The sequence below is a fragment of the Apus apus genome, chromosome 4 (assembly GCF_020740795.1).
Source record: "Apus apus isolate bApuApu2 chromosome 4, bApuApu2.pri.cur, whole genome shotgun sequence".
Lineage (NCBI taxonomy): Eukaryota > Metazoa > Chordata > Aves > Apodiformes > Apodidae > Apus > Apus apus.
The window spans coordinates 32,509,515-33,081,833 of NC_067285.1; the positions used below are offsets into that span (position 1 = coordinate 32,509,515).

At 39.2% G+C, this 572,319-nt stretch overlaps 5 protein-coding genes and 1 non-coding gene across 33 annotated transcripts; 3 read left to right on the forward strand and 3 right to left on the reverse strand.

The window, feature by feature from the left end:
- Nucleotides 1-33,781: 33,781 nt before the first annotated feature.
- CTNNA3 (catenin alpha 3) lies at nucleotides 33,782-458,615 on the reverse strand. 8 transcript variants are annotated; one of them, XM_051618544.1, is made up of 20 exons: nucleotides 458,512-458,607; nucleotides 456,504-456,703; nucleotides 452,675-452,781; nucleotides 446,095-446,287; nucleotides 438,592-438,758; nucleotides 430,839-430,958; nucleotides 372,878-373,141; nucleotides 368,114-368,317; nucleotides 268,327-268,359; nucleotides 203,828-203,908; nucleotides 198,427-198,579; nucleotides 175,971-176,063; nucleotides 155,389-155,545; nucleotides 131,013-131,213; nucleotides 113,694-113,845; nucleotides 90,127-90,219; nucleotides 79,566-79,747; nucleotides 50,272-50,377; nucleotides 45,015-45,149; nucleotides 33,782-34,736 (listed from the first exon to the last, which is right to left on the reverse strand). In XM_051618544.1, the coding sequence occupies exons 2-20, from the start codon at nucleotides 456,511-456,513 to the stop codon at nucleotides 34,449-34,451; spliced, it is 2,739 nt and encodes a 912-aa protein (XP_051474504.1). In that variant the 5' UTR covers nucleotides 456,514-456,703; nucleotides 458,512-458,607; the 3' UTR covers nucleotides 33,782-34,448. The 8 variants fall into 8 exon arrangements, with proteins under 8 accessions (XP_051474504.1, XP_051474503.1, XP_051474505.1 ...); XM_051618543.1 differs by lacking the exon at nucleotides 456,504-456,703 and having other exon boundaries at nucleotides 458,512-458,615; XM_051618548.1 differs by lacking the exons at nucleotides 33,782-34,736; nucleotides 456,504-456,703 and adding an exon at nucleotides 44,688-44,869 and having other exon boundaries at nucleotides 458,512-458,615.
- LRRTM3 (leucine rich repeat transmembrane neuronal 3) lies at nucleotides 261,240-342,442 on the forward strand. 4 transcript variants are annotated; one of them, XM_051618559.1, is made up of 3 exons: nucleotides 261,240-261,763; nucleotides 262,097-263,628; nucleotides 341,119-342,442. In XM_051618559.1, exons 1-3 carry the CDS (start codon nucleotides 261,760-261,762, stop codon nucleotides 341,326-341,328), a joined length of 1,746 nt encoding a protein of 581 aa, XP_051474519.1. In that variant the 5' UTR covers nucleotides 261,240-261,759; the 3' UTR covers nucleotides 341,329-342,442. The 4 variants fall into 4 exon arrangements, with proteins under 4 accessions (XP_051474519.1, XP_051474521.1, XP_051474520.1 ...); XM_051618561.1 differs by having other exon boundaries at nucleotides 261,255-261,763; nucleotides 262,370-263,628; XM_051618560.1 differs by lacking the exon at nucleotides 261,240-261,763 and adding an exon at nucleotides 292,836-292,886 and having other exon boundaries at nucleotides 261,774-263,628; nucleotides 341,119-341,158.
- Nucleotides 458,616-472,459: 13,844 nt separating the features above from the next.
- TRNAS-UGA (transfer RNA serine (anticodon UGA)) lies at nucleotides 472,460-472,541 on the forward strand. Its single transcript has one exon. It is a non-coding gene; the product is annotated as a tRNA-Ser (tRNA).
- Nucleotides 472,542-478,567: 6,026 nt separating this feature from the next.
- Nucleotides 478,568-492,204, reverse strand: DNAJC12 (DnaJ heat shock protein family (Hsp40) member C12). 10 transcript variants are annotated; one of them, XM_051618570.1, is made up of 7 exons: nucleotides 491,937-492,204; nucleotides 489,386-489,447; nucleotides 487,995-488,270; nucleotides 485,420-485,498; nucleotides 483,400-483,539; nucleotides 482,053-482,254; nucleotides 478,568-479,844 (listed from the first exon to the last, which is right to left on the reverse strand). In XM_051618570.1, the coding sequence occupies exons 3-7, from the start codon at nucleotides 488,070-488,072 to the stop codon at nucleotides 479,750-479,752; spliced, it is 594 nt and encodes a 197-aa protein (XP_051474530.1). In that variant the 5' UTR covers nucleotides 488,073-488,270; nucleotides 489,386-489,447; nucleotides 491,937-492,204; the 3' UTR covers nucleotides 478,568-479,749. The 10 variants fall into 10 exon arrangements, with proteins under 10 accessions (XP_051474530.1, XP_051474529.1, XP_051474531.1 ...); XM_051618569.1 differs by lacking the exon at nucleotides 491,937-492,204 and adding an exon at nucleotides 491,110-491,838 and having other exon boundaries at nucleotides 487,995-489,305; XM_051618571.1 differs by lacking the exon at nucleotides 489,386-489,447.
- A 346-nt stretch (nucleotides 492,205-492,550) lies between these two features.
- SIRT1 (sirtuin 1) lies at nucleotides 492,551-512,115 on the forward strand. Of its 6 annotated transcripts, none has more exons than XM_051618552.1 (10): nucleotides 492,551-493,004; nucleotides 493,731-493,838; nucleotides 495,454-495,570; nucleotides 496,930-497,171; nucleotides 498,520-498,672; nucleotides 501,349-501,496; nucleotides 502,838-502,917; nucleotides 506,981-507,167; nucleotides 508,559-509,119; nucleotides 510,033-512,115. In XM_051618552.1, the coding sequence occupies exons 1-10, from the start codon at nucleotides 492,566-492,568 to the stop codon at nucleotides 510,353-510,355; spliced, it is 2,358 nt and encodes a 785-aa protein (XP_051474512.1). In that variant the 5' UTR covers nucleotides 492,551-492,565; the 3' UTR covers nucleotides 510,356-512,115. The 6 variants fall into 6 exon arrangements, with proteins under 6 accessions (XP_051474512.1, XP_051474513.1, XP_051474514.1 ...); XM_051618553.1 differs by having other exon boundaries at nucleotides 493,761-493,838; XM_051618554.1 differs by having other exon boundaries at nucleotides 493,764-493,838.
- Nucleotides 512,116-518,128: 6,013 nt separating this feature from the next.
- On the reverse strand, nucleotides 518,129-552,672 carry HERC4 (HECT and RLD domain containing E3 ubiquitin protein ligase 4). Of its 4 annotated transcripts, XM_051618538.1 has the most exons (26): nucleotides 552,559-552,672; nucleotides 551,645-551,750; nucleotides 549,963-550,254; nucleotides 547,101-547,260; nucleotides 545,705-545,781; nucleotides 543,491-543,712; nucleotides 541,993-542,084; nucleotides 539,741-539,871; nucleotides 538,573-538,733; nucleotides 538,122-538,198; nucleotides 535,937-536,061; nucleotides 535,382-535,441; nucleotides 534,739-534,850; nucleotides 534,221-534,410; nucleotides 532,975-533,147; nucleotides 531,021-531,137; nucleotides 528,491-528,514; nucleotides 527,916-528,014; nucleotides 525,975-526,142; nucleotides 525,709-525,852; nucleotides 524,703-524,869; nucleotides 523,812-523,878; nucleotides 523,488-523,570; nucleotides 521,061-521,244; nucleotides 520,383-520,485; nucleotides 518,129-519,491 (listed from the first exon to the last, which is right to left on the reverse strand). In XM_051618538.1, exons 3-26 carry the CDS (start codon nucleotides 550,186-550,188, stop codon nucleotides 519,283-519,285), a joined length of 3,171 nt encoding a protein of 1,056 aa, XP_051474498.1. In that variant the 5' UTR covers nucleotides 550,189-550,254; nucleotides 551,645-551,750; nucleotides 552,559-552,672; the 3' UTR covers nucleotides 518,129-519,282. The 4 variants fall into 4 exon arrangements, with proteins under 4 accessions (XP_051474498.1, XP_051474502.1, XP_051474500.1 ...); XM_051618542.1 differs by lacking the exon at nucleotides 549,963-550,254; XM_051618540.1 differs by lacking the exon at nucleotides 528,491-528,514.
- Between the last annotated feature and the right edge of the window lie 19,647 nt (nucleotides 552,673-572,319).

Here is a 572,319-nt window from a genome sequence, read left to right on the forward strand (position 1 = left end):
GTTCAAAATCAAATCCTCTGGGGAAAAGATAGATGTTTATAGCTTTCCTTAGTAACTAAAAAATTCATGTGAATAAGAGGTCTAGCCTTTGGGAATCAAGCTTTCATCATTTTGTTATTGTTGCTTCCACTGCCAAAAAAAATGCCTTTGCAGAGATGGGTTTGTATGGGAATTAATTCTGTTTGCAAAATGCGATCAGCTGAAGGAATTAAGGTGGAGAAGAAATAAGTGTGTTGCCTCATTATGGGCCCCCTGTTCCAGAAGGTGTGATTCTGGTACCTGGAGAATCTATACTAATGCCAACTTATTGGGACTTGAGGCAGCAACACCACAAGTGGTACCTGAGCAACTGTTCTAGGGATTTACATTTCAGATTAAAGCACCTAAGTAATAATTAAGCTGTATTGGAATGCCATAATTCTCTACCAGATGGACAAAATATGTGATGTGATTAAGGGCAGCTTAACATTGAGTAGCAAAGAAAAATATTTAAGAACTCGACTCAACCCGGATGGACCCATAGAGCAGACAACTTTGTGGAGATGTTTTAAACAGCTAATGAGAGTTAGCTGAAGCCCAAACCATCACAAGTACTGAACTTGCCTGGGCAGAAGTGAGGAAGATGAACATTTTTGTGGGCAGGATTTAGATGTTTGTGGATGTCTAAGTCAATCAGAGAGCAGGGGTAAGTTTGGTTTGTGTCATGGGAAGATGTGGGCTGGTTTTCTTTGCTTTCTTGCCTAACAGCTACAGCTCTTTCAGAGTTCAGTGAAGCTTTCTAGCCCTAAAGGAATTGCTGCTTGGTGCTGATATCTCTTGTAAGAAAGTCTGAGTCTCATGGTGCTCTTCCTCTTTTATGCTATGATGCATGTGCCTTGTTTTGGTGGCTGTTGAACCTCTAACTCAGCTTGCAGAGTCAAGTTGTAACTCAGCTTCTTCACCTGTTCTGTCTAGTATGCCCAGTTCATTTCCCAAACTATCTCTCAATTCAATTTAAGTCAGCTCTTTAGCTCACTGTATCTGTATCTTGTAATATTGAGTTTCAGAAAAATAAGTTACCCTTGTATGTTTGGTGGTGCTTTCCATTTCCATCTCTAGGAGAAGGCCATTTTAGGAGAGGATTAACCTCTTTTTCATTGGCAGAAAGGCTGTCAAGTTATCTAGACTCAGACTGAGCTTTTTTTGCAGTGGTCAAGCTTTATCCTTCCTGAATGTTCTTTAGGAGAATACAGGCAACCTTAGATAATCTCTGGTGGATGTCTTTGATCCCAAGACTTGTCTGAAATTTTGTACACACCTTTGCCAAAATAGCATGCTTTATGGAAACTACCAGGACTCTGAAAGGTGGCTTTCCAGTTAGTGTTCTCTTCTAGGAAGTCTTCATGTTTGTAATCTGTGCAGGTTAGGTTTATACTGGTAAGTCACCCAGATCTGCATGTGAACAATCACTTCAAAAAAAGGTTACTTTGAATTATCCTGAGATTTTTGGAGAGTGTCTATCCCTACATGCTTTTTTTAAGTCCTGGTGTTGTTCTGTGTTGACTTACAGTTCTTCCAGAATACAGTTCAGGGTCTGGCATTGAGCTCCACTTACGAGACTGCACTTGTGATAATTAGACATACTGTTCAGACACTGCTAGGGTGAAAATGTCTCTAGTTTGTTTTGCTTGTGCCCACCTGTGGTGTGAATGTACTGACAAACTATGCATCCCAAAGAATCTCATATTTTTGATTGCTATGAAACTCTTGGCTGGCATTTTTATTTTCATTCTAGCAACTGACACTTAGAAAACATACGTCTACTGGATCCTGGAGGGATTGCTACATGGAAATATGTAAATATTAAAATAAGGGTCATTGGTCTCATTAGAATAACTTTTCTCTAAACTTTCTGATTTCTCAAAAGCAGAGATGTTTTGGGAAGAGAGATGAAGGCAAACTTGTTTTCATATAGGTAAATGTATCAGCAGTTCATACCACTTGTTTCTATCACATTTCCCCCCTCATTCATTCTAAAACTGAATCAGTCATCCTTCTCTCTTTAATCAGCTTTGTTCCTTTTTCATTTATCAAACCTTTTTTAATACTCTGGATGTTTGCTCTTTTGTTCACATCTGCCTTGTCACATTTGCTCATTTGAATTTTAGAGGATGAGGAAGATTTTTTATGGTCTGCTTTCTTACCAGATCAGCTTCTTAGACTATTGCTGCCAGGATAGTTAAGGAATGTGGCTTTCATCTGAAATAATTGGCAGAATGCATCAGTTTCTGTTTGAGGGAGAAGAGAATTTGGATGTGCAAATAGCATATAAATTGCTTGTAGTGTTAAATCTGTTTGCCTGTATACTTCTTGTAGATATTTGGTGTTATTACTTTGATACAGCTGTTCTTCCAAGACCATAATCAGGATCTGCTAGAGCTTTGCTCCCCATCCATGATTCACTTAACATTTTGAATGTCCTGCATTCAACAGATAATAAAAACATTCTTTAAGAGTGTTGAAATTCCATATTATTCTGAGCTTCTTTACTTATCTACTTGTCTCTGTTCCCAAATACAAGACTGTGTAAAATTATTACTGGGAGAGGAGGTCCACGGAGTTTAATGAGGCTATTAAATTTGAATCTAGGTACTATCTTAAATACACTCCTGAATGCAGAACTAACAAACTAAAAGGACTGTATTAATAGATCATGAAGCCATTAACCTGTTTTCTTTTGTTCTGACCTTGAGACCTCTGGGATAGCATGTGTTATTTCCTTGTAGCTTAGCTTGAGACTCTTCCTATATGTACTATTTTCATAGGATTTCACTAAAAAATGATATGGAAGGTATGCTGAAAAATGTATGATATGCATAGTATAATTCATAAGAAACTGTAATGCCAGGAGAGGTCACTAACTGTGGCTTAGTTTATGGGCGAATTCCTGGCCTATATCCTGCTTTGTTACACTGGTCTATAAAAATGAGTAAATAGTTGTACTTCCCTGGAGCTGTTCCAGAAACTGGTGGAAATGAGGTTAGAACTTATTTTCCCAGTTGTAAGGAAATGGAATGGCCATGCTAAGTGCAAAGGATGGTTTCAACTCAGCCAAATTAGTGCTCTGATAGAAAGTTGTCCATAAACATTAACAAGAATTCCTTCAATATGTCCATAATACAGTTGGGACTGGGCTTGCTCCATATAACTGTCACAATTCTGATACAGCTGAACATAATGAAGCAAAAACAACCTTGAAGGTACCACTTGTTATGGTAGAAACATGAACTGTTTTGGACTCACTTATGATGACTATAAAACACTATTGATTTAATTAAGTTAATGTTTTTTATTTTGGTGGGTGAGTCATGGAAACAGATTTCCTTTAATGCAGTTGTAAATGTATGTATCATAACTATACATTATACATGTGTACATTCTATATGCATATATATACATTAATGAATATTTTGTAAGAGACATATCATAGAATGGTTTGGGTTGGAAGGAACCTTTTAAAGGTCATCTAGCCTAACCCCTTGCATGGGCAGGGACACCTCCCACACGACCAGGCTGCTCCAAGTTCCATCCAGCCTGCCCTTGAACACTGCCAGGGATGGGGCAGCCACAGCTTCCCTGGGCAACCTGGGCTGGTGCCTCACCACCCTCACATGAAAGAGTTTTCTCCTCATGTCTAATCTAAATCTCCCTGCTTCCAGTTTTGATCCTTTACCTCTTGTCCTCTCAATACAAGCCCTTGAAAAAGTGTCCCTTCCCAGCTTTCCTCTGGGCCCCCTTCAGCTACTGGAAGGCCACTATATGGGCCCCCCCAGAGGCTTCTCTCCTCCAGGATGAAGAACCCCAGCTCTCTTAGCCTGTCCTCATAGGAGAGGTGCTCCAGCCCTTTGATCATCTTTATGGCTCTCTTCTGGATTTTCATCAGGAGCTCCATGTCCTTCTTATATCCAGAACTGGACAAAGTATATATCCATAATCAAAGAGAAAACTAATCTGTTCTGTGGGTTTGAAAGAACCTGTGCTTTGCTGGTTTTGGTTGGTTTATTTTTACTAAGATTTGCAACTTTGTCTTCCATATTTACAATCCTGTGGAAAGTTCTTGTTTTGTTCCAACTTAAGTGTGAGACAGAATGGCTGTCTAGACCTGTCACTGGAGAGAAGGAAACTTAATTGTATTATTTGATTGAGCTTTATAGTTTAAGGCAAAGGATAGCATGTGAAACATCAGAAAAACTCATCTTTTCAATGAAATAATGCTGGTCAATTAATCATTCTTTGACAGCTTGTGGGATGCTTAAAAATTTCAAGGATCATAAAATCCTGAAATGTAAAAACTCAGATGATGATCAACACAAGCTGTAAGAGTGAGATTAGTTGAAGCTGAGCAGCAGGCTTCAGGATTTAATTTCTCTCAGAAAACTCCCAGTATCATCCTGCTGTTTCATTGCATATACTATTTTCTGTATTTTAAATCTGGTCTGTATTGGTGTCAAGTTTACCAATATAATGAAGAACCAACAGGGGAAAAACAAGCTCAAAGCCAAAAGCAGTGTCTGTAGAAGACTGTCAACAGAAAACTGGCAAAGAATTCTTCTGTTCACCCTGGCTTACTGGGTCTGCCAGGAAGCAAACTGCATGAACTCATCAGGCCTCCCTGCTGGCTTAGCTTTCCTGCTAGGAGTGTCCATTAGGGCACATATCTCTGCACAGCATTGGAGCTGTGTCATCAGGCCGACTGGATGACCAAGTTATGTAGGTTTTTATCTGTGATTTAGAAGATTAAACAAGAAGTTTCTTATTAAATACCTCTGAATTTTATGAGGCTTCTGTGTGCACTTCTGTTTGAGGAATTTTCTTATCCATATGGATTCTCCTTAGCTTTATGTTGCCTGGAAACAACTGGTTTATGACTGGTTTCTTTTTGTCAGTTTTTTTGCTTGCTTGATTTGCAGTTAAATCCAGCAGTCTATAGCTTTAATCTGTGCTGCTTAGTCCTTCTCTCTTCTTCCTCTTTTGAGTACATTCTTGAATGGTTATCTTGTTTGGGCTGTTGCTTTTTTCTTCCTCTGATCACATTACTGTATTTTTTAATTTCCTCTGTTAATCATATTGACAGGGTCTTTTGTTATACCACTCTTTTTTTAATACCCAGTTATAAGATTGTTGCTGAAACTGTAGTTAGAGCACCTCTGAGATCTGGGGTGGTTGTGTTTGATCAAACTAACATTTCTACACCACCACCACCCCTCCTCCCAAAAAAATCTGTCTGCTGACATGTTTCTTTTTTGGTTCTGTAGTACTTAATTTCCAAGTACTATTTTTGTGGAAAGCATTTTGTGCAGTACTTGAGCCTAGATAGAAAAACTCTTCATCCCACTGATGTTCTTTCTCCTCCATCAGAACCATAGAACAATCTCTTCTTAAAGACATGAACTGAGAGTGTATACTCCTACTATATATACACCATGTTGACATAGTCTGTGGATCCTCAGACCAGCTGGTAATCAATGTTATACAGGCTGCATGCTTAGTGTCATAGACCTCCTTTCAAACTTTTAATGCTTTGCTCTGTGCCATGTCTGCTAGGTTGTTGGATAGGATGCTACAACTCACCTGTTCCCATACACCTTTATTGTTTCAGAGGCACTCTTAGATTATTCTCATTTCTCATACAGCACATCTAGGCTTGTGTTGAGTCTTACACAGCAGCACATGTAAGTGGGATAGAAAACCCATTTCAAGCATCATCAGCCAAAACTGTTACTTTCCCACTGAGTCAAAATACTTTAGTGAAGTCAACAAATGAGAGATAATAACTAAAATATTTGATCAAGACTGATCTGTGGTCTTGAGGTTTGCCTGTTGGGCCTACTCCAAGTGTATGTCATACCAATATTCTGAGTTGTTGTTAAATCTCTGAATCCTTTCCAGAATAATGACCTTGCTTCCATGCAGTATCAATTAGATTGATTTGTAGTTGTATGTTTCTTCCAGTACTCCTTCTTGAGTGCTGGAATGTACACCTATCTTTTTCCAAGAATCTGACTGCTCTCCAGTTCCCCATAGCTTCATGAGTAGAGGAAGCAACTTTCCGACTGCCACTGTTCAAGAAGATGTACTGGTCCATCATCCTGTCTTTGAACTTTTCCATTCTTCATTCTTTTAGCAGCATGTGTTGCTTTTAACTGTTAATGGTGCTGGTTCTGCTTTACCTGCTCAGTCAGTATCATTCATCTGTTCCTTATCCTTATGTAGTTTCTAATAGTGTTCTTTCTGTCTACAGTTACTTGCTTTTCTACCTGGACTGTCACCTCTGAGTACCTCTGAGCTTTTTAGCAACGCTGTAATGACAGTGCCACACATTCTTATTTGAGTCAACTGATGTGCTGTCCTTTGATTTGTATGGTACACCTTTTCATCTCCTCTCTGTAGTTTTAAAATTGTTATTGAATTTGTATAAATTACACTCTGCTTACTTTTTTCTCTACTAAATAACCATTAGTAGCCTGTCTAGGAACCCTCTTGTTATTCTGTTCTTATGTATTTCAAGGACATTATTTGTTTTACTAAAACTTGATCTGTTGCTTTTTGTTTGTATCTTGCCCTTTGTTTTCAACCATGCTTACAAACAGGGTTCAGTATCTGCAGCATGTGTCTTCTGTTACATGCACAACATTGAAACTCAACAAGTCAAGGCCTTTCTCTTCCTTTTACATTCTAACTCACAAGTACAGCTAATGAACCACAAATGGTACCAGAATCAATTCTCCTTTGGTGCTGTAGTTGTCTCCATCTGACTGTTTGCAGGTGTCCTCCTGACTTCCTGGCTGTAGGTTTGGCAAGGTGAGGGTGTGCATGCTTTGTTTGGGCAGACTTTGAGGACAGACTTCTAGCTGCTAGCCCTTCCTTTGACACTTCTTCTTGCCTGTTTTTCTTCCTTCATCCCAACTTTGGCATTCATCGTGATAAAATCTTAAGTACCTCTCTCTTTGAAAACATAACTGTTTAACTCTTGCATTTGTTCATAATCCAGGACTAGTGAAATAGGTTAAGATTTCCCTCCAGTTGTATAAAAATACCACTGGTCTTTACTGATGTTTGAATTAGTTTGACCTTGCTCGCAGCCACAGTTCCTGGCATATCTGCTGTCTGTGATTCTGTTACAATTAATGCAGGTAATGTAGTGCAAGATGTTTAGAAGTGCCACACCAATTTTTCTTGAAATTGATTGATTTGAATTTTGGTACTCAATAGCCAGAACAGCTGGATTTGACCAAGTTACATCATGAAAATGCCTTCTTGAAGTTTAACCCTTCTCTTCCATTGCCAGCCTGCTGAGGTAAAGTAGATCAGTCTGCCACAATGGGAAATGAATTTCCTTTGCACTGAGGCTTTCAGTGGGAGAAGCTAAGAACCCACTCTTGGTTCCATTATGAAATCAGAGCTTGTTCCTCCTAGTTGTTTCTTTTTTTATTTGCAGCATGTATTTCATATACATCTAAACAGGATTTCCTCCTCAAGAGGATGTAGCCAGAACTGTTATACTACAGAACAGGGCTACTTTTTTCAGATTTTATAAGTAAGCTGTGTTGCAAATAGTTAAAATGTGCAATTCCATCCATGACATAAGTCAAACTATGGGGCTAATGGTCTCAGCAAAACTTACTGCATGTGATTAGCACGGTACTACTTTCAATTTTTTCTAGCTTGTATTTTCTCAGTTCAAGCCAGGATACTCTAGAAGTAGGTTACACAAACTGAAGTTTTAAACAGTAACTTTATAATAGCAGTGATGACAAAATTATGCCCTGAGTATGTGAAAATGTAAAATACATACTGAACAGCTCAGATGTCCAAAAGCCATCTGAATGAAATCTCAGATCTGCTGAGAAGAAATATTTTGCTTTGGGGCTGTGTATATGGAAGATTACATTCCAAAGAAAATATTTTCATGCTGTCTTGACACAGAAGAGATGATAGAAAATGTTTTAAAACTATATTGATAGCTCTGCTGGAATTAGTATATGTATGCGAATAGGTGTATGTAGATCTTAATCTCGTTTTTCTCAGATACTTAATGGGTGCAATGATTTCCTCTTGAAACACTTAGCCTCTGATTGTGAGGCATGAAAGGTTTTAAGTACCAGACAGCTGGTCTGATTTTGATAGGCAATTTTTTGAATTACTGCTCCTCTACATGAGACTTTATCTAGCCTTCTGAGCAATAGGTAAGTGTGTGAAGCAGAGGAGCAACATCTGATCTAGCTTTCTCCGGGTACAAAAGGGACATACATGAGGAGAAAAAAACACAGAAGAGTAGAGCCTTTGTCACTGGGGTTAGCATCACAGATTACAGCAGGTCAAATGAAAAGTGAAATTCTGTCCTCAATGAGTAACTGCCATCTGGCTGACTTTGGATCCAGATGTCACATTTCTTTTTAGCCTGAGAAGGCAACAACTGTTTCAGGATTTACTTGGGGGAAATACTGCCTGTTTGGAGGAGACAGATGTGAGGTAGACATGAAGATTTTGAAAATTAATTAGAAAAGATGGGGTATTTTGTTTTATAGTCTTCAGAGATTTGTTCCACCTGGATTACTGTTATTACAAATGTTGAGGATATCCTTGAATTGTCAAGGCAAAAATGTAGGAAGAAGGCATAAACACAAGCAAGTGTTTGGATAAAAGCCCTTGAATGCTATTTTTTTAATGCAGCAGTCTTTGTATAAAACAGAAAAAGCAATAATTACTAAACTACTTATTCCAACAGCATCCTTTAATTTTAAGGAGTATTTACAACATAAATGTTCACTGGACTGTTGATATTAATATAATACTTAATGTGAGTAGCATCTAACAACTGACATCAGTATTACTCGAATTCACCAAAAAACCTTACTTGGTAGAAATATCCAGGAAATGATGTGATTTCATTGCCTGTCAGACTGTATTCTTCCTGCAACAGAAAATGCCACTACAATGACTTGAAATGGGGTTTATACTGGGTTTTTCTCTGCTTCCTTGGAGAAGAGGCTACTGGTGATGATCTATACATAAAGGGACAACCCAGACTTTGAAAAAGGATCCTGCCTAGTGTGATAGCTGCTTCTTTCCCAAGCACATGTACTGGTCTGTTATTTCCAGACCTTTATGCTAAAGAGGCTGGTGGCAGCAGCTACCTGAAAGAAGGAAGATTTCCTTCTAAAGAAGGCTCTGAGACCTGCAGACTAGATCACTAGCTCCAGATGGCATTTAACTTGGAGGGTTTTGAAACTTGAACCTGATTGCAGCTTCTGTCAGTTTGAGTCCTTAATCAGGTGGAAGGATGAAGAAATGCTAGTTCAATATTTACACAGTGAATATTTAAGTATCACTAACTGATGCTTCTTATCTACCCCATGGCTCTGCTTCTCTTACAGGAATCAAATTGGTACAGGGGTGCCATACCAGCTTTAAATTCCAGAATGAATTACTACCAGCAGTGGAGAGATCATAATGGCAATTTAGTAGTAACATTGCTGTCAAGAGGGAGAGGCATGTATTCTCCTTTAGTCAGCCTCAGGCTAAACCTGGAGGTGGTATCCCACCATCACTGGGATTGTTTTCATAATTCTAAGTTTTTGTTTGTATGTATGTCACAGTTTGGGAACATCTATGAAAGAGCTGTTGAGAGCAGAATTTTTTACTTCACCTGGACAGACAGCACTGCTTTCTGAGCCTCCTCATGTGCAGCACTGGTCATTAAATGAGCAGAAAACATCACACAATTTTATTTCAGTTGCTGGCTGAGGTAGAGGTTCATTTTCTTGCTCACTGCTGTTGAAGTCCAATTGCTGAGTTTTGCTTTCAACTTTTATTGCTTTTAAGTCTTCTATCAGTATCTTCCAGAGCCTGTATTAGTGGGCTTTATTCCTTTATGGAGCTCAGGCCTTGGTTTCTTTTTAGCATGTATGCTCTTGTGTGATGGCAGGTGCTTCTACTGGTTCAGAGATCTGTGTCTTCAAAGTAGATTATGGGCATACCTCCTGCTTGTCCTCTCCAGAGGGAGACACTAGCTTTGGGATTTCTGTCTTTGGCCTTCAAACATAGGGTATCTCAGCACTATGACAAAATTTGGAGATAAATCACAGTTAAAAAAATAAACAACAAACTCTATTTTTATTTGTTGCTGTTCAGAAATGGGCTGCTATTTCTTTAATCATATTCATCAGCCTACCATTTAAAGAGAATATGGATTTTGCATACTTATCACAAACTTTATACTTGTTTTATTCAAACTGTAGTGCTCTCAGCTCTCTTCCACTGCCCCTTAAGCCTTCCCTTCTCCTTTTTAGAGATTGCTCTTGTGAGATTCTCTTGTAGGAGGTTCAGTAATAAAACACTGAAGTCCTAAAACATGAAAGGGACTTCTAGAGGCTATCTGCATTCTAGCAAGAACAGATAAGGGACAGCAATGTGGACTGAAACATTTGAGTAATTTTTGTGTGAAAACTGAAGTTTGGGTTAGCAGCTTTTGTCCATGATCCCTTTTTTTGAAAGGGAAATTGATTTGTCTCTCTTAGCCTCTAGGGTGTTTACAGCTACACCTTTCTCATCTCTTTATATAATATCTTTATCTTGAGATAAATTGGGATCATTACTAATTCAGGGTCCTGCCTTCTGGTATGTTTGTTACTTCACTTGGCTCCAGTTCTTATATGCCTAAGAGGACAGGGCTTAAAGATATTTTCTTACGTACATAGCCAGCTCCTGTAATTGTTAACTTATTCCCAGGAGACAATGTTAAGGTAATTGTAGAGCTTGTATTGATGTAGAATTGATGTAATTGTAACTGATAGAAAAAAGGGGGTCTGTGTTTATAATTGTATCACTTTTTATGTTCTTCTATTTTTAAGCTGACCTAAACCAAAAATCTTGCCTCCTTGATCTGCTTGGCCAGTCACTTCTATTTCATGCTTCACTGTCCTGTATCCATCCACAGTTTTACTTCTATTATCACTTCCACATATGGTTGTAGATCTGACTTTGTTTTTCAGTTTTAGCATCTATTGTCTATTCAGATTGTGGAAACTCCTCACCATGTTTTATTTTTCTTCCTGTAAAAATTTTTCATAGCATTTTTATCTTCTGGAACTTACCAGTCAATGATCTATAGTATGGTAACTACAGTCACCCATCTGTCAGGAGAACACTGAGCTAGGACAGAAGACCCCAGTAACTGTTTCAGAATCCAGTTCTATTTTGGGAGCATTGAAGTTGTGTCATGGAATCCACTGAGGAATTTCTGAGTTAGAATCTTAATTCTTAGTGTTTGTTACATGAAGTATATCAGATGAAAGAATTGTTTCATGGCCACTTAATATTGGTTGCTAACTTCAGTATTGCCTCTTCTGTTCTTTTCCCCTCCTCACTGCTATCTCTGTATTTTTACAGAGATAGAAAAACCCACAATCATCTTTTTGGCTTGCCTGGGCCTCAGTGACCAGTTTGCACTTTTATAAAGTTAATGTTGAGGTTCCCACTTCCTTTCTGGGTGAGTAGGGAGGTAGATAATTATTCAGATATTAGACCATTGGTGGTTTTGTTTATATGAATTGTGCACTGCAACAGTGTTTTAGGGCTTCAGAAAAGAAAGTCAAGGTGGTTTTTGTATTCACACAGCTGCCAACCTCATACCTCTAGTGAGTACTGCTTTAATTACTTGGTGTTTTCTTTTTCTTTACGTGGTGTGACATAAAGCAAAATAGCTCCAACTACATAAATTAATGGGTGAGGGATTTTTAAAAGCCTTACAATGCACCATCTGTGTGTTCTCCTACAGCTGAATGCAGTTACTCCTAAGCAGTCTTCCATAGTCTCACTCATGACTCTAATCCAGAAGGCCTTGAATATACAGTCTGCAGATAAGTGATACATTATAAAAGGAAACCACTTTTTTACTGATAGTGATGGCCTGCAGTGGAAGTCTTGGACTTATTGTAGCCTGTGGGTTTTCTTACAGCTGTGATTTTAACCCTTTTTACCAGTGTAAAGTGCTGGAAACTCCCAACTTGAGCAGTGCTATTATAACATAGACCATTGCACAAGATGATTTGTACTAATGTCTCAAGTATAATATAATAGGAATAATATTTAATGTTAGGGCTTGAAATACTGACAGAGTGAGTTTGCATTGAGTAGAGCTTTTAGTAAGCTAGTTGAAATATTTTTGCTGTGTTTTTTTTTAAATGGCAATGAGTAAAATCTTTAGCCATTAGAGATATAATTAAGAATTAGAGGTTCTAAGATGGAACTTGCACCTGAGCTTGCATGAATTGACCTGTGAAAATAAGGTTACTTTTTTCCTAGCTTGGTTATTTTTGTGTCAATCAAACATACTGTTTCAGTGAAAGATCTACTGTCAGGACTTAGCAGGGAAAGGAAGAATGAAGTGGTTTTATGTGTATTGTCCGTGTTCTTTCTGTTTTGATAGTTTTTTGAACAGGTAGTTGAACAAGCACTTAGGCTATTCCCCCTCCTATGTGTGACTCTGCCAAAGATGTAACTGTAAAAAAGAGGCACTCATCAATCTAGTTGGTCTAAAGACAGCTCAGAAGTAGGCTAACCCATCATGCACTAAGAAATATTTCCTATATAAGATTTGATTGTACCAAGGTCTGTGGCTCCAGAGTAATGTACCAGATTTCCCTGAAGTCCTTGGCATTGTTGTGAGGAAGCTTAACTTTGACAACAGAAACATTTACTTGTTGCCTTTTGGAGTTGTGAAAAACCTTAAGGAAAACTAAAACTTCATAATCTATTGAAACACAACAGCCTTAGGTGGAAGTAGTTATAACATAAAATTTTCTGAAGTATTTGACCTGTGTCCCTGCTTCTGGAAAGAAAACAAACCTTTAATCAGAAAGCTCTGTGCCAGGAGAATGTTTGGTAATGGTAGTTTGTGCTCCCAGGTAAGAAGCCTAAGAGGTCAGTGGTTCAAGAAAAAGTTTCATACTGTTTCCATTTCATAGCTATTTTACTGAACTTCTTAAAAAACAGTGAGTTGAACCTTTTTGTTGTCACACAGCTTGGCTGTGTAAATCCACAGCTGTGCACACGTGAGCCCTAGTGCTTGAATACAGGGAACAGAGGGAAAGCTGCTGTTACATGTGTGTCATAAAAGTTCTCATTAGGGTATGTCCTGTTGTGAAGAGTCAGGAAGGTTATCACAATTATTTTTAGGAACTCCTTTTAATACTTTTTTGCTCCTGGTGGGGAGAAAGAATGTGGAGCCAGAGAGAAAAGACAGCTGCATGAGAGGAACTGCTTTTGACATTGTGATTTAGACTTTGGTTCCAGTTTTGAGTTAGTAAGCTCATGAGCTGAATCATGACCAACACAAGTGAAATTCTTTAGCTGAGTTTATAATGAACTATGCTAGCATCTTGTTGCCTTTAGTGTTTAAAAAGATTTATCTAATTTAGTTTAATTCAACCTAAACTGAGGCCAACCTATTGATTTTTATTTAAATGTCAAATTGTTCTTCATTGCAGTGTGTTAGCATTACTCAGGTGGCTCTGTTTGGATGCTTTATTTTAGTTTGCTTTATTTTTCATTCAAATTTTAAAAAAACAGAAGCCAAAGCCACTAACCTGTTGCTCTGCTTTGGAAAGCGTAGTGGGTCCAGATCCTTTGAAAACCTGTTAGAAACATCTGCCTCCTGGCAATTAGCCTTTGTGTTTTACCACAACAACTCTACTTTTTATAAACTTGGAAGAGATGAGGAATCAAAAAATGTTACTGTCTGTGCATGAAAAAGTATTGTGAGCAGCAAGTTTTAACAATAAACTGAAAATTTTTCTCTGAGGAGATAACATATTAAGGTTTTTAAGTGTTGAGAATAATTAACATTTATGTACCTTGCTTTCATGTGTAGTTGTGAATAACCATGGTTGGTACTGTGTATTAGAATAAATCCTCCGCTAGGGAAGAAAGACCAAGGACTCCGTGTAACTGCATAGAAAAATGTCTATTACCCAATTAATTATTGAACTTAATCTCACAGCTGCAGTTTTTGAAAGCTAACATTAGCCCTTACTGAACTTCTGGAGGGTTAGGCAGTGCCCTGGGTGACAAGCTGCCAGTTTGTGGCATGGGCTCAGGATGAAGGTGTCACTTCAGTGTTGCCACAAACAAAGCACAGGTAAATACAAAGAGGTGTTACTACTAAGAAGGTGAAATGTTACTCCTGATTATCAGAACTTTTTCGGCTGCTTCAATTCCTTGTTCTGCAAGAACAGCTTAGCCTTACTGTAGTAGCTAGAAGTTACTGTTTAATCATAACTTCCATATTTAGTGAGACATGGAGGGTCATCTGGCTCACAGCTTGTGAAACTAGCAAATTCAAAAGGAATTTGTGTAGGAGCAGAACATGTGTAACGGGGCTCTTTGCTGGAAAGTGGGAAGGTATCTCCGAAACAGCTTAATTCTGAGCTAGAGATTTGTTCATGCATTAAGTTAATGTCTACGAAGCAGTCTATTCTTCTTTAAGGCTTCCCCTTTTTAACTCACTTATTTTTAATTTCCACAATAGTTTGTGGCAGTAAATTCCAACAAGTATATGCCCTCCCTTTTTTCCTTTTATGAAGCTGTTCCTTGGCAAGGTTAAAATATTTTAATAAATAGGTATAATGTTACAATAAATGCAAGTCAAGATTATCAAATGGAGATGTCTGAAGTCACATAGCTAAATTCATCCTTGAAACCCCTTACATATCACTTTATTTCTTTCAGAAGTATCTCCATTTATTTTGAAAAGCCGTAGGTCAAGTGTTCATCTCCATTTCTAAAATTACATGTAACAAAACAAATGTAATGGAATTTTATTCACTGGAAAACTCATTTTCACTTATCACCAAAAAAACTATTTTTGAAGCTGGGTATGCTAGTTTCCTATGCATTAATTTTTATAGGAAAAATAATTAAGCATTTAATTTAAATGATGCTTTATCTGTTAATGGTGTTTCTGCTGATTTTTTTTCAATAGCTGATGCTCATGTTAATGTAACTTGATTTCAGAGTAATTAAGCAACACATTTCATACTGGCAAAATGATTAATTGTGATCTGTTGTTGGGAAACAAGTTTAGTGGCTGACATGGTTTATGTCTAAAATTCCAAGGAAGTACTATAGTTTTCTTGAATTCTCAGACTGGACTCTGGGTAGCTCAGGCAATTGATTATGTGCCTTTCACCTTTGGGTAAAAGATGTCATTGTAGTGAGTGCTAAAAGCTGGTGATGGTGATCACTAGGGAGAGAGCCCAAGAACCTCTCTGGATATGAAGGTAAAAGAACAGTTACCTCATCCAGCAGCAGTGGTTGCAGGCAGAGCAGGAGCACGCTGGAAAGGAGGGACACATGCTTTTGTTGCTTTTGTTTTGTTATGTAGACTCCAGACTGTAAGGAATATTGAGTTTGCTGTGAAGTTGAATAGTAAAATTATTGCTGCCTTGAAACCATGTCACTCCAAATCTGCAGCTTTTTTTGGTGTTAAATGGCATCCATACATCAGTCTCTTTGGAATGCAGTAGCCCATCTGATTATCTAAATGTGGTTTGGAAATCAAGTCAAGTATGCTCAAATTATTTGTCAAGGCTTGACAAATAATGACTGTTGCTGTCTGTAGTATTAAGAGATTGACTGGCTATTGACCTTGGAACTCATTAAAATATGCTGGATTTGAGGTTTGTGGAGTACATAGGGGGTAACACTTGCAAACCTTAGCCTCCAGGCTTGTCTCATTGGAGTAAGAGGATTAAAAGAGTCTGGGAAAATTCATCTGAGAAGGGAAAATAAGTAACATCTGAGAAAAAACAGAAGTCCAGGAAACAACCTGTTGCTGGTCAGAGGGGGTGATTAGACAGGGAAAGGAAAGCAAGGGGAAAGAAAATGAGGAAAATAGTAAAAGAGAAGCACTAAAAGCAAAGGTGAGGAAAATAGCTGATCTCTATCAGCTGAAAAATGAGCATGGTACAAAGGCCATTTCTCAAACTACATCTGCTGTTGTCTTTTACTGCAAATATTCTTTGGGGTGGTGCTTTTTGGCTGTAATCCTCTGCTCCTTTATATTCTTGTGAATAGAAATCTTGTCATGAGACAGCAGGAATGACCATGACTCTTCCTGAAGAGAAGGGAAAGCTTCCATTAAAGGAGGTAAAGGAAGGAACAGTATCCCAAGATGCATATCAGTACCTGCTATTTACAGATACTAGTCTTGGATCAAAGTACTAATGTGGATTTAAATAGACTTGGGATGGTGGAGGTGTAAGAAGCAGTCAGGCTTGAGAGAGGTAGCCCCGTTACAGATGTTTAGCATGTGTATCAAAAGCCTACAAGCTGAAAGCTTATATTGGCTATCTGCTCATGGCAAACACTAGACTTACTGTTCCTTCTTGTTCCAGATGCTAATTATTTTTTCTTTTCAATTATTCATATTATTCTTCCTTAGAAGTGCTGTTTTCCCTAAGTGGAAGAAGAACAAATGGAATTATTTTCCTGAATCATCTCCTTAATATTCCTCCTCAGCTACTCATTCCCTACTTAGGTCTCTAATCAGTGGCCCAGAAGCCTGTCTGCTTCCTTCCTGAAGTGAATGCCTAATCTTCCACTTCCTTTCCACTGTCCTCTCACTGCAGCTCCATGGCCTAATATCTTCTGCATGCCTTCCTTGGCAGCTTCCCAGTGCTCCCCTTCAGGCCTTCCTTACATCATTGTGTGGCTTTGCTCTTGAAGCTTTTGGTTGTCAAGGAGGGGGCTGTTTTGGCTTTTTGTATGTTTTATTTCCCTTTCAAAAACAAGTCTCAACAGTATGCATTATCAAGTTAATCAATGTGTTTCAATACAGTTTGTCTAGCAATGACCAAACAGCCAGTAGGTTTGCTCAGACACCATGTTAGCTGTCTCAAGGTAGTGGTAGCTATTGTTCCTCCTTAGGAATGATACAGGTACTTCCTTGTGTTTCTCTTAATGGTAAGAGAAGAGATTGCCATTTGAGGTGTATTTGCTGATCTTGACAGTAGGGAGACAAACATTCAGTTACTTGCTGGCAGACTTCACTGGGATTCAGTAAATCCAGTGGAGCAATAACTAACTGGTCAAGTTGTTAACCAGTAGTTCCTTAGGTTAGTACAAGTGAGTGAAACAAAGGCAGCTTTTCTTGTGTGTGAGTTGTTCTGGAGCAAAATTCCCTTTGTACATCCCCTACTGCCCCTTTCATCCTCACTGTAGTTCACACTTTAGTCAATGTCTTCTGCACACAGAAACCCATGTGCATTCTGTGCTCAAATGTGGTCAGTTTTGTGAGGACTCTTTACACCTAAGTTGCTCTTGAAGTTTTGTGAGTTCCGGCTTTCACATCATATACTTGATTTCCATTTCTATTTCTAGTTAGTTAAAGGATCTGAGGTACATGGAATGCACTGTGTTCAGCAGGTGGTGCTTCCAGAATCTGTTGACCTGAAATGCATAGCAGTGCATAAGCTATACAGACTGTGCATTATTTCTAGCTTTCTGGAAATACATTTCTCCCTTTCTGCTTTGCTCTGTGGCACCAGTTATTTAATATACCATGAAATGTTGCAGGAAAACCTGATGCAAGTGTTCTGTGACTTCATTGCTAATGTATTCATTCAGAGCTGTATTCATCTGTTCTTCTGTGAGCACTACAAGCCTTCAGACATAGTGGCTTTTAGGCTTCTTTAAACTTGGAACATTTAAAATAGGAAACTTTCCCAAATTTAGTTGATTTGAATCTACTGTAAGAAACTGATGTACTGCTTTTACTGCTTTGAGAGAAAAGTAAGTTACACCTGTGGTTATGAAACTTTATTCTTTTACTTAAAATTGGGCGAACTCTTAAGTATCTGCTTGTATGTGTTACAAAGAACCTAAAAATCTCTCAATTTCTTAGTTTATCTGGCCATTTCGATTTATAATTACATAAGGTCATAGTAGAACATCAGAAGTGCTGAAATATTCCACTGTGTACTGGTGAAGTTGCTCTGCTAAGACTTGCTTTGCTAAGTAAATAGTATATATAAGGATCCATAATCATGGAAGTAACCAGAAGCAAATTCCTTCTGTTTCCATTCTTCAATGAAGTCAGAGACATGAGGTTGAAACCTGGCATTTCACAAGCTGCATTAATTTCGATTAAATCTAATGGGTACTTGATCAGGAAGATAGCAAAAATCTGGTTTTCTTTGGGCTATTTCTGAAGAGATAGTGATGAGTTAGGAGTCAGCTCAGCAAGCCATCCTAAACACTCATCCACAGGGAACATTGCAGGGCTGGATGAGGGTTATGCTTTCCACTGGATGCCAGGATACCTTAGAGTTAGGCCTCTTCCTTTTTTCCCAATTCTGAATGTTAACTTCCTTGGATTGATCACCTTCTGTTATGGATAACTGCACTTGTGCCATTTGCTATGTTCAGTCTTGATTTCAATAAATAGTATGAAACTACTTTGAGTAGGGCATGCTTTTTAGCAGAAGGGGAGTTGCAGAATAGTAATATCTTTCTCCTTTAAAAATCTCCTAAGCACTCTCCATTTACAAGCATTGCAAAAGTCAGTATTTTATAATCCACACAACTTATGCTTTCGTTGTCTGAGCTCTGTCTGATAAGCTTACCTGTTGAAGCTGTTCCACTTTGCAAAGTAGAAGGTGTATGTTCACTGGCTCAGAATTTGAATAAGAGCACACCCCAGAGATCTAAAGAATCCAAGTCTTGCTGTTATAGTATTCAGTTTTAGTTGTTTATTTTAACGTGATATGGAAGAGCTTTGAGAAAGCAGAGTAGTGTGGCTATTGGTCCAAATGAAGCTGAAAAGAGACCTGTGTCCCTGGTTTGGGAGCAGTGTTGGAACTGGCTGAGCTGCTTAGCTCACTGTGTGACATGTTTGTTTTGTTTTGGTGGGCAACAGAACTCGTGAAGCCAGTGGAAAATTACAAAAGGCCCACTATGAAGAAGCCCCACTACAACAAAAAAAATGAGCCTTGAATCATCTTAAGGCTGAAGTACTGAATACTTGAATGCAGTCGTGTTGGAGGTGACAACCCGTTCCTCAGAGCAGTTACTTAGTCATCTAGGGAACTTTGACTTCCAGAAAACAGGGCTTTTAGGAAATCTGTCTGTACAGTAGGGAGACAAAAGTGACGTGCAGTTGGGAGTACCTGAAGTATGAGTTTACATGTGTCAAATCATGTGTCCAGCTCTAAACTATTTAGTACTTCCAGTAATATGACTAATAGCGTGGGCTTCGGCAGAAATTGTATTGCTTTGACAGTAGGAGGGATGCTCTTACTGTTTACATAGGTTATGCCAGGTGACAAGGAGTTTAAGACTTTTGCATAGTCAAGGAGAGAGAACCAATTCCAATGATGGTTTGTAGTCCTTGACAGAGATGACTAATAGCTAGATGCAGTGAAGACCCATGTTACCCACATCACAGAATGTTAGGGATTAGAAGGGACCTCTGAAGATCATCCAGTCCAACCCCCCTGCTGGAGCAAGACCAAAAAACACTAGGGCAGGTCACTTAAAGGCATCCAGGTGGGTCTTGAAAGTCTCCAGAGGAGACTCCACAACCTCTCTGGGCAGCCTGTCCCAGTGCTCTGTAACTAGGTAAAATCTAGAAAAGATCAGCCTGTTATGATTCATACCTATCTCTTATAATTCACACTATGATAAAAAGAACAGATTTTTCTTTTTTCTAAGACCAACATGAGCAGAATATGTGGTGCCTGTTTCTATGCTTGTTTAGATGATTGGTTGACATCAGGTTGATCTTTAAAATTCCATGCTTATAAAGACAGTTTGAAATTGTCGTGTGGTCTCATGTCGGAAGTAGGGTAAGAAAAAAATTCAGTTTCATAATACTTGAAAAGCATGCATATAAAGTTGCAATAATCTGTTTTCTTTAACCATAGCTTAAACATACAAATTGTCATATTAAGTGTTTGTTATAGTCAGGCATAAAGCTTTGAAGGATTCTCTCCTGCAACTGCTGTGTCAGTGCAGGACAGCATCAATACATACATATTTCTGCAAAAATAACACTAGTGTTTTAGAAGAGTGAGTCTACCTTCTGTACTTGAACTTCCCTCATGTGCACCAGCAAAAGTCAGCTTGGTAGGATCTCATGGCATATGAGTTTTCCTTTCAAGACTGTTTCAGTGCTTTCTCTCCATACAGGAGACTGATATTTGATGACCTTCTGAACTACCAATTCTGTTTTCTGAAGCAGAAAATTAAGTTTTCTCCTCTTTACTGTGAATAAGCCAACGTGTGTCTTGAATTCAAGCTAGATTGTCCTGACATATGAGCGGCTGAAAATGTGAAAACAGTGTCCAACAGCTAGGACAGCAGAACACTTTTCCAGCAGAATCTGTATCAGAAATGTCTTAGAGGTTCTAGTGCTTATTCATACTAATTTACCTCTAAATTGCTCTGGGAGTGCAAAGAGCTTTCCCAAGGATTAAGGTGTAACATACTGTTTGCACTGCCAAGAGACCATAGTGTAAATAAGAACCAGATGCCACATCTGTTCTCTCAAAACTGTAGCTTCAGCAAGGCATCTGAATTTTCAAGAACAAGGAAATGTCTAACGTACTTCAGGTAATAAAAGAAAATTGGGTGCTGATCCTGGATATTACAAGCACAGGTTCTTTAGGAAAGTCTTAAAAGGGAGGCATGGACAAAATTTGTTCCGAAATGTCAGGTTTTGTATGATAAATTAAACTGGTGAAAAAATGTCTTCACTTGCATGGAGTTCAGATGTTCAGCAGGGCAGTAGCTTCCAGAGGTGTCCTGGCAGAAGCACTCAGCCCTTTGCACTGGGATTCCATCTCAGAAAAAACACTTTAATTTTCAGAATTCTGGCAGTTGGGTTTTTCATGTTATGCTGCCCTGAATGATCAGCCTGACCTTTTGTCTCAGTGCTAGTGTTGCTTTTTTCCTTTATTTTTAAATAGGATAAAATACTAGATCAACTCGCAGTGATGTTCTTGCAGAACAGCTTTTCCTGGTGTCCTTCCTATAGCTGTACTGTAAACCCTCCCAGAAATGTCATCTGTTTCTTCTGCTGGAAGTGATTCAGTTCTTCCTGTAATATAGGTTGGAAAAGCAGGCAGAGAATAGGGTATTGGGCCCTGGAATATGGGCTTTCTGGGTACAGGTTGTACACCAGCCATGTGTCTCAAGTGGAAGACAGGATTACCCATAAAACTTAGCCAAATGCCCAGAGTTCCAGTTTGCTTCTCAGCAGGTGGCCTAGGCTTTCTTGTGTCTTAGTTATCTAAGTGTAATCTTATATTTACTTAGTTTAGGCTGACTGAAGTAATGTATTATGTTTGTACTTGCAGAAGATAGGAAAGTGAAAATATTAACTGTTTTCCTGTCCTGAACAGAATAGGATGGAAAGCTAATCAAATGAGTGGAAACAACCCAGAAGAGCACTACATTCACATTGGAGGTGGAATCTTGTTATTCATGCTCTGTTGTTGGCCCAATGTATTAAAATGACAGGAGAGCATTGCAGGCAGCACAGCATCATATCTGTACAACTGGAGACCATTCAGGCAGTACCTCATTACAGTTTGGGGAGTGACTGACAGAAGAACCTAACACTGTCACAGTCTAATTAGAAAAGCAGCCATACAATGCAGAGCCCAGTGTCTGTCCCTGCAGATCCAGCTTGGGATACCTTGCATGGTTCAGGCAGTACCTTTCAGCTCCTTAGCTTACTGACTGCACAGGTGATACCAGCTTTTACTAATCTCACAGCCATAAAGGGAAAACAGCTCTTTAAGCGAGAAAAGTTCTGTCAAAGGGAGGAAGGCCCTGAAACTGGATGTTTGCCTTCTCTTCCTTCCTTCTTTGATAGAGGTCTGACTGCTGCTCTCACCACCAGGATTTCTGTTTTAGAGCTGAAACGAAAGATTTCTTCATTTTTGCATAACTGAATAGCAGAGCACCCTCCTTTCAGAAGAGTTCTGCTGCTTTTCGGTGCAAGCAGCATTTTTAGACTCATAGCTGCTAGGAAGAACAAGGGACTTGTTTTGTCCTTCCTTAAGTACCAAAAAGTAACTTCTCTTGGCTGTAAGCTTTGATCATATTCAGCAGTGATTTCCTTGTCTTTAGAGATCAAGTTAAGTAATAGGTTTGTGCTGTCAGGAGCATTCTTTCAGGTATCTAAGGTGCTGTGATTACATGAATGGATTTTCAGTGTGCTGTGGTCAGTTTTTGGTTCATGCTCAGCATGAAGTAACTTTGAGCCAGCTAGTGATTCCCAGCAGATGAATTCCCTTGCTCGGGCATTTTTGTTGCATATAAAGCATGAGTGAGCATGGCGTGGTCCCCTCCTGCACCCTTTGTCCAGCCATACCCCATTGCAGGCAGGCTACCAGTGCAGCCAAGGGCAGCACTAGGCCAAGACATGCAGAGCCAAGCTCTGCTGCAGTCACCAGCAGGTCCCAGCTCTGCAATGTGTGCACTTAGTAGAGGGAGATGAACCTCTCCCAGGTCTGAGGCCTCAGCTGGCTAGTCTGGCTATGTGGTTAATGTCCCTAGGCCTGCTTTATGGGCAGTGGAAAGAGATGAGTGCTGCCACAGGGTAATTCAAAGCATGTCACCATTGCAGGTGCTCTGATTTGTCCACTGGACTATAAATCACAAGTGGAGATTTAGTTAGTGTAGTTAGCTGATCTAGGTGCCTAAAGCAGCAGCAATGTGAATACTTGGGAAGTCTCCATGTGCTCTCCAATACCCAACCAAATCTTGAGGGGTTGACTTCTGATCAATCTTGGTGACCCCTGGATTCTGTAAGGTGTGGCTTCAGTTGGCCTGCAGCACTTGTGGTGGCAGGGCAGTACCTTATGCTCAGCACTCTGCTGGAAATGAGTCCTCCAGGCTGCACTTTGTCCTCCTGCAGCAGTGGCTCATGTATCTTGTAGCAAAGGCTTGAAACTTAGAGCTTTATTTTAAAGGTCTTGTTGACTAGTTTTATAAGATTGGAAAACCTTTTTAAGCCCAGAAGACTCTGATCACTAGTACAGTTTGTCTGACTTCAGGAATTCTCCTTTGTTCTTCAGAAGTAGATCAGTGTTAGTTGTCCATTTCCCCCTCTGCTGTCTGCCCAGTTTGTTCCTGTTCCAGTGTTCTACCAGCTGCTCCAGTTCAGTCTCCCAGGAAGCTCCAGGCTGGCTCTCTACTGCTTTCTTTTTTTAAAGAGAATAAAAAATATAGTAGTTAATGTTGTTCTGTACAGCTGCTACCAAGATATGAAGTTGGAGTTGCTTTAGGATTAATACAAAAGTCCTTGTTTCTTTCTGTAGTTGTTTACCGAGTTGTATGTATGAGAATATAAAGGATCCAGAAGGAGGAGCCAGGCTTTAACTAGAAGACTTCTTCCAGAAGTGTTATTTCCAGTGTCACTCGTTGTTTGGTCTCCTCAATACCTAAGACAGGACAAAGTTCTTCCAAGCGGTTGGACCAGCTCACAACTGGCAGTGTTTTTCATGGGGCACAGTGGCATTGAAAACATTGGCACAATGAGTTTTTTGAAGGTAACCTGAGTTTTTTCAGTTGGCTTTCTGATTGTCATGCAGTATGTTACATTGCTGGCCCATGGAAGAGACCTTAGCTGTCCCTAGCATCTAGGATACCTGGTTCTTCTTTACTGGCTTCACTTAACAGCCTTCACATGCTGTCATGTGTATATTAGCATTCTTCTACTGTAGAGGATCCAACCATTCCATTATAAATCATCATGCACATGTTTAAGTAACAGAGGATAAATAATGTACTCTTCCTGTGCTTCATGCTGCAGCAAAACTCCAGGTGCTTTCACTAGGAACTTAAGTGGAATGAAGCAAATCATCAGTAGCCCAAACATGTTCCTAGGGAAGCTTCTTATATGCATCTACCTCTGTTTGACTTGCCAAGTCTTTTTTCTTTTTTAATTAATTTCTTCATGATATTAAGAAACCTGCTTTTTCTTATCTGAATTTACTTATTTCTACGTTTTGGTACCTTTTCAATTCTAGCTTTGGCATTGCTGAGTATTTCGTTAGCTGACTAGAGTGGTGAAGGTATGGAAAAGTGAACAAACAGGGCATTTCCTCAGTATGTTTAACATGTAAATTCACATCACTTTCTAAACAGTAATTACTTTGAATCCTTGCCACCTCCCTCTGCTTCTACCTTCTTAACAGGCAGAGTTTCATTGTTCTGTTGCAGTCTGTTCTGTATTGCTCAGAGTTAAGTCTTCACTTTGAGGAGCATTTCACTTGTCCTCCTGTCATCACAGAATCATCAGTGTGCAGGCCTTACCTATTACATTAAGCTTACCAGTCATTGTTTGCATCTTACTTTCTGTCATCTTATGAAGGACTATTTAGATGGAAGTTTTGGTCTATATGTGGCTGTTCCTAGGCTGAAATAAGTTGGGGGGGTTTGTGGCTTTCTTTTTGTGTGTGAAGCCCTGTGTATTGAATTAAGTATGGGGAGAGGGTAAAATGAGCTGGATGGTGACATGATTTCATAGTGCTCAGTTGGAGTAGCCAATACTTAAGGCATCACAGAAATGGTGGTGTGAATACTGGCTGTAGTGGAGATGTACAGTGAGCAGAACAGTGTCTTACAGGCAGGAAAAAAATATGCTTTTTAAGGTGCTGACATGAGGTACAAACACCCAGTAAAAACTGGTTGCCATGTCAAAATCAATTCAGTTGCACTTCATATTTGATTTGGATTGGTTTACAGAAGTTGATTACATACATCTTAGAATTGCATCATTTGTTACTTGATAATGATTTTCAGAAATGCCAAGTGACTTTCCTGAGTAAGAAACAGACAAAAGTCTCAAGTTATATATTGTATTCTGGACACAAAATAAGGAACTTAACTGCAAAACATGGCTAAAGAATAAAATGTATCTAAACTATGTGCATATGAAACATTACCCACACAGGGTGAATAACAAGTGCAGTTGTACTGCTGTACTTCCAATGCTAGTCCAAAAATAATCCCATTTGCTTTGGAGATCCCAGGTGTCTTCCAAATATGGTACTTAGTGAGAAAAATGAGATGTCAAGAGAATGCATCTTTAGAAGAAAAATCAGTGTTTTTCATTGATTGGAATTTCTCACTCTGAATTTCATTACATCCAATTCTGTTGTAAAAATCCACTCTCAATATGGCAAACTATTGGAAGGAAGTTCAGCTGGTTGAAATAATATATCTTAGCCGTCAAAGCTGCAGTGTTCTTCAATAGAATATAACAAAATAATGGAAGATATTATCAGTCCAGATTAAGTCTTGTGCACAAGTGATTTATCCAAATAATTCATTCTTGTCTGCACTGTGTATAAATTCATGCTAAACTAAAATTCATCTCCCCCTAAGCACAGCAAGTCAGTTAGAATTACTTAGTCTAGCTGTTCCTCTTCAGTTCCCCTGTTTGAAGAACCCATGCTATGCTACAGACAGTGCTCAGTACTCCTGAAGCAAGATGTGACCTGCAGCTTAGGTGGCCTGGCAAAAGATGAAGGAAAATGGTCCTGATTTTGAAGTAGAGCACATAAATACTGGCTTTGGTTAGTTGTGTGCATTTCATATGAATCCTTATAATGGTCTGCGTTTTGCTCTCAGGGAATGAAATGGCCACAGTTGGCTCATTCACATGTAACTACTCTGTTCCTGGGAAACCGTACAAAGTTGTTTTGGAGTGCGTGTGGGCCTGAAAGCTGGGGATACAGTCCCCTCGGGTGGCTGCTCTGTGCTGGCTCATTCAGTGCCCTCCTGCTCCTGGAAACCGGAGCTGCCTGGCGTTGATGGTGCAGATGTGGGAGGCTGGAGGGAAGCGGTCCTGTCCAAATTCTGTCTGACACATCCAGCCATCTCTCCTCCTGCTCAGTTCAGGTGGTCAGTAGTATTTTTAAAGCTCCTCTCAAATGAGAACCGTCCTAAGCATGCATTAGAGAAACATGGTAAGTCTATAACGTATCTGATTCTGCTGGGGGAACAGCTTTTGCTGTCACAAAACAAAACGTCTGCTGAGAGGAGGTTGCTGGGCACAAGAGATCTGGGGAAGATCGCCTGCTAACTATCCACGTTCTGGTGGAGAGCAATAGGCAATGGCCCTCTGTTCATGCCAGGTGTTTCCTGGAATTGCCCTGCAGTGCTGCATGCCTGTTACATTCTTGACTGATGTGGTTGAGAGCAATGAAATGGCTCCCTCTGAGGTTTCAGTAAGTGGGGACAGAAATTAAAAACTGTTGGTCACTGTGGTTCTAGGAAGAGTCAGACTTAAGTGAGCACAGAATAGTGAAACCGGTGTCCCTAAAATGCAGACAGCTACAGAGAAGCAGCTGATGACAGAGGTGGCAGAGACCTTTTTGGTACTTCATATTATCCCCTTTTAAATGTAACTCTCAGGAGATAGCTGAGCTATTTGAGACTCTGCTGGAGTAGCTAACTTAAGGGATTGCTGTGCAGTGGCCTCAGGGGTCTGAGCCAAGTCTTTTGGTCGTTCTTGTTAACGTGACTGCAATTTGACTTCAAATTATATTGGCTTGTGTAACCTTTGCAGCTAGACAGAGGTGGTTTCAGTGAGAAGCGAGCTCATTGCTAGCCCAAAGGTGGTCTTGTTGCACTACTTTAATTTTTACCAAATATGACTACCCAAACTTTTCAGAGGTCTTTAATGTACTTATGTCTTCTATTTTTAATGGCTGGGGTTTCAGGGTCCAGTTTGCTTTCTGACTGACTAAATGCAGTTGCTATATTTTTGCCATAAGCTGCAGGTGATTTTTAATGTTAGTCAGATTTCAAAAGCAGAAAATGGAGGCTGAATATGGAAATGCTTTACTAATGTTAAACATTCCTGTACTTTTGATAGTATTGGGTATGAATTCTGACAGTTATAGTTTATCAATAGCTAAATGTTACGTACTTAAATACATGACTATAAATATACATTTAATAATGTGTAAATATCTGCATTACAGCTTACTAACAGTTTACTCTATCATGACTTATCATTACTAATTGTTTTTTTTTGCCAGGGCAAGGATCAGCTAAGCATTAAGGCAACCAGGTTAGGGTCAAATGCTTGGCAGTGTGTCTGTGTGATCTTCCTCTATTGTAATCACTTCTGTATGTGATCTGTGACAGGTATAGTCAATATGTAAATTGGCAGAGCTTCCCTGTAAGGTGAAGTGTGCCATTGGAGCTGTTGGCCAGGAGTGAAATCTCATTGTCAAGCCACCACTGTTTTCACATGTACACTTCCTGTAATGATACACATAATTGTAGGGTAATAACTGTTTCGCATAGGAAGCATGCCTTACTGTTTCCTGGGACGGGCTGTTACCTGGAGCTGCCTGCAGCATGCCTTTGGTTCAGCACAGCACTTGCATAGCATCCTGAGACCAGGATCACTGGAGCACAGGCTCCCTTACATTGTTTGCAATACTGGCAAATCCATGATTTTTTTTCTATGGGAATCATTGCTTATGCTCCCTGTGATAAAATGTGGTGAGGGATGTTTATCAGCATGTGTTGGAAGGTAAAGCCTGTTGCCAGTAGACCAGATCCTAGTTGCTGTTGATTCAGTAGCTATGCCAAAGGTTACCTTGCTATTGAAGTATTCCAGCTGAGGTTCCCACACAGACTCAGTATTGCACACAATATTTGCATGTTACAGGGAATACTGCATCTGAAATAATTGTTTTGCATTACAACAAACTGCATGAATCTGTCAAAAAATACCAAACCAACAAAAAAGTGACAAGTCTACCATATGCTAGCTATCTAGTAACTTGGTATGATGCCTGGTTTAAATAAGTCTGTATCCATTGCCTAGGTAGCATATTGAATGTTCCTCCAAATTTTTATGGTCTGGTTATGTAACAGTTGAATATCAATGTTAGTAAGATTTAATTAGTTTTCAAAAGAAATACTGAATGGTAGTCTTTAGGATAGTTTTTCTAGTCTGGAACCTTCAAATACTTGGTGGCAAATGCTGTTCCAGAATGTGGGTCTCCTAGCTAGATGTAGTCAGGTAACTGTTGCCTGGTCAAAGGAAAAGGAGGTTGCAGTACCAGGGCACAAAGTTTCTGGACAAGGAATTAAGATGGGCCAGAAAAGGGGCTTTTAAAAAAAAACCAATTAATATTGTTCTGTTGAAAATACAGCTGAATATGCTTTTGTTGTCAAAAAAGACAATGTTTTATCTGAGTAGCCAACCAAAATTAATTACCAGAAGTCCCTCCCTAGAATAACACACATCTCTTAACACGCAAGTCACTGGTGGGGGATGCACTCTGTGCTATATAGACCTTCAGCAAAAGCATGGGAAAAGCTGCTCCCTTTCTTGCCTTGGATACCTTGAAAAAGTATTCAAAGTACATCAACTTATTTTGGCACATTCAGACCCTCAGAATTCACTTGATAGTGAAAAAAATGAATGCATGACTGCTTGGGAGTGTTTCTGCAGAACACTATTGTAAGGGCTCTTAGCAATTTTCTTGGCAGTCCTTCTTCTGCCATGTATTTGTTATCTACTCTGCTGTTATTTTTCAAGGTGACTGGGAAGGTTTGTGCATGTTTTGCTTACACTGGACTCAGGTATTGCTGGCTGTCAGCTTTGGTCCTCAGCTGTTGGTGATGCAGAAAACCAAAGGAGCCTTCAGCCCAGGCATGATGATAACAGTGGTGGGGGATAAACCATCACCATGGCCATGACTCAAGAGCTCAAGCTACCAGTGAGCTCTTTGCCCTTTGGATTGCTGTTAATAGCATTCATGTTCTGTATTTAGGTCCTTCAAAGTTGGCCCCAGTGTGCCTAAATAAAAAAAAAGCTGTTTGAAATGCATTGAGGAAAGGGCAAGGAAGACGTTTTCTTTTGGTGAGCATATCTCTCTACTGGTGGTGTGCTTCCTTCCTGTTCAAAAGCCAAAGTCAAGATGACTGATAGGTCTTGGTCAACCTGAATGAGGGATAACATTTGTAGAGAGCTGCTACAGAGGAAGGACAGTACTATTGGGGGGATATTTTATCACTGAAGTCAAAACAGCTGTGCTGATTTAGCCTGCTTGCTGAGCTGGCTGTTTCTCCTTATCTTTGGCTGTACGCTGTCCTTTTCTTTCAAGAAGTCACTGTGTCCAGGACAGAAGACAGGAAGAGCTGAGGGAGAGCACAGATACCAAAATGATGTGGTAATTAGATGGGAATTAAAAGGTGGATCAAAAGTGAAGGTGGATTACTTGATCCCTGCATACAAGTGATGCTAGGAGGTTGTGGTAAAGGGATTCAGTGGTTACTTTCCTCCTTTCTTGGTTAACTTTGCAGGTGTTAGTCCAGGAAAACCCATCTTGACATCTGATAGTGAAAGGCAAAATACAGAAAGCTGTGAAAGCAACCACATCCCAAATATGCCAGACCTCAGCTGCTGGTGCTTAAAGAGGGAGTCTACCATGACAGCTTGAATTTGACATGTGACTTTGTACCATCTGTGTACAGTGTTCCAACTATGGTGCTCCTTTTCCTCTTGAAGGGGGCTTAGTTATCCCCATGTAGCAGTCACTGCTGAGCAGCACAAACCACATACCACTCTAGCCTATGGGATAAATTACATGGGCAGTGGTAAGAATGGTTTGCTGACTATCCTAGCTCTGAAAGACATGACTGAGGGTTTGGGCTTGCTGGGTGAGGTTTTTAGTACCTCAGATGAAAATAAGAGTAACATAAAAAGTCGAATCAGTGCAACTTGCTGTTAGGAAGGCTTCCAGTATGTGCATCAGTTGCTGTAAAATAAAAGCTTGGTGAATAATGCAAAAGATGTGCGATTAGGAGCAAGTTCAGGACAGGAAACAATCACTTAGATTGGGTTAATAGATGGCATAAGAGCTTCTTGCTGTTTTTTTCTTGATCCTTGTAAAGCCTTCACTTCAGGGAAATTCTGCTTTCCTGGGGAAGTAGTTCCTTTGAATGTTGGTCTTCCTCTGGCAGAGAAGCTGAAAAAACCCACAAATGGTAACTTCTGCCATTTTCCTGTCCCCTCAGCTGTGCAGAGTAGTTGGGCAAACAGCACATGATTCAGTGTTTTGAAAATGTGGGAACAATTTCCTATCATGTTTCTATCTCATCAGGGAGCTCTGGGAACTAAGCAGAGATAATACCCACCAGCAGGCCTGCTGGAGCCATTAGCACCAGCTCCCTTAACATCCTGCCCCCCTGCCTCCATGAAGGAGCAGTGCCAAAAAAGCACAGTTTCCCCCACAGCTAATGAGCTACATGACTGTTTTCAGCTGCTGTTAAATCATTTGCTAGCTTCTGTAAAAATAATAGAGAACTACAGCAGAAAAGTCAGGCTCTAAAATGGCCAGGCCAGTACAAAACAGAGTTCAGAGGGAACATCATTCTGCATGACAGGGTATCTCTGTTTCCAGCCTGCCTAAATGCAGTTGTTTTCACCATCAGGAAGTAGAAAACAAGTATTTTCTATCCTGTAAGAAGCTTTTTACAAGTAAAATTGCTAGATCCATCTCTTGCTCTGCAAGCTTCCATCTTAACTATTTTTTGTATTCTGGAATAGAAAGTTAGCCCCTCAGCTTTCAGTTCCTTTAACCTTAGCAGAAACAAGTTTATTCAAGTTCATCAAAGGGGCTTTGAAGCCTTTTCCTGGGTTGTTTTTACAGAACTCCTAAGCCATTTTTGTTTTGCGTCTGTTTTGTTTCGTTTTATCCCAAGAAGGTTTCCAGAGTTGAAGTCTATGAAGCGGAAGGTGTTACTCTTCATTGCAGCATTGACCATGCTCAGTGCACAACACAATCAGACTTTTTTTCACCAGCAGTGCTAGTGCATTTCTTCACTTCAAGAAGTAGTTCTGCAAAGAATCAAACCCATTAACCATCTTAGGAAAAAAAGAGTAAAGCCTGTTCTAATGTTCTCATAGGGAAAAGAAAAATGAAGTGTATAGTGTCATCTGCTTGATCTTTATTTGATTACTAATATGCTTTTAAATTGCACTCTGGACAATTTCAGATGGCTGCTTTTATTATGTGAACCTTTTGTTCCCAGTACCCCTGTGGTTTTAGTGGGTTAGACAGGAAGTGGGTCATGAACAGTTGTGTGTAGCCAGAGCCTCCTTAGACTTACAGAAGAATCAGTGGGGTACAGAGGAGATGGCAGAATAAGAAAGGAGGTGGGAGCCCAGAAGAGGACTTCTGAGTCAAGTGACCACCAAGAGCTGTTGGCAAGGACCAGGAGGATGAGGGAGGTGACTAATGCTTTTCAAGGCTGTTGGGGTTCAGGGGGTTGCAAGGCTGAGGTGGAGAACAGGCACCATTAACTTGATGAATCTGAAGCGCTGGTTTTGGGTGCAAGATTCAAGATGCCCAGCAGCATTTTAACAAGCCCTTCTATTCCCGAAGTTCCAACAACTTCCAAGTCCTCTGCCAAATTATCACTCTCACTTATCTCCTCATTGCAGGGCCCAAGACTTGTTTCCTCTCTGGCACACACAAGGTGTACCAGTCCCTCTGTCTCTTCCAGTGCAGGGCATTTGTTTTGTTTTTCAATCCAGCCTGAGTGAATAGGAGTTTCATTTGCCTCCTTACTTCCTGAGCTGAACATACAGGCAAGCCCCCAGTGTCTAACCAACAGCAGTATACACAAGAGATAAGCAGCTCTTGGAAACAAAAATGGCAGGTATGACCACACTGAATTTTACTGTCTGCTGCTGGTAAATTTTGCTCTCAAAACTAGAACTATGAAGGAATTGGAGTGGTTTGCAATTGTAGATTGCAAGATGATTGGAGTAGCTGCTTTTCATAAAAAAAACCTACTGAGCAGCAGGTCCCCCTTCAGCATTATTAACAGTGGCATAGAAGTGGTGTTTCCCTGCTTTGCAGGCCTGCTGACTGGGGTCATGAGCTGATGAATTAATACACTGGGCTTTTTATATTTCCAGGACTTTCTCAACCCTTTGCCTCCTTGGTCAGGAACAGACTTATGTTACCACTTAGCTTTGAACTTGAGCCAAGAAAAATAAGTCTAGCTAGGACATGCTCTTCATTCTTCTAGCTCTTCTCAAAAAAACAGCAGTGGGTTTTGATTTTCTTGTTCATTGAGAGGGTTGTTTTTTGTCTGAATTCCTATGAAATAGGAATACTATTGGAAGTTGACATCAAACTGGCAATGGAGTATGGCCAGGATAAGAGCATAGTGGCTAGGATTGCAGGAAGGAGCATGAAATTAAGCAATGAACTGTTTGAGTGATGCTAATGGTAGAAAAAACTCACTTCAACCAGATGAATAGAGTGCACTTCCTGTGCTGTAAGGCTGGCAGTCCTATAAGCAAACCTGGCTGGCTGTTCACTAGTGTTAGAGAGCAGTAAGGAGACATATGAAAAAGCCCACAATACTGAAAGCCACCTCCTTAGTGGTGCATGTGCTTTTTATTAATCATGTGGTAACATCACTTGCAAACATTAGAGGTCTAGGTAACCTGTATCAAAGGTGCAACCTGGAGGCATGAGGACTTATGAAGAGAGTAAGACCCCCACCAAATTAAGGTCAGGTCACCTCACCTGCTGGCTTCTGGACTTAAACCTTGCTGGGGGAGTAGGTAGCCTAAGGGGGTGGGCCAGAGCATGAAATAATAGATGGAGGTTGTGGCTTTAGGGTGTGACAATAATGGACACTCTACTGATCTCTGAACCACACAATCTTCCTTGACTTTGCTTAGCCTGCCAGCAGACCTACTGAAAACAGGTTGCATGACCTGCTCTGTGTGAGCTCTGGCTGCTCCACTTGACTGTTAACTGCTTCTCACTCTAGAGCTCTAGGAGGACTAGCAGGGAGCCATACATGGTACTGAGATCTGGATGCAAACACTTGAATTTGAGTTAAAAGTGATTTTTCTTCCAAGCTTCTCCTTATGTTTCATTTGGAATAGTCATCTGTGACTTTTGTAATCCATTATCACCACAGATTGTAAGGAGGTTCTTAACCAAGAGCATAAAAAGTAAACTGCATTACTGTCCTGAGTCTGGAAACAGAATGACCTCCAAGAGGTAAAACCTGTTTTATAGTTAGTTTGCTGCCCACACTGTGCTAGGTAGGTGCACTGCTGTGCAAAACAAGTTGATAAATGACACGGAGCAGCAGCCTGTGGTCTTAGAAAATGCAAACATTGTACCAAAGGATTTACTCACTTGACAGGTAAAGACATCTCATGTTAATTGTGGAATCTGGTAAGGAAGTGACAAGTTAGACAAGTTAGTGATGTGGCAGGGAGGGCAAGGTAAGATTTTTAAAAGATCTTTGGTCCAAATGGATTTTGGATTTAAACAGCTTTAGAAAAACTTCCTTTCACTAAGTATTATACAGAGGCCCAGTGCTGATCACAGACCAACACATATTACCCTCATTGTACTGCAGCCATCCAGGAAGGGGCTTGCTGGCACAGTCCCACATGGAGGACTCTGCTGTCATAAGGAAAGGAATTTAAATCAGTACAGCTACCTTGGAAAATCTTGTAGTTCCTAAGATTCAAGATACATGTCTCTGTATTTCTCATGCTCATCTCAGCATAATGACGTATTTCCTGTTTGTTCTTCCATGCAGTGATTAGAAAAGTTTATTGTCAGTATCTGATTTATCTGTACTTACAAATGGACCAGTCAGCAGAGTTAGTAGGGCTCACAGAAAGGAATAGGAAACAGAATACAGATAAATGTTAGTTTAAAAAGGCTTTTAAAGACCTATTACTACTGCTGTGTTGCAGCTAATGCTTGTTATTACATTAAGTCCATGTTGTTAAAACATTTTGTGCTTGATCAAACACATAGAAACTTGCATTTCCAAAGCTGTGCTCTTCAGATTTTACACTCTAGGTGCAAGTTAGGGGCTCAGGCTGTTGGCCACCATCAAGCACTCCTGCTGATTTCATCAGGGTGTAAGGCTGGTAATGGATCTGACCCAATAAACACAAAGCTTAAAAAGCTGCATGTCATAAAACACAGTTCAGTCCTGGCCACATAAATCCCCTTTGCAGGAAGGCATAAGCCTAGAGACAGCAGTACCACTTGGGGCAGGCTGGCAAACTGCATCCTCCTCTCCAACTGCAGCTCAGTCCTGTGATGTATCAGTTCAGAGTGCTCTGCTGAGAAGGTTCTAGTAGAAAGATGTGATATATTTTCACTGCAAGAGAACATTAGTTGTTTTTTGTGTTTGGTTTTTTCAATTGTGCTGCTAATTAAGCCAATGGCATTTAAAAAAAAAACAGTGTTAATCTTACAGATTTAGAGAAAAGCAAAGCAAGCATATACTTGTTAAATTACAAGTGGGATAGAAGACAAAAATAACTAGAAATTCAAGATAGGAATACAAGAAACGGCAGAATATTAGATGACTTCTCTGCCTTTAAATTCACTCATGACTTGAACAGGATGGATTCTCTTCTTTGCAGACCCTTTTCTGACAGCTGCATAGATTTCTTCTGGCTTCTCTCTTTTAATTAGGGGCTTCTTCTCTGGAGCCTTCATTCTCCACATCACAACAGGATGTCGTGGGCCAGTGGGACTCTGAATCTTGATAATCTTTGTGGATGCGATGTAGGACATCTTCACTGTCTGCACCACGGCATTCATTAAGTTTTTGGCAGCCTGAATTAGGGAGGTGACGCTATCCAGCTGAAACAAGAGACAAATGTTAGCCCAGGAAGCTGCTCTGCTGGTAAAGATGGTAAGCCAAGAAATGAGCAGTGGTTCAAAAGTAAACCCCAAATGCCAATTTGTTTCCTTGGTGTGTTTGATCCTTTCAGTCATGTTCTACTGCTCAGACTGAAGGGGATACACAAGAATTTGTCAGTGGAATGTAAGTGCCTATTGAGAGAAGGTTGAGAGTTTTCTTCCTTAACACATGGGAAGGCATGAGGCTTGTCTGCAAGGTGTTATTGCAGTTAGTGCTGACAGGTCATGAAACCACCTCAGAAGAGCTATGAAACAGTGACCTATTATTTCCTTTGTATCAGCGATAGGCAAATTCTCCACCTGCTCCTGTCACACTTGACGTGTGTGTCTGAGCAAGGCAATAGGGCTCTTAATTTGAATGAGCAGTCTGGTACCTGGTACAGAATGGGCAGCTTTGGCAAGAGAGTTGGCTCTGCCATACTGCTCTGTTGAGCAGCACAAGCAAACTCTGACTGTGCTGCTCCCCTCGTACATTTGAGGCCCTGTGGGCTGCAGTGTCTGTTTGTCTTCTAACTTTTTCTGTTACCTTCAAAAAGTAATAGGGACAACAAACAGGCGAAAGGGGAGGAACTGGGAGGGGACAGTGGGGGTGTAAACAGGAGCATCTTTCTGTGTTTTGTGGTCTTAAAATCCAGGAGCAAAGAATTGAGTTGGTGTTTGCTACAGCTGTGTCTGATGTTAGGCATGTTCAGAAGGTATCCCCACATGCTCTGCCCTCCAACAGGGGAAAAAACTATAGCAGTTCAGGTGACAGGCTTAAAATTGCATTTTCGGGCTTGTAGGAAACTTGTTTTTGACAGGGTCAGGTAAGAGCTGAATCAGGACTTAGTTCTTTGAGTGCAGTGTTTATTGTACTGTTACATGTATTCTGTGTGTGTTTACTTAAAATAAGGCTGTACATTTGCTGTTGTCACAGTGCAGTGAAAGCTGCTAGGGACATGTAAAGGGCATGTACTCATCTCAGTGTCCTAAAATAGTTTCCTTTTTTGGTCGTACAAGACAACACAATACTCCCACTTAAGTAGAAGGCTGACAATATCAATTCTGAAAGGAAGCTCCCTATTTATTACTTAATTTAATACTACTTAATATTTTCTATTCATAAACACATACTTGAAAAGATAATTTATCATCCATAATACTTGAATAGATGAATACCTCCTGAGCCTCCTGCCATTTTAAAACATGCTCCCCAAAACCCTCCAGATAATATAACAATTACTGCTTCTCTTGGGAAGTGCCAGAAACCCCTTGCCAATTACCCCTGCTGCCTGCCCCTCCCCCCAAAAAACCCCACAACAAATCAGGAAAAGAAAAACAACCACAGCAAACTTTTGAAAGCTTGGAGGACTGGTTGAACACACATCTGATGGCAAAGTGAAAAATGTGTCTACATTCCAGGAAAAGGTGTAAAAACTACCAGATGGCCTCTGAAGTTAATTCCTTGCTGCAGCATGTGAGCTGTTGAGAGAGGTTTTTCAGTTTAAAATTATAGGCCCCAAACTTAAGTTTGTAAATCACAGGCCTTAAATCCACCTACCATCTGCACTTCAATACTGCCATGCAAAGATTACATTACTATTATAAACTCAAGTTGAGAGAAGCAGCTTGCCAAGCCAGTATAATATAGTTTTTGTGATACTATTGGATGTGAGGTTCAAAGCATGTGGTGACCTCCAAGCCTAAAAGCTTAGTTCCAATGCTGCTTTTAATCCAAACATGTTGTAAACTTCCAGGCTGTCACTTAGGTGTTCTGCTCAGTAGGTGATCTGCTCAGAGGCCCTGTCACTTAACCCCTGATATGTTTTCAGTTCCCAGCATGTCCCTTTTTCTAGGGAGGGTGACTAGTGTTTTAGCATTAGCTCACTGGCAGATGAACTGACATCCTGGCTGTCTGTATTTCTAACTGCTGTCACAATACCTATTTGGTTAGAAGGACTGAAAAGGAAAGAAAGTTGCATGTCACCTTTTTTCATGGTAACTGGAGGAAGAATTATACCTGGACAGAGTCACATGGGTGGACACACAGACAAGTTTAATTATCAGTTATTCTCTAGGAGGACTGACACCATCACAGTGGTAGGGGGAGAGGTGGGTAGATGGTGTATGTTGGGACAGGCAGCAGTAACCATTAATGTCACCTTACTATACTTTGTGGTCTATACAGACATGCCAAGAGAGATAGTGACTTGCTGCTGGCCTTGAGGCTATCTGTGTTATTTGCAGTCTCTTAGCTGCAGTGTGCCCTCAGTTTTTGGGATGCATCTCATGTTAGTCTTGCTTCCCTATAGAAAAAGTGGATTTGTAGTGTGGGGGGATGTATTTCTTAGCTGCATTCAAAATGTAAAACACATTTTAGATGCTGTTCCTGGACATCTGCTATAGATGGTAAGAATGTAGCCATACATGGATTTGTTTTGTCTCCAGGTAACAGCTGCTTTTACACTTGAATGCCAGTAATGCTATAGAGCTTGGTGTAAATCTGTTGGTCTTGCATAAATCTGATGTACTCAAGGACTGTCATCACTAGGGTGCTTTTATCCCAGATATTCAGCAGGCTTTTCAAGGTCTCCTAATCTGTCAAGAGCTGATGAAATGCAACTTAGCATAAACAAAAGATAAAACATTTATGGAGCATAGAAATACATTTCATTTAGGGAGACATAGCTACAAACTCGTCCATGTGCAGCAAGTGGTATATACAGATGGGCTGTTGAAACTTGAACCAAGCAATCCTAAATTTAAAGCTGTTGTATTTTTGCATAATGCCTACTTGGCTCTTGTGGCATTTTGTATAGTGTTCCAGACTCCACATGTCACAGGTCTGACTGGGTTAGTCAAGACAGAAATTCAGAAAAGGTCTTGGGAAAAGCATCCAATACCCTGTCTTTCCTTAGTGAAGTAGGTCATCTGTCCTGTGAGTGTGTTAGTATATTGTTTCTATTGCAAAAGGAAAATTGATGCTGTGACTAATGTAACTGCATATTGTGGTGAAACACAGAAGCTACAGACTTGAAGACAGTAGTTAAAAAAAACCACAAAGCCAAGCACAAAAGGAATTGTGCAAACACCACCCACCACCAAGAAAACCCAGACTGGCACCAGCCATGCAGAAATAAAAAGTAGTTTCCAGCACTTGCCTTCTTCTGCTGTAAGGAGTTCTATGTGCAAGTGGGCAAATGGCATTGAAAACAAAGCTGAAGGAAAGAGTTCTGAAAAACTGCATTTTGAAACGTTGTTTTCAGTTTCTTTTAGATGTGTTGTATTTTTTTTAAATGGTTGTAAGATGATGTCATGTCCTGGCAGTAGTACCAATCCATTACTGTAGTAAGTTTCACAGTACATACAAGTTATATGGTCAGTTACTTTGATTCAATATTTGCAATCATGAGAACCATAACTTGGAATATAAAAAAGCTTTTTCTCTGGCAAAGTATTTTCTGTTCAGCAGCAGAAGTGTCTTGTCACATGTCAGTAGGAGTTGTCACTGTAGCTGTTAAAGAGAGAAATTCCTTATTCTCCAAGCATGAAAACAAGCCAGTCCTGCTCCCATTCTTTTTACAGACTTGCAGATGTGTCCCTTGGATGTGGAAAAGTGGCAGACAGTTGCCTTTGGGATTAAAGCTCTAAGAGGCAACACAAAACATTTCTTGATGTGTAATGTGCAAGGCTGCTAGAACCCCAGTTCTGATAGCTGGATTGGTTCTGCTGGGGGAGTTGTCGAGTTCTGTGGGGGTTTTTTTTGCAGGAAATGTGTTACTACTTCAGCACATAGCTGTAATTTGGCTGTCTGCAATCTTTTGAGTCCTATTTACAGTTCTATCAAACTTGGATTTTCCATACAACTTAATTAATGTAATATCAACTACAAAGTTCGTTAGTTTGAAGGCTGAATGTAGTTGAAATTTCGTTGTAAACAATGTCAGTTAAAAAATTGAGCTCAAACTGCTAGCATGAATTCATGCTCAGAAAGATGGTTTCCCCATACTGAGAGACTAAGACTATTTTTGTCTTTGACAGCTACTTCGGAAGACAACTTGAACTCTGCATTTCAGTGAAGAGATAGGAGCTTCACATAAGGAGTACTTAGCACACTGTGCTTCTCGCTGTCTTCCCACTTGTTTATTATGTGTAACAGTATGCTGTTGTGAATTAGTCCCTCCACTAAGGTTGCTAAAGTAGTCACTTAATTCCTTAAAATGAGAAGAGTCAAAACAGTCATTAAGAGGGAAATGCAGACTGTTAAAGATAGCAGTGTGTTCCTTGGACTTAAACCTTGTTTCCTGAACTGAGGATGTTGATATACCCACAGCTTATTCTCTGATTTTGAAAGAGCTGAGTTTCCCTGGAAATGTGGCCATACTGTTGGTTATTTACGTCTATCTAGTTTTTAATTGGATTGGTTCTGCATTTGACCCATTTTCCAGGTGGAAGAATAGAATCTAATGAAATAAGTAAGTATTGCCACAATCTGCTTCAAGCTAGGTAAAGATTCAAACAAAAATGAAACCAACCCTGTGTCCAAGTTAGAAGATAATTGAGGTGAGGGCTGTAAAACCACTTCCCTGAAATGCTACAATAGGTTTAGACATAGAGGTAGTTGAGTCCCTCCCAGGTCCTGCTGTGTGTACTTTGCAGGTGGTTTTCTTTGAAAAAACAGTAAAGTCCTTTTAAAAAAAGCAAGTCCTTGAGAGAGACTACCAGTTGAATACAAAGACTTGCTATGCTGTTTACAGTTGATTCTGTTAGGGTTTGCTGAGAAAATCTTAAGTGCAGAGATGCTAAGAAAAAGAAAATCAATGGTGATTTTGCTAATTGGCAAGGTAATAATTATGAGGGAAAGTTACTTGTTGTAGCACACAGGCCCAGTGATACTTGCTGCTGTTGAAAACAGCTGGGATAGGTGCCATTGAGAGAGGACTGAGTTGTAGGTAAGCTTCCCTTCGAAGGGCCACAGTTTCTGATGGAGACGGCTAGCAGGATACACTAGAGAAAAGGAGTGATACTGTCTTCTGTTGGCCTCTATGATACATTTTACTTGCTTTGATGGTTGTTTTTACAGGCAAACCACTTGGTTTTACAGATACTTGGTTCTGTTTTATCCTGAAAAGGTGAAAGCCCTGCCTAGGAGTATCAGGGTAATGACTTGGGGTAAGTCAGGGAAAGGGGGTTAAATAGAGGCTAGGAGGGTGAAGACAGACACATATGGCAGGGTGGGCTGAGTAGGGCTTAGAGGGAGTAGGGTGGGTGGGATAGAACAGAGAGAGGGGGGGAGGGTGCAGAAGGAGGGAGGTGGGTGGGGCTTAGAGGGAGTGGGGTGGGGCTAATTATAGTAGAAAACGGAGGGTGAGAAATGAATTTGGCGGGAAATATGGGATAAAGCGTGGTTCTGGCAGTGCGGTTTTGGCGCCCCTCCCGTCCCTCTCTCCTCCTCCTTCCTCCCTCCCTTCCCTCGGCCATTCCTTCGTGGCTGGGCCCCTCCTCCTCCTCCTTCCTCCCTCCCTTCCCTCGGCCATTCCTTCGTGGCTGGGCCCCTCCCGTCCCTCGGCCATTCCTTCGTGGCTGGGCCCCTCCCGTCCCTCTCTCCTCCTCCTTCCTCCCTCCCTTCCCTCGGCCATTCCTTCGTGGCTGGGCCCCTCCCGTCCCTCTCTCCTCCTCCTTCCTCCCTCCCTTCCCTCGGCCATTCCTTCGTGGCTGGGCCCCTCCCGTCCCTCTCTCCTCCTCCTTCCTCCCTCCCTTCCCTCGGCCATTCCTTCGTGGCTGGGCCCCTCCCGTCCCTCTCTCCTCCTCCTTCCTCCCTCCCTTCCCTCGGCCATTCCTTCGTGGCTGCGCCCCTCCCGTCCCTCTCTCCTCCTCCTTCCTCCCTCCCTTCCCTCGGCCATTCCTTCGTGGCTGCGCCCCTCCCGTCCCTCTCTCCTCCTCCTTCCTCCCTCCCTTCCCTCGGCCATTCCTTCGTGGCTGGGCCCCTCCCGTCCCTCTCTCCTCCTCCTTCCTCCCTCCCTTCCCTCGGCCATTCCTTCTTGGCTGCGCCCCTCCCTCTCTCCTCCTTCCTCCCCTCCCTCCCTTCCCTCGGCCATTCCTTCTTGGCTGCGCCCGTCCCTCTCTCCTCCTTCCTCCCCTCCCTCCCTTCCCTCGGCCATTCCTTCGTGGCTGGGCCCCTCCCGTCCCTCTCTCCTCCTTCCTCCCCTCCCTCCCTTCCCTCGGCCATTCCTTCGTGGCTGGGCCCCTCCCGTCCCTCTCTCCTCCTCCTTCCTCCCTCCCTTCCCTCGGCCATTCCTTCGTGGCTGGGCCCCTCCCGTCCCTCTCTCCTCCTCCTTCCTCCCTCCCTTCCCTCGGCCATTCCTTCGTGGCTGGGCCCCTCCCGTCCCTCTCTCCTCCTCCTTCCTCCCTCCCTTCCCTCGGCCATTCCTTCGTGGCTGGGCCCCTCCCGTCCCTCTCTCCTCCTCCTTCCTCCCTCCCTTCCCTCGGCCATTCCTTCGTGGCTGGGCCCCTCCCGTCCCTCTCTCCTCCTCCTTCCTCCCTCCCTTCCCTCGGCCATTCCTTCGTGGCTGGGCCCCTCCCGTCCCTCTCTCCTCCTCCTTCCTCCCTCCCTTCCCTCGGCCATTCCTTCGTGGCTGGGCCCCTCCCGTCCCTCTCTCCTCCTCCTTCCTCCCTCCCTTCCCTCGGCCATTCCTTCGTGGCTGGGCCCCTCCCGTCCCTCTCTCCTCCTCCTTCCTCCCTCCCTTCCCTCGGCCATTCCTTCGTGGCTGGGCCCCTCCCGTCCCTCTCTCCTCCTCCTTCCTCCCTCCCTTCCCTCGGCCATTCCTTCGTGGCTGGGCCCCTCCCGTCCCTCTCTCCTCCTCCTTCCTCCCTCCCTTCCCTCGGCCATTCCTTCGTGGCTGGGCCCCTCCCGTCCCTCTCTCCTCCTCCTTCCTCCCTCCCTTCCCTCGGCCATTCCTTCGTGGCTGGGCCCCTCCCGTCCCTCTCTCCTCCTCCTTCCTCCCTCCCTTCCCTCGGCCATTCCTTCGTGGCTGGGCCCCTCCCGTCCCTCTCTCCTCCTCCTTCCTCCCTCCCTTCCCTCGGCCATTCCTTCGTGGCTGGGCCCCTCCCGTCCCTCTCTCCTCCTCCTTCCTCCCTCCCTTCCCTCGGCCATTCCTTCGTGGCTGGGCCCCTCCCGTCCCTCTCTCCTCCTCCTCCCTCCCTCCCTTCCCTCGGCCATTCCTTCGTGGCTGGGCCCCTCCCGTCCCTCTCTCCTCCTCCTTCCTCCCTCCCTTCCCTCGGCCATTCCTTCGTGGCTGGGCCCCTCCCGTCCCTCTCTCCTCCTCCTTCCTCCCTCCCTTCCCTCGGCCATTCCTTCGTGGCTGGGCCCCTCCCGTCCCTCTCTCCTCCTCCTTCCTCCCTCCCTTCCCTCGGCCATTCCTTCGTGGCTGGGCCCCTCCCGTCCCTCTCTCCTCCTCCTTCCTCCCTCCCTTCCCTCGGCCATTCCTTCGTGGCTGGGCCCCTCCCGTCCCTCTCTCCTCCTTCCTCCCCTCCCTCCCTTCCCTCGGCCATTCCTTCGTGGCTGGGCCCCTCCCGTCCCTCTCTCCTCCTTCCTCCCCTCCCTCCCTTCCCTCGGCCATTCCTTCTTGGCTGCGCCCCTCCCGTCCCTCTCTCCTCCTCCTTCCTCCCTCCCTTCCCTCGGCCATTCCTTCGTGGCTGGGCCCCTCCCGTCCCTCTCTCCTCCTCCTTCCTCCCTCCCTTCCCTCGGCCATTCCTTCGTGGCTGGGCCCCTCCCGTCCCTCTCTCCTCCTCCTTCCTCCCTCCCTTCCCTCGGCCATTCCTTCGTGGCTGGGCCCCTCCCGTCCCTCTCTCCTCCTCCTTCCTCCCTCCCTTCCCTCGGCCATTCCTTCGTGGCTGGGCCCCTCCCGTCCCTCTCTCCTCCTCCTTCCTCCCTCCCTTCCCTCGGCCATTCCTTCGTGGCTGGGCCCCTCCCGTCCCTCTCTCCTCCTCCTTCCTCCCTCCCTTCCCTCGGCCATTCCTTCGTGGCTGGGCCCCTCCCGTCCCTCTCTCCTCCTCCTTCCTCCCTCCCTTCCCTCGGCCATTCCTTCGTGGCTGGGCCCCTCCCGTCCCTCTCCCCTCCTCCTTCCTCCCTCCCTTCCCTCGGCCATTCCTTCGTGGCTGGGCCCCTCCCGTCCCTCTCTCCTCCTCCTTCCTCCCTCCCTTCCCTCGGCCATTCCTTCGTGGCTGGGCCCCTCCCGTCCCTCTCTCCTCCTCCTTCCTCCCTCCCTTCCCTCGGCCATTCCTTCGTGGCTGGGCCCCTCCCGTCCCTCTCTCCTCCTCCTTCCTCCCTCCCTTCCCTCGGCCATTCCTTCGTGGCTGGGCCCCTCCCGTCCCTCTCTCCTCCTCCTTCCTCCCTCCCTTCCCTCGGCCATTCCTTCGTGGCTGGGCCCCTCCCGTCCCTCTCTCCTCCTCCTTCCTCCCTCCCTTCCCTCGGCCATTCCTTCGTGGCTGGGCCCCTCCCGTCCCTCTCTCCTCCTCCTTCCTCCCTCCCTTCCCTCCGCCATTCCGTCGTGGCTGGGCCCCTCCCGTCCCTCTCTCCTCCTCCTTCCTCCCTCCCTTCCCTCGGCCATTCCTTCGTGGCTGGGCCCCTCCCGTCCCTCTCTCCTCCTCCTTCCTCCCTCCCTTCCCTCGGCCATTCCTTCGTGGCTGCGCCCCTCCCGTCCCTCTCTCCTCCTCCTTCCTCCCTCCCTTCCCTCGGCCATTCCTTCGTGGCTGCGCCCCTCCCGTCCCTCTCTCCTCCTCCTTCCTCCCTCCCTTCCCTCGGCCATTCCTTCGTGGCTGGGCCCCTCCCGTCCCTCTCTCCTCCTCCTTCCTCCCTCCCTTCCCTCGGCCATTCCTTCGTGGCTGGGCCCCTCCCGTCCCTCTCTCCTCCTCCTTCCTCCCTCCCTTCCCTCGGCCATTCCTTCGTGGCTGCGCCCCTCCCGTCCCTCTCTCCTCCTCCTTCCTCCCTCCCTTCCCTCGGCCATTCCTTCGTGGCTGGGCCCCTCCCGTCCCTCTCTCCTCCTCCTTCCTCCCTCCCTTCCCTCGGCCATTCCTTCGTGGCTGGGCCCCTCCCGTCCCTCTCTCCTCCTCCTTCCTCCCTCCCTTCCCTCGGCCATTCCTTCGTGGCTGCGCCCCTCCCGTCCCTCTCTCCTCCTCCTTCCTCCCTCCCTTCCCTCGGCCATTCCTTCGTGGCTGCGCCCCTCCCGTCCCTCTCCCCTCCTCCTTCCTCCCTCCCTTCCCTCGGCCATTCCTTCTTGGCTGCGCCCCTCCCGTCCCTCTCCTCTCCTCCTTCCTCCCTCCCTTCCCTCGGCCATTCCTTCTTGGCTGCGCCCCTCCCTCCTTCTTCCTATTCCTCATCTCCTGCCTTCTTCCTATCTTCCCTCCCTCTGCATCCTCCCTCTTCTTCCTCCCTTTACCTGTCTCCTCCTGCCTTCTTCCTGTATTCCCACCTTCTTCCTATCCCTGCTGCTTCCTTCCTCCCTTCTCCCTTTGCCTCCTCCAGTCCTTGTGTCATCCCTGCCTGTCTTACTCCCTCCCTTCCTCCTTCTCCGTCTCCCTCCATCTCTCCCTTCTCCTCCCTCCCCTTTCTTCCCCCTTTTCTCCCTCCTCCTGTCCTATCCTATCTCCTCTGCTCCTTGTCTTCTCCCCTTTCTCCTCCCCTCCCTTCTTCTCCCCTCTCCTCAAACACACACAACAAATCCATCTTTATTTCAGACAACGTGAAAAGGAGACTACTTAAAAAGAAGTATGACTTTGTGGGCATAGGAAACTTGTTAGAGCAGACAAGTGTTTAAACATTCTACAAAGTTACAAAGAGTAGCTTCTCCAGAGGTAATGACTCTTCAAGTACTGCAATATCAAGACATTTACTCAACAAGCAAGTTCTCGTCATTCATATTTTTTATCAAATTTTATTTCTTTTGGGATGGACAGTGTCCATTTTTTCCTCCAGAACTCTTAAGTACATCTCTGCAAATTTCTTCTTGTAAAGAGAGCCATGTATGTGCACACTCCATGGGTGTTAGTGATTGCTGTTGTTCCTCAGTCACCAGTCTTAAGCTTCTCTATCTTAGCTGCTTTGTGATGAGTGTAAAGAAAACCAAAACAAGGTGAAGGATTACACTGGAATATCTTACAAGCACAAGACATTATCAATTAAGTTCTAAGTTTTATTTTTTTTATGCTAGAGGGAATACTTTACACCATTCTTCTACTTACAGCAGACATGATGAGCTCTCCACCTAGGTTCTGGATTTCTGCTTTAACTTGACTGCAGATTTTGAGCTGATGGGAGTACAGCTTGATCTGTTCTAGGTAAGCCAGCAAATCCTGTCTGCATGATTGGTCTGGACACTGAAGATGAAGAAAGGAACAGTTAGGAAATGGTTTCAGTAGCTGCCCTCAGCTATCCAGTTCATACTTCACTGAGGAGCATTCCCACTCTATGTGAGCAGAGCCTTGTTTTCCACTGCAGCTCTATCAGGTTGTGTAATATTTTCCTTTCTTGAAGCTTTTTAACACAGTAACAGGAGGAGCTCAGAACAATCCTACGCTATGCCTACATTTACAGTTAACATGTGTGGGGGATATGCAAACATAAATGCAGAACAGGATTAACATTTACATGAAATTATGCTCTATCTTACAAAGAATCTATGTTGTGTTTCATGCAGAGTCTGTTCAACTTGATCCACAGATCCTCCCCTTGACTATCTATACTTTTGTACAGTTATGAAACCTTTGGTCTTACAGAGCTGTGGTCACTGCTGCAGCCATTTAAATCCAAAGCCTGTTTCAAGTCAGAAAAAACATGGGTTCTGCTCAACTCATTAAATACTTGACCTGATCTGCTCCCTGTTCTGAGGAAATCGAAGACCTCTTAAAATGGGTGTGTGATGTTTCTGCTCTTTCTGACTAAGCAGTAGAATAGAAATGTCTGATTAAGCAAAGGAGTTTGTTTTAGACTTGGGAAAAAGCTAACAAGGAACAATGAAGGAATTTAAGTGAACCGCTTAAAATAAAATTAATTACATGTCAGTCGTTGCCCTGTGTCCTGCTAGATTCATTACTGTTCTCTGTTCTTGGGTGTAGTTTAGAAGAAAAAATGAGTTCCTTTCTCTTATAATATCAGTTTCTCTAATAGCACTTGGACATAATAAAAGCAGTGATGAGTACTGTATTAAGAACTACACAAATCAGCATTGAAATACCGGTGTCTCGGTAACTGTTTAGCAAACTGCAGTACTCTTTGTTTAATTAATTAATTCAAATCTGTCCTTCCAGTCAAGTGCAACTGTAGTCTGCTTGAGCATCAGAACTAACTGTATCAGGATGGGGCGTATCCTGGAATAAGATGCTCACTCCTCATTTTTTCCTTTTCCAATTAACTGGGATTATTGGGTTCTTTTGCCACTACAGGACAAATTCAAGAGGGGCAGAGATGGTGCCAACATAGCACCTCATCCACTGCAGATAGTGACACTGTCAGTTACGGAAGCTTAGATACAAGAATATTTTAGCCTTAAATCCAGAATACACTTTCCAATAATAATATTGGCAGGCAAGTCATGTTTACTATTTATCTTCTGTATCTATACTGTTAAAGAAGAAACATGTTAACATTTTAGGAATGCTAAAAGTGTTATGCATCAGAGACGGGGAAATGACCACTGAAGAACAAGACCTTGAGCCTAAAACAGTTCTGTGAAGACACTGGTTCAATGCTCAGTAGCATTCAGAAAAAGCAAATGCTGGGCAGTATTGGGAAGAGACTGCTGACAAGTGATGAGGAAAGTGTACAGCTCTCTGGCACACACACAGCTTTACTACCCCAGCTAGGTATGGTGCATCTTTTTTCCTTCGCTTGCCCACAAGGCACATAAGAAAAAGGAAACTGACACATCTTATAGCATAACCAAATCAATCAAAAACAGATGTTAGAATGAACTGTACTCCCTAGAGAGTGTATTCTCTAAGAAATCCTCTATGTATTGCTCAGAAGCATCTGGTACAAGCAACAGTTGCTTACTGGTGAAACAAAACACTAGCCTGCAACAGAAGAAGCATTAAATTCTGATTTTCATCATCCCACAGGCAATTGATGGTTACCAGTTTAATGCCTCACTCTTAGCTAGAGATTCTGGCAAATTATGAGAGGTTCTTCCCCATACACAGTGAAGGCAGTGGGCTGTTAAAAAGCACTTTCCATAGGAACAGAATGAAAACTGACCTGCATCCAAAAGATGCAGTGGTGCTTTACCTAACGGAGATAATATCCCCAGAAACCTCAGTGTGGTTTGGTAAATTATGCAGTGATTAAAAACCAAGTGAAACCAACACTTGCAATCCAGGTGAGAGAGCCACGGGCCCAACTGTAGCACAAAAGATCAAGACAATTCTGCAGAAAATGAGGACAGTTCACAATACTGTTCCTGATTTACCTCTTTACAGTACTAGCTCTAACAACAGCATTCTAAATGACACCCTACTTGGTCTGAGTGCCTTTCTTACTGGGATTGTAACAAACCAGCCCCTCCTGGTTCAAAACAACTTCAAAACAACAAAGAGCCTGTTAATAAAGACCTTATCTACAGCACATGCCATTATAAACATAAAAAAAGAAAGAACAGAAAAAGAAAAAAGGATATCCTCAATTTAAAACAGGCTATTCTAAATGCCTTAATTATCTTGGGACTTTCAGGTCACAGGTTTGGTAATGGCTTTGTAACAGTCCTAGTTCAAACTAAATTTATGATCAATGTACTTGTGTTTTATTAGCCTAAGTTTATGTTGCTGCTGTGATTATTTTCACTGTTGTTAACTCTGAGTCATCCTCAAGTGCTGCGAGTACAGACTGAAATAAACTGAGTTCTGCTAATTGTACTACCTTGTGTCCCTTTCCTTCAAACATTCTGAAATGAAGTGTATCAGACATACGTTCTTGTGGCTGATAAGTGATAAAATACTGCAGTAGTTTCAGGGTGGTCTTTTTTCCCTCCTAACAGCAAAAACCTTACCAACAATGTAGTTCCTCAGTTCTTAGCTTTGAATCTCTGAAATCGCAGAGTGTGAACAAAAGCAAGAGGTTTGAAAATGTTCTATGAACAGAAAAAGATCAAAGAGATACAACAATGATTCTTCATTATGCAGGGATCGCTCGTTTTGAAGCAAGATGGAGGAAACAGCAACGTTTTTGCTTTTCTTCCTTGCATGCAGCTTTGAAAATGCTATCGTGCCTTGCCGGAGTCCTGTTCACTCCTAAGGCAGAGTCCTGATTGAGTCACGGGACAACTATGAACAGTCAAGGTTTGAGTCCTAATATACAACAGTATTGTGAGGGATAACAAGGATTTACAGGGTTGCCCGAGTTCCTAGCAAGTGATTTAAAAGTGTCAATAAAAGTATGCACAGGAACAATGCAAGGCCCTGTATCTTAGAAGTTACGTGACAACTGTATGATGTAGAGCAAGCTATTTTCACTGTTGAAGCAGAGAATAGAAATGAGGGGATCATATTATACATCTTTGTAATACAGGAAGCAGAGGCAAGATTTTTTTTTTACTAAGTTTGACACATCTTTAGCGATGACTCTGGCTGTGTTCACCACACAGGTACTGGAAGGGATGTTGGTTTGTTGGCGTTTTTTTACATTGTAAATGCTCATTTGCTTCCAGTGCTCATACCATGAAACTACATCTAAAATACAAGCACCACCTATACCTGACAAACGTATTTCAGATACACACAAGATGGAATAACTACCAGGGGTCAAGGGGATCACCTGTGTGCAAGCTTTGACCTAGGAAAAATGCAAGTAATTTGAATGAGTCCAGTAAAAAAGCTACAATGACTTGAATGAAGTCAGAGTTCCCAGCAGCTATGAGGGTACACACCAGTTATTAGCACTAATGGTCCATGGCTACATTTTCATCACACTGCTTTGTTCACAGTTGTAGCCTGGAGTCACTGCAATCATAGAAAAACAAGTTTTAGGGAAGAACTAATTTTCTGCAATAACTTTCAGCGAGACTGGATTCCATATTCTAAATGCAGCAAAAGAACATGACCCTGACTCATCTTTGGCTTCGATACCGTATAGTTTTCTGCAAGCTACCAGTGACAGTGATAGTTTTGAATTTTAATTTGTAATTGATAAAATCTTCAAAGGAGCTATTCTGCTATGCTCTCAAAAATAAAAATGTGCTGGAAGAACACCTGCCAGGGTCAGAAATAGGGACTCAAGATATTTCCCTTAGTTTTTCCAAAGACTGGATCACAACTGTATAGGTTGAGAATATAAATTCTTTGATTTGCCATTAGGAATTCAGAGACAAGTGACAGAAAACACTACCAGATTGTTGCTGCTTCACAGATACTAGACTAGGAAAATCAGAAATGAGTGGAAAAGAGATTAAGGGAGAGTGTGGAAGACTGTGACTAAACCATGCTACCCTGTGCCTAAAAGGCAGTCACCAAGACTAGGAACATAAATGCTTTAGATTGACAGCTGCACCCTGACATTTCACAATACTCTGCTTTTGGCACTGCCTGGCCCCAAAACAACCAGCCTTACTTAGTAAAGAGGGCTGTGATGAGTTGCTTGGTGCACTTGTTTACCAAGCTCCTGTGCGGGAAAAGATGAGACCATGCCTACTGATTCATGCTGCTCGTAGCTCTAACCCTGTGCAATTTGTGATGAGACCTCTTTCTATCACATGCTAGAAAAGCCACCTTGAGACTGCAGGTGTGCCAAGGCCAGAACTGACCCTCCAGAAGGGTATTTACATAGAAAACTAATGGAATTCAATGCTTCAAAGAAATGGCCAGTGTTGGGGGGAAAGAGATAGGAAAGCTAACCTAGATAAAGCAAAAACGGAGCTTCTAGCAAATACAGAGGTTAGGGTGGAAAGCAAGTCATTTAAAAGAGAGACAGAACCCTTACTGAGCATGGAGCTGAGACCCAGCATCTGCCCAGAACTGGGAGCCTCTGCCCACACAACAATCCTACAGCTACGCTGGCTCTCCTGAAAGTGGGTTCTGGGTAACACACCCAAGGAAGTACAGAGTGCTCTATCTACGCATGTAAAATGTTGCATCCATAGCCTAGAGGAGTTACGAAGAGATATTTATATACACATCCATATTCATATACACCCTATCTCTGAACGATGCACCGATAGCTTAAAGGAGCTCACAAATACACTACATATACATCTGTGATTCAAGTACACATACATCTATGTGTGTCTGTAAGTGCACGTGAGCAGATGCTTTGATACGTTTGAAAAAGAGAATGCACACATAAAATGAAGACAGGATGGATCTATGTATCTATCAGAAAGAAGCAAAAACAGGCAGACAGGTAGATCTAAAAATGTCACAAGTGCTACTGTGAGTGACCTTCTGAGGCGTTGGAGGTTCTCTGGACAGATTAGTCTGTGACAAAGTTGAATGCATTGCTGCATCAATAACCTACCTGGTCAGCAATCAGCCGTGCTAGGACATCCATCCTTGATCCTGATTCTGAAATCATTTTTGCTGCATTAATGACATCAGACGTGTTCTTCAGTGGTCCTCTACCCCTTCAAATGAAACAAAGTGCCCTATTAATACATGATGCAAAAACTGAGATTAAATCCATGCGAATCAGGCACATACAAACTACATAAAACGTCTAATCCATGCAGAAGCGACATTAATTAAATCCCTGCCTCACCCGACTGTTTTCAGGTCCCACAAATTTGTATTGCTTGGCATCAACTGGATAACAAAAATGTGTCCTACTGAAAGCACAACTCACACCAGATCCTGAGGATATGGAGTTCAGGACAATACTTGTGCCTCAACAGGGCCAAGTGTCAGGTCCTGCACTCGGGCCACAACTATGTTAACTGGAAGGTATGTCGTTAGATTGCGTACAACAAAATCAGTTTAGATTTGCCATAAAGTACTTTACAAATAATTGTCTGAACTGAAAACAATTCTTAGTTTAGAAGACTAATCTTCTCGTGAACAGCTTGTTAAGACACCAAGTTTTTTTGTATGAGCATCCCCCAAGAACTTCCATTACATGAGGTTTCTAGAACAACCAACATGAGATGTAAAATAAGACTACTTAAGCATTCTTCAGTATTATTGACAACCATTATCTTCACATTCTCTTATGCTTCAGCTTCTTCTATGCTGAAATACTTCAGCTAACCCAAAATACCCACTTAATTATACTTCACACACAGATGAAGTGAGCAACCCTGCTAAGCTCAACTTTTGCATTCAACATATTTGACAAATACTTTTACTAAATAAACATTTAATTCCTGAAGGCTTCATGGCAAGCTGCAAGTTCTGCAATATACAAAGCAAGCAGAAAACAAGGAAAAAAACCACTACACTCTTTTGTTCAAAGGAGAAGACTCTTCAAGCCTTGAAGCCAGTATGGTTTCAAGTCTAAAGCAGGTAAGCCATTCCAGGAAAAAACTCAGCCAGAAAATATCGTGCAGTTATACATTCATTCAGTAAAAAGATAGTGATGATACAACATGGCCGGTAATGTTTAATCTCTTCTTTTCTTGATTAATTATATTGCTTAGCTAAGAACTACTGTTGATCCTTGGGGATTAAAAAAGCATACTTTATAAAGTGCAGTTCCTTATTATCATCTTTTGAATCCCACATTGGGAATTGCCGAGAATTGGGTATTTTACATGTTATGTTTCTTCAGAAAGGTATCTTCTTGTTATGGAAAACCTTTTCTGCAAAATGATCAGAGTTTACAGAAGAAAAATAGTGTGAGGAATTCATCTGCAAATGCAGTCCCATGTGTCCAAGATTAAATACTTCAAACTTCACCATACCCTTCATGTGACTTTACCAGTATTTTCCCTGCTAACCCTTCGACACGCAACCAAATTCCTACCTTGGCACACTGACCCTTCCCACTGTTTCACACCACTGAGTAGTTTTGCACTGCTTCCTGCACTGCAACAAGTTCCAAAGGCCACAGGTATGTTGGCTGTTCACAGCAAGTCCTTCAGATTCTTTACAAACTCTTAAGTAGTCCAGTACCCTCATGGAGAGTTACGGCCCTGTCTACCCGTCAAACAACAGAAAAGCTGAGCCAACATTCCCAGAATTACAGCAGCAGGAAAGGAGAGATAGTGTTACAGTGCATGACATTTCTGGGTTAGGCAGTTCTTGTGAGTATCAGCCAGCAGCTTTTTTTGATACCTGAAGACACACTAGCTGAGTCCTTTGAAGGGGAAGCTGTTTAATTAAAATAGCAATTTTCTTGTACCTATGCCAGTCCCTCAAAGGATCTGGCTAACAAGAATGCAGCAACTGTACCCCAGCAAAGGTATTTCAAACAATTGAAAAGAAAGTCTTCATTTCCACCACAAATACGGCCACTGTGAGGGCCATTAGAGGACCACTCAGCAATGAGCACTGACAAGACTTCTGCTCCATCTGCCATGTAATTCCACCAGTGGTTCAAGTTCTTCTGTACTCCATTCTCTAAGAATGGTGGGGCAGGATCCTTATGAGCTATAAACCACAGCTAAGTCTTGAAGTAATTGCTTAGAAACAAGAGTTTCAGAATTACTCGGGCTGGTATTATAAAGACATACAAAGAAGGCTCCTTTTCTACACAACCAAGAACCGTCTGTGCTCCTTTTTTTACCTTCATGTAAAATCGAGACCCTTGTGAATACAAATTTCATGCCATAATGAACCATTAGTCCCAAGTAATGTTTGGTAATCCTATACACTAAATACTTTTAAAAGAATACCTGTGAGAGTACACCCAATCTGCTCAATCACCAGCCAAACAGAAGAAACAACCAACCAAACAAAACCACCAAGATGGAATTTCTATGGGGACAACTGCAAACTCTAAATAAATCAACTGCGCAGAGTGAGACTTAGCCTGTATAAGTGGGTTTTAAAAAAGATAACAGGGGCTATTACAGTGAGTCAGTCTGACCAGGAGTCCAGAAGCTGAAAATAGCAGTGTATTTTGTGCGTTCCCACTTTTCCTGATTTAGCACCAGACCAGCAGATTCAGAATGCCACTAGCTCAGATTAACTTCCTGAATCCAGATGTTAGAGACACAAGAAGTATATTCCATCATCTAGATTGTTTTCTCCAGCCAGCAGAAGTCTTCCTAACAGTTTTATATTTACTCACATTTTTTTCTGGAAACTGTGACGTATGAAAAACCACTTCTCTTGGGCTATCCATCTCACCATCTGGATTTTTTTTCCCCCCCAGAATTTCACTTACTTCTCTCTCCCTATCATTAAAGCAACATCCCTTTCACTCTACAAGTGTAGACCATGATTCTCCTCCATCAGATGTTGAAGCATCCCTGCGACTGCTGTTGTACTGGTCTAGTTGTTAACAGTAACCAGATCACTGTAGATAATGCAGAGCTGCATGCAGAAGCTTAGGAAGATCATCCTTAGCTCATGCACCTACAGCAGATGCTTAAAGACATAAAAAAATCCTTCCACCATGTACCCGATCAGCAGCATAACAAAATTTATCCTTCATGGAGTTTTCCATCTTTTTTCCTCTTCTGTGAGAGAAATTTAAGATTTCTTTGCTACAGCAGCCATGACCATAAGTCAGCCTTATCTTTTCCCCTGCATCCAGTCTCTGTAATTTTGAAAGCCAAACTTCAGCTCACACAGGTATTGCATTTACTGAAATTCTTTCTCAATGATTTCATTGGGTTCACAGCCTACAGAGCAGACTCTGAATGCTCCATCTTAATTCACTGCATGGAAAATCTAATGTATTTTTTTTTCCTCACACTTCACTATTTCCAAGCATGAAGCCCTACTAGCCAAGTAAGCTGACAAAACATTCAAGGCTATGAAAACAAAGATGAGACAGAAAATATTAAACTCATGAGCAATTCCATGCTACCTGCTCTATCCAATGTGGAAGCTGGGAATCCATCATAAGTACTTTGAGAGAAACATCCTACTATGTCTAACTAGAAGGTAGGTAGTTGGATTGTGTGCAACAGTATCAGTTTAGAGTACCTCAACACATTTGTAGAAGAAAAAAAAAAGCTTCACAGAAATGTTTCTTGGAAAGTACAATCAGAAGAAGAAAAAGCTGGACCATTTATCCATACAACACCAAAGGGTTTGGAAAATAATGAGACCTAAGCCTCTCAGTCATATCATTCCTGTTCCAAGCCATGATAACAATGGAGCTGCAGGATAAGGCCTGCCTAGACTTAACAACGACTACTAGGCATCTGTACTGGGCATTGCTTGCTTTTCTCCTTCACACTGGAATTTCACACTGAAAAGTAACCATCAGAAATACTCTGTTCTTACATGAACAGAAACTGGTACTCTTACCTCAAATGGCCTTTGCCCTCACATTGTCCAGGCAGAGTGTTCTGTCTCTGAGCAAAGCTGAGTGGGGGTTACACCTACTCACTGTACTGACCTCAGCCAATGTTTTGTACTTCCCCTGCATCAAAAACAGCAACAGGGACCTCTACAGAGTAGTCAGTCTCAAAAAATAAATTCCTACCTAACCTAAATTTAACACCATAAACTACCAGCAAACTTAATAATGAAACAAGTTGGAAGCCTGCAGAATATAACAAGATGAGTAACTGCCAGCATAATTTTTCAAGGCTAAGTATTGTGAGACCAGTTTAAAATAAGCTTTTGTGGCTTCTGGAAATATTAGAAGCTCTAAATACCAGCTGTCTTCAGATGGGCTTCTGAAACTGTCTCTGGTTGCACCTTCATAAATTAACTAAATATTATGTGTTCTAGATAACATAATTGCAACTGAGATGCAAAACTGTAGGAAGAGCATACTCCGATATTGACTGGTTATCAAAGGGCCACTGTCACAATGATGGGAAAAAGACAAGGAACCTGGTTTTCTTGGGATCTGCCTGCTCAGTTCTTGACTTACAACTTAAATGAAGGAAAACAAGAGCATGGTTAATGAACTTAAACCTGATACTGGTGCCAAAAGGGGGAGAAACTAGTCTGGCAGGCCAGCCTTGGAATTAAGAATTACCTTGAGAAAAGTATGGAAGAATAAGTGATGCAATTAAAAAAGGATATGTGCCCCCAGGTAGGAAAATGAAATGCACAGATCTAAGAAGAGAGTCAGTGCCTACACAACAGGCCAGTTTGAAGTCTCAGTGGATCACAAATCCATCAGCAATCAATACCAGCACGCCACAGAAGTAAAAGGCAATGGGAAAATGGTAAATACAGTAACAGTTCTGCTTTGTTTTATGGAGACAAGGTCTCTATAGGAGCATTTCTAGAAAGACGCAAGACTTAGTTTAGGAAAGAAAAGCCCAAGTGCCAATAGAATGGATTAGGTTTGGGTTCACTTCCTAAAGCTTCAGCTTATTATTACTGGAATAAGCAGTAAGGCTCTATGAAAAACCTTGATGTGGGAACTCCTCTTCAACTGCAGTCACTGGATTATGTGGCACAAGAGGAATACAAGGCAATTACACAGCCCTATGGCTACAGGGTCTATCAACAACGACATCTCACCTAACATCATGCATGTCTTCTCTCGAAGACATCTGTTTTGTCAAAGTAGCAACCTTCTCTTCCAAGGAACAGCAGGAAGTGATAGAGTTTCTGGATGAACGTGCAATAATTAGCTTAATCAATTCTACAGCACAAGCTTTGAAGAAACTGAAGTAGTGGGGAAAATAATAAACACAGTTGAGACTTTGAGTTAAATTGGCAGGAGGCCAACTATACTTCCCTGTTCTACCAGACCTTTACACCATGACAATGCAACTGTGGCTAAAGAAATAACAAATGTGAAGGTCACTGTAATGATGCACAGGAGTAATTAAATCATTTAGACCACTGTGGTTGTTAAATGGGAACTGGAAAGTATTGTTATTTACAGCAATTTCTTTTACGTCAGTACAAGTTTATATCAGTCCTATGATTTCTCAGCTTTTCTGCACTGGGGCAGATTCTACTATCTGGATGCTTCACTCTTGTTCTGATGATGTTCATTTTCTTATCTAGGTCTCTCCCCATATCCCTTTTGCTTTCAACAACTTTAGAAAATAAATAAAGCTATTATTCAAAAAGTTTTACCCTACAAGGAACCCAGTCCTTTATTTCTGTTTTCTGCTCTTAGTTCCTGTGTTTTGCCACCCAAGACTGACTCTGATGTGCATCAACCAAACTCAGAAGTGCCGATATAAAATACACTTACAGACATTAAAAGCTAAGAATTGTGACATCTTCCTGTGGTGACACTTGTGCACACAGACACCCATTCCCTTCACCTGTAAATCCTAAAGTCTAAATCTTCATCTCAAAGACATCTGGACTTCTCTTGCCACACCTGATGAAATGCATGAATGAAAATGTCTGATTTCTACCCAGCTGGCACCAGTGGACTCAAAAAAAAAGGGAAAAAGAAATGGAAAGGAGAGAGGAGAGAGGAGAGAGGAGAGAGGAGAGAGGAGAGAGGAGAGAGGAGAGAGGAGAGAGGAGAGAGGAGAGAGGAGAGAGGAGAGAGGAGAGAGGAGAGAGGAGAGAGGAGAGAGGAGAGAGGAGAGAGGAGAGAGGAGAGAGGAGAGAGGAGAGAGGAGAGAGGAGAGAGGAGAGAGGAGAGAGGAGAGAGGAGAGAGGAGAGGAAAGCCAAAGGCCTGTACTGATAAAACTAGCAGAAAGAAAAGAAGCTGCCCTCTTGCAGCAGGTCTCAGCTGGGTATAAACTGGACACTTTGATGCATTTCATCAAAGACTAAGAAAAATCCAACGGTCTAAGGATGTCTGTGTGCACAACTCGACATACAGAAAGTGCTGGCAATTCTTAGACTTTCAGCTACCTAAGTGCATGTAAACATAGAAACACTTCTGTTTGGTTGTGCTTTATTAAAACTAGAGATGAAATTCTAGCAAAGGCTACAATATAGCACACCAGAATAAAACTGATGATGCCATTACTGAGCAGATGATGTGGGTTTTGTTTACTTAGAGAGGAAACAATTTAGAGATGTAGAAACTGATTCCTCCTGTCAGCTATTTCATAGCAACTTTCTCTTGTGCCACCAGAAATCTCTCCCCAAATCTCCCGCTGTTTATCCAAACACAAGCATTACTGGTACAACACAGGAGAATACCACAGTATCACAAGTGAGTGACTTCTGGTATCTAAATCAGGCATCAATTATTTGTTTCTCACTTCTTTTTCCTCTCATCTCTCAGATGTTTCTCCATCTCTTTCTGCTTTGAAATCCAACTTGTCAAAGGACACACTGATTTATTTTTTTAGTTGCTAAGAATGTCACTAGATCTTAGCAATCATGGGCTTGAATTTCGCTATAATTTGTAATGGCTATGTTACATGTCTGAAGTTACTGTTTTGATAATTACACGAAGTGTCCCAGCTATTTGCTCCATCCATCTCCCTTCTCCTATTTTCCACGTCGTGAACAGAAATTATCCCAAGACTTTAACATCTCCAATATCAGAAACCATTCAACAGACTTGAAGACTATTTTCGGTATTTTTAAAAATCCAAGCCTTCCCATGAGTAGAAATTATTTTGTCTTAACCAAGTATTATTACAATTGTCTGCATACATATTGAAAAATATGCAAAGCTTCCCTGTAGTCTGACCTGGACTGTGCAATGAAGTGGCCAATGCAAAAGGACACGTCGTATCGTGTCCTTTACAAAGACAGCCTGTCTGCAGAGATACTGAGGGTTGTCTCCCATGAGAAATGGAAGAGCTAACATGGAGGTGTCTGGCAATGTGGAATATTAACAGCACCTCAGCTCCACATCTGCACTTCCTCAAAGCACTGAGGTGAGTTACAGCCGAGGCAGAATCAGCCTTATCTCTGAGGTCTCCCACCACAGAGTGGCCCATCTGCTTCCCACTCTTGTGGACCATGTGTTGAATTTTCAACAGGAGCTATTAATATGGTCTAGAAAAAGCAAGACTTAACAGCTTAGAAGCAGGGCAAAGCCATCAGACAGTTACTAATGAAGCAAAATATGAAAGCAGCACAGTGCAAATATACCGCAATGCCACTTAAATAAGCAAAATTTTTAGGGTAGAAAAAAGAGGTAAAGTCATCTTGCTATGCTGTAACCTTTAAAAAAATGATGCTGATGTATTATATACCCAAACTGCTGTAATCATGCAATTATATGTACCTACATGTCCCATCCCTCATTCTTGAGCTTACACTTTTGATCTGTTTCCCCCCTAATCTAATTGACCACAATCCCACTAATCAGGTGACAGTAGAAGTTGCATAGGAAGATAGATCAATGATTTCAGTTCGCTCTCATGTACGTCATAGTTCACATCATTAACCACCACATTTTTTTGCCAAGACAATCAGACACCCTGTGGAGTAACTGCCTCTACACAGAAACTACCTTCCAGTAAAGACAGCGTATCCACAATACCAACCAACTGGCAAAACTGGTCTCACACACACACACACACACTAAGACTGACCTGCTTTCTCAACAGGTTTCTGGCTTTCATCACACCTCCCCAGTTAACTCAGCACACAGTAGATCAATGTACGAAATGTGGGATCCTTTTCTTCTATCTGCCACCCGACTTCCTTGGAAATAATCTGGATCAAACAGCCAATGGATCAAACAGAGGTATTTTATGCAGCTGGGCAAGATAAATCACAGTAGCCTCACACTGCCATAAACTCCAGGTATTAAATAGGGGGGAGGGCAAGCAATGAGGGCTGGAGGATGTTTCTCCATGCAATTCTGTCTACTCTAGCAAAGCATTATTATTATTAACCTGCCACCAGCTCACCTGGCAACTCCCTCCAGTGCTTCCCAAAACCTGCTGATTGGGTGTTTAACTGGCTGCATCTCTTGCTGCATGCAGCCATCCTGCCCCAAGGCCTGCCCCTGCACAGTACCCATGCTGTGACTACCCTGCAGGCAACTATGGTCTGCTGCCACTAAATAGTGCCCACTGCCATTCACACAAGTAATTCCACCTTGGGCCTTTTCCATTTTTAGACAACATGACTCCTCGCTGCATGATGGGAGACAACTAAGCACCTTCAGAAATTTAATTTTCTGTACTCTGACTGTCATGAGACCTGTAAGATACATGCTTGCTGCTGAGGGTATGTCAGAGACCACCTGAAAACAGAGAAGCAAGCCAGAACCTAGCCGTGCAGTCCGTGCAGGTGTGAACATGGCTGCCGAGATGTTTTCTAACTCAATTAAGCTGTAAGAGCTGGATCAACAACACACACTTTTAATTCTGAACCCTTCTTATCTCCATTTTTCTCATTCCCCTTGGCTTTATCTTCAATCACAGTAATTAGAAAACCTCATCTAGATCTCAAAAATCGCAAGGCTGGCCAAAAAATATGCCACTTAAAGCTAATTTTATTTCTAAAGCTCAAGGCTGCACACTGCTCACGTCTTTAAACTTGTAATATATAATAATGAAAGCCCAAACTATTCTACCTTAAAATGAAAGTTGAGGCTCTGTCCAATTCAAAACAAGGGCTTCCCCTTAGCAAGGACAGCAGTGAGTGGCCACTCTTTACCAGGCCATCCTCTCCAGTGTGTTCCTACCCTGCCGGGCAGCAGCAACAGGACACCCTGATGTCCTGTAGCTCCGTGCCAGAACTGCAGTCACTGACTGAAAGAACCAGGCAAGAGATGACGGTTGGAAGAACAAAAAATATCACATGTGAAGCACAGCCCTGAAACACTCATTTACCCACAGGTCTCCAGAAGCAGTTACTTTAAGGAAAAAGAAAAATAAACTTCTGCAGAAGAAAATAGTGCAAACTGGCCAAAGTGACTGACAGCAGCAGTATCAGATAGAAAGCAGCAATATCATGGCTAGAAAGGAGGCCATGCTACAGTCAGGTCTGATGGCATTACTTTACACAGTCTCTGCAAATCTCTTATTCGCTTTCCCTCTAACAGCTTTCAAAATCTTTTAAGTTAATTCACAGCACAAACATTATACCACTGAAATGTTGACTCCAAAATGACTCTTTCAGAATGCCTTATTGTAAGTAGCATCATCTTGCTCATCACCAGTCATGCCATTTTCAGAGTTTACATGTGCTATCCTACTTCTGGTGTTACCATGTGCTATTAATATTTTTCCACACTTCTGCCCACAAGCTATCATTAACAGCTTTAAAAGCTACTTGAAAGAACAAGACCTCTCGGTCGTACAATTAAAATTTTAACTACCCAGTATGTCACAGCAAAGGAATCAGTCTGAAAAATCTCCATATAAGTACTAATTAATACCAAAGCTTGATTTAAAAATGCACCTGGGCTATCAGTAACGAGCTAACATTTTTGCTCAAAAAGACGTATTTGACAACTGATATACAAAAATACTGCAAAATTGTTTTTCAGAGTCCTTATCTAACATTTTGCAAAGAAAAAAAAACAACAAAGACTTTGCAAATATGACAAATGGATTTTAAGTTGAAGGAAGTTCAGGGGACAGAACATGGGAAAGATAAAACTTTTGCAGTTAGGAAGTGAGTTTTCTGGAAAACTACTAAACCTTGTAATTGTATTCATCAAGCTTTCAAGTTCTGTGTTGAGAAAATAATGGCAATTTTTGCCTGATTGTGACACCTGATATTTAGACAAGGGAGTCATGAAGTTGTACTTTCTACATGCCATGTATTATACATTCAACAGCAATTAGAATTAAAGATGCTACTGAGTCTAGAGAGGTACCAAAGTTAGGACTGGCAGAACCAAAATGCTGCAACAAGTCTGCTAGGCTGTACGTCAGTAATGGAAAACAAAATTCACTGCTTATAATTAGTTCTTTCAATTAGCAGAGTAATACTTCAGAATTTATCAGAAAACTGTCCTCACAGATTCAGTCTTTTTAGAAAAACACACTTGCAGTTTTACAAAATGAAGCAAATGGCATGATATACGTAATTAAAACATTTTACACTAAAAAATAAGAATGTACTCATAAAAAATTTACATTTTGTGCTCTATATGCACCTAGCACATCTGCTATGCCACTGTGACAGATGTTTATTAATATGGATATGTAATTATAGTGCTAGATTGGTAATGGCTCGGTAATCCATCTTCTAAATACCACACAAGTTTCTGGTTGTATGTTGAACCAATGCTCAAAATATTTCCAAGGAATTACTTTTTTACTGACATGGCCTCTGAATAGCACCATTAACTTGCAGTTTTGTTTCAAGAACTGCATGCAATTCTATCATAGCAATACTTACAACATCATGTGTTTATAATATGTATGTTGGATAAAATACTTCAACTTTGACACTCCCTTTAACATGATAACTAGTACGAAAATCAGGTGAAAGAAACAGAAATGTGGTTTGATATGAGAGATCTCTTGAAAGAGATGGTGACCATGACACAGGTGACTCAGCTGGACTACTCCTTTTCACTACTCCTTCCCCACATCAAAATAGGATACTGATTTCCAAATTTATTTTTCTTGTTCAGCTTCAAAACCGGAGTAGAAAATCTTACATCTTCCTGCCACAGTACTACAGATCATGCACTTATAACTGAAATTATGGCATTTAGTTACAGAGTTCATTAGCTAGACAATTAGATCATTCAGTAATTATTGAAATATTTGGTTAGAGCTGTACATCAGTGTTTTAAGATTCCTCATACTAGGGAAATAATAGTGGTATGTTAAATTAAACATCATAGTATCCTTTTCTAATATCTAGTCATTAACTATTGATGTCCACTACACATTTGTACTCTCCTTTACTGTGAAGAAACTCTCTTACAACTCATAATTCCTAAGTCCTTATGAAGGTACAGCTAACGCTTTCTTTCACAGAAGATGAACAAGTTGGATGTGTTGGACCTAAACTTTTGAGTTCCCTTGGTTCTTCTGAGATACACTGGCCCCATTTCTATTAGACCCTGTCTAGCTCGCTGACGAGCTGCTGTTTCATGTCAGACAAAAAGGCAACAGCAGCTCTTTGAAGTGCTGCCTTGGACACCAGATAAGATCATAATCCTTCAGTCACAACACTTAAGAGCTAAAACACCACCTAGTGTCATCCTCTTTGTTGCATTCTAAGAGTTGGGGGCTTTAGGTTTGTTTCTGGTTTGGTCTTTTTAGAGTAAATCAATTTTTTTTACTTTTACTTCCTCCTTATTACAATTGCCATAAGGACATGAACAGAAGAAGCCATTTTAGTCCTAGGTAGTCTTCATTAGTACCTGACTCTTACTGAAGAAGTACCTAGCTTTAAAATGGTATACACCAAGAGGAAACTAATTTCAGAATTTTGGAGTAAAAATATGTACTTCACAAAATGAAAAAAAAAAACAACAAAAAAAAAAAACACAGAAAAAAACCCAACCAAACAAAACAAAACAAAAAACCAAACCAACAGTTTTGGAAACATTGTACTTTTGGAAACACTTTGTACTTTTATCTATTTGATACATGTGTTGCTCATGCTTTGAAAAAAGATCTCTTTTGTTGACAACTCAGTTACAAACAGTTCTACAGCACTAAAGAAAAGGGTCATTATGTTCCCACGCTCCCAGATCACCCACACTTTTCAGGGTGGGTTCTCATCACCACCCTTAACTACTTACATAAAAAAAAAGTATAACAGAGTGTGTGTGAATGAAATCTTTATATTGCAATTCTCCAGCATTCAAAATCATGAGTCAGGCTCAAAAATGTCACAGAACTGGAATAAATATCATGAAACTTGAAATAATAAATCTGAGTTTGTTCATAATTATTTTCTGTTTTCCAAGCCCTATGGGGTCACACTTTGCTCAACAGATCAATGCTGGGCTAAGTTTCACGTACAAGAACATATCTCAAGTGCCAAGACATGAAGTGATATACATATAAAGACTTAGAATGTTTCGAGTCATCAGCACTGACTATGAATCTAAGAAAAAAGCAGGTAAAACATGGAAGGTCTTAATTCCTGTTCTACTCATCAGGCATCAGTAAGGAAGTCCTCTTGCAGCCACATGGTGATGAGAGTAAACGGTAGTGTCAGGGGAAAAAACAAAAAGAGAGACAAGATGTGGGAAAATTAACACGGGTCCTGTTAGATTGTGTGCCCTCTGGCAGAGAGTTATGTCTGCTTACGGTGTGGTACAAAGCCCTTAGCTCACTTCACTTATTTCCCCTCATCTTACAAATAGGGAAATTGCTGCCGACCGGCAACAGACTGTGTTCATCATTCCTGCTGCAGAATGCCGGGGGTGAGGAAGGGATTTCCTTCCCCACACTGAGGCAGAAACTCACCTGCTGAAATGCCTGGCTGCAGGGACTGCAAACTGCTTGAATTTGGATCTAGCTCACTCCTTACTATTTTGAGCTACCTACCGTAAATTTAGCAAGCCAGGCCACTCCTGGTTATATTTATTAGGTTTTTCAAACGTTTTCCTAACTACCAAGAAGGCTAGAAACTTTTCTTAATGGACACACAGCTTCTGCAGAAAATTATATTCAACACGATTCAATAGGTTCAGTTCTTGGCACTGGCAAGCGTCACTGTTACTATGCTATGCCAAGGTGAAAGCACTGGAAAAGATGTTTGGTCCAGGCTCTCTGGTGTATGAGACTTAAGTTATTCACACTATTTGAAATTTCCTAGGACCGAAAGGGGGAAGTATCCTCTGAGAGTATTTCAGTTAAAAACATGTCCAAAAAATGCCAAGATAGGCTTGAATTAAAATGACACAGTGTATTTTTTTCATCAGACTTAAACGTTATTCTAAGGCCTAGAACTACAGCTGCACCTTCTTTCCTCAGCCTACAGGACTTTACTTAAAGAAAACTTTGGGCCTATGTTACTGCCTTGGCAGGCAATGCTGTACAGACAGCTGCTTGTTCACAGAAATCCTGACAAAATCCTGAGGGATTCTGCTCTGAGACTTGTTTGCTGTCCCACACCATGAGAAGGTCCCTTACTATACTAATAACTCTGCTTTACTGATGAAAAAAACCTGCTTTTATCCCAAGCTATGTAACCCATTAAACAGGCATGTTTACTTCTAGATTTACATTTATGAGTCCTTGCACTGCATGAGCAGAATTCTGATGCTGTATGGCTTTTTAGCATGGCTTGTATTAGGATTGATTGGAAAGACAACTCTTGCAAATGTTGTTGAAGTACTAGTAATATTCACTCAGTCAAACACTGCACAGCCTGACTCTGAAAAGGAAACAAAAGATGCAGGCTCTACACTGCAGCAAAGATGCCAAGAAGAATGGCACTGTGATTGAGAAACTCAGTGGGGACTTGTTTCTGCAGTATTTCCATGATAGTTCTTCCTTCCACCCACCTTCTGTTTGCTTTGCCTACTGTCCAAAGCCAAGGGGAGTGAGACCTTATCTGAGTGGTTCTCAGATGGGAACATGGGAGAGCAAGGAGGTGATGTGCACTCCCAATCCCACCAGCTACTTGTCACATAAGGTCTGCTGAGAGAGCTTTATGATGATGGCGGGGTCTCAAGGGCCTGACATATTATAGACAAGAACTGCTCTTGGAAAGAATTAGGTGGACAGCTCAGGACATGTCCTTTGAACAAAAACGCAAACACATCTCACAGTCAGTTAGTTAAAAAAGGTGTAAGAAAAGAAAGATAACATTCTCCAAGTAATTGACTCTGTCAGTCTAGCTTGAACCACAAGCTCCAAAAGCAAAATTCTGGTTTGTGTAAAGGAAAGCTGCAAAAAGACCTACATGAAAACACAATGCTCTTGACACAGATAGGCTGCTATGTTAGGCAAAAAAGGAAAATCAGAGGAAATACTAAGTGAACACTTGGAATATCCCTTCCAACAGCAGCAATTTCTTTGGCAACAACTTTTTCCTGCCATATCCTATGTTGCCCACACCATGATAGCAAAAACCCTTGATGTAACAGCACCAAGCTCTCACAGTTGCTAGTAATAGACGTCCAGCATCTGGTGCTTATGGCTCATGTCATCCGTACAAACACTTCTTAAAGTCTTCAAGGAAATCACTTTTAGAATATTCATATTATCCTCATCTGTTACTGCTGACTTGCCCAATTAAAAAGCCATACAGACACGAGACCAGACAGCACTAACGAAGACATTCAAGAGAGACAAATGGAATCAAGTATATTCCAGCATAAAAAAATCTTGAAGTACTAAATTAACTGGGAACTATAATCTGTTTTATAACCATTTAGCCCAAAAAAACCCAACACAACAAAAACCAAAACAGTAAAGCTTTTTAAGAGCAGAGCATTACAGTATGTCTAGCAATTACCACAGGCCCATACCTACAGAAAAGTCTTCTCATCCACTACTCCCTGAAAAATACGCTGCTCTGCATAGATGATTCAGACAACAGGAAAATTATGTTTAAACCAAGGAACAAAACCTGAACAACAAACCACTGCCTAATGCTAAATATAAACCAAAGTTACTCGTGTCAATGGCCACATACTTTCGTTTTAGTCCTAGTGCATTAGTTAACCTGCAGCTCTTGAAAGAGACAGACCCACCACGGGACAGCAAGAAAACTAGTGATCAAGTCGTCCAGGTGGAAGTGGGAAGCTGACCTGAATGGTGAAAACAACTTACAGAAATGCGGCAGAAACTACATTCCTTTGCTTCCTCTTTCTCTGACACAACACTAAGCAGAAGTACTCTTATCTCCAGATTATTGTGCATTCTGGACACGTGGAACCAACTGTCCTCAAAACCCCCTTCCCCTCCTATACAGTTCTGGTTGTATTTATTTTGCTTCTCAGTATGTTGAGGACATGTGGCTTTTCCATAAATCTAAAGGTGACATCAATGATAAGGTCAGTTACTTCTTTTAAGGGAATAATAGAGGTCCATACATGGGGATGATCTCATGGGTCTGCGAAACAAGGATGACTACAGCTTTTCAGCAAGTTTACCATGAAATGAAGATACTCTGCTGAGCTCTGAGACTCTTACCATTAACTCTCAGCCACCCAGTGCATACTGAACAGTGTCACTCCTTCCCTCTGCCAGCACAGAGCACACGGAACTAGTGGAATTGCTTGATCCACTACCTGCTGACCAATAGGACAGATCTCAGGCAACTTTAACAATTCAGGAGTGAGACACGCATGGAAAAATACTGTGAAAGGAAATCTTGCTTAAATCTGATACAGCTCCTTCTATATTTCTACCTTTTGCCATCTTCTACCAGCTCAGGCAACAGCCATGATGCAATCTTTCAGTGAAGAAATCATGGTATTGCTGCTGTTGGGCATATGCTGCATTAACACTGTATTTGGTGACGTGGATATTTCCGAATACCCTGATCACGCTTGCTCACATTAAGGTCACACCCCCTCCATATCCCCAGATACTGACCTCTAAGTGGTCAAGTGGCTGTGGTCATTCTACAAATCAGCCTTGAAGCAGCAATAATACCCCTGACCACATAATGGCAGACAGAAGGGCATCTACTCTGCTTATACTTGAACCTAGCTGAAGAACTCAAGCCCCGTGCTGGGAGGCAGGGCTGTGCTCTGAGCAGGAACTGGTGTGAACATGCCTTGCTGCCCTCCCAGCAAAGGCAGCACTAAGAGCCAGACCCACCAAACACAAGCTTTGTCCCTCGTTTCTCATCTGACCTTCTTTCCAGCAAACCAGAGGTATGTCTCTACACAGAACACACGCCACGACAAGGAAATGCCACCTTTACACTAAGAAAGCTGGAAACTGCTCTCAGTTGTCGTCAGGACAGTCAGGAGCTTGGGCCAGAGGCTGGATATGGGCTTACCTCTTTCTGCCCTAGAGTAAAGGTATCAAGAATGTAATAAGATGGAGAGGCAAAACTATTTGCTAACCTTTACAAACAGTAGTACTACATCAAGACAGAGACATACTAGGAGAAGCTGAATGCCACTGCCAGTGCCATTTTAAGGAGAAAGACAGTGATTTAATTCCCAAGGGTGCCAAAACAGCAGCCACCAGAGGCACCAAACAAAAAAATGTGTGTTAAAAAAGGCTGCAGTGTTGAATAAAAAGTGTAAAAACCATTGCAAGGCTTTGTGAACCCTGAAAGGTTCTGGATCAATTTAAAAAGGTTGGAACAGAGTCCGGTTAGTTTTTAGCAAAAAACACAGCAGTTCAGCACTATTTCTGTTGTTCATTATGCTCTGAAGGTGAGCGAGCATTTTTGTTTTGTTTTTCTCAGAAATATGCATATTAAAAAAAACCCAACAAAATTAAACTAGAAGGATACTAAGTAAAATGCATCAAATAGGAAATACCATAAGGGTGCTTGTAGCCTTGCAGCTTCTGGGAATAATTGTAGTAGATGGCAACTCCATACTACTTTGACTCCTGTCCATAAAGAAACCAAAGGTTCAGTGGAAATTATTTCCTGTTGATTAGTCACTCAGACAGAAGTCAGACATTTGGTGAGGTGAACAGAGGGAGGAGAAACAATACAGGTGAATTCACTGTTTGAAGATGAAGGCTTTATCCCTCTGAAATAACCAGGGCTTCACCTGAACAGAGGAGGGTAACTACAGCAAGTGCTACAGTGCTGCCAAACAACTTGTCTGTAACCAGTTTAGGGGAGAGGGGAAAAACAATAATAAAATAATCCTGCAGTCATATACTGAAAAGAGAATCCATGCTTTCTCTCCTCACCCTCTAATGCACTTGGAACATACCAACCCAAAGCCAGGCACACGATGTGGAGAGCCTTGAGCTGATTTGGATATGGCTGGGTAACACCATAAAACCTGCTCTTCAGGTTGTGCTGTGCCTCCACCTCACCTACAGAATACGGGATATGTCCAGAACATGGAAGGTGCAAAATCTCATTTTTCTCCAGTGCTCGTGACTTACTGTACATGTGTATGTAAAATAATTTCCTTAAAGTAACTGATTATTATAAAAATATTACAAAATTTCTGTGCTTTGCAAAATATGACATACAGCCTCAATTTTTTTGTTGTTGTTTTATACTCTGATAGAGAAGCCTTGAAATACAAAATTCAGAGCCTTGCTTCTAAGGTTTAAGAAGAGGGAAGAAGATGGCAGACTGACTACAAGCCTTCCTCATTCCCCTTTCTCCAGACTGCCCACTTGCCTCCTAAGATCCAAGCAGCAGCCCAGAAAACAACATCCCTTTACTACATTCCCCTCATCGGGGTAACCACGAGCAAACCACCCAGGAGCATCTGCAAACTGAGGTGACCTGCACTGCCTGCAAAGCTTCAACAGCATCAGAAGCACTTCCTTTCACTTTTTAAAACAACACCCCACTGATCTGTTTCCCTTCTGTTTTCCTATCTGCAATTACTATTACATCTTTATTTAAGAGTTAGTACTCTGTTTCATGTACCCACCTTGGGTACTATCTGTATTATCAACTTCACAAACTGTCTTGATAATTAAAATACAGACTTCTATTTCACAAACTGTTGTAAATCTTTGGTTTTTTTCACCCTTGAACAATAAAAAGTCAAGAGAAATGCAGGTGTATCATACTCTGAATGTGACTGATCTCTCATAGGAGAAACTAAAGCTTTCAGTTGAATCATAGTTAAATTCAGAGAAAAAAAAAGCAACAAGTATTTTGTCAAATTTCTCATAATTAATTCGCTTATGTGCCTAGACTTCCAACCAAGGGGCTGATACCTGCACAAGTTTTCAGTTTTTATTTCTTGGAAACACTCCAAATGGGCTTAAGCTTCTATTTTCTCCTAATTAAGTCTGGAAGAACCTGAACATATGGCGTTATAGCAAAAAAAAAATATATAGGATGTACCAAATATAGCAAATAAATTTCATAAAAATAGACCTATATTTTAAAGAGGAAAAAAGCTGGGAGAGGTGCTTTGCCTTTTTAATGACTACTACTTTATTGCTGTAGGAGACATTCCTGGGCATTCTTACCCAACAACAGCTTCAACAAAAAAAAACAAAAACAGATATCAAGCCATTGAAATTCAAAATACAGGCTCACCAGTGTGCCAGCTGGAGAATGCTACAGAGCTGTCACTTCCCTGAACATTATCCTAAGAACAGCAAATTGTAATATGTCATTGACCCATATCCAGTTTGGACACTGTCTTCTTGACTCCCCCTTCTGGGTAGGCCTGAGCCATCAGAATGGACTGAGAAAAGGGACAGAGGAGAAAAGACTCTGCTCTTCTGTGGCTGCCATAGGCCTGAGGGCACCAATAATCCTCAATGGTCCTGACCAGTCCCACTCAGGAAGGTTATTCCCACAGCCTTTGCCCAGGAGCCCAAAAGCTCCATTTAAGCTCTGGCCTGCACACCCCTGAAGCCCCAACCCAAAACACAGACAGACCTGTCTCCAGCTCTGTTTCTAGCCCTATTCTCTGGATGGAATTTGGATGTACCTTGTCAGTAGCTTGTCTCCTGGATGGATCTCTCCTGCACGTGCTGGAGTCTGGCATGGCCCCTTCTCTCCTTGTGCTCCTGGACAGACCCTACAGATGCTTCACTACTTAACTTGTCTGAACTGCTGATGGATCTTGTTACCCACCCTGTCCTCCTTGTTGCATTCAGATGCTGCTGGACTGAGCTGTGTGCTCAGGGGAAGCTCTTTCTGCACTGGAATTATGCTTGGATCCTAGCTTGCCTCCCTTAGGGTTCAGCTGACACTAGCTGCTCCCTGACACTGGCCTATATTCCCACAGCCTCAAGATCTCAAGGAGAAGGAGGAAGATGACTATGGAGAGACATTGAGCAGTCCCAGTCAGAGCAGTGGTGCTGGCTGACCCTGCAGAAACATGCAACTGAGGAGACAGCTGTAACCTCTGGGGTGCTCAGGTTCCCCTGGTCAGGGAGCTGACACCCCCTCTGCCCATCCCCACCACATGGTGCTTGTCTGCAGAGCACAGCCTCAGCTTCTGCGAGGTGTCAGCACCTCTGGCTTTATGCTGGGCCTAACGCTGCTCATTCAGGTACAGTCCTTCCTGGCCTGTCATGTCCAAAGGAGACTGCTCTGCCACAGACTTCCAAGTTGCCTGTGAAAACTGGCCTGGAAGCTATTAAATTACTGCCTGAATGTCTCTTGCTTTATGTTCCTTGTCTTGTTGGCAGGAGTTAATACCTGGGAGTCTTGAACTCACTTTGTTCTCTCAGAATAGTAATCCCCGAAGATGAAAGGCACAAGATGGCTCTTTCTGGCACAAGAGATACCTATTTTCTATAATGGTTTTCCCTCAACTTTTACCCTCAGGGTTGTCATACTGGTATCAGGATGTACTTGGGTACTCTGAAATAACTTTTGGGCTACTTGTAAGAGTGCTAAAAACGCAAGGGATTCATTGAAATCTTGCAGAAGAGTAGGGGAAAAATAGTAGTAAAAAAAATAGGGGAAAAAAAGTAGCAACACCTGTTACTTCTCTGATTTTTCAAGGACCCATTGTTTTCAAGAAAATACTAGGAACACTTAGAAATATTAAGCCAGATTTTGTGTTCCTATTATTGTTTTGTCCTATAAACACAATTTGTTTACCTGTGTATATACATGAGGTGTAACTACCGTGTCAGCACAAAGGATCTATACAGAAACAGCGGAATTAAGAGACTTGCTGTTTAAAATAGAATGTATTTTCTTCACCTTAAATTTATAAAGTTCCTTTAGAACGTGGAGTACGTAATTGCTCTAATCAGAGGAATTAATCTTTACAGCTTCCATGACTACAAGGCACTCTACAGCATGAAAGAAATGTATCAGAAATGGCACTGTACAGTCCAGCACTAAGTCACCTAGAAACATCCCAACAGTAAACCATCACCAGAATTTTTAAGCTAAAAAGTTTTACAGGGACTTTTAACCAGGTGACTAGCAGAATTCTCTTTGTGAGAGATTACGTCTGAATTTCTGCCTGTAGATATGACATTTAAGAGTTAGGTTTTATCACAGCTGGCAAGTGACCAATTCATGTCTACATGAAAATGTTACATTTTTCTGAGCCCTGCTACTTGTATCAATACCTGGTTTTCCTGCAGGAAAACTAAGAATTAAAAAAATTACATTGCAAGCATTGTCAATAAAGTTTAGATTAGGAAGGTCAAGTGTCAAGCTAAAACAGTATTTTGCCACTTTTCTATCAAAAATCTAACTGCAACTATTAAGCTTGATAATAAAAAAGCACGTCCATTTTCCATGATCCAAAGAAATGGAAGTTGCACAAACACAAGTAAAGTGTTTAAAATAAAAGAAGTTGTTAAATGAAAAGCCAAACTGTGAATGCCTTACCCTTTTAAGGGAAGAGGCAATTAGAAAAAAAGTGAAATCATGACACTTACAGTGTAGAAATATATCCAATATGTAGTTATATCACTGAGAGAAGGAAAAAAATAGTAACAGAACTTCATTCTGTCCTGATCTCTTACTGAAGAGCTTGCGTTTTCCCAGTATGACTGCTTTCTCAGTAAGCCATTTCAGGGACTTTTAAGTCCATCTTTGTCCCCATATAGCAGGGAGAAAACATCAGCTCACACAGATCCAACAGTGATTCAGTAATAAAATAGTTCCTGCAAATTTTGTGAAATTAGTTTACCCCAAACCAACACTTTCCATTATAGCCTTACTCTGAAATCGTAACTTAACTCACAGATCAGCATTTTTCTTTATTTCTGTAACTGGAAGCATAACTACCTGAAGGGAAGGTCAGGATTCAGGGAAGACATGCAACTGCCTATGCAGCAGCTCAATAGCCAAGAGTTACTAGAGAAATTCTACCCTATCTGAACTATTTGAAAGTTAATGGGATTTATGGGGGGGAACTTAAACACCTGCTATATTCCAGAAGCTTTTCAGTTTGAGTAACACATTTGTAACTTAAAACTTTACAACGAACTTGAGAGACTGAGAAGGACTAGTGAAAATAAGGTGATTAAATGTTCCAAAAAGCAGAGGCTACTCATCAGACATCATAGTAATTACTACTTTGAACCTGACACCGTCCAGGACCCACTGGAGCACATACTAGGCACCTGCTGCCAAAGAGCTTACAAGCTAACACAGAAGAAACAACATACAGCTCCAAGCTAATCTTCAGGTTAATGTTAACAAATTTAGGAGGATCTGCAGACCTACAGGCTAAGCCTTTACCTCAGTCCTGGGGAAAACTATGGAGCAAGTCCTCATGGAAGGCATTTTGAGGAAAATAATTAGGAAGGGCAAAGGGGAAACTGAGGGTCTGCCAAACCAACTGCCTTTGGTGATGAAATGGCTAGTTCTGTGGATGCTGATGACCTTAACAAAGCTTTTGAGTCTCCTACAGTATGCCTGCAGCATCTCTCACAATATCTTTGCAGACAAACTGAAGAGACATGGCTAGATAGGTGGACTACAAAGTGGGAGAAAAGCTGGCTGGACTGTCAGTCTCACAGTATAATGGTCAGTGGTCAAAAGTGTAACTGAGTGCTTTACAAGCCATGTTCTTCAGTGGCTCCTCAGTGGGGCCAAACCTATTCAACACCTTCATGAAAGTGACTTGGATGATGGGACAGAACACACCCTCAGAAACCTGAAGATGATACCAACTGGAGCCAGTGGTTGATAATGGAATGGTTGGGCTACCATTCAGAAGGATCTCAACAAGCTGGAAGAATGAGCTAACAAACATTTTGAAAAAGACATCTTTCCTGTACCTGGAGTGAAAACAACTTCATGTATCAATGCAGAGGGAGAAGTAACTGGTTATGTCGTAACTTTGAATAAAATGACCTAACGTGAGTTATCAGTGTGCCCTTGCACAGTGAAAGCAAACCACATCATGGGCTGCCTTACTAAAAATGCAGCCAAGGGGCTGTGAGAAGAGGTGGCCCTGTGCTTGGCCCTTGCAAGGCTGCATCTTGAGTCCTCTGTCTAATACTGGGCCTTCGGTGCTACGCTGAAAAGCGTCCAGACATTTGGAGCTGGAGCATATGACATGGAGCAAAGGCTGAGGGAACAAAGCTTCAGCATCAGGAAGGTAAAGAAGGGGTCTAACCTGCATTCTTCCACTTCCTGAAGGGAAGGACATAGAGGACCACCAACCTTTTCCCCTCAGAGATGCAGAGTAAAAATAGGGTGTGTGGGACACAAACCACAGCTACATGTTTTTCTTAGACGAAGATGGAAAAATTCTTTATTGTGGGTGGTGAAACTTAGTTGCCCAGAGAGGATGGACATGCTGGAATCTCCAATCTTAAGTAAAGCTTTAGTGGACAAGCCCCTGAGGAAGTTCATCTAATCAAGAAATTATTGTGCTTTGAAGCGGCTGGACTAGATGACCTCCAAAGATCCCTTCTAACCTTATTTCTTCTATGATTTGGTAGGAACAAACTGATAAGCACTGAGATTAGACTTGACTTCTGGATAGCAAGTGACCCTAACTAACATGCCTGCTAGAGTACACTTCTCAACCTGTAGTGTTTCTGTGATGTAAATATAAACTATGAGCTTCTACAGTACAGCACTGGAAGGAGCCACTTGAAGAAGAAACCTGGTAGGTGTTAAAGGGAGGTATTATGACTGTTATGAGCTGACTGGAGACAGAAGCAGTACTGAGTGAGAGAAAAGAGGCGTGCTTAAGGGTTCTGACAGTGAAGACAGGTGGTCTGGTTGATGCAGCAGAGGTGCTAATAGAAGCATTGAAAAATGTTGTGGTTAAAGGAACAACAGAAATGATGCAAAAGAAACAGATGGCTGCAAAAATGGAGATTCAAAACAAAGCCAGTGCATCTTGCATTATGCTCTTCCTAATGTGATACCAACATGTAGCTTTAGTTTATCCATTCCCTTTAGTATCTCTAGCCCAGTTGTGAGCAATTAAAAAAACAAAAGTTCACTGACAGTGGTTGTACACGGTTTAGCTGTATTTTGTCACAGTAATGTTGCAGAGGAACAAGAGCAATGCTGTGTCATCAGCTGTTCACTAGATTGGTTTACAAGTGTTGAAGATGCTTTGCTACCCTACAAAACAGCAAGCATGCTAACATTTTATCAGTTACTCCTCTCGTATCATCTGTTTAGCTGCATACTGTTTATCTATTTAGAACCTGTTTGTGTCTGTAAATTCTGACATTATAATTGCTAAAAATATATACATTGAAAAGACTATGCATCCATGATTTACCATGTTTGTTGAATGACAGCACTATGATGCTAATTATCCATCCTCTCAACTTGCAGGCAAACTAGGTATCGAAATATGTATCTAAATCTGAGTACTACTCTGAGGAGTATGAGCTAAACTGTTTTAAATATTTTTGCTTGAAACATGTCTCGTTTGGTTCTAAGATTTCATTTCATAAGGTGATTATCACTTCAAAATATATGGCTGTATAAAACAACTCATATGTCTCTTTTTTTTTTTTTTTTTGAGAAATTTTACCATCAGAGAATAAATGTTTAGCACTAACATTTTAGAATTATATTCTAAGCCACCAGAGTAGCAAATGCCATTTCTGGTTAAATAATTGCTTGTATTTGTCTTCAGAAATCAGATGAAACTATTTTCACTATAGAAGTGGTAAAAGAGCACTCACATTAGCATTGTACGAACTATCATATTCTATGTAATTATCATGAATAAAGATACAGCAGTATCATGCATGATGTTCAGACTCAAAGTCTGATAGGCAGGAGGAAAGATAGGCAGGATTTTTACCTTCAAAATCCTCACATTTGTGAAAGCTGAATTTGTGCACATTTTAGCAGCCCTGTGACATTCAGAAACGAGCAATATCAGCTGATTCTGTGTTACATTATATGATGTAACTTGACACATCTCAACAATTCATCAAAAATTGGAGAGATCATGTATCTGCTTGAGGGTAACGACTGCCAGAGGCTACTACCTGTAGTTCTGGTAGGACAGTCAGCCTCCTGCACGGACTGCAAAATCCGAAATTACACTTACACTACTCCAGCCCATGCAATTCTGCTGCTCATTTTAACAAGAACATTTTACCTGCTTGATCTACTATGTTGCAAGAAGTAAATCCTGGTGGTTCTGTTAATCAAATGTGTACAATAAAACGTGCAAACAAGCACACACAACTGAATTGTACTTGCTTTAGAAATAAATTTATCCTAAAGAACATCTTTATATAATTAAGTCCAGTACAGCTGCTTTTGTGACACAGCCCGAAGGAGGGTTCACCTACTTTGCCAAAAGTAATTTTACTTTCAATCTGCGAGATTTTTGATAAAATAACTGTAAAGTGTATCCTGTTTCTCCTCATATGTATTTTATGATACGTGCCCTTTTTGCATCTTGTGATGCAAACACTGAGTAGCTATGGACTCTCAAAGGCTCCCCCACTGCTCAAGGAAATAATGCTGACCTATGAATTCTGGTATGAGCAACGAGGGAAGGGAAAGTGCAATTTTTTTATGTGTATCTGAAGTCCAACTGTAAACAATAATGGCCCTTAGTCAGCTCAGGGTTTTTCCTAATAAAGGCACTGTTATCTTCTGTGGCAGTGACAGACTGGGTTGATGACCAGGGAGCAGAGTAGCAGAGCTGGGACATGTGAATTATTTCCATGTGAGTGAAATGACACGGATGGAACTGATAGAAATCTAAGGGCTAAGAGGGGCCAGAAAAACACAAGAAAGTCAGTGGATTTTAGCATGCAACAGAAAAGCTCCATATTATTCCAGAAGCATTTGGCTGAAGGGAACCTACCAGAATCATGGACAACTTGAATTGGAAAGGGACACCAAAAAGTGTTAAGTTATGGTGAGGAGCTTCATGGATAAACTTCAGTAGGAATAGAATCCCTCTTCTCTCCTCATCCTATGGTCTTTTCAAACCCTAGTAACTACAGAATTGCCATCTTGATCCCCCATTTTCTTTTTAGATGCTACCTCCTGCCTTCCCAAAGAGAAGACCAGGGAGACCAGACTGTGGCTGTTATCAGGTGAGGAGACTTGCTAGATTGGGCAGCTGCACTTGGTCTTAACCAAGAGTACTAAAGAGAGAAAACTGGAGGCTAAGCTGCATTCCTTGAAAGTGGTAGAAGTATAAGCAGATTTATCTTTAGGCTTACTATAAGGATAAAGAGGGAGAGCTTTTGGGGAATGACTTTATTAGACTTACTTTTCCAAGTCTTGTTAATTTGGTTTGCTATTTTAACTATTTTTCTAATAGTAACTCTGATACTGAAGTTGTTTTAGAAACAAATGTCAAGTATCAAAATCAAGCATGAGACACTTTCTGAACAGTTTGCTAAGAGCTGAACTCTTTAAAAAAAAAAAAAACAATAAGAAAAAAAATTTAAAAAGTTTAAAAAAACCCTGTTCATATGGCTCCACATAGAATCTCAACAAACCTACAAAATAGACAGGGTTAAAGGCCCAGTGATTGTCATTGACTGTTTATACCACAGAAAACTGACGGGGACTGTCATAGAGATTTCAACCAGGCACAGAATTCTGAGTCCACGCAGTGACTGCCATGAGGACACACTGCAGAACAGCCCAGAGAAGTCAGTTACCAGAGCTGGTCTCTTCCTGGCAGATCTTTAAAATCACCTCAGACATGGCAGCAAGCTCTGCTTCCTATGTCTGAATCTCATCTGAGGATCTGCTAGTATCATTCCTATCAGCAAAGTACAAAATGCAAGATTAAACAGTCAGACTGTCCACTAAAACTGTTCTGAACAGGTTCTTGGCAGACTTCCCTTTCTGCTTAAATCACTGCCCCTTGTTTGCTACATTGTCAATATAAATTTAAAACTGCAGTATTCTGATCCCAAGCACTAACTGAATTAGACATTTCTTTATATGAGCAAAAGGGGATTTATGTCTGTTTATTGGTAAATACCTTCCTAATTACAAACCTGCTGTGGCAACAGAAAAAAAAAAAAATTCTTGTGGCATTTACACATAAAGCTTTGGAACACAACCCCACAACTCCAGTATTGTTCTTGTACATTTTTAGTCAATAAGCAGAGAAATTAGAGTATTTTTACCAGAAAATTACTAAAACTATTACCAGATGAGGCAATCACTTGGTATTTACAGAAAACACAGCAGAAGGACAGAACATTGATGTGTGATGGACCTGTATGATTCAATACATTTCCCCCCCAAAACTAAAAGCTCTAAGTTCCTTTTAAACTTAGACATTTTCAATCAGTGAATACTCATGCTTTTGCACCAGGAAAATGTAATGTGACAGTACAGAAGGAAGAAAATAGTTCAAATTATATAAGCAAATATATATGTTTATGCATACCCGGTATCTCTTTTGTTTGGGGTGAACAAGTGTTTCACAGGTCAAGATTCAAAACTTAAATACATTGCACAATATCTGCCTCCCATATAGATCCTACAACCCAATTCCAAACTAGCTTCTCTCATTCCTCTACAAAACCTGCCTATTCAGATCCCAGTTCTGTTCTAACACTTCATTTAGATGCCACCCATCCATACAATGAAACAATGTTACAAATACTGAACTCTAAGCAGTGAGTTACATTAATGGACTGGTCTATGTTTATAAGGATTCATTCACAGAATTATGTTCACTTAAAAGCCCAATTTAAAGACAGAAAACTCAATAATTGCCAAGACAGAAGATATTATTTTAAAATAATATATTCCCACAAAGCAGGACAGACCTGTTGCTGCTGGAAAAGTGGAAGCTCAAAACCAGAATAAACTACTTGTATTTTGAAACCAGTAAGGTTAAGTTTTGGACTGAATTTTCAATTCAGTAATGCTCCTTGTACAGATAGGGCATTTCAGGACTTAGTTGCACCTGAGTGAACATCACAGTACTTAAATACATCTTCAGCCATTGTCACATCACTGTGAGACAGTGGGACACCCTGTAAATTAGAGTACAGTAATTCAAAATGGGAGCTACACACAAAAAAATGCTCATCATGAAGTCATCTAAACACAGCCAATATGGACAAAGGAACCCTTCTACCTTATCCTCACCCAGGAAACAGAAGCCTTTCACAAGCTGAAGGAAGAACTGAAATCCTGCTTTCCCTTCTCCGTAACCTAACTGATGAACATTCACCACGGTGACAGAAGCTGAGCCAAGTCTGACGTCAGTGCACAGAAATCCATGTCTATTGCCACATCTCATTAAGGAATATCATAATTGCTAGGCTATGGCATACACCATGTGGGAGGACTACAGAAATGATGGCTTTGTGGAAAAGAGGAACAATACTCATCTTCCTGTCCCCAGACTATCCAATGAATATTTAACAGACAAATTCAAATGCAGCTTTTGGAACAGCAACTGAAATCCCTAAATCCTAGCCAAGTAAACTCCTCTTTTGCACAGGGAAGCATCCATGGGATGGTTATCTCCCACAATTCCTGGTAATTCTTAGTCTAACAATGTGGAACATGAAAAGTAAGTTTAAAAACCCTCTTTAGACAAAGAAACCAAAAGATCTGCTTTCTCAAGTGAATTCCTAAGCTAACAGAAAATCAAACAAACCCTATCCTGTACAATTCTGCACAGCAGGCATTCAAAGCAGACACAGACACATACTTCGGATATCTTTGGATCTCCTCCTTTGCTGGAGGCCTGTTACCCACTGCCTCTAGCTCAGCCTGTCAGTGCCAAAGCTTCCTCCTGCAAGTATGATGGTCTTTTTACAGAATTTTAACAGACACCAATAATCAATATGAGGAGTTTTGCATGAACAGACCTGATTATCATGTTCATACCACTGATCAGCAGCTGCTCCTACAAAGTCCAACAATAGATCTCTGCTCTTGCTCACTTTTCCATCTGTCAAGTTTTCTATGGCAATGATACACAGAATGGTTCATCACATCAAGGTTCATCAAGTCTCCGTAAGCTTATGTAGCACACACAAAGTTTAAAGCAAGCTGGGAAATACAAGTTACTTAAAATGTTCAGTAGGATAAGAACTGTTTCAAATAAGGTTCTGCAGGTCCCTTCTGCCAAGACTCAAAAAACGTCAGGGGCATCTGCCTCTATAACTAAAGGAAGCTAAGCCATAATAAGCTACTTCAGATGGTTCTCTTTACATTAACTGCAGTATTTGTGTTAATGATGTGAGGCATACACATGAGTACTTCATGCCATCCTCATTCCCATTACCTTCTATCTGAATAATGAGTTACTTTGATACCAATGTTAACTTGGTTTTAGTTGAATATGTAACTGTTGCATAAATCTTCAGGATAACACACACCTGCAAACAGACTAAGATACCAAGATGACCTTGAAAAACTAAAGCTTTAGTAAGCACTCCTTGAGATTAAAGAAAAATGAATGCAAGGTAATATCTTTGAAGGGAAACAGAAATCAGCTTAGACAACAAGTGACTCAAATACAGAAATTTGCCTGAGTAGCTTCCGATGTAACAAATACAAAATACCAGCATGGTATGGTAAAAGTAAAAAGAACAACAGATGAGACCAAGCTAGAGCTTAAAATCAAGATTATTTTGTCACTTCTCCCCTTTAATTAAAAGCAGAAATAAAGAGCTGAAAATGTGCAAAACCTCCAATGAGCCAGATGAATAAAAGAGGACAAAGAAAAATATAAATCAAGGGAAACTTCAGCCTCCCTCTCAGTGGTTCATTACTACTAGCTAGTGTGGTAAAGCCAACTACATTTTCTTAGCCACTCAACTTTGTAAAGACACTTTAACCTGACATTCAGAATTCAGTCTTTTTTGCAATACCAACATGACAATGCTCTCCAACATTTATAAATACTGAAGACCCTTTTTTTGCTTAATTACCTTGTGAAGTCAGTCATCTCCATCATGATCACACACATCCTCTTGGCCAAAACAATGATGTCATTGCTGGTATCGTCCCATATTTCAATCTCTGCATCAAGCTTACTCTTGACTTTTTTGAAGTCAGCCACTTGCTCAGCTATCTTTTCCTTTTCAGCCTCTGGCAGCTGAGTCATCTTGGCCTGAAAACAAGAAATAATTTTATTTGCAAAACGTCTATGTCAGAGCATTTTTCCTTTTTCTGGCAATAAAATCATGGGGTATTACAAAATATATAGTTTGTACACACTGTGGCCTGAGGCAACTCTTCCAGCCTGAGCACTTGTGAATTTCAAAATCTGAACACTATCATTGGGTTGGGCCAAAGAACTTACCTTAGTATAAGGGGCACAATGGTGTCCATGAAACCACCAGTACTAAAGCACTGAGAAAAAGACAAATTTTTCCAAAGGCCCTTAATGAAATGCAACTGACAGATTTTCCTTTTTTCTTAGGGGTGAAGGAGCCAAAGTGTTTTTAACTATGCAAGTTAAAAAAATGCAATATTCTTTCAGGTAGGAAAGAATAAATGAAAAGGTTTAATTGTCCTAAAACTTGCAGGTATGCTTGCCCTCTCTCCTGAGAGAGTTCTACAGAATCATTTTTAGAACTGAGAAATATGCATCTTCTGTCTTTGAAGAAGATAAATAAACAGACGAACATGTCAGAGATCAGTATGTGTGAATAAGGTTACCAAAAAATATCTTGAATGCCAATAAGAAAACATTCAATATTCAAATCAAGCCACAGCCAAACTGGGCTCAGGCAGGACACAGCCCTACACTTGGCTGGGACTCCAGACTGCAAACACCTCACCAGCTAAAACTGTTTCACATGAAGGTTTAATATAGCTAGGAAAGTGGTGTGAAGTGTTTTGTGCAAGTTTAGACTGTGGAATCGGAACATTCAATCTATACTGAATGCATTCATTTTTCCTACATGTAAGCATTACTGAAGTACTTAATATATAAAGAGTGAAATAACTCCCACAAATGCAGCTCAGTGAAAGAAATATTTTACTTATTCTTCATCACAAGCAAGATCATAGGTCTGCTCCAGACTACGGTCAGATATCCTTCCTGTGTCAGAAACCGGCCAGGTGACAATCAGGGGCTAAGATATTATGTGGCCATACGGCAGCCCTGGCCCTTCCCAACATCTCCTACCACAGGAAGCAAAGAGACCTTTTGGCTCTATTGCCACAGTTGTTTTTATCTAGCATCTCCTCTGTGAAGTGGTCCACCTCTTGCACTGCAGGCCATCAGGAACTGACAATTACAGACAGCAACTGTTAACACACTACAAACACGCTGCCATTAAACAATAAATAATTTGTGACTTATTCTTGTTTAGAAAACACATGCCATCCAGAAAACCTAACGTTAAGACACTGGCTGAATTACTTACCCTGAGCATAGCATGCATATAAGCAGTTTAATACGTAATGTTTATGTTTTTCAAGCCATGCCATTTCAAAGATTTTATTTATGCTTTAATCACTGTCACAAGGTTAATTTCCCCATTTACATGACTTAGTGAAAATAACAAGTCTCCCAGATTATAGGTACAATTGCAGTCACAGAATTAGGAAGTGTAACTCTTAAGGAGTACTTTTTCTGCTTTGTTAAAAGAAAAATCCAAACCAAAACCAAACAAAAACCCAAAACAAACCCACAAACTAAAACAGACCAGAGAATACCAAGACACAATTTTCTCTTTGTTGTTGGATAAGCTTGCTGGGAAAGGTGTGAAACAGACACAAGTATTACTTGGGCTACACAGTCAAGAGAACTGAGTACTCCTTTTTAAAATTCCATAGGTATCTGCTGACTGGTGGACACAGGGTATTTCCTAGCCTCCAGCTTCAATATAGTTTTCCATTTAAGAACACAGGCCTAGATATCCACTGGAACAAAGGGGCAAAGGAAACAATAATTCTGACCTTGGTTTTTCTTTCATCTCCCTCATACTGCTTTAAAACCACGTACAGCAATGAAATAAAAGTAGTGTATATACAGCCTTTTAAATGCAGGTATTATTTTCTTTCAAAATAGACAACATAATGGTAAATGAGAAATAAAGACCTAAATTGAATGACTGCTATTACACAAGTGCAGGTTTATTCTGTCCACCAGGAGAAAATTTTTTTTTCATTACTCTAAGATATTTTTTTTTTATTGCAGTAGCAGATAACAGAGTTAAAACCAGGTGAGAGAAGAAGTTATATTTTTGATATTTTTCTTTTTTCTATCACAAAAAAATCCCCAGCATATACTTTTTTCAGTTTCCTTGAACTAACTCTTCAGAAGGCTATTTATCCCTGGTAGCTGGGAGTCTCTTCAACACTGGGATTATTTAGTACTGTCCCACCTGCAATGTAAGTTGCCATGTAAGACTGGTGTTTCTTTTCATTTCAGCCCCTTCCATGTTGCAGTCAATTCACTATCACAGACACTGGAGTTTGAAGGTCAGAAGAAATTGTCCACATAATGATAAAAACAGAGGATGCACAAGGAGCAACTACTTGGAGAAGATTTTTACTTTTCTCTCACTGGTGTATTACTCTCCAATGAGATCCCAACCCAAACTACTGGGTTTCTGCCTACCTTTGTCCATGGCTATGCTCTAAGGAATTGACTTCCACATCAACTTACGATTATTCTTTCCAAGTCTTAGAGTGACACGCAATTTTTTCTTCCCTGATCCCCTGAAACAAATGACTGTTCAGATCCACACCACTAAAATTCTTACCACTTACAGGGAGGGAGAAAGAAAAGAAAAGCCAAAAGAAGCCCAATGCACTCAAGCAATTGTTTGTGTTACTGAAAACTCCTCCTGTCTGAGACAGGTAAGCCAGATATCCTTTCAAAGAGAAGATCCCTTTGAAAACTATTTAACACTTCCTGCTTTGTAGGTTTCAGTGTGTCACATAACTGCAGAGAAGAAAGAGGCAAACTCTGTTTTTCTACAGTTTTCTATGTTACAAAGAAAACAAACCCCACTCTCCTGATGGAATACATGAAAAGCTTCTCAGAGCTTTTACAAACAAGAATACAAAATAACATGATCTTCACATACTGTAGTTTTAAGATAATGGCATAAATTCGAAGAGACCTGATTCATGTTCCTGCTTTGCTTTACCTGAGAGCTTCATTTCCATCATAAGACTCAGCAGGGACAAGAAGCCACCTCACCTATGTTCTTGTTCCTCTGCTGCAGAGTTAGCTGAACATTTGGTGAAAGTGAAAAAGATCTCACCAAATCTCTCGAAGGACAGGAATATATTTCAATGACATCTTACTGTTTTTCTTGAACAAACTTCCTTGATCACCATTATAAAATACATGTGCATCAGCTGAGCCTATTTTATGAACGTGAGACCACCTTGTAAGACCACATCTGGAGAACTGTGTCCAGTTCTGGGCTCCCCAGTTCAAGTGGGACAGGGAACTACTGGAAAGAGTCCAACAGAGGCTACGAAGATTAAGGGACTGGAACATCTGTCACATGAAGAAAGGCTGAGAGACTGTGGCTGTTTAGTCTAGAGAAGACTAAGAGGGGACCTTAATAATGTCTACAAATATCTGAAGGGTGGATGTCAAGAATGGGCTAATCTCTTTTCAGTGGTGCCCTGTGATAGGACAAGGGGAAATGGCACCAAGTTACAACACAGGAAGTTCCACCTCAACATGAGAAAAAACTTATTTACTGTGAGAGTAAAAGAGCACTGGAACAGGCTGCCCAGGGAGGTTGTTGAGTCTCTGGTGACTTTCAAGACCCACCTCGATGCATTCCTGTGTGATCCTCCCTAGGTGTTCCTGCTGCAGCAGGGGGGCTGGACTTGATGATCTTCAAAGGTGCCTTACAACCACTACAATTCTATGTTTTTCAATTCCAATACAGAAGTACTTACAGCAAGAGTAAGTAGTGATTCTGTTCAAATGAGTAAAACGTGTCCTCTGCCTTTTACAAAACATCCTATTTTTTCTACTGAGAGAGCAATTGTTCAAGTTTAGATAAAAAGGAAAAAGAGAGAAGCATGGCTATTCATCAGTTCATGGCAAAATGCATACACAGGATGCTCCCTAGAGATGAACTGTGTGGGTGCGTGATACTGACAGCTAGAAGGTAGTAAACTTGACAAAAGAAATCTATCTGCTGTCACCAGTTGTCTTCTTCCAGTTTTAACAACTTCAGTATGCCTGCCAAAGTTCAGCATTCTCTGAACCATTTCAGAGTGTGCCTCACTTGTGCTGCCAAGCTGGAGGGAACTATCAGGTGAAATTCTGAAGAGACATGCCCTGGTTCTATTATTATTCAGTATTTTCAGTCATGGTGTGGATGACGAAACCAAGAGCACATATTACACATTTGAAGTGTTAAAGGCCTGATTTGACATGTAAAAGTCCTGGTTTACAATTCAAAGTGATCTTGAGAAACTTGAGAACTGATCTGAAAAAGCAACAGGGTGTATTTCAGTTGAGACATGAATAAGGTTTTACACCTAAGAAAAATCACAACCAGCTACCAGCAGTCTCATGGGTGAGGATCTGTAGTTGATCAAAATGCTGTACTCTTGGAAAACAGGCATACAGAAGAAAACAGCGTAAATCTTACTCTAGTGCTTGTTGTTGAAATCCCAGCTGGCATAATGCATTTAACAATACAAAGAGTCTGCACTGAAAATCCAAAAAGTCATTAATCAGCTGAAGAGCATCCAGAGGAGAGAAAAAAAGAGCAAAGAGACATTCAGAAAACATTATCTTAAAGGATAAATAAAGGGTCCCAGAGTTACTTAATATGGAGTTTAGAAAACAGAGAGGACATGGAATGAGGACAGACCATGTCACAGTTTGACTCAGGATTGGCAACAATGCTCTTGATCCCCCCCACTCCCCATCCAGGTAGGGAAGGAGAGAGAGAATGAGGAGACAGACGCTCTGGATTGAAAACTAGACAGCTTCAGTTAAACACTAATGATAAAAGAAAGTATGTACAATTATATACTAAACTGTTCAGGAATGTGCAAACCCCTATTGTCTCCCCCCACCCCCAGTAACTCCCCCAGCATCTCCTGAGCTGCAAACAGTCCCAACAAGTCCTGGAGCTGCCGGAGAGAGCACAGAGTGATGAGGGTCAGGAGAGCTCCAGCCTGGGGGTCAATGGTGATGGGTGGACGGAGTCCTCCTGAAACAGCGGCCATGGATGGAAGAGAAGGGAAGAAGAAGCAGGAAGGAAGTTGTCTTCTGTGATCTCTGACCTTCCTCTGAGCTTACGTGGATACACGAAATGGAGTATCTCTGGCCAATTTTGCTGTCTGTCTAACTCAGCCTCCTACTCGGGGGAAAGGGGTCACAGTGCTGAGCCGGCAGAGCAAAGATGTGACCTTGAAGCCCCAGCAGTTACAAAAACATTCCAGCGTTTTTTATCAGTCCAAGCTGGAACGCTCTGCTACTAGTTAAAAGAAAGCTTACTGAAGGAAAAAATAATAATAATAAATCAGTAAAAGGGAAAGTGGCTTCATCCTGGCTCAAACCAGGACAGACAAGTAAAAAAAACCCTACATATACAAAAAAGGAAAGCTCAGATCCTCTGTGTGTATTGCAGATACAACTAACTAACATGTTTAATAGCAAGATGTGAGGCACAAAGAAAAAGCTTCCCAATAAACTGATAGAGACTGCTCTTATATATGTACATGTCAGGGAAAAGTATATGGGGCTCTTTCCCATCCTACTTGATAACAGTATGCAGTGTCACACTGCTACAACCTTGTGTCTTCCATTAACTTCATATCTTTTCCTTACTAAAACTGGGGTAATGTAAGAATTGGCAAGGAAATTAAATACTTTTTATTGATTATGACTCCTGATATGGAAACTTTTGCCACATCTTAGGCGTCAACATTATTATTAGTAAAACCCACTCAACATTACAGTAATTACCTGCATTTTGCTTGAATTCTTATTATCAGCATTTTAAGCTTCTGTGTGACTTTGATAAACATTTACAGAATATTTTAAACTTGGCTTTTTATTAACCAAATAGCACAGACCTCCTGTTGATGTATGCCTGCACTTGTCTTAACATAGGACCTTGGACATGAAGTCATCTGCTACTTGAGTAAAAAAAGCGGATCCATTTAATGGAAAAGTAACTTCCCTTCCAAGTACTGTTTCATCCAAATATTAATAGGTTTTCATGGATTTTGCTTTCCTATCTATTCTCTCTTTATAGTTTGTTAAGACTTTTTCCTGGCTGCCTTTACAAGGCTAAATATATGTTTATCATAATGGCTGTATTTAAAATCTAATACAAATAAAGCAATGAAGTAATTCAGCCTGGATTTTCACATTCTAAGAGAACTGGGGCTGTTCAGCCTAGAGAAGGGAAGGCTCTGGGGAGAACTTATAGTGGCCTCCCAGTACTTGAAGGGGCCTAAGGAAAGCTGGGGAGGGACTTTTCATCAGAGAAGATGGCGATAGGACAAGAGGTAATGGTTTTAAACTGAGAGAGGGGAGATCTAGGCGAGATATTAGGAAGAATTTCTTCACTATAAGGGTGGAAAGGAACTGGAATGGGTTGCCCAGGGAGGTTGTTGATGGCCCATCCCTGGAGGTTTTTAAGGCCAGGTTGGATGAGGTTTTGTGCAACCTGGTCTAGTGGTGGGGTTCCCTGCCCTTAGCAGGGAGGTTGGAGCTTGATGATCTTTGAGGTCCCTTCCAACCTTAATGATTCTATGATTCACAATGTAATACACACTGAGTCAACTCTTCATCAGCCCTGAATTGTTGCACCAACACAGTATATGCAGCAAATCCCTATGAAAGATGTCATTCTTAGGCATCTTTGCCTGCGTATCCACAAACCACCTGCAAAACTCAGGAAGTATGTGGGCTGGTGGTTGTCTGAAACCATTTCTGCTCTTTTCTTCTGTAAGTGAGCTGTAGGAGCTCAAGCGTTCCACCTCTTCTTCAACATGAACTGTTCAGTTCACTGATTCAGTAACTTTGAACACCTTCATTTTCTCCTATCATCAGAATGTACATTGACTTACAAGTTTGAAAATTAACTGGGCAAATACTTACTTGACCTTTGCTTCAATGCAAAATCTTATGATAAGAAGCCATTAACTACCGCCGTGGAATTATACGATAGCATGAATTTCCTCAAGAAGAATTACTGTGTGATAAGCTTGCAGGGTAACTACACAAATTAGACACAACAACCAGAGGAAGATCTACCTTTCAGCTGAGAAAAACATTAGTCCTTAGATCCACAAGCAGTACCTCTTTTTATAGTAGCTAAGGATTTGGTCCTAACAATCTTCCTTGGGGAAAATGAAACAACTCTACAAATAATGATAAGCATTTCCAGATTAATTACTGACAAACCTCACAGCACACTGCCCTAGGTACCCTGCATCCATGGAGTGGGATGGTGCCACAAGCACTAACGTATTCATCTTAACGATGTGGAATTATCTGAAGGAGAGATCAACGAAGTAACATTTCCAAGATTACCTATATACTTGCAGAGTCAGGAACATAAACACAAGGTCAAATCCCATCCTATCATCTCACCGCTAACCTATATTCTCTATAGAGATAGATTCTGAAGAAGTTATAATTAATGCATTGTTTTTTTCCACATTAAGAAAATGAGATTTGCTGGTTAAAACGTAGCCTTTGTAACAAGTTGCACATGCACATCACATCTGGTTTTACTGGCAGTACCTTTTTTGTTTTGTGATAAAAAGAGAAAGAAAAAAGGTGCTCGCATAGGCACCAGTTCCCTGTTGGAACACTGAGAGATGTGAGACAGAAGAAAATACAACACTCTTGACAAAGCAAGAGTGCTGTTATGCAGACCCGGTATCAAGACAGGTATATATAAATAAAATTGAATTACTGTACTGGAAATAGCCAAGAGGAAGAACTTGAGGAGGATAAAAAGTTACTCTGCTATCTCGCCATACCACTTCTGGAACACAGTCATTCTTGGTCTTGCCACTGCACACAAAAGCCTCACAATAGCACAGGAAATCTGTGGCAGAGGACAAAATAACAGACCATCCCTAACCCAACCTTAAAATCTATCTTCTCTTTACAGATTCTTCAGAGTGCTAAGTAGCTTTTACGTATAAATCTTCAAATGTCGATATCAAATAGCAGTCCAAACAAAGAAGCCTCAAATCATTGTTCACATTTGCTGCAGCAGCAAATGGATTTGTTCAAACATTTGTTTAAAAAAAAAGGACATTAAGATTTCTCTCAACATGTTGATTTAGGTTATGAAGGTTCAGTCAAAGCTATAGTTTTCTATAAAGTTTTTGGATAATCTGCCCATTTATGGCCCTGATAGCACCATCTGTATATCAGGAAAACTGTTCCCAAGTAAAGATACAGAATCAGGCTTTAAGTAATGACTGCTACCTAGATTCCCCTAAAAAAGAACATTTATAGTAATTGTAATATTCTGGGGAGAAATGGAAGAAAAAATTGAAATGTGCATCCTTGCAGTACTAAAACAGTGCCTTTTCAGTTGTATTAACCATATAACTATATATTTATAACCAACTGTCTCCTTCTATGCCTCCTCTCCACCCAATTCACTGACAGTGCCCCAGACTGTCTCTTCTCCACAGCAACAACCCACGCCCCCAATTCCTGACAGGCAGCTCCTGCCCACAACAGCCCTCAGCCCTCACTTCTTGCTTTGAGCAGACATCTGGGAGTATGTGTTATTTATGATTTCCTTTTCAAATAACACTTAAAGAAGTATTCTGCTTTATCTGAGACACGGAAGACCATGTGTGAAAATGTCATCTTTTAAGGCTTTAGTGAATCTTTTGTTACTGCATTAGGATAGTGAACATCTACAAACTACTACTACTGTTTTCCCAGTGAGAGAAAACCATCAAGTGCATTCATTTTGGGATACTTAGGAAAAGAGGCAAACACACCATCTGTACCTGTTCCAAACAAATTCGTATCATCTTATATGGAAATGTTTTGAAGTAAAACCTTGTCTTCCTTAACTACAATAAAAAATTTAGCCTGTAATGTGAGAAAAATGGGCTAAAATTAATAAAGAATTATTTTAATTGAAAAGGGCAGCTAATACATTTTAGTTGCAGTTAAATTTAGAGTAGTAAGATTGTATGAGGTGATCCTTCACAAAGTTATTACATTTCTCACAAAGTTTTAAGCATCAACTGACAGTTAATTAACACGTAATTGGTATGTACACATGCAAGATAAGTGAACAGCATTCATCTTGATTACTTTTTCGTTAGCATTTAGGGTCTTAATACAGAGAATACTTGTGTTTAGTGAATAGTGTGCTTGCTGGAAAACAAAAGTGAATTAAAATACTGTTTTCCTGACATAATTCTTTTTATATTGAAAGTTTAGATTTTTCCCAACTAGTTCTACCATTTAAAATTTCCATTATGGAGATAATACTACAATCAATCAAGTGTGAGCGATCTGTTATTGCTCTAGATATTGAGCAAACAACTAATGAAATAGGTATCTCTGGCCCCAGGGACATTTCCACTGTGGAAAGCTGTGAACAGTTTTGCTGAACTGTTATTTAAAATGGAAACATAAAGAAGGTAAATGCTTGCTAAATACATCCATTTTGTACTAAGAAAACTCCCTATTCCAAGAACATTTTCAGGCTGTTAAAAACGTCTGGATTTAAACAGCAACCAGTAATGCAGTGCAATCCTCACATTAAGTGATGACAAGAGAGAACCAGATTCAGAACTTCCAGAAATACAGAATTAGTCAAACACTGTATAAAGTTTTTCATACTTTCTCATTAATTCACTAGTTAACCACTGAACTGTAGAACAGATGCACACATGAACACAGCAGGAAAAATCTGTAACTCATGCACTGCAGTAACTAAGATCCCAGATACACCCTTTGCACTTCTGTATGTGTGAACTTTCTTATATCTAGGGGTTATTTTTGGTTAATATGCATTGCAAGCTTCATTAAAAAGCAGATATAAAAAAATTCTTATTAACCTAGCTTTTCTTAGACTAAACCACACTTATGAAACTGTAACCTGTGTAGAATTTCATTCAGTCAGTATAAGAATTTTTTCTGCCCAATTTACATTGGTCACTGGAACAGGGTCCCCTGGGAAGTGGTCACAGCACCAAGTTTGTCAGAGTTAAAGGAATGTTGGAACAACACTCGGAAGTCATATAGTTTAGTTTTTTAGGTAGTCCTCAGAGGAGGAGTGAGTTGGACCTGATGATCCTTCAGGGGTCCCTTCCAATGTCAGATATTCTATGATTCTGTATCTTTACCAAATATTTACCACATAGTTACTCAGGTCATGCACACCATTTTATGTCCTATGCACATTTGCACAAATTTATTATGAGTTCAACAAAATTTTAATGATTCACTGTGTGACCGTAAGTGGGTTCATGGGAACAGTAATACAGAAGCATTTTTCCCCTCATCTAATTGCTTTTAAAATAAACTGGTGTAATACATACCCTGTCAGTTTTCCCTTCAGTCTGAATACTTGTACGACTCCGTGCATCATGGTCTTCTTCAAGGTCAGACACATCTTCTAGCTCCTCAGGTGTCTGAGAACAAAAAAGCAGAAATGGATTACTGTCTTTTATGGTTAGTAACTTTGGTATTTATGTCAAACCTGTTATATAATTTTGTCCAAGACAATGTCTAAGAAAAGCAGTCCTGTTCTAGCACTGCACTGTTCCTAACCACTAACTGAAATCAAATTGTGCCAGATAGCTCTGAACCACTTCAGAATAGCTATGCTTTAATTAAAGCACTGACTTTTAAAGTTGGTACTCAGGAAAGTTATTCTTTTATTTAAATACTGTGTTATAGCTGCTGGCAAAGAAACTTTTACATGACCAGAATGGATGCCTATATTTTCAGAACCAACATATCCTTCTTGAAGACACATTAGATCTAGCAGGCCCTCGAAATGGTCTGCTATTTTGTCAGTGGGAGAAAGAGGCTTCAGAAACCTGCTGGCTGTTGTTGTTACACTGACATCAGTGTTCTCCACGTCAGCTATACAGTCTGGGGGGGAAGAACAACTCTTCCCCAGTTCTGAATGGGTCACTTCTCAATTCTATAAAACAGCCTCAGCTCCTGCACTACAGGAAAAATTAAGTGGCCCTAATTTGCTATTTGTATACATGGCATTATTTTCCATTCCACTGTCTGTTCCTTCTAGCTACCTCAACTGGTGTTTAAAAAAACCACCAGTTTATTATATTAAAATACATTTTTGCATTATGGTAATTTAGAATCCTTTTCTACCGTTGTGATGTTTTCTTAGGACTGTCTGTCTGGGTTTTGCCTGTAGGTGGATAGAAGAAGTAATTCTTACAAATATCAGTTAATGATATCAAGCCATCTTCTCAACACAGAAAAGTTAATCCCAACAGCATTATGTAAATATGTTTTTACTTTATTCAGCATTTAAGCCTTTCACAACCTTTGCACTATCATCCTTCCAACAGTTAATAAATATGCTGGGGGAAAAAAAAGTAAATGCTATTTTTAGCCTCCTCTAATTATATTCTCTCTGAATTCTGAATCCGTCTGTCTTCCTCTCAACTGACTTTTTACTTTTTCTTTTTTTTCATAAAAACATGAGTGATTTGGGCTGTGTGTACTGGATGTACGACAATAGACTTAACAGCTAGAAGAACCTGTTTTGGTAACATTGGTTTTGGGCACTAATTCCTTCAATTATACATGAGGCAAGTCCACCAAAAACATTGTTTAACTTAGGACAAGAGAAATTTTCTATACAATCCACATCTTAACATTTATTTCCTCCTTCCCACTTACCAACTTACTGTAAAAGGAGAGTATTTATGGAAATGTTCTGAACTTTATCAGAAATAACTCAGAAAAAAGCATAACAAACATGGCTATAAGAAGGATATTAAATAAAACATTAAAAGCAAGATTTCTCAACACAACACTGCATAATGAAGCACAAATTTCAGGATTATCAACTATATATTGGTTCTGCTGCTGCAACAGGGCACTCAATTTTTTTTTTCCTTTATCAAGTTCATTCCTATTTGAAATAACCAAAAAGATACAGAACCAGACTCAATAACTGCCAACAGATCTACTACTGAATAATCTACTACCAGCCTGACATCTAGAGTTCCAATTAGAGGGAAATTCTGACATTCTTAATATCCCAAAAGCCTGACATGTCAAGAGAAACATGACAAGAGAAGGACTAACAGATAACCCTACCAGAAGACAGGCAGAAAAAAAACCTGGTCATCACTTGTACCCAATTCTCAATCATGTGAAAGACAATTGTTTAAATCCTGACTTGCACTATGTTCTCACCTTCTTACATTTACTCTCAAGTTACATATAAACAAGATCTGTTGAGTGGGACACTGTAGGGATCTGCTATTCCATTTCTGGGCCCATGGGATGGTAATGGCACTACATTAAACGGAATAAATCTACCTCTGTGGCCAGAGGGCAATATAAAAGCCACCGGATTTCAACGTCAGCCTTGAAACAAAGTTTAAATAACACTCCATAACTTCAAGAGCACGCAAGTAAATTTCACTCACTGAACAAAACACAATCATTTCTATAAGATAACGTTGTAAGAAATAAAGAACTCAAAGCTGGTGCACAAGCTGGCAGGAATATAACTGGTGCTGAAAGACAGACCTAGACTTTCTCAAGAAAAGAGACAGGCAACCAGTTTTTGGGGTAAAAATGAGCACAATGCTACACTGGTGAAGCAGAGAAAAAGAAAGAACATTTCTCTCTACATTAGTATAGAAAAACTTGGAAAGTATTGTTTCAGGTTGAATATTTAGGGCTCTGACATAAACTGTACCTACCCTCCTTCATAACTGGAGTCTCGGCAACTGAAACTGATGATTTCCAGTAAACATAAGGAAGAATGTTGAGGTAAAATGAAGCTCTGTGAAAGACTCTGGCCAGCAAATTCAAATTCTCTGACCTACAAATTCATGTGTGAAGCACAGTGGTCAGAAGAGTTGGGAAATAAACGTAAACCCTAGCGGTGATGGAGGAGGGGAGAGATCAATTAGAGGATGAAAGCTGAACAGCCTACAAACCAGGTAATGTAACAGCTGCCTGCAAGAGCAGAGGTGTGAGGCAGGATGGGACCCCTGCCCAGCGATTCTGAGAGAGATTTCAGTCATTCAGGAACAGACCTTGCTGACACCAACAAAAATGCATTACATCACTACTGCTGACATGTTCCACAGCTAGTGTGCATTCCTTTCCACCTTTCAATGCACGTAGTAAAACTGCATTCTTCATGGTTTTGTGACTGAAGACTCAGGGTGAGAACCTGAAATCATATTTATAGCCAAGTCTAGTTGGATGAATTTTATACCTTCCTGGTATTGCATTTCAAGCCACAACAGCAAGTCATTGCTATTGCATATTCGTGATTTCATGCCACTAATTTCCTTTTTACATTGATGAAATGAAAAACTCTGATGAAAAAACTTTTAATTTGCTTTGCTACTAGGATTTTAGAGAGATCAATTAATGAAACCAAGGGCTGGCCTTAGCCTTTAGGTTTCTGCCCGTTTTTCTAAACTGGGCTCATTTGCTTTTTAATCCAAGCTTTACAGAACAATGTGTCTGACAAGGTTTCACAGCAATTTCTCCAACACTTTTTTTAAAATGCAAACCCTCCTAAAAGTGATTATCCAATTAACTTTGTCTCAATCATTCATTTTTAAAGGTCACATACACCCATGAAACCATCACTCCTGCAAATAAAGGGTCTCAGCTGTTAAAAAATAATGCAAAGCTTAATCTAAAATCTCAAGATACACAATATAAATGGACAAAGGCGGCGTCACAACGGGACAAAAAGGAGCTATCTCCTCTTATCTAACATTCAATTAAATGCTGACCTTTCGACTGTCATTATATGCATGTTTGCTTCATCTTATCTTGGTTTCAACACCCCCCCATCAGCCATTCTTTCTCCCAAATGCAGTGCAGGTTAACACCTTACCAGGCACTAAATTGATGAGTGATGTCCTTACTATACAACTGCAAACAGAGTTATTTGTGATACTACAAATATACCACAGCAGCATCAGGAATGTTTGGATGCACTCTAGGAGGATCAGAATTATTCTATTATGTTCTTCCCTGAAAATAGAATGTCTTTAAAGATACGATCTATTCTACTCTGGACATTTGACCCATGTCCATATTCAGAAAATGTCTTCACGTCAAGCAGCGTGTCATTCAGTGCAAAAAATTATGGTACATGTGTCACAAATGGGTCCTCTTCAAATATTTAGCTACTGTATTTTGGTGTATTAGTCACAATACCACCCTAATCACACACTTAATTTTACCAGATGACAGGCAGCCAGAGCAAGAGTTTTGATGCTCTTAAAAGGAGAACAAGAAATCGCACACATTATTCCTTTTTCCTGACTGATTTAGAAAGAACCTCATCTAATTGTTGCTATCTACTCACTAAAAGCCCTTTTCAGGTTTTTGCTAAAAGCAATTATTTTGAAAACAATAAACCCCCACATTATACAGGAAAAAATTACCATCTTATGTTCTTAATCTGTCAATATTGTGACATCTCAACGCTATGGCAAATACCATCCACCCGATTTGGAAGTAAAAAATGATCATGTCTATTCTTGAACTCTGTTCTTGGCACTTCCCTTATAATGACATCTTTTCCATACTACATTACTTGAAATATTATTAATTTAAAGCTAACAAGTGATTAATTAAACAATCAGAACTTTGTCTTTGAGAGCAGTATTGTCACTGACTGCTGGCAAGAAATTAGTCATCAAGTAATAAAATAATTATCTTGCCATGATCTGTACACATTACAGACAGTTCATTTTCAAATGAAAATGAAGTTAGGTGATAAACAGTTACATTTATCAACAGAGAAAATGGTGCAAAAGTTCCTCAATATATTTAAGCTGTAATTTCACAAAAAATTAGTGGTAAGAACATACTTATGGTTAATGAATACTGAGAGTAAATGAAGACTTTCAACACTGGAAAATGGAAATATTTTCCATACAAATTGATTATGCTATATGGTAACGAGCTGAGGTTTAAAAAATAACAAATGCAGTTAACTCACAGTATAGGGCAAAAATTACCTTATTACTACTGGACGCTACAAGATTTTATTTGCTCATTTAATGATAAGCCAATTTATCATATTCTGCTCCAGGAGATTAAAAAAAGGTTAAGATTAAGCACTAATAGAAACATTTAGACAGCTGAATAGCCTGACTCCATGTGACAGTTCCTGTGTTTTCAGTTCTCATTGAGCATACATTAGGATAACTAGTTTCTCAATGAACAGCCTGGGAGATAGGAATGATGTGAGCAGAGGAGTGTAATTCAACAGTCTGAAGTGAAATTTTCCACAACTCCCCTCTGAAAATCCTTTCCAAGTAAAAACTGTCAAGTTGTCACAGCTGAGTGAGTTGGCACAGAGAGTTTTAGCACCTATTATCTGTCCTAACTTCCACTTCTTTTGCTGGAAAGACATACTTCAGTCCTGTTCTCATTCTTTCTTGAATTCTGGCTGTACCTCGGGAGGCACGGATGGTACTCTCTGTAGGAATGCCACTCTTGCATAGTGCCTAGAACAATCTGGTGAGAATTGTGCTCTTGAAAACACTGACCTAGTTATGCTGGTGTAAAAGCAATACACACATCTTTAAATCTTAAAAGTTGGTGAAAACTTGAAAGTTGCCTGAAAATCCCAACTACTAATGGTATTGTAATCATAAGCATAAAAGAGACAAGGAGGACAGGATTTAGATGAGGCAGCAGCTTTTGTAAAACAAAACAGTGTGATCAGAAAAGCAGCTGAGATTTCAACAGTATAAATTCTTCATCAGGTACCTGAGAACTCACTTGGGAACCTGAAAGCTTGTTTTCTTTTTTCTAGTTATTTCATTTCAAGAAAGCACTTTTCTTAGTATGACATTTTAAAACATAATTTAAAAATCCAAATGACAACAGAAAATATGATCAAACACAGGTATTACAGTCATACACCTATTTTGTAACTGAAGTCCCTGTCTTCACTCCATGAAAACCACGGCAACTGATACTCGGCTCCATGCAAAGTGTATCATTTGCTTATGCTTATTAAATAAGAATCTTGACCATATGGCTTAGAAGCTTCAATTTTAAACTCAGAAAACTAGTAATTAACAAGGGTAGTTGTTTTCAGTACAGGTGATATGTTTTTCTGTTGATCTAAAATGTATTCCCTGTTTCTCTCCGCCGTGTTGACGTACATTTGCTCCACCTAGTGGGAAGCTAATTAAGACATTTCATTTATAATGGAAATACTTCTTAAATTGTTTCAAAACACAGTGAAAAGCTAAGTGAGTTGTTGTTCTCACTTTTGCCAGTAACCTTTATAAAGTAAATTATATATGAGAAGTTTCCAAGACACGGCTGGTTAACACCCTGGTGCATGGGAGTGAGAAGTCCCATGGAAGGCAGGAAAACCCTCAAAGCAGAGGGGATAATTACAATGAACATCTGCTTAAAGATCCAGTCATAGGTTCCAGGTACTTTCAGAAGTACTTCTTCACCTTTCACGCTTTTTGAGGTCTTTGTTTGTTTGTTGTTTTTGTTTTGTTTTTAGCATTTAGTTTGTAATTTTATCTCACCTAATTGTGAACCTTCCACAGTGCATCTTCCTTGTGACAGAGAGTAGTGATGTGGCAAGATAAATCCACTTCTGTGAACAAGAGACTTGAAACTGTGCTTTGGAAACATGTGATACATCCTGCCTTCCTACCAAAACTCCCTTGCCTCCCTCGTTGTGGAAAAGGCAAGTAAATCCCAAAGCCTCACTCCCACAGCCAAAACAAAAACAATTATTTCAAGGCAGACCGTCCTATGAAAAGCATATGAGAAAACTGGAGTGGCTTTCCAAACACATCAATATGTTGAAGGTACAGAGTGAATACCTCAAAGTTTGACTGTCTTAAAAAGACATTTCAGTGCTCAAAAAGGACAAGAAATGACAAAATAGACCTCTCAAGTTCCATAAGGAATGTAGGTTTATCAGATGAATAAAGCTTGAGCAATGGCAGCCCCTGCTTTTTCTCTAACGCCAAATCCATCTCTTTCTATTAAACAAATTAGGCTAAACAATCATATTAAAAGAAATAAATTCTGAAAAACCCTTGTGTAGACTAATGCATCCCTTAGCAAAAAGACTGCCAATGGTAAGTACGTTTCTCAGACTGGAGTAGATTAAATTATTACTACAACCTCAAGATCTGCTCAAGACTCTCTTGTTTCAACCAACCCTATCTGACCTGCAAGTAAAATATTATCATCTTAAAAAAAGGTACACAAAGTAAGTCTGTCAATGAAAAATTTGTACATATCTGTAAAAACACAGAATCTAATGTATAGTCCACTTCTGAATGCACAGGTCCCTCCCCACTACCATTATCCTTACCATACATCCCCACCTATGACTTACTGCTGAAGTGTAAACTTCTCAGTTTTAGCAGATGTTCCTCCCAGACACTAAGTGAAAATAACACCACCCTGGTTGTGAATGCTGTATCCATTACTTTCATTCCTGCTTTTAATTATCAAGAGCCTTCTGATGCCCAGAACACTCATCCACTCCCATTTAGTCATTCAGTAACCAATAACTGCTCAACTGAGGGATCAGTGCCAGTTGATGTGGAACTAAATAACCAATTAAGTACATCACTGTGCAAACTGGCCTTCGTGTCACAAAGCAGTAACTCGATTTGCTTTAGCAGGCTGATAGCCTCTATTACTAAATAGGTTCCTCAAGTGAAGTGATATCAAACACATCACACACACCCCCAGCCACCCCCTAAAAGAACACACTTTCAGGTCTAGTTTCTGTACAAATTATTTACGACATAATTTTGTTATAATTTTATAGGTGCTAAAGAGAAAGATACAACAGCAGCTTTTTAGCTATATATAAACTGTCTGTTATTATTAATACATTTAGCAGTCCCTGGAAAAGTTATTTGGTTCTTAAATATAAATTATATTTATACTGGCTTTTTATATGAAATTATTTCTTTAATTTGGGAAGGTTTAATGACAAAATTATGTGAAACAAGTCAGCAAGGAATATCGCCCTCTAACACATCAAATGAGAAATTCATTCAGATCACTATTCTCCTTTTGCTTATTTTTTCACACTATGCCTCTGACAGCCTCAGCTGGGCAGTGAAATGGGAGCTATTCAACATAACTGTTCCTTTCACAGATGCAAGATCCTTAATATCTATGAAAATGTAACAATCTTAATTAGAAAATCTGGTTTTACTAATGTCTAAACTGAATCTTCCCCCATGCAGTCAGAGCTTATTCTCATCGTATCCATTACATACAAAGAATCACAGAACCTTTTTTGGCTGCAAAAGACCTTTCTGATCAAGTCCAACCCAGCACTGCTGCCAAGGCCACCACTACATCATGTCCCTTGGCACCACCTCTGCATGGCTTTTAAATCACCCCAGGGATGGGGACTCAACTACTGCTCTAGGCAGCCCATGCCAGTGCCTGACAACCCTTTCAATGAAGAAATTTCTCACATTATCCAATCAAAACATCCCCTGGCACAACTTGAGGCCATTTCCTCTGGTTCTGTTACTTGGACAAGAGACCAAGCTTCACCTCCCTACAACCTCCTTTCAGGGAGTTGCAGAGATCAGCCTCCTTCCCTCTCAACTACACTCCTCCAGCTCCCTCAACCACTCCCCATAAGACCTGTGCTCCACAAAATTGTCATGGTTGGAAAAGGACCTCTGACTCCAAACATCAACAGAAAACAAACACATAAAAGAAACAACCCACCTAAAAACCACCACCTCTACCACTGGAGCATGCCCTGAGGCCAACACCCACCTCATTATGACCTCCTTTCAGGCAGCTGTAGGGGGCAACGAGGTCTCCCCTGAGCCTCCGTTTTTCTCAGACCAACCAAGCCCCATTTCCTTCAGCTGCTCCTCATTTAGCTCATTCTCTAGACCCTTCACCAGCTTGGTAGCTCTCCTCTGGATACACTCCAGCACTTCAATGTCTTTCTTAAAGTGAGGGGTCAGAACTGAACACAGTACTCAAGGAGTGGCCTCAACAGTGCCGAGTACAGGGGCACAATTCCCTACTCCTGCTGGCCACCTATTCCTGATCCGAGCCAGGATGCTGTTGGCCTTCTTGACCACCTGGGCACACTGCTGGCTCATGTTAAGCTGGTTGTCAACCAGCACCCCCAGGTGCTTTTCTGCTAGGCAGCTTTCCAGCCACTCTTCCTCAAGCCTCTAGTGTTGCCTGGGGTTGTTGTGACCCAAGTGCAGGATCTGGCACTTGGCCTTTCTGAACCTCATACAATTGGCCTCAGCCCACCAATCCAGCCTGTCCAGATCTCTCTGAAGAGCCTTCCTACCCTCAGGCAGATGAACATTCCCATCCAAATTTGTCTGCTAAAATGACAGGTTTTATCAAGTTCAAGAGGCATCTACACTAAGCCAAATATTTTCATAAAAACTTTGCACAAAGGAATGGAGTGGGCTTACTAAATCTGTAGGTGATACTGAAGTCTTGAAAGAGACTGATAATAAGCCAGTGTTAAAATGTAACATTATCCTGACCAATGTACTGAGACAGAAAGGAAGATAGCACAGTAGGAACAAATGCAAAGTACTTAATTTAGGCATGATGAATCAACTGTACACTATGAAATGAGAACCAAGTAGCTAAGGAGAAGCTCTACAGAAAAGCATTAAGAATTACAGTGGATCACAGGCTAAAAAAGAAACAGCAATGCCACATTCTTGAAAATAAAGGCAATCAGATATCTGTGAGTATCAGAAGGAGCACAGTCACAAAGCCTTATGAAATAAGCTTTCTACTCAACTCAAGAGTTGAGGCCTCCACTGCAAGTACTGTATTTAGTGTTGGGTATTGCCCTTCCACAAGGGGGAAAACCAGCTGAAGAGAAGGACCACAACAAGCATGAGCACGATATGAAAACAAACAAACAAACAACCCACTCTTTACGTATACAAGAAGCAAGGAGGAAACAGTTTGTTATCCACGTCCTCTGTGATGGACCAGAAGAAAAGTGCTTTAAGCTGTCATATGGGAACATGTAGCATAGATTTTAGGAAGAATTTCTCAAGGTAATGAAGGAATGGAATATATTGCTTGAAGACACTGGGGAATTTCAAGTTGTGGATATTCCTAAGACCAGGTTGAAAGCAATTAACATTAGGAATTATTTCAAGTTAATCCTGGTCTGCACAGGAAGCAGTACTCATAGTGTACCACTGTGCTTGAACTACTGACCTGTAAAGGCAAATACTATACAAGATTCAAGTTTCCAAACACTGCTACCAAACAACTTTTGTGAAAGCAAGATACCTTGTTATGCACAGAGAATACTATGGAATACCTGCTGTTAGAGGACAAGTAAGGTATTCACACGGTGAGGTGGATTGAGAGCTGGCTGTGTGATGGAACTCAGAGGGCTGTGATTAGCAGTGCAGGGTCAAGTTGAAGGCCTGTAAGCAGGGGTGTCCCCCCAGGGGTCAAGACTTAGTCCAGTCTTGTTCATCATCTTCATCCATGACTTGGACAAGGGGACAGAGCATATCCTCAGCAAGTTTGCTGATGATACCAAACTGGGAGGGGTGATGACACTCCAGAAGCCTGTGCTGCCATCCAGTGTGACCTGGACAGGCTGGAAAGCTGGGAAGAAGAACCTAATGAGGTTCAACAAGGAGCAGTGTAGGGTCCTGCATCTGGGGAGGAAGAACCGTATGCACCAATACAGGTTAGGGGTGGACCTGCTGGAAAGCAGCTCGGAGGAAAAGGATCTCAGAGTCCTGGTAGATGGTAAATTATCAATGAGCCAGCAATGTGCCCTTGCTACCAAGAAGGCCAATGGAATCCTGGGGTGCAGCCAGTAGGTTGAGAGAGGTCATTCTTCCCCTCTACTCTGCCCTGGTGAGGCCACATCTGGAATACTGTGTCCAGCTCTGAGCTCCCTAGTTTAAGAGAGACAAGGAACTACTAGAGAGAGTCCAGTGGAGGGCAACAACAGGGGGGATTGGAGCATCTCTTAGGAGGAAAGGCTGAGAGAGCTGGGACTCTAGCCTGGAGAGCAGAAGGCTGAGGGGAGACCTTATTAACCCCCATAAGTAACTAAAGGTTGGGTGCAAGGTGGATGGAGCCAGAAAGTAGTTTCCAGTGTCAGGATGAGGGGCAAGGGGCACAAGCTGGAACATGAGAAGTTCCATTGAAATATGAGGAAAAACTTTACAGTGAAGGTAGCTGGGCCTTGGAACAGGCTACCCAGGGGGGTTGTGGAGTCCCCTTCTCTGGAGATATTCAACAGCCACCTGGATACTGTTCTGTGTAACGTGCTCCAGAGGATCCTGCTTCAGCAGGGGAGTTGGACTAGATGATCTCTAGAGGTCCCTTCCAATTCTGACAATTCCATGATTCTTTGATTCCATGATTCACAAGAATGATACATTTAAATACAAAATTATATACACAGGTGTAAATCTTGACAAACACATGAAAAACCATTTCTTCAGTAATGGAGCACACTACTGTTAATTTGTTGCAGGAGATATTACTGCTTTAAAGTTTAGATAGGGACTTGCTATATTTAACGTAATGTAAAAACCAGACTTAGACACATGATCAAATTTCACCCGTAACTGGTCACAGATCCTTGATTCATGCAGAAAAAAATGTGCCTTAATTTAGAGGTTGATCAGAGACTCAGTAAAGCATTCAGAACAACTTCAGTCATTCAAACTGTAAAATTTTCTCTTACCCTAAGTAAAAACCATAATCTACTCACTGATACGGTTTAAAACTTTGTTTTCTTTTATGGAAAGACTAACACTCTAGTATGCACATATATGTGCAGGCAGTATTGATATTAAGATGTACTTATTTAATGCAGTGCAAGAATATTTACTGTTGTTAATTACTGAAACACCATTAAAAAATACGCCTGCTTGCTAAAGATAAACAAGGGATCATATAATCACACCTTATTCAGATATGCTGGTACATTAAGTCTGCAGAGAACCTCAACAGTGCTATTTACTAACTTTTGAGTATTTGTTTCTAAAACATTCACAGTTTTTTAGTGTAGTATTTTAATACACATAGAAGCAACACAAGGAGCAGAGAAGGGAATTTTATCAGGTCCAAACACCCAGATGAGTCTGAGATGTGAACATTTCAGATTTAAGAGAGAAGAGGGAGAAAGCTTAAATTCACAAATAAGATCCAATTCCAAATGTGTGTGGAGGTCAAGGGTAAAAGATGACTTCAGAAAGCTAGAAGACAGAAAATAACTAGTCATGAACTTTCAATGAACTGTGCCATACCACAGGACCATGTGAAGACCAATACAGGCTGAGTGAGATGGGTAAACAAGGCCTGGTGCTCACAGTGGTGGAATGGCCTCGATGTATTTCCCCTTTTTGATATTTTATTAAATTCCTATTTCTCTGACATACAAAGAAGTATGAGACAGACCTTCAAAAGCACAGTAATCACCACAGGTCACTTAATTTAACATAGCTGCTACATTTCTTTAGGCAGAGATGTGGCCCGTAACATCTACATGTCTGAATTCACAGCAGCCCACTCTTCAGCAGTGTGCTCCAGCAGAGGTTAGAAAATGCATAAAATTCCCTTTGGATCTCAATTTGCTTTTAAGCTATTTTTGGTAAATGCATTTTTCCAGCTAATGAGTTTGTAACTATTCTGTGTAACACTACAGTAAAAAAATAGCACCTAATGGCTTCCTTGGTATGTATTTTGTTCATTGTGTATGTAACACAATATGATAGAAAAGAATATTTGCAGTTGGAAGGGACCTACAACCATTGTCCAGTCCAGCTGCCTGAGCAACTCAGGGTTGACCAAAAGTTGTAGCATGTTATCAAGGACGTTGTCCAAATGCCTCTTAAACACTGCCAGGATTGGGGCACTGATCACCTCTCTAGAAAGCTTGTTCCAGTGTCTGACCCCCTCTCGGTGAAGAAACGCTTCCTGATGTCCAGTCAGAACCTCCCCCGTACAGATTGGAACCATTGCCAGGAGTTCTATCACTGGATCCCAGGGAGAGGAGCTCAGCACCTCTCTCTCCACTTCCCCTCCTCAGGAAGCTGCAGAGAGCAATGAGTGGCCTCTCAGTCCTCTGTTCTCCAACCTACACAAACCCAAAGTCCTTCACCACGCCTACTAATTCTCAGCACTTCCCATGGATATGTTTTGCTGGTATCGTAACCTGAAAGTTGTTACTGATTTTGTAGGTGAGTTTAACACTGTAACAAATTTCATGTTCATCTGATTAGTATATCCTATAATTTCTCATGTACTATTTCATGCTGGACCACGCCTAGGAAAAAGGAAGGCTTCTATTTTCAGAAATAATTCTGCCCAACGTGCTGAATAATTTGGTTTTTTTGTATTTTCCATAATCTTTTTTTGCAGACTACTTAATGGAGGCCAGGATAACAGTGCACTTGGAGCAACAAACTAATTTTACGTCCATGTTACTGCTCTCATTTCATAATCAGTAGAGTATTTGGTATAGCAAACAGCAAGAGGGCCTCAAAAGCTAGTAGCTAAGTTACACTGAAGGAACTTCAAGACAATGCATGTGCTATCTGATGCACAGTGCTCCCTCACTCCAGCACACTGCACTTCAGCATCCATGTTCACTGACTTTGTTGGCATTTAATATAATCAAGCATCTCTTTTCTCTCTTTCTACAGACAAGCTCCAAGTCCCAGAGGTTCTCATGTAATTAGGTAGTAGCTGCTTTATCAGCCTGAACAGAATCTTTTCAGGTAAGCAGTACTTAAAAATAACACTTTCCATTTATCAACCTCAGCAAAGGTTTGTGTTTGTTTTTTTTTTTAATTCTCTGAAGAATTTCTCTTCAAGGCTTCTGTTTTTTTCTGAGTTAGATTCCTTGTTATTACTATGCCTCCTTGCTTGGTATCCCCACCTGCCTTCAACAACTGTGCATTCCAACTCTGTGAACACACTTTAAGGAAAATAATCTGGTGTAATTCAAGATCACAAGCAATGTTTAAACAAAGCAACAAGCAAACAAAAAAGTCCACAAAAATACAACAGGATATTATCATTAACAGCAAAACCTGGACCCAAATAGACTTATGGAATACTAAAAAATTACAAAAACAAACCAAAAGAACTCTTCAGGATTAAATAAATACATTCTTCCCAAGCCTTTTTCACTGCCACACTGCTGCATCAGCCGGGACATGCATGAGAAAAGGACCAGATCTTAACACTCTGTTATACCAGTGTCAAAGCACTGAATGACACAGAACACAGCACTGCTACTCCATTCTTGTGCCAGCAAAACTGAGACCACACTCCAGAACACATCATCATTACATTCTTAAACTCCAATTACATATTAATACCTCATTGCTACTCTGCATCCATCCTACCACTTAAATGATTCCACAGTAAAAAAAATGGCAATTGAGAAATCTCAACTAGGCCATGGACTGTAGAGATGCTTATGACCAGTAAAAGAAATCTATAGCCAGATTTACTCTGAGCAATGACGATCTCTGAGCCAGAACTGGTTCTAGCATTGACAGAACTCATTTCAGAATCTGTGCCATATTCTGAGATATTAATGCTACTGAGAAATGCAGTTTCCATTTCCAGGCTGGCACTTCTCATACTCCAGTGAACCATGTGGCAGGATGCATATTTTAACAGAGTATCTGTGATTTTTAACACTTCTGCTATGTCTCCCAATTTTAGTTCCAAAAACTCAGTCCTTGCCTTTCAACAGAATAATATTAGTTCCATTTCTCTGGGAATGCAATTTGTATTACACAGTGAGGACCAAGTGGCAAGAAAGGAATACACATCACTATTCCTTGCTATAAAGGAATAAACTCTCAGCTAAGATTTTCATGTTCCAGAAAAAATACTGCCTTGTGCTTAAGTTTACAGTGAGTGACTAGAGCTACCAAACCATTCTGGAAAGTTCTGTTCTCCTGAAAAAGAAGGATAATTTTGTGAACAAGTAAAAGCATAAAAATGTTAGCACTAAGAGACTTTGATGGTAAGCCATGAAGCATTTTGCTGCTGAGAAGTTTTTAATTCACAGCCTTGCATGATGCCTAAGGCTGTACAGCTTGGGCAAAAGAATGCAGATTTGCCAGGATGAATAATTGCTCGTTTATATTGTAATGGATACAGCATGCAGCTAATGCTTCCACCACTGCTTCCTGGATCAGCATTTCTGAAATAATTCACTATTTTTGTCTATATATACCCAGAAAGCCTGGGTATTTGTTTTTTGTGGGTTTTTTGTGGTTTTTTTTTTTTTGTTTGTTTTTTTTCTCCAAAAAACAACACCTAATCTTTCCCATTAGCTGACACTTTACCAACTGAAAACCCAAAGCAGATTTAAGAAAATTATGTTTTTAACTGGAAAAAGGATAAACAAGAGAAGATGGGTAATACAGTCAAGTGCCAAATGAAAGCAAGCAGGCATAAACACAGCAAACAATGGTAAAAGTATTATACTATAGGAGTTGCATGCAAAGTAGCAAGCAGCTTGTTTTTCTAATTAAGATTTAACACACATCTCTCTTTTGTTGGCCCCATCAAATTCCCATTACTGTCCTAGCACTAACACCTAAAAGAAAGAAATGGTAAAGTCAGACTTGGCTTGACAGGGCCCTGGAGAACACTCTGCTTTCAACAGGGTGTTGGACCAGATGAACTCCTGAGGCCCCTTCATTCTGTAGTCCTCTATATCTTCTCTCTTTCCCTTCACTGACAAGAGTGTGAAATACGCAAAATGTGTGACAATGAAAAGTAGGGTTTGGTTCAAAAGATACTCCAGTATTTTTTGTTTAGAAAGAAGGCTCAGTTAACTATAATACTCTGGACAAAAAAAGAGTAATAATAATACTGAATAGTATTAAAATAATTTCAAATTATGAAAAAAAGTAACAGATTTTAACATACAGTAACTATAAGCTTGAATGTGGTACTACCCAAAGGGTGAGTTTCTGACAATCCTTTTAAGTACTTCCATTTAATCATATCTAGAGTCACCTGGATGGCACATCTGAGCTGCTGCCTTAGAAGGGAAAGAACATTTTCACCATCAGACTTGTACACAAGATGTAGCCTGACAACATCAAGAGCTTTCTAATATGCTCACACATGCAGTTAGAAAGAGAGACTACTCCTTCAACATACACAAAAACCAATATGAAAATACTACATAATCTTGCTCAGATGGAGGCATCTGCTTTTGACACCTCTACAATACGACCGTTCTGTATAGGAATAATACAGTACATGGATGTAAAAAGAAAATTTCTGAATTCCGCATACAGGGATGAAGGTTTTTTCCTTATTAGTTCCAGTTATTTTCCTACCCACTATTCCTGTTATATGTTAAAAGAACCCAGAATCTAAAATCAGAAATCTCCCTGTAAAACTGAGCAAATGGTGCACCAGTCCAACTGAAAGGATACAACTTGTTCATCTGAAAGTGCAGGAACGTAGAAGCACAAAAGCCTATCCCATCATTCCCCAACTACCCTGCTGACCCTAATCAAATAGTTTAAGCAAAGGGGACCTGAAGATGTAGGAGAAGGGCCATTTCTCCTTGGGTGAAATAATTATGCATCTGTGCTTTGGCTTTCACTCCTATGTTCGAAATTAAAAGGGTCAGCATCCACTTTCCTCCTCTGTCTCTCACCTGAGATGTGAACCCACCATCTGTTTTGCTACTAAAAAAGTTTTAATTCTTTTTTTGTGGGAACACCTCAGCTCTTCAGAAAAGATACATGTTGTGCCAATTGTGGCAACTTCAAACTCTAAAGATACTTCTTAGGGTAACAACCTGCCCACACATTCAAGAAAATTGGATGCAACTTCCAAGGAAAACAAGAAGGCGGGGTTTATTTACAGACATGTTTCTGAGCAGTTTTTTGCTCTATAAAGCAACAAAACCAGCAATGCTGTTACAGACAGAACCAGAAGGGTCATTTGATTTGTTGAAGATATTAAGGGCCTTAAAGTAATGAAACTGGGAGAAAATCAGCCCCGTTATGAGTTTGGTATATGGTACATAAACACAAAATCCAAGCAATATTATGTTTAGTTGTTTGCCAGAAAACAGAAATCAGCTTTACTTATTTGGGAATATAAACTGACCTGGTAGTAAATTGTGATAAGCATTTAAAAAAATATCAGTGTGCCAAATTTAAATGTATGCAAACTGCACCCCAAAACTGGTGCAGTACAGAGCATTTTGATAAGTCATCTAAGAGTCATAATAAAAATGTCTGAGATCTACAGATCTAAATATACAGATGTAAATATAAACAAGTCTGACTTCCCCAGTACACAGTTGGCTAAAGGATATAGACAAGCTTGGAAAATGTGTATGCAGGTGAATAAAGATATGAAATTGAACCTATGTGGGACAGTGTTTCAAGTTAAGTTTCCCCATAATGGTAGCTCCAGGCTGATGTTCAAAAGCTAACTGAAGTGGCAGAGATAAGTAGCTGTGAGAAGCTTTTACTTCCAAGTACACGTATTTGATCATGACACATGAACAGTTTTAACTCACCTCTTATTTGGGTATTGTAGCACAATCATAACATTACCCAGTAACACATTTTATGTGATTCAGGATAAAAACCTGAAATAGGAAGAGATATGCAACTGTCCTTAACAGATGACAGGCTCTTCTTCTAGGCTCTTTTTTAGAGGACATCAGATATTATATCCTTTTTCAGTCACACTGCATCTAGATATATAAAATATTTCAATGACAGGACTGAGAATCAGCAAGGAAAGCACCATTTGAAGATGTCAGGGCATGGTAAGGTCTTCTTGGTAACAATCAGTATAGAGAATATTTTTTCCTGAACAACAAAGAAAGAAAATCCTCTCCTGGTCGAAAAAAAAAAAGACAACAATGTAACAGGTATTCACCATGTTTGTATCAGAACCTAGTGCATAAGGCAGCACAACTGAAAAGACAGAAGAAAGCTCCTGCTTCCTGCCAGGGAAGCTGACAAGGAGCTGAGGGAAGAAACGCTCAGCTCTGATCTACTTAGGTCAGAAACAGCAAGCAAGTGAAGCGGTAAGAGGTGCAGGTCCAAGTGGCTTGCTAACTACTGCTGCAGAACTTCTTCCTCTTGTGCAATTGGTGTAGGACAGAAAAATGAAGAAAAAGCTATTTAATAAACTCCATAATACATATTTGTATTGACTGAGCACCAGTCATAAATTTCAAACTAATAATGAAGCTTACCAAGACAATATGAATTGTTCCTGGTCTTTCCTCTCTATGAGGTCTCACAACTCTGTTTGCAAGGAAAATTATAAAACTGCAGAAAATGTCTCTTTTTTTTCAAATGCCTCCCTGCTTCACTTTCTCTAGCTTTTAAATAGAGGTTCAATTCATGTGTGCTATTGCCCACATCTGACAGGATCTAACTCATTCCTGCTAAAAAAGTAAAAACAAATAGTAAACCCTGCATGTGTAGCATAACTCTGTCATTAATAAAAGCAGAGTTAGAATTTAAACTAGACACATTAACTGGCTGAAAAGAGAAACAGTATGATAGGAAGGTTTTCACCACTTGCTATCTTCCTTTCTGAGAAAAAGACATTGTGAAAATTCCTGTAATTTTGCTGGACACAAGAGATCGAAATCTGCTGCGATGTCTGTTACTGAGAGAAATCAAGAGTACTGAAGAGCTCACAAGGTCTGTTATGGATGAACTCTAAGATTTCTTTAAAACAGAATGAAAAACTACCCAGAATTTGCAACCAACAAAAGGAGAAAAAGGAAACCCCATCCCAAGGGTACTCTGAGGTACCCATTTTAGAAAGGGTCACACTGTAAACATATGAACGTGTAGCCAAACTGAGTTTGATTTTGCAAGGAAAATTATAAACCACAGTAAAAAACTATTAGCTAAAGAAACAAAAAAATAAATAATAGAATGGGGATACAGTTAGGATCTAGCTGAAATAAAAGTATCTAGGTATGACAGAAAACCAAAATGAATGTTTTGCCTCAGTTTTCTGGGTGACGGGGAGGGAGACATTGGGGTGGACATGAGATACAACAACACAGTACAGGGAATGGCTGCTCAATGGTAATAAAGGAACAATCTACAGAAGAAACACCCAAGAGGCTTAACACCATAAACTCTGAGGGAACCTGTAGTCTCCACACCAGAATTCTAAAAGAAATAGCACATGTAGCAGAAAAGGTTTTTAAGAAATCAGGTAAGAAACACAATCTCAATATACATTTTCCACCTCTTATAAAATTAGATAACACAGGTTCCTCATTCACTGCTTCCACAAACAAAAAAGTAGTAAAAGCATTTTGAATAGAGTATACAAACATGTCCTCCTCTTCCTCCTCTCTGGTTATTATCCATTAGAAGACATTACCACTTTCTACCACGTTTAATACCCTAGTGGCATATATATTGTCTGTTCCTTCAATCCAGCTGTCTCCTATTCTTCAACAGACTACATTTTTATACAGAGCCTTCAAGCATCAGTCCTAACATTATGCAATTTTTCATACTTACTGTCTCAGAAGCTGCCAAACTCTTTCCTTTAACTTTTCCATATATTCCACGTGACAGAATTCTTGTATTTATTTCTACTATCTACTCTATTTCCATAACAGCAATATTCTGATTAAAACACCATCCAGATAATGTCCAAGAGCTCCTGGGCAAAATCAAGCTCCCGAGTCTCTACAATTTAACAAAACTCAGATGCTTCAAGAGTCATAAAAGGACTAAGGAATTCGGACACTAATATACACAGGCAGCTGGATCAAATATCGGTTGATTTCAAATCAACAGCTACCACTGGATTAATTAATCATTGCGAGTGAAACAATGAAAAGCATGTTAAGGGAAGCATCCTGCAGCCTGAGAGGCATTTGTATTACAGCTCATCAGTGCAGCACACCTTCCACTTTCTAGTTATTCTTAAGTGTTATTCACGTTATACCTGCAGGACTGGCATGAATGTTATCTATGTCTACGGTTAAGCTTGGGCATTGAAAACCATATCTGATAATTTACATTAGCAACAGTATTTGGCAGCATTTTACAGCTAGGAACTCCACTTTTTATAATATTCTCTCTGTGTAATTACATGCTTGAAGTGCTTCCTGAGGAACTGATCTGGAGAGTTTCTGATTTTACTTTGAGGTTGAAAAATTGCCACCTGCAGATCAGTGTCCTTGCTCATTTACAGCTCTCAATTATATTTTCATCAACAATTCCTTTCCCTGGTTCAGTCTTGCAGTCCCCTGTAATCAGAAACACATTGTTCTTTAGCACTTTATCAGTAAGCCAGTGTAAGTCAGCCACTGAACATGCTCATTTACCCACCATGGCTGTTGTGGAACAAGCACATGTCTGAATAACCATCAGATTTACAAAAGCTTCTTTCAGGAAGACTGGCATTGCCTGTGTAAATAAATCCTTCCTTAAAAAAATAAGCACCAGGGTTTCCCCAGCACTCTCTGTGCTGGCAGTCAGTATCTCTAAGGGATGGTGGAGTAGCTGACTACCATTTCACCAAACCTCAACAAAAAATCCTCTCTCAGTGTCTCAGTAATCGTATTCATTAACTAAAAAAGCTGCACATGACCTTTTCAACAAATTTGGTTGTGGGTTTTTTTGGGGTTGTTTTGGTTTTTTTTTAATATCTCAGCTTTTGTCAGGACTCCATAAAGGAATAGTTATGATCATCTCGAGTTCAGGCCCAAAAAGACCTGACATAGAGAAGACTCAGATGTCAGAGTAACAGACAGAAAAATCTTTGTAATCTTAAAGAAGAGTACCTGAGTCACTAAGAGAAGGCAGGATTAACAACTCAGGCATTAAGGAAGCTTAACTGATCTGCAAAAAAAAATTAAACATCATGAGCTAAACTCTTAGCCAACGTTAATTGAAAGAGGAACTGACCAGTAAACTTCACAAGAGGATAATCTCAGTCTGGTTCTTTTTACCAGATAAATACAACTCACACAAACTCCTGCAATGGGCAAGAATCTTAAAGAGGAACATGGACAGGGAGTACAATCCTGTGAAGAGAGACATCTTAAGCCTGGGACAGGCACAGACTTCTAAGTCAGCAAATACCGAGGGGAGAGTCCAGAAAATTTGCATTGACAGAGACCTTAACATCAAAACTGCTCATCTACCATGGCACTTGCCTTTCCCTGAGTGAGACTCATAAAATCAAAAGGAAAAGAAAAAAAGAATACAATTACACCCCCTAGTGTCCCAATCATTTGGGATGTTGTCTAGCTCACAAGTAAAAGGCCCTATGCTTTCTTCCTTGTGTCTGAGGCACAGAGTTTCACCCTAGAATTACTTCCAGTCCTAGCAGGACTGGAACTGAACCTACCAAGTAACATCTGCAGGCTGCTAACATCATTCACAGTGTAAACCCATGAGTAGCTGAGATCACCTACCAGGACACTTATGTAGTGGGGTAGGCAAACTTTGAATCTGCACTTGATCCAGTTCTAAGGACTGACTGCTCCCTTACAGGACACAGGATAGGATTCAAAACTCCACTAATGTAACGTACTCCAACAGCAGTGGCACTCATCACACACATGTGATTTTCCTGGTACATATTTGCCTGTGTGATTCTGAAAGTATGTGTAAAAACTCTTTTATCCAGAGGTGTACAGAAAAGAGGTTTTACAATTCCCTGCTAAGCAAGAAATTACATCCTGTAAAGTGTACGGTTGTGAAAATACATCACCAAAAAGGCCTTTTCAAATAGAAATGGTTACAGCTTGGACTTCTGTCAAAAGGTACACAGGTTAAAGGAGCAGAAAATGGAGAGGTTGCTTTCATCTCTATCACAGACATGCCTACTGCTGTGGGATCTGAAAATGGTATCTGACCATGGCAGGGCGGTATGAAAACTGAACACATGCAACATGTTGTAAGAGCAGAATCCAACTCAAAGGAAGCTGACAGGCACAAACAGAAGGCAAGCAGACACAGGAAGATTCTTTGAACGCATGTGGTAGAAGCCAAATATAATTCAAACACAATCAGGAAACTCCTAAATCTAGTAAGAAACGCTTTAAATGCTACCGGACAGTAAATTAGCAGACCAGCAACAAAACTTCTGCAGGCAGTTGCAATGAAATTAGATCGTACTAGCTACATGCCCCATAATGCAGTTAAGAACTGGAAAACACAAACAGGCCAGGCTTTAGTGGGCTCCCCAGATAAAGTGTATCCCTCTCTCATTTTTATGCCTGGCTGCATACATGACCACCAAATAAAAAAAACAACTTAGGAACAATCACTTCAAGATAGAATCATATACAAATAACTTGCCAGGAACCCATCAAAAATAACTGCAGGTGAAGTGTGAAAGAAAACCAATCCACAGAACAGCGTTTCCAGGATCTCTCTTCAGTATATAAACAATTTCAGAACGACAATTGCAATAAGGATAAGACATTTTAAAGACTCTGCACATTTGAATTCCCACTGAAAATGTCTAACTTACTTCACTATGCTAACGCTAGTATTTTCCATGTTAGAATCACAGAATCATAGAATGGTTTGGGTTGAAGGAGCCTTAATAGGTGATCTAGTCCAAACCCCCTGCAATGAGCAGGGACACTTTCAAGTAGATCAGGCAGCTCAAAGCCCTGTCCGAACTGACCTTGAATGTTTCCAGGGATTGGGCTTCTAACACCTGCAACCTCTGCCAGTGTTTCACAACCCTTAATGTCAAAAAATTCTTCCTTATATCTACTGTAAATCTACTCTCTTTTAGTTTAAAACCATCACCCCTTGTCCTATTGCAATGGGCCCTGCTAAAAGGTCTGTCCCCACTTCTCTTACAAGTCCACTTTAAGTATTGAAAGACCACAATAAGGTCACTTCTGAAGGCTGAACAACTCCAACTCTCTCACCCTGTCCTCAAAAGTGTTCCACGCCTCTGATCACTTTTGTGGCCCTCCTCTGGACCTGCCCCAACAGGTCATGTCTTTCCTATACTGAGGATTCCAGAGCTGGATGCAGTACTGCAGGTGGTCTCACCAGAGCTGAGTTGAGGGGCAGAATCACCTGCCTTGAACTGCTGGCTACACTAGCCTGTAATATGTTTTTATATTTAAAATAAAGGAAGAATCTGTTTATTACTATCTTCTCAACTAAAAGACAATGCAAAAGAATCCCTTCCTTTAAAAAAACATATCTACTTTTTAATTAATATTTAGTTTTATTTAAAAACCAAATGGCTGAACATCCAGATACGGCAACTCAACTGTTACCTTGTACCATTTGAATTGCAATGTGTGGACTGAAGATATTTGGGGGAAATCCTGAGAAAATTCTGTTTCAAATTTTAAAAATAAGCTATTCTGAGGCATTTTCTTGAACCTCAGGAAAAAAATACTAGAATAAGTACACTAATTATAATTGTGTACAATTGACAGAAATGAGGCTGTTAAGTCATCTGATGTGAAACTGACTTGACTTCAACAGGAGATGATCAGGATGCACTGAATATACACTCCATTCTTGCATGCCACCGAATCAGGCTATGGGTAAAGAGGTACAAGCAGATTTGGTTTTGTAGTCACACGCTGATCATTAATGAAGTTAATGAAGATCTGTATTGATCAAACATAACGAAATATTTCTAAAAAACAACAGACATTTTTATGTAACATTTTCATCCGGTACTCAGTTCTAGCCTTCCTCAGTTATTACGTGTGTGTCATTGCAAAGCAAATTTCTCAGATCAGTTCAATCTGTATATGAGCTCTGGGGCTTTGTTCACATACATAATTATAAATTCTCCTGAAAATGCTCTGATGTCCTGTACTTTCTATCTTAGAAATGAATAAAATGAATGAAAAACTTACCCGAATCATCATGACTGCACATCTGATGTTATGAATTGTATCATACACCTTCTTAGAAACGTCCACAAACTGGTTATCATCAAAGAGATACACTGTGTTCTTGCTCAAGCTCTCCAATGCAATATTTACTTGACTAATAAACTCTGGAATCACTATTAAAAAAATAAACAAATTAGTGTATCAAGGATAAAACATTTAATTTCTCTTTCTGGCAAATTTCCTCACATTGATTAAAACTTAATTTTTAAAAAGCATTATAGTAGTAACATGATTAGTTTTAGGTTGGAACATATTTGTAACTTTTATCAGTGATAAAAATGCACTTGGTGTGCATGTAAGCTGTGGACAGTTAGACAGTACAAGAAAAAGAAAGCTTAAAAAGGGGGTCAGGGAAACAGCTGTCAAAACTTGCCAGTGACTTCAACAGTAATTTTACCCAGAGAATCAGAACGAGTAACATGACTCAAAGCTGGAACTACAACTAAAAAGACTCCTACTATTTCAGAATCTGCTTTCCGTCTGAATGGAGACAAAACTATCAAAGGACTGATAGTTATTCTCCAAATCATCAAGTCCCACGTTTGTAACCTGGACTTAGCAAGGCACTTTAGCTTGTTTGACTGAATCAAACACGTGGTAAATTTGAAGTCAGTTTGAGATTAATCTATGTGTTACCCAGAACGTCCTGGGAATTTCCTTCTGGTGCTCCCTGGCCTTATTTTGCATGGTGACCTGGTACCACTGTATCTCCCTTGATCCTTCACATCAACTCAAAACAAACTCAACACATGGAATATGGAGTGAAGCAAGAATGCACCCAGAAAATCCATCACACACGGGAAGACCTCAAACAAGTACAGATGAAACTCATTTGCCACAACTCACTTCCTACCACTCGAGAGACTGAAGACACAGGAAAAAAATGGGAAGGGACAGAACACAACTTCTGTAATATTCAGTATGAATAACATATACCTTGTGGAACAGCAGCTTTTTTCAGGCAACGTGTTGGTTTCAAATACAAGTATAATAGGCTTCCCATCCCTTCCTCCACAATTACATGCTGCTCTATTTCCTAAATCCACACCACATGTAGCACTGCTAATACTTTAAGCATGAACCAATTAATACAAATTCCAAAGTATCTAACAAATTTTTATGCAGATGAAGCTGCAGCTGAAGGTAACAGGACTTCTGAATTATAAAACATGGCAATACATACTTGAAATATTAGGAATAATGCCTTAACCCATAACTTTACAAGGAGAAACCCACATAAACCTTGGAGACATCTAAATTAACTATCTTTGAGTTCAGCTGTTTCAGAAATTCTCAGAAACAACAAACTTCAATTATTTCAACAGCAGTGGGAAGGTTAATTTTCTTCTGTAAAATACGTCTCTGTAAGTATGAGACAAATAGATGACATTTAATTTGAAAACCAGGATATTTAAAACCCTTTCTTCCCCATACAGAATATTACCTGAATTAACTTGCCTTCTGAAAAGGTCAGTGGGAAGAAAAGGTTTCTTAAACAGTGTGGAAAAAGACACGGCATAGTTTTTATTAGCAACCAAATGGAATAATTAGGGAGAGCAAGTGCCTCTTTATTTAGCGTTGGGGTTTTTTTAAGAAACACAAATACAGTTTCAGAACTAGAAATATGTGGGGGTTTTTTCTGATTAACAAAGATCTTGGCCCCAACACTACCAAAACAGTTGCAAGTGTGGCAATTTTGAACTGAACAATCACCTCATATGATCACATATAATTAAATGTACAGCTCTTCACATCCACTGCAGAAGTTCTGCAAAGGAGAACGTAAGAGGTTTCCAGAAGTTCAAGACTTCCATTAAATGTAGTAAAAACCCTTAGATGTTCTCCAGAGCCTGCTACATCCTCACTCCTCAGTTCATTGTGCTTCATATACTTTCACTTGTAGTACTGCAAAGCACCAACTCTCCAGTTACCAGCAGCATATTCAGTGACTGCAAACTGCCTGCAGGCCTCTGCTTCTGCAGGACAGGCTATTTCTTCTCAGTTATCTGTTCAGGCTCCATCCTGCACTCCATCCTTACTCCATATGCATATTAATGGTCTTTTTACAGCTCCTCCTGAGGCCAAACTCATTACCACAGTGTATTTGTTTGTTTGAATGAAAACATCACTTATGAAAAAGGATGTTACACAAACACGTACTCCACAGCTCATACCACTACTGGATTATAGAAATATGATCTCAGTGACTTCCCTTTGGTAATATTTTTAAGATGGTCACTTTTCACCAATATGACTTTCACACAGGCAATTAAAACAAGACTAAACTGTAATTCTAAAATATGAACATAACCATCTACTAATGAAGTATATGAATACACTCGGGCTACTTTATCAAATAGTTATTATTTGGTCATTTACACTGTATCTGATTGGGTAGTTCACTCAGACCAAAGAATCCTTTCTTGACTGCTTTGGACTTATTTCATTTTTCAGTCCCCAACCAAATGGCTACTTTAAAAGAGGTTTTGGCGGATATATTAGTTCTTATCCATGGATGACTGGCATAAAAAATACTTTACACTTCATACACCCTCAAATGGTTCAGGCATCACTCTGCAACATTGCACTGAGTGGACTAGGGCTAGATTAATACTATGCATCTTTGCTGTATTCTGCTTTATTTTTCCAGGCAGCCTAACCATAGAGGAGATGTAGATGCAGGTAAAAAAATAGGTTGGACAAGAATGATTTTTTTCAATCTTGCTAAAGCAAAGAAAAAGTAAACAAGTTGTGAGTAAAATGAAAAACTGCAAGTGCTATACATTTTTGACAAAAACATTTTAAGCCCTATTTTGACTTTTGCCTTCTTCTCTTTTTTCTTAATAAAAATTATGAGCAAATTTCAACATGAACATCTGTAATCCTCCCTTTCCCAAGATGGAAGGTGTGGAATAAAAGAAGGTGTTTTGGAAAATACCAGTACTGCTCATAATTGTCATGTTGCAAGTCCCAAACTAACTTACAGATTTCATGCCACCAAACCCAAGTTCTGCACTCTTCTTTAAATTAAGCTTACTTATTTTTAAGTTTATAATGTTTTCCCTAATTCTCTCATTCTAAATAAACAATACTACTTGTATCCCCTTGTCTTCTTTTATCTTTAACAATTTTTGCTTTATGTTGACATGTTCAACCAAAACCAACTAATGAAACCTGTTCACAGTTTAATAGCTGTCATGGCCCAACTCTTAATTCAGAGGCTACCGCATCTACAAGTCACCCTCACATTAGGTACTACAGAAAAGTAGCTTTCACCAATCCTTTTATTCCAATTAGCATCTCTGTGCCTATTGTGGAAGGCCAGTGACAAGAGGTGAAGACATGAGCCATTGTACTTGCACCTCTTCGTGAAGCTGTGTTAAGCAATGAGCATCACTTTACCACCTATCAAGATAGCTTGATACTGAAAAAGCAACTGTTTCCACTTCTAAAATGCCTCACGTATGCAACACTCACCTAAGGAATGCTTTAACAAAAGCAATGTAACAGACATGGACAGAAATTACCTCCAAGAACTGATAAAAAAAATGACAACTTTTTGTTCTCCTCAAGTCAGATTTTTCAGGGTTTTTAACGGGAGGAAGAAAAATACCTAACAAAACATCTGTTTCATTGATTTGACAAAGGCAAAAAAGAACCCAAGAAGCATCTTCCTAAAGAACAAAAACACAGACAACTTATTTTTCACCATTTCTATACTCAAGTACTACAAATAACAGTACCTGGTACTCTGCCATCTCTGCAGGACAATCCCCAGGTCCCATTACTTGTTTATGTTGAAATCACAGTTTCCTACTTACAACATTATCTTAAAATTATTCCAGGCATGAAGAGCTCATGAGAACTTATGGAAGTCACAGAATCACAAAATGTTAGGGGTTGGAAGGGACATCTGGAGAGCATCGAGTCCAACACCCCTGCCAGAGCAGGACCACCACAGAATCTAGGGCAGGTCACACAGAAATGCATCCAGGCAGGTCTTGAAAGTCTCCAGAGAAGGAGACTCAACAACCTCTCTGGGAAGCCTGTTCCAGTGCTGTGTCACACTCACAGTAAAGAAGTTTTTCCTCATGTTGAGGGAGAACTTCCTGTGCCTGAGTTTGAATCCACTGCCTATTGCAGTGCACAGCTGAAAAAAACTGGCCCTTCCTTCTTGACACCCACCCTTCAGATATTTATGGACATTAATAAGATCCCCTCTCAGTCTTCTCTAGATTGAAAAGCCCCAGGTCTCTCAGCCTTTCCTCATAAGACAGGTGTTCCAGTCCCCTAATCATCCTTGTAGCTTCTGCTGGACTCTCCCAGGCAAATCCCTGTCCTTCTTGAAATGGGGAGCCCAGAACTGGACACAATACTCCAGATGTGGTCCCACTAAGGCAGAGCAGAGGTGGAGGAGAACCTCCCTCGACCTGCTGGATACACTGTTCTTAATGCATCCCAGGATATATTGCTGCCCCATGGATAATTAGTTGCCCACCAGGACTCCAAGTCCACAGAGCTGCTTTCTAGCAGGTCAACTCCTAATCTAAACTGGTGCATCTTGCTATTCCTCCTCAGCTGCAGGACTCTATACTTTTTCTTGTTGAACCTCATTAGGTTCCTCTTTGCCCAGCTCTCCAGTCAGTCCAAATCTTGCTGAATGGCCACAGCCTCTTGGTCAATCAGCCAATCTTCCCAGTTTTGTACAATCAGCAAACTTGCTGAGGGTACACTCTGCCCCTCATCCAGGTCGTTGATGAAGATGTTGAACAGAACAAGTGATCTTGTCACTTACGTTACCATGGAAATTGCCTGTTAGAGATGTAGAAGTGGATACAAAGAATGCTGCTTGAAGTGATTTTCTCTTCTGAGTATGTCAAGGACCTACAAGGGTCCAAGCAACTCTGGTGGGAAGCCTTTTCAGGTAGAAAATTACCTCATTTTCAGTAAGTATTCACATTATGTCTATTAAAACTGACTGATACTTAAAGGAACAAAAATAATTCTCTTGATTTTTGGTGAGCTTTAAATCTCCTGAGTACTATTTTTTGTGCTGTTGCACAACTCCATTTGCACTCTTGTGTAACACTTGTATTTTAGTATGACAGAGGTAACTCAAAAAGGACATGACCCATATGAATACTAAATGACATTCAGAACATTGCACCCTTAAAAAATTAATCAGAACCTGAAGTATCAGAGGAATTAGTACCATTTGCTTTCTCCTATTAATAATCATGCATGAAAAATATTTTTTAAATGTCTCTGCCACGTTAACTTCCAAAAATACTGTTAATGTATTTTTTCCACTAGTATTTATATACAACAGAATATTTAAATGTACATCTTGTGTGATATGCTTAACTATAAGGATAAACACATATCTTTGAGTGGAGGCCATTATTCACATGTCAAGGTGCCACACTGAAAGAAAATGAAAGCACAGTGTGTGGAAGTGAAAGAGCAGCAATGAAACAAAACCATAAATATATTAAAAAGCTCTTGGGGAAAAAAAAGTGTCAACAAAACAAAACCACCAAAAACCCCAACACAACAAAAAGAATAATATTAAGAGCTGTTCAAAACCATAACCCCAAATTTCTATTTTAAACTGTTGTACCATCATTTTTTATTACTTACCAACTAAATTATCTTAAATTTAACAGTTCCCATTTCCGTTTCTTTTTGCCCAGCTCTCCAGTCTGTCCACATCTTGCTGGAAGGCCACACAGCCTCCCGGTTAATCAGCTACTTGGTTTGGTACCATCAGCAAACTTGCTGAGGATACCCTGTCCCCTCCTCCAGGTCGTTGATGAAGATGTTGAACAGGACTGGACCCAGCCTGAGGAACTCCACTAGTTACAGGTCTCTAGCTGGACTCTGCACCATTGATCACCACCCTCTGGGTTCTATTGTTTACCAAGTTCTCAATCCATCCCATTGTTCACTCTCTCACCCCACACTTCCTGAGCTTGCTCATGAGGATGTTATGGGAGACTGTGTCAAAAGCCTTGCTACAGTCAAGGTAGACTACACCCACTAGTCTCCTTGCATCTGCCCATTCAGTCACAGCACCAAGGAAGGCTAACAGGTTAGTCAAACATGATTTCCACTTGGTAAATCCATGTTGGCTACTCCTGATAACCTTCTTCTCTTCAATGTGCTTACAGATGACCACCAGAATGAGCGACTCCATCATCTTACCAGGGCTGGAGGTGAGGCTGACTGCTGCATTGTTTCCTAGATCGTAATCCTTGTCCTTTTATGAAGACTGGAGTGACACTGGCTTCCCCCCAGTCCTCAGGCACCTCTCCCGTTTGCCGTGATCTTTTGATGGAGAGGGGTAGCACAACATGAGCCAGCTGTCTCAACACTTGGGGGTGCACTTCATCAGGGCCCATGGACTTGTTTATATTCATTTTACCAAATTGATCCCTAACCCAATCCTCATCAAGCAGCAGAGAGTCATCCTTCCTCCAAGCTTTCTCTCTTACATGCAGGGTCTGGGATTCATGAGGGCTGGTCTTAGGAGTAAAGACTGAAGCAAAGAAGGTTCTCAGGAACTCTGCCTTCTCTGAATCCTCTGTTACCAGGGCTTCCACCTCATTCAGCAGTAGACCCACATTTTCCTTACTCCTTTCTTTTAGCACTGATGTATTTGAAGAAGCTGTCTACACTACCCTATCTTACAAAGCACCTCTGAAATCTGAGAACCTGATCTAAAATCTGTCCATATCATAGGAGGCTCTTGCTTTGACCGCTGTAGGCCTGGGATCACACTGAGATGGAAACAAGCCTTTGATTAAACCCCATACATTGTGGTAATTCACATGCTTTCCTAAATATAGGAACCGTATTGTCCATCAAATCTGAAATTCCTTTTCTAAGAGTAAAAATGTAACCCTTTCATTTTAGATAAATACTCCTTTTAAGTTCTGTAGGTAAAATCATCAGAATCTGTTGATTAGGAAAAAACATAATCCTTATAAAAGACAGTTAATAGATGATAACATTGTAACTACCTTCTGACTTCCCTATTTAAAGGGCAAAGCTCATACCATCCCCAGAAAGGAGAGCTGTGTTGCCATCTACACTTCAAACCTGACACCAGGTAAATGCCACAGGCAAGCAGCAAGAGTATGGGGCTATCTTTCATCCCTCAGGTGAACATTCCAACAAAGCAACAGTGGTAAAGCAAATAACCCAAGACAAAAGTGAAATAAAAGTAGAAATAAAAGATTCTATGAAAAATAAAAAGGAAAACAAACAAATAAAAACAACCCACAGTAAAGCAGCAAAGCAACAACAGATTCTTCCATCAGAAAAAAAAATAATTATTATAATTTTTTTTTTCTTGGCATGTGAGGTAATTTGCTCTCTTCCCTGTATGTCTTTTCATTTTCCTCTATGCTCATCAGCATGGCTGAGTATAATTTTTATTGCATTAGTCTAATTTTGTTTAGCACTGAGAAAGCCACAGTACAAGGAATAAACGCTTGAACTCTACAATCCTAAGGATGCTTTTCAATCCTATATCCTGGAACTGTACACTATATTAGAGTGAACTAATCTAGAACTTATGAATTGCAGTGGAAGATTTGCTTTAAGGATGTGCATGTTTCAGCAAGAAGTTCAGATGAGACCTGTGGCAGCATAAGGAGAGAGTTGTGGCAAGTGGTGTGTATCCGCAAGTATTTTATTATCCCCCATAATCTGATCACCTAGCATGAAAGTCAGTGAGATGGGTATAGATAATTTGCTTACAGAGGTTTAAATAGTTTTCCAGGTGCAGGAATTTCAGCTAAAGAGATGCATAAGCAAAGTATGTTTGGAAAAAAAAAAAAAAAAGCAGCAGGGTGATATTAGAGTAAATAAGGAATCTAGTTAATAATGCACAGCTTTTATTCAGTACTTATTTCACTTTTTGAGACCAAAGAATAGTTTGCACTTCTTGTGATTTAAAACTAAACATTTGCAGATTTCTTCTGGACTGATATCTCTCAGGTAGTAAGAACATTTTATATTCTGCTAACTTGATCTTCCTGCTATGTATTGTGTCTATTCATATCACCATTTCAATCCAAGATGCTACACAAAGAACTAACAAGTAAATTAAATTAAAACCATCTAAGTTAAGGCAACAGCACTGGCCAAGTCATACCATCTGAAATGTGTTTCTTCTGACAGAAGGTTGAGTTACACCACCCAAGTCATGCTATTTAGAATGGAATAAACTGTTTAATGACTAACAGAGACATCTTCATTAGATGTGTTAAAAAATACTTTTAAATAATAATGGGATTACTACAAAGAAAGATGATTCTGCACTCATTGCAAAAGGCTGAACTGCATAACATGAACATCTTTTTAAAGTGCAACCATTTATGACTCTGTTATAAGTCCACCAAATACAACGCTACTATGAAGACCAAGCTGTTTCTAAATTTTGTTTCATTATGGTACAGACACTTCAAGCTCATATTTTTGTGATACATTTAATTGGTGACATATAATGCTATATCAGATGACTTACCAAGACATACGTGTATATACTGAATGCACCTGCAAGATAGTAAGACTACTGGCATAACCAACAAGCTTTTAGTAACACAGCTAAGCATAAATACATATACTTATAAAAATTGTATCTTTAAATATAGAAAATAAATTTGCATATGTTTGCATACGTATGTATATGTAAGTTAGGTTGAATATATGATAGAAGTTTTGTGGTATTGCATCTTCACAGCTAATCAGAGTTAACTGTCCTGAATATGAGAAATGATTGATGAGTGAGACCAAATCACTGGCAGTGTGATTAATGACTGGCAATCCAGTAAACTGCTGCTTTTAAGTTGGAAAAGGCCCAAACTGAGCCTTCTTTTCAACACACTAATTCAACTGCCTATCTGGAAAACATTAGTTATTTTCATTTCCACCAAGACAATTCAGATATCTGCAAAGTCACTGTTACTCTTTAGGACAGCAGAATGGACAGTTATGGGCATGGGTCATTGCTTGTGACTTTGGGATCTGTGAGCTGTCTCTCCAGCCCTCGCACAGCCTGGCAAATACCCGCAACTCTGCAGCTGGGCATTAGTGCAGTGCCTGCACTTACAGCATTGCAGCTCCAGACTTCAGGGGTGACTTCAGGGATCATTTTCCCCCTCACTGCACAAACGTCCAGAGAAACACAGATTTCCCCATGCAAGGTATTAGAGGCAGGTCACAGCATTCGAAAGAGCAGAAAAATTCCTTTAGAGCATATCAATAATCTACCCATTTTAAAGATCTCTTCTTACTGCATTTTGCTGCCATGCTCAAGGACAGACTGACCAAGAAATCTCAGATCAGAGACACTTCCCCGTAAGTCATAGCGGTGAAGAATTTCACATTTTTTTCTTCCATTTCATAGCAGACAGTGTGGCCCATGTTGGCCTACCTTACCTCATAAGCTCCCTGCTATCACAGGGCTTTTATGTGCTGTGGAAACACCCACTCCTCCTGAATATAGATCACAGCACAGAACAGCATGGCCTTCTTTAGTCTAAGTGAAGTCAAAGGGTATAATTCAGAGGCATCTGCCTCTAAATACCCTGTCTGTACTTAACTAAAAAAACAACAAAACAAACCACCCGATTACTTTCCACAAATGACTTTCATAGGGCACACAGAGGCTTTAGTTTACCTGCAGTCCAACTGCAGACCGCCATCAAAACTCCACCTGTATGTCCTCACTTGAAAACCAGTGATCACACAGCAGCATGATGACAAATGAACTTCTGGGTTTTGGTTGCAAAGCTAGTTTTGAGGTGCTTCAAGATTCTAGGCCAACTTGCTACCAGGCCAGACAGTTGACATGCTAGTACTGGCACAAGGAAGGTGGCAGAAAAAGGCAGATGGGGCAAGTGGGCACCACTGCTGTCAATAAAGGCTGTATTTAGAGATGTTAAAAATGACTGTGAATTGCAACCTCCATTTCTAAGACTACAATTTGTCACTGCAGATTTCTAATGAAGGTTTTCTTCACTGGCCTTGCTATCTCCAAGACCAAAGCTCTGCCAGCAAGAGTAGAGAGCCAACTAACACATTAGGCAATTGCTAAAGGCTGCTGATTAAATAAGCCCAAATTGAGATTGTTCAAACGTGCTGAACAGGACACAGGAAATGTACAAGCCATTAAGAAGAAACTGAGGTCCTCCTATGGGGGAGTCCATCATAGGTAAGGCAGACTATCTGAACAGAGAACAGCTTTTCAGTAACTAAGGTAGGGAAGAGAAATCCTGAGATTTGAATTAAATTAATCTCTGTGAACCTTGCGATTTCTAGCAAATCAGCATCATGCCATATACTTCTTAAACTAGAGAACAGTGCTAATTAGCAAAATACTTCAACCAGCTAGACTTCTGTGAGTATTATTACATGCTCTTTTCTGTTACTTTTATGTTTAGAGCAATAATGCCTATGAAATTTGAAGTAACAGAAATAGGCCTAACTTGTTCTTCTCAGTACCTTGGATGATCAACAAGTGCAACAGTGTTCTAAAGCAAGCAAATATGCAGCTAAAGGCATCCTAACACACAGCGCTTACAACCAACTTGGATATTACTAAGAGTGAAGAAAAGCTATTTTTTAGCTACAGGAAATGAAAAAAAAAAATACAAGTAAGACTGTCAAAAAAGAAATAGCACTATGTTCAGGGTAATTATTTTATTTTCTGGAACACAACAATATTTTGATTATATTTTTCCAATTTTTCAGAACTTTCTTCCCATCTGACACAAATCCAACAGTTTTTAAAGGCAACATTTTAATCATAATTTCTCAGCAGGATTAAACCAGAGCCTTACAGAAAAAAAAAGGTAGCTGCACTTAATCAAACGGACTGTAATAGACAAAGTCACAAGAATGATGGGCTATTGCTTAAGTTATTAGTCTTACAATCACCATGTAATCATAAATAAAAAGTATTTTAGGCTAAGTCATGCAAACACTCTCAGCATTTCTCTTCGTTAATGCTCTTTTCCCCTCTTAGTTCTTACCATTGAATAGTTTGCTACAAGCTGTTCCTTGTCTGTACTGTACACCAGTTTCACAGGTTCACCAATTCCATACGCTTGCCTACTCAAGCTTCACTCCAGATTTTCTATCAAATGTGTTGAGGATTTCTTTTAAATATTTTACAGTGAAAAGAGTCAGACCTCTTTAGCAGTCTCTGGACTTCACAAGCAAGTGTAAAAACCTCTGAATACTAAACAGAATAAAACAGCAAGTAGCTTTAAATCTCATTCTGAGGGTGATGAATGAGCAGTGGAAAATATTTTTTCATTATTTCATTATTATTTCAGTATTTTTAAACTAGTGAAAGCTTTTGATTCTGCACACACCACAGAACGAGTGAGATTTATCCGCCTTATTTTAGCTACCCCAAATAAGCCACCAAGAATAAAGTTAGTTGTTTTAGTATCTTTAATACTAAAACAAGAGGTAAGGAGCTTCAAGAGCTGTTTTACCCTATTTCATCTGAAAATACAGCTTGGGAAAACACAATGGAGTTTTGGGAGGTGCTTCTTTCTCCCCATTTTAACTTAGATGGCACAGTGAAGGAGAATGAAATGAGAACCAATTGTCAGTGGGCAGGAAAAAACAGACCCCAAAGCCTTCTTATGTTTCCTCCTCGGCAGGTGTCCTTTGGGTGAGAGTGTAACTGGAGAAAACAGACCACCCCTACTGCAAAAGACTCAAACAGTGGACAAAGGGAACTGTAATTTTGCATAAGCTATTGCGACAAGCCTGCAAAATGTATTTGAAAAAGGCAATCAAGGAAAACACCAAGTCATTAGCTTGAGCGCATAAGCATGCAAGAAATGAAAAAGCTGAACAAAAAGCAGATGGAAGGAAGTTCGTATCAGATACAACTACTATCTTTTTTTAATTGCTAAAATAAATGGTAATTTCCAAGAGAAAAGCAATGCAATAGATTTAATGCACCCCACAGAATCCTTTAATACAGAAAAGCTCTGTTTCAGGTGGAGCAGACCAGTATTAGTATGGATGCTATACACCTGAGCACACTATAAGGGCTATAAAGTGAGAGGCAACCATGGAAGGTAGCCAAAGTAACAATCTTGGGACCAAGAAATAAACAAGTAAATAAATTCATTAGTGACACTGGCAAACAGTATGATGATAAAACATGCTGCCAATACAGAAGACAGCTGGGTCAGGAAGAACAGAATGACTCTTAGGACAAACCATAGGAAAGGACTTTGAAAAAGGGCAACTGAATCTTGGGAAGGTTTTAAAGAAAACCACTGAACACAACACCTGTCTCTCTAGAACAGGCCTATAAGTTTAGCCCACTAGGGTCAAGTGTTTACACAATTCAGGTGGAGGCAGAAAAGTTGCCCATATTGACACAAGAACAAAACATACAAACTGGACATGCATAAATGGTAGAAACCTGAGGAAAAAAGATTATTTGAAGAAATGGGCCTACACAGCTCACAAGGAGATAATGAAGCCAACAAATTGTCCTTGGTATCCCCTTGCCATAGCAAATAATAACAACTGTGTAGTACTCCAAATAAAGCTCACTGAACATCCTGAATAAGTCATGGGAGTGTTTGGATATGAGGCTTTTCCCTCATTCTGAAATGCCTAAAAACTTGTAATTACCCAGATGAATACTCACTTGTTAAAAAGAGACTACAACCTATAACCGTTTCAGAGATTACTGCTCTTATGTGATAGCAGCAATGTTACTTATAACTGGGGATTGAAGTGCAAAGTATGCAAGAGATTCACATCGTCAGCAAACTAGCAACAGATATCTGCCATAAGTCAAAATGTTTGCTTAAATTTAACTGCTGCAGCCTCTGGCATGCAGTAAATTAACAGAGTAGACTTTGATATTTAAAATACAGTACAAGGTTACCCTTCACTTGGCTTTCATGCAACAGTATGCAGACACGACCAAAATCCAAAGACCTGCATATTTCAATCTCATCAACAGTGCCAACATTTAGGAATGATAGAGAGATATCTATACTAACATTTTTACAGTCTTAAGAGTACAGGAATACAGCATGAAGCTCTAACACCTTTCACTAGCAAAACCAAGGCAGGAAATGCTGCTGCACAGCCTGCACGGAGCACACAGACTACTTGACTGAATGCTCTTTTTTCCACTGGTCCTCCTAACGGTTTCATATAGATCCTGGTGCACAAATTTAGAGGGCATGACTCTCGATCTCCTAGAGTAGGATTGGGCTGAAATGCTTTGCAGCTCTCTTTCCAACCCACATATCTTCATGCCCTTCCCACTGAAACCTGGGAACAAGAGCAGACAAAGCATGTCCCCATTTCATTATGATGTAGTACAGGGAAGAAATACTTAGACCAGGAGTTGGGAAGCATTCCTGCACCCCACACTGAGCTGTAGCCTCATGAATTGACACAGTGTCAAGTTAAGAACTCTGTAGAGGCAGTGGCAGTACAAATGAGCTATCCTCACTATTACATCATACGTTCTGTTCTTGCAGTCTTATACTTCATTACTTTCTGAATTGATCCTATAGACACCAGGCTCCTCTAATATGTGACCCTGGCATATGTCTCAAGTATTAAGCAGCTCTTTTGTAACAGAATTGTGTATGATCACATAACCACAGTGTCACAATGCATACACACACCGAGTGCAAACCAAGGCTCCAAAGTCAACTTCAGTTGTGATATTACCTAACTGCTGAGATGCTGCTGACTGGACACAAATGGTGCTCTTACAGGGCCTTGTTAACTTCCTTGGGGTTTTTCACCTTGTTGGGAGAAAAGGCAAAAGGGAGGAGTGGCATGACATAAGCCTGAGAAACCAGACACTCCATTTTATGGTGCTGCAGCAATCTGTTCAGCTCTCAGCAACTTGTTTCTAAATAGGACCACATACCTTGGCTAAAAAATTACCCAACAGTTTTTAATACCCATTATGCAGCAGAATGATGATACTACTGCTGAATAGCTCACTTTACCATCTCAAATACATTTGCTGTCTTCCAGCTGAAGAGACAGATTCACTCATGTTATGCTCTTTTCTTCAATGTACTGTAATGCAGTACATTGCATTTAACCTCTCATTTCTTATTAATTACCTCAGCACATATACTACAATCATAGAATCATAGAATCCTAGGGGTTGGAAGGGACCTCGAAAGATCATCTAGTCCAACCCCCCCGCCAGAGCAGGGTCACCCAGAGCACATCACACAGGAAGGCGTCCAGGCGGGTTTTGAATGTCTCCAGAGAAGGAGACTCCACAGCCTCTCTGGGCAGCCTGTTCCAGTGCTCTGTCACTCTCACAGTAAAAAAATTTTTTTCTGATATTCACCTTTAACCTCCTATGCTCCAATTTGTATCCATTACTCCTTGTCCCATCACCGGTCATCACTGAAAAAAGCTCAACTCCATCTTCTTGACACTCACCCTTTACGTATTTGTAAACATTGATGAGGTCACCCCTCAGTCTCCTTTTCTCCAAACTAAAGAGACCCAGCTCTCTCAGTCTTTAACAAACTGTAAATATACCTATTCCTCTTTATGCACAATTTCTCTGTCCTGTTACCTCCCATTTGCCACCTTCCCATTTCTGGTTCCCATCCTCGCTTTCATTTGTGTTTTTATTCTCTGCAATTTCCATGCACAGTATTATTCTATAATTGTATTTCCACTAACTCTATACACTGCCTGTAATAATTTCTCTTCAGTAACACACCTTTTCAGTAGGCATAAAGGATGCATTTCACTGCCCCAAGTTACTCATGTGAACTAACGTAGGACCTAATGACAGCATAAATAAACAGCTCTCTCCTAGTGAATTGTCACCTTGCCATCAGCTGGCTCCTGAAAGACCCCAGCAGTGACAGAATGTTTTGGGTTACACCTGAGACTGCAGACTACCTACATTTTCCCTGTAAGCTGAAACAGTTAAACCAAACAAATTTAAGAAAACAATCAAGCAATGAAAACACCTCATATGGATTTTTGTCTGTTCACTGGAGATTATACTAACACAGTTAAGAATAAAAAGTACGTATTTCTTTTTCCGTTCCTGCTGAATTATGAAAATATAGTGGATTCCTAGATTCTGAGGTTTGAAGTACTGTAAAGACATTTGATCGGAGGACACCATGCTTAATGTCCCTTGACACAGGCGAACAGTCTAACCAAACCTTGTTTCAGGTCTTCTTGCTCTGAAGATAGAGGGAATTAAGAACATTATACATTACTGTCAAAACATGGCAAAAAAAATACAAATCGGTGTCAACTCCTAGTGTATTTAAACACTTGCAGTTTCAAGAAAGAAGGGTTTAGCTCTTACATGGGAATCAAAAATATGCTTTCCTTTAATTGCTGCTTCCCTTGGTATTTCTCGTAGTACTTTCAGAAGTTATGAATAAAAGAACGTCCTGTTGAAAGTTCTCGGGCTTTGTCACCAAAATGTCAGAAAAGAAGATAAAAAGAGGCAAGTCTATTTCAAACACTTCTCACTACTCTGTCCCTTTTGCCACTTCATTGTGATGTCAGTTCACCCTTCTTTCACATGAAGACAGTTCTATCCTGGACATATTTGAAGTAATTAAGAAAAAGCTCAATCAAAATTCCTGTCTTTTCTTGTGGTAAAATACAGGAAATGTCAGTCAAATGTAAGACACTAGAAATTTCTTTAGACTGATAGAGCTAGGATTTAGACTTCTAAGTTCACGAAGATAAATCCTGTATTCCAGAGATGTACAGACTTGCCAGAAAATTTCCTAACAGTAATTTCTTAACTGCCCAACTATTAGGCTTGCAACCACTGAAAACATGGAAGTCCTGGGAGCTCCAAAGAGCTTTTTATTATTATTATTATTAAGCACACACTATGAAAGGCCAGACATCCATTTATATAAAAAGGCAACTTGTTGTAAAAAAACAGAAACCTTTTAAAGAATAGTGCAGTTATACCCCTGCTGCCAGTACAGTGATGTTCCAATATAGGATAACCTCCTTTTTAATACTGTGAAACAGAAAACAGACACTACTAACCATTTAAAGAAGTTCCAAATTTGCTTAGCAAAACTGAAGCGATTTAGAAATATTTAACCACTGCCCAACAGTCCTTAAAGTGGTCAGTACACACAAATTATGAACCTGCTTTCTCTTTCTCAAAATTTGCCTTTCATTTGCTTAGAAGACATCTGTCAAGGCCAGTAAAACAAAGTGGAAAGCTGCTTGTCTCAAGTTACAAAGTCTCCAAACATTTTACTTGCATTTATTTAAGAACCTAGTCTTGCATAACTTAAAAAGAACCTACATAAATTAAATAATTAAAATCGCAGAATGGTTAAGATTAGAAGGGACCCTAAAGATCATCAGGTTCCCCCTGCTATAAGCAGGGACACCTCACACCCCCCGTTTCGCTGCTGGTAGCCGGGCCACCAGCAGCAAGGAAAGGAGCCATCGGGGACAAGGGGGACAAGCCACCGGAGGGTAACGTCACCACACACACACCCTCCTCTCCTCAACTTGCACACACGGCGTGACCTCTTAACGAGGACTGATGTCGGGCTTCCTCCCTCCTCCCTTTGGTCCTCAACCCTCCCTCGGAGAGAACGCCTTACAAGCACAGTACTTTTTGCATTACCTCCCTAAAGGGCACATCCTTACTGCATCTATATGTATCTCCCTGGTAGCCATTTACATTTATATTTTCCCTAAAAATCATCCTTCAGTTTGTGTTAACCCTTAATAAACCAATTTATTTGTGCAGTAAACATCGGTGTTAGAAGCAATTTGTGAGCGTGGTGGGGGTGCATCCTAACTACCACGGTCCCGCAGCGGCCGTTCCTCTGTGAGAGGCAGCACCACGTGTGACCCTCGGGCTTATTCACAAACCCCTCCACATCGGGGGGGAAAAGTCACAAAAGCATCCTGACAGCCGGTAGCTCCCCAGTATCGGCTCACGACAGAGCTTTTCTAGGAGCTGCTTGCTCACCCACACTGGTCTCCTGGAGTTTTTACCGGACTTGCTCTTAGTCGGGATGCATCACTCTAAAATGTTTAAACTAGTCTGAACTGCACGGTATCATCAGAACTGACTAGCATGCTGAAAAGATACTAGACACCCTACAGTAAACCATTAGTGCACTCGATTAGAAAATCAGCACCTTCACTTCAACTGTTGCATATAAAGGAATATTTGTACCAGTAAAGAAATTGAGAACATAGATGAAATATCAGACTTACCATTCTTGGTCAAATAGTGAACATTTGTCATCACACCTTCAGTGTAAGCCCCTGGTTCATAATTGTCCATCTCACCCGAAACGATATGAGCCACTCTTGAAGCGCGCCCTCGGATCGCACCTGCTGCTCGATCTAAACTGTCTGCGTTTTGCTCCCTCAGTGCAATGATACACTTGTTCACATCCTCAAGAATATGGCTTTCTGCAAAGAATATAACATTTCTTTTAAGATGGCACCACTTACACAACCAGAAACATTTTACACACAACATTGATGGCATTTTTTTCTTCTCCTGTTGAAATGCATTGGCCAACATGGGCTAAATATTGGATTAAAAACTTCATTGAACTGTCCCTGTAATCCTTAAAACAATTTATTGATGCCTAGAATTCAAAAGCACAATGATACTCTCCGAAAAGCAAAAGCCATACTAAAATATTGAGTCAAAAACTCTTAGAAAAATGTAAAAAAATCACAAAACCTCACATATGTAGTGAATATTTGCAGAATGAAGGAAAATTTCAAGTGATTCAAGTTGTTACTGATTGTTGAAACTTTCTTAAGCCACTGTGACAAAAGGTTCTACAGTAAGATGAACATCCATCGAAAAGCAATTGCCCCAACAACTAAACTAACTTCTTTTACATCAACATATGAGAATGCTCATACTACATAAAACTCTTAGGTAAAAAGAAACAGGACTTTTTTTGCCTAGTACAAAAATTACAACATTAATTATTAAATTACTGCAATATGCGTCATTATTGCAAAACGTATATTGGTTGTATATTTCTCATCTGATTTACCTTTCTTCTTAATTACAGTGTATCTATTGCATTGCTATACATGCTATTGGTTTATATACTATTGCTGATGTTCCAATACATACCTGCAAGTATGTATCTATACACATACACACACCACGTCAATGAACACATTAAAAGAATTGCCCAGCATTGGCTTTCCTCCTACAGCTCCATTACTTCACTGTGCCTCTTTGCCACACAATACTTCCCCACATTCAGCTGTCAGTTGCTAACAATAGGAATTCTCTTTCCTATTAGCATCCTTTCATTCCTACAGTATTCTTTTCCTAATTAGAATTTTCCTCCTTAGAGTTCATCATCACCTCACAAATTCAAAGCCATGTTGAGGAAATGAAGAAACTCTTCACAGAATCACAGGGGTTGGAAGGGACCTCTGAAGATCATCAAGTCCAACCCCCCTGCTTCAGCAGGCACACCAAGGGTATATCACACAGGAACACATCCAGACAGGTCTTGAAAGACTCCACAGACTCCACAACCTCTCTGGGCAACCTGTTCCAGTGCTCTGTCACCCTCACAATAAAGATTTTCCTCATGTTGAGGTGAAAGTTTCTGTGCTATAACCTGGTGCCACATCTGCTTCACCTTTTCTACAGTATGGGTACTGGTTTACTGTCAACTCCAGTTAATCCATGTGAAACACTTGACAGCACAGAACCTCTAAAAATCCAAGTCTCTTAGACACTAGTTCTTGGATGAGAGATTAAATGGATTAAAGATGAACTTCCTTGTAATAAGCTTTAAGAAAAAAAACAAAAATGCACAAAATCACCCCATTACTAAGGGGTTGAATGGACTATTCTTTCATAGCTCTGTATAAAAAAAAACCCAAAACCAAACAGAAATCCACAACAGTATATATCACAGTGATTGCTATATTTTAACTACAGACAGTATTTAACATTCACAGGGCTTCTCCAATAGTTTATAAAGTTAAGACAAAGAAACAGCTGGAAACTGAAGTGTATGTTGTATGGTCAACCAAAGAGGTACCCAGCAGCATCTTTGCTAAGGATGGGAGATGAAATTAAGCTGATTTTGTCCTCCTTACAGAACAAACCTTTATATCTGGCAGTCACCTCTACTACAGGTAGAACTGCAAAGTTGCTTTTGCTGTTTCCACTTTCATGGACTTCTTTTTTTTTTTTTTCTTTTTTTAAACTGGCAGTAGTTGCCCTATGCCAAGACCAACTGAGCTGCTTGACACACTTCCACACTAAAAGGCACCAAACACTCAGCACAGAGGAGACACTTAACTTGAACCTTTCTTTGCTATTTCTCTCAGCTCTATGTAATGTAATGACCCCACCAAAGGGAGTCTTGTGTCTAAAACAGCCAGAAAAGATAAATTATTATAACACACATCAATACAACATGAGCATGGTGTATATGCATCTCCAAGTCACCCATGCATAACATCAACAGTTCAAAAAGAGAATGAAGATGTGGCTAGAGGAAAGCACAAGGAGAAAATGGTCACTTAAATACTGATGGAATCAACTGTTGGGCTGACACATCACAAATGAACACGTAGACAAATGTGAAGGGTGCAAAGCATTATACAATCCTTCTAAAATAATTGATCACCCTTCTATTTTTCTAAACATTAATTTTCTCAACATTTTTCAAATGGCAAGAGTAAAGATGTAAATGCTATTTTACAAATATTTGTATTTAACAAACTACTTTTTGATACTCAAATATATATATAGTAATAGAAAAAAGCATCAGCAGGAAGGATGGAGATGAAGGAGAAAGCACAGGTCCTAAAGACAGACTGGTTATAAAACCAAAGGGTAACAGGACAGAGAGAATTCAGATCAATCTAGAAGACAGTAATATATGCTGGTATTATATCAGTAATATAGATTAGTATTCTAGCATTCTATAGCCCCGATGCTGAAGGGCATATTCCATTTTTTTCAGGCAAAGTAATGTCAATATAAAATTTAACCTCTGCTATAAAGTGTTATAGTATGAAATACAAATAAAAAGATACTACGTTTATGGCTTTAATATGTAAACACTTCTTAAAAGCTTCACATTTAGTTTTGTTACAGGCTTTTCCTTCCTAAGCCAATGTGAAATCTGCTTTGTCTCTCAGATAAGAGAATACAAGAACAGCAGAAATGCACAATGTGGATACAACAGATGTTCTCAAACTTCTGAAACAGCACTGTGAAACTTCTCTTGCACTAAGCCATGAAACAATTCTAAGCTTACCTGTTTCTTGTCAGCTCACAGGGCTGCCATTCAGTTTGTCAGTATTAAATGACATTTTCTGTTATACAATGAACTAGATAACTAGAGTAATTTGGACAGACAAAACACACCATGAGGTAATCCTGAATTGCTAACTGTGTCTGGCATGATGGAATCTGGGGATTCCATCTATGCAAAAAAAGATGAATTCTAGTTCAGTTTATCAAACTGCTACATCACAGAATGCCTCTGTCAATACGGAACATTCATATCCTTTCAGGTACATGCCACCAAACTCCAAAGTCAGCAGAAAAAGAACAGTTTAATAGTAGTGACTTAGCTCTGTTTTTCAGTCTGTGAATGTCTGTAACTACACTCATCTACACGGCAGTGGGGCAATGGAAGAATAATGACTGTCAGTTCCATCCATGCCAAGCACATTCACATGAAACTGTGAAAGAAAGGGACAAATGGTAAGATGCACAAAGGTGTTCCAGGGACTACCCTGTGCTATACAGGTTAGTACCTCATCTTCCTTTTTTCAGGCATCTCTCCTTGTGGGCTTTTCCACAGTGGGAGGCTTCCAAACAATCCGGCTTGTGAATGTGTACAAGGTTGAAAAAGGCTGAAGCACTGAAGGAAAGAGAGGGGTGACAGAAGGCAGAGATGGACGATCAAAACCCCACTGCTGCTGCCACAGTTATGTCTAGACTGAAACTGTACAGGTCAATGTTGCTTTAGGTTTAATACTGTCCAATTTTTAACAGAAACAATTACAGAAGTGGACAATGCAACCTCCACTTTAAGGGCCTTTCCGTGAAGAATAGATTGCCCTTTAATTGTTCAGCAACAACAATACCTGAAGGGTTTAAGTCTCGTGTAAATAAAAAAGTAGGGCTCTTATGGAATCTACCAAGTGAAATCTCCACAACGGAAAAACTAATCTAATTGGTTATCTTGTGAGATATCTTACTTTGCAAAGCAGAAAATGAAGATTAGGATATTTCACCTCTTAGTCATGAATCAGAGCATCTAGCATAAAAATTAATTCTAACAGTGGATTGATGGGTGCTTAAAGAAATGGTCAGATCGCCACCGTCACCACAGCAATTATCATGAGTGGTGCCCTGTACCTTCTGATTTTTCTTTGGGATCTTGGTGTTGGTTGTACTGGCCAAAAACTGCATCTCAGCTGAGCTAACCACTGGATAATAAAGCTGTCTTAATCAAAGGCATGACTCAGACTGTCTCTAGAACAAAATCAATAGCTCTTCCTTTGAACATCATCTTAGGCAAAAGACAGGTGACGCCCTTCCACTCCACTTGGCACTGATAAGGTCTCAGTTGAAGCAATTTTTATTAAAGTTTCTCTGCTCAGTTCAAGAATATTTTGGACCAAACGTAGACATCAACAGAAAAAGAAAATTAGAGATTTAGGAAATGCATGAAGCAGCATTACAAAAGTCAATTTGTTGGTGTCCTGTACACAATATGGAAAATGAAACATACTTTCCTTTCAATCCTAACCATGAAAATAGATGTAGAAGTGTATTTCATGGCAGTTTTGCCTGACCAAAATGATTTATGTCTTTTACCATCTGTTGGCATGATAAAATGGGAAGCAAAGGAAGTTGGTACAAGAAGTAAAACTTCCTTTCAGACCACTACAATTCCCTGGACATGGCAGCTTACAGTGCTTCTTAGAAAATGACTCCAAGTTTTCCAATAATGGCGCTACCTGGTATGGCAAAAAACATGCTCCCACAGACTCATAAGGCCTTGGTGAACCCCAAAAACATATTAGAAAGCAAACAGTTATTATGTCCATACTTATTTCTGGTGCCAAAGTTAAAAACAAGACCACTGAAGTGGAAGGTGCAAGTCCCAGTAACCAATTCCCTGTTATCACTTCTCCTGTATTCACACACACAAAATGAACTGCATTTCCCACCCTCCTTCTTCCTACATATCCAATTTCAGAGAATACTCAAGGCTAAATCTCCATGAGCAATCTTATTAAATAGATTTTCTTGGCACTTGGGGATATTTTAATATAATATCTAGATTCTAGAAGCACAGTAGTGTCTTTGTCACTTTTCAAAAAAGAAATTACTGGTAATCACTTAATGTTTCAGGTCTCTGGCAACTTCAATAGCCAAAATTTTAAATTAATAAAAAGGTGGAGAAAAATAATTACTCAGAACAAGGAAAATACGTATCCTTTCTACTCTGACTGTATTGACTAAATATATTTTATCTGCCAAAACTAATTAATAATTTTTAATATTTGTTATTAATTCAGCTGAAAACACTGTAAATTCCGTCTCAGACCAAGAGTGGTACAGAGAGGCAGGATTCTCAATCCTCTGAAATTTGCTCCAATGCACACAAAGTGCTTCTGAAACACTCAGGTTTTAGACATATACAGCTATAATAGAAAATGCACAAGAATATCTATTTTATGTCCATCTTGAAATCAGCAAGAGGAGGATCCAGAAAGCTACACCTAAGGTTTCACCTCAGTTCCTCAAAAAATTATGGCACAAGACCTCACAAAAGGCATTTCCAGGCACATGATGGACTGGAAGATGATTAGGAACAAACAGCATTTATTTACCAAGGGCTAATCAGGCACGGTCAAACTGATTGCATTCAGTGATGAGAGGCTGGCTCTGGGGATGAGCAGAATGCACTGGTTTTTGTCTACTTCAAGAACATTTTTGACAGAGCCTCCCACAGTCTTCTTACAGAAAAACTAGAGTGATAGCATCTGGCTGGGTGAACAACAAGATGGATGAAGCAGCAGTCAGACCATCAGGCTCACAGAGGTGTGGTCAGTAGTTTAAAGTCAAACCAGGGACTAGTTATGACAGCTGCTCTTCAAGAAGGCTCTATGCTGAGGCTGATACCATTTAACTTCTTCATGAATACCTTGAGCAGTAACACAGGATGCATCCTCAGCAAGTCTGAAGGTGATATCATATAGGCAGAGTAGCTGGTGCTCTAAAGGACACGGCTGCCACCCAAAGCAACCCTGACAACCTGGACAAATATGCCAACAGGCAACTGGTCAGAAGCTGAAGCAAAGGAAGCTTAGGACTTTATGGTAGGGAAAAAGAAATAATTTTTCATGATGAGCATGGTGAAACACCTGAATGAATTGCCCGTGGAGACCAGAAATGAACTGATGCAGAGAAACGTGCAAATCTTCTTGGTTTTGGTTGCTAGACAAAATTAATTATTACTTCTAAACAACACCAAGAAAGGGTGGGGTGCCACCACTATCATCTTTTCCTGAAAGCAGAATTGTGATGCCAAGAGAACTCAAATTTAGAGAAACACAGGCATGAAAAGCCTCCCGAGTTAAGCAGTACATCTCATGTTAATGGGTACTAGGCTGCCAGGACAAATTCTCCTGAGAGAACAACATGCCTGGGAAGTAAGCCAGAGAGCTCCAGGAAACAGCGAGCTAACCTGGAGAAAGGTAAAATCTAAGTGTCCTATATCAAAGGACATAAACAGAAAAATATAGTGGCTATCTCAAACAGTGAGCTGGAGGCTGCAAGACAACAGCTACAACACAACAGAAGAATAGGGATGGAAAAGGAAGATGACTGAAATGATGAAAAGGAAGATAAAGATTATGAAGATTTTCTCTGTGGGCAGAGAAAAGAGGATATAGCATAAAGGCACCACCTAGGCAAGATACTACAAGTTCTTTAGAATCTATCACTATTTGTGCAAGTCCCTACAAATGACTTGTGCAGATAAAGGGAACCATTACTTAAAACTGTAAAATTAATTTCCTTATTATGTTTTTAGAAACTTCAACCTGCAGCCTCAAGTATTAATTTCAGTTCTGCTCACAGAAAATACTAACTGGAGTGTGTCCTTCTTTTCGATTTTACCTTAGGGTGAACAAAGAGTTGATTAAGTTGGCAGCCTCTCCTTAAGGTTCATTACCATTCTCATATGCTCAAATGATTCCAAGATGTTAGCATTTGAACTCAAGATAGCAAAGAAGAAGAAAAAAAAAAACAACACCAAAAAATCCCCTACCACATCACCACCAAAAAAGCAGCTCTGAAAATAAGAATGTTTCTTAAAGTGTCTATTAATTACAGAGTTGGCAGTGCAAAACAATCAGTTTAATTGGCTAATGAAGGTTTCAGATTACAGAAAATTTCTCTTTCTGCATGAGGGAGAACTATAAAGCAATATTAATCCTTTTTAGAGTTTAATTTCTCTCCCTCATTCATTTTAACATGATTACAATAAGATGTGGTTGGTTTGATCTGCTAACTGCTTGTGCTTGAACCCTTGCCCTCAATTTCGTGGGCATAAAATTCAGCATATAGACAGGTTCCTGGATTGTCAGCTTCCTCATTCAGCATCCAGATATATTCCAGGATCTTTGGGAAATGAAGGAAGCACAGTCTTAAACTCTTAGCATGTTTAAGTCTCATTCCTTTTCTAGATCTTTACAAAAGCCAGCAGTCAAGAGCTCTAAAAACAAGCAAGTACACTGTAAAAGCATACAGGCTACCTTGATGTCTAGATAAGGATCTGAAGAGAGGAAAGGCAGAGGAAGTGTACACCATAAGCATGGACACTTCCATAGGCAAGAGACAAAGAGAAGCCAGAAGAAAGAGATATAAGTATATCCAGTTAGGTAAGGGTCACTTCCCTATCTACATATCCCAGTTCTCTCCTGGGCTACAAGACCAAGGAAACACCATCCTCCAGAAACACTTAGGGGTGGCCATGCACTCATACAACTTGTCTCTTCGTTTGGTCTAGTCATCTCAAACACACCCTTCTGACACGGCCATTTGGCCTAGACTAGGAAACTAGCTAGCACAGGACTAGAAGACCTTTTTTTGCCTCAATTACTGCAGACAAACCAATGCTTCAATGCTATGCTCCTTAGAATTATCACGGAACATGTCTTGCATCTTACCACGACTGTAGCAACTGGCAAACAGCCTCCCTTTCTCCTTCACAGCAAGTAATACTTCAATAGACCTGCATTATAATACCCAGCTCTGCTAAGCTGCTGCAAAAAATGCCCCCACCATTTAAATACATTTACAACTAATACACAAAGTGCTTCCAGACAGATCCAAGAAGCCATGAGTTAATCAACATGCATCTCTCATCTATTATACCACTTTTTAGACACTGAAGTTCTAGTGAGGACAACATGCTGGAAGAACATTGCCAGGTAACCTTCAATTTGCATTAAGAGGTTAATTGACTCTGCTCTTCCATTTCTTCACTGAGGTGTGAGGCTGGTGAATCAGAGGTAACAGTCAAAAGGAAGCCAATAAGGATGTGATGGGGAGGGGAAGAAAAAAAACCAAAATCACTGCTCAGAGAGACTGTAAAATCTCTGTTCTTAGTTTGAATTCAGTGTGGGCCCAGCTGTGAGCAGTAGGATGGGGCTAGATCTTGATGTCCCCTTCCAACCAGAATGATTTTATGATTCTATGATATAGAGGGGAAAAAAACAGTAAAAGCTGCCAGCCAAAAAAAGCATGAACTAAGGCTGACAGACCCTGACTCTTCAGATTCCTGAAACACACCTTCTCTGCACATTAGCAAGTCCTTTTACAGATTTGGTCATAAAATACTTCAGAACATTTGCCACTGACTGTCAGCCTGCACTGAGACTTTTCTCCTCTATTTGTTATCTTAGACATAATAATTACTTTTCACTCTTCCCTTGAGCTACAAGATAACGGAGAATTGTTTGCCTTACAGAATCATGTCACGTTTTCCTTAGTATGTGGCATTCAGTTCAGAAAATACACAGGAAAATTATTTTCTTTATACTCAGTCTGGGCCTGTTTCCTTCATTTACACAGCAGTACACAACGACAGAATTTACTGTTCTCCTCAGAGCAGTCCCTCTCAAAAAATGCAGGAGACAGTTTCCCATTCTGTCACCCTTATAAACCTTGGGTAAAAATTCTGGGAGGCTTCTTTTTCCAGTGGATGAACTACAAAAGGGGAGAGACTTTCTTTGGAATGTTCCACTTCATTCTTCATTCCCATTAGCTTTTCAACAGCCTACCAGAGCTGTTTGGGGGAGAATTCTAGACTGTAATAGAGGATTCTCCTTCAGCATCTGAGCAGAAGACTGTGTTATACACAAAATGCTCCACGAGCCTTTGCTTCATCTTTTGTGCCCCACTTGTCCCTTTTGAAGGAAGAGTTGTTTGCACAGCTGATGAACTAAAGTAGCTAGAGACTAGTGTGGAAAAAAAAAAAAGCACAAAAAGTTGTATTCTCAGGGCTATGAAAGCAGGGATTCAATTTTCCGTATCATTTGTGCTGCCAAAACAGAAAAGCTGAAGTCTGCAGTTTTATTGCTTTAGGAGAAATATGAGCTGGCCCTAAACAGGGCATAAATAAATCTGTTTTCTGCCCTTCTATGGCTGAGAAATGGAAAATTTATTATTGCTTTCTGAATTCTGCATTCAAAATCCAAATCTAGCTAAAATATTATCTAACTTCATGAAAATACCACTTAAAAACTCAGAAAGGCCTTGATAAATCATAAATCCATAAGTCTAAAATGGCAAAAGCTATGTTTTCTGAATAACAGATTATCTAATGGAATTTGTTTGTGCCATGAAATACACAAAGTTTTTCACTGAGCACCAGCCTTATTTCATTGGAAATTAAAGTCTTTTGAACAGTGAAATAACTAGCCAGATTACAGAGAAACAGCTCACAGCACCTATCTTAAAAATCAATGCATAGCTGATATCCTAGTGCATAACTGTAGAGCAGATGCCATAGAATAAAGAGAGCTGGCAGTCTTCCTGGTTTGGATCAAAGCATAAAAGAAATTTGTAATTACTAGGGAATACTCTTTGTCTGTCTTTGGATCAGGTTGTCAATTTAGCACCTTCAAAAGATTTCATTTCCTGGATGGGCAGGGGAGGACTCAGATTGACAAACAAGAAAATCTATCATCTGTTTCCCTCTACTATATTAGGTATGTAACTGAAAGCCTTTTGTGTTACTTGTTTTACAATGTATGTAACAAAGCAGATGATATTATGTTAAATTGTAGCTATTACATTTGTAATTGTAAAATCCTGTTGAAAGACAATAGTTGTTACTCTCAGTTAACTGCTCAGGTGAAAACACTGACTTCCTGAGAATATTATCTTGTATCAACTTTGTACCTGCTATATTGAATATGGGATGAAGACCTAATCCTTCTGTTCAATGCAATAGCGAATCCACAGATAGGACAAACACTAACAGACAAAAAACATTTGAGAAGAAATAATCTTGGGCAGAAGACTCCAAAGCCTCCCTACAAAAATTATCAATTCTAATCTGTGATAGTCTGTCAATTTTCCTTGTGGAAGCATTATACCCATCTGCGAATTGCACTGTTTACTGTTCAAAATAGTTACTTCTCAAGGTATCAAACATGCAGAAAGAAAAGTTTGCTTTACGTTAGATCAGTTTTTCCACTTAAGTATAAGCTGGTATCATCTTTGTTGTTGGGGGTGGGGGTGTGGTTTTGTTTTGTTTGGGGCATTTTTTGGGTTTTGAAGGGATTAAGGTTTGCAATTTTATTTAGTTGATTTTTTTCACTACCATGCACCTACATTTCTGGGACCAAATTTAAAATATCTGCTAAACTTACAACAAAAATTTGGATGCACAAGTCAGACTTTAGGCAACCCACAAATTATATCAGGCACTTTCTTTGATTCCCCCCCCCCTACTGCTTTTTTCCCCCCTCCCTCTGACCTGCTAAGGAATCCCAGCTTTGTAGCAAACAGGCACATGTGCTACTCAGCTGCTGGAGCTCCCAACGAGTAGGCTGCCTTCTGACCACCAAGAAAATCTCATTAGTATCCTACTGCTTGTTACCCAGTTCACAAGAGGGGACCTTAGGGGAACGCATCACATTCAACTATCAGCTTCCACTCATCTTGTGCCTGTATGTAGGTCTGTTTTATCAAGTTTCATTTTTAAGGAAAATATGAGTTTGACACGCATGGTAGCCTGGCTGGCTAACGCAGTAGTAAAAGCAGACACCAGAAGTTTCAGAACACAACCAGAACCTGCTCTCCTAGGTGAAGCTTTTCAAGCATATCCTACAAACAAAAAGTCTGGCATCGTGCACCAGAGTCGCACCATGACTCTCAACTCCTAGTGCCACTGATGAAAAATCTTTTCTCATAATTTTGTTGTGCTTATTCAGATAACATTTTTTAGAACACTTGTATATGTTTCCAACAGGCCTCATGACACAAAGCAAGCAAAACAATTCCTGCAAAGCTGCAAAAAACCATTAAAAGCTACTGCCACAGCTGCAGCTGGGAAGCTATTAGCAACCAAGCTGTTAGGAAATAAACACACAAAAAATTAATCCCAGTCTGCATCAAAGCCATGCATCTTAGACCATGCTCTAAAGGCTGCCAAATCTGAACTCAGCCAGATCAAATACCAACTGAATTCCAAATACATCAGCCTTCAAAACTCAGGAAAAGGATGTCAGTAGTTTGCAAGATGTGACAAGAAGCAAATCTTCCAAGATAACTGTGTCTCAGCAACAACTGACTGAAATTCAGTAAAAAGTTAGAAGGAATTCAATACGAAATTTAAATTTGTGGATATAGAATTTTAATAATCCCAACTGTTAAATCTAATGCTCAAGCGCACTACCTGGCTCCTTAGCCCTGCCTACTTACTCAATGACTTCACACATCTGATTTGCTCTTACCCTCATTCAGCTCTGAAACATTCCCATAACCTTAGCAACAGCTGAAGGAAATGCTGAATTAGAAACAGCTACTAATTTGAAATAGCAGGTCTTAATGAGGGAACATTTGCCAAAATGGTTTCCCAAAATCGGCATGAGATACATGGTCCAATTTAGTGTCTATGATACTGCATACTTAAACAAGCAGTCCCTAAGAATGCATCAATTATCTAAGAATTTTAACACCACCATAATGTTTGCCTTTGAGTCTAAGCAATCAGTGTTGGCAGAGTAACTTGCATTTAGATCCGTGTATCAGAGATACACAGATATTGGGGCAAGGATACACATATCAAAGCCATGTAGGAGGCAACACTCCATTTTCAGGTAAAACAAAACTGATACAATGAGCATCGACCAATTTCCAGGAACAAGACCTTCCTCTAAAAGAAACTGAAAACCAATGGTTCAACTACCAGCTGTAACATTTAACCTATTAGGTTCTATTAATCTTGATAAAAGAGTAAGAAAAATTTACTAATATGGTGATAACTCTTACGGCATTTGGTACCAGGGGAAACAGAAACATATTATTTCTGTTGGGTAAGGTGGTATGAACATGATATGAAATAGAACAGAGAGAGATCTGAATGTGATATAATTAAGAAGAATTAAAATAGCTTTGTCAAGTAAAAAGCCATGTGTATCACAAACTGGAGATTTTTAAAGTGAACTGTGGGATAAGTGATTATTTTGGTAATTACAGACTGGATTTCCAAAAGGCTTTCAAAATAGTCTTTTAACTATTATTCCTGGACAACTCTGAAATGGCATGGGATGACAGATTTTCCTAGGTGTTACTTCTTACATGGCAAACAAGGTACAGAAATAAGCAGACAGCTTTCACAATTATGTAAGCCAGTGGTTCCACAGGGGTTGGTTCTGAAATTGTGTGATCAAATACTTTCAGAAACAATATATAAAGAGAGGACTGAAGTAACAAAAGAGAGTTTGTCTTTTCTCATTTAGGATAGACAAAGGTGACAACAAAGAATTGAAATGGCTATCACAGTACCAAGTGATCAATGAAACAGACCAATGTCAATAAACTCAAATTATGTGTATAGTGAAAAAGCAGCCCTAAGTCTATATCAAGTACTGAGCTATAGATTATTTACTACTATTAAGCACAGAAATTTCTTCGAATCAGTTAAGAAAATTCTAGAGGCTTGCCAGCTCAATGATTAAAGGTAAACAATGCTAGGATCTCCCTGGGAAAACCTCACAGTAAAGAAAAAAGGGTTTTACTATGCCAGCATAATCCATGACATGGCTGCATCTTAAATGCTGCTAACAGTTCTTGTTCTTACCTCCATCTGAAAACATCCATCTCTGTAAGCAGCAGGACTAAACCCAAAAGCCCCTGCTTCTTCACCAAATACACATCTAAATTGTCGAAACAAGTGTTACATAATGTTATGCAAGACAAATATGTTAAAAGAAAGAGGAGGAGACAGTAGAGGATAGCAGAGGATAAGCCCAGCAAGGGCAAAGTCGTATGATGGCTTTGACAGAACTTTCACATGGGTCATTAAACTGATGAAAGCTACAGCAGCAGAAGCAAACTGCTCAGTGACACACACATCAAACCTTTAGTCTTGATCAAAAAGGGAAAAATTCAAAGCCATTTCCTTACGCTCCAGGTGAGGGTTTGGCAGATGCCAAAAAGACAGCATGAAAACATTAGGTTTCATCTGGAGTGTCTGAATAGCATCTTGTTTTTTCCCCTATCTCCATAGCTAAGAGTGAATCTATGATTGGCAATTTTTTTTGATGCATTCATCTATGACTATGCTACACAGACTGGAAAAAAGTAATAAACAACAGGACTCCGAACCATTAACGGAAAACTAACTATATCAAGACAGATAAGGAAGCCAGAAATCTGAATAATTACCTCACTTCTTGCCCAAGTATACACAGTATATTCTGCAGCCTACTTTGAGTGACATCAGCTGTCCAGATTGCCATCTTAATGATTGTAACTGTCCAAAGTAATCTGAGACGTGAACCTGATCAAAATCTAAAATTTGATGCAATAAATACTCACAGACTGAGGCCTGGCCTTATGTTTCATTGTAGTTAAGTGCTATTCATCAAGTGTGGTTTTTTGACATAATAGAAGATGTAGCAATGTTACAAGGCTAAAAGAAGTATGATCTCAGCTTTCCAAACAAGCATTATGGAGCACCTTCTCTTAATCCTAGAGTCCCAAGTAAGAGCTTTTCAGTACTCACAAAGAAAAAAAGGATAGTATTAGTAAATGGTCATTACAATGTTTTTCTTTGCAAGGAGTAACACAAACCTTCTCCCACTCTTAAGTAATATGTTTGGTCATTGAGGTCTTTGGGGTTTGTGGTTAGTTTTTTTTAACTAAAAGGTTTTTATAAGAAACTTCAGACTCCACTTTGCATTCTACAACATGAGAGATGTTCTAGTGTGATTGCAGTTTACTCCAAGTTCAGCATGATCCAGATCACATTCACAAAGGAACACACAGGAGACACTGGATAACAAAATCCGCTGTTAACCCATGAAACACCAGGAGCTATGAGGCACCACTAACACTCAGGACTCACCCTGAAAGAGACCCTCTCTGCACAGGCTTAAAGGACTCTCACATCGTCCAGCAGCAGAAACAATCAGGGACAAGGAACAAGCTGGATTTTCCATGGCAACACAATCAACAGGCCAAATATTTTGCAATTTGTGCTTATATATGAACTTATGAAAATCAAGCAAGATGTCTTTGTGTAGGTAAGTGTAGCAATACGTTGTGCAAGATTTTAGAATTAAAACTGCATGTGGAATTTAAGGGAAGTACACACATGTTCCAGCAGTGCACTGGCCTCTGCTGGCTTTGATAATGGAAAGAAATTACAGGTGACCACTAAATCTTGCTATAATGGTAGAGACCTCTGATGGTCAAAGGGCATCTCCATAGTTGTAGTTCATTCTACTATGCCACCGAGTACTTTAAGCTAATGACAAACGTATGCACTTGCTCCCTTTGATGTGGCTTGAACTTCATTTACACTTTTTATTATTTTTTTCAAAAACTGGTGATCTATTAACAGTCCAGTTTTGTTTTGTTTTTTTTTTTCCTTTAGGGGTTAATAAAAAAGCAAGTGCAGTTAACAGGAACAATCTCACCAAAACCAAGTCGTGGGTTCATATATTACCTGTCTGCTCAATTACAACAGTCACAAGTTCAACTACCATAAATGGAGAGTAATTCAAATCAGAGATGAAAGAGCTTTACCTACAGCAATTCAATCACACATAAAAATGCACTAACCTATCAGTCCTGTAATTGCCATGATGCTTGACTTGAACTGAACAGCCTTAACAGTATTCTTCATGGCTCTGATGAGTTCACAGTACTTTGTTAGAGTACTACAACAGCAAAGTAGTAAAGTTAGAGATGTTTCAACAGTCCTCACTCTCCCTACAATTACCTATTATCTAGCAGAAAAGAAATAATTTCTTCAGTGATGCTCCTTAAAATCTACTGAGCGGTCTCTATGTAAGCTGTTCTGCAATGGAAAAGATTTCTCATTTGCTGCTGTAAGACAACACTTGCTGCTCACAGGCAAATTTTCTAAACGCAGAACAGAAAAGCCTAAGAAAAAGATCGAACTCCAGAGGCAACAGGCAAAACCTCCAGGACACCAAAATAGCACACTCATCTGACAAACACAAATTACATCCAACACTTCTTAAGTGGCTTAAGCACAACTGTGTATTCTGTCGAAGAGCACGAGGGTAGTTCTGCCTGGAGACGTACCTGAACTGCAATAACCTCAGACTAGCACCTTCCTTAATGTAGGTTTAGTGTAGGTGTTCAGAAAGATTTAAGTTAACACACATTCCTAAAGTAGTGAATATAACCACACAGAATTCAGTGCATCTGAAAAAAATGCAGACATGTCATACACTGTTCCTGTTTGCAGCTTGTCCCACTAAATTAACAGACAAAGCATCTAAGTTTTACAGCCTTACTCCCAATGCACTAGAACACTGTAAAAGTTTGGGGTCTTTTTTCATGAGGATGAGAGTGTAAGGAGGAAGGAGACTCCAAGTTTTAGAAGATAAACTCCAAAGGAAAGAAATTAGTAGATTTTGGGGTGGGACAGGAAGGAAATGGGAAATGTTCAGTCAAAATGCACAGTACTAGAGAACTGAGAAGATTTAGGAGTAAAGTGAGAAGAAATCATATAACACTTTCTAAACTTCACAATGCTACAACACTGGATACCACCTTTTTAAACTGAGTTTCAGAAGTTGGCATTAAATAAATTTGCCAGCATATCTAAAAGTTCCAGTGGAATATGAGAAATAATAAGGAGGAACAGGATTTTAAAGAGTTGGAGTAGTCAAAAGGCATCAAACAATGTAGGCATTCTCTTCTACTGAACTATCAAAACAGTTTCGGCATTTCTGAATGTTCCACCATTTGCCTCTACATCTTTACAATTATTTTAATTATAAATAGCACCTCTACAAATAGCTCTTACCATGTCTAGGCTCATACTTGTAGCCATTTTTTTACACATGGAAGTTCCAGGCTATCATCAAAGCAGAGATCAGAAGAATAATTCAATGAATAGGTCACTGATTTCCAAAATTTTTTGCAATGACTTCTCAACAATGCTCATGTCATGAGTATATATAACTTTAAGTTCTACAACTTAGTGTGTGCAGAAGATAAAAATTCCAGATCTAACACATGTATTCTTTATTAATGGCTTAAAAAGCACAAAAATACAGTCTGTTTGACACTGAATTAGTGCAGTGAAGGACAGATGATGCCATGAGAAATAGAACCTGCATTTTGGCAGGAAGTCATAACATACAAAGAGCTAAAAATCCATCCTGTCTAATCTCCACTCTCCTTCCAGTTGTGTCCTATCCAGAATTTGTCATTCAATCCAAACAACTGGGCAGCAAACACTGCTTTTTGCCGTCCAAACTTGGGAATTAACACAGGGAAAATAATATCAGTTCTTACAAGAAAGAGCATCAACATGTATCAGTCACTCTAGGTAAATAAAGCAAGCACAAGATAATCTAAGAATAAACTGTGAATTTGTTCCTATACGTTGTGCAAATGTATACACATCAGAAATGAACAGTGAACAGGCTGTTTTCCCTTACATTAATTAACTTCTTTATCATACAATGTTTCTCTCCTGCAGTATTTAACAATTCCTGCACTTAGTAAATAACTGATATATAACAAAAAAAATGAAGAAATCATTCAAGATGATTCCAGCACAACCTGACCCCAACCCAAAGGCAGAATAATCTAAGTTTTCAACACCTCTTTCTCTTTCTCCTCTCAATCCATCAGCAGAAGAGCACCTGAACCTGGAGCAATGACTGCATTTTTCATTTGGATACCAATTTCAGTGCTGGCTGTGACAAGCAGTGGGGGTCATCACACAGCTCATAAATGAACCACGACCTCTGGTTATCAGACAGAATGAACAGAGCTGGACAGGGTGAATTATGTTAATTTACTCTGGTGCTCAGAATCCTTCTCTCTCAAAAAGTCACCAATAGTGTAAGTTAAATCCTAAGCTATTTTTACCTTGATGTTCACTGCTTCTGTTTCAAACAAGGAAAAAGGGCTTTTTACTAAAACAAAACAACAAAGCTTTCTCTTCTCTTCTTCATTAACATCCAGTTCATTTGTTCCTGTTCTCAGACTGTAATGACAGCTATAAGTAACTGTCTCAGATTATTTGAGCACCCAAACAAAAAAGCAGCTCTGTGTAGACTATGACACAATACTAGATAAATTAATATGATGAAATTAAAATGACATGTATCATAAAGAAAGCCATTTCTTAAGAATGTCTTTTATACAGAATGTGATACTGGACAATAAAGAATAATGGTTCAACAGCAGACTAACAACTATAGGGCAGAGATAAAAAAGAATGTGTGATATTCAGAGAATATTACAAAAAAACTGGAAACACAGTTACATAAAATCGTATGTTAGGAATGGGAAAAGTCAGAGGAACTGAAAGGACAGCATGATTCAAAGTCATTTTAGAGAAGTATAGCAAAGATCTGCTTTTATTATACAAGACTGGAAAATGCTAGGAATCTGCTACAGATCTGAAAAAGCAAACTTCAGAAGTTATTAGAAACCTAGCTACCAACCAGCAACACATCAGACTGGAATATTAAGGGGAGAATTCATAAAAGCTTTTGTTAGTCTAATCTCAACAAGCTTTTTCTGTATTCGGGAGAGAAAGACTGAATCATCCATAACAAGTGAAGCTCTACCAAAAATCTCTTCAGTGAGCACATCTGTGTCCACTGAGTACAGATGAAAAAAATGGAAGACTAAATTAAATTTAGGAAACTCATTCAGCAGTAGATTGAAGAAGAAATGCTCATCAGATGTGGGAAAAAAAAATCAACTATTTAAGAATTGCTTTTGTTAAAAAAAAAAGGAAATGAAATATTATTTACAGCAAATAGCAGCTTTATTTTAATTCAGAGAGAACTATATGGTAAGCCTATGATCCCCATAATTTAAGTCCTCTTAAGGCTAAACTGTGTTAAGGGCAACAGAACTGCTCAGTGAAATCAGATCTACTTATGACCAATAAGAGAGGAAAGAACTGTACCAAACTTAAATCAGCAAATGCCTGCAACTAATCACACAACAGAAATTCACAGAAATCCTACTAGGAAAACAGACAGTGCAGGCAGAGATACAGTTGAAGACTGCATCCACACAGTTTCTTCCAAAAGTTATAAAACAAAATAGCACTTAAAAACCAGAAACTGAGCAGCTATGAAATTCAGTTAATGAGTCTAAGTGCCCAAGGCCTTGCTGGCAGGGTTTTCTTCTAAAAGTTTTCAAGAACTCTGGTTTAGTGCTACAGAAAACTTTTCTGTCCCTCCTCAGTGCTTCAGTGAAACCCAAGCAGGGGGAGGATAATTACATGTGCACTTCAGTAAAAGCAGGTGACTATATTCTTAAGAAAGCGACCTATTTTTTCTGAAGCAATGTCTGGAACATCAATATATAGTCTGAATATTTTGAAACGTTATTATGTAAATAACAATATTTTTGGTTTCCATCTACTTAAAATGTTTAATGTACTGAAATACTTGAAAACAAAAAGATTTTTAAATGTAAAAACTTAAATTACAGTTATTTTTGTCTCTCATAATAGTGACTTCCAGTCACTCAATTTAGTAAATATGAAATGCTTACGTAAAGCCTTTTCTATTACAAGAAAGAGTTTGCTTTCTGACTCGTAAATCATAAACTTCACCACACAACTACTGCATTACCACAGGGCATCCACCCATGAGGCCTTTACTCCAGACAGCACCAGCAGCTGAGAAAAGCCATGCAGTAATTCAGAGAGGTCAAATATCATTGTGTGTGTGTGTGTGTACACATACAGAACACAGATATAGATGTACACATACATACACTTTTTTCCAATTCAATTTAGTAGTGTACTATTTCACATTTTAAAAAGGCTCAGAGCTCTCCACTCTACTTGTCAAAGAATGTGTATAAAACTGAAAAATTTAACATGAAAACATGCTTTCAGTTTTAATACAGGGCATATTACAGGTGGTTTTCAATATGTATGGTGATTACCTATAAATAAAAAACCTCATTTCAAGGTACAGATATACTTTTGTGTTGAATTTTGTCTTCCTTCATATATACTCCTAACAACTTATGAAAATAGATTTACATGAATCTACTCTCAGTTGCTCTGACTCAGATCAACTGCATTCTTCTTTCAGTGATTCAAATGAGAAGGGTTTTGCCCAGTAGAATTTTTATATTTTATTGCAGTAGATGAATATTACTTAAGTCTTCCATTACTTTAACTTTGATGTTCATTAAGATCAAAGAAAGAACAAGACTTGGATCACACATAACTGAACATGAGAATTCTCATGTCTTTTATTCTTTAATTCTGTTCTGTTTTGCTTTTTTGTACATGCTAATAAAGTTCATCCGACACCCTGTCTCCTAATCAACTGTTAAAGACCTCTTCCAACTGTAGAAATTACAGCAGCAACAGAGGTTCAGATCTAAAACTATAAGATTAGGAAAGAAGTGAGGCTGCATATTTGCTCCCTCTGTGTTATCAATAAATTTCTCAGAACCAGACCTTTGAAAAAAAAAAACAAAACAACAACAAAAAACAAACAAAAAAACCCCAAAAACAAACAAAAAAACCCCAAACAACGGAAGTTTACTTTTTTTCCTGTTTATTTTTGCTAGTGCTAAACTAGGGAAACTTCACTGAAATTCAATAAAAGCTACAAACAGAAGTTAAAAAAAAATGTGGTCCATTACCTCTTGTTTTTGTTGGGGCCATAATACCATTTGCACCCACAAAAACAGCTTTCTTTTGCTGCTTTCCATAAAGTAGCTTCTGAAGCAGTTTCTGAAGACACAGGTTTACATTAAAAGGCAACTTCTGCTCTAACACTGAGGTAACTCACTGTGTCCTATTAAGCTTGCAAAGACTTAACATATTCTTAGATTCTGATGAAAGGATTAAGAGGACTAATCTGCAAAATTTCAGATTTGTAGCGAATCCCTTGCACACTGCACATTTGGAGCATGCTCTTCTCAACTCCAGTCAGGGGAAAAGCCATGCAACTTCCCTGGATCTCCCCTGAAAGTCTGTACATAACATCAGAACGAGAGCACTACAGGAAGGTGAACTACAGCTCTTTTCCCTCTTGCCAGCAGTAACTGCATCGCACCATTTGTTCAGTTAAAAGATTATTCCCTTTTGCCCACTCCAGTCAGCTTGAATGATTCTTTAGTCCTGTCACAGAACTTCCTTAGCAGGCTCAGAAGTCTTTATCTACCTATTAAAGCCACTTCAGCCTGACTTCTGTAATGGGTTGAATTGTGTGTCACCTCTGTATACACTGTAGGATATTTTTCTGTTCATGACACTAAAACCAACATCTTCTCCACATTCTACTGCAGATGTCCAAACTGACCACTATCAATTGAGCAGTGGAAATGGCAGAGGAGTTTATACAACCCCTTACCTGAAGCAAAGATGGAAATTATTCCACTTACTATCACTCCATTGGGTAAATGGCAAGTAAAAGAATTTCTTGTAGAGAAACAACAAACTGGACATCAGACAAAACCATCTCCAAGTCTAATGACTTATTACCCATTACTTAGAAGGCATTTACCTTTCAAAACAAAAATTAAATTTCATTTAGAGTGTAGATGAGATGACAGGAGTCAAAAGGCACTGCAGAAGTATTTTAAGAAGGTATTTGAAAGGGCAGAGAGCAAAGACTTCATTACACTGATAACAGAAAAAGAAAGGGTCTATGTTATCTGCATGCAGTATATGAAGGAGAAGGATTTATTCATACATGAGGAGGGATGAGAAAAGAGATGAACAAAGGTAAGTTTTTATGAAAAGACAATATTTCTATCTTGGCAAGACAGAAGGTAATATTATAAGGATTTAAACAATGATATTATAAATATGACAGAAAAATTCAGAAGGAATGGAATGCTGGAGGGAAGAATCATTAGGTGAAATAATCAAAGTTTGGGCGAGGACACTGAAAAGAGGAGAGAAATGCAGCTCAGAGATCTGTCAATAAACCTCTTTAAGAAGACAACAGCATAGAAAATTTACAGGTCTTGAGTATTTTGTATATACAAGCATACTTCTGGCGATTTTCTTACCTATATAGTCATTGCAGAAGTTAACTCTTGGACTAAAAGATTTAACTGGTCTCTTACTTCAAAAAGTAGCATTGAAAATACTTCAAAATTGCATTTACCATGTCAGTGCAATTACACAACTTTTCCAGCCTCACTGTGTCAGGAAAGAGACATTAAAGAGTCACTTTATGACAGCAGACTTGAGGATAAAACTTATGATTTACCAACATAAACAACATTACAAGCATATAAAAACTAGTTTCCTGGAAATGCATGCATCAAATGCAATAGCACACTTCAATTGACTTACACGAATCTAAAAACTTCACATCATAACAAATAGATGACAGCATTTTTAAACTTAATGTGAGTTATAAAGATTAATACCCACATTCTTTCTTGCATAAATGAACTATCCAAAACTGGTAAGCTGAGACTGCTTCTCTATTCTTAGAAGGTATAACAAATCTGTGAACAATGATATTGTCATTTATAGTGTTTCATAATTGCAATGACACTTTCTAATACAGTTCATTAACTCTTGCTTTTCTTCATAAGTAATAGAACATCATTTCAACTGGATTTTTGCAATCAGACCTCTTTTTCACTTGCAAAGACCTAGTTTCATCTCTTGTCTTCTGTAGTGCTAGTTCTCATTTGAACACAGGATCATACACAAATAGAAAGGATAAAATACAGCTGAAACAACAACAAAAAAGTCATGAGGACAGATAAATCTGAAAAAGAGATAGCAATACACTTTGAAAAATAAGAACGGCATTATTAGCACATAAAATACATGTCACATTAGCACTTCTACTCTCAACCAAACGAAAACAGCAACAGAAACAGCAACAAAAGAACCAAAACCAAACCAAAAACAAATAAACAACCTTTCCAAGGCTTCTAATCCAGGCTTTTTTATCTGCCACAGATTTCTCCTTCCCCCAGTAATGCACTGGAGAAGTACATTTATCACAACAGGAGAGACACAATTGCCCTGTATGCAAATGGTTTTATCCTGGTTTTCACTGGGATAGAGCTAATTCTCTCTACTCAGCAGATCACTCAAAAACAAGTATGACACTTGAAGTTAAACACATTATCTTAACATGTGCCAAATGGTTTTACCAAAGCTTACAGGAAATGCTCCACACATGGTTCAGAGCAAATATCTGAATGTTTTTTTTTTTGGACATCATTGTATGTAGGCCTACATAACACAGCTACCAAAGTTACAGTTTCTGCTTTTACTTCCTGTGAAATATTGCAAATAACTCAGCTGTACTCAACCAAAGAAGATAAAATACATCAAAAAGCCAGGAGTCTACTCTGAAATGAGCAGCTGCCCAAAGACAGATACTCCCTGCCCCCCAATTATTATTTGAATGTCTAACTATTCCTTCAAGAAAAAATATCTGAAATGTGCCATTTAAATGAACCACAGCTATGCAGTTAAAAAAGGAACATTTAGCCCAATGAATTTGAAAGAAGAATTTTAAAACTCAGAAAATTTCACAGTAGATTGAAGAGATTCATGTGTTCATTAGCAATTTATTTGTTTCACCCCTTTATTAACAGGTCTAGCAATACCTGCAGAAATTTCAGGAAAGAGTTACAATCTCCTAGACTGACAGTCTGCTTCCACTAAAGACTAACTTAGACAGGGGGAGAAAAAATAACCCTCTGGTTACTTTTTTCTGTACTAAGATAGTGAGATACATGTAGGAAAGTAGCTCAGTGAATAACAAACTCTCACTAGGTATGCCAACTGCCCATTGTAAACCAAAGAGAACATCCATGCTATGAGAAAAAGTCTGTATTTAGCACCAGCAGACCCAGAAAGGGCCTGAACAGTCATCTCTGGTTATAGTTTTTGCACTGTAATATCCACACCCCAATCACAAGAAAAAAACTCTTAGTTATGTGAACTCTAGTCCAGCAGTAAACATGTTGGGGTTTTTTTAACATAAGTAAGCTTTAAAGCAATGAACCTTCAAGCTAAGCCCCCTTTTTGACACGAGTCCACTCTCACATTTAATGAGGACAATTTGGGCAAATGAACTTAGTTCTGGCTTCACTTACAATGGTTTCAAACTACTGACACCTGCAAGACTCTTTGTGTTCTATATTGCTGCATAAAGTAATAATCTTAACAATTGCAATTAAGCCCAATGAACATGCCCAAGGAAAGTGCAGGGCTCGCTGGCCATAAAGGAGCACTAAAGTTAAACCACATTTAATGAAGATGAAACAAGTTTTTCCTTCCCGTCCATGTTACACTAACTTAAGACAAGTCAAAACCACACAACTGTTCTCTGTCTTCTGATTAAATACTGAAGACGCTCACTGCTTCAGTAAATACTGTTTATGTTCACCAAATGAACTGGTCTCTCCAGTGGGTAAAATTTCAAGTACATTTAACAGATACGTATAATGCTGAAAATTTCAGCAATGCTACAGTGCATTCCACAGTAACTGGAAAACAGTATTGTGAGAAGCTCCTGCTTTATGGATATGCACACTGATACGTACTTCCTTTTCCAGAAGAAGCTGCAGATGGGATTTAGAAACTTTAGAAACTAAATGAACCCACAAGGTTGAATAAATGCACCACTGTAGCAAACCCACTCTGCTTCATGCACCTAATTTACTCAAATAACTTCTACCCAGCTCAATATTTTGCAGAGGAGAAATATCTACTGTGTGGGTGCATTTTAAACAGAAGAAACAGCTTCACAAAACCTTACACAACATCATCTCCGTTGGTGTCCTGCTGAAATGTTATGAAAAGTTTTCAAAGCATATAAAACAACCAAATTCTGAAAACTGTCATACCTGACACAGCAAGAAAATCATCAATACTTGTTATATCATCCACAGCTTCAGTAAGAACATGGATATGATTCTCCCATGTATTCCTATACATCTCCATGTTGTTTTTCACAACTTGACTTTTTGGTCTGGCAGCAAGAGCTAAAGCAGCATTAATAACCTGTATCAAAAATAAACACAAAATCCAACATCTAAATAATTATGTCTTTAGAAATAAAATTTTATGTTTTATTTAGAATTGTAGAGCAGATTTTCTGTTCTCTAAGCAGAAGTGTTGCTCAGCTTTTACTTTTTTTCTCAGTAGGAGTATGAGACAGATGCATTTTAGACTAACTTCCATTGTTGCTTCATAAATTAAGAAGCTCATGGAACAGGATAATAAAAATCCCAACATTTTATTTCTAGTTGGAAAATTCATAGTATTCCAGTTTACAAGACAATACAGGCAAGTTTTTACTAACGTTTAAGGCACACACACAGCAGTACAGCATACATCACTTGAGTTTTCAGTTTAAACTCTTCAACAACTGTTATCACAGACCTTACAAAAGAGTATCTTCACTGAAAGAGATGTTATCAGCCTCCATCACGTGTAAGTGGAAGGTTTTCCAGGTTAATTGCTGAGTAGAGAGTTTTCCCCATGGTTTTGAGACAGCCTTTCAATACAGCCCCTTCATTATGAGTTATACAGTTTTATTTTATCCATACTCCAATAAAATGCAGGAGAGCATCACAGTAACTTCCAGGGAGATTACAAGAGCAGCTCGCCCAAATGAACATGAAGTGCCTCTTGGAGCACTAACATTTTTGTTTCCAACATCTGAAAAGTATCGCTGACATAGATCAACAGGTTGGTCATTTATAGCTCATCAGAATGTAGACATTAAAAATGATACATCAAGGACTCTGAAGTCCTACTCAAAGACACCAACAAAGGGGCCTGTATCCTTGGCATAAGCAAATTACTGTAATAAACTCTCTGCCAACATTCCCACATACACTGCTCATTTGCAGTGCCACTTTGGAAACACAGGGTCTTTCCTCCTGCAGACATTTATTTATGCTTTGATAGCAAATTGCTTCTGACTTCTCAAGTCAACAGACTACTCCAGCTGGCAAAGGTTTAGATTTCAATTTATGGACACTGCTTCTATTGAAGGCTCTGCAAATACACTATTTTTTAATAGTTAAGGCAGGGAATTTAAGAGCTCATTAGGGTTCATTTTCAGAAATATAAGTGTTCAGCATTTTCCTCTGCTGTAATACTACCTTCAGCACTAATACACACTTTGAATAAATACTTCAAAATAGGCAATAACATGCTATGCTAAAGCCAGTGTCAACAGACTTCCCATTTCACCAGTAACACAAACTACTTCCTTTATTAAACTCAAAAGATGCAACCATAAGCAGTTTGTGAACTAAGATGCAAATGATCTTTTCAATTGTGTTACCACACTGCTCAGCACCTGTGGTGGTGGAGTCCATTGCTTAAGATCTGTATTGGATTGAAGGTGCTTCAGCTATAGGATAAAACAGGAGGTTTTATTTGCTAAGACATCTTTAGTTCTAGTCTGTAATGAACTGCACACTGTGGCTAGTCCAAGTGACTTTGTAAAACTGATTAGCAAGTCCCACCTATGTACAAATGAACAGACAAACTGAAGTAAGAAAGGGGCCTGGACTAATACTCTTTCCCTATCCTTTATCCCCTTTAAAACAGGCCGGGCTTTCATACCTTTAACACCATTCTCCCAGGTGCAGATTAGAGGCACAAGACCTTCTCATTAATGACTAATTTTAATTCCCAGACATGGAAAATTTGGAAGAAAACATCTTGACTCCGAACTTGCCCACAGACTGTCCTTTTAAAACAATTATGCATTTGGTACTTCAGGAATACCAGTTTTGGTGAGGGCATGTGTCACATCTTTCAGCTCCTCACAGAAACTTCTACAGAACAAAAGCAACCTTCCCAAACTTCAGCTCAGCACCCAAAACCTCTTTGGTTGAGAGACAGTGCTACCTGTGATGCTCTTTCTATATGAAGTGTACAATGCACATAGGAAATTCCACCTTGTACTTCCATATATTTTAAAAAATAATATTAGCAATTTAACCATTTTAGAAATTACTAGAAAACTGTTTCCTTTGTCCTTGAGAAAAGACTCTTTGGTTCATTTTCAAAGGTAACAGAAGCATTTATGGTTACATATTAATCCTACTCTACCTTAAGTTTTGTTTTCATCAGTCAGAACACAACACATTATGAGAAAAAGAAGAAAAAATGCAGTAAGCACAGAACAAGAATTCATAAAGCAAGCAACATTATTAATGTTGAGTGTTTATTCTAAAATTATACCCAGAAAACATACAACATAACAACTGGTCAATGTCCATGTACATAAAAAAATGGGGGAGAATTACCATCAGAGGAAGAGAAGCAAAAGAGAAGAAGTTATCTTTCATTTTCTAAGCAAGGAAGAAACAGTTCAAATTGCACATTAGTCCTGGAAAAAAGCCATTAAAAGACTAGGCAAGATACCTTAATAGACCAGTAGATGCTGGTACATGAGCAATGACAATGCAGCCTTCACCAGTCACAGCTTTGCTATAGGAAAGACTGCAATAGAAAGGACTGGTAGTACTGGTAAACACAAATAAGCCCAGGTATGTAAGTGAGGAGATACACGACAATCCTCCAAATTCCTAAAAGGCAGCTGCAAAGTAGGAGAAATAAAACTACAACCTCTGCCACCAGGGACAGGTCAGGAAGTACTGGACAGAACTGTGGGCAAATAGAAGGCTGGTCAATTTTTTGTGTTGGGTTTTTATGTTTTGTTTCTTAAATCTAATGCCTAACCAAAAAGGACATTTAATACGCACAAACACAGACTGCCTGGAGAGACTCTAAACTCTCCATCACTGGAAGTACTTAACAGTAGGGTAGTTTAAACATCTGGCAGGAATATTTTTAAATGTCTAAATCATCGAAGAATTGACCCTGTATTGGTGGAACAAAGTGGAGAGGGAAAGTGGAATACACACGACCAACATGACATCCAAATAGAGCTAAAATGAAATGCTTTCTGGCTTGATAATAAACATTTGTTATAAAATAAGAGAAGAACAGAAGTTCTAATACTGCCAGGAAAAAAAGACATCAAGACTAGCATCAAGCAGGCATTATCTAAATACTCTTTGACATTTTAAAAAGAGTTGGGATTATTAATTTGTAATTACAAGTTTTTTAATATTAACTGTAAACATTTAAAAATGTTATAAAGTAAAGAAATACTTGGCATTACTAGTTAAGCCTCAAAATGGAGTACTGTCTGGAAGGCATGTTTGATGTAAACAGCCCATATTTCTGTACAATTTATGACCTTTTTTAAGATGCAAAACACTCAAAAAACAGTTCATTCTCAATCCTGGTACATGACAGGGATTTTATTTACAATAAAGATTTTGAGCTTCTGCCACGTGGAGATCCAGCCCAAAATTTGTTTCTAAGACGTGGACTGCATAGATCTCCAGCAGGAAGGAAGAAATACCACCCAACTAAGAAGGAGTTTTGTCCTTGTTGCTCTGATCTCAGAACTGCTTCCTAAAGTACACTGTGAGATGGGAAAACTTGCAATCAGCTTTCAGAAAGAGGGCATCCAGGATGCTTTCTCTCACTGCTGGTGAGAAACCTGCCCAGGAGTCCTCACAAAGCTAGGTTTTGCAGCACACAGACTTCTGCAAGGTTTGCAAGCACTAAGTCCCATCCTCCATGCACCTATCCATCTACGGCATGAGCTAGCAACAAAGCACAAGGCTAAACAGCTATACCAGTGTCTGCTGCCCAAAGAGCCCAAGAGCTGGGCTACAAAGATGAAGCCAAGTGTGGCCTAGTACCAGCACACAAAAATTCCCTCTGAGCTTGTTAAACAAAAACAGGATTTCTATCTATGATCACAGTCGGAGGTTCTACAGTAGCAAACAAGAAATAATCTCTGGTTTATTTCAACACAAACCTAAAAGCACTTCCCACAGAGTATAATACATAAAAGCTCATTTCTGTTTGACTGTACTGCAGCTCCCCCAACACTCTCTTAAAGATAAAAAATTTGCAAGAGTTGAAACTTCACTCTTTTCATTCCTACTGTACTTGATCCAGTTTTACAGAATCAGTTTTCCAAGCCAGGAGCTTAACATTTCATCTCAATAATTCTTAAGTCACATTGGTCCTGTTTCCATTCACCACACTAATGGAACAGTTTAGATTTTAAGATGTGTTAATCAAGACTGAAATACTACATGAGCAAATTTTAACTTCTCTGTTTAAGCCTCCAGTAAGATAGTACCTAAAATTGAACCCTATTTCGGCTTGAATAAAATTAAATCTTTTTCTTCTTGTATTTTCTTCTTGGTTTTACCAGGGGATTCACTCTGCCAAAAATAACAATGAAACTCTGTAAAATGCTATTTCAGTATCACAAGAGCCATAAAATTTTTATCTTGCCATAGACAGTAAAGAGGTAAACTGCTTGGGAAGATCACCAAAACTGTTAAGGAATGTAGCCAACTTTATTAACTGGCTGAATTTAGAAATCCAGATGACTCCAGATATCTCTGGAAATGAAGTACTGGAACCTTCACTAAATGCAACAACACACAGGCAGGCAGGCAGGCTCATCTAACAGTACAGAGATTGCACTGACACACAAACTAATGGACACTAGGACTACACAAAAGCTGCAAAAAAATCTAAGTTATCACCTAGATAATACAAACCATGGAATTTACCTAAGCCTTCCCTCAGGAAGTTTACAGCTGGAGGTTAAATCAGTTATATTCTACATAAATGCAGTTAATGCTGAATTAGTTATTTCAGGTGATAATGTTACCTCTGGTTCCCAAGCTAAACTGTTCTAATGCTCAGTATCCTATTAAGACTTTATTCCACTTTGAACAAACGTGGCTTCCAAAAGTGTCACAATACCTACATTTCATCAACCAATTCAGACTGGTATTAGTGAAATTAAATTCCTTGCATGGCTAAGTTGCACAGCAGGGTACAAACTGTGTCTTTATTTTGCCTGGTAACAATGCTAAGGTAACAGACCTAAGGTTGCTAAAGCTTGGCTAAGCACAGGTAGACTATTAGCTTTGTTCTATCTGGAACCACCCTCACAGTAAAGTTCATTGAATTAGGAGCAGCAACCATGAAAAGCTCCTTTGTATAGACTTATTAAGTAGTTTCCAATCGGTGGTCAAAGTCTTTGTTGGACATGGCCACTATTCTAGTGTTGGCATTTTAAAAGCCTATCCAGATCAGATTCAACAGGAACAAAAACAGCAATCAAGAGGCATCTGCCATTTTTGCTCATCTTCCCATTTTTCCTTTTTTACTTGATTTTAGAAAAATCAAACTTGGCAAGAAGCTTTATAGGTTTTTTTCTTAAGAAATTATATGATGCATTTAAAATACTTTTAAATACTTGAACATCACAAGTATTTTGATATTCAGAACAAAATACAGATAGAAATAAATAAATGAACCCATCAGTGGCACTTACATATCAAGAAACCCAAACCCACAACATGTATGATTTAGACTGGGACATTCTCAAGATGGTCTATGAAACCTTGAAAGATACGTTATCACACAAGTAAAACAGAGTTGTAAACTTTTTTCTGTATGAAGGAAAAAAACCCGGCAAACAAAACACATACTTCACACCAGGACACCCACATTCTTGCTAACAAGACATGAAGGTAAAAAACTTTTATCCAATTTCTTAGGCTTAATGGAGCTTAGCTTTTCTACCTCACTCTAATTATCATTAATGGTGTAAATTTATCATTATCTGAATTGACCTCAAGAAACAGCAAGACCACAACTAACCTGAAGTCACTGTTTCATCACTGATTCCTTATCTAAAGCAGGGCTCTCATTTGTTGCTGGCCACTTAAATACACCTTTAGTCTACCTTATAACAGCATATCTAGGCCATTCTAATTCCATAATTACCTAGCATTTACTTTTACCCCAAATCTTGTCCCCAATACATTTCTCCACTACAAACCTCACAGTTCAGGTAAATTTTACCAGCAAGCCGTTATTCCTCCTGGTCTACTGCTTGGGCACATAGCCAGGATCTAAGTTCTTCATTTCAATATGTCCTTGCACTTCTGAGCACAAGTTAGCTGAGCAGCTGACAGCATTTATTATTACTACTTGTACTGCAGTAACATACATACGTCCTCATCAAGTACAGAATAAGTCATGCACTGCACACTCCATTAAATGAGAGCCAGTCTGAAGAAGTTACTAACAGAGGGTTACACAAGTCAGAAGAAGCCTGAGGATAAAGCAAAAGGACGACAGTAAGATAAACCTACATATATTCTACTAACTAGTTACTGAACAGCTGATGACTACATAAAAATACAGACAAATCGCGATTTGAAGCATACGCTGTAGATGTAGCTTTCAGGAAGCTACTATGATGCATAATGCATTAAAATGAAGGGGGGAGGAACTAACCCAAACCAAGCAATCAACAACAACAAAAAAGTAAAACAAACAAACAAAAACCCCCAAAGACCTCACCTGGACAGCATTCGCAGGGTGGCCTTAAGACTATGGGGTAGTTATTTCTTCATTTTAGGAATAACAAACTGGAGGCCAACAAACATCTATCATGTCACACCAGTGAGATGGTGCCTTAAGGTAAGGATGAATCATCCAGCTTAAGGTCAGGCAACAGGAGACAACAGCAGAATAAGAAATACATAGCAGGGTTGAAGAAACATTACAAGAGAACACTTTTATCTGTGTTTTCGTTAAATGAAACAAAGAAAGAAGCAAAGGGAAAGGTCTGACAGCAGTGCCTTCTGCAGAAGAAAATTAGACATTTCTTAGAATATAAGGATATGGTGAATACTGAAAAAGTTGTTAGTCCCCAGATTAAGAAAAAGTCTTAATTTGCTGCTTGAGTTTTGTTTAGTGATTATCTTTTTTTGCAGTTGAATAGGTATTAGCTGCCCAGCTTTACATTTATATACATCTCCAGCAGATCAATTTTCATCAAAATTAAGCAGGCAGATTCATGAACTTGGTGCAATAACAGCAGAGCCAAATTCCATCAAACATTTCTCAAATATGCTTGAGAAATTTACCTCCAAGAAATGAAGGGTCAGTTCTGCCATAGTGTAAGCTAATAAATAACAGTCAAGTACAAGGAGTTGAAGCTGAAAGAGCCCACCCCAGGGCAAACACAGTTTAGCAATCTAACCAAAACAGAAAAATATATAGCTTTGTTAGGGAATAAATATTCTCAAACCCTTTTATCCATCTGAGATATTAGTAATACCTTAAAAGTCCATGTGTAGTTATAGTTTAAGTGCAATTGTGTATGATTCCAAGTGATGGGGAGAGAGTATATTTAAGCCCTCTCTCATTTATACCCAAAATATCAGGCATCCATTTAATTTATCTCACTTCTGTCAAGCACCCTTTTCAATCATCTACACATTTCTACACCATTGATATTGTTATAGTCCTGCCTCTGCTACAAAGGTGAGATCTAAAGACTGGAGTCCCCATAAAGAAGAGGCTTCTGACACTGAATTTATATTCCCATTTCACATTCTGTCCCTGTGCTCAGGAACTGGAAAGTAATTTTTTTCATTTTCATCACTTCTCTTAGTTGTGTGTGTGCATGCACTGTTTTCCTTTTCATGTGTTACTAATATATTTTTATTTTATTTCAATTACTCAACTCTCCCTATCTCAACCCATGAGTTTTCTCACTTTTATCCTTCCATTTCTCTTCCTCCCATTCTGCTGGGGGAGGGAATGAGAAAGTGGCTGTGTGATGCTTAGTTGCCAGCTGGGGTTAAAACCACAGCAGCTCTTTAACAAGCCATCCATATTTACTACTAATCCAAAAAAAACAAACTTGCAAGCACAAGAGACCCACTGTCATGACAAAAAGGCTGAGGGATATATCACATTGTCGCTTTAGCATCTGCCATAAAAACATTATAAAATAACAAAGATAAGGGAAATACCTAACAATTTTAAAGCTTTGGAAGCTGGGTATATCTTGTACACAAAATATTTAATCCTAAAATGTATTTCAGTCAATATAATTAAACAGCATTGAAATCATGTTGATAAAGCAACTCTAAAATAGAGAAATTCTAACCAAGGAATAAGTGCATTCCAAGAGTAAATAAATTACTTGCCATATTTGTCAATTTTAATTGTTCTGCAAATTTAAAAGGTGATATCTACCCCCATTTTCATAGCTACGAGGAGATGCTAACTTAGAGAACACTGTTCAATCACTGTATCAAAAGGGACATATCAGTGACTAATCAAGGCTGTACTTGCACAATAAATTTCCCTCCTCATTTGAAAACAGAAGCTCCATCCACAGCACACTGCTCTTGTCTCACAACATCCTGAACAACTTCTATCTCAGTAGCATTATCAAATGCTGATAGTTATGAGTCAGGTGCACAGGTGGTATAATGAGCTAAACACATGACCAACAGGTTTTCTATTATATTCAGAAAAGATTAAGGCACTTGTCACTTCAGGTACAGACTCAAAAATTCCAGCAAGAAATAAAGATAACATAATAAGAACACAGCATTTCCTAAAATACTAAAAGCAATAGTTAAAATACTTAGGATAAATTACAATCCAACATAAAATTTATGTCATATTTGCAAACTCTGTATTTTGGCAGAACTAGCATCTAAACATTGTACTGCATGATTTGGTTTATTTTTCCTTTCCAATTAATCATTTAAAGCAGGAAAAAGGTACTACACTGGAGGCACTTGGTTTAATAGTTACATAGTTGACAGTAAGCAATTGGCAGTAAGTTTTAGAAGTTCAGTATGGGTTTACATATTCTGAGATTATTGGGTAACTCAAACTAAGCTTTTAGAAAAGTTCACTGGACAAGGTCAGTATATAATAACCCACTGTTCAGCTCCAGCAAAGGCCTTCTTGATAGCAACCACTAAGGCAGATTTAATGTCTTCATTGTTATTACAAGCCACTGGCCAAGAATCTCACAAATAAATGTTACAAGGACCCAGGTAAAGCAACCTCTCGAGAACAAACAGAATTGTGGGGTAGGGTTAAGCCAACAACTCTATGAACATTATTGATCTGATACTCCAGGCCAAAAATTAAGTACAACCTTGCATAGCTTTATCTCTGATGTCTGGGCAGCTGTTGCTAGTGATAAAGAAGTCTGGTTTTACTACATTGGGATAAAGTTTTTTGTACCTTATTAAAACAATTTGTGTAATTTCACTCAAAAGTATTCCTCCCAACAGAGCCTAGCACTGCTGAGAGGAATGTTACACTCTTGAGGAAGAAAACAAAACCAAACACAAAAATCCCAAACAATTTAAAAAGCCCTACCAAACCAAAGCCACACACACCAAACATAGTCCTCTAAAGGTCCCTTAGCTCTGTACACAACTGTCTTGGTTTTATATACATGCAATACTGCAGCTGAAATAACAAAACATTTCTGTTTCTGCATTATTGAGTACAGGGTCTGTAAAAGACCCAGAGGATGTTTGGATGTGATATTCAAGGTTATGTGGGGAGTAGATTGCAGAAATCCCCTTGTTTATTTCAAGAATCAAAAGTGAATTTTTCCACTCAACCAAAAAACACTATTCCTCCAAATGTATTTTTTTGAATTAGATACACACCCAGTATCTACTACCTCATCTAGGATCAAAAAAACCATAGCATTGTTCAGCTACTTTAAACAATTTTAGCTACAGTTTCAATTTTCTAACTAAACAAAGGATTTCTTGTGTCCACAGTTTGTGCATATGTGGGACAATGAGATTCTGCTCCGAAAGCACAGAATATTTGACAAATTTTTATCAAGCCTTAAGCAATGCATTCTCAAATGCAAATTCCCATTTGAAGAAATGCAAATTTTTGAAATGGAAAACTAAAATAGTCCTCAAGACTTACTGATATATGAAAGAGGAAATATAAATTACATGAAACAGAGCTCTGTTTATAATGTTTCAACAGCGCTCCATCCAGAACTGGAGCTCCTCTATCTGCAGTTCAGTACAAATACACTGAAAACAGTTAGGCAGTCATCTACGAGATACAGAAATCAAACTGGTGCTGTACTTGCTACTCTTCCTATTACTTCCAAGCTGGTCTTATGGATACATTTCCCAATGACTTCTACTTTGGAATTTAAGAACTCTGATAGTCAGATTCCCAAATATACTTGGCATTTATCATTCCAGAAATATAACACAGAAAATCCACCTGCAGATCACGTTATCTCTCTTTGCCTTCTTTAATGACATTTTAGCATTTTAGTTGCTAAGAAGAAATAATGAAAACACAAAACGGGTAGCCATCTGCTGCCTTGAATTTGATGCCTCTTCTATACAAATAATTTTAAAGCTCCATTTAAAAACTTGGAAGCTCATCAGAAACAAGAGTCAGCAAAAATTTGTAGGATTCACCTCCTCACACTTCTCCAGACCGTAAGAGATGTGCTAGAATTTCCCCCAATCACCCAAGTCTGACCCTGCATCAGTGACAGAAGGAGATCATGTAGGGAAAGAAAACTATTAACAAAAAAAGTCTTGTGTCTTTGCTTTACACACTTGCAGAGAAGACACTAGAAACTGACAAAAAGCTTGCTCCTTAGCTGCAGTTCACAGGACACAAATGCAGGTACAACAATGTGGACCATGCAGCCCCACTCTATCTATGCTGCAGCTACATCCAACTTACTCACTGCCCTTGGTGCTTGCCAGACTAAGCGCTGCCATCTGTTCCCCACCACCTACATCTCCAGCTGCCTTCCGGCTGTTGCAGAAGAAATAAAAGAAATACCTTTCCAGGAAGGATACTTTCAAGCTTTAAAAGCAAAGGGGAAAATAAATTATTTATAAAACATTCACAGTGCTTTTGCGCAGTAGGAATTTACACCAAATGCACTCCAGCAACTCTAAGAAACTTGATCATTCTCATGTCTACTAACTGCAAGTGGGTCAAGCAGAAGAGAGGATGAAACAACAGTTTCCGTATTGTTACAGAAGTTGAGGCTACTAAGGGTATCATTAGGCCTTCCAATACATTTTGGTGGCCCACAGCCTTAGGAATCCACAGTACTCTAAAAAACTCAAAATGGCACGAGCTTTATCACCTTTTTAAAACAATAAATCTCAATTTCCAATAGAGAAAGGTAACATCCAACAATTACTAATGTCAGTAAATGCTGCTGTAGGGTATGAGTAAGGTTTTTTTTCTTTGTATCATATCTCAGATAGCCAGACTGGAAACTGGAGCACAGCTGGTTTTGTACGTGTCCCTTTTCTACAGATTGCCCATCACATTAAGCCTGCAGTGTTCGATGGCACAAAGGATCATCCATCCCAATAGCATCATCTATTACTGTGATACTTAAGGATACTAACGACTTTTTCCATGCACTGTCACATCTCCTGGTACCCGGTTAACAACAGCTATTTACTAAGAGTGAAAACAAATATTAACTTCTAACAGCAAAACTGTGCCACTGAAAGCAATGACTTGCCCCTCCTTTAGACTCCTTTTCCCTCATGCCTTCTCTTGAGCCAGCAATACAGCCAACCACGTCAGGCAACTGACTTGAATGAAAACTGACCTTCTTACTTGCTTCCCAGCAGCACCACCTTCCTGACCCAGACTGCTGAATAGATGCACGATTGCTATGTTAGTCACACAAGAAGGAGGCAGAAATAGCAGTTTGAGAAGAGGGAGGCAGATCAAGTCTCTAGCAGCACTGATGATGTATGTCAGATTAAACTAGTCGTGGGACAAAGGTGTAAGAGAAGGGCTTAAACACAGGGATGTTCAAGCAGACTGCCATAGCTATCAGGGTTAATGCTAATTTCTTAACTACAGCAGCATTATACATGGACTTTGCTAACGGGGTGAAAATCTACATGAAAAATATAACACTTCCCCAAAATATCTTCCATTTCGTTTCAGAAATATTATTAAGGCATTACATGTACTTATAATTAATCTCTCAATTGAAAGGCTGGAGATGGTATTTAAGATTGTCTGATACTGTTAGAGATATTAACATCTGTTTTATCGCTTTTTAAGCAGATGGTAGAGAACTCACTGATTTACCATGTTCTCCCCCATTACTTCTGCCCTTGCATAAGACTGCTGTATTTGAAGAAAATGGTATTAGGACAGATAAAGGAGATGCCACACAGATGGTTCAACTAAGAAGATGAAACAATCATGGTTACTCAAGTGCTATTTGTGAAGAGATTTTACGAGCTTAATAAAAAACTTCTTCAGTGTCCCCCACCATTTAATGTACCACAGCAAATAAAATGGATGATTGATTTTTCTCATGAAAAAGTAAATATATAGGAAATGTAAATTGCTAGCTTCAAAAACCCAGTGCTTCATAAGATATATAATTAAACTCCAATATCTGAAAAATGTAACACATCAAAAGATGATGCCCACTTATCAGGTATCAAGACTCATTTTTCTGAATGACAATGTTCAAGTTTGTTCAATATAGTACCTACTTTCTAGAAAATAACACAGAAGCCAATAATGTCCATCTATTTGTATCAACACAAAAGGCCTAAACAATTTAAGTGTAAATCAAAACACAGCTCAAAGGAAACTCTAAATTCCTGTGTTCATTTTTGTAAGGGAAAAACACTAACCTAATGTTTAATTTTGAGAAAAAAGAAATTTATAGGACATTCATATTTAAATTTTGAGGAAAACTCACAGGAAGCATACAAAACTTATGATCATAGTTTAAGAAATAATGCAAAGAGCATGCAAGGCCTGCTTGGAAATTAGAACTTGTCAGATGAATTCCCATATGCAGGGGCACACTGCTGTAAATGTCAAGATGTTGAAGGCTGCCATGCTACTTTGCACCAAACTGTAGATGTGATCAATGTATTTTGGAAGAGGACAAAACACAAGTGGTTTGTGGACCCGACTGGAGACGCTTTGTCCATCTTCTACAGCCAAATATACACATGCCTGCTCCAAAAAGCACCTCAGCTCCTCAACTCTTGGTTCCACAGTATTTCTGAATTTACTGATAAGCACATATCCATTGATACTATCCTAAAAAAACATGCAACAGGCTTAATTTACTGATAAACACAAAATCCTCCACACTATTCTAAAAAACAGGCAACAGACTTAATACTGTCTCCCAGTGAGATCAGAAAGAGAGCATCACTACTACAACAGTGCTGAAATTACTAAAATTCGAAGGAAGAAACGAAGGCTGCACAGGTTCTTTTTTTTGCAAGGAATCCTGGCATTTTTTTGCCATTCTCTTCATTGCAAGTCCATGTGCCAAAAGAGAGGCAGATGTAAAATATCAAAATACAGCAGTCCACTCTGGACTACCATGTTTGCATTGAAAAGACAAATTAATTATGCTGGACAAGCCACATTCAAAATGTTAAAGGCAGCTGTCTGATCAGTATTTGAATGGCATGGAAATGTGATGTATGTATAAATATATTCCCACTGATCAGCTCAGCACCTTGCTTATCCTAATACCTCTGCATGTTACTTGAACTACCACACTGATTTATTTACAAATACACAGCCAAAAATTCGACTTCTATCTTCAGTGGTATTTTAATAGTGACATACCAAGCAATATTAAAAATAACTAACTGCATATGAAGTTCCAAGCAGCAAGAAAAGATGGCACTGAGAATTAATGCTGTTATCCTCCACAAATGTGCCAAGTATTATGCTCTTTTCATTAGTATGTTTTTTTTAAAAGCACTGTAGGAGGGGAAAGAACAACAAATAGAAAAATAAAAACCAAATGCCACAATGAGCCCAACATACCATACAGTAAGTATGTTAGAGATCAGCATTCAGTTCACAGATCAATACACAGCACATGGTGTCTGTTCGAGTCTGTGACCAGCAGGGTTTTCAACAAGGTTGAAAGAAAAACTGCATCTTAGTAAAAATTAGTAAAATTCAGCAAACCCACCAACCCCATACAAGTCCTAACATATTGCAAACTGAAATAATCAGCTCCATCTAGAGCTGAATACTAACATGGCTATTTTCACAAAGGAAGAGAAAATAAATACTATGAGAACATTCATCTTTTGCCCCTGAGAGTTTTCAGAGTGAGGGACGGTGAGCCTATTCATGTATTTTTATGCTCCAAAGTTTACATAGAAGCACTGGGAATTTCTGACATATCCTTCAAGGGTGGGAAGGACACCAAAACACCTTGTGTCCTTTCTAAGCTATCACCAAGACAGGAGTCTTCCTCCCACATTCCCCATGAAGTTGTGCAGGAGTTAATGAGTGAAATCACCTGATCTGAGCTACCTTGTAAGTAACACCAAGAACAGCAGAAATATTAAGCAGCTTCTTACATTTTGATCAGTGAATTTAGGAGCCTGATCATGGACTCTTCTACTGGAATTTGGATGAACAAGAGCATGTGTACTTGCTAACTATAGTCGGAGGGAAACTGCAAAGCATTTTCTCCAACCAGCACTTTCCTAGCATGGAATCTAACAGAGAAACACTATTTTCCTAATTAGCAGTTTAGCATGGGCACTTTGTAACAATTCTCCCGTTTCAGAAGTTGCCAGCAATCTGGTGGGAGGTATTTCCAGGAGATCTCAAAACTGAGTCTGCTGTCATGAGTCTTCAAGTTGCTAGTCTAACCTCAGCTATTCTAAACTTTTCCATCCTTTTCATATACCTACAGAATTATGAATTTAATTAGATGCTAATTAGCTTTTCGTTGTTTGTTACAGCTTTTTCCTCACAACTGAATTAAAAGTGCTGTAGGAACAGGAGTAACAAACTTCTGTCTCTGTTTCCAAGTATTCCAACTTCTTGCATATTATTTTGCCCAGGTGTAAGAGAAACTGTAGGTGCAGCTGTACAAAGTAAACAAGGGTGGGAGGGGAAAGGAACCATAGGCACTAAATGAACTACATGTCTTCTGTAGAAGAAACAGAATAAGGAAGAAAGCCAAGACACTTAGATACCCATTTGCTGAATATTGCAAACCAAATAAACCAGTATGAATAGGTAAGAGTAAAGCCTGCGACATGAAGCTTACTAACAGAAAACATTTTGTTCTTTGTCAACAAAAAGTTCTCAACAAGCAGCGCAAGGCAGAAATGCTAACATCATGGGTACCAAACCCTGCCTACAACTGGATATTCCACTGTAGAACAATTATAACATTAGAGCCATCAAGGTATTAGAGACATCAAGAAAACTAACACACCGACCACAAAATAAATAAATCAAAATAATATCAAATCTCAAATCTTAAGTATTTGTTTCCAAACTGAGACACTGCACATACACCAGCAGTGACACTGAAAGACAAGACATGTTAGAAGTACACAAATTGTTTTCAGAATAGCATCTTCCCATTCCTACTTTCCTCAGTAATTAGTTATCAAGGCAAAACACTAGCTTCTACTGCTGTTACGCCACCACACGAGAGAATACAGAGCTCAATGTTCCCTGGTTCTCGGAAGAAACATGCTTTTAGAGTGTCAGGGTCTAATAGGAAGCCAGCTTCTACCTAAACAACAATAAATACTTCACTACATACACTCTACCAAATTAGGATAAAAGTCTTGGTCCTCAGCTTCCCCATGTCATGGACGTACATGATGCAGAGTTCTTTGGGACAGCCTAGTCTGTACTGCAAGCTGCTCTTTTTCATAATCAACTGGAAGATGCCCTTGCCATCATGTCCTGGCACCCCAGCCAACCACCTGGATTCCTGAGAGCCAAAGTGATGCCCTGTCAGTAAAGGTCCACTCATTCATCTCCCCTACTTCCAGACACTTTCTTCAGAATGGTGTAGGGCTGTGGTAGGCAGAAAAATAGCTTTAATTGTGAACACTTAGAGCCAGAAATTAACTAGGGCAGGACAAGAGGAATGTCTGAACTCTTGAACTGGAGCTCGCTTCTGTCTAGTTGCAACTGGCATATGCTTGCTTTAAATTGTAAACACCTCAACGAAACAGAATTTATGTATCCTGAGTCATCCAATACAAAGCCACTAATTATGAGGATCAACCTTCATGCTTCTGCACACACACTTATACTAGGAAAAATCAAGGGTTTTGGGACCCAAAAACATTGTAACTTTCTGGACTAACAGCAGTCTCCTAGTGGAAAAGGAAGGTGAGACCTGGTGAATGTAACACTGTGTAGAAGACAAATGCGTTGCAGAAAACAAATGTGTGAGCATGTGGTATCACCAAGAAGGGTAAAATGTTATCTCCCTGGTTCTTATATAAACCCTAGTATCCCGATCTACTATGGGCTTTAATTCTGTCCTGCTTGTGGCAAATTTGCTGGACTACCACAAGGTACTCACTCTTCATCATATGTACTCAGTAGATTAAGTGTAATGAACATTACTTTATAGCCAATAGCTCAAACAGCTTGAATACACAGGTAAGGCTCAGGCAGATGGCATTCTTAGAGCCAGTGTCACTATCTGAGTGCACACACATCACCATCAGATGTGACCACAAACATAATTGGCTCAGCACACACTTCACATCCACGGAATCAATGCCTTCCACGTAACACATTCTGCATCAACAACAGTTAGCTATAAAGAACAACACTTAACACCTCTGCCAACTTCTTCAGCAGTTTAGGAACTAGTTCTGAAATATGCTGGAATATCTGTTTTAGGTTCTGATATATATTCCTGATTGGGGTCAAATTAAGAAGAGAAATGGGGTGACAGCTTCACACACATTTAAAATAGCTCAAGATGCAGGTACTCTTTTTAAAAGAATATTTCTATTATCTCCACTGTTTTTTTTTAATAAGGCAAAAGCACCTCTAATACATTTCCTGTTACACAGATCCCCTTCTCACCTAATAGCTTAGAAACTAGATCATTTTTATCTACTTCTCAACACTTGAAGAAAACCAGAACTCACTAAAAATCCCAAGATCCGATGTTCTGGTTATACCAGTATATACTTACGTGGTTTTTTTAAAATATCTAAGAAAAATATTGCACAGGACTGTATCGTTTTTCTAAATTTATCACCAAATAAAGATTAATCTAAACCACTGACATTTATATATTTGTTCTGAATTTTGCTTTCTTTCACAACATACCAGAACGGATGTCACTCACTGCAGAACTCATCACCCTGTACCATCTCAGTCACTAGTAGGAGCTCTAGAAAGATGTGAGTCACCATGATCTCATCTTCAAATGAAGTGATCCTAATACTCCCTTTTTTGGGTAAGGTTATACCAAAAAAAAGCACAAACCACCTTCTCCTTAAAACTCTCCAGGGATCTTTATGCTAATAAACAGCCTCTAGCCAGAGCTGAAGCTCTTCCCAGCTGCTGCCTTGGGAGTAGCCACTACTCTCTCTACTTCTGATCTCCATTTGTTTCAGGTTTAGGCTCAAGGTCCTTCTTCCCCTCAAAAACGACAGCTCAGGATCTGATTGCATTAATACCCTTGTCACTCCCTGGCTTCCTTTCCCTCAGAGGGAAAAATGTCATTATCCCTCATTATGCGTACCACAGCACCTCTACTACGTGAGCTTCTGACAAACATGAACAAGCACATCTTCACCTACCTCAGCTACTGTTCAGTCCTGCTTCTCTATGCTCCCCCAAAACTGTATCCTTATCCCAGATTAAGCCTCATAACTAGGACCTTCAACTCCATCCAAAATTTGTCAGACATACTTGCTGAACCACCTGAAAGCCGATTATCCCGAATATGAGGTAAATGTATCAAGAATTTAGACAGAGAAGCCTTTGTCTGCTAATCTCTGTTTTTCTACATTAGGGTATTTTTCCATCTCTGTATTAACAGGTTTACCTTCTACCAGGTGTCTTTGCCTATTCCTGAGGAGTAAGTGTTGAAGGAATCAGACACTTCTTCCAACATGCAACTGAACTGAAGCATCAGAGAACAAACACAAGAGCTGCAGAACAGCTCTAGAGGTTTATATCCTTGCCATTCAAAACCATAAGTCTTTTTGCTTTTGTGAGCTCTTTTTTCTTTTTTTTCTTATGCTTTTGATGAGGTCATAATTTTGTTTACACACCAGGAACATAACATGGACTCCTACACTGAAAAACTGACATGATAGAGTTTATCTACTTAAAAGCACTAAAGAAAATTCCCCCAAACAAAAGCTAGTAACATGAATAGCAGTAACTTTTCCTCCATTGAAACATATACTAGCAGCTCTTTATTCTATTCATTATTATTGACGTAACAGTAGTCTAAAATTTAATTTCTCTTGAAGTAATTAATACAGTTTCAGAAACAACAGGCATTATGTTTCATATCTGTTCTAAACCACACATATAACTTATTTCATGTACTGAAAAGTCAAAATATTTCCTAATATTATTTCACTACATGTCAACATTTTTTGAGGAAAAAAATATGGTCGGAGTTCAGAATCAATGGTCTACATTTTAACTGTTGTAAAAATAATATAAAATAGACTAATTAATAATTATATAAATACTAGAACAATTGCATGCCTATGAATTCTAATAATTAAATTCTTTCCTCCAGTGTTTGCCAATTCTGTATCTCCTTTTCCCAAGTGCTACATGGGAAGTTTTGCTGGTCAAATCTGAGAACTCTGGAGACTCCAAGGTGTATTCAACAGATGCTGGTTTTATTGCTGCTTTTTGGGTTGGTGTGTTTAGGTTGGGAGCTTTTTCTCTTTTAATCATTTCAGATTTCACTCCAAACCACATGGTTCCCTCTTCAAGAAATAATTGTTCAGAGTAAATAAAATCCCATTTCTTTATTCTAACAAACTCTATTTGGGAGTTCTACATGCAAATTTACCCATTCCAAACTGTCTGAAATGCCCTGCAAGGATCTGAAGAGATAATTATTTTCCTTGTGGAGGATTTTAAAATGATGTAGCTTAATCTGATTTACTGAAAAATGCAGAAGCCTTATTCTGCTACTTCTTCCTAAGGTAAAATGCCAATTGCTTTCACAGGGCAAGGTACTTATCTAAGAAAGCAGCAAAAGCTGCAAAATGAACACACCATTAACAGTAATACAATCTTCCCATGTCCATACCACACTCTCTGTTTAAACAGATCTATAAGCAACTAATACAGCCCTATTTTACATCAAGTTAAAAAACAAGGAGGTGGGGGAAAGCAAACAAGAAACTTCCCTTTTATTACAGGAAATAGAAACTCTAGCAACTTAAATGGCTGTGAAGAAAAACAGTATTTTGGTCAAAATTATATTTCAGGAGCTTCTGGTATCATATGCAATAATAACGGTGTAGACTTTCAATTAAAAAGCTACATCTGGATGCATAATAATATACTATACAGGTGCACTTGTACACCTGGAGAAACAAAGAAGCTGGAAGCTATTCATGAACTTTTCTTACAAGCCAACAATCTTCTTTAAAAAACAGTAATACATTAAATCAGAGTGGGATGTGAAACACAGAACTTTACAAGTTATACAAATAGACACTGAAACTGAATTATTCCAGGAAAAACACTGATCTGTGACATTTACAGAAAAAGCACATTTCCTTGATAGAAGCTCCTTTTTCCCCAAGTCATTTTTACTCAACAGGCATAAAATGAGCTTCTCAAGCTTGTAATTGAATACATTATTATTTGCACCTCACCTTCTATTTGAACTACATGCAGCATTCAAGCACACAACAGGGCATGACTATTTTGGCCGCTGTGTAAACTGTAGTGTTGTGCAAAGAACCAATGATCTTGAAATGATTCAGCCTCAAGGCTGAAACACTCAGATCAGATTCACAGAAATCACTAAAATCTTGGCTATCAACACATGTAATTGCAAAAGTTTCTACATCTGTATAATTCTGAATATGACAAATGCAGAGTTAATACACTTTAAATAAGATATTAAGTACCAAAAATTTAACAAAAAACAAGTGTGCTATTTTTCATTCATTTGCTTAAGACAAAAGCTCAAGCTTTTGAATTGGTAATAACCAGAAGAATTATTAGTTTAACATTCACATATACAGAAAGCAAATCAAGTGGTAATCCAAGTTAAAGGTTAAAATATGCATTGCTTTCTAAATGTAAAAATACTAGCAATTTGCCTATCATGTTACATTGTTCATTCAACCACGGTCATTCCAACAGAGCAGCATGTTTCTTCAATTTCAATTTTTATGGCTTTTTAATACTCCCAAACAATACAGACTATCAACAGTTTCTAGGTTAACCTCTAAGGAGAAAAAAAAAACACCACAAAACCACAAAAAAAACCACCACAAAACAAAATAAAAATAGAAAAACCCACAACAACAACAAATTAACTGAGTATTTGCCCTTGATTTATCTTTTAGTCTCTATTTACTACAGTAAGCTGTGTGAATGAGATGTGAATTTAGACTGAAGAAGGACAAAACATCACATGCTGTGTGAACAAAACACAGTGTGCTGCAATGGGAATTAATTTGGGAATAATGGGAATAAGTCATACCTGCGGGCACAAAGTCTCTATGTGATTAGCAGCCATTTGGACAATTTTCATTCCATCTTCATTTGTTGACAAGGAACAAGCAAGATTAGCAACCTTAAATAAACAAACAAACAGTTTTGTAAGCAAGTATTCATCCCCAGACTCTCAAACTTGCCAAAAATATCTCTCCAAGAAAGCCTTCATTATTTGGGAAAATTAATTTGTCAAAGAACATACTTGAGCAAGGTAACATGGGGGGGGGAAGAGGAGCTGTGGAAGGGGGGACAGTAACAAAAAATATCTCATGACCTCTCCCCAGTTTATGTTCAGCACATAACAGATGAAGAGGGGTGTTTAGATATCATCAGTAAATGTCAAAGTAAGATCCTAACGCTTCAGCTTGATTGCTTGTAATCACACCTGTAATTTTACGTTTTCAACTATGAACAGCTTTTCCAAGCTTTTTTTTTTTTTTCAAACTTGCTTTTAAGATCTTATAGATTGAGTAACGTTTACCCTTATTTCTGGTAATCAAATACAGAATGATTTATGCCCTGAGCTATCCACAGGTCTTGATTTTAATTAGCGGTACAATCTTCTACTGGAATAGTTTCCTCAGTGCAACTTTCACGGACAACTTATAAAGAAATCTGAAATCTGTGAAAACACAAGTCTATCTTCTGTTTTATTTTTACTATACACCATGGACACAACTTCCTTTACAGGCAAAAAGCTGTTCCACAGTTCAACAAGTTTAAAGAGATGAGAGGAAAAGAGCACTCACCCCAACTCACCATCAACAGGCTGTAACAGACAGGCTTGACAAAGGCACAAGAGGGCTTAGGATACTAACATCTAGGTCATCTTTTCATCCAATTAAGTCATGTAAGATCCCTTTCTGAACTACTACAAGCTTGTTAGTCTTCCTAGCCTTCAATGAAGTAGGTGTGTAACATATTTATCACTCTAACGTTAATGTAGATCAAGAGCTGCCTGGGAAATACACCTCTGTAGTACTGCAAATGCCAATATAGATAGGCATAGTTTGCAATTATTCACAACTCATGCACCAAGTTCTACAGTTCAGCTGCTGCAAAATAGAATCAAGTATTTATCAACATTTTAGGACACTATTTCTAACAAAGAACAATAGTTCTACGGTGCTCTGTTACCAAAGATTTTTACTGTTACAGGGAATCAGTTAGTGCATAGCCAAATTAATTTATTTTCCTATCCAAAATTCTGAACCAACTAAGTAAGACACTTTCTGAAGAGGATGAGGGCTAGAATCCATGCCCTGTCATGTACGTTGGTTACAAGAATTAATTCCCATTGGTTTGAATATTTTCATTTCTTCCCCCACTGAGCTGTTTGTGTCCCAAATATAACACTGCTTTTATTCACACTGCATTACTGCACAGTCATATATAAAAAGCAAAACTCTTCAAGGCTCAGTGATAATATTATTGATCTATTTCCTGAAAGCTCCTCCATGTCTAAAAAAGAAACACTTCAAAGGTTAAAAAAAAATAATTAAAAAATGGCAATACAAGCCATTCCACCAGGAAAACTCTTGGAGCAGCTTTTTCTCTTTGCCATAAGGTTCCTCAAGTTTCCCAGCTGCACTGGCTGAAACATCTTGGTACAAACCCAGTCACTGACATAAATTGTGTTGTAGAATCGCTGAATAAGTATTTTGGTAGGAATAGATTTCCAGAGGTCATGTACTACCAATCCCTTGCTCAAAATATGAGAATGAACTCTAAACCAATCTATGCCAACAGCTCTATGCAGCAGATCAGGATCTGGGGACAAATTAGGTGCATGTTACCAGATCATACTGAAGATTAGAAGGCCAAAAAAGGTGTAGATCTTTTCTCAGAACACATGTTCAAGTTGGGAAAGATCTCTTATTCCACAATAATTCTCTTCTATTTGAAGTCAGCGATCATGGATATTTTTTATATATATAATGACAACTGTCCCTGGTCTTACACTTCCCCCATCCTGATTCTTCAGCTCAAGTATGCCTTGGTGATGGCCCAATTAATAATAGTATTCTGAAAGTACAATCACCAAACTAAGGATACAAGCATCAGGAATTTGTTAAGCCACTTTCAAACAGTGAAAAAAGAGATGTCTGTATTATTTGTGCTACATATTCTTTTAATAAAGAACAATGTGGCTACTTCAGAATAAATATATTGATTGTGTTAAATTTCTGCTGGGTATTTGGAACTCATACTGCAGTGCTGTATCAACAGTGAATTTCAGTTTGATCGACATTTACAAATCTTTTGCCTCATTTAGAAAATGAGTAGAATTTTCTTCTGGTATTTAAGTAGCACTACTTGCTTACATGAAGCTTATGAGTAAGTAAAAGCATTTGGTGTCAATCTCATTAGGTAATTAGACTAATAGCTGTTCCATCCAAAAGATAATCCAGAATCCTCTAAATCATTAGCATGGTCTCAACCATCAGTGCTCTAAGTCTTCTTGTTTTCCTCACCACTCCTCAAGAGATCTTCTTAACATAAACCCAAAACACAATAATCCAAATAAATAGAATTGAAAGAGTCAAATGGGTGTGGATGCATAATTTTTCCAAGCATTGGACAGGTCATGTGCGAACCTGAAGACCTTTTTCAAAGCTGTAACGTTGCTAGGAAGGATGACAAGCTGCTTCATCAATGTTAAATGTCTATGACCCATTAAAAAATCATAACCTATCACCTTACTTTCCTTTAAGTCAATAGCAAAAACCCTTTACTATGCTACAGTCTCTCACCTAAGCAATATGAACTATACAAATACATCACATTTCTTGTGTATTCTCTGCAAGTCACTAACTTCCCTTAAAAGGGACTTCAAGCCCAAGTACAGTGCAACTTAAAAAATAAATAAAAGTGCAAAACGAAGTGCCAATGATTCTTCTAAGCAAAAAATTATGCCCTTTCCAAAGAGCAAATTTTGTCAGGACAAAGTCAAAGCTCTCTTGAAGGCTGCTGTGACTGAAATCAGATCCAGCAGAACTCTCCAAGAAGTTTTTTCACCATGTGAAAAAGCCTATTTATTAAACTTGAATTACTGAATGCAATACATCTATTTGGAATCGTTCTTCCCAAACATTTCTAAGATGCTACTAAAGCAATTCCACAACTCTTCCTTGAATGCATGAACAGCAGTCAACAAACCATCCATGATGATTTCTAGCAACATCAATTAATACCCTAATTAAGGTGCAGAGGAAAGAAGAAAATTTTGAACTGGACACTTGAGCACAGAATTGACAGTACTTAAAATATTCCACAAGGCTGACTGATTTTTAGATTATGAAGGCACCAAAGACGGTATTTGGTGCCCATCACCTGCACATAAAATAAACGCCAGTGCATATTTATCTTATATCCCCAAAGTTATCAAACAAGTTTCTTAGAGGCACTTTAACTTCTGCTATTACTTTTACTGAGGGTTTGCCTTTATTGAGGGGAGGGGGTTCCTCCCTTTAAAACCTGGTGAGCCATGAAATTCTAAGGCTAGATACTGCTGAAGAATAATACTTGTGAATTCCAGATGCAATCAGTAAAAAATAATCCTATTCCTTTCACGGACTTACAGGTTACACGGAGCATGCAAAAGCTTTTATCTGAAAATGAGTGCATGACCTTTTGCAGTTCCTACTCTTAACAACTGAAATGAAGATGAAAAAGTATTCAGAGGCTACTCAAGAATCATTATATATGAGCAGTTTTCACTGTTGTCAAAAATTGTTTGAGATGTAAGGCTTTTTACCTTGACTATGCTCACACAGGTGTGCTCACACTGTGTATCCTGATGTTCTCTCTCCTCTAGAGTAAGATACAAGCTTTAAGAAGAGAGACATTGCAACCACAACTCAAGGATACCTGGTAGTGGTCTGAGAATGAAGCAGCAGCCTTCAAAGTGAGAAGACATATACAAAGCCTAATGAAAAATTGAGATTTTTGAGTAGCAAAATACTAAGTAGACTACTGAACTGCCTCACCACCTGTTTAATTCTCAGTTAACAATAGCTTTACTGTTCAATTGTCTACACTGAGAACTAAAGAATAATTTTTTCAGTCAAATTCACTGCATTAACTCCCAAATATATGAGTATTTTCTTGGGAATAGACAGTCTGCCAAATAAATTCCTCTGATGTGAGCATTACAAAATAAAGCAACATGTTCTTTAGATGTGAATCCCCTTGCTCCACCAATAAAAACTCTGTTTCTTCTCATTATTTACCCAGACTGCTAACTCATACTATAAATCACAGTGGATTACCAAATTGCTAATTCCAAGAAAACATGTGTTTCCTCTTCTTGCTGAACACTTCTATATTTCATAGTAAATTCTACCTCTTAAGGAATGCCTTTCACTGAGGAAAGATCTTCCTAGGCTTTGCCTATCCTAAAGTTAACAAGGTCCTTCACCACAATTCAGGGTAAGCCCTAAGTTTGTGCTTTGTACAGTTTTTAGCACAGGGAGAAGAGCTCTCTGGTACCCCAGTTCCTCTCCCACTTAGAAGTCTATACATATTCTTAAGGCCATGCTGGGAGCATGGATGAAGAATGCTCTGTTGATGTTTAAGTACTTGGAATATACTCTTAATCAAAGACAAGGAAAATCAATGATATTTCTAAAATAAAAACTGACATGTTTCAGATTTCAAAACATTTGACTTCTGTGCCACAAAATTTCAAGTACAGTCTTTACTAGAAAGTTTATAATACTGATGACCCTGTCATTTTGCCAATCAAGTCTTCACTAGAAAGTTACATGTATTTATTTTTTTAGTGCATGTAATAAAGATCAGAACAAAAATGTATTGATGCTCCTGAAAATCAAGCACAAATATTTTCTTATACATACCCCTCAGCAACACTAACCAGATACACTGACATTTTAATGCAAATATGAATTTACCAGGTCACTGACATGATGACTGTCATACAGACAGTTAAAAAGGCCTTAACCAAGACGACCACCTTGTTTTGCCTGACATTTTATAAAAGCTTTATCTTTGTAACCCTCAAAGAGAATACAAACAGAAGAATGGGGCTGGGTGGGATGGGACAGGTACAGAAGACAGAGGGGATGACAAGGGGGACGAGACACAATGACACAAACATAATAAAGCAATCCATTAGAGTAGAGATTCATCCTGAGTAACCACAGTTCAGAAGCTACTTCATTTGTAGGAGCTGAGAGCAACTGAATACTGAACTGATGAATACCACCTGAATTACATATAACATTACAGGAGTCAACACAGCTTTTGAGACAGACTCTACAAAAATTCATTTTAACTGTTAGTCTGCTCTTTTCCAACTGCAAATGAAAAGAAGCACTTTCATATTCTCTGCTTTTAATTTTGCAGTATACTGAACTATCACCTCAAAGTTTATTACAAGTTCTTAGCTATTACCACTAGCTTTATTCATGAAGCCTTGAAAAGTCTTTCGATGAACATGACTGTTCATACAAAAAATGCCATGGAAAAACTAAGAAGGTCATCAATAAATGACTCCATACTTTTCCAGGAAAAGGCTACACTGATATATGTATGTCTTCTAGTCATTGCTGCATTTTATATGCGTTTATGATTACTATGTGCATTTTTATGAGCTTTATAAAACTTACACAGACTAGAATATTTGTTTACAGTGAAAAAATATATTCCTGTGGACTGAAAACTTGCCTCCAGCGGGCAATAAAGCAACATCACAAAGTTGCTTGCTTTCCAACCCATTTTCTACAGTAAAACTTAATTTCTTTCCAGATCAAGTCAAATAGTGATACTGAACTATTTATAAGCTGCTGCCAGAGTTTTATGTTATTTTTGAATTGTTTATAAATGCTTTAGGATACTTCAGGTCAAAAGTTACACTACTACTATAATTTTTTGGTTCATTTGTTTTACTTTGGGAGGAATAAAAAAATAAACCATACTCAAAACCACCTTTAACATATATTATGTTGCTTCTCCTGTCTCTTTATAGCTTTTCCCCTTCCACTATTCCAGAAAGATTCCTCAGTCCATGAATTTCACTACTGTGGGCCACTAGATACCTGCCAGCCTCTTCACTTTTCCTTCCTTTTCCACTTGATTCTGACTGTCTCCAGCTCTTCCATTTTCTGCAGAACTAAATTACATAGCACTCCAATAATGCTATCATCACTACTGATTCAACAACATTAGCTCTATCGTGTACACTGGAGACTGATCACTGCCCCTGTTCAACTGTAACTAACTACCTTGTTAACATGAAGAAACTCCTCTGAGTATTATGTAACTTCAAATGTTTCCTGGGATGTTATCTGTCAGGCATGCTAAAGATGCTGTTTAATTAATAAAGGATATCTGAATACCAATTGTTCTGTTTTTCTTTTTAACAAACAAAGATCTAGAACAACCCACCACAACCGGCCTATTTCAAGTTCCATGTGCTCAGAGAGAGGTTCAGTCATATATATAAGTTCATTTACAGGACATTGTTTGGATAAACTGGGCCTCAGTCAAAATAAAAATGGAAAATAAACACATTACTCTGAGACAAAATCATGAACATGTAGGGGAGAATTCTGCACAGTAACTCTTTGGCAGGCTTGATGCAGAGCCCATTAAGCTTTCTCTCACTGCTCTGGGTCACAGTAAAGACAGCTGAAGAATAAAGTTAAGGATTCTTTCCCTAGACCTCATAGCCCTGGTTACAACCAAAGATAATATATTTTATTTGTATTACATTTGTACTTTGGCAACCCAAGATAAATGAAGAGTCCAAGTAGAAACTGTGTCTCACTGACTCCCCAAAAATGTACCATCCACACCAGCACCAGACTTAAATCTACTGGAATAACCACAAATTGACCTTTAATATCTGAAAAAAAGTCCTTCTATGGGCCCAAACATAACAGCAGGTGAAAAATCTAAACGAATTACTTTATGAAACCCCTCCCTTAGCACCATTTGCTGAAATGTTAGCAACAGAGGTAGGAACACACAAGTACAGAAATATAAAAATACCTGAAAAGGAGAATAGGACAAGCCAAGAACTGACTAAACCCAGCTGTTTTACTGCCTTGTTCCTACCTCTTTGTGCAAGCAGAAAAATATGCCAGTATGAAGACAAAAATTTATTTCAGCAGTAGACAGAGATATTGTATGTTAAATTAAACCAGAAGAAAGTACAGTTTTCAAATAGAGAAAGTGACTATCCAAAACTAGAATAGTGTAACCTATAACCAACTTTTTGTTTTCCAACCTTTTTTGTTTTTTCTCAGCCTGACAACAAAACATGGCCAGTAAAACAGCAGTTAAACGTGGTGTAAGAAAAGGTGACAGCAGTCATGCACAGAACAAGCCAATTCCTTAAAAAACTTAAGTGGAATAATCAAAATTCACTGGCAGAATAAAGAGACCTTGACAAACCTCTTCACCTCTGACTAGTTAACTGAGTTGGAAATCAATCCCAGGAGATTCAGTGCATTTCCTCCAAAATGTATGCACCTGCTAATATTTAAATCAGGTAGGCTAACTCAGTATGCTAACAAAATGAAAGATCACAGCTCACACTTAGCACTTAGTATTATCAGTGGAGCAGGAGAGGAAACAGACTTACTTCCAGCAGTGTAATCACTTAGTTACAATGCCAGAAATTATTTTTCTACCTTCCATTTCAATGTGAATGCTTTAAATTCCTTGAAGAGGTAGGACACCTGACAAATAAAACATTAAATTATTTTCTTGAACAAGAAACAAAACCACAGTCTAGTAACGGAAGAGCTGAAAATACAAGCATTCCCCCATAAAAATTAGATATTTATCCTTTTACAAAAAAAACAGCTATGCTTTAAGCACATAGTTATGATTCAACAGTTGGATTGGTCTGACACGCTACCAACTTACATTTTCGTAAATACAAGATTAATAATATTAAGCATAATTCATTTAGCAATACACAAAAAACAGAATTCACCCCTAGAAAGTTACAGAGAACAAGCACTCAGAATGTAATAAACACTGTATCTCAGTTACCAAAAAATCTATGACATGAGGGGAACCCAGCAACAAATCCAGAGATCACCAAAGAAAATGAAAGGTCAGCGCACACAACATACCTTCATAACTTAATCTAACTCAGAATCAGCCCTTCACAGAACTTCTGCCCCTACAGGAAGTATAGCACTTCATTTTTTCACGTAACATGAATACCCACCACCTGCTCTGGCAATACAGAAAGTATATAGCAGTACAGGTTTCCAGAACAGCTATTTTTTACATTAAAAGACCAGTTACTTTTTCAATTGTTCTTTCTGAACTACAGAATTAAAGATGGGTGTGGTACCGGAGCACTCACAAATTAATATAAAATAATAGGAGAGCCAAAAATAATACATTGAGGATTAACTGCAGATAAATAAAGCTTGACATGCAGAATTTTAATGGACACTACCAAGAAGCATACACAAACTCTTCAGCAATAAATATTTTATTCTCCAGAGTGGAAGAGAAACAAGACAGGGACAAGCATTCACTTCGTCAAGAATACAAATTCAATTCACTGCATTGCCAGAAATAAAGTAGCTTGCATCAGCCATACAAACTTCCATACTAATTTTCACACATCCACCATTAACAGTGCCTACTTTATTTTCTGCAGGACACTCCTGCAAATTGCATGTGACAAATTCAAAAAAGTAAAAACATTTATCCTCTAAAACTCGCTATAGAATTCAGCATGTCCGGTTTCTATTTAAAAAGCTATCTGTTCTGAGACAAAAAAAATTCATGGTGATGGGTTGTTCTTTTGTTTGCAGGGCTAAGAGCAAAAAGACTACCTCAGATCCACAACCTTGGTATCAGTGCAGCAACTTTGTAGTTCCCTGCAAGGCCTGAACAACTTAATGACACTACCGATTACAAAAAAGAATACCAAAATGTAACACTGTATAAGACAAGATTACTTGTGAAAAACCCAAATACTATCACTGGAATTGGCTACAGTTTGCACCAAAAGGTGTTAATGACTTTCCAGAAACACACTGCTTTCCCTCCCTGGAAATTTAACTCAGTCAAATCAGTACTGCTCCATAAAAGTTTCACTCATACATTCAGCCATGTATACCAGCATACATGATTAGTAAACATGATTAGATGTAGTGTTAAAGAAGACATATTTGCTAACATTAATGGTACAAACTGGTTAGTACTACAATGAAAATCCAAATTAATGAATTTATCACAAAAAATGGAGTTCAGTATATTATCTTTTCATACTGCATGACAGGAAGGATTAAGTTGAAACTTTATGCATTCTTATTGCTAATGCTGAGAAGCCTTCTCTTTAACTGGGAAAAAAATGCTTTATAATAGAAGTAATTTTCCAGATACCTACACAAAAGCATAGTCAGGGGTCCTCCCACCCTCCAGAAACAACAAACAAACCAAGAAGAAAAAAAGCACCATACAGCTTTTCAAGGTTCAGCTTGTGACAATATCTTAATTCCAGCACCCTGAAAGCCTTCCACAGCAATTACAAGGTCCAGCTCCCAATTTAATAGAGGATGAAGTTTACCAAAGACAGCAGTCTGAGCCTGAACCACCAGCTCCTCCTACCTCTCACAAATAAACACATCAGAGATGTGTAAAGATTTCTCTTCAAATATTTGTTCCCAGAAAGAAAAAAAAAAAAATTCAGAACTTCTGTCATGAATTAAATCTCTCTTTCAGTATTCTTGAAATCTTCCTCCAAGCCATCTGTCTCCCTGCAACCTTTGGACAGGGCCACACCAAGTCAGTGCTATATGGTATGCAACACTCACAATGTATCTTCACATCAAAAAAAGAAAAATACTTCCAAAAAATTATTTGGTTTACACATCACAATTAAGTGGATGACTCATTTCCCCCCCCCCCCCCCCCCCCCCCGCCCAGGCTTTCCAGCAGTTGAAATGTTGACACCTGCTGTTTCCTGGAATAAAAAGGAAGTACCTCAGAAGAACCCTGATACAGAAGACAATTACCAGAAAGCCAGGTACAACCATTCACAAAGCCTCATTCAAGAGAGAAAACAATCACAAAGCCCAGACACAGACATTTCTATCTACCATAAATAACACAAAAAAACTGCCAACAACATTCACTTCAGAGTTACACAGTATACAATATATCTGGATGCTTTCAGAGTTATTATAAAAACTCTTCTACTACAGAGTCTATTCTTGCCCTGCTTCTACTGACTTGAAAATAAATAAATAAGCAAACATCTAGAAAAGGATGATGTTACCACTCCTTCATCAAGCAGCTTTAAGCATGAAGATAGTAATAAAGTACCAATACTGACCAAAATACCACTCTAAACTGGGCTGTACATCCCTCACTTCCACTGGTGAGCCGTGCTGGACACACGGGCTTTCAAAAAGCTCATTACTGCTTAAATGCAGTCCTTTTTAAAAAAAAAAGAAAAGCTAAACATACACACTCGAGGAACTGAAAATGAAAGTCTAGCAACCAAGGAAAACGGATACTTTTTTATAACACAGCTTTCTATTGTTACCACCCAAATTAATATTTTAATTTTCTCCTAAAAAAAAAAAAAGTCTTGAAGCAACAAGGCCACCGAGTTTACTGCTTGTAAAAGGAAAACAACGGAAAACACTGGAAAACACCACCTCTTAACGTAGACAGTTTGATAAAGAAGAAAAACCACAAACCTTACCGGTTTTTAGCAGCCTGAAGGCTCCCGCACCCCCTCGGCCTGCGCCGTTTCCTCCCCCGCGCCCGGCAGCTCAGCACGCAGAAAAGCCTCGCCAGGATGGGCGGAATTCTTCAGAAACGCGCGTTTGGCCACGTGGAGGGACACTGAGACCCCCAGACCCCGCTCCCGCCGAGCAACCCGCCCGCCCTCCCGCGCTCGGCGCCGGAACCTTCCCGAGGGGGCAGGCGGCACGAAACGGCGGCCCGGCCTGGGGGGCGGTGCCATTCCCACCTGCCGGCACACACCTGCCGCCGGGCGCCATTCCCACCTGCCGGCACACACCTGCCGCCGGGCGGCATTCCCGCCTGCCGGCACACACCTGCTGCCCGGCGCCATTCCCGCCTGCCGGTACACACCTGCTGCCCGGCGCCATTCCCGCCTGCCGGCACACACCTGCTGCCGGGCGCCATTCCCACCTGCCGGCACACACCTGCTGCCCGGCGCCATTCCCGCCTGCCGGCACACACCTGCTGCCCACCCCGCCCCGCGACAGCTGGAATGACACGGGAATCAGCCCGCGCCCCCGCCCGGGCCGGGAGGGCGGTGGAGGAGCCGCTGCCCCGGCGGGAAAGCAGCGTGCGGAGCCCGGCCCAGCACCGTGCCTGGGAAGCTTAACAGAGCCCTTTCACTGACCAAACCCCCTTTCTTTCCTGCTGCCGGCGGGCTGGTTTTCCTCCCCCGCCAGGACAGGCAGGAAAGCGGGGTGAGTGCTCGCGCGACTCAGAAACCTCCCCGTCCTACAGCGAAACCCAACTTGAAATTGCCATTTGAAACTGTAAACATGCATAGGAAGGTTTTTATTAAATACTCGAGGCAATTGTATTTGCAGTGGCTATAAACCCATCCATAATTCACAACGAAGCACATTCACGCACCAAGTTGCCCTTAAAGCGTAATAAACGTCACCCTGTTGCAGTGGTAAAAATCTCATCTGTGACATAGTACAGACTTATGCTTGACACTACATCATTGCTGCATTACAGTATATTATTATGCATTCACACCAGGCTGCATTTCAACTATCTTGTAAAAATACAATTAATCCTCTCATTCATTTTTACCATTTCATTATCCCTTAAAATGATATTTACGTAATTGTTCTCGGGTTTATTAGGTTTTCTTCTCTCTGTGAATGGTGTCAGGAGCTACATTCCTGCAACTGCTGCGAAAGCCAGCTATGGACAGCAAATTCCAGTTGCAGGGGAGCTGGAGGTAGTCTCCTAGCTGCTGCACCTTAAATGGAATAAATGTTGTACTAACACAAAATGTTTCCGTGTCAGTGGAAGCCTGTATTTCACGTGATTGAGTTTAAAGGTTCATAAAACATTTTATAAGAAACTCTTGACTCATTTTTGCAATGTGATCTCCGCTCCAGGAAGGTAAAATTGAGCACAAAGGCAAACACTAAAACCATTTATAAGCTTTGCAACCAAAACTTACAAACAAAACCATCCAGATTTCCCAACTGCAGATTGCAATGCTGTCTGAGGCATCATGTGGGCTCACCCTTAAGCCCAGGGACAGAATTAAAAATGTAGGATCGTGATCCTACTGAATTAACGGACAGAGACCATCTTGTTTACTGGCTTTTAGAAAAAGGCAACAGAATTCACTGTTTATCACTGTAAAGGGATACACAGATGAGAAACAATCCTAACATACAGTATACATCCATCCAACAACTGAGTAAGAGAGGCAGGGATTACTAATACTGTCAAAGGAAACTAATCTCTCTGCAAGGAAGTCTAGAATTATACCTATAAATGATTCCTAAAACAAGGCTGATAGGTACATGTCCATTAAGCTCAAACTCAGAAAGGCAAACTTCCCATTGCAAAAGTACTGGGATATAGCCACTACTGCCCTTTACTGGACTGCCTGGGTAAAAGAGCTGATGGCAGTGCTGTAACTGAAGACCCTTCATTAAAAGAAAACATGTCTAGATACTTTAATTCTATCCTACTGAGTCTAGCATAGAGGTTCCTGGTGGCTAGCAGGACCAGCCTGTGTTTTTCTGAAGAAATGTTTTGAAAGCTTTAGAAATTTGTCATGACCTCAGTATCTTGAATATTAGGCTAACACTAAAAAGCAGTTTCATCTAGTGATGTTAAAATGTGAGTAAGGAGATCTCCTTCAAAGTAACTATGTTATTGCATGTTGCTTGAGTTTGTTTCAGTTTCTTTTAAAGAGCCCCAGCAGAGGACGAATTCACACCACAGGGAAATGCCCAACACTATGTGCCTTTTGCCTCAGCTAAGTTGTAAAAAACAAAACCACAAGCTTTAGTAAACTGATGTTAACATTTTGATAACGTGTGCCTTTTTTAGCACCTGCAGAATTATTCTTGTATAGGTGACTGACTCATTATCAATCAGTACCACCAAAAGTATGAGATTTTTGGGGACATATGATGGAATCACCATTATCACCGTTTCTAATATTCTGAGGATCTTCTAAATCTGGTTTCTGCAGTAATGCAAGAAAAAAGTCACTGCCACTGCTACTTTTACACTATCAGCAAAAATGTTAACTTTTTGTGTATCATGATGGGGAGCCCATGTTGAACCAAGACAATTTGCTTTTGGAGTTCCCACTGCTGCTGGCACACCCTGCCTCACCACACTAGCTGGCTGACATTTCTAGCTGCTGAAGTACGTCCCTCAGACACAAAGTCAGATAAATCTTTGGCTTGTTTATCTTTTGCTCCCTTGCTTCACATCTATGCAATAAAGGCTGTGATTAAGAGGATTAATGAAAATGTCACCATTTATCACCCAAAGCTCAAACAGTAATAGGAAAGTTGGGCCTTATTTGATTAATTACATCAAGGTGCAAAAATTCTCATATTATGAATTCAGAACTCGCTGCAAGGTGCTGGAAGTCTGTGAGACCCAAAATAGCATGGTTCCAAGTCTTAAAGTTTACATACACTTTGAAGTACTTGGTTGACTTCAAGCTGATTTTATTGAATTCATTTTCTTAATTCACTACTTTGCCTACATTGGCTCTCCATTAAGTATCCATCTACCAGCTCCAATACATCAAGAACAAGTTACCTGTCTTTAAAGGCCTCTTTCCACCTGCCTGTCACCTCTCAATTACTGTTCCCAGGCTTCTTCTATTACCATTTAAAGCATTTTTGCATTCAAAGCATTTGTGCATTTTTCCTGCACTGCCTCTCATTTCAGAAATAATTACACACACCCCCCAGAAATGCCATTACCATCTAAAGGCTTCCCTTTTGCATGCTGTCTGCAAACCAACAGAGCAGCACCTGCCACAGAAGCTTTGCAAGCTGCCATCAGTAAGGCTGTCTATGCAGTTCATTGACAGCTGTCGCATCATCTTGACAAGCTGGTCAATTTGCTGAAGGACTCAGAGAGCCTTCAGCACAGAAATGAGCTCAAGCAGAAATGGCAGAGCAGGAGTTTAGACCTAACTCTTGGGCTTACTGGCATTAAATTCTGTTTCAGGCATTAGAAGTCTGACTTTTTTTTTTAAAGTTGCAGGAAAAAAATATCTCAAGTAAAATGAAGAAGTGTATTTCTTTGTTTTGTAGCTAGATGGGTATTGCTTGCTGCAAACCTATCTAACCACAGATTTGCTAAGATTAGCTGAGTCAGCACTTGGAGTTCTAAAATGGATCCACTAAGATCTTTGCATTCTGAACTGCAACAACAAAGAACCTACAAAGAAGCAACCTCTGCTGCCCACATTTCATGAATGTGCAGTTAACTAAACCCTGCCTGAACAAGCAGGCTGCACACTGGTCTCTCTTGAAAGCAAAAAGGTCAAATAAAAATGGGACTGCTGAATGGGAATTCTGAATCACAGAGACTGAGGATGCATAGAAATTAGCAAACTGAAGGTGTTTTGTTTTTCCTCTCAAAAGTAAAACATTGTGTTAACTAGCTAAATAAGAGGGGGGGGGAAAGTATGATAAGACAGAAGAGTTAATTTGTCAAGGATATATTGATTTCAGAAATTAGTATGGTAATGTAATGACAACCAACTTCCCATTCATAAATATTGATCATGCTAAGAAGTGCTCATCTTATTTACTAGAAATGTCCTCCTAGTCTGCTGACAGGAACATTTTAGCCCCACAGTGCTGACCAATATTCTGCATGCATATCTCCATGTGCTAATTGCTTCATGTTTCATACTCAGATACATGTTCCTTCAAGCAGAAAACCACACTGAAGTTCTGTGCCCACAGACCACTCTGTACAACAGGTTCCTGTGTCCTGGTGACAGCTGCTGTGTACGGTTATGTACTCGACTAATAGAAGTTAAACTGTAAAGCAAAAATAGGGATGATGAATACTGTTCAGCTTAGGGTCTTTAACTGCTATTTTGACACAGATGTAATTCTATTCTTAATACAACTGAATGTATATTATACATTAAAGAAGAAGAGTAACAACAGAAGTGCCAGCAAAAAAACTACAATCCGTATACTTGTATCTTATGTCTGGGGATGCAATTGCTTAGCACTGAAAGTAAAAACTGCCTCATAAAAGGATTCATGTTTCTTGTCTTCTGATTATGCTACTGAGAATGATACAAGATTCTGCTCTCTTCTAATATCCTGAAAGTTAATAAAGATGTCACAGTAATCTGTCAGCTTGACCTCTTCACATGCAGTTGTTGTGGAGTTTCATCACTGATAGAAGGAGTTTTGTTTTCCAATAGGTCAATAAAATAAATGCTAAAGTTGCAGCAATGAAGCACTAAAATGATGATTTTATTTAGGGTTTACCAGTCTGGGATGAAAACCCATGGAAATGGGTTCAGTGTTAAGAATATTCAATGCCCTATTGTCTTTGAAGGTGGTAGAAAGAACTCAACATCTTCCAGTTGACCATACTTGGTATATGCAGTGCTTTAAAATGTAAAGCAACATTCATTAATGGATTGTTAAATTCTATTTTAGATTACGTTGCTATCTGCCAGGAGATTCTGTGTTACTTTGCATGGCACGTGTGGGGTTTTTTGTTGTTCTTCTGTAGTTTTCTTTCCATGATCCTTAGCTCTGAGCAGAAGCAAAGGAGTGGGAAGGAACACAATCCCTATGTACTGGATGTTCAGAGGTTAAAATAACAACCATCACAGGCTACTTGACCATTGGTTGTTGTAGACTCAGGAAAGCACAGTGAGATGACTTTTTAGTGTTTTTTTTACCTGCATCTTTCAGGGCTATGGTGAGTTGCTTCCAGAACCCAATTTTCTGGGTCAGTATATTTAAAATTTCACAGAGAAAGAGGTAGAAAATTACACATAAAATCAGACAAGGTGGCACGTAAGAGCTATCATCTTTTATATAGATGTCAATAAATCAGACTGAAATAGTGAGATTTCTCCCATTATATTCCAAGAGAAATATTGACTGTTTGTATAGAAAATGAAAAGCAACTTATCAGGATTAAGTTGCAGATTCCGTGTTGAAACTGACTTTTGGCAGAGCTGTTTTCCACAAGAGGCAGATTTAGAAAGCTTTAGTTCAAGAGCCAGTGGCTCTGTTTTCCTTGAGAGAAAGGAAGTTTTCTTGTACCATGCCTATTAAGTTATCATCAATATAGATTAATTTTTATTACCAAATACTTGCTATTCTCTCCACTGGTTTGGGTTTTGCAAAAACATTTTCATATGTTTAACCCCAGAAATATTTCATGTGTCCCATATATAAGTTTTGCCCTATTGTTTGCCAAAATAGCATTGCAATCATAATAGCATTGAATGAGCAATAATTTTCGTATCTATAAATATGTCTTAAACCCCAATTTCTTCATAGAAATCAATCAATGGTTTTCTAGATAGGAGTTAATTTAAATAAACCCTTGCATGGACATTCTTAATGGAGTTGAATGGTAACTAGTTTTGAGTTAGCTAAATTAACTTATCTGTTTTATTCCAGGCTGCATCATTGATCCACGTGACAGAATCATTCTCCCTTTCTGTCTCCTTCTACAGCTTATCTGTCTCATCTGTTTTCCCCAGTCTAGGGACCAAACTATTTCCTGGGAGTCTCCAGAGTGCTATTGAAACACTAATTAAATAAATGCTACCCTTGAAGAACTTAATTTCTCTGAAGGGTGAGCAATTCCCTGAGTTTGGCTCACATTAATTCAAACTCATTTTCTGGATCCATCTCTTAGGTAAATAGGAAAGGCTCTAAATAATAATGGTGCCAATCCCAGACTGTCATCATTCCAAACACAAGTTTGATCAGGTTAGCGTGGCAAAAAGCTATGAACTCTCCAGTGATGACAGTTAAAATTAATTTCCCTTACCCTTACTGTTGTACTCTGCTATCCAGAGACAGACAGCCACCCCAGGTAAGGGGCCAGGAACCCTGTATTAGGCAAGGAGTGCCTGGACTCAAAGTATAAGCTGTGAAGCAAAGTTCTCCCAAAACATTTAGGACATCAGTTACATGTTTTTAAAAGCTAGTTTTAGAAGTAGCTGCAGTAACAAGAGCCAGTGAGTTAATTTATTAAAGATCTTAATTATTTTTTTTCATTAAGTGAACTAGCTTCAAGATTCTGTTGGTATTTCTCTAGTTTGTTCCTACACCATCTTGTATCTTGTTCAACTAGCAAGTGACAAAACAATTTAATTTTCTATATATATATTTTAGAACTCCAGATTTTTTTACTCCTTTGCCTCTTTTAGCTTACTTTTAAAATAATTATTTTTTTTTAAGGAGAATTCACCTTCAGTAGATGTGCTGGATTTCCTGCACTGGAAATCTCTGTATGAACCAGCAAGCTGTTTCTTAAGAAGACACTATGTCCTGCAGGCCTTTGCTGTTCTATATCAAGAGCATAATGTAATAATATTGTTATAATAATGTTGCCATGGATGTGTTACAACACTGATGGACTTAAAATACATGTGCTGTCTGTTACTGTCCATTTTTTGTAACAGATCCAATCTTAAAAATCTGAATTCCTAGAAGCCAACATTGTCATATGGCATGACATATGACATGACATATGTCATACACAGGCAAAAGTGAAAAAAAAACAAGGGCAAGAACCAGGCAATACACTAAAGCCTCAAGTTTATGGATCAGGGTATTAGACCTGAAGTCAGTGTTATTAGATCAAACTACAGAGAATATGATATATTCCAGTACTGAGAGAAGAGATGAGGAACACAGAGTTCACTTCATCATCGCCTTCACTTCTCCTATTAAATCTCTCAGCCTCTGCTTGGTGCACTTGACCTTTAAACACTGCAGTGGGAGATTTGCATCTGTGCCAAAAGAAAAGATAATCAGAGGATTCTTCCCTGCTCCCATCAAATTCCTTTTTTAATCTCAAGTTCACCCAGCCTATCACTCCTCCTCTCAGAAAGCATTACATCTCTTTGATAGATCAGGTCAGGAGAACAGCCTGTCAAGCCTTCCCAAACAAGAAATTTCTAGTTACAGAGGGTCTGCTTTTTTCCTTGAGTAGATGTGATATTTCAGTCTCCCTGTTTACCTACCCTTTATTCACTTTTACATACTTGTCCTCTCAATATCAGTATTTGTTTTGGTCTTTGGTACAAATGAACCATAGGCCAGAACACTATATTCACTAAGAAAATGCACGTCTTATGGCTGTGAAGTACAGTCTGTACAGACTGTAAAGTACAACAAAATCATTATTATGTTGTCATCATTTTAAATAGTGTTTATATTCAGATCAGAGGTAATTTTGACATTTCCTAGAAGACAAGACTGCTCAAAAATCTTTCCATACAATCAAATATTTCAGTTAAGATTTGCAATTCTATGGTAACATTTTAAATAAAAAGGTATTTCAAAGCAAAACCTGAATGTGTGAAATCTCAAAGCAGTTAATCTTTTTTTTTTTTAAGATTTTTATCAAAATTGCTGCATTATAATAAGGAATTCCAACTGATAACAAGCATTCCTAACAAACATATTTTTGGGATTTGAGCTGAAGCTCACAAAGAGTATATACAGAATCATAAACCAAATCTGATTGTTTTTTTCATTTTAGACTACATCCTAGTTTTCCAATGTCACAAAATCAATATTCAGACTTAGGAATATTTGATGCAGTGTATGAGCAATATAAGACACTGTAGGCTTAGAATAACCTCCAGCTGAAGAATGCTTAATGTGACCTCAGGTACTCATAAAAGTATGTCAGCTGCTGAGCATCCATTTCATATATAGGAAGTGTCCATATAATAGCCAAAGTGGGCATTTTAATGTGTTTTTTTCTTTATGCTGTAACTAGGAATATTTCAGTTCTATCTATTTGAAGATACTGTTCCCATTTACAACAAAGAGATTGTGTTTCGTGCAATCATTGTGCACCTATAATAGTGCAAAGATGTTAAATAAGGTATGTCAAATACTTCACACCACTGTTGGAGCTTTTTAAATACCAGCACTGTACACAAACCACCAGCTAATATTCCTGGTTAGTGTGGGTAGCAACCCAAGAGTGTGCATTTTTAAAGAGAAGCTAGAACCTCTCAGGTAGATAATAGCACAAGGTAGTTAATAAACTCAGGAGAGAGAAAACATAAGAAATCAAGAAGGTATTACCTGTAGTTGCTACTATATTTACAAACATCACCCCAGATCTGGTGTGGCAGTCAGTGTTTCCATTTCACTGATGCTTTGTACTTCACTGCATTTTTATTATATTTATACTTCTGAAGTGTATCATCGTGGGTGTCTTATATCAATTTGTAAAGGAAAGATGATAATTTCCAAACACTAATTCAGAAGAGAGATATTTATAAGAGATCAATCCTCAAGCAGATTTACAAAGGTCACTGGCCTATGAGGATACTGTATATGAGCAGTGAGTCAGCATACTGGGCAACTTAGCTTAACTCAATGAACATTTCACATTCAAAAAGGGGAAAAAAACCCAACTACGTTCTTTCTCAAGACCTTTTGTTTCCATCTGAGAAGTTTTCATTTTCAGTTTAAAATACAAGCCACAGAAATTCTCTCTTGATATTTCAAATAGTACTTCAATATCAAATTCATTGTTGGAGAAACCTTTGTGAGATGATGAACCTTTGTTTTTATCATGCTCAACTCAGTCTACTATATTTATATACAAAACATAACCTATTACTCAAACATCCTTGATCTTTCAGAAACATGCAAAAAATGCACTGAAAAATAGGATACACTTGATTAAAAACTGCTATACAGAGCATAGGAAAATGCAGCCTTGTCTCAGAGCAGAGCAATGCATCTCTCCAGGTATAATTCATCTCACCTCACTTCAGCTCTCTAGAAATTAGACATCCATATTAAGCTACTCATTTAGTCAAAGGAGAGACAGGCAGTTAATGAGCAAGATAAATCATCTTTGGGGAATCTTGATCTTGGGTTAAGAGTAAACTACATAAATACTGTTTTAACTTGAATAAAGACAAAAACAATCAAATCTGCAAACACCCACCTGAGTTTTTCAACTTGCAAGAAGAGGAAAACAAGTGAAACAACAAGTGAAGTGATATGTTTGAGGAGTGGGATAGGGAAGGGTGGCAGCGTAGTTAGTACATGTTTTAATTTGAGTATAGAAGTAAAAGTTTAAATTGGAAATAACAAATATCATTACTTTTACTTAAAAATGGACTTGCATCCTAATCCTGTAACATGAAAATCATGGCATTTTCTATCACCATTGCCTTGCTAGCTACAGTCCCCAAATCCATTTTTATGTGACTGGAGACCTGACTACACAAATGCACCAGTCTTTGTGGGCCAGATTCAGGAATTTATTTTGCAAGTTTCTGCAATCAAAGGAAATATCATGGAAGGAAAGTTAAACACTGGTTTGTTGTTTTGTGTGTTGGTTTTTTGTTTTTTTTTTTTTTCATCCATATGGCAACATCATTTACAACTGACAGTCAGAGCATACCAAAGATTATCCTAATGTTTACAAAAGACATATTACGAGTTGTTAATAAAACTTTGCTGTTTCCAGTTATGGCTAGCTGATGATTTTGAGAACGCAATATCATCTGTTTATTACAGATGTTTAGGTAAAAGCAGGTGTCAAAGCTAATCATTCAGTGAAGTGAATGAAGGCAATCTCTAAGTTTTTGAGGCATGGCTATCTAGTCTGGTTATCTCTTTGCAGAAAAGATATCCCAAAAAGGATACAAGACTTGCCCTCCTCACTGCCCTTTTTAGGTAGTAAACATGCTGGAAGTGCAAAAATTTTATATAGTTTTTCCTGCATCACTGAGCACAGCTATCTTCTGGGCAGCCTTATGTTCACAGGCAGCTGCTACACATCCTTGTAGATTTTTTAGGCAGTGTATGTTTGCAGCCATCAGCCCCTTTAATCACAAACCTACCTGAATGGCCTGCTCTTCCTTCCATTTGGGAAACAAATTAAAACCCAGGAGAGGAAATGAATATTGGAATTTTAGGTTCACATCTTCTTCTGAACTGAATAACGATTTGATTATTTCAGCTGACCTGGACTCCGTTTCAAATTTAGTAAAGTTCTCTGATCTTCAGAGATCACCTGTCCTTTCTAAAATGAAGCCACTTCAGGCTGGTTTAGCTTCAGTATTGACAATCCAAAAGACTTTTAAAACTTTGGATTTGTGGTTTAACTTCGATTTGATTTTGCAGCATGGTCAAAATGAGACACCCTTGGAAATCAGAGAATAATAACTAGTATTATTCTGTAACTACACAACCATGAAAAGAAATATAATGGCAATACCATGCTTTTACTGTAGCTGCTTACCTATTTGTCTTTCATTATCTGTAATTATCCAAGATTAATCATTTCATTCTAAGCCAAGTAGTTTTCCTAAGTAAATTTTCAGCCACAGAGTCAATTCACTGATTTTTCTCATTTTTGCATTGCTACACACTAAAGCACTAAAAGCTGGAGAAAAATCCACCCAAAAATTAGCAATGCATTCCTCATAGGCACTTGAGAAAACATTCCTGTAAAATCCATTACTTCACTATTCCAGCAGTGTTTCAAACTCCAGTTTGAGTGACTTTACATCATTGAATATTTAGTCACATCTGCAGGACTGATTGTCCAACAAACTAAGATCTTACTGCAATGATATTTGAAAATTTCTAAGTGACAAAGAAGTAACAGTTATCAGTAATAAAGAAGTATATCCTTTAGAAATGAATACTGAGTATGCTACATATGCAAGTAAATTTATTCAGCATATATGCCAACATGCTTTCAGTCTGCTAGAGGGTTCATGACTCTAACTTGTGTGTCACCATTTCCTTTTTAGCATATCACTTCAGAGGTTACAAACTTTCCAAGTGAGAAAGCTGGCAAACAACTAGCATTAATACAGTGCTCACCTAGTTTGGGTAGTAGTATTCTGAACACTCCTTGGAATCACACATCTGATCAAATTCCCTCTGAGTATCTTTGTGGAAAGACTTAGACTAATTTCTCAAATTAGAATTCCCCACCACCTGCTTTCTGTGCAATAAAATACTATAGAAATGCTAATACCACAAATCCCCCTGTCTTAGTGCATGCCATCATATAAAAAATTCAAAATGTTTACTATTACCCTGGGCCATTCATGTCTGCTTTCCTGAAGTGCCAGCCTGAATGGTTCTATGACATCTGCCAGCAAAGGAAACGTGCAGAGACAAGTCACTTATCACATATATTCCAAAAAAGTGAAACTTCATCCAACATACCTCCACAAGCCTGCTGGTGTGTTCTCGAAATATAGCAGCATATTCCTTTATTTCTTTCTCTCTTCCATTTTTAGCAGCTTCAATGAGAACTAAAAGTGGAACAGTGGTATCTAAGAAGGAGTCTGAGATGTGATCTATAATGGCTTTGCGGAGCTGCAAAAGAAAGCATGACATTAGCAGCTGCTCACTGGACTATTCATTAAACTCTACTGTCATTACTATTTTATTTACTATTTATTACTATTATTACTGTCCATTGCTATTTTATAACAGATTTTATAACAAATATGTACAGGTTGCATTCCTGCATTGTTTGCAGGATGATGTGTCTGAAACCTACTGAAGCTGCTATTTATCTATTATACAGAAAACTATATATAGGGACAATTTTAATACCAGTACCTAAATATAGACATTTGTATGTGTGAGTGTTTGAGTACAGATACATAAAACATTTAAAACATGCACTAGGTCTGTTGAAATAAAGGCAGCCAAACAAATGCTCATGTTCTTTGATTCATCTCATAGATTAGTAATTCCACAGCTAATGCTTCAACCAAGCCTAATGTCTCCTGGCTATTTTCTCTTCAAGTTCAGATGATAAGGGAGAAAGGTATTTCATTTTACAAAGAAAATATTCATTTCATTATGTCTGTACTTCCAAATTAGTCTACGTGACACGTTTTCAGAACTGCAAAATTACCCAAATGTTTTCTGCCTTTTTGGAAAACTCAAGCACACAGCATGATGTGCAAAATGGTAGCCTTCATGCTAATCGTATCAATGAGATTACTAAGTATGCACCTGATAATAGATTAAGAGAGCAAGGAGAAATATAAATGAGTCTGAAGTTAAATTTTCTCTATTTAAATTAATTGTTCTTAAAGTTCTTACTTAAATGATTAAATAAATGTAACATTCTGCTACAAATTAGCTATTATAATTAGATGTCATGTAAGCTTATAACTGATTATCAGGACATTACTTCATTTAAGAGGTTAATTTCCATGTTATAAACCTGTACAGGGCAATTGTTCATTTTCATCATAGAACACTATAAGAAATACACCAACTGTAAGAATATATGCAATGCAACTGAATTATCAAGTTCACTGATTTTCCTACTGCAAAAATTATATATACATAAATATATATATTTATATACACATGAATACATGATATTGAATGGAACAGAAAAGAACACAGAAGGCTTTTAAGCTCTTACCTAATGATGGGTTTGTTGCCAAAGGATGTGCTTTCACTTAGCATTTTGCACCAATATATCTTTTGAAAACTCAGTAGGAGACTCCTACAGCTAGGGAAAGGCAAAAAACCCACTATCTTTGATACTGCTCTCCTTCTAAGTAGGACAGTGAACAGGCAAAGCAGAAACAATTCTAGAGAAATCTGTTGATTACCAAGACGAGCTGGATATGAATTCCACCTCTAGCTTTTGGATAGACCCACCATCTAAAGTCAGGTCTCATTGACTCATCAGGCACATGGGACAAACAAATCTTCCAAAAATACATGTTTATGTTTAGAATTTTGGGGTTTTTTTGCTAACTTACTGTAGTTTATCACACTAGGATATACTATCTAGATACTTTGTATGTTCTTAACAGTCATTTAAAAAGACAAAGGCTCTGGGATTCCAATACAAAAAATGGATTTTTACCATCATGTTCCATTTCCAGCTTTATTCAGGATGGATTTTTTTAAAAATTGAAACAATTACATTTTCATACCAGGAACAAAATACATTGAACCTCCACAGTCCTGCCAAGTTATCTGTTAAAATCTCTGTGTTGGAAAACTCCAGCTGAAGAAAACAGACATACTTGCCTGCTTAACATTAAGTATGTGAATGTGACCTTGAGGAACCACAGTTCAATCATGAAGATCTCAATTAGCAATAATCAGCAACAAAAGCTGTGGAACCATATCCATGGCTGATGATTCATTATCTCTAAGAGAAATATTTCTGGGTGCTGCATAGCCCAGATTGTAGGACTTTTGCAGCCTTAATGTATTATTTGAAGACCAGTGACTGCAATGACCTTAGTCACATTTACGGTGAGCATGAGGCATCTGATTTTCAAGCCAGCAACCTAATTTTATCTCTCATCACATAATTCTTTACTCTAGCTTTTTACTGGTTTGCTTGGTTTAATTAACCTTTCACATATAAATTATCATTATTATTTTGTTCTAAGAAGTCCTCTATACCGCAAGGAAACAGTCAAACACATCATCTTCAAAAAACAATAATAAATATAATGCTGTGTTTTTTCTGAATACCAAAAAGTTTGAACTTCTGTTCCTGTTTCAGCTATAAGAGGGAATACATGAAACTGAGATTTAAAAAAAAAAAAGCTGGGGTAGGATTAAAGAATGAAGAAATACAACATAGAAATACAACAAAGACAAGACAAAGACAAAAGAAAAAGGGAATATCTGAAGCAATATTTATTTCTCTTCATTCTAATAATAACAGTCTTTTTTTCCATGACTCAGTAAGCCTGTTTCTGACTCTGGCCACCCCTGCGGCAAAATGCTGAAAGCTAAGTAGCTGTATAGGGAGACATAAGCGGACAAAGAACAGTATCAGTAGTGCTAGCAGGCAATACTAGGGAAGCTATTGGGCTATAATTAATTTTTTTCTTGCATTTTAAGTGAGACACTATCAGAAGAGGGAAAGCAGAGGAAAGATGCTGTCTGACAAATTGTTTTATTTTTAAGGTGCAAAATTCTTACTCTAACCCGTTAGGCAGGCTGTTACAGAAGTGGAAGCATGAAGAGTTCTTGTTTTGATATAGAAGGGCATTAAAGAAAAACAGAAACATATTGTTTGTAAAACACGGGGTATGAGGTTGTCTAAAACAAACAGGGGAGGGTAGAGAAGAAAATCCCAGCAACTGTTTGCAACGCTCTTCAACTCCAGTATTCTGATGAGTACAGAGAACTGCACTTGCCTCTCTATATGCCTATCACCACACAAGACTACACTGGCAACAGTCCTGGAAGATCTAAAGATTAGTTATTATTAAGAGATCTCTCTTTCAAAGGGATGCTAGGAAGGTAATCTCCTTTGTGTTCAGAAAAAGCTATCCATGATGAAGCAGCAACACAGAAATACAAGAATATAATTGGGAATAACATTTACTAAAAAAAAAAACCAACAACTGACTAGAAACTGTGGAACAACTTTAGGAGAAGCATGTGTACAGTCTACTCATTGCACACTGGGAAACAACAGGGAGGTTAAGAACCAAGTGTGGTAATTTCTCAGTATTAGAAATTGGAATGAATAGGCAATTCCTTCCTAAGTATTCATACAGCTCTACTAGGCAGGGAAGCAGTGACCTAGGTAAAACTACCCACACAGAAATGACACGCACATCTCTGGCACAATACAAGTAAAAAACAAACCGAAACAGAATAGTTTCAAGTTTCCATGAGTGCCAGCCAAGCTCCTGAAGTAAATACAAATAATTTCATTTTAAAAGCCAGAGATTTTTACAACTTTCAGAATACACTGTTCTTGAGATAGCTGCTTTTGCCTTCAAGTCTTGCCAGATACAGGCCTTCCTTCAGTTTACTCACTGTGGTCTACTAAGATGTTTCATAGGGGCCCATGGCATAACCCATAATCAGGAGGTGACTAGGTAGCACTTAAATGATGACTTAGTTTGCTGTGCACTACGCAGTGAAGAGATTTCAAAAATAAAACTGTAAAAGGTTTCATCTTCAACCTCAATTTTTCGAAGGCAACTCCAGTAATTGACTGCAAGCAGAGTACATTGTGCACAACAGAGTCACAAATCCACTATGAGTGCCTAGTGTAATACCAGCTTTAGTACACAATATCATTAACAAAATAATAAGAAAAACGTATGTATTATAAAAGCTGTAAGAGGAGACCAAATAGCAATTTTCATTTCTCTACTAAATGCTGGGAGATAGAATAATGAATATTCTTAAGTGAAAGCAAATAAGAATCTACTGCAATATCTGCAGGCACAGAACTAACAATTTCATGTTTCCCAGATCAGGAATTAGACATGCAGAAACCACTCCTCCTAAAACAATTCCTCTGCAATTGACATGTATGAACACAGAACTGGAGGAAGTAGATGAAATATTTCTCATAAATACTTCCCAGTGGAAAATGCCACGAAGCCACAGAGCTAATCTCGTTAGAGAAAACTACTGGTTCCAGTCTGACTATAAATTAAGCATGACTATATTTAGCCTGAACATTTTACAAAGGTTTATAGAAACACTCAAATTAGTTAACAGATTCTAAACACTGTAAAACAGTCAGTAAACTGTTATAAGCTAGAGTTTAATTAACTCATAGAAGACACTGCAGGACAGAATGGGAGATCTCCTAGACATCTAAAGCTTGTCATGCAAGTCACTGGGTGTCTGCAATGAAAACATTTTGATGGAATGTGAGTAGGAACTGGATACCTAGTTAGATGCAAACTCTGTATTTCTATTATATTCATCTCATCTTCTAAGGCTTTCCCTGTCTGATTATGTGAGACAGGAAGGAATTTATTCATCATCTTGAAGCACAGGCTGGCTTGTAGGACTGCACACAAAGTTGGGAGTGATATTCTTCCACCAGAGAGCTGATGAATAGTCCCAGCTGGAGACAGGATGAAAGTCGTGTGTGCTCATATCCTGCATAGTCCAGAATTTTCGTGTAGTTGGTTGGGGTAACCTGACTGAAAAGACTACTGGCTTTCTAGCTCTCTTTTCTAAACTGGAACGTTAAATACTTTCAACACAAACTGCAATTTATCTCAAAGATGTTCCTTGCAGAGAAAGAATGCAAACACAGCTAATGTCTAGGGCTCAACTTCTGTAGTACACTGAAGTTGTGGATTTTGGTCCGTGTCTTATAGTAGTTTTAGGATACTGGGATGCAGGATGCAAAATGGGTGGACTGAGGACCAGGCGTTCCAAGGACCCTTTTCTGTTTATGAGTTCTCACAACTGTAAAGAACTAACACAGTGGCCCAGTGGTCACTTCTAGTTATTTTTTCCAACAACCAATAGTAATTCAAGCTTATTTAAAATAAAACAAGTCCTAATGTCCAAAGTACATTACTTATATGATTCTATAGTAAAGACATACTTAGACATGAACACATTTAGAATTTTGTCTATTTACATACATATATTCAGACAGTATCATTTGTTAGGGTTTTTTTTCCCCAGAGTTTTGAAAATTGTCATGTATGTATTCTGTGGAACAGTTAACTATCTTCAGTAATTTTTTAATACAGAAGTAACCCTAATTTTCAAAGTGCAGTGCCAGAAAAAACTGAAAAGAGTTTGCAAAACTATCCTCAAGTCTCCTATCTTTTCAGTCCCCCAGGGTGCTTACCTGCCTGCGGAGGTCTCTTGTCTTCTTGCACATGCTGTCTATTGCAGCATTCAAGGCATCACTTCTCTCCTTCTTGTCAGTCTGTAACAAATATAATAAAAAACATAACAATGGTTATTTGTGATCTCTCAGCAGGCATGTTCTTTATGTCCTCAGTTCATCAGAGCATTTAGTAAATCACACATGCCTAAGAATGTGGGGGGTTTTATTTATTTTAATACTTTTCAGTTGCCAGTACCACAATATTCACAGAATGCCAATTAGTGATGTCAAGCATAATCTGCTGAAGTAAAACATACACTTTCAAAGCAGGATATAGGAAAGAAATTTAACACTTAATATTCTGAATCACTGTAGTGGTCTTTTTAAAGTCCAAGGTTACTTACGGAACAACCTTAATATCATAATCATTATTATTATTTATGCCAATCGGTTATCACCATTATTCACACGAACAATCATGCTATCTGTCTCCAAGCAATTTATAAATTCAAGTGCCCAGAATGCATTTTGGTAGTGCTTTACTCTGCAGCATTCATTATTTTACTCGTGTAAAAGAGAATGGGTGAGTTTCAAAATTTCCAAGCTGTTGCAGTGCTAACACTGTCAATGAAAATGGACAGTCTCTTCATTTAACAGCACATTCATTCTCAGCATCAATAGAAGATTGAGCTCTTCAGGTAACTCAGTGGTCTTGAGAGAACCAGTTTTATACTTGCCATACAATCTTACCTTTTTATTTCCATCTATAAGCAAAGTACTTATATCATTATTAGCTATTTAAAAGGTGTAGTTCACACTTCCCTTGTACTGCTCAGCCTTTTTTCTACACAATATGACCACAGTAGTCTTTTGTCTACTAGTTATTTTGATTAATCTTGTCTTTTCATGGTAGTAAAGAGAATCCAAACTGTCTGATCTAAAGCAATCATTCATTACTCACTACCTTGAACTGAAACCACAAGGAAAGAAACCAGAAGCAGTGAAAGGGTCTTCCCATGAAGTCTTAAGTCAGTAGCTGCTACAACTCCAGGGAAAGGACCAGATTCTCAGCAATGTGAAGGAAATAGCTATGTATACTGACCAGAATGTTTGGGCTTCAGTTACAGTACATTAGGATGACTATGTTTATCCACACAACCCATTTTGTAAATCATACTGAAATAAATACTAGTGAAAACAGAAGTGGCAGTATCTTGGTGGGCCTCTAGGTGAAGAACCTTGCTATGTGCAATGTACTTCAGTCAAGAGACATTTCCCTGCTAAAGAAATAACTAATCTGGGAACAGAGCAAGAGTCTTAGTATTAAAGCAAAGACTACAGGTGATGAAGAAAGAACTTATACATGAAAAGTGAATGTGTAATGTAATAAATGCCTTGAAATTATTAGTACATTCTCTATTAACTGAAAAGAACAGTTTATTTAAAAAAAATATATCTTATTTATTCAGGGTGACTTAGAAATTTTCCTACTACCTTCTACTTCTGAAATGGCTTACAGTCTTCACAAGGATGCTCAAAATGGTCTTGGAGAGAGGTCTGAACTTCATCTTGAAACCTTCAAGGAATCCCTAAAGGTATATACTGATTTCATAGTAATGTGACCATTTCTCATACCACTGCTTGCATAAGAACCAAAGTAAATAATGACTTTCACTATATTTTGCAAACTGTTGTCAGCCTTGGCAACAAAATTGATCTCATCTAAGCTACGAGGTAAACAGGACCAGTAAAAGCATTGTGGACACAACATTTCAGATGATAAAAGATGCAGTTTCACATTGGCACATGCTTTAAAAGCTTTATATTTAAAGCCTAATTTTCTGAGAAGACAGAATCAATGTAAAATCTTGGGATTTTTTGAAGTCCTCTAGTAAGCTGTAATTTTGAAGGTGGCAACTAATAATACAACTGGCTCTAAGCACACCTAAATCTTTGAGGCAGCTAATATGAACCAACCCCATTCAGCAAGTGCCATAAAGATACTGAACAATGAACAAAGAGGAAAAAAAATACTTGATTTGCAAATTCTAAACATAATTGCCAACAGTCAGTGTCTAGAAAGCAAAAATAACTATAATTGAAGTTATTCTTCACCTTGCCTTTTCTCCAAGAAAGAAGCACTCTGCAAAATGCAGCTTCAGACTATAGAATGTGGACAGGTCCAGGATCACAGAATCACAGAATGTCAGGGTTTGGAAGGGACCTCTGGAGGTCATTGAGTCCAACTCCCCTGCCAGAGCAAAAGCACCTAGGGCAGATGACTCAGAAAGGCATCCAGATGGGTCTTGAAAGACTCCAGAGAAGGAGACTCCACAGCCTCTCTGGGCAGCCTGTCCCAGGGCTCTGTCACCCTCACAGTAAAAAAGTCCTTCCTCATGTTGAGATAGAACTTCCTGTGCTCTAATTTGCATCCATTACTCCCTGTCCCATCACAAGGCACGACTGAATGTGCATAACCTTGTAACTTCAGTTTCTCATTCTTCCTTAGAGAAATTTAAAACTCCAAACACCACATTACCATTTGAATAAATCGTCTTAGAAAGATTTAAATATTTCAAAACTGTGCAGTCTATTCAAGTCAGGAGGACACTTGACTACAAAGTCTACTGCTGGAGTACTCATAAACATTAATGGCCTCATGCCATGTTGTCTAACTTCTGTAAGGTTTTGTCCATTGGTTCCAAGCACCTTTGAATGCTGCATTACTCCTTGAAGTTTATATTCCTCTGCAAAATTCCATCTCAGATATGTATGTGACAGTTCACGACATACACGAGATGGTTGCCCTTTTTAACAACTGAAAAGTATCCAGATTTAGTATTTTTCAAGTGTATATTAAAACAATGGCATAGTGAAACTAAACATGAACATCACTGTCTCCACTAATATAGCTAACAGGTCTGTATTTGCAATACTCTGTATCTGCTTGTCAACATTCTTCTCCTGACTGTTGTACTTAAACAAGTCTATCCTAAAATAGTTCATTCTTGGACAGGGTGACCGAATCAAGAAATGGGCCAGGAAAACGATGCACATTAGGTTTTGGATTTCAAGAATCATGTGGTTGCACTCACTCCTTTCTCCCAGTTCTCCTGCACTCAGCTACAGTTTTATGCTCTAAAATCGTGTCATAATGACTACATGGCTCCCCTGTGAAGCTATTGCAAGCAAAACCCAGCTCCTATTTCAATGCATTTTTAACACAAAAAACATTTTACAAGCCCTAAGTCGCATTGTTATTAATACTCCACTAAGTGAAAACAACTATTTTTAATTAATACTGCATAGCCTGAAGATAAATGCTGAGTATTGCCAATAATACAGGCCTACCTATTTCACACACTGGCAAACAACATCAGCTGAATTATTCAAAAACTACATGTGCAGAAACATCTTTCCTGTCAGATTTTCATTTCAAACAGTGCATATCTAAGGACAGATTATCAGTTGAAACAAATAACCATATCTCCACTGTTTTAATGGAGTTCACTTATATCAGCAGGTGATCATGACCTTCACAGCCGTCACAGATCCTTCTGCACTCCAAGGTACCCAGGTGCAAACTATTATGTTTGCATTATCTACACAACCTTGAAGGAGTCAACAATATTTATCAAGTTTATACAGAAGATTTGGGCAGAACTACTGAAGTGATCCTACAATCTCTTCAAGTATTGAAGTTAATAGAGATGGGCTAAATTTATAGAAAATTATATTAAAAGGCTATATCAAAGGATATAATCAGCAATACATATTAAGCCAGCAAATATTATGTGTATTCATTATGGGACTCAAGGAACAACAATCCTTTAGCCATAACCAAGAAGACAGTCTCGACACAAAGCTAAAGTATTTTCATTAGCAGGACTAAAATAAACAAGATCTGGCCAAGTGAAATGGAGACAGTTTAATTGGGTACGTACTAGTAGTAATATATTCACAAGGAGTCACTTCAATATTGCAAGGCTGCACTGCTTGAGGTTCCCTGACAATCACCAGAAAAAGTGATCATTTTTACAGCACCTCTGAATGTCCTGAGCCTCTAGTCACTGTAGAGGGTGCAGAGAAAGACCTAGTTTGATAGGCTGAAGTTTTGCCTTGTGAATTGTCCCCCAGAATACTCATTTTTTACTAAAAACAAAACAAAACTACCACATACCAAAACCCAAACTGAAAAAACCCAACCAAAGCCCCACAAATTTTTAAAAGTTAATTGTAATAGGTGCAGATGAAGCACCCTGGATATTTTGGAAATACCCACCTAAAACAGGTAACCAGGATGTCAACTATGAAGTCATAGTTTTTCAAAAGCAGGCATACGTGATCAATAACACATCTGTTGACAGTAGCTTTTCAATATTGTGCAGTAAAAGGGAGCCATCTCATACCCATAGTGAGATCAGATGTCTTCTGAATTCTGCATTTCAGAACAGCTACAGAGAGTCTCAGCTATAAACTTAAAAAAATATTTTACTTAAGTCCTACAAGACTCGTCCAGTATTTGTATGACAACACCACAGTCAGGAGGTTCTCCCCAAGCCATTATGCAGGGTCTCAAGACTCATCAGCAGAATTAGGATCTAGTCTGCAATCAGCAGAAGTGGTCAGGATCTTTCTGGGTCCCCTATACAGGAAACGTGATGTTGGAAGAGTGAATGCAAAACCTGGAGCTTGAACCTCACTCTTTTTATACATGGGCCTGCTCAGACAAGTTGTCTGTAAAGGAATAAATACCTGCAGGTACTGGGCAGTATAAGGTTATCAACAGTGACAAAGAGATTACATCAATATAAGCCTAGTTATGTCATACACGTCTGTGTGTCCAATTGACTACAGAAGTTACAAAGCAGTAAGTAATTTATCCGGCTTTCCTTTCTTAAACATCACTATAAAGAGTTATTTACAAACACATAAATCAGGCTTGAGATTCAGGGCACTCCTGATGTTTGAGGATATTCAGGTGCAAGACCATCTTGCACTCCTGGGCTTACATGTCGGGTTAAAATAACAGACACTAAAAGAAAGCAATGATGCTTCACCAGAGTGTTTAAAATTGAAACACATGATTAAAAACAATTTTATAATCTTAACTTGTACTGCACGCAAAGGCTCTCCTGAAAATAGATTTTCATACTTAAAGGTCTATAGCCATAAACTGAGCACATTTTGTTTCCTGGGATGTATCTGTTCCCAAATGCTCACTGTACAATTCTGAAGGGACTGAACAGAAAAAGAATCCAACCCTCTAGCATAATTTTCACTGCTTATCTCCAGCAGCTGTACCATGACTCTGTGATAAACATCTTTTGATTCAGTTCAGTGTGTCCAAAGACAATTTTGTTTTCCAAATGACCAGCACATTTAGTGAAATCAATTCTCTACAGAAATAGTCACAAAAATATCAAGCTAAAAGGTAACACCGATCAATACTATGGTCAGTTAATAAATGTCAGAGCTCTAATTAAATGACCAATCATTTCTGGTTATGTGTTGACTGACAATGATCCTATACTCAATAATCATAGGGTCGCAGACATTGTACCTTAAAAAAAAAACAACCAACCAACAAAAAAAAAAACACAAAACAAACCTCATCCAACCTAAACAAGGTATTAGAACCACATCACAATCCCTATTTTACCAGGCACTTTACCAGGTACCAGGCATTTTACGTCTGTTGTTACAATTTAGCATTTAACATTTACAAATTTAACAGGTTCTGTATGAATTATAAAGTAATTTTAAATTCTAGACAAAACCATAACAAGTGATGAAAAAGAGCTCTATTCAGTATAAAGAACAGTTTCACAATTTTGTGTGTGTGTTGAACAATGTTGCCATTACTTGGGAAAATTCCACACATAGATTTATTGTGCAAAGATAAAAAAATGAGCTTTTTCTTACACAGTCAGCTCCTAGAAACCCTGATCTTTCAAATCCTGCTGTGCAATTCAACCAAGACAAATACAAGCATCTGTCTAAAAAAAACCCCATAAACCCTACGAACAAAAAACCACCACAAACAAAAACTAAGCCTTTATAAGGGAAGATTCAATGCAATTGTTGCATTCTTCATTTATATTTAAACACATAGAAGGGCCAAGAGGTTTCTCAACTTGATTACAGTAGGCCTGCTTCTGCCAAAATTAGAGTGCTTCAGCCATCAGTAAGTACATAAAACTAATTTCACTGCCTACATTCTCTGCTAGGAGAAGGCAAAGACTTGGCACCTTGAAGGTCACACGAAGAGTGAAAAAAAACAGGATGAATACTTGGCTATGGAACATCTGTGAGGAGTTCTGGGGCAGCCACACCACCCATGACAAAAGGGTCCCAAACATCCTGATAATGGCAACAACATAATACAGCACAAGGGCCCAACTCAGCAGTGCTGGAATAACCTCTACCTTTTTCATGGTTTTTGCCAAAGCAAGGCCTCAGGGCAGCCATTCCCATAGGGATAGACTCTCTCTCTCTCACACCACCTTCCTGAGGAAGAAGTAACCAGAACCATAGGACCTAAATCTTTTTCCCACCAGTGGGCCTTACTCCAGCCCATCTGCTTGCCACCAAGCTGCTGTGTGAGCCTCCTCCCTGCCCCCTGCACTGCCTGTGCTTGCTGCAGAGTCTGCACTGCACAGCAACAGGCAGTTCTCCAGCATTAGGCCCACTGGGAATCACTGTTTTTCTTGGGACGTTGTAACTATACTCCAGAAGATGAAAATCAGGCCTCAGCTGTCTTCCCATCTAACAGCTCCTTCTACCCAAATGCATCTGGCTTCCTAATTCAATCTAATATAAAAACGAGAACTCTTAAGTTAGTTTTCTTTCTTACTGCCTTCTTGTCTCATTTTAGACCAATAAATCCTTCAGACCCACTACTGTTCAGTCCCAGTCCTACAGTTCCCAGCACAGTTGAAACAAAACCTCTTGCAGTCAATAGGCAAAATCAAAGGAATTTAAATGCTGTTAAGAATGTCTTTTACTTCCTTGTACCAACTTGTGTAACACTAAGACCTAGGAATACTTACCCCTTACATGCAGAATTGACGGAAACAACATTTTACCCTTCATATTTTCAACTTGCTCCTCAAAATACAACTTCTAAGTAAAAAACAAAATCCCTTGTTAAGAGGTCGTGTCTAGTTAAACGAACTGGAACTGTGACCTCCAAAGCTGCAGATCTCAACAGCCAAGTCTGTGTCAGATCTGAACACAAAAGAAAGCCAGTTGCTTGCAATTCTAGTTTTCAAGTATGTCTTATGTTTTTAAACAAACTTCTAAAAATATTTTGTTTTTCTCCATCCTGGAAGTAAAAAGGAATAACTTCTCGAGTGCAAATAACCTCATGGAAGCAATGGGATTATTTAGATGCCTGGATAATTACATGCACATTTTTCTACTGTTTTGGTGGGGGTTTTTTGCAAAATCTTTAAGGATTCAGCAGTGCCATCTTATTAACTGCTGCCTGTGAAATCTCTCAAATGAACATTTTAGAAGTTCTTAAGGAATTCTCTGAGAAGACAGTAAAGGCAGAACTTGACATTTCTGACATTTTAAGGAGCAAAAATTATTTTGAAAAGGCCTTTTCATACACCATTTCAAAGCTTATTTTTACTGTATATCAAAAGCCTGCAAAAGGAAATTAATTTACAACTATATTTATTATCTTTCTTTATGTAGAAGACACAAAGAATGAATAAACCACGAGTATTTTAAGTTGAAAATCACTATATTTACTCAGTAACACAGATTCCCTCCTTTAATAAACCAAGCCTAGTGTACTTTTTCTAAAGACACCTGTCTCAAGAAAACCTATTTCTGTGAAAAACAACAAAGTATATTTAAAAAAAAGGGGTGGGGGGATGACACCAAGAAAAACAAAAAAACCCAGCAAGGGCATAGAAAATCATATGCAACTGAGCAAATAAGGAATCTTTCATGCAGAACTGTTTCTCATTATAGGTATTTTTTTTCTCCTCAAATGCTTCAATACAAGATCGTAATTCTTCTCATCCTCAAGCCATCATGGACAGTTCCCTATGGATCTAATGCTGTGAGATGTGAAGTACCTCACAAGAAATGAATTGGCTCAACCTCTATTGATATCAGCTGGAGTACTAAGGGCTCTCCTCACTGTGTATTACCTTTTCTCAATCAATATGCAGGAAAATCTTGAATTTGAAGCCTTCCAGTATAGCTCTCTTTTAGCATTCAGTTCTACCTAGTTCCTAATACTGCAAACTAAATCTAAATTTCAATAGGCATGCATAAACTAACCTAAAAAAACAACAGAAAAATATTTAGAATATATAACTCTTAAAAAAACCCAACACAACAACACAAAAAAAAACCCACAGGAATTTTCAGATCGTAATTAATCATAAATTCTCAGAAATAATTATGTGGCTGGAATATACATAACATTGCACATTCTAACTCACCCTTCAAAACAGCAGTGTCAGGCAATGGAAGCTGGGGGGGTAGACAGAGCATCTCAAATGACAGTGTGAGATCCCTGGTTTTGGTAAGAAAATAAGGATTCTCTTGCAAGTGACTGTGAGGAAGCCAAAGGAGGAGTAGGAGGAACCTATGCAATTTTCAATTTTTATCGTTTCTTTCTGATATTTAAGGCAAATATATCTCTTTTTCTCCTCCCTTTTTCACATTGGCAATTACAGAAAATCTCAGCATGACTCCAAGGTGATCCTAAAAATTCCTCATGTTTTTCTACCACTTATTTGAGGCAAAAAGTCACAGGAAGTGAACAGTGGTCTGTTGCCAAGCAAATATAATGATCACTTACTCTTTCTAACACAAAATCAAAAGCCACAGGTAGCTCATATTTAAGTATGACAGTCTTCACACTTGACAGAGAAATCATAAAGGCTAATGGCACTTTATTTTGGTTTGCATTTCAACTTGACACAATCGGAGGTATCGGCAGGAAGTAAAAAAAGAAATTTAATTTATTTTAATCAGATGTTCCTGTCATTCACTGATGATGCAGGAAGGAAAGGCAAACATAACTAGAAATGGAGCAATATCCATACTATCAAACTGACAAGAAGAAGCATACTTAAGGTTAATCTGCTTTTTACTAAGAAGCAATTTTCTAAGTTCCTAGTACAGAAGTTTTTAATTGAATATCCGTCTGCCTTTCACCAAAGTGTTCTGGCAGTTTTACAGCAGGAAAATAGGAAATTAGTTGGAGAAAAGCTCATCCTACAGCAGCAGCAGAAGACTCTCCTATGATGAACTGTCATATAAATTGTTTGGAGATTATATGCTGTTTTGAGAGAGAGGAACAGGTTTGAGGGGGAAGAAAATTCAGAATAAAATATAATGGAGTTGCTGAGACAGTCCTCATCCAGATTGTTTAAAGGTCTTAGCTGTACTCTAAATCAAAAAGTTATGGTCTTAAACAGGAGTCATAAACAGGGAAAAATGTCCAGTGCTAAACTACTCAAGTTCTTCCATACCTATGGACAGCCCGAGTTAGTACAAGTTCCAAAGTGGTGATTCTGCAGCAAAGGCACATCCTTCATCTTTCCTGACAACAAAAGCAATCTTACTGTGGTTTTAGATGTGATATTTTTGTGTACTACATAAACAGATTCCAATAGACTTAATAAGAGAGTAACAGCATTCAAATCAACCAGCATTATATACACACACATTTAACAAAATAAGTAACACAAATATATGTCTGAATAAAGGTCATCATAGCCACTCCATAGCATGCACTAACATCACACTTTCTCCTTATATTTCCATTATACCAGAGAGTAAGTAACATGAAGGATAAGGATAGCAGAACAACAAAACTGTGAAGGCATTCTCTTTTTCCCTTCATGAAGTTTGCTGTGTTGATGTATTTATTATGCTGAGGTAACCTCTATGATCCTATTCACGGTCACTTGCAGAACAGAGGTGCCATGATATTTCTTTTAACAGAAAACCAGCATACTGTTGTGTCACCACGGATGGATAATGAAGATTGGTTTCCCTGATCTAAGATTTCAGCTGTTCACATGTCCCACTTGTAATTCCACTTGTATCATTCTAAAAAGAAACATTTTGCTTCACTCACACACAACTCATACTCTACAAAATGTCTGTGGAATGAGCTGAAGCTGTTGAAAGAACTTGGTCCACAGACAGAAATCTCAGGAAAATTGCTATTTGTCAAACTCTTCAGCTCTTAACCAAGCCCAGTTTGGTAATTTCAGGTAACACACATAACGGATTTGGTTTTGTTCATAATGGTGATTTTAAATAGAAGTTAAAGGCTGAAACCCCAAAAAGAAAAAAACAATCCCATGTAATGATGTATTAAATGTATTAATCCCTTTCTAATCCAGAGCAATTCATTTAATTGAACACCACAATGTGATGTAATACGTGAATCTAGGAGGTTGGGAGACACTCAGGAATGTGCAGTGAATGAAAATCCAGCTTTTAAGAAGAGGACTAAGGCTAGTGGCTTCAACATTCAGTTCCCAAATTAACAAATACTCATCAGCACCCTGTATATATGATGAATCCAGATTGTTCAAATTCCTTTATACATGCCTCTTCTCCACAAAAGACTACAACACAGGAGGTAGCAACATAAAATGTTCTGGGGATTATCAGAGCAAATACTAGTTAATGCAATCACTTCACCTGATGAACTCGCTACCATCAGTCACTCCTGAACAAAACATACTATTACTTCTAGCAAAACGAAATGACCCCAAAGTGTTACTCCTAGAAGCTTTTGAATACATCTTCAATACTCAGATGCTACTTAAAAAAAATTAAAATCACTGTTGTTAACTAGAGAAAATATATTCTAGTTCAGGTAGTTTCTACTGTTAGCATTTTCAGGGGAAAGAATGTGAGAGATTAATAAAAGAGCACCTGAATGATCCTTTTACCTTGACAAGTGCTACGAAAGAGGCCATTGCATAGCCATTTATTTAGCAGATTGATTTGGACAGTGAAAAACCAGAGCATTACTGTGGCTGTTGGGTTACATTCTCAATACAAGTTTGAATATCCTGGGTTTCTGTGCAATGAGGAAGAAAAAAAAAAAGGCAATTTGTTAAATGTAGCAGCTAACAAATGGAGCAAGGGAGGCTGTATGTGATGGCATGCAGGGAAGACAACTGAAAATTATAGTCTCCTACAGGGCAGGGATTTGCAGAATCTTGCATCAGATCAAGAAAGTCTGCTATTCAGGGCATATTTCTCTGCAGTTCTACACAGACATTCACTAAGGATTTTTTTCCTGTTTATTTTTACACAGAAAAAAGCCCAGATATACCTGTAGAAAAATTCAAACTCAGCACACAACATTCTTGACATTCTCTGGAAGTGCTGGAAGTCCCTTTTCTGTTGGACTTTTAGTTTAAACACTGTAGAAAACTTTTTTCTAAATTAAGATCACCGAGTTTCATGTTTCATTTTTTTTAACCACTTTCTTCCTTAATTAGCCAAAGAAATAGTGGTTGGACTCAATGATTTTAAAGGTCTTTTCCAACCAGAATGATACTGTGATAATGTACTATATATTAACCTAAATTTGCATACAACTGTTATCAGCTCCATGAAAAAGTATAGCAAAAAAAGTGAAGAAAACAGAAGTATCTAACTAGAACAAAGGCCATAAAAACTAACTAGGAATTCTTTTGGGTAAAGGTAAGAACATTCAGCTTCTTTAGTACACTGCACTCACTTGGTATATCTTTATTGGCATACCACCAGAGATATGGTGGTACATTGCCACCATACAGTAGAAAAATAAAGTGAGAAAAGGAACTTAAAAATAAATAAACTGGAAAAACAATTTATTTCACCAATGTAGTAATACCACAGAGCTCAAAGAACATTTTTTCTGTTCAGAATCATACCCATTGCTTCACTTTCAATGAAATAAATCAAAGACATGGCTGAAACCTGATGGGTAACCTCTTCTTTCTGTAGGTATGTGTTACTGAATTTTATGTCAAGTTTAAAGAAGATTAATAGCAAAAGGTTAAGTAGGATAATTGTAAATATTATTCACTAACTGTACATGTAAATTCAGACAGATGTGCTTCTACTCCAGACACCTTCAGGTTGTGTTATCACCTGTAACAGGATCTTCAAAGATATTCTGCCTACTCTAAAAGTAGATTGACATAACATGGCAGGTGTGAAGAAGAATCCTAATATCACCATCTCCCTGATGCTTCAAGTTTGGTTGCTATTACCTATATATCTATGTATTTGATGAACACACATGAAAGTATTATTGAAACACAGTGTAACACTGACACATACATATGCAACTATGCAAATAAGATGTCAGGCTGTACCTGGTTTCCTTTATAAACTCTTTGAACTGAAAGAACTGCCAATAACGCATGCTGATCTGAAGAAAACCTAAAACCAGCAAGTGCACAAAACTAACCTGACCATTTACCACATCTGAGAGCCACCTGTTCAAGCTTCACAAATCAAAGACAACCAAATTTGCTATTAATTTGAAATATTAATATTCACAGTTAGCATGGAATATATTAATAAATGCCATCGAAAGACAGCACAGCATATAGTACATTTGTGAATGAGGTCCTGAGAATGAAAATTATGCTGATACTATATTTATCTTCAGGTTTTCAAGAATACTTTCTGCCATTCTGTTCATAGTACGACGTCATGTATGACTTCTTCTGTAATCTCTCCCACTCAACCCTTGTTCCACCAAAAGATATCTCTGCATCCCTATTCTAAAATAACAAGAAAAATTATATTCCTATGGGGGGGGGGGGGGGGGGGGGGGGGGGCGGGAATTGAATTAGTTCAAATGTAGTGACAGGTATCCCTGCCCATTATCTTTAACGTCCCTTCCAACACAAACCATTCTATTATATGATTCTATGAAAGTATAAAACATATTAAAAAACTCAGTACTGAAAATATAACTTGAATTTGGCACAATCTTTTGTATGTCAGTCAATATATTTAAAAAGACACTTGTTACATCAATTATACTTCAGTGTGCCATGCTTCCTAACCGCTACAACACACACTGCCTAAAAACAAACCTTTGTGGAGATCATCTTCATCAAACTACTTGAAATTTATCACACTGAAGGCACACATTTCAGTGTCTATCTTTCAGTGATATTAAAGGGTGTAGTTGCTGATTTTTAACTAGAGTATGTGATCCAGTGTAGGCAAAATATCTCTCTAATCACATGACAGCATTATATATTAAAAACAACTAAAATAATAAATGAAAAAAAAAACCAGAGTAATTGGATTCAAGGCAATATATGAGCATTTGTACATGGAAAGGCTATCAGATTGTGCTGAGAGTATAAGAGAAAATGGATTCTGTGGTAAACCATATAACCTAAAGAGCAAATCTGATGTTAGTGTCTGCATAGAATCTAAATAAGAAAAAAATCAAAACCATTTTAAAAATAAATACATATATTAAAATATATATAATGGGAAAGCTAAGCAGAAAAGGCCAAGTACATATTCCAGGCAAGGTTTGTTCTATAACTACAGAAGAGAAATCAAATGATAAATTATGTAAGAGTTATTTCCTACTCACAAGGCATGAGTGAAAAGGGTACCTGCAACTGAAATGAGTTTGCAGAACCAAGGCTTGGTTTTGCTTGTTTCAAGACTATCAAACTCAGGCTCATGTTTGGGTTTTTTTTTAAAGATTACTGATACACTTCTCTTACGCTCATCCACAACAACAGCAAATTAAATAAACTGGACATTTTTCTTCACTCGGGAAACCTCAAATAGGAACTAACACAACTGCTACAGACATGCTCTGCCATAACTTAAACTCAAGAAACAAAACACTCAAACATCCAAGTGACAAAGTTGAAGGTTCCTCTTATGAAAGACTTCAAACTTCGTCCTTAGTTAAGCTATGTTTAGTGTAGGAATTTGGGTGAGAAGAGCCAAAACGCTTCCAGATTATCATTCTGCTAATCTAGGTTCAGAGAGACCTGGATCTTCACACATCATCTAATGAAAACAAAGCAGGTACAGAAAACCACAGAGAACTATGCAACTGTCTGAAGTCAGAAGGTGGTGATAAATGAGATGCCACAGTTCCTGCACAGTACTTCTCCTTGTCTAAAGACACGAAGCCTGTGTTGGCAGAGCAGGTGCCAACTAAAAGGTTCTTCTGCTTTGGGGAAATGCCATTCACCTTCCCAGGGCAACTGCTTGTGCCTACTGAGTGATCAAGAGAGGAGAACAGAAGACAGAGCTGCAGAGCGCAGACAGAAGCTACGTCTGATTTACGCTACTCTGAGGAGGCAATCCAAACCCATTCTCATAAAAAGTAACTTTGTGTTGTAAATTACAGAGCCAAATAGGATCACTTCACACGTTCCGTAGTGACCAAGTCCAAACCCAAAAGCCGAAAGACATCCAACTAACAGGGATTTCATTAAATCATAGCTATTTTTCAATTGCAATCTTACGGCACTTTCACCTAAAAAAGAGCATTCTCTTTCTTGAATTAGTCACATTTGAAGAAAAACAAACTAGATAGAGGCTAGAGAAGCTGGGACAAAACAGAACTTTTAAACAAAGTCAGTTAAATCCACCTACAGCAGCACAACAGTAGCGAGCTCTGTGAAGCCCCTCGCAATGTACAGGTGTTTTGAGAGGGAAGAAGGTTACAGTACTTGCAAAAACATGAATTGCAGGTTTTGTTTAGAATACCTAAGTACATATATACTCTACAAAAGCTCAAAAAAATATGCTTGCATCCGTGTAAGTGTTGTTACTGGTTTCGCAGTAAGCTGCCAACACTACTCCAGTGACAGCGGAAATGACGTGCATGGGGTAGATCCAAGGGGCTAAACGAAATACACTGATAGTATTAACTTAATTATCAAACAAATAAAGAGAAAAAAATGCCATTCTATGCAAAATACCTTTACCCACTTAACACTCTCTATATTAGTTATGGCATTTACTAAAAATGTTGCACTTTTAATGTAACATTATTAACTGCTTTAACATTACAGTTTGTTAGCAACCACGAAGTTGTGAAATGGGCAACATACAAATAACTGCCATGCTTTTAACAAATTTGATCTACTGAAAAATTATCCTACCTAATCGCATCCAGTATAATTATGAAAGATAAACATACTTAAATTTTATCTGTTACTTAAGCCAAAATAAAAACAAGGCAGCAGAACTGAGAGATGCAATGCGTAAGTTGAAAGAGCTGGCGAACGTAAATCGGAGGTAACTTTTTTGATAAAGCTAAAAAAGAAAATAAGAACAAGATGCTAAGAGGCATAAACAATGCTTTCCTTTTATTTCCATATATTATTGAAATACCAACAAGTAGTATACTCAGAGCCTATAAATTATATACAAGGGAAATCAGTGAAGAAACTAGAATCAAGCAACTGGAATTCTGCTTCAGTCCTGCACAATGTTCAACACAGGGCAGAGAATGGCAGGAATTGCCAGTTCCTGCTAACTTTAAATTTCTGAGTTTCTCCCTTGCAACATTTGCCATCTCTGAATTTGTAAAGTACTCATCAGAATTAAAAACCACATCATCACTTAGCAGCTCATTGCTCGTCTACTTCAAGCAAGATATGAAGACACACTGCCAGAAAATGAAGGCACTGACCATCTCCTGAGACTGAAGCAGAAAATGAACAGCTTCCCACTGATAGGGAATAACTTTAGTAAAGGAAAATTGTGTATGAACAAGCCAGACATCAGAATGGCATCTTGGGAAGGCTGACACAAGGAGGCCCAAACACAGCATCTGTCATTTTCAAGAGGTTTACTGTTGACTTATTAGGCAGCAATACGGAATGTAAAGAGGGCTTTTTCAAACAGTCTCTTTCCAAACTTTTGAAAGAGAAACTGAAATTCAAGAAACAAAATCTTTGGTCTAAATGTGCATCTGTTGTTACAGAAGCACTTTGATCAGCATCCTCTGACTTTCACTGACTACAACAAACCTTTCACAGATTATGGGTCATACTCCTTGCTGTATAATATGCACTATTGAAACTGTTATTTAAGATAAGAGATCCAATTTTTAATCCAGATTTCAATGAGACAAATGTCTGACTCAATGCACTGATTTGTAAGCCAGCAAATGCCATAAATTTTAAGTGTGCACAACATGCACTTGGAGCAGAAAAAACAAATGGTACCATTCTTAGAATAGATATATTTCAATGAATATAAAACTACCTGAACTGAAAAATGCTTTTAAATTAATTGCCTTTATTAGCACTTGTACTGCAAAGTGATGGATGCCAGCAGAGAAGACTCAGTCTGAAACTCTAAAAGCTGATGTTTCACACCAAGGGTGCTATGCACCATCTGTAGCATCATAAAGAATTTAACCCCCACGAGTTTTTTGACTGCTCACCATAGTTCTAACAACACATTCCAAGAACCTCTTAAGTTTTTGGACATGTGCCAGAACAAAATTAAAGCCTTTCTTACTAATTTTTGCAAATTGCAGACACTCATTCACCTAAGACTCAATGATGACAATTTGATTCAATTGCAAATCAAGATCAGCAAGTTTTGTCAAATACATTTCCTGTCTGCACACTGCAAAATATTATGCCAAAAAATAAAGCTCTCTTGTTTTAGCTTTTGAAATATCTAAGCCCCACTTGTAGTGTCATAACATAATCGCTGTACGCATTTTCAGATTCTTGTATTTGGATTCTGTCCCTCTTATTCTTTATACCTTAAATAAGACTTGGGTAGACCAAAAGCTCTTAAAAACTACACCTTGTCATTAAATAATTTCTCCGGCTCTCTCATAAATACTTGATATGACATGGCCCTAGCAGCACAGTGAGGCTTGCTATCTGCAGCACGTAGCTAGCAGGTTCTTGCCAGATCCACATCGAGATGAAGGCACCTCTCTCAATAAAAGAAAGCCGAAGAACAGCTACCCCTAGTGATCAGAGAAATGGGAGACGAAGTTCAGCCTCTGTTTACAGTCATTTTACATTTTTCTTAGCAAGCTTTTAGCCAAACACAGAACCAAGAGTGAACAAAAACATCTCCTTGATGTGCATACACATATTTGGCAAAATCACTGCAAACAATTTCACCAGAAACAGCTTTCTGAATAGGTTTGTGTCACATTGTTATACCCAGGCCACAACTCCAGCTCCAAACACACATAACTCCATTAAAAGATTTACAGCACAATTTAAATTTCTCTCGTCTGACTCCCTGAAGCACAGAACAGCAAACAGATCCTTGTCTGTGTCTCTAAGCAATATGAACACACTTGAACATTAAGATACGTCTTTTTTTTAAGTGCCCTGATCCCTAAGCAAAGATCCTCTGTGTGAGGAGTCGCACATGGGAGTGGTACCAATGGCAGACAGAGAGCAAAAGGTAAGAACGCAGCTGGGCAGCTGAGGGAACAAATCTCAGCCTGGTAACAGGAATACCCCAAAGCCAAACTGTCTAAGGGAGAGGACATAATTACACTGTGCCCAGCAGAGTCCCAATTCACCCCAAGAAAATCCAGGTGCTACCACAGGAGTGGAAAAAATGGAAAAAACTCAAGTGTTCTTTAGTGCAAGAATGTTACTCATCAGAAAATTAGGAGACACCATAGTGTTAGAAATGAAATGTAGTGTTGTTTTTGCATCCTAGTGTTAAAAGCATAGTGTTGGATTTGGGTTTTTTTATATATACCCTAGTGTTAGGAATATAATAGTTTAAGAGAAGTGAGATATCTGCACATTCCAAGGACACCAGGAGGGGTTTACACTCCAAGAAACTGAGGGACTTAATTGGGCTCCACCTGGGGGATCCAAACATGGAGCAGGATTTATGGCCAAGATAAGACCGAACAAAGCCACTTCTATCTTGCTCCTTGGGGCAGGATAACACCAGTAGGTATAGATAATTTTGTTAATTGTGAAGACAGCCAAGGGGGCAAGAAAGGTCAGAATTATACCTTAAAAGGTAAAAAGTAAACTGCTAGAATGGAATGTGTAAACAGGGGTGGGAAACTTATAGGATAATTGGAAGTGTCGGATGGGCTGTAAATCCTGGACTGCCCAGCCAGTAGGGAAACAGGGGAGGGAACTTCGTGTCGGGAATAGGGAATATGAACAGTTATTCAGCTTACTATCAGGTGTGCCTACTTGTTTAGGTCACCCATTCTTGCAAGAGTGTAAATAAACTGTGCTCCGCTGAAGGATCCTTTTGGGCCTGTTCATTGGTGCGACAAACGTTTCTCACAATAGCAAGTAACAATCTTCCTAATTTTTCTGCCATGAGTGAATAGAGAGCATGTCATCAAACTGCCGAAACATTGTCCATGAGAACACACTTCTGATGGATAATTTAGTACAAGCAACATAGATCATTTGGACATGTTACAGACTGGAGTTTCTGAGCCCTGTATGTGCTCTTTACTTAGGTTACACAATTGTATTATACAAGCCTGAGTTCCATCTGTGTTCATAAATACCATACAGTTTCTTTAAAATATGCATAATATATTCTTTATAGACTCAAAAGATGGATATGGGGCTAGGAAAACAGTTTTTACAAGGAAGCAAAGAAAATACTAGCATAAAGAATTTTCATGTGGCAGAAAATTGAAAGCACACAAGCTGCAACAACAAGAAAAGATAAGACTGAGGAAGAAATCAAAACCTCAGTGAAGGAAAAGAAAATGGAGAAATATTAGAAGCATCATTATTTTGCATTAAGTAGAAGGCAAAATCACTACAGTCCTTGCTTGGAACAGTGCACCTTGCTATAAGCTTCATTCATCCTCTATACACATTTCAAACCCTTTTTCTGAATTGTGTTTACCTCAGGACAGTCCTGCTCAGGCATCTTCGGTACAGCTTCTCTCTAGACACACACTGACCTCAGTCCATTTTTTGATCATAAAAACCAAAGATACTATAGCAGCTGCTCCATATGCTGCTCTTCTCACACCGATAGGCTCTGCTATTGTTACTTGTCTACCTTTGATTCAACACTCATGGCTGCACAGCCCTTTCATATGGGAGATCCTGTGTAGGATCTTTGAAGTGATTATTTAAATCATGTCTTCCCTGGCACAGAATTTGCAGCATTAGGTTTCTGTGTAACCAAGAGAGAAGCTGAGTGGAAGGGGAGAGGAAGAAATGCATGTAAGCAACTGTTTTGTTCTAGATAACCCTCTTCTTTTTTAAAAAACATCGTTTTTTTTAAAACCGATGCCTCCTCTATGTCCCTCAGTCAAACAAGCTAAGACAGAAAGAGCACGTTACACTCTAGATGCATGCTTTTCTACAGGTGCTCATTTCAGAACAGCAGAAGTTAATAACATAGCATAACAGCTTTAAAACAAACAGTCTAATTCAAAATTAGCAAAAAAACCTTCTCATTAATCTGTTATATGATACCATCAACTCTCAGCTGATTTGAAAGAAGGGAGGAAGATCATTGAGAGTTCAAGTAGGTAAAAGAAAGTCCTTAACACAGAATATATTAAAATTATAAGAGAAGTCAAAGATCACACAGGGGAGGGCGAAGGCCACTATGTAGCTTTAGGGCATGTGTCTTCCACTGACCTAAGTGTCACATCCAGATAAGCACAATCCACCATTTTAGAATTCCTCAGAGGAAAGCCGGAAGGTGGATAACTGCTCCCAAAGCCCTAAAGGCAGCACAGACCTGGCTCCAGTGGGGCTGTGGTAGTTTGGCAGTGCAGAGTTTGGTGCATGGAAGCAGTGAGAAGCCCCCTCACCAGACACACAGTTCATCTGCAGCCTTGACAACCTGCCTGTGAGAGACAGGGACTTGTCTTACAGAGTTAAGCATGAACTGTGATCCTATGACCAGACTCAGAAATCAAAGGAAAATTTCTGACATGTCTGTCCGTTTTAAAATAACTACTTTCATAAGCTATTTTCTGCTAGATTAAAACACTATTTCTGTTCTGACAGGGAAAACAGGTAAGTGTGTGGGCCTGGTACAAAACAGGGAGGCATATTTTCATCTTCATCACTTGACAAAGAATATGAATTTCAATATCTGATAACAAATAAGCATTAACTGGGCATCTTAACATGAAAAAGGCAATACATGGCGCCAAACACTCAGAAAGTCACTTTGGGTTGCAAACACCTGAAGTCAAGGACTACTACTTCTAGTGCCAGGGATATGCCTTTGCCAGGAAATAAAACCAAGTTCAAGCCACAGAAACGATCTCAAAAAAACCTCCAATAAGTCAAATGTAACATTGGAGGTAATTTGGAAGCTAGCACAAATAAACACACAACAGAAGCTGGAAGACAACAGCAAACTGCCGAAGAGTGGCACAGAATTAGCCACTCTGATTTAGGTGTTATTACAGGGGCCACCAGTGAGGTGTGTGCACATCAGGCCTCTGAAAGGGCGACTTCATACACAAGTGGAATGATCATTCTGCTTCAGTCTGCAGGACCACAGTCCAGCCTTTCTGAGGACCCAATGCTGCTGTGGCAAGAAAATTTGCCTATTATCAAGCCTGATGGACAAAGCATAGTTGCAGTTTACGTAACAAAGAGACAACACTGCAGTATTAAGTCAGGATCAGCTGTCATATTAATCATGCTATTATTGTGTTTTTCTAACATTCATCTGTATACATTCTAAACTCTGAAAATCCTTCTCATTTCTTTAGACACAATCAAATACGAAGAGATCCCTGCTGGAAACAAGTACGTGCAATGAAAGTAATAATAATTAACAGTAATGGAGTTCTGGTACAAAACTGTTGTCATCAGCTTTTATTGCACAGTAGTTAATGCTGAGAGATTATAACAAAATCTTCATCTTAGTCTATTGTAAAAGATGAGTTATAATACTGATCTGGAAGCAATGAAGACTAGGCAAGAAAACAGTACATCTACAACTTGCAACATCTCTGAAAAGCATTTTTTAAGGGCTATATCAAATATTTTATAATAATATGAATGAGATTATACCATAAGCACTAGGTTAACTTACAAATATATATTCTTCAGCATCAAAGTTAAGTATTTCTTAATAATTGTACATTAAAATGTTTTCACAGGCTACACTACAAGTGTTTTTATATTATCTGGTATTGAACAATGTTTATCTACCCAAGCTGTATTTAGGAGGCTCTTTTAGGTCCTTGAAAACTTGAATGGACAATACTGGACTTTAGCAGACAGGCTGCCAAAACCCAGTGGGCCAAACTGCTCAACCCAAGAAGAAAATATGAGTGTCATAACAAGAACCTAAACAATAATAACTTCCTATTACAGCAAATGAGACTGTGATACACCTATAAATACATTAATAGATTTTGTCTCAATATTTTGGTAAGCAAGAATCCTACCAACCACTTTCATAATGAACAGGGATTAATTTGATTTCCCTCAGGATCCTTGAAAATATTTCAGTATTTTCTGGCTCATCTTGCTGACCCTTACAACTTGCTGGACCTGACCTCTTGGAAGAGGGTTCTCCGCATGCAATTCTTGCAAGCATTTCTGCATGCTCTTTGTTTACAATTGCTGAGATTTTATTTTGCTTGTATTTACATTTATATAATTGTTCAGCCATTTTATCTTTCTGTGGCTGTTTCAAAGTCTTCTCTGATAGGTACTATATATTTGCTTTGGGTCTCTAAAACAGTATATTCTAACAGTCTCCACATAATTTTGAAAGATTTCACTCATAACTGATCTTTTTCATTTCTCTCTCTTTTTAACTTTAATTCCTCTGTGTAAAACCAAGCACTAACATACCTGATGTTTTTAATTTTGTTGCTTCTACAAACATGTAAAACCTACATGCATTACAAAGTAGCTCTTAAAAAAGAATATTTTGAACTAAATTCAGTGTTCCATCCAGGACAACTGAGGCGTTTCTTCTCATTTTACATCTAAAGAGAGTATTGCCCCTCCACACATCCATGTAGGTGAGTGTGTGTATATATAATGGCATCTTCCATGAAAAGTGCGTTCCTTAATACGTACTTAATGTTAAAAAAATGAAATCATTAGTTTGCTGGAAGAAATGCCCCAAGTCACCTAAAATCCACAGGTAGTTAGTCCATAACTGAGTTACTATGTGCACTCCTTGCATTTTCCAAAGCAATCACTTGTCCCATTTTAAAGAAGTCAATGCTTTTTAAAGAATATTTCCATTATAGAAATTTTGAAGTTCATTCATTTTAATAGAAAGACATTTTAAAAGGCAAAACCCCCAAACCAGGGTACTTCGACATTCAGAGACAGTTCTATGAACTGCCTGATTTTCACTAGGCCATTCTTTATAAGGAGAGAACAATGGAAGGACCTAAGTGGCACATGATTACTCAAAGAGAAAACCCTCTTTGAGATGCAAATCCACACAACATAAGCTTGCTCAGGGTTAACAAGAAATACAGATACCACCTGCTAGAAAAACTGCTCCAGATGTACTAAGCATGAAAACTGAAAATGTAAGGCTGAAAAGTCTGATCCAAAGGCAGATCCCTTCAGCTATGAAGTTTACAACCCAGAGTAAGCTCAGTTGTCCAGCAAGCTGTCTCAGTACTACAGAAGGGAGAAGCACAAGCAATTTTAACACTGCTGTTAAAACCTGCTCTAGTTAAACACTATGTAAACAAGATTTTAATCTTTTCTGTTTTCTGCCTTACTCCTTCTCCTCCTCCAAAGCAATCATCTTGACCATTATGACAGTATCTAGATGATCGGCAGCAAAAGATCAACAGTAGCTTTTCTCCAACTGTATCTTCTGATGCTTCTAAGCACAGAAATGAGACAATTTAAGCACTCATCATCTGACAGATGTTATGAGCAGTGCCCTGGACATCTCAGTAAACACAGAAGAGAAAGCCACCAGCCCACAGTTTACAAAATACATTCAGAGACACTCCTGAGAGACACTTTCCACTCAGCCACTGACATGCTATTTTGTTGCCTTATTTTATTCTTCCTACAAAAGAATCAGGTCTGTAGTCAAAAGGTTTTGTGGGACTTCGGGGACACACATGGACTCATCTGTATTTATACTTCGTTATTATGTCAATACAGTCTAATGTAGTATATAATTTATATTGTAAGGAGTACCACTGCAGAACTGTAACAGCAATAATTAACTCTTACACTGAGCTTATCTCAGCATGTTCTGTACAGAAAGCAAGCACCATTCCCTTACTTTTGCACGAGAAAACCGAGGCGTAGAATGGTTGTTACTTGGTCATTCAGGCCAATAGCAAAGCCAAGGATAAAGAATAAAACTAAAAATTCTCCATCTTTAACTCAAATGAGTCACTTGAAAGCACAACTGAATACATACGTGGAGTAATCAACAGTGCAGACAATGGGATAATCTTTGCTTCCTACCACAAGATTCCCAACGCAGGTCAAGATTTCACCACACAAACTCAGTACTGACTGACACTAGTTGTTACTGTAACTTATTACTGTGAAGAAAATGAAACACAATATCAAATAAAGGCCTGCCATTATCCAGCTAACAATCTTAAACTGAAGAGGTGTACATTGGAAACCGAATAGACAGCCTCAATTACCAAAAGCTGAGTCATCTCACCTTGCAGAACATCCACAAAAAATGGCATCTCTGAATCTCACTGGTCTCATGCTCACAGTTACGTCTTAGTCTTCTAACCATTTCCCCCCTGCATAACAGCAGAAGAGTCCAACTTCTACTTCTGCCAGTCTGACTTGCTGAATAATGCAAAAGTACCTTCCATGAGCTCAAGACAAGTTTTTAAAAAATGGAATCCCAAACTGCTTGTTGATGCTTGATATGGTTTTTGAGTTGTGGGTTTTTTTCAGTAAAAAAACAATCTATCTAGGGGCAAAAATCACTACTAACCTTTCATATTTCCTGGGATCAAAAAAAAGATTTAAAGAAAAAAAGTAAAACTGCATGGTAGATATCAGGGTTTGTTTTGTTTTGTTTTCCAGGCAACTGGAAAGTAAGAGCAGGATAACTGTAATAGGAATTCACTCACTATTGGAGAACAAAATAACTTGGAGGTTGTGTAAATCAGAAAAATTAAAACCCTGGATCTTACTCTGTGTGGCATTAAAAGAATGAAATAATAGTTTCAATACTCATCCTTAGAAGGACCCACAAATCAGATATATTCTCCTGAACTAACCTCTAAAGATTCCAGAAACTTATTCTGCAAATGTTACAGATTTGGGGCTACAGAAAGAACCTGAGCTGGCTGGAGTACTTTGCATGTTACAAACTAAGACACAAATTAAAGATTACAGCAAAGGCTTCAATTTATCCCTTCCAAGATTAATGAGTCCCTGCAAGTTGATTCGATGCCTTTGGAACAGTGTATCCCACAATCTCACGAGCAGTGCCAGCCCTGTCTGTCTTGGTCACCATTAAACAAGCTGTAGCAAAAATCACTTTGTTATTGTTTTGTTCCATGGATTTGGGGACGGATCAATCTTAAGTTCTTAAAAGAAACAGTTCAGAGTGTTTTGGATGAACAGTTCTTTGCTTTGCTACGAACCTACAGACAAAAGGCAAGTCAGAGCACAGCAAGCTATCATTCATGATTGATTCCTCTTTCACATTGGGAAAGAACGCTTGGAATGAAATTAATTCATTTTACACATCCACACAGTCTTTAGCTTTGGGTTTAAGATAATAAACAAGGATGCCAGTAAATAAAAGTAAGTACTACCCCTCTGAACTGCAGTAGTTTGGTTTTTTCCCCTCCTGTTTTCTAAGGACATAAAAGCTAACCCCAGAAGCTCTCTTCCTTACTGCTTACATTCTGAGGTGCTGCCATTCCAGCTCTTCTACAGAGCAGTGGTGAATCTCCATTGTGGAAATGTGTGTGTATGCTGAGATCTGGCTCTCCAAAAGGAGAAAGGAGGCACGTGCTTCCCAGCACATAGCAAAGGACTGTCTCGCTGTCTGTGCAACCTCTCCCTACGCAGTGGAAATAGCACAGAGGTTTATTGGCCACGATGGGACAAGTTTAAGAATCAGTGGTAGCCCTGAAATATACCATCGGTGCAAAAGCTGCTTGAGGACAGAGAAGGAACAGTGAAGTACTTTGTGGTTTAGAGACTTACAAGAAGTGTTAACTCAGGAAGTCATATGAAGTCCAAAAGATGACAGGATGGAAGAACCAGAAACAACCAACCTGGCACCAAGGTGACAGCCACTCATGCAAATCTGTTGGCTACCACAACAGCTAATCCATCCAGATATTGATAGATTTATAAATCAATCATTTGAATAGTCCAAGCTATGATCATTGTTGTATACAGAACAGCTTTGAGCCTTTAGAGTATGCATTTTTGGTCACTAAATAACTTGAGGATTCAAGTTACAAAAAAACTGAGCAGTAAAAACCAAAAAACTATTAACTGGATAGTCAAGTCAATACCTCCCCTAATAGAAAACTTCTCATCAGGTGGGATATTCGGTACCATGACATCTCATCTCTGACTACAAATCACCTGGCACAGAAAAAAAAAAGTGCAAATCTGTTATACCAAGACCAAAACTGGGGTTTGTGACTCCAGTGTATCGTGGCTTACTGAACGTCAGAAGTCATAAGGGACCATGCGGATGCAGAAATGGAGCCAAAAGACTGTCACATCTTCATTTTCCAGGAAAGAAAATGAATACTGAGGCTGTATAACCTGCTGTCACATCAGGACTATAGAAGAAACATCCACAGCTACTCTACAGGCCTGACAAAAGGGATGCATTTCCTCCTACACGCCTCTCTGGTTTGCTATTCCACAGAGTAGCTTTGCCACAAAAGAGTACAATCACAAAGATAACAGACCAACTTTTAATGCATTTAGTCATGATAAATACTCTGGACTAAAAAGGCCATTAGCATTACCAAGTTTGCAAAGTGTACTTTGCAGTTATGAGATGTTTATGACCAGCCAAGCCTTTTCAACGACTCTGCAGGACAATCCTATCATGCAGTGTCTCATATAACACAGTCTTGATGCTACTCATACTTTTCTTTTGCATTCTTTTTATGGGACATGCACATGAAATAATGTTTATCACCATTACAGGAACATAACTATTTGCTAAGTACAGAGAAATATCTCTGGACGAGATTTTGACTAGCTTGAGCATAAACAGTAATAAAAAAGTTCTCAGACACCTAGAATCAATTATTTCAGAAGCAATAGGTATAGAAATAAAATATAAAAACAAGCACCTTTGAGCTGTTCAGATTGCCAGGAAACACGGGGCCTAATTTAGTATTGATATATGCCTAATGGGAATCTACTGATGTGCGTGTCAAGTAGATTTGCTTAAAGTAATTATTAAGAACGCAAAATATTTGTATGCTTTACCTGCCATGTCACGTGGGATATGTTTTTTCAAAGAAATCCTTTTTAAGGTCTTTTTTATTGTTCCTACAAAACGGATTTAACATTACAATTGCTTTACACTTGACTGTGATACACTACCTTTATTACAGCCAAATTCTCTTTAATTTTCTCAGCCTTTCAACCACAAATCCTACAGTGCTACACAATCGTTATTTTATTTGTTCTGTTTCTACCCTGGTATTCATTTTCCTCCACGGAGTATTTTGATTACGTTCATAGTCATTCCAGTTTCGATCAAGTAAAAAAAAAAAAAAACAAAAAACCAAAAAAACAAGCTTTCCCAATTCTGCACTTGACCACCACAAAACTTAAATTTATTTGTTTTCTTTTTACTTGTAAATGATTTGTGTGGTATTTGGGATTTATGCCCAAATGGGCCTACCTGACTGGTATTGTCATAGATGTTAGAAATATCAATTGCCTTTGAATGGCTTAAAAGTTGCATAGAATGTAAAAGTGGAATAAATGCTGGCTGGACATCTAGCATAACATTCTGAATTGCCAATTCTTCTTCCTAAAACAACCTACCTTGTTTAGGATAGCCTCAAAGTACTCACATCTACTTTCCAGCCAGTTTATGAGAACTCAGAATTTATTATTTGCACTATGTTTACAATATACTGTTTGACAGCTGGTGGGGTGGAGGAACTAAGTGTATGTCTAGGAATTCATGCTTCTGATCTTACATGTTAGTCCTCTTCTGAATTCTGTTCCAGATTCTTATATTTTTATGAAGCTCATTCATCTTTAACAGTATAAATAAACAGATTAAATTAAAAGTACTCATTTTCTAGTTCTTGTTAGCCATTATCAGAGAGACTCTGATACATCAATGATTTGCTACTTTAAATTTCAAATAATTTGTTTCTAATATCTGAGTATTGATTCATCAACACTTGGCAATGCAACAATCAGAACAGCCACAGTAAAGGAAAATCTCAATCTTTCTTGCTCAAATCACCTGACTTCTGATTTCTACACCTGACAGAGTTCCTTTGAACTCTTAGTGTGCCAGTGGAGGCAAGATCAACACAGACAATGGAATGAAACTTAGCCCAATTCTGGCATTTATATTTGGTCAGATCATCACCATAAACTCCACTCACTGTACCAACTCAGTCTCCCAGCACTTTCATGGGAACCTAGACAGCTGGGTTAGCTGTAGATTTCTACACTGGACTTACTGACAATTAAGCAATGTGAGTGCAACCCTCAGTGTTAAAAAAAAAAGGCTCCTTTGTTTTTTAGATGGTTTTGATGAAATATAAAAGAACTATTTCACTGCATACCTGTAAATTAAAGGCTTGGTACCTTCTGCACTTGCTTTTGCAAAGAAACGTAAGTCAAGCAAACTGTTTACAACTTCCCTAGACACTAAATGCGAAAACCTGAAATGGTTTAGATGCCAGCAAACCTTGATGAAAAATGTACTGACATCCAGGAATTATTTCAAAGATCTGATATAAAACAGAAGATATAATGCTATGTCCACCAAAACCAGAAGGAACACTACACCTCTGGTTTAAATGGAAGCAGTACTGAATATGAACTTTTTTCCACATGAAAGTTTTAAACTATTTTGAAACAGAAACATCTGTGTTCAAAAAATACATTTTGTTTAGAAATATACATTCAATTTAGATTACTTCTGTTTTCCTTGGACTTAATTTCACTTCAAAAACTCCCAAGTACTTCTAATGTAAAAGCTAAATGAAAACTGGCATTTCCTGCTTGGATGATTGTCAAACAAAAAGGGCAGCCTTAGAGAAATATTATTGAAAAACCTGGATTTTCCCTGTGTAAAAAATCATAGCATCAATCTCTCTTTCAGCAGTTCTAGCTGAATGGGAAGATTTCACTGCACTAGAATGAGAGCTTTGAAGCTAGCACACAAAAAAGCATAACATTTTATTTTCTTTCCTGTGCATTTAGTAACTCGAACTGCAGCTGGCATTCCGCAGAAGACCTACACACCTACACATCCCCCTCACAACAAAGCCACAGGAGAAAACTTGTAGGCTGCAAGAGAGAGAGCTGGACATCCCTGGATACGTGGCAGGAGGGGACTGCAGGGCCAAGGCAGCTGACACCTCCCTCCTTCCACACTGCTCCCCTCAGCCTGGCCCTCCATGGGGTCAGTTAGGCAAAGTCAAAGACATTCTACTAATTTCAAAAGGTAAAAAGCTTCCTATTTCTCACCAGAAACGTTCCCATAAGAATAGCCACATTTCCATAGTTATCGTCAGTATTTTCTTACCTCAAAGTCCCTGTTTTCAGAGCAAGAATGATGATTTCAAGATGGAGTTTTCCAGAAGATCGCAATGACAATTGCAAACCAAAATATTTTTTAATGTTCTACTGGAAAACAAATATTCCTGCTAGAAAAGCCATTCAGAGGTGTGTTGGGTCCTGTGACCCAGCAGCCAAGAGGTCGCTGCGAGGAGAGGCTGAGGCTGCCCCGAGCTGGACACAGCCAGTTCCAGCTGGTTCTGCAGCCAGACACAGCTGAGCCCCGCAGCCACACCCGTGGGGAAACAGATGTAATGAAGGCCAAAACCATCAGAAAGGAGAATAATAAGGAAAAACAGCCAGTGCCTGAGCTGGGGAGGGAAGCGGGGAAGGGGGCAACAGGGGGGCAGTGGCGGTGATGCTCCAAGAACCAGGGCAGAGACTTCTGGGGTTTTAAACATTGCTTTCCAAGACAGATTTCTGCACAAAAAAATCCCCACCTTTCTGGGATTTACAGCTAAGACCCTCCCTTGCGAGGAGACATAATTTAATATAATTAAACTACAGGTACAATCTGTAACACCAGCCAAGAAAGAATATGGTAAGTGAAAGCAAACACCAATTTTGTGAAAACAGTGAATAATGTTTACCTGATAAAAAGCCAAAGATGAATAAACAAGACAGAAGTTGATGCTTTTTAGTGCTCTTAAATTCTGCTCACAAAGCAAATTCTAATTATATTTTCTAATGTAAATCCATTTACTTAAATTTCCTTTACTGCTTGTCATTAGTTTAGAGAAACAAGGGGATTTTTTCAGCCAAAGAAAAGCTTGTGTTGTGCATTAGATCAAGTCTAAATTAGAAATTTTAGCAACAGATACGTATCAATTAGATGTGTAAATTTTAATAACATTTTGCTCTTACACTTGCAAAAAAATGGGGGAGGGTTTATTGTACCAATTCAAAGACTTAATTTAATGCCCATTCTCTTCTTGCTGTTATAGCTCAAGTCTCTACATCTTACAGTATTTCCTGTAGATATTGCCCTGATTGGTGTACATAAGCTTAACATAGAGCATCTAGCCTAGAGGGTTAGATTTAACCAATCCAAAGGATGAAAGAGAAAAAACTGTCACTGCGTATGCAAATACACTGATATTTCCATTTCGTTGGTTTTCATTTCTCCTTTTATTATTTTTTTCTGGCAGAATATGTCAAAAAGTTTAGACTTAAAATACAGTTAAAAACATGGAAGAAAATATATGATAAAATTATGGCAAAATATACCAAACTCCTCAGAATCAGCCTGATACTATATTCTGATTTTTAATGATTAAATTTCTGGTTTAAAATTTTTCTTTGCCTGTCCTAAATTTGGCTCTTTGGCTGTTTCAGAGATGAAGTCTCTGAGACAGAAGGAGGTCCTGACTGTCGTAGTGATGGTCTAACCCTCTCTCACAGAGAACACCTCCAACTGCATCTCCAACAATATATGCAAGAATACAGGTGAGCAAAAGCTCCTCACAGCTGAACTGAGGATGCCTGAAGATAGTTCAATGCTCAGGGAGTGGCAAAAAACTAGAGTAGCCATCCCTCAGCACATACATTTATGTTTGTATCCAACGAGATACAGCAGTACATTTTCCCTTAAGACCTGAGCTAGTTCATTTTAACCACCATCAATAACAGGTTTTTCTACACAATTAAGTTTAGTTTGCTTATTATTCAGAGCAAGAGCCCAGTGTACTCTTCAAGTCATTCATGTACAGCCTCTCGACTGAAGAATCTGACGGAGGGTGTACATATTTATGCAGAGAGGCTATAAAAATGAGGAGAAGTATAACATGATACCACGCGCAGCCTTTGTTTGCAATACATTTTACACTGATGGATTTCAAATAAACCAGCTATCGCTTCACCACTCCAGGGAATGAAACAAAATGGCACACTACAGAGAAATGCTATCTCAAAACAACAGCTGCATGCATACTTTGGCTACCAACGTAACTGGCACACAGTCGCAGCAGCGTTGCCTACTCTGTTGTCCCCCCACAGGGAATCAAAGCCTGATTACATTTAGCATGTCCTCTCTTCTGCTACCTTCACCATCTGCTACAAAGTCATGATTCTCTGTTTTTATTTCCTCCCCACACTTTCTTTGTCTCTGAATAACTCCAATTACTAATTCCCTGTTCACAGTCTTTGTATATCTTCTAAGAACCAGAGCCCACTCTGCACCTACTTTGGGGCCTTAAGATAGTCATATGTGAATAAAGACAATTGGATTTTACTCTCCTGCCTTCACCCCTCATCTGGAAGACAGGCAATGACCACGACAGTAGTCCCAGCTCCTGCATATCCTCAGCCAAGTAGCTGACCAAGTCCTCCAAATTTGCTGGACTCCCCACCCCCCATCCCTCCCCAAGGCGAAAAGCTGTGTGCTGCACCAAAAACCTTTCTCACTGGTGGAAGTAATGTGGCCAAGCCCCACAACAGTATTTTCATGTTTCTGAGGTGGCTGGACAGGTGGGAAAGTGTCTATTGCTTTACTCTCTTTATATAAGGCAATATGAGATGATTCATAGCATGTGAAAGAAGGAAAGAAGCACACTTCTCCAGGTTAAGTGTGCTCTCAAATCAATATTCCTGCCTTTGAGATTATAACATAGCTGTCTGGTGTACTAAGAACACACTGACACTGCTACAGCTAACATACAAGGATTTCTTATTTACTGAGACAAACCAATTCATCATAACAATACTGAATGCCTTGAAGAGTAAATGAATTTTGTGAAGTTCCTAGAATGTCCTCGAGATGTATCTATAAATATTCCATTAATACCCATGAATATATTGAGATTTACACTAATATCTCTCACATCAATTATTTTCAGATATTTTTTCTTACTGTAGTATGCATGCACCACATCACAGTGCAAGACATGAAAAAACCCACAGGAGACAAGGTAATGCAATGTGAAATTCAAAATCTATTGAGAATAAAACCAATTCATATTTAGGACATACCATATCAGCTCTTCCTGGAAGGACAAAAAAAAAAATCCTATTTGGGCTTTTGGAAAAGGAGCAGAACATCCAAGAAGTGTGATTTCCCATGGATTTATACTTTATCCCTAACAGCCTGCCACACATCCTATTCATCTACCAGGCCAGGTGGCAGCATGCAGCGTGGGACACCGGGTGGAAGGTGTGTCCTGATTCACCCACCTAACCATGCTGAGCAGCCAACGGGCTCATGACTCCCCTGCTATGGCTCATGTGTAGCTGCAACTACTTTATACTCCATGGAAGCTTTAATGGGAAACTTCTCCAACCAACAACTGATTTTTGTGTTTAAATCTTCATCTTAGTGACTTGGGCAGTCAGAATTGGTGGAAACCAGCCAAAGGTTGGTAAAACGCCAGCAGGGGACCCACAGTCAGCAATGTAATCACTTAAACCTCATTTTCCTAAGAAATCACACTGAATAGTCATTATTTTATAAAAGCTTCAAGCCAGGGAAACACATGAAGTAAATTTCCAATTTTAAGTAGGAGGTCAAATCACATAAGGAGTAGCACACCAGAGGGTTTTGAGTGCAGTAAAACTTTCACACCCACACATACGGGAGCCTTCATACTGGCCTGACTTTCCTCCCTCTGCAAGGGAAACCAGCACCAGAAAGCAATGGGCCAGGCTTAGTTTACAAAGACACTAACGAGCTCATGTAATTTTCTGCTCTGAAGGTGTAAATAAGACCCTTCTCCTTGTTTTTAGAAGGTTTTCCTTGGTTTTGTTTTTCAACACAGTTTTTAACCAAAACAATGTGTACAGCATTGTTTTCACATTCACTCTAACCTATACACATACATTTTCAATCTCAAGCTCATACAAAAGTTTAAGATGGGGAAAAAATCATTGACAAGAGAGATTTTTTACTGGTGATATAGCCAGTAAAATATGGTTTTACATTGCTCAGTAATGTAGTGAGGGTTGTGTTAATGACACTGCCTGCAAGAGTATGCTGTAAAATTTATATAGTAGCATATAAAAAAAAATTACATTACTTTATGCAGTAACCAATTATTTATAATGCATATCAACACACAATTTTAATGTACCATTAAAATGACATCGCATTTTTCCTATTTTTCACCCCCTTTTTCCTCTCAATTTTAAACAACAGCAGAAAATGTAATACTATGCAAAGAAGTTTACCGGTTCTGTATAGGACATAGACAGTATTTATAATGGAGTGCAGGAAGAGGCTGTTGTGAGGATGCATTGAACAAGAAGAAAGAGTGCTCTTAAAGAGTAAATATTAAAGGAAACATGCAAATCAATAGATGTCAAATCTTTAGTATGTTGTTGTTACTGAGTTTCATCCATCCCATTCAGCTATTCCAAATGAGACTCGAAAATCATTTAAAAATACAGAGTACCTTTTATTACTCCCTCTTCTCCAGACTGAATTCCCTGAATTTCATATGACTTTATTGGTCTTCAAGAGTAGAAGACAGGTCAAATAAAAACCATTCACTTAGTTTACAATGGTAAAAGGGACAATAATAATCTTTGTCACAGTTCAGTAGAATGATCTACCTGATAAAAAAAGCAACTCATAAAAATGATACCAACTATGATGCTTGTGCTCTTGTGCAAAGTTTTTTTCACAGATGGCCCCGAAAAGATCAGTCCCAGTCAATTTAGTGTTAAACACAACCACATCAAAAAAGGTATATACACAAGTCCTTCTTTCTAAGTTGAAGAGGTATGGGTTTGATTAAAGAATTGACTGGATGGTTTCATCCAGGGTGTAGTGGTCATGTCCAGGTGGAAAACCATGACAAATGGTGTCCCTCAGGGGTCTGTACTGGGACCAGTGTTGTTTAATATCTCCATTAACAGTACTGACAGTGACATTGAGAGCACCCTCAGCAAGTTGGCCGATGATAACAAGCTGGGTGGTGCAGTTCATGTACCAGAGGGACTGGATGCCATCCAGAGGGACCTGGACAAGCTGAAGAAGTGGGCCCAGGGGAACCTCATGAAGTTCAACAAGGCCAAGTGCAGGGTCCTGCACCTGGGTCAGAGCAACCAGAGATACCAATACAGGTTGGAGGAACACCTGCTAGAGAGCAGCCCTATGGAAAAAGACCTGGGAGTACTAAGTGGATCAAAAGCTGGGCATAAGCCACCGATCTGCAATTGCAGCCTAGAAGGACAACTGCACCCTGGGCTGCATCAAAAGAAGTGTGGCCAGCAGATTGAGAGAAGTGGTTCTGCCCCTCTGCTCTGCCCTGGTGAGACCTCACCTGGAGTACTGCATCCAGCTCTGGAGCCCCCAACACAAGTAGGACATGGACCTGTTGGAGCGTGTACAGAGAAGGGCAATGAAAACTATCAGAGGACTGGAGCACACCTCTTATTAAGACAGGCTGAGGGAGCTGGGGTTGTTCTGCCTGTGGAAGAGAAGACTCCAGAGGGACCTTACAGTGACCTTCCAGTACCTGAAAGAGGCCTATAAGAAGGCTGGGGAAGACCTGTTCACAAGAGCATGTAACAATAGGACAAGAGATAATGGTTTTAAGCTGGAAAAGGGTAGATTTAGGTTTGACATTAGGAAAAACTTCTTTAATATGAGGGTGGAGGACCACTGGAATAGGTTGCCTAGAGAGGTGGTGGAGGCCCCATCCCTGGAGACACTCAAGGTCAGGCTTGATGGGGCTCTGAACGATCTGTTCTAGTTTGACACGTCCCTGCTTACTGTAGGGGGGTTGGACTAGATGACCTTCAGAGGTTCCTTCCAACCCAAGACATTCTATGATTCTAAGTGTTTGGGATTTTGAGTAAATACCACCAGTATCTGACTCAAATGTCAGCCCACCGGTCTCCACTGCACAATATTCTATCTCTGAAAGTGATCAACCAGGTAGACTTTAGAAAAGTATGTAGGACATAAAAATATACACAATGATACTTGCTAAACACAGTGCTCCCACCTATTGGCAATATAGAGCATAAGGGCCTTTTGGAGCCAGGAATGTTATTCCCCCTCTTAGTACAAAACCACAGCTGCAGTAAATAAAAACCTGTCTTACTGCAAGCTACACATAATGCATTACTCTTTAGTCACTGAATCTAAAAGCAGAAACAATACTCCCTTAACCCAGGTGACCAACTGCACACCATGAACAATAAATTGTTAATAATTCAAGCAAACAGTTTATGCCCATGGGCTAATATTTGTTCCCAAAATATTTCAGTGTTTGTGAATAATGTATAAGCAGAGAGGAATGCCTGTGCATGAAGAATTCACAGACAAAATAAATGCTGCTTTAGCTAGATAATTCTTTTGTGGCAGAGTCTGGCCAACTCCCACGCTCAGAGAACTGCCCATTTTTGTTGGTCTCCCCTTCAGGTCTGACTGGGGGGAAAGGCAATGACCAAGGGATGGGGACTTGCATGTTGTCTGAAGTCTCTCAACATTCTGACTCCTGTATTTCCCCCAGTAAAGGCAAAGAGAAATCAGACAGGACAGCTCTGCAGTTTGTGTTTTCTATGTACTGCAGCCATTTCAAAGATGCTTCTCCTCTTTCCCTTCCCTTAGTTCAGGTTGCCACCAACCATGAGAAGCAAAAAGACAGTGGAATTTCTAACCATGTATCAATGCTACTATCTGAGAGAAAAGTGGGCTACCTGAAACTATCTGCTGAAAAACATGTTACCTGTTGCTGACACTGATGCTCACTGATGTGAACAGGTCTGACAGTTACTGAAGTAATTATACATATAATCTTATTCTTCCAAATCTTGTTCAAAATAATCTTAGGTTATCCTCATTTTGCAGTTCATAAAACGTGTATGCCACTAGAATAGTATTCACTGCACATACCACTACCATTTTCAACCTTTGCCATATGAATTAATACGTTAGTAGAAAGCACAAATATACTCTCACACATCAGAATTCCTTCATTGTTTTGAATGGCAATGAAGACAAAATACACCTTTGCTAATGACTCTGAAAACACTCTCCTTGGCCTTCCAGCCTGTGCAAATACAAAGGTGTGTGAAACAGGCAACTAAAAAAAGTGTAGTTGTTTTTGTTGTTTGGTTGGGGTTTTTTTTGTGAGGAAATAGCCCAAATACTTAATTACGAATCTAAATATTTCTGAAAACACAAACATGAATCACCTGCATATATGTACGTAGTTTTACATGCCTGCTTAATGCATTTCCCGATAAAGCAAAGTGCACAACAAAGCTAATATTTGCTAGACAGATACTTACACTATAATCAAAATTGAGATCTGGGAATTGTGAGAGGGTAGGAAACAGCCTTGGGAGGGTTTTGAACAGCAAAAGGACATACGCAGAGAACAAAGGAAGGACAGACACACCCAGTTGTCCTATGGGATATTGGGCAGTCATTTTCAAGTGTCTGCCTTTCCAAATGCCAGGTAAATGTTGTCCCCAAGTCATCCTTGTATCTCCCACTCTGTCTCCCAGACTATCCTGCCCTACAACTTCTCAGTTCTCCTCCATCTGCATTCGCGTCCCTCACATTTGTGCTTTCACCCCTCTGTGGTTCCCAGATCACAAATCCACAAGCCCAATTGCTGTCTTTTCATTCCAAAACACTCTGTATTTTCAAGTCAGTGCTGAGAGCATGTCGAGATATAAATGCTTTTGGTTTTGTTGCTACCTCTCAGTAACTGGTATACTAGGGATCTAAATTAATTTGAAAATGTGCTCCTTTCTATACAATTCATTTTAGTCATCACAAGAACAGTCTCACACTTCTGTCTGATTGTGCAAAAAATTAAAATCAAATAATTGCTACTTATTATTCTTCTTGAAATGCAGAAACCTAAATCTCCTTTCAAAAAACATTTTATACTTTCACAGCGTGTTTCTGAAGTTCAGCATCTCAGTTCAAACTCTTAGTAACATTCCTGCAACTTACATTTCAAGTTTTGACTCTGGGATGACAATTCTGCAGAACTGCAACATTTGTACGTTTATTTGCCCATGAAACCCAATGCTAAACACTGAAGCAAATATTTCCATACTTAACACACTGCAATTACAAGTTTATTCCTCTGAAATATACTTCAGTTGCTAGAGATGTCTCATAAAACCTGGTTTTTCCCTATAATTTAATTTCCAGCCCCAATGGTGAGAATCATGTATTCAAAAAATTATTGCTACTTTAAAACCAAGTTTCCAAACTACACAATGGCTACAGATAAAACAGCTCTGAAAATGACTGAGGAATAGAGACTTGAAATCCCAAAGCAGATGAAACTTTTCTATAGAAAACTGAAAGAACTGTAGCTAGCTATAATTAAAAATTAATTTGGCCCTGATTGCGGAAAAAACATTTGAAATCTGCCATAGGATGGCTAACCAAAGGATCACTGTTAATGCCCCCTGGCCCATAGAGGGTTAAAGGAAAGGAATTTCCTGAAGTGACAATTCTCAGATCATCTGAGCTTATATGAAACATATAAAACACAAAGTTCTATTTCTCTGGCTTCGCTAGAAATCACATGGGTGAGTTATTTAATCAATGGTAATTTAACAAACCAGTAAATCCAAATGCATTCCTAACAAAGCAGAAAAACCATAAATATTTTCATGTCCTATCTAAAGACAAAGGCATATATACCCAGTATTAATGTAACAGAGAAGTCTGCTCAAAAATAAACCATATAGTTCTGCACTGACACTTAACAGTTGTAGAAGGAGTTGGGATTTTAAAACAGTGGAAGCATGAAGCTCAGCATCCCTCATTACCCTAATCAGCTTTTTAAACACTCTGAAAACGCAGTATACCTTCGGGGAGGAGTCCAGCCCCACAGGCACAGTATGGATTAAAAATTGTACCTCATCACTGCTTTCAGTCAGTCATCTCAACAGCAGCCACGAGCATGCCAGAGGTGATGGCTGCCAGTCATATTCAGTTCAACCAACCTCAACAATTTTGCTAGCACTGCTGGCATTTAAATATATATTTTTTTATCATCAGTAAGTTATTATTTATATCTCTATCCTCTTCCTTGAAAGAAAAATAAACCTCTCAGTAAAGAGCCTTGTCTAAAGCACCCCTGCTTCAGCATTGTATCATTTGGCTGTTAGTATCTGAGTCACATTTATGCAAATGAGGGATTTACCCATAAAATCCATAGACAAGGTTATTGTGTTCCTCATTTCTGATTTCCAGAATCCAAGTAAGACAACAAAACAATACAAGTGCTGTTATCATTTATTGTTATCAGCGTGTCATATTTTGCAACAATGTTAAGTTGCTTGCAATCTCAGGGAACAGATGCCTTCAAACATAATAAAGCCTAAAATCCAAAGTTATTTAAAAGTTCTAATGCAACAGGCATAATTTAAGACTACTCTATAGATGCATTCATTTTTATTAATTCCATATTTATTAGATATTAGTTAAACCTAGTTTGCCAACTGATTTTCAGGCAAATACCTTTCTATAGTCCTGAGGAACAAATTGCCCTTTGCTGCAATAGAAAAACTCTGTAACCAGTTTCTAACAGAACTTTTCTAATTATTTCAATTGAAATAGCTTCCACTGTGAGATACAATTTGGCTGCAGTCTGAGAGTTGCATCACCACCAGCATCCAAAGAAATCTCTTCAATACAAGTGAACAAATGCTGTTTCTACAAGGTGTCATTTCCACTAGACCAGACTGGCAGGCAAGGCTCTCTGTTTTTGTAATCCCATTCTTCCTCAGTGAACAATTTTTGCGCTAAAACTTCTAGTCCCACTGAATAATTTCAACTTCCCTGAGACAGACCTTTTCTTGCTACAGGATTAACAGAATTTAAAGATCTAGTACTGAGGTTTAACTCTTTTCATGCAGTGTCCAGTACCTTCACCCTATGTTACACTCCACCCAGAGCGCATCTTGCTGCAGTTTGTTCTCTTCCTCCTCTCTTTTATGTTATGTTTAATTGCTCTATGCAAAGAGATTCACCGTATTTTTTCATCTCCCAAGTTGCCTTTTGACATAAACCTAACTAGTAAGGAAGAAAACAAATGTGAAGTTGGGTAGGAGACACCTAGAGATGGGCAGTCCATACCCAATACCAGAAATAGGTTATCGCTGAGTAAAACACTAAGCAGGGAGACAGAAACGTGCATTTCATTCCATAAACACAGTGATAAATCTGAAAAGAGAAGCAATAATAACAACACTACTAAATATTTAATGAATCCAGAGAAATCTCAAAAATCTTTCCTCACAAAATGTGGACAACAATAGTTTGTGTTAGAGATGTAAACACACAAAGACTGAAATCCAAAGTACAGTCAGGTTTCCTCTTTCTCTGCCTGTTATCCATTGTATTTTTCCTATCTGTGCTAAGGTCAACCCTTCAGGTAAAGCTGGCAGATTACCCTGATTTGTCAGTGTATAAAGTTTTATGAAACTGAAGCACTATGAATCTAACAGCAGTGAAGCTACTGTATATACTTTTTGTCTGTTGTGAGAACTTCCCAGTATCAAATAACAATGGCAGCAATTACTCTCCACTTTTCTATGAAGTCAGTATGGGTCAATGATGTCAAATCAGCAAGCTGTACAAAAATCTGGTCTACACACAGTCCTGAAACATATCCTATCTTCCACTCTTCCAAAAACACTTGCCACATCTTTTTCTCAGTGAGATTATCAATTCCTAAATGTGGGATTAACCTCTTCTGTATATTGTCCACCTTCACTGCCCCAGCTAACAATTTATGCATTAAATACCTATACAGAATACGTATTTTAATTTAAAATTATGTTAGCAAGTGTTGAAGACGGATAAATCTAGAGCCATTTCATCCCTGAACACTCCCTCACCAATGCTGAGAGACGACTGCTCTTAGAACATTTTTTCTAATTCAATGTTGTGATCCTGTTCCATGCTGAGCAGCCAAGCCCAATACTTAGCTGAACAGAGTATTAAACCAGAGACTCGAAGATCAAGCATTACACTTGACCTTTTGAATTTGTTGCGATCAATACCTCAGAAACTGATTTTTCCTTTATACAGTGTACCCAAATGGTTTCATTAAACTGAAAGATTACGTGCCCTCCCAACAAGGAAAGACCATCAGAAACTCTTCTGTAGTCTGTTATATAAAAACCCTCATCAGCAACCAGTGAGGATCTGAGATTATCAAACACATCCACTTCAGTTATTATACAACAATCATTCTAGCAGTGATGCTCAGAAGAAATTACGTACAGAATATCAAATTATCCTTTTTTTTTTTTTTACTTGGTTAAATGTCTGGCAGTAAAACACCAGCTGTACTTGGACTGCATGAAAGAACAACCTCAGCCATTACCAGTTCATTATAGCAAGTATGACAGAGTTTCCCAATCTAAATGCATTCAATGACTTTGATACACCAAGAAGTTACTCCCAAAAAGGTGACAATTTCCCCCAACTGCACCTTTTAGCTAAAGTAACTGAGGTAACCACATTACAGCTACTAGTAGTGCCAGCCAGACCGTAAATGCTTTACACTTGCAGAGGCAGTGAGGCCCAAAGGATAAAGGTGATGTCAAGGGGAGCCAACAAGGACAATTTTGTGCTACAAAAAGTAGTACTAGGCAAGGGTCTAATAAATGGAAAGTCTTCCTATTAAACTATCAGAGATCCTGTGGGCATATGTAAAACAAAGAAGATCGGGGGTCCCTTGAGCCTTCAAAGCAGTGTGCAAGCAGCCTTGTATTAGTGTCATCACCTGAAAACAGGGCCTTAGTTGCAGATGACCAGACTGCACTTTCTTCAAACCCTCCCTCATCCCAAACCTGCTTTTCTTCTACAGACTCTAGCTTTCCTGTTCTAATATCCAGCATGTCTTCAATCCTATTCCATACCACAACCTTCTTCACAGCTTTCAACCCCTGCTGCTCACTCCGGAGTTATGACAATTCTAATTCTTTCAAGACCTCTTCCCTTCTACCCCAAATCCTGTCTGGCAGATCCTTTTCTAACCTTCCCACTCTAAACTTCCTCAGTCTCTCATTTACAAGGACCGGGTTTTTTCATTAACATTGATTACAATTAAAGAAGTAATGACCTCTTTGTGCTAAAGGAGAGGATTAGACATTTACATCTGTTTTTACTATCAGCTGTCTTGCTCTTCTTTGCTTCCCAAAATTCCCTCTAGATCCAGTAATCTCTTTTTCCTGTCTCCTATCCTCTGCTACACCAGGCTGTTATTTCAAACCTTCCTGCCCTCATACTATATTGACTTCTGCTCCTCTAACCTAATCCCACAATGACTACAATCCAGCACTCCATTTATGCCAGCCTCTCTTCTTTGATCCCTCTTTCAGTACAGCTGTTTGAGTCTATCACATGCCTGTTCTTGAGGTCAATTAAGCAAATGAGGGTTTGTAGGGTGGGGTTGTTTGGATGCAGACATAGGGAAGAACTGGAATGAAAAAGCAGCTTAAAAAAAACTTCTGCCAAAGACAGCAATTATTAAAAAAAAAAAAAAGGTAAAGAAAAAAAGAAAACAGTCTTTCCTTATGAGAGGAATGAGGGGATAGGAACAAGAAAATGCTTTGCTACTGAGTAGAGGTGAGAAGCACTGCATGGTCATTTTTCCCAGTGTTCATGCAAGCTCAACAGCAAATACATCAATTTGTCTGTTCCCTATGAAAATAAAGTCACTTTGCAAGATTTTTAAACAGATTTCTTTAAATAAAATTCATCCTATAAAATCTGAGTTAGGGTCAGTGTGATAGAAGAAAGTGTAGATTTTTTCAAGCAGCTCTCAGAGTATCAGCAATAGAAGAATAATACACAAATTTTAAAAATTCAGTCTAACAAATGCTTAATCTCCATGAATCACCAGGAAAACAAGGAAAAAAAACCCAACAAAACAAAATTTATTGCATAGCAACACTGAAGTGGTGGGAGTTTTATCTGGCAGTGAAGAAATGAGGGAAGGAATATTAACCATTCTGTGCCTTAAATCAAAGCTGTCTTGTAGGTTTTTTTTCATTCAAAACATGTTTGTCTGATTATCAAGTTCTGGAAGATCCTAGATATGAAAACAGGCATATAATAACATATACTACTTCTCAGTTTAACCTGCTATTGCCTTTTTAAATAAAGTTATGGCACTTACACAAAAATTCTTTGGCCGTGTATGCTCAAATTTAAGCTCAAGAGGACAATATTAGCAGAAATAAGACAAGCTTTCCTTTGGACCAGGCCAGGGCAAATATTCACACTTTTTTCCAAAAAACACGAATGCCCTTTCCCCTTTGGGGATCTTTACTCTGCCAGTACTGCTTAAATCAACCCCAAAATGGAACGCTCCAGTCTCTCCCTAACCCCATCTGCTTCCATACAGCTTCAGTAAATAGTGTCAGTAGACAAATGATGAGATGCCTCCTCAGCCAGAGCAGTGATCCTCCTTCCCCCACCTTTGCTATGACTCTGCTTCTGAGCACCTTCATTAACACAAGAATCCAGAACCTTAATCCTCGGCACACCCCAACACTTTGCAGACCCAGCCCGGGCCGAGGCACAGCACCCCAAAAAATCCCAACTTCAAATCTAAGTCTAAAAAAATACCTTACTGAACACGACTGTGAAGAGTCCTTTGCTTCCTACAGAAGCAAACAAATAATGGCTACAGGAGCCTTTATCTGGATAAAAGACAAGAATATGCCAGTGTCACACAAAAAAACTAGGACTTGCAAAGCAAGAAATTAGATCATATTGTTAAAGTGATAATGGTTGTTGCTTTGTAGAGGCTTGCATATGTGTAGGGAAAGAAATTTGCGAAACGATCAGCAAACAAACACCCACACAAAACAAACAAAAAAACCCCCAAAAACCCACCACAAACCAAAAAAACAACTTTAAAAAAAATCAACTTTCCAACTCTCTGGCCCAAGATGAACAATGCATCACAACAAATATAGACACTTAAACAATTTCTACAAGTCAGTATCAAAATACATGAATCTATTTTAATTGCCAAAGCAAAAAAAACCAAAACTTGCACGGACTGCAACATTATCTATGAAAAGCAGTTTGGTCTCTACTTCCCAACCATTTCAGATCGCTGTTTTTAATGTATCTAAAAATTCATAGTTCTACATTTATTTATGCACAATATCAATAAATTAGTATCTTAACTTTTTAATAAATCATACTTGTATTAAAATGCTAACTAGCTTAATCTGAAATGACTTGTGGGAAAACATCAGTCTGTATTTTTCATTGATAAAACGTGTTGGAAGTTTTGACACGTTTTGCAAGAATCCAAAACCAAATCAGGTCAATTGGTGAAAAAACTGTTTCAAATTGAAAGAAATTCAATTAACTCTAATATTTTAAGCACAGAATTAAGTATTAATACAATTCCTGTTTCTCTACATTCATACATATTTAAATGAAACATCTCTAAATTATCAGCATAAACTTCATATAAGCTGAAACAAATTTGTACTCATTTTGAAAATCATCACTTCATTTAATAAACCCTGAAATCATTATTTTCGACAGAGTTTGTTAGTTTTAAAAAAAAACAAACCAAAACCTCAAAAACTGGAAAAGGGTAGGGGTAAGTTTCCCTCCCAGTTTCTAATACATACAGCATAAAATCTGATGTCAATTTAATAAAACAGCAGCTCCCAGGGGGAAAAAAAAAATCATTTCTACATGAATGCACAATCCCACCCAGGCAGCCCCAAAGCATGAAAAGAGGGGTCATGGTTGGTGTTCCTCTGGGTGAAAAGATCATTTAAAAAAAAGGCAGATAGCTAAGAAGACAAATAAATGTAAAGAATTGAATGCTTCAGGGCTTCACTCCTTCAACAGCAACAGATGTTAGTGTTGATACTCTCTGACTCATTTGCACAAGTACATGATGATGTATAAGACAGCACCTCAGCCTCAGAGAGACAGGACAATGCAGAGACACTGTCACGGACCTCTGGGACAGCATCAAGTCCTGATGTCAGAAACAAACATGTCAGTTTCAAAATTCAGCAACGCCCACTTTTCTTTAGCCACTAAAGAAAGCACCAGAGAACTGCTACATGACTGACTACTGCCTTCAAACATGCAAAGTCTGAAGTAGGAGGCGGCAAAACCCCAAACCTTTACAAGCCTAAAATTTTAAGGAATGGAAAAACAGGGTTATAGTTACTATTTCGCCCTTATATATAAATACAAGGATTTGCAAGACTTTATCTGTTCCCAGTTTAAAGGTGGCAAGAAGAAGGTAGGCTGACATACAACAGTGACCATCTGGACAGCCAGAGAAGATGCTACCTTATGGAAGGAAAGCTGAAAATACACCTGCAGCTCATGAGATGGAAATCTGCATGGTCAGCAACTAACTAGAAAATCGGGTGGGTTTGTAGTTTTTTTTAATGGACAAAATGAGAATAGCAAAGCTCCTCATGGTTAGAAAAGGTTTTAATTGCTTAATAAAACTAAATCTTGTATTTACTTGCTGCGGTTCAAGTATATTTTTATTTTCATTCGTACTTCCTGAACAAGAAATGGATCTGGATGAGACTGCAAAAATGGCTAAGAACATACAACCTTTATAGCAACCTGGAATTCACTATCATACTTCTTTTATTATTATTATTCTGACCTGTTAAACTCAACAGGCTAAAAATTCAACTTTAAAAACAGAAATTTCCTTAATAACCTCTTCTGAATTTTTTATTAAGTATCCTATTGAACTGGCAAGAATAATTATATACCATAGACTGAGGTAAAGCCATTAAATATGACAATACATATAATGCTTGGCTTTGTTTTTATGTAAGAATCCCGATTTGGCTCAATGGCAACAAGAGGTCTGAGTCACAGGAAATGCACCGCAGAGAAAAGTGCACTGAATTTTTATGAGCATTTTATCATCTTGAAAAACTCTTTGTTAATTTTTTGAACCCTGACACGTTTCTACAATATCCTCAGCTCCTTTCCAGCTGCGTGCACAGGAGCTTTGCACTTTCAAACAGCTCAGGAATATCAGGAAATTCACTTGAAAGTAACACAAAACTGTTTATCTCTGTAACGTTTGAAACAACTGAAGCAATGCTGTGAGCACAGACAGACCCATTGTCTTCAGAAGCTTTCAGTATTGTTTCAGCTATGATTAAATGGGAATGACAAGTATCTTGATAAAAGGATTATCACATTTCCCTTGTTATCTTTTCCACAGCAGTAACCGTTTGCACCAGTCTTCAGGACAATCACACATCCCTCGCCTGCTGTAGCAAAATTCCTACATATAAGCATTAAATGGATGTTTATTTACTTCTTTGTGCATTATAAAGTGATTTAACTTTTATTTATTGATTGATTAAAGAGAGTAGGAAGGAGAAAGAAAATACTTCAAATCACAGGAGGCAGCCACTGTTGCCAAGCTGTGATCAACCTGAAGGCTGACACCCTACAAACTGGTACCAGTGCCCCTGGACACACAGACTCTCACCAACTATACATTTCAGTGTCCAGTGCATGAACATGTATGACTTAAACTGACCTTTAGTTGTAAATCTAAGCAGGAGCTAAGCAGGGTGAAACAAGACACCGTATATTCTTACACTACTTAGCAGAAATGAACCTTGCAAACAAGACTTGTAACCAGTACCTGAGGGATTTTTCACAAGATGGTGAGAATCTCATTATCCCAGCCTCTTTCCCTGTGAAATACTAATCCTGAATAACTGGACACAAAAGCTCCCCTTTAGGATGCCAAATAAGTTATCTGCTTCAGTTCAAAGTTAATTAAGATGCAAATGGAGGACAAAATGTTACAGCATAGCTCCCTGACCCTAAATGAAGACATTTAATGGTACCAGGGACAGTTAGTTGTAAGAAGAGCATTTTTCAAGCCACTGTGTTCAGTCTAAATGGTATATAACCCTTGTGGTAACCAGAGCCAAGCAAATTTTAACTCTTTGGTTTTTACATACTCTTGACTTCTGACAGCAGTCTCCATTTAACAGATAGATGTACATTGTCACACTGAATCATTCCTTTTCTTGGAGAAATACAGTCAATGGGGAGGCCAGTACAGCTGACTGATGAATGCCAAAACCTACTACTCTAGAAAAAGGTAGTGACAGGAAAAAAGGAGAGGCAGCAGCACTCTATAGAGAGTTCCCATGTATTCCTTTTGTTTCAAACACAGCTCTAACTCCTATCCATTATCTTAGACCCCAAGTTAACCAAATATTTCCATTTTGGATTTTATCAGTCTTCTAAAAGCATCACCTACAGCACACAGCAGCAACTCTAACACATACTCACAAGTTCTTTAAGAGTTATTGATGCTCAAACTACAAATGCAAAAATGGAATCTTAGTATAAATAAGACAGATGAACCACCTTGAACATGAGGAGTAAAACTACCTAAACAGTGATGCCAATATTTACCTCTGACCCTTGTTCCATTCACATGAAGTACAAATTAGAGACAAAGAGCGACAGTTGTTCATTCCATGGGGAATGGCAATCAGCAAAAGATACTTCCAGTAGTTATGTTAAACCATTAAGATCATCACTAGGTTCCTCATAATGACCTCTGACAGACATGCCAAGAATATGGGGTTAAGGACATGCACATTCAAACCTGACTCACTGATACACCTTTTCACTGGCACTCCTGGAAAGTGTTTAAACACTGTACCACCCCCCGTAATGGTGAGTAAGTCTCTCTATAATTTTAAATACTTTTTTTTTTGAAAACATGAGAAACTCCCTGATGATTTCATAAATGGTTTCATATGTGGTTTCTACCTTTTTTTAATGGCAACAATGGAAAGAATTGGAAGTAAAACAGAGCAGATGCCTTTGCTGCTGCTGCCTGCTTTTGCATTGAACTGTGACAAGTAAAATAAGCTGCTACTGACACACAGGCACTTCCAGCCAGCCTCTGCCCAGGAAGCAACACACCCCCTGAAGCAGCACACACCCCCTGAAGCCCATCATGCACAAAGCAAAAGACAAATACTAGCAAAGGGTGGTAGAGGCTGCAAACTTGTAAAGCATTAAAAGCATTTACTCTTTTTTAAATATATTCTAGGCACAGTGGGACAACACAGTATTTCTGTTGCTTATATACATTTTTGCTGCAACTGGCCTTAAGTAAAAAATACCAGTAAGTGGTAACGCAAGCAAAGAGGACCAGTGTACTAGATAAACACCTTAAAATGAAAGGACATAAAAAAGCCATCAAGTAATTCCAGTAGCTGTGAAAAAGAACAGCAATGCAAGAAAGGTCACTGGCATATCTATTAGATTATATGCTGAACATTTAAGAAGCTAATTTTGCAAGACTTAGAAAAGGATCAGCAACTCTCTCCCTTAATCATATGGATGCAACTTCTATTAGTCCATGATATGGTATGGGATTAAATATTCACAAAGAGAAAAATATACCAATGGAGTATCCTCTTTCACAGTGCAATTCTGCAAAAGAACCACATTCATTATATCATAATTAATACTGTCACCAGTTAAGAGAGTTGTGCTAGGTCTCTCTTTCTCAACGTCCCTGATCTAATTAAATAAAATCTTTTAAAATAGAAGGTCCAAGTTGGAAGTTTATCAGTACTATGCTAATTCCCACCATGTCAGTCATGGGTGATGACAGAAGGAGACTTCCACAGGCCTCACTAAAGGTACAGTAACTGTCACAGGCATACTTGGACTTTGTGCACTGACACCAATAACCAGAGCAGTAACTGTTACTGGAAACCTTTTCTAAACCTAGCTGTGGATAAAACTGTGTGTTATCAAATTTAAGAGGCTTCGTAAAATCAAGTCCTACAGTTCAAGTGTTACAGAGGCTGGCGTATTCACTCTTATGTTGCCCTCATGTTTCTGTGTGTACAGAAGGGTGGAATGTTAAATGTCTTTACACAAACATATCAATTATCAGCTTCTTTAAAATGTTAATCCTTCGATCAGCAAGTAACTGACACAGAATTCCAAATACCTGGGTATTTATGTAAGGAGCAAATATATTCAAGGACATTTATAGTTTTCTTTTTGGACATTCTCTCATAAAGAGATGTACTGATACCACTCCAAGGGTTCCTTCCATTTACAGATACCTCTATTCTAACTTGACTTTAAATCACACCAAGAGAGAAGAACATTGAAATTGCTATGTCAGATAAGAGCACTGCATCTCTTCCAGCTTTCTGTCTCAGAGTGGCAAGTACTGGGTGCTCTAAAGGAAAACAGCAAAGATCTCCATAGGAGACAGCTATTATTCAGTAACATGGCCATACGGCAACATTTTTACTTCCTTTTCCTAACACTCATTAGTTGCTTCCTGGCTTCTGCATTGAAATGTGAAGATTTAAGGTCTTAGCTTTTACCGCCCTACGGGAATTCTTCCTGTGTACAAGCAGCACCAAGACACATCTCCTTAGAAGGAATCCCACAGAGATTGCATTGTGGGGTTCAACTGCCATAGTATAAACTAAACTGTTCAGCTGAAATTATGCACACTGATGAACTAAAAAGAAAAATCCAAGGCATGTTTAGCTTCCTCTGCAAAGTCCTTCTTTTCTACTTTTCCTATGAGTTTCAAACTAAACATGTTTACATCATTATATTTATGATAATTCCGTGTATTAGATTTGTACAGTTATCTTAGGATGAGGATCCTTTTCAGACTCATATCAATAGAGTAAAGTACACTTTCCCAGGAGCTTGCAGTCTTACAAAGCCACACAGGAAACTGCTCAACACACAGCAACAGAAATGCTCGCAGGAAATATTATTGTGTTAATTGTATTGGTACTTGTCTATTCATGGTCTGGATTTTAATCTGGTCAATTTGTCCAAATGACAATGACACAAACGTATGCTGTCAGATCAAATCAGCAAGCCATGTGATTTCCCTATTACAAAGACTGAAGATTTTTCTGTCATATAACTATGACAAAAAGAGGTACCTTGTAAGGACAAGTGGATGGAGATGAGCCTGCTTCCTGTGTGTCTGGAGACATAATGTTTGATTTTGAAACTGAGTTCACTTTTCTAAGTCCTTACTGTTTTGTCCCAATTCCTGTTGCCCTTTAAGAATACACGTGTCGACTCAGGTTCTACTCTCCTGTGCCTACCATGTGGGCTGACCAGAGCCCCTCCCTGGTTACCAACTGGCAGCATTTCTTGCTTTCTACCCTTTCCTGTATGCAGCTGGGCTAGAAGAGAGAGGAGTGTTTTAAGTTTCACATGCACTTCGGAGACACAGAACACTGGGTAGAAGGATTTACAAAATAGAGGAACTACAACATGCATATGCCACTATTGCAGCAAGACAGAGAGGAAAAGGTGAAAACTCTAATTCTTCTCTTCATATCAGCTCCCTCTTTTCCTCCCTGTGCCTGCAGCACTCTGCAACATGTTGGTCAATCAGAAACGAACATCTTGCAGATATTTATTGTGATGCAGCAGGCAAATGCCATGTATAATTGAGCCTCTTTGAGCTGGTTTTGTCATTTGCTTGCTGTCCAGTCCACTGGATAAAAACCACTTAGTTTTAATAAACACTAGAGTACACTGCCACAGAAACCAAAATAAATCTGCAGTAACCAAGATTTTTTGTTTGAAATTAATTATATGGAGTCTGCTGTACTTTTGTAAATCACTTAAATATGCCAGGGGGTTTGGTTGTATGTTTGTATTTTTTTTTAATCACATTTAAGACAATTTTCTTGGGTAGACATAGCCTGAAAGGATGAGCTACTAAGTCATTTAAATCGCGTATGTTTTCCTCAGAGCTCTGTTTGCCAGACCCACCAATTGAAAACAAATAAGAAGGATGGCAAATACAGAATGGAATAGTCAGAACATAGCAACAACAATTCACCTTTTGTATTTATTTTTTGAAAACCAGAAAGTTCTAGTCCATCACTGCTGGGCACAAATGAGTGACCTCTGTGACTAAGCAGAAGCAGATACAGGCTGGTTAACTAACCACCACTGTAAGTATAATTAAGATTCTGAGCTTTCTCAGGAACACCAGTCACCAAAACTGGAATATCTAAAAGATGCAGTAGCTTGCTTCACTGAAAAAGACTTGATTGAACTATTAAAAGCCAAAAAATCCGAAACTTTCAACGAAGAATAATAAAAAAAAATGTTTGCAGCAAAATGCCAGAAAACAGAATTAGGCTGAAGGAGAAGAAAGAAGTGACTAAGCATGTAACTGTAACCATTTGGAATAAATAATTTTTATGCTAGTCACACTGTGAATGAACATAATTACATGCTTCTTAACTTCGTTCATGTTTTCCTCTTTCAGTTGCAAATCTGCTCAACTGTCATGTTTAGTTTTCTCTTCAGAATGTTACTCATGCTGTAGAGCAACACATCACTCTGACTGTCTTTGGATTTGAAATCACAAACTCGGAATACCACGCTGAAATCCAACCATGAGTCCTAAGAAAGGTAAGCTAGAATGCTTTTTTCTCTGTAGAGTTTTTCATGCTTAAGCAAGTGAAAGGAGAAATAAATTATTTCAGAGTATTTCAACAGGCTATATGGGATCAAGTTATTCTGCAATTTTTAAGTGCTTACACTCATATGTCTGTTCACACTCATGAGGAGGAAGACCAGGAAGTACAAGAGTAATTGTCTCATCTACTAACCTAGGCCTGATGCTAAGAAATGCTGTGTATGCATATCTTCCATTTCAACTAGCTGAAAAATGTTAGCCACCCATTACAATTTTCATATGGGAAATTAAAGGTAATATTCAGTAGATTTTTAAATAGCTTTTACAATGCTTCTGCTGTAACATAAAAAAAAGGTCCTAGAGAGAACAGAAGTTGCCAAGCTTATCAACCAGAGATTTGAGTTAATTTTGCATTTTTAAAACAAGCCTGTTTTTCTATACTACGTTGTCCTTGCACAGAATTATGCTGTCAGGTCCTTCTAGCTCCAAAAAATGCATCAAAATAAATGATACCCAGAGAAAGTAATAAAAATTACAACAGATATGGAATAACTTGTTTTGGAAGTCCAAAAAGGATGTCTTAACAGATGGAAAAGACATATGCTTGAAAATAACTAGTGGCAGACTAAAACAGAAGTCACCTATTATGCAGATCAAATTAGAGGATAATTAAATGTCACTATCTCTCACTCATAAGTGGAGACACTGACACCCAAATAAAATTAGGATAAGAACTCAAGTTTGGAAACCAAGTTAAGATTTTTTTTTAATGGTTTTTGATACGATGTGGGCATCATGGTTTCCTAGAATGAAAGTTCTTGCCAGCTGCCTCCCTCTAGTAGTCAAGGAGCCACACAGCAGCCAACAGAGATTCCCACATTCACCTGACAGAATAACTAACTCTATGACTTCAGCATATGGTGAGACACTAGGGCAGTTTCATTTGCAGAGCCCAGAAGCAACTTTTTAAATGTCTCATAGGGAACATCTGAATTTCCCAAGAACGTGTAAACGTGCATTTATTATGTGCTCTGTGCTGAGCAGCTAAGTATTCATTCCTCAGAGAAGTATGCATAGGGTAGGAGTTAAGAAGGAAAAGCTATAGGCAAAAGCACCAAGGCAGAAAGAACAGCTGAGGAAGAAAGGCTCAAGTCCTGAGGTTTTCAGCTACACATCAACACTGAAGACTGAAAAGGTCTAGGGTTTGGTGGGAAATATCAGCCAGCTCGCTGACACTAGCATTCATTAGTCCTTAACCAAATGTTCTTCTTCTTCTTACCAATAAGATGATATGTTCAGAGCTCCCTTCTCTCCTTCTGGTCAGAACTGGACACTGTCAGGACTATTTCCACACCCCACCCCACCCCCAGCAAAATGTCTGTCAGAACACAGTTATTTGGGTACATCTTCTATGGAGACATATCCAATGGATGATGCTTCCAGTTGTCCATTTCATTCTCCAAAAAAGAAAAAGTATTTACTGTGCATGCATATGCTCCACCAACCCATAGGCAAATTGCTCATCACACTAATTCTAGGTAGACCATTAGATAGAGCCATTCCAAAATCCTGGGTGGCCCCATGGCTTTCTCCTCAGTCTTATCAAGACACCAAAGACCTACACTTCTCCCTTTTGCTGCTCACCAACCATGACCATCACTGGCAAGTCATGCACTCTTCAGCTGATGAGGGCTTGGTGCAGACTATGATATCAAACAGAGCCTCAAAGGCCACACAGGTTCTGAAAGCCAGATTTCCCCAATTCCCTCTTAAACTTCACACGGCAGCACAGAGCTGCTCTAGGGATGCCACATGGCTTGGACCAGGCTGCAACTCTGCTTGAATTCAGTTACACAATGCCTCCAGCCTGATCTCCGAGCCATTACAGTCCTCCACCAACAAAGTCAAACCATGACACTTGCCTAGAAGATCCCTACGTTAATCTGGCTCCCCAGAAAGTAAGTTCATTACCTTTGCCATCTAACACAGTCTGCCACGGATGCATATGCAGAATTGTTGTAGCAAGGTAGAAATGAGACAACCTTGGGAGAGCAAGTCATACTTCATAGCAAGCATCGTGGTGACACGTAAGGGTTCCTGAGTGCCTCAGGTTACAGAAACTCCCTATGGAGGCTGAAGCACAGGCTGCTTGCCTTCAAACAGCTTCCAAACCATAGGACCAAAAGTCAAGAGGGCCCATGAGCACCCAGTGCCTCATTAAGGATACCAAAGTTAAGAAAGGATCCTGATAATCTAACCACTGGATGCCACGAACAGAGGTGGTGGGCTTGCATGCAGCATCATCTACCCTGGGACTGCTTAGAGGCCCCCATGAGCTACCCACAATGCATAGACTTAATCAAAACTGTACAGCTGGAAAAGTTCCATTATTCAACAGAACCCAATTGTGCATGAAGAAAGGGAGAGCCTGTGCTGCCCTGTGAACCACAACCCTGAGGAGATCCTCTGGGTATACACAAACTGACAGATGTGTCCCTTATTTCCTTTATAAGCAGTTGGATGTTACAGAGGTTACTGACTTCTAGAAAGGGGGCATGGCTCCTATTCAGCTTCAGATGTTCCTTCAGCTTATCACAGAATTTATAACATGGGATCCTTTCACCCTCATAGAGGCCAGGGTGGGCCTTGAAAAGCTAATTGTTTCTAGTAGGAGAGCAAGGACATGTTTCATACATCCACCTCCCCTGTCTACCACTTACTATCATGGTACTCTAGGTCACTATTGACGAACTGTTGGAATAAGACACTCCCCTACTCTCCCTCTTTCCCTGTTTCTTCCAAGCATTTTCTGCTGCCTCAATTTCCCTTGCCTGCATGTTCCTGGAATTTGGATTTCCCACATTTGCCCTTTCATCCGCCTTTGGCAAATCCTGCATCCTGAGTTTCCCTCTGTCTTCCCACGCTCTGATATTTACACTGGGAGTTACACTCCCCCAGCTCTAATCTGATCCTCTTGGAACAGCAGGTTCATTTAATCACTGGCTCAAAAATTGCAAACACATTTTATTAGACTTATCTACTCTTAATGATAGAGTGATAGCACACTGTAGTACCATTCAGAACAAGCTACCACTGCTAACCCAGCTGACTCCTTGTTTCTTTCAAGTGAAATAACAGCAAAGGAAAGACATCCACTTCACTTCATAAACTCAAAAAGAACACAGTGCAGCACTTGGTAACTATGGCTCCCCAAAGGGGGACACAATTGCACACATAAAGGCACTCACAGACCCAGCAGCTCTGTCTGTGAACAGAAAAATGCTGTATCCAGAAGTCTAAATTCTGAAGTTTGTGAATTAAGAACATAATGCACTGTGGCTAAAAAGGATCCCACTCCATTTCTGAATGGGTTTCTTACAGCAGTGACAGAAATTGAAGCTTTTCAAAAAAATATTTCTTTTTTTTGTAACAATCTCATTAAACAAGAGATGCATTTTAAAGAGTAAGCACAAAATGTCATGAAGAAGGCTGTTGAGAAGCAAGTGACAGAACAGGAGAAGGCTTTTGACTGCTGATTTACATAGAATCCCACTGGCACCTGGGAATTGCTGGTTCCTTCTGCTTTGAGAAGTATCCATATCCTTTTCCAATGTCCTTAGCAGAAAGATGTACCTGGTCATTATCATGACCCTGAAAAATGCAAGATTGCTATTTCTACTTGCCTCTGCAAAACATTTCCATTCCAGATGAGCTCTGTGGAGGAACAGGCTTTCAGAGTGAATGTCAGCTTTTGATTCACCCTTTGCTATTCTGCTGCAGTTCTCATGTTAAGCTTTCCATTGGGAAGTTGCATCTAGCTACAGAGATGACAGTGAGCATTAACAGAAAAAGCAAATATACTAGAATTTAACTACATAATCAAAACCAAACATGAAGCTGAACTCAAGCAAATTACTGCAAAATCAGACAGAAAACCTATTGAAAGTTTAGTACCAAGAGAAAAATCTGGGCTGTGACTCAGGATAGTGCATCATTTCCAAACAACTATGAATTTAATTCATCTGTCGTGCTGATGAAGAAAGCAACGTGTTCTCCACAGGCTCTGCCCAACACAGCACTTTCCACCCGTATAAACATTATGACGTGTTTAGCAACACATTGGTCAATGTATTTCTGATGTACCTCATTCTGCCTCTCAGAAAAAGGCCAGAAAAACAAATTGGAGGAAGGCATAGAGTTCAAAACTAATAAGCTTTCGAGGTTCTGTGGCATCCCAATTTATGTCCACAGCTGAAATCCCAAAACAGACTGTGTGCAAGAGTACATACATAAATGAAACACTTTTTTTAAGAGTATCAGTCTTTGCAGAATTGCATAAAATGCTGCCTTCATAGGCAGAAGAGCAAGAAAAACAGTTTCTGAGTGCCAATATTCAGTCAGCGTAAGGTCACTGAGGGTTCTGTTACTTGCAGATTTTACCTCCTGTTCCCAACTGCGAAGTGCTGTTCCAGGCCAGGAGGCAGGGCTGCCCAGCAAGGGCACAGAGGTGAACCCAAAATGCCCTGTGACTACAGCAACTCCCTTGCAGAATGAAAACACACAAACTCGCATCGAGCACCAGCTGAAATCACACCAAGCCTTCAACAAAATCCTGGGGTTTAGACACTCCAGAGCTGTGCTAGCTTATCCATAGGAGACTTTAAGCAATCTGGCCTTGAGTTCTTGTTTCCCTCCTTACATGAGTTACATGGCAATGCAATGAGGTTACACAGATATTTAAGGCGTAGTTGATACAAGTCAAAACTTAAACCACTTACAAAAGATATATTCCTATCTAAAATGCAGCTTTAACTTAATTATCTATTTTTCATAGTTTGTAATGTGACCAGACCGGTCTGAATTTTTGTATTAAGTGTTTCATAGTGGGAGCAGCTTTATTTCCACAATTTGAAAAGAACCCATTCAGCTGTACAAAGATACAGAAATGTAATTTTAAAAAACTGTTTATCAGACACTGGCACTTTTCCTGCTTGTGTAATTCAAAAAGGATCTCAGTAAAGAAAATTGAATTTGGCAATGCATTAACATAGATTTGATGTTCTCTCTGCATCTCTTGATGTCTCACCCCTTTCAGAAAAATGAAAATAACTCATGGTAAAAGAGTAGCTGTTCCCTCTTTTTTGTCCAGTACATTGGCAATTATTAAAACCCTGGAAAAGCTACTGAAACCCTGCTGACTCATGGTGGCAGAGAAGTTACTTATTAGCTCCACAACAGAGATAGAGCACGGATAGAAGACAAGAGGAAAAGTCAGAGAACAGGCTAAAATTGGAGAGAAGTCTCAGACTAGCTGGTATACTAAGTAGTGCCAACTCCTCAGAAGAAGAAGCTTGTACGTTACCTGAAACCTTACATGCTGTGTTTGAACCAGGGGAAGATTTACACCTAATTTTATGCCATCTAAGTTTAGGAACCTAACTGAGCCATTTCAATAAAAATTTTACTTGTCACTGGCATCCTCTACTGTCAAGAGAAAAAGCAGCAGTTCCAAGGGGCGAACTGGTTGACCAAGGGTCTGAGTTGTCTTCTGAAGCTGCCCATCCTGCTCCATCAAGTACAGAGAGCCCCCCAAGGCAGTAATGAAAGATCTGTACCAGGCACAGCAGCCCTGGCACGTGACACTCCCACCAGCAAACAGCTCCCCAGACTATCACTGTCCCCAGCACTCTCTGCAGCTTGTCGCTGGCTCGTCAACCCTACCCATCAGACTCAAGAGTCAGACACGAGCTGTAGTGGAGAGTGGGAGGTGGTGACAGTGGCAGAGATTAATGGAGGAATTAACCCTTTCCCTCTCCACAAATCTGGCCCAAAGAGGAGAATTTTCACAGGATGTGCCTCAATGCAGGTATGTGTTCCTGACTTCTGACATGAAAGATGTTCACAGTCGTTAGCCAGGGGCAACTAAGCTCCTGATTTAGGTACAAATTAGGTACAAGTTTAGGCACTACAGGTAGGTGTGCTAACACCAGTGGGATTACTCTAAGCCTGAAGTCATTGACAGACTACGTACTAGGCAATGTTGGCATTTTAATGTGTGGAAAATTTCAGGTTTCACCTCATCTTAACTTCTTCACTGCTCACAGCAGTGAATAATAAGGGAAGAGTCAAGGCACATTATTCCAAGGGGTAAGGGTTCTGCCTCAGAAAGGAAAAGCAGTTCTCAGAGCTGTCTGGTTGCATTTGAGAGACTGAAATCTGCACTCCCTCTTTTAACGAGCAGCACACTTCTCTTCAGGCTCTTCAGGCCTGTTCTTGCATGATAAAGAGCCATGATTTTACACTTTCCCACCATCATCTCTGATCCCATATTTCTTAGTGAAAGAAGCCTGTCAGCGTGGTATATTTGCTGTACTGCCATCTTACCTTTGCTCTGCCCAGATACTAGCATGTGCGCTCTCTGTAGCACACAGGAAAGAAGGGAAGGTGAAGGAAAGAGAAAAAAGCTCTTTATGTGATATAGAAGGACTGCCCAGAGTCACACACCTAAAAAACCTCCTCATGTTCTACCTTCACTTAAAATCCTGCCACATCCTAAGTTACAGTAAAAATAACTAACCTGGATAGGGTACTAGACCAAGCTGCTTAGTCCCTCTATCGTAATGGTTACGGAAGCCTGTGTTTGAAGTGTTAGCATTGTGGAACAAAGTGACAGCAAGTTGAGAAATAAATGACCACAACACTCTCTTCTAACCTTCTGGCACTGTGCCTTTTAACAGAGAAGAAAAAAGCAAAAGGGCCAAATGTCAACTCCAAAACATTTGTCATGTTGTAAAATATAGTGTCCCCACTGAAGCGCTTGATGAGAGAGACACGCTGCGGGGCTGGTACTTCACCCAAAAATACTGAGTTATTGCAAAAAGGTTATGTGAACACATCTCTAATGCAGTTAGGAAAAAAAAAAGCCTTAGGACCAAAAATTTGTATCTATGTCCTACAAACATCATATCAGCCTTTTAGACAAGTCTCAAGTGACACATGCTGAGCTACGAAGCTCAAGGATGCAAACCAGCTTTCCCAAACTGCAAAAGAGACTAAGAGGATGCGGATGTTTCGGCGCACCTCACTAGTTTACATCCAAACTGACCACTCAGCTCCTATTAGTCACTCAGAACACTCACTCTTTTCCCAGCAGAGCTTACTCATTTGCAAGATAAAAGGAAGACATTTCTGCACATGCCCGTAACACTCTTCACCGCTGGGGGCAGCTTTACATAAGACTGCGCTCGCCGAAACCAAAGCAACAGTCGGACGGAGCTTTCAGAATGACAGCCTGCAGAAGTCAGCCGAGCTTGCTCATTGCACCGGCTTATTCTCCCTTCGATGCTACCAAGCAGCTTCCCAGCCGGATCGGGTACTGAGTGAGGGAACTGCTGTGCTATGGAATACAGATGTGTGAATTCAGATAGCTAAAGGTGCTTGGAGGAATCTAACATGCTTTCCTATACAGAGAAATTTTAAAAGCCAGGTTCCTAACTATAAAGATGCAAAAACATAATATCCATGAAGATCCTATTACCTAGGAAGAATCTGACATTTTGCTGCGAATGCTGTGTTGGGATTGATTTGTTCTTGGAGTATTCTGCATGGCTGGCAAAGAATAATGTTCCAAAATCGGTCCATCTCCCAAGGGGTCCAATTTTTCTTCCTGGGTGTCAGCGAGCCCTGACTCACTACCGTGCAGCTGACAGGGGCTGCCATGCTTGTGGCACACTAAGCAAAAAACAAAAGACCTAAGGACGACCTTTGAACAACACAAAGGATGGGTATGTTTTTCCTGATTTTTTTTTTTTTTAATGTATAGTTCATAGCCACTGCATAGCCTGTGCTTTAATTACTCCATAGACTTACCTTGATGTGATTTGTTATTACAGTTAAGTTGCTTAGGGATCACACCTTTTACCCAACTGTTTTGCAGTATTTATAGAAAGGCATTCTTTAAAAAAAAAAAATAAATCTGAGTTAAGAAAACAATATGAGAAATAGCTGAGTCGAGCTAGGGATTTTTAAATGATTGTTGAAATAAAAGATGTTAGCATGATTGAAAGAAATGCCTGATGTGTGGGGGGATAACTTTTCTAAGTTGTTTTTATTTCCAGGTTTCAATGTAATTAGGCTACTGAGCGGATCAGCTGTAGCTCTGGTAATAGCCCCTACTGTATTACTGACAATGCTTTCTTCTGCTGAACGAGGATGCCCTAAGGGCTGTAGGTGTGAAGGCAAAATGGTATATTGTGAATCTCAGAAATTGCAGGAGATTCCCTCAAGTATATCTGCTGGTTGTTTAGGTTTGTCCCTTCGATATAACAGCCTCCAAAAACTAAAATACAATCAATTTAAAGGTCTTAATCAACTCACCTGGCTCTATTTAGACCATAACCACATCAGCAATATTGACGAAAATGCTTTCAATGGAATACGCAGACTAAAAGAGTTGATCTTGAGTTCCAACAGAATCTCCTATTTTCTTAATAATACCTTCAGACCTGTGACAAACCTCCGGAATTTGGATCTGTCATACAATCAGCTGCAGTCTCTGGGATCTGAACAGTTCAGGGGCTTAAGGAAGCTGCTGAGTTTACATTTGCGGTCCAACTCCCTAAGAACCATCCCTGTTCGAATATTTCAAGATTGTAGGAACCTTGAACTGTTGGACCTGGGTTATAATCGCATCCGAAGTTTAGCAAGGAATGTCTTTGCAGGCATGATCAGACTGAAAGAGCTTCATCTGGAGCACAATCAATTTTCTAAGCTCAACCTGGCACTTTTTCCAAGGCTAGTCAGCCTTCAAAACCTTTATTTACAGTGGAATAAAATCAGTGTGATAGGACAAACGATGTCCTGGACCTGGAGCTCATTACAAAGACTTGATTTATCGGGCAATGAAATAGAAGCTTTCAGTGGACCCAGTGTTTTTCAGTGCGTGCCCAATTTACAGCGCCTCAACCTGGATTCAAACAAGCTCACGTTTATCGGACAAGAAATTTTGGATTCTTGGATATCTCTCAATGACATCAGCCTTACTGGGAATATATGGGAATGCAGCAGAAACATTTGCTCTCTGGTAAACTGGCTCAAAAGTTTTAAAGGGCTGAGGGAAAATACAATCATATGTGCCAGCCCCAAAGAGCTGCAAGGGGTGAATGTTATCGATGCAGTGAAAAACTACAGCATCTGTGGCAAAAGTACCACCGAAAGGTTTGAATTAGCACGAGCTCTCCCAAAGCCAACATTTAAACCAAAACTCACCAGGCCTAAACATGACAGCAAGCCCCCTCTGCCCCCTACTATTGGAGCCACCGAATCGAGCTCCGAACCCGAGCACGACACAGAACACATCTCCTTCCACAAAATCATTGCAGGCAGTGTGGCCCTTTTCTTGTCTGTGCTTGTGATCCTGCTGGTGATCTATGTGTCATGGAAGCGTTACCCAGCCAGCATGAAGCAGCTGCAGCAGCGCTCTCTCATGCGAAGGCACAGGAAAAAGAAAAGACAGTCTCTGAAGCAAATGACTCCAAGCACACAGGAATTTTATGTAGATTACAAACCTACCAACACTGAAACCAGTGAGATGCTGCTGAATGGAACAGGACCCTGCACGTATAACAAATCAGGCTCCAGGGAATGCGAGGTATGAACCATTGTGATAAAAGAGCTTTTAAAAGCTGGGAAATAGTGGTGCTTTATTGAACTCTAGGGACTATAAAGGGAACGTTTTTCTCACTTTTCTGGCACAGCTCTTCCATGTCACTTTTTTGTACATTCATAATACTGGTCATTTTACTCTCATACATAAGCAACTCATTGAAATTTTAATACCGTAATCAATGTGAAGCCAGAGCTCTGGTTTAATACAATACCTATTGTACAAACCCTCTGCTGATTTCATTAAAGTCTCTCTTGTTTTTAAATAGAAAACTTCTTTCATAAGTAAGCCACTGCACCTGCAGCAACTGTGCCTCTGTTTAGGGAGAAAAATGACAATGGAAAACAAAACCAAACTCAGCTTCCCTTCCTCCCTGTCTCCCCTCAACCCCCCTGCTCTGAAACTCACTTTTTGAACCAAGAACAAAGTAAAGACTGAGGTACTGTAGCATCCTGTGAATTCTGAGCTGTCTGAGGAGACAGATAATGCAGTAACAGCTCGGAAAGAATGCCTGATTTCTGCCCAACACAAGATGTAATGAAAAGCTAGTGGGGAGTTAAAGCACTCTCTTAGGATGTGAGATCTCACCCCAAAAGCAAACCTGAGGGAAACTTAAGCTTAATAAAAAATTAAGAATAAACATGTACAATGGGATTTACTGTACTGCATTATAATAGTGTTTTTAGGGCTGATAACTATTAATTGAAACCTGTTTATGTGACTTCGTACAAAAGATGCCAGTGTTTATCCCTTACATCCAGTAGCCTTTCAGAAAGCAGTCAAAAGGCATTCATTAAATGAGGAGCAGAAATTCCTTATTGATGCAATTAGAGGAATTCAAATGTGCAGCAGCAAAAGCAAGACCACTTCCTGCACACATTTGTTTCAGTGCTCATTAGAAATTCTCTTTTCAAGACTGTCAAAGACATTAATGTAGCTGAGGAAACCATTAAATCTGTCATTTTCTTCTATTTCTTTTTATTTGGCTGGGCTGAGCTCATTAGGGTTTTGTGATGTTTTTTTGCACACTCTAATAACTAAATAAAGCTTCATTACTTACAAAGCCAAACTGAGCATTTTAGAAATACTAAAACTGCAAAGAGCTTTCAGGGAAAATTTGTTACTCATCCAAAAATCCTTAAAGAAATCAATGAAATATTTTTCTCTTAGTAAAACCCTAATGACATTACCAAATTTCACATATTTTTCAGGTGCAGTCATTCATCAATTATTCTGAACAAAATACAGATGTGTAACTCAGCTACTCCCTGCCCTCCCTCTCCCAAAGTCATGTATTTTTGTTCATTGCAGAAGAATATAACATCCCCCATACTACCAAATAAATCATAACTCCTATTTTGATTATTGGGGGGGAGGCAGGTGGGGGTGGCTGATGGTGGTTCTTTCTTGAAATAACCCAACAGCACCTATATAGAAGCAAGTCAGTAATTTAATTATCTCTATTTTATAACTTGATTTGGCTTAATAAGCTCCATGTCTTCAGTCACTTGGGAGGCAATGTTTCTACAAAGCAGTTTCACTGCAGCAAATTAGAAAAAGCAAAACCTTAGCAGAATCTTCTCCTCAATTTTAACTGGAAAAAACCTAATCCAGTCAATCACCTTGAAATATGCAAGATACAATGAAAACAAAGCTAGAAAGCATCCCTTAAACAGAACTAATACACTTCACCATTTTTTGTTTTGGTTTAGTTTTTTTCACACAATGAGACCATTCCCATTTTCAAGGACTGTAATGAGAAAACATCCAAGAGTTGAAGCTTGAGACTGTAATAAACCCTGCAACACTGAGACCCTGTCTTACCAAGTAAAAGAGGATGCCACACAATTATTAATGCAATTGAAATGCCTCAGCAGCATTTAGAGGCTGGTTTTTAACAATGAGGTGCAGTTTGAAAGTTGCTATTGAAAATTTCCCTTTTCTACCAGCAGGTCTTGGTTAGCTCTGTACTACAGGATTACAGTTGGCTGGGAGCTTCATGTTAAGAACCACCTTTGTGCTTCTGCAGGTTTTCATGTCTGCAGCAGTGCCTAATATAAAGCACAGCCAAACCAAGAAAGATTTGGCCCAGAACACATGTTCATATATGCAAATATACACGTGTGTACCTGTGTGTATGCAAGTGAAAGAAAATCTTGCAATTTTAGTTTTGCTAACTACAATCAGAAAATAATTTTTGCTATTTGAAAATACATAATACATCTTCTAAAACTTCTTAGTGGACTGTGATTGTGAATGAGTTGTATACCATAGAGTTTGACTTTATATGACTTATATGTTTCTTTAAAGTCTTGCTCTAACCACACTACTCAGAAAAAAACCATACATGAACTCCTACAGAAAGCAATACCTGCAAAATTATCACCAGCTCCCTTGGAAAAATATTTAAGTATGGGCACGACAAAGAAAGTAAGACCAGTATGTCATTAATCAGAGATGGATAACAAAATAATAATGAAAATCCAGCATGTTTATATTCAAGCACAAAGGGGCTAAGATCAACTAATTCACTTATCGTCTGAAAAGCTGCAGATTCATTTTTCATGAATTTCCAAACACTTACCAACACAGATGAATGTTTAACTGCTGCTGTTGTAATTCATAATGAAACCACTGATTACGCAAAATAAGATGCTCAGTGCAACTCTTTAAACCTTCTTGCACAGTCTGAGGCCTGTGAGCTGAGTTTCTAAATCCCACTCCAGTGGGATTTTAAATCAACATCACATTTTAAACCAACCTCATAGCATGTTAAAACACATTACAACACCCTTGCTTTCGTCCATGCAAAGTCTATATGAACTTGGTCTCACCACTGTCAAATTAAACACTATGGAAGTGACTTGCTTTGGGTGGCAAGGCCATCAGAGTTACAAACTCTCATCATCTTGTAGGAAACAACCCGGTCTTAGCTGGGCAACTTTCAGTCCCTGTGAAAGGCTGCCCCTTTCCTGAATATAAATGATGTGTTAAAGCCTCCAAGATCCCAGAGAAAAAATTTCTCCTTTGCTTCTCTCCAGTTTGGGCAACAGGTATCAAGAATTCTGATCCCACTCTTTCTTGGGTTTTGGATATTTTGGTGCCAGTCTCTGACAAAACAGTTAAAACCTTGCTGGGGTGGTGCTGAGGAATCCTCAGAGAATGCACAACCACTATGATGGCTCTTACAAACCCCTAAGCCTTCACACAAATATCTTTAGACACCAACTAGAAGGAGATGTGATTGAGTGCCTCTCAAGACCTTAATGATCCCTTCGTGGATCTGATTCAGTCTACATATTCCAAGTTCAGGAGAGCAGCAATGCATTTTAAAGATGTCTGCATTTTGTTTCGTTGGGTTTTTTAAAATCAACTTCTGTTCATTTTCCTGAGTAATTTATCGAGTTCCGGAGCTACCACTCAAAGACCAGGGTTCTTCCAGCCACACACAAAGTGCAGGACTCTTCCATGCCTGTTTTACTTTTCATTGGGTTTACAGTCTTTTTTGCAGTCTACATTTATTTAAGCAATATTGAGACAAATGTTAGGTGGAAGCACCAAACAAGACTGTGTCATTTCACCGTAGCACCCCAAAAGTCTCAAAAGAAGCCAAGACTTCTCCCCTAACCACCATACAAAAACCTTCCAAAAGTCCCTTACATTCAATATTTACAAGGGATGTTGAGAAGCCTCTGCAACAAACAAGCCTTTGCAATATTCAACTGGTATTTCAGAATAATAAACCACAGATAGCACATCTTTGGAAAAAGAAAATAACTAATGTACTAAGCAAATTCAAGGAGACTGGTAATGTTCATTCACTGTGCTGAGATTACCTCCAGCAATTGCAGAGTAAGAGAATAATAATGAGAACAAGTGGCTTGAGTATAATGAATGCAGCTTCTCAGCTGGCTGGTAGCTTTTCATTACTCACTATCTGCACTTAAACAGGCATCACAGCTTAAGGTCTGTCAATGCCCTTTTTTTTTTTACTATTATTATGAAATAGTGAACCTTGATATAAAATTCATTTGCAAAATAAGCATAAATCTACACTATTCCTGCAAACACTATTAGAAATTTTCAGTTTGCTGCATGCTAATGGTCTTTGCTGCCAGCCACTCAACTCTAGATAAATATTCTCTTAGATGAATTTCTGTGGAACAATAGTGACATCCAGTGGGTAGTTAGCTTAATCACAGGTATCTATTGTCTAGATCAGCTCACATACGGAGTGTTTGGCTTTTTACTTTGTATTCTTCTGTATCACATGCTAGTAGCACCAAATCCGTTCACCCAAGTACTCAACTGTATTTTAACTTCATCTCAGTGTATAGGAGTGATAAACTGAATGCAGTGAATGAGTGGAGAAAATAAGAGCAGATGAATGCTAGGCAAGAAATGGTTCATCCACTGTGCAAGTCAGTAAAAGGCAAGAAGCATAGAATAAGTAAGCAAGGGCAGGAGCTGTAACAACTTGTGGTCACTGATTTAGAACTTATTACTTATAAAATACATCACTAAGTGACTTTTTAAGACACTATAAAAATAAGCTCAGTCTACAAACAATTCATTCAACTTCCTAAGAGCAGATTTAAAAACAAAATATAATCAAACATTTCGAGTTTATTTTTATAATAATCTGAGAAATATATTATTAGACATTGAAAGGAAGGCACTCACCACCTGGAAACAAGTTAGAGTAACAACTTCATCCTGAAAAGACACCACGTGTAAGAGAGAAAGGAAGTAAATGATGAAAGGCCAAATTCACAAGCAACAAGAAAACCAAATGATGGAAAATTTACCAGTGATGTATGAATGACCAGCATGTTCACTTGGGCAGAGGCTGCTGGCAAAACAACCTCTGGCATGTTTTGCAGCAACTGGGTTAGGCCTCAGAGTACATCTGTGCCAGTGTTACTGGCAGCAATTTTAAACCAATGAAATGAGGATTATAGATCTCAATAACAGATGGATTTAATTTCCCTTAACTAGATTCACAGGAACTCATTTTACTCCACACAATGAAATGCAGTTGTATTTCTAACTTTTTGCACACTTGGAGGTCACCCATCAGTCCATGACACGCAGCCTAGCTAGGATTTCTAGAACGGGTATTACCATAGCAGTACAGTATAGAATTTGGATGTGATCCCGAGGGTTTTAGCCAAACTATTTCTTGGCAAAACAGCGGCTGGAACACAGTAGGACACCGAAGAAGTAACAGGTGACTCTGTTCAACAGCTATGTACAGATCATCAGGAGGTCATAAAGTAATTTACTCAAGACACCCTGGGATGGTTAGCTGTGAGTTGATGGCCAACATTTTATCTACTAGAGAAACTGCAAATCTTGTTTAGATTTAGCACAATCTTTGTAAAACCAATCATGATAAAAGGTTTGCAAGCAGTAGGCGTACCTTTATTTGACCAACCTATTACAGAAATCACTCCTCTCTACAATTCCTGTCTTCCTCATATTGTCAGACTATCATGATCTCAACATCAGCATTCTCATGCAAGAATGAGCATTGTTTACTGAGAAGGGACCAAAAGACAGTTAATCCCTATTTATTAACATTTTCTTTCTGAACAGCTTCCTGAAACTTACAAAAATTGTTACAGGAAATACTTATATTCATGTGAAAAATCACAATTTATGATTCTTCATTACCAAAATCAAGCCTTCAACAAAACCAAATATTTCATTCTTTAGTGTTTCTTACTATTTCTCACTAACTCTTCCATTTGTCAAGAAGAAACTGAATGAGTAGAGATGTAACCTTGAAAAAGAGTTCTCCAAAAAGCCTCCAAACCTTTCACTTACTGTTTCCCTGTGTGACTAATACCTTGAGTATGTGTCACAGCTTACACTCTAGACTGAATGTTAAATTTCTATTACTTCAACTTTAGTAACAAAATTGAGGTCATGTAGGACTTAATAATTACAGTGCAACCATCCAAATTGCCAAAATAAAACATCCTAATTACTCATCTATTCACACGCCAAACAGGGACATAAATGCATTACAAGGTTTACTGCTTCACTAGACCAGTAACAAAATCATCTGCCCAGTTCTGTGTGAAAATCCATTTCTTCCTCAAACTAACCATACATGTAACTAGCTAGGTCTCTCAGGAACTTAACTCCTTAATGCTGAATGAAAGAAAAAAACCACCAAACTAAACACCTTGATATTAACAGCAGCCTGCAGAAGCTGTCATCAAGAACTCAGCCTTTATTACTCTCACTTGAAATCCAGGAGTACCACCTCCATTTGTCACATTATACCTGCACTACATCCCATAGTGTGTTGTACTAACTATATGAAAAAATTGCATTTTTATGGCCACTTCCATTCATGTGCATAATTATGCTGAGAGATAGAAAATAGAAAAGACTTAGGCAAAGAACTGGCTTACAGTGCTAGTAAAGAGTTAGGGACAATCACTCAGCTTTTCAAACAACTGATTTTAGAAGAGATCAAATCACATTCTAAAGCAAAACTGGAATGTTAAAGGAATGTTATTGCATTTCTTAAAAGTCTTTTAAGCATCTGTTTTAAAAAAATTGCTATTGTTTGGTTCTGGGCATCTTCAAAGATCAAAAACCTTCTCTAAATTTTATTTCACACCTAACGTAACGAGATGGAGAAAATACCTTCTTACAATGTAAAACACCTCTTTATGAAGCCGTGGGACAGAGCTGATACGGGAATACTTAAAGTATGTTTCACCTTTCTGTTTTCTTGCATGATTATTTTCAACATTTGTAGGATTTAGGATACTGCTAACTAGTAACATGCATATTACTCTGGGTGCATTATCCTGGCCTTTATTTTGTACTTGACAACAAATCGTGGGTTGCGTGGGTTGGCTTTTGCATGTGCCCTTTATGGTCAGGAGCAGTTTGCTGAATGTCTGAAAACCAGTTCTTTAACTAATGTCTATAATAATTGCTACTGTAGAACTCACAGTTCTGATTTTAAATGAGGGACTTATATTTTCCACTTCCTTAAAGGCTGCAAAGCCCACAAATCAACTTTGAAATAATGTAATGAGGTTATTATCGCCTTCCTGGTTCAGCTGTAACTCAGGGGAGAAAACGTGCACAAAACGTTCCAAGGTACAAAACAAGACCTCCAATGGAAGCTGGGCACCCTAATTGCCTTTGTAATTCTTCCCTTCATTGCCCTCCAGATTAAAAGTAGCTGTAGATGAAGGAAACATGAAGACTGAACATGTGTTTTGCTAGAGTGTAGATAATAAGCAATAATAATACATTAGTCATACAATCTCTGAGCCACTGAAAATAGAAGTGTCATAAACGGATGCCTCATACTAAATCACAGACTTTAGAATGTATATTCTAGAACACCTTGTTTCTTGTTTGCTTTTTTAAAAAGACAAACCAACCCACATGATTCAGAAGCATCCACTTGGTTTGTGTTATGCAAGAACCACAGATGATAAAGGTTTAAATACTGTTTACAAAATGCAAAGTGGAGCTAAAGGAAAAAACAGTTGAGACTGAAGCCTAAGTAGTGTTTTGTTACTAATTTTTTAGTTTTGTACAGATTATCCTATTTTAAAACAGACTACAGGAAAGATGTTCAAAGCTGGAAATGGGCATTTAAACAACCAGATCTCACCCACTTCTTGCAATAGTGGAGCAGTTTACTTTTGTGATAGAACATCATCTCCCCTCCCCTTCTCCCCAGAATTTTAAATTTGAACAAGACTGTAAGGTCTACAAAGTGTTCTGACCAGCTAGTGGAGCTAGTCTAAAAAAATCACCTTCCCAAAGATGTCAGCAGGTTTTCTGGCAAGTGAGAGGAAACAGTTGCAACCTAACTGATGTGCAGATCCTGGCAGATATATCTTACCCTTGGGTGTGATGCACATTGAGAAAGGGTATATACTGCAAAATTGCCTTCTGACCTACTACAAAAGGGACTGTTCACCAATTCCTGGCACACAGTTAGAAAATTCATCAACCTCAGAAAAACAACTACCTATCATAGTAATCTTATACAAAAATATGTAGCCAAAGTTTGAGAAAGGGATTGTCTTTTCCTCTTCAAAAAGAACAACATCAGAAAATCATTCCTGCACATCACAGTTTTGTTAACAGTGCACTCTTCCTTGTAATACAACACTTTCATATCACACTATTAGCCTTCCAGCCATCTGTAATATGAATCATATCCTCAGAACAGTGCAAGCATCATTCCACATTGCTTCACATCAGCCAGTTTCTGGATCACACTGTACTATCTGAAATACATATGCATTGCATATAATAGCCATTTCCAATTCAACAATTAATTTCATGTGATCTTACACCTGTGACTCCCAGTGTAATGTCCTTACTATCCACCTTCCAACAAAGGATCACAGCAGTAAGGGACAGAAACCCTTCAGTGGGAACTTTTCCTAAGGCTAATTGTACCCATCATGAACAGTCTCTGTACTTTTGGGATTAGATGTTTAGTTTTTCCCTACTTTCATTTATCCTTAAAAACAGTTTCCAAGCTACACTACTGATACACAAAAGGTGAGCCTGCAGCAAAAACTAGCAGTATTATTATATGAGCTCAGCAGCCCCAATTACTAGCCAGTAACCTGTCCATGAAAGAACAGATTTACTTCAAACATGCATAATGCTGGACATCCTATTTCTACTCATCCCCAAGGGGTGCAGGCAACACAAATTTTCATTTTTCTTAGTGATTCAAAATCACAGAGAATATAGGGGCTATTTTCTAACATGCTAAATCATAATCCTGTATATGGAATCTTTATACCTTCAACATTTGCATAAGTGGCATCCTATTTTTAAAATATGCATGTCAAAAATCAACTTTGCCACAGGGGAAGGAATAACTGTGAGGCAGTCTGCATGTAATTGACAGTAACCAAGTTCTTTTCACTGAGAGTTTGAATATGCATCCAGTGTTTATTTTACAGCTCAAGCAAGCCCACAGCACACAGCTATGGTGTCTCAGCATTCTCTTACTTTTCTACTCATTTTTGCATATGACCTTCATTAGAACAAACCTTGAAATATTTTACAGTGAGAAGTGATTGCCTACCAGGCTGAGCAGAAGGCAGTAATACTGTAGGGGAAAAGTGACTAAGTGGTATGCAGTTGCACCTTAGTCTGCATGCTCTGAGGTCCAGCACTACCCATGTAGCTTTGTTTTTATGAAAGCTTAATAAAGCCCAGTAACTTAAACAATTATGCACAATTCCTTGGTATCCAAAGGATGCAGGTTTGTCTGTAGCCACAGCATATGATGCTAAGTTCTGTCATGTAAGAGCTATCTTGCAGCAGTATAAAATCATTTTAGATCATAACATAATAAATTGCATTCTGAAATATTAAAACATGCTGTATTTGGACTGTCAAGATTATCCTAAAGTAAAACCACCTCTGTATAAGTAATAATAATAAAATGCACTTTTGCAATGCCCTAGAACTACTGAAACACATGCTCTGGCTTCATGTATAAACTGACACGGCAAATTCTAAATTTAACAGAGACAATTTCTTTTAAAGCCTCATCACACTAATTATACCCATCAAGTCTGTAAAATACATTTTGTCAGCTAAGAACAGAGGACTTCAATTAAATGTAAATCCTTATTCAGCACTCTAAGCTGTTAATGGCTCAAACTCGTTAATGAGATGATGAAAAGAAATTGCTCCTACACACAGACTCTGTAGTGAGAATTTATTACACATACTCATTATTTCCACCTAGTTCATACACTTCAGAAAGTGTCCCACATCTATGTCAACACTCCAATATCAACAGAAAAATACCAAAATCTTGTTTGTGAATGTGCATATTTGGGCCTTGACAGTCACGAGAAATGACCTTCTTCCCCACCCCAGACCAGCCACTGTGACACAGTAACCAGTCTGATCTGCTGTTGATTCCAACTTCAAGACACGCATGCAGAGCTTGCTATAGATACTTGGCAACTTTTTTGCACAGTCCCAGCAGCTCATTTGAAAAAGTATTATGTATTCCCAAACTGAAATTATGTCTCAGAATCAAAATAGAAGAGTCTTTCCTTGAAGCTGTAGGGGTGATACAGTCTTAAGAAAGAGAGAGAAGTGTCTCAATGGCATTTTAAGCTAACCGTCCAGCATTCTCACTTTTTTCAAATAATATGAACACTGATGGCAGACTGCACAGCATGCCTAAGCTTATGCATTTTTATAATGACTTTGGATAGATCCTCTATTTGAATTAATTCAGAAGGGAAATGCAAAGAGGTTTACAGAACTCCAGGTGAACTACCACAGCGGGACTGGGGAAGACACAAGTCAGAGGAACAGAACTCCAGTGCCCCAAAACTTGCAAATTTCATTTCAATTTCACAACATCAGGAGCCATTAATTTTTATCCTTGTTCTCGACTGCAGGATTTTCTGTATGTGCTTATAACACATAGAAGGTTATTAAAGGGATTTCCCAATTGCAAGACTCCCCTAGATCAGGCGTGCTTCTCAGAGAAAGGAAAAGGATCATTATTTTGATTTATTTTCCAGATTTCTCTCCCACTCCACTCTCTTTCCTCCAGCCTGGGCTCCTCTTCTATTTTGATTATTTATTTTCCCAAAACAAAAAAAGACTCCAAGGGCTATATATAAGGGTATCAGATGCTCTTCAATTTTTACCAAGTCCTGTCCCTACAAAGCCTTGTTTATAAAAAACCTCTGCTCCAACAGCAAGCAAGCTTTCAGCAGTAAAGAAATGTTGAGAGATATTTTCACAATAATTTTAAATTACTTACCCCAGTAGAGAAGAATCATTGATCAAATAACCAATAAAAGGAGATGGTGAAGTGATTCATGCTCAAATACTAAGATAAAAACCGAAATAAAGCAGTTTTGAATACTTGTACATTCTGCAGGAAACCCTATTCTATTAATTTTAAGGAGAAATTAACATAATGTTCAAAAATAGTTATGCATGAGAATAGAAAAGTTATCTCACATTAATTCTAGGCCTTGCCATAATGGCATGCTGATTAGTTACAAAGAATTGCATTTTTTGTATCAGTGCTTTATTGGGGCAAGTTCCTACACTGAAAAAAAACAAGCAGATTTGCCTAAGGTTTATCACTCACTAGCTTAATAATTAACTAATCTTTCCCAAATGCATTTTTTAAATGTACCTTAAAGAAAGGCCTTTGCAAATAGAAGTCTTCTGTTTATCACTAGGATAGTTTTTAAGGGGGACAGCTATAATGCAGTATACAGGCAACATTTCTTTAGCTGATCTGGTTAATTAAAAGGCATGGTTATAACAGGCTCTTAAAGCTGCAGCTGAATAACCAATGATCCCTTTTTTCTCAGTAATACACAACACTTTTCAGCTATTTAATACGGCTTTAGGTTTCAGATTTAATCTAAGATTTCCAATCTACACCCTGAAACAAGGAGTCTCTCCCTGTTTAGAAGCTTTCCAATAAAACACTGATTTTCATAGAGATCCCTTCTGAATATCTGTAGCCTGTGCCCCTCACCTGTGCCTTCACTCAATTTAATGTTTGTTTTATACAATTTAGTACTTCCTCTTCCATATCTCTGCATTCCCAACACAAAGAAAAATGCTATTGCATATTCTTAGTAGTCTGAATCTGTAAGTCCAATTTTGTTTAATGAATTAGGAGGACACATGAACAGCTTTGAAGGGGGAGGGTAACTGGGAGAATTGCAAAAGCTGATGGAAAACCTGTGCCAGGCAGAGGAAGGAGGAGGATTGAAAATGGGAATCCACCTGCTATGTAGCATTTGCTAAGGCACTGCTGTATTAGCTGTATGCTTAGGGTAGTGAGATAAAGAAAAAAGGGGGTTTGAAATAGAGGTATTAACCATGAAGATGTATATGCATTAAATTGTTTGGAAAAGAGCCTGGAATAAAAGAATGCTTCACAGTTAACCACTCCACTGGTGTAGCAGACACTTGGAAACATAGCCCTTCTCTATTCCTGTTTATATATTGTAAAAATGACTGATTATTACAGGACTTAGTCAATAATGGTAAAACATGAATATCCGAAAATGAAGCATCTTGAGTTTTACTTCAGTTCTGACTGTATCTGACTCAGTTCCTTTACATTTTGGACCAGTTGGTCGTTGACCCAGAGCTGATGCCAACCATTCATGACACTACTCTAAAATAATCCACTAATACAACAGTGAAACCAAAGACCTCTAGTCAAATACCCTGAATGGGTTGGCCTATGTGTAGTTTCCAAGGAGTACTGGACATCTTCAGTCATTTCAACTGCTGTATCCTTCAGAAAAAAGACTAGATCTTAGGTCTCATTTGCTTCACATTCAGCTGTCCAAATACTAAAAAGCTACTCTCTAAGCCATGTTTTCCTTTCTAAAGAGTGAATTCAAGCAGACCTCCATGGTTCAGCCTGTGAAAAGGCCCCTTTTTGGCAAAACCACGCTGAGTGGGTACTTAGGGCAGTCAAATTACCTTTGCAAATACCTTTACATTCTTCTTATGCTTCTGAAGCAACACAGCTAAGTGAAGAATCACTGCAGGTCCCCCTTCCAGTGGGAAAGTCCCTCTTCATTCTATTTAAGAACTTGCTTAATGGACAAAATAGTGCACTTTTCCAGGGTCACCACCAGCAACATTAGCTTTCTCAGGTCAACTGTCAGCTCAGGCATGTTATTTTGTTAGGAACTGCTGTTTTGCTTGACAGCCAATTTGTCCCCACATGTCCTCGAGAAGTTGTGTTTAGTAGGCAACACATGACTACCTTTCAAACCTGGTACTTCTTGTCAGTGGACTGGATGAACCAGGACTGGAGAGATGGCTAGGATAGCATATTCACCTCTTTTTGGCATCCATATGAATCCAGTAGAAAATGCTACTGCTGTTAAAAGCAGAAAATCTGTCTTGTACCCTCATTCTCTCCTTTTGTTCATCTCAGACTGGTCCACTGGAACTCAGGACAAGTTAATGGTTTTCCGAAGGGTAAGTGTCCCACAAAACTCAAAGGAAGACAGAGCTCATTAACAACACACCAACAAGAGGACTTTGTGGCTATGGTTCCCATAAAGCCACAAGGGTGCTTCAGAAAGTGTAACCTTCAGAACTAACTCATACATCAAAGCATTCCAGAAGGTTAGCTGAATTTTCCAGAGGCCAGTCATATGCTGCAGTTTGTAAATCAGCAACAGGAAAGTAGGACAGTGGTATGATGCTGACAAGAGGTCTTAGCATTTAACAGTTTCCTCGCTAAATAAGCATGACTTGTGACAGTTGCAACAAATCCATTCTTCTCAGGATCAGCTTTTCAGCACAGCCATTGAGAGAGGGAAAGAGACAGAGAGAAGCAGCCTAAAATGTCACTTTTTTCTCTTGACAGTGTATAGCAGTTGAAGTATGCCCTTTCCATAGCATCCACACACTTCTGTGCAGCACAAGAGCCAGGCTGGAGAAGCTGAAAACATTATGCTACAGTTACGGAGGGCTATACCCAGAAACCACAAATGACCTACACTTCACCCAGATCTTCACAGACATCTATTACACTAATGTGACATGCAAGCCTATTCCTGTTGAAATTACAGTCCCTTCTTAAACGTACACAATCATTTGGTCCAAGATTCAGAAAATTCATTACGACCATAAAAGGTGCAAGGGAAGGCAGCAATACAGAGACAATGATTTCATCCTAAACAGCCCTTTCTGCATTATACTTTTTAAAAGGCTTGATTGATTAAATAATATTAACTAGCTCCTATTACACACAAAAATGTAGAAGAGGGGAAGGAGACAAGTCCCTTCAGTGGAAAGGAAGATAGCACCACTGATCCTTCATGTCTCCTAGAAATCGGGTTCAGAGGGTCGAGGCCATCTTGACCTGCAGGTGAAAACCAGCTGGTAACACCCTTTATGTCATGTCCCAAATCCTCCTCCTCAGGGAGAAGGATCTAGACCCACCACACACTGTAAAGAGGCTCAGTTTTTTCTTTCTGAGTTTTACACGCTGAAGACTTTCAGTGATGGATCCTGTAAATCTTTTCTGTCACTGTCTCTCCTGTGTTAAATACTCCAGGTGGGAAAAGTCTAGCAAGAGAGACACTCAATTTTCTGACACTTAGAGTGTTCTGAAACACATGCCTCCAGTCCCAGTTCCTCCCCCAAACCACAGGAGGCTACAGAACAGATTATTTTTACTTTTCCAAGCTAAGTCAGTCTCCCAATGAGTCAAATATCCATTGCGATGTTTGTCTGCTCACCTTCACGTTTCTTTGTGTTTTGGGAGGGCAATAGATAAGGACATAAAGACAAAGATTTAATCTAAATAATACATCAACAAGAACAAAGTAAAAGACAACTATGTCTCTTGTTTCTTTGCTTGGTATATACAGAAATGGAACTAATCAATCTGGCAAGTAAATATTCTTCTTTCTCATGAGTTTTAGCATCAAATAAAAAAACCACTTAATTTTCCAGGAGTTTCTAACTACAAATAAACACCTCATCAAGTCAGGTAACTACTGATTAATAAATTAAAGAATTTAACATTCCTTCCCAACTGCTTCATAATATAACTAATTAGTTGTAATTAGAAATAAATGTCACTCCTTAATCTTAACAACAAAAATATCAAAGCACCTTTCATTAGACAGTCTTGAAACACTTTACAGGCATTATTAATGCCATTTATACAGAAAAGACACCTGATTCGACTTCCTTACAGACTCTGGCATGACTGGGAGCAGATGCTCAGCCTCCCACCTCCAGGTCCCAGCTCTGACCACTGGATCTGTGCAACTGCCTATTCCACACTACTCAGAGCAACTGTGTTTAATTGAGCCAGACTGGATTTGCATTGCTGTTTGTAACTTAAAGCTGGTATTAAAATAGATGTTGCACATTACCAGTATTTTGGGAAAAGGGCTACTCTTCACTGCATTTGAAGAACTTTTTCTAAGTGACCTGTCTGTGAGGTGAGTGGGAAGAACACCCATCACACACAGAGATGGGCTCCTCACAACCATCAGAACAACCTTGGATCTTCCCAAAGGCAGCTACGTGGTAACTCCCACATGTGCCAAACAGCTTTAAATGTGCAAGGGAATCTGGTGGTCCTGACCTGTGTAGCTCTTAGCTGCAGTCCCACAAACACTAAAGGAAACTGCCCTCAGCCCAGCACACACAGTAAAAAAATGTTTTCATCTTAGCTACTGACTAGTCCCTACTTCAGCAGCAGTGCTGATTACATTTTTTACTTGTCAGATTAGCATAATCTCATTTTATAGAGTGAAAATTATATATTATTCCTTCTATATCCTTACTCAGTTTTTAAAAGCTTACTCTTTAATATTATTTTATTGGGTTTTATTACTCAGAAAGAAAGAGGAAATCGGGTAGGAGGCATGAGTCAGATGAAGAGAGAGTGAAGGCTTATGCAGCAGCAAGGGAGTAAACTCCAGACACTACCATCTGCATTTAGAAAGGTACAGACTTTTTAAATTAAGATATAGCCTTAATCCCATAACAGTCCACTTCCAGAAGTGCTGCTTAAAGATCCATAACATGTCAAACCGTGAAGGAACTCAAAGCTTATAGTCACCACAGAAATCAAGCAGACCCATTGTGGTTTGGCAGGCTTTACTCCTACATTAACCAATATAAACCAGATGATGGGGGCCTACAGAACTTTAGGGAAACATAATGGTTGACAGCAGAAAAACACTGCACTGGGAAGTATTTTATATCTTCCTATAAAATAAACTAAAACTCTTGCAATATCCACTCTAGCAATTATGGCCACCATCATAGATCCAGAGTTTGAGTTTTTTAGTTTTAAAAGACCCATTCTCCTTTGTGAACCATGGCTATTGTTTCTAAAGTGGCTCATGATCTGATGTGAATACATGATTGCTTAGAGATTCATGTGCACTCAGGTTAGTGTAAAATCATTACTACAAATATCTATTCAGATGAGTACTCTATAAACTGAGAAAACATCTAAAACTAGATTTTGTATCACCTAGTAATGTAGTATTAATAAACATTTTATTAACAACAGGTGAAATAATAACTTTGTATTTATAGTGCCAAACAAAATTCAGTTTCATTGTTTTCTACTACTTGTCCTTCCCAACATGACTTAGCCAGAGCATGATGATGTTGTGGTTATAATTTCCAAAAGATCCAAGTTTACTGTTCAAAAGCAACACATTTTCATCCTACTATTTAAATTAGTACCAACAAGCAGCATTGAAAAATGACCATCTCATGAAACCCAGCTTAAATAAAGACAAGCAGTGATCTCTCCTGGCAATGACCACACATCAGCACTAAGCTTCACCACTAATACTACATGCAGAAATTAAAGACATGTCATCCAAAAAACAGACAACTTGAAAGAAATAAGTCAACTGTGGTTTTTTTAAATATAAGAAATACTATAATTAAGTCACACATGTTAAGTACACAGAGCCAGGCTTGCCCATGCAGACAGAACAGAGGATTATCAGGAAGGAATTGGACTATACCAAGGAACATGTTTCTCCACCCTCTGTATGAAGAAATCCCTTCCTCTACAGTCAAAGTAGCTCAGGAGATTTCTCCTGCATTCCCAAATGGGGACCAGCTACAAACCGTCAAATGGTCCTTCTCTCCATCTCTCCCTGCAAACCATGATTGCAGGTGAGGAGAGGCTTGAACTGGGGTCTAACAAGTCAAAATTCTGTTCCAGCTTCTGTTGACCACATGCACATTACAAAGGAGTTAGAATGCTAATGAGATCACTGCTCTAGAGAAACTCAGAGTCAAACTGAAACAAATATGAGCACGCAAGTTCTTTTCTTTAATCCCATTGTGAGTGTTCAAAAAGCTCAATCCATGATAATCCATGATACAATAATCCACCTTAAATTCGGGGATGCATTTGCAGGAGCACAGACACTTGCAATACCACATAAATTGAAGGAATATAAATACAGGTTATTTAAATATTTGTGGTTTCTCCTGAGCTAAGGATATCACCATCACACTAGGAAATGTTATACTAGACCTGCCTAGCAGGCTTTCTAACTGCAAGTAACCAGTAGTCTACAACAGGTAGAACTACAAATTTTTAAAGCAGCAATAAAAGACAGGTTACAATAGTTAGAAAAAAAGATGCTACTATCTTAATCCTTAACATATTATCCATTCAGGCATGTGGATCTCACATCCTACTTTTAATTTTAAATAACATCCTTCTAAGTGTTCTCATTATAGATTTAGAAATGAAATTTTTTATACAGAAATTCTACTGAAACTTGAACATCACCAAGTTCTGGCAGCAAGTTCTACAGATTAATTATGAACTGTGAATAATAAGATTTTGATAGGCCATTTTAAAATCAATTCCCTATCCCTTGAGTCAAATGCTTCTAAACATTTTGCTCAGCAAGCTCCCAACTGTTTGCTTCACCTCATCTTCCTTGGTACTGCATCATCAGAATTGAACGCAGACTTGAAAGGTGAAATGTTTACATTTAGGTATTTATTAGTTTTCAGTGTATTTTCTAGTCTATCACATGTAAGCCTGTTCGTGCCATCACCGTGTTCTCAATAAGCCTTTTGAACTCAGTGTCCAGAGGGACATCACACACTCTTTTTTCGCTACTCACACTTTGCTTAAATACTAACAGCAGATGTTTATTGTTTAAATTATTCCAACCATTGCCAACAGGCATTACTTGCCATTTGCCAATTCATTTTGCTCGGTATGATACTGCTGATTCATCTAGATTTACTGAGCTCTGGAAGGTCCTGGTTGCATTTCCTAGGCTTGACAGACCTAAACAAACTTACATTATCTGCACATTTTGCCATTTTCCCTTTCACAGAGACTGCAAATCCTACTCCATGAATCTAACCTGAATGCCAAGGGCTCCCTGCAGCTAACCTTTTGCCCTGTGGAAAACTGACACTTCATTCCTCCTCTTTATTCTCTGCCTTCAGCCAGTCCCTACCCCAGAAGGGCAGTTTCCCTTTCACCTCAGGACTGCTTAGTTTCCGATACAGCCTGTTACAAGGAGCCCTAGCAAAGGCTTTCTGTAAGACCAGATAAATTCTGCTGCGCTTTACCCTGTCAGACAGTACTGATTAGCTATTGTGGCAAAGCTGTTCTACAAAAAAAAAAAAAAATATTTTCTGGGTTGGTGCTCCTTTTAAGCACCCAAGAGAGCAGCTGTTAGCCCCCATTTACCACATCTACTTGACACGACATTTAGGAGACTGATAAAAGCCAGCTATGTGCAGTATTTCAACTCTCTACTGCACCACCTCCCAGGTAAAATAAGGACTTTCCAGCAGTGGTTCTGAATTTTTCTTTTTGGTGAATTCAGGTCAAACCCATAACGTTAACCTTAATTTGTTTTCTGATTTCATGACACCTAGTGGTAGTTTCCAACGGGATGTGCTTATATTAGGCTAGGCATATTACAAAGCACTAAGGCTTAACAAAGTGTAAAAATACATCTGTTATCTTCATTCATATGCACTGGATTAAACCTAGAAAAGCTTATTACAAAGCTGTCATTCTGCAGAGAGAATTCAGTCCTTTCACTTTCTGTTTGGAAATCAGTGAGATGAATATGAAAATCAAGACTTATTATGTTACAAACTACATTCAGTAATAGGCATAGAACTAGATTTGATTAGAGTCTTATTGATCTACAATGCAAAAGCATGTAAATGTAAAAAATGAAAATCTATTTATTTCATTGTTGACAAATGGAAGTGTATGTAATATGAGACAGAAATAGCAAGCAAGCTTACAAGCACAGGCAATATTCAGATAAAGGCATATTTACTTCAACTAATGTCTGTTATTCTAACAATCCATGCATAAATGCCTCTATACTAGAATAAGACGAGAAGAAAAACAAAATAATATACATTCTTTGTTTTGAAAACATATGAGATCAGTCACATTTTTGGCTATCCTATTAAAACACCATCTTACAAAATCTAAGGCTCTATATTCTGAGGTATTTTTCTCTAAAATATAATTTGTCCTCTTGGTGCCACAAATAAGAGACACCGTAGATCAGCATATCCTAAGTAAACCTATTTTTATACATCTTGCAAAAGCAAAAACAGGAGACGCTGCTTATTAATGACAATAATAGAATTAAATGGTATCTCTGGACATCACTTTGGCACTGTAATCCAAAGAGAACTTCTTTTGAACGCTAATCCACATAAAAAGACACAAGCCTGTGTGCTCATAGCTAGGCTACCAAATCCAAACATGAGCCCCTTAATTTCTAGTCCAGAGGTATTACTGGCCTGAGGTATGTGGGAGAGGGAAGGACAGGCAACGACATCTAATTTCACAGGAGCAAACTCAGTCGCTAAATTAAGTTTCTTATCCATCCATCCACATTAGACACAGTAAAACCTTCGTGGTAGGAACAGTCCTGCTTAATTCCATCAAATTGAATGAGGTGATGGATGTTCTTAACATTTGGATGACTACTTTAATAGGGGTTTTTTTTCAGATTTAGGTCTCCTCAAGCAATTTCTCTTTAGGTGTCTAAAATAGGGTTTCAAAGTTTAGCTCTGGTCATGTACATTTTCCAGTCACAGTTCTGCAGAGTGTTCATTCTTAATTGACTTTAAATATTTGTAGATATGTATGTAGAAAAGGCATACCTTTTCAAAATACATAGCCGTTATAACACCCTCCCTGTTTAGAGAGAAGCTTCAGAAAACCAGCTGTCTTGTGCAATTTTCCTAGGCAATAAAATACAGAACTTCATTTATGAACAACCAGAGAAATATTTATCTTGCAGGTGTCAACAGAGCAGGGTTTATTCTTTCTATCTGCAGCCAATTTAAGAAAAAAATAAAATTAAAAACCATTTGCAACTAGGTTACAGCAATTTCCATTTAATACAAAATATTGCTTGCTCATCTGCCTGCTATTAGCAGATTGCTATCAGATATATTTCTGCTAATGTCATCCTTGACCCCTCTAGAAAGTGAAATATTACTTGACTTCTGTATTAAATCAGCTGTTCTCTGTTAGCATGTAAAACATTACATACTTTTAAAACAGCATCTGGTGGTGAGAGGAGGGAACACAACTGCTATATGAGTCCAAAATTTGCTGTCATTCAAAATTCTATTTCATCATATAGCTCTATGCATCCCACTGCAAAAATAAGACTAAATATTGTCTTGCATAATTCTCCCTGGGATACACCATTGCTGATAATTTTAAGATTATTCTAGGAAATATTTCCATCAAATTACAAGAGCAAAGCAATATGGAAAATATTTAAGTGTTTGGGAGCTTATTCTCCACTAGCCAGTGTGCATAACGACACAAACATTCTCTTTTCTCACTAAAAATACTGCAGCTCGCAGTAGTCCTGCTACCACCTGTCTTGTGTATCTAAAGTAAAACTGGGATAGGGCCAAAAAGTTTCTCTAATGCTATGAACAAGCAGCACACCTCACAGCATCCCACGGCTGCCCGAGGATTTCAGGGCAAGTCTTCAGCCTCAGCACCTGCAACTCTGACCAAAATCCATCATGACAAACGTATGACCTAAGTCTGACTCAGGAATGGATTTAAGCAACTGACTGAAACTTCCTTCGTTTGAGTCACCCGCCCCCATGAACATAAATCTATAACCGAGTACAGACACTCATCAGTCTACTTGCAGAAGTCATCTGAGTATTGACACGTTGTAAAAACAGCAGAGGATCCCTGGAGCAAGATACATGTGTGTGGAGACCCCAGGTCTCTTTTCCTCTGTCTACAGGCACCAGTGTAGAACAGACATCGGCCCAAGTCAAACATGACACAGTGAGAGCATTTCCCAAAAGAGGTAGGAGAAAATCAAACCCAACATCCAGACTGAGGAGGCGGTTGAGCTGCCATCCCTGGAGACAACTAAGAAGACAGACGTGGTGCCAGGGGACAGGGTTCAGTGGCAGATGCTGCAGAGTCAAGGTAGTGGTTGGACACTGTGATCTTGAAGGCCTTTTCCAACCAGAATGATACTGTGATAGTGAAACAGGTTTCTATACAAATGCTGGGAAGGTTAAAAAGGAGAAGGGTAAACTAGAACACCAACTTGCAAGTATGTTTTGAAGCATGTCTAACACTTGGAGGAAACAGATCAATTATTGGTACATTAATAGTTGGGCATAAAGGATGAAGGTGTAATAACTCATGTCAATAGTGAAATTGTGTTAAGAAAAATCATATTAGAAATAGCTTAGAATTAAATCAGAGCTTGCTGAAACGTAGCAATAAATAATATAAAGCCTCCATAAAATTGAAAGTCCGTGTCTAAATACAGGAAAAATATATCGTTAAGGACAATCTTATCTCTGTCACTTGGCAAGAGTGACCCGGTCAGGCTCAGAGAAATCAAAATGACTGCTAGCACAGGAAAGCCAGCAATTATGGTAGGATTTAGTTATTTCAGACATGCTGAGTTACCAAACTTAATCCACAGGTGGTACTTCATGGAGTGGCTAGACAGGGAACACAGTAAAAGAAAACCAACTGGTGACCCAGTCATCAGCAATTGTCAAGGACCTCATTGAGAATATTACTACCAAGACAACAGCCTGTAAGAGGGGCCCTAATATATTTAGATTCAACATCTCTACAGTAGATGAAAGGGAAAAAAATACAGCTGATCTTGAAAAGGTGAGTTAATAAAAGTGAAAGCTTATTAAAAGAAAACAAATTATCATAAGGTACCTATTGGCAAGTAGCAGGAAGGTTATGGAAGCATAACACAGTAGAAAAAAACCTCAAAAATCTGCTAAAAGACTAAAAGCAAAAAAACCACTGAGCCTAAACAGCAGGTTAAGACAGAATACAAGAAACAACATTATCAAAGAAGATCATGGCATACGTATATCAGTACATCAGAAAGGCACACAAATCATGGCAGGTTAGTTGTAAAAACCACAGTAAGACAGACCACAAAAGAGTTTAATGAGCAAGTTGCAACAATGCAATAAGCCATAACACATCATCTTTATAATTTCAGCAAGAGCAGGAAGGCTGTCAAAAGTCTGTGGGATCATCAAGGTGAACCACACACAGAAGACACCATGACTGCAGAAAAACTAGTGGCTTTTTGCACACTCAGTGCAGAACATCTTTGGGAGGTTTCCATAAATGAATCAATTCTCAAAGGATGATGCAGCTGAAAATCTGACACCAAAAGAGAAATGACATTTCATTGCAGAATAAATTAAGTAAACTGTAAAAACTCAACAGCACTAGCCACAACTCACCCACAAATTCAAAAGAAATTCAAGAATAAAATAAGTCAATTACTAAATGTCACAGGCCATCTCATGCTTTGAAACCACATCTGAATCAGCAGATCAGAAGGCAGCACAGGTGACACAGGTTCTTATTAAGAAGGCTTGAACACAAGTAACTGGGGACCACTATGCACAATGTACATCTAACGTGAGATGGCAGGAGCAATTAAAAAAAGAACCAAAGTTACAGGCAAAAGGACAATTTACAGAATAGTGACAAAGGTTTATGGAGACTTTTTAAAGCAAATTTAGACCTCACAAAGCTATCGAATCTTCATGTATGACTTTTATAACACCTTGGAGTTTTACAACTAGTTCTTAATTAAAAATCTAGAAACCTCTTAAAAACTATATCCACTGTAGAGAGATTGACTTGTAAAATGTAAAAGCACAATTGTCACACACTGAAGCAAATCCAACTTTCTAGACTGTCAATCCTATATCTCTCAGTTAGGATTTTCAAAGGTTAACAGAACTGGGCATCGATGGGTACTTCTTTAAATAATGGAATTTAACTTTTTTTTATCTGCTTCTCTAACAAAGATAGCTCCAGCCATTCCACTAGCAACTTTCTCCAACTCACTTGTTATTTCAAGGTAAAATTCATTCCCAGAGTGGTTTTATTTTGCTTCTTGAACACCATAATTCTACAAATCCCAAATTGCTAATTTAAAATAGACACATTGTTTTTCTTTCACCTTCACTGTTCCTCTACCTTTAAAACTCTCCCAGCCCTTATTCATCCCACTTTAACAGGTAGTTGATAGCTGACAACAGGGCAGACACCTAAGACAAATACACTTAGAAGTTTTTGTTGAGAAAGACAGTCAGTTTCCAGGCAGTGAAGATCTATGAACTCACCCTTTTCCTAAACAAAGGAAGTGGATGCCCTCAAAGCAACCTTCTGGTTTTGTACAGCCTGTCTCTATTGATGAACAGGGAAAGCAGAAGTGAAAGAGTCAAGTTAAAAGAGTGGGGAGAGAAGAAAAGAGGGAAAGTAGAATCCAAGTACTTATGGAGAAATTTTGGTATAAAAGAAAACAGGTTAATCTAACTCTGCAGTTTAATACTGCAGTGTTAAATATTGCACTGAAATGCAGGTATGGTGGCTGTTTTCTGCTTCTATCTTACAGCAGTTTCTTCTTTGGAGGGATACACAAGATCAGGCACAAAACCCTTAGAGATTCACTAAGGCTCTGCAGTTTTATAAATCTAACCACCAGTTGTGTGCAGTGTGCCACACACTTCAAAGGAAAAACATAGAAAGGAATCTTTAAATCCGTTCTAAAAAACAAAAGTGAAGAAAACACAGGATCCACTCAGTCCTTCCAAAACCAACCCTCCATAGCCATCATCTTCACTTTAATCACTGTTTCCTTGAAGAGAGCCTTAGAGGGAACAAAAACTGATTTCGGCTAGTTCTAAAGCAACACCCTCAACATTTATCTCAGATTTGGAAAAATTCCATGTGCCCATGGGTACCAGCAACCCAAGCCTGCTCTCTCAGTCCATGCACTTTCTTCTGCAGTCTGTGTCTCTTCTGCTAGTAGTTGTGTAGACCATTTTGCCTGGCAAGCTGGCATAGCTGTGCTGCCCACAGCCTCAGGAGGCCATGAGATAGAGAGCTTCAAGCCTCTCCCTAGCCATGCCTGCCTGCTCTCCACCCTTGAACACAGTGCTGGGAGAAATCATCTCCCCTTGTTGTGAGGCTGCACAGGACTCTGAAGGAACTGACAGGCACTCATTTCCAGCCCAGGCATCTTAGGCAGCTCATAATTAAACCTTCTGCTGCAAAGCTTTTAAATATTTTTCTATTAACTTCTACAATGTATTTTTCAAGCAGCTCTACTTACATAGTACCATTGTGGCTTCTAGAAGAAATGTTAATTTAATATGCTATGCTAGTACTTCTTGTCTTCGAACAGTAAAAGAAAAAGCTTTATAATACAGAGGAGATTTGGATTTAGCAATTAAACCTTAATTCATATTTCATTTAACAATATGAGAATTCTGCCAACATCTTCATAAGACTTTTAATATATCTGCATTAATGCACAGCACATATCCTACCCATGCTCTCATTTGCTAAGTGCTCTAAAGCAGCTGTAGTTGCCAGATCAGCTGGTGCACGGGGAAAAAAATTCTTGAGCCTGACTCTCCAGTCAGCTTCAACGAAATAAACCAGAAGTAGCTCCAAATTTTAACTTCCGAAAAGCTGTAATACATGACACCTCATGTTAATCAGAAGCATATGGCCTTTCAAATAACATGCAGCCTTCAGCAACTCAACGTTACCGTTCAGATAATCAACCGAGGACATGAAACAAATCTTATGCCGAAACAAGAGTCTTTCAAAATCCAGGGATGACTATTTTTCATGGTTTTAAAAAAGTTTGCAGTTTAAAAATACTGCAAAGATGTTGTGTTCCCTTTAAAGCAGACAGGCAGCACAACAGCTCCTATCAGCCAGCCACACACAGGGGACCCATGCCCAGGGTCTCTAAGCAAGCCAGACTCTAAAGTAAAAATATCTGAGAGAGAATTTTGCTCAGAAAGACCTTCTTATTAGGTTTATCTTGCATCATCATACTAACGTAACTTCTAGCAGGTTCATAATTTAAAAATCATCTCAAACTGTGTGTGGCCTGTCAGTGCTGCAGTAGGAATTCATCCTGCTTGCAGTGATCTTTGAACAAATCTGCTGTATGGAAACCCTGCACATTGATGCAATCTGCATTTCACTGTAATAACTAGGACTGCCCAATCATGTGGATTTTCCAGAACAGTCTTCCAAAATTGATTCCATATCACCAACCTAACAATCCTTCTTCTGGTTACTTCCCATACATTTGTGTGTGATTATGATTTCCTGTTCTGAGTTACAAACTGCTTCCTCGAATATGTTTTCCATCTGTATGCAAGCCAAAAAATAGCTACCTATTTGAGCAGCAGGGAAACTTGAGTTCTCCCTCATAAAACATTCATCTAATACTAGTAAAAGAACATCCCTCTTTTTTTTATTTTCAGACTTAAACATAAAGCAAAATGACATTATTGATCAACAATGCTGAAAAAAATAATATGAATGAAAACATTATTAATACAGCATTAGGATCCACAGATGAACATAAAAAAGGTCTAGAGCAAATGACTTGTTGTGAAGGATTTGACCAGGTCTAGAATTAGCTAGGGATAATGTCTCCTTTAAATATATCGTAAGGTATTACAAAGAAAAAAAACATGCTTCAGGGCCAATTTGTGTTCCCCTTACTCTAACATTATTGGCTAATGTTAATCAATGGTCTCCACAGGAGCTAAGGGCATGACTATCTAGGTCTGTAAACACAGAAGACTAGGAAGGTAATAAAAAAATTATATATAATCATCTTTACCAAAAGCAAAGCTCCCACCAGTCCAATACTCTTTCACCTGCCTAGATAACACAGGATAACAAACAGTCTTTCATGGAAAAGAACCAACACTCATTAGCCAGGCTACTGTACTGAAACAATAGAAACCCCTAAAAGATTTACAATGACTTGGCCCTTGCAAATGGTTCCTTCAGGTATCTGCTGTGAGGTCTATCACTTCACTAGTGAGCACTGCTAATGATTCCCCTATCCTGAGGGAATGTGAATTTAGACCCGACAAAACACTGGTGAGGCTTTGACACCATTTTTATTCTAGGTAAGGATGAAGACAAACCATTTAGATACTTCCTGTGCCTGGGACAGGGAAATGTTCTAAACATTTCTTAGAAAATCAACTCCTAATCCTGAGCTCTGCCCGAGATGTGTAACTAGCGACAGACAGTTGGGTGCTTTGATTGTTTATTTAATCTGTTCTTTTCGAATGAGACAGAGCAAGGATTTTAAGTTTATCACCAGTGTCTCAGATCAGTGTCTGAACTACCCAGTTACCCAGTCTCCTTTTAAAATTTGTTAGGATCAATTCAGCCAGTTGAGTAAATGTTCAGTTTCAGCATGACAAAAAAAACCCATATTTCTCTGTGATTTTGGTTTAGTTTGCTTGTTTGTTCTTAACTACCTCAGCTTCCAAAAGCAACTGCAGATGCAATGCTACGCTACAAGCTCCCTGATGGCAGCAATACTTCTAGCTTCAAACTACAGTAGCAGTGAGATGCAGGAATAAATCCCAAGGAGCAATAGGGCAAGCTGACAGGAGTCAAAAAATGAGGAGAAAGGTACTAATGAGCAGTACCAGGAGGCCGGGAGCACAGGAGGGAAGTTTCAGTTTGCTGCAGGCAGGCAAGGATGGGGCAAATAGGACTGAGCCTTCAGCATCTTTGCACTGCACAAGCTGGACTCTGCGGCTGACACAAGGCAATCAAAAGTCTACGTATTGTTTGCAAGGCCTTCAGGAAAGTTGGCAGAATAGATAATGAGACAGAAACCCTTATCAAGGAGAATTTGCTGATCCTTTCCACCCCAGGCTGCAGCTTCACAGTTACTTTAAACTGACCTAATTACAGACTGTTGCAGAAGAGGATGGGAAAGACAGTCAGGATTCTCTCTCCCTCTCTTGTACTACCACTAGACCTGGCACTGGGTACACCAAGCAGAACACGGGGTTTCACTCAGGGTTCTTTTCAGAAAAACAGAAAACTAATTTTTCAGCTGGTTTTAATTTCTTATCAAGTTACTTCTAAAGCTGGATCCGTTCCCTCCCTTGGCTCTCCCCCAAGCACCTCAAGAGCACACTTAAATTTAACAGGCATGAAACCACAGCTGAAGGCTCAATCTCCATCCAGGCAGACAGAAAATACCCATGGTCCTGAGCAAGTCTCCTACCTTTACAGCACCTCCCTGCAGTTCTTAAGTCCTGTCCACACCTGCTTTACAAACATTTCCATCCTGCTGAAATCACTAAGGTTTTTTGTTCACAGCAGTAGCCTACAAAACGCCTCTGTGTGCCTCCAAGGCTGCAAACAAGCAGTTACAACTTAGGCAATGTGTAGTGGAGACAGATTTTAGACTTCCAGTAACATGACAGAGTTTACCAAGGCATTTGGGAAGGACATTTGCCTGGAGTTTTCCATAAATAGCCAATTTGCAAAAAAGCTGTTCAAGATCTAGAAATCTGTTGCTTTTCTATTTTCAGTTCCTTATCTCATTATTTTATATAAATGTTCAGAACAGACTTGATACTTCTGAGATTTGAAGCTGGTATCTTTGTGGGTTTTGGCTAGAAGACCACATGCTTCACAGATACAAATGGACAGAAATTAATTTGTGTCAGACTAAGAGAGGGTTCAAATGGCAGCAGGTCCAGTTCTGCAAATCAAGCTGTAATCACTCAAATAAGAATCTCTTTATAAGCAGAATCACCATTTATATTTGTCTGTACCTAAGTATATTTTCTTTTCAGACCAATCACCTTTGAAGCTCCCCTTTGATGTTTCTCAGTGACACTAAAGAGATGCAAGAATTGCCTTTTGGCCAATTGTCCTTGTTTAGTTTTTTTCAAGTCACACCTTCTGGCTCATCTTTAGCTCCCATACCTGACAAAGATTTCTTCTAGGGTCTTCTGTTAGGTTTTATTCCACTGCTCCCCACCCACAGCTCCCTCATTCTAAACTGAAAAGGCACAGAGGTACCAAGACAATCATCTAGGAGTCTGCTGAAACAACCTAGCTTCAGACACACGCCATTCAGCTGCAGGACCTTTCAGGAACTGCATCCAGTGCATTTCATTTGGAACAAGGAGAGCGGAGTAGGGTGAAAAGGAAGCAGAGAGATTATATCAAGGGCTCTTGGAACTGAGACTGCAGAAGGAATCAGAAGTCAAAGACAAACCCAGAAATAATGTCACTACTGCCAAAAATCAGTATGAAATTATGGACTCTGTCACTTCAGATATGGGTCTAACTGTAAAATTCCACCATTACTCTGCATCAAAAATATTAATTAAATATGAGGGGAGCAGGTCTACTGAAACAGACAAAGCAAGACCCATGTAAGTCAGAGCGCACATGTAACAGCAGACAAATACCATCTTTGATGGACCTATCCTCAACACCCTTCTGTCTGCCTTTACTTTCACACTGGCAGTTTTGAGAAAGCTCTTGGTTGAACTGAATCATGAAATTTATCATGTTCACTGCCAATCCACACATACACTGAAGTTGCTGTGGATATGAACAGTGAGAGCTCCTCCTTGCAGAGAGGGGATTAGGAACCCACCTAAGACACATTTTTCACAGATTATCTACTAATTTCCTAAGCCATAAATCTATGAAAAAATATTACCTTACTGGTATTTCCCAAGAATGCCACAATAACTGAAAATGTTGGCATTTTCTTGGGTTATTGTTGCCATGAATATGTGATACCATTCACGTTCAGTCAGATCTAGTTTAGACTCTTCAGTTCTCTGTGTATTTGATAGCCAGAGAAAGCACTTTATGCTGTAGGCATAGAACATTTCACGTGCAAAACCTTTATGGAAGATGATTTTTCACTTTAAGAATTCCAGTACCATTTGGTGTAGCATGGTGAATAATAAAACTAAGTATAGAACATCTTAATCTCTTCCAAACCAGCTTCTTGAGCTTCACAGAGAACAAGTGAGGAAATTATAAAAAAATCATTTAATGAGATGGTTTTTTGCAAGTTCACAAATTACAGTCCCTAACGTGGCTGCTCTGCTGGAAAGGGGAATAAGATGACTTTTCTAAGAACAAGAGAAAGCAGTATTTTCCCACATTTCTTAACCACGAATAATTGCTCTTCCCCTTCTCATTTCATACTAAAATAAAGGCAAATTAGTGACTCAAAGAAAACTAATGCTCTAAATATTGACCTCCATAGGTCTGAAATGATGGCTGATACCACTGAATCCTTGAAACATGGTTGGAAGAAGTAAGTGGAAATGTTTTGTAAACTACTGTACAATTTTCCAGTGCTGAGTGCACCTTGTGAAGTCTTCAATATCTGCCAGACAGTATAGACAGAAGTGATTTGCAACAAACAAGTTCTGTTCAAAACTAGCTAACACTGAAGAGCTGACTGCTCTTCATTTACCATGATTACATAACCATGAATTAAAAAAAGAACTCTGCCTTTTCAGTGTGAAACTGAATATATCAGAGTGTAATTTTCAGACTTGATGCCAAATGATAAGATTATTTCTTCCTGGCTTTTTTTTTTTTTGCATTTTGCTTTGTATTTATGTAATGCAACCATAGCTAGATATTTACTGCAACATTTCATTACCCAGGGTTACAGGCAGTGTGGAACATCCTAGTATTATGTTTACAGAAACCACAACCTTCTACATGTCACCGAGTTGAAAGAGAGAACTGGAGCAGGATGAATGAAAAAAATCACTTGTCTCTTATCCCTGAGGACAAAGGTATTTTTCTCTCCAGTGGAAAACGAAAAGAAAGTGGGGAAGCAGTTTTCTGAGCAAGAGCTTTGCACACAAGGAGGTGTAGAGGCCTAACTTAGAAAAATCATGCAAAACAATTCCATTGACCTCTGCCAAAAAGCAGCGTAGGTAGGACTCTTAAAATGCTTCAGGTTGACAGAAAGCTAGAGAGTCTAATGAGGCTGGTAAGAAATCCTGGACTGCTTGGGAAACAATATATTCCCCAGCAGAGCCCTTAGCAGACTCAATGCACCCCCAGGGAGGCTGTAACTGATTGTGCTGCTGTCAGTGGCAAAACAAACAAAGGAGCAGACAGGGTCACCATTTCATTTGTCATACTTTAAAACTCTGTGTTGTCATATTTGCTCAATTAGTAAGTAAATGAATTCACAGTGTCATCCTTCCCATTTAAAGATGAAAGCAAAGGAGTGCTAACTATTTGTATTGGAAGTCAGGGACACACTCATTCTGCTGCCCAGAGTTCATGCACACAGTTCTTATAACAAGAGAAAGACAAGCTAAATGAACCATACCAACGTGTTTGAAAAGTGTTTTCACTTTATGATGCAAACCTTTTGTTCATACAAATGTATGACTGCTTAATTTAAAAAATATTGCTAATTTTGAGTAGTACAGAGCAGCTTAGTGTTCAGAGGTATTTACTGATAACACACCAGTGAACTGTCCATCAGAAAAAACTGACAGAAAAAAATCCCCAAGCCCACAATATACTAACAGTAAGTGACTTCAGTGGGAAACAAATAAAAACACATAAAAACACAACTGGATCACACCCAAGTATAGTTAAATCTGCAAGTCTGGAGAAATAATCCTACTGCTATTGTACAGAGGAAAGAGGTCTCACTCTGCTATAACTTTCATGGAAGTTAATGAAAGACTTGATAATGTTCTATCATGGGTACCTTAGCTTAGATGGTGCCTTAGCTTAGTTTCCATGTCAGAAGCCACTAGTCCTCTCTCTTTGTGACTTCTAACAGGCCAGGAAAGGGTTGTAGGGAAGGAAGAGAGACAAATTCTGATTAGCCAAATAAAAACCAATATATACATAAAAAAATAACTATCTGAAAAACTGATTTCCATGACAACTCTTTCTGAAATGCTATGATTTTCACTAATAATTCACTCAGAAGAATTTTAGAACTCTTGAAATACAGGTCAGATTAACAGCTAGTGATACCAAAACCAGCCAATCCATGGTGCAAAGTGCTGTGGATCTAGGTCACTACAAATGACTGTATAAAAAATTGAACTGGGGAAGGAAAGAAGGGATACCAGAGTTACCTTCAAAAAGGATTAGCATTTATTGTTGGCTCCACGATACTTTATAGAAAGCATAGAAAGTCTAGCAGATTTATTTCTCTCCAGTTGACCTGATCTGATACAGTGCATCCAGCTCAGATACTGCATTTTAAGGAAAACAAAACGAAAAGGTAAAATAATCTAGAGATGAGAAAATGAGAAAAAATATTGTTAAAATTACCTATGATGTGCTGGATTGGGCCAATTTGGAAAAGACTGAGGGAAATGAGAGAACAGTCCTCCACTTCATAAAAATTTGCAGCAGGAGTAATGTTTAACATTTTCAATAACAAATGGCGTTGGGGGGAAAACCCACTAAAAAAAAAAAGTAATTTTCAACAAATACTTAGGTTGGGAGACAGAAAGCACTTTTTCAAACTCCATTTGCAGTTTTCTCTTCAGTCTTCTCTCACAGCAATAGTTATTTAACTGCCTCTATCCCACCCAGAGAAGCCTGCTCTGTAGAAAGATCCCTGTGTCAAGACACACTGGTAGGCATGGAAGCAAACACTTCCTAGCTAAGGGCAACTTCCATCTGATTTCAACCATGCCTCTGAGTTGCCAGATGTTGGCAAAACCTACACAGGCTTCTTACAACCCACAAATTATCTGAGGCTCCATGCAACTTTAATGCTTCCTATATCAGGCTATTAAAATTATTAAGTGGTCTGAGGTTAAAGCAATGCAACGCATTACAAATTTGCCAGTTGAAGCAGAAAACCAGGCTTTGGAAAACACTACAGGTTTGCACATGACAAACCTAAACAGCTAGATGTGTCATCAATACAGAGAAAGATGGGTGATTGTCAGCAGGCTAGCAAAAGAGATAAGGTTCCAGGACCAAATCATGACAAGATGTCCTAAAAATATCTCTACTCTGGATCAAAGAGTAAAATCAGCCTGTATTCCAGTAAAGAGACTCAAAACCACTAAATATAGAAACAGTGCCAATGAACCACAAATCACATATTCAGCACAAAGAGTAATAAAGATGCCTGAGAAATACAGGAAAAGCAGAAGTAGCCAGATATGATGTCATCAAGCTCATTTTAAATCTACATAAAGCTAATTACAACAGGCCAAGCTCATTCCACCTTTCCAGATAAATGAAGTCTAAGTGCAAGATGAAGGACTAATGTAGATTTTTCCTTGCATCTCCCTGAAACAGGGTATAAACTCAATTTTTCAAGCACATCCTTCTCTGTAGAAATGGCAATATTCAGTAGCATATTTCAAGACAGCTCAGCTAGGAGGCTGTTAATATGGCGAGGAATTTGGCTGCAAGATGAGTGAACACAAGTGTTTTAAGTATCCAAAGTTGTCTGGAGATTCGTTTTTGTGTGTAAATACAGATGGCTGGAAGGTATTTAACTTCTGGAAGAGACAGAAGGATAATATTTAGGACAAGTGATGTGTATGGCACTTAATTGTGGAGTCTAGTTTGATAGTCCACAGGTCACAAAAGTTCTCAGAAAAAAAAACAAACCACATTTTAAAAAACTGCATAACACATCAGGGAGCTCTGAGGTGTGACTAAAAATGTTATGTGAAGGAACTAAAACTTAAAAAAAATCCTACCTTTTTTCCACATCATGCCCCACACCCTCCAGCCCCTAAAGCAAATGGAACCAGCCTTGTCTCCCATTTCCCCAGTATACAGCACAGGCTCCAAACATAATGGGCAGATTTCAAACCCAACCATTGTTTTGGAAAATCAAGGTAAGGCTTTCCAGTTCCCACCTTCCTTTCAGCAGCTGCCAGTCAGTGAAATTAATTCAGCAAGCAGATTGTGTAAAGGCAACAGATCATATCAGTTTAGTTTGTCTCACTTGTGCTGTTTACTATTCTCTTTACAGCTGATTTGAAATGCCACCTAGGGGTCTGGGTGAAATCATGAAAATTGCCAACACTTTGGAGCTGAAAAAAATGCAGAATACTAATATAAAATATGATTAGAAATAACAAAACTGTGAAAGAAAATACAGATGGATTTTTCAAAACAAGGCATTTTAACAAGTATATTTCATTGAATGAAATGTGGATAGACAGTATTTGTCTGCATTAAATGGGTGGCTCAGCAGTACATGGCCAGGACAGCCCACCTCATACAGGGGAGCATGGTGTTTTTCTTAGGTCTTACATAGTGCTCCATGCTACTCTTTCATAGCCCCAAAGTCTTCCAAATCCTCTAAGAAAAATAGTTGTTGTCATACATGTATGCAAGTTCTGCAACACCTAATAGCTGTCCTTTACCTGTACAATTAGATATGGCTAGTAATATATTTTTGGCTGTATCAAGTGAAATCTCCAGCTCTCTACTTCCTTACACAACTGTTGTTTTTCAGTGTTTGAAAAGCTTCTCTTTAAACCTTATCCAATATTCTCACTTGACAAGCCAATAGGCACAGGTCTTGCTATAATGGTTCTCTTCTTTACATAATAGAAAACTGGCCTTCTGCAGTCCTACAGGTCCCTCTCCTGTACCTAAACCAGAAAAAAAAGAGTAGGCTTGGCTCATCCCAGCTCAGCTGCTACTGAGGCTCTGCCAAACGCTACAGAAGAAACTGTCACTGGGAAGTACTCCTCCTGTAGAGCAGTGTTGTGACTGTGCAGGCTTCCTACCAAGAACAAAAGCCAATAGAGCAGCTAGGCTTGTCTAATGCTATGCCTGAAACAAACATGCCAGAAAACAGCAGCAGCAGCAAATCTAAATACAAGTCAGAGATGCTCTTGAATCAGAATCCTAGACCTCATCAGCATCTCCAACTTTGGAGAGTCTCAGTACTGGTCAGCAAGCAGTCCTCCTAAGAAATGTGTCTCCAGATTGTAAACTGAGAAAGAGTAACTTAAGCCTATTTGAAGGGAAAATCACCATCAACATCAGGACTGCTTTTGTTAGCACAAGTAGATGAAACAAGTATATGCCAGTATGCTAAAGGGGACTTGCAAATCAGGCATTTACACAACATAGCAAGTGCAAAGATTTTCTGCAAGAGACCAAGTACCTGCAGCTTTTCTCTTCACATTTGTTTCCAAACATGTGGCTCTGTGTTTTTTCCCCCCAATGTGTGAGACAGAGAGGCACGAGTCATTACACGGCCTGTCTTGCAGCACTGAGACAGAGAAGCACGAGTCATTACATGGCCTGTCTTGCAGCACTGAGGCAATGTTACAGAATTTGTGAGTATACCTGAACTAAAAAAATGTTGGTAGACATTTTACACACCAAAATGTAAAGCTAATTTAAAGCTAATAAAACCAGTCAGTATCAGTCAGGTGCGTTCCATGTGCATTAAATGTACGCAGAAACCAACCATGAGACCAGAGGACATAAAAAGACACAGGTTCCTGAGAACCTCTCCTCTATGTTTGACATGTCCTAGTACATTCAACCACTGAAAGCCCAAAAGAAAGCTTCTCTAAAGCCCTCAAAGGTGTTATTTTTTCCCCTAATGCAATTTAAACACATATCAAAACTACCTCGTTCTGTGACAGGCATATTTATTCAGAGACACAAGACCAGTCCTCAAGCACCTTTGTAAGAGTTACGATGCTCTTACCTGATGACTAGGAAATGAATTCAAACCAAACTGCCTCCTCAGAGGCAGATAGTAACAGCATTATGTTGTACCCTATGTCTAAATGTCCATTGGCACAGACTACCCATGTAGTTACTAACTTCTGAGACAAGTTCTCAAGGACCAGGTTTACTTTCCTAACTATGCCACATAAAACCCTCAGTGTTTCTTATATAACTCACTGGTTTTGACTTAAAAAAAACACACATGCATTAAAATGGTCTCTTTTTATAATTACACAGTAGCCTTCCCTGTAACTATCAGACATTTGCTGTATTTTTAACTTCAAAGTTACTTAGGAAAGGCCTTACTCTGCTGCTGCCATTATGACTGCCAAGTAGTTCAATCTAATGTAATGGCACCCTTTGTTTAATAAGGTACTCCCACCATGAGAAAGAATGGATGGACCCAGCTCCCACTAAGCTATCTGCCTCATTTCAGCTAGAATTACACTTCTGCTAACCACATAGGCATTACAAGGTAATTTCCTCCCAACTTTCCCCTGTGCTAGCTTTTCAAGAAGTTCTTAATTAACTGCTTTCTTTATGAAAGCATATTTTGCTAGACTTTACCCAAGAGCTTTAGTAAACAGCTATATGAAGCTTGTCTTCACTGATCGCATCTCCTGTAATGCTCTGAACTAGGAGGGGAGAAAGGGAGAATGTTTAGAGTGGCAGAGCTGGGCTTGGGATGTGTGAGGCTCCTACTCCTTTTGGTCTACCTTTTACACCTGATTTCCTTAGGAAATAATGATGTTTTTATAGACGTGCAAGTGTCAATTTGTCTTCCTTCTTGCTAGCTTTCAGCCAACCAGCCCATTTTAGCCTAATTTTGTAGAGGGCAGAGCTTTTAAAAATACAAAAATTCTTACCTATTCTGAGGTTGTATTTTTGTGCCACATTGGATGGGGCTCTGAGCAACCTGGTCTAGTGGGAGGTGTCCCTACCCATGGCAGCTGGGGTGGAACTAGAGCATTTTTAAGGTCCCTTCCAACCCAAGCCATTCTATGATTCTACGATCTCTCTCATTCACAACCTCAACATGTGGTTTTGTGTATCTCAGAAAAAAAAAAACACACTAAAATGTAAACAACCAAACCTGTAATTTTTTTCCTATCCCACCTGCATAAGGCTGGAAAAATGCCTCATCTCCCAGTTTTAGCCTTCAAGTCCAGCACTTAGATGCCAAGAGTTAAATTTAAACTGCTAGAACATATCTTCTTCTGGAGCAAGTGCAACAGTACTTTATGTTTTGAAAACCTGTTTCATCACTTTTCATCTTCTGGTTCCTAGACTTAGCAAACTCAGCTCTTTCAAGCTGTCCTCTTAGGTATAATTTTCTAAGCCTCTTATCATTCCTATTTCTCCAGCTTGTCTACATCCTAAGAGTGATGCCCAAACCCAACAGAATATATTTCCTTTTCATGACAAAGCAGTAGCATCCAAACTGCACTTATCCTAAGCATGAGTATTGTAAATGTTTCAAGCAGCATCTGTTATCTTTGTAAAAATATAACTGAGTCTCATGCCTCTTGAGATTCTTGTTGTGTGTATTTTCCCAGCACACAACAGTGAGAAAAATTATGTTTCTAAAAAATAATTTAAAAAATTCAAGTCTTTCTGTCTTAGCTGTGAGGAAAAGACTGTAAATGTGAAACAAGTCAGCTGTAAAGTTTCCAAAATTGAGATGAAAACTAAAAATTTAGTTTAATTCCTCATCTCCTTATTCTAAATCTTATATTGTGATTCTGGACAGTCCAGCTGATGACTTGAAAAATTGCCAGTGCTTCATGTAAGAAAAAATGCACCCTGGAAATTCTTTTCTCTTCTACATTTAAGATAACAAGACACCTCCTGACCTGGTGTTCTCGCAGCACTAGAGTAATGGATATCATAAATAATGTAGACCATACTACAAATGGTAGTACTAATTTGGTTCTTAACATCACTTGACATTTCCAGTTTCCAAAGGAATTAATACACTGTCATGCATAGCTCATTAAAAAGTGTTCTAGACCAGTTTTGCTGCCTTACATATCATGATTGATGTTGGGAAGAACAATCTGGAAAAACTGAAGCTGGAAATCTCATTTGGATTAAGCTCTTTCACATGATCTCTAAGGATGGAAAACTGCACGAGGTCAGAGAAAGCAATTTCCACTTGTATTTTCACTGTGGACAAAAGAGATGTAAAGTTCTGCCTTGAGTAGATACAATTCTTTAATTTAACATTGATTTTGACCTGATAATTTTAGGGGTGACATGAAAAAAGTAATTAAGAAAGTAGAAGACATAAGGAATCCTGCCAATACAAGTTAAAGGCTCAAAACATTTTGGAAGAGCATGAGATTACGATGACCTTTCTATTAATCTCCTTTAACACTGTATAAAAAGAGAAGCAAACTTGTTCCTAGCAAGATTTTTTCTCCAGTTATGTTTTTATCCACGGGTGATAAAAATCAAAGATATTTTAAGCTAACAGACAACTCAGCATAAAGAGTGCAAAAAAGGTGAAGAACCACTTAATTCCCAAACTATCACAGACAAGCATCAAGTTAATTCCTGTCAGGAAAAGAGAAAATCAAAACTTCGTTGAAGAAACTGTAAAGTACTTCTTGTTTTCAAAAGCATAACCAGTGCAAGCCCTCAAACCCTTTATAGGGAGTTTTAAGTTGTCAGGCACTTTTCCCCATGCAGTCAATGCTGCTTCTGCTGTAAGAAAGACTTTTTAATTTTTCATACGAAGACTAATTTACCTCTGATGTTGAAGTTCTGAATAACCTGACGTGTCACTATGTTCTCTGTGTTGCAGAATAAACCACACACCTCATTCGAGGTGTTAACCTAGGCCCTTACCAGTGTGATTCAAAGCATCACTCCTCTACATCACAGACACCTCGACTTGCAGTATTTTTTATATATTTTTTTTTCCAAACTTTTAATTGTTCTGATGCCAACTGCCTCTTGGTTTTATTGGAGAACAACCACCACAGCATGTCCTGCCTTTCTGTAGTTCTGCTTTCACAAGAACATTCCTTCCCATTTTTGCCACGGCCCTTCCTGTTATGCTGTGCATATTAGCTCCTGGGTCTGGTACTTCAGTGCATGATTTCTCCTGCTGTAACACATCAGCCCCTAATTTGTAGCTACTGCTTACCTCCAAAACATTGTTACTAAGATGTCAATAGGGTTAACAACACCCAGCTCATCAGTAAATCAAAAAGCACTGTCCAAAGGTCAGCACTGAAATCTGTAATTGAGAGATGAGGGAACCGAGCTGCAGAAAGGGCAGTCCCACAGATGACCAGGCCATTGGCAGAGGCAGGTGACAGAAACCAGGTCTCCTGCACCTTGTACCCTCTGCACTGGACTGACACACTACTCAGAAACCCCACCACAGTTTAATCAGCCTTTGCAAACCCAGGCAAGGGTGATAAAAAGGAAACCTGTCAGTACATGTAAACATTTTTTACATGTTCAGAATAATATTACTAATATAAAGAGACATCTGAACTTCCTATTTCTTTGATTAGCCAAGATTTACAGCTAAAGTTTCAGGACTATATGGGCACAGCATACAACATTGTATCAACCACTAAAGACACAAACAGCCAATTTGCAATAATTCCATTTTAAAGTCAGAGTTTGAAAGACTCAGCATTAGAAGAATATTGGTAGTAGAAGCACAGCTTTGGTGCACAGTACACGTGGATATAAAACGTAGTCTTCATGAAACTGAAGCATTGATCCTAATGAACAAGGAGAGGAAGGTCCTGTTAATATATTTCCATAGAGCTCTTGGATACTTATGGGGCCTAACCTCTGATGTTGTGACACACCTTTTCCAAGACTGCTTCTCCAGTGAATCTTCAAAGTTTCACTCTTCAGTAATTAAAAAAAAAAATAAAATTACTATTCATGACATTTCTTAAGACTGCTGTTGATGGAGAAAAGTTAAAATGAAAAATACAGGAAATAGAACTTCAGAGCCTGTAGTGTTGCCAGATTTTGGTCACTGTCTTCATGTTCATTAAATAACAGGGCCAGCAGGACAACTGGCAAGTTCTCTCTATAGGCGCATTAACTCTAAATCCTCCCTGTCAATTTAGGCGAGATACCATGATCTGGCAATACTGCTTTTTCTTCCTTGCAAACAGCCCCTGAACAGAAGGATTTTTCATTAGTTGAAGCTTCCTTGACACTAGCAAACTGAATAGAAGGAAGAATCCACTGGTTTTACCTCTAAATCTGTGCCTTTGTTTGCAGTAAAAGCAACCACTGCCTTGCTGATAAGCCATTTTAAAAGGTAGAAGACTTATGAATTCAGCAAGAGGAGAAATTAAAAGGTGGTTTGTCTGTATGAAGCAGATAATTCTGTAATTAATTTCCCTTGTAAACAATTTATGACCAGTACCAAGTAAGTCATTGCAGCAAACTGTAAAATTAACAGTGATCATAAAACAAAATACAACTTCTCTAATGCCTTCCGGTTTTTTCCAAAACCAGTTACCAGCCTTATTTTTTCTCAACAGCTGCAAAACTAGCACAATGTAACTCCAGAAAATGCACTGGAATATTCAAGACTAACACCAGTAGAATTGAGCTGAAAATGTGAGGCAGAGGTGCAGGAACTTCAGAAGGACAAAAGTGTTAGTTACCTAAAGAAAATACTAGGTAAAACACATTACCTTCTAGCCTGTATGCAGAATTAGTAACATTTTCCAAGTAATCCCTTTTATCAACTGTGCCACATTTTTTAATGCTGCTCTATTTCAGTTGTCTTAATTAAGGCACCAGTCCATTAGTACTTTATGTTACCACTCATCTTTCTTCCTCATGGCCTGATAACAGCATTAAAAGACACTAAAAGCATTTGTGAGTACTACCTGAGATCACTGACTGGATTTTGCTAGTCACTTGTCTGTTATCTTACCCAATACAGGCATCTCTCACAGCAGCAATCACTAGTTTTCACTGACTTTAAAAGAATTCTGAGACTGAGGAGCTATCTTACAGTATTTTCTTACAATAAAAAGCTGTAATTGGGTGTCACAGGCTACTGAATAAATGATAGTGCCTAAAAAACCCTAAATCCCAAGGAGCTAGCTAATAATGGGCCAAGTCTTTAGATGCTGTAAACGTCACCAGTGGAACTTTTGAACTGGCAGAAAACTTGGCCCAACAAATTTAATAATGTATCAGCAGATATATTTCAGCATTTTTGTGGAAGCACAAATTGAAACTTATCAGGTTTCTGCCTAATGGAAGTAGCTGACAGCCAAAAAACTAATCTGGAGTATTTGAAAATTAACTTTACTAATCCCCTCCATGCACTCTGAGTGTGCTGCCTTTTCCTCCAGCTGTTTTTGCAGGAGACACAAACCAAGGGAACAGGGAATGGCTAAAACCAGTAAAGGAAGCATTTAGGACACGACTACGTGCTGAAAGCTCAGCCTTACATCATATTTCTCTCTAATGTTTCAATCGTTCACTGTTTTTATTCAGAAAGGATTTTTTTGATACGCCAAAATGTTACCCAGCTTGCTCATCTTCCCACTAAAGTTCATCTAAAGTGAACTTCTCATAAGATAAATTATAGTCTTTCTAATTCTCTTTCAGATTCTTACTACTCTTAACACCTGAAGTCCACTGTCTGTATTTAGAACATGCAGTCAGATTCTTCCGCTCATTTTTATAATGCTTGTTATAAAATCAGCTCAACTTCCAATATAGAAGTATCTTACCAACCCTGTAAGAGATAGGAGGAGCAGAAGACAAAAAGAAGGTACAGCTCATGCCCCCAGACTGAGGACTGCACTGAGCTACCAGACTGAGCCAGCTTCAGGAAATAAAAGTTGCCTCATTTCTCAGTGCTGTGTTAACAGTTGGATAAAACAGCCCCATGGCCTGATGTTTAGACTGTTGCATCGGATATATCATCAAGATGGGACAAGCAAGGAAGGATCATAAACTTAGACACTAATATCTAAACACCTAAGTGCTCATTTGGAGGAAACCTGAAATTTGTGGATACTGACTCACTGTAAAATTAGTCTGATTTTTAATTTATAAAAACAACTTATTAAATTAATGGGAAAAGCCACAAAAGAGCATACTAATTCCACATTTTAGTCATACTTTTCAAATAAATCCAGCCCCCTGTATTCTACATGCATGCAAATATAAACATCAAGTTATTTTGCATGAGTTCTTGAAAAGTTTACTACCTCAGAAATGTGCCATTACAGCAGCACTTCAAACACAAAGCCCACCACAATTCTTTTGGTTAAGATTCTGTGCATTCATGTTCACCAAATGTCCATGGGCTTCCTCATCCCAGAAGACACCTGCTGAAAATTATTCTTTGCTGCTACTCACTCTTGTTCTGCAGAGACCACATCCAGTTCAGTGAAAGAAACTCATGCCCATTAAGTTGTTAGACTCTGATGAAACTGGCACAATAGTGCCCACTGGAGTGATTTTAAAAGAGTGGCAAGGGGGACTGCATGAAGGCTTTCAGCTGGAAGTGTATTTTTAGGTACTATTTACAATTCACTGCAAGCAAGAGTAGCTCTTAAACTGCAAAGCAGCTCCAGAACCTATAGGAGCCCCTAACAGCTGTGACATTTCCTGAAGGTGCAGTCAGACTTCTCTGCAGGGAAAAGGTACCAAAGAAATATGACACAAAACATTTTCAAAACAGGTAACTGATGTTAGATTGCTTAGACATGGCCTTCAGCAGTAAGAATCTCACCCATGGGATGTAAAAGAGGTTCATCTCAGCTGGATTTCACAAGCATTCTAAGATAAATGGTTTCATAAATTCAAACAGCCCTCTGTCAGCTTTCTTCCCCCAGATTATCCCCTGACATGTATCTTCATCAGGATGCCCATATACATTAATAAATATGCTCATATATATATTAATATACATTACAATGTGATCTTGTGCTTCCCTTAATGGACTGATAATCAACTAATTCTAATTACTTAAATATATTATAAACTCAGAGAATAAGAGTCAACATTTTCACACTGTATATAGTTATAGCATGTAGACCTGCTTAAACAACATATGAAAAACAAAGAATTAGGTAAATCAGCCATTACAACATGAGCTACCAGTGAGAGTAAAGGACTTAAAGCATGAATTGCAAAAGCAGCAGTCATAACCAAACTTTATCAGCTAGTCTCAAGATTAAATACTGGCTCCTGAATCAAAAAGAGAAATCAATTTCATGTGAAAACTACTTTCACTGTGTGTCAGCTTCCTGATCAAACCACTGAAGCTCGCCAACTAATTTTAAATTATTTCCAAGTATTACTCCCCTCACCCCAAACATACAACATACTCATGTATAATTTCACCTAAACTGTTACCTGACTATGTTATCTATGCTGACCATGTCATCAACTCTGACTCTAATGATACCTTTTGCCTTGCCGTGTTCCAGAACTAAGATCTTACTTTTGGACCCTTATTCCTCTGTAAGGCTTATACTCACTAGCTGTACATTTTGGCTCTCAAACTTCTTCCCCTCAAAATACTACTTCTCTGTGCCACAGCTCCCACCTGGACTTTGATAAAACATCTGATATATTTTCCAGAAAATAATTTGTTTGGAAGAAGAGATGGAGGTTAGCAATGGGAATTCTGCAGTGGATAAGGAGCAAGTTAAAAGAGAAGCAAAAACTCATTGTTTGAAGAGAAAGCAAAGGGTTAGTGAGAGATTATGAACAAGCTATCTCAGTATTTTCACTAGTGATCTTAGCACAAAAAAGATTGTACTAATGAAATTTACTGACGCACAAATTTATAAGGAATCATTAGACAGAAATGGGTGTTTTCCATCAAAAGAGCAAGGCATCTAAAGAGTCAGACAAGGCTGCAGTAGTTGGAAAATTAATCAAATTGATGGGAAATAGTACAAAATCATGCATTAAGAGGTTACTTTTCTTCTGTAAAAAATGGACTTATGCCCTGGAAATAACAGCAGGAAAAAATATTTTAATGTATTAATCAATTTCAATCTTTAGGAAGGAGTAATGCAATATGACTGTGAAAGAGGTGAAACTGATGCTAAACATGTCAATTGAGTAATTTTCAGTAAAGAAATGGAGGTGTTAACATTATTATAAAAGGTACAAGTAAAAATTTCTCATGGATAACACCTAATTCTCTTCAGCTATACTTGAAAATGATTAAAAATTAATCTCTGATGCAGAGAAGGACTCGTATGACAATCACTAGGATTGATGAAAGGAAATTTTTAGCATACAAAAATTAGGGGGAAAAAAATCAGAAATTAAAGGATTTAAAACGTGAGGAAAAATAAATCCTAGAGCAAAATTAGTAAAAGGGAAGAAACCTGGTCTTTAATGATGAGCTTCAGTAGCAAAAAAGAAACCTCCAGATTTACGTTCCATTTATCCCAAACCACCCTTCCTGACACTTGTCTTTTTTATCTCTATCAACCCAGCCCTGATGGGATTGCATGGAGGCCTGGGGGCTAGGGCAAGAATGAATACTGTCTTCTGTTAGCACCTTCTATATATTTGAGTGTACAGGGAATGAAGGAATACCAAGAAATTAAGAAGGGCATCTTGGAAATACCTAATTCATTCCAACACACTATTTTGAAGTAACCTCTTGAAAAATTATAAGTTTAGGTCCCTAGGTTCCTATGAAGTAGTTCTAAAGCTCTTTGTATGGGAATCAAAAGCTGGATTCAAAATGACATTCCACAAGCCTTTGTCCTTAGATAGGTTATCTTCTTTCCCAGGTTACATTCAATATTATCTTGTAATTGGATTAACTGCATTGGATTTTAGACTAACCTACTTCCCTAGGTTTGCTTGACTAACATACTAATATAAAAGCATCTCTCGTTATATGCTCTCAATGAAAGGAAACCTCAAATCTCTGACATATGCAATACCAAATTCAGTTTGGTAAACACAATAAATGCTTCCTCAGCTATTTTTAAGGCATCTGTCCTATGACTTTGGAAGCAGAGTTCTTCGGCCATCAGAAGTTTTAATCAAACTACCACCAACAGGTAGATACACAAACTTTTTCCTTGCCTCTCAAGTATTCCCTTTTAACATGAAAAAAGATCACTAATACAAGGAGCAGTGCTAACTAGGGAGCTTAGCAATTTTGGATAGTATTCCAATGTGACACTACCTATTGACACACATTTGTTACACATTCTCTTTTGGACACAGAATGCTTAAGGTCTCGGTTATCATTTCTACAGTGAATCCCATAGAGAAGAGTCAGAACAGATTTTTATGGCATTCCTTTTTACCCAGTTCCTTAACAAAGGTGATATGTGCCTCAGCTGCTTTCTCAACTGTCTTGTTTCAGAATTTATGTTAGCATAAAATGTATTTTTCTTCTCAGGGATTTTAGGAGATGAAAAACAAGCTTTAATCATTAAAATATTCCTGAGGCAACGCAGATGCCAAACATCACAGAAATGCTGTAACACTTCTGAGAACTTTAGGACTATAATAGGAGCCTAAAAGCAGGAGAACTGATGACTTTTCTGAATTCTGAGTTTTAATCTCTCGTTTACAGAAGGTGTTGTAGCTTTCAGACAGATCACAATAAATACTTCAGACATTTCAGCTGCTCCCATTTGAAAAGAACAATGACAACACAGGGGACTCAAAGATTATCCACTACCAGCAATATAGCTATTTTGTACTATTTGTAGTTCCTACCACCTTTTATCTGCGCTGACCCTACACCTACCAAGTGGTTGCCATCTCCACCTCCATTCACTTGTAGCTGTGGACTGCCACACTGGTTGAGGAAAAACCATTTTAGCACATCTGATGAAACCCACAGTTTAAATGGGGTGTGTGTGTGTGTAATTTCCACCTTACCCATTTGAACATACACATTTCTCACAGTCAGTCTCCCAGTACATGTAGACAAGCACCTCAAGGCCTTATCACATTTTGGCTGGCACCGAGTAGAGGTCTCAAAGCAAACAAAGAGCATGGAACTTTAGTTCCTTTGCATGGAACTAAATCAGGGAGGGTGATCTGGGAATGTTGCAATGGCTTGTGAGTGATCCCTCCACAAGATCAGACACCGTCTGAAAGAAAATGCACTGCAAACTCTGGGTCCTCCTCACCAACTGCCTCACACTTCACATCTCTACAGCAGCCACTAATCTAGATCTAGCCAGTAGTTTCTCTAGAAGCTGATACAAAAGAGATACTGGTCTAAAATTTTAACCATTAGCCCTGGCAGTTCTGGGAACAGTGGAAGCTGAATGATGTCAATAATTAGCCATATTTGTGGGTTTTTTTCCCCCCTGACAAAAGCAATAACAACTTCATCTGGTACCATATTGCAAAGCTTCTGTAGAGCAGAGGAGACCCTACAACGAGATCAAAGAGTAGCAAGAAAACTTGCCTTCTCCCAGAGATACCCATCCTGAGATGCAGAAGCCACTCTTCCCATGAAACAGGTCTGAACTTTCAATCACATCCATGGCTAGGCCATTTCATACAAACAACATGCATATTTTCCATTTTTCTCCCTGTTCCACAGCAGGTGAGCTGAGTGCCAAGTCTGAAAAGCTAAGAAATCAGGCCACATTAATATTTCAAGTGAAATTTGACATTTCAATAAACTACATTAAATGACTTAACATGAGCAAAGGTACATAAAATTCACCTAAACAAGATTACAAAATTTTTCATTTGGCAAATTAAGGAACACTTTCTCTTTCATGTCACATCCATGTCAGACTTTTTTAAACAAGAAAATCAAACATGCAGCAACATGCACAGTTAGATACCACAGATGTATAGAAAACCTATTATTTTACAAGACTATTTATTTTATTTTGCAAGACACTGCCTCTGCAGTAAAAGAAAACATTTAATATGTTCCTGACAAAAATCCCTCTGCAATGTTTCTGGTCTAAATAGTTCCAGGCTGGTATTAATGGCAGCCATTGGTGGTACTATTACAAGTCACATTTGCAAAAGGCAATGAAAGTCCTGAGGGGCTGCTGTGCTATGGCAGAATGATGTCACTGCCAGGCTGAGGAGACAACTTTGGAGTAGTCACTGGCCATGAGAGTATCTGGGGACAGCACCATGACGACAACACCACGCTGCAGTTCTAGTAAAGCCATAACACTTCGAAAATTTCATTTGATTATTTGGCATCTTAAATAAATTACTCACACAGGGCCAGTTGGAAACTAATCAAGCATTGACTCAGCAGCACTTACTCACCAGTGCCATAAAGTGATAAATAGTGTCTTTCAAAGGAGGTGAGGTATGAGAAGAATGGAAAGCTAACAAGCAAATTATTTTGTATGGAGCTGTTGTGAGACCTCCCTAACAAACAGATTCTGCATCCGTCATAATTACAAATAGGCAAAACTCAAGAGTGTGTTTATTTTGGTGACATTTGAATTCTGAGCTCATTTGTAGATCCCAAACACTGCTTCTAAAATGTTACAATTAAAATAATGTCCCAGAAGTCTGAGACACAAGATATTAAGATCTGGATGCAAATTTTGCAATTCAAGTCTATTTCTGCTAATTCTAAGTAAATCCTCAAATGTCCTGAAACCACCATTTCCCAGTACTTGTCTAAGAGAAGGTTACTCCACAGAGTATCAACCATGTTTACCTACTATAATGCTATCAACTAATACAAAGCTCTTTCAAGCCTAGATTTCTTATCTACACAATAAACAAATCTTGTTTTCCAACCCTTCTGACAATTATTAAGTCTTATTAAGTAATATCTGGTACAGTTGTGAAATTGAGAAAAACATTACACCACCAAGATGCTCATTAAGTGCCAAAAAAAGATTATGTCAAGACAAATTGGGCAGAGAAGACATCTCCTGATCTCTGGTCGATACTTCAGACTATAAAGCTATTACAGAAGATCCTATAGCAGGTACAGACCCTTTTTTGTTTTGTCACCTGTCTCAGTAGGCTTCATGTCCTTGTTTGAGGTTAATTGTCAACAGCAATAAACTAGATAAATAGATGTTGGTATGATGCATTATCCAGGAGCGTGTGATAAATCTTATTTTGCTGGCACCTTTCAAACTCACTTTCTCCTCAAAAGGCATATCCTGTTTCCCTCCTAAAAGCTCCTGTGGTAATTATTTGGAATTATTTTTTGCAGACTTCATTCTTGCCTCATTTAAAACAGAGAAATGCAAAAATCATAATACTCTGTGCTTATATGTGCACGTATTCCTAACACATATTTACAGCAATGACTTTACAGCTCTAGTTTTATGAAAAGCTTTTGATAAAAATGATAGCTTTATTAAGTGAGAGGGAAAAACCCCACTATTTTATGACATAACAGGGAAGACCTCCTAATCATAAGGACTGTTATTACAACATAAGGAACAACTATGCTACATATACCTATACTATCATGGCACGTATGTTTGTTTCTTGTTCTTCACTCAGAACTGCTTCTGCCTCACGGGTGTTTCTATCTGCAAACAGAGATGGGAGGTCATGTTTGAGAGCACTGCAGTCAGCCTGTGACACATAAGATGCTAAAATGGCTAAAGAGGTTCCTTTGATGTGCATGGTAATTTAAATCAGAGCAGAAGATGGGCAAAACCTTTCTCTGAGCAGCCAGCAACCCAAACTTCAAGCAGAGGAAAAAAAATCCCTAGCTCTCCCTCACACAGAACAGATGCCACACAACCCTGTCCTACTCTAAGGAGGACAAAGTCTCCACACAGACACCCTGTAGAACTCAAAGCCTCTTAAATAAAACAGAGAACTATTTTCAAACTATGTGACTGACTTCAACTCTCTCAATTTTGCTGCAACAAAAATTGCCATTAAGATCTGCTGAGCCTGTTACTCCTGTATTCAGATGTTCCTATGGCTTTCAAATTCAATCTGTGGCTATAGCTTTGACCAAACACATTATCACCATTTCTTTTCTTCTTTTTTCAGTCATTTCAACCCCACCTTAGTATCTGAAAAAATGGTACTGCACATTCTCCAAGTAATACACATTTAACAACTGGGAAAAGTCTTGCATAATTTAATAAATAAAAACCCAAACCAAAACTTTCTTGTTATGCTTCAATGACACCAATTTCAGAATAAGTAAAATATTAAAAAAGGCAACAATAAATGCCATAACTTGAGGCACTTTTTTTAGGTTAAATTTTCTCTGAATAAATTTAGTCTTAATGAAAACTGTCACTGCAAAATGGAATGCAATCATTAGATAAACTACTCCATTATAAATTCCACCCACACATGAATGGGTGCAGAAGGGTTTCACAATATTACAAAAGTACATTTCTGCACCAGGATTACTAAGCACCAGAGCTGCCTGAATTCTCCTTCCAAACAGTTTACTCACCACAAAAGGCAACAGTTATTTCCTAAAAATATTTGACAAACGTGGGTAAAAAGTACCGATTTTTTTTGGCCAGAACACGAAAAAAAAAAAGAGAGGAATGTCAAGGACATTTTTCCTTTATTTAGATTTTTTTAACTCTTCTCACACCTATCTAGAATTGCTGGTAAAAGGTTGTGATGAAATTTCAGTAAATACAGTCAAAACATACTGAGGGGTAGCAATTTTTAAAAATACATTTGCAACTTTTTCATATACCATACAGGTTTCTAATTAACATCAATAAAAATCTGAACTCCTACAGCTGGCAACTAATGTCAAGACCCATACTAATTAAGTATCAGCAGCCTTGGAGTTGATTATATCACCTGTGCTTATTTTTCAAAATTCCATTGCAAATGGAAATTCTGTTAAGTGCAGGTTTACTCCGTGATGTAGTGACCAGCCTAATTTCTTTGCAGATGCTTCAGACTGAATAAGACAGCAAATATTAACTATTCAAAATTGCAAATTTATCTTTTTTAGTACACACATGAGACTTCAACCTTCTTGTCCTGAATGACTTAAGGTATATCCTATTTCTATTTTAGTTCAAACATAAAACATCTGCTTATGAAGATATTGGCGAGCCTTCTATTCACATTTAATTTACTGTATTGCTGTAACTGTACCATAAACACAGCCATGCATGAGATTAAATGCAGTTTGTGAAATAAGAACGCCACTTGTTTAATTTGTTTCAAGTAATTCACCCCTAGTGCATTTAACAACATAATTAACACCAGTGCTGCTCTCTCCTGCATTGTGTCAGGAAGTGCCGCACTTAAGCCTGCATCAAGGTCACCTTCCCCCATAACTCTCATAATCCCAAATCACCACGCAGTAAAAAAACCTGCTGTCAGTGACTGAACAGGCTTCTATTCTTTTTAACAGCCCAATAGAATTAAAGAGTTGTACCACCTCAAAGAGAGGCTAGAGTTTAAGTTACTGGGCACGCAGGAATATTCCACACACACTTGAAATGAGCTACGATGCTTCCCAGATCCCACAGAAGTCAACTTCCTCCGTGGCTCCTACAGGCCTTTACAACTGCACAAAAGCTTGTTAGGAAAGGAGAAATTGCTCATTATGCTAAAACTACCTTGACTAAATATATTTGCTTTGACCTATTTAAAATACTTTCAAAGGGTCTTTGTGAGGCCCTGAAATTAGACAAATACCAGAGTAGAAAGGAAAACTACACTACGTATAAAATATGGCAATTAGCTTCACACTGGTAGATTAACAGGCTTGCAGAGAGACCTCTTTTAGTCAGCTGAGCTCCAAAATTGTCTTGTGTCTCACAGATAAAAATTCACTACATACAACATTTTATAATTTCCTTATTTGTATATATAGAATAGAATCACAGAATCATCCTGGTTGGAAGGGACCTTGAAGATCAAGTCCAGTCACAACCTAGATCCCCCTACCATAACCTAATTCACCCATTTGATGCTTAAATCATGTCACTAAGTACTACATCTACATTTCTTTTAAATGCTTCCATGGATGGTGCCTCCACCACCTTCCTGGGCAGCCTGTTCCACTCTTCAACCACTCTTCTGGTAAAGAAATTCTTTCTAATATCCAGTCTAAACCTCCCCTGGTGCAGCTTCAGGCCATTTCCTCTGGTCCTGTCATTATTCACTTGAAAGAAGAGGCCATCACCCACCTCCCTACAACCTCCTTTCAAATAGTTGTAGAGAGCAATGAGGATTCCCCCCAGCCTCCTCTTCTTCAAACTAAGCAATCCCAGTTGCCACAGCCTCTCCTCATAGGGCTTATTCTCCAGATCTTTCACCAGCTTGGCAGCTCTTCTCTGGACACGCTCCAGCAACTCGACATCCTTCCTTGAGTGAGGGGCCCAGAACTGCTCACAGTACTCGAAGGGCAGCCTCACCAGTACCCAGTATACAGGCACAATCACCTCCCTACTCTGGCTGGCCACACACTATTGCTGATACAAGCCAGGATGCCTTCAGCCTTCTTGGCCATCTGGGCACTCTTCTGGCTCATGTTAAGTCCATTGTCAACCAGCACCCCCAGGTCCTTCTCTACCAGGGAGCTTGCCAACCATTCATTTCCTTTATATATGGAGTATATATATTCAAAACCTGTACTTAGTTCACCTAAGCTGGCTTTTATGAAAGACTGCAAAATTGTCAGTTCACAGACCAGCATTTGCTACATGAAAGGTTACAGTTTCACCAATTTTCTCTGTCCTTGCCAATCTTTGTCCAACCCCATCCCATCTTATGGCATAAGCTACACTTTCAAGTCCTACATCCTTATATGAAGGCTTAGATCTTATCCCACAAACATTCTGCATCACTGCTGACCTCTTCCTGATGTAGACCACTGCTGGCAGAATCATCCAGAGGGTCTTCAAGTACTAAGCCCCCCATTTCACAGAACCAAAATAATAAATCACAATACAAAAGAAGTACACTTTTACAGATTGTGCTGCATTTTTGCTATTTCATTCTCAAAGTTTGTCACAAAGGTAAATTTAAGCAAGTAACATTTTTACTGTCTTAGCATTTCTGTTGCTTTATACTTTAAGGCAGCAGCCTCCATGAATTGCTAACTTGAATAGATTACAAAGAACATAATCTTTATACTATAGAAGTTCTTTTTTTTTTCCTTCACTGTCTGATTAGTATAAAAAGGCTGGGAAAGAAATCCTTTGATCCAGGAGGATAATGCTTTAGCAAAGACCAAATGATATTTTTCTGAATTCCATCACTGGGCAAGAAAGATTGACTTAATCAGTCTGGATTTCTGGAACCATCCCATTTCTACTTTTCTTTTGATCAAGCTATGTGTGTTAAGATGCAATAACTCCAGGCAGGCCAAATTTATGCCCAAGCTTCTTTGAACTTCAAACAAGCTTCCTGGACCCTTTAAATTAAATTTTATCTGTAACTCAATTACAGAGAAGTTGTTCTCTCTCCTCCCTCCAAGAAAATATATTTCCATTTGCATCATCTCATAATTTCATATAACCTCCCATGGAACCCCATTTCCCTTGTCAAAAATTATCGGCTTCCTTAGGAATGTTATAGATTGAAGTTAGCAAAGTATTTATTTACCAAGCTTTCTGTAGTCTATAACCCAACCAAGATTACTTCAACATGTAAAATTATTCCATTATTGTCATATATTGTCAAAAAACTGAAAACATACCTTATAAGTTTTGTACTACACTGTTTAGTTCTCAAAGAGATCTCACAGGAGAATCACCTGCTACAGAAATAAAATGGCTTATTATAATTTGCTATATGCTAGAGCCATGTGGGCAGCCAGTCTTGGAAGGAAACTACTTGTGAGAAAACCCAGGCTGCTGTCATTCAGCTATGCCTAAAAGCTGATGTACCTGCAAGTGAATACCTGAGTAAAACCCAGCCTGTACAGCCAGCTCCGTAGATCCTGATGCTGCACAGATATCCTAGCACAAAGAACATGAGCACCGTGGGAAATTGCTGTTCCCATGTGATATTATGTCAAACAAAATTCTGACTGAACCTTCTCCTGACATATCTATAACTCCAATATAAAAACCAGGTTTTTTTCTACTGGAGGCCAAGGCAACAAAAATCCCCTTATACTGTAGCACATTGGTCTGTTATCAAGAAATCACCTAACACACCTTCAAGCTCCTGCACACAACTGACTTTTCGTAAATTATTCTGGCAGATATCTGGAGGATATCTCCATAATACAGAATCCACTGTCACTAGTATTAAAACAAATGAAGCCTGTTGCTTCTTGTCCCATCCATCTCAGTGCAAGAGAGCAAGCTCCCTTCCCCAAAGCAGTTGTGAAGTCCTCCGTGCAGTAGCGGCCAGGGTTGCTATCCGAGTGACAGCAGTTCAGTGAATCATGTTGCTGGTACAGAAATAGAGATGGAAACCTGACAGATCTTTGTGCCTCAAGAGGCAACTCAAGCTCACCACTGTCCTGCACCCAGGCTCAGCCTACACACCGATTCTCTTGCACACCACATTATGCTCTTTAGCCAGACTGCTGAGGCCAATGTATTGAATTATGGGAATTACAAAACACCATTAAGTATTTTCCAATAAAACTTCATTTTCTTTGGCAGTAACTTAGCACTCTAAAAGCCTATTAAAAACTGTTGTATCAAGATGAAGAGAAAACTTAAGGCCAGTTAACTACTCATGAACTTCTAGCTGAATTTTTGCAATTGTATGGACCTGTGGTCTCAGGAAAATTTGAAACAGACAGAAATGACAGCTAACCCTCATGCTTTACATGCAGTTACAGTTATCCTCCTAGCAATTCACTTATTTTCTTTACAAATAGATCCAACAGGGAGAAGTTTTCAACCCTTTTTGAATTTGTTCTTAAGCAAGCAGCCTATGCCAGCTCTGCACTGCTTTAACCCTCATTCTGCTACAATATTGTAGCTTATTCAGCTCACTGCCATGCATAGTATGACAAGAGGGCCAGGCCAAGAATGCTTGGCCAGAGTTAAGTTCTCTGAAGGAAACATTAGCAAAAAGATGCCTGGCTTCCAAAGAAAAACTCAGTAGCATAGAATACATGCATTTAATTCTGCAAATTAGCCAATAGTTTTTTTGCCGTGTGGTGACTTTATTAAGCCCCAATGAAATATATCAGCAGATTAACCCTTTGTTTTCCTTTTACATTTACTGTGTTATTTATTAACATAAACCCACTCAAATCAGTCCCAATTTATGATGGTTTAAATGGTAGAATAATTGAATCCATTACCCTACTCTTCCAGAAATCAACTATGATATAAGCCATTCTAAGTGGCTTGAAGAGGTGAAAAACATTCCACCTAGCCCAAATCTTTCACAATATAAACATGGAAAGCCCCTGTGCTGTCCACCCTACAGGGCTCCCTCTCCCAGTTACTGCTACCACTTTGACCAAGGTGTCTCTTCCCCTGCCCTGAAGAAAAAACTCCATTAGAACTTCTATGGGCAACAGACAGAAATAGCAGCCATCTGTTTTTACCTCAGAAAAACCAGTCCAAGATAAAATACAATCACCTCTTCTCCTAAGAATGCCTCTCAAGATGAGATATTCTCTTCTAACTCCAGTGAGCCACCAACAGTCCCCACAAAGAAATGTTCCTCAGACCTACAGGCCACCTGCAAGGGTGCTGCAATAAGATACAAATACAGGATTTTCCAATGTTTCAAGCCTGCCATAGGTGCTGCCCTTCATTCACATGGCCTCTAACCACATTCCCAGGCTACACACTACCCAGGATTTCCTGATAACAGAGCTGTGCCATACGCTATAAGCTACATGTTTATGACAGAGGATCCAGTTTTCAGGCACATCTTTTGCCATAATTTCAATTAAGGTGTGATTTTCCCGTTTCACAGTTTAACTCTTTACAAGGAACACTGTAGGTGTGATTAACACATACACTAACAGACTTTGCAAGGAGTCTGGAAGCCAAGGTTTCTCAGTCAGTCTCAGAAATCTTGGAGTGGGGCTGCCATTTATGTTCAAAATAGCATCATCATTTCTTTACTTCCATTTGATAAAGACACTAGCTTTTCTAGCTGAGACCAGTCCTTAATCAGGTAACTTTACTACCAGTGAAGCCTCACCATAGAAACTCAGTCACTATTTGAGATAGCTGCATTTGGAGGGACAAGCAGGACAACTTCAGGACTTCAGTAAGTTCTGTCTCTATTTTGATCACTACCATAACCGAGATGTGAAAAGAAAACAGAGCTGAATAGAAGCTGAACAGATGGAACTTGGCAAGAACATCTCTGATCCCACGCAAAACACAGATCTCTCCAAATTCCCTTTTAACCTACTTGTTGGCTGCATTTCTCTACCTAGCAAGGACCATCCTCACTTAAAAGTGTACCTTTGATGTATACCTTCTAATTCTGGACACAATCAACATATTTTACTCATCGAGGAATTTTTCAAGGCTAAAAAGAGGTTTGCTTTCTTTGGTGGGGCAGGGAGGTTGTCCATCACTTGGCCCGTCAGGCATGGCCATGCTGTCATGCTTGACACACGTCTGCCTAAATCTATTTTTAACTTGCTTCCAGTCAAGTTCATTTCACTGTTTCCTCTGACAATCTATTAGAGTAGTTAATTATTCCAAACATGAAGTTTTATCCATTTTAATCCTGTTTAAGATCTGCTTCTTGCTTTACCCACCACTATGATGGAAAACTGCAGAACCCATCTTTTCTTCTTTGCAGCAGCATTATATAAACCTCAAGTGTTTTAGCACATCTTGCTTCATCAAGACTCCAAAACATGTCCCTTAGTCATAACTTCTAGATTCTGATTTCTCCTGATGCTGTCCTTCAGACAGTCTGATTATTTTGTATCTTCTTTCAACCACACTGCTCAATACTGGACAAGACTCCTCTCCAGCCAACACCTCACTAGTGCTGGACAGAAGAATTATTACACACGCCTTGGCAGTGAACTACCTCACATGCCTTTTCATAATAGCAGGATAATGCTGACTTCACATGCCCTGTGCCAGCCACACTCTCCTGCTGAATTGCCACTTACCCAGTTGTTTCTCACCCTATGGGGACACAGCTGACTTGTCCCATGTGAGCACAGAATAGGGCACCCTGTTTTTTCAAACTGCCTCATCTATTTGCCAGTAAATCGAAGTTCCAGTCCTGCTCTCCAACATACCCATAGTCTCCTCCTACTAATTTAGTACTTCATTAAGAAGCTGCCTCACAACCAACTTGCCAAGGTGAGATTTTTGCAGGACTCTATTTGCTACATTCTTCCAACCTGAGAGTGAAACTGCACAGCTCACTTTTTGGAATGCTCCTTCTATTCCCTCGCCTACACTTCAGGACCTAATGAGTAAGCTCACCTTCCAGTTCACATTCCCTAACATGCCCTCTTTTCACTTCCAAGTTTTTCCCATAGCATCATAGTTAAATTAACATACAGCAACAGATCTATTTCAAGCACCAATTTTATAACTGTTTTTTCCATTTAAAATCTTTCATGCTATGTAGAAATAACTAGAAAGACAGCCTATGCTACAGATACATTAAAATATACTATTTTTATTTTTTAGACTTTTATACACAGTATTGAAAACATCTATAATATGCAAAATTGTCTTTGTTTAGCCTGTATCCAGGACTGAACTGAAGCCATTTGCTTTCTCACTCAATGACCCCTCCCCAGCTGAGAAATCAGGAAGAGGAGAGAAGCCCTGTGGATTGAAATAGAAATGGATTCAATGAAATAAAAGTAATACCAACTCCAACATAAAGTATATAAGCTTGCTCTCAGCCAAGTCCTTAGAAGCAGCAGAGGGAGCAGAAGCTGAGCAGCCCCAGGAAAGGGACACATCCCCCACAGCACACTCCCCCTTACGAGAAACCTGAGGTGAGTGGGGTGGGACACCCCTGTCACCAGCAGGGGCAGCAGCCCTGCCTGGAGCTCCCAGCTGGCTGGGGCTGCCACCAGCCTGTTCTTCATGGCTGCCCTGTGGGTCTGTCCCTGGGAAACCAGGACAAGACTTCCAGATTTTTTCTGTGGTGCTTATAGCTTGTACGGCTACCAGGTAAAATACCCTGATCGTGACACTCTGTACTACAAGTGCCACAAGGAGAGCACAAGACACAGGATATTTTGGTGTCATGACATGTGCCCTGAGCAGATCTCCTGAGTTGGGCACATCTACTGCCTCTGTCCAACACACTCCAGGCCTGCTGAGCCAAATGCACCAGGCAGATCAATTGCAGGCACTCCATAATGGAGCTCTGCCAGTTCTACTCTGCATGTGTGCAGCTCAGAGCACAGGGTGACCCCTTAAAAAATATTCCTGCACACAGCTTTGAAATCATCTCTCTACAATTTTAATATACATAAATTTGAGAATTCACGCAAGAACATGCACAAATCAAACAGAAAAGAGAAGCAGCTCTGAGTATAATACAAGCTAATTCACTTACCATGCATTTTCCTATAGCTACCATGAAATTGCTTTAACTAGTTGTAGCTGTAGGCTGAGAATGAAATGCACTCCTTTTAAAGCTTAGTGGAAGAAACAGGCATTAATAAAACACTTTGATTTTTAAAAGTAAAGATAAGAAAACTGGAAATTAAAGTTCCCAAAGCAACTGGAACTCTGTCATATTTTATGTATTGAAGTAAAAAAAAGAAAATAGATGTATGCACAAACGGACAGAATTAAAAGAACTGCCATGAAATAGCACAGTATTTCTTCAAGGGCAGGATTCACCAAATCTTTTTCATTTCCCTCCAGGAAACGCAGCATGTCCTGAGAGAATTCAGGGGTGGATGTAGGAACACAAAGGATTTCCTGGAAAAATGGAATAAGTGAAAAGACCTTTCACCTAGGCAGGTTTGAAATCAGGATTAGTACTGCTGTACTAGCCAAACGGACCCCAGCTGGACACAGAGGAAAAATTAATCACAATTGGACCAGATCTGATATTAATGTCCTATTCAAGTGCTGATGCTGATGAAAAGTGCCATCAGTTACAACAGAAGCAGATGTTCCTCTTACCTACCTAACAGACATTACCATAATCAATTAACAAACACTTAAAAGCCAGACTATTATACACAAACTAGTGTTACTCAACATATGTATTTCGAAAAGGTGTAATTTACAACTTGTAGATAATTACAACTGTGCAGAGCAGAGTGTTTGCATGGAAAATTAAAATAGTTTAAAACCTGACTGAAACTTTTAAAAATTCTTTGGAGTAAACATGCCCTGATGTCACAATTAACTAGGAGCTTTCTGAAAGGACACCAAATGGTTCCTGAATACTCTTTCAATACACTGAAGTCTTGATTTAGGAAATTCTCTCATCCCCATTTCTAATATATGTGTGATTTCAACCTGTATATACAGAAGGCCAGACTGGGATACAAAGACTGGATTTGTGGGATTATTCAAGGACTAACTGTATGTTTTCCAATGAGGGTGAATATATCTGTTTCTCACTATTAATTCAGTCATCAGTTTAAAATATTATTTGATCAAAGCACCCATAACACTTTAAAAGATAGAAACAGATGAGATACAGAGTGAGTGTTCAACTCTTATAATGTATTTGAACACAGAGATATACTACTGTATCAGATGTAAGCAATGTAAAAAATGTGAAATATCTGTGAAGTTGTTAAGATACCAACAATTCAAAGATGAAAGGAATATTTAATGGTGACTAGTTTAAAGATCCCCATCCTACTTCAAGCAAGATAATTTGGCAACAAGCACCCAGCAACATTAGGAATAGATTATGTGTATATAGTTTTGTTGCTTAAACAAAACTAGCTTTTTCAATCAGAAAGATAAAGCTTTAACTTCTTGCATATTCTACAGGCAAAAGCAGCTGTTTAAACTGCAGCCAAAAAAAAAAAACAACCACACCAAAACCACCCCAAACCTGAAAAGAGAAGTAGAAGAGCAAATACCAGACTTATTTTGTATTTGGCATGTCTACAAAAATAGTATGGTAATAGTAGCACAGCACCTTTTCTAAGTAGGTCACCATAAATACTTGAAATTATATTACATTTATCAAATCTGAAAATTAGGATTGCAGCTGCTAACAACCTCACTTTGCCAATTAGGCCTCTTGGTACAACCATCCACCTTAGAGTAAATATTTCTACAAATAAATAAAAGATCCAAAACTACAGATTTCAATGTAGAATACAGACCAGCTGATTTAAAGACCTTGTAATGCCCTTCAGTCATGAAGTTTATATGATTAATAATCATGTGAGTACTATAGTTTGAGCAATCTGCCTGCTTAGGTGACGGAGGAGTCTATTTATTTGACTGGGACATAATGCTGACACTATCATCCAGGAAACTACTAATGACTTAGACATTAAATCCTCCTAAAAAGTAGCTACCGTTTGGCTCGTTTGTTTTGACAGCAACTTGCCAAGAGTAACTATCCTAGAATATGTTCTCAAATTACTGAGGAAATAAAACAGACAGTATATTTGCACTTGACCTCTTGACTACATGGACAACCATTTCCCTTCCCTGCCAGCCACAGCCTCCAAATAAGAATAAGGAAGGCCAGTCTTTAAGGCTGTCAGGACATTAGGTAAGGAGAACCCTAAGAGCCTCTCTCTTCCTGCCCCAGTGTCAGTGGCTATTGACTTTGCTGTTACAGTAACATGCAATTCTAACATTCCCTTCATGTCCTGGCTTTGAAGTCCCTCAATGACAGCATTTTGCAATGCAAAGGTGGAACCATATAGCTTGGATTGGGGTTATTCCCCCTAAAATGGCAAGCAGAGATTGCTATCTTCACAGGAAATGTAGAAATAAAAAGAAATACTTTCTCCTGAGACATGGAAAACAGGCCCCATCCAGACTTAATATCCCAATACATACAGAGAAACGTTAGAAGGATTTGGATGATACAGCATTAACATTGGAGACATTCTTTATTTTACTGTTGCACATTCTGTCTGAAAAGGTGGTACAGTGCTGAGCAAGGGAAAAGATGGCTGGCAGGAGCATTTTAAGTCTTTTAATTATAAGAAGCTACATCCTGGCTGGGGCTTTATGTTAAACAATTTGCTGGTTTAGCAACCACCTCTTCCATCAAGTTAGAGTTGGCCCGAAGAAAAACATTTAGAGACACAGCTGAGAAGTATTAATAATCCTCCAACAGTGAGAAAAAAAATAGCTATGAAAAAAGGACATGCAGTTCTACCCAAAGCAGAAGTTTCTGCAACATTCAATAAAAAAAAGCCATTTGTTGCATACATTTTACATGTCAGAACAAGCCACTAAACAGGCATATTCCTGATTACAGAATAAAATGAAGCCAGATAAAAAGCTCTGCAAATCCTCATGTTACTATATCCATGTAACAGAGCTCTTACAAGCAAGCAAGTTGCTGTACCACAGCCTTGCAAAGGGACACCCAGCAAGAGAGCTGCTGACAAGCACAACTACACAAGAAGTAAAGCTCAGTTCCCTCAGGTAAAGCAGAAAAGGAAATGAAAAAGCATCTATCTGAATAGCTACCACGATGTTGCACAGAACTCTAATATATTACTGTCACAGCACAACAAGGAGAGTAAAAAGGACCCCTGGCTGAGGAGAACAACACTGAAGAGACATATCAATACATTACACTTGGCTTAAAAAAAAAATAATTAAAAAACATGATACTCCTCAGGAGAACTGCTTCATTGATAGAGTGTTTGTCTCCAAAAACGGTGTTTTCAGCCAGGAAATTAAGAAAGACGCATAGCATGACAATGGCAAAGATTCCCATAACTCTGAAAACCTAGCATTAAGGCTCTCAAGTACCACTGCTCTTACTGCACTAGTTTTTCCCCATTGGACAGCTAGACAAGCTTAGCTTTTTAAAACCTTCTTCTTACTACATGTGCATTTGTATTGCTTTTCACTGGAGAATCCTGTCCCCGCAATATCATTGTGCTTCACATGTTTTGGCTAAGTTATATTTTTCCTACCTTCCTTTATCAATCCCAACAAGCTGCAAGGGTTAATGTTTTCCTTGCACTACCCACGAGAGCTCAGTACAGCTCACACTGTCTTTATTTCTAGGCTGTGCACATCAGATCAATGTCATTCAGATCTTGGGGGCAGCAGAGCAGTATCTGTGAAAGAACTGCAGTAAGTGCAGGAAGAATAATGCTCTGCTTTCTCACAGGCAGTAAAAACGCATAGCCTAGAGACTGTGTGTTCGCTGCAGGGAAGCAAAGAGGTGATTTAAAGCATTAGCAAGTGTGGCTCAAATATCTCCGGGGCAGAAAGGAGTAGAACAGACAGGTAGATTAAAGGGAGAGAGTAGAATGCTTTCAGGACTTTTTTTGTGTCTCCTCATTTTCTTTTAGTCAAACAACATGTGTGAAAGTACCACACACTAATCAATTAAAACAGAACAAAATTAATCTCAGAGACTGAAAATCTCATTGGCCCGTAGGTATTTTTCTGATGGATTAAAACAGACCATGGCACGAAGACCCAAGAAGCATATCCATAATTTCACGCAAATCATCAGCCCAGCTATACAGTAACTTGTCTGAATGGCAAATCTTAATCCTTCTGATTTTTTCCTTGTTAAAGTTTTTCTTTCTAAACAAAGATTATGTGTGTCATTTATTCAAAGCGCGTAACTACTTCTCAGGAAATGAATGCATCAGTGTTTTGAAAGCTCAGCTGTGATTTTTACATTTACGCCATGAACAGAATGACAGCAGGTACTGAAAGAGCTGGATATCTAGGATGCTGAGTGGTGTATCTTACAGACACAACCTGAGTTTAGAATTTTTGTTCTTCCTTTCCTTGTTGCACTCCTTCTACATTGCCTCCTCATCTCTGGAGTAGATTGCAGCAGAATTTTTCCATCCCTTCTCTCAGTAACATGCAGACAGTGGCAACACCGAATACAGAGCTCTTCATCTTTTTGCTTTCTTACTTTGAAACCACAGGATATTATTTCTGTACAAGCCAATTTTAAGCTATCACTGTTACAAGATTTCAAAGATAGCACACATAAAGCTGCCTTGTAGAACACAAGGAGGTGCAGAAAGAAAGTAATCCAGCCCTGACTGAGCTTGCTGGTAAACAAAAGGCAATGGGGCTGGCAGTTTTAGAGACACAGACCTAGAGTGACTATATAGTTTCTGGGATTTGAGTTACTGGCTCTGTACCACAGTGTGTAATATACAAACTCCCTTAAGAGCATTTTCATTGGACTGTAGTCTAGATCTACCTTCTTTAGTACCTTTGCTCAGTATTTTCATAGGTCCAGGAGCCTAATCAATACATAGCACTGCACTGCCAAGAACACCATCTTCAGATACATGTCTTTGATACCTTATGGAATGATGAAAATACTGATACAGAAAATGCAAGGTACCGTTTTAGCCAGCAGGAAAATGACCAAGGATTACCTTGTGTTGGCAGTAAAGCAAGAGCATTTTCTTAGGCAATCACTACAGCATAAGTCAATCCACACACTGACTTATTTAAAAGTAACATCCTCCTTAAGCCAGTCTTTGCTTACCACAGCAATTCATACATGTGAAATGAGCACATTTGCCTTCAAGAATCAAAAATTTGGCTGCATCTTTCAAACATCATGATGACCCCAATATTATCACCTTTCTCTTCCAACAGAGCCCCAAAATAAGAGTTTTCACCAAGTGCTGAAAGAGACCTAGGAAAAGGTAGTCTTTCCTGGCAGCACTTTGCCAGATCCATTTCCTATCAACACCAGGTCCTGATTTAGGAGCAGGTGCCACAGACTCAGTTTATAAAGGAATGAACCACCTCAACAGTACTGAAATCTACATTGGTTTCCCTGTAATCAAATCCTTTCCTTGAACAATGCTACCACTTTTGAATCCTTACATGATTTATAAGATTTGTTGTAAACATTCATGAGGTTAGAGAAATTTTGTCTGTACAACCGTAAATTCCATTGCTAGAAAATAAATACGCAACCCATTCTGGTTATCGTCACTAGCTTCAAGGTAAAGCAATCTTTCATATGGAATTTTCCAATATAGATTTGGGAGACTGGCATCTGTGTCTTCGGTTAGCTCAGCTGAAGAGCTCTCTGTTCATCTCTTTTTAATGTGCAAAGCACATTACCAAAAGGAACAAATCAATAAATAGCCAACTATTACTTTCAAAGGCAGAAAACATCTCTGTCATACAAAGTTCTAGAAAATATTTCTCTTTTATTCTACAATCACCCTAAAAGCATTCTCCCCAAATATTAAAAACATTGTTTTGTACATTTAATTAGATGTTACCTGTGACATCTGATTGTGAAATCTGGGCAGATTTCCAGCCCATCTAGTGAGCATATATTAAAGCCTGCAAATCCAGATTTTGAAAAAGTGGTACTAAAGGTTAAATATATTTTCGTCATTCTCACAGAGATTCTTGTAATGATAGTTTTACACAAAGGTTTTCAAAGAAGATTGATTTGGAGGGGGTTCTGCAAGAGGTAAAGTTAGGCAAGACAATTCTCTGTGGAGTCACACAGTAGTCTCTCAAAAGTTATAAGCTCATCAGGCATCTATCCTGGCCCTTCTTTGGGTCTGTGCAGATTGTTCAGATGAAAAGTAGTGTTGTCAGCACATGTAACCAGTGTTGTAAGCAAACACCTGTCTTCCATTCCTGCAGTGCTCAGCACTGCTTAATCCAGCTTCCAGATCCAAACAACACTTAGCAGAGCTGATGGGTTATTCCCTGGTGGTCAAATCAGGTGGTTCTGACTCCACAGAGAACGCCAAACCACAGTACCCCATGAATTTACACGTCAAAAAACTAAGGAAGACAATTTAGGGTTGCCCTCTCTGGTTCAGGTACATTAGGATCCACTGAAGTGCCATTTAAGCTTGTCAATGAGGCCTTGAATCTGTCCATTAACTTCTAAAATCAGACCCATAAACAATATTTCCAAGATGCAGTTCTTTCACAGGGAACAGTCCAAATACAGGACAGCATCCTCTAATTCAAAAGCAGCCTTGCATTGCCTAGGACTGTGGAACCACAAGGGTACTCCATGGTGACTAACCAAGTGGAGGAAAAGACTCTTCTTCTTTCATGACAGAACACTACTTGACCTGTGAATCCAAGTCAAGAAAGCACAAGTAAGCTCTCACTGTTCTGTTCTCAGCAATCCCATACAAAAGAACAACACTCCAAAGAAGTGGTATGTACTAACTGACCTTTTTGGGTTTTATGGCTAATAAATATAAACCCAGACATTTCTGCTTCCATATATCCACAGTACTCATAACATACCCCTAAGACTGTATAGAACAGGTGGCACCACAGCCCTTCATATGAGATAAGTCAAAGTCTGCACCTATTTTTTTGTCCATGTAGTCCAAAAGAGAGAACCCAGAGATGCCTAAGAAAACTGAATGGAAGAAAAAGGAGGTCCGTGCCACATACTGGTGCATAACATGTACCAGACAATAGATTACTCAAGCATGATAAAGATGATAAAGAGGAACTGACATAATTATCTATATTTTTTTCATGACAACTTAAGTCCTTTCATTAGCAACAGCCACTAAGCACTGCACTATTGCTATTAGTATCTCAAGCTATTGCTGCTACATTGCCTCTGTGTCTGAATCTGAAGTCTCATGCAAGATGTGACAGCACACTGCAAAGACCAACACTTTAATGGCATCATCTGGCCTCAGCAAAACCACCTATCCTTGGAATTATTCTCAAGGTACTCAGAATTGGCCAAACACATGTGGATGGATCTTTCCATCAGAAAGCTCCCATCAATTAAATCTATCCACAATATTTCACAAAAATTCTGGCACATTTTGATTAGACCAAAATGTTCTCGTTATGATTGTAATACACTGTTGCCATTTTAAAACTCTAATTAGCTTTTCAAAAATCAATTTTGATTATCTGTGGGTTTGCAACTTTAATTATTAATGCAGGACGCAGTAAAAGCAATTAGAACAAAATATTCTAATTCAAAATGAAAAAGCTTCAGTGCTGTGACAAACTTCAAAACTCCTAAATGATTTTTTCCTTCTAATACACTGTGTATCCAAGATCTCTCAGTTTTTGGATTTCCATCTAAGTGGAAGTTCATATTCTACCATCAGGAGCTGCCCAGAACTACTAGAAATACAGCATGCAGGCTTCAGAGAGCACATGCCTGCCCATCTTGAACAGCAGCACTATTTTATTATCTCTAACTTGGATATACCCATTACCATGGATAGCATGGAGAGCAATTCCTTTATTACCAGCACAGCCTTCCCCTCTTGACCCTGCTGTCACTGCCTCCTGCAGGCAGCAAACACAGACAATCAGGCCTAGTAGAGGGATGAATATCTAGCATACCAGGATGTTGTTTTTCCTTGCAAACAGCTGGGCTGGTTTACTAACCTAGCTTTTCAGTCCTCTAAGTTGGTATTGTTTTCCATGGAGTTTTCTGACTTGTTCCAACAGCAAATAAGCTACCTGAGCAGAAAGACATCATCTCTTGTAAACTCGGTGGCAGTTTTCATATAGAATGACATGAATGGAATGTAATTACTACATTTTTCTGCAATATTTTAACTTGTTTCAAAAATATTCAAGCTACACTCTTTTTTCTCCAGGCCAGACCTGCTAGAAGTGCTGTTCATCACCCATGTTGTGTGTTCCTTTAAAATCATGCTGGCCTCCTGCTATATACGCAGGCTTTTTTAATACCGTTTAACATCTCAGGTTGCGTGTTCTATAGTGAACCATTCTCTGCCTACTCACAATACCAAAATTAGTACAAGCTGTTGCCTTTATCATAGCAACATTTCTCCATTTTGACCTAAAGAGAACATGGTAACTAAAATAGCTGTGCAGCAAATATATCCTGATGTCTCTTTCGTTAATGTAAGAAAATCAACATATTAGCATGACTGGATACTAGAAAAGATCAAAGTGACTGGGTTTATCTGGCTGGCTCTAAATAAATATCCTGAACAGTTTTAATTTCCCTCACTAACTGAGGATTTCTTTAAAGGGAAAATGCACTTTACCTGTACAAATCTGAAAGGAATACCACTGGTAACAACAGGAGGATGGGGTTTTTAACGTTCACTTGTTAAAAAGCCATAAAGGGGAAAAATAACCCAGATACAGACAGAGAGGCTATTTTTTGTATTAGTCCTGTTCAAGTTGCTGTACCACAAGGGCTATAAAGGATCAAGCTGCACAGAGATAACAAGAGTAGCCTCCTAATGGCTTTTGGTAACTACCACACTGGGCTAAGCAGATGAGTCACCTGGAGACATCTAAAACTCCCAATTCAAGCCCTAATTCTATGAACCATGCAATCCAGCAATGAAGGTCACCTTTAATGAACAAAAAAAGTCTACTACAACTTTTCCAGGATTTTTTGTTGGTTTTTAACAGCTTTGGTCACTTGCCAGCCCACCTCTAACAGTCAAGGTGTGCTGTCTGTGCTTTCTTACAGTAATTACTGCAAATCTGCCACAGGAGCTAACCAGTGCAGCATTAAAGCATGAAAAGGATGATCATCAGCCTGGCTATCAATAAACTGCCACTTGAATGTTTGGCCTGAATTTTTAAAAAATATTAAATTGGCCAAAAAAAATGCTTTCCTGACTTTCAAGATTTGTAGTTCAACGTTGAAGAATTGCTTAATCGTGAACAGATACACAAGCACCCAGCCTGAGTACAACACAGATATCTTAGGAGCAGTGCAACTGATCCACTTGATATAAATATTATAACAGGTGCAAATATTAACACTTCTCATCAATAATGTAGCATATACTGCTTGGGAATTTAACAAAGCAACAAAGCTTTTTATCTCTAGAATTATTCAGTGATAAAATGTATTATGAAGGCTACTTAAATACAGTCAGAGGGAAGGAAGCGTTAAAAAGCAAATCATTTAACTTGCACAAATACTAAACAATATACATAGATGATGTCTTAGCTAAGGAAGAAAATGCTGATTTTATATTTCAGGTAAACACGGCAAATTTAATAAGAACCTTCTCCTGACAACTGAAAGAACCATATATGTCATGCTCCCCATACATAGTACCTATAAATTTTATTAACCCCTGCTCCCGCTTTTCAAGCTGCATCTGGAATTAGCCTTCTGTTTTAATATCATTTAGGTTTTAACAAAGATCTTTATTTAATTTACTTAAATAATTACACAGGGCTTATTCACTAATGTAATGAAATAATTTGCTCAGATGATTTTTATGAAAATACACTATATTGTAGAAATAAACAAAACACTGCTCACTGCATGGTTAATTCCAAGAACTGAGTCTGTTAAAGCAGGAAAACCTCTGTCAAAACTACACTAGCATTCTGGCATAATTCAAAAGGGATTTTTTTTAAGATACATGAAAATGTTCTTGTTCAAACCATTACAAAAGAGTAATACACTAGTTACATAACTAAAGTTTCATGGTAACTATATGGAGAATTGATGCTTTGCCTATTTCAGTTATTAATTGAGTAAGATAGCTGATGTACCCTCAATCCCTTTAAAAAGCCCTCTCTCTAGGAGAGGAACTTCACAGAAGCATCCTGGTCTCTGGTGGTCTGTTACTAACACCATCGGAACACAACAGTGGGAGAATACTTGGAATTCTGTGCAGCATGTACTAGGTTTTGCCCTGAGAACAGATGTGTTCTACATTGCAAAACAGAATTTAAAAAAATACAACACTTAGTACAATAAACAAACCATTCAATAAATTGAATTCCAAGGGAATCTATGTCTTCCAACTAATTTTAAGGTCTTCATGCAAAACTCAGAATGCGGAGCACATCTGGATTTCATTCAGGTACTTTGAGGGACTTTGGGACCATAAACATCAGCAAATTAATTAAAGCAGTCTCAGTACAGGCTTTCCATCTCTGACAGGTATGTCTGGATTAAGTGATTGAAAAAAGTTGATAAAAGCTATGAATGTCAACTAGATTTTAAAATTCTATTTATTAATTTGTTTGAGAACACTGTGTACAAAAGGACACCACTCCATGGAAACTGGTGGTTTCAAATATAGAAAGAGGAATTTATGTTGCAACACAGTGAAGAATGAAATAAAAAACACATGCTGAATGTTCTCATTCTTCTTAAGTAGCCACATGCATCCCAAGAGCCATTTTCATTCCATGCCTTTTAAACGAACACATTTCCAGGTATGCTTCAACCAACCTCAAGCACTCAGCATTGCCTCACAAGACAATGCAGCAGTGTAAACAGGTATCACAGAAGGGTAAGGCGAGGGGGGGGAGTGGTTCTTTGTGGGGGTTTGTTAACCTTTCTTACACACTTCTTAAGGCTCCTGGGACTTGAGAGTTAATTGTAATTGTACAGGAATATTCCTGATACCATAACATCACTGACTACTGAATGCCTCAGTATTACTGAAAGTCAGCTCAGGGAGCTGCAATAGCAACTGCAGTCATCAGACCTTCTGCCCCAGCTGAAGAAGCTCCTGACCAACATACACCCAGCTAATAAAACGAAGCATGGCTGCATCTACATAAAGGGTTTTGCCAGCACACCTATATTGCTGAGAGTACACTGACTTTTCAGTTACAAAAACACTGTGGACAGGATTCTTTCAGCTACAGATGTGACTGGAAAACCTCTTCTCCAGAAATGTCAGCAGAAGAGGACTGAAAACATCAGCTTGTGGTTGTTAGGTTTTTGTCATTTTTAAACTGGTAGCCCAGTTTAATCTCAAGCTCTCGGTAGCACAGAATTCAAACCAACTACATGGAGTTCCTCTTCAACTCAGTTTTCTACACACAAAATATTGAGAATGAAAAATCAAGGTAGCAGAAAAAATAAAGCCTCCTCCTTGCTCTCATAGATGGCACAAGCCCATTTCCCTTCAGATCTATACATCCTTTGGCCCATACAACTCCTATTTATACCAACACTAGATTAACTTCACAGACCCCTCACCAGCTCATTCTAGCAGGCTAATCACAACTGCATGCAACAGTAGGCAGGATCAGTCTGTGGACACTAGGAAACAATTACAGTACTTTCAGAAGGACTCTTTAAATATCAAGGGATTTAAACAAATTATCAACATTTAACTCTGCAGCAGGCAGTTTTGCTGTGAATTTGTCTCATCATCACCCGGTTTTCCTGTCTCCTTTCCTGGAGTCAAGGAAGCATCTTTTGGTATATGACACTTAAGAGAAGAGAATGTTAGGGCACCTGACTGAAAAGGAGCCAAAGAGATACAGTAGAATACAAAGAAAAACAAAGCGGATTGAGATCATCAACTAATGGGAGCCAACAACAATATAACTGCAAGATGGACAGGTTACATGAATTATTCATGTAGTTAATAATAAGAATGATGCTTCCTCTTAAACACAGAAATAGAGGGGAAACAAAACAAGAGAAGTGAGAAGGAAGAGGTTAGCAGTCGGGAGGTAACAGTCAGAAAAAGGGTAAAGTGCAAAAAGGAAGACATTTCTGTCATCAGTATCATCAAGTTTCTGGACGTGTCCTAAAGCCTCTACTACTGGAGATTTATGAACTTTAGTAAAAGCTGCAGTTAGAACCTAGCCTTCATGGTTAGATGCAAGATATATATATGTGTATATTTATTAAAAAATACTCCCCAGCTGCTCACTCACCAGAAAGTAAGCTAGAAGCTAAAAATTCTATCAACAAAAATCCCCTCCTTTTCCTAAGGTAGGCTCACAATTTCTTTGGAGTCAGACTGGCAGCTCTGAATACCCACAGTAGGTAATACTTCAGCTTCTGGTTTATTAAGTGTTGTTTCTTTTGCTGCTGCTTTATTTACCTGTAAACAACCCTGATGAAAAGTAACCGCCTGTTATAGCAGGTAGAGGGTATTAAAATTGCTTGTTACATTAAAATTAGAGAATGATAAAGAAAACAAGATCATATTAAGCACACACTACACAAGCCTATCAACACATGAGAATCTACCCTTTGAGGAAGAGAGTCCTCAAAAAAAACTACTTATATCCCTGTGACAGGCTAAAATGTTCAACCATCAACCAAAACCATCACGCTTAATGAAAATCTGGACAAATAACTGCAGTTTGTGCCCTAACTGATTAGATATTATAAATAGCCACCCTTCAGTGACTTTTTCTCAATAAGAGGAGTCTTTCAGAATACCATGCACAGACCTTGCTCTCCACAGAGCTCCCCTAACCAAAAAGTGTTCCCTCAAGTTTCTACAAGACATCCTGCATGACCAGGCCCTAGAATATTTAACTAAACAAGGCACTCTACTGTTTAACCAGGCCTGCCTTGGACAAGTTTTTCCAAACTTAACTGTAACAAGTTGTTTCTTCAGCTTTATGACACAATAGGGCTGAGTTTTTTTAAGGGAGGTAGACCTCTATAATAGAAATCAAACTAATTTCCCTGGTTCCTTTCATTCAGCTTGCTTTCCTTCTACATATGCCTATAAAGTTTAGCTTCCTTTTTGGTACCCTAAAACTTCCAGAGGATGAGGAAGGAGCTGCACTGTCCTCTTTCAGGGCTTGTCCACCAGACTTACAAGTGTATGCAGACAACATATAAACGTCTACCTATGTGTGGCTTCAATGTAGTCTCCTTGAGACATCCCTTCAAATACATGATTTACTTTTCAAAAGGGATCTTTTTTTTTCCACATACTTTTTATTAATGCAAATTCTTCATATTTGAAGTGGTGATGAGTGGTGTCTCTCAGGGGTCAGTCCTGGGACCAGTGCTGTTTAACATCTTTTTTGGGGATATGAACAGTGAGATTGAGTGTATCCTCAGCAAGTTTGTTGATGACACCAAGCTGTGTGGTGTGGTTGATACCCTAGATGGAAAGGATGTCATCCAGAGGGACCCTGACAGGCTGGAGCCGTGGGCCAGTGCCAACCTCATGAAGTTCAACAAGGCCAAGTGAAGGTCCTGCACCTGGGCTGGCACAACCCCAGGCACAAATCCAGGCTGGGGCAAGAATGGCTGGAGAGCAGTCCTGAGGAGATGGACAATTCAGGGTGGTAGTTGATGAGAAGCTTGACATGAGCCACCAGTGTGTGCTGGAGCCCAGAGAGCCAGTTGTGTCCTGAGCTGCATCAAAAGAAGTGTGGCCAGCAGGGCCAGGGAGGGGATTCTGACCCTCTACTCTGCTCTGGTGAGACCCCACCTGTAATACAGTGTACAGTTCTGGTGCCCTCAGCACAAGAAAGATACAGATCTGTTGGAGAGGGTCCAGAGAAGGGCCACCAAGATGATCAAAGGCCTGGAGCACCTCTGCTGTGAAGACAGGCTGAGACAGTTGGGGCTGTTCAGCCTGGAGAAGAGAAGGCTCCAGGGAGACCTCAGAGCACATACCAGTGCCTGAAGGGGCTGCAGGAAAGCTGGGGAGGGGCTTTTCATCAGAGAAGGTAGTGGTAGGACAAGGGGTGATGGTTTTAAACTAAGAGAGGGGAGATTTAGGTGAGATATTGGGAAGAAATTCTTCACTGTAAGGGTGGTGAGGAACTGGAATGGGTTGCCCAGGGAGGTTGCTAATGCCCCATCCCTGGAGGTTTTTGAGGCCAGGTTGGACAAGGGTTTGTGCAACTTGGTCTAGTGGTTCCCTGCTCATGGCAGGCGGGTTGGAGCTTGATGATCTTTGAGGTCCTGTCCCTTCCAACCTTAATGATTCTATGATATTTTAAGATTACCTATTGACTGCTAAATAGTGAATTACTACTAAGATGCAGGATCAGGTTCTCCAGGCTGCAACAAAAATAGCTAGCTTGCTGTCCAATACTTCAAAATGAGTCCATCCTTTATCCAACATCTAAGGTAAAAGCTTTATCTGTGTTCTTTTAATTTCAGTCTCATCAAGTTCAGAGCTGGCTTTTTTACATACTTCAGTAATTATGTGTTCAGAGTCTCTCAATAAACAAGTCTTGTATACACATGAGAAACAAATGAGAAACCTAAAAAAGTTTGTGCTCAAGAGATACAGATCTAATTGAAATAACATTTTTAGAACTACTTTAGGGCAATATACACTTCATTACTAAATATAATGAAGCATATCTCAAACAATGCATCAACTGAACAGATACATTTTTAGTCATAATCATACACTCTTACCTACTCCCCTAATGCAATGTATTAAGACTAGAACTTGAAGGGCTGTTACTTAAAACAAACAAAAAAAATCAATACTGCAGGCTGTTTAAGTAAAAACAAAACAAAAACAAAAACAAACAAAAACTCCCACAAGCCAAAAGAATACACACAAAAATGAAAAAAATCAACAAGACAGAGCAGATATTTACATTGTCAGGCAGAACAGATAATTATAACTTGTTCATTTTTTAACATGAACAGCTAACATGAATGTCTAACTGAAGTGAAATGCAACACATACTGCTTTCAAAGCCAGGCAAGCAATTAAAGCTAATCAAGTCATAACTTGTTCTCATCCCACTCATGTCACATTCTCTGTGGGAATGAAAGATGTTAGACAAATGTCCCCCTGTTCAAATTTTGAGAAAACTAAAAACATGCAACACAAGATGTCCAGCAGGTAGGAAACCACAGCTCACTCTTTCTTGGTCTGAACCCAAATGAACTGAATCAGAATGAAAACCAAAATCTTTGTAATTCTGCATCTTTGTCTTTTCTTCTACTTCTTAAAAATAAAAGGTGATAGTCTGGAGCAGCTTTTCACTTTGGCATTTCAAAAACTGGTTAAAGCCATTGTCAAAAGTAGTATATTCAACTCACTGAAACATTTTTGCCAATCCTTTCTTCTTCAGAATTTTGATACCAAATCTACTCTGACATAACTAAAATTTTTTCTCATTGAACAAAACAGTAGTTGAATGCTTTCTGTATCCTCTCCCATCCCTCAGAAAAGATCAGCTTACTGTTTACATGTCCCACATGCAACAAAAGGTTCAAAAGTACTGGCCTTTGTTTGTAAAGGTGATTTTTATTTTTTAACACCACCATCCCCTCCATCATATATTACTTAAAATTCATGTCAAACATTGAACAGGTAAGGCAGATATTACTAATGGACTATAATTATAATCATGCACTTACTGAAGCTTTTTCTTGTTTTGGTATCAATATAAACATAGGACATCCAGTCACTACTATAAGAAACGCATTAAAGCAGCAGCTACTTCAATAGGAGCTTTGAAATAGTATTTCTTAAGATGCCATGGGGGCACCTGGTCCTCAGGTTCAGTGTGACTGAATGAATGCTTCCTCCCTCTTGTCTTCCTTTGATAAGAATGTACATATCTCAATGTGGAACCCCAACTTAGGTAACCAGAGATAAACCCAAGGATGGCACATGAAACTTATCACTACTGTACTTCATTGCCCAGATTTATTGCAGAGAAGAAAAATCATAGGAGAAGAAAAGCATATTCTTGAGCAACAGAAAAGACATTTTCCTGTTGAAATCACAACATCTGCACAGATGTGCCCTTTGAATGGAAAACACAGCTCTCCCTCACCAAGAGGGCATTACCTTCACGTTTCTGTTAAGAAAAGTAATGCTATTCAATGAAAGCTCTTGCTACTGCTCACACTTGGCAGGCTTTTAATTACAGCCTAAACTAACCAGAAATTAATTCTTAGAGAAGTAGAAAAAGCTTCAAAACATCCTTCCCTTTGCATTCCTTCACCGACACAATGCCTCTCTGCCATTCACAAGTAAAGCTGCGTGAGCTAATACCAGAGCCTCATGATATTTCATGCCAAAGTTCTCACCAGATGATCTAACAAAATGTTGCCCTTTCCCTGCCCTTCAGAATTTGGAATTGGAAAGGTCGACATATGCAGACATAAGTTGTAAAGACCAACCACCTAAGAATTTATAAGTTTAAAGGAAAACTAAGATCTGTCAAAGTGACTAGCAATTTTTGCAGCCTTACATTTTCAGCACTTTACAGGCACCAGAATTTAATCCAAGGTACTCACAGCTTCCTTTCAACCAGTTCACAATCCATCTCACTACCTGATCATCAACATCACACTTCCTTAGCTTATCTACAAGGATGCTGTGGGAGACAGTGTCAAATGTTTCACTGAAATCAAGATAAACCACATCTACTGCCCTACCATCATCTATCCACCTAGTTACTTCCTCATAGAAGGCTGTAAGGTTGGTCAAACAGGACTTCCCCTTGGTAAAACCTTGTTGCCTGCTTTTAATGACCCCCTCATCCTTGATATGCCTAGAGATAGTGACAACAAGCTGTTCCATCAACAAGAAAATTCTGGCAACCTTACCTCCATGGCTGAGTTACATTTTGGTAGAGGAATTAGGAGGATCTGAACTGTAAATCCATGACTGTCACAAATTGGTTACGACAGGTTTATCTATTCCTTTAACAAAAGCTTGAGTTTCATGATCTCCCATTTCATGGCACAGCACTTTTAAGTAAATACATGCTGGAAGAAGCAGACAATCCAAGAAAAGAGATCACAATCAGATAGGTACACTCTTCATAACTAAACCTACCCAACAGCTCTAGGGCTTTCACATAAAGCCATTGCACATGCTACTTCAGAGAGAAAATAAAGGACATGTTAAATGCAAAATCTGCTTAAATCATAGTGAAGATTTAAACACAGGGTACAGGGGCAGGAGACAGACAAAGGCACAGAAAAATCTTGCTACACTCCTAAGCTAAGATTCCATAAGGAGCAGTGACTCAGCTTCAAGTAAAAAAGAATTAAGTATGAATGAGGGTTCAGGTAATTCTTGTGCAACTTTATCAATAAACCAAAACCCTGCAAAGTATTTCAACTATACCAAGACCTACCTAGGTTACTGGAAAAAAATAAGAACCATTAAAGTGCAATGCTTTTATACTGTGCTGGGGGTGCATATTCAATTTTCCTCATTGAGCTCAAGAAGTAGTTTCTAACATGAATCCAAAAATTCACAGAACTGTTATCATCCAATGGCAGTGGAATAAGACTTTTTGGATTACACTCCTACACAGCATTGTCTCTGCATCTTATAGCAGCAGAAGAAAAAGAAACAACTTAGTCCATGTAGCACTCAGGGAAATACCAGTGTTAGAGAGAGAAATGGATAAGCACTTGGGGAAAATCCATTCCTCTTGAGTGGAAACCAGGACACAGAAAACAGGGTAAAACATTCTCAAAGTACTGTGGCAAAATCTGGGACAGGCATTACAATGCCCCGCAGTGTTGCATATGAAAACAAAAGGGCATCTAATGGAGGACTGGATGGAAAAGAGGCAGACAGGAAAAACTGAGAAACTGTGCCTATGACCTCCACTGTGCAAGGCAGTTCAGACTACAAGAGACAGTTCTCAGAGAGAGCACGGTAAGATGCATTTCTGTGGAACAGGCTTGGAGTAGGCCAGAGGATAGAACCAGTGGTTGGGCACAGTCATGGAGTCACTGGAGAGGAAAAGGCAGATGCACAAGTCACCAGGGATTGTGTGAAGCCAAGACAAGGAAGGGAAAAGCACAGGACAAGATAGGAAATGTGCAGGTGAGAAATGTGGGAAAACAGGACAGCAGGTGATGGAGGGCAACAGGTAAATGTGTTTCAACATGCTGAAGAGAACAGCACAATGAAGTTTAGAGTAGGCAAGCTGGGAAGTTGAGAGAGGGCTGAGAAAACAGATAGCAAAACCAAAGCACAGTTTGACAAGTGATTGACAAATAAGAAAGCTTGTGGGAAACAGGGCAATTTTGAACAGAATGGAAGATATTGCTATCAAATATGAATAAAATTGGTTCAGTGATGTTTTGCTACGGACAACACAGAATACTGAGGTTCACAAAGTACAGGAAACAGGAGATAAAATAGGAATTCAGGGGTTTCCCAAATGAAGACAGAAACTGCCTTTATTCATAATTCAAAGCCTGCAATCAGGTTAAGATTCATGAAAGAGCCAATTCAGGTACAATTTCTTAAATACAGTATTCTAATAGATTCTCTATCTAATAAATCCAAGGTATTTCATTCCTTCCAAGTCTTTTTCTGTTTTACAGGCATAGGAAATAAAAAATAGTACTATTCAAAATTTAACCCCCAATAAATTTAAGTGATACTGCAAATACACCACAAAGTCATGGATAGCAAAGGATCAGGTTTGTTTTGAGCTTCATTTGAAACAACAGGATTCTTCACAGTGGTCACAAATAAAGCATCTCATTTTTATTTGTGCCAATAAAACTCTTCTCGTTCCCTGGTGTATATTACATAGACTTGTTCCTTTTTTTACTCCTAATTTAAGCCAAGAGCAAAATTCCACCGATTTCTATAGGAAATAGATTTAATTCTCAAATGATGACCACATGCTGATATATTCCCATGCCAATGTTGCAGTAACATTCCTAAATCCTGTACATTTTCAGCATGATGTATCACAACTCCATCACTTTTATTGCTTCTACCCTTCAGCTCATTTTATTCTGTTCCAGTGTACAACCTGGTTTACTTATTTTCATCTGACCTTCTGTTCTTCAACTCCTTAGCTCTGCCATCTCTATGGATAATATTCCTTTGTCACATGGTATTTTCCCATGCCTACATCCTTAAGCCACTCCAGGTCTGTGGCTATGTCCTTATCACTTCAGTTCCCAAGCTTTCTTTTCTACAGTTCTGTGGCTGAGTCTTGAAATTCCCCCCCAGTAAGTCTCAACACCCTATGTCCATTAAATTTAACTAAATCATGAAATCCTTAGGCTGAAAATATTGCCTCTAACTCTAAACGCAATAAATTCAGAAAAAATGCAATGCTGTTTCTTATGAAAGCCAAGCCAAGGTCAAGCAATCAGATAAGAACACAGCCCAAACACCAGAAGCCTAATAAATGCTACACACCTTTGCTAGAGCCTTTCCCAGCTTTGCTGACTGTCAAGATACTCATCCGTAGCTGGAAGCATTCCCATCCCCAGCCAGTTCACATCTGTTTAGTAGTTAATATACTTCTGCTGTCTAGATAAAGTTAACCTATTTCCTGTACATGTCTGTACTTACTAGAGAGAAACCAGAACAAAAGTCTCAGTCCCATTTAAACAACTTTGTTTTTAATCTATGGTTAACTTTTCAGCTGCCAGTGAGGACCAAAACAGAAAGGTGAAAACATCAACATCCCAAACACTGGATGAAATTCTTGTCAGGACTGAACAGATTTCTAAAAAAGTTTTGGTTTGCTATACGGTTTTGTAAATGCAATCCTTTAGCTACATTTTCTACATAAAACAAACCTCTAATTTTAGACTTTCATACTGAAAACACAGAGTTGCTGGACTTCCCCACACACTGTACAGCAATTTTATACTACACAATAAAATTGAGCTTTCAAGACAGATGCTTCATTAGTAAAAGCCATTTTAAGACTTCTGAACTGCACATTTGAGATAAGCTAAGGCTTCTTGGATGTTTGTCTGAATCTGAACTCCAAATCATACCAAATTCACACATCACTGGTAAATAAACAATGCAGTGTTTTTTTCTCCAGAACTGCTGTCAAAGAGATGAGAGCTATCACCACAAATGCTGTGGTATGACTTACTTCAAAGAACAGGAGGTTTACAGAGATAGACAGAATTACTGAGACCTGTACTGCTGTCAGAAAGAAAACAGGAATGAAAAGTGCAAAGTAAAAAATACAGTATCTCATATGTGGGTAGAAAAGTCATCCATGTCCTTCTATTTTTCAGTCTGTCTTCATGTTTTGCACAGCATATGAGCTGTGTTTATAATGGGACTTCCAACATGCTGTCACCAGCATGCAGAGATACTGGTGGGTCATCCAAATGCATCAGTGAGATGCAGGAGAAACCACTTAGCTTTGTATTTTGGTCAATTTAAAATAAAGTGTTTTTAAATATTACCAGTCTTCATATTTAGTTCTATTATATTTCAATCAGTCTTCAAAATAACATCAAGAGAACAATAAAAGTCACAAATTTAAGTTGTTCTCTTTAGTTCTCCAATGGACTGGAAATTTGCTTCTTTTAATACTATAATTCATGACTCATACAGCCAATGCAATATACTCACCTTTTTCATCCTTTGAGTCTCTTAATAAAAAGTAAACCTAGTAGTACAAATATATACAGTTTAAAATCTGTATTAACTTCACCTATGATTATACAGAGTATTATCCAGTGTAAGTCATTCTGCACTGAAGTGTGTTCAAAATCCCCCAGGAAATAGTAAAAAAAAAATCAGTAACTTCTCAGCCTAAAGCATTTGAATTAACCAGCAACAGTGAGGTTTCCAGAGCTACCATAACAGTGGATGAAACTGTTACCCACCATGCTCCAATATTTACTGAAAGCTGCTAGATTCAAATAGATGCTTAGGCTATCCATAATAGGAAGTGTGTCATTTTGAGTTCCCAGCAGACCAAAGTTATCACACCCACTGATCTATTCAAGCAAGACCCACTAGCCACCCTTAAACTCAAAAAGCCATTTAAATTGCATTTGAAGTATTCCATAAATCCCCAATTGAGTCACTCCTCTGTGTCCTCCCTGATAGGTTGACTTCAGCAGAGGCTAATTACATTCTAAAGATAATTTGATTTCAATCACATCTTAATCCTCACAAACACATTCAAACACACACCTGGCCTTTGGTCACCAGATCAAAGGTGGCAGTGGCTGGGGTTAAAACAGCCTAGTAAAGACCAGGGTTTGGGTGGAGAGGGTAGAGGAATAGATTATTTTTTTCACATTCAGCACTATATTTGGCATCAGCCAATGTTTTCAGACAGTCTGTTTCTTAAACATCAAAGTCAGGCAAGTATAATTTGATTATGTCTTTTGGTAATTGGCTGCCTTTCATCTTTGTTTTCCCCTAGATACCATTGGCTATGAATGTGTCAACGTTTCTTGCCTATGACCAGCCCACAATAAGTTACTGTGGAGTACATCATGAACTGCTTGCCCACAAGCCCTATGACTCCAGTAACCAGGAAGAAACAGTGGAATCACACCTAGAAACTGATCTGGATCTGAGCACAATAACAACAACAGCACGAATCAAGGAACACAGTCAGCAGCTGGCTTAAATGGGGTTTTTTCTTGTCATTTTTTCCTGTAGCAGAGGCTGCAACCAAATTCTATGTAACATGATGGACAGAAATGAGAAGACAATATTATGGATTCTAGGATCCCTGTTCAAGTTAAAAATGAATCAACGATTAATTGTTTCAAGTCTACAATTTGTAATTAGTTGAGTTGTGCAGTATTTTTTTGACTTGAGAGTATGACCCTTAAAGTGAATCTTTTTCCAGACTCATTCTACCTACCTGTATAAACTGTACAGATGTAATGTATTTTTCATATTGTAAAGTTCCAATTACCAAGAACAGCTGGTATGTACAGTACCATAATTTAATTACACCTTACTTTACAAGTTTCAGTTTCTGAAGTTTCAAATTAACAAAAGTTATTTCTTGTGTTATTAAGTTACTCTGTTTTGTAGGGATCATTTTGTTACTGCTTTGTGCCCGGAAAACTTTAATCTAAAATTCTGTCCTTTGCAGAATATGCACCGTTTTTACTGTGTTTAATGTGTAGAATTGTATCTACTGGTTCCAGAAGTAATGCATTAACCAAAAGGAGGGTTTAATTACACAGACTTCCATGAAATTCTTGAAATACTTAGCCAAGTTTTCTTAAGAATGAAAAACTTACCAATTCTCCTCAAACTTACCTGTTGCCTTGAAATCCAACCTGATTTCTAAATCAGAAAATGTCATGATAAACAGATCTGTTTTAACGAGGTTGATGTATGCAACTGCTAGCTGATGCTGGTTTGTAAAGTCTCGCTGTTCTACAGGACAGTGTGGACAGGAGACCTCAGCAGGCAGCTGTCTTCACAAAATCTGCTGTGAAAGTACAGCCTGACAAGTCAGACATTTGTATTCCTACTTCAAGACAAATGGGCCCAAAACCTGCTTCTGTTAGAGATAGCTGCTGAGAGAAGTGGCAACAGAAACAAGCCTTTAGAGTTACACTACTCAGATAAATTAATGTTACTGAAAAGAAAGAAATCTGTACTTTGTTGAAAAATACAGTCAATCGGACCAAATGGTAAAGGTTAATTAATTGTCCTTGAACATTATGATATATCATACTAAGGAAAAAAACAAAAACTCTAAATAAATTTTTAAAAATGTAGTATTATGTCTTTAACAATTACTACATTGTTTATTTGTCTACCACTTAATATCTGGAGTAAAGCATTCCTATATCACATTTCTTTGATTTTAAATGCTCAAGACTTCTCAATACTGCGTGAGAATAACTTTTATAAGACAACCCTCATGTTGTAATCAGAGAAGATTACAGAAATCAGAAACACATTCTGTGATGCCAACTTGCTGAAATTTAAAAAGGAACACGAGCCTTCCAAAATATAGGAGAAAAAAACATTTCATATGGTGAAGCAATTTTTTTATAATAAAGAGAAATTATATAACCACAAATCTATTTTTCTGAATGTTTATCCCAACATATTTCCATGTAGCTTCAAAGCAGAAGACTGAAATTTAAAATTACAGTTCAACTGTTTGTACAAAATATAAAGCAAATGAAGAATAGCTTAAAAATATTGTTAACAAATGAATCTGCCTTCACTATCTTTTAAGTGGAAACCAAGTGTCAAAACAAAATACATTGTATTGGTTATTTATTTAGCATCTCAGATTTTGTAACATATTTTGCATAAATTATTTGCTATTCAAAACATAACTTGTCTTTTTAAGACTCATCTTAAACCCTTGCACCTCAGCTTCTTCTTTCTTTACCACACAGGTTCTTGAATTACTGGTCATCTTCTACAGTGCTGGAATTATACTACACACAGTTTGAAAATACATTGTTCATTACAAAAAGAAAACAAAAATGCAGTTGTCATTCTGGAGTGGAGTGACTGTTGTGCTGCAGGAAAAAGATAATTGCTGCAAAGTTGGTTTTAAGACTCAGTATTTAGGCATTTTGGTCATAACTTAAGGCCTGAGCTGTTAAGATCAAATGCCATCCTCCTAAAGGATAATTTCAGTTATTCTTACTCTGTCCTTCCTGTTCTTTAGCTTGACTCGCTGCCCTCAACTATTAATCATACAGGAATGTGGTCCTGGCACTAATGCCAGTTAGTGAAAATGCACCAATGTTCAAAGGTTCCATGTACTTCTAATTTCTGGAGATCTGTATGACAGAATATTTTCAGTGTTAGACACACTGATGAACACAGGCAAAGGAACATCATAAAACATCTTTTTATGCCAAGAGACAAAACCTTTTTGACATATCTGGTCAAAAAAGCAAAACTGGGTATATACTCATGTACACACAAACACTTCTCCTTTGGTTTCTTTTCCTCCATAACAAAGCATACACGAAGGAATCTGGCTTGGTTTGGACCTCTCTTGAAAAACTTGCATTTTCAGACCAACGTATCAACAGCAACTGGTAAATACCAGGGTCACGAAGTAGCAGCTACTCTGCACCCCAGGGTCTGCCAGAACTATCACAGCCAACTCCCTGGGCATTTGAAGTGCCTAACCCAAACAAAGACTGACTCCTAGGGTCCTATGTCAGTGTGTGTACACCTGCCTTCCAACAGATTCTTGCCAGCTAGATACTGACTCGGGGTGCACAGAAAGTGTAAATGCTCTATGTGAACAAAACAAAACAGTATCACTTAATAAGGTCCCAATCTTCTAAGGTACAAGTCAGCAAGAAGAAAGTAGGCTGAGCCTATGGGTTCAAATATTCATTTATAAAAAGTTGCTTTCATATATCATTTCTCTTTGCACTAAAACCCATAACACAGAAATAGAGGTAGCCAACAGCATATCAAGTCTCAGTCTTATACTGAAGTGGCACCACCACACCCTGGTAGAACATTTTATCAAGAAATGGCCGAGTGAATTCATTATGCTTGCAAAATACAAACTGATAGAGAACGTAACATCTATCAATACAAAAATTCAGACAATTAAAAAAATTAATCTAGCTACAAGCAACAATTCCCATCATCTATCATTGTATTGTGCTTGTACAGCAATTCACAATGTTGAGAACCCATTAGGAAATTGAGCACAAGTATCTTCCTAAAGAGGAAGGTATATAGGAAGATTAATCTCACAAATTACTGCCTAGGTCTTGAGACAGCATATAAAAAACAAGCACAAAAAAAACTCTACAAGAAAGCAAATTACTGTTTCAATTAAGAAGTGATCAACATTTGCATTGTACAAACTATTTGCAAGAGGTCTGAGAACTACCACTAACAAGAAACCCCAAAAAAACACAGACAGTTTTCAGAGATTCATTGCTAGGATCAGACTTCTTTTGGCAACAGCCTCAGAACTTGTGCACTAGCTTGCTTAACTGGCAGCTCCTCTATTTCTTCCCTTCTCTCTCAAGCCATTTTTTCTCCTGTTATTTCAAATCCTCAGAGTTGACAAGAGAACAGAATTTGTGCAAAAAACATGACATGAATGGAAAAAAAAAATAAAAAACCAAAAAACCCAAGAAAACTGCAAGGGCAACGCTACTGACTAGAAAAATAAAGCCAGGATTCCAGTATCAATGGCATTGCAATAAATTCTGGAAATGACTTCATTAGTAGCATAGGTCCTCAAAGATGGTTAAGCAACTCTATTTAGTCCCCAAGTGGTCTAGCAGAAATGGTCTGTTTAACAGATGAGAAAAAAATAGGTCAACTCCTGTTCCCTAGTGTGAACCTCCTTTCTGGAGGAAATATCTTTTTGCTTCAGACTTTTGCACAGGTCTCAGGGACCTGGGCTTCATGGAGGCCAGTCTTACCAGCAATGGCATAAATACCTGCAAATGAAAATAATAGTTTTACTTGGTCAGATCAAAGGTGCATCTAGGCCTCATAACCCGTCTTGAACAGCAAATGGAAGATGAAAGTCTAAGTAGAACCAAGGAATGGGGCAAGCACACAACCACTATTTCCCCAGAATGCCCTCGGTCCCCAACAAAACTTAGGTCAGGGACTTATAGACCCAAATGCAGTGTCTCAATAGGCCTTCTTTGAAGCCATGTACATTTGTAACATTCACAAGTTCTGCAGCAACTACATCTACTTTTACAAGAACAACTGCCTCTTTTCTTTGTTCTAGTAGCAAGGAACAACCAAGTAGTGTATAGTAACACTTTTCACTTCCATTTTTTTTTCCACAGAAATGTGATTTTCATGTAATTAATAATGACAGACTGACAGCTTCCAAGTAGCTTGAAAAACATCCATCCAGTCATCTTAAGTACAGACACGATCTGAAACCCTGTTGATTTAATTATCAGATTTCCCTTGGAAGAGCCTCTTAAAATCAAGATTCAGCTCACCAGAACACAGTATTTTTTTCAGCTTTCTCAAATTCATCACAGTAGTAACCAAAATCTAAATCTGTTTCTCACAAATTCTTGCACAATGGTTTTCAGCATAGAAAGACACACATGAGTCTCTTATTAGATACAAGTTTGACTGTATGATCCATATTTAAAAGCAGATGTTCATTAAACTGCACAAAAGTCTAACATGAAAGTGAATTAATAGTTCTATTATAAAGTAACAAGACTAAATTCCATTTTACTGCTCTACCTAATTATAGAATCTGATTAATTTTAATCATAAAGTTTCAGAATAAATCAACGTGAACATCAGAGTTCATGATTAATGTCACTCGAATGAACACCTAAGGAATTAACATTTTGCCACTAGAACCTTGCTAAGAATTTTTAAGTAAGCTGAAGTGCAGCGTGTTCAACTGTGAAAATCCCACATGGCATGGAGCTTATACTCTACTTTTATCTACATCAATTTTGTATGTAAATAACTCACTCTTAAAACTGTCTCTTTAGATGGTTACCTACAAAGGAACACCTGATGTAAACACCAAATGAGCCTGCAACATGGAATGCATTATATCCAGTCCTGTTATATTAAAGCTCTAATATTCTCATAATAGTGGACACTTCCAAGTGTCCCCACTATAGACATAACTCATGTAACTATAATAACATACAAGTGAGCATTTATATTGCCTTAGTGTGGAATTTCTTTGGATTAACTTCTTTGTTTCATTATTGCCTTATTAACTTCCCTAGGTCAACTGACATAAACAGGATGGACTATAATAAAGACTATAAAAATTGGGAATATTCAGTTTTAGAAGAACACTGTTTTTCCAGCTTTTCCAGTTTGTATTCAATACGAAACAGATTTCTAGGGTGGATACAGTTCAGCAATAGTTTATCTGCATTCTAATCATAAAGTGATGGCAACAATGCAACACATTATGAAGTCAAATAATTTGAACATTGGCTATACTGATTTTGTGCTGCTCAGAAAACAAAACCTCAACAAGTAGGGGTGAGAATATTCATTACAAGAAAGCCATATGCCCCTTCCCTCTCTGCCCACTTCCATAACTTCAGTAGTTTTATACAAGAGTGTGTCACAAAGGAGGCATGGAAAGCTATTAACTGAACTGTTCATATTGAATACATTTGGTTGCCATTTATCCTTCCAAAGGAATAATGAAACTGATAATTTTTCAAGTAAGGATGATGCACCTCTCTTTTCGTTCTTGCTGTTGGTAACTTTATTTTAGAGAACCTGTAAACTCGTACAATTAATCTAGAATTCACTACCCAAAAGCCTTTTTCTCATTTTTTAGTAAAGGAAAAAATACAGCTATCAAAGGTATGCCTGAATATGCAAATAAGATATATGAAGATGATTTCTTTTTCTTGACATCTGCTTTAGCATTATCTAGACAGTTCATGTTTCATTTCCTTACACTTCTGCAACTTGCCTCTTCCTCTAAATTCTAACCATCACAACTGAGAATATCAGAATTAAAAAAAAAATAAAATTCAGGCTGAGTTATTAGATGCAAAAATCCCACAAACTTGTGTTAAATGCATTTCAGATACCCATCTCCAGAGCTGAATAGGTTTGCTGCTCCCCAAACAGATGCTAAAGCTTGTCTGAATCAAGTGCCTTTTACTTCACCACTAGATCTGGCAAATATAAACTCATGCATCTGCTAATGCTATAACATGCTAAAAAAAACCAACCTTTTTTTGTTCTGTCACTACACAAGGTGCTGCTGGGCTCTGGTTCGTTGCTTTTTTGTAATCTCTTTGCACCCTAGAACCTTGAAATACATATGATTAATAGATGTCAGAATAAACTGTCCTAATTCCACTTACATCAAGTGATCACAACACAAATTTAAAAGTGGAGCTGGAAGTGGTGAACATGACCACCTTCCCATCTCAAAGCAAAATCAACTTGACTATTATGATAGATGCTTCTCTGACTTCTTCAGAAACATTCAACACAGCATCTGCATCAATCTGTATCCACGCTTAGCTATTCTGGCTATTAGAATATTTCTCCTTATGCCTCACTTAACTGCTGCTTGTTGCTGCTGGAGGTCAGCACCCATAAACGCCATAGCTACCCCTAAAAGGTTACTACTGATTCAGTGTCTCATGATGTTTTAAGAGAAGGTATTTTCCAGAACCTGAGCTTTGAGAAAGACAGATGTGAAGATAACCAGTACATTTTTTTAATTAATTAAAAAAACTTAAAACATAGTTAATTAGGAATAGAGTTAGTGAAACTTACTGGGAATAAGTATTATTCATTACATTTCTATTTCCATTTTTAAGGTGTTATAATAAATAATATTTGTAAAACATGAATCACAATCCTGCCTATTATCTGGATTAAATATAGCCATTTTAATGCTATTTTTCCTGAAGCTTTTTTTTCTTTTTTTTTTATTATTTATTTCTTTGAGTAACTCCTTGAATCTACAAAGAATATCACTGAAGATACCTGGATCCCAAACAGGTAGAAAGGTCTGTCTCTGTTCTACACTGCAGGATCAATCTTACGGTTTGAATTTAAAATGACAACTCAAAATTGCCTCCAGTTTCTTCTTGCATATTTACAAGCTTTGGTACTTGTTCATTTGTTTCTTCCCTATCTACATGCATTTTGCCCCAGGATTTTTTTGAAGATCCACCTTTTCTTTATCAAAGAAATTAAGAAACCCACTGAAATTCTTTTATTTCAGATCATTCATACTGCTCTATTTTATTCTAGGATTCCTTCAAGTAATATGCAATTATCTTACAAAACATTTTTTTCTTAGAAAAATGATTTATTTCTGTTTCTAGAAATTAGCATTCATAGCCTGTTTTAAGACTGTTTCGGTTTCTCTTTTGCAAAATTCAGGGACGGTCAGAAATTTATGCTGGGGAATTGCTAATACCACAAAAATACATGAGATACTAAAATAAAACACAGTGGTTAAAACTTGAAGTGATTTAAATGCAGAGATAATTCAGTGTTACTCATAAGAGAGGACACAAAGAAAAGGGGATAAAAACATCATAGATGTTACGTAAGTTATGCTGCAGGAACCAAATAATACATTCTCAAAAATTATGTGGAGCTAGAATAGAAGATATTTAAAGGGTGATTTTTACAAGGAGGTACAGGTCAATAAGGTGCTATATAAAATAGGAGATGAGAAAGATCAATTTAAGTCTGTACCGAATACACACAGACAACCTGATAATGAAAAATGCTTCTGCCTTCCCGCCAGATGAAAAACATTTCCATTTTCTCTACTACTAAAATTCTTGTATCTGATAATCTGTAAGACAGTATCCAAATGTAAATCATTGAGAGAGAAAAAAGCTGGCCATATATACATATACTACAAAGAGTAACTGACCACAGAGAAAAAGAACGTAAGACTGACAAACGCAAACATTTAATTCTCAATTCTCTAACTGCTCTGGGAGGAAAATTAATAACCCTCCATGAGAGCCTCAAGCACTTGCTTTTATAATAAAACCAACTTACTGGTAACAACCTGTTTCACCTAAGATGACTTCATGGAAACCAGGGGAAGCAGAAAAGAAAATCAGAGATAGAATTATTAATGAATAAATTAATAGAAATTACACATGAAGGACACCAAAATATTGCTCATATGAAAATTAAATTACATGGGGCAATGAGTCCATACAATGGTGCCTAGCAAAAACAGAGGTCTGCTATGCTTACTAGTATATTTTTTCACTAACACCAGTTTTCAGGACCCTCAGTTACAAAAGTAACCTTAGAAAACAATTAAAGCTAAGAAAGCATTATGAAAGTAAAATTGTTAACAGACTTACTGTAGCGTCAATCAGTTAACTAAGTTGAAATAGTTTAAGTTGCTTTGTAATGTTACTGCCTGATTGAAGAGATTTATAGCCAAACCAGCAATTAAGAATGGGGGTGAGATGTGCCAGCTCCCAGTAACTCTTGAGATCCTTACAGTTCTCTCATGTAGACCCAGTATCTTACTTAAAGTTGTAAAAAAAAAAATATAAAAATAAATATCAGCATTTCATTGAAAAATATCTCCTACACCACTAACTTTGGGAAATACATCCAACTAAGATCAACATTAATTCTACCTATATAGAAGAGATTGATGTGTAAATTGGAAAAGGAAAGGAGAAAAAAAAGTAAGAGAAATAGACATAAGAGGACAACCAAAATTCAACTATGAAAGACTTGACAAACTGTATAACTGGTCATTATAGTAACAGATTCAGATAAGCAAGTGGACCATAAGTAATGAAAATGGGAAGGCAAGAATTAAGCTGCTCATTCATATTTATTGTTCTCAAATCATTAAACCTTCAGGGAAGGCGAGTACACAACAATACCATGTGAATAGATCTTATCTTTTCAGCTTGAATACTTTGTTCTGTTTGGACATCTCAAGGTAAATCCATTATGTTTCTTCTGACAAAAAGGGCTTTTACTTTGCAGCAATAACTTTCAAATGAATTCATTTTTTTAAAATGTATTTTTCACCTTTAGTAAAAGCACACAAGAACCCATACTCTGCTTCCAAAATTCTTATAGGAGTTTTGTCATCAGATATACTTAAGGATAATGAAGCAGGTTTTGTGGGCTGCAGAACCATATAAATCTTTCCTGATTTATTTTGGGGTAGAGGGAAAAAGAATTGTTGAAGGAAAATATGATAAATTAACATTTGCCTGTGGGTAAATAAGCCTTCCTACAAGGAAAAATGGCATACTCTGAATAATTTCATGCCAAAGTAGAGAATTTAGCCCTGCTCAGAAACTTCAGCTGCCACAAAATACTGATAAAAATGTGAGAATGAATTCACATTTTTCTACATTTCTTTTACTAATTTGCTTAAACAGTAGGTCAAACTGCAATTTCTTCCTTTTACTTTGCAGAAATTTTTCCATCTTGCATCATGAATGTCAACAGGAAAAGAAAGTAACAACCAAACTGCATAGAATGGCAAAACATCAAAAACACAGCACAATTCCAATAAAAACAGATGCATAAACAGGACTGTACTTTAACAAAAGTATTGAGGATATTTTTCCAAGAATGCTTGTAAAACACTACAATAAACATAGGTGTCTGGCAATATAGGCCACAACAAAAATCACAGCATGAAATATTCAACACAGACCACACGTTAAAAAATTAATAGGACCCCCTTCCGCTCCTCAGCCACCCTGATTTTTACCAGATGCTACACAGCTGTCATTTTATATCCATGGAGCTGAGCTTAACTCCTCAAAACAAGATGATATTCCAGCTTAATTCAAGTCAGTTGAATTAAGATTCCACTGTTGGTTTTAGAAGAACTGACCTTTTGAAGTAGAGGGATTTTTGCACTTCAACAGATGAGAGTCAGGTCTCAGCAATGGAGATAAGAATGAGTGTTTTAAGTAGTACGGTTTTACACGGGCAACAGCCACAGCACACTAGCTGATCTCGTAATTATATACTCATCTGCAGCCTTCTGAGATATTTCCTATACCTGAAAGAATTTTTTAATGAGAGGGTAACTCCTTCCTTCTCACACTGAAGAAGCCAACTCATCCGTATACTGATTCAAGGATTTAAATATACCATGTCACCGAGAAGAGGCTATTAGAAGCCTCCTAGAAAATGCCCCCCTCTTGACCAGAATCTCCTCCACCTTCTCTTTAAGAGAATCAACGACAGTGAACCAAAGCTATGCTTTACTGCAACACAATTCTGAATAAAAAAGCTGTCCTGCTGGATAAAAGAAACTAAAAAATTAAGTCTTAGCCAATCCCTCCTCTGCTCATCACATACCCTTCCTTTCCTACAAGCTTGTTTTCAGGATAGGAATTGTCAGTGAGGGTTTTGTGAGATGCAATAACTTTACAAAACTCCCTTAGGATCCACAAATATGTCACTTTCTTTCTCTAAAGTCTCCTCTAAGGGAACAGTCCTTAACTTAGAAACTCCCTAAATTTCTGTCAGCTGAGCAAGCTCAGCTGTTTTCAAGAGAAGCACATTCTCCCTTCTTTTGGGAAAGCTCCACCTGAACAAGGGCTACAGGGGCCAATGTGACCCTTCTCCCTGCCTGAGCCAAAATCTAACAGTGATATTCAGTGAAGTGTAAACAATCAAATAACAGAAATTATACTATCAATCACATCTTCCCAGAAGATGAAACGTTATATCACAGTTATCAGCTTATATCACAGTTCATAGATCAAAGCATCAAAGTAACTTAAATTTTTATTATTTGTAGTTTTCAGAACTTCAGGCTATTTTCTAGGTTGCCTTAAGTATCACTCCAGCACAAGCTAACAAGAAATCAAGTGAAAATTCATTAGCAGCTGGTCAAGTGTTAACAGTCCATCAATCATTTTTATTTCCCTACTGTCAGCAATTCTAATTTCAGCTCTGGAAAAAAAACTGTGTTTTCAACTGTGAAATATAACATATAAAATAGTGACATTTGATACGTTTTTAGATTCTCAAGCTTATTATGAAAAAGTCAGCTCAACACACAATGAAGTCATTCCTCCTTTATAATCCCCAATTATGGGGGGAGGGGGAAGAAAAAAAGCTGCTTCAACTAGAGCAGATGAACAAACTACCATCTATTCCAGAATTCCATGGGTTTCTAACTAATGCTCCAGTGAAAATTCTGGAAGAAATCTAATGTCTTAAATTTACATGTTTTTGCCCAACAAAAAGCAAATACATATTCTGGTTTGATCTTAAACGTCAGTCAGGGAAACACCCACCAGTGCTGTTACAGGACCTTTCAGCTGACAAGAGGAGTCACACCTTCAGCAAACCCAACACAAAGCCCTGCTCCAGTCTTCACAGTGCTGTTTCTGCAGATACACATTCATTAACAGCTTTTTTACAAGAAAGCTACCTGACACTTGGCAAAAGCTCACAAAGAAGGTAGCACTGCAATTAGTCACACATTTGCATCATCGCCCGCGCAAATTTTCTGCTCATCTGGTGTAGCAGATTTCAGGAATAGGCACAACGTGGCAGGGTCGTGGGGTGGGACAACCAGCTTTTTCTTTCACATCACAGTAGCAGAAGCACACTCAACATCTAAAGCTATGTTTACTGTAGCTTTTTGTTTACTAGAACTGAAAGATGATAGAGCAGAGCACAGTAACTATCAGAGAAAGAAAGCTCAGATGGCCAAGTGACTCAAAACATATCAAAACTGTTACCTCCTCCTCATCTGTATCTTCATACAGTCAGTAGCTCACTTCTTTGTTGCTTCCTAGTCCAGCCACCTTGCAGCAGCTTCCTGGCTTACAGCAATCTTAGAGAGCCTCCTCTAAAACCTTGGGATATGTTCCTGCCTCAGAATTTCAGGTGAGGCTTGCCTGAAGGTCCAGTGCATGAGCAGGCCTAGGGCAGCCCATAGCACTTCCTCCTCCAGGCAGTTTCCTCACTTGCACACACCCCGAAGGCAGGAGCAGCTTCCAGGACCTCACAGAGCTCCCGCAAGCCCAAAGTGTAGCAACCACAACAGGCAGGTCAGAGCAACATGGTTTTTTGCACTTCGTGGTAGGAAGTGCATACAGAACACACGGAGGGCATAAACATTCAAACAACAAACCTCTGACCTGCCAAGCTGGCTGGTTCCCTGCTAAGAGGTTAGACAAAACGTCACCTGCTTGACAAAGCTTTAGGTAAATTATTCCAACCACAGCCAAAACAAAGTGATATTCCCTCTTACATTAGAGCACTAAGAATAATGACACTGACACTTCTTAAAATATTAAATAATTATTAAAATCACTAACATTTGAAGTACAAAGAGCAATGTTAAGTATTTAGAATTGTTAGCTTTCATATTAACACTGGGAAAGTCCTGTGGACTTCTGCCACACAACCAAATTGTAGAAAGATTTGGTTTGCTGGTTGGTTGACTGCTTTTTTTTCAGTGCATACCAACTTTCTTCAGAGAAAACTGTGCACATGAGAGAACAGTCCACATACTGCATTTCACAAATGCAAGTTGGTTGCTAAAGTTTTTACCTTGTACTGCAAAATTCCAATCTTCTATTTCTTGTGCTTGAGTTCTAGTGCATGAACAGATAATAGGTTATACAACTGTTAGGTAGATTCTAAAATACTAAGTTTAGATTATTTTTTCTTATGTAGTTATAAATCTGGCAGGGTAAAAAAAATCCTGCTGGTAGGATAAACTGAATCATTGCTAAATGTGCTACTTTCATGTAAACAGCTCATGAGAGAATACACTGCTAGTATGCATCTATTAATAGCTTCTTTTGTATATCCAGCCTTCCCCACATACTGAAGGCAAAACTGTAGAAAGGACAGATTACGTGTAGATCACCTTCAAGTCCACAAGTCCCTCCAAATTTCAGTCCACTTTTGATCAATGCATATGAAAAATATTCACCATTACAACCCTACACTACTCTGGCAAAAACCTAATCTATAGTAAGAAAATGCAATGAAGAGTGTGAATATTACTTTAATAAAAATGTAAACCAATAATCAGAGGGGCTAGAAAGCACCTCAAGGTCACTTCTTCCATCCTGAACACTCTGAAACAGCACAAGCCTTCCTAGAGCGGCACAAACTATTTGTCTAAGCAGTCTTTGTGTCCATAAACAAATCTTTCGTCTCCTATTCCAGTCTTTACTCATCTATATGGTTGATTTTTTTAACCTAACATTGCACCAACTTCTCCTTTTGCCAATTAAATTTGTCTGTCTTTCAACAGATGGAGAATAACTTGACAACATAGACTTTATGAAAACCTCTTCCGTATTTGAAAAGAGTGCAGTGTTCCTCTTCTCCTCCAGCTTTTCCTTTCTGAATTCCACAAAGTTAAGTCAGCTTCTTCTTACATGTTTTAAAATCCTTTATTTCATTCCTCTCATCAGTCCAAGATGTTCTTCAACTGTGATGCCCAGAAGTACATACTGAGCTGAGCCCTACTGGCAGTTCATTTCATTTGTCATTCTCTACAGCTCCCAATGACTTGTGAAACAGAACCACTGCTGAACCAGAAATCCTCTGCTTTTATTTATACAGCTGGCTTCCTCACAGGGGTAATCAACTGCACTTTTCAACTTGCAGTTTCAGACCATTTCTCAAAAAAACCAAAAACACCAAAAAAAGGGGCGTGGTGTGGGTGTGGATTCATTTTCTTAGTAATTGTAAAATAATTAGCATTCCCACCAGGGTAGCATCAAACTCTCAGTAAACCCACTCTTCATTCCCTCAGTCACCTTATTAATGAGCACATGTAACATACATGGACCCAGGGCAGTCCTTCCAGAATCACACTTCATTAAACTATCCCAACTTCACCTGCAACTGTATTTTCCCTTAATAGTAAGTTAACTTTGATTCTTACATTGGCTTAGGAAAATGTCCTCCTTTCAGTGTGAAAAGTCAAGTTACATGACATTTACTACCTCCCTTTTAACTACTAGCCAGCTTCTCTTAAAGAAGTAGATCCATCTGACAAAACTTATTTTCAAAATCCACACTCCTAGTTTATCACCACCTTCTTACCCTGAAGATTTGTAGGAAATTAACATTTAAGGATTTCCTGCAGTCTCTTCCTGGTTATCCAAGTTGCAGAGACTGATCTATACATTTCCTAGTTTAAGGTCAGTTTTGCTTTTCTTTTACTTGTAAATACTCATTCCTCACTAGTTTTACAATTAAGGCTAATGGTTCAGAAACTCTTTTCTTAAATACCCCTTAATCTCTTTCTAGCATAGATTTCACTTTGTCTTATGACCTGCATTAAGCGCTTATTCCCAGCTAACTACTTACATGAAGCCTGAAGAAGGTAGAAAAACCATAGCATTTTTGAGTTAGTCTCCCATTTAGAAAGGTCTTTACTCTCCTTCTTCATTCCTCTTGTTAATAATGGATTAGTAGATATGTCTCTTCTTGCCTTCTGCAATTTCTATTCTCTTCAAAACATTCTGTGCCACAGCTTTTTTGGCTGCATCCACAATCAGTGCTTATCTTTTTATTTACTCTGCATCTCTATTTTATTTTCTAGTCACTAAACAGCTCCTGCTGCAAATCTTTATGCTTTCCACTTGTCCAGAAGTTTGCTCTTGTGCTTTAAATAGGTTCTACCCTCTGCCTTCTTTTGAATCCCTTGCTTTTCCTTTTTTAATCAATTATTTTTTTCTTTCCCTTGTAACCATTACAATAATATTTCTCATTTTCTCCTAGTATTTTTGACTAAGTATTCAAATGCTCAGATTTCCACCCTCTTCTTCACTATTCAAACCCAGTTTCCTCAACCTGGCTAATTACACCTTTATTTTTTTGTCTCAACCAAGAGCAAATTATCATCTACAGCTACATGCAGGACATACAGACTAGTATAAAACACATTTCATACCGAAATAACATCAGTGAGAGACAAAAACAAGTGAAAGGAAGTAGGAAGCCTCTGCTGTTTCTGAGAAAAAGAGCTGTTAATCTAATAAGAGATTTGCACTTGCCAGCAAGTGAAACAGGCTCACTTTTTATCACTAAGATAAACATTTCTCTATGGAAGTGAGAACCAGAAAACATTCAGGGAGGAAAACCTAAGTTATCTAAGGAGGAACTAGCTGCAAGAAGTAACAGGTGTTAGGAAGGAAGTTCTCTAATGAGAGCTTCTCTAGAGGTGCAACCTGAGGCTTAAGACATGCATTAAGAATTAATCCATTATGCATTGCCAGGAAAAGATGACGAGTCGGATGGGTAAGGCAGAAAGTGCAGGGATCTTTCTGATTTCCCAGGATGGACTCAGGTAACAGCTCACAGCCCAAAAAAGGGACAGTTCTGCTCAGCTAGTCCACTTCCACACTCTCAGTTACTTAACTCCTGTTTCCCCGAGGATATACACACAGCATGCGTGCCCTTCTCCGAGTCTGACTCAGCTCTGTAAAAGGGAAAGAAAACTAATCCAACAAGAACAAGCAAACAGGCAGCTTGGCAAGCTGACCTGGCTGACAGACTGGGCAGCCTAAGTACCACGGCCAGAACAAGGAAAGGGACAGACCTGAGCAGCTGACAAACATGTCAAGTACTGAACCAGACACCCTATTCCAGCTGAACTAAGCATGCAGAGCAAACCAAGAGGAAAAAGGAAAACTGATGAGATAGAGGGGTAAAAAAAAACCCTGTTTTGCCATGAGGATGATGAAACACTGGAATAGGCACCCAGGGAGTCTGGAATGTACATCCTTAGAACTCTGACATGACAGAACATGGTCTTGAGGAGCCTGATCTACCTTTCTAGTGGGCCCTTCTTTGAGGAGGGAGTTAACACCAGATGTCAGACATTCCTGATAACCTAAAATACTATATGATTGAATTTTAACTAATCGTTTTAATGATTAAGTTAATATTGATGAAAACTACAGAGACAAAATTAAGTAGTCAGAGGGCTAACTACTTGCTTACAATTCTATCAAACATTTAAAATGGCATTGACAATTCTACAGACTAACTGGAAAGCAAACAGTAAGAATCAAGGCAGAACAGAACAGATGACTGGAAATTCTCCAGAGCAATCTTTCTTCTATTGAATTTTGCCAGTTTATCACATGCAGATTATTCCATGGAAACAGAGCAAGCACAACAGATCTTCTGACAAAACCAGGCATATGCTCTGGCAGCTCTGCAAGATGGCCTTGGAACCCAAATCTGAAGGTTTCAGATCCACTTCTCCCACTGCTAGGAAGAACTTGGAGGTACTAGCCCCTCACTAGACTTGCTCCACAAAAATTCTGTTCTTACAGCTCAGAGAGGCAGGTGTTCAGAGGATCACAATAACTAAGGAGCCAAACAACCTAAGAACCTGGCAGCCCTACCTGGGGCTTATTCAGATTTTGAATGCTCACTCATATGGCAACAGTACTCTGGTTTCCCATTGGGAGCTGGAATAGTACTTCAACTCTCATCTCAACAATCTGGTCAGTTGGTCCACAGCTGTTCAGGAGTAGACAGATATCAAACTGTCATCTTGGCAGTATCAGTCAGCATCCACTAAGACATCGCAGTATATTTTGTTTTAAAATCTTGCTTTCATGTGTACACAGTTCAACACAGAAGCTGGCTGATAGAATCCAGAAGATTATGAGATCTCTTAATCAAATTAGAAGCACAAAGTTTTCCAATAACTCAAAAGCCAAGAAATAAATATTCCATTTCATAGCCAATTGTAGCAATGAATAAAAATGTCAAATGAACTCGCCTTCTTACAAAAACGTCTACAAGCCTTCATATAACATTTCATTATTCCTTGATCTAGTAATTGTTTGGTTTCATTTAGATCACACTTTCCACTGGAAGTCCGCAAAGCTTTCATCCATTTCTCTTCCTTATAATTCCAAGGAGCAGACTGAAAACATTTACTTTGCCTTCAATTTTGTTTTCCATTAATTGCTTTCAAGGTGTATGTAATTATTATATTTCTTATTTTCTCCTATTTACATAGAATTCAAAATTATTAGGTTTTTTCATTTATCTTGCAAAGAGCTACAGACATTCATATACATAAAGGATTCCTCTACCAGTTACCTCCTTTTAAAGACTAATAATTCCTCCTACACAATATTAATATTTGGAAAAAAGTTGGAAATATTGCTACTTGATAGGAAAGATAATCCTAGATTATTCCTGAGCACAGTCCCTAGTTAAGCAGGTGGTTTATCCTGTTTTTCCACCTTTGAATACATTTGCTTTATTTTTGCTACTGATAATTAAACAATGGCTAAAAATAATGGCAATAAAGATAACAAGGATTTTCCAATAGAGTAACTAGGCCAACTTAGTTTATTTGTTGCATTTTACTAAGTATTGCAGCTGTCTGATTTAAGGCATTTATTTTCTTCACATACTCAAACAGAAAAAAAGAAAATATGCCAGTTGGCAGCACAGGCTTAGGAAAGAGCTGTGAGAAGCAGTTCCTGAGAAAAGCCTATCTCAAAAAGACTTTTCTTGTTAATTAATATGATGCTGAGCATAGGTTTGAATGCTAACTTTTCCAGCCTCTTGTCATATATATTAGTCACAAATGCAGTGTTCAAACGAGTACTCTTCCTCTTTAATTAAGATAAAGAAGAGTAGCACATCAGACAAAGAAGCAATGACTGGAAATTAATCCACTGAAATGAAACTTAAAATAAAAGGAAGTGCCAACAAATGCTGTTTATGACAAAAGACAAAGATCTGGGTTTGTTCCTCAAGCCATGTTTTCATTTTCTTCTCAGAAATTAAATTGGAAGTGTAGAATTTGAATTTAGATCCTCAGGTCCCCAAACTCCTTAAAAATCACTGTTCTAAGATGTGACTGAACACTAAAGACAAAGAACTAGAATTTTGTATGCCATCATTTTGATTTCATCAGAAGTTATCATAAGCTATTTCACATAACTCCACTGTTCATTGCTCATAAAAAAGATCAATAAAGTTAGCCAAGTAATCAAGTTGAAAAGCCAGTTGTGAACTATATAGGTGTCTCTACATCTATCAAAGAGAAGTCACCCCTAGTTCTATAAATGTAGATATGCAGCATCTCATAGGTGTACAAATACCTTAAATATTACTAACTTAAGAAAAAAACATTTGGTTTTTCACAGTAGACCTCAACATTCTGGTTGATGAAATTCATAGGGAAAGCCTTTCAACAACCCATTCCCAAATGATTTCTCCAAGAAATTCAATGTGTCATTCTAACCTTTGCTTTATATAGAGCTTAACTAGCACAGAAATTAACTTGGAAACTACTCTCTCTTTCACAAACTCAAGATTGTCAGAGATTATTCAAGTTAAAGATACCTTCTTTTTACTACTTTATGTGTCATCCCCTCACTACCAGAGCACCTTGTTGTCCTACATTAGCAAATAATGGAATTTACTTTTTATGAAAAAACAGAAAACACAAACATTATTTAAATACAACTCCCTGTATTAGAGTCGGTGTCCTTTGCCTCTTGTCCTGTCACTAGGAGCCTCTCAGACATGTCCAGCTTTGTGTTCTTAACTCCCTCCCAGGTATTTGTACACACTAAGATGCCCCTGGAGCCTTCTCTTCTCCAGGCTGAACAAGACCAGCTCCCTCGGCCTCTCCTTGTATGTTCAGTGCTCCAAATCTTTAAATGGCTTCATAGCCCTCCACTGGTCTCTGCCCAGCATAGCCATGTCACCTTTGTACTGAGGAGCCCAGCAATGGACACAGCACTCCAGATGTGTCTCACCAGAGCTCATTAAGGGTGAAGGATCAACCCTTGACCTGCTGACTATACTCTTCCTAACCAAGCCCAGGAGGCTGTTTGCCTTTGCTGCAAGAGCAGATTGCTGGCTAATGGCTGCCTTGGCATAGGGCTTGGCCTTGCCCTGTATTGAACTTTGAGTTCCTTGTCAGCCTGTTTCTCCTGCCTATGTCTCTCTAAAGGGCAGCACAACCAGCTGGCACATCAGCTGTTCCTCCCTGATGAGTGTTACCTGCAAGCTTGCTGACAGTGCACTCTTCCATCACCCAGAGCATTAACAGGTTAAACAGCATTGACCCCAGGGGTATGCTACTAGCTTCTGGCCTTCAGCTGGACTCCATGCTGCTAATTCCAGCTCTTGGAGTCCAGCCCTTCACTCAGTCTTCAGCCCACCTTACTGTCAACTTATCTAGTCCATATTTCATCCTTTTGTGTTATGGGAGGCAGTCTCAGGAGTCTAACTTAAGTGAAGTTAAACATCCAGCATGCTATTGCACTGAACACGTTTAAAGACTGCAACGAGATATTTGGGGTAGTGTAGGTTACATACTTAGCCATTACAAAGTTTCGAAGAGAAGATGCTAAGGAATTCTGGATTTGTTTTGAAAATAAAATTATTTTAAGAGTCAGATTTGGTGTTCATTTGCCTTAAGTACCAATATTCTATTACAAGTTCCCTAAACAATCAACAAATGATTTTTTTAGTAGGAATTGTTGCATAAACAAGGAGCAAACACTTTTAAATCAGAAATAAAATACAGTTTAGAAATGCATTTGGACAACAAAAATCAGATGTCCTAAACAGATGATAGAAAACCAAGAAAAATTCCTTCTGAAATACCAAACTTTAGTAGTGTTCCTAGAACTGGCATACTAAAAAATAATCCTCCTGAAAATAGGAAAATGGTAAAGGAAAAGCTCGTGTAATGACAACCTTTTCCATAAACTGTAAAAAAATAAATTTGTAATTCAAGCAGCTACATGTTGGGCTAACAAATACATTCATATTTATAATGCTTGTTTACTATAATAATCCCAGATTTATTTCATCTTGGAGACAGAAAATGCTACTTTATTGAAAGTTTCCTGAAAAAAAAAAAATTAGTTTTCAGCAACCCACTATATTTCCAGTCCTGACAGGTACACCAAACAGAAATTACTGACTATTGTACTGAATCATCCTCTACAGAGCCATGAGTTGCTCATCACACTACATTATTTCAATGCAAGCCTTAAATTAAGACCCAATTAACCCTGAAATAGCTTGGCTCAGAACCATTAAATCAAGAACAGGGCTTAAGAGTAAGAAATCTTTCATGATCTTTCTCTAGCTTACGTGCACAGATCCCAGTTTATTGAAAACTCTTTAAGACCATCTACAATCAGGTAAATTTAACTGTGGCTTATTTTTCAACTATATGTCTACTTCTGGAATTCACTAGACTTCTTTTTGTTTTTTAAATACACTTAAAAAAGTTCTTCCTGAATAGTTCATATCTAACTTCCCTATAAAACTAAATGTTTGACAAAAGTTAACACACAGGAAAATAATTTTCAATTACACATACTGCCTATAAAATGGAAGAAACCCCACTGTGGGAGTGTTCAAAGTCAACTGAACTAAGTAAATTCAACAACAGAATTATAACTACATGTTTTCCTGCATAATACCAGCATAATATGCCATATGAGCATACTAATTTTACTGGAATACATCTTTTTTGCTGACAACATAACACTCAATAAAGTCATTAGAAAAACCCTGAATAAGAAAAATCTGAGTGACACTGCCTACTCACACATCACATATTGGAAATTTTTTAGTTTACATCTTGCTGTACCAGACTTCCAAACTTCTTTGGAACAGCAGTTTTTAAAAATGTTTGAATATGAAGAGGACAGTAAAGTAAGAACCCTTGAATCCATTCTTTTTACAAAAAGACATGAATACAAGCTCTCTTTGTTCATGTTCCTATAGAGAAATAAAAGGATTTCAGGAAGACAGTTCAACTGTTTGCATGAACAACCAATAGCTATTCTGTTCTTGAAGACTTTAACATAAAATTCCTTCAAGCTTCCTAGTTGGTCTAGCATATCAAGCTTGGGCTTAGTTCTTCAGCCAGAGAGCCATTACACAGAACTTTTCCAGACACATGTTAGTGAAAGAAAGAGCAAGTAAACAAAAAGGACAAGTCAGTCCCCTTTTCTTAGCTGACTAGCCATCACTGGCAACAAGGAGGAGCATCCAATACTGAAGTGTATTATTAAACTAATAATATATTTAACATAACTCTAAACAGTTGCTGTAATCTTCAACCATGTCATACATGATTGCTTGGAATAATTTTCATTATATGGAGAAAGTTAGAGACACATCAAGCTAAACAGAACAAGAGAAAAAGATACCATTTTTTGTCCTAATTTCCCTTTTATGGAGTACCAGCTTTTTCATATACATATTATTAGCTGTTAGCAATCCACTTTTCTACAGGTGAAACACGTGGATAATTAAGGGAAAATAACCCCAAGAGATGCAAATACCTAACAGATAACCAGGGAAATCTTAAATATCTAAATTTGAAACATGCCCTTTTTAAGCTGAACAAAATTTTTTCTTCCGTCTGAAATAACTCTTTTGGAGGAATTCTTGCAATTTCCCAAATTACCAAAAATGTTCCCCCTGAGCACTGAAATGAAAAATCCTCTGCTCAGAGCAAGATGAAGTAGCTTACATGTAAGATACACTGCACCATCATGATGATAAACTGAAGTGCCTTCTCTTCCCTCTATCTGGGCAAGAGTTAAAAGTTTTCATCTGGAAACCATAAAGTACCAGTTACGTGAAGTTTGAGGTATCTGTATGTTCAAGATATCTGTATGTCCTTCTGCTCTTAAAAGACTAAGAATGGCAATAAAATACTACACAAAAGGTTATCAATCACAGGCAGTCTCTATACAGAGACCATGTGTCAGACATGAAGCTGTTGCTGGAGAACACTCAAAAAGGGTATAAAGCAAGGCACTGGCACTCCACAGCACTCTAACTGATGAGCTGAGACAAAGGGTAAGGCCCAGAACTATAGCATCAATAAATAAAGACTCCTGGTTTTCCATCCTTTTTCTGGTTTTGAATTTCCAATGCTTTGGTTCCAGTAAGTAACCACAATTTGACATCTAGACAGACAACTGAACAAATCACAACTAGCCATCATCTGTCCCTCAGTCAGACCTTTCCCACGGCTACAGAGGGCTCTATACTGCATGCCTTTCCTTAGAGGGCTCAGCATAGTCCAGCTCACTCCCTGTGTCAGGTATCGCCCTACTTTCAGGGATTCTAGCTCCTAGTCTCATCCTCCCAGCATTTCAGTTCATGTGCTCAGATTCAAATATGCCTCAAATCCAAATGTTTCTCATACCCAAAAGCTGTGGACACAAACCTGCAGTGAAGCAATAAGATTCAGAGAACCTTCAGGGCACCCGAGAAGAACTCAAAGGTTCAAGTACACCCTACATGCAAATGCAGGTACTTCACTATCTGCCACTTACTACTTCATCTCCCTTAGAACATCATTTCTGGAGTGGTCTGATGCTGTCTGCCACAAAGCAGATGAGATTTGTAGTCAGCCACAGCTTGGTCTGCCCTTGGGCTACAGGGATGGTCCAGGCTTCATTATCATCCCCCTAGATACGTAATATAAATACAGGCAATGTGGTCAACTTCCTGACCTGGCCTCAAAATAAAACCTATCACTAGTCTCCTCCCATTTTCTTCAGTGTCTCATTAAGAGACCGAAGCCACAGCTGGTGTGAGAAGGGATGCCTTGGCTCTGCTCTGTGCCACACACACAGTATAGCCGTGGTACAGCAAGCAGCTGCCGTGGCAAAAGAAGGGGGCTCAGGGATGTCCAGAATCCCAGAATAAACGACTGAGTTGCTTGTAGCAACATACATGGTGAATTGTGTGTGAAATATTCTGTGAAATATTTTTAACTCAATGAATTATTCTGTGGTGCTGATGAGTTTTTCGGAACTGTATGAAATTCATGACTGTATTTAAAAAAAAAAAATTGATTTTATAAATATATTTTCAGATCTCAGTGTTTCAGATTCTTCTTTAAAACTATGTTTAAAGATAGAAGACTTGAAGACATGAAAAAAAATTAAAATTACAAGGGAAATGAAAACTACTTTACTGACATTTGACCCTAAACTTCAGCAATTTTAACATAAAAACCCAGTTAAGAAACAGAAAGCTTTGAAACACACAAGAATGAAATCACGATGTGATAGTAGTCATGAAGTATACTAGCCCACCATGCCTATTAGTGTGTGTATGCATACATATATTTCTACACATACACTCAACCAATATCCAGAATAAGCTCAGAAACTAATAAAGCTCAAATAGCATGAAACAATATGCCAAAAGTAAGGAAACTTTAATTCGAGAAAAAAGTATAGCTGACCTTTCTTTACCAAAGTTTTTTCAATCTTGTCTGAACAATCTAGTGATCTTTGTTCAAGTCCACAGTTGAGCGCAGAGTAATTATTCAGACATACCCTCTCCATTTAATCAAGGCAGAGAAAGAATTGCCTGCAATCATCCTAATCGCTGCTCACAACAGCAGCTTTAACACACACTGTCACAACTCTATTGTCCCTTTTGATCACCGAGATAAGTGCATATCCCCGGTTGTAACTGGGAGTAAAAACAGCTCAAGAGCCATGGAGTTAGTATTGCTGCACTCCAAGGTATTCAGTAACTTTTCATTTTAAAGGATGAGCAAAGACAAGAGTTTGCCATTAGGAAAATGCAGGTGAATATTACTAGAACAAAATGATTGCTCCTATAGATATATTATCATCCACACACAATAGTCTAACTCTGCCATTGATAAGCTACCCAAATTCACAGTAGTAATTATTTCATGTCCTGAAATGTAAATATATTCCTTAACAATAGATACCTGAGTAGCATTCAGAGAGAATAACAATTGTACACAACCAATTCCAAAAAAACAGAGGAAAAACTGCTGCCTTGCAGAAGAATTATATTTGCAAATTACTATGTACTTCTGAATTACTTAGTGAGCAGAAAAAGTTTTTTGAGACAGAGTGGGTCTTCATCAGTGTAGAGAACATTTTACTCAACTTGCCACTGCATCACCTCACCATGACTCTCTGTGAGAAGCAACCACTCCCAGCTGGAGTAAAACCTCTACATTTTATCACTGGCATCAATAGGCCCCCGATTTCACTTGACGCACTTAGGGCTTATTAGAGGCTTAAAATAATTGACACAAAAAAACCCAAATTTAGGAACCACAAAAGCTACATTCCTTATATTGTTTCAAATAGTTAGGGCTAAATCAGAAGTTCCTGTACATCTGTTTAGGCACTGAGGGCTAGTATCACAAAAATGGGTGAAGCAGTAGTTAAACAGAATTTAGACACTGAAGTTCTTGGCACTGATCCTGCTAAAAACCTTCCAGGCAGGCCACCTCTAGCACGAGATCCAGAGCCTTTAGAGAGGCACTGGGTGTCACCAGCATCAATGCAGCTCATACAGTTTCCTGGCAAATCAGCTGGAAGAGAAGGATTTGTCAAGGTGGCACTTAACTGTGTGCTGTGTCCCTGGAGTGATGAACTTCCCACTGCAAGAAAAACAGTCAAACCAATACAGTAGCAAGAAATGAAATATACATGTCCAGAAAAAAAAATGTAGCAGTCAGCTTCTAAGCAGCTGACTACTACAGCTCATGAGTGATTGAAAAGAACCGAAATGACAGTAGGTAGGTCTATGTTCTGGGAGCCATACACCATTAGGACAAAGGCAGGAGCAAAAGCACACCCAGCGTGGATAGTGGGCAAAGAAAACTTCCCACTCACAAACTGTGTTACAGAGCCCCTCAAGTACAAGCTGTGGTACAGGGCCTCATGCTGGACATGGGGCACAAGCACACCACAAGAACATACAAACTCACATCAAGTATTACGTAGACACTGGGATTGCCTGTGGAGTACCACAGTGTTCTGAAGAAGGGAGTCACAACCTAGTCCTTGAATTGTACTGTGTTAACAAATGGCTGGCATTTTTTTTATAGCTCATTCAATTCACAGTCCTAGCTTACTGAAATTATTAATAGAAGAACCTAGAACACAGTGATAAATCATCACTGTCTCCTGAGTCTATAATCTATTCTTCAGTGAGTTAGAGTTGTGAAACCAAGTAACCGACACCTGATAATATTCTCATTGAAAACTTAATTTATCTAGTCAGAGTAAAAGCCATAAACTATTATTGGTATGAGTTTTTCCACTGAGATCAATATTAATTGTATAGGCAGATCAAGAGCACTAAAAGAAACTATAAAATTTAAATTCACTCCTATAATTTAACCTCATACCTCTAAATCCTCTGTATTTCTTCCTTGCTGTTTCTCTCCTTGTCTTTGCCCCCTTGTACAGACACTGTTCTGCAGCAGATATGACACTTTCCCTTTTTGCTGTTTTTAAATAGCTGCTCCTGACTTTCTAGAGTCAGTGGAATTGGTTATGTATTCTTTTCCCCTTTGTCTGCATTACATAACCCTAAAACCATATTAATTTCTGTAATAGAAAATATAATCACAATTTTATTTCAGGAGTCCAGGAATTTAAGATTGCTTGACTTAAAATCATGTAGTTTTTACTCCTCCAAGACATGGAATTCCCATAGAAGGTTCTTGCAACAAACCTGCAGTGATCCTTTGCACCAATATGGGTTGCTACACACCACATATGCATCCTCCCATGTGCCCTGGCTGCTCCAGGTCAGAATAATAGCAACCAAAGAACCATTTAGGTTGGAAAGGACCTTTAAGATCATCAAGCCCAACCATTAAAGGCTGTGCCTCTCCTTATTAAACTTCCAGCCAGTAACAGCAAACCTGACCCACCCTAGAACAGATAGTGCAAGAGACACCTGCTACAAAAAGGCATCCAAGATTAACATTCCAAGCTAACCAGTGCTAAAGAAACCTCACATGTCTAATGCACCAGAGAGCTCCAAAAATTATGCTGCATTCAACAGAAACTGCAGCTAAATTTTCAGTAAAAATAGAAAATCAGTTTTATCCAGTATAGAGACTGGAAGAGCAACTTGAATTGACAGAAATTGAAACAAATAAGCTGCAAATTCCACCTGCGCCCCACCCTCTGATAAATAAAAAGAAAACACCAAAAAGTACATCTCTGAAATGAAAAACCATCTGACATGCATAGATTGTTGTAGTCCCTACACTTCATTACCCTAATGACAACAGGATAAGACTAAGAAAAGTGTCATTAGAACAGCTTTGTACTGTGTTAACCAGTATGACTTACAGAAGAGAAAGGAATTCCAGCTTCCCAAGAAAGAAACAAACAGCTCTATGATACAATTATCCTCTCCATGTGCTGGGTGAATTATCTTCAAGTATCTTTAGCTAAGAACAGTATTTCTACAGAAAATGTTTCCAGAGGAAACACATGATATTAACACTGTGTACTTGTATCACTAGCATCTGAGTCCCCACTGTTTCATCCTTTAACTGCCAGACACAACAAGTACAAAATCCATTCTTTAAATCTAGTAGTTATTTTTAAAACACCAAACGATATTCCTTTTGAAATATCAACAGATTAATTGGCCTCTAAGCATGCCAGACAATCAGATTTCTGCTTTCTAATTCAACAGTTAAATCACTTGTAACTTGGTGCTCTTACACAGATCAAATGTAGCCGTGTGAACCCACTACTTTAAAATGATACTAACAGAGTACTTAGATCTTAAATTATTTAAAATTGTTGCATTCTACAGGAACAGAGGTCTAGGAAGTGACATTACCAAGAAACTCTTGCTAGCATCTGAAGGATTATGTTTGTGTTCTACTACTGACAGTTCACCATAAGCTTAAAGTAACCTAAACAGGTGTACATATAATGCAACATTTTCCATGGAGTGTATGACACAGTACTCATTCTGGACATAGGTATTTAGCTTTTGCTTAGATTCAAGTAGAAAATGCTCCTTTCAACCTTCAAAAGAGCGTGTAGAGAAATACAGGTTAAATTCTACTTTAAATTCAACTATTTATAGGTTAAATTCTAGGCTTTGAGGCAGATGAGAGAAGAAAAGAAAAAAGTCTGGTTACCTACATTGTTAATGTACTCAGAAAGCAGGTCCTGGAGAGCCTGGCGGATGGCATTGCACTCAGCAATGATGCGCTCGCGATGAAGATCGCGCGTGCAGGAAGAATCAGCAAGCAGAGCAGCTCCACTGATAATGGCTTCCAGGCGTTTCTCTAGTGATGGCCTGATTTTCTCTTCATTCACCACAAGAGGATCCAGGATAATCAAGTTCTGGAAAACATTAGGAGTACAGGGAAGAAAAGTCAACCCAGTTAAGTTGCTGCTTTATTTTCTACCTGCTACGCTTCCTAGACTTGCAGCTAGTCCCCCCTGAAGTATTCAAAACACTTTTGACCCTGGCAGATCCTGCTACCCCCTGCCAGGGCTACGTATATAGGTCACCTACAGACACAGCCAAGTTCTCTTGGTCATCCAGATCTCACTTTTTCTAACCCATGTTCCAGATGACCAAATCCTAGGGGCCTGGACCCAGTGCTAAGACAGAACCAGAGCTTTCCAGCCAGAGCTAGTTCACACCTACGCAGAATAAGCAGATCACATCTACCTGCAGGCCAGTTTCACATCTTCTGACTAAAACTGCCTTGTCTCCAAGTCCTTCCTCTGTTACATCCGTATGTGGTTCCAAGCTTCCAGAAGAAACATTAAACAAGAAAACTTGGCCATATACCCTTATGTAGAATTTAGGTCAGGTAAATCAGAACCTATCTGTGCTTATCCAGTATGTTCAGGACTACTTCTAAGCTGGAGAATTTTAATCATTTTTCAATTTAGATTTAACATAACAATTTCAGGTACTGTCTAGCTTAAGCAATTCTAAAAGTAGTACAAGTGTTCTATAAGAACATCATAAGATAAAAGCTTAAACTGTTCAGGAAGGGGACTTCAGTGCCCTTGAAATTGTCTTGCTGGTTATTATTAACCTTCTCTTACACATTAGGTACAATTTTGGGAAAGGAAGACTTGATTATAAGATCAATCCTCCCATCTTTTCTGAAATACACAGGAATTGTTTTGATACAGCTGCGAGATTCTCCAGAAAAACTAAGAGAAAAAAAAAAAGTCAGACTTGATAATCTGAATATTTCCAAAGGAAACCAGTGCAGGTTCTTTCTGCATTACTGTATTGTTCAAATGGCACTAAGTATTTTCCAACATGCAGGATCAGTGTAGGTTTTCCAGCATTCCATCTGTGCTACTGTTCCTTGAAGCCCTCCACCTCACCTAAAAGCATTCTAGTTATTTAAGTAGTCTCAGCAATTCAGCCCCATTTTTACTACATATTAACATACATACAATCAGTGGACAATAAACATTCTCAAACAACCTCTCTAAGAGGCATAACGTTCTAGGACTATGTTATGCTTTGTACCAGAAACTGGGACTACATGAACTCCAGTCCTCAAGTTTCCACATACGATGTCCAGAAAAAAAGATAACAGTGAATTTATGTCTGTATACTCATGTTCCGTGTTAAATTGGGGGATTTTCATGCCACTGTAAAGTATCACCAGAAATCAGGCCAGTGCTGCTGCAATTTTCTTTTACCTCCTCTGAAAGACTATAGAAAGTCTAAAACTAAGTTTATGGACTTGTTTCAGCAAGCGACAGGATAGACCATTAAAAGGGTTTACGGGTCTATGTCAGGTGTTTAGGTGCATCCAGCAGATGCAACCATAGATCAAGGTAAAGTATTAACCATCTATTTCCAAACTCCTGGATTTTCTCAAATCAGTGCTCACCAATCCAGATATACATAATACACTGCAAAGGAGATTATGGGCAAGCAGGAGAGAAAGAGCTCACGTATTATGAGGATGAAAAACAGAGCTATTTGTATGTCCATAAAAGCAACAGAGGTCAAGGCAGTAATTTCTCATGTGGAAAACAGGTTTCTTAGTGTTAGAGATTTGAAACTCTGTTTCCCTAATTCACATTTCAGGCCTTAATACCAAAGTGCAACTTCATACAAAGATGGGCAAATAGTGGCAAAAAAGGTATCACAGTTCATGTCTAACTAAAGAAAATATCTAGGCAATAATAACCAGCAAATAGGAATTAAGATTTGGCCTGCAGTTTAAACTCTTCAAGCAATTTGGACAGGGAACTGCTGGAAACAGTCCAGAGCAGAGCCACAAAGATGATTAAGGGAATGCAACATCTCCCTTATGAGGAAAGGCTGAGACAGCTGGGTCTCTTTAGTTTGGAGAAAAGGAGACTGAGGGGTGACCTCATCAGTGTTTACAAATACGTAAAGGGTGAGTGTCAAGAAGACGGAGTTAAGCTTTTTTTCAGTGATGACCAGTGATAGGACAAGGAGTAATGGATACAAATTGGAGCATAGGAGGTTTAAGGTGAATATCAGAAAATTTTTTTTTACTGTGAGAGTGACAGAGCCCTGGGACAGGCTGCCCAGAGAGGTTGTGGAGTCTCCTTCTCTGGAGACATTCAAACCCACCTGGACACATTCCTGTGTGATGTACTCTAGGTGACCCTGCTCTGGCGGGGGGGTTGGACTAGATGATCTTTTGAGGTCCCTTCCAACCCCTAGGATTCTATGATTCTATGAATTTTATCAGTTATTTATGATGAGTACTTCTATACAGAAAAGGCAATCCAATTTCAAACCAATGAGAAGACACCAGATATGCAACAAGCACTTCTGCTTTAACAGGGAAACAGTGGTGAGCTACCTGAGTTCTTAAGCATAAGAGAACATTTTAAAAGAGTATTTAGATCCCAATTTTCTCCCTCATTGGTTTTTTAATCTGTGAAAAAGAGTGATCATGGCTATCCAGAAAGCTGGTTTTATTTCCTGACATTTTGGACTGATTTACAGTATTTTAACATCTCATACCTAACTGCTCTGCTAGATGGCTATGGCTGTTTCAGGACCACACATCAGATGAATGTGCTGACAGAGAGTCAGGCATGCCAGACCTGTATCATGTTGTGAGCACCCTCTTTACATTCAGAAGATGCAGGGCCAAGTGAAAGGCATTAAACTGCCCCTACATGCTCTTTTAACATAGATCTTAGTAGGCAATTAAATTTACAAAGTTACAATTTTCTATTTATTTATGAATTACAGGGTAGTTTTATGGAGCCTTTAAGAGGAATTCTTGAGAACCTAGTGATTTAAGAGTTAGCTGCTCTGTTTTTTACTGGTGGTTTCCTCACCTATAAATCTGTAATAACTTTCACACTGCCAGCATTGGCAAAGGAAGAATGACATTGCAAAACATCTAGATATGAGATGGTTGGCAAAGCTCCGTGATACATTTCCACACTATAAACATTTAATAAGATTTGTTCCCAATAGACTATTTACTACTATTTCATGGCACTGTATTTGCAACAAGATAAAGCAGGGGTTATTTCAGGTCCTTAGCCAACAGAACTTCCTATGAACAAAGTGTAACCATCTAATTCATAAAATCATTTTAACAAGTTAAATGCTCTATAAATTGTGCTTTATCTAACTCACACAGCTTCCATTTCCATCTGTGTTACCTAGGTAAAAATACATTTAAAACTCCATAAACAAATGTCTATTTACAAAGTCAGACTTCCATGTGCTTATGTTTCTGAATAAAACAAAATTCAATCCAAAATAACTTTTTCCATGTTGTGATTATTCCAAATCCTAAATTTAAAATATAATAAATTTAATTACATTTCTAAAAGTCATAAAGTGTCAATGCTCACTTAGGATGAATTCACCTACAGTCAGAGGATGCAATGCTTTTGCCATGTTGTTTAAAAAATAAATTTCAAGTAAAACAAGTAAAAGATGGTTCTCATTTGATGTATATCATTTGTCAAGAGTTTCATTGTGAAAAATCACGTATTACTCCTAAATATGTGTTTTTTCTTCCATTTATTAAAAAAATTTATTTGAAACTATAACTTTAAAAGCCAATTTGAGAAGCAAAGAAGGATGATGTAACATGCAACTCTAGTCTGTTCCTCCAGGGGTGGGGGAGAAACACCCATGAAATTCAACTGTGAGAGGTCTGTTTTCATCAATTAACTGCCATGACAAGATTTGTCATATTTCCATGTATTTCTCTAACCTCTCATTGACAATTTTAGACAAAATCTATTGCCACCAATCATAATACCCATTCTGAAAATGTATCACCAATATTGGAGTTCCAAGGCTGAGACCTGGTGAGTTGAAGAATTTACAACTAAAAAGAGCTATATTTGCAAGTGTGTTTAGAAACTTTCATTTATTTTATTGATCTGAGCCTACATATATTACACAAGATGAGAAGCATGGCCTGTAATCTCATCTACAGGAAGTCTTTTACAATTTTTGCCAGGACAATGGAAAATCATGCTGGTAAGAGCCAGTGCAGCCCTTAGAAAAATGGCAAGCTTTACTTTTGAAGGACTTCAACTTGCATGGTACCCGTTCAAATGCATTCAAGGTAGCAGAGATCACCATCTGATACACTCTGTTCTTTGTAAACTAAGCTCATGAGTTCTGAGCACTTAGTAAAGGATGTCTGTCTCCATCATTAGTGACACACATGGAACTAATTCTTCCCTGCTGTTGGAAGGAAGCCAAATAGTGAACATACAAGAAGATTTAATTCCAGACTTTTTTGAAGGAAGTGATTCCTCCTCCATGAAATAATTTTTAATGATACTATTTAGGCTAAAATCAAGCATAGCATACATTTGTTATGCATTGAGGTCCATCACTACAACAATATTTTTTTTTTAATTAAATAAACCATTTTTCAGCCTCTTAAGTTTACATACCTCAAGCTCATCAAGTGCACTTCCAAGAGTAGCTGTTTGAGATGAAGGTTGTCCCATTTTATTTCCAACTCCTTGGGAAGCATCAGAAATTACATTGAGAGCATTCTGTATTTCATTGCAAATTGAATCCTTGCTGGCTGTAAGGGATGCAACATCTGAATGTTCCAAACAAGCTGAACATATTGAATGTAGGAGAGATGAATTTTCCTTCAGGGATGCACGTGCTGCAGCAATTTCATCTCGCTGATTGCTAGATTTCAAATCCTGTCAGCAAAAGAACATGCTGTTTATTTCCAAAAGCACTTAAAAACTGACAAGTAACATATAAACATTTTTTTTTCCTATCTCTACTCTGTGTAAGGAGACAGTACTTACAATTGACTCATCTTTATTGCATGAGGAATTAACAAAGTCCAAGTAAAACGGCCCCTTTTTATTGTGTCTTATAACCAGCACCGTGAATTGTCCACATTTTGCTTGGTTTTAAGCACAGTTTTTCTGTGAAAAGATTAGCCTGGAAATTAGCTGTCTTTCCTCCCAGGTATTTTTGCCCTCATAAGAAACAGGAAAGGGCAGAGGTGCAAACAGGATTAAGCAAGGAATCTGGAGTAAACAAGTTTCCTGTTTGCTTCTCTGCCCCAGTATTTGGAAGTTATGGAACTGGTGCAACCATTCAGCCAACAGCACTCTAACGAACCTGATACTATTTTAGTCTGTGAATTCTCCCTGCTGTCCTTCTGCCTTTGAAAAAAAAAAACCAACTACAAAACAAAACAACAAAACCCCACCTAATAGGTATTTGCACAATTACTTGAGTGAGGGAGACAGTTAAATTCAGGGAAAAAATAAAAAAGGAAAGGAAAACAGACCACCAGAAGAAAAGCCTGTGGCACCAGCTTCCAATGATGAGGAGGCACATGAAGAATGAACAACAAAATGCACACAAAGCTCTTTGCAGCCTGCTCTAAAGATGAAGACTTTCAAATTGCTTTCCTTTGTATTGCATCAGGGTGTCTATATATTATTTACGGAAGCATTACATTATCTGCTTCTTAATGCACCAAGTTTCTGAATTTATGGCTGAAGAGAAGAGGGGAAAGGGGAAGAAGGGGGCAGTGGGTGGGAAAAGAGAAAAGGTGGAGCTTTGAGGAGAAGCAAACCATTCTTTCACCAGCTGACCACCCCAATTAGAAAGCTGAGTTATTTTCTTGGGCATATTGTTACTTAACACATTGTTACATTTTCAATAACCAACTTATAAATGAATCACCACTGTTCAAGAATAACTTAATTGCTCAAATCTAAACACTAGTGCACCTCCAGCCTTGGAGCTGCCATCTGCAATTTATCCAGTGCACTCCCAGCAAAAAAAAATGTTATTTAAATACAGACTCCTGTTCTAATTATTTAATTTACCTTTCCTACAATTCAATTACAAGACTACAGAATGCTCTCTTTTCTCCTGTGCTGCAAGAAAGCTACCAGCCTAGCGATATAACAGTGACTTAATACAAACACTTCAGTCTAGCTGCATCCTATTCTTAACCATTACTTACTTGACTGCATCACATGGAAACAAACTCAAAAGCCATTCCAAATAGTTTTTCCCCTTTAAAACAGTACTGTCTAATCAGGAATGAGGGGCTTGTAAGAAATCCAAAACTCAAGTCAGTATCACAAAGTCAGTAACAGTAAGTCAATAACCCAGCAAATAGAAACACATCAAAAAACAGCAAAAAAAATTCAGTGTTTGTTTTTTTTCATTGTTTCACACACTACTGTGTAGAGCTCCAGAGTCATGTTATTGGCAAATTCACCTATGAAGAGCCTCACCTTTCTTCAGTAACACTTTTTAAAAAACAATTATGACTAGACTCAAAATTCATTACTACTTCACTGCTCAGTTGTGAGCCTTGGACAGTCCCCCAAAAATATCTAGGGGCTATTCTTTTCCACCATGATGAAGCATAAATTCCTTAAGAATCTTCATGTGAACTGGAAGAGACAGCTGATAATCTTATTCTGATCTTCCACACAAATGGGCAAACTCTACAATTGAGATATTTCTCTACCAAATCTTTGCAAACAGATTGTCAGAATAATGTAACTAGCTCCCTGAAGAAGTATCTACAAACAGGTTGTTAACCCATAGTCCATACATTTTTTTCCAATAAAGAAAAAAAGACACAGAAATCACCTAGTTCCTTTTTCACTTGTCAAAGGGAATATACCACTAGGAAACCCATAAAAGCAACACTGAGCAAGCATACAGTTACTTTTAAGTTATCCTTTGATAGAACTTATCTCTTGAGAAGTACAAACAGAACTTCAACATTCTCCTGTGTACTACCAAACTGTCACAGTTCTAAAAAAGTTGATGGGCAATGTGGTAAATTTGAATGACTTCCACATTTTTAGACAAGTCTTCAAACTAAGATTATAGACTAAGGTCTGAGCAAATCCATCAAACCCAGCTGCAGTCCAAGTTGGACTCAGACTCTGTACCTACAGACCCTTGCCCAAATCACTACAGTAACTTCAGCACAGAATGCAACAAGACAACATGTTACTCAAGTGTGCAAAATAATCATACAGAGAAAAGGATGTACATATAGGATTGAACTGTAAAACACAGCACCAGAGGAACAGGAAGAGAAACTATGACTATGGTTTTTGTTACTCAAAGATTGTTTTAAGTATGGATGGATCATCTTCCACCTGCACAGAGACACAAGACCAATAGGACTATGGAGAAGTTCTTCAAATTTGTTCTAAATACTACTCTCTTCGTATCATTATGCCTGAGCACTTGTATTTCATCAAGCTACATTACTGAGCTTTTGTCTTTTTTTCTTCACAGCTTACCCCTTTTTTTTTTTCTTATTCCAACTGCTTTTTAGATTAGTGAACTGTTTCCACTGGCCTGGGACATGTTCTTCCATACTAAGTCAGCAGCTGAGCTCAAGATAAGTCATAAGATACCAGACAATATTAAAGATAATCCTGTCTCCAACCACTGCCAATTTAAGTGGCCCCATATGGTGATACTTCCCCAGACTGCTGTCACAGCCTCCCCAGGACAGATCTAGTTGTCTCTGATAAGAATGGAAAGAATGGATAGTCACAGATTCTCAGCTGTGGATTGTTCCAGCCAAATGTGATAAATGCACAAGAGGACTTTGAATGGAAAACTTGGGAACTACCTTCACAGTTAAGCTTCAATTGCACTACTTCAATAAGAAGGGGGGGGGGGAATGAAAAAGATCTGTTATCACACAATAGATGTAAGGTTTGACAGCACAACACACCAGGAAGCCAGCTATTGTTCACTGAGTAATCGTATCAGCGCAACATGGGATCCAGGCATCGCTGCCTTTTTTAGCATGGGCTGCAGCTACCACAAGGTTCACAGAGGCAGTCTAGATCCAGTGGGCTACAGTCCCCTAGCTGATCCTTTGCAGAGACAGATGTCACTGAATTAAGTTCTATATCCAGGAAAAACACATACAAACACCCATATTTCCATACTATTATAGGGCTGGGGGATAAAAGCATGAGTTTTTACCACAGCTTAAACTTGGGCTTTAGTGTTCAGCTTTCAGTCAAAAGGGACTGCCAGATTGCTTCTACCTGCTGAAACAGCCAAAGGCAAAGCCCAAACTCCTCTGAGTACGTTCAGGCCCTGTTTATCTGGGTACGGTTCCACTTCACCTGTTTCATGAGTACAGTGCAGTGGAAGAAAATCTTTCACAGAGGAAAAAAAGTCAAAAAGATCTGGAGTCAAGAGTAGCTGCCACATTGGTCCTCAGCTGTATCAGATCATAGAAGATAACACTGATTTCACACAGGGTTTAGATGCTCATACCTGTCAGGGCCCCAGGAGCACTGCTGGGCCTCAGAGACCCTGCCCAGCCTCGGCCGGGGGCTCCATCCACACCTCACCCCGGGGCCCTGGGGCCCCAGTTCTCCTCCCTCTAGGACTTTCAGTCCCTGTCTGAGCTATGCTGCAGGCGTGTCAGCCTCCAGCTCAGCCACAGCTGCCCCCCTGCCTGCCCGATCCAAACCTCAGCCTGTGACTGACCTCCCGAGCTCAGCCCTGCCGCTTCCGAGGCACCCCCGGCTGCCTTCCCCAGGACTCACCTTCGCTGCGCCATGGACTGACTGCCCAGCTTTGCCCCCTGACCCGCCCTGGCATCTCCAACGTTCTCTCAGCTGAACCCTGTTTCCATCACCTGTCCCACCTCTCCGTGACAGGGCTGAGGCCCCTTCCCCAGAGCCGCCAGCCCTGCCCTCACCCCCACAAGACCTCTTCCTCGACAGATTTACCAGCAGCAGGGCCCACCTGCTACACGCTCTGCCAGAAATCTGACCCTGCCTCCTCTACAAATCGCTGTTTAAGGAAGTTGAGTGGCATAGCCTAACAGCCTTTCTCCACACTGTGCTTTTAACTATACATTTGGACTTACGACGAGCACAAGGGACTCGTAAGTGTACAAAAGACAAACACATTGGAATAAAAACACCCAATTTTGGATAATGGATTTGTTAGTGCAAACAGAACATCATTGGATCATAGAGCTGCACTACAGCGACCACAGAAACTCACCTCACATACATTCACAGCGAGTTAAACACCTCCGAGAACGTGAACCAGTGAATTCAGAGTGACAGCGAATCAACACATCTCTGTGCATTTCTCATTTACTGAATCAAAAATCGTGGCATCGCCTCTAGAAAGCAATTAATTAGCTCTTCCAGCCTCACAGAGAGGGAAACTCAGTGAAAACTTTTCTTCAAAATATCTCATCTGCCCCTTCACAGAGAACGCATATATTCCCAAAGCCAGTTTGCTTGCACTTCGCTTTTTTTTTTTAAACACCTTTAAATAAGTTTCCAGAGCATATTCCAGTTCAAACAGGTGGATAAAATCAACTATTACACTCCCAAAACATCTGTTGGATCTTTTTTTTCCTTCATCATTTCTCTTCTCTGATAGACCATACTGAACCACTGACAACACATAAAAGCAAACCATTTTAAAACTTGTATCTTATAGATCAACCAGATCTAGAGATAAAAATAGGAATCCACCTTTACAAAGCAGCTACACAGTATGTACTTGTCAGGAACTCCAAGCTAACTTTCTGCTAAAAAAGAGTCTTAACCAGCCTCTAGGTTTATTTTTCCTGACTTCAGAAGTCATCATCAGTTCTTAGTACCTCATGCTAAACTGTACTATTGTATGTATACGGTATACATAACCACTATGTGTGTATATATATATATGCACAAAATATATATACTCTGTATGGCTATAAGCTGCAAGCACAGTTTCTTTGCATCAGCCTTATGCATGCATACACAAAATGTGCTGTTACAGTACAAAGCCATGTCAAGGTTACAAAAGCGTAAGCCTTAAGTAATACCCTCCGCCTCTAGGATGACTTTGCACTGTTTCCATAAAACTGTAACTTTGAGTCAACTTAAACCAAGCAGGAAACAGCTTCACAGAAATAAGATTCCCAATACAAGTGAAGTCTTGCAACTTGCTCTCTGTATGTACCCCTTGCCATGACTGCTCAATATCCCATTTTGTTCAATTTACTAATGTTTTTCAGGCATTTGCTGTTCAGCTATGGAAGAAACAGTTCTTTTGATGACCTTGCTGCATCAGATTCCAACTACTGCACCATATTCTGTCTCTCTCATGCTTCAGCAACTTCTAGCCTAGTTAACAAACGATAGAGCAACATCTTGCTGTCATTTCTCTATCCATTATCTTAGGATTTGGTCCTCACACTGCTAATATCCTGCTCTGTTAACTTTCAGGCTCCTAGACAAAGTAACTGATTTTAAAGGGCAGCAAAGCAGTTTTTTCCTGTAAGAATTAATGTAAGAACTTTCAGTCGAGTGATCCTTCTTCTGCAAACATATACTGCTTAATATATTACCTCACAAAAGTTTTCTCATAGTACAGTTATGGTCACATTTGCCATCAATGAGCTTGCCTAGAACTAGAGAAGGAAACATTAGTCAGGAAAAGGTCTCAAGTTAAGAAACTCCAGAAGGTCTTATCACATCTTGAAGAGAAGGAGATGGCTAGCAAAGATGTTAAGGAGAGGAGGTGAGGAAACAGAGCAGGAGAAAATACAACCTAAATATAAATTCATGTAAAGAGAGGAAAACAGGGAATGGGGGAGATAAAACAGAAAAGAGTGAGAGTGGAAAAAGTGTAAGACAAATTAAGATAAAGAAATACTGGACAGGAAGGAGCCAGTGATACACCAACCTAACTTGATTTCAAGCACTTGAAAATAGGATAGCTAGTATAAAAGCAACTAAAAGGAGGGCACCCCAGCAGCTTCCAGTCCTCTTATGTAATTTAATGAGTAAAGCACCTATCTTTTATTTGTAAATAAAAAAATAAAGCTGCAGTTTATGACATCTTCATGTTCTTTTCAAACACAATTTCAAGTCTTCAGAAGTCCACAGTTTCATGGCATAGCTTTCTTTTTCTATGTAAACTTGCTTAGTTTTCAGTGTGTATTCTCAACACAACATGGAGATAGAACTTTTTACAGAAAGCAAGAGAGCTTGTAGGTGTAATCATTGTTTCAGAAAAGCATTGTATCTGTTAGTGCTCAGCTTGACCTATGTTGTTGAAAATTCCATTTTACAATTTAAGCTAAATAATCTGCTGATTAACATCCACCCTTGAGAGAAAAGAGCTCAGAGATGAACACATTTCTGGCAGTCAAAATAATTAATAATTTAATGTAAAGCTTAATATTAAAGCAACCTAGCACCATTCTCAAAAGACAAGGAATATGGGCATACACACCTATGTAACACAAGGCAAACTAAGCAGAACATAGGGCTTGCAGAAGAAGTAGGAAGTTCAGAAGATATGCTAAAGCAGGACCTAACCTCTTTCATAGGAGTAAAGACACCTGAAAACTGGCATTTATGAGAAATGTCAGGTTAAAACTATTACGCAAAGGTTCACACAGAAGTCAAACTCATTGAGCAAGAATCAGCACAAGATGTTTCATACTGTTGTTATTTCATATATTTGAAAAATTATCAAGTACCAACATTCATGTGCAGTGCAATGCACAGAACACAGCTGCTAGAGCTCTCAGGAAATACTTTGGCCTGGATTTTTTTTTTCAATGGAAGATGACTGATTGAAAAACGTGGCAGAATAACATTTATCCACCATTAACGTATAATAATACTGTATGTGATTGTATTTTTACTTGCTTCTTTTTTTGTATTTTGAAATTACAAGGGATTTGGGGATATTTATTATCATTTGTTTAATTCTCTGCTGGTATTAGGCTACTTAGAGAGAACTGAAGTGGAACTATTAGTGGTGGAAGATCACGTCCACTTGAATTTTCACCGATACACAGTTTAACAGATGCCAAACCAATAGATCTTTCACATTTAGTCTGTTCTGTTTTAGCATTTTTATAGAAATAATCAGGTCTAAACCCATTCCATCTGCCACAGAAGTTCAGGATCTCTTTCTCCAACAAATCAGTTCAATTTCTCCTAAGTACAAGTTTCTCTGGTCTTGGCTCAGTTTTAATACCTCCATATGAAAGATGAGAAATCATCAACAATAAACAGGAACTTGACTCAGATAGCTTGTTCCAACTGCTGTTTTCTCATAGATTATATAGTCAATATCCATGGCTCTTGCCCCTGTTCATCCATCAGACTCCAGTTACAGTTTAACTATTTTTAGCGTTCATTATAAATACTTAGCAAATATTTTAAACAAGCTAGTTTCCTTTTTTCTAATTAAAAAAAATTAATCCAAAACTAAACCAAGTCGAATCAAGTAAATCCATTACATACCCTCCCTCACTCTTTCCTTAAGGTGTACACAATTCAAACCCTGCAGAGAACACTAAGTTTATGCAACGTGAAGACTTGTCCAATTGACATGCATAGTGGCTCACACGTAAATGGAACTCAAGTGCTAATCCATCAAAACAAGCTTATTAGCATTACCAAATTCAGAAATGTAGGTTTTGTTCTTGCTGTTCAGCTTAAACTGCAAACTGAGCTGATTTCAGGTATTTATCGCAGACAATACTGTTTCTTTTTTTCTTGTATATCAGATTTTTATGTTGTTTACTGCATACCTTACCAACACTTAGAGGACAGCAACACAGAGAGAGAAAGAAAAAGCCATAAGCCCTTGAGGTCTGTGCTGAATGTTAATATGTTTGTGTACGATAGATTTAATACAGAACTGAGAATAAATGACTTCTAGCAGCTGCACTCTGGACCTATAAATCGCTGTGAGTACTACAAAATCCATACAGAGGAAGAACAGCTGTATAATTTACAGCATCAGTATCTGTCAAGAAATGCTGCAAATATGGAGCTTGATTTCTTCTATTTAACATTACTATAAAAATTAGAAATTACTCTTACATGGGTTTTACTTAGATTAGAACATTTATTCATCTTCTCTGATGGCATTTCAATGCGGAACACCATTTAATACTTACTGGTGTTAAATGAAGATCAAAAAGCATAAGCATCACAAGCGTTTTATAAGAAGAAATGTATAAAAGCTAATGAGTGGCATGTTCTGTTTTACATGGAAGATGTTTTGAGAAAATCAGAAGAGTACTCTGATCAGATGATTTATATTACAAAATAAAGGTTGTAAACAGATTTTTATGAAGATGCATTCTTTCCAACAGTACTGCCAACCACCATATCACACACTCCTATTCTTCTTTATGCCTGAGAGAATTTTGTGCCACCTTCATAGCATAGTGCAACCAGCCCAAGAGTATGATCCAATATACTATAAAAATATGTAGTATAACACAGAAATGGTATCTATTGGAACAATATCCAAAACATGCAGATTTCATTAATTCTATGGACAAAATCCGAAGTTTTGGGTCCAAAAGTCACACATCCATTCAGAAGTTACACGTGATAGCTTATTTGTGAACACCAAGCAATGGATTTTTAAGGGATGAACAAGATGTGAATTTTTCACCAACAAGCAAGTATGACAATAGCAACCTGTGGTTTTGAGTCAGAAAAATGATTAAAAAATTCTGATACGTATTTTTTCAGACAACAGGCATTTTAACAGTTGAATTTATGAAAAACATTTTTAACAACATTTTCATTAACACAAGTAGTTTCAAAATCCATGGACCGAAAATGATTTTTGTTTTGTTGAAGGCACTACAAATAGTTCCTCCAAAAACAAGATCACTATGGAACTGCATTGCTTGGTATGTCTCTTACCTTAAGAGACTATCGTCTGTTAAGAGTAGTTTAAACCCCTGCTCTATTTTATATGTCAGCTTCCAACTATTACAGTTGAAATGACTCAGTAGGAGACAATGTCTTCCTGGTCTCACAGCAAGTGACAGTTGTTGGTAAATGCACTTTTCTTGCTCTCTAAATATATAAGAGATAAGGTGTTGAAGTCCCATGAAAAAAATCCAGCTGAAGTGAGCTGATCTGAAGGAAGACATTTCATTACAATTGTTGTTGCAGAAAACCAGAAGTTGGAAGAGATCATTTTCATTTTTTTAAACTGGAGGCTCTATCAGAGATTCAGCCATATGACAGCCCTTCAAACTGGTCAAATTGCAGCTTTATCCCTCTATCAGACAAATAATACTACAAAAAAAAAAAACCCAAACCCTAGCACACTTGTAAGCATTACCTCTCCTGGCACTAGCTGTTATGATTCAGTGGGTTCAACACAATTTTTAACCTTGATTCAAAGGGATACCCCAGGCAACATGCTCTAAGACAGCCACATTCAGTAGAGACAAAAAACTACTGAAACATCATGATTCTCATTTAGACAAGCAAAGGCAGTGGGAAGCAGTCACAGATTAAAGCTTGTTGGGGGAAATTTGATGAGGTCCCTGCAGATGTTGTCCGACACTGAAATTTTTACCATCATCAAATCATCCTTTATTATATTACAGAGTTGCACTGCATCTCTGAAAGAATGAAATATGACTCTGCAGCTGATCACAGTCATCCACTGGATCAAACAAATCTGCTTCACATTATCATCATCTTCCTGCCTCAGGACAGATGAGAACAGCCTCTAAGGATCTAGTCCTGAAGGAGTGGAAGTAGTCACACAGCAGTGGCAGCATTTTTGCCAATGTCCTTAACCTATTCATATGCTGACCTTCCCTATTTTTTGACTCATCTAAGAGACAGAAAACTATAGGTACCTTATATTCACAGTTTTCCAATCTTTCAATTAGAAAATGTCTGTAAATGCCTAAAAATTGTTAGAGATAGCTAGGTTTGGTTTTCCTTTTTTTGTTTGTTTGTTTTGGTTTGTTTTTTTGGGGGGTGGGGGGTTGGTGTTGGTTTTTTTAATTGTAGTACCAACAGCATGGAAGAACACTGATGAATTATAACATCCAGATATTCATCTAAATTCAAGTGCTTGAGAATTATTTTTAATTCAAAGGTTTTGTTTAAAAACAAACAAAAAACAAACACTGGTTTACAAACAAACACTTGCTACTTCCAGTTATTCTTGGCAGTACCAAATTCTTGCTTTGGAGCAACTCATTTTTCTTATAAAATCCTCATGATAATAAGCCTTAATAGAATACACTCATTTCCAGGACTAGTGATTTTACACAAATTATGAGTTCCATTTTTCCCAGTGAGGAAAGGTCACTGTCAAAGAAAACGTCCTAATTTCTAGTTAGAAACTACAATACTGTAAGAACATCAGACAATTTAGGGAGCCTAGGACAGCCTTCTTGGTTAAGGAATATTTACATTACTCAGACTTAAGTGCTTCTAAACAAGCAATTTTTTTCCCCTGTTCAATCAAAAGACACCTAATTAGTATTAAACCCCAGAACCTTACAAATTGTAAAATAAATTGTGCAATCTTCAGTAAATACCTCAAGTGATCATGGTAAAAACCTAGAGAAAAGATGCATTTAATGATGGAAGTAGGTTAAAAATTACATCAATCTTTCTGCCCTTCCCCTGATCATAATAAAGTAATAACCAAAGAAAAAAACCACCCCCAAACTTGACATTGTTCTGTGCAAGCAGTTTAGAAACTTTTAGAAAGGTGTATTTTATGCTTCCTCAAAAATACATCACAAGCTTTCCAGTTTGTCAAGTTTTCAAGGGTTCAGTGGAAGACAGCTAGGATTGTTAGCTCTGCTGGAGCACAAGCACAAGGCTGCAGGAATTAGAATTACTCATGCTTGGAAAGAGAAGGTTGCACAGGGATCCCATTTATAGACTCCCATTACAAAGAGGGATGGTATAGAGAAGATGGGGCCAGACTCTTCTCAGAGTTTTACAGCTAAAGGACACAAGGAAAACAAATTGCCAACTAGAATTACAGGGAGGAAAAAGGTTCACCACAAGTAGGTGATGCACTGCAATAGGGACCTAGGGAGGCTACGAAATTGTCATCCTTGAAGTTATTCAGAACTTGACTGGACAGGACCTTAGAAGCCTGACTTATCTTAGAAGTTAGCCCTGCTTTGAGCAGAACATTGGACTACATCTCTGGAGGTCCCCTTCAGCTAAAACATGACCTGCAATGAGCAAGACTTGTGCACGGAAGCCCACCTTCCCTGACCTCTAATGAGAAAAGACTCCATAATAATCACCCAGCAGAAGCTTGTCAATTATGAGCAATGTTTAAACTAGTGATTTCCTCCAGTCCTTTTATATTCTAATTTCAGGACTGTGTATTATCATTATATAAAAATGCAGTAGACTTCTTTTGTCTTGGAACCTTTATTTAACATCGAAATAGTATTTTTAAATGTTTCCTTTCTTCTAGATTATTCTCATGATATATTAATGCAGCATTAAAACTCTTGTCATAAAACAATACCTTGCTGTTAAAATGATAAATCACACTCAATGACTACCTAATCAATTTTCTTTTTAGACTATTATTAGAACATCTTTTCTGAAAAGAAAACAGCATTTTTTAAGACTGTAATCCTTCAGAGACCTGATCTTAAAAGCTAAGAAGCATAGCTGCCTTCCAAAAGGGAACAAATCTTTTTTATTATGATAGTCAATTCTTACACAGCACTGCTCAAGAAAAAAGTTCCTCCATTTTTCATATAAACTTCTTTCAGCATGAAGGTGAGATGCAGTTGTGTATTGGGGTATTTCAAAACTGAGTTTCATAGGTTCCCCCCAACCCACTGAATTTTAAATTTGTGAACCATATTCTGAACCTGCAGTATTAGCTCTTTAAGAGAAGAGATAAAGGATCTCCATTCCTCTGCTGGCACAATTTGCTGTAGGATTACACAGTAGCAGCTGGGATCAGAGCCTCAGCAAACAGACACGGCATAAACCTATCATGAGGGATGCTTTTCTCCTAACACAAGATAACAGAAACAGGTCATGCTATAAATAGCTAAGAGAATTTACATGGAAATGAGAAAAACACGTGAGCAGAAGGATACATCATTTTAGCAACATGTTCTTCTTTTTGTTCTCTTAAACACAATCAAGCTAGAAGAAGAAAAGATACAGAACAGGAGGCGGCAGACAGCACTTGTAATAATATGGGACTGCAGCAGTCTCAGAAAAGCTCATTAAATGTGTCTCAGTATCTCAATAATAGTAATACTAACACAAAGAAATCTCACTGCTTTTAACCATTACTGAAATAGAAAGACTAGCACCTTACACAGGAGTCATCTAACAGAATGAAAGAACAGTGGTCCCAAACAGGAGCAAAAGCCACCTGGACCACTGCAAGCCCAGAGACTGTTTGGAGGCTCTGAGCAGACCAGCTGTACTGTGGGCTCACTCTGCTGCTTGTGATAGGGAGTGAAGGAGAAGGTTCCACACATGGAGTCCCACAGCACCTTGGCAACCATGTTCTTCCAAAGCTAAATAACATTCACTTCAAACATTTTTCATGCTAGCCATGAAATCATTAAAAACTGCACCCACCTCCTTCTAAGAAGCCATGTATTTCCCAGTTTGGGCATTCTTTTGTGTTGGGTTTTTGTGGGGGTTTTTTGTGATATTTGTTTTGTTTGAGGTTTTTGTTGTTGTTTTGGGTTTTTTTGTGAGGTAGTCAGGTATTTTTAAAAACCATCCTATGAAACTAAAGCAATCTGTTTAAAAATTGCCCAGGTCTCCAACATAATTTCAATGATCTTCATCCCACATTTTCCTCTTCAAAATTGTGACCAAACTATAAACCGTCTTTGAAAATTGTAGCATGGAAAATATTCTTCTGTTCAAGTGCTACTCATAGATTAATAACAACTCACCCCAAAAGGATATTTCATAAATGCATACACCTGCATTCTGAATACTCACTCAACTTACAACACCCACACAGCAGCTGTGGAATACCTGTTATTAACTATTTTTCTTGCTTTAGACCCTCTTCTTCTAACTTAGACAAAAATAATTTGTCCTTAAGAAACCACAGGATGCCAACTTCAAGATTTGAAATCCATCTCATTAATCACTTCAGCACAGAAATACGTCCCAAATGAAAACCATTTAAAACTCTTTTGAGCACTGTATTCAACAGCTAGGCCTGAAAACTCAGGTTTTTGAAGGCCAGTGAAGTATGTTCAAGCCTGCTGCTGAGTCAGCCTATTCCTGTCACAGTAAGAACAGGAAGCAGCCAAAAATCCAACCGCATAATAACAATTCCCCCTGGAAAACAATTTTGATAATTACAGTCTCCCCAGATAATCAAGAAAAAAATTAAATTGTCTCTAAGAACATGATTTTTTCTATCATTCCAGAATTATTTCTGTAGCATTGCTACGCTGCATTCCACAGCTGCTGTACTGCCAGGCAACTGGTGGCCCTGGAGCAATGTCACATATGCTGTCAGACAACCTGGGACACTTGGCAGCTCTGCTTACAAGGGACTGCTCGTGAACTTGTGCCTAATCACCTGCAAGGAGGTTTGTGTGGGGAGTTGTCAGAATCCTTCAAAAGAGAGAATGAAAGATGTGTAGCTGACTGCTAATAAGTACATCCACTACGTCCTGAGAACTCCAATTATGGTAACCGTGACAGTTTATAGCATTTAGGCAGCAACTAACAAAACCAAAATACACCTTATATCTAACCTGGCTAAACTTGCAGTTTCAGTCAATTGCAAAAATAGAGGTACTAATGGATATACATGCCAGAAAAAAAAAGGAACCAGCACAAGAAAACTACATAGCCAAATAGCAATCTATTATAAGGGGAGCAAAAGTTCATTATCTGCACAAGTATCGAAGGCAGCTTTTCCCCCATGGCTTGGTGCACGGCCCAGCACTGCTCCAGAAGCATGGTGCTTCACAGACTGCTCAGATAAAAGCATAGCTCCCAAGTGAAAACTCTGGATCAAACTAGTTGGGCAAGAGGGGTTAGGGTCTGAGGCTTGCTGTCAACTTGGAGGAAATGCAACCCTCCTTACTCCCCTCTGGAAACAATGGGATAATTGTTACTGCTGGCAACTGAGGCTGCTCAGCTCTCCTCCAACAGAGATGATACTTGGTCCTTCTTCCACTGAGAGCTTGTACCTGAAGAGTACCACAGTGAGCAAAACCTTGTTAACGTGACTACTCAGCACTTCAGTGAAACCTGCAAGGACTAATTCACAGCTTTTGGAAAGCTTGGCAAAGGTGAAGATCTTCTGTGTAAAGTGCTCCTTTCTGTTGTCACTCCTCTGATGAATAATCACACATGGAAGGGAAACTCATTGAGGTCCAGCTTGCTCCAAGGGTGAGATGGATGAGCTTAACACAGAGAATGTTGGAGAACCAGTGAGAGCTGTGACCTCCCAACAACTCAACACATCCCTTCTCTGATTAGAAGAGGGCTCTAGAGTGAGGAACCACACAGAACCCTTCTGTGCCACTGGAAAACCAGACAGAAACAATAGCTACCCAAGTCCACATTTCCCTAAGCTTTCAATTCCCAGTGAAAATAGATCTGTTCTCTCCTGGTATAAAACAGAAAAGGAAAAAAACAACACTCTGAGAGTATAAATTGAGTTTTAGCTACTTGGGATGTGCAAAGAAAAATTACTTCAGTGTAGCAGTTTGCTTCTTAAACTGAACAAAACCAAATACATTAATGTACCTAATATCTTGCTCTTTTAAAAAAGCTCCTTATCAATCCACAGAGCAATGTACTGGCCTATTGGTCCCTGTCAAGCTCAGACTCAGTTCCTACACACAGGGCACTAATCCAGAAGCAACTGAAGAGTATGAGTAAGCTTTTAATCACTGAGCTGGAAACACTACCAGCCACAGCATGACCTTCAAACGAGGAGCAATTTATTTTCAAAGAACTGACCCAAACTTTATTGTTAGGTTAAGTAATAATTTATTCTACAGCTTCTCTCCAGGGAAAGGTTCAGAATTTTACGACAGACTACCTATCCATTAACACAATGGAAAAAAATGCTCCAAAGTCATTAAAACTCACTGGTTTTCTGCAAGGAACATGTTTTTCAGAAATCACTTTTTAAAGGTAACAAAGGGACTTGATTCTTGAGAGACTTAGTGCCTACTCAACACTGAAGTCATTCTCTTACTCAGGTTCTGATTCAGCAAATGACTACATAAATCCAACCCCAAAACAAGTGACATCACCAGCCTCCACGGAACTAGACACATCCTGCTTCATTTAAAATCATTATGATGTGGGCATTATGATGTTGGTAGACTAATAAATAGACAGAGATGATTGCCAGTAAGAGAACAGATGTTACACGTCATTTCTAATCATCAGAAATAATTTCTGTCTTGAACCTGTGGAATTCAAATGGAGGCCCCACATACTGGGGTTAAATCCTTGGACCAAACAGTTTATCCAACACCATATGTCAAAAATCAAAAACTCTAATCAAGTCTTCCTAGTCCGTAAGGAATCCTAAAAGAAAAAAATCCTTCTATCGTTTAGATGCAATAAATTTCTCAAGAGTTTTCCAGATTCTTTTCATTTTGCAAAGATTAAATATTAATTTTTGAAAGGAATCTAAGCCTTCAAATTGATAATTTGTACAAACTACAAAACAAGACCTCCAAGCAGAAAAACTATAAATAGAGTTTATCATCTTCCTGTTGTACAGTCAAGAAATAAAAACAGACGTTTTAACTCAGAAGTCAATAGAAGGCATTCAGCTTTTCATGAGCAAACAATTCATTATGGTATTTATAAGAAAGCCAAGAGCCATATGCTCACAATATGGTGTAGTTAACATAGCCAAGAGATCAAGGCAGCCTGTCTTGCATATCAAAACCCAGAAATTTTCAATATAAAATCCCCACACTTTCCACATCAGTGCCCAGGATCTCAGGTTTTCACAGATATATATACCTTTGTTTTATATACAGGAATATTGTTATATATATTACCACAAATTAACTTCTGTAGGACTCAATACTCCACTCTGAAATATTGCAAACCTTTTTGAAAGCTCTTTGCTTGCAGTTCGTGGGTAAAACTTTCAGTTGAGTGAGGATCAGAGTGATCAGAATAATAACTGCACAGAACTACTTTTCTACACATCATCTGCAATTCTCTAAATCATGTGGATTTGCTTTCAAGATTATACTCCTGCATTTGCAGTTCAGTATCACACTAACGATCAAATGGATAAGCTACAGCAACTAAAATTATTATTACTATAATATGTCTTCATTAGGAAGCCTTATGCACAGTCATGTTACAGTGCACTACTCACAAGATTTAAATTATCAAATTAAAAAAAACCACCACCTTACCACACTCAGAAACAATTCTGTGCTTAAGAAGTTGATAAAAGACATCCCAGTAACTCATTTTAACTTCATCCTAATTTAATAAAATTTCTCAACACTTCAGTTTTCTCAGGTTAATTATCAAAAGTATTTCCTCAGGGCTGCCAGCAAAGCATTTCCATTTGTTTCAGCAGCTTCACTGCCAACCAGAAACATGTACCAATGAATAAACAAGTAAGTCCACTGAGGAAGAATGTCATTAGAAATGGGTCTACTAAGCTCAAATAAAGAGGTTACTACACCCAGGAGACACCAACGCTTGGTTGCTCCAACACATACAGCTCTTCCATATTGCTGTTGCTTTACAATGATTGGGATAACATGGAAAAACACAAGTTGTTTGGTGAGCAGCAGAGATAGAACATAGATACCAAACCTACCCCACTCACTATCCAACCTTCAAAAAAGTACTTGAGTCCTACTTGTTTTCACTGTAATCTCTGGTGTCCTTCCAGAGTTGCTGGCAAGAAGCTGAGTTCTCAATCAAGTAATTCTCTAGTGGATGTGTGCCACCTGTTATCATTCAGATAGAGAAATGACTGTGTTGCACCTTGGAGCCATTTTATCCCCACTAACCAATCCTGCTTGAAATGCTTCAGGGCTTGTACACTTCAGCACAAGTTTTACAGGTCCTTATGTTTTTTTCCAAATAAATTACTGTATGGTTCTTAATCTATTCCCGAGCTGCCCATCTTGCTTCAACAAGCCAAGGCAATTCACAGGTCTAGCCTCTGCAACCCCAAGGATTACAAGTTCTCCTTCTCATATGAATGACCCCCAGTTCTTCTACTCTACCTATTTCTACTCTAGTAATTGTCACATGACAGCAAAAAGCCCACGGGTCAGAGCCTGTTGCTGCTTTCTGCATCTAGAATACACCATCATATGTCATTTAACTCATGCATGGTACTTTGTCATGATACAGTGTTGGTTATTCCTTTAGCAAAATACCAAGAAAGGACTTGAAGAAAGACTCTCACAAACACACAGTGACCTACCACAGAGAGTCACATTGTGGGAAACAAAGAAGAAGATCAAATGGCTTAATCCTCAAATATTTTTCACTTTCTCAGAAGGAAGACAGCCTATCAAAAATTGAAACTATGTTAGATTATTGCAATCAAATTTAAAGTAACAACACAAAAAAACCAAAGAACAAAAAACAATACTGGAAAGACCTAAAATGAGTTTGAATTAGCCAGCAACACCAAACACAACAAGAAAAGGTTCTAGAAACATTTAACTACTAGGAGGATGATGAAGTGCTGAAGCACTAAAGGGAAATCTCAAGAGACAGATTATACTGTAAAAGACACTTTTTGCTTCAGACTTGCCTTGAAAGAGTCAGTAATTAAACGAAGGGGGGAAAAAAGTAAGATTTCTGATTAATATTGGAAAAGAACACATTAAAGAATACCTAGAATAACCTGGCAGTGTTCAAATTGCCTAAACCTGTTCAGTTTCATCCCATCATACCCTGAACAAGCCTGAGAATTGTCAGTGATTAAACTGAGATCCTGTTGAAGTAATGATGAGGTAATTAGAGAAGCTGGAAAAAAAATATTTCCTTGAAAGCAGGCATTTGTGAAGAAGAAAACGAGGAGTAATGGAATAGAAGTTTAACTTATTCTGAAAAAAAAATATATTTGTAAGCACAAAAGAGACAAGGGAATTAAACTAATCTGGTTTGGCTCAAACAATCTCTTTTCTTTCTATAACAGGGCCATGGGTGTGAGACTTAAAGTAGAACAACATATGCCATTTCTCTAGCATGGTTTCTAAACCCATCACAAAAAAGTTTCTTCAAAGCAGGCTCAGAAAACTTACTCTAAATGAAAATAGTGTAAGGACTGAACAGAAACATCAGCAGTGGATGACTATCAAATGGAAATACGTATCAAATAAGGCTCTTCAGAACCTCTTCTTGCATCTGGAAAAAACTAAACATTCTCAACCAAAAAAAGAGAGAAAGCTGAAAGAGAACACAAAGATGACTAAGGGAGAGATTCAAACTGAAATAGTCTTGATAACATGCAGAACCAGACCTAAATCTAAAAACCATTTAAGAAGCTCACATTTCAACTTGCACAAATGTCTGTACTCAAAATAGAAAAAAATGAACTTGGATAGTGAAATACAGGTACAGATTGTACAGACAAGGCTGTAGCAGAGATGTTTTAAAGAAAGAAAAGACCTCCTGGAATTGCTCACTTGTATTTAATTCTGGTTTGGGATGCACAGTTATCGGTTTCTCTGGCCATGACCAAAATAACTGTCTTTTACCAACTCACATAATAACATCAGGCATGTTGTCAGAAAAAGTCAGACACACACAGGGCCCTGTACTTCTGCTCTACTGGCCTTGTGGCTAAACAGACCTATGCATCTGAATTTTACTCAATGCAGCAGCTTGTGCAGCCACTAAAACAAATGCTACAAAGCAGTTAGTCCTACGGTGTAATGACTAAGCTGTATGTGAAGTACAGAAATCTAAAAAGACATTAAGAACAACTCCATGCTACACATATACGTTCTTCTCAACTAAAATGTCTGAGCGAGCTCCTAAATGACCTAACACAGAATGTAATGCTGGTATTTTGGTCCCAGGTTTTAAGTATCCACAGTTGATTAGTTCTGGCATGTCATATTTATCAATCAAGTAGGTTTCAAGTTATTCCAGTGGGCATCAAACTGTAGCTGGAAGTGTTACTTCAAAGCCTGAACACTACTGCAGTGAAGCACACTGTAGGGATTCCCAGAGTAGTACTGACCTAGGGTAACACATCTCCACAGCACCGGGACTGAGCAGCCTCAATCCAGAAGAAACAATATATGTTAGCACAGTGCTGTGCCATGCCAATGCCACAGCATCATTTTACTGTCTCAGAATAAACCCTCCAAACACTGAGGATCAATATTTGGGGCTGTTTTACAATGACCAGGGTAGCATGGTGGAAGGAAATCCAAATTTATTAGCCTTATGCAATGTTGTGCTGATGCACCTGGAAAACTTTGGGATTCTTGACCACCTCTGTACAGTGGGACACAGACAGGATAGCTTGAAGCAGCACTCAGTCTATGTGTGTGCCTGCCATACTCCTCTGCTTAGCTGTAGTTAAACATCTATTCCCTTGCAACATGTGAAATCCTTTTCTTACACTTAGTCTCTCTGCTATATGAACTTCAGAAATTTTACCAGACATACATACAGCAGTGTTTACTGACAGGTTTTTATTGGGTTTTTGTTCGGTTTGTTGTGGGGTTTTTTTCATACACTCTGTGGAATATACTGCATGAAACACAATAATATTCACTTAATGATTAATAGAAATACTTCACTGATATGTCTCTAATCTTTCACATAATATTTTAGAAAGCTATTACTCATATTGTGGAATCTGTATTATTAGAATAACTCTCAAGCTTAGCTCAAAACACACTACCAGGACTAAAAACTGCTTTCAGGCTCCTGACCACATCTCAAACTTACAACCAAAAAAATATCTCAGAAAACACTGCTTACAAGAGCTCCATGGATCAGCCACACAACCTGACACATGGCATATCTGCACACCACGAATCTAGAGAATCTTCATTTAGCCACAGGACTGTTGTAATTAGTGCTATACAAACTGAAAAGTATCAGAGAGAGCTGATTAAACATAAGCAAGAAACTTAAATGTTAAAGGTTTTGTAGAACTCAACAGGTATCTTGTCAAATGGTGGCTTTTGTCCCCCACTGATCAACATGATACACCTCTGATCTGCCTCTGTCATCCTCTTCTTTTCCTCCTCTGCCACTTCCTCATCTAAGAGCCCTTTGCTTACTTGCTTTATTTGTGTTGTGAGTGAGGCAGGCAAATTACTAACATCACAGTCATCTGCCCAAAGGGCAATGGAGGTTTCCAAGTCTTGTTATTCCCCCTGTGGAAGTATGTGACAATGCTTAGAAATGTCTGTTGTTATTAGACTACCCTGAGTCTTTTTCACACCAAACAAGTAATCACCCTGAAATATCTCACCTCACAGTATGTTTGGCCCATATTCAGGACTGTTTTACATGTAGTCATTGTGGGATCTCTCACCATTACTTTCATGCAAACAAAGTCATTCAACAGGGATGCAGGGTGAGGAACTGCTTTACTAAAACTGCCTTTAAAAATCAGCTATTTGGTAACCAACCATGATGACCAGGACCTGTCTTCACAAAGCACTTGATCTCACAAGGTCTGGGTCTGTCCTTTTAGGCCAGCTACATCCTCTGATGGGGTCATCCACAAAGTCCAGCAGTAAGTACTAAGGAACAGAAAAAGCTTCCTATCATCTCCTCCCCCACTACTCAGCCCTGCTGAGACCTCACTTGGAGTAGTGTGTCCAGTTCTGGGCTCCCCAGTTCAAAAGGGACAGGGATCTACTTGAGAGAGTCCAAGAGGCCACAAGGATGATGAAGGGACTGGTACACCTGCCTTATGAGGAAAGGCTGAGAAACCTGGGGCTTTTCAGTCTAGAGAGAAGACTGAGGGAAATTTACTTAATGTCTATAAATTCATGAGAGCTGGGCATCAAGAAGGCAGGGACAAGCTCTTGTCACTTGTGCCCTGTGACAGGACGAGGGACAATGGACTCAAACTGAAGCACAGGAAGTTCCACCTCAATGTGAGGAAGAACTTCTTTCCTGTGAGGGATACAGAGCCCTGGGACAGGCTGCCCAGAGAGGGTGTGGAGTCTCCTCTGGAGATTTTCAAGACCTGTCTGGATGCCTTTCTGAGTGATCTGCCCTAGTTTTTTGGTCCTGCTCTGGCAGGGCATTTAGACTCGATGACCTTCAGAGGTCCCTTCCAACTCCTAACATTCTGTGATTCTGTGATAACTTCCCTCCTCCAAAAGCAATGCACTGGATCAGCTATTGCTGATCAATTCAGCACACAAGGACAACTGAGGTTCATGCTTTGTTATACAAAACCACTTAACTTAGTCTACACCAGCTCTACTTTATGAGCTGTGTATCCCTAGTCATAACTCAGGCCACTTCATAATACTCAAAAAATGTTTTTCAAGTATCTTTCTGCTATTCAAACTTAATATCCACCATAAAGCTGTATTAAGTCACCTATCTCACATTTTACATCATTGCAAAATTCTGAAAGATGACAAAGGGTAGGAATTCAAAACCAATTAACATACATTCCTTCATTATGTGTTTGAATAAATCAGAATGAGAACATAAAAATTATTGCTTTTTCAAAAGTACATATGGACAGATAGAGGGCTAAGACTCATAGCATTTAATACAATTCCATTTTTACAGTCATTAAATCACTTTTCTTGGCAACTCTGGGGAGATTCATTGATTAACAAAACTTATTTCACATGTTTTCACTGAGATCTGAGTCCTTGTTATACTCTTTCTCTCTTGAGGTTGTGAATCCCTATGCTAAGTGTGAACACCTGTCTTCTGTCACTTGAACATAGACATTCCTGAATGGAACCCATTTCCAAATACTTCTCAGTTTGAGTCTACTCTCCAACCTCAGATTTTCATAGCATAGCCTTTATCTATTCATCTGAAGACTATCTTCTCCCTTTTTCATATCCAGTCCAGCATGATAACTATATCATATGCCCATATATGAAACATGATCGGAGGTTGATCGTGATGAGAAATAGGTTGTGTTTAATTGCAAGTGTTCAAAAGTCTACTTGCTTTACTTCAACACTTTAAAAACAGTGAGATAGTTGTGCAGATGGAAACATCAAATCCAGCCTTAATGAACACAGTCTTCCATACCTCAGCCCTGCCTTGCACACAGAAATTCCAGCTCACACAATCTCTCTAAAGTTATCCCTAGTCTGACATACAAGTTGCAGCCTGCCACAATAGGAAAGAACTTTTCTGAAAAGGCAGAGACTGGCTGCAGCACTAAAAACATTTGCACCTACACGTATGTTTTATATTCACTGTCCTTAGTGATCTCAAGGTTACGAACTGAAAATCCTAAAATTAAAGCTTCTATGATATTACTTCTGTAACTCTGGAAATTCTGAGACAACTCACAAGTTTAGAAGGAGCAAGCTAGCTTGACAGATCTCTATACATTTCGTCAACACCAGTCACAGCTCAGCAGCCTGTTAGTCATTTTGCAGTCAATGAATTTCCCAAACATGTCACCATAGAGCTGAGGGACAACTTTAAAGGAACACCTTGAAAATATTTGGGCGAGCATCCTGGCCCCAGCAGACCTTTAGCCCTGACTTTCATGATGGGTGGGGGGATGGGGCAGAGAAAGAAAAATACATTCTAAGTATCTTAAGTCATTTACAAAGCAATACAATGATAACAGAGCTTTACTTCCCTTTGGTTGCTACATGTAGCCTGCAGTATTTCCTAGCTGCTACACTGAGGATTAAATAAAGGGTGAGGGCTATAGGGGAGACAAACCATCTTCCATTTCCCTCTTGTTTAGACTTCTATATGAAGAAGAAAAGCTTTCCATACCTCCTCTTGTTCTGCTGGAAGGATCAAGTGCCCTCCCCAGCCTACCTGCTACACTCCAACATGCAGGGACTGCAGTGCAGCAGGAGGCAGTGGGTTCAGCAATCTCTGGCCAATAATGCTCCCTTAAGATCACGACCCCATCCAAAAGACAGAACAAACAGGGAAGATGCTGGTATGAGCAGCTGTGTAAACAGCCAGGGCTTCCATCCAATTGGAAGAAATAATTGCATCTTCAAGATCCAGATACTAAAATCTTTTTATATAAAACAAACTCTAGGAAGAGCACAGTTACATCATTTTCTCTGAATAAGCTACACCAAAAAAGGACAAAAAATATTTTATCAATGTCTATCATGTATGGTGATATCAATTTACAACAAAACTGGAAGCTTATATAGCAATATATTAAAAAGATCTTCAGTTATTTCACAAAGTCATGAAAAAATCTTGAGGTTATTCACAAGAACATAAATCCATTTTTCCATTAGACCCATAAAATCATCTGGTATTGAAAATACTTCTGAGACCACAAAAATGAAACCCAAAAAAAGATCTATGAATATACTTGAACATTACAAAGGCTAAGCTTCATAATCAAGTTAGAACAAAAATTTTCAGCCCATTCTTATCATCCCTTTATATTTTTCTTGATCCTGCAAGTCAGCCAGAATATCACTGCTCATAGTATTTTTTTGTTTCAGTTTGGCATGGAGAACAACCTGGTGTCATGTTGTCTCACTTGCTTTTTGTTCCAAAATCCTACATCCCTAATGGTTGCTATGATCAATCATGTGAAAATTGTTGTAGCAAATGTTGGTATTTGAAAAAAACAAAAACAAAGGGATACATAAAACACATCACACTGGTCAGTTTTAAATAGTTCATGAACTAGAAGGGAAACTAACACATCTCACATACCAGGGAGCTATATCACATGTTAAAAATCTTACATTTTCTCTGACACTCTAGGATGAACAGAAATCTATTTAATTCAGTATTACTATAGCAGTTTCATTTTGATAAAACGTATTCATTAAAAAAAATTAAAGACTGTAGAATTCAAAATAATTTCTCCCAACAAAATGGAAAACAACAGTACACAGAAACACACGTCTCTTCATACAGAACCAGATAGTGTGGTTAAACTTCTAAGATTGTTTTCACACTGGACTTCATCTACAGTCCTGAAAGATTTATACCCACTGCACATCATGTATTGACTGAATGGCTCTCACTTTTTTGAGACTGCTTTGGGTTACATTCCAACTCTTCACAAGCTTCTGAAATGCTACTCATAAGGATTTAGACCAGTACTAACCAGAACGCTGGTGACTTCCTGTTCAAGTTACACTTCCTGTTTGATCCAAAGCCCAACAAACAGACTCTTCTGTTAGTGACAGATTCTACATTACTCCTTTGGTTACATCGCTGTCCCTATTTTTCTGTTTTTCAAACTAACTTAATGTTACAGTCATTTAACAGTAAATAGGTTTTTCAGAGAAGGTCAAAGGTCCTAGTTTTAAAAATCTCAAAACATTTTTCCCTTAGGCTAAAAATATGGCCTAACTATATCCTTTGGCATCACACGGGGCTCTGTCTGCACTGATCACTGAGTTCTTCCCAGGATAAGCTGTGTACTATTCCCTTCCTTTTTCATTGTTACACAACCACCAAAAGCTTTAGAAGCAGTTGTTAAAAACAGTAAGTGTGGTTATAATTTTTCATCACAGATGCCTGCTCTCTTCTGCACTTTGTCCATACTTTATTATTCCAAATAGGTTTAGCTTTTTTAATGGGTTCTAGGCACTACTGCAGTTCCTGAGTCAACTCCTGCAAAGGTCTGAAACATTTTCATTACAAAGAACATTTCCAATTTCATTTTCAAAGTTGTTGACAAGTATTTCCTGACAAGTCAGCATGTTTCACAAACAAAGCAAACCATGTTAACACTAAATAGAATTTGTGTTCCTATACCTAGATCTTATTTGCATCTGACCCCAGCTGTCACATCTCTTTTAAATGCTGCCATGTCACTCTATATGCAAATGGATTGTTTGTGCCCCTTGAACCCCACACGACTTGAAGCAGTTTAAATGCTCCTGCCATGTTGCTGATGAGTTCTCCAACTAGAGCAGCAGGAATGCAGGGGGACTGCATGGGAGGATAACAGATAATCAAAAGCCCTGTCTCTTCAAGGAAATAGGCCAGCATCACCAGATCACCACCCCAGGGTTCAGCTATAGCCTGAGTGATCACAGGAAGCCCTGCTTTTGAACTTAAAAGTCAGTTCTTCCTCCATTAGGCTTTCCAAGGCTTTATGATATGCATCTTGTGGTTATTGGACATGCAAATGTTTGGGTATTTAGTCAGGAGCCCAGAAACTTGGACCACCCATGGTCTACTGCATTTCTTCATTTTATTATTATAGTTGAAAAATTGTTATACTATCTCACCAGTTATTTTGTTTATGAAAAATGCAAGGGGAAGATTAAAACATACAACAGATAAGATTATACCAAGAATTATTAGCCAAGGACCTATCCCTGGAGAAATTTTGCAAAAAAATAAACAAGATTATACAGATTTAGGAATATATTTACATCATATATTACTGAGAGGTGATATTCTTGTGCTTCTCATTCTAAACTCCTGTCCTAAATAAAACACTGACTGCAAAAATGAAGTGACAGTATTATTACCTACACTCCCCTATTTAGGGGAAACCCATCCAACACTTTCTGCTCTCAAGGCTCCAACCAAGATCACTGACACAAGAGAATTAAGGCTTCAGTGAGATGCATGTACACCCTGCTGAGAACACAGTGGAGCTGGAGCAAAACCTTATGCCAATTCTTAAAACCATGAGAGATGAGGCAAACCCCTAATGCAGTTATGGGGCGGGCTGAAATATCTCTGCCTCAAACACAGACCCAGAAAGCCCCAATTGCTGCAGGGAAACACAAGACCTGAATGTTTCAAGGTCACACAAGCAGCGGCTCTAAAATTTGTTGCAGAATTACTAGCTTATCACAGGCTGGAGGGTGACTAACCAAAACCATAGTGAATTTAATTTATATTATTTTCTGTCTGTGCTTGAGGAAACTCTCGATGGAGAAGCAGAACAACTTGTGTGTATGTGACGAGACAATGACCATTCAGGCAAGCAACACGTTGGGTTTCACTGGAGTAGAATTGAAAAAAAAAAAAAACCAACAGACTTGTATGCTTCAAATGTCTATGCATGGGATCTGAGCTTCTAGGATTTTTTTTTTTTTACATATTCACTCATTATTAAGTGGATTTATATCCAGTTCATGCAGACTAATACTCACCTCTTGCATTGTGTCTAATTTTTATCACTGTTGTAAAATGTAAAGGACCAAGTTCCAACCAAATGCCTCTTTTAAGACTAAAGATTATGTTGGTGAGTTTTCCACTTTTGTGATAAGGATATTCAAAACCAGAAATCAGAGAAATGTACAGCTGCCCTGTTACAGTTAAGTTGCTTTCCAGAGAAGAAACACACTGTGGTTTAGCTGCTTTCCTATGTAGCTTTACACACAAAGCTCAGAACAAAGCAGGCAGCTTCCTGTGATAAACCCCCAGAAACATGCTAAAGAACAACAGCAGGTACTTCTCACAGTTAATTAACTTTTTTTTCCAACAGTAGGCACTACACACTACAAACTAGTGGTACAATGCATTAGTTTTAGCAACAAAAAAATGCTAACACTACCAATGAATTTCTATCACTTACAATCTTAGATCATTTCACTTGTTAGGAACAAGTCTGTAAACCTCTATTTACTAAATCTAAACCATCAACCCAGGGGTTTGGTGTTTGAATAAACACAGAGTATATTCCTCTGTTTCCTATTATGGTTTAAAGCCTATTCATTAAAAAAGATCGAATTTTCTCAGTCATCACTCCTTGCTTCCCTGTGTACTGACATTACTCCTTTCCTACCCAACACCTTACTCGTCTTCCAGAAGACAATATAATCAAGATCTTGTGATGGGTCTGTAGAGGTAGGGTCACTGAAGAGACTGTACAGCAAGGTTCAAGTATCAAGGTGATACATATACAGGAACATATACAAGGCAGAGTATTTTGGTTTTGCTTTTTTTCACTTGCAAGACACCAATGGAGGAGGAAAATATTTTTAATGTGGCACATACAAGCCAGGGCCTGCAAAGTGTCTTACGTGTTACTGCCAGTTTGCCACACTCTTCAAGAAACTCTTTCCTGTCTTAGGACGCAGGGAAAACTTTGAGAACCTTCTCTTTTCTTCTTTTGTTAGTCTTCATATAAAGAATTAAGGTGTTTTAAACAACAACTCTATTGTAAATGGAAAATGAAAGTGTTACATTTCAAAAAGCTTGGATATAAAATGATTCTATATGGACTTTAATTCATATTCTAACAGTTAATTTCTATAATCTCAAGCTCTGTAATGACCATCACTTCTTTAAAATGTTGCTAGCTATGGAAGGATTATAGCTAGACTTGTTTTAACCTACAGGCTAGTAATATTTTTCATCAGTCAAGACATTTGTTAACATTTACTTTTCATTACTATGAATGTATTATTAATCATATATTTAAGATCTGCCATTTACATTTTTTTTCTGTTAACCCCTTTTTTTCTAAAAGCAGATGTACCAAGACAACCAAGGGACCCAAACAATCCATAAAGTCCACATAAGCTCATATCTGCTGTTCAATGCATGACATAATTAAAAGTTGAGAGCATGAATTAAAAATAACTGATCATTTTTTAAATCACAGCACCCCTTGGAAAGCCAGGAACGACTTACTAGGGAGCATCAGTTAACTGTGGTCTTGTCCAGTAAGTGGCTGAGCTGTGCTGAACTGACCTTCCAAACATGCTATAGTTGATTGACATTAGCTTGACAACACATGTCAAAATACAGCAATTCTATCTGTTATTTCCTTTTTAAAAACCTTTCTTGGAAACTTAAGGTTGCAATATTAAAATAATTTTGTGTAAGTTTGTTTCCATGGAAATGCATTTTTTTATAGAAGTATTTTCCATTTTTTTCAAGGTAAACACAAGTTGTAAGCTTGAGAGCTGAGAGAGCTGACCATTTCTTGGAAGCAGTTTTTAAAAATAAATAAATGTATCCTTGGATATGTTTGTGCCACCACTCCATGCCTGTGAATCTACTTGACACATTTAAACAGCTTTATTGGATCATGGCCATGAAGACTGATGCTTTCAGTCTCTGTACAAACAAGTCTCACTTAACTCAACATGAGTTTTATCCACTAAAAAATGGCAGAACCAAAGCCATATGGCTTTTTGGCTTGGATTATGGTTTCATATGAATATTGACTCTTTATTCTCCTAAGGGTGAATTCACATGGGATATGCAGTACCCTAAGGAAGTATTTGTGCCCAAACACTAGAGCTGACTCTTCAAAATCACAAGTGTTTCTGAAGCATTGGACTTAAGTCACTGACTGTCAAAACCTTTACAATGTAAATATAGAGTGTTACTCTTTTCTTTGCTTCCACACCAACGAATTTACACATGTACATTAAAAGAAATTCATCTTTTCAAGTAACAGCTGAAACATGATCCCTACAAAATTATCATGTGAATAATGCTTTAATGACCTAAGCAGTAACGTCCTGCAGACTTCCAGAGAAGAAAATTAAAATTCCTATTTCTTAGCCATTGGTCTTATTTCTCACAAACAACTCTGTCTCATGTATATTCCCACAAATATTCAACTTTATAAAAACCCCACAGTTTACTTCTATACCAGTCTTCCCCAAAGTACTGTAACTCAGTAGTAATACATGACTTCCCTCTTATAAAGACATTAATGTCGTTCTTTCAGGTTATTACTCAATTTTTCAGAATGAAGATGAATGTTGACCTGTGTAAGCCTCCTGCTGCTCTGTACACCTGCAGACTGTCTTATGCAGCCCTCCTATTGTCCAGAGCATCTGTTCATCTTTTACTTTCAAGATGTACTGCTTCTTCTCATTTTTATTTCCCCTATAACTCCTTAATAAAAGAAAAAAACTTTGTAACCTCAATGGTGAGAAGCTGTAAGGCTAGCAAAGTGACTTCCCTTTTTAGTTTTCAATAACAGGTTTTGTTGTATATCAAAGTGTTCTACTTAAGCCCCTTGAAACACTGTTTTTATTAATACTGTGTTTAAGATAATTAGGGGCCACTATAACAACTTATTCCCCAGATGAAGAGTGTACATAACCTGAAAATACTGAATGCTTGTCCTAAGTTTTTTTCTGCCACTGTCTTTTAATGCATTATTTAATTTCTTACAATAAAACCATCCATATAATTAAATGCCCAAGAATGCATAAGCCATTAAAAACATGAATCCAAGATATTTATAATGTGTTAAATACTCACACTAAATTCTGCTGAGTTTTACCAGTTATGAAAAAGAAAAAAATATGAAAAGGTCACCCTGCAGATGAAAAAATACATTTTTCCCAGCTAGAAATGCTTCTGTAACTGCATGCTGTCTTCAACCACGGGATAAAGCTAATATCTGATTCAGTGGCTTGCTGTGACAACACAGTATTTTCCAAGCACTCACAATGGAGACATATTATAATCTTAAGGAAAAAGCCCTTCAGCCAAAAAGCTAAGAAATTGCATGCAAGAAGTCAAATATAATAGGAAAAACCTGAGGAACAGTGTAATTTTTAGCAATATTTAGCAAATTATCCAATAATGAAGAGAAAATATTTGACAATAACTTAACATCATGCAATGAATTTGCAGGGTTGAGGGTGGGGGAAAGGTGGGTGGTGGTTTTTCAACAGAGACACCCAATATATCTTACAAGTTTGCAAAGACCAGGCTACCCTGGAAATTTAAAATGGCTCACTGCTCCCTAATGCACATCCAGGCCTTACGTGTGTCAGCACTGTTACTAACAGCAGACTGAGGTTACTAAAACTCAACAGCAAGGAAAGTTTCCTAAATCAACCCATACTGGTAGTCCTCCTGGCTTGGTCTACCAGGCTTCCTTAGTCATCCTCAAGTGTGAGCCTACAGGTCACAGTACAACCTACCAGTATGCACACCAACTACTACTCAAATCAAACCAGAAAGCTTCCCTTACGCATATAGTCCCTACCTCTTTGTTAAGTCTACTCACAGCAACAGAATCAGACATGTGAGAAGCCAATAAAAAATGGACACTCAAAGACGTGGACTGTTAAAGATAGGTAATTGCTTCAATAAGATGCCTGATAGAAGGCATGAAACAGCTTTTATGTCTTGCTCTTAGAAGCAAGCCACTGCCAGACTGGAATCCTTAGCCTTCAGTCCCACTCTGACCCAAGAATATTTGAGTCCCAATTTAAAAAAAAGAGTATGGTAGGGACATGAGAAAAAAAACAGGGTTTTTAAAATTAAGATTTCTGTTTGCTTCAAAAAACAGCATCTTCTAACTAGAGAAAACATTTAGATTTTTCTTAGAAGGCAAAATAAAAGAAAAAAAGCAGTCATATGAACCCTGTGATTCTTTATGGGACACTAACCTATTTTTGCTAGAACACTTCATGGAGAAAACAGTAGTCATGCTTTTTGTTCAACAGCTCTATCTATTAGCCTAATAAAAACATTAGTTCTCCTATGACCTGAACAATTTCACCTTCAGACTGATAAAGCTAGAACACAACCACTGTCTTTAAACCCTCATGCTAGGACATAACTTTGAGGTGCAAAGTTTTGTACTTCATGTAGGTTTAACTTACCCAAGGAACAAAAGTGTATATGGTAAAAGTTCTTCTGAGTACACAATCTTGTATTTTGAAAGACAATTATAAAAGACAAAGAGGCAGGAAGAGCTGACAAGTTTCAGAAGCTAATATAAAAAAGTTGATATACACAAGTATCATAGAAAATTCTTGCTGATGTTCAGGAAATGCTGGCTTAACTAGATGATTATGAAGGCAAAAAGTCCAGTGAGGGAAATGCAAACATGTATCTATGAAACAACATCTGTTTAGTAAAACACGATCTACTCTCAAGTTAATAATTTTGACTGAAGAATCTAAATTACAAACAGCTAAAGACTGATGGGCTAAAGTAAATGCATTTCTTAAGTAAAATAACTGAAAGACTGCTTTTAAGAGCATATAAAAGAAATTAAAGAGAATTAAAGAAAAAAGTCTTCACTGGGAATTTTGTTTAGACTTCTGTGGGGAAGAAAAGAACAGTTTCTCACATGGGTCCAATTACATCTCTTTTTTTCCCAAATATTTTGAGTTGAAAGGAATCTTTGTACATGGTAAGAACTAAACAATACAACAGAAATAACTCTAATAGACAGTGTACACGATAGGTAGAAAGAGTCAAGGTACACATCTCTGTGCAATGTGTTTAAATTTAGAATTGATAACATGTGCATATACATCCCATCTGCCTGTCAAATATATTTACAGAAATATACAATTATAAGAATATACTCAACAATATCATTTTAATAAGCCACTGTCCAGCTCATGGAGTAAAAACCTTGGGGGAAACTGATGTGATAACTAAAGCTGCCCCAAAGTCCTGTTCATAAGTATTTATACCTAAAATTTCTGATCTGTTCCTCCTTAGAAATGGTATTTAAAAAAGCAACTGTATCTTATTCTCTGAAGCAGGGAGAAATTGCCACTCATTTTTCTATTACAAGTGCAGCAGCCACATCAGTCTCTTCCTGTCATGATGCCAAATTGACATGATATGAAAATAAATCTGTGTTTTCTATTAAGAAAATTAACTTTTCCTCTCTGCCACAGAGAAACTCTCAATATTGTAATGAATTACAATGTACAGGTAACACTCACGGATTCACGAAGATATACAGCTCTCTCCCCATACATAAATATTTAACAGTGCAGGTGGTAGAAATTCTGTCTTATGTTAACTCCATTATTTTCTCAAGGTATTTATTAGTACTCTATGAATAAGTCTACAGCCAAAGATCTATGAGTTCTACAGTTCTTCCAAGAAAACATCGACACAAACAATTTTACAAAGGAGGGCAGGTACCAAAGTAAGACATCTGGTAACATTTTCTTTAGCAACAGTTCTTCTGGCCAATGGAGTTGAATGCCTCCCAGAACCCATAAAAAGTGCAAACTGTCCCTAGGCTGCCCCCCTGCTCAGATGCAGGCAGAATGCTTCCAAGGAGTAAACACAAAACTAAGAATAGCAATAAGGACAAGGTACCAAGACTAAAGTTTCAAAATGGGGCAAAGGTCAGATGTTGACAAGGAAAACATCTCTTTCCAGAGAGATAAGATAACCCACGCATGGAAACAAGTAACAAATACCAGAGTATGAAACAGTAGCATGCATTCCCATCCAGCACTTCCCAGTCTCACTGCAATGAAAAGCAAGCCTTACTGATTTATTTATAATTCTTCCTCTGAGTTACAAAGCATAAGCCAGAAGATGGCGTTTCTTTCCAGCCAAGCAGTACCTTCTTACTTGGGTTTTGAGACAACTCTGCTATACTCAAAAATATGGACTAGACATACTAACATATTATTTCTCTTCTAAGAGGACTGCAAAACAATTGTTAATTATGATTTATCCTCTTCTACTCAAGACAACCACATGTTAGACTGACCACTAATTTGACTAACCTACTGAATTTTCAAGTCATTTGGTCTGTCACTGCTGCAAGTTTCTAAAGGAAACAGCATACAAGGTCTGTGGGCAGAACTTTCACATGTAAAGGAATACAGGAAACAGCCATATGATATTGCCTTTAACAACACCTGAACCATGAACAGATGTACCGTTCTACTTGTCAAATGGAATTTATAAAGTCTATACTCTATTCCAATGCATCTTTCCCAGAAAAGGGAGTTGCTGTATAGTTTGCACACATAATATAGTTGTAAGGCCATGATCCTTCTAATGCATACTTGACTGACACAAGCCTCACCAAAGAAGACACAAGCTTGCAGATCCAGTGCCAAAGTGCTTCTCCGGGAATATTCTGAAAGAATTGAGGGATCAAAGTATCCTAGACTCTATGAACAAAATTATAGCCAGGAGGTCAAGCAAAGTGAATATTCCCCTTTAGCTGGGAGTTATTAGACCACATCTAGAAAACTGTGTCTAGTTTTGGTCCCTGTGAAGCAGAGAAGAGATGAGTAAGCTGTGGTGATGGAAGTGCAGGGCCAAAAGGCCAGGGGTGTGGAGCGCTTCTCTTTAAGGAATGGCCGAGAGAACAGGTACAGTCTGGGGAAGATACAGCTTTGGGTGCACCCAAGAGCAGCCCCTCCACTACCTCCAATAAAACCGAGTCTAGGTCTGCACAGCCATCTGTGGTAGGACGACGGGATAAGTGGAATAAAGAAAATACTAGATTAGATGCCAGCAAACCCTTGTTCCACAGAATGACTCCCCAGAAGTAGAGCAGGTTGTCCAGAGAGGTAGCACAGTCTCCATCCGCAGTGATTTCCAAAACGCAACTGGATAAAGCCCTCAACCTAATCTGACCCCCAAGAGGACCCTGCTTTGAGCAAGGGGTTGCCTTAGAACCCTCATAAGGTGTCTTCCCATCTGAATTATCCTATGATTCTATAATTGTAAGGAGAAACTAGAGCTAGTCGTCATATATCATTGTGACATTTTTGTAGTATATAAAATAATATTCCAGCAGAACTACTATACATGACTATAAAGATTTAGAATTAATATAAAGTCTTTATACAAAAATCCACAAACCATTCTTATAGTATGTATGAACATAGTAAAATTTATATGTATGGAAAAATGTTTAATTTAAAACTTTTAAAGGTTTTACTAGTTACATTTTATTAGCATCACCTCCTTTAAAAAAAAAAGAAGAGGAATAAGCATTACAATTAAACACACCTTGCTAAAAGGCCAGTATGCATTTTAATATTTAAGTACTGGACATGCTACAGCTTTTAACTCTGATTTTCTAACTAAATTAATCTTGTCTGTGCCAGAACATTTTACAGCACAATTCCCATCAGTGCTAGTACTGCCTCTATTGAACTCATGTTAACAAAACCAAAGGAAGCTCTAATCCAAACTAGATTCTTTCACTAGGACCACTCTTTCCATTTCATCTCTTAAGTTTCTTTTCAACTTAATTACCAGCAGATAGGCTGCAATAACAAGGAGCCTTGTTTAGATTACATCAATTCACCTGAACCTACCAGAAGAGGGGTGTTTTGTTGTGTCATTTGTCTTGTTTTGTTGTTTGTTTTCAAACAGTGTAAGATGTGCCTTAATGTTTCTTTATCTGACTACACAAAACATAGTTTGGTTCCACCCCCAAAGCAGCTTTTTGAGAGCACACAGTCACATTTGTACATGTTTCCTACCTCTGTCAAACTCTGTAACAGAGGAGGCTGGAAGAAAAACAAGATCTTGACAGAACACTTCATTTTCAGAGGACACATGCACAAAGCAATACCCATAAAGGAAAAAAGAATAACCTCTATGGATCACACGAAAAGTGTATTTGGCCAAGCATCCTGTCCCTGACATCTGAATAGGATGAGGTCAGCCACAGCTGCCCCAAAGAACACCAATGAATGCACCAGGGTCTGACTCGTCTGCCTGGGGTTTAAGGTTATTTGCTACAGTAGAACTTGGAAAATCAGAAATATTGGTGTGTGTAGCTCAGAGCATTCCTCATACATATCTTCATATGCTTCTGATTTGTTTAGGAATGAGCACCACAGAGTCATCTGTCACATGAACAATGGTGATTGTAAGTCAATGGCAGAAAAGGGAAAAAGTATTAAACGAAATTAAACACGTTTTTCTTTCCTGGATCTCAAGTACATTGTTATTCAAAAGAAAAAATACTGCTTTCTAGCTTTAATTGTTTAATTTTTAATAAAATATCAGTAGATTGATCTCTATATTAGTCAGCTGACTAGCTGCAGACTAATGAAACACTACCACCCTTTTCTTGTCTAGTTCCTGTGCAACTCAGGTACGCAGGGATGCTACCGACAGCCCCCCTCCCACACTGGGCAGAGGTCCCCAAACTGTGTGACCACGGGGAAGGGCAATATAGACCAGCAGGAACAGGTGTGTTAACAATAGCCTTGCAGGTCACTAGTACAATTGCACCTAGGACAGACACACACCAGCAACCCTCAGACTGCTCATGTGTGTGGGTGGTCAGTGTCCTCAGTTCTGCTTCCTCCGTGGGTACTAGCAACCAGTGAGACAGAGGTGACAGCAGAGGTGACAGCTCCCTGCATAAACACTTAAAAATGTTATTAGAGGTGACACCAAGATCTCATTCCTAATAACACTCCTTGCAAGACTCCTGTAAGATGGTTTAAGGTTTCTCTCTGCTCAAAGATTTTAAGAGTTGTCTTTCTGAGACTACTAAAAGCAGTGAAGAAAGGCGTCACCGTCTGACAAGACAACGTTAACGTTATTTTTTACCTTGTTAAAGTATTTCTCTTCTGCATCTTTTAAGAACTCAGATAATGCTCCAATATTTTTTATATTATTTCTGTTCATATTTTGTTTTCAGAATTGCCTTTTTTCTTCCCTGCTTGACAACTGTTGTAGTTTCACAACTCCATCAGAAGCTTCTGTCATTTCTTCTGTAAACTATTAAAGATACTTGGAAAGGGAGGACACTGCCTTTCTGACTGTCCTTACTGCTGACAAGAATGGTGGAAAGATTAGGCAAGATTAACACGGGGTGCAGGCAGAGACATACAAATTAAGCCTTTTCAAGATTCCTAAGAATTTCTCAGCTAGCTCTTTGCCATTCTAAGAAATCATTTTCCAGAGCAACAGAAACTTCCACACATTATTTCCAACAAGCCAAAAAAGTGGCCAAGGCCAGGACCAGGACCAACAACTCTTTAGCACATTCTGAATTATTTTTCTCCCAGGTTCAATTCTCTATATACCACAGTAATTAATCTATTCACCCTTCCTGTGATCAACTGCAGTCCACTCCTCTGACAGACACTTCCTGTAGAGTTGAGAGAGGATGGGCACAAGTGTACGAAGACACTTAGCTACCATTTTACTTGTGTTCAAAAACTATAACCTACTTGTAAAATAAGAAAAAAGATAATTATTCCCAATTTTTTCCCTGTACCTATATTCTCCTATCAGTTTAGTAATAAAGCAATTAGGAACTCCAAAGTTCTGGTCTGGAACCAAATTTTAGTTCCATAGACTTCAACCTCTCCATTTAGGTTCAGATCCTTGACATCCAAAATAGTGTTCTAAGAATGCTGGCTTTTCATATTAGTGAAAACAAAACCTTTGCCAGGAATCTTTCCCAGAGACATATGGTGAGAAGCCCATTTCTGGCACATCTCTTATTTGTCTATAAAGCAATAGTCAGTAAGGAAGTTAAACGTAATGCTGTACATTCTGTTCAGATCCTGAAACAATTTATTTGCCTCTTCTAACTTAGCAGAAGTGGAAAAATACTGCAGTATTTCCTCAAGACCCTCAAAGAGTAACTTAACATTAGCTCACTCATTTGAATGTATGAAGAAAGGTGTTATTTGCTAGAAGCATAGTAAAACAAACAAAAAAATCTGTATCCAGCAGTAAGAGAATCAATAATTAACCAAAACAGCAAGCTATTACTTAAAATACAGATTGAAGTTTTTGACAACATCAGCTGCAAGGACTACAGCCTCATGCCTTCCCTTTGCCCCTTCCTGCAATGGTGTGGGAGCATGTGAACAGCTCCAGTATTTCTGGAGTACAACCAGCATTTCTGAGCACAACTTGGCACTGGGCTGGAGCACAACTGGGCTTCCTCATACAAGAAATCCAGCAGCAGGCTTGCTTAGTTACAGAAGAGACCTGAGAGTATCAGTGATATCCCACCAAGAAGCATAGGTATGATGTTCATTTATATCTCTAATGATTGTAAAGGTTAATTTAAGCCTTGCCATGTAGCTGCAATGTCACTAAAATACATCCACAGAGAAGACAGTGTCAACAGAATGACAGTGCAAACAGAATGGTTTTCTTTCTCACTGTTCTTTCATGGCTGGCAATTCCTCAATACAGCAGCACACAAAGATCTGGAAGATAAGAAGAAGGTTCTGCCTTCCCCTAGCTTTTTAAAGGTTCTTCATGCCTTGATTAGAAGCCATATACTAAAACTGAATCATGAATATGCCTCAAACACCTGATTTCTGCATGCTTTTAGCTCTCATTCAACCAGCACTAGCTGCTTTATTCTCAAATCTTTTCTGAACTGGCTATGCCTAAACTGACTGTTCCAAACTGTATTTCATATTTCTTGTACTATAGTACATACTGCAGTACTTTCCTGATAATTCATCTTTATCAAAACATTTCCTATATTCAGTCTATGCTCACTGCACCTTACTAGACCATATCAAGATCACGCAAGATCAAGCAGTGGTCTGCTAATCAGACTTTTTGAATCCTTAACAGTGATTTTTCCAGGTCCCATTTTCCATTTCTGGGCCATGTTTCAAGTGCAAATTAAGTATACCTGTTTAAGTACAGTAACTCCGCACTTCAGACATACCATTTGCAGGAACTGCTCAGAGATGTTTCCTACATTCCAAAAATGAAAAAGGGAATCATCATTAGGAGATGTCAGCCTCCAGATCTCCTTTCCCTGAAGGATATTTAACTGTACGCAGTAACTGTGCGGTTTGTTAATCTCTCTAACACTTCAGTGAATACAATGCTGAATTTCCCGAGTGCAGATAACATAACTTGGAAAGTTTTCATAGTGAAATATGTCCCTTTTTTGTCTTGGAAACCATTTATGATCTAGCTAAAATAACCTACTTAAAATTGTCCTGCAGTACTATTTTTACTTCTCTCCCACAAATCAAAGAGGATGGTCACCTTTCTCCCAGTGATAACCAACCAAGTTACAGCTAAAATTAATATCATTGTTGTTGCACATGTAAAGCTTGACTGAAGTAAGACATGATCTCTTGTTTCTACCATGTGGAGGTAAATCCATGGTCAAATTAATGCAAACAAAACTCTTTACTTACTCAAGGGTAGAAACCTAGACTTAAATTAGATATATGGAAGTGTCCATTGTTCCAGCAGAACTTACTATAGCTAGTCATAAAACCACTGTTACTAGCATTAAAGCCTTACCTACAAAGGTGACTGTATTCCATATAATCATCTATAAAGTCACAATTTCCCTAAATGACATGAAGGCAAACTTCAAGGTAGGTCAGTTGTAGCAAGTATAAGGTATTAATATAAGGTCTATATTGAAAAGTGAACAGTTGTAGCCCTCTAAAAGTATAAAGATCTTACAATGTAGACTCACATTTTAACAAAAGCTAGGTAACAAACAAATATTAGGGCCTGGTGAGTAAAGGCAAAGTGTGGCTGTGTTCTCCCAAGTTCTTGAGAGAAGGAGTCAATGGTGACAGGCAGATGCAGACAGTCAGATGCATTTCCACTGCACTGGGGTCAGGAAGGATGAATTCAGATTAGAAAGGTCAAAATCAGGCTGAGGCAGTGACCTCTGTCAGGACCCATACTTTTCCCTCCTTTCTCCATGCACAAAGACACTGTGACCTGTCAGTCCACATGGGCTCCAACTCTTACCAGCAATCCTTTAGACCCTACATAGAAACAGACACAGCCAACAGGACTGTATCTTTTGTGCACAGCAGAAGTGAATAAAGAAGAACTGTAGATATGTGGGTGGAATTGCTCTGGTTTTTTTAATCTAATGTGACTAATATATTTCTGTGAGCACAAGTGAATGAAAAAATGCCTTTAGAATGAACAAAAAATAAAAAAAGGTGTGGATGACAAGACACATTTAGAGAAGAAGGGAGACAGGTTGAACAAAAAATGATGCAGAGTGACCAGATAAGAAATATAAAGTACTGAATAACTGGAATGAATTTTAAAGGGAAACTGCACATGGGCAACATGCAAATGCAAAACACACAAGGCAAATTTATGCAGAATATGTGCTGGTGAAGGAGTGAGGGTATATATTGAAGAGACATTACTAATAAATGGACTAAGAGCCCAACACAATGTCACAAACTACAAAATCAGAATATTGTCTTGCGTTCAAGACAAGGCTAACAACTCATGAATATATGTAACACTCATTTTTATCTTTAGGGTTTTATTTCAGCCCTGGGTAGCATTGTTTCAGACTAGCAGTATCCTCAAAGAGCTGGAACCCAAAGGCTGTATGGGTACATACTGTCCAAAGGACAGAAACCTCATGAATAGGGGCCTAAGAGCTCCTCCCTCAGAACAGGGTTGCTAGCCAGGGGTGAGCTATGAAGGTCACCTGTTCCATAATCCTAACTGGTTACACAACTTGAGTTTCCTAGGAGACAGAGATCCCCATCTCTACCTCCTAAACTGTGGCCAGGCAGTTAGTGGTATCCAGATTAGAAAAAAATCTGCACCCTGCATTGACTCTAACAGGTTCAAGGAGTGCACTAAATCCACACTTTATTTCTTATATGAATGTTTTGTCTTCTAAAATACTGAAGTATGGAGAAGTAGTATGGGCATGGTAACTGCAATACAAGCCCAGCCTTGGAAAAATACAGCAACTACTCCTGGTAGAGCCTGCTTTTCCAGTTGTGTGCTAAGGGATCCTGGAGCAACCACTTCACAAACCATGTTCCTGCAGGATTCTTCCATCGTCCCCAAGCGTTATGTTCTCAAACCATTCTGTACTCACAGCTCAGTCATTCTGCAAAGCATAGAATTCCATGTGACCTGACTATTATGGAGTGCCAAGGTAGAGAAACATTTTATCATGTATTTTTCTGTGAGAAACCAGCTTGTGCCTGTCAGGCTTGAATCGATACTATGTAACATTCCCTTCAGACACTCTTTTACCAACTACTATTACTGGCATTTTCACCATGACACATCATTCATTAGACAGTCTTTCCTAATCAGAGCTCTACATTCCAAACTGTTATACCACTTCTAACAATCACTATTTCAGCATCTGAACAACAGCTTTTTCTCATTAAAAAAAAAAAAAACCCTACAAAAGAAAACCACCACAAACACTAAAATAACAGCTCAGCCTATATATTTTGTGCTGACTCTGACCATGTAAACATATGCCAGCTGTGCTCAAGTATCACTGAACCATCTCATTCAGGTGAGACAAGTAAGAGCAAATTCTTAATATGAAGATCCCATACCAGACTGTCCTAGTACAGGGCCAACTTCTTCCTTCTCATCCTATGCTGACAGGACTGTGCCTAGTCTGACATAAGTCTGTGCTAGTCTGGCAAAAGGCAGTTGAGATATCCAGAGATTTCCACTGGCAAGTCCTTATGCATCTATAGATTTTTAACCCTTGGATGGAAGCATTTAGTTATGTCCTCCAGGTTAGGATAGGTACTAAGAGGCTTGCTCAAGGTCAAACAAGGAAGCTGTGAGAAAGAAAATTTAGAAACATTTATAGGATATCTATACATGTCTCCCTCCCTTCTCTGTTCAGTAATGAAAACCTTATTCTAACAGCACCACTCCTGACTGCTCAGATCCACACGTAACGCCTTTGATGCTGTTAAACAAATAAAGCATCCTCTGTAATTCTTGCTTCTTCTGTCGTACAATCAGATACGTTACTTCCCAGAAAACTAGGAACTGTATTTTCTCCTTCAACACTGGCTAAGAATCATGTATCACTTTTTACTAGGTGATGATTTCCACTAATAAAAATGTACTGAGCTGTAGATCTATAAGACAGGGACAAAGAATTTGGTACAGTCTTTGAAAATAACATCCCTTATTTCATATTTGAAGCCGTATTTTTATTTCCAGGGATGCAAAGTCAGCACTTAGACTTAGTCCAAATATAAATCTTGTTTCTTATGCACTTTATTAAAAACTTGAAGTTCCTTAGAGCATAACACTTTACAGATCATAATGTTGCATAAGCCTTTACAGAAGGCTTACATGATATGGGAATCTTAGCAGGTGTGGGAATGAAGACATTAAAAAGCAGCAAACAAGAGCTCTGCTAGAATGAACTGGCAGGGGGGAGGAAGATCTGCACAGCAAACCATACCAAGAACACCTGTTAAGGGAACATTTTCTGTATACAGCTGGTAGAAGCATCAGAAGTGCAGGAGTTACCATGTGAGCTTTGAACTACACAGTGGGGAAGGGAATATAGTAGCATAGAAAATGATCAGCAAGATCTGAAAGGCATTGGTGTTTGATAAGGAAGGCAAACCAGGTGGTGACATGGAAATTCAAGTGGAGAAACTACGTGAAGTTCTGAAAGCCACTTGAGTTTAATGATGGCACTCCTTACTCTTGGAAAGGCATGATGAAGAGCTGCAAAATAAACAGCAGTGTGTTCCGTTATGGCAGCTGGGTTGAACGAACATCATCCTGTGACAACGGAGAGCTCACCAATTGATGACAAAACTATCAACACTCCTTGCTACCACTGTTCCCCTGGGAGAGAGCATGGAGGCCTGCATGACAATGGGAGGCTGAAAGGGAGCAAACTTAATTAGTCCTTTTTCAAAGAGGGAAACCAAGGAATTAAACCAGTCAGCTACAATTGAATTCATGGGTGGGAAGGAAATCTGAACAAATGATGAAGTACACCATCTAGCTATCTAGAAATAAACACAGGAATGAGTAATAATCACCACAGGCTTTTCTAGAGCAAGTCTTGCCAAATTTCCAATTTCCTTCTTCTTCTGTTGTTGTAAGTCACAGGATTAAGTAGCAAATATCTCATAATAACTCTAGATCTTTGACAGTCTCATGTGACTTTCTCACAAATAGGAAAAAAAAAAAAAACAGATGAAATTACTGTAGAATCAATGGGGATTTCTTAAGGGCAGTTTCACTTCCACTATGGAAGAACACATGAAATTCTTTTCTGCAGGGGTCCATTTTGGGTGCCTTGCTGTGCAGCCTAACTTGGATAAGAAAATAAAGGGATTTGTTGAGGGGGAGGACAAGGGACTCTCAGCAGGATTTGAAGTTTTTTTATAAATAGATGTGATGCTCTTGGACAGGATACACTTCAGTAAGGATGAGTACAAGTCATCATACGTAGGCAGGAACAGTCAGCTGCACAATGCACTATTAGAAACAACCTGTTAGGCAACACCTCACAGGAAATTGCTTGAAGATTTGCTTACAAGAAAGATCTCATCACATAAATGTCAACAAAAGCCATAAGAAGAAATCCTTCCACTCTATTTATCAACAGCATCCTTTAATAAAGAGGTAGAACTATTTGAGCCCCAAGATATAGCAGAAGGTGTCAAAAGCATGACCTAGGAAGAAAGACTGAATGATTTGTGGCTAGCTGTTTTAAAGCTCAGAAGCCTGACAATATACACAGCAATGCAGCAAAGTGAAAGGGAATAATCTGATTCTTCTGTCCACAGAGGAAAATACAAGATGCAGTGATCTTAAACGTATTAAGGAAAATTCAGATAAGATGTCAGGAAAATGAACTTTCACTGAAACGTAAGGACAGCCAGGGATGTTGTGGAATCTGTTGCTGGAGGTTTTAACAAAACTGTAGATAAAGGCAACTGTCAGAATAGGTCACAGCCTGACATTTCAATATAGTTTATCTAGTCCTGTACCAGGAAACCAGAATAATTGTCTGGATGTAGTCTTTAGTTCATTTTGTTTGGGGATTTTTTAACCAAAAAAAAAAATCCCAAAATACCAAATAAACGACAAAGATGTGAATATATGTTCTCCTCAGATTTTTTTTCCACATTTCCTGTGACTACCAATGCAATTTGACACAAACTATTACAACTCAAAGGCTTTATCAGTCGATTCCAACCATCTAAATTCTGTCCAGAAAAGGTACTATACCACCAAATGAAGTCTCCTTTATGGTATGAACTATACCTAGGTGGAGAACCATATTTCTCTTCCCTGAAATTCAGAGCATTTACAAAGCGAAGTATGTTTCATCAGCTTTTTCATTGTCCTGCATAGAGAAACTTTTTTCCATAAGAAAACTAAACCCAATTGTCAAAATTCTGAATTTCACGGAGCAACTGAAAAGTGACAATTTTTTGTGCTAACAATGTAAGCAATAAAACCTCGACTCCCTATATATCACACCTTTCTAGAGTCACTATCCCACTGTGATTCCTTCTAATGTGTTGGTTTATTTCTTGTCAGAGAGATTAGCTATGCTGTGGGAAGATCTACCTGGAAGATGCTTCCGTGTGAGAGAGTCTAGGTAGCAGAAACAGGGAGAATTTACTCAAGCAATAACTGTTCAAGTGTCAAGCCTGCAAACTCAACCCTTGAAAGACGACTGAAAAAAGATTACCGACTTGCGTGTAGTTTTTTCTTAAGAGAAAAACCCCTTCCAGTTTAATCTCTGAACACTGGCTCTCCTGCTGGAATCTAAGCTGCCTGTAGACATCCTGCTGGGTTAATTGATAGGGTAGCTAAGAACAGCAGTCAAAAATACACTGCTTCTGAAAGCCTCAAGGAGCTTGCACATATCTCTGCAACATCCAAAAACGTAACGGAATTAGGCTGCCCCTGGCAAGGACAACTGCAATCTTCTCCATCTTCATAAAAACCTCCCACACCCCACACATTTCCTGATTGCCAAATACAAAAAGAAATGCCTATGCAACGTAAGGAAATCAAATATGCCACACCTCAACATGCAGATTACTTCTAAAAATATCTAATTATTTCATTCCAGAAGAAAGGCATACTTCAGTCTCAAACTTGGAGATAAATAAGGAAAAATTAAATTCAGTTAATGAGTTTAAATTTCATTGCAAGTAGCTACGAAGTACGTCTACATGGATACATTCTTCTGCAGATCACAGAGTAGGCAAGCAAAACCAGTAATACTTTTTATCATTTTAACTCAACAGGAACAGAGGGGCAAAAATCAAACCAAAACCTTATAGCTCAACACCATATTCAAGGTGCATAGAAAAGGTGTTTTTCTCTATATTCTTCTAAACAAGAACCCCATTACATCCATATAGGAGATCCAAAAAAAAGCATGTGTTCTGCTTTATCACAATGATTTGCTATGTACTTTGAACAAATAGGCTGCCTACTTTAAATAGCACAATGTCTGGTATAGCTAGTATTCTGTAACTTGCCTTAAGACATGTCTGCACAAACTCCCACAATGCAGATCTTTGCCATCTGTAGGAATGAGATAGATTTGAGTTCAAAGAACAGTGTGTCATGAATATTTTTCTAGGAGTACTACTATAAACAGAATGTTCATAGACATTTAAGAAGCTAACAGGGCCCACTACTTTCTTTGCTTTAGCCTAGTCGATATCAGTAAGAAAAGCATAACATTTTATATAAAACTGACTTGTTTAATTCAAGTTGTAGTACACGCTTCATTGCCCCCCTTTCTGACTTGCTATGTATTCTGAGTACAGTCTACTCCTTTTTTTACCCTCCTCATATTTCATCTTCAGCTGTACTGAATTCACCTGAATGACACAACTTAGGACATAAAGTACCTGTGGCTTAATAGCTTGATTTAGTCAATCCAATGCCCTTGAAATGTAATTCTGCAAGAAAAAGAACCTCTTAATTTCAGGTTGAAAAATTTCTTTCCTATCAAATTACTCCAACATGAAATACCTGGCCAACTCTGTAACTAATAATACATATATTCAAGACAAATGTGTTTTCAGTTCATTAGTGAAAAAAGTGTTGGCTTATTTAGGTGTTATTATATCACCAGGGGCTTTATATGTTCCTGTATTAATTCTCAGAAGACTGCTGATTTTTCAGTTGTACATTCCACAGCGCAATTCATTTTTGTTTTATCTTCAGAGACATCTAGGCTTGTGATTGTTTTTCTCATTCAGCAGTGAGAGCATTCATTTTAGCACAACCACATTCATATAAGAAATAAGGTGGAACCTTGATGTATTTCCTTTTCTTACAGCCTTCACTGCAGTGATATACTGAGAGGAGAGAGTAACATGTAATAGCTGGTTCTCACAGTGACAGTGGGAAGACTCATGCTGATTGGTATCTTTTTTCTTCTGTATATTCTCCTCTCCCTCACCTGGATGTGCATGTTATGGGTAGTTCAACAGCAACAAAAATCAGATTTGCTTCGACACCTTACTGTCAAGGCTAAGCACTTTGCCCAGCAACAGACTGGTAAATGGAAGCGGAAAAAAAAAAAAAGAAAATATATATAACCAGTAGTCTGTCCATGCTTGAGCTCTAAGCTGTATTCATCAAAATTGTCTTCAGAGATAGAATCTGGAAATTATTTTTCAAGTGTGAAAGTCAGAGGAAAAGTCATGGTCACAAACTTCACATACAATACATAAAACTTATAGAAAATAACTAGCGTTCTTTGTTCAAGTCATCCTTGTGCCCCATTTTCATTTCAAGTACATATCATGTGTGTCAGTAACAGAAAATCACTTGGAAGTTATAAACTAAGCAGATTTTCAAGATTGTCTTTTGTAACTGATGAAGTTCATTGTTTCAGTGCTTTGCTGCTGCTAATCTTGTCTCAGGCAGTTTTTTATTAACTCTGTTAATGTCTTTATCTTGATTCTATGATTCTGTGATCTTCAACACCCTTGGCTATTAAGAGCCAAAAAGGGGCATTTTGGATTTTCCTCTCACCATTGCTACAACAAGTAAAATACAAAGTAAAAGAAACAAATCTGAAAATCAGAAATACTACTGGTTTTGGTGACAGCTAATTATGATTTAACAGGCAATTATCGACCAGCTATCTTGCACACGAGGTCACTGTTGTTTTGAGCAAGTAAATGTGTTTGTAGGCTACAGAACACAACTTCTCTCCCACCAGATTTCTGCATTTCTCTCTAGAACTGTTATGCACAAACAAAAAAAACCTAATGAGCCCCTTCATATTAAAACCATGAATCCTAAATGCTCTCAGATGGAGAATTTTGACAAGCCTATTTTGGTCTACTTGTTCGAGAGCCAAGATCAGGTCTCAAGCACATTAGGTCCTAAGGAGAGGAAGCTGGCAGGGAAGCTGGCACAGCATTTCAGGCAGTTGTAGATGGATGGAGGCACAGGAAGTAATGAATTATTGGGGTCCTGTAAGCAAAGGTTTCCCCAAAGCATGTTCAATCCAAACTCAGAAGACAGTTCTCACTTTCCTCTTCCAGATTTCACAGGGATGTATTGGACATGTTGTCTGACACCTAAGAACGGTACAAGAACAGGAGGCCAGGGACAGGTAGACACATTCTGTGTCACAAAAAACCTCGAAAGACATGCGCCCCCCCCCCCCCCCCCCCCCCCCCCCCCCCCCCCCCCCCCCCTCAGGAAGTTATAGAGCATGTCTGCTACCCCATTTCTCTGCCTTATCATCAATGAACTTCCCCACATTAAAAAGATCCACTCAGTTCTGCTCAGGATCCCAGCATCAGGATACAGAAGAAAGTATACTGCCAGCCCCTTCTGGTGAGCTGTGTAAGAACTGAGAGACAAGGAAGGCAAAAGGCCAGGACACAACTGCATGCTGCAGCATTCCACAGGGTCTTGAGGGACTCAACAAAAGCAGAGTCTGGCAGATGGAAATAACCCAGCTTCAAAGAACACAAGGTATTTTATGCCTGATGCAACCTGAAGCACAAGCAGAGGATACAATTGCTACAACCCCTCATTCAGCCATTCTCAGCAACTGCTTACCATGACCTATGTCTAAGCTTGGTTCTAAAAACCTAGTCAATTAATAGTTGAGATACCAGGGGCTATAACTGCACACTGATCTCTAAGGAGAGAACTGAATAAAATCTATTCAAAGCTAAGTACTGCTGCCTTGCTTGCAGTGCATACTGCTCTTGAGCAAGCCACATTCTGTAACACAACCTGGTGCTGCTCATCTGCATTTGTGATCTCTGCAATTCAGTTTAGCATCTTGTTAGCAGAGCTCTCCATGTATAGGACCCAGTTACATTCTTCTTTTACTTAATTGTTAATATTCTCTTTCTTTCTTATATGCCAACCACTTATGAACAAACATGTAAGAGAGAAAAGGGAGTGAGATTTTTAGGGTAGGTAAAGAAGGATGCCTCATGAAAAAGAATAATCATCTGCTTTTCAATGGGAAACAGAAGGAAGTAACCCAAAAATCAAGAAAGCCAAGACTTTTTGCCCATTTAAAAAAAAAAAAAAAAAAAAGCAGTATGAAAAATTCTACAAGGCCAGGGCAAGCCCAGGAAAACTCCAACAACTGGCAGGTCCACAGCCTGTTCACATCCAGAGTCAGGAGTGTTATGATGAAGTTTTTGAAGAGTTAGACTATTTTAAGCACTGGATGCTTCTGGCATTGTGCGATGTATATGCTATGTCAGGATCTTTACCCCAAGGCTCTTTCACTATGATAAAAGAGGATATAGTTTCTGCCTTCTCTCTGGAAAGCTCCTGACTGCAGGGACCTTGTCTGCTGGCAGAGCTCCAGGTTCAAAATTGTCTGGCATAAATATAGCAGGAATAGGTCTATGAAGAAGAGCTTAGCACTTATGCTTTCTGGAAGCGATTCCCATTGAGTTCATGATCCATTTCCAGTACTCAGAATTTGACAAACACTATAGCACATCTAGTGGGAGGGCAGACTAGAATGGAGGTCAGGAAGACCATAACCCCATCCATGCATGCAACACCATGCAACTAAAATAACAGATACAATGAAGAACACAAAAGCATAGAAGAAACTGTATTACAGAACAATCACCTTCCCTGCAAAAGAGTTTTGCACATGGCTTCTGTATTGATTTCATCACTTATACTTCAACTATACTTCATTTCTTTAGGTTTTTTCAGAACTTTCCCTTTTTTTCTTTAAAATAAACTCACAAGAACTGGGCAGAACATGTTTTGTTTCTGTACACAGAACAGATTGCCACAACGAGCCTTCCATTGTCACATAACCAACTCTGTGATTTTCAGGCTAATTTAATTTTTAAGATAGCCCTAGAAAAATTTAGCTTTATTTTGACATGAACATCAAGACTTTCCTTTCAAAGTGTGCTGACTGCTTAAAACAAATTCTATATTGGTTCTCATATAAAACTGTTTTATCCAGAAAAACCAGAGGTCTATGAGATGAACATGCTCCTTGAGACACACACTTTAATGTGGCTCTTACAGACACAGGTTAGTGGTGGACTCGGCAGTGCTGGCCTTGATGATCTTAAGTGTCTTTCCCAACTTAAATTGTTCTCTGATTGTATGATTCCTTCAAATATTCCTCAACTATTTCTCTTTTCTAAGATACATTAAGGATAACTTTGAGATGAGGCTTGAACCACAGGAAATCTAATTCATGTCTAAGGTGACTGATGGCTTTTTGGACATAAAAGGCTTTGGCTTTCCCAGTCTGGTTCTGAGGCAAGTTATGCAGCATTCAGCTCACACCTACAAGTTCTACTGCTCCAATAAGAACAGCCAACAATATATATTTTGGTCTCCAGGCAGAATGCCATAGTTTCATAAAAAGGGAAGAAATACTAAAAGGTACTAAACACAGTGTAACTGACTCTTCTATAGAAGAGGAAAAAGGCATTCAAGCACACAAGTGGGAAAAGAAAATATTCTCAATATTCAAAATATTCTCAACTTTCCTGTGCACAACAGAAGCAGATCTTCAGACCCATACAGCCCATAGCTGCAGGCCTTCCACATCTCTGAGGCACAAGGGCATCAGGCACAGCTTTAGTTCCCAAGAGGATGTGCCCCATTAAGCACTAGGCTTGAAAGCTCATGGGTTCTCAGGTGACATTCACACTTACCTTTATATTGTCCTGCTGCTTTAGACTTTTCTAATGCAAATGGCTCTTACTGACAACCAAAGAAAACCCATACGAACTCTATCTACAGGCACACTTAGAGTTGCTCCAAAATAGCATGTGAAATATAGAATAGAGAATACCTGTGATCCTCTCTCATCCATCTCCCTTCCCCATGTTACACTGTTGCTTCTTTTTCCTCCCTAATGTTCTCTGTTCTACCAGAACAGGGAGCCATATATATCCAAATGTCTCCAACAGGCCATCTCAGTAGCTTTCATGTAGCTTCACAAATGTATGAACCAAGTATGATCTGATCCTGCTAAAGATCAGATCAAATTTCTTGGCCAGAATAATTAGGCAAAACCATCATAAACAAGGATTGTGATCAAGTTTGAGGTTGTACTTTGTATTCTCTTTGTTTGTACTTTAAATTCTAAGTTTACTCTTTTCCTACATCTCTTCAATTCATTGACACTATTATGCAGTTCCCTTACATCCACAGGCAGTTCATAACACTTCAAAGTACTACATTTCTTCCTCTATGACCACAGTTTTGTTTTTTGTGGTTTTTTTTTTTTAACATCTGCACCAGTGCTTTCCTATTGCAAAATTATTGCAGGTTTCAATAAATTTACTTTGCCTGTGTATCTGGAAAGAGGACAAGATCAACAGAACAAACTGACTGCCATAACTATTACCATAGCAAATCAAACCCAGACACCTTTCAGAAAAGAAAGTGGAAAGTGGTTTATAATTTTTTGTCATCTTTTAAAATATTAGAGCATGTTGAAACAGTTTAAAACATTCATTTCCAAAGTCCACAGTAAAAGGTGCCTGTTAGATATCAGCATTTGGAGGTATGTAAGTACACCTTTTAGAACTATAAGGTGGAAGGATCAGAATTCCTCTTGGTAGCTTGCCTGAATTCTACCAAACTGATTACTGCAGTATTGCCAGGATTTTAGGTATTACAGCTAACCAGCCAGTGTCTCAAGGACCTTGTCTGCAGCTGTTTTCAATTCAAGTTTTATAAAAATCATCTGTTTAAAGTAATGAATGTATTTTGGATCAGTAGACATCACATTAATGCAGCAACACATTGATTTCTCCTGTATTTGTTCATTAGAAACCCTGGTGACCACTCCTAATTCTAAAATCACCCCACAGATTTCAAGATCTTTCTCCATTTTACAGCAGACCAGAAATGAAACACAGAAAGGGAAAAACCTTTGTCAAGACAAGAGAGACATTACAAAGAACTACAAATACCAAACTCACTAGACTGTGTTGGTTTAAGCCTCATGAATCAAATAGAATAGGAACTTCCAGCTGAATTTAACACTAATACTGTATTTGGGTAGAAGTCAGTCTGTCCATTTTAAACTATTAAAAAAATGTACTCAAACATAACCTTTAACAAAAAAATCCAACTAACTCAGTTATCCGTACCAGAAGTGTCATAGTTTACGACTGCCATTTCAGAGTCTAGATTTTGTAGCATAGAATTATCCATTATTTCACCTTTACTCTCAGCTAAATCATATAATCTACTTTAGAGTGCTGTACCTGTCCCACCCAGTTATTACTCTGTATCAAATGCTATTTGTCTTCCTTGCAAATGTGAGCAACTCTAATTATTTAGGCCAGAAGAATTATAATTGAAATAAGGGCAAGTAGTCACTTTGTCAAATCATACTCTACTCCTAGATTCTCAGAGGCACCCAAGTCTACATGATGTCACTACATCTTCAGCAGACAGGAGAATATACTTCTTTAAAAATTGTAGGATAGAGATTCTGATCTTACAGCCTCTGCTCAAGAAAAATCCAACCCCACTTTCAAGTTAGCCTTAGGAAAAGCAGAAGGATTAAGGCTCACAGACTTCAAACTAGTTCTAAATCACTTTGCTTCTCTTTTGAGCACTGAGTGTTTCTACTTTCAACCTAAACATCATCCTGAATTTGTACTGTATTTTCTTGATATAAACCCAAAAGAAATAAGTCCAAATACAGGCCTGCATGGGAGTGGTGGTTCTCCAGCAGTCTCTCACGTGACCATTTCTACATCATCCAAATTCTACTCTGGTACACAAGATCCTGCTTTAATAAACACATGGCCTAATGCACAGTAGGTTTTCTGAGGTTGCAGGCAGTTATAACAGCCACACCCTGAACCAGTGGTGCATAGAAAGAAAAAAATAAGTTGGAGTATAAAGGTCTAGCAAGGACACCTCTGTTTGTACAGCAGGTTATAACTGAAATTATCTTCTGTTTTACCACATCTTTGACCAGACCTAAGCAATTATAATTTACACTGCTATTGATTATACCTGAAGATCAATAGTCTCTCACAATTCTCACTCTGGATGCAAGAGAATTCTGTTCATTTGCCCCAAAATCCAAAACACTTAGGTTAGTTCACACAAGAATACTTCAAAGATGTGCAAGACAGTCATGGTTTCACTTTCATTACTGAATTTTCAGCAGGATTTGAGTGACTACTTCACTCCTTCTACATTTGGAAGACAAATACACCTCCGTTTCTTTGAATTTCATCCATTTATCACAGTTGCAGAAAATGCAAGTAAGTGCAAATGGTTTCTCTGTGAGTTTTGGCTACATCTTCAGTTTGCCAGTGTTCATACTTTCGGCAGAAGTTTCAATACCTTTTTAAAATTTGAGTACCCCTTTATAATTGCACCTCTAATTAATTACTGAACATCAATTTCTTTATATTCTCTCATCACACTAACATCAGGTGGATTCTGAGGCTATCAGCACCAGGCAGCTTTGACATTAACCAGAGAACACGCTCTGCCATGTGGGTGGGGTTTTTTCCCCCCCCTTGTCATTTGATTTCTCCTTCTTTCAAATGGAAAAGGCACGGCTTTTTCTCAGAGGTCTGGCTTCCATGCACAGATTGAAAAATCCCAGTTGGGGAGATCCAAACTGCTTGCAGCTTAAAATCAGGCAAGACTAGCACCACAGACAGACAAATCCAATGGAAGAGCTGAGCTGTAAAAATACTGTGCATGCAGTGGCAAAGTTGATGGGGGATGCCATGTCCTTCCAACCCCACACCCAAAACACATAATAAAAAAATGTGAACAGAGGAATATCAGCACTTTTGGGTGGGAAGGGGAAAGGAAAAGCCTCTTCACCCAGTATGCAAACCATATAGACACACAGGAAAAACAGAAGCAATGGCTAAATAACAGCTATAATCACAGAACTGCCAAGGTGGCTGAAAACAGAACAGAATTGTCACTATTTTCCACTCTCTTGGCTACTGAGACTGATTAGTTGCTTGCTTTTTCGAACTCATGCATGAATGCATAATGCAAGCAGGGGTGTACCACACCTCCTCACTAAGCCATCTCAGCAGCTAATTGTCAAAAACATTCATTTCTGATTTTAACTTTTCTTACTTCCATCCACTGGATCTTGTCATACTCCTGTGTACTAGAATCAAGATTTTGTTAAGTACCTCTATCTGTCATAATTCTAAGCCCTAACCTTTTCCAGGTAAGCAACAATGACTGAGCTCCTTAAGTTTTTGACCATAATGCTTGTTTTCTTGACAACAAATAATTCACCTCTACCCTGAACTTCTTTCAATTCTCAGCATGCTTTTTAAAGTTTTTAGCAACTGGCAGATGCACTGTGTGACAGGTGATAATCTCTTTTGAAAACTTGGCTCCAGTTTCTGGAGTAGAGCACTTTGGTGAACAAGTTTCATGCTCAACACAAAGCCAGCTCAAAAAGCAAAGCAAACAATCCACTTCTTCCATTTATAAAAAGAGAAATGTCATTTGACTGCAGGAAGGAGTCTTTATTCCAAAATCAAGAATTTTTAAATATAAATTTGACCTGCATTATCATGAAGACAGTAGTGGTAACAACAAAATTCTCTGAAGTAAAATAGCTTAAGGGCTTTGCTCCATCTCCTGGAAGCATTATTTCCCATAAGCTAATTACTGTGTGGTTCATAAATGCCTCCAATACTGCCCTTAACTCCTTCAGTTTATAATACACCTTAAAACACTGTAAAATACAACAGTAGTCAGGAAGCAATCCGAAAAGATGGAAAAATGGAAGAATTCAAGTGGCTTCACATAGCTACAGTCCTTTAACATACCCTGAGGGCATATAATCAAAACCAAATAAGTACATCTTCCATTAGCACAACTTTGCAATAGGACACTGCTTTTCTGTGTGTTCACATACTAAAGTTCTGTTGTCATCTCTCAGATGACCATATTGCTGGAGACTTCTGGACAAGAAAGAAAATTTCTTGGAGACAGCTATCTCCTGAAAGGCTTCATAATAGCAGACCAGCTAGAAACAAACACACTCAACGCAAACAAATTCCTTCAGTGGATGCAACCCAACCCTAGAAGCAGGCAGAAAGATTACCTCACAAGTTAGATGGATGACGGGATATCTACCTGGATGGGGGAGAAAGAGTGCTGAGTGAGCAACTGAGTAACAAATTAATTATATCATTGAAAATGAAGTATTTTTAAGTCAGCTTAGAACACTGAGGCATCTCCATGCAGGGTCACAGAAATGGCAGAATAGGAAGAGTGAAAGTCACAGGGACATGAAGCCCATAGCAGGGCTGTGGGTGGGTCCACATTAGCCAGCACTTAGCTTGGCCAACCAAGCATCCACAATCTGAGCATGAGCAGATCCTGTGCATTTCTTCACCTTCATAATTTATCATCTGCAAGGGGTCAGCCTACTTCACACCGTTAAGTACAAATGTTTTGTTTGTGTTTTATCTTAGAATCATAAAATCATTAAGGTTGGAAAAGGCCTTCAAGATCATGAAGTCCAGCTGTCAGCCCTACACCCTCATGACCACTAAACCATCTCCCAAAACACCATGGCTACCTGGTTTTTGAACACCTGCAGGGACGGTGCCTCCACCATCTCCCTGGGCAGCCTGTTCCAACACCTCACCCCTCTTCCTGTCAATAAATTGTTCCCAATATCCAACCTGAACCTCCCCTGGCACAACTTGACCCCATTTCCTTTTGTCCCATCACTGGTCACTAGGGAGAAGAGACCAACACCCACCTTACCACAACCTCCTCTCAGGGAGTTGTAGAGAGCAACGAGGTCTCCTCTCAACCTCCTCCAGGCTGAACAGTCCCAGCTGCCTCCACCTCTCCTTCTAAGACCTGTTCTTCAGGTCCCCAGTCAGCTTAGTTGCCCTTCTCTGTACCCTCTCCAGCACCTCCATGCCCTTGTTATACTGCAGTCCCCAAAACTGCACACAATGCTTGACATGCAGCCACACCAAGGCTACGTATAGGGGAAGGATCACCTCCCTAGTACTGCTGGTCACACTATTCTTGATGCTGACCAGAATGCTGTTGGCCTTCTTGGCCACCTGGGCACACTGCTGGCTCATCTTCAGCCCCCTGTCAATCAACATCCCCTGATCCCTCTCTGCTGGGCAGCTCTCCAGCTACTCCTCCCTAAGCCTGCAGTGCTGCCAGGGTTTGTTGTGCCTCAAGTGTAGGAAACATCTGGCCTTTTTGAGCTTCATACAATTGGCCTCGGCCCATCGACCCAGCCTGTCCAGATCCTCCTGCAGAGCTTCCCTACCCTCAAGCAGATCAACACTTCCACACAGTTTAGAGTCATCTGCAAGCTTACTGAGGGTGCACTATATCCCTTCACCCAAGGCATCAATACAGATGTTAAACTGGAGCATCCCCAGCACTGAGCCCTGGGGAATACCACTCAGGACCAGCCCCAAACTGGATTTAGCTCCATTGAACACAACTCTTCGGACCTAGCCATCCAGTTTTTTATCCAGCAAAGCATGTGCACATCCAAGCCCTGAGCAGCCAGCTTCTGTAGGAAAAGGCTGTGGGAAACCGTGTTAAAGGCCTTGGTAAAGTCAAGGAAGATCTTCACCTGGCCTGAGTTAAATCTACTTCCAACATATTAGGCTAATTGAGCCATCTCACTCAGAAAATTGCAGCAGTTCTGTAGAGACAGAGATACTGTTTCTTCCACTAACCAACAGTAAGAACACTCTGACATGCAGCAGTATATTTGGAAGCAGACTTAACTAGACCTGGCATACAGATGCGGTTCAGTACTTCTCATTTTGTCTGGGACACAGAAGAACATCCTTCAGGCTTCTTAGCCACAATAATACATGTCATCCACACAGGTCAGCTTCGCAACATTGAAGCCTCCAACTCCAAGAACTTTCCATCCTCCCCCTCTATAACCACCGAAGTATTTAGCCACTCTGACCAGTTCCATGCCAGATCATACATACACTCAGCCTGTTTACAAAACTACAGTCTGAAAGCTCTGAGAAGTTTGACAAGCATATGCTAACAACTTTCAGGTTTTTGTATAAAGATGAATTCTTGACCTCACTTCCCATTTTTAAGAGATATTTCTGCCAGCAATCTGCTTGCTATCTGAAAACTCAAGACCTTCTAAACCCATTCTGAAAATTGCCAGTTAAAAACATCTTAATATGAACCATCAACCCAAGTGTGTTTGGCTCTTGTATACTGCTAGCACTCATAGAAGTTAGGTCTATATTTGTAAATCACAGTCAACGTGGGTCATTTTAAAAATCCTTTTAAAAGCACAGATTCATTTCCCATCTGTCCTATAAACTTCAACACTGAAGAACTACATTGCTATATTGCACTTGGTCTCATCTCTAAAAAACAAGGACAGAAACATAACCATATTTCATTTAAAGCCATGTTCATTACTTTGACTACACTTAACCATAAATTAATTCATACTCGTATACAATTGTTTGTCTCCAAACAGATGGTGGTGACTCAACATTTTGCCAGTGGGGCTACGAATATACCCTTACTCTAATTACAGAGCAAATAAATTATTATCAATTAAATGTGCACACGCTCTCCAAACACAGATGCAAGTGTCACAAACTCAGAACAGCTTCAGTCCCAATCCAGGTCTATACTTTTTGTCCAGTAATCAAACCAAATCTTGATCTTTTCACAGCAAGCTCCCTTTCTTTCCAAAGTAAGATACCATTAAGAGCATCTTCTACAATAAATAGATGTGACAGCTTCTCAAATCTCCAAACAAGTGCTATTGAGATTAAAACCTCCCTATCAAATATTACTCAAGAAAACCATAAAACTACTTATCAGGAATGCAACGCAAATTAACTAAGACACAAAGAACATCTCTAATCTCCCTCATTTGTTTTTGCTTTGGGGGTTGTTGGGTTTTTTTTTAAATCGTTTCAGTCTTCACCTAGGTTATTTTCTTAGAAGTAGTGTATAACATTTTTGAAAAATTCAGTCACAGAAATAAGATAGAACAAACTAACTTCTGTTCTGTGGTTGAAAGTAGGAAGTGATTTTACACCTAACACACCTTTATTGCCTCCAAACAAAAGCTTCTGCCAACATAGCAAAACAGAGACAAAAAACAGCATGTGGAGATACACACGTCTGATTTTAAACAAGTAAGTTAAGATTCTCCAAATGGCTTCGAAGTGCCAAGTATTGAGATAGGAAGGGTAGTGAAGATCTGAAACCAGGAGAAAAGATGCTCTGCTCAAGGTAAATTAAATATGTTATTGAAGAGTGTTCAAGAAGAACACTCCAGAAGAGAGATGTTATATTCAGGATCTGCTAGAGAACCAGACACATATCCCTTGAAATAAAAATTAATTGTGCAGTCATGAGTGGGAATTCAGACTAGAGAGCACTACTTGAAATAAAAGTGTGATCGTAGCTTGACAAGTAATTCTAGAATTTACACTTCCCTGGCTCAGAAATACTCTCCTAGCCCTTGCAAATGTGACATTTATCATGTTTGACATAATTAGTAGATCAGATAACACAAACCCACATTAGCTGCCAGTTAAAACACTGTCTTGGTTGCTGGCAGCCTCACGTCAGAAGGCTCAAAGAACTATGCTATAGTGCTGCCAGAATAACAACTCCCACCACACCAAAACTCACCAAAGCCAATTGCTCCCTGATCTCCTTGTCTTGAGAATCTAATATTCATGTATTCAGATACTATCTGTCACTGAACCCTTCCAGAATTTTTAACTATCTAATCAATTATCTGACAAAAACAACTGTAAGTGACCTGCTCCCAAAGCAAATAAAGTGTTTGCCAACACTGACACCAAGCGACTGAAATCAGAAAAATAGAAGCAAGAACTACTGCCATGTAAAAAGGTTAAAGTATTTCATCAGGATACTCTGAAAGGGGCAAATCTTACAAATATTCATAAAAAAATAAATGAAGATCTGTTATGAGATCTGACATTTTCACAGAAGCCATGCATCAGTGACAGATAGTATGCCCAGCATTAAATACATCTTAACACTTTGATTTAACCTTGATCTTGCAAGCACGAGTCAAAGGCTGCATGCACTTCTAACTTAAGTGCAATCTAACCTTGTAAATTCATTTTTGAAGAAAAAAGGTGGTTGGTATGCACACTCAAGATTTGATTCTATTGTTAGGTGGATTTAGGTCAAGTCAAAAAAATCCAAATACTACTTTTATACTCTTTAATCAAAAAAAACCACAAACATGTTCTGTGTTAATGCAAAGTTTAATAGTCTCACTTCCTTGCTTTACCCATCTTTCTCTGTTGAGAAATCAAAAACCACGCAGTCCAGCATCACATGCACTACACAGAACTGCCATCCCTCCTGCTGGCTTAAATGCTGACAGGACAAAGCATAAAACCCTACCGACAGAACAATAATTCTATAAAACACACCAGTTTTACCACCCACCATGATTATGCCCATTATTTTAAGTCTTACTATCAAGCTTTCATGTTCTTACCTGCTGACGTTTATGTGCCAAATAATCAAGATTTTCCAGATCTTTTTGAAACTTCTGGTAGGTTTTCTGTAGATCAGATTTACTGGATACATTTCTTAAAGATTCAAATGTTCTTTGAACCTGTGATGGTAAAAAGAAAAACCAACATCAAATACCATAATTCATACAGTTGCTGTGTTTTTCACTATATTAGAATTTTATTCTGCTAATTACTAACATTATAGAGCTGTGTCATCTCTTGAGTATACCACCTTTTAGATATTCCTGCAATTTTGTTTTTAAAAACAATCCCAGTGTTGAAAGCATAATATATATGTCCCATTTAAATTATTTAACTTGGTGGGTCAGACTTGCATAAGACAACACTAGCAATCAACACAATCTCTAATGGTTAAGTTTTTTCTACACCATGTTACAGGATGGAAGATACTTCGATAGTTTTAATTTCTTTTTTGTTCAACTAATAAAAACATACGCAACTTCATACAGGCCATGAACTCGTCATTTTATCAAGCATAACAGTAGGTCTTGCATATCAGGATATTCCTAATCAAGTTAATTTACTTAGGAGTAATTGGCAAGACTGAATACTCACCTTGGGCAATGTACTCACATTCTGGACAAAAGCTGTGACAAAGTTATCTATACTTGATTAGAGATCTTACTTTTAAATTTAAAACTTCCTTCATGCATACATTATGATTAAAAATAGTACTGGTATTTTTCAGAGAGATGAACACACCAACACAGCTGTAGGGAACTGTGACTGAAAGGCTAAGATTTGTGCAAAAAAGAGAATGGGAGCTACAGCTTCCTTGCTACCTTCAGGAAATCATTAGTCTTCTCCTCAGATTTCATTTCCCTAGCTGTAAATACCCTTCACCTCACAAGCATGTTTGGCTGCCATCAGAAGCAAGACTGAAGAACTGGACAATTGGGAAGACCTCCATGTCCTCTAAACCCCTCCAAAACATCGACTTGGCTTACTACAGTTACAGATCTGGTAGATTAAGTGTCTGCTATAAGCTTGCACATGGTACCAATGTGGTAATCCAGGGAATGAGGAAAAAGACCAAAATAAATGGCCCACTTGCCAGTCAGCTCTGGAATGCCAAGCATTTCAGTAGTAACTACAGCACACATTTCTCTACATCTTGGATAAAACTTGTTGAATTGTATAAAGAATGAACCATAGGATTAGAAAGTGGGGAAACTCTTCATAGCATACTTGACAGAATCCCAAGGAAACAGCTTCCATACTAGACAAGTTGCAGCTTCTTTGGTTTGACATCTTAGTTCAAGTCAGTATCTAATTTGTATCTAAAGGATCCTAGTCTAGAACTTGGTATAAGCCACATTCTTGAACAGCACAAGAACACCTTCAGCAGACAAAATTCTCTCCAAGTTAAATCAGATTCCCTTGCCAAGCCTGGGAACCTCAATATGGGCCATTAAAGTATTGGCTTGTCAACTAAACAGAAGGCCAGGCCACAAAAATATGAGATCATAAATATGCAGTGCAAAGTACTTAATCCCTCACAATTCAGAGATGCAGAAGGAGACATTATTAAATATGGAGTACAGTGTCTTATTCCTGGTCATAATCTTACCATCTCCATATAAACAGAAGGAGGTATGGGAGGCAGCAGATACTGCTTCTTCAGTTTATTAAGCTCATCTGCCTGGGAGTCTAGCTAAGTCATAAGTAACCAAATCTCCTGCTGCACACCTTTACTTGGTCTCTTTCTATGTACTTGGTTCAGACTGAGGGTCAACACTGTGAGAAGCCAGGCTGTTATTCAAGAATTAGGAGAAATGGCTCTTTTCTAGGTTGTTTAGAGCTGCAGAAATGAGTCTGTGTCTTTCAGAATATCAATATCATCTTCCACTGTGCAGGGCAGCAAGATAGCACTGAACTATTCTGACCATTTGTAAAATATTTCTCTTTATTTCCATATGTATTAGCACAAGCTGAATTAAGGATGAGAAGCACATTTCCATTCTGACACAGGGAAGCCATTAATGAAAAAATACCCTCCTGGTCTAACAACACAATGCTTCTCTATGACCAAATTATATTAAATCTACTATTTTAAAAGACCGGGAGACATGGTTGGAAAAGAAAAAAAATTCAAAACCTCTCTCAAACTCCTGTTACTGATCACACACACCTGTGAAAAAATAGTTGCTCTCCCAATATTTTGCAATAACAGAATGAGCAACATGCCTCTTGGGAGAGGTTTATGGAGAGTAGGTCACAGAGCCTTCTCCATTCAGGAAATGAGATTATTTTGTTCTTATTTCAAGAGGGTCCAAAGACATGGATTTTGATGATAAAGCAGATACTCTATTTTACATGCATTTCTTCATTTTTGCCTCCCAAAGCAAAAGCAAATTATAAAATAAATTTCTTTAGAACAGAAGGATCTTTGCATGCTTTTGAGATACCAATAAGTTTTGAACAAAGAAGCCACTTGGAATTACACTGATTTCATTACTATCCTACCAAGAAATTATCTGCCAAGAGAAATTGATTCTCCAACGTTATTTTACCTAGCTTGCTTTCCAAGATTAGTGCTCACAGAAGGAAATTTCAGAGCATCACTTCTGCATTACCCTTATGTAAGCACAGCACTTCAAAGTTAAGGAAGCGTTGCTGCACAAGTAAAACACAGTAATAACTACTCAGAAGGAAACCATTTAACACCCTCTTTTTTCCTGCTTTGTTCCAATAGAGTCTACTGCAATGGAGTCCTTGAAAATTCCTGCATGTTCCAATCAGCGACAAAATCCAAATAATAATTCAGAATAGTTGTCTGCTTTTTTAATATCCCATCTTCCAACTTTGTCAAAATCTTCAAAAAAAACTTCAGACACAGTACAGATTTCTCCAACTGGCAATTTCATGCATTCCTTATTAAGCTATGCTACAAACCACCTTTGCAACATAGATGTCCCAGGCTTTATGCTTACAACTTACTTCACTTGGAAATTCTCACAATTTTTCATGTATTAATTTTCTGAAAAATCAATATATAACTATCTTTTACACTATGCATGTTAAATCAAACCAGAAAAATTTTATATTACTTAAAGCTTTATCCATTCAAAATAAGGCCTACTTCTGCCACTCCCCCTCCCCTTATGCCTGGGTTGTGCAGTTTGTATAAAGCTTAGGACTAAGTACAGATAAATCTGCTTTTATCACTATTTTCTTCTGGTTTGTGTAACTGACAGGTTGCTGCTTACATTCTCTCACCATCATCTCAGGGATACAAATCGATACTGTTGTCTAAGGCAGCTTTTCCCAGATTTAGGAATCTTCAATTCATACTAAGGAAAAGCTGATATTCTCCCTTCCCATGTCTGTCTACCCATCCTTACATGCACAGCTTTCAATATGTCAAAACTTGATCCCTCCCAGGCAGGAGTTTTAAGAGGACAGTCTATTCCCTCCTGTTGCTGTGGAAGGGCATGATTTTCCTTTGCTACTATGACCCATCACTCTATTAAAAGGGCAGAGGCTGAGCAGTAGGGAGGAAAGCCATGTACCACCACTGGGGCGAGGAGCTGCTCCTACTGTTCTTTAATCATGCAGACACTCTGGAAGAAATGGAAGTTATCCTCTCTCAAATCCACCAAGCATGCTTTGCTCACTGAGACCCTTCTAGGATACTAGATAGGACACGAACCAGTGAACGACAGACAGGGTGCCTGCAGCAGAAGCAAAACTAGAAAACTCTTCAGAAATTCCTGAGGGAGCTGACCCACATCTCATCTTCGATGTGACAGCAAAACACATTTTCAATACACACAAAGACAACACTGAGGAGTCTATTGCAGACAAATAGAGGTACCAAGCTAGAATTAAGACTGATGAGAAGGCTCTACACTGCAGAGAAGCAAGGACTGCATTTGTTTTCAAGACTTTTCATTTAAATGTGTTTTTAACCCAGCAATTGTGTTTCTTTCTTGGAAACATACACTACATTCCACTCGGTTTTCTTCTGCTATGGTAAAACTGGTCCAGGAGCCTTCAGGCTTAGTAATTTTAAAGAAATTCTGGAACAGCAGTACCTGATGCTGGCCACTTAGAGTCCCTTCAAAGATATTTTTCTGACCAGCAAGTAAAAGATAACGCTATTTTTTCCTCCACCTATTCCCATGCTAAGACCAAAACCAGATATTACATGAACAGAACTGCAGGGACTGGGAAGTTTGTTCCTTAGTAACAGTTGGTTAGAAGAGAGTCATTAATATGGCTGTTTCAAGGGAAGCCCTAGGGGTTGTAAAGCAACAAGTCATTAGGCAATTACAAAGCAGCAATCAAGAGGCCAAGAATAGAAGTGGATCCAGGTTCCTCCTGCACTCAAAAAGATGCTTACTTAGTAAAGTCCAACTCTTAAACATAATTCTTGGGGAGCTGCTTTTCCTCTGGCATTTATTGCACACTACAGACAGCCACCTAATTTGCAGAGTGCAACATTAAACACCATAGCCCTGATTGCCCTGCATCCCACATGGCATATACTGACCTCAGACTGGTAGCAAGACTCCATCTCTGATGGATTATATGAAAAGAAATCTGAGTATGAACCAAAGAAGCCACATCCTCTCCCAAAGACTTCTGTGATCAGAAGAATACCACCCCTTATTTTCAGAGACTTCTCTTGCCATGGGAATGACTCATGCCCACCAAAGGGAAGGTGTGAAGTTTCTGCTCACTTTCAATTTCATACCTGGCCTTGCATCCCCAGAGTAGCTGACATTCTTTTTGCCCTTTCTTCATGTTTTTTCTGCTGACTGCATGACCTAACAATACCAAAACAGTCAGAAGGCAATGCAGGGAGCAAGTCAAATTCTAGTTTAAGCAGAGTTATGCGAGTCAAATCAAGTATCTAAATCTGAAGCATAGGTAAGCCTGAGATGACTTTCTTCTTTTATGTAATCATACTGGTTTTTTTCCTGCTCAAAACATTTTTAATGCTGATGAATATTTTGCAGTGAAGGGAGGAACAGACAGCACTGTGCCCACGGGGCCCAAGTTCACAGGTTGCTTCTTATCTCTAGCCATTCTCATATTTCTTTCATGGCAAGAGTTTTAAATAACTCTAAGCAAGCATTTTATAAAGATCACCCTGTCTGAGGCATTCATGAAAAATATGAAGACTTAAACAGTAAATCTACAAGCATGACAAGATGGGGAAAAAAAGGCAGATAAAACATGTTGGCTCAGCATGATCTGAAATACATTAGAGACAGACTGCCAAAGCAATTTGAATGAAATTCTCAGAACTTGTTACCTTTTTGCTACTCTCCTCTGATCAATACATTCAAGTAATTCCATTAGTCTGTTAATTCACTTGAATAATATTAAGCATTACTAACCATTATGAATGAGGCTGGTAATACCCATCTGAATCAGAGTGCAACACGAGACAGCCCTTTGTCTGACTACATTTTTGTAACTCAGTTTTATGATTAAAGACTTCAAACTCTGAAGTATGCAAACTCAGATACAGACAGCTATTTATTTAAACTCTCCCCGGTATTAAAAAAAAAATAAATCAGTGGTTTAAAGAAGCAAAACATTTATCAGTGTGATGTACTTTGTTTTCTCACTCAGCTCCGAAATGAGCTTGCTCATCATCGTACTCTTACAAGGCTGTAAATTCTGCAAATGGCTAGAAGTGCACTATGTCAGAATGTGATCAATCACTGAGAATTTGTACTGGCTTCTAATATGCATCATTTGATCCACACTTGGCTTGGTGAAGACTCCCCAGAATCCATGAAACAACCAAAATTCTTTCCAAGTAATTAGTGAAATTTCAAAAAAGCTATTCCCAGGTTCACAAAGGTATGGGCTTAGACACGTGGAGTTAAACTCCTGCTAGGTTTATCAAATTCTTCCAAATAGACTGACCTGTTACTTATAGCTTAAAAGTTGGATTTCAATATTTTTGTTACAAAGATATTTTCAGCATTATACTGTTTTACATAAAGATTTTATTACATAGATGTCAAAAAGAGCTCAAAGTCTAAGTAAAACATACTTTAAAAGTACATTTCAGTAAAATGTACTAAAAATACTCTAAGAAAAGAACACTCTTACAGACTACATAAACTAGAAAGAGGTAGCTGAGGCCCATTTTGTTTCCTAGATATAATTAGAACAACAGATGTCACAGGTAAAACTAGATGAGGCTTTATATGACAACTAGTCACCTTATCATTGTTTCGCTTCCATTTTTATTTGCCATTAACAATCCAGACTGCATTCTGTCAGTAGAAGTAACTATGGTTTCAAATTTTTTGAATGTCATTGTTAGAATTAACCCATTTTACTGAGTGAGCAAGGCTAAAAACTTTTAGCACTCTGATAGATGGTTTTGAAAAGTATCAGATACATCGATAATTCCCCATTAAATAATTCTGTATTGAATAAGACCTGAATAATACTCTACAGTTATGATGCTGTACCACTTTCTTTCACTTCACACATCAAAAATCCTTCCTTAGTTAGAATTTTAACTTCATTTATTCTACTATTACTTTTTTTTCATTTTTAAAATTAATTGTCTGTCTTTTAAATTTCTTCACTTTATTCTATGACAATTATAAAACTCAAAAGTTGTGAAAATACATGGCAATCAAATTTCTCATCTCTTAAATGATTTCTTACTTTTTAATCTGTCTGTCACATACTACTGGAAGTGCTACAGAAAAGAAAGGACATAAAAACAGAGTACTTCCTTGCTCTTCCCAGAGGAGAGAGACATGGGATTGAATGGAGTAAGCATCCAGAGAAGAAACACAGTAAAGACATTTTTGTGGTCAGACATGTGATGTTGGCAAGATGAAAATCACACTTTAAAAAAGGAAGAAAGCCTGCTCACATGGGAAAATAGAGCTGATACTAAAAGAACTTGAGTTTATGGGGACAGCAAAGTACTTTGATGCTGAACACAACAAGCGTGGACATTTGGCCTCACTCAGAGGCACAACCACCAACTATTTTTATATAGCAATAGAAGAATGAGGCCAACCCCTCTGTATAAAGAAACCTAGGTGGAAAAAAACATGGCCCAAAACTCTTGTGCGATACACACTTTGAAAACACATTATTTCCTCAAGTGAAAAAATTGAGTGGCTGTTAGAGAATATTTTCTACCACACTATTTTAAAGTTTCTCCAACATTAGGACTTCCTACTTTTCTTCCTGAAGCCAATGAATAGACATCCGAGTGGATGCATACACATCTGAGGGAGTTCTGGGAGGTGCCTCACAAATCTTTTCCCTCTCCTTTTGGCTGACCTGTCTCCCAAATGGACTTGAATACAGGGACAGACCCTTACCTACTTAGTTTTTTCCCCCTCTCTAAATACCCACCTAAAACCGCACCTTTTAGATTCTCCAGAGATAAATTATTTCCTACTACTGCCACAAATATGAAGGTTGCACACATAAAAAGCTATACCATAGCTCAATAAAAGAGGAAACAAGAAATGAAGTTAAAATTATACAGATAGCCACCTGCCTCCCCATATCAAATACACTGAGTTTAAAGTAGAAAACTTTTTTCATGTTTTATAAATCTCATCTGCAATCTACACTCTTGCCACTTGCCAAGGTGTTGTGTGCATGAGATCTGCAATTTCCAAGTACAAAAAAAATCTTTCAGTGTAGAAAGAACCATCAGCAGGCACTTCGTGGCTAAAGGGAGTTTGAGTTAAGTCAAATTCTACTCACCACAGTTAAATGCTCCAGTAAGTATGCCACATCAACCATGTCTGCCAGAATTAGAAGCCTTGTGACAGCTGTAAGCAGAGCTCGTGCTGCTTGGACAACAGCCTCCCTCTTAGGCAGATAACAGGGATCACTGGTAAATGCCTCTGCTGACACCTTTAAGGCTTGACCTGCAAAATGAAGACAAATTCCTTTAGGCTATATCCCAACACCCAGAAAAAAATAGTTGAACAAGTTACCAGTACTGTCAATCAATTTGGCATCTTATTGTTGCCCTAATGCCTTGAAATAAGGATCAGTTATTAGAGATCATGCAGCATGTTCCACATTCTGAACCATGTCACCTTTCTGTTCTTCTGAATCATTTAATTCTGACGCTGTGTTGAACTTTTCTAGCCACTGCTTTTTCTGTTACTGTGTATTTCTCTGTCCCTAATGTTAAATAATCGCCAGTTACAGAAGGTAATCAAATATTCTTCTCATCATAAATGTAAGTTAATGGAATGAAAATCTTATACACTTGGACACCTGACTGAAAAAATATATGAAATCTAAAGAGTGGAGCTAGTTGACTGTGCCAGTAGTTCACAATATACTTGCTCTTCAAGATGGAGTTTCGTCAATGAAATTAAATAATAAGAACAACAATGACAAACACTCAAGTTTGCTTTCAGCAATCAGTCACCTGAAGTTATTTTAAGAAAAAAAAATCCCTTACACTCATTTCAAAAAGCATTTCAATATCTACTATCACCTGAGGAGCTGTGCTAGCAATGACATCACCATGAGACAACTCAGTCAACACAGAGGTGCACTGGAGAGCTCTGGTCACGTAAGCACAAGCTGCAAAAGTGTTTCACCTATTAAACCCTCTGTAACAGCTTGAAAACCAAGGATGGAACAAGTCACAAAAAAAAATAGTTTTGGCTGTGCTTAAAATTAGGAAACATCATTACTAAATGTAGCTATTAAAAGAGCACATATTCATTAAGCCAACCCTCTGCTGACAACTGCCTTAAGCATGTCCTGGATTTTGGATGCAACAGTGAAACAAAAAGATGGTATTTAAGAATACGATATTGCTCCATACTTGTATTTTTTGTTTATTATGCAATATTCCTTCTACCTCTATCTGAATTACTGACATCTTGGTATAAGAACGGGGTTCCTCCAACACAACATCAGCACAGAAATAAAACTACAGGAAATAAAATGTTAATCAGAACAACTGATTTTTAAAGATTTCCACCTCTGCAATGGACAGAAGTACCTCTGTGCTGTTTTCAGTTCTAGAAGTTTCAAAGCACTGAGGCATGAGCCCAGTAATCCTGGGGCAGGACGGAGAGGGGAAAGAAAACAGAGAGCAAATCTTGCCTACATGCATAGATACCATTAGATGTATTTTTGAAAGCAACTATTACAAATGTTGATAAATTAATAGCAATTTGGAAAGTTTTAGGAGGAATTCAAGATATGAATCCTTTAAATTCATTGTGCCTTCGTAAGGACATGGGAAATACAGTGCATACACACCATCATGAACTGAAACCCTTGCCCTTTCATTTCTCTCATGACCTCAAATAGAAAGACAACTTTTCAAATTTCTGACAAGCAATATCAACAAAAACTGGCTTTATTTTGTTTTCACGGTATTTAACTACTATTGGTTTCTGCTGCCAACTACTGGTTTTGAATATCTTAAATTTGACATGTTATCTTTCAGGCTGTAAGAGTATAAGTTCACATCACATTCTTTAAAGTATTTGGAAGGCATAAACTCTAACAGTAATTTGGTCCATTTCAACTGTCAGATTCTTAAAGATATTTGCACAAAAACATGAAGCTGACACATTCAGTGTAAAGCAGGTAGACAAGAAAGCATGAAACAATGGTAATTTTTTGTGCAATTAATACATATGAGTGTAGAGCTGCCCACCTTGGTTCCTCTCTAAAGCATCAGGGAGACACTGTTTACCAGAGCAACAAAACTAGCACCATCTCTGCTTGGCTGGCCACCTAGTAACTTGTAAACTTTCTGACCAATTTCAATAAAAATTTTATACAGAGGAAGATACTGAAAGTTAGCTAATTTTCCATGAAATTAGGAAGGAAACCAAGTTAAAGCCCTCACTGATGGCAAGCTGGGGCTAGCAGTAAAAGCTAAGTAGAAGCTACTGCTAAGCTTCAAAGACTCTATACATGTGTTGAGATGCAAAAATTAAAGGGACACAGGCTCTTCTTGTTCCACTACAGACTATTTTTAGACATACACAACATCTGAAGTGTTTATAAGGAGAGGAAGAGAACAGCAGACACTGTTCATTATCAGCATTTACTCATAAGGTAAGCAAACAGATCAGACTCACTACTATTTTTTCAGTGTCCTGTGCCATCCAAGCAAAGGCAAAGCAGCTATTAACTTATTTTGTTTCAGCATTTTAAGCCGTATTTGTGAAAACTTTTGTAGCCCAAGACAAATGTGGCCTATAAAGCTCACATATTTCAAAGGACAAAAGGCAAGTCAGCCTGGTGACCTTCAGGGAATCTGTAACTTCTCAGGCACAGGATCTGCTGCAGTTCAGGATGACTTCTGTTGGAAGCTAGTGAAGTCTGGAGAAACTGAGATGAGAATTCATTAAGGGGAAGCAGTAAGAAAAAAAATCATAGAACACTTTGGGTTGGAAGGGACCTTAAAGACCATCTAGTTCCAACCCCTCTGCGTTAGCAGGGACACTTCCCACTAGAACAGGTTGCTCAGAGCCCCATCCAAGGGAGGGGGGTTCCACAACTAAAAATCTAGGAATCTGGTAAGAACACAGTTCAGCCACAGGTAATTTTTTGAAACTTTAGAGGATCCATGCACTTGAACTAGCACCAAAAATATCCAAAAACTTACATGAAATTTCCCTTAAAAACAACTGTAAGCCTGTTGGCAATTAGCTGTCAAAAGGTACACACTTCTGGGTCGCTAGCAGAAAGCAAACAGTCTATACAGACACTAACTGCAGTCAGTGAGCACCCCCCAGAGACAGCATCCAACATGACACCAGCAACAGCTCAAATGTTTGGGTTTGTTTAGGCAAGATCCTCAGAATTACACTTTCTTCTTTTATCTCTTGGAATATTTATTTCTCCTTAAATCCCAAGCATCACGTTTGTCTCTCATTTGTTTTTATATCTGGATTCCTCATGTTTTATTTTTAACTGTAGCAGTATGAAATCCACATGGAATGCAGCGAGTTTTATGCTATTCTTCTATCCTCCCACAAGGAGATACTGGTGCCAAGAGTTGCCACCCACTCCTGTGAACTGCACCCTTAAAAAGACTGGTGGATTTACAGCTCCAGAGAAACACAGTTGTCAAAGGGAGTCCAGTGGCTGAGGGAAGGATGTTCCAGAGTCAGTAAAAGTAAGGATTTCAAATGTCCTGATGTCAAACAGAAAAGGGGAGGGGAAATCAATCATTTATACCAGTAACAGAAACCTTGAACTCTGACTTACACTGCTATTTGTAGCCTCAAGTTCTGCAGGCATGAACTCATACATGAGCAGAATCAGTACCAGAGAAAGTTGGAAGTCACTGTCACATTGAAGCACAAAACAACCAACCCTTTCTAAAAACAGAAGATTAAACAATACAAGTCACTAGTATAATGACCTGTTCTGTTCCCACAAATACCATTATCCATGTGCAACAGCAAAGAAAGGATTCTGCTTCAGCCAGCTGGAAGTGACCCTATCAGCATTAGGGCAAAGCAGATTGATACCTCCTGCATGTTCCTAATACTCAACACCATGGTAACTCAGATTCTCACAATAGCTCTCTGTAGATGTTACAGGACTTCTCTCTCCCACTACACAGTCTCTTACCCCACTCAGATACTATTGCATTCTGTTGCATTGCAATTATTTCACCACTACATACCAGGAAGCTCCACTTCCTCATCTCATACAGTTCTTCCTACTGTGTAACCAAAACCACCGTACACCCCCTTCATGCCTTACACCCATGTCTTTATTTCCCCTTTCCCACTCAGGGTCATCTGAGCCAGTGATGGTGATGTCAGAAGCTTTTCTACAAGGGATCTGCTCTTCATTTGATGGAAAGCGTGTACAGTAGTTTATTTTAAGCCTCGGGAATATTTAAAGTCTGTCTCCCAGAATAAAAGTCTCCTAGATGCAGGACCTACACATGTACCTCAATGCATGATGAGAAAGCTAAATTTATTCTTAAGGCTGGGTTTTGGGTTGTTTGTTTTTGGTTTTTTTTTGGGGGGGACAAATTAGATTATAGTATAATACAAGAGATCACTATAACCTTCCTTCAATAACTCTCCTTACAGTATCCTCCTCATTTCTTGCCAGTGAATAGGAGTTTCTTCCATCCCACAGTCTTTCCTCCCCTCTACAATGTCAGAAGACATAATATATCAACATTCAAATTATCTAATTATTTTTTCTGAGTTCCTTCTAAAGTGTACAACTGAAGACTCAAAATGCAACTCCAGCAAGTAACTTGCTTTCAGTTCACTGTTGTGTGATGAAAGGCTTATCTAGGAACACACTTGAGCATGATAACAGCTAAATACATGAAACAGTGACACTGCAATAGATAGAAACAACTCAGACAACAACTGTTGTGTTTCTGACTATATATAGTCAGCAAGCAATGGCAATAAATACCAAACATTTTAGCTATGCCTGTGCAACTGCTTGAAAACTAAGTGATTGTATCCTTGACAACTGCAAAAAAAAAAAAAATCACAGGTCTAACCTCAGATTTCAATGCAAATTCCTAAGAGAATGTTTCTCTACAAACTACATCTGTTTTCTCTTAAAATTGACTAAATATCAGAACGGAGACCTTATAGTCTGATGGTTAAAGTCAGAAGTATTCACAGTAGAACAAGGCTTCTTCTTCTGTTATACAGAGGTCAGTTATTTTACCATGAATTCACAGCACATGAGTCAGAAGGCAGTTCTTTGAAGTGCTGCATGCATGAAATATGGCAATGAGAGCTTTTCAAAAGATTTACATTTTAGTTTATTCCTCTATTTTAGAATTTAAAAATGTGAACCTGAGTGCCCTTTCATAAAGCTTTCCCAACTCAGACCACAAGGAAAACACTGCGGTTCTTCAGTTCCCAGGCTAGTGGATTTTGTGGACAATGCACGTAGTCCACCACCCACAGACCTGCCTGGTAGCTCATTTAGCAGAGTTCCAGAAGGTGGTGAATCAATACACAGGTACAGATGGGCCTTAAAAAGTACTTTCAAGAGGAAACTCAGAAGAAAAACTTGGAGGACCTCTTTATTAACATGATCAGCACCAAGACTATAATTCTTCAGCCAAATTCTGTAGATGTCAAGGGAAGCAAAAACTACGTTTACCCAGGGAATGTGCCTGCCATCCATTAAGCAACACCTCCTTCCAGAGGTCACTAGCAGAACTCGTCTGAATTTGAAAATCAAAAGTCTCATCTACTGACAGTGCTTCTCAAGGCCAAACTGCAGTCAGCAAAGTCACAGCCATGTCCTCATTTCTGAGGACATTAGATGAGTCACTACCACATCAGATGAATTACAAGTGACAGTGTCTTCTATTTTTCTTACCTCCACTGTTCCATTTTATTCTACTACTTGGTCCCTTTTTTCCCCTCAAAACATTGTTATGATCAGGATTAACAGCAGCAGCTTGAAAAAAAGTTTATCACTCCTCTAAAAGAAACCTTTGTAATGAGCTCCAAAAGTAACAAAGCAGCATTTTTACTCTAGTGATTGACATTCAAAAGTAATAAGCATTTAATTCTCATATTATGAGAATTATGCAAAACCAGGTGAGTTTTATTCTTTCTAGATGCTGGTATGCAACTCTGACCCATAGCTTGGTTCACACCTGAGTGAAATTATCTGGACCATCATTTCAAAATTCCACTACACAGTAAATACAAGCCATAGCCACATGCAAAAATTCATAATTTAAAAGCATCTTCATAAAGATTTAAATATATGCTCATGGAGAATTAAATACTATATGCTATGTCATGCATGGCAGGTGAATGCATGCAAGCATGGTTTACAACTCACATCCTCTCAAAGAGCTTTAAGTAAATAACATGAGACATTTAACAGTAGCAGAATGTGACCTCACTAACAGGCAATAAAGTGACATATGATGTGACATATCACAGATTTAAAATACACAGCAACAAAGGACAAATCATATCCATAAAATTAATAAACTGCTATTTATTTTACAGTTACTCACCAAATTCTTAACATTAAGTTCTGCAGCTTGGCAAATCCTTGGAAGAATATTGGCTGTGAACACTCAATTTGTCATTGCATAATGACAGGTCATAACATGGACTTAACTTTCTTTTAAAATGTATGAGGAGTATATAATCTACTTTATGTATTATTTATTTTTGTAGTTATCTCTGGTCTTGGCTGAGAATCAATAAATTGAAAATGTGAAATATTTTTCTATTATCTATGTGTAAAAATCAATATGAAGCTATATATTTTATTCTTGTCTTGTGTTATCAGCCTGGAATGAATAGGCTAACATTTTAAGAATGATTTTTTTTTAAATCCTCAGCTCATCTGAGTGACAGATAACAATGGTATTTGCTGGTCATAACATGCTCTTAATCACAAGGGACCTTAAGCTCAGACACCATATGCATGTATCAAACTCTAAAACGCAGCCATGCCTGGATCCAGAGGAAACCAATAGCTAGTAATCCCCTGAAAAGCAGCAGAGACTCAGAAACTACCCCAGCTGCACATGGAGGAAGAAAAAAAAAAAAAGATCCCAATCAAGTTGCAACTTTAGTAAGAGCAGGGTGATAAAAAGACCCGATTTAAATGGCTCACACACAGTCCTTCAAGCATAAGCTGTCACACAGCACAACAGACACCACACTGCTCAGTAGTGAAAAGCCAACCTGATCAGGATCTTAAATTAAAATAATTTTAAAAAAATCAACTAATCAACTGGTTGCCCACTCATTCAGTAACATGACACAACAATAACTTCATGGTACAAACCATTGCTCTCTTCTCTCAGCCCCTCTAGATGTGATTCCAGACAACCATTGGGATCCATTTGTTTACAAAATTGACGGAACACCGAGGTAAGGACATAATTCTCAAATGACCAAACAATAAAAGCACCATTTTTCTGCCCTTTTCCCTCCGCAACCTTCTCCTGAACAAAATATCAAGGCTGATTTCTGCAGGAACTCATTTTGGATACCTATCATCTGGTTTATTACTATTCGAGCCTGGCCTTCATACTCACCCAATAGGCCCTGATTATCCATGGGCTTGCACACTTCATCTCCTTCTGAGTGGTATTCGAGAACACACAGTTGGATAGCTCAACATACAGACATTTGAACATCAAAACATTTATTAGGGATATCCTAGTTTCATTTTATACCAGTATCACATGGTTCAACTCATGCCTGTTGGTGCCTACATTATTTGTCATCTACTTACCCTCTTTCTTGACATCAGCAAGTGCTGCATGAAGTTGCTCTTTAAACACAACAGCTTCCTTGGCAATTTTTTCTCCCTTGTCCAACAGATTCCCAGTGGCTTCTTCCACAGAAGCTAACAAGACACAAGCTCTTTTGGAACGGCCCTTTTTCTTACTAGAAGGATTCTGTGGACAGTTCACTAGAGTTGTAACCTACATGTAAAAGAAACAAAAGCACAACAGTGGTGTAAGTTCATTTATATTGTCAAAAAAATCAAACCAAACTAATAATTGAGAAGCAGCAATGAGATTTCCCCTGCTTTAGAGAGACAGGCAAGCTCAGCACACATACTGACAACAGGCAAATCTATCAAATTTGACAGATAATTTTACTTATATATTTCATCTTTGTATTGTTCTTTCTGTACGATCAAAGCCAAGTCAATAGAATTCTCCCCGTCTCGTTAATTCTGATGTGAAATCCTGACACCGCTCATTTTAAAATCTCATCCTTAAAAAAAAAAAACCAACTACTAATGTTACCTAAGGAGGCTTCAGCCAAGGCAGGAATTGTAACAGGTGATGAACCTTCCAGCTTACACCTCCCGAGTTACCTCAGAAACAAATACCTAAAATAGGTATAGACACTTTCCAAGATGCTTTTTTCTAAAGGAGGTTAGAATTTCCACAGTGGTCAGAACTCAGCACCTTGGAGTTGTCAGGGGGCTCTCAACATTGAAATTGTACATAATTTTCCCCAGAATGTAGGTTTACTGCAGCTTTGTCCAAAATATTTTTTTAACCATCCATAAAGAATTTCAACATCCATAAAGAATTTCTTACATAGCATCCCACTCCACATTCCTCATCCAGAGCACAGCCTCCACACCCCAACAACGTCTCTAACAGACTATTCTCTAAAGCACTGCTTGAGCTCTCACACTCAGCAAAGACCCCTAAAAGATTTAAAGTGTTATACAGGCATTTTAATACAAACTTTATTTTCATTAAGATCACTAATGTTTTTTAATCCCCCTTCTATTCTGTTCTGTGCCACAACACGGATGGTATATTAAGTACAGACCTAGTCTTGAAGCTCAATCTACACATTTTATATGCACATAATTGCTTCATTTTATTAAATGGTCTTCCAATTATCAATAACATTATGCACAAACTAAAAGCTGTGTGTGAATTTCTCAGTCCACCAGGCAAACTCAGCTAATGGCTGCAGTACAGCTCATGGTCTGAGCTGGTCTGTGGAACAGGGCTCCAGACATGGGTGTATCATGGCTGTGCTCTGCGCACCTTTAGATCTTGTTCATGAATTCATGCACTTCAAGGCTTTTCATGAATCAGTATTTTTAAAAGTAACTGACAAACATCCTCTGGGAAGCGTTGATATAAAAACCTACTTGAAAGGCAAAATCCTTGACCCCTACATTACTCATGTGGAATTTTTTGGGGGGGAAAAGGAACCAGCACTTATCAGCTGCTTTGGTATGTCACAAGGGAGACAGCAACAGGGTAACTGGCTCAGATTGTTAAAGAGGGTTTGGGTACTTTTCTGACTATGGCTCAAAAAAAGTAAATGAAATTTATGGCACACAAATCAGCCAGCTGGCTGAGAATGCACTGGGAATAACAATCTTCCCATCTTTTATTTTTACAAACCCTCTAACATTAGTTCTAGAGCATTTAATGTGGTTCAATGATCCAATTTTTAAGAGTGAATTACAGAGATTACAGGGTGATACTTCCAACAAGAAAGACATAAAACACTGTAAAAAAAATAATCAGAAACTGCTCCAAGCACCTATCAAGTAAAAGACATTTTAAGTGTCTTAACTATTTAATCACGATTTCCAGAAAATAATACATTCTATTTTTAGATTTGTACTGTAGCATCCTTTTTAATGTAAAATGCCATTCTATGTACGGTTCACTCATATGTTTTGGAGGTGGAGCAAAGGAACCAAAATAAATGGAAAAATATGAGAAACATTCATTCCTGCAGGTGAAAAGTCTTGATTGTAAGACCATCCACCTTCAGCATCACTATCAGGAAGTACCAGAGGTAGCTTCTGATTTCAAATATAAGTCAAAATTTGACAGGTAGTTCTTAGCTCACAGAGATTAATGAGTACAGAAAAAGTACTCTGCATTCTCCAAAACAGAATCCCAGTGAGGAATCCAAAACTTTATGCAGGTCCTACACAGAAAGAACTCAGCTTTGCAGTAGCTGATATAGTGACCCTATTCTATCCACTGTCAACACAGCTCGTACCGTAGTGGCAGAACACAGTCAAAATTGCATCTTGAAAAAAGGAAAACATATCCACATTAATACTCCTCATGCCTGACTGCATTTCCCAGTTATTAGCACCTTCTTCCTGCCACATACAGCAGGTTTCCTGGCATTCAAGGTATAACACTGTCAAGAGATTATTCTCTCTCTCTGATAGGAGCTACAGAGGTGTATTAGAGGCATAAGCAACTTTTAAGTGAGGTTTTCAAAGCCCATATGCCATCACAGCTGCAAAGCTGAATAATGTTGTTGTTTTTTATTGCCAGCATTTAACAGGATGTAGGGCCGGGGTATTTTTTGTTATGCTTATGCCAAATGCTGAATCCCTAATTGTGCAGCAGTTCTTCCAACACTATATTCAGTTTCTTCTAGCCCTTACAATCTTTTAATATTGCAGTAATTAAGGAAACAATAACAATGTCTCTGTACCTTGAGAATCAACCTACTTAATTCACCTTTGACATTAAAAGTATTGAAAAGATGAATTGTAAAACATACCTTTTTTAAAGTTTAGTTCAGTGTAATTACAATCCCTAGATATTTGAAAATGCATGACAAATACTAGACATCAGCTAGGCAAGTGAAAATGCTTAAAGATCTACTGATTGTGTCACACTAATTCCTCATGTGCACATCTGATAAAAGACCAGAATTAAGGAAAGCCTGCTTGGCTGAGCATGTCACCAATTTACGTCAAAGCAGCTGTCAGCTGAATGATGTCAGTTTTGACAACTATAATTTTTAATGTGTCAGAACCACTGAGACCTTTACCTAAAAGCCATGTTTCAAAACTTATGTTCTCAAAGCACCTAGCATAAATAAAATAAAGGCTGCAGAGGAAAGCTCTTTTGGTGAGGGGGCAGCTGGACAGGATTCCCAGAAGGCACAGTGCAGCTAGTAGTACCTCCCCATGAAGGCAGAGTTTATAAGGCCAGATAAAGAATTACAGTAATGCAGTTATGCCACTTCCAACATAAGAGTTTCTATCTATGCAGAGCCCTGCACAGCGCTATCAAGTTTACCACCCTGGGTCAGGCCACTGTTTGGGATGCAAAGAGGAAAACACAGTGAGACTGCTGCCCATGCAGTCCCCCAATACACTGTAACCTAGGGACAGTGTTTTATTCCAAAGATGGAGAAGCTATCAAGTTGGAGAGGGTTTTATGCAAAAACTTGTCATCCTGTTCTCACAGTTTCAAACTGATCACTACTGCCAATTGCAGAGAAGAAAGAGAACTTAGCAAGCCATTTACAAAGTTACTTCCACTTAGGCTGGTTTGCCTGAATTTTCTCCTGTTCATGCTGTTCACCTGAGGACTTCTCTAATGCTTAGTTTAACTAGCTAGGACAAACTTCAGAGAAGCTCAAACACTTTGCCTCTTTCCTACCAGAGCATTGCACAACTATTAAATTAGAACTATAAATTAGAAGATAAACCTCAAAGTTAAACTGTGTTCAAAGCTGCAGCTGCTAAGCTAATCAGGCCAGAGCAGCATATTACCATTAATTTTTATCTGTGACTGGTCTGATTCTCTTTCTAAGCATAGATCAGTTTTCATTTATTGCTATCCCAACATCTACATCATCTTTCACTGAGTATTAGTTTTATCCCCACTTTTGCACTTACAACATTTTTTCTGTCTCCTTGCACTCAAAATGCAAGTTTCCTTTCCTCAGCTCTATTAGAAAACAAACAAAGCATTAAGGTAGATAGGGACAAAAGACAGCCAAGATCGTATTGAACCAGAGCATTTCCATTTTTTTAAAGCTTTTTAAGGTTGCTCAAGAAGAGCTTTTAAAAAAAAAATCAAATGGTTTATTTGTTTTGTTCTGGAACTGTGTTTCTTTGTTTTGTCAGATTTCTTTGATCCAGAAAAACTCAGACCAAAATTTACATTTCTCCATCTCCTCTAAAAATACCCAGGGTGTTACAGCTGCCTGAGCACAGTTTGACCTACTGATACAGAAGAGGAGCTTTTAAAATACAGTCTCTCAATACATCTATTCCTACTCCTCTGAAACTAATTTAATAATCCATCCACACGATGCTCCAGCTTGATGACTTCCCACAAACCACTGAACAGGTCACTGAGGTTTTATAATCCATCAAACACACCCAGGCAAAAATAAATACAAGCAGACAAAATGAGTGAGAGGCAGCTCAGTTAGTAACAGCTGGAAATGAAGTAATGATGAAAAGAAAAGGTTACTTTCTGAAGAAGACTTTCCCAGAAGGGAGAACTGAGTAAGAGAGGAAGAGATGATCAAATCAAAAACAAGGGGAGGAAGGAATAAAAGAAACTCGAATTAGGGAGGCACAATAAGTTTCAAGTGGGGAAACACAACTTCATTTGTTAAAGAGAAACTCATGTCACAATGAATTAATGGATTTATTTTTTTAAGAATTTTTTCCTACAATTCTTATAAAACATGATCAGCACCTCTTCACTTTTCCTAGCTTTTAGAGCACATACAACACTTCTGGAATAAAGGATGTTTCCTTCATTGAAGTCCAAATAAGCATAAGAACCATCATACCAAGCATACTCATAACTTGACTGTGTTCACACAATTCACTGTCCTCATCTTTTATACCTGTACTTTTCTTCCTTCCATTAGCCATGAGCCACCTCTTAAATTATAACCTGCCTGCTCCCCTGTACATGGTCACCACCCTTTGGCCCAGGGAAACAGCACACAAAGAAATAAAGATGTCACCAGAGCAGTGTGTATAAGCAGAAGTGCATTCCTGAAATAACAAAATTTACCACATACCTAAGTGGCTCAGTGCAGTCAAATGAAGCCCATCAGTCAAATGGGAAAAAATAATTCTTCCTTTAATGTCTGTCCAAGTACAAAAATAATTGATTCAGTCTTAACTAGAATTCTTTCACCTCTTCTTTTAAAAAGAGAAAAGGTGGGAATTGAAAAAACTTAAATTGAAAACTTGGTCATAAGTTGCACACTCCCTAATTTTACATACATACAAGTAGAATGACAGCCAGAGCACAGTATTCAGTCTGGCTTTGCTCTATTCGCCAGCAGCCATCCTCCTAGAATCAGTTTTGTTTGTTGATTGTCAACATAATCTATTTAATGAAAAGTTATTATATTTGAAGAGTTTGGAAATATCTTAATCAAACAACCAACCACTGAAGCTCATTGCCATTATACTTGACTACCTTCACAACCTGAAAAACAGCCAAGTATTCTCCGTACATTAGCAAGTGAAAGAAAATTCTGAAAGAAGTCACACCTTTCTGTACCTACAGGACGTGCAGCCAGAGCAGTGACTGCCATGCAAACATGCCTCAGGCACCAGAAAAAGAATTCTGAATAAGCAGTGTACAGCTGTGACAACAGTTTGATGTACACCATCCTGGCAAGGTTGAAGGACAGTGATAAACTGGCATCCTTGTGCTATGTGTAATTGATTAATTAAATGCAGGTACTCCCAACATCTTTGTTCTAAGTGTAACTAAGAGAAAATTCAAAATAGCTTGAGTTTCAGAATAGATTATGTCCTTTCTGTTCCTCACCCTGTAACATATTACTACTTCTAACACTTTTTTAGTTATACATATTATTTGCTAAGTGAAGTAAGGTTTTCCAGTAGATCCTTTCCATTGTATTAAAATGACATTTCTAATCCATGCCAAACAGAAGGATTAAAGAATCTTTAACATGCTAAGCACTGTATATTTAACAAGAGAATATTTTAAGTAGAACTGAAATAAACAGCAGAATTGCTCTTCCTATGAAGTTTTCTCAACAAACCTTAAGGTTTCCTTGTCAGTCCAAGTTTTCTTTAGTTGGAAGGAAAAGGACTAAAATAGTTTCATACAATATGCCACACCTGTAGTGTTCTTTCTTCCAAAATGCAACAGAACACAACTCTGTTCAAAATTCAGGTACAGAAATTCACCTACAGATTTCAAGGTTCTTCTTTTCTGCTCTGTCCACAACTCACAACTGGAAACTTGCCATGTGTTGGAAACCCATTTGCAGCATATTCTGAACTTCCACTAGAGCATTCTGTACAAGAGATTAGGCAGAACACACACACCATTTGCAATCGTATACATACATTTGCAAAAATGGAAGTGACTAAATGAATGACTGAATCTGGAAGAAGGCAGTTCCAGCTGGAAAGTTTCTGAGCTAGAGCAAAAACTACACGTACAGAAGAGCCACGGGTATGCCTTGCACAACAGTGTCCTCAGCCAAAGTGCTTCTGCATTGTTCTCTTCCCCCTGTGGTTATCCAATGTATTTTATGCAAGACCAAAATACCTGAATTATCAGTGGCTCCAATAATTTCTCCACTGTAAACGTCTGGATCTGCAGATCCCGAGGATCAATTTTCAGTTTAATGCCTGGCACTTTTGTTGACATTTCACCTAGGTACAAAACAAGAAAAAATGCAATAAGCAATGATTAGCCATGACCACAAGTTTCTTTGTCCTCTGCCAGAGCCCAGAGATTGCCTTTGGGAGTACAGACTTGGATCAATAATAGGCTTAGGATTTCAAAAGAATACAATTTTTTCTGATTCTTCATTTCTCAATTGTGAAAAAAAAAAAGATACTTGCATAAACTGTAAAATAATAGATTCAAAGTACATGTAATTCCCTGTCTTCTCTTCCAGATTTCTAAACTGACCGTATATTGAAAAATACACATGGGTAATTGTATTAGAAGACCACTGAATACAAGTTCTCTAGTAGTCAATAAAAAGAAGCTTTATAGCAAAAATTATGTATTACATTATTGAATTTATCACAGAACAAAACCATTAATGCTGCATGAAAAATACTTGTATCTTCTTCCATGTGCCAAATTACAGTGGTCATAATAAACACTAAGAGCAAAAATATATACAGCAGCCTTTAAAAGTCCTGGCAATTAATAGCAGGAGAAAGTGAAACATAGTTATCTTACACACAGCAATAACAAATATTTTTCCAAGTGACAAGACAGATTAAGTCAAGTAAGTCTATTACTGAAGTCAATAAGAGGGAAGCAAAGCTAAGTAAGGTCATTAAAATCAATAAATCATTAATTGGGAAATTGATCCAAAGTCCACTCATGTTAATATAAGGGTTTTCAGAGTTCACTGGGCTGTGGACTAGGTATTTAGCTACAGTGAAATGTGTGTGTGCCAACAAATAATTACAGCTGTGCTTTAGGAGGAACGCAACTGACTATTGTCCCCAAATAAAAGACATTTTAAATTTTCCAGTAACATAACTCCCCATAAAACATAGCTCAGCAAAGCCTTTTTAGCCAATGAAGACTTCAAACACACACATAATGGATATCTGTCCTTTTTAAGCAGGACTTATTACCACCATTGCTGCTGTATAATAAAGCAATAAGGTACTGCAACTGTGCAGGCTAAAAGAGATATAGTGTCACCTTCTGGTGAACCTAGCCTTGATTTAATACAACACATTGAGTTTGAGGTTTCTATAGCAAGTTGTGTAGAAGTGGATCCAAATTGCTTATCACAGAATAGTTATCCATATTTCACTTGCAGGCAAAGATGGTACGAGTGATAATTAAGGAATTAAGTTTAAAGATAATTTAGGGCTTGACATTCTCAGTAAAGTTTATACAAGTGCCAAGTGTACTCTTTTATTAAAAGCTGTACCAGCTGCAGCCCTAAGTTCTCACAGATTCAGCTGCATATAATCAGGTGATAACACATGTAAAAGTTGGTTTTTCTGTTTTAATTGCATGTCAAAAGATAAAGAGAACAAAAAGTTGAGATCAAACTGACCAGAATTACACTTGTCCTTCCATAGAAATTGATACTAGAAAAAGAACTCTAGAAACATCAGTGCAAATTATCTGGCTATATTTTACACATTTAGCTTCTAGATACTTCTAACTAACACCAAGAAAACAAAATTTGAGACTCCCAAAATCACCAGTGTCAGTGGTTCTCCTTCTGTTCTATGAATCAGTAGGTAGGATACTCACACAGCTTTGAAATACTCCAGTTTAACTTAGCCCCCTGTCTGAAGTTAACTGAACCCCCTCACCATTCACTGCTTCAGAAACAAGTGCAAGTGGTGCCTCCTAGTAAGGAAAAGCACTGTAGCCCTCCTCATAGCTTAAACTGGTCCATATCCTGCCTCACCTGATGAGGTTGTAGCTAAGCAAGTCCACAGACCATATCCCCTACTCACAAATACTCACTACAGCATTTACAAAGTGCTTTGAGATGAATGACTAGATATCTTCTCCTGATCTACTCAATGTAAAATACTTCTTTACTGAGCTCAGAACAAAACAGACTGAAAATACTACATAGCTGTTCTAGCCAATAACTAGATGATGTCTACCACTATCCTTTCAGGGGAAAATAAAAGGGGAATAAGGGAGAGAATCTTTAAGATTTGGGGGGGGGGGGGGGCAGGGGGCAGGAGGGAATATTCTAAAATTAGTTTAATGAAATAATAAATAGTATTAGCAATAATGATCATGTTGAATTTCATACAAACATTTAAATATGGAACCCACACTCCTCAGTTGGTAATTAATTCCCAACCAGAAAAGCCCCAAACTAGACTCAGAAGCAGAAAAGGATACCTAAGTCCAGGGTTCCAGCAAAAGTCCACAAAAAGCACATGTAGCAGCCAAGCTGGTCCAACTCAGGGAGGCAGGGAAAGGCAACCTCACTTGACAAAAGACATTCTTCACCAGCAAGAAAACAGCATTCAGAAGCAACACAGAAAGTTACAATTACAAAAAAAACAGACCCCTACCTGGTCAACAACCCAGCAGCAAAGGCACTGAGGAGCCATTTTATACTGAGCACCAAGGGCAGGAGCACTATGATTAATCAATTTGTGTCACCTGACCCCCTCTCTCCTCCCCACAGGCACAGCTGAGCACCCTCTATAATTGCCACAGCCCAGCAGCACCTGTGGGCCTGGGTGGGCTCAGGTTAGCGTAGCTGGAGGCAATTTTCATCATGACACTCTCAACCCAGGACAGGTGATTAGGGCATGCTCCTAGAAAGCAAAATAATTTATTTCCAAACTTTGCTTAACTACTGTTTTCAGAATTGAACCAAAGGAGAACCACAAGAGATAGAAAACACCAGAAGTCAACAAACTCAGAATATGCACAAGCACATCCAACATAATAAATACCTTACAGAATCAAACCAACAGTCCACCTGGGCTGGTATGTTTGCTATGGTCAGGCTATCAATTCTTGATAACACGCTTAAACATGCAACCAAGCAAGAAATAAGGCAGGCTCTTTCACCTGCTTTTTAGCAGAGTAATAACTAGGAGACAAATTCACCATCACCCAGAGGGCTTCATACAACTAGAACTTAGGTTATCTTGAAAGTGCAACACTTCCTGGTATCTTTCTATTGTGCATACTTGTGCTGAGCCCTGCAACAAGAGCTTATTGTTACAGCTTAGGCCAAAGAGATGCCCCCTCTGTACTCAACACAAGTAGGTGGCATTTTTTTTACTTCTTATTTTATCTGTAGTGATTCTCACTGTTAATGTCAAACAGTATTTATGTATGGAAACTAAAACCAAAAGTGAAATCAACTTCTCAACCATATATTCTTTGGAAATACATATAATGATGTAAATGAAGACAGTAAATCTCAAGAGTGAGAGAGGTCTAGTAAAAAATGTAATCTCAATGGGCCAACACCTATTAACTGCATCAGATTATTGAACAATAAATATCCAGAAAGGTTCTGTGTCTGCAGAGTAGATTTAAATTCAAACTTTCTTATAGGTACAGCTAATTATTTCCAGCAACATCTGCTGTACCAGCAAGGGAGCTATCAGTAACCTGGAAGTCAGGTTCCCACCAACATTCACACCTCCACATAATCTTTTCAATTAAAGATAGTAAATATTAGCAGGAGATCTTTCTTAACCCATTAAAGTAAGCTTTCCTACAGTACTAATAACTTGCTCTGAAAGTCACAAACGTTTCTCACTCACATCCCTCTCTACCCAGTTAGCTTCAGTTACAAACTGCATTGCAATTTAGTAGCTTATCCCATAATAAAACAGCAGCGCAGGCACCTTGGCTTGACTCTGCAGTGTTGGCAGCAGTGTGTGATGTCTGTGCTTACCTGACAGCATGTTGCTGCAGCCTGTGAACACACAGTACAGAACCACCCACACTGCTGAAAAGCTGCTTCTGCTGTGTCCATCCTTAAATGAAAAGCCTCTTAATTCAACAAGATACTCTCCTCCAGCTTCACTAGGATTTTTTCACCATTTCCAGTTCACTGGTTCTCTACATCTTCGGCCAACGCTTCAATGAATCTGCCTTTTATTCACATAAAATAAATCCTTATTATATTGCTGGTTTGACATTTTCACAAGCAAGCCTCCCAGTACAGATTTTGAAATCCATTATAACAGTTGCAAATAGGTGGTATCGATGGTGCTGTGAAATTTTTCTGATCAAGACATACATCAGTTGCAAGGGGATGTGCAAAAACCTGATGGAGCTAGCACTTCATGCTTCTACCAAGTTTGGAAGAAATCACTACATGATTTTCAGGTTCTTTTTTCCTGCAGATACATTCATACTTTAACTTTGCAATGGCTTCCCCTCAATTCTTTGATAGAAGGGTGTTTGCAACTGCTTTACTCAAAATTCCAGAAGAAAACTTTTGGTGCTTGCAGCAAAAGCTGCTCTTCATTCTTGCAGCACAACTTCGTATACTAGAGGTCATCTACAGTGACCAGAACTTTTCTAAAATTTGGCAGATAAAAATTGTAGTTGTAACCATAACACTGTGCTCCAGAAACCTGCCACTGAGCAGTCTCAAACTTAGGACTTGCTACATATCCAATCCCATTTTTCCAGATCAGAAAAAACTGAGTCTACTTGCTGCAACTTTTGCTTTTCTGAGGTTTTTTGTATGCTTTTAGGTTTTTTGGGAGTTTTTTTGGTTTTTAACCTTAGTATGTTGCCTCACATAAGCCTTTTTATTCTTTGCTTGAGACCTGGCTCCACTGGATTTTGAAGTCAACAAGAGCTTTTTAGCCTTGGGTCAGGTGCATAATTTAACACTAACTGAAAGTCAATTTCAAGAATTCTTGATTCTGGAAATTTGTATTATATTCTAATGTATAAATAACCTTCTTCAGGGCTCACTTACTGATTCCAGGTTTGGGGTTTTTTTATAAAGTAAAATTCTAATGCTTCTTGAAACTTCCTTAAAGCAGCCAAAACAGGAAAAAAACCCACTTGTAAGCCAATGCAGTGAAAGCTACAAAATCTTAAACTATTTTGATACTGACTACATATTTTTAACTGACCAGCCTCTCCTTGCTGTTGTTTACCATATTAGGTAATGAGTATTTAAACAGGATTTTATTACTTTTTTTAAATCAAGGATAGGGTAATGGGTGATATAAAGAAAAATAGGCATTAAGTAAAAATCATTCTTGGACTTTCTCTAATATTTCCACTTAGAAAGTAGGCTTCTGTCCTTCCAGATCATCTTCATTAATATGACAAATTTTGGTGCTTGTCTCAGGAAGAAATGAGAATCACAGTCCGTCCTGTATTTTTTAAAATGCATGTCTACTCCAATATAATATGCCCCTTAATTACAGTAGGGATCTTGACCGTGAGATATTTCAGTAAAAGGCTGCTAGAACCTCACACTTGGTTATATTAACCTTCCCAGGAGGCAGTTTCAGCACTGAAGACCAGCAGCTCTTACAACACTTCAGATGTTAAGCACGTGTCACAGGATATGCTTGTGTCTCAGAACAGCCAGAAAAGCAACCACCTGCACTCTCCTACCAAGTTCCACAAACTCAAACATAATGAGAATTTTGTCTTTCCTGCAGACATATCCAAGTTCAAGTTGCTGACTTTTTTGGTGGAAGAAAAAAAAAGACACCGGAAAAACAGTTAAAGATTGTATCCATCTGCAATACAATGTGAACATAGCACCTGCAGCTTTTAGAAAATTTGTAAGTACACTCTATACAGACATAGATAAACTAATCAGTGCCAGTAAGCAGAGACAAAGATATTCTGCATAAATCAGAAAACATTAGCTTTAGAATCCATTTCCTGCTAGATTATTAGAAAGCCAATAGCACATCACTCACCTATCCTAGAACATATATGGTCCATATTCAGCACTAAAGCAACTGTCTATGTAATCTCCTTGTGTTAGGAACTTCAGTGCAACTGCTATGGCTCACTATTTGGCTTCTGAGGCATCTGCAAGGGACTGCCTGACAAGCTCTCCAGTGTATTTCAGGATGACTGACAGGGCACAGTGGCTGCTGGAGGGGTGGCAGGGGGATGGGCATCCTTAAAGCTATATAGTAGAACAGAATTACGTCAAAAAAATGTAAAGATAAAAAGCATTTTAAGAATTAGATAACATAAAACATGTCATTACTGATACTCCTGTTGCTTATTCTCCTAATTTTCAGCACAGCTATTGTTTGCCCATACATTCTGATTGTATGCCAACTTCTGCCTCGAGGCAATGACTCAGTCTGAGACTTCTGAGCTGGACAGCAAAGGGATTCATAAGGCTCTCACCCAGTCACTTGGCACCAAATTTGTTTTCTTTGGGGTTTTTTCCAGTTGTATGTTACTTCATACAGACATACAATATATTATCCTGTCAATTCTATAAAATGCACCGGCCTATTGCCTTCCAAAAAACAGGGAAGACAATGAAAAAGTGTTATTAAAAAGTGGTCCAGATTAGTATTCTGAACAAGATACACACAGGCAGGATACTGGAGGACTTCCAAGATGAGAATATTTTATCAGATATGTTTTATTATTTGTTCTTAATGTCCATCTTTATTCTGCAGCTTCATTAATTAGGGCCAAGACCAGCCTGGGAACAGAATTTGTCGGTCCTTTTGCTACAGTCAGTACAGCAAGGGCAAATCCAGTTTTATAGAAGCCACAAAAACAGATGTTGTGTTTTCCTTTAATCCCCTAGCTGATACATGAAGTAAGGTATTTACAATGTTAAAATATACTAGTTCTGTTTGCAGTACAACAGCATGAACTTTTTTTGCTTGAAGACCTGCTGTACTTTGTGGGCCAGACCACGGCCTGGAATTGAGCAATACCTCTGACACCTTGGTAGGATATGCTCCAGTTAAAAGAAGGAAAAACCTATAATGCACCTGCCAAATTATTTTAATTTCCATACGAAGTTGTCAGGTTACAGTCCAGTCTCTTCACGTTTTATCACTTTTTATCACTAGTAACAAGAAACAAGTCTGTTAATGCAAAGACATCACAAAGGAAAGAAGAGCTGGAGAGCTGAAGAAGGTGGCAAGACATAGATCCAGATCCACTAACAACACATATTTACTGAAGGCTATTTTATTTAAACAGGCTTTGCATTTAGGTGTAGATTTGAAGTGAGGTAACTGGAAGATAATTTTTAATCCTGAGAGAAAAAAAAAAACAAAAACACAACAAACAAAAAAAACCAACAACAACAAAACAAAACCTCCCAAACTAACTGTTTTTTACATTCCCATTCACTTCATTCTGTGTTTACTTTCTCCCTGGAGCAATTTCTTAATCCACTGGTCAACTTGAACCATGTCTAAAAAACAAATGTAATTCCTAAAGACACAAGATTTTCACCAAGTTCTTCAACATAGTTCTCAGTATAAGGTCAGACATCTTTTATAATGATTCTACCAAGGAACAGAACACACCATAAGCCTAGTTCTTACTGGATACCAGGGAATCCAAAAGGCAGGGAAGAGGTTATGACTGACCTAATGGCATAAAAAACTTACATTAAGACCAATAAACAAGCTAAGAATAGTAAAACATTTCCAAACACTATTTACGTTACAAATCTAAAGAATAGAATCTCATCTTCCATACTCATGTCAAAGCCATCCAGATATCAGGATTTTGTATTCTTGGTAAGGTCAACAAATACATTCTTCTCCCTTTAAACATACTATCAAAATTACTGCCTTGGCTGAATGCACACACTTCCAGCCAGCTGGGACACACTGACAAATCTTAGGAGAGGTTCCAGCAGAGGTGTGAATCCTACAGCCTGACCAACAGAACTTTTAGCTTTGCACTGGCATGCTCTGCTTTTCAACCAACAGCACAAATGTGTGTCACAGTCCTGAGCCTACAGCTACAGCAAGGAAAATCTCCACTGCAGTGTAACTATGGAAGCTTGTGAACCTGACAATGCTCTCACTATATTAGCAAAAAACTAAATAGTTCCACTGATATCAATTAAATTCTAGCGGATACACACCATTATGGGTGACTGCAGAATCAAATAACCCTGCTTGGTTCAGAAAGGCTTTAACAATCCTATCTTCATAAGACTTCTTCCAGGTACATCTTTGTAGGTACTGGAGTATTTAGGCTCGGAACTGCAGTTGTGATGTTAAAGACATTTACTTCAAGAATAACCAAAAAAAAAGGTAGTGAGATATCAGATGGCAGCATTTAATTAAAACAGTTTTTCATTAACAGCCTTCAGACTAATTTCAAATTCTTAAAGGAAAAAAAAAAATCCTTTCCCATGAGTCTCTGTGCTGTTTTCACTGGATGCACTTTGAGTACTGAACAAGCCCCTCCCTCAGTGGCATACAGTTCCTACATGGAGGGTTATCCCGTGCTGGTAGTGATAGGTTAAAAAGGTCTGGCTCCAAGCCCTCCCTTTTGTTATCACTTTTAAAGTGTTCCTATCTCTAATCAGAACCAGAGACTGTTTAAATAAAGTTCAAGTTGACCTTCCACTAAAAATAGGATACCCTTCAACTCAGTAAAAAAAAAAAAGAAAAAGAAAAAGAAAAAAAGACAACAAAAAAATTCCCTGATGTGCTACTAAAAGGTTTTCAAATTTTACTTCTGTTAAATGCAATCCCCTTGTTTCTCCTTTTTGTCATTTGCTGAGGGTTATCTATTGCAACATTATACTGTACTATTTGTTTATATCTTACTCTGCTGCAAAGAGGTAAAAAGCCACGGTTTTCCTTTTTCTCTGTAGCTGCTACTCTTGCCAATTGATTTTCTTGTTTCATACCCATGCATTCCTCCAGGATGCCTCACCATCACATACCATTTAACTGCTTTCAAAGGTTTGCATTATTTGTTTTGTACAGTGGCCCAAATAGTGTAATTCTTCTTCCCTGTTGTCTGCAGACATCCACAAAGCAACCGCAAAATTAAGGGTAGCATATGTGATTGATAATTCTTAGGTATATATTCATTTTGAGATACACATAAAAAGCCAAAAGAAATGGTTCTCAGAAACTGCATCATTTTGGATGCTGGCAAGCAGCTAGTTAGCTAGCACCTACAAAAGCACGACCCAAAAAACAGAGGACAGATAAATGATATTTAAGCAAAACCATAATCCCACCATTCCATGCCTGTATATGGCAACAGATCTCTGACAAGGCAGATTAATTCTTCTAGTGGGGTTCCTGGAGCACAACACCAGTTCCTCTATCAACTCATGCAACTGGTTTGAAATCAAGATGTGAGCCAGAAGAAAAACTTTTAGTTGATACATAACTTCTGGTAAAGCAGCTTCAGAAATAAAGAGTAAAGACATTTCTACCCATTTTGACCTTTGGTCCCATTCCAACTGAAAAGCATTCGACTAAAGAGCAACCATTAAAAAAATACCTAAAAACAAAAAATTTTTTTTCCAGGGTGGTTTAGTTTCTGTCACAGACCAACTGATCAGGAATAGGAGAGAATAGCAACAATTAATCATGCATATTTAATAGTTGCCTGTCATAAAGCCTAATGGTTTACTGTTGGATGTCTTCTGGGCTTCACTATCTCTGAACATATATCATGTCTTTAATGAGAGGAATCCAAACGGATTTTTTGTAACAGAAAATTGTCCTAGTATACATACATTTTTGAAACATACTGAGTTACCCCTCCATTACCCCTCACATATAAACAAGTGTGTTTCATATTCTAAAATAAATTTTAAAAATTTATACAATTTCCTTGCACAATAATTCAGTGTTTTCAACACTGAGGTGATAAGACTTACATTTACAAAAACCCTCCTTGCATAAGATGCAAAATCTAACAAAGCACTAGGAGGTAAGTTAAACTTTTAAAAATAACAGTATCCACGCAACATGTTTTCCTTCCTTTTCCAAAACTCCAATTTTTTTTTCACATTTGGATGGCTTCAGGTGACAAGACCATGACATTAAAAATACTTTGAGCATTTTACCAAAGCATGTTTAAAATTTCTTCTTCTGGAAAGACAGTTAAGAAAACTGGCTTTTTAACTAAAACTTTTGAGGGGGTTATTTGATTAAGCAACTATGGTTCCATTCACAGCTTCATATTCTTTCACTAAGTGGAAAATTCCCTTAATTCCTCTTAGTTTCTTACCTTGTGAATCAAGAATCTAACGAGATACTAGAAACAGCTCTGGGAAGAGCTCCTCTTGATGCAGCTTGACTCCAGCAGCACTGCCAGCGAGACAGCAATTGGTGCCTGTCATTCCTAGTCTATAAGAAACAAAATAGGAGGGGATGAGAGTCAAAATGGGGAGGGCAGTACCTATTTGGGACCTCCTCCTAAACTGTTAGTTCCTAACTTCACTGACAACTTGTTACCGAAAATTCCACTTAAAGAAACCCCAAGCTCATTCCTAGTCTTACAAACATAGTTTGGCACTGAGCTTTTAGACCCTAAATCAGACACCTCTGAAGTCTCTGGCAAAGCCCCCTGAGGAATCAGTGAGCTTTATCTTGACCATGAGAGGAGAAAGGGGAAGAAGGAAAGCAAAGGCCATTCTTGTAAAACCCAGGTCAAATATAGTTGCAATGTACATACAGTAAAGTTCATGCAAACCATCATGTACATTACAATCTTCATTTACCTTCACAAAACACTCAAAACATATTGCCAGATCAATAATCCCACATGTATAAGATTTTCCACCAAGACAGCTATTTAAGCTAAGGACGTGATTGGAGTTTTGCTCACTTGCTATTATAGTAAATGTGAGTACCCTGAATGCACCACTAAAAAAACTCTGGAAATTCTGAAAAGGCTTAAGTTGCTCAATACTTTCATCTGTTCTGCTAGAGACTGTCTATTGTGCTGCTTTAGATCTTAATGTGCCTTAAACCATTACATCTTAAAACAGGCTGTCTGAAGACTGAGGTCATCTGACACCAGCTAACAGCATTGGAGGGGTTCAACTAAGGGAGAGAGAAAAAAAAAAAACAAAACCAAAAAAACAAGTATCTCTTGTGACTACTCACAAGGAACAAGTATATTTTGTGACTACTCATAACTAAGGCAAAAAAACCAAGACTTGAACACACATAAGAGACAATACTGCAATGGCCAACCATTGTCAGTAACACCTTCTGCACTGAAACTGCGTATAAAGATTTCTAAGTCAGACAAAAGGTGTACCTTGCAGAACACCTAACAGCAGATTTTGTTCCCCTGCAAAAGCATCCAATAGCATTCACAGAAAATAAGCAGACTTTTCTAGATGATGTCATAGTATATTATGGGGGAAATATATCTGATAATGCCATGGTAAAGATACAATTAGACTAAAAATTTGTATTTTTCTGAGAACTTTATTCAAACTATGTGACGCAATCCAAGTCTGTATCTTACTAACTGCAGTTAGTATTTCTCAGCATTTCTTAGCTATCTTGTTTCCGTCAGTAATGTTAATTGAAAGCTAGAACAAACAGGCAATTCACTTAACTGCAAGATTCAATATAAACGTTATGGAGATATCAATTACACTTTTAAAAATCATTAGATATTTGTAACTGCATCAGTCCACAATTTACTAAGCAAATCACTTAAGCTACTGCCATTCTAGGTAATGTAGGGTGCCCGTCACACAGGTCCCTTGGGTACCACAGGTCTCCCATTGGCTTCAAGCACACACGCCAGGGCTGGATATGGGGATACCTTATGAGGCTAAAAGCGTCTAAAATGGCTCTTGATACTGATGCTCGGGGACCTGAGCCATTCCCAAGTTGTCTTCATCGTAAGATACAAGACACTCAAACTTGGGTTTGATCGGTCACCTGTGAAACAAAGTGGAAGGCACATGTCATTACAGGTGAGTATTTCAAATTCTGCAGTTATCCCCTGCCCACGCTGCTAAAGCATCAAGTCTGAAGTCTCCTGCCAAAGCCCCTGTGTTAGATGTATTTTTGCTGACTCACACGCTCACGAGAATTCACACCACAGCAGTCAAGCTTAAAGCCCCACAACAGCCCTGAGCAACAAGCAGGCAGGCCCCTGGGGCAGGAAAGCACAACCACATCTACCCGCCAGGTTCTGCAGGTGGTTGTTTGGCAGCAGCGCCACTCGAGGCAGAGGTTTGCTGGACAAACCTGTGAGGGGGCCTGCCAACACCCTGCCACTTCAGCTCCCTGCGAGTGGGGAAGGAAGTTCACACCAGCAAACGCCGCCGTTGCCAAACGTTCCTGCCAGAACCACTTCTTGGTTGTACGAATGGAACAAAAAAAAAAAGTGCACAAATCACATCGGGTTGTTTTAAGTGAAATCATTTTATGTCAGTATTCGTGCGTTGCTGCTTCTGAGATGCTATTTTATCAGGTAGTAAGTTTTCCCGTCTGTTTTACTAACATTTTTTTTCCTGTGGCTCACAAGGCAAGGTTCTGCTTTTGCGTGTTCTGCTCTAGGAAGACTGAGTAGAATTTCACAGCCCTGAATGAGAAATAGGCCTAGTCAGACCCAGCACTTCAGCCATAGCACACTGGAACTTTAATAAATAACATTTCAAATCAAATGAGGTACCCATGAAAATACATCAAATTTCTAATCAATTAAGTTATCCATATCTGCATTGGGTGAACACAACCTGTAGTGCACCCCTGGCTTGGTCAGTGATCATCTAGGTAAGGAAATTGGCTGATGAACATCAGGGTTTCATGCACTTCAGGTCCCTGGATTTAAGAAAGCAAGTAAAAAAGTTGTAACTGGTGAGTGGCTGAATCTAGCCCAAACATGGCACCAGAGCATGGACACAGTATGTGGCCAGACCCAGGATCTTAGACTTACCCTAGGCCAAAGGAAATTTTAAAATCAAACTACTTAACAAAATTTCACATTGCTGCAGTAACTTCTAACATTAGTTTCACTTGAATAAGTTCAGAAATAAAAGTGGTTTTCTTCTCTTTTACAGACAGCACATTCCAATATTCTGACTACCCACTTGCTTTCAACTATTATCTGTAAGTAAATTCAGTAATTAATACTTTCTTACTATTTTCAGTTGCTTTACTAATTTGTTTATTTTTAATGACAGCACTGAGCAGAGTTAATATATTTCACATTTGTACATTATTTAATCAAACTCGTTAGAACTGTAATTGAATCCATAAGCTATAATTTTTTACAAACAATGTATAGTATTATTTAAAGAGAGACCTCTTTAAAAACAACATGCTTACAAGGCTCTAGTTCCACTACTACTGAGAAGCCAGGCAGCATGAAATTCATAGCATGGAAGCTTAAATTGCGAAATTCATTATATCACCATGAGCATCAGAAATGAAACAGCAGTGCCTGCAGCTCCTGAACCCACATTCAGGTCTTCTCAGGATCCATACAAGAAGACAAAAATTGAAATACTTCCATTGCTTGAGGTTTGCTTTTTCAAACTATTCAAGCACGGCACCTTACCAGTGTGTTTCTCCATGTGCAGCCCACCAGCAACAGAAATTGTCAACAATACAGACCTATAAAAATCAAACCTTTACCCATGGGTGCCAATCTTGTGTGCTATGTATTTCTACACAGCAGAACGCTTAACAGACGTGTAATTAATAGATCACCTAATATTGATAGCAACGTGTGCATAGAACCTTAGTTTGAAACAAAGAGGACATTTTGCTGACAGACCCCTGGTAAACTGACTTCAAAAGGATCATCAGAGCTGCATCTATTCTCTCTTCCTGGGTTTTAGCTTTCTTGCATTCAAGGTCTTATAATTCAATATATACAAAGTATTTTATCTTACATGCATACAAAATTGGAAAGGTCTATTGATGCAATCTATCACTGAGGCTTAATATGAATTAAAATTAGAGTGGTCATTTACCCAGGATAATTGCAACTTGTCAATACTACAAATAGATGTAATGTTTAGGCACAAGTATGAGTTTCAGGGTTAACCAACCACGGATCAACAGCAAGATTTTCTGATGAAGGGGTGTTTTTCACTCTCACCTCATTTAACATTTCTTCTAAAGCATCTGGTAATATGATGGTACTAACAAAAATCAGGATATTGCATTAGATGCACCTACTTGTTTTACCCACTATCATAATTCATCTGTGTAATGACAATGAGAAAAATAGCCTGTGAAACTCAGCAAAATCACATTTTTTTTTAATTACAACTATTAAATAGACTCCCTATACATTGTTTTTATGGGGGGAAGAATATGTCCAACTGGAAAAATATGGTGAAATGAAAAAATGCAAATAAAAGTCTTGTATTTAAAGATTTGTATCATACAAATGGGAACAACTGTTTGAAGTAAACCAGGGTCTCCATACCTACACAGGGATCTCTGCTCAGAACAGGGACAAAAGACAAACAATACAGAATTTCTAAATGGTGGTTACTCTTGGTGATAAATATATCACTTTTTTATTATAGCATTGTGGATGCATTGTGAAAGCCAGGTCTAATAATCCTGTATTTTTGGCATATACTGTAGCATTTTCACATGATATTTAGCATCCTTAGATTGGAAAGCATATCCAGCTACTGCCAATGTTAGAGACATTTCCTTATCCACTTACCCTATTTCTGTTTTCATTAAAATGTAGGAAATGTATAAAACAATTGCAAGTAGAAACACCGAGTATGGGAAGTAACAAAAGTGTTTTAAGTAACAAAAGTGCTAAAAAAGTGCTAAAAGTGTCTAAAAATGCTGCCATTCCCCAAACAGTAACTAATGTCTCCATCTCAATAAATAAAGGTAAGGGACTTTATCTTTTCTATTATCCAGATAAACATCTGCAATAGCCATTAAATAGTCTTCTAAGACAGCAGGATTGCATTCAACCTTTCAGATGTCACTGCATGATTACTAGATCCAATTGTGCCACTGCTTAAGCACTTGGGAAGTTCTCTTGCATCTTTAATACCAGAAATAGCATTCCAGTCATTAGTAATAGATCCTGATGCTGTAAAAGTGGAGCAAGCAAGTGAAGCAGGTGGAGTACTTCACAAGCCAGCAATCCCTTTAGTACAGAATTTTATTGTGCGTCTGTCAGGATGTTCTCAACGAAACAGAAGTAAAGTGGAGCACCATTGTGCTAGCCTCAAAAAGACAGGAGCCACAAAACTGGGAAACACAATGGTAAGTCAGGGGAAGGGACTGACTGTGCCCACTAACAAGCAGTGAAGAGGAGAACAGTTCAGGGTTCTGAGCTAAGAAAGGAAGGGGTAAACACACCCACGTCACAAAAGAACTGCCCGAGCCCTTTTTTAGACAAATTGAGTCAGAAAGCATAATATGATGAAATGCAAACTCCTTGAAGCTTGACAACTCTGCTGACTCCTTAATTAGGGAGAATTCTCATCAAGCATGCATAAAATCCTACTAAATTAATATCTGTTTCACAGGCAAGTTTAACATCAGTCTTATACCATCTATCATTCATAAGAGAGATGGAAACAGCAAATGATCCTTAAAGGGCTTTTCATTGATACCAGAAATGCTGTAAGAACTCCTGAAGTTATTTAATGCTGAAGAATACATTTGCATACTGATTATCACTTACTTTTTTTTTTTTTTTCTAGGGGTTGGTTGAATTGTCCATACTCCTATAAAAGATTTGGCAGCATCTGTCCTCTTTACTTACAGACATCAAAGACACGAAAAAAATACAGGCAAACCTATCCTTGTACCATTATTTTACGTAACAGTCCTAAACCAGATTTTTCTCTCACCATTATCTATTCCAGTGTTCAGCTCTTGCTAGGTTTAAGTGAATAGGAAATAAAACTTTTAAGATTCCTTTGGGAGATAAATTTACTTTCCAAAATACACTTATCCATTGGGAAATGTTCTCTGTTATGTTCACTTTTGACCAGTTAAATCTTCATTAAAAGCCCATGAGATATGCCAAAGCTTTTTTTACTGTTTACTTCACATTTAGTACTGCCATGAAGAAAAATTCTAAGCATTGATGTTTTTCATTTAGTTTGCACTTCCAAAGCCATTTTAATTGCATTTTCAGTTTATGAAAACTTCCTAAATACCACACTCCTTCCTGAAGGCTGTCAGCTGTAATTCTTCTTTCCATTTAAAAACAGGTGTCATAGGTTAAAAAATTCTAAAATTCCTGAACAATACGTTCATATAGTTATATGCATTAATTCTGATAATTATCTGATTCTTTGGCAATATCATTGTATGCAAATTACCAATATAGATACATTAACATTGCTAGCTTTAGTGTGTGCCCTACTAAATGCTTTAATTAGGCTATTACTCTCATATCTAGTCATCTTCATGGCTGCTCAATGGCTATGGAAAAGTGTTTATGAATAATTGCTCATACTGTTCTGGAATAGGTGAGCTTACCTGCCCAGTGAGGGCAAGGACCTCTGATGTCTGTGAGATGACCTGAGCAGCTGGCTGAGGCATCTAAAAGCAAAGTGCCTGCTCTATCCTGCTCTAACTGCCCCAAACCAGTTTTCTTCTGCTCTCCATCCTCCTATGTTGCCTCTGCATCTTAAAGGTAGCCAGTAATATTCGACTTTAAAGTCTTTAAAATCAGGTGATATTTAGCAGGTAGCGTGCTTTAGTAATTAAACATCTGCACAGGCTCTCCAGCACGTGGCAACAAACCTGATTATATTTTAGGAATTTGTTTCAGTTTTACTTCAGGCTTGTATCTCAAGATTTTAATTACTTTTTTAGATATTGTTGAGCTTCCCTGTCTCAGTATCTAGGACTTAACACTGCCATGCTATTTCAGTTGAGGCTTTCTTCAGAATATTTGCAGTGGTTCGTACTGTACTGACTTGGGAACACAAAAGCTTCAGAGCGAAGTGCTAGAATTCAAATAGCTGTGTATATGCTGTCAGTCTTCCCGAATCCCTTTTTGATGACTGCTCATCTTACAAGATTATAGCATGAAAGCCAATGTGCTCCTTCTGCACGTGGTACACGCAACACATCCTCTCTACTCTTTCACTTGCAGCTTGCACAAAGGACACTGGAGGTCAGTCTATGCTCAAGTAACAACTTCCTCTGAAGAGACAGACATCGAGTTTTTCTAGATTCAATTTAATGTAGTTGATTAAACATAACACTTTGTGTGTCATTTGCACAACTCAACCAACTCTCATCTTTTATTATGTTCTGTTGAAATTGCACGTTAAACTCTAGCCCTGGTTTTGGGTGGAAAACAAAAGAAAGGCAACTCTTACTTAAAAGAAAAAATAAGTTTCTTATTGGTCCTGCTAGGAAATAGAGGCTTCTAAATTCAAAATATAAAAGTTAGACATTACAATTTGTGAGACAAACTTAAAACTGAATCTATTTCCAGGTTTCAAGGGCTCAGGATAGTGCAGGTATGTTTTAGATGTCCCTTTACAAGTCTGTATTCAATACAACCTGCCAGAAGCCAGCAGGCCTGGGCTAGTGAGGCTGCAGGGTTTTCACCATCCAAGGCAAGCCTGACAGAGAGGAACTCGTGTTCCTCAAGCTTCACCCTCAGACCTCAGTGGCCTAAGAAATGCATTGGCTTTTCCTACATAGTTGTCAGCTACCCAAGGGTTTCCAGGTGGTCAGTTTGTAAGCAGTCCATGTGTCTTTGTGTCAGTGCACAACACTGTGCTCAAGTATTCAGTGCTCCAAAGGCTCATTCGTGACTGATAACCTTGGCTTTGGCATCTAAAAAGTATGGTTTAAAGAAGCAGCTCGGATTTGCTAGTAGCCAGTAGGGACATTTCCACTGACTCTAAAGGCTGAGTATAGTCTGAGCTCTGTATTCAGTCAATGCCTATAACCACCCCTCACTTTTTTCAACTAAGTTAGTTCTTTTTGTTACTGCAACCACACTGTAATTTATTTTTGCTGTGTCTTGTTTGGGTTTTCTGCATTTTGCGTGGCTTCAGAATAAAACTGTCCTTCCAGCATATTTTTCAGTAGATTTAAAACATGTCTCAACAAGGACATCAAATACCAACTCCAAAACATGGTTCTGAAATTTCGTGTTGATGCCAATTAACTTCATTCCTGCAACACAGCATTTGTACTATTATAATTTGGGGCAGCTATTACAACAGAAGTCAAATAGCATGAGACCTCCAGTGATGTGAATATTTGCATAGTACAGACATTAATGATAATCACTTACTAGATTTTGCTTGCTAGCAAACCCACATGAACAGCTGTGGTTCTGTCTCTTCAGGAACCTTACTTGAAGGAATCTTACCCAGTCTGAACTTTGATGTGCTGTTAGAATTTGGTTTCCTTTGGCTTTGAATAGTAAAAATGTTCTTGCATTTCGTAATATCTTCCCGAAACAAATGACTTATACGGATTTCAAGTAGTTTATTTTCTGCAAATAAAATACATCTGCCACAGATGCAGTAGTGTAGAAGCAAACAGCTCTGCCCCTTGTCCTCAAATCCATGTGAAAAACCAAAATAAAACAAAAAAGCTCTTTGTACTAGAAGACCCAACAAGTCCTTTCAGGCATTTACAACTGAGAAATCCTTGTTTCTCCACCAGCAAACATGATCTCTGACTGTTTCCACTTCTGTTCTTAAAGAAGTTCCCCTTGGATATAATGTGGTATACTGGAGACAATACTTTTCCTCATCTTGCTTATCACACATTTACAATTTACATAATCATACAAATTTGGCATAATTATGTTATTTGTCTTCATGTATTTAAAACCAATTACACTATGGGATAAAGACACCACCTTATGAGAGCCTTACCCAAACATACAAAGCTACATGGACATCATCTGAACTGTCCAAAATCACTTTGGTTATAAGCACATTAGACAGCCAGGAACTTAAACTAAGATGATTACAATGCTATACTACTGAGCTGGATAGGGGGTTACAAACTAGGACAATGAGTACCATTTTGTGTGTTTTGAAAGCGTTTCTCATTATATAAAACACAGCAAACAGCACAACCATAAACTCTAAATGAGGTTTGATATTACTTTAGTATCCACAACAGGAAAAGACAGGAGAGAAAGAACCAATATACACGTAATAACAGTGGCATCAAACCCTGTGCAGTTAAGTGTAAGGGAAAAGAAATCACTGACATGTTGTATCAATTTTTTTGTATCAATCCAGCCTTTTACTGCCCACTTCAGAGGGATGATGAAAGGTCTGTTAGTACAACAGGCCTGCATGCAGCTAAGGGACCATCCCCGTTTCTCCAAGTGGTCCACATTGTTGTTCTTATTTCCCACTGATGCCATAGCTGCCTGTCAGTGACCACAAACTCACCTCTCAGCTGCTAATGAGCAGCTCAAGGTAAGGATTCAAACCTTTTTAAAATCTGCATTCATGTAAACAGTAAAGAGAATTCAATAAATACTGAAATGCAACAAAATAACCGACTTATTTTAAAACTCTAGAAACACCCTGTGCTAATGTCTGTCTCTCCTCTGTGTTCCCCAGTTCAGGGTCCAAAAGGCTAATTTCATAAGCCTGTTTTAAGATCTTCTCAATCCAGCAGTATTTTTGGTACTAAGGAAGGTTAAAGAATTATTAAGAGCGTTTCTTGATCAATAGGGGAAGGGAATCATCACCCCTGCAGCCATCAAAAAACCCAACAAAACCAAGCGTTAACAAAAGCTGTGACTACAGGAGGGAAAACAGGATGAAATTCCTAGTGTAAACAGACCCCGCAAGAAGGGTGAGAAGGACAATGACTGGTTTTGCGCGTGGCAGGGCACGGATCGAGGCAGGGGCGGGTTGTCCCGGCTGCGGGGCGGGGCAATGGGTAAGGGCTGCGCGCGGAGGAGGCGCTACCAGCAGCAGCGATGGCCGAGTGGTTAAGGCGTTGGACTTGAAATCCAATGGGGTCTCCCCGCGCAGGTTCGAACCCTGCTCGCTGCGGCCCGTGGGGGTTCACTTTTTTTATTCCCCTCCTCGTCTCCTTTTATGCTTACAACGCGTTGTTTTTACTCCTTGTCTTCTCGCGCTGCTAAGCGTGGCTCAGCAGCAGGAACTAGACACTAACCTATTGTGAGTCGCTACGCCCTGCCTGCAGCACCTCTGCTTCTGTCAAGGAATATAATCGTGCCAAAGCAGCAACAGGTCCCAGAGCAAGTTTCCAGCACTGCGATGAACAGCACTCGGCAGGGGTGGGAGAAGGGCACGCTGGGATCAGTATTCTCTCCACAGCTCACCTTGTAGGCCCTCTGTAGACACCGTCCAAATGCAAAGCTCAGGGTGAATCCCATGCTTACACACAGTGCCCTGATCTGCCCTAAGAGCACGTTCAGCCCCCATGTCCTGCAGCTGGTACAACAAATAAAATAGTCAGCAGTAAGCTACTCTATAATGAATTCATTTTTTCCATCAAACCTTCCTTTTCACAAAGGAAGCTGAGTCTGATTGCTCATAGACCTTCAGTGAGAGAGTCCTAGATCATCTTCTCCTGTCCTTTATGGCCTCTGCACTGCCACAGACCTAGCACATACACTCGCATGGTCTGACAGTGGGGGGAAACACCTGCAGCAGTTATTATGCAGCTAACAACCAGGAAAAACAGAAGCCCACGGCACTTTCTCCTGCATGCACACACACACATCACCTCTTTCTGGCTGGCTTAAACTGACCTTTCACCACTCAGACGTGTCAATCGCTTCCTATGTGTGACCCCAGCATTAATTAATTAATTAAGAGCTGAAAGTTTGCAAAACTAGGTAAAAGAAGGCTGGAAATCAGAAAAAAAAAGCCATTTCCAGAGGTCAAAATAGGCTAGAATAGGAACAGCCTTTTTTTCACTCCTGTCTTTAAGAGACCAACACTCCAACACAAACACACATGCAAACCCATTCTTTCCAGCATCATGTTTTGTTAGTGCAACTTGATTTAAACAGAAAATGGAGGCAGGGGAAGAAGAGGGGATGTTGAAATATCCCTGCTCAGAACAAAATAAAGAGGGAACAAACAATTGTTTAAGCTTGCAGTAAAAAGAACATTGCAAAGCTCTCCTTAACAAGGCTGCCAGGGATTTCAGGTTTGGGTGCTCTTTTGTAACTGTTAGCATGCCCAGTTCAGATAATAAATTTAGTAAAAAAAAAAAAACAAAAAAAACTTCTTTTCCACATACAAGGCTTGATTTTGTTTAAGCAGTCAGGAATTTGAACACTTTTTTAGTAAACTGAAGTTCCCCCCATCCCTGTAATCTGGAACAGATGAAACAATTTTGTTTGGGTAACATTCCAAATTAATAAAAAGACAGTATTGAAAGAGTCAAACTACTAAACACAGTGGGCAAGCTTTGAACCAAGTCCTTCTTTTCCACTGCATCACTTCAGAAGTTGCTAGGTTTTTTACTGACCACTTTAAATACCTTATTTCCAAAAGACATATTTCATTGCTTTAATTTGGCTAAAGCCAAAGTACCAACCCAATAAATACTTATTAGGAAGTTTGCAACTTCAATATACCCTTTTCACTGGGGCCTTGCTGGAGATAGAAATGCAAGATGACCAACACTAAAAGACACTTTTTCAATACAAAATTTAAAATAACCATAAGAAGCCAGTCTGTCAGAAAAGCAACAAAAATCTCCTGTAAGTATTTGAATGTGGTGACCCTTTTCTCCTTGAAACTGATATTCCCTAAAATTTCTACTGAAAAACAAAAGAGCAGCAGCAAACATCAAGTTAATTCCCACCCTTACCCTTCAGCAAGATTTATGAAAATGTTCCTGTCAAGGCACCAAAGGGTAAGAATCATATGGTTTTAATTCCAGGGGGGAATGCTGTTGTTGGTTGTTGTTTTTTTTAATGACAGTAGTAAGGACTGCCAAACAGCCTGCTAAAGCTATATATGCATCAGCAGCTCCAGTGTTTTGGGCTCAGTGCTCCTCCCTTGACTCCTATCACTTTTCATCTCCAGTTTGTACCAGAATTCAAGTGCTACTGGTCTGATCTGCTTCCCTTTTTTAAACCTCAACAGTAAGAGTGAGAAAGAGCCAGGCAGTAATGAATCTGGTGCTGGAGTCCAGACCCCAGAAGGTAGATATGGGCTCAACATGGTCCTACTCCCTATCTCTGCCACTTAGTGCCGTTTTCCTCCCCAAACTCAGCTCAGGCCCACAGTTCAGCACCTTCAGGGATGAAGGTGCCTCCAGCCAACTAAGCAAAAAGGTGCTTAAGATACTAGGGTCCTTTTTATCATCAGCTATCCCCACTGAAGCAAGCAACCTAGTCCTTTAGTGGTGGCAGGTCATGGATGGACATGGGAACCCAGGGAATACTGAGATCCTTCAAAAGGACAATTAGCAGAATACACCAAAGGCACCCAGGCCCACCCAGCTGGAACAGTCTCTTACTTCCCTGGACCTTTCTGTTCACTCATTCTTCTCCCTACCCCTCACCCCCATCCCATCAAAAGAATTCACACAAAGTTGTTAATGAGAAAAAGGAGGAGTTAGCAATCCTCTACCCAGCATAAATTCAGGGGCTACATGAAAGTTAACTGCTAGTAAATGACCAACTCTGACAATCCTGACAAAGTAAATCTGTTTTCTGTAAGGACTGATGCCTGAGAGTCAAACCACACCTCCTTAGAAGAGCTGTCAGCCTTGGGTGGCCCAAGCCCTTTGTTATTGTCAGAGAAGCATTTTTGACAGAGCAGCAAGGAAATCATTTTGTCCAAAGAAGCAAGAACCACATCACATATCAAGACTGGGAACCTGCTGAACACTGGCAGCAAGTATCATTTTCTAGAAGTAGCCCCTCTCCTTCACTGCCCACCAAAAGAATGGAACAAGAGCAATCTCCTGTGGAGATGGAACAGAGAGAAAAGAAATCCAGAATCCATCACCTGGGACAGGTTTATGGTATCCATCAGAGACCTAAAACTTGTAAAAGTTCCTCACCTACGTTGTGCACCACTGCAGTGACTCAGACACAAACCTTTTAAAGCTGGACAAAGCACATGCAGAGTCTCACCTTTATTAACAAGGGAGGGAGACTAACAGAGTGAGGGTGAAAGAACAAGCACACACACACAATGCCTACTGCTGGGGAGAGGCTTGGCAACTCTTCTAACAGCAGGATGAGCATGTACACTGGGCTGCCATAAAAATACCCAGCATAAACTAACTGGTAAGTATCACCCCAGCTGACAGTGACAGAGGCTGACAACTTAATGAGTTACTTTATCTTTTGCTGTGTAATTTCATCAGCTTTGTAACAGCTTCCCTGCTTACCTTCCCAGCTGTCTTGTCTCTCAGTTCAGGATATGAAAGTGTAAGATAGCAATGTTTATGCTCAGGAAATTAAAGCTACACAATATCTGTTTTAATCATCAGGATATTTGCTTCTATTATAGAACATATAAACTAGCTTTTTTTTCTCCTCTCTCACTCCAAGAGGAAAATAAGCATTCAGGAAATAACCTTACCTATCACTCAGCCTGAGATTTTAAGTCATATACTATCTGTTTTTGTCATCAAAACTTTAACTCTTATATTGCCACTTAGGAAACATTGGCAAAACAGCTTGGCAAACACTAGCAAACCAAAACCTAGAACCTTCTCAGTCTTACATTAAGCATTTGCACAAGACCAGGAATGACAACAGTAATTAAAAATATACTCATTTCACTAAACTCAAGAACCCCAACCCAAGATGTTCATTACATTGAAAACAGCTGGCTAAATAGTTGCTTAATTTCTGATATTACAAAACTGGTTGCTACAGTTTCACACCCATAAACACAGTATTAGACAATGTGCCCTATTGTCTGTGTTTTATCATCAGCAGTAGCTGTACCCCCATCTGCTATGTCATAACTTCTAGCTGAAATCTCATCAGCCCTCACAAGTCTAGTAATGGCCAAGTTTAATCAACACTTCTAACTAGACTCCACAGGATCTAGGCTCACTTCACAGGTCTGTTTATTTTCACACCAAGCTCAGCTAGTCATTTAGAGCCAGAGCTAACAAAGCACTCAAGCATAGCAATGTTCAGTTGCTGCATAGTGGAAGCACACACCAAATCAGACCCCTCAGATACCCAGATCATTCAGGAATCTGTTGCCTACCTGAACAACTCCCAGGAAGAAGGGAAGAAAATGGGGCCTTCCATTCCTGGCAGGCAGTTGCTCTCTTCCCTCAGCTTGAGATTCACTGACTCTAATTCTAATATATAGAACATGGGGTTGCTGCTGTTGCTCCCCACTCAGGTGTCCTCTTGCAGCTGTTTCCACTTGGCAAAGCTAAGCTCTCTCTGTTGGCCACAGAAAAAAAAATGTACAGCTGATTCTTGCCTTTTAATCACATATTTGGCAGAGCTTGATAGATCCACGTTACAACCCTTGCTTTAACTAATATTTAAGCAAGTATGTTATGTGTTTATCAGTGCAGAGGCCAGAGCACAACATTATTGTGGATTACATCACATGGGACAATTGCTGGATCTTCCTATGCTACTAGCAAAAACACTTCTAAACCCACTTTTTTTCAAGTTAAACTTTGTTATGCTGGGAGGGGGCACAGCCCTAGTTGATCTAACACTGACCACTTGGTCAGGTGCTTATTTCATTCCTGTCTAACATAAGGGAGAAATGAGCTGCCTAATTATTCCATTTAACTTTTCTTTACTGGCCAACAGGTCTGGTCCCATCAATGCTACACCAAAAGCAACACAGGCTGCGCAGCTTCCTCTTGCTTTTCAGTACCTCTGAAAATCAGACAATTTCAAGTTAAATATATACATAAATAGAAAATTTTTAAGAAGCCTGTACCAGTGTACTGGAGCACCAGTTAATAAACCACCCCCATAACTGGGGCAAATACAAATTAGAGTCCTGCTTTCTAGCAGGTATGTTACAAAATGCAAGTTTTGCCAGCAGCTTTCACTGGGCCAAGAGCCTTCCAAATACCTGCAATTCTTCATCCAGAACAAATATCTAAAGGTGCTTTGCCAAAACAAACCATGTAATAATTGGCTAATAATTACATCCATTTTAATGACATGAAAAATGAGTTTGCTGTATAAAGCTCTGTTGTATACTCACTTCTCAACAGCAACCAATTGGTTAGGTCCTAAATCATCCATCCAACTAGTCTGCTTTACCTTTAGGAGCAAGTGAAATGGGGAGAGAAGAATGCCAGCTGCCACCTGATTCAAAGTACTCCAGCTGGTTGCACTTCTTAGTACCCTATTACTTTGTATCCTTCAGGTGAACTAGAGTTTCTTCTGTTACTACTGCTTGACATTCTTTACAGTCCTGCCCCAGTAAACTGGATTGAAAGTCTTTCATAAGCAAGTACATTTATATAAAAGAAAGCAGCATGTGCTCTAGAAAATATGTAATTGCATTTAGCAGGTTACAGAGAACTATTAATCTCATCTCTATAATGTTTTCAACTGCAAAATATGCAAGGGAAAACCACACAATAAAAAACGACTTTGGATAGGCAGGATGATAGACTTGAAAAATAGCTATATTTGCCATCTAATCTAGGATCAATGTCAGCTTTTATAAAGTGGTACAAACACAACCAGCATTAACACTGGTATCAGCCCTGTAAAAAAAAACTGGCACCAGAATAAATATTGTTGAGGTTAATGATATACACGTATTATCAGGATTCCATTGGCAAGAGTTTGTGTTGTGATTTATAAAAAAATAAGCACCAAAGAGGAGAAGCACAGTAGGTCAGTCAGCACATCATGCCCCTGCACAGTAGAGCCAAACATGTCATGCCAGGGAGTGACAGACACAATAGTACTGTTTCCACATTGGGAGAAGACTAGTTTTCAGATGAAACTTTCCATGGAGATGCCCAGGATTCATAACAGGACTCCCTGAAACTTTTGCCCACTGAGGGGACAAATAACAAGAAAAATGGGATCTCTGTGGTGGGTGGAGGTTTTCAATTAAAAAGATAAAAATTTCCCTTTTTGTATGCATTGCAGGTTTATTTGTTGCTGATGAAATTACTTGCCTACACAAAACCACAATGTCAATACCTGACATACTGGTCACATTAACAAACAAGAGAGCAAATACAAAACAAACAAACACAATGCAGAACTTGAAAAGTTGTCCACAATATCACAGAATACAGAGAATGGTTAAGGTTGGATGGGACCTTCACGATCATCAGGTTCCAACACCCCTGCTATGAGCAGGGACACCCCACTCTAGACCAGGCTGCAAGAAGCCTTCACAGAAACTAACAAAAAACTTTCACGTGAGATGTTGTCCACACTAATGCTGAGTGGCCTGATTCTTCATTACTCACCATACAAAATCCTGGTAAGACCCATCTACCAGGACAGAGTGGGGAGGGAAACTACAAGCAAGCCACAGGACAATGCTGGTGCCCTTAGCGGGTATCTGTTATCTATCAATAAATCCTCAGAAAGCTGCTAACTGGAAAAGTGAAGTTCTGGAACTGCCTTCCAAAATAAACAGATGGTGCAAAAAATATACTTGTTAAGATAGAAAGCAAGTGATTTTTAAGAGTGCTTGGTTTACCACAGTGGCCTTCTTTAATAACCAAATGGTTCTTACTTAATCTATATCGTAACATTACAATTCTCCAACACGCTAAGTTTGCAATAGTGTTGTGCATGCATGCACTACAGATCACTACAGTAAGTACAATGCAATGGAGCAGTGGACCAGAGTACAGAGCTTAGAAACAGGCAGAGTTTGAGGTTCAATGTCACTCAGCTTTTGGAAGATCCTCACTGAGTAGGATGAATAGTCTAACATTGACTTCCGGTTCTACCCAGAGTTCACTCTTTATAACGCCACAGTATTAAGAAAAGTATTATTCACTACACACTATTGAAGAATACAAGAAACAGTATATAAGGTGTTAGATAACTTGACCAAATCACTTTCTGTTAATACTGAAAAGGGCTTTGCTGATTACAGTTTGCTTATTAAACAAGAAGACCTCCACAGGTCACCCCCATAGCACGTGTGTTAACAAATCAGTACAGAGACATTTATTCAAAGAACTGCCACATCACAATGAATGAATACTAAATACAAAGAACTTGTAACTGCTGACAAAAAAAAATACTGAATTGCTAAACAGATGATCTCATGCATTTTGCATTTTAGATCTCATAGTTTCTGAATTTTCTGAGAAGCTCTGATGGAGCATCCCCGGACCACCGGAAACGCAAGTGCCAGTAATTTGCCTCTGAAAATCCTGAGGGGAAAGAGAAACACAGAAAGGCAAGTAAATTATTACAAATATGTGTAAAACTAAGTTGTCTGAAATAATACTTTATATTCTTCCCTTGAAAAAGTAAGCAAAAAAGTGCTCTTTTTCTAGCAGGGATAGCCTCTGTATTCTTAGCCCCATTCGAACAAGTGCTCAAGCAAACACCTACCTTCCAGATAGATATCAGCTGGGAAGAGGCCAAAGAGGAACAGGAAGAATGATGGCAGTCCAGAAAATAGGACTTACAAAGAAAAACTGAACAAATTGCCTTTGCTTAATGTAGAAGAGAGAGAGAGGGTGACATGATAAATCTCCACGGACGTGAAAGGCAGCAGTGTGGAGGGAAGGTACAAATGGCCCTTTCCCCACACAAAGGAGTAAAAGAGTTTTTCAGACTGTGTTTTAATAATTTCCAGGCTGTTTATACTAAAAAAATTGTGATTTTCCTATGTCAGGAAGCTGAAACCTATCACCAGACTTAGTCTTAACATCTCTTATTCAGGAGGAAACAGCTACATGGAGTTTTTGTCCAGAATTCTTACAGACCAAAAGACAGGAACTGAAAATATCTCAGTTTAGAAGTAGAATCCAATATAATACATTTCCTGCACCTAAACGAAAACATTATGAATATCCTAATAACATGTATCAACACTCAAGCACATACCCTATCAAAAATATATTCTGATATTAACTTGTATTAATAAATGCCCACTGGATAAATTAACTGCACATTTGATGGGTTTGATATTTTTTTTCCTCATTCAAATCCCTGGAAATTCAATGAAAACTTCAAAATATTATGAAAAAGAGGATGCCTGCAAAGAAAGCTCACCATTACAATGAACGAGATGATGTTTTCTTTACTTTGAAATTTTACTGGTTTACAAGGATACAGTGATGATGTAATTAGCAAAAAACAAACCAAAACAAATAGTATGTTATAGAGCACAATTTCAAAATAGAAAATTTTCAGTTATACCTCACATACATTTTCAGTAGGATTTTCTTATCTATTTTCTGCATTCCACAAATGTTTGGGATTAAATTCAGTCTTGCTACCTTCACAGTTCAACTTAATTTCCTGTTTGATTAAGCTGGAAAGAAATGACAGGACTTGCTGCTTACATAAGCCTAAGATTATGAAACTCCTGAAGGATCAAGCAGAACAGAGGGTGGCTATTGTGGTAAGTCAACTTTGATCCAGGTGTACTGACCTAAACAACAGAAAGGAAATCCTACCTGGCCAGATGACAGCTTTTGAAATACACATTTACTCTGGTGCATGCACTACTTTTAAAAAAACGTGTTCAAATAGAAAACAAGCCTTCCAATTCTCCATTTTTAGTCCTCCTTAAAACTCACCAGATGCAAACTGTACAGAAGTATAGAATCATAGAATCATTAAGGCTGGAAGGGACCTCAAAGATCACCCAGCTCCAACCCCCCTGCCATGAGAAGGGAACCCCACCAGTAGACCAGGCTGCACAAAACCTGGTCCAACCTGGTCTTAAAAACCTCCAGGGATGGGGCATCAACAGCCTCCCTGGGCAACCACCTTTAGAGTGAATAAATTCTTCTTAACATCTCACCTAAATCTCCCCTCTCTCAGTTTAAAACCATCACCCCTTGTCCTATCACGATCTTCTCTTATGAAAAGCCCCTCCCCAGCTTTCCTGTTGTCCCCTTCAAGCACTGGAAGGTGCTCTGAGGTCTCCCTGGAGCCTTCTCTTCTCTAGGCTGAACACCCCAACTCTCAGCCTGTCTCCAGAGCAGAGCTGCTCCAGGCAAGTACTGAATGATGGATTAAAAAAAAAAAAAAAATACAGTTTTAAAATTTTTGGTGTTTTTTTCTATCACTAAAAATAATTGCCTGTTTTTCCATTTTGATATAGCAGCCAAACTGAACTTTTTGGTTTGGTTTAAGAATATTTTTTTTCTTCTCCGAGTTTTTTGCTTTTTTAGCAAATAAGCAAGCAAACATGGGGTAAGAAGAAAGGTCAGAGGCCTTCAAAATTAAATAAATAATAAGAAACATAAAAACCAAAACAAAACTCCAACCTAAAACCACATTTAAAAAAATCTACTAGTTAAGCACAGTATTCTGGAGAAGAATTTCTCATGACTAAAAAGCCTCAACTTCAGGCCAGTTTCTGGGTACTGCAATTTTCTGTAACTGCTGGTTTCACTTACTTGGGGAGTCTGGATTCTTTGAAGACTGTGGTTTCACATCAGGAATTGCAACATCTTCTTGCTCCCTGTTCCCATCTGACAATCCATCTTCATTGTTTTCAGCTGGTTGGGTCCAAATCTCATTAGTTATGTTGTTGCTATGATTCGAGTCAGGAGCTTCCAGCATTTGGTCCTTCCTACTTTGGACAGCCCAGTGCATTGACTGAAGAAATGGAAAAGTAACAAAGAACTAATTCCCATGCCTTAAAAGATTTCTAATGAACTTCTTCCTTATATTGCTGCAATAAATGGTTAAACAAAGCACATGTTAGACAAACTTGCAGGTCAGTAGGTGGGGATGAAGAACAAAATGTACAAACACAAAAAATAATTCTAGGAGTTCTTTGTCTAGCTTATTCTGTCATGAATTGTGACACTTTTTAAAGAGGGCTTGAAAATGGGACTTTTTAAAGAACAACTTAGAACACGTCCATTTTCAGAGCTGTTGTTGCCTTCAAAGTGTCCTCAGAAAACAAGACAATTTGGAAAGCTTTACTATTAAATCCTGTGGAATGACTTCTGTTTGGAACTGAACTAAGCCTGATGAGATACTTCCATAAAACACTGAAGATCAGGCATAATGCACTAGCTGAAGAGGCTCTCAAACTTCCCTCATAAACAGAACTGAGATGGGCAAAATTGGCAAGGGAAGCATTTATTCGTCTGTCTTAATACCTGACCATGTAGACTTGTAGCTATCATTCATCCTTATAAAGCAGAAAAAAATACAATCAAAGATGGACTTAGGATCTTCTAGGAACACTATCAAATTATCTCACTAGCAAAGCTAGGAGGGAAAAGAACCTTCAGAACATTAGTCACAAATCATCCCACTAGCAGGGCCCCTCCAAACACCTATGTGAACACCAGGATTCAAAGGAACCTACCTTCTAGATTTTTCCATGAGCTTTTTATTTCATCAGATAACATGAAAACCTACCCGATAAGCAACATACCAAAAGGAAAATATCACATTCCAAGATCCTAGCTTTGAAAATAAATACAAGGTTCCTACAAAAGCAAAGTGCGCAAAAGCATTTGAAAAGAGCCCTTAAGATACTTCATATAATACACATAAAAGCAGCAACTTGATAAATTCACTCCAGAACTACTAGCCTAAAACCCTTCTGTGAAGGGGCTCCTGTAGCCTTCCCATTTTCCCTGAATTTCCTCAGCCTCCTTACTGCAGGAATCACTATTCACTATTCCTGTTCCCAAAACCCACCGCTGCAGAAGCACTGTAACTCATCCCCTCACTTGCTGCAATGTTTTCTCCGGACCAGCCCCACCTCCTTAGTCCACACCAACCGTTTTCATGGAATTGCTCAGGGCCTCCCACTGCTGGAAAGGAACGGCAATCTTGCTTCGGCGCCAGTAATCGTAACGCGCTCGACTCTCTTCATTGGTAAGAATCTCCTTAGCTTGCTGCAGCTTCTGGAAATTCTCCACTAGAACACAAAACAAAAAGATACTAAAACCACTATCTGTTTTCAAAGCAATTAATTCAGACATGAAAGAAGAGATGCCTATAATGGCTTAGGAGACAGAAGGAGAGCTGAGTGACAAACACACACAGTTGTTCTGCTTTCAGCTTTGCACAGTTTTAGCTGCCTTAGGATCACAGCATTCCTCAGTGGACACCTGACATCCCTTCCAAATGAGGACTGAAATGCTGACTTGTCTACTGGCTGCAACATCTCCTAAATTTAAGCTCAGAGAAACTTACAGAGTACAGCAGGCAAAAGTCATTCTCTGTAGACCAACTCAGAATGGGAAACTGAACTAGATTTAATAATGCTCAGAAGGGACACAAAGCCACAGCAGCAAGGAAGCCAGGACAAAGCACCACTCCAAGAAAACACAGGAGGGGGAAATGGCATAGAAAAATAAACAAGCAAGAGGAGGAATCTAAATGTAGTTCATATTATCTAACTTGTGCACTTCATTAGGTGTGTTTTCTACATAGGCAAAAAGGTTCTCTTAAACACCAGACTGCATGAATGAAAGTTATTTTTCCCTACAGGATAATTTTTCATTAAATGGTTACTAAGGATGCAGCTGCATGTTGCTATTTATAGAAGGGTCATAAAGATTTAGATTTTATCTGTGAGTTATCTGTGTTACAGTCATCTTTTATTATTGTTATTAATTCATTCATTCCAGCTTACAAATCAGAGATATCTTTTTTGAGATACACCAAGCCCAAACACTAATCAAAAATTATAACAATAAATCAAACAACAAACAATAGGTTGAGGGGGCAGTTCTATCAGGCTTCCTTTCTCTAGTGACACTAGTTTTCAACAAATAAAGAGTGTATTTTAATTACTCTTTATTGAGCTTCAAGCTGATGTGATAAAAAAATAGAAAGTAAACTTTCACCAATACTGTAAAAAGGCATTTAAAGGAAATACAGCCTGGAGCATATATTTCTTCTTGACAAAGTTGCTCCAACATGTGCCACTTGGGCTCCTTTTGGTTTTAATTACTGTGGAGGGGTGAGAGGTGGTACAGACACAACAGGAACATGCACTGGAATAGGCTCTTGTTTCCCTGCTGCAATAGCCAGAGTTTTCTGCAGAGAAAGTGGATTCCAGTGGTTTCATTCACATTTGTGCCATCATTTAAAATAGATGGAATATTAGTGATCAGATTATGGTTAGTATGTGGCAGATTGTCTTTCAAACACCAAATCTCAGGGGGTTCCTTGTCAGGGAATTGTCCCCAAATAACTCAGGTGCTGCTTGGCCATCACAGGTCTGATGAACTGCACCCTTTGATCAACACAAACAGTAGCTGCTGCTCTGCAAACAGATGGCTGCTCATGTGGTGCTGGCTTCTCTATTTCCAGCCATTACATTCAATTAAAAGAAACTAAAGTACATTAAATGTGTTCCTGATGGGTTTGTTTATGGAGGCACATGAAGGAGTTGACGCAAGTGAGGCACTCGAATGGCACTGAGCATGGAAGGCACCTGACTCCTTAGGTCTAGAAAGGGATACACTCCATCAAAAAAGTCTGGACTAAAAGATGCTCTACCATAAAAGGAAAAAAAGATTTGCAAGTCCTGGGTATGTGGGTATGTGTGTCTGTGTGTCTGTGTAAATAAAGAAACCAACAGGTGGCTTCCTGCTCTACCACCTAGGAGTTTGCAAGTGTAAGAAAATAATAATAAAGCTTGCTATTTAAAGACAATATGCTCAATACACATGACAACTGAAATATACTGGGGGAAAAGAGTATGTAATAAAGCTTTAAGGCTGAATTTAATATCTTAGTGATGTTAAGGTAAGAACAGATGGTTTTTAAACAGGGAAGAATACATACCTGCTTTGGGGTCTCCAGGATGTTTGTCAGGATGACATTCAAGGGCTTTAACCTTAAATTCAGCAATGATTTGTTCAACCTAAACAGAACGTCAAGACTTTAAGTGAGTAAATACATACACACAGAAAAGATTTTCAACCTTGCTTTTTGAAAGGGGCTGGAAGGAACAACAAAGAATGCTGCAAGATTTTCTTTTTGTTCATTTTTACAAGCTTTATACAAGCAAAACAGGTAACAACAACCAGATGTCAATGACACTGCTTATTTCATTTCATTTTCCACCCACTCTTCCTTATTCTTGTTTTTGTGAAGCTCAGTCATCCAACATGGCAAGTTGGCTTTAACGAAAATGTGGGAAGACCATGTGTGTGAAACCTTTCCCTCACATTTGACAAAATGCCATGACATCAGTTGCTCTTCACTTTGCTTCATCAACTCTAACTGTTAACCAAGTCTCACTGCAGGAAGCAAAGACCTTCTGTATCGTTGAAGATTAGTTTGTGGGACTGGGTGGCTTTCTCCATAGGAAATTTAGCCAGTACCACATGACTTTTCCTTTTCGGATACCACAAACCTTGATAACTAGCAGTTCCCATTCTTCCCATCAAGGGAATTTTCTATGCAAAACATTGGCTTGGAATAAACTGATAATTTATTAGAATAAATATTAGAATCTCAGCTTGCATTAGTTGATTTGTAAATTGCCACTTCCTACACAGTTTATACATAAAGTATTTTGACAACTGGAAAAACAAAGACATATTAACAGTTAACAAAATGCAGAAAATCACTGAGTGGGCACCAGCTTAGATTTTCAAATTTCCAGATTTTTCAGAGTATCTTGCTTCTGATTGTAATTCAGAAGCCAAAACTCCTTTGTATCTTTCCAATACAGCTTAAGCTTTCACAACAACTTGCCCAAAGATATTAACTAGCTATTATTTCCCATGCTAGCAAGGCTGGTCATACGAATTCCTCATCCTTCAAACTCTAATATCCATTCACAGTTTAAATTATTTAATTCAAAATTAAGGCTCATAACCTTTCTTCAGGAAAAAAAAAAAGTACAGTTCACTTAACTAGCTGGCAAAACGTTGGTGTCATATGCTGGGAAAAATGTGGTCTACAGTGGTATTTTAGGAATTCTCCACTTACTGCTTTTCTCAGTATCTTCTTGCAGAGGGACAGATGCAAGGTGGTCTATTGCCAGGCAGTAGGACACTTAAAATTGCACACATTGTAGAGAGAACTTGTTGAAACTGGTTACTGTATAGCTAGTTACCATCTCTAAAGCTTAGCTACATAAAAGGAACTTGAAAGTTAAAATATGCACAGCAGCAGAGGGGTAGCATTGAAGTCTCCAGTTTAAAAAAAAAAAAAATCAGTAGAAAGAAGAGTTTATATGAATTTTACACAAAAAATATGAAATGTATATAAAATATTCAGTGATATGTTTTACTATGAAAGGTATCCAGTATCCACTATACATTGAATAATACTGCTCTTGGAAGAAGGCAGCAGATTAAATCCCTTCTCCCTTCTTCCTCTCACATCAGGACATGAACTAGGTGTCCACAAACTCAATTCTATCAGAAGCTAAGAATGAATACGGGTGTTTACTTGAATACAGGGGAAACCTGTAGAAATGGAGACTATTTGTGCTCTAATTCAACCAGGTCAGATCAGGAGCAGAATATTCAGCACTTCACGTGCAAGTAGAGCAGCTGGGAATGTTCTGCATGTGCCTAAAGAAGGGAGCACAGAATCTGCCTGTGTTGCTGCCAGTATGTGACTGATAGACAGAGTCATGCAGTGGCAGAACACTCAGATGCTCCCAATTTCTTGTAAACGTTGGAAGTAGTTGTGTGCATCGTCCTGAGGGGAGGCAAGCACATCCACTTGGGATCTCACTTCCCTTCCCTCGTGTCAAAAATTCACTAGCAAGATCTACCGCTTCTCTCAACAAATAAGACTTGCCAGGTTGTTTTTCAGGGCCTGTTAGGATTTATTCCATCTTTTTAATTGCGTTTTTAAGCAATGTGAAAAATCATTACCATGTTTACTTGAACTGTTCATGAATTGCTAAGCCCTCAAGGAATGAATGTGAGGTAGAAAAGGAGAGACAGCATCTGCGAAACAAGCCCACATGGAAACTTTCACACCGCCCTCTGCTGGAGTCACTTTTAAGGAGTTGTCTCAGAAAAACCTTTTAACTGCCTTCTGCAACAGATCGGAGATGCTTACCAGTCTGTTTTCAGTGACAGAAAGATATTTTCCCAGCATTTGATCACTAGGACTCAGCTGAGAGCATCTGAATGAATTTACTGAGCAAAACACAGCTTGTATCCACTCCGCGCACGCCCTTCGCTACAGCACAGTCCAACGTCAGCCTATAGATCAGAAAACTGAGCTTTGCGAAGGGAGATAGTAAAAGATAGAAGGGGGAAGAAAGACGTAGGTTCACACGGCATTTCAGAGGGCCCTGCCTGCAGAGATCAACAGCTTCCCAAGCCCCCCTTCGGACACGCACGTTCCAAACGCTGGGAAGCTGGCGGGAGGTGGGGGAGGCTCTTACCGTAGACAGTTCATCGCATCCCAGCAAGTTGTAGTAATCCTCCAAGTCATCCGCTCTGCAGTTGAGAATCGCATCCATCTGGACTAGCCCAGCGAGCTTTCCCAACCCGGGCACAGAGGGTGGAACTCCAGTGTCAAGCCAAAGCTCACGCTAGGGCGTAAAAGTAGCCCAGAGCAACGGACGCTTCCCACGCAGCTCCACAGCTCTCCCGGTGCTGCTCAGCGCTGGCAACTGGCTCACAGCGATTTTCTTGAATTCTCTGCCTGCCATTGGTCCCTGCAGGATGCCAATCCCGTGTCACCAACCCGCTAATTGCAAGGCTCCCTGGGATTTGTAGTTGCCAAAGTCACTTCGGCTTTAAACCCTGGGTCTCGTCCAGACTGAAGAGAGTCCTGGATCCTAACTAAAATCTAGTCGTATTCGAGATTTAGCTCACACAGTCACTTGTACCGCCCCTTAAGGGCTTCCCTGCATCTGAGCCTGCACTCACTAAAAGAGATTTTCTGCTTAATTTTTACTTGCAACTTTTGCCAGAGTCTTTGTCAAGGGGATTACATGGGTAATTACAGCAAATGGCAAGGATTACTTCCGAAAGAACAGTTACAGGGCTGCAGATTTTGGCACGTGAAGCACAGACCTTGCCAAGGCCTCTCAGAGCTCTGTCAGTCACGTCAACAGAAAGGGGTTAATCTTTACTCTTTGAAGGCTACCTCGGGTACATACATACTCATCTTCAAACAGCTCTTGTACATCAGTTGCACGTCCGATAAAACGCAAACCATGAAAAGACAACATTAAATACTTCTTGTCTACTATCAAATTAAACACAGGACCTTTCTCATGCTAAATTATTTTCACGTTGTGTCTTGGTCTGTCCTGTGTGCAAAACACACTCCTTGTAAAAACCATTTTACATGGAAGTAAAATACCTTTAATTTTCAAGTGTGATGAGTGATCCAAGGACTCAGTCCAACCAAGACTGCAAATATATCTAACTAAAGCATCTCCTATAATCTACTGATACAAAAATATTACTTCCTAGGTGTAACAGTAACCCTTGCTACAGCCTTTGCTCTGGAGCCCAGAGAGCTCTATTTTTACGTTTCCCATCTCTGCAAGAGCTTTGTAATCCAGAATGTTTCATGTCATTAAATGCTGGTGATTCTTTAAACTAACACTTGCAAATAGATGCCTTGAAGAGTCACACAGTTTTAGATGCAGTGACCTAGCAGGAGAGTCTATGCAGAACAGTTAGACAGGATGTGACTGAGGCTAGAGCAGGTGTGTGTTAGCCAGGGAAGGACCTAGGGGCTGAAAAACACTGAATATTTAATTCCTGCATTTACAAGTGCTTTATTGTGTTAACAACATTATTCATCTTCTGAAATTACCTGTGTATTAGTCTTCTACTGCTTTCTTCACAGTTGTATTGCCTGAAGTTTCATATTTTTTCCTGTATGTTCAGATAGCTAATTAAGATCTTAAAATAGATAAAGCACATGAAAAGCAGCAGTGTTTATATTAAGCAGCAAAGCACAAGCCTCATCATTTAAACCTGTTAGAAAACACCAGACCATATTTCTCTGAGTAAATAAGACAATTGATACAAATTTTCAACAAGTGGAAGACCTAGCAATTACCAATCTCTCCTTCTGCCCCGTTCATAACTTAGTAACAAGCCAGATCAGTACAGGAAAGAAAAGAAAGCCTTTTAGCAAGAGATCATGTAAATATTTAAATCGATTGTGCTTTGGGGGAGGATAAAAAACAAACAGCTGTCCCTCTGCCCAACAGCACTGCTGACACACTGTGCTTGTCCAAGTATCTCTTGCCTATTTGTGCAAGGTGAAAGGGAAGGCTCTTTAACCCTGGCTACCTCCAGGGGCTGTGCCTGTGCTGTCAGGTGAACTGCAGCTCCAAGAGCTGGATTCAGCTGACAACACTCCCAGACTCACCAGCTGCATGTTCACAGGGGATTTGCTTGCTGGAGCTTTGGTCCCCTCTACACCCTTATGTGCTTAGAACAAATAAGCAAGGGCTTTGATCCAAATGCAGCAGTGACCATCCCTGTGCCCCACCCCGGGAGTTCCCGTGCTTGGGGCAGAAAGGGTCCCACAGCACAGTCTGAAGGCTCATGTTTGGGGTGCACAAAACACTGACACACACTTGGGCTTTTACTGCTCCTACTGCCATCAGTGGGACAACTCCCAGAGCAAAGCATGAGCAAAAGGACAGCAAGAGAACCTGTACGTACGACACAGAAAAGAAATACAAACTGCCTTCAGGACAAAGTTTGTTTGAAAGGGAACCACAGCTCACCAGGTGGCACAGCGTATCTGCCTACACCTTTGGTTAGCACTGCTCAGAATGTACAAACAGTACTGAACGTGAGGAAATCTCATCCTTGTTCTCTGTACCCAACCACTAACAAAATGTTACCATTCATTCCTAACACACTATCACCAGTTTTGTGTGTTTAGAGCAAGAGTCAAACTGAATTCTGCTTCAGGAGGCTTATCAACTTGTGCTAGTCATAAATGGCCCTGTAAATAAAGCAGTGAGATCTGAAAAATCTCTACTTGAATTTACTCCCATAAAACACACCCATCCTTCCAGTACCAGTTCTTCTCAACTGACTGCAGTCGTTAGGCTTCCTGAGGGCAGAGGACACGTCCTCAGTAAGTCTAAGACACAGCACAGGCCAAATGAGGTTTTCATTTCACACTCCATCCTTGTCCACACACACCCTTAGAGTTGCAGAAACAGAAGAGGACCAAAGCACCATCAAACAGACTTCAAGATTTAGGGGCATCTCCTTCTCCAGAATCATTAACACGTGTGAATGTTTGCAGAATTAGTTTGTTCTTTAGGATCCTTGAATTGTTTCCTCACTGATACCTTCCCAGAAACCTTTAGATCATACACCTGTATCACAGATTTTCATCCACAGAATATAGTCTTCCCATAAATGAGAACCAACATGAAAAATCACACCTCTCCTTTATATGCTGACCAAAGCATCTTGCACGTGCTTTTAAATTACGTCTGAATCCTGCCTCAGCTTTGCCCAGGAAAAAGAAGGTCTGCATACAAACGTGCACAGAATAATACAAACCTTCTGCTTCGTATCTGGTTACTTCAGAGCTTGTTTTTTGAGAAAGAGGTAGTGTGAGAAACAGCACGTGAATCTTTTTTGAGGTTAATACCTGAAAGAACCAGAAACCTCTCCCCTACAAACACACATACCACCTATGAAGTCAGTTACCTGTAAAATAATCCCTTTTGAAGCCAAAAACCACTCATCAACAGTTCTAACACAAAGCTTTTTAAAAGCTGTTGTTACCAAGACCTGCAAGGGAGAAACTCTACCCGTCTGGGTCTCGCCACTAAACTCTGGGCTTCAGTCGTGTCCAATTCACTCAAACTACTCCGCAAATAGTTTGCAGGAACATTAAATGAAACACAAATTAAATTTATATCCACCAAGTTCACATCCAAATTCTATGTTGACAGAAGAAATCCCAGGAAAGAGGCCAAGCTCTAGCCAGGCAAGACATCCAGGCAGAGGGAATGACCTCTAAGCCAGCCCAGGTGTGGTACCTCGGCGTTCACTGTGGGATGCCCACAGCAGGGCGCCCAGGCCGGCCGGGAAGGATTGCCTGCAGAGTGTTGAGTGCCAGCAGAGGTCCCTGGGAAAGCACAGCCCCTGCAGCCACCAGGCCACGCTGATGTTCCATCAGGGAACGCACCACCAGAGCGCATCCCAACTCTTGCCCTTACCATCCGGTCTCTCTGTGACAAGCAGGCTCCAAGCTTAACCCCCCCGCCCAGAGCCCTCCCGAGCTCACGGGCAACACATCCCACCGAACGCTCACCCTGCCGTGCCAAACCTGCCCGGGCAGCCCCCCCAGCCCCGGGAGCTGCCGGCGCTGCCCTTCTCACCCTGAGCCCGTCCTGCGCTGCCGGGAAAGGAAAGGGAAACGGGGCAGGGAATGGAACGGCCGCCGCGACCCTGGGCGGCCCAGCAGCTCCCGGGGCGCCTGGAGGGGCTGTCCGCGGGGACCCGCCCGGCAGGCCCCGTGTGCTCCTGGGGAACAGGCCCCCTCGGCCTGGTGTTCCCGGCACCACTGCGGAGAGCCCCGGCAGCTCCTCCGCCGGGCCGCACCGGAGCCGCCCCGCGCCAGGAGCGCCCGGCGCTGCGGGGTGAGCCCGGGGGTGCGGGGTGAGCCCGGGGGTGCGGGGGCAGGAGGCGGGACCAGCCCGGGAGGGGGGGGCAGGACCCGCTCCAGGAGCCGCCGCCGCTCCCGGGACGAGGCCCCCGCGGGACACGGGGCGGCCCACGTGACCAGCGGCCGCCATGGCGCGAGCATCTTCGAGCCGGCACCCGCGTCACGTGACACCCCCTCCCCCCCCGAGGGCCTCTCCCCCCTCACGTGACCCGGTTTGTTGTCGCCGCTGCCGCGCGGGGCGGGCGGGGCGGTCACGTGTCGCTGCCCGGGGGGGGGGGCGCTGCTGCTGCGCGCGAGCGGGGCGGGCGGGAGGGAGGGAGGGGCGGCGGTTGCTGCTCCAAGATGGCGGACGAGCAGGCCCCGCTCCGCCGCCCGCGCCAGCCCGGCCCCGCCGCCGCGGCCCTGCCCGCCCTGCCCGCCGCCAAGCGCCCGCGCCTGGGCTGGGAGGACGGGGGCTGCGGGCGGGGCGCGGCGCTCGCCCAGCGGCCGGAGCGGGGCGCGGGGCCATCGCCCGCCGGCGCTGGGGCAGCCGAGCCGCCCGGCGAGGTGGAGGCCGCGAGAGCCGGCGGCCGGACGGAGGAGGAGGAGGAGGACGGCGGCGCGGCGCCGGTCTGGAGCGGCGCGGACAATAGGGCCGGGCTGCGGGGCCTGCCCCGGGCGGAGCCGCGGCCGCGGGACCGGGGGGAGGGGGCGGAGGCGGCGCCCGGCGGAGACGCGGCGGAGGCGGCCCTGGGCGGCGGGCGGGCGAACGGGGCGGCCGGGGCGCCGGCCCCGCATCCCGGTGAGGACTCTCCCCTCCCTCCTTCTCTCCTTCCCCTCCCCGCTCCCTCCCCTCCCCGCTCGGCTGCCACCGCGGGCTCTCCCTGCGCGGGCGCTCGGGGCCGGTTCCTCCGCGGCTGCCGCTCCCGGCGCTGCGGGGAGAGCGCTCCGTGCGGGCGGGACCGGCCCCGCCGCGCTCCCGCGTCCCCCCAACGCCAGGCAGCTGCTTCAGCCATCTCTCCAAACCTCCTCCGTGCTAATCAGCCCCTGTCAAAGCCTGTTGTTTCTGGTGCTGGGCTTCCTAGAAGGAGGTCGGCTCAGCTGTCATTTCTGAAAGCACCTCTCTTGCTGTGTTGCTGTCGAGTTATTAAAAACGAAAAAAATCATAAGCCCCGTTTTCACAGTTTCTGCCGTGATCATGATTTCCTTTCAGCTTCTTGGAAGCTCGCACAGAAAGCACAGGAGCAGCAGCCTTCACCCATTCTTTAAATAACTTCAAGTTACAGCCTCGGCTAAGATTTCAGTGACTGCAGCAAAAACTCAACTATGATCTAAAAAGTTTCTTTGCAGACCATGTTGGAAGGATGCTGCTTGGGCAGTATCAAAGTACTGTGCATTGCATGCTTGAAGCAATAGGCTTGGAGGTGGGTCTTACTGTTAACCTTGGGCTTTAAGGCAGTGCTTTGGAAAGGCTTATCTGACACTGCATTCTGCCGGTAACATCTTCATGTTTTATCCTGGAATGCAGTTGTAAGATCTTTTACTTCCAACTCCATAGTAGAACTGGAGAAGATTCCTGCCTGTGCTGAAGCTATCCATAAGGGAACAGCTGTAGGATGTGATTGGAGCAGCCTTGGTAGGTAAAAACCTGACTGGAACAGCACAAGAGTAAAACTAACGATCTCTTGTCAGTGCCTTCTGTGAAGCCTTTTTGCTCACGTTACTCTGATCCACAGGCATGTTTTACTATGGGCTGCTTAAGTTCTGGCAGGCGTTCCCTTCAGTTGCTCTGGGGAATCCAAGGGCAGTGTCACATTTAACCTGTTGCTTCAGCCTGCTTGCATCTGCCCCAGCCTTTCTTCAAGACAAGACCGTGTGACCTGTAGGTGTTAACAGCATTAACAGCATCTTTATACAGCAGATAAAAAGGTCGTGTTCATAAAACTTGAGCTTGGCACTTACTGATGTGTACTAATTAACTTTTTTTCTTCTTCGTAATGTTTTCTTTTTATAATATGTTCCCTGAATTCATGCATAAGGAGATGAAAGAGAAATGCTGTAAATACTTAGATTAATAATAAGAAATACATATGTCGAAAGAGCACCTGCGGTCTCAGAAGAACAAGACACCAAGTACAAAAAAGCAAACTTCTGTCTTCTGCATCTTTCCACTCTAATCAGAATAAAGTATTTATGCCAACAAGGGAAAGAACAGGACGACGCAATCTCTGAATAAAACATAATGGTGTTTTGTGGTGTTCATTATTTAAGAGTAAAGGGAAGTAACCTACCTGAAACAGTGCAGGGGTTCATTCAGAGAGTGAAAACTATTATAGTGATTCTCTGCTTCAGAGGGCATGATTGAAACTTGCCCTCCTTCACTCATAGTCTTGAATTTTCAACAAATTAAGCTGCAGTTGCTGTGTCTAATTAAAAAGCCAAGAAAAAAAATGTAGTAGTCTATATTCTAATAAGCCACTCAGGATAAAATTTAGATTTGTCCTTCAATGCTAGGATGGTAACGCTTGCTGCAAGACAAGCATCTCATGCTTTGGAGTCGCTCCTCTCTAGATACATGATGAGTTAGATTGAGTTACTCTGGCTTAAGGCCATGAGCTGGGCTGAAGTGACTGGTACTCGAAGCCAAACCCCCTGCAGGGGAAAATGGAGGAGGCAGCCTTAGTGAAGGTGGTTCAGGGCAGCACCTTGTCTGGCAGAACTGAAATACCAATCAAGTGTCCATGTGGTCACCTACTGCCTGGTGGCAGCCCAGCAGCATTCTGTAACTCGGTGGTAGCCAAATGGGGATTTGTGGGTTTCTTTTTAAAATACTGTGCTCTTGTCAAAGACTGGTGACACATTTTCATTTTATCCACTTTCTCAGTAAGCTGAACAGGATGAGAATTGTAAGATAAAGGAATTTTTAATTGTACTTTACAACACTGGGATTTTGGGGTTTTTAAAATACAAAATCCTTCGTGTCTGACACTTGATAGAATGAAAACTTTACTACAGTCACCACCCAGCCCACTGAAACCCAGTATTAAAATAGCAAATCCTGCAGTCTTATCTACTGAAGGCTTGAACGCCTATCTCTGACTCAAAGGTAGGAATTTTCTGTGTCCAAGTGCTGAAACTGCCTAGTTGCAATTCATTTGCCATCCACTTTAAAAGCCCACCATTTCAGGTTTTGTGGTATATTTAAGCACCTGTCTGTGCCACTTGTAACCTGTCGTTGTCCTGTCTTACAGATAACTTCCTTCTCAGTGATGAAATCATAGCCAATGGTTTTCACTCCTGTGACAGTGATGAAGATGACAGAGCCTCACACGCCAGTTCTAGTGACTGGACCCCAAGACCACGTATAGGTAGAAGCCTGTGTAATATTCTTAGATGCTGATTGCCTCTGAACAGTTACCTAATTCTCTACACTCTTCAAATGTTCTGTTGCAAAAAAAAAAATAAATGGCAGTTACTGCTTTTGAGTAGCTTGAAGTCATTGGCTGTACTCTGTATGGTATTTAAGGAGTTTAAAAATGAACCTCAGACTTACTGTATTTTGGTTAAGATTGTCAATGTCTTTTTTGTGTAGAAATCCTGCTGTGATCCATATTAAAACATACACTCAGGCTCACTAAATTGAACAGATTTATGGCATATTTCTGGCCTTTTTACCCAGTATGTATTATTTAAGGAAGAAGAAGATGGTTCTTGTATGGTTTTTGGCCGTCTGTAGGGCTCACTCTCCTAAGTGTTGAATCAGTTTGGGAACTGCTAGTCTGCATGATTATTGCATGTTAGCAGCAGGTATGGCAAGCACAGCAGTTACTGGCCTTGCACACAGGCAAGGTCACTGCTAAGGTCACTGGTGGTTTGTGTGGCACAGGGGCCTCCAGGGCACAGGGGTTAGGACTTGAGGCCTTTTGTCTTACTTACACAGGCATGATAATGCCACAGAATTCATTTTGCCACTATTGATAAGAATAGCAGGAAGAAAATGCATTATGTCAACAGAATATTCCACTTAAAATCTGCCCATACGTTGTCTTTGCTTATCCTTCATGACAGGATCACTCTTGGGTGATCACTTTACCTTTTGGGTAAATATGTGTAACAACTAATTGCTTTCTTTGTATGTATTTTACCTAGCCTTAGTGCTAAGTATTAGGGTCCTCTTAGTCACTTCAGCTTCCTAGATTTTACCTGTTTTTCTTCTCCTGCTCCATTCTCCAATTTTTCTAGCAAGACTGATTTGATGGCTTTAAGAGGTCATGTCTGAAATCATTAGAGGACTAAAAGAACAACAAAAATCCATGGCTCGGCGGGCTCTCTTTGTCTCTTTAGAGTGATCTTTTATAACATGACTGGAAACTACACGTGTTTGTTGTCTCTTCAACTCACTACAGTATACTTTACAGAATGCTGCAAAAATACAAATGAAGCCGTACAATGGAGATAACTTTGTGAAAATCTGAGAGCCATCAAGTCTGTTATGAACTGGGATTTCTACCTTGATTAACTTTCTATGAAATCCTTCATGGGTTAACATAAAATAATCAAAACCCTAGAGCTTCAGAATTTAGACCATAACATACAGGGGTTTTGATGAGCAAAGCATTAAATTAGGTTATTAAAACTGTAGCAGCAAGCATTAATAAATGGGATGACAATCATCATAATCTGAAATACTTTACTCAATTTTAATTTTTTTTCTTTTATTGTCTTAGGTCCCTACACTTTTGTTCAGCAGCATCTCATGTTAGGTACAGACCCACGGACGATTCTGAAAGACCTGCTACCAGAAACAATCCCTCCACCTGAACTGGATGATATGACACTCTGGCAGATTGTGATAAACATTCTTTCGGAACCACCAAAAAGAAAAAAACGAAAAGATATTAATACTATTGATGATGCTGTGAGACTTTTACAAGAATGCAAAAAAATAATGGTCTTGACTGGAGCTGGGGTACGTATTGCTGCAATGACAGTGTGAGAATGTAAAGAGAGTTGGTTAAATACTTGCCCAGTGCTTAACAGCGTGCGGGTGATGAGACCCTGGCAACGTTTGTCATGAATTAATGGTGCTAGATGGGAAGAGGAGGCACAGCTGTCCACTAGAACCATGCACACTGCAAAACTGCAGCTTAAGTTGGAAATTGCAAGATCTCGCCTCTTATAAGAAAATATTCGTAAACATTTAAACTGTTTCTTCCATGCTAAATAGTTACGGAATAAGATCACATCTGCCTGTTCCAGAACGTTTTCTATCCTAGTCATTTTTGTCATTTGAAACCAAGGTAATGATTTTTAAACAAAATGTCAGTGGCTCTCTTAAAATACCTGACGGAGCTAGAGGGACTAGAAGAATCAAGACTTGAAAAGATAAAAAAGGGCCAGGAGGGAGGATTATAAGGAGAGTTTGATTAAATTTCAGTAGGCAGAATCCTATTTTTAACACATGCTGCTCTGTGAAGGCAATAAGGTTACTCGCTATTTTACTGAAGAACATTTTTAAACTCTTGCAGGTTTGCAGCTTTGTACCCATGTACCAGATCATGACACCAAAGCCAATAATTTTTTGCTTCCGTTCATGCTCGGGCGGTGTGACACCATTCAGAAAAGAGGAGTCATTCAGATCAGCTTGTCAGAAAGGCACTGCTACTTGTGTCACCCAGTCGTACTCTCTGTTATCCTACCCTGTTCCTCCTCCTCTTCCCGTTGTATTTTGGGGTAGCCTGAGACAATACATTTTAGCCTTTACTGACGGCTACAATGCTTTGATAAACAATGTTTGTTTATCAAAACGGGTTTATTAATCAAAATAATCTATTCTGTTACTGTATTAGCATGTAAAAAAAAACAAAAAAACCCCATCTTGTCCAAGCCTAAATTGGCAGGTCAATGAACACTTACTGACCAAATTTAATGCAGCGTTATTTTAAATTTTTGTTCACTTTGTACAAAACTTCCAGTAGTAAAAGTAAAGTTTTGGTGTCTTGTTACTGCCTGTACAGATTGTACTGAAGGGATTTTTTTGTCCCGTTGTCAAACTGTTTCTGTGCTGTTTCTTCTGTTTGTGATTTGGGAATTGTTGTTGGCCCAAAAAAAAAAAAAAAAGAAAAAAAAAAAAGAAAAAAGCAAGAAAGGGGAAAAAAAAGAAAAATAAATACGGAGAACCCAGACTGGTTGTTTTTAATGTCTCTGAGCACTGTGAGCATACAGAAATGTGGTTTCCTGAAAAGTCTGTATCATAACAACTCTTTATAGCCAAATCTGTAGTTTTGCTTATTTCAGATTGCAAACATATATTTCAGGTGTCTGTGTCTTGTGGAATACCTGACTTTAGATCAAGAGATGGCATCTATGCACGCCTTGCTGTAGACTTCCCAGACCTTCCCGACCCTCAAGCAATGTTTGATATAGAATACTTCAGAAAGGATCCCAGGCCATTTTTTAAGTTTGCAAAGGTATGGTTTTCCAACAGTTCTTATCTTGGTCAGTAAAGAGAGACAATATTAAAATGCATAAATCAGATATAAAACTACTCTGTTAACAAAATGGTATATTTGTCTTTTTTTTGTTTCATAAACAAGATAGAAAAGTATGTTAATATATTGAATTTGCTTTCATGGGAGATCTCATTCAGTGGCATAACAACTCTCTCCTTGGCAGGTCTTTGCAATGTATCCATTTTATATCCTGTGTTCCTTCAGGCATTGTATGCAACCACATACGAACCTTCTTAGAAAGATTCAGCAACATTCTCACTTTTCTTTTAAGCATATTTTTACTGTTCCTGTCAGAATTTCATTACGCACAACCAGGGAGAAAAATAGAAACATGTAGTTATTTGATCAAACCCCAATAATCTTAGCTGCTGCCACTTTGTCTGAAAAATGAAAGATTATGAGAAACTTCTGGCCAGCACATGAGTAATGTGGAAAAGCTACATTTGAATTTGATAGGCTGTGGCACGCTCTTCAGTGTCATACAGTACATTCGCATTTTACCACTCTGTTCATAGTAAAGAGGACTGAAGCAGTTTCATGCACTAATAAGTTTGCTCTTGTTTCAGGTTTTGATAGAGCTGCCACCAGGATCTGTACATCTTAAGAGAATTAAAGGCTTTTGCAGGGACTGTGTTAACTTACAAGGGAGAATGCAGCAATTTTTGGAAAGGTGTTAGTGATATTTAACAGTCTAAAAGGCAGAGAGCTCACCTAACAGACAGGAATAAATTGTAGAAGCTGTAGACATGAAGAAACTAAAAATTGCATTTAGCGTGGAATTTCCTTGGGACAAGACAAAAAAAAAAAAAAGCAAAATACTACAAGAATTACTACAGGACTAGTAAGGAGTTGTGAAAATCACTCGCTATTAATTGTGTTCACTCCTCTTTTCTCACAATTGATACTATTGCTCTGTTATGTTATAAAGAGTGGCAAAGAAATACCAATGCATTCTTCAGCTGCTTGGCTTTCTCTAAAAGCCTCCTATCCAGATACAAACAGTTTGATGCTCTTCAGTATACTCAGTTCCTTGGGTTTTTAATATTAAAATAAGACAAAAATAAAACCTGCACAGCAAACAAACAAACCCCCAACTTGCTTGAAACCTGTCTATATGCAGGCTTTACCAAAATAGTCCAAATCCAAACTGACAGATACTTTTTTACTAAAATAATTTTGCCTCCTCCTTTCCTGTCCCTTGGCTTAGCTAGAATATTGATTTCTTATTCCATTAAATCTTAAGTTCCTTTAATTCTAGGAGCACAGGCTGGCCAAATAAATCTGTAGAGCTCAGTGGCAGAACACGTTTTGCTTCTTCAGACTAAGATGTGGAAGCTGTTTGGACCATGTGAATATCTGATGATGACCATGTCATGATCTAGGCAGCAGCACTGTGAGCAGACTCTGGTCATTACTGCAGTGTAGAGGCCTGTGGAGCTTCAGAATTATGAGTAACTTGAAATACTTTGGGGAAACCCAAATGTTTTCAGGAAGTCTTTTTTGTTTGCTAATAGTTAGGCTATATGGCAGCTGAAGGCAGAGCTGTCACAAGGATTAATTTAGCAGTCCACTGTTGTGGTAGGAGTTTTGGTTCAGCTCTAAGTATCTACTGGTAAAGGCAGGCAGCAGCCTCCTCCTGACTGACTTACTTTTGGCCAGTGGCTCTGGTGCTTTTTCTGTAAAAAAGCCTCACTTGCCCAGGTGAGACTCCAGCCCATTTGCTGGTCAGTGGTGAGAGTGACTGGAGAGCAGAGGGTCTGGAATTCAAGTTCATCCCCTAAATAACTCTCCTGAGCAGCAGAGTGGTGCTGCTGCTGGTGTCCTGTGTGTCACACAGCAACCAAAGGTACCACCAGGGTGGTCAGCTCTCAGGAGAGCTTCCTCATGTGAAGCTTTCACCTGGGTGCCCACATTTAATTTATCCTTTTGGCAGGCTCCTTGTTCACTGTGAGCAAACATCAAACACCAGTGCCTACCTTTCTTTCCATGTGGTCTTCAGACATACCTACCTCTCCTCTCCCTTGATCTAACGGAAGGGCTAAGCATTTATCAGGCACAGTGGAATTGCTCTGCTAAACCACACAGGTTTAATTTGGTGACTGTTGCAACCAGCTAAATTGGCAGAGCTGCCCTGAGTATCACCTGTCTTTCCCCCTTACATCCAGTGCCATTCTGCCTTTTGGGCTTCCTACTTCTAGGATTGGCTGCTGATAATGCTGAGGAGTAAAACCTGCTTGTCACCAACCAAAAGACCAGAATCCCAAATCCTCATGAAATTTTTGTCTGACTGCAGTTAACCATGTATGCCTCTAGTAACAGTAAGGTTACTTGACATACAAGGAAAAAGCTTTCCTATTTAATAATTGCCAAAACCAAGAGACCTAAACTTTGCATTTATGCTGTGTGAAGAACAAAATACCAACTTCACATGGAAGAAGTCACCCTGATGTGATCAGAAGCTCAGCTGTGGAAAGAAGAGTTGGATCTGAGAGAAATGGCAAAATGCAAAGGGAGTGACAGCATTCACTGCTGATGTAATCATTGATAATATTTACCTCTGTGTGAGTTGCTGCAGTTGGAATGAAGACATCATGTAACCATTTACACTATCTAATGTGCTTCTAAATTCCACAGGAAATCTACCCAGGACAATTCCAGCCATCTCTGTGTCACAAGTTCATAGCTCTGATGGATAAAGAAGGAAAGCTACTTCGCAACTATACTCAGAACATAGACACATTGGAACAGGTTGCAGGAATCCAAAGGATAATACAGTGTCATGGTTAGTGGTTTTATTTACACTTATTTGTTGGGTAGGAATGATTTTTACTGATGTATGTGACAAGGTAATCACCATTGAAATCACTCTTTTTCTTTAATTGGCATCTCTTGGCAACAAATACTCTGCTTTTAAAATGTTGAATTTTTTTTTAGGAGGCTTAAGTATTTAAATCAGAAGTGTTTCAAGCAGAAATACTTTTTTCAGAAATTATGCTTGATAAATGGTGGGGTTTGTGTATCAGTGAAGATCCATACCCCATTCACACAAGCTTAGAACTTAACTTTTAAAGTGTATTTGGTGCTTCTTTATATTCATGGATGAGAACATAGTGTGGAAATCAGTCTTTCCACAGGTCCCTCTCACTGTCAGTGAAGTGAAGTTTGGCTGTTACCTGATTCTTTATTTATAATGTTTTCCATTGAAATCTTAAAATATCTTGACACTGGAGAGACTTTACCTGATGTGTAAGATGTTGTGGATTAATCACCAGTTCAGTTCAACTGAAGATCACCTTGTTACACCTTCAGTGTCACACACATTCTGTAATGATGATATCAAATGAAGTGGATCTCTTGACTAGTTGCTTCATATGCCTTCCATTTCCAAGGACTTGGAAATGTCAAGCTAAAAGGCCAAGGATCCATTTTTAAGGAAAGGATCCAGAAAATGAGTTCTTAAAGGGCACATTTGGATCATTTAGTAGACTTCTGGCAAATAAATTGCTGAAAAGTCAGTGCTGGCATGTTTGTAAGGCCTAATTCCACCTGTTCCAGGGACCAGGCTCACTTGGCATTGTTATCTACAAAGCTTAGCTCAGTGCCAGATATGGCAATTTTCTTCAACAGAGCAAGCATGGCGTTCTGTTGTGGTGGTGAAGCAGCAGGCAGTCCAGTCCTGCCTGTCCCCAAATCCCGTGCTGATTTCCATGTGCACCTGGTGTGCCAAGCATTTTGCCCTTTGATAACTACAGTTTCTTGAGGTCCTGAGGCTGCTGCTTGCAGAGCTGCCAGCACTGCTGTTGGTTGTGTAAAGAGGGAAAGGGAAGGTTCTGCTCTCCTCTCCTTGGATATGCTTGCACAGGTTGGGGAATTGAAAGGACAGAGTGTAATTTGTGTTGACATGCATGTGGTATATCCTACTCCTAAAACAAGATTTCTGCTGACTAACATTTAGAAGAACTACCTTGAGTACTACAAGTATCTTAACTTTACATTGCTTTTAAATGACTGGTTTTTACAGTACTGCAACGTAACAGCCTCTGTGGCAAAGCAGCTTGGGCAAAAAGACCAAATCTGAATTACTCTCAATCCTTATTTCTACTATATGGGTTTCTCCCCTCAGGTTCCTTTGCAACAGCTTCCTGCCTGATCTGTAAATACAAAGTTGATTGTGAAGTTGTTAGAGGAGATATTTTCAATCAGGTAAAAATTTAATTTTAATTCAGTACAGTTTTCTAATAACTCTCAAAAAAACCCCAAACAAACCAGAACAGAACAAAACACCACCCTTGAATTGCTTAAAAGATCTGCTTTTAAAAGGCTACCTATCTTTGCATGTATTTCCTAAAATTGCCTATCTGTATTTTAGCTTTTCCTGTAATATTTAAAAGTATACTCAAATACTGTACTAGAAAAGTTAGATAATGGGGAAAAAGCAGAACAGAACCATAAGAGTCCATTTGTGATGGCACCTCAAAAAAAGGTAGATGTTAAAATGGTAAGTAGAAAGTTGGCTTTATACGTGGTTTAAGTTAATCTGAAGTCACAGTCACACTGAGAAAGCACCTTAGGTATTTACAGCATTGGTTGCTCTTGGAGGATTTACCTATGTTAAAAACATGTTTAAACAGTAGCTCATGCACGGAGAAACTGAACTGCAGAGCAGCCTCTGAGCAAGCAAGAGGATCAAAGGAGATGTCTGACGTGGGCTTTCTAGGACTTCTGAACTATTTCATATTCCAAACTCCCCTCGTCTGGGTGTGAAGTGCCCCAGGTCCAAGGCAGGAGTTAGTTCTGAGCTGTCAGACAGATGAACCCTTGGCTTGGCAGGATCCTCTTTGCTCTTCTTCCCCTTCTTTTGAATGAACAGTGATGAGTCTCTGATCAAAAGGATCTTGATTATACACATGGAAGAGGACTCTTTTCCTGCAGGTTCATGTGGTTTTGATAAACATTTAGAGTCCACAGTTGCAATTTTAGATGAGAAACATGTAAATCTTTTAAGTATTACATTTGAAATAAAACTCGATGGAAGCCTTTCAGGAGAGATGTTTGACTTAAAAGCTTTAAGGTGAGCCTCATAAGCCTGAAGCTTTGTAGCACAGAGATACTGATTGTGAAATCTGATTTACTTTGCTACTGTTATTTTTGAGAACTTTTTATCTTACAGATTTTTGCTGCTCCTTTACCTTCAGAGCCAGACGGTTGGAATTTAGTTTTTTTTCCTTCTAAACAACCTTTCCTAAGCATTCTGTCATTTTCTGGTTTGATTGTTAGTGGTCAGGACTCCTTTTCCTAGTGACAGTTTAGTCGTTGTATGCCTGTATGCCCCTGTGGCCCATCCCTGCTTGGGGTCACTGATGGCAGCCTGGAGAAGTGGAGAGAAGCAGCAGCAGTGCTGAATGACGAGAACAAAGAGGGTTTCTTACTCCTGAGATGAGACTGAAGGAGCTTTTTGCACTCAGTCTCGCAGCCCTAATCTTACAGTACTGTTGCCAGGTGTATCTCTGCAGGGCAGGCCCTAGCTGCAATACTGAACTATTTTTTTACACTGCCAAATAAATCCAGTTATCGCCAAATACAATTTCACACAACAAGAATTAGCACTATTGAAAGAAAATGTATCCTTCCTCCTTTATGCCTCAAAAAAAATTGCTCCACTGCAGTCTGCAATTCCCAAACCAATTCTACACAGTTTCTTTTTCTGTTGCCTCTCTAGAATATAGAATTTTTTTCTTTAGGTATCAAAATAAACCTTTTCTGTATTTACAAAACAAAGCATTGTCCATTTCAACAGTTTTGTTCTCTAACCAAGTCCCCTGTCACAGAAATGGTTTTGGCACCTGGGTGCTAATAGACAGTCCAGTTTCTAGTCTCTGCTGTCCTCCACTATTTGAAAGTTCAGTTATACATGGCCCCAAGTCCTTAGTTTCCCCTAAAAATGCTCCCTTTCCTTTGCTCTGGTCCATCCCCTGATGGTTTTAAGTGACAGCATCTTTCTGCCAGGATTTCTGAGCATTGTTTGTGACAATCTGTTTAGGAAACTTCCAATTTCTTGTTGCTGCTCTTCATTCTTTTGCCACTTCATTCTCTTGGTTGCTCTACACAACCATCCTTCTGGTTGTGAAGCAGCAGCAGTTATAAATCACACAGACAGAACTTCTGAGTAAAACAATTGTCAGTCATTTCCAAAACCAGCACTTTTACTTTGCTTTTGACTCTTTCAGGCAGCTTCAACAAATACTGAAGGGGTCTCAGAGTTAGAAAAGTCCAAGAAGTGGAAAACATGCACCAGTTGGATATTCTTAAACCAACATAATCTTTACTGATCTTGCTTTTGAGATACAGGTAACATCATGAGTCAGTTAGAAACTCCACTTCTCTTTCCATTAGACAAATACATCAGCAGAATGGTGGGTGTGGGGGGAGAGCTACTTCTGGAGGGAAAGAAGACCCTAGGCAACCAAGTAGCCAGTTATCTAGCTTTAACTTCTTGGTATCAATTTCAGCTCTTGGAATAGATCTTCCCCCTTACTGACGACCTTTCTGAGGATTAGCAGAGAAGCTGGTGAGTAGTGTAGTGTTGAAACGCATTTGTAGGCCCATTAACAGTGACTCAGATGGTTTGGATAGGGACATCTGTTAATCTACTGAGACCCGTTAAGTCACAAGTCATTGGACTTCTGTGAGAAACAATGGAAATGGTTAATATTTCTTGGTCTATTAAAATAAAAAATGAGATGTCTTCATTTCATCCTCCTCCTAATACAGAGCAAATTATTTTCCCTCCTTAAGCTTCCAGCTGAAAATGCAAAGGCATCACCAACATCTACAGAAGAGACAGCAGGTTAAAAAACTTCAGAGAAGTTTAAGCTGTTTGTGTGTTGTGAGCTCTCTTTCTAATATGTAAAGGACTGAGGAAAAGCTGAAGATTCATTCTACCCATCTGCTCCTTTCTCGGGAGTGTAGTTGGTTTCCCTTCAGTGTGGGGGTTACTAGACTCTCGTTAGCTTGGGTACATGGTGAAGGTTTTCTCCATACTAGTTCCTAGTTCTTGTGCCATATTACTTCTTACACATCCCTCCCACAAGGTTTTCCTCAAAGACTTTAAGTTTTGGTTTTGGGAAAGATCTTTTGACACTAGAGGAAGGCCTTTTACCTGTGATGATTTCTTACATGGAAGGCATTTTCTTTTGTCCTACTGCAGGCTTCCATAAAGTAGTTCTTTGATTTCAATTTTCTAAGTTGTGTTACTTTTTCTGCATATATTCTGTGTACAAGAGGGAATTTTCACACATTTAAATGTCAGTTTTCATATATTTTCCTATTACAATAGGTAATATACATCTCTTGACACCTTTACATAGCACTTGCTTGTGATGACTACTATAGGACTGCAGCTCCACTTGGCTCCTTAGATTTATTCTGGGGCATCATACTGTGACACTACAGCTCAGAAAACTTGAACTATTTGAAAGGAAAATTGCTGAGTAGTAATTGAAGTCTTGTCCGTGCACGCTCACCTTACTCATCTTCTTGGTTTTCTTCTCAGAAAAAGTCTTAAGAAAGGGCTAAGAGGTCACAAAGACCAGAAAATCCTCTGGTTTCAGGAAGAAAGGGAGCCTACTTCTCCACAAATGTCACTTATGTCCATTTTTTTTAGTGAACAAGGATTCTGCTCTGTTTTTGGAGGAATTGGAAAAGTTTAAAATGGAGACCAAACAAAAGTTCTTTCCTATGTCCTTGTCCTGTATGCCTTTTGCTAGTCACTTGCTACAGTGCCATGTTGCTTTGTGTGCATAACACACATACCCTTTGCAGGAGAAAGGAGAGAGGTAAAGCTGTACAGTGTATTCTCTAATCAGAAAGGGAATTGTATCAGATCCTATAAAGGAAACTTTAGGGTGAAATCTTAAGTTTTTTGCTCTGATTAAACTGAAAAAAATATATATTCCTATTACATAGCAGGTAATTGGTGCTGATATGACTTTTGGACTTGGTCTTAGTTGTCAGATAAGAACTGTGGTGTGGGTCTGTGTTGTTTCTCCCTTTTGACTTCTTCTATCTGTAGTTTTATTTCTGTGTGCAGTTGCTGCAGGCTAGAGAAAGAAATGTGCTTGTCTGTACATACACAGAAAAATGAAATGAGGAAATACCACTGAAAGTTCCTTGTCTTTTGCTAAAACTAGTCACTGAGAACTGCCTGAATCTGGGATTTTCAGGGGCACAGCCCTGACCTGTGGTAACAGAAGGTGTTGTAATGCAGATTGTACCCAGATGTCCCAGATGTCCACCTGACGAACCGCTCGCTATCATGAAGCCTGACATAGTGTTCTTTGGGGAGAACCTGCCCGAGCAGTTCCACCGCGCCATGAAGTACGACAAAAATGAAGTTGATCTCCTGATTGTCATCGGGTCTTCACTGAAAGTAAGGCCAGTAGCATTGATTCCAAGTAAGTGACTGTCTCTGGCAATACTTTCTTCCAAAAATGTGAATAAGAAATGTAATTCTCCATTAAGAGCTCTAAGAAATACTTCTGGCTTGATTCAGTGAAGAAACTAGATTAATCATAGAATCATAGACTGCCAGGTTGGATCATCTGGTCCAGCCCTTCTAAGATGAAAACTGATTGCCTCTGTAAAGCAAAACAGAGAACGTAACAAATTCTAAGGGCTTTTTCTACACTCCAGGCAGATCTCAAGGTAACGAAATGATAAACTGAAAAACTGCTCTCCTAAAAGTTGATCAACTTTGTTCTGAGAATCATTTCTCTCTCTGCTTGCAGTATGCTTTTAGGATTACTTGAAAGATTTAGAAAGGAATAATCCTTAAAAAGATAAATGCAGGATCAAAAAATCAGATCAGGTTATATCAGGTGTCTGAGCGTAGCTTATTTTAAAGTCAGCAGTTAATACTAAATTATACACAGTGTGCATTATATAGTGTGTGACCATCTGGACCCTTGGCTTTTAGAAGTGAGAGAAAAAAACATGCCTTCTAATATACATTATAGAAAAATGCCCTTCAAGTAAGCTGAGATAATACCATGACAGGTGGTTTATTTGCCTACTGAGTGGAAGAGTTGCTGGTACTAACAAAATGCCCTTCACAGGTAAGCCTGAGAAGGACACGTGTTAGCATCTGCCAGTAACTGGGAACAGTATCACATCCCGGGCCTTTGTCATAACATCCTCTGCTGTACCAGGGGCAGAGCCTGGTGATGAGGCTGATGGGAAATGCACAAGGACTGGACAGTTGGGATCCGCTACACAAACCGTAGCTTTTTCTGTGTCTTAGAGCTGGATTTCATGAGGTGGTTATCTGAGGAATCAATGCTCGGTTACCAAACCAGTGGGTTTTGGAAGACTAAGTGTCAGAAATGGGTTAAGCATGGTTGTAGAGTGTACCTGGAAATATTTTGACCTACTTAACGGGATTTCATTTACCAGCAGTATATTCTTCACTCGCACTTGGGGATATAAAATGAATGCACTAAATCAAAACAATTCTTCTCAGAGATTCTGGTACTATTTTTCATAACCTTTTTAACACTTGACGGAATGTTCTTGCAGTCAGTATTTCTGTGCAGGTGTTTCTCACTGATGGACTGGAGAAACACTTTTTACTGTAAAAAACAGGGGGGGGGAAATCTAGCCAGGCTACAGTAGGCACCTCAAACTGCCGTTATTAAATGTGAGATTAGCTTATCTTCTCCCTGGTCTGTTTTGGTCTTGTTGCAAATGAACATATGAAGAGAAGTCTGAGGAATCAAACTTTCTAAGTAGATCTCTGCTAAAAGGGAAACTGAAGTGACTATCTTTAAGTTCTCTTTTCTATATGTAGGTTCCATCCCCCATGAAGTGCCTCAGATCTTAATTAATAGGGAACCTTTGCCTCATCTACACTTTGACGTGGAGCTTCTTGGAGACTGCGATGTTATTATTAATGAATTATGTCAAAGGCTAGGCAGTGAATATACAAAACTTTGCTACAACTCAGTAAAACTTTCAGAAATAACAGAAAAGCCTCCACGAACGCACAGGGAGCTCGAAGTGCATTCATCTGAGCTACCACCTACCCCTTTAGTCATTTCTGAAGACTCTAGTTCACCAGAAAGAATGACACCACCAGATACTTTGGTGGTGTCTTCAGAACACCCAGCTGAATGTAAGGTAGAAAACTGTGATCCTGCCTCAGAAACTAAAGAGACCTGCAGAGAGGAAAAGCTTCAGGACACACAGACATCCTCAGAGAGCCCTGAAAATCCTGCTGGTGAATTAATGAACTCTGAAACAATGAAGGAAAATGGATCTAACAGTGGAGAAAATAAAGAAAAAAATGAAATACTGAAGAAGTGCTGGGTAAATAGATCTGCAAAGGAACAGATTAGCAAAAGGCTGGATGGTAAGTGTTAACTCATTTTAGTATTGTGCATTTTTTCACCAAGATATTTATTCTAGACTTAATTTAAAGGAATAAATAAGTTACCCTTGAGGGAGTCAGTGGGCTTTGGTGGTTTATTTTTGTTCAGACAAGTGTTCGCATAACTCATGTCATTTATTTCTTTCGGAGAAGCTGACATGAAAACTTGTAATTCCTAATAGGTTTTATAATTAGTGATTACGTAGTCCCTAAAACAAAGTTCAGGAGGTTGAAGATAAGTATAAATAAAGAGATCAGTTTCTAACACTTTCAAATGCATTTTCAGAAAAACGAGTTTGATCCCCAGGTGTTAAGTAGCAGGTCACACTAGGTCATAATCTGGTATGGCAGTGATCTTGTAGAACTGAATGATGAGGCCATGACAGGAGCTGAAAAGCAAATGTCACAGCTGGGGCTGGGCACATTTCAAAGAAACTTTAGACTACCAGTGTGCAGGCTCCTCACTGATACTGTCACACTAGAAAATCGGTGTGGATGGAGAAGCAGGTATTAAATGGCAACTTTCTAAAGCAACGGCTATTTTTAAACTTTGCCAATAATATACTCTGTGCAGTGTGTTCCAGTTTGGTTACAGGTAATGGACATCTCCCTGCCAATGCCTACGCCAATGAAAAAGCTGCTAAACATTAAGGTTAAAATGCTGTTCTGTGTCAAAGGAATGGGGGGGAGGAATGCCGAGCTTTCCAGTGAAGCATCTGTTCTGTGCTGTTCCTTATGATACACTGAAATCTGTGTGTTTCTATTGTAATCTGAATTGTCAGTTGTTTCACTGATGAGAATGCAAACATGCAGGTACCTCCTAACCAGAAGTCTGCAAGATCTTGTATGGAAAAATTGTTTTAGCATTTTATTGACTTTTAAAATTCTGTTTCAGGTACTCAGTATCTGTTTTTACCGCCAAATCGCTATATTTTCCATGGTGCTGAGGTGTACTCAGATTCTGAAGACGATATCATATCTTCTAGCTCTTGTGGGAGTAGTAGTGAAAGTGGTTCATGTCGCAGTCAGAGCTTAGATGTGGAGGACGAGAGCGAGATCGAGGAGTTTTACAATGGCATAGAGGAAGAGGATGCTCCCGAAAGGGAAGAGGAACCTGGATTTGGGGAAGATGGAGTTGAACAAGACGAATCGGCAGCTGATGAATCAGCGTATGCAAATGAAGCTGCAGGGACTGACCATCCAAGCAACAACTTGTAAAGTGATCACTGACTGGATACAGGAACTTTCCACCAGCATTAGGAGCTTTGGCATGTCAGAATGAATGTTTACGTCTGAGTTTAGAGCAAGAAAACCATAAGGATGTAGTGTTTATAAACAACTAAAACAGATTTTCATGCTTAGTTTTTTACCTTTTTCAATAAAATTCTATTACTGCGCACGCAACACTAACTCTTTTTTTTTTTTTTTTAAGGTACTAGGAATATCTAAACAATTGTCACTATGTTCACTTTTAAGTTCATCTGTCTGATCAGGCAACCATGTATATAATACATATTTTTGCTTAATGAACTTCAGCTTATGTTATTTTTAAACAGTTTTGAAAAAGCCATTGGAATGTTAAACTAATATAAAGGGAACAGCTAATTTAGACCAAAGAATGGTATTTTCACACCTCTTGCTTTGTAACAGTTTGGTTTATTTAAAACCTTCTTACGCTTCTGCTAAACCTTTAATTTCTCGCCTAGTCTGTCATTAAACACTGGCATTTTCTAAGACCTACTGTGGCAGCTAATTTTTTGCTTTAACAGTTACTTTGTATGTTTGAGACATACTTAAATGTGAGTAGTGAGATGGAAACAAGAGAGGAGCACTTGAGAAATCCTATGGTTTTTAGATGGCTCAAGAAGTGCTGTGAAAATGCTTCAGTAACTGAGTTTAATACTTCCTGTGGACATGAAGCGCTGTTGACATTGGCTGCTTAGCAATGATGATGATACTGGTATTTTACACAAAATGGGTCCCCCTGGGTAGACCTTTTCCATGCTGTACACAGAAGTCAAATATAGCACAGCTTGCATTAAGAATAGCATCTGATGGATTGCCAAGGCTCTAATGTGGAAGCTGGGCTGAGCTCAGAACAGTGTTTCTGCCAGCACGTGAGAAGGCACAAAGAAATAAGCTCTTCCTTTATTCTTATTGATGCAACAAAACCAGGAGAAACTAACTCAAACATGGAAAGCCTCTGCTACGCTGCTGGGCGGACAAAACTGAGACTGATTACCCAACCTGGAAGCACGCTGCTTTGAGGTCAGGTTGGGAAAAGTTTTCCACCTGCTAGCTCCACCCTGCATTTTCCACGCAAAGCAGCTCCGCAAATTATTACATTGTATATCCAAGTGCTAGGCTGCCTTAAAACTGGATGTTGCAAATTTTCAAGTGCAGATTGTTTCCACGCCTTTAGAACCATTTTGTAAAATTGCACAGTGCAGTAGTAAGTGAAACAGCATTTTTCTATAAACCACTTTTTCAACATTGGCCCAAATGAACTCTACGATGTAGATTATTCATATATGTTGCTTTAATATTTATTACATTTTGGAGGATGTATAGTAGCTGTTCTTTGAACGTAAGATACATCAGTTAATAAATATTTAAGAACAGCCTCCTGTATTCATCAGAAGATGTCAGCATGTTGTCTCATTGTCCAAATTTAATGCAGCTTTTATTTGGCTACACTAAAGAATGCAATATTAGTTTACACTTGCATGTCACAATGTATTAGTTTGTGCTATAGGAGATATTTTAAATTGAAATACTTTGTTTTAAATTATTTTTACAGTGAGGATTGTTTTCTGCTCTTTTATATTGTATATAGTGTCTTTTATGTAATCTACTGGCATATGTTTTGTAGAAGACTGTTTAAAATGACTGGCTATCTTCCTGCAACTTTTGAAATACAAAACCAGTGTTTTATACTCGTACACTCTGTTCTAAAGTCTATTAAAATTGTCATTTGATTTGTGGTTTCTGTTAATTTCTAATTAGATCTTAAAAACCTAACAAAAAGATGCCCTAAGAAGTCAGGGTATACCCTAGCTAATATAAGGCACTGTATGATAAATTTCTTTTTTCCATCTGCTCGCTTGGGGGAGAAGCTGCTCTGCACTGTCTTTGGCAAAATGTCCCCCTAAACCATGATGCAATATTATCCTTCAGAAAACTACTTTTCTCCTTCCAAACCCTGCGTTAACTTGAGATGTATTTGCTTCAACACTAGGGTTTATTTCTGCTGGTATTCCGGTACCTCTCAGCTCTGCCACGCTTTCTCTATCCAGCCCAAAGTTCCTTGGACTTTTGGCACTTGTTGCTTCCACCCCAAACAACCACGTCCAGGAAAGGCATCCTGTAAGGAACCTGCAGCACACAGGAGTTCAGGGCATGTTCTGGCATCACATACACAAACATCTCATCAGTGTTTTGACTTTGTGCAGGTAATGCTGACAAGTAAAGCCTGTGTTTCCCTTTGGGTGGTGTTCCACCCACCCAGCACAGCTGCAGGTGAAGCACAACTACATAGAGCCCTGGCTGGGTCAGTCCTTGGTTTGTCCTGTGGCTTCCCAGGGGCTGCATCTGTACTGACCCCCCTCTTCCCTACTGCAAAGATCCACTCCTGTTGGTCCTCAAGGGCCAGGTTAAATGGTTTTCCACTGTGAAACATCTAACTATTTTCATTATTCTGCTGTACTGAACCACCACCCCTCAAATATAAACTATATTTGTATTAGTAAAAAACCATAACTGTTTATAAAACACACACTTGAGACAGGAAAAAAAGTATTAAAATACTGTGATTTTTTACCCAGGTATTTCCCTATCAATTGCTTATTACTCTGAAAGGACTTGAAAACATTTTTCCTCTAGAATGAAACCGCTGTGCCTTTTTCTACAACTAGATGTGCAAGTTCTGCTTTTTGTTCTCTCTGTATCTTTGCCAATATTACCTGAAGAGAAGAACCCTAAACTACAACGTGCTGCCCTGTTCCTCCATTTCACACGCTTCCCTTTCCCCATAATGAAGATGTCATCTTTAAATATTGTTTAAAGCAATCACAAGACAAACAACAGGGATGAGGAGACATTTGCTATCACAGCTCTTTGTTATCCCTGAGTATTGACCATCTTACATGAAAAACATTTTGAAGCCTGCAAGAGCATGTTTGGTTCCAGCTGTCATGTGTAGGATCTCAAAAAGGCAGGTTACTTATTTTTCTCATAATTTGCATTACTACCCTATGGAAGCATCTTAACCATCTCAGTGTTTCTATTAAATAGATGCACTGAAAAAGCAAAGTACAAGCACGTGTTTAATATGACGGTGCCATTCCCCAGCTCCCTTTCAGCCTGTTCTGATGCATTATAATCACCTTGCAAAAGTATTTCAACTGATGTAAAACAAGTCCACATTCAAAAATCATGTTCAAACAAACCAAGTAAGTTCTTAATCACCATGTATTCTCTATGGGTCTATCCCAAATCCAGTGGAGTTTTAGTGGTTTTGATTATGGAAAATACATACTGTTTTTAAATGCAGGACAGCAAAGTGTCCAAAACCATCAGATTAGGAAGTGTTCACAGTGAAAAGAACATGAATGAAACCAGCACTCAGAATCAATCTCAAAAACTGCAAAAAGTTTGAGAAAAAGGATGGCACCATGAAGTCCCTGCAGCCCAGCACCTCTGCTTAAATACCAAACCTGAACAGTCAAATCTAAAGGCAGTTACAATTGCTTGCATAACACACTTGTCTAGAGTGACTGGAGAATAAAATGTAGGTCAAAACACAGAATTTCAGGCTGACACAGCTGGCCCTGCCTGTGTAACGACGGGTTCTAAACTACCTGTAACTCATCAGGAGCAGTCCACAGAGCTGTAACTTAGCACAGCTACTCCGTGCTCAGCAGTTTTGAGAAGACACACAGGCTGCTAGGACGTAGTAGGAAAACGAATAAAAACATTTATAACGGTGCACGACGGCAAAAGAGTTGCTAATTTACTCTCCCAACACGAGGCCCAAGGACCACTCTGAAAAGCTGAGGCAACCAAGTAAACCATGGCACAGGAACTGAGGAACTCACCACTGAAGGACACCACGGGAGCTCCAAGTGGCCTGAGAAAGGAACCAGGCAGGGAGTATTTCCCTTTCCCTCCACCCTCCTATTAGCACCTGGACTAGCCACAGGTGGAGGCAGTTTGTACCTCAGAGGGACCCAGTGCAGCAGCTGCCGAGGGAGACACAGAACGGCAGTGCTTGCGAGGCTGTGCCACAGGTCAGTCAGTTCAGTCCCGACCTTTCAAACAACGCAACAAGCAAAACCAACCGCCGAGCACACCCCAAGCGTGTCACCCTGCCTGCCGGCAGCAGACACACGGCTGCAGGGCTGCAAAGGAACCAGCTTCCCGAGAGGCAAGCCCGGGACTGCAGCTTTGACTCTGTCCTCTGCTGTGGCCGCAGAGCCCCTCCCCGGGGCCCGGGCCCGCAGAGCAGCCCCCGCACCAGCCCCGCCTGTGACCAAGCGAACCGCACAAAACCTGAACGTTAAAGCTCCCTGCGAAGCGAATAAAACTACCAAGAAACGCAGTTCCAAAATCCTTCCAACAACACCCGCATCCGTTATTTCGGGGTGGTTTTTTGTCACTCCCCACGACTACTCCTCTCTCGAAGAGCCAAGCGCCGCTTCCCGCCCCGGCCGCAGGCGGGAAGCCCCTCTCCGGCCCCGCACGGGGGGCCCTGGCGGAGCCCCCGGGCTCAGCCCGCGGGCGGTGACACGGCCGCGCCCCCCGCGCCACTTACCGCCCGGGGCAGCGGCGGGAGAGCCCGGCCCGGCGCTCGCTGCGGGCCGAGGGGCTGTGCGGGCCGGCGGGCGGGGGGAGGCGGCCTGCGGGGCTCCTGAGGGGCTGCTGAGGAGCTGCTGAGGCGGCTTCTAAGGGGCTCCTGAGGAGATTCTGAGGAGCTCCTGAGGTGGCTCCTGAGGCGGCTCCTGAGGAGCTTCTGAGGTGGCTCTTGCGAGGCTCCTGAGGCGGCTCCTGTGGAGCTCCTGAGGCGGCTTCTCAGGAGCTTCCGAGGTGGCTCCTGAGGTGGCTCCTGCGGGGCTTCTGAGGAGCTGCTGAGAAGCTTCTGAGGCGGCTTCTGAGGGGCTCCTGAGGCGGCTCCTGCGGGGTTCCTGAGGAGCTTCTGAGGTGGCTCCTGCGGGGCTCCTGAGGCGGCTTCTCAGGAGCTTCCGAAGTGGCTCCTGCGGGGCTCCTGAGGAGCTCCTGAGGCGGCTCCTGAGGCGCGAGCGGCGCTTCCCGCCCGGCCAGCGGGACGCGAGGGGGAAGCCCGGGCCCGCAGCCCGGAACGCCAGGCTGCTCCGGCCCCCCCAGCCTGGGTGCGGGATTCGGCCACCAATGCACGACCCGAGTTTCACCTCCAGCGTTACTTGCGGAGCTGGCAAATAGAACGTTTGTAGGAAGGGGCTCTTTCTGAGCTGGAGGCTGCCAGCTCTGCCCCTGCCCCGGGAAAACGGGGGGGAGCTGCTGAAAACAAGGGAAGGGAATTCACTGTTTGTGCTTGGCTCAAGGCGGCCGCACGAGTCCTTTGGTCACACTCCACGCATCCGAACCCCGTTACGGTCCTGTTTTGTGAAAGAACAACCCTGTTCAGAGCCAAGGGAGTTGCAGGAACTCGGGCCGCTCAGGCTGCTGGTAGCAAGAGGGCAGTAGGTCTGTACACACCCGCTTTCACACAGCTCTCACATGCCTGCGATGTTGCCGCAAGGTGCGTTAGATGCTTGTTTTCCTCCTAGTTTTGTCAGAAAGTAAGAGATCTTCCTGCACCACTGCAGAAATGAGCAGGCAGAGGTGCAGTTAGTTCCAGTGCCCTCCCTTTCCAAACACTAAGGCAGTGTAAGAGCCGAGCCAGGCGCACAGGCATGAACAAGCTCCTTTCCTCAAGGAAAAAACTGAGAACTGAGTCAAAGGGGCAGGGATCTCAAGTGTACAGAAATGAAGGCTGGTCATGTTATTGTATTAAGTGTGTAGGTATTCCAGGAAAACAGTCAAGGGGATTGATTTCTTGGGGCTCCAAGGTGCAGCACTCAATCTGGCTGTGGCCTTCCAAGGTCCGGGTAAGGTTCAAGTTACTGCTCCAAACTGAGCAACACAAACCTGAACTGCACCTCGAAAGGCAAGAGCAACAGCTTGGTGTTCACCCAAACCCCACGCTGACCTACCAACTAGGAAACACCCACTTGGTAAGCAACAGCAACTGTCTCCTCAGGAGAAACAAATCTCTTCTCCCCACACTCCATTTTAGTGCTTTTGAAGCAAGCTTCTCTCATCAACTGGAGATTTGACCAAGAGGAAGGCCCTAGGCTTTCTTCATTAACATCACAACTTGGCAGAGCTGGGTTAACAGTTGTATTTGATGATCTTCAAGGTCCTTTCCAAACAAAATTATTCTATGACCCCATGGGTCATTAAATTTCAGCTAAGCACAGGACGGGAGGGATTTTTTTCCCCCTTTCTCGCATGACACACAGCATAAAATCTTAAATGCAGAATGCTACTTCAGCCAGGAAAGAGAAAGCACCTCCTGCTGCCCACCACTGTCCAACCAGAGGAGCGTACAACATCTGTAGATTCTTCACAGGCCTGTTACCACTGTTAACACAACTAATGGCAAATAACTACTGCAGAAAGTATTAAACTGCTTGACGGAAATAACACAATTACTAGCAATTGTTCCTAGTACTACGCAGAAGTCTTTTACCTTGTTATGTAGATAATGTCCGTTTTGCCTGTTCCACTGCACAGACTGAGTTAACCTCTGTAAGATAACCAGGAACATCTAGCAAACATGATCATGCTCTGCAGGACCCAACTCCACTTCTTGCAGAGGTGGATAAAGCAAAGGCCCAAACTGCACAACTCTCAGGTGAATGCTGTCCTGAGGAAAGTGACTCCAGCCCTGCTCTGCCAGGGGGCTCTTAGCATGACATGTAACCAACCATTCATCAGCCCCCAACACTCACCAGTGTCCACCAACAGCCCAAGACACTAAGCATGTCCTGCTGATGGTAAAGAAACATTTGCAGCAACATCAAGTCGTCACCACAGCAATTTTAGTCAATAATAACTGCACTTCAAAGACAAAGGAAATCTAAGTTCTCTATTCTAAACTGGACAACAAAAATGCTAAGTGTTCAGTAACTGTGGCTTTGATTGTTTCAGACCCCCTCACCTACAGAATAAGGCTATTACTCATCTTTCAGATTAATACTGATATTGATGAAAAAGCCAAGACAGCAAAAATCAGTCCCACAGGGAAATTAAATACACATAGATCGTGCTGGGTTTAGATGACTCGTGCTAAATCAGACTTGCACCTGCACAACTGAACACAAAACCAGCACCTGATCATGTAAAAATACACAAAAGAAAATAAAGGAAAATGGCTGCTCTACTTTACCACTTCCTAATTTTGAATATTGACTTTGCAATCTCAGTGATTCATAATTTTAAAATCATTTTAATATTACCTGGTAAAATGAAGGTGTAAAACTTTTCTTTTTTTTTTCCTCTTTCTTTTCTCCTTTTCTTTCTTCCATATACAGTAAGATTAAGCTGCTTTAGTACTTGTTGGTTTCTTGTTTTTCACAAGAGGGAGAATTTCCCAGCCAGGTAACAAATGTTGGAAGAGATGGAATATGGGCTGCATCTGAAGAGATTACTAGAGCTTATGCTGCCTAAGAAAGCTGTAAAAACACAGTGTTAAGGGAAGAATGATTTTAGCTGTACTGACTGCCTGGTATTATATCCACACCTACTGCCAGCACAGAAAGTGCCTGTTACACAATGTATTACAATAAATTAATTTCCCTGCTTTTCAAGAGAGGTCTTGGTATCCTCAGTGTACTTAAAGCACGAAAAGTTGCCCTCCAACTGAAGATACAGCCATGATGCAAGCATCCGTACACATCAACCAACAAAAGGTTTTCATTCAAGTATTTTATTATAGCTTGAATTTTTTCACTGCATTTAAAAATCTAAAAAAAATAAATATTTGTTTTCACAGCTGCAAGTCACATATGCATTAACACCACAAAATCTGGAATTTAACCAGAGAAGGAAAGTCAAATCCGAAAGTGTCCAGCTAAGCACAATTGTCTCAGGGCAATTATACTAAAAATAAAATCTTAAGAAAAGGGAAGGGGGTGTTAAAGAGTTATTTCAAATGCATTTGTCTGGAAAAAAGTGAAAATTCTATTAGAAACCATAAACTATGCTTCTGGCATTTAAAAAATAAACGTTTAACCTCTTGACAGCAACAATTGTCTGGTGCATCTTTTCTTTTAAGCTGTATTCTTGACGTATGGCTGCAGAGGTTTCAAATGATAAATTAACTTCTTATAATGGCATCCACTTAATTACAGAACCAGTCCTTAAAAATAAAAGTGTATTGAGTCAGTTTGTCCACATTTAAAAATGCCATTGAATGCAGTTTTATCTCGGCACTAAGTGACTGCTTCATGGATTGTACATTGTGAAGATGCATGTCTCTTAAACAATCACTTTCATCATTAAGGTTCTTAAAACAAACCAGAAAAATATATCTTCAGAAATCAGAGTAGTCACTTTTTTGTTAAAAGCCATAAAATAAGCTCATATTCAATTACAAGCAATAGAAACTATACTGCTATTGGAACATAATTATTTTATCACAAAAATTTATTATTTACAAAATGAAAAGTTAACAAGTGAATTTATCAGGGAAAAAGTTACACGTTCTTACTAAGTGATTTGAAAAACTTAAGCAAGTCTCTCATGCACTCACACGCCAAATTGTTTGCATCAAGTGAAATGTTAATTCATGTTAGTGAAACTTGACTCCCGTTCACTATACTTGGGTTTTTATTGTAAGATGGCAAAATCCACATGGTTCTGTACAGGAAGGTATGTATTAAAACAGTTCCTCATTTTTGTCAATGTTTTTTGGCTCCCATGAATATCCATACCACTGAATGTTTTTGCAAATAATCAGTTATATTATCAACTCCATCATTTAATCCACTGAATTTACCACCACAAGAAAGACACAAAAAGTTAGTTTAATGATCCCACGTTACACAGAACTCTCATTTCTGAAGTTATACTAAACTGAAACCTTCGTAGTGATCTATAGCCTGGATCAACTTAGATTTTAGGGTTTCTTTATCTGTGTATTTTGGAAGGTCAAGAAGATTAAAGCAAGTGTGAGCTACCGGAAGATAACCTTCTCCACCTCCTGTTGGTTGGATGACTAGTTTAAGACACTTCATTCCAAGAATTGGAATACGATCGCTGCCTGTCAGAAACACTGCCAAGAAAAAGAAACAAAGTCTTCAGAGTAGTTTAAGACACACACTGTATACATCAGATATGCAGTTCTAACCCTTATTTGCATTTTTTAATTATTGTTTAGCAAATGTAGTTGTTCTTGTAAGTTTAAAAAACAAGGAATAATGACTTCACTTATCTCCAGCTTAGACATATGAACTCGTAACTGTAACATAATATGTGATATATCCAGGGAAACATTTCATTTTAGCACGTGAAACCAAGAGGTCCTCAAAAAAATGAGTACAATTTACTTAAAATCCATGTGTTATGCCTTTACTGAGCATTTACAAGCACCTTGTGAATACGTAGAATTATTCTGTTCAAGAAGAAATTTCTCTGAATTGGAAACTATTTAATGAGCTATTCTCAGCAACAGCTTGTTGGCAGGAAGCTTCCATAATTTTGTTTTTTCCCCTGTACATTTCCACTTAGATCCATACCTTGAGGTATTTACTATCAGTTACTACTCAAAAATCCCACCTATGTGCAATGAAACAACTAGAGGATGTCAACCTTCTGTCAAAACACAGAAAAAACTTCCTAGTCATCAGATAGATGACACTAGCAATTTAGGTTGTTGGGTTTTTTGGTGTGTTTGGGTCTTCTTTCCCTCCCCTCCATTTTATTGCTACAATGCTGCTCTGGTCTACTGTGATCTTGTAACTGCCACCACCCAGAAATAATCAGGGCAACCCCCACAAAATCAGAGACAAGCTCATAATCAGTCTCTCCTACTGTAACTTTTTTGTTGCTTCCAAATAAAGTTCATTACAGACCCATACTTACATCTGCTCTCTCCTAGCATAGGCTGAACCTGTTCAGCCTAACTCAAGTCAGCAAATTCTGCCAAGCAGCTTCAAATACTTACGCAAAAACTGTTTCTTCTTCTCTAAAGACAACTCATGAAACACCTCCCAGAATATTTTAATTGTAGGATGGTCTGCCCAGTATTCTCCTTTGTATTCCGTATTCTAAAATGAGCAAGAAATGATGTTACTGTCAGCAGGTAGATCCAGCAGTATACTCTGACATCAGGACACTGGAAGTGAGGTGTTCCCGTTTTTCCTGGTCAATTTTCCTCAGCTGTTCAGTCTGACTTCACCCATGTGGGCAGATGTGTGTGCTCCAAATTGGAATTGTGTGCTCCAAAGCATTTCCCATTGCAACAGCTGTGAGAAAGTTTCACAGCAGGTTTTGGCAATCAAGCATATTCACTTGTTTTTTAACGGTGTGCATTTTGTTTACTTTCCCTCTTCTAACAGAATACACTGCATACAGCTGCCTTTTGGTTCTGTGGGTTTTTCTTCCTCTCCTAAATCTGATTTCCTTCAGAAATTAGACGAAAAACTTGAAGCAGGAAGGTAAATAATATTTCAGTGTCTTAATTCCCTAATATTTTTTAAAAAGTTCTTCACTCATACCGTCAATCTGCTCAAGGCTGAAGCAATATTAATTAAAACAGAGCTCAAAAGGACCCTTGAAGATTTTTCTTTTGCATCTTGAAATTAAAATTATATGAAATAAAAGAGCTAACTATGGTTCTTACCTTCTCCAGTTCTTTCCAATCGTAGTTTGTGTTGCCAATCACCATTGCCTGTAACTCACTGGGCTGAAAGAGCTGAAGAACTTTACCTCCACATACTTTGTGGAAGCCTGCATGGAATGCACTGAACAAGGAAGCCACAGATTTGTTGAAGATGTAATCCACATACGCATCTACAAAATCCTGCCTGTACAAAGAAGGAATTATGTTGGGGTTGGGAAGCACATCACTCTTGCAGCAATAAAACAGTAGCCATTTCTGGACAGAACACAGCACTGGAAGTTGAGCTAAAAGGAACCTAATATATTATCTGCTTTGTGTTACAGCCACAGTGAAGACCTCCTCAATGGAAATGGAACATACATGTGTTTCCCCACCACGCCCCCCAAGACAGAGTCTATAATGTGCAACATAAAACCAGTAACATTTAGTGTCAGTTATTTCGGGCACTATAAACATATACCTTACTTGTGTGCACTGCCTGAGTTACATGCAGTGTCCTGAAACCAACTGGCCAAACCCACTGTTGTATTTTTAAAGAGATGAGCATGCATCTGCACTGAAAACACACACCCACTTCACAAGTCCTATTCAGCAGAAAGATGAGGGCAAAGGAGCTAGGATACTGAAAAAAGTACTGCCTGTTATCTGTGCTTCAGTACAAGGAGTTCTCGTATCTTGTTGGAAACATCATCTTCTGCAGCACTTGAGGGGCAAACTAAAACTCCTTGATGTGACACAGCATTTATGAATATGTTTGGGGTTTTTTTTAATTACCATTTTAATCAATCTTAGTTAGTACTGTTTGTTTCTACACTGGCAGGGTGACTAGCTACAGTTACAGTCATCCTATCAACATACTCTCTCTGTGAAAGCTCACATTATTTGAACAACATCCACAGTATTTGAATAACATCACCAATATTTAAACAAAATATCTAAATAAATGTGATGATACATTTCTTGAAGTTGTTGAACAGAAAATACTGGAGATGAGCACACAGTGGTGACTCATGTTCCTCCTCCTCCAGCACTCATTGAGATAACCACTTTGTGCACAGCATGTAGTTAGCAGAGAGGCAGGTAACTTGTGTAATACTAACAGTAGAAGGAAAGGCTGCTCCAAAGAAAAGTAACTGTAATCAAGTAATAAGCATTATTCTGCTTTACATTAGTATTTTTTAAACTCAAAGCATCATGGAGTATTTGGATCTCAAGAAACAGGGATTCTCCATTGCTGCAAGACAACAGGCAATGACAGGGCAGCATTCATTCCATGAGCACTTTTAAGCTTTCTTGTAATCTGCCTCCAATTTTACGGTCACTTTGTGATCAGAACACCAAACCACCATGAGAGACCTTCTAAGCTATAAAGTTTAAGTATCACAAATCCTCAGCTATGAGCCAGGGAGTTAAAAATAATTTAAAAAAAAAAAAAAAGTGGGACAGGTATAGGTGGTGACTGCAGCTAAAAATGGCAGGATAAAAATCACTCCATTGTGTCAGACACTATTAACTGCACATGGCTACGTGCAGGTTTCTGACACCCTCAGAATCTTCTATCACAACTCTTTTCCCTACAGCAGACCTAGGCAGTTAAAGAAAACGTTGCCCAAAACATCTGTCCCCCAGAACAGGCCTGGAAGTGTATTTTCTCCCTCGTTCCTACCCTGCAGGGCCCATGTGTCTTCTGTTCTCACAGAGCCTCCTTTTTCCACTCAATTCTCCCTTTACTCTGGGAGAAGGAAAAGCACAGAGAATTCACAAAGAGTAAAAAACAGAAAGAAATACATGAGGGGAATGGACAGAGAGACAGGAAAATGGTAGTATTCTACAAAAAGGGACAAAAGCACCACCAGACTATTATGCCTGTCCTTCAGGAACAGAAAGGTAACAAAGGGTGGGAGAGGCTGCTTTGTCAAGTAGAACTAACACAGTCCTCGACCAAAGGAAAAAACACCCCCACACACACTCTTCTGGTATCTAGTGTTATTTCTACAAAGGGAAGACTTCTCTGAAATATTTCATCTATTAACAGTTGCCACATGATGGCATCTAGGTTGGAGTTTTCATCATTACTCAACTCAATTCCAATTCCAGGTAACTTCCTGAAGAACCACAACCATATTTCATCTTACAAAACAGAGACCATGGAGTCAAAATGGGTCCTGAAGAGCTTTCAAAATACTTCTATGCTCACAACTGAAAAAAGTATTACATATTCTGATTAGATAGGCTTTCTACAGCTGACAAACCCTTACATACAACAGCTATTTTAACAACACACATGAGAACAGCTTGAAAAAACAGGCAAAGTAGTTTCAACCCCAACATTAGTTTAACAGCTTGGCAAAGGATATTTACAGCAGCCCAGTTCCATCCCCAAGGCAGATAGCAACCCTGAAGTACCCTGTAACCCATAAAACTCACCTATTTTGTTTGACTACAGGAATGTCAGCACCATTAGGAACAAGCTCTTTAATTTCTGTTGTACCAAAATTTTCCACCGTGATCTATTTAAGACAAATAAAACCAGTTTTAGAGTACTTTTTCTGACCACTTAGCTAACAGAAAATAATGGTAGCTAGAGGTAGGTAAAGGCAGACACAAGATGCTAAGATTCAGGGCAACCAGCAAGTGTTGCCTGTGCTCAAACACTCTTGCAGAGGCAGTTGTAACAGGTGGTATAAGCTTCACAAGAAATACTAAATAAGCACAATACATACACTTATATAAACACTGCATACAACTTACAGTAAAGTTAAGACAAAATGCTTCTTCTATGTCATCCTCTGGATAGTCCAGTAACTGTTGCATACCCCTGCAAAATAAGTTATGAAGTACTTACACCAGTGGAAAGAAAGATGAATTTATTTTCCTTATTTTCTTTAAGCTTTTATAATTACAGTTATAAAAATTAAATTAAAAACTGAAATCTTTCTACTGTTAGTTCATTTATTAGTTCATTGACTTGAACCTTGTGCAGTGCTGGGAAATCTCAAGCAACTGTTTGCTATGACTTGCAGTGTTATTTCCTGTTAATTATCTCAGGTGTGAAGAAAGAAGATTCGTATCTTAGTGTCAAGCTCAGGGATTCCCAAACCAGAGGTGGTAGGTACTTAATAACCACTGACATGCTCTCCCATTAACTTGTTGGATTTCTCCTTGAATCTATCAAAACTTCAGCACTCACTAAAGTGAAGCAATCAAGCACCCATTTCTGCTTGTCTGAACCTCCTACATGTCAGTGCTGTTCAGATCCCTGCTCAAGGGCTGATATTTAGTATGTATTTGTTCCTGAAATAAGCAAAAACCTTTCCTTGATAGACTAAATAAGTTGTTCAGAGCTAAAACTATGGTCACACTTAGGCTTATAAAATTAATGGCTAAAACTCAAAGGTTTTGAATTTCAAATACTATTTCCCCCTACAATTCTTGGAGGATAATTAAACAGAATACACAAATAGTAAAACCAAGCGGGTGTTTAACTACAGCATGGATCCTTTCTCAAACTACAGGGATGGCTGGAAGTTACTCTGAACCGTTTATCCTGTTAGTGTGAAAATGACACGTTTTCTTTATGTTCTTAAAGGAAAATATTCAATTTAAAAATATCTCCTAGTAACACTTTTCTTTCTTGCTTACCTGCCAACATCTGGCATCATCTCTTTTAAGTCATCGAGGGATGGTTTCTTATTCAACAACTTTTTGTACAAAGCCAAAGGGAAATGAAGGTCTACAATAGTAAAATTATATATTGCTAGCCCACAGACAACACCAATCAAATGAAACAAGTCACTGTCTTCAAAGGTCTAAGAAAAGAAAACAGAGAAAATGGTTTAAAATAAGTTATTTTAACCTTAGAGAGTCCAGAAAAAGCAGCGTACAGTTTAGTGTAATCTGAGTGAGTTTCATTTCTATTTGCTTTATATGTATGTATATGTATCTGCAAATACTAAGGAAAACAGGACAAAGGTTTAACCACCTGAGAGAGAGACTGAAAACCAAGGAAAAAGAACTCTTTCCACTTAAAAAATCCAAAAAGCAATGCATGCTGCTGAAAACATGCAATAGGATTCCATTTTTGTTAGTGACTTGTTATTGCACTGTTCAGTGCTTAAATATGTCAATGTTTGGGAGGAGGAGGGAAGACCTCACCACTGAGTCCCTTGGAGCCTTAAAACACAAGCATGGAAATGTTGACATTCAGGGATTTGGGACACAGCTACCTTAGTCAGTGTTCTTCTCTGAAGGACTAAAAAGTCAATGATCAAAACTTTTGAGAAAGCATGACCAGATGACTACCTTCAAATGGACCCATAAAGAATGACCTGTTCAACATGACACTTCCAGTATTGTTCTCTGCAGCCTTGTTTTACTGATTCTGTTTTTTCAATCAGTTCATTCTGCCTGGGGCTCCTTCCTACTGAACTTGTCAGGGTTGGGGACAACCCGTAGGGGTAAGTGAGGAGTGGGGAAAAACAGAAGGGGAAAGTTTGGATCTAACAATGACAAAAATAAACATGTTTTGAGAGTACTTTTTTCAGCTTCCCCTCTTGAAATAAAACCACCACAAAGTACTAGTTTCATACATTATTCATACAAATACTGCCAGCTAAAAGAAAAATAATGGCTATAGATGGCACCCTACCTTATCAGAGAACCAGATCAGTCTGGATTCTTCATAGTACCTGAACATTCCATATTTGGGATCTAGCAACTCCCTCATAATGAGCAAAAAAAATTCTTTGCGAACACCTCCAGCATCAACAGCTTCTTCACCTACAAAAATAACCTGAAACACACAATTCAGTTAGCACTGAATCAAAAATGGGTTGTGAAACAAGATTTGTCCACAACTGCTTTTGATTCCTTGCACGTCAGTGAAAGACACTGAGCAATATGTGCTGGCAATACCTTGAGTGGCTTCTTGTAGTCCACATTCTTTGTTTTCCTTAGGACTTCCACAGCATCTCCTACAATATTGTCTCTCCGTACCATTAGTATCAGGCATGGGTTGACAGACTCAAATACTGGCAGAAAGAGAGAAGACAAATTCTGCCTGTGAGCCTGATCAACAGCTATCTGGAAAAAAAACAAAGTGAAAGTGTCAGTAACTAGGGTAAGATTCCTGTCAACATCAAACGTCCATCAATCTTGTCTTAAAATCTGCAGAAGACATGAATGGTTGAAGCTATTATGAGAGCTTCTGAGTTTACCCAAATTTGCTTCATATTCCTTTTATCTCAGGAAACATTTTTCCTTTACCTATTAGCCTCATCAATGCTAATGTTCAGGAAAGTCGCAAAATACAGTTACAGACTTTTCAGTCAAAATACTTTCAGTAACTAAGGCAAAAAAAATAAAAATGCTGCACTTCATGTAACAAAGAGTGAGCTGTTCAATGGAAGTTTGGCATGAAAACCTCCATTAAAGCTAATTCACAGAATGAAAATTCATCTGTTTATCTGTTTAATTTGTGCAATAATTTCTGTACTACAACTGTTCAAAAACAAAAGACTGTGCAAATGTTCTTAATATGGCATAGAACTCTTGAAAGTCCGTGTGTTTTATTGCTATGTAATATTGTTAATAGAAACATTCCACGTGAACATTTCCCTAAACTCATCAATTGTTTGCATGGACTGGGTATATAAATTTTCAAAGGCATAAGAAACCATGTGTACTACAAACTACAAAGTCAATCTAGCATTTTTTCTGCATAAGCACCTTACTTGATCATGACTTACCTCCTCCATTTAGCTTCAGACTGAGAACAGTAATTTTTATTATGTTAAACACTATAAATACAGGGAGGGGGCTGGTGCTCTTACTGCTGTTACTTTTACAGTTTTTTCTCCTCTATGCTTCCTTTCCTTTTTAATAATATGATTATACCCCTACAGCAACTGAACTGGTATGGATTATATTTATGAAAAAAAATTCAAAACACTGAACACAATTATAGCTCACCACATCACACTGGTTTCAGTTCTACCAAGAGAATCATGACAACACAAGATCCTCTGAGTTACCTTAGGTTTGTCTACTGTATCTCTCTCTAGACAAGAGATATGGGTCAAGAAAGTAATTCTTTGTATCAAGTATCTAGTTTCTAGCAAAGTCTCTAGTTAAAGCAGAAAAAATACAATTATCATATAATTGCTTTTCACAGGAAAAGAGCCAAAAACTGCTGCAAAACGCAAGATCAGGAAACCTGCTCACACTATGCCAAGTAGATGCTTGATTTTCAAGATAAGCTTCTTTTCTACTGCCTTGCAGGCACGTTTCATATTTCAGAGTTTAGCAGCACTTTGGAGGTGGCACAACAAATGAAATGAGAAATGTGGTGTGCACTAGATATTCACATGGTGCCAATGTGCTCCTCTGATACTACCAGTCTTAAGAAGAGCACGAGCTTCTAAATCTCATCAAGATCAGAAATTAAAAGGAACTGTAACTGGCTGCTGCTTCTAACAAGACAGACCGATTTCCAGCTCTGGCCTTTATACATGTATCACTTAACTCCTGCTCATATCTGGAGCTGGTTTTTGGTTTGCAGTCATGGTTGGGTTACCTGTACCATGGGTTGTTAACACCACAAAAAATCCATCTCATAGATGAAAGGAAAATCAGTTATTTAACACTTTCAATGAGATCCCAAACTCACAAAAAATACTCTTATGTACATCCCCCAAGATTAAAACTAGCCCACTTGTTCTCAAAAAGAGATTATACAGTTTAAACAAAAAAGTCTAAAAAACCCCAAACCAACACCCAGTGGCAGCCCCCAGACCTCCAGCTAAAAAACAAAACAAAACAAAAAATACTCATTACCTTAAAAAATGAGACTCTTACCTGCATCTGGATGACTGCATCTGTTTGTAGAAGAGTTGTTTTTGCCTGGGCATCAAATACAAATGGGTATGTGCAAATTGTGACAGGAATATCTGTTAACTAGAATGAAAAGAACCACATCATATCTCTGCTTATCTAACAAAAACCAATCATGGCTAAAGAAGCCATTGCAATAGTGCTCATTTAATACATGTATTTTACTGAAAGGAGAAAGAAGTCTTTACTCATTGTCAATGCAGGACAAAGGCATCTTAGGAAAATTAAGCAGATTTTCAGTTGTTTAGTACTTCAACAACAAGCCCAAAACACACACGAACAACACTCTCACTTAGTACATTTTCATTTCAGAACTTTTATTAGAGCAAGTAAACATCAGCAAAGTAGTCCTTGTTTTCAAATGCTGCTCTGAATTTGCAACAGAAATAATTATTTTTGCCCCACAAAAACCTTTTCAGATTAGACCCATGCTAATTTAAAAGCTTTATGCCAAATAAAACACATCAGACAATCCTTGACATTCATGTTTCTGATTTCCTCACATTCTTCACAAGAAATCCAACTACAACCAATCTTACCTCAGTTAATCCATGGTTGACATCCTATGACAGCATTTGCACAAAGGCAGCAATAATTAAGATGAAAAAGCAGCATTAGTGTCTGCATTAATTGTTCACCTCTGATACAGACTTAAAAATATTTATCTACAGCCTCCCCCCCAGGAGAATGTTTGTTGAGAAATAAATACCAACCATAAACATCCTATTTAACTTACCAAACACAAGTATGCCTTCCAACACCTTATTTATCAATCTTTTAAAAACTTACCATTGAAGTATCATTTTTTTTGGATGCAAAACATTAAACATTTTCAATGTTTACTTTCACAGACTAAATAACTTGCATTTGCTTTTATCTATGTATTTTTCTTTTCAAATGACTGCAGTATGTCAAATTAAATGCAAAACACTTCTAATGAGTAAATATTTTGAAATACAGAAGAATGCCACCACTTTTTCATAAAATCTCAAGAATCACTTAGGTCTATATTAAGATATAAGCAATTGACCCCTGAATTTTGAGACAGACCATTACAAGTGGCTGGGAGTGTGGAGACTTCCACAACAAGCTAGATAAACTGTGCTCTAAAACCAAGTTATCCATCTAGTGCCACAGAACCCTCCTGGTCCTCTGCTGAAAGCTAAGTTCATTGCCACCCAGCAGGCAGAAAACAGAGAAAGAAGATAATGACAAACTAGCAAATTTTAGATTTTGCCACACACGAGAGTCAGAAGTCAAATATGTAGACATCTATGGCCAGAATACTTTGTTTTCTATCTATATCCCCAACTCCTACATGAAACATCAGATTAGAGTACCCCAATTGTCACAGATTTATGCAATTTTGTACTCTTACTGTATCTACTGCTATTTATTCCTAATTCAGTTTTTCTAAACTGCTTTAGTCATATCTCAACACCTTCTCTTCAAATCAACAGTTCATTATTCAGCACCTTCACTTTTTACCCACTCATGCTGAAAGAACAAGTTTTTTTTCTTCTGAGTTTGTCCCTGATAACACTCTAAACTCTTCTGAGATTCTCTTATTCTACATTTTCCCCTCCATATTTTAATTAAGAAACTGAGGACACGGTTTTGCTTCAAGTTATAACAATAAAAATTTCACTAGCAAAAGAAATGTTGATTCATTACTACTGGTTCAATTGGCAAGTTGGGTTTCCTCACTATTTTGAAAACAACACAGCAAACTAGTAGACACGAAGGCAGGAAAAGGGCATCAAACCCATGGACAAGGGAAATCTAAGGTTGTGGAGTATCTGTCAGTCCTATAATAAAGCAAAACAACTTTTTCAGCTGAACATGAAACCAGCACAAATGCACAACAAAATCATCATCATTCAAGGGGAATCCAGTATCTGGTGTTTTCTCAGTAACATCAAGGACCTGCTTAATGTTCCAATTTCACTAACAAACGGCCCATAACACCTTCATTACAAAGCCATTTCCCAGCTCTCCTTTTCCCATGTTGAGTACTTCCTTCTCTGATCATGACACATGCAATTTTGGGGTTTGTTTACATCAATTCAAAGCCCAGTTGCAAGAGCCAGGATTTTTAAAATTCCACTGCTTCCATACTCTTCACTGGCATAGCCCTCTCTCTTCCAAACATACAAACTGTCTCCAGTTCCAAGGCCCTGCAAGCCTTATCCCCAGCTTCTACATCTCACTTAGGATACCACCCCTCTTAGCTACCCACACAAGCCTACACCACACACCAGTTACTTTTTCAGACAAGCTCAGCTGAAACAAACGTCTGTCACAACTGCCAAAACTGACTATTCCCTTACTCTCCCCAGTCTCTCTGCTGTTGTTATTTTACACTGCAATTTCCATTCCTGGGCAGACAGCAACGCTTGCTGTGTATCCATAAAATACAACAAAAGTAGGTCTCCCATGTTCAGGACCTTCCAGGTACTGCTGCAAAAAATTAAATTCAGGTGGCTAGAGAAAGCATTTTAACTTAATATTCGTTCAAAACCTAAGTCAAAGTGCTACGTGGCAAAATCCTGTCCAGCACTAATTCTCTGCGGTCATTAATTTACTCCCACTGACCACTCTTCTGTTTACAGATCCAAGAATTAATTATCTCAGCTCTTGTTATTACACTCCAAGTAGAAAACTATGTTAGTTATCTGTGCCCTTTAATTTCTTCACGCTTCTAGACTTACTTTTCCAAGACAGGTTCAGCTTTTGCACTGACTGAACCAATCTTACATAGCAATTCAGGTCATTCTGGATGTTTTCCTATCATTTCCTAACTTTTTTTGACCTGGCAAGAAAATGTTGACCAGTGTCAACCCTAAAAATCATACCCTACAAGAAGCACACCTATGTAACAATTCTTCCTCAGCTAGTACCTGACATAAGATGAGTTTGTTCAGAATCAGTGACCTGTGAAGATATTTTTATGAGAAGAAAGTGCACATCAATCTAGGGAATCTATGGGTTTCTTGAGGGACAAAACCAAAACAAAAACATGGAGGGGGCAGTGTGGAAAAAAACAACAGAAAAACCACCACAACTTACCATTCCAAATACCTGCTGCTGGACCCAGTTGACATAGTCATTTCTGATATCTATCAAATCTTGTATCTCATGAATGTAAAATCTGTCATACTGGATAACTTGTCCTCTTTCATTTACCTAAAGAAGTGCAATTTTCTTTTATTAGCACTTTGTGTAGCAGTTTTCAAAAGGACATTTTCCAGGTTTTTCAAGAATTTGATACATCAGCCACAGATACCCAGATACTAAAAAAATCATAGAAAACCAACAGTGTACAGGAATGAAAAAACAATGTTAAAGACATGGATACACGGATTATTTAGAATCCCATCAAAGATGCAAAGAAAAATAAGATTAACTGAGCATACAGCATCACACGATACAGTGTTGCCACCTTGAAACTTCATAGGATCTCAGTGGAACAAATATTTATTCCTGTACTTGCACACGTTTAAGAAAACTGTTATAAATTACAATATTCATATTATCTCTATTATCTGTGACCAGAGGGACAGTTTCAATTAAAAAACATTACATTAGGAAAAGAGAGAGACGTGGAAAAAGAACTTTATAGTAAGGCTTATCTCTACAGTATCATTTTAATTCAGAAGCATCCACATTTTCTTAAGACACTCCTTTTCCCAAGGACTGTTAAGCACCATTAGCTGCATAAACAAAAAGCTCTCCAGTTCTTTCTTTATAACCAGATAATCCAAACCTACTTTTCTCAAACACAACCCCCCCAGCATCAGATACTAAGTCAGCGAAACACTCCAGACACATCATCCCATTTTTTCCTCTTACTTTAGTCCATACCCGCTAAATATTAAGACTATATCAATATAAATAGCTGGGCAGCAGGGCTGGTACGAATTTAACTATTTCTACAATGTAGCTACATATTAGTCAAAGTTGGGTTACCAAAAAAAATAGGAACTTTGGAAAGCCACATTACAGTTCCACAATTATGAGGCTTTAAGCTCTTACGATCATCTTCAGCTGTTAAGATCTGCAGCTACTGCAAGCCCAAGCAGTGAGAGAAATTCTTAAGGCAGCAAAATAATCATTTATTATATACCAACAGCTTTTCCATATGGGAATTTGTAATGGACATCCTGCAATTCTAACACAAGACAGTTACTAAACAGTCTTGCTCTCAGCCTTAATTTGATGGTCTCCATGAAGAATAAAGAAAAGCTGAGAAAACCATAGCATACCAATTCCATCTTCCAAAGCAGGAATCTTTTCCATTCTTTCTGACAGCTTGGGGAAGAGGGCTGTTACATACAGCACACAAAGGTCCAAGTTTAGACACCTGGGCCCATTTTCCTACACTGTACAAATACAGGACTTGACCAGCATCTTGAGGAGTGCCTAAAATGCTCTTTTAGCATCTAAGCACATAATGCCACAAGAACACAACAAACTGGAGGGAAAGAAATAGGGGGTGGGAGGGAAAACCCCAGCAGCAATTGGAGGATACACTGCAATGTACAAAGTCTGGTGACTGCAAGTGATTTTAGGCTATTTTTATTCAAAGTTCATAAATCCACTAGTTTTTATGAATAAAGTTAAAATACTAACAAAAGGGATAAACAAATTAGAAAACAAATTATTATGTTGGTAAAACTGTGCAGATCTTTCTTTTTCAAAATAGAGTTAGCTCTCATCTTCCATTTGTGATCTCGTTTGCTGTAATTTCAAGGTTAAGAGGCAATTCTTTCCAACAGACCCTCAGATGCAACTGACTGGGTCAGTCTGTTTTCCCAAGAAAATAGGCAATTCCAACACCATGTCAGATTGGAATCCAGAATTCCAAAGGTTCATAGGTCCAGATGGCATAACTACAGATAAGTCTGTAAATGCAAGTCTAAGCATTTAAAACTCTTTAGTAACTTCTTTTAACAACTACACAGCACACAGACGCTGACAAAAAAAAAAGACTAATAAACAGTTAAAATGAATGTAAACATACTCTGTGCAGTATTTCCAGAACTCTGAAAGCTGTGTGTAGAAAGTTGGTAAGTATTCTTCTTTCAGAAGCAGGAACACCCATCTTGCACAGCTTCAAGAGGTGGACTACAACATCCTTGTAGAGTTCCACTATCTTGAGGAACAATGGAGGTTCAAGTACAGACCACCAATTTTCTGTCAACAAAAGGTGAACACACAAACTTAGTACTTGCCACCACAAGCTGTTATGCTATCCTTCCAACAAAAAATCTTGCTCTGCTAGAAAGTATACTTGTCAGTTACCAAAGACTCAGAAAAAAAATAAACCCAAAACAGTTTAACACAGCAAAAGGGGTTCAGATTTTTAACAACACACTCTTTGTATAAATAATCAAACTTCTGTTTAAATGCTCAAGTGTTATGCATCAACTCTTTAGTCTGTTAAGCCAGCTCATCCAGAGTACACGACAGTCTCACAGAGTAACTTCTGACATAAAAACACATGGCTCAAACCCTGACTTGTGCACACAGTCCTGAGAGCAACGAAAAAGTGAAGAAACACAAAAAAAAGGGATTTCCAGTTTAAAAAAAATAACCAGCTTGCTTTTCTTTACAGCAAACAAGCTCTTCACACTCACCAAAAACTACTAAAAACAGACAAGATGGGTTACAAGGCAAAAAACAATTGAGGAAGAAGGAGGTGCCCTCTCAAAGATACTCACACTGAAAACACTACACTTGAAGCTAAATTTCCTGTGACCAGAGTCACAATAAGAAGGCCTAAGTAAGTGGTGTGAAAAAAAAAAAGGCTGCCTATTTGAAGACCATAACTCAGGATCGCTGAGAAAACACAAACCTCTCAGAAGAAACAAGTGCTACAGTTAAAACCAAGACCACTTAACATCTGCCCTGCAACACCTCTGTAAATTGCTTAGAGCTTGTTAGCTGCCTTGTCACATCATATTCCAAATGTGACCACACATGCTAAATACACTGAACTACAGTTTAATTCCTCTCAGATGGAATAAGTCCAAAAATTACAATACCAGATGAATTCATATGGATGGCCAGTTAACTCACCCAGGGGGAAAAGAAGAGGTGTTTTCTTACACATCAAGCAACTTGAACCCTTACATTTCTCAGTGGGGAATTCTACAGGACTGTAAATACACAGCAGGGGTTGCTGAGACTGTGTCTTCACTGATAGAACTTCTATTTATTTTATCTGGAGATCCTTAGTTTTAATAATAAGTAATTAAGTCTCTTACCAAGAACTTTCAGAGGAGCTTTCTCTAGGTTCAGAATAGCTGTTCCAAAAGGAATAGCTAACGTTGTGAAATTGTTAGCATCATTCATCAGTGGGCATTCTGGTAGAGTGAGATACAGCCTCAAAGCTTCAACATCTGGTAAGGAACTGGTTAATTTGGGAATAAGGTTCTTTTCCAAACTAGCTGCCACCTACAATAAATCAGAAAATTCAGTTGATGCTAATATAATTGTGAACTCAAACAAAGTTTGAGATAAAACTAGATAAAAAATAATTTAGCAAACAATCACCAAGAGTTTAAAGTAGACTTTTACACATTCAGAAAAGACAGTATATTAAACAATAAACCATGCTGATGTGTTACTTAACAGTCACAATAGAGTTTTCCATATTTACAGTTGAGATATTATTGAGTAAAGAAAGTTATTAAAAGGATCAGTGCAAGCATAACAACAGGATTTCTGGCTAGGTGTAAGCAGAAACACAAGCCAAAAAGTAAGAAAAATATGCTGCACAAACCTGTTGTGATATATGAGCGTGGTCAGGCTGTATAAGTTTGTGAAACAGTAGTCTAGCAGCATTCATATCAACCCCTGAGAATCTAGTGCTGGTTTTGTAATGATCATCATTGCTGCAGGAAGAAAAAAAGAAAAAACAACACAGAAAAAAACCTGAATTCTGTACTCTCAGCTAGTTTTTCCACCTTGAATTTTTAACCCAACTAAGAAATTAACACAAGTGACCACAGTATCAGAACTTCATTTCTTATATCACCTCTGAAGCAACTAAAAAGAAACCAAAACACAATCTCCTCTAACTGCAAGACAGTAACATAAAAACACTAGGTTCTAAACCAGTCAATACAATATATTTCCCTTGAATTACAAACAACCTGTGTCTCAGAGGTAATGAGTTTTGCTGCTTATGGGGTAGCAGCCAGGTGGCACACATTGCCAAAGACTGGCAGAAGACATGTTGCACTTGGGCCAGCTGACAAACCATATGGCAGTAAAGGAGCTAGAAGTTTAAACTGTGGGTACCAGAGTAACAGTAAGAGATTGCAATGCTGGGAAGGTGTTACAGCTGAAGCAAGAAACCCTAGAAAGGCACTCACCATCAATTCTGTTCACGGGAATACTTGTTTAAAAGCCTGACCACTTACCTCAAAGCCAAAAAGCTCCCGTTCAGGCACCCAGCTGAGGAGAATGTTCCATCAATCTCACTGAAATTGTTCATATGAAATCAGTTACATTTATTTTCTTTTTACAAAGTAGCATTTACAAATTAGCATTTGCAATAAAAACCCTCCAGTATTTAATCCCTAATAAATTACATCATACAAAGGATGGAACTAAACAGCACTAGGTAAGCACTGAGTCTTGAATGGAGGTTTTAAGACAAGTCTTGCACTTGATTTTTAACTTCTTTGCCTCCTCCTTTACTGAAGTAGAAGCAATTATCTTCGAGCTGTTATTATATTCCTCTACATGAACTGTTACTTTTCAATGTGCAACTAGATACTTAATCTTGTACAGTCATCTAAACTGTGACAGAGATGACACAGACTAAAACAGACAGAAAGCAGAGTAAAACAGCTCTGCACGTAATTTAAAATCAGTAATTAAAAACAGCTTTGCTATATATGTACAAAACCCTGTTAATGCCCAATTCTAAAGTAAAATGATGAAAGACAACTTCTTTCCTCAACATTACTTACTTAGCTATTTCTACAGGAAGTCTCCCCGATGGGAAAGCCAGCAATCTTTGAATAAACGTTTCATTCACAGTCCAGATTTGCTTCAAAAAGTCAGGGTACCTAAAATCATCTGGTGGCACCATGTCCTGTATTTTAAAGGAAGTGTAAAGAATCAGGCACAAAAAATTGACTTACAGAAAAATCAATCCGGTGGTTGAGCTCTTTATCTCTTCATTGACTGACAATTTGCCTGCCTAGATTATTACTGTGAAATAAGGCCAAGGATAAATTTACTGTGCTACTATTCTAATAGTTTTGCCTTTGCTATGAAAGCAGAGCATACACTGAAAACATCAAGATTAGTGTGTCAATTCCCACCACAGCTTACCTCATGATAAACTCCCTAAACATACAAGTACTCTTCTAGCAGATGGACACTAAACAAGGTGCTACAAGAGTAGCAAGCATCTCTTCACCCTAGTCACTCCAAGCCAGTTAGCTCACTGCCAGGCTATGGGCATAGAGGAAAGGAGCCATTACATTTTTTGGACAGCTGCTCTCCTACCCAACTTCTATCAGATTCCTCTGAGAATGAATCATGTTTCTCTGAACACTTACTGCATCATCAGATGAGTTGTATTTTGATCTGCTGCTCATACTGAAAGAATTCCAGTAAGATTTCTCATAGGAAAGCAGAGCAGAACCAAGACCATCGCTTTGAGGAGGAACATTGGTTCAAAAAAGAGACGGCAGATAGCACAAAAGATAAGGTTAAATGAGTAAAAGTAAACATATTTCTCTTAGGGGTATAGTCTGACAGCACAGGTGACTCACTATGACTAGCTGGTGCCAAAAATCAGTACTTCTGAGCCCATCCCAGAGGATGGAGATGAGAAACCCTCCTGCCGTTTCTCTTGTGTCCAGCCAAAGTGTCACTGAAATCCAAAATGAAACTCAGGGAACTGAGCTGCCCAAAAACTAACTTGAGAAAACAGATTTTGGCTGAGACCCCTTAACTGGCAAGGACACACAAGTCCCAGGAGTACAGTTCTCACACAGCTTTGGAAGAACACAAATTACCAAACTAAGGAGTACTAGATGTAACACTCTAGCAGCATCAAAGTTCATTTAATGCAGATACTTTTTGTACAGAACACGCCACAATAACTGCATTCATCAGCCTCCAGTTCACCTCAGCTAGTCAGACAGAATCTACTTCAGTAATTACGAAAACTGCACACAAGGAGATTTAACAGCTAAGTTTTGAGCCCGTATGATCAGTAATTTTTCCAGTCTACACCTGCTGAACAAGCTTCTCCCCAATACAGCAACAGTTACCACAACTCAATCAGAATCAAGAAAAACCCAGAAAACTGTCAACGCTGTACAACCAGGATAGGCTGTGGGAGCAAAGGGCTGCTGTGAGCCAGGCCTGTGCTCAGCCTTTCTTGACAACAAACATGTTTCCCAATAAAATCTGTTTTGCTTTGTGTCCAAATTAGTTCTCACCACCCCACATACTCAACTCCTGATGCTTTATTAGTCCCTATGGTCTAATATCTGCTGGGTTATACTGGAAATAGTCCCTACACAAATCCAGTCATGCATCTTCTTGTTTTTTCCTCCTAACTGCTCTCATCACATTTCCTTTCCATCAAACTCTCATGTTGCCATTTTTACTGTCATGTCCTTCTAGGCTTTCTTTCAGAACTAGAATTTAAATGGAGCAATTCTTGTCCTTTTAAGTTTTAAGACTAGCACAAAACTCTACCACATAACAAACCACTTTACCACCTATTGTTTTTAGCAAAAAGCTCCATTTGATTCCAGATCACTGTGGTATGCTAAAAAGGCTACAGAGCAGAAGACAGCAAAGCTGCAGCCAGGAGTTACTGAGGAGGACTGTGCAGGGATGAAGAGCTCAAATATTCCTTTTGGAAAGGAAGGGAAGGGTATGCATCCATCCCTCAGGAAAAAGCTTATGCCAAAAAGTCCCCAGAGTTTACTGACAATTAACACTCAAACACTGGACCCAAGTCTTCAAATTCCTAAATTGTGTTAGTGTCTTGTGCTTCCACACTGCTCAAACAAACTTTATAATCAATGTATTTATGTATCTTCAACACGAAAATCTTTTAAAATGCATCAGACAAACTAAAATTTAACTTTGATAGCTTTTAGAATCAAATAATATTTCATTTTTTACCTGTGGATAAAAGTAGTGTGCAAAACTTTGGTCCCCACCAGAGAAAATTCTCTTTACACAGTAACACTCCTCAGTGCCTGCAACAGGAATAAAAAAAGGCAAGTGTGAAAATGTGAATTTGAGAAATGATTAAGACACTGCAATAAGCACTCAATTGGATAAAGTTTCCTTTGTTATGCAGCCTCGTTGAAAGGGATCTTTGCAATACAACAGTTCAGACTATCCCCATCACAGCTCTCAGCTTTAGCTCTAGCACTAACAAAGGACCTAGCCCAACAGCACAGGTAAGCCTGTATTCCCTACAGCAGAAATGAACGTTGGGGAACAGAGCACAATTAACACTGCTCAGAAGAAAGTGATTCTAGCCCATATTTAGTTTAAATCTCAAGATTAGTTAAGACATGACCAAGGAACAGGAATCCAGGATGTAAATAAGCCTGATGTTGCTTACCTGTGGTTATTGGGCACTGAGTACTATAAGGAAGCCAGTTTCCTTTCACTGTGAAGGGACTTTTCCTATTACTGGTTGTTCCTGTACCTAATTGCCCGTTGCCTCCCAGCCCAAAAGAATAGATTCTTCCAGATGAAGGAACAAACGCAGTCGTGTGCTGCCTAGGGCAAACAAAGTTCAGCGACAAAAAGCTAAGCGTTATTACATGCTTTGTGCAGGCCAGCTTAAGAACTGTGCTATCAGTATAGTAATGCTCCTGCAGTACCAAACACTCCACTTCTCTGCTGGCAATGCCCTGCCACTGGCAATGCTCCATTTATACTACAACAGGCAATATTCCATTTTCCTGGAAAAGTTCACGCAACAGAGACGCCAGGTTCTGCCGCGAACTCTCTGACCTTTAGAGTCTTATCTCCAGACATTCAGAAATTTCAAGTTCCTGTCAGACTGGCTGCATCTCCTTTCCCCTCCCAACCCCTCAACTCGAGATGCACTCTCTCCCATAACGAGTCTGGGAAGAACCAGTATTGATTTTATGAAAACTATTAGAAGAGAACGGGTCTAACTCAATGTCAACCAAACTGCTAGAAAGACAGGTTTATATTTACACACATTTTTTAGCCAAATAACAAAGTGTGCCCGTTTTAAAAAATAATGTTGCCTCTCTCATTGTCTACTTTATATGGCAGTTCTTTGGACAAGAGCATTTTCCTGCAGGCTGGGAATTCTTCCCATTTCATGGGTGCTATTATAATACACAAATAAAAACCCATTCAGAACTGAAGTGCCATACAATAGTACGGGTATTTCGGAAAACAAGTTATATTCCCAAATTTTACACTTATCCTCAGTGATGCTCATGTATCTCCCCCAATACATTTGTTATTGAATAGAAAATGACAAAGTGGCAGCAATGAACCACACCTGCACACTGATTATTAATAATACTTTCAGTTTAGAAAACTGGAGCCTCTAACTTCCTGTAGCCCTTCTATTGAAGGCTTTTAGAATCCCAGTAAGGTCTCTAAATACCTTTTGTTAGAGATCATCTTCTCTTCCCTAACCACAAAGGGTAAGAAAAAAACACTTTGCATTACACTATATATGAATTTTCATACAAAACAAGTAATTTATAAGATCCATAGTGGTAGCACAGCATAGACCTTACCTGCCACAAGTGATTTGCGTCACAACACTTCCCATAAGTTCAAAAACTTTCCTTGGGTTTATCTCATGGCTGGTGGAGTTATGACCCAACTGACCATAGCCTCCAGCTCCAAATGTAAAAACCCCACCTTCCTAAACAAATAAATTATTTGCATTAAAAAGATAGTATACCTCAGAACAGGAAATTTAACAGAAAGAGGGGTTTAATTAATCTCCTTGTCTGATGATTTTGGAATTGTGGTGAAAGGAGAGAAAATACACAAGAGTAAGAGGGCCCTGAGACACAGAGGAGTCACAATGTAACTGCACTTCTGAAAAATCAGCTGTCGAGTATTACATTAATCATGTTAAATCACATTCTTGTGATTTCCACATTTATGATACAATAGTCCTGCCATTAACTTGAGTCATTAATAGTAACTAATCCTTATTTTTCCTCTTTTCCCATTGTCTTGATGAACTACAACAGTAGGTAAACTCAGACTATTAAAAAAATGTGTAGTTTGGCTTTAAAATTCTAAATATAAAGTTCAAAGCAATTGCTAAATAGACATCTGCCCTCCTCAGGCAGATGATGCAGAGTATGACTGAAACAGTCAGCTTCACTATTTGAAAGCACTAGAAACCAGAACATTTCAACATTGTTGTAAGGCAAGTCATTTTTTAAAGTGTTTTTGATCAATTTAATCAAGAAATTAACCAAAAACTTTAATGAAAGAATGTTAAATCACTAACATTTTCAGAACTTACACAACTTACCTTACAACAACTTTGAAACTTTCCATTTTCAAATGCTTTGAAACTGTAAAGCTGATTCTTTCAATTCTACTCTGCACCAGACTGGACCTCTGCTGGAAATCATCATTAAAATGGCTGCGTCCGCTGAGAGAAACCAACAGCCTCATTCACTGAATCAGGATAACAAACAGTGACAGGATTTTCTGAATTTCAGAAGGACTTGAAGAATGCTCCTATATGTACATAGTACTGTCTACAACAGATGTAACTCAAGACCCCTTTGTTCTGCAGGGCCAAGCACAAAAGGGAAAATGGAGCTATACAAATGGGTGACAAATCATTTTTAGAAATATTTACAGTAAAGTCAGTATCTCGAGCCCATCAACTTTCAAGCAAGTTGGAAGTCAACTTCTATACATTAAAAAGGGAAATTTAGAATGCAAGTTACAGATTGCTCTTTAATTTACATTCTCTATTTCCCTAACCTTGCACAATACCTCAATAGCGACTTCAGGACTGCAAAGTTGCCCCATTTTTTTCAATCAAAGCAGGAGAATATTTTAGGGTAAAAAGCATTTATTTGTGAACAACATTTTCCTTTCACTGCAGAAAACTAAGTGTGTATAAGCAACAAAAATATGACATTTAGGCAGATCACATCCTTCAAAACAGCTTCTGACTTTTTGCAGTGTAAAAATCCAAACTAACACATTAACAAACCCCATACATTTTCCAAAATTAAACACTTTTTTTTTTCCTTCAGAAATCAAACATTTAAAATACTAGTTTTCACATTCCAATGCCTTCTACAATATTCTGAATTAAACAGATTCAGACATGAAATGAATACTTGGGCACTGCCCAAATCTAGATCAGCCAGAATTTTCTACTGTGGCAGTAGGAAATAATCTATTTATAATTTGATGCATTTTATTGACAGTGATGAACAACAGAAAATGTCAAAATGATACTGATCCACACCTAAATGTTTAAGTCTAATCCAACTATCAAAGCACAGAAATAACAGTACAGGAGCTAATCTTTTAAAGTAAAAAACATCTTTTAAAGCCATGGTTTACCCACCACAAAATACATGTAGTTATCATCACTTGATACTTGAAATACACTATTCATCACTAAAATTAGTATAAGAAAGAGCATTAGCATTATACATTCTATGTTTCTCCTAAAAAATTTCAAACAAGTTTAAAAAATTTTAAAACAGGACTCCAAATGATGCAGTTAGCCAAGAGTTAAGTGTAAAGCAATTTGACACATTTCAGCTCTCTAGTTAATCTATTTAATTCCTACATCTCTGGACAAACACGTGGCACTGACACAGCAGTTTGATACTTTTCAAATATTTAACCATTCTTCCAGTGTTTCCTCAACTTCATTCAATAAATTCTGAAGAAATTTTACATGGCACTGTGTTTATTACTTCCTATCTAGGTAGTGTCTTCTCTTGAAAATGTTATAAAAATCAAAACATAAACATATCTTTGAATGTTTTACCTTTGTAAGGGCAGCAGTATGATCTTCTCCACAACATATATGAACAACCTTCTGAGTTCTCAGTGACTTTAGCAGAGTAGGAACATACCTGTCTGAAAGGTTTAATACAGTAGTAGATTGCTTACTTTGAAAGTAAATAAATAAATAAATCAGAAAACAAATAGTTTTGCTCACTTACATAAATCTGGTTTCAAAGAAACCCTTTCCGTTTGTTAGCATAATGCAATCATTGTGACTGACTTTATGTATCTTTGAGGAGTAAGTACTACAAAACGACAGAGGCACTGCTACACTGAAATATTTTGTAGCAAACACTTTCATTTTCACTAGCATAGGATCATATGGCAAAACATAAGTCATGAAATATGGAACAGTAAAGTGGACCTTTGGCCATAAGAAAACAATGTTATTAAACGTGTAATAGAACAGAACACTGAATTATTAGAAAGCACAACTAATCTCCCTCCATCACCAGCATAAATCAACATGGTCATCCAGTTGCACAAAGGGAATTTTTTAAAACAGTAGCATTAATGTCTTAGGATTTGTCAGGTATGCTAAGATGCCTGGAACAAGCCCTCTCCACACATAAGAAAGTAACTTGACTGAGAAGTACTGCTATCTAAAATGAATGGGGTCTTACCTATTCTAAACAATACGTAGAAGCAACTGAAGCCTCCCATGAAAACCTGATTTCCAAAAAGTACAGGAGTGTGACTGCACTTGAAGTGTTAATTAAAAAATGCATTTTAGCTACAATATAGTTTTCTCATTTTAAATAGCGTTGAGAACAATGAACCAGTGAGAAAATCTGAGTTCATAAAACAAGCTATAGATCATTCTGTACTGTGTATTGCAGGAACCTGGTAGCATACACTCCCACCCTCGTGTCCTGCACTGGGATAGTGTGCAGTGCAGTGTAATGCAACTAACAAAGACACAATGTTTTGCCTAGCCTAACCACTTGCTTCAAATCGTTAACGAGTATCAACAACCTAGTAGAGGAAATTTTTGAAATGGTTAGCTAAAAATCATGCATGATTACCAAAAGAGGCCTCAGAAGGCAGACATCCACGTGGCAGTAAAACGATGAAGATGCCTTAAACGTGCCTAATAAGAACCACCAAATAGTTTTGATAGATTACTTGCTTTGTCAATCAATTTCATCTGCCTAAAGTTCAGTTCAAACTGTAACTACAGCACAGTATCTTAATTCAATCCCATTCACAAAGTTCAAGCCAAAGAAGAATACAGAATAGGGAAAGAAAACAAGTCGAGCAGGCTAGAATTTCACCATATCACTGTCAGAATTACCACTAGCAAAACAGCTGAGGAAAAAACTCATCTTCCTTATGCAACCTCACATAACACCAGCCCTCTCTGAAAATATTCAACAAACCTTTGTTCTGTCTGCTCATTTTCTAGGAAGACCACTGCCCTTGAGATTCACAAGCCAAGACCTTCAGAGTGAAACTTTCCTCAATTAATATTTACTTACCATTATCATCATTGAGCCCCAGCTGCCCGAATTTATTGCGTCCCCATCCAAAAATGGCTCCAGAAAGAGTGAGTACAAAACTATGAGCTCCTCCTGCTGCAATCTGTGCAAAAGGGATTCCCAGCAGAGATTTAATCACATGTGGTGAGTTTTGTTTTGTATACTCATAACCTAAGCCCAGTTGGCCATATTTGTTCTGTCCCCAGGAAAACACTTCACTTCCTGTTAAAAGAAAAAAATATATACATATAATCAATATAGTTTAATTATATGAAGTTTATTTACTGTAAGAAAAGCTAAAAATTAGACAGTTGCCCTTCAAGTATTTCTGAGTTTGAAAATGTCTACAAATTACTGACTTTTGAAGCTAAGTATTGTCACATAATTTGCACACTCAAATTCAACTCAAATATTTAATCGGAGCAAAAATCTTCGAATTGCATTTAAAACCCTCAAAACTGCTCTCACACATTCCTGTTTCAGCAGTGTTAGGTGAGCTGAGTTTGGTTATTACTAAGCAAGATGCTGTTCCATTTGGAGTTCCCCTGTAGCATGTATTTTTATGCAGAGATCCTGTTGAAATCACATACTGGACAGGAAAAAATTTCCCATTGCAAGGCTCATTTAAGCTTCTGTGGTAACATACATAATTTTAACATACAAGTTAAGTGACATTTTAAATATTAAAATCTTGTATCAATGAGACAATCATGAAGAACAAAGCTTGTAATGCCATTTGATAATGTATAAAGGCAAAAAAAACAACCTTTTGAAGAATCAGAAGTCAGAGAGCTGTTTATGTGAAGATTGCCTCCAAAAGAAAATGTTCTACTGAACAACCAACGTTTTGCCAAGGTTTTTACTATCCTAAAGATCAATACCTAATCATAAATATGTTTTGCTTTTGCTGATGCCACACATTTCACACAGCAACGTTAGCTTCAAGCAGTAACATCTGCCATGTCTCTCCATCTTTCCAATTACAGTTTTATCAAGATGGAATACACTGAAAACCAACCCCAGGGGGAAGGCTCTCCCAGATTTTATGTAATTATATAAACAACAACTACAAAACCAAATAAAAACCAAACAGATAAAAAAGCCACCCAAACCACCACTTTATACAAAACAAACTTCCTGACATCAAGCTAAAAAATTTATAACAACATGTACTAATTCACCTGATCAACATCCCATGTATAAATCTAAAAATACTACTAAGTCTCCTCTCAAAATGCCTGATTCAAGTAGGTTCCTATCATTTTCCTCCCAGTGTTGATCTATTTTTCAGGCCAAAACTGTGACTGACCTTGCTCCATTGCACGACATAAACACTGTCAAACTACAATCTTTCTGGAATTTTTGAGTTTCAAAGTTTTCATTAACCCCACCCAGCAGCCACTTCTTCCTAACGGAAATTTTAGCCACAATTCTCCTTTGTCATGAGAAAACAAAGGAGTACATTTAAATTCATATTCACTTCTGGATGGCTATATTAACTAGACATGAAATATTCTTACATGAGTGAGGCCAGTTGAGTATGTTCTCACAGCCCCAGCAAAATTTTGAAGATAGATGTTTAAATCTTTCAACAGGTGGGTTATAATGTGACATTACACTTTAACCATATATGAAAGAGACTTTGCAATAGAGAAGCAGACAAGAAAGTTGCTGCCTGCGAACATCAGTGACTTGAAGTTACAGGTTAAAACACACTAGGGACAATGAAGGATGCTAGCAGAATGAAAAGTAGATGGAACTAAAAAAGGGAAAGAAACAAAAATTAATTTAAAAAGGAAATTGAATTAAAACAAGACGATAAAAAGAAAAAAAAAAAAGCAGAACAACAAACATTTGTCTGTGCACTTATTTTTGAAACCCAAGCTTCTTCCATCATTAAATTACATTTCCCCTACCAACCTGAAATCACAGAATGGTTTTGTTTGGAAGAGACCTTAAAGATCACCTAGCTTCAACCCCCTGCCATGGGCAGACCAAGTTGCTCCAAGCCCCATCCAACCTGCCCTTGAACACTTCCAGGGATGGGGCAGCCACAGCTTCCCTGGGCAACCTGTTCCCATGTCTTACCATCTGTGTTAAGTGGTAGCATGCTTTAAAAACACATTTCATTTTTAAACAAGACAAAGTAAATGTTGAAACCTCTAGCATTACCTGGTAAGAAAGTACACAGCACTTCAGAAGAATTTGGCTTACCTTTTGAGAGTGCTAGCGAGTGATAATAACCACAAGCAACTTGAACAATCTGGATCTCTGATAAGCTTTTAATATTCCTATTGGGGTGAGAAAACAGAGAAGGAACTAGGCTGCTAGGCTGTGGTATGAAATATAAAGTCACACCAAAGGTTAATATACAAAAAGTGAATCTTTTTCACTCAAGTATATATCAAACAAATTTAAATACATAATGTCAATTAGAAGCTATTTTGTAAAGCCTTAACACTTTCAAGGATAGGTTCTGTTTAATTTTTAAATTAATCAAGTCGTTAAAAGACCATAATGAAGAATTAGGGAGGTTCATGTCCTAGGAAGGAGATCTCACACAGCTGAATGGAAGAAATTAATACCAGATGCAAGAAGAAAATTATTCTTATTTTCTAGTTTCTTAAAGGAAAAAAAGGCTTTACAATCTCTGTCACATCAATATTAAAGACTGAATGACATTCTGTTAAAATTTAAACAATTTTTCACCTCTACTAGCATTAACTTCAACCAAACCTTCAGTTTACAGTGCTATTAGGTATAGCACAGTACTATAAAGAAGTGGCAAATACATACAAATGTGCACTAAACCCAGTATGCTTTCAGCTTCCAATGAGAAAAATGAGTTTCTAGAAGGCCTGTCAACTTTTAAATTGTATAGAGAAATAAATAACCTTTATATTAGATATTGATGTCTTTCATATCTATATGTATGTTCCATATAGCCATGATAAAGTTATAAATTACTAATGCTACATGGAGTTGCTACTCTTGTGTGTCTTTTTCCTATGTAAAAAAGAAAACTAGAAAAATTCCAGCTTGCAAACTGCTACTGAGAGTTTACTGATCATAGGGAACACATTCATCAGTAAAAATGTGAACTTCAGCTAGCTGGAATGCTTGCAGCATTCTGAAAACAAGCAAGTGAAATTGGCTAGCATTCATTGTTACAACTAGAACTATTTCACCATAGCTAAAAAACCTGAGAGTGATCCAATAGCGAATGTACCTTCTTCAAATGTACTCCCAGGATTTAACATTCTGCTTCTCTTTAACTCCTCTGAAATGGCAGTTACCAATCCCCACTTACATTCTTAAAATACCCATCCTACTTTTCCAAAATAACTCCCCTTCTTAGCAATGATCATTAAAACCAAACCAAACAAAAAAAGAACAAGCCACAAACCAACAAACCAACCCAAGCAAACCCACACCACTTCTCACATAAGCGGATGTTTTGAGAAATGAAACTGTTTACAGCAAGCACCACAGCTAAGAATATACTTTCTAACCTGTATTATTAATTTTAACAGCAGAATAACTTAACCAATATGATTTCAGCACTTTTTTTTCCCAAAAAAAATTAACTTATTGTATACTAATTTTTAACCTGGGCACTCTGACGCATTCCTCTGTTCCCGGCAAGCCAAGCTGTCCATCAGTAGCCAGACCCCAAGCATATACCTGACCCTTGTCATTTAATGCAAGTGTGTGGGCTTCTCCACATGATACAGCTACAATATTTTGGGCATCCAGTGCACCAACGTGCTCTAAGGAAGAAAAAAGATAATTATTTAACAAAAAAACCCACCAAACTATCGTTGTTCAAGATAGTTACACTCAGTACTAAGATGTAAATAACATAACACACCCTTTATTTAAAATGATAAGCATGCTACTCTAGAAGTAAATTAAATCTGACACCCCCAAGTAACCAAACAACTGTATCTGGAGCAATATACAGAAGTGCACAAAAACTGCAGCTTGATCATAATGGTTCCTTCTAATCTTACCATCTGAAAATGAGTGCAGAAACTCAATTAACATTAAGGTCAAACAGATTATTGTCAAACGACGACACGTGTAGACATTATGTAAGAGGAAAACATTCCACCACAGCAAATTAAATTCACCTATTCATTATTAACAAAAAAAGCCTGCAAACAAGGCAGGGCAAATTAAAGACTAAAGTTACTGATTTTGCAACGAGCTACACAATGTCCTCTTTATAATGCAAAATACTGTAGAAACAGATCCTAAAGAGTCATTTTTCTAGATAGACAGTGCATGCCTCTGAAGAGGGCACACTAAAATATCTGTGGTTTTTTCCAGAAGTCTGCATCAACACCTTTAAACACATTAGGAAAAACTTAAGGTTTGTTTTTGTGCTTATGATTTGTCACCTGAAGTCTAATATTTTCATTTCAGCAAGGCTAAGGTGGAGAAATATCATCAGGGCTTATCACGAAGTCTGGCATTTTCAAGAGACCCCTTCAACAAGAGCCTGCTCTGACATGTGGTGCTCAGCGTTCAAACACACAGATTCTATTCCTGCCCAAGAATGGCACACCCCTGGAAAAGCCTGTGTAACACCAACATAACATGCCCTGGAAACACAGCCCAGCATGGCCTATTTCCAAACAGCAGCTAACAGGATCGGCACCATGACAGGCCCTCAGTTTCCAAAACCAAAGGTCACAGGCTGCAGATAGAAGTTCATTTTTTTTTTCAACTGCTAGTCTGATTAAAGAGGTCACCACCCCAACTCAGCCCATGAGGCCCTCCACAGCTCTGCCAGTGGAAGAGATCATGTAAGTGCTCTCCAGCTCAGGCAACAGCATGCAGATTAGCTCAGACTATCTTCAGGAACCAGGCAGGCGGAATTCGCCTGATATGGATTAGGGAACACTCGCACAATCCCTGTGGCAAGCAGAGCCCTGTGGGGGGAAAGAGGGAAGGCACAGCTACATGGTGCCACTGAGGTGGCAAAGACATGCAGTCAGCGACCAAGCTCTCTTGGGTTAACAGGAATATGTTCACAGGAGAGCATCCACCCATTTGTAAAGATACCGAGCCTCTTCAGGCTTTGCAGGGAAAGTTATCCCAACGGACTGAGCATTCAAGAGTAGTGTCAGCAACCTCTAGGTGAAAGAAAAAATAGGGAGGACATTACAATCCTCATAACTGCTGTGTCAAAAAAACCTGAGATGTCAAAAAAAAAAAAAAGAGATGTATAGTAGGTGTTTGTCCATTACATAGGAAAAATCATCCAAGGCTGTTTTGAAAAAACAAAATTTGTAAGCCAGACATTTTCGCTGTCACTTTTAGATTTAAAAGACAATTCAGCATCCTCTTCCAAGTGGGCAACAAGTATTCAGACTAAGTTTGACAAGCTGAGTTTCTATTCACGTTCATGAAGCAGATGCTTGCACAGGATTAAAGCTTACCAGTTTTAATATCCATTTACTGTTTCCCAACAGAAGTCCAAATCAGTTTGCAAAGTTACATATCAACTACACAGCAGATCTCTCTACCTGGCACCAAAACCAAAACTCTGAGTAAAGGCGAACTACTAAAATATTGCATAACGCCTTATTTCCACTTGAAATGCTTGTACCAATTTTTGTGCTCGTAAAATTGCTACAGCAGCGATTAAAATAAACTCTTGCTAAGGCTTTCCAGTTTGCTTATGTTGTGCTGGAAGGACTGTCAGCAGCACTGTTCCACCCCTCAGCAGCACGCAGCCATGACTCACAGGCACAGCTCTGAAAGGAGCCCATGTGCACCCTCCTCTGCAGTCCCTGCAAGATGTTTACCCTCTTCTGCTACAGAACTAGCAGAAACACATCACACAGATAGGAAGAAAAAAGCCCAAAGAACTTTTAAACTGCATCCTGTAGGCTTTTCCAAATCCTCTTCCTGTAGCCCTGCATATGCTGAGAAGCCTTTTATCCAAAGTTTCACTTTTCGTGATTTAAGCAGACTCGCTCCACATCACATATTAGATGGCTAAAAATGCACTGTATTTCTCAACTATGGTTCACCAGATACTCATTTTCACTGTGTGGCAGTAGCCCAACCCATACACACAGTACAATGCTAATCCATGTACTGAAGCAGGTCACCTCCCCTTGAGATTAGAAACAGCTACTGAGTCTCCCATGGCCTTAGGTGAAGTGATTCCATGCTGGGAATAAAAAGTAACATTGGCACTGTCCAGATGCACAGCAGACAAAAATATGAGGGGACAGCCATGTTTCACAGTGGGTTGTCTCCCAACTGTCACAAGATGCAATCCAGGCAAAGGAATGCTTTTCAAGTTAAAAATATGCTCATTCTTAGAAGAACTACTGTGCATACAATTCCACACATACACAGACACTGGCAATCTTGGGTATGATTTAGCATAAAAAACCAAAAACTACATGTACAGCCACACACACTCTTCACAATTCATTGCTTCTATACTTACCAGGTCTTTTCCTGGCTTTTTCATGCCCTAGTTGTCCTAGATCATTGCATCCACATGTATAAACAGTTCCATCATCCAGGACAAAAACAGTATGTCTGAGTCCACATCCTACATCTCTGACCCTTTTATTTAAGAAAAAGTCACTTTTTCTGGGTTCTAAAACAATCTCTTCATCAATTCCACCCAATCCAAGCTGTCCAAAAGATGCATTTCCCCAGCACAACATGTTTATGCTTCTCTTGATCACAGAGATCTTCCAACTTCACTTTTCTAGAATATCCCTTCTGCACAGCTGTTTAAAAAAAAAAAAAAAAAGAGTGTACAGTTTTTCAGTATTGCCCCTAATGTTCATGTTACCTTCTTGCTCTATAACTCACAAATTCACTTTCTATATACCAATATATCAAAACACTGAGCAACTTTTAAGAGCATTCTTTACTTTCTTGGGTGGTGTTTATATTAACGCTGCAGTAAAACCCTTTCTTTCCCATTCCAGACACAACTTTTAAGATGTGCACATCCAAGGTTTTACAAAACTTAAAAGTATTAACTTCTTTAACCCCTAATCCAGAACTACACCAATGGCAGTCACAACCAATTCCAGCCAGAGAAAATCAACTCAGACATCTTTTAGGGAGACAGTAGAGGCTGGGTTCTTTCCACTGGGAGTTGCATGACTTCTGAAAGGACTAGGTACAGCCCCCAGATCATCCCCAAAACACTTGACTCAGAGCTTGGAAAAAACTGGTCAGCTCTGATCAATCCAGTTACGCAACACAAAGAATAAGACAGTATATCAATCATCACATGTAAACAACTATGAGTCAACTGAACTTACAATTTAAATCCAAAATACTTACAAAATACACAGCTGAAACTCAAGTCCCCAGTCTTGCACTGCTATCAGCACAGGCTACAGCTTCATAGCTACTCTGCAGTAACAGGAGGCCACACATGCACACTCCCCCACGCAAACCCCATCCCTGATGCCTACATTGCAATTACCAGTATTTGTGCTGACAGACTCTGCATATTTGGAAAGGATACAAAGCTATTTACTATGCATAAGTGCATACACCTCTCTTTCATTTTCACTAGTGCCAATTTCGCTTTCATTTTCAGTATTTCAGATGAAGAAGTACTTATGGAAATGCTGTCGCTGTCACACTACACTTCTGTGACAGTAAGTTTCCCCACATTTTCAAAGCAATTTAAAAAATAATTAAAAAAAAAAAAATCAAGGCAACACAGTGTAAAATTGCTATTAACTCTCATCTGTGACCGTTATCTGAAAGACAGCACCAACGCTGGGATGTGGAATACAGTGCAACGCTACAGCTGCACTCAGGCTCACATCCTGCAGGGTCACAAGGTGTCTAAAAAGCCCTGGTGTGAAACTGCTCAGAGAAGCAAGCCACCCGTTAGCACCTGAGCATTTCTGGCACCAAACAAGGGCAGAGTCCTTGCCAGCACAACAGGATGGAATATTTTTCTCTGACAAACTCAAAACCCAGTAAGTAAGATGCTTATTTTTGCGATGTTATTAAAAAAAAACAACCAAACAAAGAAAAAACCCCACCCAGCCAAACAGCTGAAAGAAAATGCGTTGCATTCTGTTTACCTATCTCAGGAGGTGACACATGATCAACTATTCCCCTAGCTATCACTAGCTATTACCCTACCACATTCAGAAGGGGACATCAAAAGGAGGACGTCTTCAGCTAGGACATAGCTCCGCAACAGCGAGTTTCACGCCTCTGCAGCCGTGACAGCAACACAAGCTTCACCCTGTCACATAAAGAAGCCGGGAAAGACGGTCTGATTAGCGCCCCAGGATTCCCGCAGCCGGAACGCGTCTCCCGTGGGGCACAAAGGGAAGTTCTGCTTTCTGTTCCAACAGAGATGTGCGTGTGTGTGTGGGGGGGGGGGGGGGGTGGGTGTTTGGGGTTTTTAAGAGTCAGCAGCCCCGAAGTTCTGCACTTTGCTCTCCAAGCCCGGGCAGGACGTTATCCCCGTGGGCAGCCCCGGCAGCCAACTCGCGTGGACTGCCCCGCGTGACGTCAAAAGCAGCCTCAGGCCGACAGCAGGCGAGGAAAACCGCCCGGCCCGCGTTCTCCCGGCAGCGAGCGGGTAACGGCGCTCCGGGAAGGCTCGGGACGCTTCCCGCGGGCGGGAGCGGGCTGTGCCCCCGGGCCAGGCCCCCTGCCCGGGCCCGGCCCCAGCCCCGTCGGGCCGCTCGCCCGGCTCCCCCGAGGGGGTCCCGCAGCCCTTCTGTGCGGGGCCCGACCCACCGGGCTGCACCCTTCACCTGCCGCCAACGCGCTGCGGGCCCCGGCGGCGGGAGCGGGGCCTCCGCCCGTCCCGACGGGGCGGCGCCAGGAGCCCCGCTCCCCCCAGCGCGCCCCGCAGCCGCGCCCGCAACGGCCCCAACCGCCCCGGCCCGGCCGGGCCCGCACGCCGCTCGGCCCGCCCCGGCCCCACTAACCGCCGTCCGACCCGCGGGGCCGAGCGCGGCCCCGGCCCTTTCCCCGTCTACCCCGCGGGGCCGAAGGGCGGCGGCGGCTCCCGGGCCCGCAGCCAACCCCGCGGCACTCACCGGCGGAGAAGCGCGGAGAAGCGCGCAGCCCCGGCTCCGCTCCGCTCCCCGGCCCGCCAGGCCGCGCCCAGCCCGCCGCAGCCACACACCGGCCCCGCGGCGACAGGGCCCGGCCCCGCTCCTGCGCAGGCGCTGCGGGCGGAGCCGCTTCCCCGCCCGCCTCCTCCCGCGCCGCCTCCCGCTGGAGCGGCCCGGCCTGGGCGCGGGGGGCTGCGGGGCTCGGGGGGCTGCGGGGCGGATACGACCGGAGCCACCGCGGGGCTGCGGTCCCCGCCGCTCGGGCTGGAGCTGCCGGCTGGCGCGGAGGAGGAGGAGGAGGATGGAGCGAGCGGCGGGTGCGGGAGCGATGCCCCGAGCGCTGGCGGTGGCGCCGGGCCCCCCCGGCTGGGCGTGCTCTGGTGCGGGACCTCGGGAGCGCGGGGCGGCTGTCAGACGTGGCACGGGTGTGTTGCGTCCCGGCCTTTCGGAGTTAACAGTCCGGCCCGTGCCCCGGGGCACATCGCTCCCGCCGTGCCTGCCGAGGTGCCGGTGCCCGCGCGCTGCTCCTCCCCGGCCGCCCCGGTAACAGGCTCGGCCGCGCGTCGCTGCTCCTTGCCCGTGATCTGCAGAGATCCGCAGAAGCCTCTCCTTGATCTCTGAGGGCACGGAAAGGATGAGATCAGTGAGGGGGAAGGAACTGGATCCACCAGGGAGAAGCAGCGGGAACAAACTGTTCTTCATACTCCAGTCGCCTGTCATTAACTCCTGGCACAAGGGAGCTGCTCTTCCCCGAGGGCGATCCTGACGGAGAGAGGCAGCGGTGCCCGCGACAGCCGTGGCGTGGGCCCTCCTGGCCGAGGGACACGGGTGGGTCCGGGTGTATCTGCTGGGTCCCTCTGCCAGACGTGAACCCCGCCTTCTGAATTCTGCCTTCCAGGTACCAGCCATTCTCAGCACCGGAGTCTACACAAGGCGGAGACGTTAGAACCTTTTTTTTCACTCAACACTTGCCTCTAGCACAGCAACTAAAGAGAAGTTTACACGCTAGACACGTTTTTTTTAGCTTTTTCTTCTCTAGGATTCTGCTCCGGGAGGAAAATCCACTGCATTTTATGTAAGTGGCCTGGGCTGGGAATCCAAATGTAGTTTCCTGATTCAGCGGGTCCCTCCGAAGCAGTTCTGTGATCCACCTCTATCTAGGTCAGGAAATAAACTTTAAAAAGGCCAGGCCTGGGCATACATCACAGCAAGTGATTTTGCAAACTGGGGAGTAAGAAAGGTGCTGTGTTTGGTGTTGTTTTGCCCTGTACTGGAAAGCAATTGAAAAAACCCAAACAAATGGGCTGTTTTGGCCCAGTCGTGAAACACCCCCTTGTCCATCTAAATAGGTGAGATTCTACAGGACTTGTCAGAATCCGTGTTGTTGTAAATGTATCAGTAAAGATCCGAACCAGAGAGGTTAAATTCATACATAAAGAAAATGAGGTGGCTGCATAGCTGAGAAAGGCTAAATGATGCAGCACTTTTCGGGGTAGCAAATACACAGGTTTGTTATTTAAAGGAGAGATGTGAGTGATTTGCCTTCTTCCACCCTGCACACAAGCAAGGAAGGCTAACAGCAGCTGTTACACATGGAAAAGGGAGAAAAGCTTTTCATTCATTATCATCTGAACTTCCTTTGGCTCCTTTTTTTTAAAAAGACCATCAGAGTAGCAACTGCAAATAATCACACTGTGAAGGAGATTATATTGTCACTCATTGTGCAATGTGTCCTCTGACCAGCATGTGGGGATGTGTCCATGTGCTTGAAGAGAACGTTACATGCCCAGTGCAATTTTTACATAGAAAAAGTATTTTGGTAAAACTGGCCCAGCACAGTAAGTAAGAAATCCATAAACCATGAAACAACGTACAATGTTGCACAAATCTCAACTTCTTTGTGTAACAGACATGGCTGTTTTACTTAAAAGAATTATTTTAGTCCTAAAATCAGATTACTGTAAGTTAAATAACTCAAATGTGTCTTCAAATAAAGAACTATTTTCATTTCACTCATTACCTACCTTAGCAACATTTTTTTCTTCTGTGCCAGAGGAGCCACAACCTGCTTGTCTGGATGCCTTGAGAAAGCCTCTTCCTTCATGGGGCAAAACCACCCAGGCAGTGGGGGCAGGGAGTACCTACTCTGATGCCTCATCCCTGCTTGGACCTCCTGCCACTCAGTACAACCAATTCTGCATCCATTGGCCTCGAATCTGCCAAAATGTGGTTCTGTGGTTGCAGCAGTGAAAAGAACTGCCAGCATGCTTGCACCTCAAAATTCCCAGTGTCCACTCTAGTGCTTGCAAAAAAAAAACCCAGTGTCTTGCAATGATGCAAAATCCAGGGAAAAAAAGAAAGGTACATATGGTTAGCTTCTCAGGGTGGGGATTGATTCCTTCTACGTGCCCTAGCACAGGGGGTTTCCTATTACAATTGCACAGTCTTCTTATTGATGGTCACAGTGAGCAGGAAACTATTTTCAGTTGCCCTGCTGTTATTAAAATAGCAGTGCTTGGCTACTGCCTGGTGATTGCTGTCAGCACAATGGTGGTTTTTTAAATTGTACCCCAGTTAATCACTGATTCAGATAATACAAAAATGAAAAAAAAATCATATATAGTGTTAGCTAATGTGCACTTTCTGCTTTATTACTGGAAAACATCTTTCAGTTAATACACGTTTTTGAAGGCTACTGTGTTAGGACACAGAACTTTATGTAAAGCTAAATAACAGAGATGGACTCTGCTCTCTGCCTCCATTTTCTCCTAGAAACAGTCAGTACATACTTCATAAACATCAATTCCTCATTCCACACCCCTTTGTTTTATACTTTGTTGTGTTACAGACTATAGAAAACAGAAATGGGTGCCCAGAACAGCTGATAACAGGAAATGAGAGATGTCAGCATTTTGCTCTGAGAAATTACTAACCTTTGTGTGAAGCCTTTGTGTAGAATATTCTTGATTAAGACAAAGGAAAGGCTTTAGAATGCAAATAGCCTTACAAACAAAGTAGGGTCAGACCCTTCAATGCATTTCAGTTTTATGTTTTATCCTTAGATTCTTCAGACAGACGTAACTCACACACATGGAGTACATGTTTTATATGTTCTGCTACTTCATAGCTGAACATGTTTTAGTTCTCTGTCTGCCCACCCTGCTCACTCTAATGACTCTGGTTAGCTCAAATGCAAATGTGCTTTCCAGTAAGATCAATTATTTATTACCTGATGGTCATACAGTGAAAAAAAAGAACATTTTTTACCTGTTTGTGAAGGTAAATCACTACACAAACACTGAACCTACAATACTGCAAGTTCTGTGTCTAACTCAAGGCACCTAACTAAGGGAGCTGTTTAAGGATAAGCTGAGGAGCCATACCTTCAAGTAAGATAAGCAAGAACAACAACTTGCAACACCCCATTCCCCTCACCCACAAGATATACCTGAAATAGCCAAGAGAATGCTAATCATAGGATGAGAGAAGTAAAGAAAATGGAAAAGCAGTGAAGGACAATGAGGAATCCTGGACAGGAAAACTACAATGAAGGAAACAAGCTGACTTTTGCATTAGGGATGAAGCCCTTGTGCTCACAAACTCCCGCATGGATCCAATATCCCCAAGCCCACACAAATTGCAGCTGGCATTCCAAGGGACTACCCTATATCTTGGCAGTATGGCTGAAGCCACACAAGTGCCCAGACACCTGCAGGCTGGGGCTGAAGATGCTGAACATTTCTGAACATCCCACTCAGAGGGGCTGGGAATGCAGCCCCTTCCCACATGTGGCACATGCTCTTCCAATCACAGTGACGTTTCACACTATTACATGGGGGTTTCTGTTATAAATAGATCAGCAGGCCCAGTGAGAGCTGAACACCAGGAAATTACCATGTCATCTTTTGGGGTTTTTTGGCTTAAGTGTTGGATGCTGAGACACCAGTTCCCATGTCATAAATCTGGGCTTTTGGTCAGGCCAAAACTAATTCAGGGTGCAATCCTAAAGGAATACAAAATCAATCATTGAGCCAGTTCTGCCCTGCAGAGACCAATTTGAGAACATGCTGAACCTCTGTTTATAAAATAGCAGCTCCAAGTGGTGCCACATGCTGCTGATTCTGACATGACACTGTGTCTTTGCATGGCAGGATGATGAAGCACCCTAAAATTAGCCTTCTTGCTATTTCGTAAAGAGCAGGAGGAAAGGTAGCAGCCTGCACTGAGGAGAACAAAGAGACAGAGAGTGGACCAGAACTGAGGCTCACACACAGCCTGGTCACAACACTTCATGGTGAGCACTCCTGGCTTCTTTGCAAATTCAGTATAATTTCTTATCCTAAGCACGGGGCGACCTGCTGGTGAAAGAAGAAAGGTGCTCATGTAAACAGAGGTGGGGGTGGAGGGATCTGTTCTCTCGGGGGTCGCGGGAGGGAGCAGAGGGGGAAATTAACCGTGAAAATGACACTGATGGTCTATTTGCTTAGAGGTGTGGTGGCAGCTGGCGTTTAATTCACAGAATTAAGTTTGTTGTTAATGGAACAGAAGTGGTAATGGAAGAAAAAATAGTGCTCGTATGGAAGCCAGAAATACCACGATAAAGCCCCCTCTCTGTTGAGCCAGACTGAATTTTTACTGATATTCAGCTCTCTCTCTGACCCATTTCTTGGGTGATTAAGTCCTTGACTTTATAAGGAGTAAGATTTGAGAGAAAAAACTTCCAGGCAGCAGGAAAACAGGCATTGATGTGTTTGGGTATGAGAACAGAAATACTGAAGGAAAAGGTTCTAGACCAGAATAAGACTTGCAGATGAGGAGAAAAAAGAAATTGTGAGGAAACATTGGAATGTCAGAAGGCACAATAGGCATGACATGAAATGGATGCTAGGGCTGATTGGTAGGAGAGAAGATGACACAGCATGCATCCCTAGGAATCAGAGGACTCCACCATCAGCTAGGTGTTCCAGCCTGTTGCCCTGTACCTCAGCAATTGTCAGGATGTGCTGCTTTCTCTATTCCTATGGTAGGTAGGACTTTGTGAAGAATACCTGGGAAGAAAAGAGCAACTGGGGCATAAACTGTGACCAATAAGTTCAAACTACATCCAGCTGTTTCTGCTATTAGTTATTGCTTAAAAATATGGGACTATTTTGCAAGAAAGATACTTCTGTTTAGTAAAGGTAGTTGGAAAGTACTTTCCTGCTTTTGTGATTTAATTCAGGATTAAGATTCATGATTTCACATGTGTCAGTGAAACTTAGAGGGGCATGATGCTGTGAGATCTATTTTCATGCACTTAGCAGCTAATAAGATATTTGGTATAAGCATGGACAGAAATGTGGTGTTAAAGTAGTAATGAACTGGTGCCATTTGTATGAACTACAGTACAGGACGTGTCTGTTCAAAAAGTGGATTAAATTTTCACAGTGGATGAAGACTCAGATAGATGGAAAATTAGATTTCTCCTGCAGACGTTGTTGAGGAGCTCCAAAGTAATTATATGTGAGCAGTCAGAGCTTGGAGTCCTTGGAGGACTGTAACTCTGACTTTCTTGTAATGCAAGTCTCAACCTTAGCATTAGAATAAAAGATTTTTTTTAAAAGCCTCTCAGTTTCATTTTGGAGGCAGAAGGAAAGGAAGCTGTGTGAGATGAGCAATAAGATCCTCATAAGTGTGTGAGAAATGGAATCACTGTTGCTACCTACACACCACTTGCATGTAGAGAAACCTATTGACTCCTCATGTTCCCAGAGATCCTCTGTGCTAATACTTCCTAAGCTCCCACTTAGGAAAGAAAAATTGCCACAAACCTGCAGTCTTTTGTTTCTGCTTTCTGACACTGGAGTTGTGCAAAAAGCTGACAATCTTCAAGTTGATTTTTTGAATATGACTGGTTCAGAGGCTCACATTTCCCTACGGAAAATCTTGGGACATATTGGGATAATGTTTCTTTCTTTCTTTGGTCTACCAGCATTCAAAAAAACTATTTCAATTTAAAACATTAAGCTTGTAAAGAGGAGGTCAAAGCAACTATATATCATTTGGAAGCAGAAACAGTAGAGCAGCCACCTGTGCCAAACCTCCATTGCATTGAGTTGGCTGGTTTTTTTCTTGGGTAGGGAGGGAGGTAGCAGTGGTTCATCAATCATGTCTGATTGATGAAGGCCTTCTTGTCATGAATGTCAGCAAGCCACTAGAACACCACTAAATATGATCACTGATCCCAATCAGAAATGATTATTCAAAGGGTCTGAATAGTCCTCTCCTCCTCACATATATTTACTTTCATAAAAGAAAAATTCAGGGCTTTTTCCAGCTTCTGGGAAGGGTTCTGGAGCAGCAAAACTACTCTGAAACATACAGAAATTTGAGAGTAGTCCTAGGGCTTGCATCCCTGGAGATCCAAGAGAGATTGTTCCTGAGACTGTCTCAGAAAAAAAGACAAAGCATTTCCACACTGCCCCACTGAGACAGAGGAGCTTCTGTTCACCCAGTGACCCAGAGGAGACATCCAAAACCAGACACATTACTAGCAGGAAAGTCAGCTTCAAACTCCAATTTCATCAGGAAGCATTTCCACATCATTTTTTAGCAGACACTATAAATATTACAAATTAAATTCCTTTGAATATAACTTTTTTCTTCTTCTTTTTTAAAATAAAATGAATGAAAATAATCCTTATTTGGCCTTCTGGCCAAGTGACTGCTTTGTAATAAACAGCATTAGGATTAAAAATCACTTTTCCTGAGAGGCAAATGACATGTGGTCTTTACAATTTTTCCTGACCTCCTGCTCAAGATTGAGCCTCTAAATAGCTCATCACCATTATAATCCTGTTCAGGCTGTCTTCCAAGTTTATAATAACCATAAGCATTAAAACACTCTGTTCATAACTATAATAATCCCTACTGGTTTCCCTGCAGAATTATCCTAGACATGAACCTAGAAGCATTTTGTTTATAACCATTATGAATACATGCAGTTTTAAAATCTTCACTTTAAAAGTTCCCACACCATTAGTTTCACAGCTAATTTTGACTGGATACAAAACTCACTATTTGCTCAATTAACAAGAAAATAAATGCTGCTATGATATTAATTTTCCTGTTGTTGTCTAACAAACCCACAGCAAGTCAAAAGAAACACCATCTGACAGGTAGAATTAAAATGTTTTTTAAATACAATTCAAATGTACTTATTTTGAAGTGAGATTTAAAAGCTCAAGAGTTACCAAATAGATGTATGTTCATAGCTATATTTCAGGAAACAATTTTAAAAATATTTGCAAAATTAAAGATTCAAATACCATGCTTGCCTCTGCCATAATTTTTTCTGGACATACAGTGATCAACATAGAAAGAATAAAAACTGAAGCTAATAATACATTTATCATCATGAGTTTTCTGATTTAAACATTTGGCTGCATCAAATCCTGCATCTCAGGATCTAGACCAGAGAGACCTTCACATCTCTGCAAAAGAACCAGGGGTTTTCTCTTGTTCCACATAAACAGAGAGCACGTATTTCAGGATTAGGAAGGTTACAGTATGTAAAGTTTCTTTCTTAAGTTTTTCAAAACCAGGAGAGAAAACAGTACTGCTTGGAGCACTGTTACCCCTCCTGCATAGCTTTGATCATGCAACAAAAAGAGGCCCATGGGAGGGCACAGAAAGCAGCTGTATCTGCAAATTATTAATTGGCTCTTGGATTCTAAACTTTATGATCTTGATTAAAAGTGGGAAAACTCTGGAAATTCTTCCCATTGAGTTCTTTCTCTTGGCCCTCCCTGGCCAGTAAGTCAAAGCCATCATTTTCCCTGCTTCCCTTTCCTCTAGGTGAAACCCTCAGATGGGTACATTTTTTCTCAATGGAAGCAATGCCAACTCAAGCTATCTAAGTCTTGATGGGTTTGTATCACATGGGTTTGTATCAAAACCCTACCACAGTGTATGTCAAATATGAAAAATGTACATGTTTGTACTCCTTTCATGCAGAGCAGTCAGCAATCTGAAATGCATTTGATGTAAACTCTACCCATCACAGCATGATACCAGCAGTCCTGGCTCCCCTTCCTGCTCCAGCCCCCACTGAAACTTCTCAAGTTACTCAAACACCTTAAATCCTACTCGGTAGCTCAACACACAACAAAATAAATCTGCTCAGTATAGGTGGAATAGTTTTAACATACAACATCCATGGGTTATAAACATTATGGTTGAGACTTTCTAAAGTACGTCTCTTCAAAATAGGTGTTTTAATTTTCAAAAAGTGGTAAGTAAAAATCTAAGTGACTGCATCTAGTGACTCAGGTGCCAAAATCTTGGCCAATATGAAGTTATATAAATGCCCCACATGAGAATATACACCTTACCTTTTCAATAAATACGTAAAATTGAAAGTATGTATTTTAAACTATTTAATGAAAACACAGGCTTGGTCTTCATATTCCGTCTTTGAATTTCCAAACGAGTAAATATTTCTTTATAAAATACATGTTTTCTTGATTTTACTACGTTGTCCTGATCTCACATTAAGCATATACTTTAAGAGCACTATGTCTATAATTTAGTTCAAATATTGAGTTTCCACAGTCCCACACCACTGATTAGACATGCCCAAAAGGTTTTGTTGTGCTTTAAGAGGCCTTTACTAATTAGATTACATGGCAATTACTTACTGTAATATCTGGATTTTCTTTCTAAGTGTCACAGTTTGGAGTCTTCCAATATTCTCCTTTTTCTAAAGGAAAAAAAAAAAAGGAAGTGGGACATTTTAAAAAGCGCTTTCAAAGGTGCCCTAGGTAGAAAGAAAATTCTGGTTTATAACTTGTGTGACAGCACATGGCATTAGTACATGTCACTGGTGTTACCACTTGGTCTAAACTTGGCTTGTAATATGCGTGCTTTGTCAGATCAGAATATATTTTAAATCCCTTTATATGTCTTTTGACTCATTTCACTGAGTACAATGATATTTTTACTCCTGGGAAATGAGATGGTTCTGGAGATTTGACAAGTGGATAAGCAGAACCACTGGCTTAAATGTGGCCTGGGAAAGTAGTCATAAATACCAGGTGATTTATTTGAAATTAATTAGAGATCTTAGTTTCCTACTAGAAAAGCTATATTCTCCTTTCTTTCAATTTCTCTCTTTCTCTGTCATATGTACCTGTGAAGAAGTCATGTTTAGTGTAGCTAACCATTTGCAAAACCAGTCAGAGTGGCCAGTACCTCCTGCTGTTGTTGCTCTGAGGTAATTTTCTGGGTCATGATCCTTACCTGGGTAGGGGAGCTTACCTTATCTGAGTATCACTTGTTCTTTAGCCAGACAGAGTGATCCTGATAATGCAGGTGTTTAACAAGCTTGTACTATTAAATTACTTTAATTCTCATCACTATCCTTTCTGAAGGTTTGCTTGTGTTTTGACAAAAAAGATCCTCATTTTAAAATTCATTCTGTCAGTAAAGTTGTATCCTAAAAAGATGGTTTCTGAAGCTTCAGCAGTATCTGTAGATATGATTTTTGCAGTGCATCTTAATATAATTTTTTACAAATGATGATAAAATGCAAATCAGTTTAAAATTACAATGAAAAAAGCAGCACTTAAAGTGGGAAGGTGACTCAGTAGCCTGAGGGAAGGCGTTCCAGACAGATGAGGCACCACCAGGGAATGGGTGCCAGGATCATTGGGAGGGGCTGGTAAACGGATCTCAAGCGTGCATAATAAGGTGCTGGTAAAACAGTAACTGTTCCTCAAACCAGTCACCTAATGAGGTTCAGAGTTTGGGGATGATATCCTAGCTGTGATTTCATTTCAAAATAGGGTATATTAAAAACGAGGAAAACTGTAAAAGCCATAGGACTTCTGCAGAAGGTTTTTTTCCCTTGCCTGGGCAGAGTCGGTGCTCTCTGAGTGGCTGCACAGGGGCCAACAGAGGCAGGCAGCACCCATCCCAGCTGTGCCTAGCCAACTCGCTTTCCCTGACCCCACCGGCCATGACTGCGTTTGATTTGCGGGCACAAAGGATGCCCTGCTTTGCTGCTGCCACCACGTGTCGAGATCTTAGAATCACAGAATCACAGAACGGTTTAGCTTGGAAAGGACCTATAAAGGTTACCTAGCCCAACCCCCGGCATTGAGCAGGGACATCTGCAGCTACATCAGGTTGCTCAGAGGCTCATACAACCTGACTTTGCATGTTTACAGGGATGGAGCATCAACCAGCCCTCTGGGCAACCCCTTCTTTCAGTGTTTAACCACCCTCTTCGTATTTTTTTTTCCTTATATCTAGTCTAAATCTACTCTCCTTTGGTTTAAAACCGTCACCCCTTGTCCTATTGGCACAGGCCCTGCTAAAAAGGCTGTCTCCAGCTTTCTTATAAGCCCCCTTTAAGTACTGAAAGGCCACAATAAGGTTTCCTGGAGCCTTGTCCAGGATGAACAATGCCAACTCTCTTGGCCTCTCTGCACAGGAGAGGTGTTTCACCCCCCTGATCATTTTTGTGGCCATCCTCTGAAATGACAAGTTCCATGTAAGTATGGAACCCAGCTGTGGCACTTCAGACTGAACACTCCTCACTTCATCCTGTTGCACCACTGCAATATACCATACACAGTCTCTCCTTTCCATGGAGTTTTGTTTTAGCAAACCATTAAACTAAACTCTCCAGCTGCCTCATCTATGCATGTCAGGCTCTCACCTAGTTAGTTCCTCTAGTCACCTCACTGAACAATTACGTTGCTGTCCTCCAAACTGTTCACCTCAGGCCTACCTAGCTGAGGTGATCTGATGACCACCAGTGCCATGCCTGCTGCTGATACACCTCAGAAACTCTCAGCTGAGTCTGCTTGGAAAGCAAGAGGTCTCAAGAAATTATTCTTAAAATGTAGAATATGCATGAATGTCCTCCCCTTGTTCTCTTCTAGCAACAGTCCTTTTAAGACATTCTAGTTAGGGGTGTATCTCCTGAAGTATAATTTAGGCAACTGAGTTATTGAAAGTTTTGTCCTATTAAAAATCTGACTGGAGCTGGTTTTCTCTCCAGTTCTAGTTGTCTGTAACAGCAGCCAAAGCCTCTTATGTTCAAAACACCAGCCACTCACTCTGATTTTGGATTTTACTCTAAAATCCTAAAGGTCCTGATCTACCACTGGGCTGATCTGCCTCAGGGTCCTGCCAGCTGCAGGCCTCAGGGCCTCTAATACAAAGCAAAGAAATGCAATGGAAAACCACTATACCTAATTAGAAAAAAGATACTCAAGATATTTATATTTTATATAAATCACATATATGTTCTTAGCTCAGGTAGAAGGCAAGGACCTCTGAATATATTTTCCTCATTACTGTGCAACTCACATTAATCAGGTTTCCACAAACAGGAGTCCCACTTACGTTGTTCTTCTATATTAAAAGCACTTACAGATGGACTCTCAGTGAAGTCTGTCAGTTCTTTAAGGATTCTGGGATTTCTTTGTAAGTAGCCTGGATGAAATCCTGCTCTCTGTTCTAGATGTGCAATGCCATTTAAGTGATAAGAATAAGGAATGTACTGTACTGTAAATGTCTGCTTGACAAATGTGTGATTGGGAATAGAGACTGTGTGGTTACAAAACAGGCCTCACTAGATTGACTCTTAATGCACTTTTAAAAATAAAATCCATAATGTGTCCTTGTGTTAATCTCAACCCCAAGTCAAAAGAGACCCTGTCTCTGGACAACAGTAAGCAGTTAACAAATGCAAACAGTGTAGACGTCAGGTCTGCTTAATATCAACCACAGAAATAGCTACCATGGGGGAAAAAAAATGTTCTTGCATTTCCTTTTCCTTTAGATTTAGGTAACAAGATACTTCCACTCTTTGTACCAGTCTCTGACAATCTGTTCAGTCGTTATTAATCATGGTTATAAACATCCTTTTTAGATCTTTTGGAGATGTATGTTCTGAAGAAATGTAAAAAAGCCAATTGACAGGGGTAGATGTGTAGCTGCTAGGGTCTAACCCTGTTTTATCTGAGGAACAAATTAAGCAAGCCACAAAAAAGGGAAGCGCAAAACCCAGAAAAGAAAGCAAAAGTACAAGCACGGTATTTGGTTTAGTGCCCTCTCTTACACAAAATCTGAGGAAAGCAAATCCATGGCTGTATCAGCTACAGCAAGCTCTGGCAAACCTGTACCAGCATCAGACTCAGCTGGTGCCAACTAGTGCTCCCTAAGCTGGAGACCTAAAAGAACAGAGCAAAAACGAGTCTTGTCTGCTAAGCCAGGCTCTTATTAAAAATGAGATGATAATAAAAGACAAGAAAGACAAGAAATGATGTGAGGAAATAAAAGAAGACAGGGAGGGAGAAAGTCATAGTAGAGATGCAAATCTTACATATCTCAGTGTCCCAGATTAGGTTGACAGTAGACCTGGCATTCTCAGATCCCATTTTATGGTCTGTTTTGGACTAGTCATGCTTCACAATCAGGGCAGTGAAATCCTAGAGTGGCAGAATGTATCCTGTAGTTCCTGACAATGCTAGGAGTAGTAACCCTGGCTGCAAATCTCACACCTTTCAGTCAAGCTGTTTTTTTGGCATCAATATCAAATCAAGCTTCCTCCTGCTTCACTTGCCCAAAGAAAGTAATGAATGGAACAGCACATCCCCTCGATACTTTGTTCTGTGATGAAACTCAGTTTCTGGGTTTTACTTCTAATCCATTGATTTCTGATCTTGTGTTTCTGTTGATTACCAGACATAGTCTCCACCAAGTCAGGGGATTTTATAGATAGTCATCCTGATTAATATTATCTCCATTTTCCTGTATTTGATTTTTAATTTTTTTAAGAAAACAATCTTATACAAAAGGTTGCATCCAACTTTTGCTTCTTTGGGCACCTGCCATTCTCTATATACCAATATTTGCTGTGTGCTCTACAAATCACTGAAATCTGGTAGCACTGACCCCAGAAAGTAGGCTGATGAGAACCAAACCCTGCACCCAGAGCTGCTGGTAACTTCAAGGAGATCCTACTCAGCCACATGAGCACTTCCAGGCAGAGCTCATACACTTTATATTTGAACAATACATGAAAACTATCCACTCTAAAATTTAAATGCTAGCAGATTAAAGAAACCAGCTGCTTGCAGAATGTTTAGATATCCCAACTTAAAAAAAAAAATCCCTTATAAAAGGAAGAATGTAGAAGCAACTAATAAAATATGAACTATATATGGATAATGCTGCACAAGAAAAAAAGATTATAATTTAAAATAAGGACAGAGTGTCCTCTATTTTAACAGTTAACATCTTTGTCAGTGACATGGAGAGTGGGATCAAGTGCAGCCTCAGCAAGTTTGCTGACAACACCAAGCTGTGTGGTGTGGCTGACACCCTAGAGGGAAGGGATGCCATCCAGAGGGACCTTGACAGGCTGGAGAGGTGGGCCAGTGCCAGGCTCATGAAGTTCAGTAAGACCAAATGAAAGATCTTGCACCTGGGTTGGGGTCATCCCAAGCACAAATACAGGTTGGGCAGAGAATGGATTGAGAACAGCCTTGAGGAGAAGGACCTGGGGGTGTTGGGCGATGAAAAGCTCAGCATGAGCTGGCAATGTGTGTCTGCAGGCCAGAAAGCCAAATGTGTCCTGAGTTGCATCAGAAGTGTGGCCAGCAGGTCAAAGGAGGCGATTCTGCCCCTCTACTCAGCTCTTGTAAGACCCCAGCTGGAATACTGTGTCCAGTTCTGGAGCTTCCAACACAGGAAGGACACAAAGCTCCTGGAGAGAGTCCAGAGGAGGCCACGAAGATGACTTGAGGGCTGAAGCAGCTCTGAGGACAGGCTGAGAGAGTTGGGGTTGTTCAGATTGGAGAAGAGAAGGCTCCAGGGGAACCTTACAGTGGCCTTCCAGTGCCTGAAGGGGCTACAGGAAAGCTGGGGAGGGACTTTTTACCAGAGTGTGTAGTGACAGGACGAGGGGTAATGGTTTTAAGCTGGAACAGGGAGATTTAGGTTAGACATTAGGAAGAAATTCTTGAGTGGGAGAGTGGTGAGACACTGGCACAGGTTGCCCAGAGAAACTGTGGCTGCTCCATCCCTGGAAGTGTTCAAGGGCAGGTTGGATCAGGGCTTTGAACAACTTTGTCTGGTGGGAGGTGTCCCTGCCCATACATGGGGGTTGGAACTAGATGATCTTTTAGGTTCCTTCCAACCCAACCCAGTCTGTGATGCTGTGATTCTATGTTTTTTTTAGGCAGAGAATCACCTTAAAAAATCTGACACTTTTACAACTGAGAAAAAGTCTTTTACAAAAAAGGGATATTACAAATCCTCTTCTGCAACTGCCACCCATGATATCAGTTATTTCATGTTCTGGGTGTTATCTCTATGTTTTAAAGATATCTTCATAACATTTTTCAGCTGCATCATTTCCACTGCATTACAGTAAAATACTGATATATTTTTAAAAGCAAATAGATGGAACATTGGATAAAACTGGATGAAGATAGTACAAGAGACTGTGGCTCTGTGTGGATGACAGACAGACTGCTTTTATTACTGTGGTTATAACTAACTTTTTGGAAAAGTCTGACTCTTCTGTTGATGCTATTGACAGAAAAATCATTGATCTCATGGGGAACAGAATTAGGCCCCATAAATTACTGGCACATCTAAATAACTAACAAGACTGACAAAATCTGTAGTAACACCAGGCAATCCCCACATGAGCACTGCCTTGCTAAATGATAAACTCTGGTTTGGGCTGGGTGAAAAAGAAATAGGCACTGAAGGAAGGTTTCAGCATCACTATTTGTGCCTTCTCCAGGAAAGAGCTACCATTTATTTAATCCTTCTGATATGTCTCCACTTCTAAAATTAGAATCTGAGTTAGAATCTGAGTTACAATCACACAAGGCCTGGCAGGCTCATTCTAAGAGATGCACTGCATCATCAGATGAACAGAAGATATCCAACTCATATGATCTTACACAAGGTTTGCCAATCACTGTTGAACTGGTTTTACCAGAAACATCCAGAAAATTGCTGTTAACACTTTTCTTACCAAAAGAATAATGGCCTTAAGATAATTCCTTCAAGTCTACAACCTAAGAGAGAAATAGGGCTTGCCACTGCTGTTCAAATGCCTGGACATTTAGATGTAATAGCTCAAGCAGCAACTAGTCACTGATCCTTCAAGGAAAGACAACATTGCTGCTGTCCAAAGCTGCACAGGTAGGAAACAATTCACTGCCCTTGGAATAAGCTCATATAACTAGGCTAGTATAACCAAAGATAAAATGGGTACTTTATGAGTCAACACTCATCTGTGACCAGCAAAATGGTTCCAGGTCTGCTAAGTCTTTCTTCTGAAGTTACTCCTTCAACTCAGTAGGGCAAACTTAGACCTAACTATTTCATACTCCACATTAGAAAGAGATGTTCTCAGCCTTGGGATGAGCAAGACCAGGGGTTGGTGGGATGCAAACCAAAAGGGGGTAGCAACCCTATGCTCCACAGGGCTCTGGAGAAATCTGCAAAATCACTACCTCTCTAGGCTGCAAAGAACTTTAAAGAAGCTTTCACAGAAATGGAATGTGTAGTATTTTGTTTACAGAATTTTCAATGGGAATTTAAAAAAATAACAATCTACACCCCTATCAAAAAACCATGACCAACTACAAAGATAATATTAATATTTTTGACTGTGATTTGGCATTGGATTACCATCATGGGCCAAAACCTGGTCTTGTAGAAAATCTTCTTTAGGCATGATGAGATTTTTTTCCTCCTCTAGTTTTCTCAGTCTCTCCACATTTTGTGTCTGTGAAACAGCTGCAGAAACACCAACTTCCTGCTCTGTATAATTGAAGGACACATGTGGCAGTCACAAGACTGATTATTGCTCCTATTGCACATATTCACAGGCAATAACAGAGTCTGCTGTTGTATTTTATATTGGGTGTTTCCCAGTCATTGCTCAGAAAAAAATCCAATAAAACTGATATGGAAAAGGTGTGGTTTGTTTCTTTTCTCAAAATTATTCCTTATATATGAAAATGAAAGACACAACTGTAATTATTAGTGTATCACTGATTCTTCTGAATGTTCATTCTTTTGTAGACAGAGCTTTAATAAAGTCCATGTGAAACCTGTAATTATGCCTAATAGGCAGTGAGTATTTGATTTTCAAAAGCATGTACTGTGTTCCTCTACATCAAGAGCAAATTTCTGCTGTGTTGTACAGCACCTTCATCAGCTTAATGGCAAGGATCACCTGCACTTTCATGAACCCATCTGTGACAGCATGGTAAGAAGTTACTATGACATACCTGATTCCAGCTCTTCTTGCTTTGGATGTGAACATCTTTCTCGGCCCTGGAGTGACAGTGGGACAGTCCAAACACTGATCTGTCATCTCTACCATTTGTGTAGCAGTTCTTGGTCTCCACGAAAAGCTCCTGGAGGATCTTCATTTGTACATTCCCATCTGTAATTCTCAAAATATGCAGACTTTCTTCAGAATAACATACAGTCCAGTTGCACTGAGAGCAAGGAACTTGCCCACTGTTACTTGAACAACAATCTACTTGCGTTTTACAATATAGACACACTGCTGGAGGATAATTTTTTTGTTTGTTTGTTTTTTTGTTGCCAATGTGATACCTAGAATATATCAGCTCTGTCTGGATCTTCCTCAGCACTCTTGCCTGTCCCCTGCAGAGGCAGACATGGCAGCAGCAATCTGTATTTGCCCATCAGCCAAGACCTTCAGTACAGAAACACAACCTGCAGCATGCACATCATTGCCCACATCCTTAATCACACTGCAAACTCCTTTTATTGGTTTAAAAATTAAACCAAGAAGCTGATGATCTGTAAAAGAGAAAATTCTTTCTCTTCTAGACACTGGTGGCACTTCCTAACATTCCAGAATCGACACACTGGGTATTGCTATGTTCTTCTGAAAGAAGACAAGAGGACATTAGAAGGAGCTTTCATTACCAGAGACACTGCCATGTGAGGAAGTATCACAGGCTGCTCTTGTAGACTGAGATACATGAATAGATCCAGATACCTCAATGAATGAAACACAACAGCAGCAGTCACAGAATCACAGAATTATTGAGACTGGAAAAGACCTCTGAGATCATCAAATCCAGCCTATGACCTAACACCACCACATCTCCAGACCATGGCACTAAGCGCCACATCCAGCCTATCCTTGAACACCCCCAGGGATGGTATGTCCACTACTTCCTTGGGCAGTCCATTCCAATGCCTGATCACCATCTCTGTGAGGAATTGCTTCCTAATATCCAACCTAAGCCTCCCCTGGCACAGCTTCAGGCCAGGCCCTGTCATCCCCCACCTGACTACAACCTCCCTTCAGGTAGCTGTAGAGCATCCTGGTTATACAGAAGCAGGAACACTCCTTCCACGGTGGCAAGGATAATCGTGGCATGCTCTGTGACCTGTGCTTCTTAGATCTCTCTTTTTCTGATTCTGCACACTTTTCTTGACTGGTGTGTCCACAGTATGCAATTAAAGAATTGATAAATTTATATTTTCCCCAAGAATTCAGCTCAAGTTCTGAAGGTTGAAAGCGTTGGGAAACATCACCTGAGCTACAGCACCATTTTACATACTTGCCCTTACAGAGTAACAGCAGAAACTGTCACTACTTTGCTCTCCCCACAGGCACACAGACAGCTGCTGTGTGTAAACACACTGGAGCTGATCTGAAAGTAACTTGGCCTAGTCCAGTTGAGCTTAATTAGAATCAGTCACTTCACAAGCCAGAAGTTAAAACAGGTTGCCAGCAAGTTCTTTGTGGAACTGATGCCCTCCTTCCTGTGAGTTGCTCTGCTGCTGTGGAGTAACAGCCAACCAGCCATGCACAAAGTTGCAGTGTAAGACCCCCTCCTTCTGCCTGTAAAGGCACTCTGGGCTATGGCAGACAAGATCCAGAGAGAATTTGTGCTCATGTACTTTATTCTAGGACACTACACCTTATCCTAGAGAGGTAGGTGCTCCCTTCGGTTGGCCAGCAAAGACAAAAGGGTGTAAAGCTTGAGGTCATGGTATCTCAAAGTGTTTTTCTAGTGCTCAGCAATCAAAAGCCTTGAGTCACCAACTTCTATAGAAGTAGATAGAGAAACAAGAGTATTTTCATGGGATTAATGCTTCAGACTAGTGAACCTGGGGTTCTCTGATGTTGCTGAATCAAGACGACAGCTCTGCAAGACCTGGCACATTTGCTGTAAACGCTCTAACTCCATGTGATCCCTGGAAGTTTTGTCCTTGCACCACCTGCTGTTACAATGGTCAGTCTGTCTGCCACAGTAAAAGCTCATAACTTCTATGATTTCTCAATGCTGTACTTTCTGCATAACCCTTAGCTCATTTCTTGCACAGATTATTCAATGGTTTTGCAATTCTAGCATCTTATATGAAACTTTCAAAGTGTTTTTTTTTTTTTTTTTGCATATGTAGTTGAATCAGATTGAATAGTCACTTAAGATTGCTTAATTCTGCATATCATGCACAAACAGCAGTTCCCAGCTCCACATACGTTTTATAATAATTGTATCTCAGCAGAATTCCACATAGATTTACAGTTGTTTCATTATTTATTTTTATGTCCAAGCCACAGCAGCGTGTGGTACAGTATCAACATGCAGTTCCTGTCAGCACTGTATGGCTCACATCTACTGTTACAGATATTATAAAAAATACATTGGATCTCTGCTCCAGGTATAAAGTTACATTAGAGATCACCCAACCCATAAAATGCCTAACCTTTTCCAAAAAGAAGGGCTGACTTCACTATCCAGCTTTTCCATATCACTGGAGAAACCACACCACAAACTAATGCGCATGACGCTGACAATGACATGGTACAAAAAGAGAAACCAAAGAAAACCACCTCTATTGCACCAGGAAATTTTTCATAAAAGAATTGCCTTTACTCCTGATTTTTCATATTGTTATGCCTCATACAAAGTCTTCTGGAAGAACTAGATCTCACAGGAGAACCTCTTTTCTAGCAAAGTTGCTCACTCAGTAACACATTTTGAGAGAACTAGGAGAAGGTCAAAACACCAGCTAATTACACCACTAGCTGTGGAAAGGTCTATTTATTCCCCACAATAAATGCACAGCCTTTTCATACTCTTTTAAAACCAGAATTGTGATGAGTATTGTTAATAAAACTATACATCAGCAGTCAAGCAGCACTTTCAGCAAACTGAACTATTTAGAATTATAGACTGTTAACTGCTGCTGGTGAATAGGATGAGTAGAAAAGAAAATCTAGTCTATACATTTTCCAAGGGATGAGGGAGGTTTTAGTCACTCAAGCTTTTAACCAGTAGCTCAGCTTTACAACATGAAATTTTACCTAGGAACAGGGTTTCTCTGTGTACTGCTTAAGACATTTTGAAATAATTCCACCTATGTTTGTATGTTTATATCATATATTTGCAGCTAAGTTTTCACTTGCCTGTTTTAATTCCTTTTCCCCCAACAGCTTCTTTCGGTGCATTTAGTCACAAGTGCAGAAGTTCTAGCTTGCTGAGGATTGGTAGTTACAGGCCCTCCTTAGGGATTTCTGCACCGTGTTTATTAAACAGAACACTTCAAAGCAGTCAGGAATATTTTGCTATTAAACCACAGGTGTTTGTGGGGTTTGCCTTTGGAGTTGCAAACCTATTGTCACCGGCTGATGGGTTTTCCCGGCGACTGTCATCTTCAAGTTCT

What these genes read in the sequence shown, in the direction of transcription:
- DNAJC12 (XM_051618571.1), bottom strand. Translation starts at nt 488,072, where the DNA reads ATGGATGCGATTCTCAACTGCAGAGCGGATGACTTGGAGGATTACTAC. An exon ending in GATGCGATGAACTGTCTACG is followed by an intron (nt 485,499 to 487,994) that starts GTAAGAGCCTCC and finishes CGTTCTGTTTAG; the next exon opens with GTTGAACAAATCATTGCTGA. An exon ending in AAAGAATCCAGACTCCCCAA is followed by an intron (nt 479,845 to 482,052) that starts GTAAGTGAAACC and finishes CTTTCCCCTCAG; the next exon opens with GATTTTCAGAGGCAAATTAC.
- CTNNA3 (XM_051618543.1), bottom strand. Translation starts at nt 458,536, where the DNA reads ATGGACCATATATGTTCTAGGATAG. An exon ending in GTGCAGTCATGATGATTCGG is followed by an intron (nt 90,220 to 113,693) that starts GTAAGTTTTTCA and finishes TTTTGTTCTCAG; the next exon opens with ACACCTGAGGAGCTAGAAGA. An exon ending in CTGAAGGGAAAACTGACAGG is followed by an intron (nt 79,748 to 90,126) that starts GTATGTATTACA and finishes TCTTGTTTTCAG; the next exon opens with GCCAAGATGACTCAGCTGCC.
- HERC4 (XM_051618538.1), bottom strand. Translation starts at nt 550,188, where the DNA reads ATGTTGTGCTGGGGAAATGCATCTTTTGGACAGCTTGGATTGGGTGGA. An exon ending in CACACTACTTTTATCCACAG is followed by an intron (nt 536,062 to 538,121) that starts GTAAAAAATGAA and finishes TTTAAAATACAG; the next exon opens with GACATGGTGCCACCAGATGA. An exon ending in TGATCTGGTTCTCTGATAAG is followed by an intron (nt 524,870 to 525,708) that starts GTAGGGTGCCAT and finishes TTCTTTTCTTAG; the next exon opens with ACCTTTGAAGACAGTGACTT.
- LRRTM3 (XM_051618558.1), top strand. Translation starts at nt 262,048, where the DNA reads ATGCCTGATGTGTGGGGGGATAACTTTTCTAAGTTGTTTTTATTTCCA. An exon ending in CAGGCTCCAGGGAATGCGAG is followed by an intron (nt 263,629 to 341,118) that starts GTATGAACCATT and finishes GTTTTCCCCTAG; the next exon opens with ATACCATTGGCTATGAATGT.
- SIRT1 (XM_051618552.1), top strand. Translation starts at nt 492,566, where the DNA reads ATGGCGGACGAGCAGGCCCCGCTCCGCCGCCCGCGCCAGCCCGGCCCC. An exon ending in TGGTCTTGACTGGAGCTGGG is followed by an intron (nt 497,172 to 498,519) that starts GTACGTATTGCT and finishes CATATATTTCAG; the next exon opens with GTGTCTGTGTCTTGTGGAAT. An exon ending in CATTTTTTAAGTTTGCAAAG is followed by an intron (nt 498,673 to 501,348) that starts GTATGGTTTTCC and finishes TAAATTCCACAG; the next exon opens with GAAATCTACCCAGGACAATT.